This window comes from Pholcus phalangioides, unplaced genomic scaffold (genome assembly GCF_987345545.1).
Source record: "Pholcus phalangioides strain wild (caught in Gottingen) unplaced genomic scaffold, Ppha-v1.0 ptg000009l_1, whole genome shotgun sequence".
Taxonomy (NCBI): domain Eukaryota; kingdom Metazoa; phylum Arthropoda; class Arachnida; order Araneae; family Pholcidae; genus Pholcus; species Pholcus phalangioides.
In genome coordinates this window covers 43,483,957-44,040,472 of record NW_028301602.1, presented here as the reverse complement: position 1 = coordinate 44,040,472, position 556,516 = coordinate 43,483,957, and the positions used below count along the sequence as shown (strand labels likewise).

Genomic DNA, 556,516 nt, shown 5'->3' with positions numbered 1-556,516 from the left:
TGTTACGATCCATTCAAATGATTAAATACCTTGTGGAGGGCAGAAACGTACTCGGTTGGATAAATCGTCAAGGGCCGCAATAAAGGAAATGTTTCGCGAATATGGATCATTTTTGCACAGAGTGTCCTGCAAGTCCTAATGGTTTCAATTTAAAAAGATGCTCAAAATACGTTCAGGAATCACTTTGTACCAGTTTCAAGAGCCAAAATACAGTGAGTCACAGAATAAAAATAAATCTAAATTTTTATACGGTCCCCCCGTCCCTTAACTTACAATTAGAAAGTTATTACCCTGTTTCTCCTGAAGCCAACCGGAAAAAAAATTCGTGTTTCTAAATGCAATATTCCCAGAGATACAGTAAAATCTCTCTTTTGTGGACACCAACAGGACAAAAAAATTCGTCCGTAAAAGAGGGGTGACTGCTAATCAGAAGCTTCAAATGCATACTTTTATTATACAACTCGAAATTATTATTTGGCCTTAAAAAAGAGGAGCGACCGCATCTAAGGGGTGTCCGTTAAGAGGGGTTTTACTGCATTTGAATTCAAAAATCTGGGAAAAGTTGGGGTGAAAGAGCATGAACTAACGGACAAAGCTCTTTTTCATTATTTTTATGTTGTTATTTCCCAATTTTTCTCCGATTTATTTTTGAATTCAAATATCTCAGCCAATATTCCACTTGGGAAAAATTCGATTCTTTTTTGTTTCAGGTGAGACAGGGTAACAACTTCCTAATTGGAAGTTAGAGAACAGGGGACCGTATAAAAATTTAGATATTTTATTTTATGACACACTGTATTTTCACTCTTAAAACTAATACAGGGCGGTTCCTGAACACATTTTAAGCATTTATTAAATTGGAATCATTCCTCTGCGACGAACGGTCGATGAAATAAAGGCGGAATCAGGACTTAGAGGGCACCCTGCGTGTAGTCTTGATTAATCTGAAAAGACAACATTTTACCCCGTTCATTTCCCTAACATTAAATACTTTTAGCGAATGAAGGGGAATCCAAAGCGGATTTTAGAGGAAATGAACGGTAAAATGTTGTGTTTTCAGATTAAAGACTGCATAAAATTTGAAGCTTTGAAGTGAAGTGCTTTTTAGCGAACTTCAATCTTATTACTGTGTATGTGTTCCGCGAAGGATCATCAAAGCATTTTTTGAGCATCTTTTAAATTGGAACCATACTTCTTAGACGAACGGTTCATAAGATAAAGGCCGTGGTTATATTGCATCGTAAAAATTTTACAATCAAAACCATAAAAAAAAAATTTCAACAAGACTACGATAGATGGTGGTGCAAGTTTAATAATAGGCACGCTTTCGAATCCAGGTACGTCACTGTTTAATCACCAGCACTTAAAAAAAACCAGAAGAGAGATACAATTATTTAATTCATTTCTACTGAAATTATGTTCGAGGTCACAAGTCATGTGACCCGCGGGCCAAATGCGGCCCGCGGGTCACGGGTTAAGTATGCATATATTTAAGAGCAGTATTTCTCAACCTTTCTGAAAACAAGGACCAGTAAAATGCCTGAAACAATTTGACGGACCAGTCAAATGTTCAATGTTTTTCATGACAATCGGCGATGGCCCGTATTTTAAGTATTATTATCCCAGTTCGTCGTATTTTTTCCTCAATAAAAAAGGGTCATCACATCATTTGGATATTTTTTCTCGTTAAATATGTTATTGTTCACTGCGATTTGTAGCAGCCCTTTACTTCCACACCTTTCAGCAATTTTAGCAGCAAGTTGCATTTGAAGCAATGAATTGCAATTTAGACAAAATTTAGTGATATTCCGTATTTACAATCGCAATTTCCTGCATTTTTCTCTATGATGTATGGTGAACCTAAGTATGAAGTTATACTGTTATTTGAACTCATGTGGATATTACTAACATCAATTACAACGGATGAGCAATTTTAACTAGTCTGCCTGCGATTTTAACTTGTCAACCACAGGTTGAGAAACGCTGTCTTAGAGACTATTACTGACAGTAGTGTTCGTCGTAAACCCACAAAAATAAGTCGGAAGAGAAACCTGGTTTATCGCATAAAAAGGGCTCTTCATGTGTCAATTCTTTATTTTATATTTTTATTGCGTAGCCCACGTGGAAGCACAAAAGAAAACAAAAATCAAGGAAAAGCGCCCCTCGGAGGAAGAGGAGGCGAATATCAAAGGAAAACGGAGACGCATATGCGAAAAGAAGCACTTTGCGAACCTATATTTAAGCACAAGCCATCATATGATGAACACGTGGACCCTCGTCTCTTTTCCTGATGGGCTGCCCCTGTATCGAACATATATTGCGAAACTAATGTATTTACAAAAATTTAGGCGAAAAAAAAGAAATGTTCAGAGAGAGAGAGGGAATATTCATCCTACTCGGAAGTGGGTTCGGTCTTTGCACAACTTCCGATTCAGATGTCAGAACTGGACAGTGATATTCTCCCATCTGATAACACGTAATTGATCGCTTCCTATTTATTATAATTACCTGTGGTCGTGTAGGGTCCGCTGCTCGAAATTGACAAGCGACTTGTCTAAACGTTTTTGCCACGTGGGTTTATGATGGCAAAATTTTCAAAGCGCAGTTTAAATAATAATAATTATTTATTATTATACATATATATCCGAAATTCTATGAGTTCTATGAATTCTAATTATATGAGTTGTTGTTTTCAAGCTCTGGCCATATATGGTCTCCTTACGGTCATGGGATATTCTAATTTGAAAATTAAGGGAGGAAGGGGAGCCATGACAAAAGTGTTTAAGATAGTCCTAGATAGCTTGGGGGGGGGGGGACAAAATCAGATGTAAATGAAAAGTAACATATGGTCACATAAAAGTGGTGTTTTTACGATCCGGCAGAACTGCTCATTGAAATCGTGTCTAGAAAATTCACAGACACGCAATTTACCCCTCAAGGAAAATTTATCGCTAGAGAAATTCACCGACGAATCATTTTCGGAAAGAAAAATTCACCGACAACGATTCACCATGTGTGAGTAAGCAAATAAGCGAGGGAGTGAGCAAATGAGTCAGTCGATGAGCAATTAAGTGATTGGTTGTCTATGAATGAGCGAGTGAGTGAGCAAATGATGTAGTGAGTGAGCAAATGATGCAGTGAGTGAGCTAGTGAATGAGCAATCAAGAGAGAGTGGTTCAGTGAGCTAGTGAATGAGCAAAATAGTGCCCGAGTGGCATGGTGGTAAGATGCTCGTCTACCATCGTGAAGGTTGTTGTCAGGGTCCCGGGTTTCGAACCCAAGGGGGGATATGGATAAGTTATTTTCCCTAGCGAACTCGAGGCGACCACCGATAGACAGCGCCTTCACTTCCAACCCATCTCACTAATGGCAGTAAATTGCAATATAGTGATATGGCCAGAGTTGGTGTTTGGTGAAGTAGGGAATGAGCAATCAAGATAGAGTGGTTCAGTGAGCTAGTGAATGAGCAATTAAGTGAGTATATGAATGAGCGAGAGAATAAACAAATAAGCAAACTAACTAGCTCGTTCACTCACTCACTGGGCAGCTCACTCTGTCACTCACTTACCCACTCACTAACCACTCTGTCATTGACTCACTCGGTAATTGCTCGCTCACTCACTTGCTCAATCACTCAACTGATCCACTGCTAATCCCTCTGTCATTCACCGACTCACTCACTAACCACTCTGTCACTCACTGACTTACTCGGAAATTGCTCGCTCACTTAGCGAGTGAATTGCTCGATCAATCACTAGTTCATTCACTCGTGTCGAAATGTTGTCGGTGATTTTTCCTTAAAACCATGGAAACAAGGCCATCTTAACGAGTGGGCACATTCATACATGGTCCGGGACCTCATATCCATAGAAGACCAACACTAGATCTGGTACTACGATTTTCGAGTGTAATTATGTATGTATAAGTTGTGATACTTCCAGCTGAGTGCGCCCTCCCCCCTCTCCTCCAGAACATCATGTTGCCCAGGGAGCGAATGATGTTGAGACGCCCCTTCCCCCCAAGAGAGACCAGAAAGGTCAGGAGATAGACCTCATTCATCAAAAACGTTTGTTCGCTATAAATCTACCCCCCGAAAATTAATTCAATAAGAAGAAAGTTAGAAAGAGTACCTTTCACTCCTGGATAAGACAGGGTAACGAGAAAAGAAAAAAAAGTGGTCCAAGGGGGCCATGGGCGCTTAAGGAACGCTGATTTATATCGTCTTTTTTGAGAGATTCGAATATTTATTTTTTTCTTTTACGGTGCTGACAACGAAGTGAAAATGTGTTAATTATACGCGAATAATTAGGGTGAATGCAAGATTGAACAACTCACCGGGAGATCGAAGACCGAAGATTCACGAGAGCAAATAAAGGAGAGATTCGACAACGTCCCGTCGCGTTTAGAACGACGTGGGGTCAATTAAGACAGCACTACTTTGCCGCCTTTTCTTTATTTATTTCTTTAGATTGCTCCATCTATCCACGAATGCCCATTACATTCTGGAATGTGACTATTTACATGCATATTTATTTCTATGAATTCCGGATTTCAAAAGATGTTTCTCTCCCCTCCCTCTTTCAAATAAATTTTTTCCTTCTTCAATTAATTAGACTAAAATTTTTGAGGATATCGACATCGTTTTCACCTCAAAAAATATTTACTGGTTTCTTATCTCCAAAAAAATTCGAAACACGTGAATCTCTTTTTCCAAAACTGGACACTTTTTTTCTTTTAGAACGAAGCCAATGGCACAGCCGTAAGGTTAAGCCGCGTCGTGTATAACTAATTACGGTACAATACCGACTGATCCGGAAACAAAGCCTGAAGATGCATCTGTTACGATAAATTTGTGGTAGATATAATTCGGTAATTATGCATCCTCACCGACCATTTTAGTAAGTTTGATAAATTCTACAAATTTTTTCACATTTACCGCTAAATTACGTATAATCCCCAGCCTGTATTGGTAAATATGATAGATAATATATGCTCAACCCAAGATCCGCGGGCCGAATGTGGCCCTCAGAGTCATCAGATGTGGCTCGCGACCTGACTTCAAATTAATTTTTCAAAACTGAACTCAGTGGCACATGCAGAGACCAATTAAGTGACCCGCTGTGCAGTTCCCACATTACTTAAGTGAACTGCGGCACGTTTCGAGATCCCTTTAGTAATCCCCGGCACAATTATAAACCTCTTAAGGAACCCGTGGCATATTCACAGATCACTTAAGTGACCTGCGGCACATTTACAGAGCACTTAAGCGGTACGCAGTACATGCACCTGCCCGTGTATAAAAATTTGCTGCCAGTCAGTGATAGCCGGATTTAATATTCAATAAAAATCTCTGGAGGCACCTCAATTCCCATGGAACAATGTGATTGAATCACCCTGTGTGATAGAGCAGGAATATCTCTCAGTTCTCTCGGTACGCAGTACAGTCCCGCATCACTTGAGTCACCCACTGCACAGTTCCAGGTCACTTAGGCGGCCCTCTGTTCATTTACAAATCACTCAAGTAACCTGCGGCACAACTCCAGATCAGGACATGGTTTAAACCAGTGATTCCCAACGTGTGCGTTAACGCCCCCTGGGAGGGCGAAGTATTGTTCCAGGGGGTGGTAGAAGCTACGGGTATAACATAGGATCCTATGGGTTAGATTGCGTTGGGGAGGGGTGGGAGCAAAAAATTTCTGAAGGGGGCGATAACACAAAAAAGGTTGGGAAACTATGGTTTAAACTGTAGTCACAATTTTTTTGGATAAGAGATCAACATAGATTGGTTAAAACCCTGAATTTAACCAATATATCCGTGTCGATCTCTCATAAAAATATTGTGTGACTATAGTTTAAACCATGTCGGTGAATACCGTCCTTAAGTGTCCCGCGTCACGTTTGCAAACGGATGAAATGGACCGCACTCCTAAAGGTTGAGTACCCTTGTCATAGATTATTATCAATGAATTACATAAATTTAGTGGACATTTTGTTCAAACTTCAGTCTAGGACAAGGATCTTCAACCTTTCAGACATAGCGGGCCAAATGGAAACTTCGGACTGAAACCGCGGGCCAACAACCTGAGGTATTTAGAATTATGAGATGGAATCTATATTTACAGTGTTTTGTCTCAACGGAAGGGTCAACAGGGGAAACAAAATAATTGAAGACTTCATTTAGGCTGAAATTATAACACACATTTGTTAATTCTGAAATCATTTCTTTCTCAAGGAAACGGTTATTTTCCGGGTATTATTCTGAGGTGAACTCGGAAAGAAAAGTCATCCCGTCCCCACCGGGACTCGAACCCAGGCACTCTTGCATACCGGACAAGCATGCTATGCAAGAGGGCCTGGGTTCGAGTCCCGGCGACGTGATGACTTTTCTTTCCGAGTTCACCTCAGAATAATATCCGGAAAATAACTGTTTCCTTGATATCTTGTGCTGAGAAGAAAAAGCCATCTATATCTCTCTCATTTCTTTCTATTGGAAAGGCTTCTGTACTTCTTTTAATGATTCTAAAATCACTTTAATTAATATATTTATATATTTTTTTTAATAATGTGATCATCACGTGCATGCTCATCCAAGAGAGCTTTACGATCTGTCCAGGGAGTTGGTTATTGTGTTAGTAGACATCCATGCACGGACCGTAATTATTTACCATAATTACTTATTCCGATAGTTCTGTAATTTCGAAAAAATATTACTTTCATAAACTTTGAAACTATTTCTTTCATTAATTTTGAAATAATTTTTTTTATCAATTATAAAATAATTTTTATCGTTGATTCCGAAACCATTTGTTTCGCTAATTCTGAAAATATCTGTTTCAAAAATTATTCTTTTCAGTGGTTCTGGAATTATTCTCCCATTAATTAGAAATAATTTTGCCAAATTCAATCACGAAATAATTTTACGGAATTAAAAATTATGAAATAAAATATTTATCCGGTTTTCCCCTCCCCAACTTTTCTCAGCATTAAGCTCGCGATAATTTAATTTCTTGCATCAGTTGTTTGTGATCTCGGAATTGATGGCGTGTAAGTAAAGCTTTTTAGAAAATTTAAATTTTGTTTCTAAAGCGTCACGGTGCGAGAAAAAGACATTGATCATGGTGAAAGAAAAATGAATAAAATACGCGAAAAGAAAACATAATGATGAACACATAAGAGAGAAAGAGACACATGCGACGAGCTCGCACCCATATGACACCATGCTCCCGCCACACCTTACAGCTGTTTCGGTATCTCAGCGATATTGAATAGCCGTTTTGCATAAGGGCGAGTGGTGTTATGCTAAAAATCGCGAACGTCACAGTTCCCCATTCATGTCTCGCGATGACGTCATATTAGAATCCAAGAATTCCAGCCGGAGCTGAAAATTATGACGTGTGAAGAACACAGATAGACATCGGCAGGGGGGGAAAAAATAGATTATTAGGCCACGTGTGATTCTTGGGAACACATCTGCACCCGGGGGGACGGGGGAGGATTGTGCTAATGAACTCGTGCGAAAGTGTCATCGAGAAAATTCCGAGACTTTTTTTCACCTAGATTACCGCAATTACATTACAGCATGACAAATTCATTAAAATCTAGAAAAATCATATGAGGCTCTCGCCACAACCGCTCATTTTACTGATTAATTTTATCCTGAAAAAATTCCAATTAATTTTTTGGTTCCTTTGTCTCTGATATTCATTCCTGCTTTAGCCGATGATTCATAATCCAGACAAAATCGATCAAAAAATATAATAAGGGAAAGGTGTGTGTGTATGAGTACGCACTGAAGTGCCAAAAGTCATGGGATACCTCTTAATATCGTGCGGGACCTCCTTTTACCCGGCGAAGTGCAGCGATATTAAGAGGTATTCCATGACTTTTGGCACTTCAGTGTAATGAATTTTTGATTATATAAACGAAGCATCAATAGATGGAAGTCCTAAAAATTTCGCGAAAGAATTTCAGGAAATTTTAATCATTAGGCCGGGATTACACTATAAAAGCTTTATAAAAGTACTTGTATAAAACTTGAAAAATGTCACCAATAAGATTATTGGTTACATTCTAGAAAATGCAACCGATGATCTTATTGGTAGCATTTTTCAAGTTGTATAAAAGGACTTTTATCAAACTTTTATAGTGTAATCCCGGCCTTAGATCAGGAATAAAAGTACGAGAAAAGAAAGCGGTAACTTTGCAGCATGGATCTAAATTCTCGTGGAACTAACATCAAAGTTTGTCCCACGAGATTGTCCCAATCAAAGAGATGATATAAGACTACTAAACAAGCATTTTTAGTCACAGAATGTGAGATCGAATCGCAATAGCAAAGGCGGTAGAGGATGTTTTTAGCAAGTGCTCAACAGCGCTTCAACAAAAGCAAATATTGTATTTTGCGACGGATTTGCTATAATAAGTGCAATCAACCATTCGAGGGTCCAGGCACGGCTGACTAGACATTCAATTGTTTAGCTGCCCACTAATTGTTTAGTGGACTGTGTATTGTAATGTGGTAGGCCTCCTCATGGTGCAACCTGGGTAGAGAAAATTCTACCACAAGCCATTATTACGGGTGAAACAAAAACGAAAATTTTCAACGGAAACCAATGGGAACCGTAAATTTCCTCTGTTCTTAATTTAAAAAAAAAACCAAAACAAAACATTAATGTGCATTTGCAGCCTGGCACAGGCCTCCTACGGGGAGTCATTAAAGCATCATTTTAATCTGCTTTTTCTTTTTTGTAATCGTGGGAGCGGTTTCTTTTACTTTTCTGTTCGGCAGAAAAGAAAATCCCATGTTATAAGTAAAAAAATGAGACGATGCCACACACTTTTTATTTATTTTCTTATACTTTCGCATGAGAAACAAATAAAAGTATTAATGTGTGTATGTCTCCGTAGAGGTAACTAACGTTAGTTAGGAAGAGAGAGAGAGAGAGAGAGAGAGAGTTTCCCACACAAATACACGCACATGAGCAACATCGGGCCATAATAACAAGATGTGTTTTGAGTGGGCCAAAAAACGTCTATCCCACTTCCTTGCACTCCTCCTTCTCCGGTCGTTATTTTATCAATTCAGCCGCCCATGTACCAACTACCTCCACTAAAATCGGTGGGCGAACGCGTACAAAAAAATACCATTTTAATAAATATAATGTGTGTATATAACGTAAAAATAGCAGTAGTAGTAGTAGTAGTTTTTTGTTGTTGTTGTTGTTGTTATTATTATTGTTAACATACTTAGGATTGGATGTCTGTTTCGATAGCGAGCCAATTAGCGGCTCCCTTTTCCTTTCACTTCTCCTCCCTCGAATTTAGAATTTTATGATCGTCTTTACTCGCACTGATGCCATTAAAAAGACAACAGGAAAATGTATGGAAATGGCGCGAAATTTATAGTGCGTACACACTGAGCTTGAACAACTGTTACATGAAGTAGTACTGATATCACAGGCAACTAGTGTTCTTCAACCGCTAGTCCGCGGACCGGTGCCGGTCCGTGAGAATTTACTGCCGGTCAAAGAAACATTTTTCGACCAATTCATACGTATATCCGCTACATCATTTTTGATTTATTCAAATCTTACATCGTGTGTATGAGACAGTACCGTCCCTATGTGCAGGGTGATTCAGAAAAAAACCGCCAAACTGGAAGGTGCGCAAATGCCATCCTGTGCCGCTACAGGGAATTGTTGCGTCACACACTTTTAAAGCAATCCCGAACTCAGCGAACTTAAAGTCACAGTTCTAACATAAATACAAATACAACGCCACAACAGGCAAAATGCCCAACGAGGTGGCTGAAATGTATAACTCCCACACACTCAGAACACACATTCTGACATGCACCGATTCGTCCGAAATTCCTCATGGACTGCATGCTTGCTACTACCACTTAACCGTACATGCACCTCGTACACATTCCTCTGCTGAATTTTTTAACGAATCGGTACACGTCGGAATACGTGTGTGTGGCCCGTAACGTATTCGTGTTGTCAGAATTGCGACTTGATGTTTGCTGAGTTCGGGATTGCTTTAAACGTGTGTGACGCAACAACTCCCTGTAGCGGCTCCGGATGCCATTTGCGCAGTTATGTTCCTACGTGATTTTGGATGGTTATTGTATCCCTTGCCTTTCAATTTGGCGATGATTTTGTGAATCACCCTGTATAGGTGATCAGAACTAGGATCAACGGCTCGCCAGTAAAATGCCGTTCACCCTGTATATATAACGGCTTCTTGTATTCTGTCTTAGTCCGCGAGCAGGTCTGCTAACTAGTATTTCTCGCATCTATTTTCTGCCTATTTTTTTCCTTGCGTTTGACTACTACTATTGAACCACACACATGCACCTCGTCCACATTCCTCTGCGAAACTTCTAACGAATTGGTACATGATGTGAAGTTTGTTTCTGTGCATTGCTTGTTATGTGTAGTGCCACTACTGCTGAACCACACATGCACCTCATCCAGATTCCTCTGCAGAACCTCTAACGAATTGGTACATGTTGGAATGTGCGTGTACGTGTAGTGACACCTGACGTTAAGTGTGTTTCTGTGTTATACTTGTTACGTGTAGTGCTGTCATCTGCCACCAGTTTCTCAAACTATGAGTGAAGTGTAACGATTGAATAATTTATCGTTGTAGGCCTGTTGGGCTCTGTGGCGAGACTTTTTAATGGGGAGATCGGCTCGCATTTGCTCCTCAAAGTTAGGAATCACAGTAAACCAACTTCAGCCGACCACCACTGTGGCGACGGCGGGGTTCGAACCCCGGATCCTAGCGATGCGAGTCCGTCACTATAACCACCACAGCGGCTATATGTGTGTGTAAAAAACTCTCTCTCTGCCATCAGTTTTTTCTAACTACGAGTGAAGTAATAATTGAATAATTACATTGTTGTAGGCCTGCTGTTTTCTGTGAGGAGACTTTTTAACGGGGAGATCGGCCCGCATTTGCGCCTGGAAGTTGGGAAAACCAGAAAACCAACTTCAGCCATTTGACTGAAGCCCATGATAATTAATGAGGCACAGCTGCGTTTTGCAAACAACCCAATTGGATTTATATTCAAAGTTGTTATTTTTTCACAAAACAATTTAATGAAAAATCAGAGTTGATCTGTATTACTCAGGGAGGACCTGTATTCAAATAGGGAGTGTGTGATGGCAACCAATCTCCCCATCTATTGCGAACTCTTCACAGTAAACAAACTGACTGCCATTATCCCATGACCACGACGTGCCACAAAACAGAAAAGTAAAAGAATGGCTTAATCAACTGCTGAATGAATAGCGTCATTGAATAGGGCAGATATTATTGTAGAGTCATGTAAGATAGAAGTTATATATGGCGAATCAAAAACATGAACTCTTACAACCTACGACGTCAAGTAGTGCATTCCGGTGCAGCAGCCGAACAAATACAGTCGGCTCCCCTCCTCTTAATCGGATAACGAATAAATGGATAACCCGCTTAAGTGGATGAAATACAAAATGCATAAAATACATAATGTTAAAGTTCCTCGCTTAATATGATAATTTCAAGGACTTTTTTCCCCGCTTGATCGAATATTACGCTTCACACGTCAACTGTTAATACACACACACACACCAACCACTATACACATATGAAACATTTGGAATTACTGGAAAATATGTTTGTTGGTTGAGATAAATACATTTGAGAGTAGGTACTGTCAAAGCCTCCTAGGTACTACTTCTAGGAGGCTTTGGTACGGGCCTCTATAGGTATTCAAGTTGCCGTGCAAGTTGCCGTCAAGTCATACGTGCATTTAATTATTTTATTTCTGTTCTCTGTTGAGCCAGTAGAGGGCGCTAACTTTACTAATGAAAAGTGAAAATCTTAGTGACTCTGTGTGATCATTTGTAATTAAATATAATAATTATATTAATATTGATCCTTCATCAGTTTTCAATATGCAAACAATACTGACGTTCTAAAATGGCAATTGAATTGTTGCCCGCGTAATCGGATATTGTGTGCTGGAATCATTGATATCCGATTAAGCGGGGGGCCGACTGTTCTAACACGATGGCGATAATTGCGTCAGTAGTTCCGGGGTGTTAGACTGTAGCACTTGTCAGGGCTAGACCGGGATTACACTATATAAATGGTTTTACAAAAGAACTTTCATCATTACCGGTCCTACTCTACGGCATTGCATAATTGGAGAAATACTAGTGACCGCTATTACATTATACCCGGTACCCCTACTACTGAACCAAACACCAACTCTGGCCATATCGCTATATTGCAATTTACTGCCATTAGTGAGATGGGTTGCAAGTGAAGGCGCTGTCTATCGGTGGTCGCCTCGAGTTAGCTAGGGAAAATTTCTTATCTATATCCTCCCTTGGGTTCGAACCCGGGACCCTGACAACAACCTTCACGATGGTAGACGAACATCTTACCACCATGCCACTCGGGGACAACCGATACCCCTGTCTCCCCTACTTTTGCCGGTCCTCAAAATATTCCTTTTCTTTATTTTTTGTTGATCCACGAATTATGTCTGTTTTCATATTCACTTCTTGCCGGTCCGCGAATAATTTCTTTTATTTTCGCCGGTCTTCGCTAAATTTTTCAACTGTTTTCACCGATTCACATCTGTAAAAAGGTTGAAGAACACTGATGTACACCACAATCTTGCCACAGATCCTAGAGACTCGTTTAACGGAAATAACGGCACATATCCTTGAATTTTTACATATTTAATTCAATTATACAATTCGATGTGCAATATGCATTCAATTTCATTAATGAATATTATCAATAATTCAATCTATTTCTCGTCAAGAGTCATTTATTTGTAACTTCCACCGAAAATTCTCAAATTTCCCGTATTTTTCCCGACATAATATGGTCAAACTACTCACGATGAAAAAAGCAACTCCATACACAGCATCATTTCATTTGCATCAGATTAAAATTTTTTTTTCCGTCAAGAGAGTCTTGAAAACGACAACCCCGGTTGTAACGACAAAATTTCGCAGAATCTTCGATGTCGTTATAACGGAGTTTGTATTTTACGTTGGGGGGAGAAATCAAACAGGACGATCGAATTCTTGGATGCAGAGCAGAGTTATAGAGGTCAATCCAGAATATTTGTCGCATACCAAAACGACATATTGTTGTTCATTTATTACATAACACTTTGATATTTTTTTTGTTTCGTGTCATTCCTGCTTCGTCTGAACAACTCTTTTAAGAAAACTGATATAATAATAATAAAAGAAGAGTATTTATTTATTTATTTATATCCTATCATAACGCTCTTCTATGAAAAGGAAACGTTCTCAGTGAGCATTGGCCTAATAAACAAGTTATTTACGGTTTTGTTTTCGGCATCAGCATGTCTCGTCTCTCACGCCATCTTATTTTCCTTTCACCCAAAGAAAAAGTATCATTGCAACATGGGAATTGTATCTATCGCACGAATCTTCAATGAACGCAGGATCAAAGAAGGGCGCTGCATGCAGGGCCGTCTTGGAGCATCATGGGGGTTCCGGGCCTAGTGGTTTCTGAAGCCCTACCAGGTAAATTCTAGAAAATTTCAGCCTAATCTCATTTTTGTGAGGCCCTCTTCTCTTGAGGCACCGGGCAGTGACCCATTATTTGCGAATAATGACAAGGTTGGGGGGGGGGGAAGGTTTGAAGGTTGTTTACGTCATCAACCACCCCTTTTTGATGATATGAAATATTCTAAGCTGCTGACGAAATTTTGCTGACGGGGGGGGGGGGGTCAAAAATGGCTAAAAATCTGTTAACGTAATACTTGAATGGCTCGTTAAGACGACACTGGCTGCGTGAAGTATATGGTGCCATAGGGCAGGGGTTCTTAACCTATGGGTCGCGATCTAAACTTGGATCGTAGGGGCTTTCGAGATGGGTCGTACGAATATACTTACAACCAGGTATTCTACTCATTCGATATTTTAATATATTTTTTTTGAGAAATATTTTTTACATCAAAAATAAATTATTGATCGTCATGGAGGGAGGACACAAGCACCTTCAGCCTCCCCCCCCCCCACTCTGCGTACTCCTCTCAACGCAATATGCGGTGGTGGGGCCAGAGCTGACGAAATTTTGCCGACAAGAGGTGGGGGGTCAGAAATGACTAATAATCTGCTGACGCAATACCCGAATGGACTCTTTATAACACAGTGTTTCCACAAAGTGTGCGTCGCGGCTCCTAGGAATCACTAACCTTTGTCCGCTGGAGATATGGATTTGCATGCCTATTTTATGCCTTGAAGTGATTCTTTTATGTGGCAAAATGTCCACCAAACTATTCTGGGAGCCGCAGATAAACCATGAATTGGGCAAGGGAGAGCGGATGTAAAAGGTTTTGGAATCACTGCTTTTTAGAAAGCACGGGGGCCACTTAAGTGATACGGATCTGTGCCGCGGATTGCTAAAGTCATCCGTAAACGTGGTCACTTAAGTGATCTGTTAATGTGCCGAAGGCGACTAAGGTGATCTAGAACTGTGCCGCGGGTCGCTTAAACGATCTGTAGATGTGCCTGACCTGTTGTCCCACCTGTTGAAATGTCAAGGATTGGTTTCACTGATTTAGAAAACTGAACATTTCGTTGATCAGAAATATTAATAAGAATTTTTGAGTTAAAAAACAGACCGACGATGGGTCGCGAAGTTGATCGTGGTTAAGAACCATAAAAAAAAGGTCAAGAACCTCAAGGACCCCCGGATCTATGGGTATCAGCCTGGAGCACAAATTATTGGCGTTAAAGCCGAGGTGTCGTCATAAACGAATTTGACGGTATTCAAAAACTGAGATCGGTATCACAGTCCTTACGCACAATTTATTCAACCTGATAATGTCACACACACAAAATAGAATCATGTTCAAACCCGTGGGAGAGAGACGACGTTATGTATGAAAAAATTTTTCGTAAAAAATAAAAAATGGGGAAGGGGGGGGGGGGTTGAGTGTGTTTGGATGCTGATGATGATGATGATGATGGTGGTGGTGATGGTTCCTAAGAAGATTGTAGTACATACACGGCGTATTACTACATGCGTACGTACAACCAAACCCCACCTCGTCTGACAGAGAGGTCAAAAGTTAAAGTCGTGGGTTGCTCCCGCTGGCGCCAGTCAGGTTTGGCGCCAAATTCACCTTTTATTCACCCTCCCCGAACAGGTGAACAACAACAAAAATATATATATATATGAATGAAAGTTTTTAAGCCGAAAAAAAAAGAAACCTGCAATATAACACACAGACACAGGAAAATTCTATAGACACCCTTATTTCCAATCGGCTTAGGCTGAAAGTGATATTATTCAAGAGAAAAAAAAGATCTCGGCGGAGGCGGGTCCCGACCCACTTCCGATGTATGTAGATGGAGCCAAATCTATGGGATCGATATAAATGCATTGTTATATCCGCGGACTATGCGTACGTATGTAGGCAGGTTCTTTTAGTACCGACCCGTTTTTTATTACCCTCGGTCGTAACTCATCAATTTTTTGGATTTGTTGTCAGAGTTGTTACGCAATTTTGTAGACCACCTCATACGGAGGAGAATGACTGACCTATACGATTGGTTTTGGTAGCCCTGAGGGTCGATACGATACTCGCCTACTGTACCGGAGGATATTCAGTGATGTCTTGAGTTAGATACCCGATTAGTCATCGTCAGAATCTTTCCTGAGGCGAAGGTACAGCAGAGATGACCGCAAGGAGTTCCTTCGCTGAGGAGTTAGGGGGGTCATTCAAGTATTACGTCAGCATCGATAGGGGGTGCGCCAAAAAACAATGAGAACCTCTCGCTAGTGTGTGGGCACCTGAACTAACATTCCCCTTATTGATAAGTCCCCTACAGAGCCACTATAGTGATCTCTAAATGTTCCACGAATCCAAATGATCTGGAAATGTGTCTGGGCCGCTTAATTGGTCTGGAACTGTGCCACGCATCACTCAAGTGATCCGTAATTATGCCGCGGATCACTTACGCAATCTGGGAATGTGCCGCGGGTAACTTGAGTGATGTAGAGCCGCACTGGGGGCCGCTTAAGTGCTCTAAAAAACTGTGCCGCGTGTCACTCAATGGATCTCTAAATGTGCCGCGGATCGCTTAAATGTTCTGGAACTGTGTCGCGGGTCACTTAAGTGATCTGTGAATGTGCCACGGGCCTACTCGAATAATCTGAAAATGTGCCACGGGCCTACTCGAGTAATCTGAAAATGTGCCACGGGTCGCTTAAATTCTCTGAAATTGTGCCATGGGTCACCTAAGCAATCTGTAAATGTGCCACTTAGTTCATTTTTACAAAATCGGTTTGAGGGGGCAGGTCGCATCAGATAACCTCCCAGTTGGTCCGCGGGGCAATTGTTTGCCATATATGGCTTATATGACTAAATGGTGGGTCGCAATGAATGTCTTAAAAAAGGAATTTTGCGTTTTTAGCCTTTAAAACACTAGGTTTACCGGGCGGGTCCTTTTGACCCACTTCATGAATGAAATTATAGAAACCGTTTAGATTTTTTTCCTGCCATTTGTACTGACTTTTATTCATTCCAGATTCAATTTCGATGTGTACTCATCTCGTGCAATGAATAAAAGTCAGTACAATTGGCAGAAAAAAAAAAATCTAAACTGTTTCTGTATTTCACTCATGGAGTTCGAAATGAGTCAAAATGACCCGCCCGGGGTTAACCTAGTGTTTAAATAGCATTGAAATTAACGGAAATTTATTATATTAACATATATAAAAATATTTTCTTTTGAAATTTTAATTCTTTTTTTAAAAAATATTTTTTACATTAAAAAATCCCCCTCTCGAGTACGTCTCTGATCCCACCAATATGTGTTAGGAGGTGGAGGCCAGAGATGACTAAATTTTGCTGACAGTGGGGAGGGGGGTCAAAAATGTCAAAAATTAGCTGACGTAATATTTGAACGGCCCTTAGTGTATAACCGGGAAAAAAATGAACAATAGAGGAAATAATTTCCTGACGCACAAAAAAATAGATAATAAATAATTTGCAACCGGCAATAAATAAATAGAAAAAATTAGTTACGAACTATATAGCAAATAGCAAAAAATTAACAAATGGGAGAAATAATTTGTTTTGGCAGGCAAAAACCGATAAATAGTATAAATCAGCATTTCCTCAACCCATGGTCCGCGGACAAGACCTGGTCTGTGACGATGGCACAAATAGTTCCCAGGAGGACTTGATAAATCAATTCTAATTGATTGAAATGTTATTCAATTGTAAAACTGATATTAGTAACACACGTTTCTCTCTCTCTTTCTCTCTCTCAGTTCAATTTAAAAAAAAAATCTACAAAAATTAGTTTCTCATGTATAACTTTGGGAAACCATATTTCACCGAGAAAAGAACCGGAAAACTGTGATCTTATACGGAATATCGCTATTTGTCGTTGAAAGATGCAATTTTAATAACATTGCTAATTTTAGCTGAAACTAATGAAATTAAGGGCTACTGCAAATCGCTTCAAGTAAAAATGTATCTCACGGAAAAAATGCTAAAACCACGTGATCTCATTTCATTGAGGAAAAATATAGAAATTTGGCATCTTGTATTCCGCAAAATATGGGACAGCGCCAATTTTCACCAAAATCGCAGCCATAAGCCGGAAAAATCATCAATTGTTGCTATAATTTGCTAAAAAAATCACCAAGGATTTAAAAGAAGGGCTACCGGAAAACACGGTGAAGTGAAATCCTGGAATTCCCTGAAAAAAACATGATGTGAGATGGACAGATTTCTAGTCAATTTATTATCATAACATAGTTTATAAGTTATGAAAATTATCTTTATTTAAAATTTTGGTGAATACAGTATGACGAATAAAAATTGATGAACGGGACAAAATTGTGTGAAAAAGTCGGTCCGACTGAAAAAAAAAGGAATGTCCCGTGAAATGTAACATACGGGTTATATGGTCACTCCACTCATTGTATTCCATCGAAATATTTCATACATTTTACAGGTCCTTGGGTAAGAAAAGGTTGAGAAGCGCTGGTATTAATAGTTATTTGCGGATTAGCAAAATTAATAAATGCGAGAAACAATTTGCGGACTGGCAAAAAAATTAATAAATGCAATTCACAGAACTGCTGACGGCCAAGACAGAAATAAAAACCAATTTTGAGATGGTATAATATTTAACAAACATAAAATAAAGTAGAGGCAATATATGGATGGATTGGTCGGAATTTCGGTCCGCGAACCAGAACGCTTGAAGGAACTCCGGTGCAATTAGCTCTCATCTGCGATAGTTGACCGTTTGGAGAGACAAAAGTGCTCTAATTTTGAATGTAATGTTGTAAGTCCATTATTAGACCTTAATGGTCCATTATTATTAGACTGTTTTAACTCATTTCTCGAAAACAGCACATTTTTTGTTGACTAGAAGTTTTTAATAAGAATTTTTAAATTGAAAATAACCGACGACGGGTCGCGACCGATGATCACTCACTCAACAAGTCTCTAACTCACTCGCAGGGCCGCAACCTGTCTTCTCGGGGTTTCGAGGCAGACTTTTTTCTTGGGGCCCCTCTTGCGAGGGTTATTATTATGGAGAATACGTGTAAATTTTTTGGGGGCCCCACAGTACTCGGGGCCCTGGGGCAGTGCCCCCGGTTGCCCCAGCCTAGTTAAAGGGCCTACTCACTAGCTCACCTGCTCATTTACTCGACTAACTCGCTCTACTGCTCATTTACTCGACTCACTCGCTCACTCTCTCACTCATTTGTTCACCTGTTCATTTACTCGCTCATTTTCTAATCTGCTCACTCCCTCACTCATTTGCTCACCTGTTCATTTACTCGCTCATTTTCTAATCTGCTCACTCTCTCACTCATTTGCTCACCTGTTCATTTACTCGCTCATTTTCTAATCTGCTCATTTACTCGACTCACTCACTCTGCTCACTTTCTCACTTCATTTGCTCTCTTGCTCACTCACTCACTCATTTACTCTCCTGCTCAGTGACAACCCCCCCCCTCATTTGCTCAATTACTTATTCATTTACTCACCTGCTCATTCATTAATTATGATTAATCAATTATGATTCAAATAATCATTCATTCACTCACTATGTCTCTTTGGGAATGAATTGTTTGGAGATGAATTTTCCTTTTGGTAAATTGCGTGGCGGTGAACAGTTGGCGATGAATTTTCCGCACAGGCATTTGATCAGTTTAGCATCGCATTTCATACACGAAAATGACTCGTCCCTTAAAAATATATTGTGTGTGTGTATGTATTATAGAGATTGGCAACAATCGCAAACTTCCGTTCCAACGTTATTCAACGTTATATTTCAACGAATTCTATTCGTTCTAGAAAGTAAGAAGAAAAATAAATCGTGGTGAGAAGAAAAAAATAGGATTAGAGACGTGTGAGAGACGAAGAGAACGTTACAAATGCATATTCTAACGGCGCCAGTGAGATTTCACACACTCACAATGCATTTTGATATGCGCACTCCCACAGAGATCAGCCCATTCTCGAAATCCCATGACATTGTTCGAGAGAACCCACCCCAAAGACCACCTCAAAGCAATATGCCTACCAACTTTTCAACGCCATCTCCCCCCCCCCCCGGTTACAAAAGCGTATCGGAAAATCCCCTCTATTATTACGTTTACGAGATTCTGTCCGTTTAAGATTCTTATTTACGCGCTCATAACACAGACAGGGAAGTAAGTTATAATGCCAATGAAGTATGCATTTCTGTGGTGACACATCTTTAGTTTGTTGAAACCGTCAACATCCCTCCCTTTCCTAAAAAATGGGGATAGGGTGTCCTTTCTTCAGGGCAGGAGTTCTTAACCTTATTTTTTTTTTTTTTTGCCAGGCTCCAAAATTAACAAAATGATCAGCTTCACGATTCCCGAGTCTGTTTGGTTTTCGAAATTAGTGAAATTTGACACACAGTGTTTTAAAACAGGCAGGGGACGGCTCGAGAAAAAATTTCTGTCATCCAAAGACCTATTTTTTTTGGGACAACGCTTATTATCACCTTTTGAACTCGACTCGGTGGCCACATGGGTCGCACGAGCCAAGATCCGCCCCTGATGACGGGACTCTAGCTGAGTTTATTTGTACGCGACCCATCTCGACAAGCTGTTTTTTTTTTTCCAGCTAAGTACAGTACAGTCTCGATAATTCGAGTCCCGGATGTTCGAGGTCCCTTGTTAAGAGGACGTTGATCGTGGTAGTCCTAATCTAATGAATCGAGCCCGTGAATCGAGAATTAGAAAGGTAAGAGTAAGTACGAATATACGTATGTCCAAAGAAAACAAGTTAGAACAATTTCATCAGAAAAGGAGGATAAGTTCCAACCAGTCCGGTTATCTAAGGATGGACCTTGTATTTTCTTGAGAGAGTTTTTATACTACACAATATACAGGGTGCATAGCAAACAGGGGATATGGCATTTCACTGGCGAACCGTTGTTTCTAGAGGTATACTTTCAATTAGAAAAAGTTACCAAATAACGTGTAGTTCTCAGATATGTCATTTATGTTGCAAGGGGTTGTATAGTTATTAAAACAAAAAAAAATAACTTTTTTATACGGTCCCCGTACGCCCCAAAACCCAGTTAGAAAGTTCTTGCCCTGATGACAAGGAAAAAAAATTCCATGTTTCTAAATGCAACGTTCGCAGAGATATTCGAATTCGGAAAACGGTGGGAAGTTGGGAAAAGCAGCTCTAAAAATTCCGTTATATTTGCATTAAACACCGAACCGTATTATCACTTTCAAAGTCAAAATTATCAACAGTTCTGGGATAACTTCTTAAATTAATCTCCGTTCTCCATTACTTTTCTGTTTAGATTTTTGTTCACAGTTCCTGTAAACGTGGGAACAGATGCGCTACTCGTTGACGTCTAATTTCATTATATTGCCGCCATTAGCTATATAATTCCTACTCCTATTTAACATAGAAAACGCTTCCACCCTCATGGCAAAAAAAGAATATTCACAAAAATACTAGAAGTGGTACCGACCTGGGGTGAATTATCATTGGATGAGCGTCGCATTAACCGATTTTTTTTTAAATCTAGCAGTAACTGGCAGCATCTGACCAGTCTTCAAAAAAATGGTAGATGTCATACGACTACTTTTTTGATCAGTTATTGGTTATAAATCGAAAATAGCTACCAATTCAGTAATTAGCCAGAGATTATACTTGAATTTGAGAAATGTGCACTTTCACAAACAATTCTGGGCTAGCGTAAGCAGAGCTCTATTACTAAATACACCCTCTCCTCTATTAAACCAACTTTATTTCCTTTACCTTACACGGCCAGGTCCCGCTTAAAATCCCTACCAATCCATCTGCTTCTCGGAACTTAATCATACACCTGTTATTATACTCAACCAGTTTTGAGGAAAAGGAAAGCGTTTAGTTTTTTTTGTGACGGAGTTCTTTTCCTCACAGAATTTTACTGCTATGTCTCGCTAAAGAAGTTTCACTTCAAAAAAATTGAAACTCTTGTTAAACGCAGAGAAAATGTAAAAGATTGGAATGAATTTTTAGTGCGATTGACACAGCGATGACTGAACCTAGATCTTATATCAATCCAGCTCAGACCAAATACTGTACCTACTAATACAAGATCATCCCCGTCCTTGAACGCCAAATTCGCATACAGATGCCCCTCACTTCACATGATTAATTAGTTTTGCAAAATAATCGCGTAAAGCGAAGAATACCGAAACACAGAAACGGGACATGAGAACAAAATGCCTCGTAAGTGTAGGATCGGAATTCGTATCAAAAATTAAGATCGATCTGAAGTTGGCTTCACGACAACTAAGGAGGGGAATGGGGGGGGGGGGGGACAGAGGATATAGAGACAGAGAATTGGAATGGATGATAATACGAACTTCGAAGCTAGTTGCGGGGGCGGCACGTCAACGAAGTGGAGAGAGACCATGAAATTGCTCTAAGTTATTTTAAATAGTCGATACTAAGACAGTAGCCGTTGTTAGATTTTCACTAACAGTGTGCGCGCTGAAGTGCGAGCCCAACACTTCTTAGAATCGTAACGAGAGTGGCTTTCCAGGCCCGAGAACGAAAGTGGTCGTTCGGGTTCCTCAACCTGGTACGAGATTATCGTCAAAGGTCTTTCACCTGGTACGAAAGTGGCTGTCCGCGATCTTCAAAATACTAGATCAAATGAGCTGTCCAGGGTCTTTGAATTAACGTTTCGTGGAGAAATTAAACCCTTCTGTACTTCCCGATAAACGCAAATTAGCTGCGTGTATGTCACTTAGAACTGGAGTTCTGTTTTTAACGCAAATTATTGGTTACCGTGGGCTTCGTTTCTTTGAAATTTTAAAATATATTTTCCCGTTTTGAGAATCAAATATTTTGTTTAACTGATAATATACACATCCATATTGTCCGCTTGACTATAAGCCAAGTTCCAAGAGAACATTAGAATATATACGAACTTCGAAGCCAGTTATGGGGGCTAATGTCTATAAAAAGGAGTGAATAGAGCTCGTGAAATTACGCTAAGCGGTTTGAAGTCATCGATGCTACGGTAGTAAGCAAGTAGTCGCGGTTAGACTTGCGCTAACAATGTGCGTACCGAACTGCAAGCCCAACATTTGTAGGAATCTGAACGAAAGTCGTGTGTGCCGTTCAGGCTCTTCAAACGACAACGAAAGTGCATTTCCAGGTCAGGGAACAAAAGCGGTATTATGGACGGCTGTCCAGGCATGCAAATAACAACGGTAGTGGCCATCCAAGGTCTTCAACCTGGTTCGGAAGTGGCCGTCCAAGGTCTTCAATCTGGAACGAAAGTGCCGTTCTGGCTCGAGCAGAAGTCGAAGCACACGATTGAGAATAAAAATGATCACTAGGCACGAAAACGAAGGCGGCCGTCCAGACTAGAAACGTTCCAAAAATGAAACGCAACAAGGAGAAATCAATCCCGGCCATATTATTTTCGCAACAGGTAATAGTGTCACTCAGAACTGGTTTTTTTTTTGTTTTTTTTTGCAAATTATTGGTTACCGTGGAGCTTCGTTTCTTCAAAATTTTAAGATATTTGCGTATTTTTTTATTTTGCTTAAACAAATCCGCGTACAGAATGTTTCACTTTTACGCGACTAATTATTTCTGAAAAATAATCGCGCGCGCGTCAGGCGAAATTGCGCAAAGCGAAGAACACTAGTAACACAGAAACGGGACATGGGAACAAAGTGTCACAAGTGAAGGACCGGAATCCGTAACAAAATGAAGATCGATCTGAAGTTGACTTCTCGGCAACTAAGGAGAATGGGGATGGTGGAAGAGAGGCAGAGAATTAGAATGGATGATAAGACGAACTTCGACGCTAGTTATGGGGTTAGCATGTGAATAAAACAGTGAAGAGAGCGCATGAAAATGCACTAAGCGAGTGTAAATTCGATGTTAATGCAGTAAATGACCTTCGCTAAAAATGTGACTGCTGAAGTGCAAGCCCGGCACTTCTAAGAATCGTAACGAAAATGGCTGTTTAGGCTATTCATACGAGAACGAAATTGTCTTTCCAGGCCCGCGAACGAAATGGTTGTCCAGGCCAGTGGTTCTCAACCTATGGAAGAAAGCGGTCCAGTTTATTTCCTTTTGTGAGTGAAAGGCCCGGTTATACACTCGAAAAATGGAACAATGAATCGCTCACAGGCAGGACGTGGCTGAGAAACGCTGGTTTAGGTTCATCAGCCTGATGCGAAAGTCTGTATTCAGAATGAAACGGATGCGCTGTCCAGGTTCTTGGAATTATCGTTCCGTAAACATGGCATGGTAAAGGCAGCAGTGTCAAATAGAACTGGAGTCCCAGTTTTCCGCAAATTATTGGTTACCGTGGGACTTCGTTCCTTTAAAATATATAACTCAAAAGTTTTGTTTCCACGAGAATCGGTTTTTTTTTTAGCATCTGAGATAATCACGGCCCCCACAAGGGGTGGGCTGACAAGGCTGCAGCCCTGGGGCCCAGGATGATTTTCATCATTTTTTGTTTTTTCACGCTATAAATTTATCATAAAGGGGCCCGTGAAAGTCTGGTCCGGGGGGCCCGTAAAAGATTCCAGCCTGGGGGCCCTGCTTCAGGATGTGGGGGCCATGCTTATAATACACACCATATCTTAACTACGCCAAGTACCAAGAGAACATTAGAATGAATGATACGAACTTCAAATGGTACAGACTAGTTAGGGGGGGGGGATAATGTCAATAAAAAGGAGTGAAGAAAGCTCGTGAAATTGCGCTAAGCGATTTGAAGTCGTCGACGCTACGGCAGTAAACACGTAACCGCGGTTAGACTTGCGCCAACCATGTGCGCACTGAAATGCAAGCCGAATACTTGTAGAAATCGGAACGAAAGTTGTCGCTCGGGCTCTTCAAACGACAACGAACGTGGTTTTCCAGGCCAGGGAACAAAAGTGGCCGTCTATGCACGCAAATACGAATGAATACTCTCCAGGATTTTCAAATTAGAACGAAAATACCCTCAAGGCTCTTCAACTTAGATAAGGGACATCTAAGTACGCGGTCGTGAACGAACAAAAATGGTCACCTAAGCATGAAAACGAAACCGGTCGTCCGGGATCTTCAAATTGGAATTATTATAAAACTATAGTTTTAGATGGAAAAATTAAATCTCGCCAATTATTTTTCCCCGTTGCAAAACACAACAGTGAGGTGTGTTGGAACTGGGGTTCCGTTGCCGTTTTAAATTATTGGTTGCCGTGGGGCTTCATTTCTTCAAAATTAGAACGAAGAATAATTCTTAATTAGAAATTGAAGATATTAACGTTCAAATTTGTTTGGTTCCAGAAGCCCCACGAGAGAGAAACAGGAAAATGTTTTGAGCAGTTGATAATACAGTAGAGTCCCGTTTATCCGAAATAAACGGGAAGGCAGAACGTCGGATATTAGGGAGCAGTTAAGAAAAAGCCTATTACATGTCAAAATATGTTATAATTTTACACATTACTAACCCAATAAGCATGTTTTGCAACAGAAAAAAATGTTACTGAAAAAATAAACTTAACAATTACAGAATATTCTGAAGTTAAATCATAGCCCCCACAAGTGGGGGGGGGGGGGTCTGACAGGGCTCTAACCCTGGGGCCCAGGGCAGTTCTCATCATTTTTTGCTTTTTCACGCTATAAATTAACTACAGAAGGGGCCCGTGAAAAGTCCCGCAAAAGATCCCTACGTAAGGGCCCCGCTCCAGGATATGGGGGGCCATGAGTTAAATACCGTACTTAAGAAGTTCAGTCCTGTGATGATTTAAGAAATTTTTTATGGTAGTCTGCTTTACTGACGAGTGCCGTTTCTTCACTGCCAAGTCTCGCCATTTTTGCAGTATCATTATGTCGGTTCCTGTAACTTCTTTTTGGTGTTCAATGTATTTAGTTGTAGTTTCTAGAGCCTGAAGTCCGTCCTACTGTACACACACTAGATGCTTTGCCACCTCGGACAACACGTCCTTTTGGCCCGTTTAATATTGAAGAAGCAGTTAAAAGACGATTTCAGCGCCCCTTCTGGTGCAGCGTTTGGGGCACTAGATGCACCTGTCCCCCCCCCCCCACCCCCACCGTTTGCGGCCCTGTACACAACTTCATGACAGCTTGACTATGCCAAGTTCTATTAATACAAATTTTAAAATTTTCAACAACAAAGCTACAACGGGAGTCGGAAAAAATAATGGATCACTGTTATTGGTCCCGTGGGGTTTCGTATATGTGTGTACAATATCAAGACTTTTTGAGCGTCCAGATTTTCGAATTTTAAGGTATGTTCATGTTTGGAAAAAAAGGTAACGTTGGTGGTATAAAAAAATTTAGGCCTACTTCTTATTTTCTTCATATTTACATGGGAATGAATATAGCACGATTAGATTGTGTGTGTGAGTAGCATGTATATCCTTCCCGTCATAATTAAGAATTTCTATTTTGAAAGCGAATCCCTTGATTATGGATTTCGTGAGAGAAATCGTAATAAGCTAATCTAAAAATCGACAAATTTTGTTTTTCTTGACTAAAGCTTTGATGTTTTCTATCAAGTCAATACGTAATGATGGTAATGGTGATCGAACTAGATGAATTTGTGATCAAGGAAGTATATTCAAGGAAAATCATTATGTGTGTGTTCCAAGCAGTGGTGTCGGGGGCAGGGCTCTCACGCACCCACAGAAATTTATAACATGGGTCTGAGCACTGAATCGATTCAAAAAATCAAAATTTCCTCTTTGAAGATCAAGACGCACACGCTCAGGTTATAAAATCTTCCAACGCCCCGCAGATACAGATAGATTAACGTCCTCTATGCCTGCCTAGGGCTCTAGGACAGACCAACGCCCCGCTTTGCATCGTTCAAGAGCTTCAAATAGAGGCGGTTTCCAACCCTTTCCACTTAAACGGCTGTAACCTTTTCTTTCAAATTGAACAGGAACCGAATGAGATGTGCCGAGGAAGAGTGTGTACCTAACAATGAGTGAGTAGCGTATCTACTTTTGTGCATGAATTTTTTAGAACTACCATCTATTTTTCAATCTATGAGTAAAGTGTAATGATGACCGTTGTCGGTCTGTTGCTCTCTGTGGCGAGACTTTTTAACGGGGAAATCGGCTTGAATTCGCGCCTCGAAGTTGGGAACCACAGAAAACCAACTCCATCAACTGTGTTACCGGTGGGGTTAGGACTCGGTCCCTCACGATGCGAGTCACTATGACCACACGACCACACAGCGGCTACGAGTAACCTGCTATACAGTGGGAGACCGGCATTGGGTTCGGTGTTTTGTTTGGACTAAAATTCTTGATTTTATACTTAGATTATGATTTCATACTTAAATACTGATTTTATACTTTAATAATCATATGTATTATTCAAAATACATTATGGTTATAATGTACTTTGTAATGTTTGTTTTTATAAATAAATTGCCACAGGTATATCCAGTCCGTGAGGACAATGAGCCGATAGTGCCATATGGCGATGTGGCTTGGTATCTTTCGTTTGACGGTCAGACTAACACGAGGCCTTCTATATACCTGAACCCGCCACACCTGAGATATGCCCACGCGTTAATATGGCTAAGGCAGTTAGTTACGGGCAGTTTTCTGGTTTTTGTGTCGCAAGAAATTCTGTAATTGAAATGTGTGCATGAAATAGCTTCGGTAGAAGTAAATTCTATCACATTCTTTTGGCAAAATAAAACTGGCGGAAATTAATATTTTACATCAACGGCGCAGTTCAAAAAGACAAGAGATATCTACATCTTGAAGATTCACTTTGTATGGAACTGAATGGGAATCAACTAAGATTTAATTATATTTGGGGGAGCGTATAAGCAGAGTTGTGAGTTGTTGTTGTTTTCGCTGTTCTTGCATAATTCAAAAATGCAATTTCTTGAGTTGCCATTTTGAACTAGGTCATTGATATGAAGACAAGCAAACACATAATAAAGTGAGTTCACAGTTTGGAACTTGGGGCAAGTCACCTACATTTATTTATTAAACGAAAGAAAAAAAATATTTCTAGGACATTTCGAAGTAATCGCGAATAATTTTAGAGAAACTGAAAGTGTCTACTTCTTTCGCTTTATCCTTGCCTTGAATGCAAAATATCCGTACGTATTCAATCTGTAGATTTGAAACGCTTCGAGGCGAGAATGCAAGCCAATCTTCCCGTTAGAAAGTCTACAGAGAGCAACAGGCCTACAAACGGTACAAATATTCGAGTATCACGCTTCACTCACTTCACTTCTGAAACACAGGATGAATCCGACCTATTCTGCCAAACGAGGGGGGGGGGGGGATATACGAGTTCAAGTGGATCATGAAACAGCCTACCAACCCTGTCTTATCTCAAACTGTTTTCGAGTTATGGTGGATAATCGATTGGGGGGGGGGGGGAAATGCGCGATGTCTGAAAAAATCCGGATTTGTGAAGTTTCTGAGAGAGACCTACACGCAAACTAAGCACATATTTGGGGAAAGCGCAGAAAACTTCTATAAGGTCACACCAAAATTGCATTGAAATTTCTGGATTCAATAGCGGGGGGGGGGGGAGCATCATGCTGATGATGCTAATGATGGCAATTCATATATACGCATATATGAATTGTAGGCTCCACCTTTGATGCATCTCCGTCCATGCGAAAGAGTTTATTTGCAATACATCACTGAAATCCGCGTTCGTCGAAGTTGTTTTAGCAGGTTTTGGCGACAATCCGATTTTTCACTTTACCGATCTTTCAGCGCTTGTAACTCGCCATTAAATACGGATATACTCTAGATAGTATCACCTTATAGGAATTTCTGTGCAAAATCAAATTATTGCCAAAATCTGTTACCACCAATTCCGAATTTTCGTCGAATATCTACTTCGACAAACGCGGATTTCAATGATACATTGCAAATAAAAGACTAAATTTCTCCTGAACAAGAAAACCAATATGGTTTATTGTAAGCTTTTTCGAAAACTGGACACGTTTTCGGCAAATTTGACCGATTGTAGCTAGAAGGGTGTTTGTGGAATTAGCAATTAAAAATTTTGGCGACAATTCGATTTCGAACCCCGCTGGCGGCACAGTGATGGTCGACTGAAGTTGGTTTTATGCGGTTTTCCAACTTCGGAGTGTGAATTCGAGCCGGTCTTCCATTTGAAAAAGCATTTCCGCAGAAAGTAGGCAGACCTTCAAAACGTTACTTGCATGACATAAAATCCAGATATTTCCTATTTCCACATAAAAACACGATAGATGGCAATATTAGTATAAAACGAAACAAACACAACTCTGACAACATAAGCACGTTAGAGCCAAGCATATCCATTCATACAATCCTTTTCTGTCATGCACCAATTCATTAGAAATTCCCCAGAGAAATGTTTACGAGGTACATGTACAGTAAAGTAGCAATAAAAATTAACGTTGAAAATAGGGCTGGTCTAATTAATCGATTGATCAGGTCAGTTAATCGATAAATTTTTGATCGCAGTTAAAAAGTTTAGTTGAGTTAATCGACTCGATTAATTCGATTAAAATTTTTATTAAAAAATTGTAAATTAACTCGATTTCTCTGACAGAACCGATCGCACGTCCTATACGTATTATTTTGGATAAGTGGCCATGTTTGAGTGAATATTTGAATCAATATCTTGTGATCAAATTTTTGGCATCTGGATGCCTATCTGGATGCCAGAGGGCAGCTTCAGTTTCTCAATCTATTCTTTTATCTGTGCATATCTGGCGGAAAATGAATGTATCATATTTTTATAGCATCAATTAATATTGTATAGCTACGAAAAATATTCTATTAAAATTAGATTAATCAGTCAATTAATCGATTAAAACATTTGATTAAACAGTTAAGAATTTTAATTGACTCCCAGCCCTAGTAGAAAGCAATAGTTGGAGTTTCACCGGAATTAATAGATAAAAATTTAGGTAATATTCGCGGGCATAAAAGCAATTTATAAAATGAAAGGCAGCAAAAGTGAACGCAACGCTGGTTTCGAATAGACGCAACTACAGCAGTGCCTTTCCTAAAAGTGATGTAAACAATTTGGATAGGCACTTGAAAACGAGAGCGTGTTCACGAGTGGTCGGTCTTTTGGGTTGAAAACTCTCTTTAAAAAAAAATTATATATATATATATATACTATTTCTTTTCTTGCAGCTCCATACAAACCCATCCTCATCTACCCTCTGGCAGTCTTCAAGTGTTGCCATTGTCCGGGAACTGAACTCCATCGGAGACCCAGACTCTTGGATGCTAGTAAACAGTTTCACAAGAAAAGAGATGGAAGAATATTGGAAAAGAAAAATAAAACTGCCTCGTGAGAGAAAAGCAAAAAAAGGGGCCAAAAACACTTCAGAAAGCTGTGGAGTCTTTTTGTCTTTTTTTTAATTCTCGATTGAAGCTTTTTAAGAAATGCACTGGGAAGTATAAATAAGAAAAAGAAAAGAGACGAGACGATCATCGAATTGAAAAGCATCCGTTCATGCGTTAAAAAAAAGCACTTGAGCTCCCAAGACGAAAATCCTATTCTCAGTAACACCGATGCCCATCTTATGAATACAGGCAACACCTCATCTCAAGAACATTTTGCTCGAAAAATAATTCATAAATTAATGAATTTTTCTGCAGTTTAGGCTTCAGCTGCAGTTTCACCACACGAATAAGAAAAGGCTAAATATACTCTCAGGCGTAGTTAACTGATCTGAAGAAACCGGTGACAGACACACAGATATGGCTTTCTTTCTTTTCTTTCAAACCGAGCACAACCACGACCACCTAGATGTGTAATTTAGGTGGTCGTGGCACAACTCGGGTATATCGCCATGGGAAATTTATTACCTAGTGAGTTGACGAAATGGCTGCACAGAACTGGCTGTTTCGAGTTTCACAGACTCAACGAAATTCTTCAACAGTCACTCGTTTGACGAACGAAGTGTTATTTAAAGGTACTATGCGAGAACCCCTCCCCCCTCTTCCGGGACTTTACCGGTCGGTCTCTATGCTTCAACATATTTACATATAACACGCATAATTCTGACATCATGAATACACTGGTTTCCAAAAGTTAAGCACGTGAAGGCGAATATAACTTAACACCACTTTAATCTTGCCCCTCCGGATTGTGAATGAACTAAAACACAAGAATAGGCGTAAACTCGGATCCAATCCATAGGCCCGAGCCTCCCCCAGCATTTGCCACCATCTCTATAGTATAACCTATAGAAATACAGTATTACATTTGGGCGCCCTCCCAATAACTCCAAATTCCTTACGAATGGACTGGTTATATGGGGAAAATCCCCTACCCTCTCCAAGATGAAGAGTGAATTTGAACTAATTTGAACTTAATTTGATCTCGGTATGGCAGCAGCATAGCCAGCTCTTGAAATAAAAGCTTCATCTTATAGAACTAAACCTCCCTGCAAACATTGGATATTTACATGAATGTCACTCCTCAGGACTGACAATCTGGAATTCCTGCGATGTCATACCATGCTAGATGCCGATCTTCCCACAAAAATTTTGTAGATAAAATCATGACTCAAAAAAGCCCCAAAAATATCAGGGGGGGTCCGAGTCCAGTCCACCGAAATAGTTATATAAAAAGCCTCTTAGAAACTACGACAGACAGATTTATAACCGGATTGTAAGTGGATGTGTGCGACCCATGAGAGGAGCCTTCGATAGATCTAAAACCGAGGGGAGAAAAATGTAAAGAGAAATCACTAACAGAAGTTTATAATCTTTTTCAGCCGTGACCAAAATCAACATCAGCTTTGCGATCAACGGGACTGTTTATCCTTCGGAATTAGTGAAACCAATGACGCGATAAGTGCATTTATAACAAGACCAAGTTGATTTGTACGACCCTTCTCGGAAGCCCCAGCGAATCAATTTGGGTCGTAAATCATAGCTCGAAAATCCCTGACTGCAAGTGGATTTGTACAACCGTGGACCCCTCACAAGGGTGGGGGCTGACAGGGTCCGGGATGATTTTCATCATTTTTGTCTTTTCATACTATAAATTCACTATACAGCGGCCCGTAGAAAGTCCAGCTTAGAGGCCTTGCTGCAGGATGCTACATAACTCTTCTCGGAAGCCCCCTATGAATCAAGTTTAGATCGGGACCCGGACATTAAAAACTCCAGCTTCCACAAGAAAAATGAAAAGAGACAAATGATGAAACACAATAAAAACCGAAGACAAGTGTTTAACTAAAACAAAAAAATATAAATAAGCATAAAAACTAAATTTCATCGCACAATTAAGATATCCAAAAAGCGAAAATATTTTTTTAAAAAGGAAATGAACAAAAAAAATCCAAGATTATAAAAAAAATGAAACACTTTATTAAAGATTGCAATATGGCATAACAAATGACATAACTTGTAAGAAATATACAGACTTGTTCACTAGTACATAAATGCGTGCAAACATTTTTTTTAACGCAATATATAGTAATTATATCCTTCCATCATAACAAATATTTATAAAAACTGGAAATAACTAAAATTAGAAAATCTATAGAGAACAGGAAAAAAAAGGACTTAGTTCGATATCACAAAATAAAAAATGCATTAATACACGTTCTAAAACGCAACACAATTGCAACCAAATTATAATTACAAATGAATTCTGAAGTAGCGGTTCATCTAGCAATAAAAATAAGAAAAACTATTGGTGTAACCCTCCATAATTTTAATGTAACCTTTCTTTAATGACAGTGAAATTCACTAATTTTTAGAGCTGCTATAAAAAAGAGGGAGGGGGCGCATTCGCATGAAAGTTTCTAGTAGAGCTCTATAGAAAGAAATTTAAGTAACTAAAAATACATTCTGGGAATGGCCATGCTCATGAAAACAAATATCACTGATAAGTCAAATTCTGATTATCTTCATTTTCTAATGCCTCTTTTTCCAGTCTAGCACCATGTGTCAAGAGGGAAAAATATACACATTTTATAAGTTTTTTGGAAACTTAATTACAGGAACAATTAATTTTGGCTCAAATAACATACCTCATACTTAACACATTGCCAAGAGTATGGTGCAAAATGAATTCTCAGTTCCTGTACATTCTACAAATATAACAGAACCGTGATATTTCGGAATCAGATATATCATCTCCACCATCATGTCAGTCATTAGTGAATTAATAAAAATCATTATGTATTGATAGTGGTGATCATCATTAAATTAGCACTGTATTGTGGTTAGGTTTTAAGGCAGGAGAGGTATAAATAACGCTCAAAAATGCATTTAGTCTCCTGAAAAATTAAAACAATCTTTTCCTGTTTCCCATGGAAAATGTGTTAATTCCTGCCCATAAATCAAAAACTAATGATTATAATCTTTAGGAGATCAACGTGAGTATAATTTTTTTAAACAACTACTTCAAAAAAAAATTGTTACAGAAACACAATATATATGAGTGACATATGCATAATATATCAAACAGTATTATGGATGAAACTATCACAAAAGCTAGCTAGCACCAAGATATAACCATGTTGTTGGTAAGGTACCACTTATATACAAAGAAAATTGTGCAACTTGGTCATGAATTGGAGGATCTGTCAAAAATGGGTAAATTCAAATGCATTGCCAGCCAAAACAAATTTTAAGAAAGGTTAATTAGGAATGTAAATGAAAGATGAAATAAATCAGTTTTAACTAAACAGAAAAGAAAAATAATTTACACCAATTTATCAAAATGCTTCGATTACCACAAATTCATCATTCAGATGAAATTCTCCCAATATACTAATACAGAAGAGATCATTCATAAATGCATAAGTATACAACTGAACCTATGGAATTCAAATGACTAAATCAAAACTTGATTTAACACAATCGTTACCACTCGTCCATCATTAAACTACCCAACCATATGTGATGCAGCAGCAAACACTATCATATGATTGAAACTCTCAGATTTATTTACCAAATGGATTAAAAAATAAATGAAAATAAAGAGAAAAATTGGTTTTCAAGGTTTTGATTTAAAAAAAAACAAAAAACAATAGTCACTCGGACTTTGTCAGCTGGGTCAATTATCGGAATCTTTATCCTTGCACACGATTTTTTTTGCACCTAAATACTGATTCCCCCGATGGATTTATACACACAATTTTGCACCGCCCCATCAATTTTTTTGTTTATTTGTAAAGCAAATGGTGCAATTACTATGAAGTGATAGGTAAATTTCACAGTATCCTCCAACTGAAATCAGTTTGCTATGCCATTCGTGAAGTTTTACTAATAGTGAATAACAGTAAAAAAATTCTGTACATCAAACAGAAACATTTAAAATGAAATTACACAGAGAGAAGCACCATCCATATAAATTTTCTATCACATACTCTTTTTTACAGCTACCGAAACGGCATACATAAATAAAGTTACCCACTTATTTATCTAGAAAGGTTCAAAAATAAAATGATCAGTTTTAAACTTTCAGTCATGGTCTCTCTTCATCTCCACAAATCAAATATGAAGATTTTTAAGGGATGTCCTTCGAATACTAAAACACTGAGTACTATGCAAGGGGTAAAAAATGTATTTTGGGTGTTTGATCTATCTTGACAACCATGCTATAATTTAAAAGTCAGTCTGCCACAGCTGCTATACAAGTTAAAAATAAATTAATGAAAATTTTGTTGGTTTAATAATTCTAAAGTTAAAAAAAATAATAAAGTAAATTTTTCTTTGAAAACTACATTCAAACTACATTAGAATTAAAATTCAGGGTTTTTATCAATAATTCAAGCTTTTAGAACAACTTTTGTTTAAAAAAAAAAACCAGTAAAACATGTCCAAGTCTAAATGCAAATACGGTGAAAACTAGTTAAATGTGAAAAATTTTGTAGATCTGGACAGAAGAATAGGCATCACAATGTTGTTTAATGCATAATCTGTCAAACACTGAAGTAAAGAGCAATATTTGAAGAACTTAAGCACTTGCATATATTTTTTTTTTTCCAAATGAAACTGCAAATCAATGTTTTATACTGCAACAAGACCCCAAAGTATGACTTCTGCCTATAGCATCCAGAAAAGGATAGAATAAGGTGCAAAGGTTAGAATAAAGAAACATACTTGGGACTCATTTTTCTTTATCTTGGAGGTGGTTATAAAATATCAATGTCCTATTTACCTCTAGTGCAGCACATATTACAGTACCAAACTAGATTCCTATGCCTTTAAGCAACAAACGCTGGAGTTTTGTATAGACTTCAGCTTTTTAAATTTTTTTCAGACTTTACCATTTGAGATTCAAATTTTGGTATCAGAGTTTAGATTGATAGAATAGAGCAGAGTGGCACAACTCATTTTCAATCTGCAGAATAGATACCAGTTGGCTGCCGCTATTAGACCGAAGGCTGGTGTACTTGTTGTATTGCATTGTGATTGGTACCTTTTTTAACACACCTTTCGCATAGGCCAAATAGAACCTCTTCAAATGCCAAATACATCCCACATGTTAGAGACGTACCCTAGAAAAAAAAAATTTCCCAGGAAAATCATTTTTCTTTTTTTTTTGCTACTTAATCAGAACTCTGCCAATGTGATTGCACTTTAAACGAGTCTTGCTACATCTGGAACTAACCAGGCTGAGCACTGAACTTTAAAACTCAACCAAATTATATTTTCCTATTAAATATTTTATGCACTGTGAAATCACTGAAAGCTCAGAGATCCATTCTCTTACAGTGTAAAAGATATCACACTAAAATAAAAGAAATAGTTGAGTTTCACAAAAATAAAAAAAAATGGAATAGATGAATTAAAATATTTCAGCAAGGAAAAAAAGCTAAAAAAAGTTGTGTCTTACACTAATTTCATATATATCAATCACTTGGTGTAACGTATCACAATATATCATTTTCACATATAGCAGCTTTTTTTTTCTACAGTATTTTACGAGGGTTAGCCAAGCTTACGAGAGTTTTAAAATGCCAAGTGAACTTTAACAGAAAAGAAAATACACATTTCATCAGTTTCATCAGACCTGGTAGACACCCTGCTACTGAACAAAATAAATGCAAAAAGAAAGAAAACTAAAAGATATATATGTATGTCAATACACAAATGAAATGTTATAGAATTTGAATTAATATCACAAATCCCAGAAGCTCCTTCTCAATTCTTCTGGGCTCCAACTGGGATGGAGATTGGCATAAAGTTCTATGAACCTTTCCACATGGTCCAAATGTTCTTCCACTGTGACTAGCATATGCAAGATGCTGTCAGCCAAATGACAACTATCACTGTCTCTTGCCAGGTCAGAGATAATAGATTGTCAGGAACGATCCCTTGACCTCCCTTCTGATGGAATCTATTACAAAAAATAATAATGCATCATAAGGAAAAAAATTCACTTTACTGTTTATACATTGAAAGTACATTTGGAGATTTGATATCTTCATTGGAGAAATTTCAATGCAATAATATAATGCAATTTGGTAATTATAAGTTGTAATGTACTAATTATACATTTACGAATTTGATTTTTTTAAGAGCTACATATTCCCTGCACACGAGGACCAATTAGTACAGTACCTAGAATTTATAACTGATTCTGAACAACTTTTCCTTTAATACAGTGGTGTGGCAGTGCTAACCACTCAGTATGAAGACTTTCTGCAGCAACAATAATCCTGGCACCATCCCCCCCCCCCCCGAATGAGAGGGAGCAGTAGCCCAGGTCAATAAGATACTCACCTAAAGTACCAAAGGATGTTTAGAGGTGTAGCAAGTTTGATACCTTGCTCGTCCTTGTCAGAAACTTTCCTGACACAAGGGTACAACAGAAACGTTGACATGACCGCAGAAAACGATTGCGACCGCATGGAGTCCCACATTGACAGGTTAGCGCACCAATTGCTCGATGAGTATTAAAAAAAGGCTGCCTTTTGGAATCGGCAATAAATTGTAGGTCCCAGTCTAATTAGCCCTCATGTGCAGAAAATAATAGTGGTGCAACAAAAACTATCTCTAATGAGTGGATGTTGTACTTGTGTGTCAGGAATAATCCTTGTCAGAATCCTGACACCTCTGAACATTCTTTGGCATGTTGATACTGATGAACCAGACACACCCCTCTTAGATGTGTGAGATATTAAAATATTCTAAGAGGATTGGTGTATTTGGAAGATAATCCTTTGGTACAGTAAGTGAGTGCCCCATCAACCAGGGCCACCTGTTTCACCAAGACAACAGCCTTCCACTTCAGAGAGCCAACAGAACATCTGCAAATATCTTGAGTGCATCCTGAAGCGAGAGGATTTAAAAAGTAAAATACGTAACGTAGACTGGTCTGCTTCCAGGAGCAGCACCCTGAGGACATCAGAACCACAGCCCTGAAATCAGAGCCTAATAGAGAGCTGCACACGCATGTTAGGAAATCTGCTAAAATAAGACGTCAAATGCACTCAGACAGCAACTTCATAGATCTGTTTAGAGAGAAGGAGCCACAGTAACCGAAGATGGACAAATAGTTTTTCCACTTCACTTGCTGATGTACATGAATGGTCTATGCACCAGCCACCCTCTAGGACAATGTGCTTACATCAGCTAGTGTGGCAAAGCCTGGATGTCTCTGGGTTCCTATCACTATCTGTTGAAGAGTAAAATTATAAATTGTACAGCATGCAATACTCTCTTGATCTAAATCCTATGGATCATACGTGGAATACTCTAGGGCAGGAATTCTCAAACTTATCTAACATTTTCAACACCTTTACTAACACCAAGAAGCTTTGGTAACATCCTAAATTGTAGTGACACAATTTATATTGAGGAAAATCACTGCCTTATAATTACTTGAATATCATGCAAACTATATAAGTTTTATCACCCCATGAGCATATTTAAAACCTTATGTTGAATGTGTTGAGATGCTGCAGTACAATCTTATCATATTCCCTGCTTGACTATTTTTGTTGTATTACATCATTGGCAAAAATACTTCAATACTATGACGTGCAATAATTTTTAAGCCAATTCTGAATTATGCTGCACTGTGCAGTTATGTAGGAATCGTGATTCCTCACATAGGGAAAGCTTATTCCACTTGTATAGACATCTCAAAATCTGTCAGAACAATGGTGTTCACCAAAGCACTTAAGGACACTCGCTGCTTATAGCTGATTTCATATTTGTGATAGACATATTGATCAACTCCCGCATTAAACAACCCATCCAGGATATATTCAAAGATTAGCATTATGCCGATACGAGTTTGAGCATACATTCAATTACCATATGGGTGCTCTTCTTCTTCTGATTGGCATATTGTTTCTCAACTGCAGGTCCACAAGACATTGCTAGGGGTTCCACAAGAAATAGTAATCAATAGCAGTTGCAAATACATGTAGTTCTAGCAATGTTCTAGTGAATCCACCCCTATATTGTTGGGGTTTCCTAGAACATGGGATATTACACATTTGAGATTTCATAAAAACATTTATCTAATATGCATTCAAAATGCTAAAGAAATATTTATCCAAAAGATTTTACATTGTAAATCTTGTTTTTTTAAGCAATGTTTCTATCTATCCTCCAACCATATTATAATTTCTTGAATAATTTTATGCCCTTTTTGGAACGATTGTTTCATCTGTCACAATTCTGGCCCTCCGCTGTTTAAACCAGTGTTTCCCAAAGTGGACAACTGCAAGGTCCGGGGGGAGGTGGTGTATAACATAGGATCATATGCGTTGGCTTGAGTTGGGGGGGGGGGGGGAAATAGAACAAAAAGTTCGGGAGTCTATGGTTTAAACCATTCAAGAAGTTTCTGCTCCACTTTTGTATACTTACCTCTATTTTCTACGAAACAGAACAATCAACTAGAAATCTATGTTTGGTTGCAAAACCACTACTAATACTTAACTGCAAATACACATTGTAAGCATTCCTCTGGGGAATTTCTAATGAATTGATACATGCAGGAACATGGTGTGTGTGTTTGAAAATGCATGGCCCTAATGTATTTATGTTGTTAGTTATGCTTGTGTAGTATTACAATAGTGCTGTCTTCAATTTTATAAGTGAAAATTGCAAATGCCTGAATTTTTATGTTATGCAAGTATCGTGTTGAAGGTCTGTCTACCGCAAAACCACAGAGGGTCATAACACACACAAGCAGATTTAGTTCCTTTGCCATTTGTAAGGTAATTAAATTATTTTAATAATTTTTTTTTAATCAATAAATATTTTTGTGAATATCCATTAAGAGACCATACCCTTAACTATAAAAGTTTCCGCAAATACAAAGTTGTCAATCATTTAAGTCTTTCAACATCAACAAATTCTAGATAAACAGACTATTTTTTTGAACTGAAGGTACTTTAATTTTTTCACATAAACTGATTATTTATGAATACAAAAAAATGAGGGAAATCAAGGTTACTTTTTCTCAAGGTCTCATTGCATGGATCTATAATTTTCAAGGTATGCTTGGGGCTCCTAGAGGAATCGCCAAACTTTTGGTACTAATACCAGTTAAAACTACTTAGAACTGACAAGTTTTGATGCACTGATACATTTTGGTCTTTTGATTAGTGAAATAGTTTTGATTGAGAATATTTTATGTCAACGCATGAAATTTTATCTGATCAAAAAATATCCGGTATTTCAGATAAAAAATTTAATAGAGAAATACTTACTCGCAGTGTTGCACAACACAACCAACTACGGGCAGTTTGCATGGCACCAGCAATAGACCACGTGTCTGTATCTGGATCATAACACTCAACTGTGTCTAGGTGTCTGTAAATAAATGAAATGAATACTAAACAGAAGAATAATTAAAATATAGTATTTATCAAATTCAAATGTTAGTTTTCATGAAATTATGAATTGAATGGTTGGAGAAAAACAAAAAATAATGTATGAGAAATCTGAAAGAATTTGTGATACAAGGAGATTTCAAGAAAAATTATATATAATAGGAGCCAATTAATTGGTGAAATCTAAGCTTTGAGTGATTCCCGACCATTTTTACAATATTTATAGGAATAAAAGTGAAACTGTACAATACAAAAAAATTTGTTATTTATATTTTAAAAAATTTGTATTTCTTCCAAACTGTCATCTGCTGCCTTTCTGATTTGTTCAATATTATAAGCCTCCAAACAATGCAAGCTATAACTTTTCAAAATCAGTTAAACAATAAAATTGACGGTATATATGGACAACTTTTATATAAAAAGAGCCAAGCACCATGAAATCAAAACTGAGAAAAATATATTTAAGGTTATCTTCAATTCAGTTATCTCTTCAGCTTGGTAGTTGGTTCAAGTGCACACAGACGGCATCACAGCCTATGTCACTTGGTTCTACTTAGATACAAAATCCCACCTCTCTGAATAGTTCAGATGTTGGTAAATGTTAAAAATGGTGCTTGGTTCCTTTTATATAAAAGCCGTCCATATACAACTACATTTTAAATACAGTAGAACCTCTTCACCTTCTAATCCAAACACTTCTGTTACAAATTTTTTTTCCTCAATCCATTACTTTTTTTCTTCTTTAAACAAAATTCTGTTTCTGCTTTCTCTATTACACAAGCTATTTACTTTTTTGTACCATTTTATCCCCCCCCCTTCCATCCCATGTACGGTTGGTGTTCACTGTGGCTTTGGGGAAAGAGAAACAATGAACAATGATGGCAACAGCATTTCTCAATGAATGTGAAAAGTCAGTCTCAGCTATGATCAAAAAACTTTTCCTTATTCATTTCTCCATGCTGTACTTTCAAACATGTGTTTTATAACTTGCCCAGTATCCTGTTTTTTTGTTTTTTTTTGTGATTATCTAAGTGAATTTCCAAACATGAACAAAAACACAAAATATTGTATTTGAAATTGTTTTATTTCTTGATATCTTGGAAAAACATTGATTTTTTTTTTTACTGACACATGTATAACTCTTTAAAAAGCTCCAACAAGATATCTCACCTCTTACTTTAGTGCTAGTATTGGCAAGCCCAGATATTTTGCAAAATTGATTGCTCAATGGAACACTTTTCATCATACCCTTTACTTTGCACCTGCTGAAAATCGGAAGCCCACTTGATCAAAAAAGATAGGCATTTTATAGGGACTTTAGTGATTTTTGCTATGCCACTTAAAGGGTTAAGGCCCTGAGCTAAATTAGTCACAATGCCAACTCGTAGCAGATACCAGAGGTAAATTTCAGGAGAGTATCACATATTTTAGAGAAAAAAAAACAGACTTACGTATCCCATTCTTCCTCACCACCACATACATAAATCTTTCCTTCAAGGACAGCTACACCGGGCTGATACCGCTTCTCTTTCATTGGTGCAACTAACTTCCACTCATTTTTCACAGGATCATAACATTCCACCTTGTTTGTACTGACAGCTGATGCTTGATAACCACCTGGGAAAAAAAATAACTTGAATATACATATTTTACAAAATGTTTACATGGATAAATAACTTCAAAAGAAGTACATAAAATGTCATTTTTACCCCCTTAAAATATTGTCTTCAAACAATTAATTTGTACAAACAAGTTTTATTACACACATTAGCTTGTTACTTGAAATAAACAAGACCACAGGAAATGATGAAGCCACCACTACATAAATAAGTTACAATTCTGTAGCACAATTGAAAAACATTTTTTTTGCATTACATTAGAACTTTTATTTGCAAGTGTTTTGCAAGATGAGTACAAGATGAGTAATGATTCACATTACGATCAAAAACTTTTGTACTTTGTTTACTCAGTTTCACGTGATCGCAACTAAAACAACGGTTTTTCAACACATACTGTGGGATTACCTTCTACCACACAGTCAAAAGGAACAAACCTCACCCTCCGAGAGTTTTGGAAAGACCATTTCCACATCATGCACTGCCTCAAGATCATTGATAAAAAGTCCTGAGATAGGGTAGAGAAGAAAACCCTCAATGCTATTGAAAGAAAACTATGGGCTGATTACATTACTGAATGTGGCTTTAATGGGTTAGATCATGAACAGGAGTTGTCAGTTGTCAAAGAGCTTGTGTCCTTGGAGAAGACGATGGGACTGAAGTGATATTCAAGAACTAAATAGAAAAGGGGAACATAGCTTCGAGTTGACCACAGATGAACCGATGGATATCTATTGCATGCAACAAAGAAAAAGCTTATGAACGGGATCTGGTCTGAGGACAAAAAATATAGAAATGTGGTGAGAAATTCTTACTTTAAATGAGAATAGAAAGATGTATAAAATGTCGGAAGCTGTGCAAAATTTTGTAAAAAAAAATAACCACCCAAATAAAGCTATAGCAGTCAAGAGCACAATGAATCAGTCTAATAACAGTGTTATTTCCCCATTTCTGCAACAACAAAAAGTTTTTGCTGTGAAGTTTAGATGTAAACTCTTTTATACATTTCATTGGTATAAGCACATTAACATGGTTAAGAATGTATAAATCAACTGAGAAAAAAACTGCTTAGTTGTTCCAACACAATTTCATTAAGGGGGTCATTCAAGTATTACATCAGCATCGATGGGGGGTTTCCGATTTGCTGACTTTCGATGACAAGGAAGGGGGGTGTTTGGATAATGCTTACGTCATCAACCACCCTTTATGAAAATATTAAATATTCTTAATGACATCCTACTCGGTACGCCAAAAACGAGAAAAATCTTTCAATAGTTTGTGGGCACTTTTGAACCAACATTCTTCCTATTAACAAATCCTAGGAATACGTCCTATACGTTCCAAGAACGTGTCCCATTCTATAGGACCACTTTAGTGATCTCCAAATATCCCACAGATCCTTCAGGTGCTCTGAAAATGTGTGCAAGCTGCTCAAGTGTTCTGGAATTGTGCCACGCATCACTCAAATGATCCGTAATTATGCCGCGGATTACAAGTAATCTGGGGAAAGGCCACAGGTAACTTTAATGATGTAGAGCTGCACTGTGTGCTGCTAAATTGCTCCAAAACTGTGCCACATGTCACTCAAGAGCTCTAAATGTGCCACGGATCGCTTAAGTGTTCTGGAACTGTGTCGCGGGTCACTTAAATGATCTGTGAATGTGCGACGGGCCTACTTGAGTAATCTTAAAAATGTGCCACGGGCCTACTTGAGTAATCTTAAAAATGTGCCACGGGCCTACTTGAGTAATCTTAAAAATGTGCCACAGGCCTACTTGAGTAATCTTAAAAATGTGCCACAGGCCTACTTGAGTAATCTTAAAAATGTGCCATGGGTCTACTTGAATAATCTTAAAAATGTGCCACAGGTCACTTAAGTGATCTGTAAATGTGCTGCTTAGTTCATTTTTACAAAATTAGGTTGGGGATGGGGCAGGCTGCATCAGCTAACCCCCAGGGCTGCATTTGGTCTGTGGGCCAAGAGTTTATCATGTCTTATAGGGTAGGTCACAATGAATTTCTTAAAAAGAAATCTTGAGTTCTTCAAATAGCATTGGAATTAACAGAAATTGATTATAACATATAAAGGTATTTTCTTCCAAAATTTTGATTAAAAAATTTTTTTTAAAAGAATTTTTGTTGGTGGGGGGGGGGGCCCGTGGCCCCCTCCCCCTCCACGTACGTCTCTGATCCCACCAATATGCGTTAGGATTTAGGGAGCAGAGCTGATGACAAAATTTTGCTGATAAGGGAAGAGGGGGTCAAAAACACCTAAAAATTTGCTGATGTAATACTTGAATGGCCCCTTACTAAAAAGAGCAAAGTGTAAACTAACAAGGGGAGTTGTAATAACAAATTTTTTAACTTTGATGTGATTTGAGCTATTATTTCAATGCATACCAATCACATATATGAAGTTGTTGACAACACATGCCTTTGCACCAGATCGGGGGATAAGCAATGAAGCTTGTTCTGACCAAGAGTTAGTTCTTGGGCAATACCTTTGCAAAGAGTCTACTTCAACACCATCTTCTAATATGGCCCCACCTACAAATGAAATTTATAAAAATTTATACTGGCTATAAAAAAATTATAAATAGCTACCTTTAATTTTTAATATGTCTTACCAACTTAAATAAGGTCATGTTTCTATTTTGTTATCGAATTTCAGCATGTTTTGTAATCATTACACTTGATAATCAAACAAATGCTACAAGTGTCGTTATCTTACCAGCCACATAGAGGTGACCTTGATGGCCAACAACAGCTGCGCTAGTCAATTGTATTTTCATGGGTGCAACAATTTCCCATGAATTTGTGGTTGGATCGTACCGCTCTATTGAACGAAGTCTTGAGGATCCTTCCCAACCACCAACAGCATATATGTATCCATCTAAGGCAGCCAAACCTAAAATGATTTAAAATATATGTTTTTCTCCTTTCCTTTTCATGTGGCATTCATGTACTTTATGATCTTGTGATACCCTTACTATGAACAAATTTTGCATAAATTATTTTTAAAAACTGTTTGAAAAACTTCACAAAAAAAAAAAGAAACAGGAAGTTAGGATGGAAATACAAAGAGGTTTGAATTCAAATTCTACTACAGGTGACACTATTTTATGAACTAGTCCTCTATAATCCCAAACAATATAAAATGAGTTTTTAATGTATAGAGTTTAATCTTCTGGAGGTACCTTATTTTTACACAACATGCCAATTGTAGGTAAAAGACTAAAAATTTTGATTTCCACGCACACATACCCAACTCAGAACGAGCAACATTCATAGGTGCCATTTCTTGCCAACAATCAAACACAAGATCATACTTCCACAAAGATTTGCTAAGGGACGCATCAGGAAATTCTCCCCCAGCTGTATACATTACATTCTGTCCTGCAATAAAAGGTTATCGTGTTTTTCTAAAAATTGAAAAAATTTTAAACTTTATAAATGAACACATGATGGAAATACTATTAACATGCAGAAAGAGTAAAGTGCCAATATTTGTCTGATGGATATGCATAAATAAGAATTTTTTTTTAAAAACCCGTAGAATAACTGAAATGTTATTAATTTTGTACACCACAGAAAATATATCGAAACAAGAAAAATAATCACTAGGCACCCATATATTGTGTGTGCCTTGAAATTGCAGTTCTGTACTAGCACAGAATTCATGGTTATAAATTTAAATTAAGTTAACATGAATAGCAAAAGGTATAGTTTTACTTACCAGTAACCACGACTCCATGCTTGCTAACAGCAAACGGAAGAAAAGCCAAGCTTGACCACTTCTTACATCCTGGGCTGAAATACTCCACACTACGATGAACAACTTTATCATCTTCACCTCCAACAACAACTATGACTTCATAGATACCTATGATTGTGAAAATATATTTATTATTCTTTTTGACATAAATTTTATATAAAAAATAGTAATTTTATATCATGAAATCCATGAGGGAAAAAAATATTAAGGTTTTACTTGCACACGCACGCGCGCACGCACACACACACACAGAGAGAGAGAGGAAAGGTCTTCCTTTTTCTACAAATATATATTGAAATTAAATTTTGAAGAACCTAGATCGACAATGGTAAACCTCTTCCTAACCCTTGTGCTAATATCACAACTTATTTGTGCCATTCAGTATGTAAGTTTTTGCGTGTCCTACTAATTAAAAAAAAAATTGTCATTTTGGGTTGCCAGACACATCCTGCATTAAAAAGAAATCGTCCAGAACCCCTAAAATTTTTTATTAAATTTGATAAAATTTAACTTTTCCCCCCCCCCTTTGAATTGTACTATTGAATTCATACTTTTTTGAGACCCTAGTACTCATTGGATGTGCTCATTACAGAATCGGCACCGTATAGGCTATACTCTACATAAATTATGCTTGGATCATTCCTGGAAAAAAGCAATCAATATATTCACATAAAACACATTTCAAGTGGGGGTTACACATGTGTGTGAGATAAATAATGCAACCATATACTCTGCATATTGATTAAAAATTTGTTCTACTAGAAACACATGTATAGGTATCCCTCAATAGCAATTTTTGTATGCAATTTTACTATAACACAATTTTGAGAAGTTGATGTTAAAATTACGACTTGCAAAATTTGGTCTGTAATTTGATTGTAGTCCTGAAAGACTATGTGTAGTGCTTTATTGTTTTTCTTTTGCATATTCATTCTTATGTGAGTTATATTTGAAAATTTATATATTGATTTTTTTTTTTTTAAATGTATATAATATATGCATCATTGCATCATATTATAATGATAACACTAATAAGATAAAATGGAAATGTGCAGCTACTTATCTTGCTATTAACTAAAGCATTGTGTTATCTTATATTTGAAAAAATTAAGTAAAATCAATTCCATAAAATCCTAACCATAAACTAATTTTTACAAAATATAACGATAGTTGCATTTGACCTACAGATAAAATATTCTTATAGACCTGCTGGGGGTCTATTACGCTCATGTCATTATGCCTGCGTTTCAAGCGTGTTTGCGGTGCATTGTGGGATAGATTTACGTCACCATCGCTAAAGGTTGATTTTTCTCACATCGTGGCCGCTTGCGCGTACATTTTTTGATGGTGAGAGCAACGGAGACAAATTAGTTAGAATTGGAAATTATTCATTCATTATTAATTTATCAAATTGTTCATTATAATGAATAATAATTCTCTGAATTACGTTACTTAATTTAGTAACATGATTTAGAGACAGCATTATCGTTTAAAATGTTATCTGTACACATACTGATTGGAAAAAATTATTCATAGTGGTAAATCGTTATAAATTATACTCGGTACAAAGATAAATCACTCTACACAACGGTTTTTTTTTTTTAAATCTTGCATGGAAATGCCTTTATTCTAATCTTAAACTCATCTCAATATAAGAATATTATTTAACTGGTAAATCTCTCTATCGCGATGTTTTCCAGACATTTTAAAATTCGCTCAATATTTTTTTTTACACCTCGTTCAAAATCGACATCAATATATTTTTGAACGTCTCCAGATTTTCCCCTTCTTAATTCGTTTAATAACATTGATATTTTGTAATATCAATTAAGTATTGCTACTTTCTGTGCAGTACACAGACGTGTAATGCAGTAAACACCATTACACACACACACACTATACTCTGCGCACTAAGTACACTATAAAAAATCAAAGTAAATTTTATTAATCAACAAATAAATTCTTTCTAATCTTCGAGTGCATTTTCTGATCGGAGTATAAAAAAAGATGTCAACAACAGTGTAAATTTAGTGGCACTTCATTTTCATGTGTGGAACAAGGAAACCAATTGTCTAATTGATGATGTAAATAAAAGGTTACTTGTTCTTGATTTTGACTTAATATCAAGACGGTAGATTAAATGTGTTAAAAACATGGTAATATATGATGATGATATTTTTGATAGTTGTTTTGCAAATTCATATAGCGTCATTGAACTTCAATATAAAATCATTTTTTAAACGTAATAATTTAGAAAATTTCCCCGCGTGCCAGTATCATGTGCGTGCATAGCCTACCTTTTTTCTCAAATATTTGATGAAAGTAAAAAGAATCCGGATGAATTAAAAAAAAATGTAGCTTAGAAAATTAGGGACAACCAACCGCACGAGTAAATAAAATAATAATAATGCACGTGCTGCAGCACTCGTTGATAATGATGATGATTGTCAGCAGCGGAAAAAATTATCCGATTGGTCCATCCCTTTCGGAGCTAACGCAACTCTCGGACCAGAGTGTTTTTCATAAAATAGATAACGACATACCGCGAGTTGCTGAGAAAAATCAAGTTTTTGACAATGGTCGCTGAGATTTGCGTTATGAGGCTCGTTGAGAATTTGCGTTACGGGCGTGATGTCACTAACGACCTTGTTATATAACGACATGAGCGTAATAGACCCCCTGGAAGGACACCCTCGTCCCTTGGGGTATCAGAGTGAATGTTCCTAATTTGTTTTATGTTTATTTTCATGTATTTGCTTTCTGTTACTGTTTTTGTCTTTTTGTACTACATAATTTATCATGTTTTCGTCACAATAAAAATGGACTTGCAAATTAGAGGTATGACACAATCAAAATGACAATATCTGCTGGATTTGTTGATGTGGATGAGACAAATATGGAAGAAATGCTCAAATCCATCTCAACAAATCTCATTAGTGAACATATTTTGATAACAAATTCACAGCATGCCCTCAGAATTTTAATCGAAGAAAATGATCTTTTTTCTTTGCTTTTCATTCTCTTAAAGTTTTTATAAGGAGATGAAGAATGCTACTTATCAGCTGAATTTTGACTGCTTTCATTAAAAAGTTATCAGTCACTTATATCAGACTCTTCAGAAGAGAACATCTACACTCACTATAGAAGCAATCAGTAGTAGTGAAGACGGAAGTAAATAATATCATAGGTATACACTTGACCTGGGGGTATCCCCCCCCCCCCCTTGTGTACGCCAATTGTGTTTTTTTGTATTCATATAAGCTAAACTGACTAGATTTATTTATAAGTTTGAATAACTCATTCATTCAAAAAAATTATTTTAGTGTGGGAAGTTGTTTATTTTAGTATTCTACTTCTGAAGAAATTCCCTATCTTACCCATGTTAAATTTAACTCATTTTAAGCGATTACGTTTTATGCAATCATTTTGTGGAACCAATTAATTGCTTAAAGCGAGGGACACCTGTCACTGATTTACAAGTATAACATTAATTTGTAGTGTCTTGTTCTTCTCATAAATTTAATATTGCACGAATTTAAGTCAATATGAATAACAGATATAATATTACAATAGAAACTGATTTATAATAAAATTATCACAAATTTTATATCATGTGTAGTGTTGCAGTTAATTAGACATACATAAAATACAATCTGTGCTTATTTTTATTATTTCATACAGACTTGAGCAATTAGTTCATAAAATCAAAAATTTGTTAATGGGAAACAAGTTAAAAAAAAAAGTTATATTGTTTGCAACTAGGGAACTAGTTGAAAACATGTCAGTTTGTAAACTGGGGGTTTATAAAATCAAGTGTGTTGATGTATAACTTTTTTTTCAAATAACAATAGCAAAATTTTGGACAAGATTCAAAATTTATCAGAAACTTATTGACAACCTCAATAATAATTACATTCATAAGACTAGCATGAAAAAAAATTTCATACCTACTGAATTTCTGGGTTTTGTTCTTATGTTGGAGAACTGATGGCGTCTATCAGGCAAAAGATAAAACATTTTTGCTTCTTCTAAAAGCATTTGGCACTGAGTTGAGGCAGTGATGGCAGGTACTGTCGCCACAAAATCATTTAAGTAATATGGGCTTAAAAGAGGCAATCTGACCTGTTCAAGTACCTAAACATGAAATAGAATGAAAAATTGACTTGTGAAAATGTAGTTAGCCTGATATTGTATAGCTTAAGAATATGGGCCTTTGTTCATTTGACATCATATCATGATACCTCACTCTAGGTCTGTATGAAAAACCCAGAGACACAGACATGTGATGTACTAATTACCTTATCAAAATCTTCACTCCTAGTTGTAGGATTGTAATTTAACCACAAAAGAACTGCTTCAAAAACTACTTCTTCCTTATCAACATTTAGATCATCACTTGATACAAGTTCTATAAGTTTATTGCGACTCAATGTAAGAAGTTCTTCATGCAGCATCACATCTTTGAAAAATCTGTTCGAAAAAATTTAAATAAATTATTTTTAAAAATGACATTAGCTATGAAAAATAAAATTAAAGTACTAATGGTAATTCATGAGATATGATTGTCTCTCATTGCTGGTAAATCACACTCAATTCATCTAAATTTCACTTTGGCTCTTTCTCATATGTATAGGTTGAATTCGAGGTAATCACACTAAGGGAATACTATCCCTTAGTACTTTTAATAGTACTCACCACTCAGCCCCTTAACCGGGACAAGGGCTGAAATTGACCAATGTCGGCAGAGCCTGGGTGGCGTACGGGTTAAAAGTAAAAAAAAGTACTAGTACGATAGTACTAAAGACCAGGGAACTTTGTACTATTGTACTAAAAGGTTAAACAATTGACAAGGAACACCTGTAAATAATTGAGGCAATCAGAAAACATGACTCAAACAACAGAAATAAAAGCAGCCGCTCCAACATGTTATCACCCATTTTGTTGGTTAATCCTTTGCCTCCGTAATTCTGAGCTACTTTAAGTCATGGGATGGAAAATTGGAAAACATTGAACATTAGAACTCCTTAAAGACCTCTTTTGCCAACAACTTAAGGAAAGGGGTTCACAACACCTGACCTGCAGGCCACTTGTGGCCCCTAAAGCAGAATGTGCCAAAATCTGTGACGGACGTCGCAGAACAATTAGCGCTACTGCAGAACAATTTGGAAGAATTTTAAGAAAAAGTACAAAAAAACACTATTAATTGTTTGGGGATTTTTACCGCAGAACATTTCCAGTCAGCTGAAGGCTCGTCGCAGAACAGTGCTAAACATTCTGCTTTGGGGCTTGTGGCATGCCAAGCTCTTTGATAACGTGTGTAGTATAGCTTCAGAATTCACAACGTCTCCGACGACCACGTCCCGCCATAGTAGTGTGTAGCTGTGGTGTGTGTCTTTTGGGTTTGCTTCTACTCTCTTCAATTTTATTATTTTTTTATATAAAGCATTTGACTTCAACTGTATTTCCCCGTATTAGCCGGCATATGGCAAGGGTGACCAGTATGCCAGGAACAGACTACAAAGTATTTTGTATTCTTTGACCATGTGTTTGACATTTGAATAAGCAGAGTGAAAAATTGAATTGCACAACAAAACATACTGTAATATCAAAGTCGCATCATCTCTGCACGTGCAAAACATAGTACATTTATGTTTTTTGTGTAATAGGCTGGTGATAACTAGGTCAGAGCAATAAATAAAACTGTTACATTTTCATTATGATTATCAAATTCCCGAACAAAACACATCGTATACAGTGAAAACTATTATTCTATTCAGATTCACATATTTATTCAGTATTTAATATCAATATTGGATCAACAATTTAATCATCAACTTCTTTATGTATGTGATCTTTATTGAACTTTGCTTTTCTCAGCATGCCAGGAACGGACCAGACAAGCATTTAAAAGGCTGGTGTCCTCCAATTTTTACGGAATGCCTGCTAATGTGGGGGGAATATGGTGGATCTGCCCTCCCAGTTTGAGTATTACGAAGGAAAATATAAAAAAAAACCACCTGAGAGCAAACTCTTTTGCTTTCTGCTGAAGCTGCACACAAGCATGCGTTTCTGCAAAGCAGTGAATTCCTAAACAGTTGCTTTCATCCATATGCCTCTCCATGAACAAGCAACAAGCATCGCGGATTGGCAGAACTTCTAAGAGATTGGCAGCTGAGAGCAAGGCTTGGACGTTGTTTTTTGTAATGCACAATTGTGCCGTATAAGCATAATCCAGCAACAGTTTCAGGGTTGAAGCTTCCACGCCATTCAAGACTATCTGCTTTTGCTGGCTTTCTGCCATGTCACTTGCAAACATAGCCTATAGAAAAATAATTACGATATAAATGAAAAAACATACAAAAGTGAATTGCATATATGAGAGTTGTTTTCAAGCGGGAATTTTTTCCCGCCTATTTTCCGGAATTTTTGGTGATTTCCCTTTATCAAATTAGCTGAAATTTTGTCGAGAAATTAAGAAAACTACTTTGTCGAGAAAGTTCCTCCACAATCTTATATGTAAATGTAAAAGTATATATGGTATAATTTGGTACAAATATGGTACAAATCTACAATTTTAGACCAATCATTGCCAAATTTTAAATATATACCAAACAGGAACAGGACAAAACGTTATCTTACAATGTTTTTTTTCAGTAATTTCCACACTGAAAATGTGCTAAAAAATTAATATAGTGGGCAAAAATTCTGATCTAGAAACCCTTTTGGGAGGGATGCTTTATTCTAAATATTCTATGTAAAAATAAATAAGGACATTTCCCGTTCTTGATGGTTCCAAAATGTTGGAAATTTGCAAACCCTATAGGTCTATGTAAACCAACGCTTGACAAATCAAAATAAAAATGCAGGCACCAGCCAAATTTCTCAGGAACCAAGCATGGTTTTTGATCTAGGAAAAACTTGTCATTAAATAATGCTTTCTTTTTATTTGAAAGAATTTAACATCGTTTGACCCTATAGTTGGAGATAGAGTTGAAAGTCTTGGGGGGGGGGGGGATCATGATAATGTCAGTTCATATACCCATATACATTAGATCAGTCGATTCAATGCTGATTTTCTAGTTGTAAAAGTGCTTGGGATTTGTAAAGCCCTGATAATTAAGCCTATGCCCTTTTTTTATGTCAATTTTACATGCAACTGGTACAAGTTCACAAAGAGCAACTTCCTCAATGGAAGTAAATATTACTACATCCTGAAGTGATGTTTTCAAAGTTTTACATATCACAAATTAACATAATAACATAAAAAACATACTCACTTTGAAGTATGAGCTGAATGACGCCAGTACTGCTTTATGACAAGGAAACTCTTCCCCCTCAACACACAAAGAAACATCGCAGAACCTTTTTGAACCTCTCAGTTCATTCAAACCAGATAGAACCTATGAAAACATATAGAAATTACGAAACGTGAGAAATAAATTTAAGATCATGTTAGCGTTTATGTTTCGAAACAAAAATCTGGTGTAAAACAAGGCTTGGAAATTTATTTTTTTTTTAAAACTTAGATGCCAGCCAAATTTCTTAGAAGCCAAGCATATTAACCCCTTAACTGCCACGGGCATTCATATATATATGTGGCTTACGGACTGTGCATTTTTTGCTGCAGGCATGCCACTGTGGTGATCATAGTGATGGACTCGCATTGCGGGGGACCTAGGTTCGAGCCCCACCGTTGCCACAGTGGTGGGTTCGACTGATGTTGGGTTTCTGTGGTTCTCAACTTTGAGGCACAAATGTGAGCCGATCTCCCCGTTAAAAAGTCTCACCACAGAGAGCAACAGGCCTATAAGCAGTACAAATATTCAGTCATTACACTTCCCTCACTTCACTTCTAGAGTATAGATGGCAACACTGAAAAATCAGATAACACTGGATATGCATCAGACTTAGGTACACATACTTCCACTTCCGGCACAACTCATTAGGTAGTAAATTACTCATGTGATAGACCCAAGTTGTGCTCGGATTGAAAAAAAAAACTTCTTTACAGTACGCGAGTGAAAAAAGGTGGCACTGGGAAAAAGTAAGATTTCATTGGCAGTTAAAGGGATAATTTTTGAAAAAAACTAATTTTTTTCAACTTTTGCAGGAATGTTTGTGCCAAAATTTTAGGCACTAATATCAATTTTTTAATGACCATGGCGACCTGGGATTTGTCAAGTCCTAGTGCAAAAATGTCACTCCGATTTTGAATATAATCATTAAATCAATAAATAATCATTTTGATGTTAAACATTAAAATGATTCCCAATCTAAACTGATCCCAACAAGTATAATTCATGGTCTTTGTTAAAAACACAGATTGGACCCAAACCAAGTTCCAGGTCATCTAAATGAAGCTTTCACAGATCTATTTTAACAATTCTTATGCATTCAAATTGGGTCAGATTTCTGACCCAATTTTCAGCTGGATAGACCCGGGCTAAGATTAGGTTTTCTGTGACGCGCACACCTTGAATCGCCCGCCGTGACACCCCTCTACTCACTAATAGAAACTGAACAATCTTCTGATTCCTTTCCAGACAAGTTTCCGTCCCATAGAATCTCCTACAGGTTTAACTGTACATACAGTCAGATGCGCTCTGAAACAACCGAATTTCGGGAAAGGATGCAAAAAAACTTACTCGTTATTACATACCTTATTCCGAAAATAGATTCATTTGCTTTTATTTTCTGGGGACAACTGGGGGGGGGGGGAAGCATAGAACACCAAAGGTTGAGAACCCTGTTTAAAAAAGACATGTATTCCTGCAAATCAATAAAACAACACACCAAACTGCATGAACTTCAATTTAACTTGAGCGAGAATCCAGAAAGGGCAATCGCCCCTCTCCCACGAGCTGAATAAGGTACTTTTCTATTATAACCATCCACTTGGTAAATTTGCGCAGACAGTTTGGCTCAGCTTCTTTCTTGGCGAGTTTTCTCTGAGTAGGTATGACTCTTTCACACACAAACACATTTTTGTTTCCCTTCAGTTAAAACCACAGTTTTTCCCCTAAGAATGTAACCTACCTGTTGTGCGACACTGAAGGTGTTGCTTCATTAAACAGAACTGTTATTATTGAAGTGGAGATGAAGTGTCTGTCAAAAAATGTATTATCTTTAATACAGCTTTCATTTCGATGGTGATGGTTCAAATTCGAAGATATTCCGATAAATTCTGTTTAACATTTTTTATATCAATGTTCTTGTTAAATATCATGCCAAGAAGCCTAAATATCATGTCAACAAGCCTAATATCGCACAAAATTAAAATACTATGCCAACAAGCTTAGTACCTCGCCAAAAGCATATGGAAAGAACCTAGCTAAAATGCGCCAATTCGGTGTCGAAATGCATGGTTGATTATAAATGAAAAGTACCCTGAATAACATGAGGGAAAAAATTATAATCTATATTGTAAAATACAGAACCCTCCCCACCCCCTAGACACACTGCCCTGGATCCGCACCCAATGCACTCACTCGCAGTGTGAGCACTGAAAGGTTAGTCACCTGCCAACATGACTAATCCCAACACACAGAAAATGTTATTGTTCTTCTCCTGGAGTTGACAAAGTACCTTCCACACTTTTAAACCCAATTGAGGAGATTGAGTACATTCTCCTCCTCCCCCTTTAAGGAGTGGAGAAACACTTACTGATGTTTCAAAACAAATTAAGAAGCGACGTATAAAGAATGAATGTAACTTTAGAAATGTAGAAAGAAAAAAAACGAGACCTGCACTGAGTGGGCAGGATCCGTGAAAGTGAACTCGTCTTGATCCAGTGTGCTGAAACTGGAACCAGAGAGAGACTCCTGGCTATTCGAACGGAACAGTTTCGAAGTTTCTAATTCAAACACTTTCCTTGGTCGACTAGCGGATATAGTAACCTGCACGTTATACATAATTTACATATTAAGAGGAGACCATGAATTTCATATAGCGCACAACAACAACCACCACCATCGCCACCTCCTCCTCCGAAAAATCCTAGAAAATCCTAAAGAATAAGGTTACCTTTGTAACGGCTGGCACCGCGGCACCGGTGCCTTTTCTCATCACAGCTAGCTCCTTCTGCTACGCCACTGCATTAGCAGTGCTTTCGTGTCATTTATGATTTTTTCGATGATTTTTTTCCCCTTTCAGATGATCTTCCCATGTGCGTGTGTTTAAGCCGGGTTTTCCTAGGAGCAGGTTTCCTGTGCCGCGCGCAACGTGATTCACCCAGCGCGACACGCCCTCCACTCACCAGTAAGAAAAGCAGCATGACTGTTTTCCTACAGAGCGCAATACGCCTGACGACGGCGCTTTAGGTCGGGCGTGATTGGCCAACTGCTTCTGAAGGAGTCAAATGCGTCGTGCGCCGCGGTTTTGCCGATATTCTCTTCACTACTTCTGTGTTTTCTTTTCCTTCCCTTCAAACCGGAGCATGCAGACGACAGAGTAGCTGATGCCAAAGCCATATACTTTATATAGCCGCCCTGATCTGATGCGCCTCGCTAGGAAAACACAAACGCGTAGCGTGATTATGTAACACGTTTCTGTCGGCACGAAATAGTCTAATTCGGTTCACGCTGCGCAACGAACCTATTCCTAGGAAAACCCGGCTAAAGACCGAGCCTATAGCCGGGTTTTCCTAGGAGCCGGTTTCTTGTGCCGCACGCAACGTGATCCGCCCAGCGCGACACGCTGTCCACTCACCAATAAGAAAAGCAGCATGACTGTTTTCCTACAAAGCGCAATACGTCCCACGACAGCGCTTTACGTCGGGCGTGATTGGCCGACTGCTTCTAAACGAGTCAAATGCGTCGTGCGTCGCGCGTTTTGCCGATATTCTCTTCACTCTTGTGTGTTTTCTTCCCCTTCCCTTCAAACCGGAGCATGCAAACGACACAGTAGCTGATCATTGCCACCGTGAGTCACGGTGGCAATGATTGCGCTCGATGGGAAAACAATTACTGCTTTTCTTATTGGTGAGTGAACGGCGTGTCGCTCTGGGCGATTCGCGTTGCACGCCACATAGGGCGAAGTGACTTTTCTGAGGCCCTTCCTAGAAAATTCTCGACAAATTGGACTACTTCTCGTTTTTCTGAGGCTCTCTTCTCTAGAGGCCCCCGGGCCGTGCCAGGGTGGGCTCATGTGTTAAGACGGCGCTGACCTTAGCCCCTAGGAAAACCCGGCTTAAGGGCAACGCGCTCGTCTGCAAATAGAGGCTCGTGTAGGTACATTCGGCGGTGTGACAATTCAGGGCAGCGAAATAGGATATGTTCTATTGTTTCCTGCAGAGAGGGCATGTAACATTAAGAGCCCTCTTTTAATAAGTTTTAAAACTATAAACTACATTTTGATATAATTTGAAGCTAAAAATTCATATTTTTCGTGAAGTTATAAATTTTTGAAAACGGTGGGACAAAGGGGTTCCCACCACCCTTCAAAGGGTCTTAAAAAGTCTCTCCACAGAGAGCAACAGACCTACAAATGTAATTCAGTCATTGCACTTCACTCAATTCACTTCTGAAATATAGATGGCAGCACTGAAAATCAAACACAACACTAGATAAGCAGGTACACACACACTTCCGGCACAACTCACTAGGTAGTAAATTGCCCATAGATGGCGATAGACCTGAGTTGTGCTCGGTTTGAAAAAAAGAAAAAAAATATCAAGCCATGGACTTCACATTAGCACAGAACTGACCATATAGAGTTCAAATATTTTGGCTACTTTTTAGGGTAATTCTGTTTGGAAATTTTCAAGGATGTGGCAACTCTGGTCCGCAAGTTCGTAAATTTGAGAGCGGCTGTTTACAAGTTCAGGGTATGACCCTAGCAGCTAAAGCCCTGTCTAATACTGAAGAGTTGTTTAGCACCGAGACATGTGAAAATGTTATTCATTAGAAAAGTTTGCTATTCGTTAATTTGTTTATGCAGCGACAAGCAATATTAGCTTGGGAAAATTCATGAAGATTTTTAATCAAACACTAAATCTCCTTTGTGAAGTTAATTATAATGGTCATGAGTATATTATTGTTTATTTGTAATTTTGATTATAATTAATTACGAACAAGTGATTCTTATTAAGAGGAATCCGAAAAAAAACATCTTAATCATGTCTAAAAGCCCGGTCTCTTCGGGAATGATGCTTAATTCAGAGACAATGCGTGAACAGCTACAACAATTTATTCCTTTGTTGCAGTCTTTACTGAACATATCTCCATCCAACATGAACCCTCCAGATCCTCCCGTTGACAGAAACCAGCGTACCTTGGACACGTGGGTTGTAAAAACAAGTGACAAAGCGGGAAGAAATCTTTCATCTCGTTATGGTGAGAAATCGGGGTCGTCCCAAACACAGGGCGTCCCTCAAAGTGGTAAGATACTCCCCTCTCATGTTTCTTCCAAGGACACTGCCACATCCAATATTACTCAGTGTCAAGCACATTCTGATAGGGAAATTGTAGCACACAGCAAAGATGTTAGATCTTCAAGTTCGAACCAGCTGGAAAAAGAATTGCCAAAAGGGTCGTCAAAACGTGTCATATATAAGAAAACAAATGTTCCAACTACGAACGAACGACCAGTATCCAACAGACTAAAAACATCAAATGAAGTTGTTGGTCCTTCGAACCGATGTGATCCAAAGTCTGTGACAAGCATAGAGAGGGGAATAAATCAAGAAAGTATAAAAAATGTAGCATGTGTTGAGATTTCTTCTGATGACGATGTACTAGTAGAGTCTATTGCTGATAATGGACTGAGCGAGATGACGGGTGAACGTGATAATTTTGGTATCTTGTTAAGCCCTTGTACTAATTCGGAGGACTTGCAGAACGATTTGCAATTATCATCTGATTCTTGCGATGTTGTGTGTTTAGAGACTGTCAATAAAGAGTATGACAATGCAGGAGATATACATGAGGACAAGGTTGCAAAAATGAATAAATTATCCACGAATAAAAAAAGTTTCCGTAAAAGTGTGTCTGGTTGTCTTAGATCCTTGAGATGCAGAGTAGTTCCCCAAAGGCAGAAAAGGAAGTACGAAAAAAAGATGCTTCGAAAACCCAGTGCTGATAATGATGTAAGAACCGAACTTATAAAGGATGGCCAGGATGCTGAGAACTGTAGCGTAAGTACAAAGGCTGCAAATATATCTTCAGAACGAGACGAAATTTCTGAGCAATCTGGTAGAAGACTAAGTAAATGTGCAAAATCAAGTCCGCCAACCATTTCAGATCCTATCAATAAAATTGCATTATCACAACCAAAAAGTGTTTCAAATGTGAGAGTTATTGAAATTCCCTGTCAGGGGAATGAACTATGTGCATCTTCTTCAGAAGTAGGAAAAACTTTGAAAGTTTCAAGGAAGCGTCAGAGAGTGGGTGGAAAGAAGTTGCTTTGTTACAAGAACAGCACAGGTATGGCGGCTGATGATTTTAAGACTGAGGAGGAGAGAAATTCAGGTGCAAAAAACGGAAATAGAAAAAGACAAAAAAAAGCTGAAAAGAAGCCGATATCTACGTCTACGTTCAATGTTACCAAACTTAAACAGACGTCGATATGTTCAGAGGTAGCCAATACAAATTTAAGTGAGAGAAATGAACATGAAAATATCAAAATAAAAATTACAAAAGGAACAATAGTATCAACTCAGTGTAATTCACATGCAAATTGTGCACTAGGTATACCGAAAAACAAGGATTTAGAAACTTGTATCTCGAGCAACCCAGTGGTGAATAGTAATAATAAAAATGTGCCGAAAAAGCAAGTCAAAGTGCCAAATATCAAAATATCACCTGCGCAACGGAAGAAGTCTGTTAAATCTCCGAGAGGAAGGAAAAAAACTGTTACTTTAATTGCAAAGCCCAAAACAAATGGTTCCAAGAGGAGTCGGAAAAAATGTACAAATCAATTTTGTGGCTCTGAATCGATAATAAAACATCAAGCGAGTGAAGCCAGAGAAACTTGTGATCAAATCAACGAACGAGTGCAACTTGTAGTTTCTGATGACGTTGCAGATTCATTATCTGTGAACAACAACAACAATTCTCAGGAAATGCATCTCCAATTAAATCAGGAAACTGGAATCGGTAGAGCTCTTGGTTGTGATACAAAAGAAAGGTTGGCGAGGCATCATCAGTTATTTATGCAATCTCAAATATCGCTGAAAGAATTGCTGAAAAGGGGTTTTGTAAAAAAAGTGATGGAAGCCGGTTCAGACTCCAAGGTATCGATTATTCCCAGGCGGGTTGTAGAAGATGGAACTGTAGTTGGACCGTTATTGTTTGTTTGGAAACCGAAGCAATTGAATTCGGTGCTAGGTAGTTGCACGCCGTAAAAATTTTGATGTAAAATATTTGGTTTTGTTTCTTTATCTCGCAAAGCAAGCAGAGGAAAAAAATTGGAAATGTTATCTCAGTTGTCATCCACGGTGGGATGTATGAAACATTCTCAAACACTTGCGCTATACAGTACAGTGCTGGACAAATCACAAAAAAATAATCTAGGTGTCAAAAATAAAACATTTTACCCAAAGTAAAGAGTCCAAAATAATGGTTCTTTTGACTTTTTCAGGGGGGCATAGTGACCATCTTTCATGTTGGAAAATGTGACACTATAAATTCCAGATACAGTTAAACCTCTGAATCGCAAGGGACTGAGATAATTTTCTGTTGAACAGTTGAACACAGGTTTCCGCTTGATAAAAGTTCAATTGATATGTGTACAATTATGTAACGATCCCGTGATTGAAATAAATTAATTGATAAAGTCAATAATTAAAAAATAAATAAATAATTCTTTAATTACTGAATACTATATTTAGGTTTTGACAGCATCTGTATGAAATTCTGACCTACACTTTTTTTCTTCTAACCCTTTAAGCCTGAGCTCGAATGATCATGTGGGTGAGATACAAAAATTTCCCCCATCTTAAAAATTAATGACATTTACGCTCTTTTTAACTTCCTCATAAATTTTCAATATAGGTGTGAATAGCTGTCGTGTCGGGTTCAGTTTGTACATTACCATCTATGTTTATGTAATCCGCAGCATCAGTTCCGAACTAAGAAGGGAAAGAGAGCAACATGGTTTTGCCACCCGTACCTTTGTGAAATTTGATGATGATTTTCTAACTGCGTTTTTGTTCCCATCTAATATTTTCCACCCTCTAAATTTTGCCGCCAGGGCAGTTGCCCTTTGCTTCTCTCTAATTAATTCCGATCCTGCTCAGCCTTGCGATAACAGAATGTACAGAGCTTGCGTACAATTTTGTAAGTCTTGCATATCGTTTATAAATTCAACACTCCCACTGATTTCTTCTTTGGAAAAGCAGGCTTTTTCTGAAAAATCTTGTTACAATTTCAGAAAGCAACTGCTTTACTACATATGGCTTATGAAAACCATAGCATTAAGTAGAAACGGTTTTTGCTAATCTAAGGGTAAATGATGTAAAATTCACATTTGTGAGCATAGATTGTGTAAAAAGTTTTGGTGGATCAATTTAACATTTTGTATGATCCTTTGGTCGCCAAACACTCAGTGTTTAAGTAAAATTTTCCTTTCTATTTCCACGTTAGACGGTCAGTTTAATCCAGGTTTTTTAATGTGTATTTTGGCATTGAAATCACTGGAATATGATTTTTTACCCGTTGATCTCCACTTAATACAGGTTCCATTAGACAGGTTTTACTATATATTGTGCTGCTCTCAGCCAGCAATTTAGAAACTGCAAAGAAAATTTCAGGCACAAAATTTCAATTCCAATTTTTTAGTTGCTATGGCTACCTAGGACTTGTCCAGCTCTGGTGCATTGAAACCTCTCGCTACAATGTTGCTCTATATGACGATAAATTTCTCTGCAATTATATATATTTTTCAAATCTTTGAAATCGCTATTAATCCAATGTCAAACCCCTCTCAATATAAGGATATCCTTACTACGATAAATTCCACCATAACTGTATTTTTTGAAGATATTTTCTTGCGTCACACACAAAAACAATTCAACTTATTTCTAACTACCTCTCCAGTTTTTTTGCATCTTCCAAGGGCATCTGTATTTTTCACTATTTGCCCTCCGAGAGTTAAAAGAAGTTCCGTGTATATGCAGTCGAATCCCGTTATAACGATCTCCGAGACTGGAGAAATCACTTTGTTATAACAAAATTTTGTTATAAAAGAATTCCGGTTTTTTTTTTTTTTTTTTTTTTTTGCATTGTTCCTATGTAAGCTTATCTGAGGGAATTAGAAAGGTGTTTATTAAAACAAGATTTTCTCCATATCGGTATTCATTAAAACAGGATTCAACTATATCACACAAAAGTTTAATGCTATAAACAGTGTCGTCTTATGGCATGGGCCCAATACAAAAACCTCGAGAAAAGGGGGGGGGGGGCTCACACACACAAAAATGAGATCTGGTTGAAATTTTCAAGAATTTGCTTGGTAGAGCCTCAGGATTAATCACTTGGCCCGGAGGCCTATGATGATCTTAAGACGGCCCTGGCTGTAAATCCTAGAGGGGATGAAAATTCGGTGGCTGTTTGGTATTCTGCCCTTTTGCCGCATAATCAGTGTGGCAGAATAATGCTTTGGTATTCGCCTGAATGTGTGTAAATTTAAGTACATCAAACTAATTTTTAAAATTATATTAATTGGAATTTTTCCCACCAATTAAAAATTTACTGATTATATTTTATTGTGTAATGTACAGGGCTAGACAAATCCCAGGAGCCAGGTCTACTGAAAAATTTGTATTACCACATAAAAAATTTTCTTTGTGTAATTACTATATTGCAGGCCGAGAGCAGCACAAAATGTTTGCAATTTATAGCAGCATATCTGCCAGCATGAAAGCCTCTGTGGTGGTTGAGTGGTCATAGTGACAAAATTGCATCATGAGGACCTGAGTTCAAACCCTGCCGCCACCACAGTAGTGGTTGGCTGAAGTCAGGTTTTCTGTGGTTCCCCACTTCGAGGTGCAAATGTGAGCTGATATTCCTGTTGAAAGGTCTCACCGCAGAGAGCAACGACACAAATATCCAATAATTATACTTCATTTGCAATTTGAAATATAGATGGCAGCACTAAAATTTCACGCACAACACTATATGTACACTCAGACTGTTAGGTTCGGGCACAACTTAATCGGTGTAGTAATTTTAAGTTCTATCGCCATGGGCAAAGCGATAGAACCGAAATTGTGCCCGATTTGAATGAATGAATGCCAACATGAAAGAGGGTCACTGTGCTCTTAAAAAAGTCAAAAGAAGTATCATTTTGGACCTTTTTCTTCGTGTAAGAATTTTTTTGACACCTAAATTTTTTCCTGGTGCCTAGATTTTTTCGTGGTTCATCCATGAGAAACTGGTGGTGTGTATCCCCCTCTGTGAAAAAGGTTATGGCAGTGTAAATTTTTTAGGATTGGAAGAACATGAAACTGAAAATAGAATCTATTGCAATAAGGTGGAAGCCAGAATAAATTATACACAAGTTTACCAACAAAATACATATCAAGCTATTGAAAGAGGCAAAGAACATATAAAGAGGGGAAAAGAAGTCGTTAATTCTATGATGTAATCTTACAACAGTCGAATCCCGTTATAACGAATGCCAAGAGACTGGAGGAATCACTTCGTTAAAACCAAATTCCGTTTTAAGAATCCCATTTATAAAGGAATCCCAGGTTACTTAGCATTGTTCCTATGTAAACTTATTTGGGGGATTAGAAAAGTGTTCGTTAAAGCGAGATTTTCTCTATAATGGTATTCGTTAAAACGAGATTCGACTGTAGTAAATAATGATTGATATTTTCTTGATGTAAAATTGTAAGAAGAGTGTTTGAGAAAAAATTCTTTAAATTCTGTAAGTAATATTAAAATCGTTAAATTTGATTGTCAGTAACATGGCAATAAAAATCTTTCAATCAACGGGTTTTTAATATTTATGTAGCTAATAAATTACTTAATTAAAATTCAACTATCAGTTTGGAATTACCAGTAATTTTATTTTCAATTAACCCTAGAATACTAGCTATGTCTCAGAGACGTGTAGGCAGTTAATATACAGTTTTTATCAGCTTTTTTTTAATTAGTATTCTAGGGTTAAATACAATTTTATAATTATGATGAATTTTAAGAAAATTGATATTTGGCCAAAGCATTAGCTAAATGTTTGGTTATTTGGCCAAATCACTATTCGTCCCATCCCTCCCCCTCCTTTACAGGAGCAGAGAAGCATCTATAAATAAGTTTCAATAATCAACTAATTAATTTGAATGTCTTTTTTGAATTTAGTGTATTTCTTGGTGTTACTAACAGCTGTTTAAGAGATGTCAACAGCAGCATAAATGTGGTGATAATAATGCAGCCTCTCAATAATCCTACAATAATTTTTTTGGTTTGCAGATTATTGGTTATACCACTGCTACTCCAGTCACATCGCCATACAACAATTTACTACAGCTCGGGTCAGAAATGAAGGCGTCATCTATCTGTGGTTCGGTAGAGAAAGAACTTATTATTCGTGTTCTTCCATGGGCAGAGGCGCCGACATGAAGAAAACATTGGGGGGAGGGAGCTGAAAATTGTTGGTTGTCCCTTATATACAGGACTCAAGTGCGTACGCAGGAGAGCGAGGGTGCATTGCATTTTCAGAAATTATCAGGAAGGCTCAGCCCCTAGGTTGCGGCGGACCTGCCACAGTAGCCTTTATGGTGGCGGACAAACATCTTACCACTGCACCACTTGTATAGTTTTTGCTAGGATTTCCGCATATGTCATATATAATATTCCTCTTGGCAGGGCCTGTTTCTCACACTGGACATGTGCCCAGCAGCCAATTTCGGGGCGCTGGCACAAAAGGCAGCCTTTTGTATTAAAGGCACGGAGCCCTTGGCCCTAAATAACATTATATACAGTGAAACCTAAATTGGCACTAAGATGGAAAACTGCCTTTAACGGAATCAAAATATAGTCTGTTCGATGATTAGTGCTTTGATTTACACCTTTATAAAATAGAAATTTGTCCAAAAAGGAATATTATTTCAATCTCTTAACATTCGTTTCATACAGGTTTTACTATATAAGGAGCCCAAACTTATGAGAAGCAGACCCTTCCTCTTGCTACATTGGTCAGATTTCAGACATTGACCATAAAATATAAAAAAAACATAAATGATTACAGTTAAGCCTAAAGTTTGTAAAAAAAAATGAAATTTTCACTTTTGAATAAGGCATTGAATTGCTTTTCTCACTGAAATGAGCTTTGGAAGAAAATTTTGTAACATCGGAGTGACTTTTAATAAGTGAAAATTGGGAGAAGGTACAATCCGCTCAGCCTACTCATACTTATAAAATACGCAGGTACATACAAAGTGTCAGTGTCGAAGATAAACTGCTGGAATTGTACTAGCGATAATGTAAATTACAGCAACCTGAGTGATTTCTAACTCCTACATGTATATGTTAATTGTTGGTAAAAAGGACGAAAATAATGTCAATGTGGTAATATTCAATTTCATTTGAGGAAGATAATTTTGGGAAAAAATATTTTTGTTCAAATTAATTAATTTTTATATGTATTATCTGTGTCAGGTTTTTCACTTGTACTCAAAGCCAATAGTTAGCATCCCGACATCCCAGAGGAAATGGAGGATCATGATGCACTTACAGTGTGTGGTGGCGGATCAGCATAAGCAGTGGGCTGTTGTGACACAGTATAATCGCCCGCAAAAGTGATTATGGCATCGTATGCTTTTATTTTGTGTCATGTAGCAAGCACGTCATGATTGGGGATTTTGGACACTAATTATTGGCTTTGAGTACAAGTGAAAAACAAAGAAAAATAAACCTGAAATCTTTCCAAAAAAAAGTAAGAAGGAAAGAGGGAAATGAAGTCATGACGTAATTTTAAAGCAGTTCTCCCTCCGAAAACAAAATATGGTGAATACTTTTTGTTACCAAAAAATGCCAATCTGGCACAGGTAACAATTTACTAGGAAAAAATTATTTTGGTGGTTTTGGCTATAGGAGATTAATCTTTATTGAAACTGATTTTAAATTTTTTTTTTTCATCTTCAGAGACATCAAATCTGTAAAACAATCTAACTCACAAGGCCAAAAAACAGTGTGTGTGTGTGTGAAACTCTTATTATAACTTTTTTAACATTCGAGGGACCACACAAAAAAAATCAATATAGATGAAATAAGAACGTTTTGGAAAGTGTGCAAGAAAGTAATATTGTCGATTATTTAACATTTTTGCTGTATTATATAAATCAATCTGTAGAACTTGTTCTTTTGAAGATAACTGTATTTTCATTACAAAATTTTTTTAAAAAATCAAGTGCTTTGTTTTGGAATGTGTACAAGGTGCATGCAGGAGTTAAGGAGTGTAAAAATTAGGTTTTGGTGTTATATTATAGAGAGCCAGCATAAAATGTAACAAAGACGTTATTTAGTTTTTCCCTTCCTGAGGTTCAAGTGAAATTTAAAGTTGTGTCAGAATGCGAAGATCAGCAGTTTTTCCTAGGCAATTCATATGTTGTACATCGCACAAGTGACTATTATTGTATTTTCAATATATTATTTGTTGTTTTTTTTTCATTTACGTGCAAACTCATAGCAAAAATTTATGGAAATGTTTGTAAAATTTGTCATCTTAATATGTAGTAAATGCATTTCGCGTTCAATTGTGGTTTGTAATTACATAAGATAGTGTTCATATACTGTTTGTATAAAATATAAGATTCTATTTGTTATACTGTAAGTTTTTGTTCTGAAATTGGATGGCTTTTATATAAAAGGAACCGAGCACCATTTTTAAGATATGCCAACATCTGAACTATTGAAAGTAGGATTTTTTTATTTAAATAGAACCAAGTGACCTGGACTGTGATGCAGTCTGTGTGCACTTGAACAAACTACTAAACTGAATCAAAGATAACTTTAAATAGCTTTTTCTCAGTTTTGATTTAATGGCACTTGGTTCCTTTTATATAAAAGCTGTCCAATTATCAGTGAAAATATAGAGGAAAAGAGGGAGTAAATAATAATAGGTAACTTATTGTATATATGCTACAAAAGAAAACAATGGTTTTCATTATATTTCTAGCTACAGTAGATCCCCCGCATAAGGCTTTTGAAAAAACTGTCCTAAAAAACATTTTAAGTGGAAAACACTTCAAATGGGAAATCTCGATAGGCAGCCTACATATCAGTAAGAGTTGGGACGATAAAAATAGGTCGTATCAAGCAAGAAAATGTAAGTGGGACCAACTGTATTTGATAACAGTCAAACTTTTGTATCTCAAGGTGCTTCTGGAAATTGATAATTTGAGTTATGAAAAATCAGACTCGTACAATCCTTCCTGAAAAATGGCACCAAAATTACCACCCAGATTTTTGTTACTGCAGTTAGTGATGGTTGTCTGAAGTTGGTTCTCTGCTGTTTCCCAACTTCCAGGAGTGAACGTCTCCTACATATATGGCGTATTTAATTTCATTTATCATTGGCACACACACACATCTTCTGGAAACATCTCACGTCTTCCACACAGATTTTAATCCAAGAACCATTGCCACTGATTTTCATTCGTAAACATGTATGTACTGAGTGTAATATGATTTTGATTGCAAATTTTGATAATTTGGAAACATATCCAACTATACTCAGCCCCCTTGTGATTCTGCTTTAAACAAATTTTACTTTGTATTTCAAAGTGTTAAAGAAGCACATACTCATTACATGACTGTTTTGTAGTTTTTATTTTATATGAGTTTTAAAGCACTTTTCAGAAAGGTGAGGTCTGTGGTCTTCACTCTACTGACAAAAGGGGTCCATGAAACTAAAAAAGTTGAAAACCCCTGTTCTAAACTGAGCCCAATATCACATTTGTGACAAATCTACTGTTTTATCCTCTTTCAGAGGGAAGTATTCGTTCCTAATAAACTGAAACCCATTTTTTTTTTCTAAGAATGTTAATTTAAGGGGAAAAAAATTAAATTTTCCCATTCATTTGCTGGGAATGAAAAATAGCTGCCCAATTTTTTTTTACAGCCTGGTGCAATTGCACCCATCTAAGTCTGGGCCTGCCTGTGAATGCCACCCGTTTTTAATTTAAGAAATGGCCTGGTGACCAGTGATACATTAATAACTGATTTTGATCGATTTATTAAATTATCAATGTAAAAAAAATTCCAAAAATTTCATAATAACAATTTTATTTATATAGGGTTATCCATTATAATATTGCTAAATACAAAGGCCACAACAGACAAAATGCCCGAGGTGGCTTAAAAAAGAGACTCATAAAAAATATGGATGTCAAATACATATCTAAACTATGTCAAAAATACAGCAGCCCAATAAGAGCAATAAAAAACCAATAATTATAACATATGAATATACTGCCTTTAAAAAATTATGGTTGTCTCATCTAAGTTTGGATAGCTTCTCGATTTATCCCAATATGTCTATCATATTTCTTTTCAAACATGTCAATTGTGTTAGAATTCACGACCCCCTGAGATAAGCTATTCCATTTATTCACACCCTATAAAGAACAGAAGAGTAAAAAATGCCATTTGTGATGAACTGAAAAAAAAAAATTTAATCACAACCTATACAGATTTAGTGACTTCCAAAGTATGAAAGTACAACAAATTATATAAATAAGTAATAGAGCATGTTGCAAAAGAATATATCACAGAAAGAAATCAAAAGTTGCTTAGACAAAAGAAACTTATTTTCTGAGAACAATCTTTAAGGAAACTGAACTTTTATCTCAACTCAAACAAATGAATTCAACTACATAAGTTTTTTTTACATTAATAATTGAGGCATAAAGTGTAGCACCTTCTGACCAACTGGATATTAGTTATTAATAATAAATAAAATTCCTTCAACCTATGAAATTTTTCCTCAGCAAAACAGATTTAAAAGGATTATGCCATTCTCCATTGTAATGCCAACCTAGCTTAGCGCCACAAATTTTCACTGAAAAAATCTTCCATACAGGGATTATAATGTAAAAAACATGTTTTGGTGCCAACTATTTGTTTGGGTGTACAGTCATTGTCCATAACATTTCTTCCCCATTATTTTGCTCTTTCCCCCCGAAAGGAATTGAGGGTTTATCCTTTTCATTCTACTGTTATTATGAGTAAATGAATTGAAAAATTAAGACTGGTGTGGTCTGGGGGTCTTAGAAAGCACATTGAGTACTTGAATGCGTATAAGGACCAAAACAACCAAGTATTCAATGAAATAGATTTATTATGAAGTGAATTTACAATAAGCGTACTGCACCAGTTTGTTCAAGGTTCCCAAAAAAGTTTTTTTTTTTCAACACTGCATGTTTTTACTTGATGGTCATTACATTTCGAGTGCTATCATCTCACTGGATTTGCTCCATTCAAATCATGGCAAAAGTAGTTCTTTCAATATTTGGAAAACGAGAAATTTATGATTATAAAACCAATACAGACGAAAAAAGCAATGCCATCATTATTTCCCTTTGTTCATTTTGTTTTGCTATTAATTGATTCAATAGATTGATCAATCATAACTCATTACCTTCAATATTCATGTTTTTAATCAACTTTCTCAGTGGAAAAATAAGACATACCTCACTCAACTTAATGTTTTATATTTCGGCAATCCCAAGATATCTCGCTTCCTTCAAAAGAAAGCTTTTTCACACTCTCTCAAATGTTTTCCATTCTTCCCCCAACAACCTGTCAGATCAACTGCCAGTAAGCAGAGCCAGCTTCTTTTCCATTTTGATAAGAGAAGGAAACGGTGTTTGAAATATAAATTTTTCTTTTTCTGTTTGAGGTAAAACAAAGATATGTGTACAGTATAAAAATAGAGTATTTCCGTTCTTCTTGGTTTACTGTTTTTTGGGTTGGGGCACTATCACCCACACACCAACTACGGTCATATATAGCCATACAATTTTCAACCAGTGGAGTTGGGTGGGAAATGAAGGCGCCATCTATTGGTGGGTGTCCCAGGCTCAGTAGGTAAAGAACTTGTTTCTGATATTCTGTCTGAATATGAACCGGTGGACCCTGACGGTAACCTTCATAGTGGAAGACAAGCATATTGCCACTCTCGGGTTGCTACCTGCACAAAACTATAAGAAAAGTCTCGTTGAAAAAACACTTGATAGCGTTTTACAGAGGGTTTGATTTCCACTGCGCTGATTATAACTGATCATCTCTGTATACAATGAAAAACATAGTAGTTTTCGCTCAATTCCTTTCTAAGGATTTGTTACATAAGGCAAATAAAGGGATTTTTTTTATATTTGCTCATGCATACAGAACGGTATATTTCTGAACATTTGCATGACTAAAGGGTTAAGCATCCAAATTAATTTTTTCTTAAAAACAAAATCTGCATCCAAAAGGGGCCATTCAAGTATTACATCATCATCGATGGGGGGGAGGGGTTCCGATTTGTTGACTTTTGATGACAGGGGGGGGGGGGTTGGATAATGCTTACGTCATCAACCACCCTTTATGAAAATATGAATTAGGATTCAGAGGGGCAGAGCTGATGACGAAATTTTGCTGACAATGGGGGGGGGGGGTCAAAAATGGCTAAAAATTTGCTTACATAATACTTGAACGGCCCCAAACAGACTAGTTAATACAGAAGTTCCATACTCAAACAGTATTACAAAAATGTAAAAGTTCCCAGAATAAAAAAAATACTTCGGCATGAAAGCATTAAGGGCTTATGACTAGATAACAACTTCATTCATCATGAGATGAAGGAGGGTTTCTCCACTTCAGATCTCTTCATCTATTTACTCAGAGGGCAGATTGTTCCTTGGCCAATATTGTTTTCCAGTATATATATGCAAAATCCTACCCTTCAACTGATAAGACATTTCTGTCAGTAGGGGAATCTAGAGGAAAATGCTGATAAGGATTTTTTCTGATCTGAAAAATAATCTTCCATCGAAAAAGCGAAGGTAAACCACTTAAATGTAGATTTATCCTTTGACTTCCAGGTCGCTGGGAACCCTGTAGTAGACATCAAGAGGAACAAAAATTGCAATGGAACATGGTGTCGCAAACCATGTTAAGGAGGTAAAAAACACATGCAGGTTTCAACATCACGCTAGAACCACAAAAAGTATAATAATAACTACAAAAAGATTTTTTTGATTAATTATTACAAGAGTTCTTGGAAGTGGCGGCCACTGACTTTATTGCAGAGTCTACAATAACGTAAAAAAAGATTCCCAGACGAGCGTTCGAAGATACCAGGTACGCTTTTAATATCTGCCACAGAGACAACAATCCACGCCATGAGATCCTCCGGCACCACATAAATGGTGGTAACATCAGATATGGTGAGCAAATGCATTCAGCAATCAACTGACATCCACCTTTCATCCCCTCTGGACTCTGAGCCTGCATGCATTTTTTGCGATTTTCACCCTCTCAATGTGGTTTGTGACACCATGTTCCATTGCAATTTTTGTTCCTCTTGATGGCTACTAACAACCCTCTGAGTTTGTTGGTACATTAACAGAACACCCTGTATAAAGTTGACTTTCTATGTGTGTTCTATAAACAAATCTAGAATTTAAAAATAGATCAAATTTTGATTATATATACACCAAACGGAACCCGACTTGATAGGCTACTTAAAAAGTTCACCAGAGCTGAGCAAATGCCCAAAATTGAGGGTGCACAATTGATAGGCCCATGGAAGGTGTTCCAGTAAAAAAAGGTCTGATCATATTACCATTTTAAAAATATGGAAATCTATATCCTTACAAGTCATAGCCAAAAAATTGTCAAAGGGAAGTAAAGTGGCTAATTATTGCCAAAAAGAAATTGTCAAAGGTGAATATAAGGGTTGAAAAATTGAGAATGGCGGGAAATAGAGGTCTACTGAAACACACAATTGATTGAAATGTAATTCACCAAAAAAAGCATGTTTGTCAATTATGTGAAATGAATATATTTCTCTGACTATAATTGTAACTAGAGTAATAATTATTGTATGGGTTTATAATCTCAATCCTTTATTTCATTAAAAAATAGAAATTCATGTAAGATTTGGTGAAAATTGGGACCATTTTTAGAAAGTCAGGATGGAAAAAATTACAGGAATGTCCTATAAACTATGGGTTATATATTCCAGTTTGTAGCCCGCGAGTAGCAGAAATACCACATATCTGGTCTGCAGACTGAAAAGGTTGTGTACCCCCTGTCCAAAATAGTCAAAGCGTGACAACGATGGTTCTTGGACCTCAACAATGACTTAATGACTTCTGGAATGTTTACTTTGGTTACCATGGTTCCCAAACAATGCATTTCACTCATTTATCCCTTGGTTTATTTATACATTGGTTTGTCACTGCCTTAATGCTCCCAGCATATGTAGAAAACTCAGGCAGCGCCGGATATTGTTGCTAGTTAAAAAATGTTCTATACATTTGCACTGATGGGAAAAAAAGTTTAAATGTTTACATGCAATTTAAGAATTCATGTCGTTATTTCAATTTATAAAGTGATAAATTCATGCTTCACTGATTTGATTTACATTTTTCCATCCAATGAAATATTTACATCTAGTTTACAATGAAAACTCCAGATTTTCTTTTTTTTATATCGCACTTTGATGAAAACACAATTTTTCCTATGAGCAATAATCTGTAATATTTATTTTCTTATAAAAGAGTAAAACACTGATATACACTGGGACAAATTTTGAGACTTGTTTCTTGTTCACAACTGGAACTCCCTCTACTTTACTAAAATTTAAATAAATCCTTACATATAAGTGAGATCTCAAAAATCTGGACATAAAATATGAAAAATACTATTAAAGTAAACAATCACAGAAGCTATCTTACAATACTTTCCCTGCTTACATATACCACATCTGTTCAGCAAAAAAAAAATAGTTCAGTTGGAAAGAAGCTTATTCTGAACGTCGATTCTGCAGGAAAGTTGCTTGATTATTAAAGCTTATGTTAATTTCAGCAGGTATCTGTTCCCATGGTTCACCATCTATTTGAATTGGAATTCTTTCATGCAATCGTATCTATAATAAAAAATAAAATTTTCAGATTCATGAGTTACACTAAATTCAATAAAAAAACGAAAGATTTCACAGAAACTTATTTCTTTTAACGGCATAAAAAATTAACAGGGTCTTGATTACTGTATGCTCCTCGATGTAACGGCACACCAAAATCTTATTCATCCTGCTACAGCAAAAACAGATAACACAGAAAGTTTTTCCGTGAAAAAAAAGTTAGCTTCTCACAGAATTTGAAGAAATGATTAACATTAAAAACGAAATGCAAAAAAGAGATATATATATATAAAAAATACCTTATTTACTTAAACAATTTCTTAACATAACAGCATGTTAACAAATTAACACTCTAAAAGTGTTTTTTTTTTCTTTTGCTGTTTTCTCAGCCTGAGACCTGTTACAATATTTTCTATCCAAATCGTGAGTTGCTCTCAGAAGTACAGCATCTCAATGACAACTTCTTTCAAATTTTCATATCCTTGAACATAAGATTTTGTGTGTTTTGTTCCATTAATGCATTGGAAGGACAGATTTTTCACTGTTCAAGCAGACTTTAGTTAACACCGAACTCTTTCACTGTCTGCATTACCATGTGTTAAAGCTAAAAAAGCCTTCACCAAAACTGGCAAAATTTGAACTTTGAGCTACTTTCAAGGTTACAAAGTTCAAATATGTCTGCCCAATATCTATCTATTCTCTGAACTTATGTCACTACTTGCAATTCTTTGCATTGCAGTACAACACATTCATCATACAGAGTTGATAGTTCTGTTGGTGATATAATGTTAAGCAACATCCCAGCAAATAATTTTAATTGCATATAGAGAACAATTCTCTGTAGGAGAGGGCGTCTGAGTAAGAGAGGGTGCAAACATCTCATTCTCTTCAACTGTAACACGAGGGGCCCGCAAATCGCCGATATTATGAGGAGGTCCTGCGGATTGCTGTTGGGAATCCTATGGGGGATCATGGCTAGATGATATTTTACTGGATATTTTAGCTCGAGTTTTTACAGATCCTGTTTTTTCCCAATGATCTCCGAAACATTTTGATAATTTAAACAAGTGAACCAATCCCCTTTTCGATTCTTCGCAAAAGCATGTGTGCAATCTTATGGGAACTAAAGCAAATTTATGCAGCAGATACGCTTTGAATGCAGGTAGGCAGCTGTGAAATTAACGTTACTTTCAGAAGAGAAGAAAGAGTAACCCACAGGAGAAAAAACTCTCTCCAAAATCAAAAAATTCAGTACATAGCCCTTCATTTAGGGATTTTGATAGCCCACGGGTTATAGGTTATACCAATAACAGTACAGGACTTTGTGCTTCAAGTTCATGAGATAGCACAATTATGGTACATGGTGGGAAGTAAATTATAGTATACACACATGTTACAGGCACTTTCACTGACCAATGGTAATTGATAAAGCCTTCATTTTGCTTTTTTTTAATAGAAGGGCAAAAAATTTACATATTTAACTTAATTTTTCACCTTATCAAACATAAATGCATGAACATACCTTTACATGTTTAGCCTGCCCTAAACGAATCGGTTCAGATAATCCAATTTGCAACTGGGCGATGTGGAAAGCAGAATATACCCCAAAAACTTCCAACAGCCTGTCATCGTATCTGTGATTATAAATAATCACATAAAATTTTTTGATTATAAATAAAATATCACTCAAAATATATATTGTCCATCAATTTAAAACCATATGATATCCTATTTATCCTTATATTCGACAAGTTATTTTCAAGATTTTATCAGAAGCATATTTAAAAGGTGGGATGCTTAATAGCCCTGGCCAAAAGCTCAGAAGGATGGCAAATTTTAGGAATGAATGGTTAAAAAAATTAGTAGAATGGGAGTAGAGCAGCAAAATTTTTATGGTTCACAGAAGGTAAAACCATAAATCAGTCTCTGCTTAAAGAGCGAGGGACTAAATCAGTGTGACCGAAAATGTGTGCAAGCATGTGAGCAACCAAAGCAATGTCAAAGTGAAGAATGTAAGCAACCAAAACTGTGGAAGCATGTGAATGATCAAAAATGACCCAGAATGTATGCAAGCATGTGAGCGATCAAAAAATTGTACAGGCATATGAGCAACCAAAACAATGTGAAAGTATGTGAGTGACCAAACCAAAAGAGAGACCAGGAGCCTAATCAGTAAATGACCACAAGAGTGATATAGTGTTTAAGCATAGGAGTTACCTAGAGAGCAAGGAATCAAGTCAGTGAATGACAAAAAGAGTGACTAAGAAAGTGTGCAGGAATGTTAATGACCAAAAGTGAGCTAGAGCGTGTGCAATCATGTTAATGAAAAGAGTGACTTGGAGTATGATCAGATCAGTGAATGACAAAAAGAATGACTAAGAAAGTGTGCAAGCATGTGAATGACCAAAAGTAAGCTACAGAGTGTGCAACCATGTTAATAATCAAAAGAGTGACTTGGAGTATGATCAGATCAGTGAGAGCAACCAAAAGAGTGACTCAGAGGGTGTGTGAGCATGGAAGAGACAAAAAGAAGAAAAAGTGACCCAAAGTGTGTGTAAGCATGGAAGTGCTTACTCGGATGACCCATAAGATCAAGATTGTGTGTAAGCATGGGAATGGCCAAAAAAGGGAGACAGACATACATTTACAGAGGGAGGGAATAAGCGGGCTATAGCCCAGGGCAGTAAATTTACAAAATGAGTGATCAAGAAAATTGGACTAGAATGGAAGAAAAGCAGAGAAATTTGTGTAGCCCACAGGTGGCAAAGCAATAAATCTGCCTCTGAGTTCTGTTTGCATTCCTAGAGAAATGATAGTTTGTTAAAATGCATTTTAATTACACCAAAACTACTTTTATAAATTATAATAAAAACTTGTTTATCCAATATAATTCGGTAAAGCCTACATCGGTAAATTGAAAATTTGAGATAATGGAATCTGCATCAATTTTAAGATCCAATATCTACATATTGTCCCTTTCATGTCAGAAGCATGAATGTGCAATGTTCTTGAAAAAAGAGAACATGGGAAATAACGTCTGAATTTTTACTCTACTTATGTTACTCTATGGAAGTTAATTTCATAAAAATTTTTGTACTGCGTGTTTCAATAGGGGTACACTTTCATGTTTCAGGCAAAACTTAAATAGCAAAATAAAATATACAATCAGCTGATTAAAAAATGGCAAATTTGCACATTCATGCTTCTGGCATGTGAGGGACAATATATAAAATTGATTTTCTGTGTGTGTATGTCTGTCTGGGTGTAAGTTCTCCATACAAATCTACAAATTTAGACAGTCAACAAATTTTGCATATATATGAAACAGGATCCAACTTGAATGATAAACTATTTTATAAGTTCATCACAGCAGGGCAAATGCCCGAAATGGACAAAAACCATAAGGCAACAATGACTTTCAGAATCTTTAACTTTGATAACCATGGTTCCCTAAAAATGTGTCTCAGCCATATTTATTCCTTTATAATGGTTTGTCACTTCAATTCTCTTAATATAGTGAGAAAACCTTGGACAGTGCCAGGTATCATAGCTAGTCATCTACACAAATTGTAATTAAATATACACACTCAACAGACAGACAATTTGGTCATCCTTTGCTTTACAGCGATACCACTAAGTTTTTTTAGCAACCTTACTGCTAATGAGTTACAATGTTTCTACTGCTCCAACCAACAAATTCCTCAAAAGCACAGCAAAATCCTCACCATGTCTCACTTATTGGAAATATTTTATACTGAACAACTAACAGCTTTAATAAAAGCATTGGTATTTTTCTTCAAAAGCATTGTAAAAAAATGAAAGAAAGAAAACTATTGCAAACCTCTGATTGACGTATTCTTCTTCAACTGGACCCATGTTCCATGGTTTTACACCTCCACCCCAACTTGGAATGTTCAAGATAATGACAGCCTCCAGCTCAGGAAGTTTGACTAGTTTATCATCTAAATACAGCTCTAATTTCAGATGTAGATTCTTACATTCTCTGTCCAGACAATCTTTAGTACCATAAATAAAGTACAGAAACTGTAAATATATGAATGAAATTATATTACTAGAACCTGAGTGGGATATAACTCATAATATATAATTATAGTATCTAGATGAATAACTTCAATTCTGTTGAGTTTGCTAAAGAGTAAGAACTTTTCACAAATAAGATACCTTGTTTAAAAGTCTGCTTTTAAATAGGTAGAACTTGGATTCCCTTGTTTTGTGGAAATTCAAAGCCACCAATGCATCAGCGCCAACTGATGCATAGTTATTCATGACAAACTCCTAAAATTCAGAAAGAGAAAATAAAATTGTAAGGCATGAACTAGAAGTAATTGAGCACATAGGAAGGTATTTATAATCGATTCACCATATTGTGCCATCTGGCCAAATTTTATTTCAGTAAATAAGTTTTACTTATTTATTTATTTATTCAATATTGACTTTATTGACTTTCACATTCATTCTAAATCTTTCATGCTTTGTTGCGATACATCACCAGTAATACATCATACAGTAAAACCCCTCTACAATTACCCTTCTTTTGTGGCCAAATAATTCACGAGACAAACTTTAAAAATGAGATAAAAATTTAAATAATGCATTTGAACCCCTGGGGGAATGAGGAAAACCCCTCTTAACAGACATGCCTCATATGCAGTCACCCCTTTTTTACGGCTGAATTATAATTTCACCCTGTATAATAAAAGTAAGCATTTCAAACCCCTGATTAATGGTCACCCCTTTTTGACAGACAAAGTTTTTGTCCCACTGGTGTCTGCAAAAGAGAGGTTTTACTGTATGGTCACCCAATATTTTCATCCTCAAATACAGTCACAGACACTATTTTCATTATTTATTCCACTTAAAACAGTGGGTCTTGTTACAGACACATTCTTTGTTCGAAAATTCATCATCCCATAATAAAACCATGGCTGAAAAGCTTGCAAAGTTAATTTTTTGCTCTTGAGGTTCATTCAAACAAATTCAATATTTTTTTTTTTTTTTTGTGAATTTGAGGTATTTTAATGAATTTTTGTGAACAATTTTTTGTATGCTCTTATTTCCAATTTTGGCTAAAAAACATGTTCTTCTTCCAAGATAATGCCTTATGTTTAGTCAGTGTTATTATAAAACTTTGGGGGAAAACTAGAACAATTAGCGAAACGTATGACACTGAGTTACTAGTGTTGTGTAAGACTGCAGCTTATACAAAGCAGCGTCATTTCCCCGAAAAAGTTTTTTATTTTTCTGAGTGTGGCTTATTTATAAGAAATTGAAGAGGCAGATTTAACTGCGGGCACACAGAGCATGCACACGGGGCCCCAATTCCTATAAAGAGCCCTGAAAAACCCAAACTTCACATTATTTTCTAATGTAGAGGGGCCCAATATTTTCTTTTGCGCCCGGGGTCTCGACAGACTTTAATCTGCCACTGGAAAACTGGTAATTTTTTATGTCCCACGCACAATCTCTAACTTATATTATAAAAACTAGATTTATTTCAAAATGAAGTATTTTCAAGGGTTCAGTAGGAGAATTCCTTTTTCTTCACAATCACCTCTCTTTGACAGTCAAGTCTTTTTTTTGTCCTGCCTGTGTCTGCTAAAGAGATTTACTGTACTATCTTAACATGCCCAAATACAAAACATTACTGGGAAAATCTCATTAAAACATCTCATTTTACTACACATAACCACAGAATACATTAACATATGCAGGTATAAGAAAAGATAATTACAACTATGCTACTTTTTTTTTAACTTCATGTAGTAAGTAACACATTAAGAAAAATCTTGATGTAAGCCTGATTACCTTGGATGGCAAACGAATACCAAAATGTCTGGGCTTTATCTTGACCATCCATCTGTGATTGAAAACATAAAATTTGAATATTTTTATATTGTTATATATTCTTTTAATCACATGGGTACTGAACTTTTGATATCCTCAGCTGAACTATTAACTAAAATCATATCAATACAGCTGTAGTTAATATAACTCTTTATGCCCAAAATGTAACTTCTTACAAAATAATTGAAAATGAAATAGTGAGAAGCACAATAAACTCCAGTCAGTCAAAACACTGCGTCTATTATTTCACTGCTCTGAACTGTTAAGCCACAAAAATTTAACAAAGAACTATCTGTGATTTTAAAAATATGTGGGTTTAACTTTTTTAAAAAGATTATACATATGTACTTAGCCTAACGAATTAATAAGTGTTTTCTCATAAATCATGTTAAAATATACTGTACTCGACTATGACTCATCAATATTTTCATAATGTTAAGAAATCCACATTGTCTTATAGATCAGATAAAACTAACATGAGGCTAAACCTATGAATTATACCTATCTAATTTTGAAACAGTAGCAACAGAAATTTGATCTAGAATTTTCTTGACTTCAATTTCACCAGAGTAGCTACTGCCCCATCCAAGAACACGAGAAAGATCATTGCCTGTACCCAAAGGCAGTATGCATACCTGCGGTTGTGGCTGCAATCAAAACAATGTATAATACATATTTTAGTTATTGGATTCACTTTTTATAGAAATACAATATCAACTTATAAAGAATACCTACATCCTATCCGATAAAAACCTACATCAATTTTTAATTTGTCAATAGCATTCAAAACCCAGCCAATAGTCCCATCACCACCAGCAACCAGAATTCTGCATACATGATCAGGTATTAGATGGCACCACTCTAGCCCATTTTCTAGCTGCAATTCATCCAAGTCAATGACCTGAAAAAAGAAAATACTCAGTTATGTCAAAAAAAAGAAAGAGTGGAAAAAAGTTGCATATTAAAAGAGTTCATTTAAATTGTTAACTTATAAAAGTTTAACAGAAATACTTCTGCCCACAACGTAGAAGCATCTACAATAACCAGAGGTCCATGTGTTTTCAGAGTTTCTGAATGAACAAAATAAAAATCTACAAAAAAAAAAAAAAAAAATTAACATCGCAACTCTGAAAAAGTTTGCTTTAAAAAACATTCTTTGAATAGACTGTACAATTTGAGCTCTTAAAGAAAGCCATACAAGCAAGCTTATAGAATGATTGTTAAGGTGGCATTTTGTGTTGGGGCATAGGACTTTTGGTTCAAGTACCATAATTTCTGATAAATAACAGTACAGGTAACATATAATAACTTTAGTTCTAAATTTTTTCCATTTGTTTACACTGATTTAAGATAACAAAATACTGATAGTATGGAAATGACCAAAAAAAAAGACGAAATCATACAACCATTCACAAAAAGATATGTGAACTAATCAGTTAATTTTTCCATCACAGTCAGTATTTCTAATCCCAATTTTTTTTAAGTATCAAGATTGTGAGGAAGGGTGCTGCTTGTCCTGACTGAGGGAAAAACAGAGTTTTGTTTAATATGTATGTAAGTTCCATGAATATTTGTCAAAGGTTGTAGAAAGCATACAGAAATACACATAGATGGACAAAGAGAAGTCTTAGAAAAGAATTTTAACGAACAAAATTATTAGTGTCTTCTTCCACAAACAATAACATGAGTCTATTGAAATATGTGAGATTGCTTGCTAGTTGGTTCAAAATCTTACCGCTTGAGAATGTCACATCCAACAGATTGACTGTGCCAACACTCCATACACAGATATGATCTTATCTGATAGAGTTGATGCACAAAAGTGACCAATTGTAGATTTTAAAAAATATATTTGCTTTTCATAGCTCATAGCTGTTTAATGATTGGAAAGTATAAAAAAGAAGGAAAGAAAAGGTGAGCGCAAGGTAGTAAATGCAAACACATTTGTGTATTCTTGTTTTGATGTCAAAATATAGATGAAACAAAAGGGTCAAGCATTTTTAGTTGGGAAAACGGAAATATAAAAAATACTAACAGATGTACAAAGTCATACAAAATAACATTATATACATTGATACCTTGACTTGCAAATTTTTTGGGTAATGAAATTTTTTTGTGATTTTTCTGACTCAGCTAACGAATGAAGATTCAGCTAGTGAACATTTTCATTGATATGGATGCTCGCGATAACATAACACAGCCAATGAATTTGAGGGCCAATCAGCATCAGAATTTCTGTCACTTGAGTCTGATCAACTCAGGTCCACCTCGGAATCTTTATCCAGATGTACCTCTATTTCTCATCTTCCTATAAATTCTCATTTATCTAGTTTTGAAACTGTTCATTTTAGTCTTTGGTCAGTTTGTCTTTTTTACAGCGCTCCTTGGTGTTTTAAAAAACTGGGCAGTTACTAGAATGAATTAAACCATAGTTTCCGTAGAAACCTATGGGAAATTACATGTCAGCTAACAAGTCATTCTGGAATGAATCATCTTCGTTAGCCAAGGTATCACTGTATATATAAAGGAAATCTAACATAACCCCAAAAAACTTTGTTACTTCAAGAAATTCAATATAAGTTTGCTGAAGTGAAGTTTGTGTATTTAGAAACTCAAGTACGTGAATGGACTATAAAAAGATTCAAAGCTGAAATAGAATTTTTTTAAAAAAAAGATTGTCACCTTAAAACTAAAAAAAAAAGAAACAAAACATAAGAAATAGTGGTTAACATCTGAGTAGTGTTGAAAAACTATAAAGTAAAAGACTTAGGTCTAGTTGTTCTTTGCAAAGTGTACATACATTAGCCACTTTGCAAAGACTCTAGACTTCAGACATGGATTGTAACATAATTTTTTTGTATGTGTAGGTGTCCCCTTTCCCAAAAGTGTATTATGCTTTCAACCTTAACTAACAGAGGTTTGAATGTACATATGCAACATCATCAACTTCTTTACAACCCCAAGTGCATAAGTCTTAAATTACCTGGCATGGATTCAGAAAAGAACGGAATGATCTGAGTATAAGCTCTCCTTCGTTATCACCACTTTTTCTGTTTGCAATAACAATAAGAGGGTTCCATGGTGTGTAAGATGGTGGATGGACCCCACCTACTACAAGGTGTCTACGACCTTTCAAACCGGCAAGTTTCAATGAAACACAAAATGGTGGCACTATAAATGATTTGTAGTGGCCAAAGTCACAATACTCTGAGATTTTTGAATGACACTTTGTATGAACTGTTCTTTGGCACCAGCAGCAACGAAAGTCTTTAAGGCAAGCTTCCGTGCAACATTCCATATCACAAACATCACAGATTGAATTATGAGGCAAATTACCTGAAAGATCAGAATAAGAAATAAAAATTGAGAAAAAATAAAATTTTGAATTAAACGTTAGCATAGACTTTCACAACACTCAATACAAAGAGAATATAATACTTCAAATGGGCCAAGGCACTTTGTAGCAAATCATATTATAAAGATATTTAGATTAACATAAGTTAATATATAATGTAAAATTCATCATCTCAGAGAGGATGGAGATCAACAGTGTTTGGTTTCCTGTGTCTTAAAAATGATGGGATTGAAATCCCCAAGCATTATCAAGAGCACTTGGGAATAACTTTTGCCAATGAGAAAAATCTAGCTCCACAGACCAATCCCCCAAGAATCAGTGTGACTCAAGCAGAAAGAAGGCGTATGTAGTAGCCTTTTTCCCACTGCTACGTTAGATTTTAATTTTTTAAAATGTTTGCCACCTGTGTGAATGAAGCATCGAAAGACAAAAACTTTGTCATGTTGGCCAAAAAACCCAAAAACCTTGAATTTTACTTTACATAATATCAACGAAAGCCTTGTTTATTTCATTAATATATAATGTTATTAAGATAGGGTTTGACAAATCCCAAGCATGAGATCACCGTGGCAACTGAAAAATAAGAATTGGTACCTAAAATTCTCTATTGCAGATTGCAAAATTAGGATCTGAAGAAAATTAACATCAATACATACTACCACCATGCAAAGAAATCACCACGTTTCTGAAAAGTTAAAAAAAAGTTTTGTAGGACAATTTTTCTCTGGAAAAAAAATATATATTCTTGGCTCCTGAGAAATTTGTTTGGTGCCTAATTTTTTTTTTGATCTGTCAATTCCTAAATTAAGATTCCAAGTGTTGAAGTCGTAGTGATTTACCACCCAAGGAATAAAACAATACACTGCAAACCAGCTGCAACCAAGTTTTAATGAACTTGGCTAAAGTTGACTCTAAATGACTTCATGATGACATGACATTTTGGTTCCCTTCTCACATTTTCCTAAAATCAGAGTTATGACTAGTATGAATCATTGGCAAACTAAGGATGCTTTTCATTCGTGCATCTAAATCTGAAGGTAAAATTTGTCTAACATCATATTCTTAAAAACATACCTTTCACCCAATGATGTTTCAGTGAACTGTCATTTGTTGACAGCAGCTTACAGTTAAGAGTTCTGTCTGCTTTTTTAAGACATGGATCATCTGCACAAACACCACACGAGTCACAATAGTACCCATCCACAATCAAAGTATTACATATACTGCAGTAAGCGGTGTTGGAAAAAATGTCAATAGAGGACCATCTATGTCCTTTTGTGACGTCTCTGGCAGGAAGTTCATATTTTCTTGCTGGCCTCAACAGTTTCCACAGTACAACAGCAGAAAAGATCAAAGCAGTTGTAACTATCCCTGCCTGTCAATGAAAATATGATAACATTCAAACAAAATAAAAATAAAAACACAGAACATTTACTTTTTTAAAATTAAAAGTAGTCAATTTCTCACATAATATGTGATAACCAAAATTAATTAATTTTAAAATTTGATTAATTTTTTCAATCAACTGAGAAATGGCAAATGAAATTTCTGTATTATACATAAATTTACAGTTCATAATTTGTCACATCAGAAACAAGGGCCAGAGTTAGTTAGCCATTAACTACAGTATTTGTTGTTTTTATGCAAGTTATAAGCAAAATAAAATTTAAACTAACAGAGATTTTAATAAAACTATTGTGGTGATAAAACAAACCATAGTTCATTTATAATAACTAACAGGGCAATTTTAAATTTTACTTTCGTATTGATGAATTGGCTGATGCAGGGCTCCCACTCAAAAAATTAGAAAAAGTAGGATGGAGGGGGGGGGGGTACCCTCTCAGACAACATAATAGCATAATTTTTAAAAAAAAGACGCAAAAAAAGTTGTTTTTTTTTCATAGCATAATTTCAGTATCCTATAAGTTTTGTCTCTCCTCACAATACATTACACTCTTTTTTCGAGGAGTCTTCCAAAGTCCAAAGAGAGTCTATCAACTCTCTTCCTCGATGCAAAGTAAATTATAAGAAGACATGTAAGTTTTTTTAAGAACGATGCTTCTAAAAAATGCAAAGCTGCTACTGCCTTACTAATTTATGTATTTAGGTTAAAACTTTAACATAACAATGTATCTCAACACAGCCTACCCTAATATTTTTTTACAAATTGTTAAATGCCTTATGAAAATTTGATTTTGGAACAACTAAAACGACTTCAAATACATATTTTCAGGAAATTTTAAATTATTTTAAATAAATTATTGTCTCCATATTCCACATTTCTCTTTTAACTCGTTTCATTTTGGAAACAATGTCTGAATGGTTCATATGCAGCAGTATTCATCTCAGTGGTATGTTACTTCATGCAACATATACAGATATGGAAAACAAATTTTGAAGTTATTAGTATTGATAGTGCTTTTCAAATAGCCTTTATTTGTTCACAACCAATTTGATTTGGATAAAAAATGAGCTCTTTTTTCAGCATTATAAAACCATTAAATTTATAACTGTTGATTCGTGCCACAGAGCTTAAATTACATATATTTAAAAATTACAGATTTTTCTTGACTTTGTTGATTGCAAGTGTTATTGCTATCATGACATAAGCTTCAGCATCAAACTAATTTTATTGACTGAATTTGACACAACTGTCACCAACTTGACAGAATTTGTTTTTTTTTTGAACTCATATAAGTTAAATAACATGATAAATAGCCTAAATACTTGTGCATAAGCCAAGTTTTTCTAGCGAAAATTTTGTTCCTTAATTTGGAGGGGTCAGCTTATACACAGGTCAGTTTTTGAGGAGAAAATAATATCAACCCCCCCCCCCCCCCAAATCAAAAGCTATATGGCCTCCACACTTGAAGATCTGTGATGTCATTGGAATACTTTAGACGGCGTCACTATTCAGTAGAGTAATTTTGTAGCTATGTTCAAATCCCACAGAACCAATGATGTTAAAGCCAAAGCAAAAAATATCAAAAACATCATTGGCTTTGATACCCAGTGAACTAACATCAATTTTACAGCATTTAAACGTATCAACAAGTCTTTCAAAGATTACTTAAGGAATTTATGGACTGAATGGATGAGTTCCAAAGATTAAGAAACTACAAAAAGTAGTGGCTTAAAGAAACCCAACATTGGCCTCGTTTACCAGTAGGCGCTGAATTCTGTTTCCACCGAAAGCATAATAAAATCCTTTAAAAAGTTTTATATCAGTAACACGATGAACAGAACTGAAGACAGCATTTTCTTTGAAAGTGATGACGGTGATGACAGCACGGTTGAAGATGAAAACAAAAATGTCACACAGTATGATGACTTGGCTTTTCGATGTAGAGCTCGGAGAATCAGAAGAAATAATTTAGAAAGTTTGAATCATTTTTCATTGTAACTTTTATTACATGAAAATATATAACTAATTTTTTCCCCTTTAAAAAAATGCGCTGATTTTTGGAGGTCAACTTATACATGAGTATATCAAGTAAAGTTGAAAATAATGGAAATACAGTCGACGCTCGTTACAACAACTCTCTTTGTTATAAATGGATTTTATATTGAAAGGTCCTTACATTGAACATTTCAAAAAAATGTATATCGTATGATAGAATAGAAAATTTTTTATTTTGTTATAATGTTGCAATAATCTGGTAGGAAAAAACAAAATTTAAATACATTATACAGTATGTACATTGTATTTACGAAAATACTGTTTATGGCCTAAACCTTCATTTATTTCTCACTATATGCAGCAAAGTAATAAGTTCATTTGTCTGTGCATTCTTGTATTGAGAAATTAAGTAAAATTTTGCAACAAAATTTAAAATAAGATAGAAAAAAAATCAACCCAATGGAACTAAGCCACCATGTGAGAAATTAAAACGGAACAGTAAGAAAAGTTTCTAGTGACGGCACCAATTGGGCGCAGGTGATGGCTACTTCTATAGAAGTAGAAGTACCATAGAAGTTACGTTTTATCTTTAAGCCATCTATGTTTCATACCCTTTCTTCTCTTTACATCAAAGATCAAAGTTTGACGCACTCATTGAAAGAAAAAAGGGGGGGAAGAGACTGAGAGCTGAATTCAGTCATTATAATGGATTGAATTATATTCACTGGTCATTATATTGGACAAAATATAACATGGTTTAAATAGAAAAGTATTTTGGACCTGTCGTACCAGTCGTTATAACGCATCAACAAATTTTGTCAAGATAGGAAAATATTTGGGACCTATCGTACCAGTTGTTCTAACGGACAGTCATTATAATGAGCGTTGACTGTATTTGGATTTCCCTACAAAAGGGGCACTCCCAATCTTGTCTTTCAGAATTTTCTCCAGCACAATCGCGCCCTCCAGGGCAATGAGCTAAAATCTCATAAGCGACAAAGCCTGGTCGTGCTCAGTCCGTTCTGTACTGGGATTTGTTTTTGTTAAGTACCTGAATGGTGGTAGAGCTATCCATGTCTGTAGCAAGCCAAGACATTGAGTTCCACATGATTCTCTCTAGAATCCCTAAAGCAATAAAAATAGTTTTAATATCTGCTTGTAATAATAATATCATCATCACCATCATATCACAGTTTTCTATATAGATAAATCTTGTGAAATGCACAAAATTTTTACAATGCAGATGACACAATTTATGGGTACTATAACACAAATTCAGAGTTTCGAAGTGACAGAGCCAGCAAATAGAGCGATAAAAGTGTGTAGTTCAAACTAGGAAAATTCTGGATAATCTTACACAAGTTTTTAAATAAAACGAAATAGAAATATTTTCCTGTATTTTAATATTGATAAAATCAATATTAGATTCTTCTACGCCAGTTTCCTAAGCTTTTGTTTTTCTACCGCCCCCTCTTCTTCAGAAATCTTTTTCTTGTTGCTTCCAAAAGTGGGCACTATCACCTCCTGGGGGGGGGGGCAGGGGAAAGAATAATGCGTCCAAGGAGGCTATAGAAACTATGGGTATAACATAGGATATCCTATGGGTTTGCTTGAGTTGGGGATGATGAGAGAAAAAATTTGAAGAAAGGGGCGATGGGACAAAAAGTTTGGGAAAGTATGCTCTAAATCCAACCTAACTCCAAATTTAACCCAACCCTACTATGATATATTGAAAATAATACAGCAAATCATATTTTTTTTCCTCATAATAGATTTAATTCAATACTTTCTTGTGTTAAAACTGAGCGCAACTGCAGTCTCTGTCCCCATAGGCAATTTATTACCAACTGAGTTCTACTGGAAGGGTGCATGTGTACTTTACAGTAAGAGTGCTTCTTTAGGGTTCTGCATTAAGTTTTAGTGCTGCCATCTATTTTTTCAAACTGCAAGTTTGATGTAATTATTGAACATTTGTACCATTGTAGGTGCATTGCTCTGTGATGAGATTTCTTGATGGAGAGATGGGCTTGCTTCAAGATTTCTTTTGAAGAGATTCCCTGTGCCAGAACAGTTATAGTATAAACCTTTTTTTTCTTTGACAACTTTTTTTTTTTGGCGATTTCCTTTCTAACTTGTTGGTGCTTTTCTTCTCGGTCGGTGATGGTTGGCTTTTTTCTTCCATTGGCGTTTTTTTCTGTCGGTTATTACTATTATTATTCCTTTTCCTTCTGAGTTGCTATTTCCTTTTATGCTGTTTGTTATCGCCTGAAAGTGACATTGCCTTTAGCGGTTGCTGATAATAATAGGCTTCTGTATGGATTGCAGCATTTGAATCGAGTCCATTAGCATTTTAGAACTTTTTCTTTTCTCGTTTATACGTTGTATATCCTATATAGTTTACCATTTTCCCAGCATATTACATTGTTTTTTCGTTGGAATATCTCATTTTGTATTTCTTTTATCAGGTTGCACATTTAATATTGCCGTTTTTATCAATTTTTTTGCATACCAGCCATTAAAGTCTAATCCCGCAATCATATTTTTATTGAACCCAGAGTGTTTTTTCCCCTGATCATTGCATTATTTATTTAACACTCCTTTTTTAATTATTTTCAATCCCATATCTGGTCTAGGATTTTATATTTTTGTTCATCTTTATCCCCTTAATTAGTCTAAGAATGTGCTTTGCTAATTGTTTTTGCCGTTTATTTTTTTCGTTTTTTTTACTATAGCAATATCACTTTTTTTGCGATGTGTTGGCCATTTTTTTTTTTTTTTTTTGGCAAGAAAAACATCAAAAAGCATGACTCTGTTTCACTCTTGGTGATTTCTCATCATGCTTTTAGGCATTTTTCGAAAAAAAAAAATCGCCAAAAGGGATATACTATAGCTTTTCCAAAAAAATGGGAATATGAAATGTACAACCTGATGAAATAAATACGAAATGGGATATTCTAACAAGAAAAACAATGCAACGTGCTGGGAAAACGGTTAATTTCAACCGTATCTAGTCTAAGGATATTTTTAATCTCAAACCCTCATTTAGTTGTAGAATGTTTTGCTATTGTTGCTCATTTCTATTGTCTTTTTTTTCCATTTTATCAGCCATAGTAGATTTTTCGCTATTTTTGTGATTAGTGATTTTTTTTATTTGGCAAGAAAGACGTCTGAAAGCATGACTTTGTTTCACTCTTGGCGACTGATCACCATGATTTCACTTTCTCTCGAAAAAAAAATATCGCCATCACCAAAAAGAGATTGTACTATGGCTGTGACGCCCCCTTCCCCCCCATCAAAAGTAGGCTGTGTGTATGCCCCGATCCAGGTTCAATGCCTCACCCCTAAATTTTGCAAACACAGCGTAAACAAGACTTTTCATTGGAAAAATTTTCTCCGTTCAATAAAACTTCACAGCTGATTTACCACACAAAAACGTTTGTTTCCCGTCCATTCTCGTCTAGATTTCTTGACTGGTCAAGAGTGATTTCATAACTCAAATTTACCGCCGTCGGCTTTAGCTTACACATCCTTATCCAGTAAGGTAATTTACACTTAGAAATAAAAAAAGCATTCCTAACAAAATGTATCCAGCAGAGAGATCAATTTCATGAATGTTTCATCAAACTCAGTAATGAATAGTATTCGTTATAAATGGTAACAATTTTATCATATCATTAATTGAACGGGTTTGATGAGTATATTGTAACACCATTTTAACACGACTCAAACCAGAGTTTGATTTATAATTACTTTCTCTTTTTCTTTTCATATCTTTGAGACAAAAGAATTAGAATATTTAATTCTAATCATACTGCGAAAATGTAAAAAAAAAAGTTATAATAATCTTCAGTAAAACACGAGTTTATTAAAACCGTATTGTTTACAAATGAAGACCAGAGTTGGAACTTGACTTGACTTGACTTGTTTAACGCCCTGTCCTTTTTTACCAACCTAGGGCTTAGGAAATTCACTGAGTTGTTATCGTTATCATCGAGAACCTTGTTAATAGCTGCGTTGAAATCCATGGAGGAAAGAATAATAAAGTTATTCTTTCCTCCATGGTTGAAATCAAATCCACAATTTGGCTTTTGCTGCTATCTATCTAGTGATTCAAGAACCTCATTAATAAATAACGGCCACGAAAAAAAAAAAAAAGAAAAAAAAATTGACTTGTGCTGCTATCTGTTATTCAAAAAGCAAACGAAAAACTATCAACTAGTACTATTTTTCAAATCATAGATGGCAGCAAATTCTGGGTATAGGATTGAAAATCCAAATGAAATGTTCTTCATGATCACTGAGCTAACTTTACTTATAAGTAGGCTGACCATATTTCCTCGAGAGAAATACGGGACATTGAGATTCCAAATACGGGAAAATACGGGACATCGCCAATTATCGCCAAAAATGACGCCAAAACCGAGCAAAGTTGCCAAATATTGTTAAAATTACGGTAAAATCACAATGGCGGGAAATGAAACGTTACTGCAAATTGCAGTGGATTAAAATGAATTTCACGAAAAAAACGTTCACCGAGACAAATGTGGGAGATAAATATTCTCATTTATAGTTATAATTATCATAATATAGTTTATTAGTTGAAAAATAATTTCAATCTTTGACTTCAATAAAGAATAAAAATTCAAGTAAGCGTCGTGTAAAATACGGGAAAAACCGGGACACTTTTGCGAAAAAGTCGGGACGACCAAAAATACAGAAAATACCGGGACTGTCCCGGGAAATACGGGACGTATGGTCACCCTACTTATAAGTAAACTTTACTTATAGCTCAGTGTTCATGTTATTGCTTCTATGGTCATTCTTGACCTTCTAGTTCTCAAGGGTGACCCTAAATGAAAGCTTTATTTTATCTTTTACAAATTTCAGATGAAATGACGTTATCCTGTGTGCCGATAGATGGCATCAAACTTCAAATTTTTTTCTTCATGTATTTCAGGATATTCAGAATTCATTATTAACGGATTAAATCCGTTAATTAGAATAATATGCATTACGATCTATTGCAGTTTTGAAGTAGTATTTCATTTCCTACCATGGACAATTTTTCAGGGATTTCAGCAACAGATTTAGTGATTTTCTCAAACAAATATGGTCAACAGGAAATATAGTTGAAAAATTAGTCAAATAATGAAGTTAAAATAGTCAATAAACTAATTTCTTTAACTTTCTAAATTAATCGAATTAATTGATTATCCATCTTACAAAAAAAATAATTCAATTTTCTGGAAATTTAATTTCTTAGACAAATGAAGTTCACAAAAAAAAAACTAGAATAGACTTCTGACCCGGATGACGACGATGCAAATTGCTGTCTTTTCGGCCGCCATTTCTTAATATTAATGACTATGAGGGGCTGCAACTATTTGTAGTTGAATCAGTAGCTCGTTGAAAGACGATCTCATATTAGTTATAATATCAATCACGAAGATTTCAAAAATGTCGGCTCACGAACAGATGAGGGCTATGCTTGATCAACTTATGGGCACTGGTAGAGATGGTAGGTATTTATATACAGTATCATCATCCTATTGACACTTTAGTTGGGTTTTTTTCTGCCTTGAGAGGAATTGATTTGTTCACGCAAGCACTTTGTTGACAGATTTTCAACAGCTGTTGATTAGTAAAAGCTTAGCCTAGCTATGGTTGAGATTGAATTCAATCATAGTTGGCCCGATATTTACTACCTTTGATATAAAAATTCGCCATGTATGTCGTTTTTATGGATATTAATTAATTCTTATTACGATTTATACAAACAAAAGAAAATTAACTCTTACTAGCGTAATAACCACTTTAAAAAGACTGTCTTAAAATATTTTGTTCAATGCAGTACAGTGTATTTAACAATTACAGTGGATCCTGCCCACTTTGTTTCGACTTTTTTTTTATATGTTCTCAACTCGTAAGTCGGGTTTTCCCAGGAGCAATTTTTCTGTGCATGGTGAATTGCCCAGTGCGGCATGTCTCCCACTTAATAGGGAAAGGGGTACAATCATTTTCCTACAGAGGGCAACACGCCTCACACCTGTGCTCTATGTTCGGCGTGATTGGCAGACTGCTTTTGCAGGAGTCAAATATGTCATACGCAGTACGTTTCGTTTATCTTTTCGGGGAACAGTGGCAGTATAATCCAGATTTTTTTTGGCACCAAACACGCCTGACTAGAAGTTGCAAAGGCCGTTGCAAGGTTTAAGCTGGATAAAAAATTCCTTTCGCGAAAATGGGAAAAGCTTTAGCACAACTACTTTTTTTGCATTCTACGATTTTAAATGCGACCGTAGCTTAGCCACTCTGATGCTGGGGGAAAAAAAACAGCATAGATAACATAAAAAGCGGACACCAACAATGATAGTATAAATATTCTCTATATAAAAAAATAAAACCTGGACTTGCTTTTAAATAATAAACATATGACAAATAATATGTCACTGCATTTTATATAATGCATATGGACTTACGGGAAATTTCAAAGTAGAGGTAGCTAGAAATAACGTCATATTTCATAACCACACTAAAAAACACGCAGAAGGAGCAAAAAATAATTATAATAATTTATAGGAACAATAGTCAAATCCCGTTATAATGAACTCCTTAAGACCGGAGAAATCACTTGGTTACAATGAAATTGTTATAAAATAATTCCAGGTTTTTGCATTGTTCTCAAGTAAACTTATCTGGGGGATTAGAAAAGGGAACAGCTTTGGTATAAGGGGCAACTTGGTACGTTTCGACGCCAAACATGTCCGACAACTTGACCAAAAGTCGCCAAAGCCATTAAACACTGCAAGAGCCGAAAAAAGTCGCCAGCGTAGAAAATAATAAAAACCTATTCAAATATGAAACACAAGAGAAATATAGTATAAACGTAAATAAGATCTGGATTATAAATATGATTTCTGGGTTAATAAATGATACGAGGCTGTGGGACACACTGTTGACACCCCAGCAAACCTAATGTTAAAACCAACAAGCATAATTATAATAATAAAAATATCAATGACTAAACATGAAAACAATATAAGGTATCCGTTCTTTTACATAAACAAAGGTCCTGCGTGTTGTATAAATAAGTATATTCTATGTATAAAAAATTAAAATCTGTACTCTCTTTCTGGGTATCCAGATTCTTTTAAATGAAATAAGAAAAATAAAGATACAACCTTACCAGCAGACAAAAATGTAATCCTAGCGCTTGGAATGAAAAAGACAAAATGACTGTTCAAAAGTTTTATAAGTTGTGCTAGAAACAACTAGTGCCACCATGGTATCGGAGGAACATTCAGGAACAATGAAAACCCAGCAGAATAACTACAAACCAGCGCACCAGCGGTGGCAACTTATCATTGGAAAAAAAGCCGCCAACTTTTCATGTCTTGTACCAAAGCTGTTCCGCAGAAGGTACTGCTTTTAGATGAGTGGAGACTGAGCTATTCATGTTGCACGCAGCTTTGAAAACCTGCTACTAGGTTTCCAAAAAGCGGGTTTTTTGCTCAGCTTGAAGGCGAGGATTGGTTAAGAAACTCAAATTTCAGTTCTTTTACCAATCTCCAAAAAACCGAATAGGGTCATTTCGCATCAGCAAAAACGTTTAATTCTATCATGCTGCATATTTGTGTTTTCCCAGCATGGCACATCAGCTCTTCTGTCATTTGCATGTCTCCATTTAAGCATTTGTGTGAGCATTTTGTGAGAGCACTACAAAGGTGCAGAGGAAATCTGTGAATGTATGGAGTCCGTTTCCTCTCGAACCAGTTGCTAATCACGCCTTACATAAAGTTAGTGGGAGACATCTTGCATTCCGTAAAAAAAGTTGTAAAGCTTTTCCTATTGGTGAGTGGAAGACATATCGCGCTGGGTGATTTACATTTCATGTGGTGCAAAAAAACTACTACTGTGGGAAAACTGCTTTACCAACACAAGATTTACCGTTGAAAGTGTTTTCACACTCGAGTGTGAAAACACTTTTTTTTTTTTTCTAGGAACAGGTTTTCTGTGGCGCATGCAACACAAATCACCCAGTGCGACATTCATCACCAAGCTAGTGTATTTTTGTGTGTTAATTATACCCAGGTTAGATATGCAACCCATCAAGCCACAGTAATTTTTTTGTCAAAAAATATATATATGTCTATATCATTATATAAATAGTTTTTCTCACAAATTTCACTTTTTTTTCTTTTTATCTTGTCAGAGTTTCTTTTTATACCCATGTATCAAACGGCATGAAAAAACTGGATTTGCTGTCTGCTGGATCGTTTCGCATCAGCATATCGAACTTTAACCAGGGGTCCCTGGCTGCTTTGTAAATTGGGCAGCCAAAGTTTGAGTTATTTGTGAAAAATGTTTGAATCATTTTGAAAATTGGCAGTTGCGTTACAGCAAAAATCTCGTTTTAACAAACACTTTTATAATTTTCCAGATAAGTTTACATAGCAACAATGCAAAACCCTGGAATTCCTTTATAAAAAAATTTTGTTATAACGAAGTGATTTCTCCGGTCTCTTGAAGTTTGTTATAACAAGATTCAACTATATATATAATACAAATATACTTTTTTTTAAATTTGAGTTTTTCTCCCCCTTTCTCAGGTGAAAACAATAAATTCAAGGTGCACTTTACAGATCCCAAAGTATGCAAAAGCTTTTTGCTGGCCTGTTGCCCGCATGACATCCTTGCTGCAACGGTAAGTAATTGACCTGTTGGGTATGGGCAGGTTCACAATTTTTGTTTTTAATTATTGAAATTTAGATATGCTTAATGTCTTTTTTTTTTTGTGCGGCATTTTTGTATTCATTTATTAGTAACATTTTGTTTTGGAGAAGAATATGAGTATATATATATATATATATACAAAATTTTTCGGTTGTACATGATGGATTGTGTTCAGTTATTGTGTATGCGCGATATATGGATTCATTAATATTTTTAATAGCACCTTCGTTCTATTGGATTGGGAAATTTTTTTCACGATATTAATCATTGCTTTGAGTTTGGGGTCACATACTTTATATGTGACAAAGTTCTAAATTTCTGGCCGTAGTTTTCTTTTTTGTGAGGTTGTGCTGTTTAGTAGGGGGGCTGTATTCAGGAATTCTAAAGGCACTGTATTTGCAGCAAATATTGAATCATTGCTCCATGTATCAAAAGAAATCTGTACACTGGAAATCTGAGCTGCGAGAAAAATTTTTCTGATGAATATTGTCACTAATCTGATCCATTCAGATTTAGTTTTAAACATTGGGATTGAATCTGTTTTCTCTTCTTGGGAATGAATAAAACATAACGGCACATCAGTTTATTCATTGTGTTCCTATAATATAATTGTTGAGGGGAGGGGCATTTAGGCTATGAATTTGAATTGATTCTGGAAAACCAGATTGGGGGCATCTTTTTTTCCCATATGAAAACTGAGTTATAGAAATCTTATGCAATTGTGTATATGATATTTCACCTACATTATAGGTTCAGGTGGCATTTATTTTTCTCGTATTCATATTTTTTATACGAAATTATACTAGTTACTAATTTTGGTCTTTTCGTTCTTAGTCTATTTTTCTGATCATGTTGAGGGTTCTTATAAGTTGATGTGTTCTGTTCAGGTTATTTCACCCTTTGTTCATAAATTTGTTTTTTCTTTGTTCTTGTTCATATTCCACTATCAATGATCACAAAACATGAAAGCTTTGCAATTATGTCTATTTCTGAGGAGGTTTTTTTTTGTCAATTGTGGGATATTGGGAAATAAATATTTTGAGCGTCGCATATTGTGGCTCTACCTAATAGCATATTGTAGCTGTGTATAGTTTTACATATTTTTTATGTAGACGCACAATCTTTTCTTAGTAAATTATCCTTGGTGAATAGTTTTGTGATCTTTCTTTTTTTTATATAAAATATTCTTCACGAGTACAACACAAGGAAATTCTTCACTTCGAGGAAACACTTCATGCAAAGAGACAACGTTCTCTAGCTGTAATTTTTCTTATTCAATGCCATTTTGATGTGGTATGTCGGTATGATTTTGAATGGAATTGGAAGAAAGTTTTCTCAAGCCTGTTTATACTTTAAAGAAAATTTTGAACACCTTTTTGGCTTTATTGTCATTGAATATTATTTCCAGAATTGACTGTCAAATCATTTGGACAGGATATTCCAAACTTGAATTTATTTCAGCCATTGAAACTTTGGAAGAGTTGTTTTTAATATATACTACTTTTCCAGTTATACAAACTGTATAAAAAAAAGCTTTTTATTATTTATTTTGGGAAAACTTGCTTTAAAATTCTTGTTTGCTGGAATGGGGGAAATTTCAGATAATCGGGCAGAAAAAAAAGGATTAATTTTAATTTATAGCTCATTTCTTGCAGTCAAATTTTTACTGATTTATTTTAATATATCAAATGGAATACCAACTTTTATTTTTCTTCTTGTGTTTGTTTTCCTTAAATATTTCCTGGCTGGGATTCCATAAATTTTTCCATAAATACCTGTAAAAGAAATTCAAATTGTATAGATAGTAATTTCAACTTCACTTTAAAATATTGGTTTTAAGAATCATTTTCTATAAGCTTATCTGAATTGTCAAGAAATAAAGGATATTAAAATCTATACTTTTAATTTTTTTAGAGATGTATAACAATCATGTAGGAGTGTGGTGTTCACGTGAGTATTTGATAATACTGGCCTTTCATCTTCTTATTTTACTTATATAACTTAATAAAATTTCAAAGTAAAAGAAATAATTTATTTAAATTCATTAGGTTATCACCCCTGCAAACAATTCAGTTTCAGTGTAATATTATTGCAATCGTGAACTTAAAAAGCCTTAAAAAATGAAATATCCCAAAAAATAGTCATGTGTTCGTGTTCTTTATTAAGAAAAGCAAGCGTATATAATGGACCTCTGGTTCAGATTTATAAATTATGCTTAGATTTATTCTCGTTTGAGATATTTCGAAGTGAGTTACTAAAAAAATTAATTTAAAAAGAAATTGGTTGTCCGAAGAGGAAAATTATATTTTTAAAAAGATGTTAGAAGGGGAAAAATCTGTTTTCACGAATAATTGTAGCACTTACTTTTGAGCTTTCATCATAATTTTTTTAACATTTATTCATCAAAAGAATGTATCCTGTGTTTGGCTTCCTATAAAGAAGACTGGAAATTAACTGATTGTCAAAAAAGGTTAGGTTCGATGAATTGAGTAAGTAAGATTGTGAATGCATAAAATTTTATGGCATTGTTTGCCATAAAATTGTTTGCCGACTGAGAAACAATGACATAATATAAATTCGCTCTGATAAAAATCAGGGACATCTTTGGGGGGGGGGCATTTTCTAAGGGCATTAAAGTGATGAATTGTAAGACAATGTGTAAAATTACATTTTGGCAATTAAGCCTGGGCCATGCATGGTTTAGTTCTCTGTCGAATCACAAATTTTCAATATTGTTCAAGTGCCTCCATATTAGTTTTTGTCATGGAATTCAGTTTTTAAAATCGAAAAATAATTCGTTTTATTAAGACTAGTTGGCTATATGTCCATGAATATTCTAAATTTAATTAATAAGCAAAAATGATTTGTCTTCAAAGAACCCTGCAATTATTTTTTCATCCTGTTTGGTAAGGTTGGCCCTGAGTCTGAGTGCTGCTGAGAGCTGGTGCCTCTGTACTATAATTGTGTGTAAGATACAAATTTCATCTCAACTTGTGGCCTTGTTGATGGCACTGCCCCCTTGATTCGAAACTACAGAAAGCACCTCAGAGCATTTCTTTGGACAGTGCATTTATTTGTCAAAAACCAAGACTGCCTCTTAAAATCGAGATGTCTCATCACCCTAGTTTATGGTGTTATATTTTCATGCTTAAATAGTATATATATAATTTTCAACATTTTTTGTCAACTGAAGGAGAGCGATTATGAATAAATTTTGGAGTGGATACATTATTTTTCAATGCATAATGCATGTGTGTTAATTGCATTTTTAATTGGGTTGCTGTATTTTTGAAACATATGACAACCATATTTTTATGGGCATCTTTTTATCAGCCACCTCGTTGGGCATTTTGCCTGTTGTGGCGTTGTATTTGTATTTGTATTAATGCTTAATATCTAGGTTAGGAATTGTATTAAGTGATGCAGCTTCATTTGAATAAGATGATGCTCTGGAATTTTATGACACAACGTTGCCACTCCTTTTTTGATACTTTAACTGTGTGAGTTGAATCTCTGGGTCAGCCAGTTTTGACTTAGTCAGTTCCAGCAGATTTTTTTCATATACAACTAGAACTTAGTTTATGTTAAAATTTATTAGTTATAGAAAAAAAAAGGCCATGTTATCAGCCACAGCACCACTGCTGTTATTGTGATTGCATAAACAGTGAGTTTGGGTTATGAATTGTAAAAGGAAATTTGGTGAGTAAAAAATGCATTTGTAGTTTGAAAATTCTCTTGATGTGAATGAGTATTAACTGGGGAAGGAAAGGTTCTCTCTATGAATTTTTCATGTCAAGTCTTCAGTATACATTCTGTTCGATGCTGTCTGTTGGAAAATCTTGAGTTTTTAAAGAATGTTCTGTAAGTCATTTGTTTTCGTACATGTGTATAATTTAGTTTTGTTTATTAGTTACAAATCTTTATATATATATTGATATTAGTAATGTTACTTGCATTTTGAATGGATAAATTTTCACAGACGTTTATACATAATTCATCTGTACCATCTCAGAGACAGTTTGTTCATGAGAAAAATTAAAAAATTTTCAACATCAATTACATTGTTTTTAGAAGAATAAAAAATATCAGGCTTGTGTGAGATGTTCAGTCAAACCTTGTTGGGAGGTCACTCTTTGGAGAGCAAAAATATGACCCCGAAAGCATTGTGACTTTCTAAACAGAGTAAGCCGTGGCATTGCAACTGCTCCTCCTTATTCCATTGATACGTGTGTACACCGGAAAATCACCTTTTTGTAATTCACACAATTGTTGTCTTAAAAATTGATCAAGTTATATATAAATTAATTTTAAATTATCTCTTAGTTAACCCTCTTACCGGGCAAGCATGCTTGCCGGTATGCAAGAGGGCCTGGGTTCGAGTCCCGGCGGAGACGTGATGACTTTTCTTTCCGAGCTCACCTCAGCATAATATCCGGAAATTAACTGTTTCCTTGATATCTCTGGCTGAGAAAAAAAGCCATCTATATTAACATTTAGTCTGAAAAAAGATTAAACTCATTTATAGTAATCAAAACAACTAAAAAAGAAAAATTAATTGGTGAAAGTATTATAGTCCACAGTATCCATTGAAATATTGTTGAGAGATGATGACAATAACACAATTGTCTTTCCTGAAATCAGGCTTCTTGAATGAGCTGCTCCCCCCACCTCAAACTCAGCTCTGTAGGCCCACCAGCCTACCCATATTGGAGCCATGTGACTGAAATAGAGGGAAACCCAGCAAAGTGGCCCTTGAGCTTATGTGACAAATTCCTTATTTCCGTGAAAGTTTTTGAAGGGTTTCATTTTTAGCTTTAATATTTTGTGATTTCAGAAAAGTGATCCCTTGAAAGGAGTTCGAAGAGGTATTATCGGGAGTTTAATAACATTAGTGTATCACAGAGGACAATTGTGTTATCCAAAGAGTGGATACGCTGGTAAACTGTGACATATTATCTGGATGACCTACAAACAAGGTTTGACTGTATTTATTGGGAAAATAAATTCAATACTGTCCTAAAAAATAAAGTCAATGATAATGTAGTCTTAAAATAAGATCTACAACTGTCTATACAGGTGTAAGACAAGCATGCATGTCTGGTTATATAATCAGTGATACTATGACATCTCTCAATTTATCTTCAAAGTTTGAGGAAGAGGTAAAAAAATTTTTGAATGGAAAAGGGGCGAAGTTGTGGCTATGGTGCTGCAAAAAGATTTGAAACAAAACACCTTTCCTGTTAAAATAAATAGGTCTAAACTAATTTTTTGTAGTGATGTATGTGAACACACGAGATTCAGAAAGTTTGAAAATTTGCTTACTTGGGAAATATAAGTGGTAGCCTATATAGCTGGAGAATTCTTACAGTATAAAATGTCTTTGATAGGATTCCTAACCATATAGTCTGTAACACCAACTTTAATACTGTATGAGGGGTTTGAAAGAATTTTATAAAAAATTTTGATATTGTTTGCGAAATTTCTTGTCCCATAACAGTGGCCACCTGATTCCACTCATGCAGAATATCAGTGAAATAGATGTTCTGAGTGAGAGATGATGCAGTTTCGTATTTCCTGTTCTTTTTCATATCTAGTGCAACTTTTATCCTCTCTCTAGCACCTTCTATATTTCCCAACTATTAGCAATTTTTGAAACTATTCAGTTTTCTCTCTCAGAATCTTTTTTTTTTTTTAAATCTCCCTGTATTTTTGTTAGCATCTCTACTGAATTTGATGCTACTCCATTCTTTTCAGATCAAACAATGAATGGTTTTGCATTGTATTAAATGTATTATTGGCCACTGCTTATTGTGCTGTAGCACTTTAAAGTTTCAAAACACTTGAATGCTTGTTTCATAAACTGGATGATTATGGGATAGCTCTAATGACCTAATATAGTTATGATCAAACTCACCTATTTTGCTGTGAGTGCATTGAGGCATGATGAGTTAGTTGTCATTGGTATGAATATAACAATGTGCCCATAACTTTTGGCGACTGCCGATCGGGAAATGTTTTTCGTGCATGGAGCCATACGAAAATTCAAAAATTGGGCAGATTTCATATAGCTCTTGAAGAAAAAAAAATGTATCCTGTTCACAAATAGTGTGCTTCGTGTAGTATGTAAAAGTGTGTTATATTTATCATTTTGTAACCGAGACTTGTCGTTTTTCCTTGAAGGCATCACGAAGTTGGGGCCATAATGTCCATGAGCAAGTCGGCAATCTAGTAACAGCTATTGGTAAAAATGTGCATTCCTACTGTTTGTTTAGCATTTTGAGCTTTATGACAAGAATTATTTTGGGAGGAAAAGTATTAAAACAAATGGATATTTCAGTGAAAATACGTATGCACATAAATTCATACTTGGAGTAATTTGTTTTTATTATACATATACTGCTTACAATTTAATAAAGGTGACATTTATAGTTTCGTGAAGATGGAGGACTAGGAAGGGAGAGATGGTTGGATTTCAAACTTATATTGTTATTCCTCATACAAAAGGGGAATGTAAGGTTTTGGGAGCTTGTCATAGGGCTTGATCTGTGTTTCTCTTCACAATGTGATCAACTAACTTTGCTATTGATATCCTAATCTGGTGTTTTTTATGAAATTTTATTTTTTCAGCGCATGGATCTTGGAGAGTGTCCAAAGTATCATGATCTAGCCTTACGTGCTGACTATGAACAAGCAGCCCAAAAAAGGGACTATTTTTATGATGTGGATGTAAGTAATTTTGTATATGCACAATATATATATATTCACATTATTTGCATTTTTCTGTTGCTTCCAATTTTAACATTTTTGTAATTTAAATGTTAAATTCAAATTCCGTGATATCCAGGGCAGTCTCGTCTTAGTATTCTCTGAAGATCGAGTCTTTAAGTAATGCTTTAGAAGTCTGGAAATTCAGCAAAACTTAGATTAATCGTCACCGTCCAGACCAGGGCTGTGACAGATAACAGAAATCTTTGATACAATACAGTAACATTATTTCACTGCGAGCTTGGGACGAAAATGAAAGTCCTTTAAAAGTGAATTCATACATATTGCATTTAATTTTACAAAACAATCAATATAAGAATAGTAATGTGCAAAAATGTATTGTAATGCTTATAAACCTTGTTACCTTAAAATAATTTGTCATCTCCTTCTGTGTCTTAATTTAAAAATGTGTCGGTTGTTGATACATATTTTTTTAGATGATGACGGATAACAGAAAATGACAGTTAATCAAAGTTTTACTGTAATTTAAAATCAGCTGAGCGCCTCTGAAACAAGGCATGGTGGTTGTTTAACATTTTAAGAGCAGCATATTTGCTTTTAATGTGAAGCTTAAATGAATGACTACAGCAATACCCAAATGTTATGACATAGGTGAAATTGACAATAAGTAACGTTAGTCAAATTCATATAGTCTAAGCAAAATGTTTCATGCAAATACATATGAATATCAGATACAGCTAAGGCAGTCATCAGTGAAGACATAAGTCAATCTCTCTTTGTGGCCGGTTTTTATAGGAACAAACAATAGGCTTCACAGACATAATGTTAAAATTATCTTTGTCCATCTGCTTATTACAAACAGTATTTTTAAGATAGCTTATCGGGATTGTTTCATCATGAAAAATATATTTTAGTGATGATAAATTAGAAATTTAAGACTCTTTTTTAACCTGTTCTTTCGAAAAATAAAAACGGGAGACACCTTATAAGCTCATCATCTATGGATAATGGGAGCATTTCAGTTGACAATTAAAAAAGTTGATTAAAAAAAAGCTTGTATGTTTTTTGTAATGAATCTTGTAAGGCGCATATACATTAGCGTGCCGATCTTGTAATGTATGACCCCTGCACCGGTTCTAATCCGTTTGTGGGTACAGACACAAACTTGCTCTGTGTTCCTTTTCTTTCCTTTGTGTTTATTGGAAAAACAGATTCCTGGTGAGTTCAGTTCAAACAGCTGCAAGGGGTTAATGGCTTGATTGGAAATGTAAAACTTGTCAGATAAAAATAAGCAGCATTTACTATTATAGTTTTTAAACTGTTCCCTTATACCTGACATCTGTTGTAATAGGGTTTGTTATAACGAGGTTCTACTTTATTTGTAATGATGTGATTTTTTTAGTATTTTACAATTGTTTTTAACTAATAGACATTTAAAAGCCCTGAACTAAACCTTGAAAAACATGAGCATCTTATTTGATGTTAATCATTTTTATTCATTATAAAGTTATGTGTAATTATATTCCCTTATTTATGCTTTTTTTTATTGCAGTTTTTATTTTTTACTTTGTAAAATTTTTCTAATTTTGTAAATATTGATTTTTTTTATTTTTTTTTCAAAGGCTATGGAACACTTGCAAAACTTCATTGATGAATGTGACCGCCGTACTGAACAAGCAAAACGTAGATTGGCAGAGACTCAAGAAGAATTGAGTGCTGAAGTGACAGCTAAAGTACATTCTTTTTTAATCTATGTATAGGTCTATATATAGTTGAACTTGTACAATGCACAAAATCATTAGAGAGGGAAATATCAAAATTGTGCCTCCTAGAATTTCAGTCATAACTTTGCTTCTTGTCCGAAATGATTGTCTTTTAAAATCTGCAGTTTTAGTATTTAGTTAATTGTAGATTATCTAATAGATGAGCTACATCTTGAAAATGTTTCTTTTCATTTTTAGGTTGTGCATTTGTATAACAGCTCAAAATTCAAAACTTGGCCACCAACTATTCTTTTAAGCAAAATTAATCTAATATTGTTTATATGCTTAACTCCCATTTAATTGCATTTAAAGTATTAGGCTATTAGTTATGTATTTAGACTAAACTAGCACATCACTTATTCTTGATTGAAAATTAGTTATTGGTTAGATCAACGAAAGAAAATTTCAAATCAAATATATCACAAAACTAAAAAATACTAGCAAGTCAGAAATTCAAGGAGCTTGACAAACACAAAACTTTAAGCATTGACTGTTATTAAACAAAGCAATTCCCAAACTTTGCTTCTTTATTTGCAGCTGTAGATTTCTTTCAAACACTTTTTCTGAACTGTCATTTTCTTATTTTGTTATAAATGTATCCTCAGTTGGAAGTACACACATAGTTATTTCCACCAGGGCTTGGAAAATTCCTGCCACCAAGTTGTCATGTTGACTAGAAAATCTGTATTGGCACCTAAAATTTTCAATGTATAATTTCAATATGTGATTTCAAAATTGGAGTGTGAGTGAGGCAAAATTTTCTGATTTCATGACTGTGTTTCTTAACATGGAAAGGGGGAATATTAAGTTCTGGAAAGATGTAAAAACAATTTAGGACCATTTTTCTTGAATAAGAACCATGCTTGCTTCCCAAGAAATTTGGCTGGCATTTTTTGTTTTGTCAATCCCCGATTTCTAATGTCCTTTATGTGAGCAAATCAGATTTCTCACCCCTAGTGAAAGAGATGAAAATAACCTAATACTATAAAGTAGTAAACATTAGTGGATAATTCTTTTGTTGATTGTGATAATTTTTTGCTTTTTAATGTTTGTTGTTACAGAGTGAGTAAAAACAAAATATTGTGTAAACTGGTTTTAACTTTTTTTTTTCTTTTGTGAGGTGTGAAAGTTAATAAAAAGGTTGTTTAAAAAATAATGTACTTCAGCTGGCAGAGTCAAAAATTTACTTTTGAGACTAGAACTCATTTTCTGCAAATTTGAGAGCAGGGAGCGTAGATAATTTATTTTTCTATGCTTGTTTTCTGCCCTATTTTACTTGTAAAATAATTTCGCAAAAGTTTCCTTTATTGTCCTCCAACTACATGGTGAGACTTGGCCATAGTTCACCAGGTTATGTCAGGTGATTCTTTTCTAGAGGGATAAGCCAAACGTGAAATCTCAGTGGGTGATGAGCTAGCCATTCTTGATGCATTGTTCCACCTAGAGTTGGACCCACTTATAATGAAATGGGAAAAAACAGTGAAACTGTTTGTTATATCTGTACTGACTTGAATTATGTATTTGAGCAAGATAAAACATAATTCAACCCATTGAGATGCCAGTTGGTAAGAAAATTTGCCATTCAAAATTTAAATTGTTTTCTTTGCCAATAAATGGTGGGAGTGGTTACACTCAGTGTTTTTTTTTTCTTTCTAAGAATCAAAGTCGTCTTTAATGGGGTTAAATGCATGATACACATTTTCAATAATCTAAGCATTCTTAAAATAGTGATTAAACTGGTCAGAAGAGGTCAAATTTTAATTACAATTATAATTGAATATATAAACAAAAAATTCATGATGGAATTGTAGATATTAAATCTTTGTGTGTGCGTTAAAATAATTTTTTTGGCTAATAAAGTTTTTTTTAACCGAGGACCAGATTACTGGAATTTTCATCCATTATTTTCGAACCATTTAAAAAGAGTGCTTCATATGAATCTCTCCTTTTAAATTTTCAGTTCACCATCTGAAAACTTTTTCTTCACTTCCTCTTTGCTCTTCACAATTTTGGATAGCAAGCAAGAAATCCCAAATCACTTTGGTATCTCACTTTTCCCGTTTTTGCCTTAAAAACTGTGTAGCTTTAATTTCTGGAGCAACTGACAGCATTTTTGTGCTTGAAGTTCACAAAAATCAACTCGCACATGATAAAACCACCACAACCAACATTTGAATCTAGCTAAAGATTGGCAAATGTGCACTAAAGTTGTTTTGGAGGCTAGATTCTTGGGAATATAAACTTGGTCGTTATATTTCTCTTTCTGGGATTTTCTGCAAACAAAATATGATTTAACAGAAAAAGATTTAAAAAAAAGAAAGAGAAGCACAACCCCTACTAGAATGCCTCTCAAATCCTTTTTGAAAAGGATTTGAAAGTCCCTTCTACCTAGTTTAGTTTTACACAAATTCACATATAACAGCAGAACTTGTATAAATTGATCATCCAAGGTACTCTTCTAGTGATCATAGACAGGTGGTCACCTTATAAGGATAAGCATATAATATGTATCGTCTAAATCAGTGTTTCCCAAAGTGGGCAATATCTCCCCCTGGTGGGCGATTGTATGGTCCAAGGGGGCGATAGAACCTACTGATTTAACATTGGTTCCTATGGGTTTACTTGAGTTGGGGGGCGATGAGAGGAAAAAATTTCTGATTAAGGGGGCGATGGAACAAAAAGTTTGGGAGACTATGGTCTAAATCTAGGATTATATATTTGTCGCTGGCACTTTTCTAGGTGGGGTTCAGATTATATAGGTGGCCATTTTACCAGGTTAAACTGTTTTTCATTGTCATAAGTTTCTTTAATTTTTCATTGTCATATCAAAGTCATACGAGTGTTTAAATATTTGTGGTGTACTTAGCACAGCACATAATTTTTAAGGTTATTTTAATTTTTTATGGTTGCCTGATTGGTATTCCATTGGTTAGTGCGCTAGTCTCTGGTTTGATATGTCTAGGCATGAAATCCCGGTAAGAAGCATGGAAATATAGCTGTTCTGGATCTGCTTTAGATCTTGGTCTAATTAGCTCTGGCGTTCATGAAATGGCAATGGTACTTCAATTAAATGATTTAATTTTTCAAAGAAATTTCCTTAAAAAAAGCAGATACTGTTTGAAAATTTAACAGTTTCACAAATATGCTAAAAGTTCCAGAGATTTTTTATAGATTCATAGAATATAAATTAAAATTTCAACAAAAAAAGAGTTGCAGGAGATCACAATCAGTTATATATTACTATAACTTGTGGTTGGGCCAGCACATGCATACCTCTATATCTCTGAAATTAGCTTAAACAGATCCCAGCTAAGCTTATTAATGTGTTATAAAAGAAAGCATAAAAAACTTGTGTAAAAAATTATGTGAGTTTTTTAATCAATTGTTTGATATATTTTGTTTCCAGTTGAATAAAGTTCATGAATTAGCAGAACAAATTGGCAAAAAATTAGCTCAAGCAGAGAAATTGGGAGCTGAAGGTAATGTAGAGGAATCTATGAAAATGTTGGAGGAAGTTGAAGATGTTCGCAGACAGAAAGCTGTTGCTGAGGTATTCCCAGAATTGTTATTTTTTATATTTTAACTTAGCTGCTTTTTCTCCTTCAGCAACCGTATAATTACTTTAGGCTATATGCAGTGGAAAATCTTGTTATAATGATACTCTGGGCAAAGAAAAGATATCACTGTAGAGAGATTATTATATCTACTGGCAACTTTTACATGTTAGACCAACTTTACAACATATTACATGTAGCCAAAATTATGCTGTTGTAAATATCTCTTTTTAAATCAAATGATGTATAAGTATTTATTTGCTACATAAGATTATAGCTAATAAGGTAATTAATAAAAATGTGTTAGGTATTTCATCTCTGTAAAAGAGTTAACCGCATTACACTTATATGTGTGTGCACTACAAAACAACTGCTTAATAGCAACTTCATTAACTTTCATGCCTGTGATACAAAATAGCCATGTTACTAAAATGACTTCGAAAGAACAAAAACTAATGAGATGTTATGAAATATTATGGTTTCAAAACCCCCTTTAAAAAATACTGTTGCAATATAGATGAATTTATCACTGAAGGATATAGCTAATAAAGAGAAGTACAGAAAAGAGTTTAACATTAGATTGAAGGCAATGCCAAACGCAAAATTTGAAAAAATATTGTACACAGATTTATTGTTGTAGCAAGGTAATGCCATTGATATTTTCTAAAAAATATCTATAATTTTAGTTTTAAACTCTGCCTCAGAGATGGGTGTGCTTCTAACACAATACGCACACCATAAATACATTAAGAAACACTTCCAAGAGTTCTTTCTCAGTATAAAAGAGGAAAAGCTATCTGAGATATTCACAGACCCTACGGAAACAAGTTTAATTTGTCATCTGTCCAATTTTTCTTCTTTTTTTGAAAAAAAATTTTAATAATTGAAGTAATTAATAATTAGTTTCCTAATCATGCTGAAAATCTGCATGGCATGCTATTTCGGCATAGCCAGATTACTAGTTAATGACCATTTTCTGCATCTCGTAAGTTTTCATATACCTGATATTTTCTTGATTTATTTTGTTTTAGCAAGAATATAAAAATTCTATGCCAGCATCAAGCTACCAGCAGCAAAAATTGCGTGTGTGTGAAGTATGTTCTGCCTATTTGGGAATTCATGATAATGATCGACGTCTTGCTGACCATTTTGGTGGTAAACTACATTTGGGATTCATCACTATTCGAGAAAAATTGGATGAATTAAAGGTATGTATAGATAGATATCCATATGCTTATCTAAATCCTTATCCCACTATTTATTTTGATTTGTAATCAAAGACTATGTAAAAATTGTATTTCTTTTGCACAGATTAGAATATAAATTTAAACTTATCTTAGACCTATGAAACTTTTTATATTTATGATATAATTCTCAAGTCAAAAATTTGAGATTTAAGCATATGTATGTTTTTAAAACTTGACTCCAGTAGATTTTTTTTCATTTGTTTGTTGCCATAAAGCCAAATGTAGTCCTAAGTTAATAATTGCCGTAATCTTTTTAGCTCTGAATTGACAAGATTAAACATTCTACATGTGTGAAAAAAATTTAATAATTGAACAATATTGCTTGCATTTTTTTCAAATGTGTGTTGTATTATTTAATTTAAATTATTACAGCACGTGTATATTCTTTTTAAATTAGATTTTTTTTTTTTTTCATATTGACAGTAATTTCATTCCTCTACAGGCTACAGTGAATGATAAAAGACAAGAAGGGAGAGTAGAACGGGATAGAGATTATTATCGTGACCGAGAAGAACGTGATAGAAGAGGTAATTGGGCTGGCAAGTCTTGGGAACCACCACCTCATCGTAGCCGAAGTCGAAGCCCAGTTAGGAGGAGAAGGTAAAGAAAAACATTTAAATTGAACACCTGGTATTTAATATTGCTAGGTGAAAATGTTTTGATATACATATTGTTAAATAACAAACTGAAAATTTTGTTTGTGTAAAAAAACTTGTTGAGAAATAGACATTTATTAAGCTTGTGGTTCTTAACCAGGACCCCCCTTTGGTATCCTTGAAGATTTTAAGAGGTTGGGGGAGTCTGTGAGCTTGGATAGAGTAATAATTTTCTAGCTATCATAAATTTAATTACATTGTTTTTAAGTTATTGGTAAAAATATTATTCTGTAAAGGGCTGTATGGCCATGAAATAAGGGGCTCCTGGCCTTTGTGTTACTGGCACAATGGGTCTGTGGAACGCAGAAAGTTAATAACCCCTGATTTAGGCAATCTTTCTCTTTTTATTTTTCAATTGAACTCTATGATACAGTAAAACCTCGTTATAATGGTACTCTGCAGACCAAGAAAAAATATTGTTGTAGAGGTGTTATCATGATACAGAGTGGTAGCATATATATATCATTTGCCATCAAATTTATGCTGTTATTAGCATCTTTTCTAAATTGCCATTGTTAGTACCATCATAAAATGCATGTATAAGAATTTATTTGCACCAGAAAATTCTTATTTGCCAATTAAAATAATTCATTTACTTTCAAACTTTAAAGTGGTTTATTGCATAGGAGTTTTGTGTACTACGCAGAAAGTAATTTCACTGCAACTTTGTCTACACTTTCAAAGGGTTAGATAGTGAAAAATATTAATGTTATCAAATATCCTTGAAAGAGCAAAAACTAGTGAGAAATTTGAAAATATATTAAAGGGGTGATTTTGAGCAAAATATATATTGTAGCAATTTCAAGATATCCTCACAAATATCGTTATAAACAGGGATTTATCATTGTAAATGATATCTTATCATGAGGAGTTGTTAACATTAGACTATAAGAAATTCCAAACAAGATTTGGGAAAATATCATTATAGAGCGATTTATCGTTATATTGACTATCCTTGAGAGAAGCTAAAAGATATATGAGTAATAAAACAGATGCATCTTCGCGGGGGGGGGGGGGGGAGTTGGAAATTGAAACAAAAGCGATGGGGATGCAGCTTTGCAAAACATGACAAAGATAATAGTAATAGTAATCTCAGATCTTGCAATATAATTGTCAACTCCATCTAGTGACGAGATAATAAAGTAGAAGGATGGCTTTACAGAGATGGCAGCACATGTATGACAAATTATTTCGTCATATCTATGTGAAAAAGACCGAAAAGGTCTGCAAATGCTGTCGTGGGCACCAACATTATGTATGACAGCAATGCAAACGCCGTTGTAACCACTTGACTGGTTAATAACATTCAGTGTTATTTCGAAAAGATAAATGAAATATGAAAATTATGTATTTTATTTCCCAGATCTCGTTCCGGTTCTCGTAATCGTAGTCATCACAGGCGTTCTCGATCTAGGTCAAATGAGCGTCGGAGGAATTCTCGTCACAGGAGGCGTTCAGGCTCCAGAGAACGGAATTGGTCACGTGAAGAACGAGGCAGCCATAGAAGAGATAGATCTAATGAGCGATACCACCGTGACAAAGGCAGAAGGTATTAATATAAATGTTTTAGATGATTTGTAGATAAGAAGTTAGTGACTTTTTAGCATTGAAAGGGGGGATTTTCTGAAGCTTTGTGGATTAAAAGCAGTTTCATAGCCAACAAAAATAAGATAGTAAAATTAGTGATTAATTGTTAGGATAGAATAGAGTTGGTTGTAAGTTTATCAAGCATTGATATCCATTGATAGTAGCACCATTTAATTTTTTTTGTTTTTATACAAGCAAGAATTTTTTATTGATGTTTTTTGTTTTACAATCATCATTATGCAATCTAAAGCTACAAAAGAAATTCGAAATTATGAACTGTTTTATTTTATTGTGCCCCATGACAGGTTGTCAACTCATGTGAGTGTGCTTTCCAAAAGGTTGAGCACCCGTAAGTTAATACCATATTAACGAATTATCATAATCCTAAATTTTGTGCTTATATATATATAAAAATGTAGCCATATGAATGAAGATAAAATCACAATATCAACATCTGGTAACAAGTTCTAGAATTCAAATATATTTCGTGTAGTCTGATCTGAGACATAAATAAAAATTTTCTTTAGAAGTAAAAATGTGTGTATAGCCAGTTTGTCCAGTGGAAATTTGGGTCCATTTTCCAGACTTGCCACAAAATGAAAATCAATGAAGCCATAAATTTGACATTTCAATAGTTTTGTACAAAATCAATCAGATTACTTTTCGCATAATTAAGGAAGGTTTCCATAAAATTCTGATAAATTAAGAAGCTATGCATTCTTAGATGAGACATCCATAATTTTTTATGGGCAGTATATGTATATTTTATCATAATTATTAGTTTTTTATTGGTGCTGTATTTTTGATATAGTTTAAATATGTATTCGACATTCATATTTTTATGGGCATCTTTTTTCAGCCATCTCGTTAGGCATTTTGTCTGTTGTGATATTTGCATTTGTTTAAAAGCAATATCCTACAAAAAAAGTTGGCAGATTCCTGGTATCATGTATATAGGGCTGTTTGAAGTTATTAATATTTTGCATTAGTAATAAAACTTGTAGATTCTTGTTTCTCCAATACGTTTGAAGATTCTTCTGTGTGTAAAAAGGTTTTTCACACAATTATTTTTTTAATCTCTAGGAGCAGATCAAGAGAGCACAGAAGATCAGGTGAACGAGACAACCATGAAAACTGAACATTTCGACATATTTGATTGTTTTTTTATTAGCCCATTTCAAGAATTTACAAGGGCGTAATGTATGTTTACCCATAAATGTTCATTTTATTGCTATTACCAGTTAAGTATTCCAGACATGGCTGTATGAACTTACATAAGTGTTTTGTATTTGTAGTAACTTGCACAAGTAAAGGCTGTAAATAAAAAACCCTCTGAAGGAAAAAGTTTCATATTATCTATTGTTAGAGTAATATTTCCCCCCCCCCCTCCTACTATGTATATATTCATGTTTCTTCCCATATGCACAATTTTTCCCTAACACTTGGGTTTTCTCTCTCCCACGTTGACCACTAACCTATATATGTTCAGTATTTTTCTCTCTGTCATATCTTTTCCTCCATCCTCTGCACACCCATAAGTTATGGGCTCCAGAGACTAATTTTTACATGTGTTTTGCTTGCTGGGACGACAATAGTGGTGTCTTGTTAGAGAAAGTTTGGTTTTTGTTTGTTTTATCACGTGCATCAGGAATCTTTGCAATGATAATAGCCAGCATCAAGGACTGTATAGTCGAGCTGAACAATCACGATTATTTAAATTGGAAATATAAAGTGAAACTTCTATTGATGAAAGAGAATAATGGACTGAATCCAGGTGGAGCAAATCAAAGTGCCCTCAATCTATGGAATGAAGCCAAGCGCAAGCTTGGTATATCGCTAACTGTCGAAGATGATTAGCTGATTCACATCCATGATTGGAAATCAGCAAAAGACATGTGGATTGCTCTGCACAAGAGGAGTACCCTTACCAACAAGGTTCACCTGATGAGAACAATCTGTTCCTTGAAGCTATATATAGAAGAAAGCGGAAATCTTCCTGAGCACGTTGTCCGCATGCAAGAACCTTTTCTCAAGCTGAGGTACCTTGGAGAGGACTCCTTATTGGATAAATGGAGCACTGTGCCATGCTACTCAGCAGCCTGCCAAGAAGCTTTGACCTAATTATCACCGCATTGGAAACACGTGCCGAAACCGAGTTGACATTTGCTGCTGTCCTTTTGACAGCCGTATACATTGATGGGAAATCCCAGCAAACCTCAAGGACAATGCATAACATGCATGTGTACTGGTACTCTTACGATCACCTGAAATAATCTAAATTCACTATTTTAATAGTGTCATTAATTTTTACTTGCCATTATTTAATTTTTTTTAATTCTCCGAAGTATGTGTTGGTCAGTACAGAGTTAAACTGCCAAGTTTTAGGTAAACTCATTTCTTTTCATCAAGCTCATTATGTTACACTGGTGAAATATGCAGTTGGCCTATAAGTTTTGGAGTTTGTGTGTGTTCATATGAACAAGTTTATCGCTCTAGTGGAACCTCTTAATAACAAACACCCAAGGGACTTTTTGTGCACTAATGGGGAGCAACTGTTAATGTACATCAAAATAAATTGAGGCCCAGTTCCACAGGTTTCAAAAGCATCCATTATTGAGAGATATCTGCTAATGGGTAGTGTCTGTTATGGGAGACAGCCATGTGAATATGATTTTGCCATGCTCCTTACTGTGAAATATTCTTTGTTTTGCCCTAAAGGTTGCTGTCTGAGCAGTTGACCCCCCTTACCCCTTAGTTCCAGCCCTGTGGAACTTTCATAACTTACAGCGTTGTGAAGGTCGTTTTTATGGTCCAAATGATACAGAATCTGGAAAATGTAGCACTTCGCAGTAGGTGCGCTCATTTCTTTTTTAGATGGATGTTGGGGAGGGGGGTTACAGATCGTTCTCGGTAGAGCTGCAAATTGTGGGGAAAACCAAAGAGGACGTATTGAACTTTTGTAGAGCAGCAGCACTACCTATTAGTGAATTTTTTGTAATATTCTTATTTGAAATAATTACGAGTGCATCATCTGTCACTTGGACCACTACTAAAACACACATGCCTCATTCATATTCCTCTGGAACTTCTAATGAATTGGTACATGTTGGAATTTTTGTGTAACTTTTGTGTAGTGAATCTAGCGTGAAGTTTGTTTCTGGGTAATGCTGCCTTCAATTTTTCTAACTATGAGTGAAGTATAATGATTGAATACTTGTACCGTTGTGTAGGCCTGTATTGCTCTCTGTGGCAAGACTTTAATGGGGAGACTGACTCGCATTGTGCCTCAAAGTTGTGAACGAAAGAAAACTAACTTCAGCCGACCACCACTATGGTGGCAATGGGTTCGAACCCGGGTCCTCGCAATGTAAGTCCATCACTAAGACCACTAAACCACCACAGTAGCAAACTCTATGTACTGGATTTTAATAATGTATCTTAAATCATGTTTTGTCATTGTTAAAACATTTTTAAGAAGCGTTCCCTTCTTAATGCACTAATATCATGACAATGAATCATTGAGCAAGATTCACTTCATAATCCATGTAATGAATTTTTTTCACAATCATTTTATTTTAAAATTTCCTTTATTAAAATACACATTTTTTTAAGAAATTTATTTTTTAAATACATAAAACCTGAATGTGTTATACACGTATAATTAATACTTCATAACAAATCATAAGAAATGTTTGACAGAAACGAAAAATGAGGTAAGATTTTCTAACAGAATATATTTTCTATAAATTTAAACAATCGTACTAGTATATCGGAACCTAATTTTTTAAATGATACAGGAATGACTTAAAATGTGTATAAATAAACAAATTCTATGCAGAGATGCTGATGTGAAGAAAGCATTAAGGAGAAGGGTTATATATATATATATATATATATACTCCAAGTTGCCTGTCATCTCCAGTAAAAATACAAGATTTATTTTTGCTGAAAGTGGAAAAACTATTATATCTAACAAAATGTGGGCTGCCCCAAATTATTTTCCCAGTTAATATATCTGAAGTCATTGACCTTAGAGGTGTATGTCCAATTACAAAAAGTTTTCAGAGATAGTATGTGGGTTCTTAAAATAATGTAATATTCTAAGGGAATGTATGTAAAAAAATTATAAACTTTATACTATGCTGTTTCTGTGTGCTAAAACTTTCAACTAGTGAAACGTAGAGCCTGCTCTGTGAAAAGTCATTCGCAAAAAAAATTTCCATATTTTTTAAATGTAATATTCATGGGGATAATATGGCTGTGAACTTTTCAACATTCATCACCAATGATTAAGGATGTGGTTCACAAATTGCAAAAACGTAAATTAAATTCAAAGAGTAAAACATTTAATTGTCTCATTGTAACTAAAATAATAGCTTCACGTATTAATAATAATAAAGCCTGGTGCTGAAAAGGTTTAATAATTATTTTTTTTATAATTCAAAATTTTCTGTGCTAGAGGGATAAGAAAAACATATCTGACATAGTGAGCGATGGAAATCACATTCATCTTGTAGATACGTCATAAATTAATTTAAATATAACAAATTGGTTATTCATTCCAGGCTGTTTTACTTGTGTACTGTACAGTCCTTAAAAAAATATAAATTTTCAAGCTGGTGTGTGTGTAAACATGCCAACACAGCGATAGGTCGCCAAAACATGGTGGTTTTTAATCTAGTATCTTGATACACATTCAAAAATATGGAATTTTTTTTGCAAATGACTCCTTGGAGCTGGTTCTACATTTCATCAACTGGAAGGAAACTTTAGCATACATCTACATAAAAAAAGTTTTTTTAATATATATATATATAGGTATAGACTATATACCTCTCAGAGAAAATTTGATAGCATTTTGAACAACCGCACGTCATTTGAGAAAACAAAAATTAACAGTCAACGGTTGCAGATATATCCAGTTTGGGACCAGTCTTGTATATTTTTCATTCGGAACCTGTTATTTGTTATCTAAATCTGTTCCTTATATATATATATACATACATACATGTTACTGTAATATGATCTTATACAAGTTTCGCATATAAAAAAATACTGTATTTACCCGTATAAAAATTTCAAGTAATTTTGAGTAATCTATCATTTCAAGACTTTTCCTTAATTTTCAAGTTTTCATACAAAATAAAGTAAACCGGTTTTGAATCATCAATCTTTTCGTTTTTTTTTTTTTTTCTTTTATGGAATGTAAATTTTTCATTCTTTATTCTTCATTTTCTCCATCAGAGCTTCGGCTCTGCTCAGCCAAGGACCAGGAAGACCATCGTAGAACTTGAGATCAACGTCCCACATGGCACTTGATACTCTCCCATGCAGATTCTTCTGCAGCCTTCTGGAAACTTTATCGCAAACCATTTCGTTCAACGCCGTGCCACGATCGATTTCGCATTTCGTCCGGTTCTGCTGTTGGCAGCAGTTCTGCCATATGCAGTACGCCTGGTGGTGCGGGTTTATGTGCGTATGTCGATAAACACACTCGTCCCAGAGAGATGTCGTCTGGTTGTCGTCGAACTTCTCGGAATAACCGACCAGCATCACCGGATCCAGTTTGTCGATATCGTGAATTACAGATGACCTTTGACTCTGAACGATCACCGCTTCGCCCCTCTTTTCCATTATCTGGGCTACTTCTCGGAAGTAATGCAAATGGTGTAGGAAGTCTGTCAAGGCATCCAGGACACGTATTTCTCGCAGCTCTTTGCTGAATTTCCCGTCCGTGACTCCTTGAGCAAGCTCCTTGCTCGTCTGATACACGATCTCTGCCCACAGCGTGTCGTTTTTCATCCAATCGTTCATCTTATGTCTTCTCTTCAGAAACAAATCGGCGTCATCGTAGAGCTTTGCGTCTTTGTGAATGTCCTTCATGAGGATGTCGCTTGGGAAGGTGCATTTCCATGTTTTCCTTGCCAGTAATTCGTCGGCATAAGTCTTCCAAAAGTTTTGGTCTTGCAAAATGTGAGTAAGCATTGAGGCAGGTGGAGTTCCTGTGAAATGAAAACAACATAAGTAACTGTTTCACATTAAGAATCGAACAATAACTGTCTATTCATATGGAAAAGCAAGACAATTTAAATTTCTTTAATATGCAGTGTGCAGCCATTTTTGGTAAAGGCGAGAAAAAAAGGTGTAGAAAAGAGCCGCATATAATTTCCATTCACGTACTAAAAGGGTAAAAAAATGTGTATACAATTCAATTTCGTACTTTAAATTTACCTTCTATTTTCGATGATTTTATAAGTACTGTATTACACACTTTAATAATTATTTTAATCATTAATTTTCAAACTTTTTTTTGTCATCATCCTCTGGAATAAAAAATTCATTAGGATCCTTTGAATTACCTGCAAGAGCTATAACTTTGAGAAAGCTATACAAACCTCGGCTTCATAACCTCTTCGCTCATTAGTAACGGTTTTAAATTGTTTTTAACCCTCACAGTGGCAATCCCAAGATATCTCGTCTAAGTTGATCCGCGTTATTTTGGAAATAACGAAATATCTTGGGTTCTTAAAACGCTCTTATTTCGGTAACCCCCAGCAGGGACGGGCTTAAGTATTTTGCGGCCCTCTGAGAGAGAGAACAAATTTTCAAATACCCCAAAGTGTCCATGGGTATTCTGATGCCCACCAGGTTCACACTGATGTCCGAGAACGACTGTAAAACTACGTGGTCGTAAAAATAATGTCATTTGGCAGTAAATACGGACAAATGTGTCCGCTTCCCAGTGAAAAATTACGAGTGTGTCCCATGCGCACTTGAAGGCAGGGCTAAAAAAAACTATTGCAGTGGATCCCGCTTATAACGTTTTTCAAACAATCGTCATGAAAAAGCGTTGTAAGCGAGAAAACGCTTTAAAACAGGAAATCTTAATGAGATTTGTTAGAGTTATTAGGACCACGAAAATAAGTCCTGCTAAGCGAGAAAACGTTGTAAGCGGGACCGACTGTATCTACCCCGGCCCTCCACCTTAGAGGTTCTCTAGCTTGAATTTTAAGCTATTGCTTTGTTAAGTAGTTAAAGTCAAAAAATGTAATCAAAACATTTTTATATCTTTTGCGGCCCCCAAAAATTTAGCGGCCGCACCCTTTGCACCTGCCTAAGTCTGACCCCGAGCCCAGATACCGTTGTTTGTATCTGGAAGGTTTTCTTCTCCTGGTGACATGTTTTCTTTCCCCACACCCCGTCCTGTCCAGTCAACTGCCAGTGGGCAGAGTCAGCTTTTGTTCAGTCTTGATGATAAGGGGAAAAGAAAGGATGTGTTTTTCCTTTCCTTCGAGATAGTTATACGATCAAGAGTACATTTATCAGCTCTTCGCAACATCAAAAAAAATTCTTGAATATAGGCGGCAATTTCAACAAGGTTTAATGATTTCGACTGTGGCAGTTATAATGGATCAGGAAAATCGTAAAAATGGCTTAAAGGGTTAATTACTTTTTTTCTTCAAGTTAATACCTGAGGTATACATAACATGTGTACCTAACTCAAATGGTCCCAGGATAGATATCTACCCTATATATATAGTTAATTGAAAAAATTTTTTTTTCTTTTTTTAAAGGGCATTTTGACACAATGAACACGAATCAACCAAAAAAAATTTTTTAACAGTCAACTTTGGCTTAGGTGTGAAGAGGATAACGGCAATTATAATAGTAGGCAAAAATGCAAGACGGGATTTTCTCCGAAATCCTGAAAAAGATTTTTGTGACGGGAAATTTTTTTTTAATATTTTGATGAATATAAAACGTGGCCACAAACTCTGGCCTGTGGGTCGATTCGGACCATTCGAAAATTTTATCAGGCCCAAAAATCAGGGTAAGCCGATTTAAATCACTTGATTTTTTTTCAGAAAAGTGTGAAATTTTGTGGAGGACTTTATGAAGTGTGTTGTGTGTGTGATGAGAATTTGTTTCAGGGGTAAAAAAATTAGTTGCACATGTCGCCACCAGAGGGCGTTCCACTTTGAATAACACTAGTACATATCTAACGCAGCAGCAGTTATAAAACCTAGAAACATGGAAATATCGGACTTGGAAGAGGATTCGAAAAGGTCCAATGAATGTTAAAACCTTCGGAGTATGATAACGAAATTTGAATCCACAGGATCGTTGGCCGTTTCTATAGCCACAGTACAGGAGGTTTCGCTTCAGGTGGAAGAGTACAGAGCTTCAAATTCTCGTGGTATCACTAGTGTCAGGCGTGTAGCACAGGCGTTGGATAGGCCACGTTCAACTGTCCATAAGATCATGCGGAATATCCTCCGATATTATCCGTGCAAACTTTCACTTACGCAGCGATTGCTTCCACGTGATTATGACGCTCTCGCCTCTGGTTCTCACTGCAGTTTCTAACTCGCGTTGAGGTCGATTCAGAATGGCCTTAGAATATCCTCTGGACCAGTGATTCCCAACGCCTCCTGGGGGGGGGGACGGTAGAAGCTACGGGTATAACATAGGATTCTATGGGTTACATTGCGTTGGGGTGAATAGTTTCCCAACCTTTTTTGTGTCCCATCGCCTCTTTCTTCAGAAATTTTTTTCTCTCAGCGCAATGAATGTTATCCTATGTTATACCCGTAGCTTCTACCTTCCCCCCCCCCCCGAAACATTCCATCGCCCCCCCGGGGGGCGTTAACGTCCTCGCTGGAAATCACTGCTCTAGACAGACGAAGCTCATTTCCACTTGAATGGTGCAGTCAATACTCACAACTGCCAAATTTGGGAACCAGAACATCCGCACGCTATCTTAGAAGTTCCGTTGCATTCACCAAAAGTGATGATAAGGTGTGGATTTACTACATCATTTATTCTCGGTCCCTACTTCTACGAGGAGTTACGTTCTACGGGTCCAGTGACATGTTAGATCACCGGGAAGCGATATGCATTGCTGTTGCAGAACGAAATTGTTCCGGCTCTGCAAGCACGTCACTGCCTTGCAGACATAATCTTTATGCAAGACGAAACTCCTCCACACATAATACACATTTCAGTGTCTATTAAGAATGTTCTTAAAACACATTTTACAGAAGAAGAACATGTCATCAGCCGGCACTTCCCTAATCTATAGCCTCCCCGAACATTAATCCATGCGATTTTTGGCTTTGCAGGAATTTTGGCTTCTGGTAAGTAGTCGTGACAATCCAAGAACTTTACCTGACCTTAAAAGCAGCATTTCACGCCACGTGGTAAACATTTTCCCGCACACACTTCGAAGGCGCCAACTGAAGGGGGACGATTTTTTGGGAGCGACAGCTAAAGGGAGAGCGATTCTGTAGGGCGCAAACAGAAGGGGAGGGGGTGATTTTTTTCTCATCAAAATATTATTCTCTTAACGCTTGGAAAATGCCCCGAACGGGTCCTGAGCCCAATCGGAGGGAGAGAGCAACACACCAATTTAATCGAGAAAAATACGGATAATAGTAGGAGAAATAGGGATAATATTAATACGGGACATCGCTGATTCTCCCCAAACATGTTGCCAAATGTCGACGAAACTATCAAATATTGTTTAAAAATAAGCCTTGGCGAGAAAAAAAAATGCCACAGCAAGTTTGCTAAAATGTATTTCACGGAAAAAAATTAACTTTGCAATTACCTGGTGATGAATATTTATAGTGGCCATATTCATTATAACACAATTTCTTAATTATGCAAATTACCTTTACTCTTTCTGATGATTGAATGTTTTTACCATTGTAGGCAGGGTCGTCTTAAGAGCATCATGGGCTCCCAGGCCAAGTGATTTTTCCGAGGGCCTACCTGGCAAATTCCCGAAAAATTCAACTACTTTTCATTTTTCTGAGGCCCCTCTTGAGGCTCCCGGGCAGTGCCCTGGTGGACCCATGCGTTAAGACGGCACTGATTGTAGGCCTGTTGCTCTCTGTGGCGAGACTTTTTAACGGGGAGATCGGCTCGCGTTCGCACTTCGAAGTTGGGAAACCACAGAAAACCGCAGTCAGTGCTATAAAATCCAGTTTTACGGTCTCTAATATTTTGCGGCCCGGTGCGATCGCACCTGCTTAAGTCCGGCTCTGGGTAACGGTATGTAAATTTGAAAATCACGGTTTAAAATTAAATTATCTGTTATTACACGAATATTGCTTTATTTATTCTTAAGGAAAATATGAATCAAATTGATCGAAGAGGCATATTACTGCTTTAAATATGAAAACTTGGGAAATAAACAAAACTTGACCCATAATCCGGAATCACCTAGGTCTGGATTAGAGAAGATTCTACTGTATAACAATTTAAGATAAATAAATTCACAAACTTGTGCAGGAATTCCATTGCGTATTAGCTTCGGTCATGAAGGAAAAATAAGGTAACAACAGGTAGGACAAAGTGACAACAGACTGCATGGCGTCTTGTTAATTTAGCCTTGCTTTGCATAGAGGACCCTACGCCTTTCTAATCGAATACTAAAAAGAAGCAGGTTGTGCGAGAGCGAAAAAAAAACATTTATTTATCTGATAAATAGAATCTGGATGCGAGTCCTTATAACCTATCAATGCTTGCTAACAGGGTTGCCATATTGTCCTTGTAATAACAGAGCTTTCCGCTTTGTTTCTTCCATCTCATACGAGGAAAATCTCTTTATAAATTTATCTCGTTCTTAACGGGTGCCGTTCTTTTCGAAGGATTTTTCCCTTCTTTGCAAGAAATGATAGTCCGCATTTTTTGGTGTACGTGCTGCGCCAAATCAAACGCGCCAAAAATAAGGCCAAATAATAATAAAAAAGAAGTCGGCTAATTCTGTTAACGGTCAATGTTTCGGATTTTACAAGGCGGAAGAGAGAAGAGGAAGATTAATTATATATTCAGGCAAACAGTAACGATTTCTCTACCGAGATTTTTCTGAGTGCAACCTTATAACTATGCGATTCGAGAATATTAATTTCTCGCAGATGCTGTCTGACCTCGTTAATTAGGAACTGAATGGGTTAAGGCGGTTTAATCCACGTAAACCGAATTTCCAAATTACCTAATAAATTTAAAAAAAAAAGAAGAGAAAGCTTATGCTGCTATATATTTCTTTGTCGTAACAGAAATTAAAAATGGTATTTCCCCATTAACGAGGAATCATCGGGTTAAGTTTCTACGACCAATATGTTATATATCCCCAAAATGTTAGAAAACGACTGATTTTTTTATGGAATAAAAATAACATGGTTAAATCTATTGCTCTATAACATAGTTTCCCACCGTTTTTTTGTCCCATCGCCCCCTTCTTCATAAATTTTTTTTCTCTCGTCGTCCCTCACCGCAATCTAACCCATAGAATCCTATGTTATACCTGTAGCTTCTACCGTTCCCCCCCCCCCCCACCCCGGAACAGTCCAACGCCCCCTCTATAACTTTGGTCCCCTCCGAAACAAATTTCTGGCAACGGCCCTGTCAGGTTTACATAATTTTACGTACTTACATAGTTTCATTTCTAGACACTTCATTATAGGTATTTGTTTAAAAAAGTTTCTCCCATCACCATGTCTGTATTAGAACAGGAAATTCGTTTGAATTCCTTTTAGCAGTTAATTCAGTTTAACAATGCGTATAAAATTATAAAATCTAGGAAATGGTACGAAAAAAGCAAAGAGCCGAATTTCAGAGTTGAATAACTATGTGATGATTCCTCTAAATTCAAAAGATAGAGGTCGATCGCATGTAAACGTTTTTATTAGGCATCCAAAAAATCTCATGAAAAGGGATGAAGGCTCTCATAGGGATTAATTCTTAAAAGCTCAATTTTTTTTTTTTTTTCAAGCTGATAACTTTTTTTATAGTTCGTGGCACGCGTTGAAAGCCGGAAAAATCATTTTTTAAAAAATCTCTGTTTCGAAAATTGTACTACTTACACGGGGCCTTGTTGAAGACGTGCAAAGCGTGAAAAATTGCACATAAAATAAATGCACTGATATGCTAATGTTATTTCCCAAATTCTCTGTATATACAGTAACTACTTTTCTCAACAGTAACTACCTTATTTATGAGTCAAACTATAGTAAGAGAAAATTCTTATTGCTAATACCAAGGTAAAAAAAAGTGAAAACAAAACATTTTAGAATAAATTTAGTGAAATCACAGCCACACATGCTCTGCAACAAACAAAGAGTTGTTGTTATTGAGATACATCCACTAGCAAATTCAAAATATAAAATGAAAATAATATGACCTCACCTTATGTTCAGAGGAGATCTGAATTTTTACCTTCAAACTGGCTGTAGTAATGTACGTTTTAAGCCGGGATTACACTATAAAATTTTGATAAAAGATCTATAAAACTTGAAAAAAAAAACAACTAATAAGCCTATTGGTTGCATTCGCTAACCGCTACGCTTCTTGGTCGCATTTTCAAGCTTTATAAAAGAGCATTTATCAAATTTTTATAGTGTAATACCGGCCTAGAAAACCCTCTCCACATATGCAAAGCATTTAAAACCGGGACTTCACTATAAAAGTTTTATAAAAGATCTTAAAAACAGCCAATAAGCCTATTGGTTACATTCGCTCGAATGCAATCGATACACTTATTGGTTGCACTTTTCAAGTTTTATAAAAGGACTTTTATAAAACCTTTATAGTGTAATGTCAGCCCAAGAAACAAATTTTCATGATTTTTCGAATTTTCCGAGGTTACTACTCGGCTGTTCTTCAAAATTAATTTTTTCCCAGTTTTTTTTGTTTGACTCCAATGAAAAGCCGCAACTAGGGGGAGCAGGCGGGTTTTGTGCCCCGGGCACTGGATCCGAGAGGGCGCAAATTTCATTCTGAAACCTCTCCTTCAACATTACAAAAACTTATACATGACCTTCAAACATGTTCAAATTTTAGGGGGGGGGGATTAAACGTATTGTTTATAAGGATAGTTCTCCACTCCCACATAACATAAATTGAATTATTTTAACGTGTTCATGACTCTAAAGTTTCTTGTTTCATGTTGAAAATGGGCTTTACAAATACAATTAATTCTTAATGAACATTAATTGTATTCATAGAGGCAGAACTTCTTCCCCTTATTCTATAGAAAGGAAAAAAAGTTAAAATAACAATTATAACTCCCACAAGAAAGACGATGATAAGTGTCTATCCTAGGCATAAGTGGATTGTACAGGCAAATCTCCTAGATACTATTGGGTATATCCAGGAGACTTTGATACAGGGTCTTCGAACGGGAGGTGGAGGATGGGTGGTGACGATGAGGGGGAGGCGGATATCAACCTCCACCTCCCACCTATGATACAATTTTATACAATACTAGTAATAGAATATTTTCAGCGGAGGGGAGGGGGGCGTATCCGCTTATGACCTTTGGAATAGAGAATCGATATTATATCAGTATTTTAATTTTTCGCATTATAAATTGACAAGAAAATATAGGAGGCTTGATCAACACCTATATGACGTATGTGGCTCAATATAGGTCCTGACTTAAAGACTCGGACAGCCCTGATCCAGGATGAGAGGGATAAAACACCAATGAGTATTTGCATTGAATAAAAGATGTAGAGGGGCCTATAATAACTATTTGAATAGTCCAATCACTTCTCTAAGTGAGAGAAATCCTTATATTCACAAGAAGCTCCAGTATTCCGTGCCAAAATACCCTTTATTGCCACAGAATAACACAATTTAAGCAGTGCCGTCTTAACGCATGGGCCCGGGGGCTTCAAGTGCAAGAGGATCGTCATGATAATGAGATCTGGTTAAAGCTTCCGAGAGTAAGTATATATTGTAAATAGTTAAACACGTATCTCCAGCCAAGTAGAAGAGCCTCAGAAAAAGCGTTTTGCCCGGGGGCTATGACGCTCTTAAGACAGCCCCGAACTTAGATGCGTAACCAGTGTAGGTGATTGAGTTAGCTGTAATTGAAAAACATTTATCCACGCATAATAAAAGAAAAACTGCAAAGACATTGAAAATTTGCATAAAAGTTGAATACATGGTAAAATTCGACGAGTTGAAAAATATTGAACTATTATATAAAATTTAGCAGGAAACCTTGTAAAATGAAATAATGCAATTTAAGAAAGAAAATTAGATATTAGATATATTTCTTTTTTTGGAAAGAAAAAAATTACAATAAAAGCCCTGTGTTAAATCTTACAGAAAGATTTTCCCAACTACACAAACAGGTTTTTCTTTTTGCTGACCCATTAACAGCATTGATTTTCAGAAAAATAGAAATAAAATCATTTCAAAAAAACGTAATGTATCCCTCGAGAAAATGAAGGAATCTGGGAAAAAAGATGATGTGAATGAAACGAAAACTAATTACGTTTCGTCTGCGCACAAACTGATGCCATGATATTACCAAGGAAAGACCAGGTAAGAAAAATTATTGAAAAAAACTGGGATTTCCTCTCAATTTAAATGTTGATTTAACACGATATTCAATGCAGATGTTGACGAAATCTCTCTCTCCGTGGAAATTATTATGGAATTCAGACAAAATATTTTTATATACCTTTGAATATGCTGAGTAGAATATGTTGAATATGCTGAAGTTGTGCCTGCGAATACGCGGATTACGCCGTATTTCAATTTCAAACAAAAACAGCACTGCGTCAAGTTCTGCCCTAAAATAAATTAACCTCTGTATATATAAGGAGAGTGGTTTTTTCTGAGATGTAGGTTTATTATAATCGTCCAAGCTCCTCCCCCCACTTTGTTTCTGGCCTATCAGCAATGACTCTCCTTAGAACGGGAAATTTCCCTTACAGCACTAAATTTGATGACAATTTGCCAGAACCTGTGCCAGAAAAAACTGATCGCGGATCAGGGGAAAATTCCCCTTTTCAGAGAAAATTTAATCAGCTAAAGTTTTCGATTTTATCTCCAGTTTGAATGACTGTTTCAGCGAAACCAGAAAAGTGCCAGAAGAAGGGAGGAAAAAAATGTGTTTTCATGCCATGAAATCGGCCACGTTTTCAATCGAAATCTAATAAGCTGTTGCGTCGATAATAAAGCCGGATTTTTAATTATTTATGAAATTCACCGAAATACAAATGAGACGATAGCAAGCCGATTTATGCTGGAAGATCATCATTCACATGGGATTGCATTCCTGACCTGATACGTAAGTATTTTGTTTTATAATGCTAATCGTTGAATTAAAAAAAATATATATATTGTTTACAACTATAGGACAGCGTTTCTAGCCCTAGCCCAGGGCCCCGAGTCAAACAGGGAAGCCCCAAGTTATAGAAGTTTTGTTTCTTTTTTATTAGTTAATTAAAAAATTTTTTTTTCGCTATTGGTAATTGGATTCTATGCTTTTTCTGCTAAAAGACATTTTTCTTCTGACGTTTTATAGATGTAGAAGGGGGGCTCTGCAAAATTTGCGCACCTATGTTACGGCGAATATGATGAATCAGGTTAATGATTATTCATAATAACCCGGTTGTTATGCATAATCACCGGCAGTAAGTTTGATAAATTTTTCGAATATGTGACATTTACCGGTGATTTTTAATCGAGGGCTCGACTTTGCCTTGATGGGGGAGGGGGAGGCACTGGGCAAAAGAGGCACTGGGGATTCTCGACTGTGGTCGAAGTGGTTTGGTACATCAGCAAATACAGTAGGATACATTTTGTTTGCGAAAATAGCAAAAAAATATATGTATTGTTTTAGATGTGAAATGCAATGTAAACTTCTCCATAAAATATCTTACAATAATAAAGCTTTTTTCGCACTCTCATATGAGCAAAATCAATGATAATGCCATACAAATGTAATTTCTGAGTTATCTCAGCTTCAATGCACAATAAAGCTAGACAGTTTTTCGTGTGAAAAACTCGAGTGAACTGATGATTTTATCCCTTTTAATAAGAACAATGATCTTTCTCTCGAACAGTTTGATAGTGGTGATGTTAACGATGATGATTCAATGTTTTTTTCAACATTTGGAAACTTCTCTTCTAAACAAACCTCCAGCGTTATTTAACATTTGTGGCATTGTGTTGTCACCAACCTGAACCAAGGATGAAAATTGTTAGAGGCAGTTCGTCTGAAAAAGAAAGCGTTAGCTTAGTGTTAAAGTAAAATTTTTGCATCGTAAAATATACAAAATCTTCATAAAGATAGGAGGATTTCGTGTTGATCAAAGATGCAAATTTCCTTTTCATCCTGTCACAGATCATTTTACGGTCAAAAAGATGTGAAATGGAAGAATCGAACAAAATACTGTGACACATTGAAACATATTTTTGTGTCGGGGAGTTAATATTGCAATACGTAGTTTCATAGTCTATTACTGATTGGTATAATATTAAAATTGATATGCAATAGGGTTTGGTAATAATGGGCACTTTGGAAATAAGATGATGAGATTTGGGTAAAATTCTTTGATTTTCAAAAATCTTTCCAAATAAAATTCGTAAGAATTTGAGTAAAATATACTATTACTATAAATTAGCCCCCCCCCCCCCATAAACATGAGACCTCGGACAAATGCCCATGTGGAAATTGGGCCTTGTTCTAATTCGTATTGGTAAATATGATAAATCGTTAATGAATTCCTTAAATTTACGGGACATTATCCTCAAATTTCACTCTAGTACGATAAATTTCTATCGGTAATGAGTTGACTTAAAGAGTGACTTAAAGAACGGATTTCTAACCGGTGTTCCGCAGAACCCTGAGATTCCGTGACAGGCTTTTAGGGGTTTCGCGTGATCAAATGTAATGAAACTCCTTATAAATCCAGGAACCCTTAGAGCTTTCAAAGAAGAAAATTTTCTTGTTAGGGGCCATTCAAGTATTACGTAAGCAGATTTTCAGCCATTTTTGACCCCCTCCCCCCTCTTGTCAGCAAAAAACTGACCCCCCTCCTCCCCTGTCAGCAAAATTTCGTCAGCAGCTTAGAATATTTCATATCTTCAAAAAGTGGTAGTTGATGACGTAAGCAACCTTCAAACACCCCCCCCCCCGTCATCAAAAGTCAGCAAATCCAAAGCCCCTTGATGCTGACGTAATACTTGAATGACCCCTTACTGATACTCGCAAAGCTGTTCTTTGTTTAGAATTTTACCGAGATATATTCGTTTGAAAAAATCCAGACAACACTAGAATGACTAACTTGGAGAGAGGAGTGAAATTAATCTTTACAACAATTTTTTTTTTGCTTAGCACTGATTCTCATCCACTCTCAGACCCCTAAAGTTCAAATTTTTGCAAACACCATTAAAAAAATAGTGTTTCTTGCAAAATTTCTTAGTTACTTTCGTCTAGTACCAACAAACAGGTCAAAATAAAATTTTATCAGCCAAAATATGCCTTTCAGAAATAAACTATTCGGTACACTATATGTTATATTGAGAAACATCATTGAACTGGAACCACTTCTGCCATATATCAAATAAAAAATACAACTTTTATGGTTCTTTGACTCGAATTCAGGGGCGTAGCCAGAAATTTCGTTCGGGGGGGGGCACTTTCATTTTGGGGGGGGGGACCAAAGTGACAGAACAATGGATTTGGCCATCTTTTTCCCTTTTTTCGGTCATTTTCTCACATTTCGGGGGGGACCAGACCCCCAAGTCCCCCCCCCCCGCTACGCCCTTGCTCGAATTGGTAATAGATTTTTTTTGTTAACGTGCCGAATGAAAAAAACAATACAGTATGACATCACTAAATAATTTATTTGTAATAATAATAGTTAAATTATTGAATTTTTCCCGAAATTTGAACAGTCGATGTTTGTATGTTGCAAAATAACATTAGTAACACCCGCAAAGTGTGGCGATCTAAAAGCATATACAGCTCCGTTGTATGTTTTTTCACCACAATCATAAAAAGTCAAGGGGGCAATGGTTTGTGAGTGTTACTAACGTTATTTTACTACGAACAAATATCAACTGTTAAAGTTTTGTGGTGAATTTCAAAATTCAATTCATATTATTACTTTAAAAGCATTCACTAATATCACACTATATTGTTTTTCATTTGGCACATCAATCAAAACCGGTCACCAATCTCAATCATAACAGTTGTGTTTTTCATCTGATAGATGGTAAAAGGTGTTCTAGTGTAATGATGTTTCTCAAAATCCTGAATCACGCATCTATGGAATGCGTATTGGCAAACACCGCTGAGAACATCGCCGTGTTCACAAAGTTTTTGCTGCGCAAAAGAAAAAAAGCCACCATATTGTGTATAAAAGGTAGCACATATTATTTTTTCATTCCGCATAGATATCGAAATTCTCTGCAGGTGAAATTAAAGGGAATCTGCCCCCTTGGGGGTCCCACCATTCCCAGCCCCTTGTGGGGACCATGCGGGGAACTATGGTGTGTAGAGACGGCAGTAGTAGTACACTTTTTTCGATAAATATTCAAAAAATTGTTTGAGTTCCGTAGAGAAACCAAGAGTTATGCGGAACAGTCATATAGCTATCAAGGGTTCCGCGTAAAACTCCATGTTGGCAAACCCTTACCTATAAAGTTTTAAAGCACGTGAATGTTCAAAAGAGTGATTTAGAGCGTGAGAAAGCACGTGAATGTTCAAAAGAGGGATCTAGAGCGCGTGCAAAAATGTGAATGATTAAAAAAAAAGCAATAGATTTATGCAAAAATGCAACAAAGCTTTGCGATGATGAGGAGAGAGGAAAGAAAATAGAGAGCAGTTGTTTGTAATTATTCCACTATCGTTTGGACGCAATATTACGTCGATCGTATTGGTTAATTGCGGAATTTACGTGTACTTTACGGACACCCAGAATCATCATAACACATGAGTCTGTCCCAGGCATGGCACGGAGACATCATTTGCATAGGAACTTCCACGATAAGATCTGACACAATGATTTATGACAGTAAATATGCAAGTTAAGAGTTAGTGCTAAGCGTTCTTTCATTCTTCCGTGGAACTATGATGCTGTTGAGACGGCAGTAGGATTCATTGTACAGTTAACCTTAGTGTTTCAGAACTTTTCTAGCCAAGCCCGTAACTAAGCTGGAGCAACCGGAGCACTGCCCCATGACCCCGAGTCGAATAGAGGGCCCACAAAATTTTTTCACTTATATATATATTTTTCATAATAATAATAACCCTTTCAAGAATGCCCAAGGAAAAGCCTGCCCCAGGGTTCCGGGAAGGCTCCTTTTTCTTTCTTTCTTTCAAACCGAGCACAACTCTATCACCACCCACACTAGAAGGCACACTACGGCCCTGTGTCCAACGCTCTATTATTTTCTGTGATTATCTAAGTGAATTTCCGGGCATTCCGATTATGTCAAGCAGTGGCGTTGGAACTAAGGGTGCAGTGGGTGCTGAGCATCCACATTATTTTTTAGCATCGTTTCGAGCACCCACAGTATTTCGAGCACCCCCAGAATTGATTCAGAAATCAAAATCTCCAATATAAGGAAAACAAGTTGCACACCCACAGGTCTGAAACACCTCTGGCGCCTCTGATGTCAAGTGATGTGGCAGGCATGAGCTGCAAACTGAAACATGATGCTTTATGTATAGGTGAGAAAGTTGAGAACTTTTCGAAAAAAATTTAAACGTGGAACGCCAGGACGAATATTTTGTGGGGAGAACATTGGAATCGCAAAATATACCTTTTACGATCTTCAGAAACAAAACAAAAAAAAAAAAGTTTTCAGATCCCAGCATGTCTACAAAAAAAATGTTTAAAGAATAAGTTTTTTTTTTTGATGGATAACTAATACAAATACAAATACAACGCCGCAATAGGCAAAATGCCCAACGAGGTGGCTGAGAAAAAGATGCCCATAAAAAATGTGGATGTCATATATTTCAAAAATACAGCAACCCAATTGAAAATGCAATTAACAAAAATTGTAAACGATATATACACGTGATAAAATACTATACAATGCCCATAAAGAATACTTATGGTTGTCTTATTCTAAGTATGGATAGTTTCTTGATTTACCCCAACATGTTTATCGTATTTCGATATTATACTCATATGCATTGCTTTATTAATTTTTTTCAAAGGGAAATATAAATTGAAGTGCTCAAAGAGGTGTATTACTGCTTTGAATATGAAAACTTTGGAAATGAACAAAACGTAATCCCGAATGAACTGGGTTCCGAGTAATCCGGATTAGGGAGGTCCTATTGTGCTTTAACTTCGATTGACTTCAAGTTTTTGTTACTTCAAGTATTGAGTTATATTCAGTCATGAAAATAATAAAATAAAATGTATTTACACACGTATGTTTGTTTCTTTTTTCTTCACCTTAGGGATGAAGGGCGTACCAGTGCTGCCCTTATCAGACGCGGGGACCGGTGAGAAAATATTTTCGGGGCTATTTGGCCTCGGGTTTATCTATTTTGTAGATGAGGAGAATTTGGCACCTCCAAAGATTCATCCCAGAACATACACGAATGTTGACAATATCTATTCATCAATGAAAATACAGAATTAATGAAAGAAAAAAACCCAGAAATTCAGAATCAGAGAAATAATCCCAGAATTGATGAAAAATTGAAATTAATGAGAGAGAAAATCCCAGAAAATCGAATGAAACTAGGAATTGATGAGAGAAATAATTCCAGAATTGATTGAAATTCCAGAATGAAATAAATAGAAGCTCAGACACCTTGTTCACCACTAAAAAAATGTATTTTTTCATGTATGTACATTTTTCACTTCTAGTACCGTAAGTGCGGGGCTCCCCCCAAACCGCAACTAGGGTAGAGCAAGCGGGCGGGTCTAGTGCCTCGGGCACCTGACCGGGGGGGGGGGGATTCAACTTCTCTGAGCATTACGGGGGAGGGGGCTCCAAAATGTGCGCTTTTCCGTGCTGATCAAGCATCTAGTTGCGGCATAAAATATGGAATAGATTTCAGAATGAGAAGCCTATTTGTAGTATAAAGCATTTGGGAGATGACGCAGCAAATGAACGAACATTCGTTCGAAAATGTACGTTCCCCCTCCCCCCGTAAATTCACCACGGATGAACGATGACCATCAGTGGCGTATTTACGGGGGGTGCCCCTAACGGGTAGATAATAACCCATTGCGGCAAGTTCGGAGGTGCGATAAATTTGAGAAACGAGTGGCTGGGAAAATTAGTGGAATGAGAGAAGGGGTTGGCAAAAAGTGACCTAGAGCAGTGTTTCTCAACCGCCGGGCCGCGGCCCGGTACTGGGCCGTGACAACATTCATACCGGGCCGCGACTTGATCTGCCGTTTCCTTTTCCTCCGTTCATGTTCCTTTAATCATGTGTTTGACCGGGCCTTCCACTTACAAAAATAGATGAAATCGGGCCGCGAGCTTCCAAACGTTGAGAACCACTGACCTAGAGAGTTTGAGAGAAAAAAAAGAGTGTGCAAGCACGTCAGTGAGCAAAAGAGTGACCTAGAGCGTGTGCAAGCATGTGAATGGCCAAAAGAGTGACCCAGAGTGTGTGTAGACATGTGAATGACCAACACACAGAGTAATATATATATCTTTAGTCTATGGACCAACAGAATGGCCTAGAGAGCGAGGAACAAAGTCAGTGAGGGTGTGCGAGTATGTGAATGATCAAAAGACGTAGCCGGCCAATTTGTCGCACTCAACCAAAGCCTCCTAGTAGTATCTAGGAAGCTTTGGCTCAACTTGTCGCGCCTCAATTTGTCGCGGTACGAATTCGTCGCAGTGCCAATTCGTCGCGGTACAAGTTTGTCGCAGCTTCAATTCGTCGCGATACAAATTCGTCGCAGCTCCAATTCGTAGCTGTACAAGTTTGCCGCCGTGTCAATTCGTCGTGACGTCAATTTATATATATATCAACGTCCCTCACTACGAGAAATGGAAATCCCGACAGAAATGCGATTTATATGGTAAAAATTAAATTTTAAAAATTTATTGGATTTCAATTTATTATCTTGGTGTACGTTCCAATGTCCCCCTCGATGACTTCAATGAATACTTTCCTTCATTTGTTAAAAATTAAAACAGATGGGAAGAGGGAACATTACCACAATAAATGAGAAAAAAAATTAGTTCCATTTTTTACGCCTAAAGCAACTACCCTATTTATAAGATCACAACAAACATATGAATTTTAAAGTAATTCAAATTTGTCGCGACGAACTGACAATACAGCGACGAAATGAGTCTGCGAAAAATTTGTACCGCGACGAAATGAGTCTGCGACAAATATGTACCGCTACGAAATGAGTCTGCGACAAATTTGTACCGCGACGAAATGAGCCTGCGAAAAATTTGTACCGTGACGAAATGAGTCTGCGACAAATATGTACCGCTACGAAATGAGCCTGCGACAAATTTATACCGCGACGAAATGAGCCTGCGAAAAATTTGTGCCGCGACGAGTTTGTAGCACGACGAATTGACTCTGCGACAAATTGAATGCGACGAATTGTCCCGCGACAAATTGACCTAGAGACCTAGACCTACCAAAAGAGTGATCTAGAAAGTCAGCGATCAGTTCAGCGTGTGACCAATAGAGTGCCCTTAAAGAACATGTGCGTACGTCAGTTACCAAAAGAGTGCCCTTAAAGAACATGTGAGTACGTCAGTTACCAAAAGAGGAACCTAGAGGGTGTGCAAGCATGTGAATGACCAAAAGAGTGAGCTATAGAGTGTGTGCAAGCATGTGAATGACCAAAAGAGTGAGCTATAGAGTGTGTGCAAGCATGTGAATGACCAAAAGAGTGAGCTATAGAGTGTGTATGAGCATGGAAGTGACCAAAAGAGTGACCTATAGAGCAAGGGACCAGGTCAGTGAGTGACCTAGAGAGCAAGGGACAAAGTCAGTGAACCTAGGGCCTGTGAAAACCAAACTAGGTCAGTGAACCTAGGACGTGTGAGTGACCAAAACAGTGTGCAAGTCTGTGAATGACCAAAATAGTGTGCAAGCCTGTGAATGACCAAAATAGTGTACAAACATGTGAGTGACCATGAGAGTGCGCAAGTGAGCGCAGGGACCAAGAGAGGGCGAATGACCAAAGGAGTGACCTAGAGACAGAGGTGTATTTACAGGAGTTGGGAGAAAAGGCTATAGCACGACCTTCTATATAACCATTATAAATGTATATATATGAGGTCGTGGTTATGGCACCATGGGAAAAGGGCGGCAAATTTTGTGTAGCCCACAGGCAGCAAAAACCATAAATCCGCCTCTGCGAATCATTGTGATAGTTCCAAAAATTCCAATTCCAGTTCCTGGAAACTGAACTGCGCGGACATAACCACATAAAGCACCAACTCTCAACAACGACTACTAACTACCATCGCTAGTGAAACTAGAGATATGCTGGGTGAAGTCTCTCTGCTCCTTTGTCAAGATGCAAAGAACATAGCGAAGGAATTGAGTACTTACCATTCAAATTTTCCGACACTTGGTTAAATCCAAACGCTTGATAAGTGCGTTATTAGCTAGTTATTTGATTAGTTCTCAATGTGAGTTCTCGCTTAACAAAACCCGATGAAGTGTCGGTTATAAATTTAGCCGCATACGGCATGGTACAAAAAAAAAAAAAAGATGTTGTACGATAATCAACACGTGTTCGAGTCTTTCGTTGCAGAGAAATGAAGTAATTTTTTGATGCATTGCCTCTGTCGCTAGAAACTCAGATAGACAACAGGATATAACATAATTATCGACATGATATATATTAGTATATCAGGAGGTAGGTGGGGGAAGATAAGCCCAAGATAACGACTAAATTGTCTGGGTTCTGTGTCATCTTTCCCAACGTGGGGAGGATATAAAAATTTGCGGGGGGTTTCCCCGGTAAATGTTTTTCTCAAGTGTGGGCATATACGCTGGAGGGACTCGACAAATACGATGTCTGTGGAAGTATTGTTCCGGGCCGCTTTTAGCCAGCCCGTAAGAGTAGTAATCCTGGGCTGAATACGGCCTTCAAGCAGAATAGTTTGTGGACAAGGCTAGTTAAAAGGTCGCAGCTTCATTCATGCACCGATGCTGAACAACGTTATAGTCCAGTGGTTCACATCCTTTTTTTTGGCCATGCCCCACCTAAGCATCTTGTAATATCGTAGAGCCATGACACCCCACCCCCACAAGAGAGGGATTAACAGGGCTCCAGTCCTGGGACCCGGAATAATTTTAATCATTTTTTTTTTTTTCACAGTACAAATTCACTATGAAGGGGTCCGTGAAAAGTACGTTCTCGGGGGGCCCGTCAAAGATTCCAGCCTCGGGGCTCCTGCTGTAGAATGTGGGGGGGGGGGGGGCATGCCTGACTCCATTTTTTAAGAGACACGTAGAAGGGGAATATCAGATGCTCAAAAATTACAGATTAAAAAAAAATCCTTTAAATGCTGCTTAAACCTCCAAAAGGTTAAGATCTTATTTCCTTGCAGAGATTCTCTTTGCTCCCCTAAAATCTCAAATGAACCTGTATGCACCCCACCACAAAAGTAGGTCTTGTGTAGTACATCCTAAGCCTCCTAGATACAGTACTATCTAATAGAATATATATGGTACGCTCCTTTCCGTGACATATATAGTAGACTCTCGCTAATCCGGCACATATTGGACCAGGGGTGTACCCATGGTCCCCACATCCTGTACCGCACGATCTTCATGGGGCCCTTTATAGTGAATTTGTAGTGTGAAAAAACAAAATTATGATTAAAATTATTCCGGGTCCCAGCACTGTCAGCCCCACCCTTGCTGGGGTGTGCCGGATTACCGAAATCACTGGACTACTGGAAGTAAATTGAAAAAGCCCTTTAAAAATAATATAAACTTCTGTGCAGTGACACGTTTTCCTCTTCTATGCAAGGAAACCCGATTTCATATCTTCTATTCTACCCGGGGGTTTGAAGGTTGCTTATGTCATCAACCACCCCTTTTTAAAGATATGAAATATTCTAAGCTGCTGACGAAATTTTGCTGATGGTGGGGGGCAGTGTTTTGCTGACAAGGGGGAGAAGGGGGTCAAAAATGGCTGGGTTTTTGAGTACAGGAGGGTTCGTATAAAAATTTAGTGTTTGTATTTTCATAACTATACAACCCTTTGCAACATGAATGACGTATATCTGCATTCTACATATTATTTGGATATTATTTCTATTTGGAAGTATACCTATGGGATCAACGATTAAATTCGCTAGTAAAATGCGACATGGGGAATTATGGAATCGCCCTCTATAAAAATGCATGTACAAACAACTCTTGTATCAATATTAACATTATGTATCACAATATAATATTTGTGTAATATTGCATCGGCCTTTGCCAAATAATATTGTATGAATAAATATGCTACGATGTACAATAAATAGATTGTATTGGCATTTATCGTTTTTATTTTACACAAATTCCAAACACGTACCAGCAAAATACAGCAATAGCACCATTCACAAACATTTTTTTTTGGAAGGAAACAAAAATCCTGATTAAAACTATCATGGAATGCGGATTATGCAGCTTATTCAATTTAGCATGAAAAGAAATATATATCAAACCATTGAATAAACCCATTCTCGAATTGCGTATATAGTATTCTGCCAAGGAAAAAAAATTCTTTACATGCACAAGTGACTTACAAACAAAAAATATATACATATACACACATACAGAACTATTTAGGTTTATAAAATTCGATTTTTAGATTTTTCTAGAATAATTTGTATTCCAAGGAAAAACATAATTCACATGTCTATGTGAACGTTATTTGCACTTTTATTTTACTTTTTAAAAAAAAAAACCGTTTATATATATAAATATTAGATGCAAGACCATAACTTCTGCAGTAAAAATACCTATACAGGCTGTCCCAAATTGCTTGTATAGCAGATATCTTTGCAACTGTTGACTTTAGAAACATACTTTCAAAATTACAAAAAGTTTTTGAATGACGTGCAGTTATCCAAATTGTCTCAAACTTTCCAAGGAGTAATATACATAAAGAAATAGAAAAAATAACTTTTTATGTAGATCATGTTTGCCAAAACTTCTGATGAGGGAAATATAAATGTCTCTGAGAAGTCATTCACAAAAAAATTTACCATTTTTAAATACAATATTATTGAAGATATTTGACTTTGAAGTTTTCAGCATTTGTTGCCAATGGTTGAAGTTCACAAATTTCAAAACGTAAATTAATCTCAAAGTTGGAAAGATTTTGTAATTGTTAAAATGATTGTCAAAATGTAAAATGTCATTGCTATTTATTGTGAATGAAAAAATGAAATGGTCGAGCTCATTCTATTAGTGTAGTCCTTAAAAACTGCAACTTTTCAGTCAATGAAAACTTGCAAACACAGTGATAAGTTTCCAAAACACATCCGATTTTGTATACAGTGAAACCTGTCTAAGACAGACACTGCACGAGATGGAAACTTGTTTTAAACAGAACAAAAAAATAGTCTTGTGAATAATTAATGTTTTTCAATCATGGGAAACCTCTTCAAGATGAAAACTGTCTAATGTGGAAACGGAAAGCATATTTAGTCTAGTTGTAGATAAATAAAAACCTGCTAAAAACCAGAAAGATGAAGTTTTTGCTCTTTGGATGAGAGGAAGTCATTCTGATCCCCTCCCACCTTTTTGTTAGGGGAACTCTTTCCCTTCTTGGAAAAACGATGAATGCTTAGTATTTAAACTGGTTCTGGGGGTTGGGCTTGAGTGGAAGCATATTTACCATTCAAAATTTAGAAAAAGTGTGGTTTAGCATTTCATTTATGATGGAAAAAGTGGCTTTTGTTAACATTCCTGTTTCTTGGAAAAAGTTTGATAATTTCAGGAGAGTAACTTTATAGAAGTTAGGAGAGATGTTCTCAAAATTTAAGTTTCACAAAAAAATATAAATAAATCACTGCATATGTTTTTATGTGCACCTCTATAAAATGAAAACCTGTCTGGAACGAAAAATAATTTCAGACTCTCGACCTTCTGTTTTATGCATAGGTTTCACTGCATTTTATACCTCAGTAAATATTCCATTTATAAACATCAACTTTTTTTGCAAATGATTTTTCAGAGTGGGATCTACATTTCAATAAACAGAAATTATAAACACACTGGGATTATATAAAAAATTAATTATTTTTTATTTAATTTTATTAAAAAATTGATTATTTTTTATGTATAGGACCCCTCACACAAATGTTGAGATTTTAAATAACTGTAAATCATTTGAAAACTATTCATAATGTTTCTACAGTCAACAGTTGCAAAGATATCTGCTGCGCGAACAATATGAGACAGGCTGTATAATCTTCATATAAAAAAAATGATTGCACAAAAACTGCATTATTTTGTGTTGAGATAAATTTCAAATTATTTTTGCTAGCTTATTTATACAAGCACAAGAATTCAGTAACGAAACACTTCTTTTAGCATATGATATTACAAAAAAAATTTTAATATATATTTGCAAATAAAAATATGACACGTTTTCTTAAAAAAAAGTCTTCACACATATAATCACGAACACACACATTAGAAATTTTCTTTTGACTGGAATATAAAAATGTATATGTAGTTCTCCGATATAATTTGGACTATTCGTTTCAAATTTAAGTAAGATGAATTTACCTGAGACATATACATCACCCTTGCTTTGATTTTTTCTTCCTTTTATGACAATTCGAAATACTTTTTTTTACACTGAAAAGATTCACAATATGCTGCTATACAAAAATTACATTCATTGCCTGTAACATTATGATTGCTAGCATATACACAGTTCTTATACATATATACTGATCTATACAACCAACACATTTCGGGAGCTAATCCTGACAATAACAAAAAAATCCCACTGCACTTTTTCTTTTCTTTTTTTTCTGAACATCTCAAACCATAAGCGAGAAAAAAAGAGAAAAGACATAAATCATAACTAGATTAAATATTTGTTCATGATATAAACAGATTCTCAGCAAAACACAAATCAAATGATATAACAACTATAACATTGCATATTTTTCCACTGTTCAAATTTCAAAACTGCTCTCCAGGATACAGTGGTGCCTGACACTACTAAAAATAATCATCTGCTGCATTAATCCCTTGACTGCTATATCTCATTTAGATATTTAATGACCAGGATGTAAGCCCTGTATGTCATTCCTTCAATAAATGCTTGAGCATTTAAACCTGATTAGTTGGTGATATGTAACTCAAATAACATGGTCCTGGTCGGGAGTATGAAACATGTACGTTATATTTATATATAAGTATGATACATAAAAAAAACATCACTATGTTGTTGTCAAATTGTGTGCAGGACTATCTTAACACAATATCTGCAGGGGCACGGTCTCAGATGCATAATGAGACCTCCATGACCCATGAGATCTGGTACTACGATTTCTGGAAGTTCCTAAATTGGTAGGCTGGTACTTCAGTCGGGTAGGAGGTCTTCAAAGGTTGTTAAGATGGCCTTAATTGTGGGACAACAATATTTTACCACGTAATTCTACATGCTGGGTTCAAGGCTAGAATCGCTTCAACACATACAAAGTTTTCGCAGTGCATACAAAATTCTATATGGTACCACATTATTTTGTCATTCAGTGGGGTTGTGAAAATTTTGTACTCAGAGTAACAACGGGTCTGCATAAATAACAAAAAATGTGTTGGAGGACACACATATGCGTGGTCCCGAGGAATTAGAACATCAAATTGCAAGGCACCACTAGACAACATTGCTCATAAGAAACTGAAGCACATAGAAGAAAAAGTGCAAGAACAAGTTTTTGCTTCTATCATTAATATGGTGTTACGCAATCAGCATTCATCCCTACTCAAATCAAACCACTCGCTTAAGTTTTATTCATGCTTTATTCTGGAACATATCCCACAGACCCCTTATTTATATAATCTTTTGCAGACTACTTTTTAAAAACCACTGCATCAATGTTTATTACTGCATAAAAATTGTCGAAACACACTTTTTTCATCAATTAAGTTCTATTCATACACATTCATCATTCTATTTATAGGTACTTCAAAATACATCTGCCTTTCATGGAGGGCTCAGGTTTGAATAAATTGTAAATTTTTTAATGACTGTTCAATGCCGAGTAGTGGGATGTACTAAAATGCAATATCGTTGTATTGATTAAAAATGCTTTTCCAATTTCAAAAATTTCAATTTTTAAAACAACAACAGGATAAACCCTGAAAATTACCACTTGTTGGGTCACAACTAAGAGAGGGCCAGACGGTTGGGTGGGACGTAAGCACACCACACTCCACAAAGGGCCTTGATCTTACTCAACTCCTCTTTTTCTTTCATCAAAAATTATACAAACAGGCGCTCCAAAATGAATGCTAACCCCGAGCAACCAAGTAAATTTTCATTTCTAGTTGCAACCTAATAATATGTCACACTTGAAGAATGTGTCCCCTGATAATCCCTTATCGATTCAAATAACTACCATGGGCTGGGCTACAACTGAGGACAGGCAGGAAGGATGGGTGCTCACGGTCACTGGACCAGGAAGAGTGTTGAGCTTACTCTTTTTTCCATTAAAAATTATGGAGAGCGGGAGGGACCAAAGTAGGTACCTGCCAGGGGTTACAGAGTAAATTTTTGTTTCTTTAGTTGTGGCCCTGACCATAGGTTGCAATTTAAGTCTTCAGATGACTGGACAAAAAGTTCGTTTTAGACAGAGAGACAGGAGTAAAATAAATGTTCACAACTTTGAAGAAATTGATCTTGAATTAGAGCTATGATGGTAACAACATGCACAAGCTACCACTTGAAAATGTGGAATAAACCCAAGAACAACACTATATAAGACAAATACAATATTCATGAAAAATGATTCATGAAAATAAATCATCAAATACATTTTAAGGAAACTTGTCATGGCCAGTTTATGCCAACGTCACCATATTTCTTGAAGAGAGTTTGTGAGATTTGCACTATAATAACTATTTCAGGGGATGTAAGTGGTTTTTCCTCTTTAAAAAACTTGACAAAATGGGAATTTTTTATGTAAACGCTGAAGCAGCTAAATACATCGGAGACTCACGATAATAGACATGCATAGGACAGAAAATTTTGTTTGCTAGTGAAAAGGTAGTAAAATGCATGGAAGATCTATTATGAGAAATTTAAAAAGCTGATAATGGGGGGGGGGGGGAATAGTTCTGTTCCAAAAAATAGAGGAAGTATAATCACCCTAGGAATGAATAATACCAGAGCTATTGTTATTACATGAATAAATAATACCAGAGCTATCATTGAATTCCAGGTCAAAATATGCTCTGAGATATTTTACCCAGACCCAAAGTACAATCAGGGGATGCTCAAGTCATTGGGGGAAGGGCATGGCCCCCACATCCTGTAGCGGGGCCCCTAGGCTGGGATCTTTTGCGGGCCCCTTCTGTAGTTAATTAAAGCGTGCAAAAGCAAAAAAAAGATAATCGTCCCGGGTCCCAGGGCTAAAGCCCTGTCAGCCCCCCCTATGTGGGGGCCATGGGGAAGGGAGACACTAAGCCATGGGGGGGGCAGTGCCATAACTAGGCAGGTGCACCATCACAGGGTCCACTTGGAAGGGGGCCTAAATGCAAATTCTTACACAGGGCACAGGAATAGTTAGTTACGCCACTGGGGAAAGGGGAACTGATAACTTGTCAGAAAGAGCTCCTTCATCTGTTATTATATAGCCCCTACTCAATAAGCCTATTAGCAAATACCTTGAAGCAGGGGCATCAGAAGTGTGTCACACATTTTGGTGTTTGTCTTGAGCTTGTGTAGGAAATTGATTTCTGAATCAATTCTGGGGGTGCTCAGACCTTTGTCAAAAATTACCCTAGGTGCTGAGAGCCCCAGAATACCCCCGATTTTGATGCAGATGCGCTTGTAATTCTAATATATGCAGAATTTCTGCTCTGCTGTTCATTTTTGCTGCTTTCAAAAAAAGGAAAAGGGTCAAAAATCTTAGAGAGTTTCTGCTTCTCCTGCCCATTTTTGAAGCTTGTCCCTCTACAATTTCCTGATACTTTTTGTGAATGTATTCTTCCGTTTTGCCCCTTTACACACCCTTTTTAAAATGTCTCCAGTCCTTGTTTTTTTTTAAAGCCCCTCTTTCACTCATTTATGATTATATATATCTCCATTTCTCACTTGTATGCTTTTTTTTCTGCTTCTAGCATCCCAAAATACAAGCTACCCAAAATAGATTCTTGTATGTGGTATTACAGTAAAACCTCGCTTTCGCAGACCCCAGCGGATAAAAAAAAAAAATTGTCATAAAAGAGGGAATGACAGTAAGCATTTGCAATAAAATTATTATTTAGCCATAAAAAAGAAATGACCACATCTGCGGGTGACTGTCAAGACAGGTTCCACTATATTAAAATGTATAGGAATATCATAAAATAATTTTGGTGATATGTGACCGCTAAGGGCTTGGCAAAGTTTTATGACCACCCTGTATACAATTTTTCTTAAAGTCCCGCTGCATATGGAGCCATGCCTGGGTGAGTTCATGCATTAAGATAGTCCTGGATTAGACCAGCAAAAGAGAAACACAGATAAAGGATACTGATGATTATTTCCTCTTATGATCTAATATTGAGAACACAGGAATAGAAAATGTTATGCTAAATACTACATAAATTTCACAGAAAATGGGCATGGATAATAAGGCCATATCGAAGCACCGTTCATTATTTTTTGTATTTTTCTAACACCTTTTAAAAATGGCCACTTTTTTCCATAGAGTTATCGGACAAAGTTCAAAACATCTGTATATATTACAGTGAGACCTCTGCATAACAATGCTTTGTGGACCAAGAAAAAATATCATTGTAGAGGGATTATCGTTATATCGAGAGGCAGTAGTTTAACATTAGGGGGTATAGCAGGGCTTGACAAATCCCATGCACCATGGCGACTCAAAAATTGACACATTGGCACCTAATATTTTCGGTGTGATTATTAAATTGAAGTCCAAAATTTTTGTCTGCGTGAATACCATCATAAAAAAGGAGGCACTAAGTCCTGGAAAAGTAAAGAAAAAAAGAGAGCTTGGCTGATAGCAATTTATTTTTCCGATTTATCAATCTCTGGCATATAGCCATTTCCAAAGACTTATATACCAAAATATCATTGTAGAAGGATTTATCATTATAGTGAGGCTTCACTATAAATCTAATAATTTTCATTGTAAATCAAATTATCATATTGTACGGCAAAAAAAAAACAACATGATATTAGTTTACACTTGTTCTTTTGAACTTACATAGACTTGAATAAATAGAATTTGTAAAACCAAAAGTTGAGAAAGAGACATTTAAAGAAATGGCACATTGTTTGTAAGCAGTGGAATAGTTCATAGAAATGTGTCAGTTCAATAAAATCAAGCATTGAGACTGTCTCTAGGTTGACCATATATGCCGTTTTTGAATTTAAATTAGTGACCTTTTATACTTGGCATCATTTTGTTTTGATTAAAGCAATTTGACATTGTTGGTGCAAATATACTGCGATTGGCTCAATGTCCCACTTTCATGTTGAATATGGTCAGTTTTGGAAGTGCACACTTAGTGGGTTAGAAATTTGGTAACCCTATTTACACAGCACTTAGGGGCCGTTCAAGTATTACGTTATCATCGATGGGATAGGGGGTTTCCGATTTGCTGACTTTTGATGACAAGGGGGGGGGGGATTTGGATAATGCTTAGGTCATCAACCACCTTTTATGAAAATATGAGTTGGATTCAGAGGGGCAGGGCTGATGACAAAATTTTCTGACAACGGGAGGGGGGGGGGGTCAAAAATGGCTAAAAATTTGCTTACATAATACTTCAACGACCCCTTATTTACATGAGAAAGTTTAGGGGTGAAATGGGAGCTTTGTATAATGAATATGAACCTGATTGGCTACTTTTTTTACCCAATAGGCAGGGCCATAACTAGGATTTTTGCTGTCCACAACTATAAAATTTAATAATATTGTAAGTGTTCTTTGTTCCCACCTAAAACTGCCACCCAAGGCAGTTTCCCCCCCCCCCCATCTGATTCCGGCCTTGAAGTAGGTGAAAAAAGAGGGAATGAAAATTATATCCTCATTTTTGGATCTTAATAGGGTTAATATTTCTTTTCCCATGATTCTTTGCATGGCGAATGGAGAAAAAATAGTGTTAATCGAGCTGGTCAAACCTGCTAAACTTCCCCCCTGAAAAAATTTGCCGAAAATAGCCCCCCCCCCCCCAGTATTCTTTGACTTGTGCTGGACTTAACAATTTTGTTACTAATTTAGAATCTGTATGGGATCCCAACGGGAGTGAAAGGGTTAAGAACCTCTTTCCATGTTAGCACACATGCTGACATAATTTCCGATAATTTTGGCTTGCCTTCAGACTTCAATTTATTTATCATACATAAAAAAAGTTAGGCACTTATTTTTTAGTTGCCATAGCGACCTGGTGTCTGGGATTTGTCAAGCCCTAGTGTGGGCTTGACAAATTCAAGAAATTCCTTCTATTGTTAGTAAAGAACCCACTTTTTTATTTCCCATGTAAATGGGGTTTTACAATGATATTGTACCATAAAATCACAAATACTAGCCATAAACAGTTCACCAGCGTTCATACAGTGTATTAGATGTTTTTGTTAGATGCATGCATGTGCACAAACACACAAGGAAAACTGGGCTATTAAAACTCTGGAACATTCACAGAAAGATAGTACCATTTGATTTTGGATTAGTTTGGAAATATATTGATATATATATATGCTACCAACAGCTGTGATCAGAAACATTAATTTTTGCTCATAATTACCATCTCTTGGTTGAAAATAGATTGAACAGGCAGACTTCTGTAAAAGGTTACCACAAGAGACAAAATAAAAATTACTTTGTAACTGGGTGTGTGTCTTAATAGTGAATAAACCTAATCCACTAATTACTTTTAGGGTCATTAAAAACTAATTGTTATAAATGGAATGACATTACAGTGATAGACGTTATATTCAGGTCTGACTGTATCATATGATGAATATTATATTGTCTTGATATAGTGTTTTATATCTTTTGTTTAGTGCGATTGAGAGATTGGAGTGAAGACAATGAAACTGGTAGAGGTACCAACATAAACATTGCAGTGGAATAGCAGAATTTGACTTATATTGAAATGACCTCAGGTGATTTAACACCTACAATGGAACCTCCAACTATGATGGACAACTCCCTATTAGTGGACACTTTTTTAAGTTATGTCAATGGGCTTCAATGTACTTTACTATCTATTAAAGGTCTAATCACACACATTCACCATGCCTTGTCTTGAAAAAATTTGAAAAATATTCTTCCTTCTACTGCTAATAAGTGTAGTAGAGGGAAGAACATATTTTTTCGAACTGACACAAGGCAGAGACGAGCCACGACTGATGTGTGTGTATATATAATCAAGAAAAAAATTAGGCAGCAGATTGTTTTTTTTACAAGAACTTTTTTTAGGGGAGAAAACCCTAAAAAAAGTCCAAAATTAGTTTCTCCCCTCCGACTTTCCAAGGTTTTAATGACATTCCCCCCCCCCATTAGTGGACACACTAACATTAATTCAGAGAGTTTTGTGTTACCCTTAAGCTTCAATTTAATTGCACACATAAAATATTTAAGGAGCCAACCCCATTTCTTTAGTTGCCATATCGACATGGGATTTGTCAAGTCCTGTATTAGAGTCTGAGGATAACAAAAAATTTGACTTATGTCAACATGTCCACCAACATAAAAAAGGGTTCCAATAAGTCCTGAAATAGCAGGAAAAAAATTTTTTGAAAGGAAAAAAAAAATATGCCTAGCTCTTAAAAAATTTGACTGGCACCTAAAATGCTTTTGATTTGTCAAGCCCTGAAGTTAAGAACACTCCCCATTAGTAGAAGACAAGATTTTTAGTAACAGGGGTGTGGCGTGTCCATTATCGGGTATATATCCCACTGTACTGGTAATTAATTTATTTGCCGATTTTGGTAAAATATAGTCATGAAAAAATATGTTCTTGATTAATAATGGTGTTCGCACGTTGTAGAAAAAACTATGTTTACAGCCAGGGCAAGAGCATATTTTGGCAACCCCTTTATGTTGAAGGAGAGGTTAAAGGATCAAATTTGCACCCCTTCTGGTCCAGCACCAGACCTATTTGCAATCCCCCCTAGTTGCAGCTGTGGAAGACAACGATGTTCTATCAATATCTTGAAGATAGAGGAATTCCATCTGTGATTTTTTGTGGTGGTTTGGTACTTATTGTTAACTTTTGTCAAAGCCATTATGGCTGCTTCAATACCGTGATTACTAAAACCCTTCTTCAGTTGCGTTTTTTTAATACTCTCAGCATCGTGATTGCTAGAATGGGATATCTTCAGCTTCCCTTCCCAATAATCCATGAATAAAACAATGCAATGCCCAACAACGTCCATTATATCATAGCTGCCAACTTTGGAGAAAGATAATTAGAAAGATGCATTTACACACAGATCCTAATTCCTCATGAAAACAAATATAAGAGGGATTTTTTTCATGGATAAAAATGAAATTCTAGGGATTTCTCCTTTTTGAAAAACGTGACATTGGCCTAGCCATTACCAAACAGTGGGTTAAATTGCATATCATTGCACACTCAAACCAAACCTTCCCCCCCCCACCCCCACAAAAAACCCCCATTGGAGCATAAAAACAGGACATAGACTTACATACTCGAAGTATAAGTCATCTCACTGATTTGGCTGTCAAGAGGCTGAATCACTGCTGGCTGCTTGGCTAGTCGTAAGCAAGCCACTCTAAAACCACTAGAATGAAAGAATGATTATGTGTGCGGCAAAATATAACATACATGTTGTGCCATTCCAACTCCCGAAACTCCTCCACAAATACACATCTGAGATATTTCAACACCATTGCTGCTGTCACCCATTTTCTAGCGAACAAGAAAGAGGGGAGAAAATGGAAAAAAACAAGGTCACTTCGTCTCAGAGTGGTTTTATACGAACGACACTTGGGGTATTGCATTGCTCTAGGTATGCGGTGTCCTGAGTATGGAACCACCTTTTTTAAAACTTCCATAATTTGATTTTAAACTATTCTTAGGTTAATTAAATGGCTTGATTTTAACCAATAGGGTAAAATCTATAAAAACCACCTGCAATTAAAAAAAAAAATTATTAGGAAATAAATTTTAAAACAATTAACATAAAAATAGGGAAAATGGGAGATTTTTTTATCACTTGCAAAACAAAACCAGCATGATGCTGCCATCTCTGACAGAAAATCTAAATCTTAAGCTAGTTAATAGGATTTAAATTATTCCTGTGCGAAAATAAATTTTTTGATGGAATTTCGAAAAGTTAGTTTCACTATGAGGACACCGCGCCGGAAAGAGATACATAATTTTTCACAGCATGCTGTATTGTTTCTCCTGTTGGAATATGTCAGGAATTCCATGTAACTTCAGATTTATAAATTTAAAGCTATAAAATTTCACATTTTAATTAATTTTTTGCATACTAGCTGTTATACTTTTAATCCTGCAGCCAGCGGTAGACATAAAGAAAACATTGGGAGGGTTGAAAGTTGCTAGTCGTCCATATATACAGGACTTGAGCGTATACACAGGAGGGAGAAGTGTACATTGCATTGTTTATTTTCTTAAATTATTGGTGGGGGGCTCAAATGACCTCAGCCCCTAGGTTCCAGCACCTATGCCCACAGTCGTGTTTCCATCGAACCAAGAGATTTTTTTTTACCAAACCCAGCGAGGTTTTTTTGCCCTGACTTGTATTATTTAAAAGTCCTAGCTTCTATTATTTTCTATCTTGTACGTAGTCTAGGATGTTATGTTTTTAATCTCTCTTTCGTTCCCCTATTAAGTCTGAGAAATTTTTTTTCTGCCATTCGGTTATTGTCATTTTATTTTTTTTAGCGCCCATAGTGTTGTTCTTTTTCTGCAATTTTTTCTTCGATAAATATGAAAGCATAATTTGGTTTCACTCTTGGCAACCTCTTGCCATGCTTTCAGACATTTTTCTGGCCAAAGAAAAGAAATCTCGAACTCATTGCCAAAAAGGGATTATACTTTTGTTACTCAACATTTTTTTTTTTGGGGGGGGGGGGGTTTGAGGGGAAAAAAACAGGTCTTACATGCAGGCACAAATGTTAATTAAATGTTAATTTAATGATGTATCATCCGTTTCTTTAAAAAAAAAGTTATTATATTGACCAAACTATAAGATAAGACATTTTTCCAGAAAATTTTCGTCTCCGAAATTGGTGGGCAGAGAGGTCATTTTGCACAGGGGGGAAAAAACCTATATTCCAATGCCTGCCACATGCTCCACATTTTCACTAACACAGAACATATCATCTGACAATGAGGTAAATACAATACTCAGTCAACTACATAAAGATATTCATATTGATATTGCAAAATGAATCACGGCCATTACAAAATGAGTTCCTCCCAACTTGTCCAATAACCAATGCATTCAAAAGTTTTTCCTCGACTAACGTTTTTGGCACAAATTACTCTATTTCATCTTCCTCTTTCTTGACAACAGGTTGCACCGCTTGCAAGCGTCTAATGTGATCATAAATCTTTAAAGCTGGTCCAAGTTTGATAGAAAGACCAGTTAGAACGTCATTGCGCTTCATCAACAGCAATGACTGCCCATCAATATCCTGTTCTCGAAATGCTGGCGCTTCGGAATGGTAGCCAATGAAACGGAAAAACATCTCCACTTCCTTGGTTGTCCAATCATCAGCGAGCGGCACCACAGTAGGATAATCATCTAGGCACCTTTTCGAGATGAATTCGCTGTCGATCGCGGTCTCAATGTCTGAAGTAAACGAATCACACGAGTCTATATTGATGCACTCGTTGGTCACTATGCAGTTTTTGTTATCGAGTTTCACACATCGAGAACATGACCACTTTCCCTTGGGTTTAGATTCAATGATAGGTGTGTGGCATACTTTGTGATAGGCCCTGTCACAAGTATCGCAGGTAATGAACTCTGAGTCATCGGGAGGGTCTAGACACACAGCGCAGGTCTTGCAATCGGCACACACCCAAGATATTGAATCGAATATCATCGCCAAGTGATCAGAATAATCCAAGCAACTCGGATGGGCTTTGGCTCCGCAATCCCTACACACCAACAATTTCTCGGGGACGCCTTTCATGTTGGATGACACGCCTAGGAGGCAGTAGTCACAGCAGCTGTCCTCGGCGTTTTCGGGGCCGCCGACGTTGTTGTTGTTGGCGGGTTTGGCTCGTTTCTTGGTGTCGGGGGAATTGCCCGGACTCTCATGCTCGCCGTTGGTCATCTCGCCCCGGTTCAGATCTTTGCCCAACTTGGCTTTCAGCGTCTCGATTTTGAGGTCCCTCTTCAAGAGGTACTGTTCGATGTCCTGCAGTGACACGCTTCTGTAGGGTCGCTCGTCGGTGACGGGCGCGGTCAACGCGTCCACGGCCTCGATGGACACTGGGTTCAGTTCGGCCGGATCGTTGAACGGGCTGTAGTAGTTGTTACGGGCCCGGACCCACTTGGCGGCGTTCCTGTAGCTGGTGCTGCCCTTGTACTCGACTTTGACGACGACGCCTTCGCTAACCAACTTGGCGAGGTGCTCGTTCACAAGAGACTGTTTCAGACCATGTCGCCGTTGCAAGATGTGGCATATCCTCTCGGAGTCCGGACGAGCTTTACGCTTGCGGAGTTGATCGATGGCGTCTAGTATCAAGTCAGAGTACTTCGGATCCGACATCGGAATTTATAATTATTACGAGTTTTTTTTTTTTGTCCTATCTATCAAGGGAAGAGATGCTCTTCAAACAAAAACAAACAATCCTCCACCCGCACCCTACGACCATACAACACGATTGGGAACGGATGGCATAGTTGCCAGATCCCTAAAACATTTTCTGCTAAAATCGTCCTAAAAACTAGCCTGAATTTGTGCTGTCATCTGGGAAACAACACACGAACTACTGAGAGAGACAGGTGGCTTTTTTGTCTGAGCCCAAGATATCAAGGAAACATATCTTTTGGATATTATGCCGCAGTGTCGCTACTAGATGGCATGTGTGGAGATACCAGCATCAAAGGTGAAGTCGACAGATCTAATGCATATATGTATAGATGAATCGACATCATCATCATCTTGCTCCCCCCAGCAATAATGACTGTGCTCCCCCAGACTTCCAAGTCTATCTTCGCCTATGCTAGATGCTTGGTCAGCTACGGCAAGCACGCATTTTGGCGCCCCCTTGTGATGTTGTCGGAGAGATAAAAGGATGAAGTTTTCGCCCCCTCTGGTCCGACGCCCGGGGCACAAGACCCACCTGCTCCCCCCCCCCATAGGCGGAAATAAACTTGGACGTCTGGGGGCGCACGGTCATTATTCCTGGGGGGATGATGATGTCAATTCATATATACATTCGATCCGCCGACTCTACCTTTGACCCTGGGGGGCAATGCCGCCCTCCCCGTATCTCCGCCGATGCTCCCCTCTAGTTGCGGCCCTGTTATGCCGAAGTGAATTCGGAAAGAAAAGTCATTTGGACTCCACCGGGACTCAAACCCAGGTTCTCTTGAAAAAACCGGTCAAGCATGTTACCATCTGTACCAGTGATTAAATGGTAGTAGGATGTTTCCTTTGAGAGGATATTTTCCCGACAGAATATCTGTTTCCTTGACATCTTTGGGATGAGGAAAAAAAGCCGTCTATCTCAAACTCTACTGTCCCACCTGGGGGAGCCCAGTGCCGTCTTAACGCATGGGCCCGCCCGTCCACCCGGGCACGGCCCTGGGGCCTCAAGAAAAGAGGGGGTCTCAAAAAAACGAGAAGTAGTTGAATTTTTCGAAAATTGATCAAGTAGGGCCTCACAAAAATCACTTGGCCCGGGGGGCCCCACGATGCCCTTAAGACGGCCCTGGGGGAGCCATTTGCTGAAGTTAAGAGAAGCTACTAATGCCTTTGTTTCAGTGCCTCACGCTGCAGTGCGTGGAATAAGGAAGGTCTCCAGTGGTGTAATTGATAGCGTGTTTTTGTCCGGTTTGCAATAGGGCCTGGGTTCGAGCACCAGCGGAGGCCAGATGATTTTTTCCTTCAGAGTTGACCTTGGGATGAACATCCAGAAAATATTTTCTTTCTTGACACGAAATACAGTTTGACAGTAATCTACAGGGCTGCAGCTAGGCCAGTCCTAGGAACTGATTCATATGGATCAGTTCCATACGCTCACGGTGAACAATCCCACTTTCCTTATATGAGTGCCTGAGATGTCGGACCGAACGGGGCGCGAATTTCACATTTTAGCCTCTCTTTCCCCATTATAATTGGGTGCCAAAATGTGTGTTTATCCGGACTGTAAGTCCAGACATGGTCCACGCTCTGTCCCGAGAGGGATGTAAGCGTTTTACCCCGAGGGGTTGGACCACGCTGGGGAGGGTCGAATGCGACGGCCCTCAATCCCTATGATTGAGGCTCCAAGTTTATCCGGACTGACAAAGCATCTAGTTGCGTCCCAGGTAATCTAACTCAGTTACAAACAATGCACTGTAGTATGATATTCACAGGCTCGTAGCCAGATATTTCGTCGGAAGGGAGGGGCTCCATTTCTGGGGGGGGGGGGACCAAAGTGATAGAACAATAGATGTGGCCATCTTTTTTTCTTTTTTCAGTCATTTTCTCACATTTCGGGGGGAGGGGCCCAGCCCCACAAGTCCCCCCCCCTCCTCGCTACGGCCTTGGATATTCATAAATATTTTTTTATTTAGGGGGCCGTTCAAGTATTACGTAAGCAAATTTTTAGCCACTTTTGACCCCCCCGTGTCAGCAAAACTCTAACCCTCCCCCCCCCCGGTCAGCAAAATTTCGTCATCACTGCCCCCTACCTCCTAACGCATAATGGTGGGATCAGAAACGTACGCGGGAGGGGCACAGGGGGTTCGTATGCCCCCCCCCAGACAAAAAAAAATTGTTTTTTTAATGCAAAAAATATTTTTAAAAAATTGAAATTTCTTGAAAATATCTTTATATGTTATTATAATCGATTTCTGTTAGTTTTAATGCTATTTGAAGGGTAAGAACTCAAAATTTCTCTTTTAGGAAATTCATTGCGACTCACCCTTTAAGCCATATATGGTAAACCCTTGACCCGCGGACCGAATGTGGCTCTGAAGGTTATCTGATGTGACTTGCCCCTCAAACCTAATTTTGTAAAAATGAACTAAGCAACGTATTTACAAATCACTTAAATGTGGTCGGCTGAAGTTGGTTTTCTGTGGTTTCCAATTTCGAGGCGCAAATGCGAGCCGATCTCCCCGTTAAAAAGTCTCGCCACAGCGAGCAGCAGTCCTACAAACAGTACAAATATTCAGTCGCTACACATCACTCATTTCACTTCTGAGATATAGATGGCAGTAGGGCCGTCTTAAGAGCATCATGGGCCCCCGGGCCAAATGTTTTTCTGAAGCCCTATCAGGCAAATTTTCGAAAATCTCAACCAGATCCCATTTTCGTGAGGCCCCCGGGCCGTGCCCGGATGGGCCCATGACTTAAGACGGCACTGGATGGCAGCACTGAAAAATCGTAAACAACACTAGAAGTTAAAAAAAAAAGCGGATTTACATGAAATATAGTGCTATTGCAAACGGCAGTGTAAATTTAAGAAATACGTTTACCGTGCAATAAAATTTGAACACTACGTAAGAACAATGAAGTCATCATAATATAATTTTATGAGTATTTGAAAGAATCTTCTTCCTGATTTCAGTCAGCACTAAATAAAAAATAAGGATTGATGATTTTTTCTCGGCCCACGATACATCAAATGCAGAGACTTCCTGAAAAATATCCATGGTAAACTTATGAAAAAAAGTTTGTTGCCTTCATCAGGAATCGAAAATCTCTCATCGACCTCTTGCAAACTGGGCAAGTGCACTTATCATTAAATAACAGCGACATAACTTTTCTTCCCTCCAAACACGCACAGTAGCGCGGTAACCTCTATTAACTTCAGCGAATGGCCTCCAGGTGACGACAGTAGAGATTGATGGTTTTTTTTGTCTGCCCACGGTACATGAAATCAATGGCTTTTCTGAATATTATGTTGAGGTGAAGTTGGAGAAAAAAGTGTCGTTGTTTCTATCTCATCCTATATTGCCCGTATCAAAAAAGTGATGCCAAAAGCACGTAGTGTTTCTAAGTGATTACCCTCCCAAGTGCTAACCACGCCCGATGCTGTTTAACTTTTCTGATCTTGCCCGGTGTTTTGAGCATGGCATAGTCGTTGACAGCCCATTGATTCTACCGGAAATTACTGAGTGACTATTTTCAATTTTAATTAATATCCATATTTAAAATAGTCACTCAGCAATGTGACTCGATGCGACTCAGCAAGTCACGCTACTTTGGGTGTTTCAAGGGAAGAAAAAAAAATCTTTTCTCTGTTGTATGATGGTCATTACACTTGCCCGGTTTGCATGAGATTCTGGGTTCGATCACTGCCGATATTCACCACAAGGTCAATCAACAAAGTTGAATAAAGATAATTTGATCGATTCTTCAACCGCTTCGCCAATGAAGCTACTACTACTTAACCGAACATGCACCTCGAACATATTCCTCCTCAGAATTTCTAACGAATCGGCACATGCAGGAATGTGTGTTCTGAGTGTATACTTAGCCCTAACGTATTTATGTTGTCGAGTTGCGCTTGTTTTGTGTTCATGCTGCCATCTGGCTTCCATTTTCTGAAGTAAAGATGGGAAATGTTTGTATTTTCATGTTTCGTCAGTATCGTGTTGTAGGTATGTCTGCTCTTTGCGAAGAGACTTTTTCAAATGGGAGATCGGCTCACATTCGTGCCTGGAAGCTGGAAAACCAATGAAGCTAGAGATCACGTGACTTCATCCGTTTGACCTAGAGAATATATTCCCTACGATTAAATGTAGCCTATTTCCAACAAATTTGTGAATATATTCCCTATGAATATAAACATATTCCTAAAGCCGGGTTTTCCTAGGAATAGGTTTGTTGCACAGCGTGAACCGAATTAGAATATTTCATGCCGACAGCAACGAGTTACATAATTACGGTACGCGTTTGTGTTTTCCTAGCGAGGCGCATCAGATCAGGGTGGCTATATAAAGTATATGGCTTTGGCATCAGCTACTCTGTCGTCTGCATGCTCCGGTTTGAAGGGAGGGGAAATAAAACACACAAGAGTGAAGAGAATATCGGCAAAACCGCGGTGCACGACGCATTTGACTCCTCCAGAAGGAGTCAGCCAATAACGCACGACGTAAAGCGCTGTCGTGAGGCGTATTGCGTTCTGTAGGAAAACGGTCATGCTGCTTTACTTATTGGTGAGTGGACGGCATGTCGCGCTGGGCGAATCACGTTGCGAGCGGCACGGGAAACCTGTGCCTAGGAAAACCCGGTTTTACGTTCATCCTTAGCGCGTCAGCCGGAATGTGTCACGTGACCAAAGAAAACCTGTAAGGTTCCGAGGGATAAAGTCACGTGATCTCTAGTTTCTTTCACTGAGCTTTACTTATAGCGGTGGATTAACGGCCGTATTCACCAACACAGTTTCAACTGCAATCGCAGGTGAAAGGATTGAAGATCGAAATAAATTAAGGATTTTAACCAATCCTTGTCGATCGCTGATCGTTTAACCTGCGATTGCAGTTGAAACTGTGTTGGTGAATACGGCCGTTAGTGTAAGGACAACAAATTTTTCTTTCCCAAGTGCACTAGGGTATAGTATCCAGAAAGTCTCTTGATTTGATCAAAAAAAGTGAACTTTGTGGAAAATGGATTTTTGTCATCGAGGAAATACTTCTCAATGGGCGTGAGTAGTGGTAAACAAACGCAATGTATGTCCCGTACGTTGGAGGTCATATGGTCAATCCACACAGTCTCACTCCATCTTTTGACCAATAGGGGCTCGTGATACAATCATCTATTGTGTTTGCTCTGACGCTTGCGCGTTAGACCCCACCTAAATCAGAATAAAGAAATTATTCTACTTTGTGCCTGCGCGTGTGGCAACAATGTAATGTGATGAGGTCTCTTGTGTCTTCATGCTAGGTTAAATATTTTGAAGAGAAATGGTACGTACTCGCAATCCATGTGCATCGACTCTAATGCTTGCTATAATCTCGAATTGTTTTTCAAAAATCAATCTTTCAGCGTGTAGATAGCTATTTGTTGCGATATGTTCTTTATTAGGTGATTTAATTTCGCATAATATGTGGTAGTTCATTCTCGTGTCACCCCCTTTCAGTATATTCATGTACCTCGTTTCACTTCCAGAACCGCATAAATGTTTCAATATTTTTCATAATTATTAATGAAATTTTAATTCAATTCCATGCTTTCTATTTAACTCATTCAAATCTTCTAGTAACTGAAGTAGGGCTGTTGAAAAGCTTTTAAAAATGAAGTATGTAGATAACATCGGTAATGATACTCGAAGGGACATTTTAAATGCAAATTTCGATTTACATATTGGTTTATTTTCTGCCTGTTAAACTAAATTTATATTTTATTAAGGCACGTGGTCCTAAGAAGCATCTGAAGCGACTCAATGCGCCCAAATCATGGATGTTGGACAAGCTTGGAGGTGTCTTCGTAAGTAGTTTTGTAGCTTATGAAACTATTATTTTTTAATTTGAAATGTAATGATTGTATGTAATTTTGTATTTTTATTTAAGGCGCCTCGTCCAAGCACTGGTCCGCACAAGCTCCGAGAGTCGCTTCCCCTCATCATTATGCTCCGAAATCGGTTGAAGTATGCTCTAACAAACTGTGAAGTGACAAAGATTGTCATGCAACGTCTCATCAAAGTTGATGGCAAAGTTAGGACAGATTCCAACTATCCATCTGGTTTCATGGGTGAGATATCGACCTTTTTTTGTATATGTGTTGATATTTAAAAAAAATAGCCTAATGAAAAATTAAAATAAAAATAGCCAGTAGCCTAATGAATTGCCTCTTGATATAACGTTAATTGACACAGGCTCGTCATTGTGGGGGGGGGGGGTAGGTACACCCTCGGCTTTAGAAAATACACTAGAAATGGTCTATATACAAATGTACCAGGGTTTAATAAAATTTCCTTTCGCGAAAAAGCAAAAATGGCGGCACTTCGTGTTAGACGTTAAAATTTCTCTAACTTGAGTGGGGACTATCTAGGCTTTGTTTTACTTGTGACTAGAGGGAGAAACCATGCTTGGCTGTCAAGAAATTATATTGCTGTAATTTTTTTTTGATTTATTGGGTCATGTCTAGGACTAGTCTGAAATAGTTCTGGATAGCTGAGATATAATTTATTTGATATTTTCTTTTGTGCAATGCAAATGTCTTTCGTGGCACTAATCAGATTTGGTATTAAAAGATGTGTGTACAGTTGATTCGGAACAGCTGTCGTATGGTCCGCCACGCATGTCTGATGGCCCGACGAAGAGTCGCCAAGGCCGTCAGACACTATGGACGCCGAAAAAAAACCGTGCAAAACATAATAGAAACCACTGAGCATTAAAATAGAAAAAAATATCGGTTAAAAAAAATTACACCTGGCCCATTTTTTTAATAATAAAAAGATCGGGGCATAAGGAATTCTGGGCATAAATATTCTATTTATTAAAACTAAAACCCGGACCCTTTTTTATAAATAAATGGATCCGGGCATAAAAAATTCTGTAAGTTCATTTTAAATAATAAAATGTTAACAGAAGGCATGGCAATGGATGAATAACTAATAAATACAACGAAATAATAAAACGGTATGATACAACCTGAGCAGTAGATAATAATGTAAATGATGTAAGCTATGGAAGGGAGGAATAATAATCAGAGACGCACTGGAAATGGAACAACGGCTGTTTAGAATTTTTGAAAAAACGCGGTGAACAAAAGAAAAATGCTGTTTGGTGAAGCCAGTGTCATCTAGTATCGCCCAACGAAACTGGAAAAGTGTTAAAAATACGGCAACCCAGAGAAGCATTATGACGGTCTTGGCGTCTTATCGCGAGAAAAAAGTCGTGGCGGACCATACTGTACCTGTTATAATGGGATTCAGCTGTATTTTGTTCTGTAGTGTTTATACTATCGTTCTTTAATCAAAGCTTGATTAAATGAGGTGTTAGACTGCACAAAGTAGTTATTACAAACTAAATTAATTCATTGGCAGTGTTTCTCTGATCCTGGTTGGTAACCTTTGTTTTTTAATTTAGATGTTGTAACGATTGACAAGACTGGAGAGTATTTCAGATTGCTGTATGATGTGAAAGGAAGATTCATATTGCATCGGATAACAGCTGAAGAAGCTAAGGTAATATTAATCGTGTCCAGATGTATATTGTAAATTTAAGGTTACGTGCTCGTGAAGTTTATTTGTTGGAAAGAAAATTGTGCTGTGATGATTTTTGTAGGCTAGAATTCTGAAGGGTTTGAAAAATGTCAAATCTTTAGGAGGACAAGTTTTTTTAATCTGAGCACGTTTTCAATACCATTGAAACATTCAAATAGTCTGTACAGGATCCACCATAAATTATGTGAATCGTGAATGTTATTTGAATCTTGATATGGTATATCCTAACATAGGGTTTCAATTTTTTTCAAATTCAAATTTTTAATGTAATTGTAAAGAATCTATTTTCTTTCTTTTAAGGTAACTTTCTCTAGGAAACTGATCCTAGTAAATAGTTGCTATTTTTGTTATGCCTAATTTTTCATTAACAGTTGCATAACTTTGTGGACCTATGTAAAGTCCACCTCGACATAGGGCCACATCAGGAAAAAGTACTTCATTGTTACAATGACCACTTAAGCGACGGGAAGGTCCTTGTGAATTTTTCTTAAGCAGAGCTTACAAGCAAAAACTGCAAACGTTCAGGATCTCCTCTTTATTGCAAGGTGTTTGAAATAAGAATTATAATAACGTGTAAAAACCTGAAGCGATTTAATGCATTGTATTTTGGATTATTCAGCCTATGATGTTATATTTATTTGACACTTCTCGTCTGAGTACAAATGAGTGTAAAAAGGTATATCTGAGGCTAGACTTATGATTTGTTAGATGAGAAATCATTTATAGACCAGATTTTTAATTTAGGTTGACTGACCAATGGTTAACCAGACTTATTCTTTGTTTTTAAGTCAATATTTGTGGTTTTGGTTTGCTTGAACAAAGATCAAAAGAATTTGTCTTTAGCAAAGCAGGTTCTACTTTTGCCTATGGCAAAGAATTCTTGTCTCACTTACTAGTGTCCCATGTAAGCTGACAATGTATATAAATGCACTGTAAAGGAAGATTGGCTTGTCAGTATGTCTTTACTTTTATGATTGAATTGCACATTGCTTCTTTTCTATCATTCACAGAAATGGGATTTGTGAGAATTTGATGCTTGGGGGAGCTATTGCAGATAATCATTAGATGTGATGTTACTGTATGATGAAACTAAATCTGACACCTCTTATGAATAGACATGAACAGATTTTGAATTTTCTGATTTTGTAACATCTAGTGTATGTATGCAAGGCATGGTTAAAATTGAGTTAAAATTACATGATAAATTTTTTTTTTATGAATGTACAGCCTGTATGTACTGAGTGGTAACAGGTTTTGGTAGATGTTTTATCAAAATGGCTTCGTGCAAGTGCCTCTAACAAGATATTACTGTAAAGAAAAATTTGTTAAAGGATGCTAGTGTTTTGTTGGAAAAATTAATTTTATATCTCCCTGTGAAATTAATGTTTTTTGAGCAAGAAAAACTTAAGCGTTTCTTAGTTTAATCTATTACGTGAAATGTCAGTTCTCCATAAATTCAAAACATCTAGATTTCAAAAAAACAGCCAGTGATGCAATTCACTTGACACTTCTCGTCTGAGTAGAATGAGAGTAAAAAATATATATCTGAGGCTTGGCACAACTTTATTATGAGTGTATTATCAGGAAATATTAAATATGGGATCGAGAAACTTTCTTTAAAAAAGTTGTAAGAAGGTCGAGAACCACTGCTTTAGGTAGTATGTTTACACATTTGAAACATGAAAGTACTGATAATGCAATAAAATGAAGTAATAAGAATAAGTTATTGTTTATATTTTAAGCTTTTTATGTTGCGTGACACTTCTGACACTTTTTCATGAGTATATTTTAATCTTGATTAATTTTTAGGGATGTGAATGTCTTAGATGAAACAAGGATATGAATAAATATAATTTTGTGAATAGTTAGCCAGTGTTTTGAACATTTCTTGTTACTATATGATGATACTTAAATCTGACACCTCTTATGAAAGTACATGAACAGATTTTGAATTTTCTGATAGTAACGCATGGAATGACATTTATAATTATATATAGTATTTCAAGATTCTCAGTGATAAAATTTGTTGAAATCATGAAATTTTTCTTTAGTACAAGCTATGCCGTGTAAAAAGAGTGCAAGTTGGGCCAAAGGGCATTCCATTCTTGGTTACCCATGACGGTAGGACGATTAGATATCCTGATCCTCTGATTAAGGTTCACGATAGTATCCAGTTGAACATAGCTACAGGAAAAATTATGGATTTCATAAAGTTTGATGTTGGTAAGTTCTAGCTCTTGATTACATTCTGTGGCATGTTTCATGAATATAATGTGAGATGAGTTTTCTCATTCTGAGTCAGAAACGTGCCTAAAGTGATGCACTTTTCATTGGTCTCACATATCTATTTAAGATATGTGAATAGAACAAAAGTCACAATTTTATATTTTTTAATATAGTGATTCCTTTTATAATATTTATTTAAAGTTTCTGCCGATGATGGTAACAGATTACCTACATTGTTTGATATCACTATGTGATGAAATCATGTATCTGAGGCATATCCAAGTTCTATAACATTACCTTGTAAATTTTTTATTGCTTGATTTGTTCTATAATCTTGGATCAGTTGGGTCAACCCTATATTTTTTCTATAACCGACAGACTTATTACAAGTCTACATTTAGCAGCTCAGCTAATTTTTGAATATTTCATATAAAAGCGTGTGATTATTGCTTAAGACTAATAACAATTTATATTACCAGGGCATAGCTGCCAAGTCTCCCTAATTTCAACTTCATCGCTTGACCTTTAGAATCTCCCGAATTTTTGCGAAAATCACCTAAGCGAAGTTTCTAATTGTCCCTAAACATTTCCTACTTTATTTAAAAAGAATTCCTGCTTAAAACAATCCCCAAGGAATTTCTTGTGGGGCAAAATGTCTTTTGTCTTTTTTCAAAATGACATCACGCATCATAAAGGTGGTGGGGGGGAAATAGTGGGAAATTCTTTTTAAGGAAGTTTTACAAACCCTCTGAGATGGTAACAAGAAAAGTTTGTTTTATCATGCAGGGAAATAGTTTAGCAGCCAATAGTCCTGGATAATTGAAGATTATAGTGCTTCTAAAACTTTTTTGTTGGAGTTACGTACGTGCAATAACAAAACATGAATACTGAAGAAAAAAATATTCTTAATTTTAAAGATACTTATTCTGATTAACTGCCTTTTATCAAATGTTCCAGAAAAAGGCTGACTTTTTCTTTTTGTACAAGTTGTGTTAAGGACATGTGCCAGTGTTTTCACCATGACCAATGTTTATCACCCACGTGAAATCAAAAAACATCAAGCAAGTGCCATAAAGTGTCACACGTTCTTCAAAAAATTAATGTTTTTTCCTTCATCTTCTGGTAATTCGGGATCATTCACGCATAATGTTTGTTCACATCGTTTCTGATTGAACAGAATATTTTTTTTAGATCACCATTGAAGTTTTGACCGCTAATTTCACTTGTTTTTTAAAGTAGGGATTTTATTCCCAAGGATTTAATTTCCATGCGTGTAAAATCTATTTTATTTGAAAAATCCCTTTTTGTATTTATTATAATGGGTTTTAGCATAAAATGCGGGTCCACATAAAATAACTTTGCAGATATAAGAGCCCCGTAGTGGTAAAATCGAATGTGAATGAAATTTGTAGATGTAGGGATGTTTTGACCTGTAAACCACCATAAATGTAGACAAAGAAATATTGCATAGAATCTAGGGTTTTGACACACAAACCTTATCTATGTCATAGATAAGGTTGGTGTGCCAAAACCCTTCAGTAGGCTATCAATCCATCTAATGTTTTTATTGCTTGATCACTTTACAATGTGTAAAACTGAACATTTTTGAATTTCAAATTTCTGTTGTAACTGCAGGGTTTCCAGCAACCTGGGAAGTCGGGGAATTGGAAAATAGGTCAGGAAAAATATTAAATATTTGTCAAAAGTCAGGGAAAATCTGAAGGAAAAAAATTGAAAGGGAATGAATTCCCATTCCAGTGGTTGGTCTTCACTTTTTTCCCCATAGATTATCTTTCAAATCCTCAGTCTTATCAACAATATCTGTATTTTCCTCGGGATCCCCTACTGAGACACTTTGATGTACATCCGCGAAATATATCAGTTGAAGGGGGAGATTTTTTACATACTGGAAACCATTGCTTCAATATCACAACCTGCTGTTTCAGTAAATGAATCTAAGGAGGAGACCCTCTTTTCCACTGTTGAAAACAAATCCAATACCAGCTCTAATTTCTTTTCTATCTCTTGTATGTCAAAATGGGTGGGGGAAGGTTATACCTGTGGGTTGGATGGGATGAAACAACTGGTCGGTGGTATAAATTTTTTTGTTTGAAGAATTCTCCTTGCTACACTTAGTTCAGACATTACAAATGGGTAAAATTGAAAGCTTGTTTTCTCTGAATTTTTTTAGTAAGATGGGTTTGAAAATATATAATGTTCGGAAAGAGCTATAGACATTTTTTACAATGTGAAATTTATATAGAACAAGAATCTTTGAGGTAAGCTTGCTATTTCTGTTGGCCTGGCAGTAAAAGATACTTCATTAAAAGTGAGGTGAGTTTTTTAAGACTGTCATTTAAGAAGTCATTTCTAAAAAGATTTCAAAGTAAACATTTTTTTTTTGTTTTAAAGCTCTTTTCATGATCTCGTGAAAACTTATTGCAAGATTGGAATCTGATACGTTAGAGGCTGTGGCTTCTGTAAAAAATCAGGAAAATGAAAGCCTGAAATTGATTTGGATCGGAACCCGTTCCTGATTTTTAATTTTCCTGAATGATCAGTCTACGTGTTTTTTTTTTCTCACACCCTTAAAATGCTCTTTCACATCCCTGGTTAAGAACTACTGATTCTAGGTTTTATGACTGATGTTACCCAATAGTATTAGATTGTTTTCTGTATTTTTAGGATGTGAAGGCATAAACAATATTTACAAAGCTCTGTTAAGAGCTAGAAATAAGTGTTTCATTTATCAAAAATTCAGACCTGGTATTGAACAGAGTAAAATGTAAACAAGTCCCTCTAAAAAAGATGGACAGCGCAGTAAAACTATCCAGTTCACCTGGACTTATTTACATTGGATCTTGCAACTTATTCATTTTGCACTGTGATCTCGAAGGAGTGTCATTCTTAAAACTTGCATGCCTTTATGATTTGCTGTGCATTTAGGAAGGGTTTACACACTGGACTTTGAAAGACTCCTAGAAAAAGAAAAAAGGCAACATATTATGAGGAGACAGGATAGAATTATCTGTGGTTGCAAGTACTGTTTTGTCCAAAAATTGTTTTAGCTATCGTCATTTCTGTCATGTTTTAGCTTGAGTCAATCTTATAGGATATTGAAATAGTAGGAAAAAATAAATTATTTTTAATTTTTTATGAATAAAAAAATTAATTTCTGAGGGACTTTTAATATTATGCTGTTTGAGTGGGAACCCTGTGTATGCGTTTTTGGTCAGAAATGATTGAGCAGATTTTGCTGTGAACCCTGAACTGTGAGGGCCAAGTGTTACTCTTTATATTCAAGCGCATATTCAGAAACTATTTCATTGATATTTGTTAAAGGGCTAGAAAAGATTTCATTCCATTAATTAAGAAATGAACATTATATAAGTTTTCAAGTTAAGTCAAGTTTTCTTTTTACATAACAGGTTATTTTTTAATTGATAAGTTTTTAAGTTAATAGTTCAAAGAAGTGTGAATATTTTGATTTACTCTTGAAACTTTATAGCTGGGGTTAGAGATCGCTTAGGTATAGTATGACAAAGCATGTGCTATGAGTTAATTTTTGATATTGATAATTTTTGACTCACCTAGTTGCATTTACCCGAGGATTTATAATTGATACCTTAATGATTTGGCTTTGAACTTGAAATATTACAGGCATGTGAATATCATATTTTGAAATGAACTTAGTAACCCTGTTACATTGCAGCTATGATTGTAAAAAATTGAAGTTATAAATAGTACAAAAATATAATTTTCTACTTTTTGTATTCTGATTTTATTGCCCATGATGGTTATTACTTACCTACATTGGTTGATGTTATGTGATAAAAATATTTTTCTGAGGCAAATTTCACAATAGACATTATTCAAAATAGGTTATAAACAATAATTTTTTTTAAATATTTTTCTGAATTTGTCTGTGATGGTTTTATTACCTACATTGCTTGATGTTATGTGATAAAAAGCATTTGTCTGAGACAAATTCAAAAAATAAATTAATTAAATAAAAATTTTTATAAGCTGCATATACGTGTGTATATATCAGGGTTTAAGCTTCAGTTGCATTTTTTGTAAAATGCGAAAGTAGTAGCCACTTTCCCAAAAATGCGTACAGGAGGTACAAAACGACTAGACATCTAACCATCAATCATTACATTTGCATTGTAGCATTTTGCTAAAGCGTTTTCCCTTATTTTTGCTTTTTTGCGAAAGGAATTTTTTATCCAGCTTAAACCCTGGTGTATATATACAGTCAAACCTCGTTAATGAGTCACTCTTGGGAGAGCAAAAATATGACTCGTTAAACGTAGTAAGCCATAGCTTGCCAATTCCTGTCAGGACAATTGGGACTTCCGGTATCTGATCTGGTAAGCGGAGTGACGTGTTAACCGGGTGACACACTAACGGGGTTTGACTGTACATACACAGTAACACCTGTCTTCAATGGAATTGCAAGGGACTGATATTTTCCTGTTGAATGCAGGTTTCCGCTTTATGCAAGTTCAATTGATATAATGTGTAAAATTATGTAATGATCTCTTATGTAATTAGAGTACAATACAATAAAAATAAAGTAATTAATTTAAATGTACATAAAATTATTTTACTAACATTATTTACTTTATAATTACTAAACATTTAGGTTTTCATAGCATCTGCATGAAACTCCATTTCCCCCACAGTTCTTCATCTCTGATATGACATTTGCATTTTTTACTTTCTATAATATTTTCAATGAGGGTGTCAATATCTGTTGTCTGGTTGTTTGTACATTGTTTATGTATATTTATGTGATCCTGAGCACCAGGGCCGTAACAGATTTTTGTGGGGGCAATATGATTTCGCTGTCCTGACCATTAAAATTTGTCATTGTATATCATTTGAAAATCTAACCATTACACTGATTTCCTCTGTAGAAAAGTCTGCTTTACAGAAAGTTTATTACAATTTCAAAAAGTAACTGTTTCACTGCATCTAGCTTTTCAAAAACCACAGCATCAAGTACAGTAACTGTTTTTACAAATCTAAGGGTGTATGTAGTTAAATATTGGCAAGCAGTCATTACATTAAAAATTTTAATAGAACTAATATTTTTTGTATGATCCGTTGGCTAATTTTTCACGAAACAGTTGAAGTGTTTGTGTGAAATTTTCTGTTGGATGGTAAAATTTTCCTTCCGTTTCTGTGTTAGATGGGTTTCGTTTAATCCAAGTTTTTAATTTATATTTTGGCATTGAGCACCGGTTCATGATTTTTTCCATTGAAGACAGGTTCCCGCTTATTACAGGTTCTGCTGAAGACAGGCTTATATAAAATGATACCAAGTATATTTAGTGTTTGTTGCCCGTGATGGTTATTTATTACTTGCATTGTCTGATGCAAGATGAGAACAATCTGTCTGAGGCCAATTTTATTTTTTTAATATGTGAGAAATAACCAAATTATTTTTATTTCATCAGGTGAATTTAATTGCTAAGCGGCATGATAGAGATGTTTGGTCAGCATGTATATATAAAATTTTCTTTTGACAATGTTTATTTTGTGTGTAAAAATATGTTTTGAACAATTTTAAAGATGTTCATCTGATATTTGTTTAATCAGAAGATTTGGAATTTTGTACATGCATATTTAACTGAAAGGTTAATTTCTATGTCTAACAGCTATAGGTTTAAGAAAGTTAAGTTTTTTGCCTATGATGATTTACTTACCTACATTGTTTGATCTTACTGATAAAATCTTTTTCTGAGGCAAAATTCAATACATTAGAGGTAAATTCAATTTTCAGTGTTCAATTACTTTTGTATAAGTTGATATGTAGCCCTGGCTTCTGTATCTTCTGTTCATATTAAGATATTGCCTATGATGATTTTTACTTACCTACATTGATGTCTGTGATAAAAAACATTTCTCTGAGGCAGATTTGAGGTTCTATCTAGAAACCATTTGCTTTATTGAACCACAATCCTGCAAAAGCAATTTTTCCTAATTTAGTAATTTTAACTATTTTTAGTAAATTGAACAAAGTAATTTTCCTAAGACATGAAAGAACCAAACACTGTTTTCTAAATTTCTTAGGACAAATATAATACTTGAGCATTTTTATAAATGTTTCTTTAAAACTTTTCAAATTAAAAAATATTACCTTTCTCTATCACAGACCAGTTTTACTTTTTTAACCTTTTGTCTAGTTTTTTTTTTATGGAACGAAAAAAGACTAGAGCTGTATGTGTTTTCTATCTAACGTTGGTAAACCTTGATATTTTGTGGCCGAGCTTAATACTTGGTAGATATTCAAAAACTTTAACACATTAAACCTGTATGTGGTTACAAGAACTTGTAATAAGGGTATGGGGGAAGAAGTCAAATATTTTGAAATGAAGTTTTGTCCTTAAAATAGACTTGATCAAAATCACGTGAAAACTAGTTATTACGCTGTACATTGACTTTAATGGTGCTCTGAAGTGATTGTCATTAACTTTTGCTTCATTTTTTTTCATTTAAGGTAACTTTTGAGTTTGTGTATTGTTAACCATGCAATCATTAATCAACTGTTGATCTAATTAGGTGAAACACCAGTAGTGATTTTTCTATTTTATAGGAATGAGTGAAAAGTTGGGCTGTCTGGTACGTGCAGCTACATCTTTAATTTAATCCTTTTATTTTAGAATACACATACCTCTGAATAATTGTTAGCAGTTTCCTCTGTTGAATACTTCAGTATTTTCAGCACTTATAGACTAGCTATTTAAGGCAATGTTTTGTTTTTGTAATGTGGAGTTTTTGTTTGTTGTGCTAATGAGAACTTTAACATCATTAATGAAGGCATACATCGAAGCCATTAATGTTTTTTATAAGCTTGGTGGTCAATAATATGCCTAAAACAACACCTTTTATATGGTCGCATGTATCCTGTTTCTTGGCTATGTGCATTACCCATTAAGGTAACATTTACAGATATTTCATATTTTCTTTTATTATGTTAATGCAGAACTCAAACACTACTTTCTATAATATGTATATTTCTAAGGTAATCCATTGTTTTAAATTCTTTTGTATTAATTGCAGGAAATCTTGTAATGGTGACTGGTGGACATAACTTGGGACGTGTAGGAACAATAACATCGAGGGAAAGGCATCCAGGGTCTTTTGATATTGTGCATGTTAAAGACAGTCAAGGACACAGTTTTGCCACAAGGTGATATATAATTCAAATATACATTTAATTTTGTTCTAAGTAACAGAAAAAGTGCAATAGTGTATTGTGTATTTACCGTCTTTGTGTTGTGATGAAAGCTGAAATCTTAGTGCTGATGACAACTATTCTACCCACAGCGTTCTGATACACAAAATTCAAATACACTTTTAAATTATTCATTGGCTTGAGTAACGAAGCTTAAAATTTGTACCTGGGATCGTTTTACGATATAGTGCGTATAGAAGACAGTCAAATAGTTTTGCTTCATGGTAATATATAGGATAGTAGAGAAAGTATTGGTCACATTTTATTGGCGAATCAGTGATCCTTAATGCATACTTTCAATGAGAAAAAGTATCCACATAACATGTGTAGAATTGCATTCTATTCTAAAATAATTTTTATTTGGTCATCCTGTTTTCTAAATAACCCAATTAGAAAATTGTTGCGCAGTCTGCCAAATCCACCCAAAAATTCCATGTTTCTAAGTGCAATATTCAGAGATGTTTTGAATTCAAAAATTGGAAGAGGTTAAACTTAAAATTTTTCCCTGCTGTTTGTTTTTAAATGTTTATTTTTTGAATTTCAATATTTTAGGAAATATTGCTTTTAGAGACCTTTTTTTTTGGCCTCAGATAATAAGTTTATATTTTTTGGACACTTTTCAAATTGGAAGAATACCTCTAAGATCAAGTTTGCCAGTAAAATGCTCCCAAGGGACCATACTACCCATTATAATTGACACAAATTTGAATTTTGTACTAATAGAAAGCTATCTTGTGATGTGATAGAGTATTGTATATTAACTGCCTTTGTGTTGTGATGAAAGCTGAAATCTTAGTCCTGATGACATCTATTATACCCACAGCGTTCTGATGCACAAAGTTTAATATACATATTTTAAATTGATTTATTGGCTTGAGTAATGAAATTTACAATTTGTACCAATTTGTTGCTACTCAGCAGTGTTCCTTCTAAGCCAGTGGTTCCCAACTTTGGAAGCCCGCGGCCCGGTTTCATTTATTTATGTAAGTGGACGGCCCGGTCAAACACATAATTAACAGAGCATGAATGGGGAGAAAGGAAACGGCAGATCAGTCGCGGCCCAGTAAGAATGATGTCAATGCTCAGTACCGGGCCACGGCCCTGCGGTTGAGAAACACTGTTCTAAGCCATACACTTCTGGAAATGCCTTTCGCAGCTTAGGAGAAATTTACTGTTTATAGTCACTTTTTCGTTTTGTCAAAGCATATTTTGCATGGTTCTTTAACAAGCCTTCATCTGACTGAAAATATTCAGTAGCAAAAATTCAGTCACACTAGTGTTTGTTTACATATTTTTAAATTTTTTTCCAGATTAAAAAAAACTCCAGATATCCAAAACTCCTGACCTTGAATGACTTAACAATAAAAGTAGTTTTATATTTCAGACAGTAAAATTTGATATCCAAATATTGAAAAAATAACACTTGTGAATCTATCAAAAATGTGTTGATTTTAGAAAATTCACCCCGAATTTAAAAAAAAATGAAACACTACATAATTCATGAAACCGTACAGGGGTGGGAACTCTGCGCCAAAACTAATATATTGCGCCATCCTGCTCCATTAGTGTATTTTCGCATTTTTCTGCGCCAAATAGCAAATTTTACTTCAGTATGCCTGGAATTGCGGAAAGTACGCCAAAAAATTTTTGTTCCTGCTAGCCACGAAACGTTTCTTTACATTTATTCCATTTAAACTATCGGCCCCTGATCGGGCTTTCCATCGCGAAACCCAGATATTGTCCGTGATCGTGGAACTGAAGATGGTTTGCAATGCCTTTCAGCTTTAAAGTGCAAATTCGAGTGTTTCCGTTTAAAAAAAAAAAAGTCGTCACTGGAAGCAGCAGAAATTACTGTAGTCGATTGTCATTGTGTTAAATTCCGATGTTTTGTGAAAAAAATTCATTCCGGGAGTAAAAAGCGCATGTCCGCCGAATTACGGATGTTAGTTTAGAAACTTTGCCGAATAATGAGCGTTAAATCGCCAATGTTGCCGAATAACGAGTGTTAAATCATCAATCTCGCCAAATAACGAGTATCAGATCGCCAATTTCGCCAGATAATGAGTGAATGCTGAATCGCCAAACATCGGGTTGATTCTTCCGAAATTCTCTCCCAATTTGCAACAATTTCTTTCCAAGTATAAAAAAATTTAAAATTTATAAATTTTTTTTAGCTCATTTGAAGTGCTGCTGATCAAGGCAGCAAATAGTGCCCTCAGTAAGCAAAAATCATCGTAAATGGACGGGTGCAAAAAATTTTATGACAGCCGCTCTTTCAAAAAAGGTGTCAAAAGCCTAAAACACCAAAAACAAAAATCAAGCTGACGAAAAGATGTTTGATAACAAAAGACATTGCAGTTTTATTTCGAAAAGGGTTGAGGGTTAACGAAAATATTTTTAATTTCACTGCTCCAATTTATAAATATCTGCTCCGAATCCCATATGTTGCTGTTCCAAAATAGACTTCCCACCCCTGAACCGTAGTTAGGATGGCATGCAAAATTTTTCGAAAAATATTGAACCCTGAAATGGATGCTAAAGGATTGGGGCATCATTCATTGTAGCTAATACAGAAGCAGTTTGAGACAGTTTCGGCACATAAGCTGCACTAGTGAAACTGCCATATATGAGAACTCCCAGTGGTGTTCCACTCTTTCTCACCATGGGGAATGCGAGAATTTTTGGTTAGGTTCTGCTGGGTTTACCAACAGACTGTTGATGGTTTCAGAAATAAGCAGACCAGTTTGTGAAATAAACCGAATAATAAGCCGAAAATACCAATATTAGTGGTTCAGTAAAAAATCTTATTTTTAGATGCAAAAGTGTATAATCATTAATTTGTTAAAATTGTACTAAATATGAAAATTGTAACAATTAGCAGGTATGCTTTGCAGAAAGGGATTTCTTTATCCATAAGATTCTTTTGCAGTTTGCACAGGTCTCTCAAAATTGTATTGCACTTTTGATTCTGGTGCTGCATTTATGAATTAAAACACTGCAATTATTATTTGCCCACATATATTCTGAAATATTAGATGTCTAATTCTATTTTTCTGATAGTCTTGTGAAGGAGTTTCTAATAAATTTAGGCACTGAAAATTCCTCTAAGACCTGTATTTGCTATATTCATGTATTGGTCGAATTTGACATGTTATTACACAAATTAATGTGATCATGATGACAGACTAAACATGATCCCTGATTTTTTTAAGATTAGTCTTTCTGAATCACAGCATAGATTCTTTGACAGATGAAAACACTTTGTACAGAGACATTACTACACGGGGATATAGGACATTGCTCTGGTGTGATGTGGGACCATGTCATGCCAGAGTAGGAACCAAGATATTCACTATTTAAAACAAGTGAGCAAGCATCATAGAAAGACACACTAAAATAAATGAAAATCTCTTCTGTAAAATTGCCTTATGTAACATGGTGTCTAATTTGTGGCATACAGAATTAGTTTTTTATTTCAACAAATAATGCTCCATGAATCTATTATGCTTATTTACTTTTGATGATTTCTTTTCAGGTTGAATTACATCTTTGTCATTGGCAAATTGAACAAGCCTTTTATTTCTTTACCAAGAGGAAAGGGTGTGAGGTTATCTGTAGCAGAAGAAAGAGACAGGCGTTTGGCTGCCAAGGCTCAACATTAGTGAAGGTGGACTTTATGAATTAAAGATGGAGAAAGTTTTTCTGGAATTTTGTCTGGTTTTTATTGAATACAATCATATTTGTTACTATCACCTTTGTCAAGTCAAGCGATCCTAATTTTTTTTTCATCACAAACTTGACAGTTATATAGTTATTTTTAATTTCTATTCATGGGAGGTGAACCAAATGTTCGCTGGTATACACCAGAATTGAACCCCAGTGGCGTATATTATAGTGTGAAAAATTTTTGACCGCCGCTCTTTCTAACGAGGTGTAAGGCTTGAAACAAGCAAGCTGATGAAAAGATGTTTGATAAGAGACGGTGCAGTTTTAATTGGAAAAGGGCTTAGGGTTAACGAAAATGATTACTCGCTGCTCCAATTTATAAATCTGCTCCGAATCCTATTTTGCTACTCAGAAATGACTTCCCACCCCTGCGCTATCCATACAAAGGTTTTAATAGCAAGCTGATGCAAAGATATATGTCCCTGCTTGGCAGGCCTGTCATTTGGGGGTTGGATTGCCCTCTCGCTTTTGAAAGTACACTAAAAATGGTATATATATATATAGTGTGAGTACATGTTCTTTGCGCCCCCCCCCCCCCCCCCCCCACGGAAAAAGTTGAACGGTACGGTCCCGTTCACTGCACACAAATGCAAAGCCGCTTTGAAGGCAAGATCGAGATATTCGTTGCTTCTGTAGACTAGTGGTCAGGACGTGGGTTCGATCAGCACCTCTGCCAGAAATTTCGTTCGGGGGGGAGAACCAAAGTGATGGAAAAAGATGGCCAAATTTATTCTCATTTTTCGGTCATTTTCTCACATTTCGGGGGGGGGGGAGATCAGACCCAAGTCTCTCCGCCCCCTAGTTACGCCCTTGGCCTCTGCACTGTTGGCTATAAACGTCATCCATACTACCTGTCAAGTTTGCCACATTTTGAAACGGCATCCACTTTCGTTTCTTATTTTGGCGTCGAATCTTTCTGATTGGCTCACAAATACCGCATAGTGAGTAGGGTGACCATACGGCCCGTTTTTTACTGTCCCGACTTTTTAACAAAAGGAATTTTTATTCTTTATTGAAGTCAAAGATTGAAATTATTTTAAACTTATAAATTATATAACTATAAATGAGTATATGAATCTCCCACATTTGTCTTAGTGAAAATTTTTTTTGTGGAATTCATTTTAATCCACTGCAATTACCTGTAATGCTGCATTTCCCGCCATTGTGATTTCTCCGTTATTTCAACAATATTTGGTGATTTTGTTCGGTTTTAGCGATGCCCCGTATTTCTGTCCAGGAAATATGGTCAGCCTAGATGTAGCATAGAAATCGCCAATTCTGAGTCCGATGATTTCTTTTCCCCACAACGATGATACTGGCACGAGCAAGCCTCCTTGGCCAGTTTTTATGCCTTCAGTTGGCCCTATAGGAAATCGGCTAAATATTTAATTCTGGTCTGGAAGGAGCAGAGAATTTTTTCCCTCTGAATATTGTGAGGGAAAATAGACTGCTTACTGACGTCACAGGCTGAGTGCGGAGGCCGCCTATCTCTAGGAGGTTGTTCTTTCTCCAAAATATCTTCGCAACAGCCAGCTATTAGAAATTACCTACAGTTGAATTAAGCAGGGCTATCGGCTGCAGAGACCATTCCCTGGCTGGGAGAGAGAAGTGTGAGGTAGGTAATAAAATAAAGAAAATTGAAAATTCAAAACAACAACAGTAGTAGATTACTACAAAAACAAAAAGAATGGAAATGGGATGATATGAAAAAGAAAATCTTCAGATCTAGGGGACGATGCTAGATCACTTTTGTGAGTTATGAGATGTAGTCCCAGGATGAGTGTGTGTTTAGGTTGGAAAGGACCTCAAAACCAGAAAGAAATGTTAAATAAATCTTTTACTTAACGAAATGAATTTTTCGAAATGACCAATCGATATACGGAGGTTGGACGCCATGAAGGTAGGCCAAGATTTAATGGGAGGAGAGGACGCAAAAAAGGATGGAATGCGATGACGCATGAAGCGGGAGCAGTTGAAAAGAAAATGGGTCGCAGTTTCCGGAAGTTGGCAGTGTGAACAGAGAGGGCTGTTAACTTTTTTGATGAAAAACAAGTAAGCATTAAGAGGCGCTCTATCACAGATTAACTTGTAAAAGAGGCGTTCAAATTTTGAATTAGAGAAGAGATGAGAAATCTGATTACAACAGTTGAAGAAAATTTGAAAGTCAGGAATAGTGGAATTAAGCGAATCAGATGTATATTGACGAAATGAGAGTCGTAACATAGATCGTAGGTCCTCAGGATAAAGAGCCGGCGTTACGTAAGGACTGGGAGAGGAGGAAAGCGAACGAACATAGCTGTCAATAGACTCGTTCAAATCTATCCCAGAATGTGCAGGGACCCAAATTAAAGAGATATGGCAGGTATAAGAACAAACCATTAGAAGTTGGGAATAAAGGAGGTGGATGACTGTGGGAGAGTGATTGGAGAATTCATTAATCGCATGAAGAACTGATTTAGCATCCGAAAAAAGGACCACGGGTTGGCCCCTGGTGGGGATAAATGATCTCAAGCCCATAGTGATAGCTAGAGCTTCTCCTGTAAATATAGAGGAGTGAGAGTGAATCCACCATGCTCTCATACTATTCGTAGAGGGGCAAAAAGCACCGCAGACAACATTAGAATTTTTAGACGCATCAGTAGCGATGATGATCGTTGAACGGTCTAAAGATTTCAAGAAATTTTGAAAGAGGATGTTGATTATATTCTTATGTCTATGTTGTTGAAAATCCAGGTCATCAGTGACAACCGAAATTTTGTTCGAAATCCAAGGATAGAAAGAGTAGATTGGTCTGAGAGTTTGGGAGAACGAGAAATTAAGGAAACTGAAAAATTGGGAAAGTCTGATTTTCAGTTTGGGAGCAATATGTGAAAAAATTGGATTGAAGTTATCAGCACAGCCTTGAGTAGGAGAAGCAGCAGCCTGAATACATGCAATTCCATTTCTAAGAAGAAGAATTTCCTCCAGAGTGGGGAGTGCTAAAATGGTACGCATCTTGAGTATTCTAGTAGAAAGTGGTAGGCCCAAGGTAGCTCTCATTGCAGAATGATACATAGTATCCAATTTCGAACGGTTAGTTTTAGCTGCATTTAACCATACTATGGAACCATATCCTAAAAGAGCTGAAATGATGTTAATGAAAATAGGTTTCACAATAGAACAAGGAATATTTCTGGAAAAATGGTGAAGAGAACGACAAATATTGAGAGTGAAAGTGCAACGAGATCTGAGATGATTAATTTGTTTTTTCCAGATTAAAGAACGGTCTAAATAAATACCTAGGACTTTAAGGTAGGGATCAAACGGGATACTATTTCCATTGATTTGGAAATTCGGAACATATGAAGTGGGATTCCGAGATAAAATCGTAAAACGAGATTTCGAAAGCGAGATGGACAGACCACTGTCCTCCGCCCACCTAAGGATACAATTAATTGCAGACATCATACGAGCCTCCATATAGGCTTCACAGTTAGATTTATACATGATGAAAATATCATCTGCATACACAAAAAGTTTAATGTCGGGCGGTAAGTAGGTGACAATATCAAGAGTGAAGAGAGAAAATAAGATAGGAGACAATGTTGAGCCCTGTAATAATCCTGAACAAGGTGAAAACTTATTGGACGGGCAACCACGCCAGTGAATGAAATGATCCCGTCCACCCAAATAATTAGATAACCAAAGTAAAAAGCGACCATTCAAACCCATTCTCGCCAGTTTATGTAACAAAAAGGAGTGTTGGGTTGAATCATATGCTTTATTGATATCAAAAGCAAGAAGATAACAGGTCTTAGATTGGCGGAAGGCATCTGAGGTATAAGAAACAATATCTCTGAGACAGGCCTCGGCAGAGGTTTTTGGACGGAAGCCGTAGAAACAGTTTTGAAAAATTTTGAACCGTAGGCAAATCCAATTAAGACGAAACAGAATAATGCGTTCGAAAATTTTGTTTATGGAATTGATCAATGTGATAGGGCGAAAAGAACTCGGATGCGATGGGGATTTGCCAGGTTTTTGAATAAAAATAATTTTACCCTCTTTGAAAGAATATGGAATTATGGCAGAAGTCCAAATCCTATTGAAGGCGGGCAAAAATTCCAAGCCTTTAGCAGGGAGATATTTAAAAGCGTGAAGAGGAATGTGATCGGGACCAGGTGCAGTAGATTTTCCGGATCTTATGGCTCTGCGAAGTTCCTGAAAAGAGAAATCCGCATCTAGACATTGTTGAAAACAATGGTGGGGACCAGTGAATTGATTCGGAGGAGGGAGGGGAATGTTTGGAAAATGAAAATTTTTTAGAATTGAAATCTGGTCCTCTGGACCCGTGAAGTCTCTGTGAGCAATGGAAAAAACTAGTCGGGAAGTATCAAAAGATTTCGAAGCCACATACCGGTTTCGCCTCAAAATAGAATAAACAGCTGAAGGGGGAGAATGGGGCTTAACTTCAAAAGCCAGAAGTTTAAGACGAAGAGTACGCAGATGACGACGAAATTTAGCAGCACTCTGTTTGTACAAGATCCAGTTTGAATTAGATGGCGAAGAACGGAACTTTCGAAAGTTACGTTTTTTTTCAATGAGAAGAGATCGACCATCCCTATCCATTTTGATACGAGGGAATTTTTTACGAGGTTTAAGCGAAGTGTGCTTTGAAATAGAAGAGCGTAAAAAAGTATACAAGTCGTCAAAATTATCGGACGATGGGATATTTTCCAAGTCCGAGATAATTGAAGGCCAATGGGAATGACGAACCATTGATGAAGTATTACAGTTTATCGGAATAGAAAGCTTGATTGGAAGGTGGTCACTGTTCAGAAGACTGTCAGTCGGAGACCAGGTTAGAGTCCGATGAACATTTGGGGAGCTGAAACAAAAATCTAAAAATGAGTTGGTATTGGCACTATAGTAAGTAGGGCAGGTAGGAATGGTGAAGCAAATATTATTTTGAAGATACCAGTTGTGAAGGGCAATACCAGCTGAAGAATTTACATTGCCACAAAAGTTCACATTTTTAGAATTAAAGTCACCCAACATAATATAATCGCAAGTCATCAAAGATATCACGTGGTTCAAAGGATCAATGTCAAAAGGGCCATCAGGACGGTAAATATTTGCAAGGCATAATGGATGATTATTTATAAAAATTTTAACACAGAGAATTTCAAAAGATACATCATTAGTGTCCCAAATGAGTTGAGATGAAAAATCGGACCTGATAGCTGTAATTAAACCACCACCGGAAGAATATGTTCTATCAGAACGGTATATATGGAAACCCGGAATAAAAAAGGATTGGTAATTAGAATTGAGCCAACTTTCCTGGATGCAAATGATGTCAAATTGATGAATAATATTACGAAATAAATTAAATTTGGAACGAATGCCACGACAGTTCCACTGCAAAATATTTAATCTTTGACTTAAAGACATGAAAAATAAAAATAAAGGCAGGACCAGCTTGGAATTCTGACAACAAAAGGCAATAAAAAAAAAGTGGCATGCATATGAATAAGAAAACTAATTAGGTATTACCTTTGGGAGGATAAAAACCCCCTAGAGCTCCGCCTGTCAGAAGACTCGAGGAATAGGAAGAGGATGGATCATTTTTATTTTTTTTTCTCGGCAACGTCCTGTCGTCCACCGTGGGACGGAGAGAGTCAATAACAGTCTTGATTACATCAGGCATAAGAGCAGACAAACAGTTCGAGACTGTTTCTTGTAGTTGAATTGACATTTCATTCAACAAAGCTTCTTTGATCTTTGTGATCTCACTCTGGATTAAACTGTGAATTTCTAATTTCAAAGATGCCAAGTCAACAGGAATCGTGGACATACTAGCTTTACTAGCATATGATTGAGGATGGTTAGGACGACACGCAACCCTGGCCTCTTGAAGAGTGACATGATTATTTGCCTTAAATTCGAGCACTTTACATTCAAAGATATACGACACACATGATTTGTCCATTGGATCATGATCACCAGCACAGTTGACACATGATCTAGGATTTGAACAATCTGAGGAGCTATGAGCACCCCCACAGGATCGACAGACTGGACCAGAGGCCCGACAATGGACTTGTCGATGATTCAATTTGAAGCACCTGGAGCATTGAAATGGCCGGTCAATGAAAAGGTTCGGTCTATGTATGGTGAACCATATTTTGAGAACTGAAGGTAAATTCACTCCCAAAATAGTAGCAAGCACTGACGTGGACGCTTCACCATTTCTTGCAAATCTTCTTAGACTCAAAAGGGTGATGTTATTTTCGCGAATTTCCTCGGCCAAGTCCGCAAGAGTTTCAGAGGTAGGAATATTCCGCAGGAGGAATTTCGAGGTAATGTTATCAGTAAGCAAAATAGCTTTGACTGGAATATCTAGGATCCTAGGTATCGATAAGACTTCGGTCGCCGCTTTTTGTGAAGAGGTCGCAATTATGAGTTCATTACCACGAGTGAAACGGACGTCTAAGATCTGGGAGGTGTCTGAAAAATAATTTAATAAGCTTTTTTTCAAGTCCCTCGGTCGAGATCTCGGAATAGCTTGAGCACCCGACAGCTTGACAGTGAAGCATTTAATTTCATTACACGCACAGGCTAATAAGTCTACATCACTAATATTTGAAGACCACGTGTTGACAGGCAGAGCCCTATTAGGGTTCGCAAAACCATTAGAGGGAGCATCATTATTAATTTCCATGTCGATATTGTTATCACTCAAGTTAGCTATAAGAGAGTTGGAACTACATACCAAATCCACCGTCTCGACGATAAAACGAGGATTAAATAAATAACCAAAAAAACAACGAAAAAATTACCGTGACGAACAATATGAAGAAAGGGAAGGAGGGGAAAGAAAATTACAGAAAGGAAAGATTATCCTTTTTCTAACACAAACGCAAAAAACAAACTAGCGCTACAAAAGTCGACGCGGAAACCGGATTACGAAGAAGCAGCCGATCACCCCGCCACTCTTCTTTTGTTATCCTAGAAATTACCTTTGAATATTATATAGTTCGGGAGATAATTTTCATCTTCGAATTCAATGTAGTAGAATTGGTTCGTTGAAAGATATTTTTGCAGCTCAGCCGTTCCAAAAAATACGGGACGTATGGTCACAACTGAATGTAACGACAAAAAAGCGTGACGGACACAACTCGTAACAGGTCATACAGGAGTTTCTGACGCGCAAGCCCTAAAAATACCGAACTCGTTTTGTCTGCAGTATAGTGGAATGCGGTCGTGTGGGCATCGTACTGGACTCTCGTCCTGAGGATCCAGGTTCGAACCCCGTTGACGGTACAGTGGTAGTCGGCTGAAGGTGGTTTTCCAACTTCGAGGCACGAATATGTGTGAGCCGGTCTCCCATTTGAAAAAGTCTTCCTGTAGGGAGCAGACAAGCCTGCAACACGATGCTAGCAAAACTCGACAATTTAAGCATTTCCATCTTTACTTCAGAAAATGGATGGCAGCATGAACAGGAAACAAGCTCATAGCAACTCGACAATATAAATACGTTAAGCCGGGTTTTCCTAGGAAAAGTTTTTCCACGGTGCGTGCAGCGTGAAATAGCTGATTGGTTAAAAACCTGAAATTTACGTTTTTCAACCAATCAGCGTTTTTACGGTGCAGTTAACCTGCTCCTACGAAAACCCGGTTTTAGGGCCACTCAGAATTCCGTAGAGCAGCGGTTCTCAACATTTTTTTGACTCGCGGAGCCCTTTTGATAAAAAAAAATTCAATGTGGCGGAGCCCTGTAGGCCCATTTTTAATTAAAGTTACTAATTTATTTATATATATATATTTAATTTTAATGTTTTTTCCTAGAGCGGCCACACGGAGCCCCTGGAGAGTGCACAAGGAGCCCCAAGGGCTCCGCGGAGCACAGGTTGAGAACCGCTGTCGTAGAGGAATGTGTAGGAGGTGTATCTTCGGTATTGTAGAGCGTGTTTTTGGAAACAAGGACAAATGATGTTCATAAGGCTTCTCACATTCGGCGTTTCACGTATCTTTGATTTTCTACGCAACACCAGTTTCTGAAATACAATGATATATTTCCAAATAGTTTTTATTGACATCAACTTTAATTTAAAATTGGGGAATTTCTCTGTTTTAAGCGAAAATTAAAAATAACCAAAAAAAAAAAAAAAAACCGGGCGGATACAACATCGCATTGAGAAGAAAGTCAAAGCCAACCGACGTTTCAGTGTGTCTTGTATTTGGCGTAGTCATCTTGTATTGTCAACACTTATATCATAGATTCTAAAGGAAAATTTTGATCGAGTTTTTCAGCTTAATCAACGATTGTCATGGTAAAGTATCGAGTTCATACACTTTTCGAGCAATTGAAATGGTTTCTCAAAGTTTACCACGTTTTTTAATAGCGGACGCTGGTTTCGAATCTTTTTATTTCTTCCAACTGATCCTATTGAAAAAAAATTAACTATGCACAATTTTGTTCAATAATAATGATTTACTATTGAATCCCCCCTTAAGTTATAAATTGACATGATGTCATATTATTAATTAAAAAGAAATGAAATTATGACAAGTGAATAGAATGAAAATGTAAATATATACTGTCAATTTTACGGTTTACTCAATAAGGCTGTACCCAAACCCTACACAATAGCGTTTCGATGTGTTGTAATTAAAATCTATTATAGTTATTTTCGACATGTTAGTTACCCATCAAGAATGAAGTTTGATAAGCATGCCGGTGGAAGAAAAACAATGATTTCATGTCGTTGAAATTTTTTTATTCTAATCACATTGGTGCTTCGAGTGATGAATTTGTGGTAGCATGGGACGTGGCCCCCCACAAGGGTGGAGCTGACAGAACTTGGGATGATTCCCATAATTGTTTGCTTTTTGATGAGATAAATTCATTATAAAGGGGCCCACAAAAGATCCTAGCCAGGGGCTCTGACCAGAATGTGGAGCCATGACATGTGGGAAACCCTTGCCTTAAAACATATTTTCTTATTTAAAATTGTTAAGATCTCTAATTCACTTCACATTCCTATGGCATTAACACTATAAAATAGATCAAATACAAACACAAAGGCAGCAACAGGCAAATTGCCCAACGTGTGGCTGAAAAAATGTCCATTAAAAAAGATTGTGGTACTCCATGTAAAAATAGCTTCTCGATTTATCCCAATATGTTTGTTGCATTTTTTTAAACGTATCAATTGTGTTAGCATTCATGACCCCCAGAGGTAAGCTATTTCATATTTATTAACAAGAATTAGGGAAACCACCCTGCGACAACACAACCTGGAAATGTCCCTTACTAAAAAAAAAACACTGGTGTTTCATCTCGAAACAGTTGATTGGCTGTGTATTAACTCTTGGTCCTTCCTATCCAGCCTGTTGAAAATTTTAAACACTTCAATCATATTCCCCTATCACCTGCGTTACTCCAATGTAAACATATTCAAGAAATCAAGTCTCTCTTCATAACTCAAGCCTTGCATACCCACCAGTGCTCTCATTGATCTTTGCACCCCCTTCAACCAAGTCTATATTCTTCTGAAGATAGTCTCCAAAACCTTACGGCATACTGCAGTCCAGGCCAAACTAAGCATCGGAAAAACGGGAGAATGGTGTTATAAGAATTAGAAGAGACTTTTTTTTAACAAAAAAACTCTGGACATTCTATTTGATCGTTTGGACCACTGCTGAACAATGTTCAGTAAACCTAAGCTGCTCGTCAATGAGAATTCCCAAACCGTTGACCCTAGTTGCATCCAGGTTAATAATACCATTCAACTGTTAAGTGAAACATAGGTTATTCATACCAAAATTAGCGACCATGCACTTATCCACACTGAAGGTCATGCTCCATTCACTAGCCCATGTTGCAATCATACTGAAGTTTGTCTGGAGCATCTCCCTATCGCTTGGATTCCTTACTTCCTCCATTAGCTTCATGTCATCAGCGAATTTGCTAATAATCCTGTCGGTACCCTGATCGAGTCTATCGATAAAAAGTGCAGACCCAAGGACACTTCCTTGAGGGACTACTCGACTTCACTTTTGACACCTGTTCAATCAGAAAACGCCTTGTTCACCATAACTCATTGTGACCTATCTCTCAACCACGATTCTATCCAATTCAACGAGTTGCCCCCAATCTTATGTAAACTCAAGAGTTTACCATGTTGGACTCAATTGAATGCCTTCGCGGGAAATCAAGATAAACAACATCAACATATTTGCCTTTTCTCAAAGCCTTAGGCCAGTATTACACTATAAAAGTTTGATAAAATACCTCTTATAAAGCTTTAAAAAATTCAACCAATAAAGCTCATGGGTTACATTTGCATAATGCAACTGGTAAGCTTATTGGTTGAATTTTTCATGTTTTATGAAAGGACTTTTATAAAACTTTTATAGTGTAATCCCAACCTTAGGCACGTGATCATAGAAGCAAAGCAGGTTGGTTACACATGACTTCCCCCTTCCTGAACCTATGCTGGTTTTCCGACAATACATTATTCTTGTCTCTAAAGAAGGGTTTTGTATATTATGAAACAGGTGGAGCATCAGAGACGATTGTTCCTCCTCGGCGTCAATGATGGTGCTGACTGATTTGATATACATTTGATATTGTTATTATGCTTTCCCCCCACAACAGCCCTTCTGGTCTGTCTTCATTTGTGTGATGTTTAATCTACAAGAATAAGGTACTGCCAGACTCTAGTTCAACAGCACCGTTCAACTAGGGAATTAGAGAATTTTTACACTATAATGAGCATGGTTTCAACAGTGATTCAATATCACTGTTGAAACAATGTAATTCTTATGTAAGGAAGATTGGTTCATTAAAAATGTCTGGTGTGACATCAGAGGACTTTATAACAGGGTTCGACTGTATTTATTCATGATTTTCAGTCCCATTCCCTTGCCAATATTAGTCTTGATAGATATTCATTAGTTTTAGCTTGGAATTTTTTAACCCTTAAACCACTCTCATCAACACAGTTGATACCATTGAACATTGAAGGGCCGAACATACCCTGCTTCCCATCTCAAGGAGATATCAAAGCGTTTCCGAAAGATGGGTGTATCCAGAATTTTATTAAATGAGTATATGTAAATCCAATTACAAGCATATAAATCCATAAAATAATTATGATGAATCTTGATCTAAAAATCGAAGTCTAATTTCATATTGTAGTGTACTTAGCATGTTTAGACTCTATAACCAAAGTTCCGTTGGTGGTTCATCTGTATGCATTGGATGTCACGAGTTGTAGTTATGTAGGTCACAACTACTCATGTGTGGGTCATGTGGAGTCCTAGTTCAAGTCAGCCAATGTTTTGCATCCAGGTGTTTTAGCTCGTTCTAGGTGCACATATCTGTTTCATAAGTATCTTGCATCTTAATTCTCCTGGGCAAGTATGAGAATTTCATCATTCCTGAAGTTATATTGGCTATCGGCTGGCTAGCTTGCTTATGGGTCACATTGTATCAGGTTGTTCACATGTTTATTGTTTCTCCCATAAAAGTTTGCCATTAACGCCATATTTCCCGGAATTTCCAGTACCCCTAATGGGCCACTAGTTGTAGACTGTCCCTGCTATCAGCTTTACTGGTCTGGCAGGCTGAAATTCATCCAGCTTCTTCCGTAATCCACCCTTGTCGTGCAGCAAATATAGGTTGCGGTCTAAAAATTGAATCAGTTTTTGAATGCGCAAGAAATTCATTGGACTTTTTAGTACTCTTCCATGCTGTTATCTAGCTTTGCGACATCTGACCAAAATGAAACACAGTTGATATTTGGTATGTCGATCGAGTTGATTTGATAACGCTCATCTGACTCCACTCTAATTAAAAGACGACTTGTCACAATTACCAAATTAATTTATTTACAAAAAATGCACACACACGAAAAAACATCAACATGTCATTTACACTCACTCGCAACCACTGAATATTTTTTCTTCTTTTTGTCGCTTGGCGCGCGTAACCTGCGTAGTCACTTTTTACGCCAAGCGTTGGCGAAACTCCGCCACACAACTCCCCCGCCAGTCTCACACTTCATTTGTGAGACGAAACCGAACTTTACGACCATATCGGGAGATGTAAGTTTTGTTCTTATCACTGGAACTGAATGTCACATAAACCAGCACGACCATGAGACACAAGATTTGTCAAGGGGTCAATTAAGTTTAGTTTTTTAATGTCAACAAGCAAACCAAAATGCTGTAAAAAATCAGCTCCTATAATGGGTTTGCTGACATCAGCAACGATAAATGGCCACTACAATGTACGGCGTAATCCTAAATCTAAAGTGAGCAATTTTACACCATATGTTTTTATACATGTCCCATTCGCAGCATAGAGATTAAATGTGCTAACAGCAGTTTCTTTACTCATAAAAGATCTGGGATAACATGAAACATCGCTGCCTGTATCTACCAAATATTCAGACTTATTTAAGCGATCCTTCACATACAGCCTGCGACTTAAAACCAAATTCCCAGAAGCCGCAGCTACTTCTGTTGGCTTGACTCATTTTTTGACCCATAGGAACAGGGCGAAACGCACTTAGTTGCCTTTTCTCCAAATCGAAAATGGTACCAACAAAGCCAATTTTCTTTTTTTACTGCATTACGATTTTTAGAATTAGAGCGATATCGACCTCGATTATTGTTTGTTCGACGGTGACTCAACTCAGTCAAATTCTCTACTTGTTTTGTTAATTTATTTACCTGATGTTTGAGATCAACTAGTGTTGCGCTTTCATCACTTTTACCAGCAGTCAAATGAGAGGCATTTACGGAAGCAACAGAGACAGCAGTGCATTCGCAAATTTTATCTGCCATCTGTGCCAATTTGTCCAAATTTTCAGAACTAATGGCCAGAACGGTTTGCACTGTGATCGGCAATCTACGCAACCATAAATTTTTCACAAAATTATCATCAACGTGACCTTCGCTGAGATCTCTCATTTGCCTTAACAACATTGAGGGTGAGCGATCCCCTAACTCAACATCCTTAAGTAATGTTTGAATTTTTTTATACTGAATATTTTTTCTTTTTTTTGTCGCTTGGCGCGCGTAACCTGCGTAGTCACTTTTTACGCCAAGCGTTGGCGAAACTCCGCCACAGATACCGCTTATAATGTTCCCACTTGAAACATTTTCCCAATTAGTACAACTTATTTTTGTGGTTCCAATTCCAAATAATTCTTATGATTTCCCGTTTAAGCGTTTTCCCGCTTACAATGTTCTTCCATGACAGTTCTCTTGAAGAACACTATAAGCTAGATCCACTGCAGATGATGAGCTTAGGAGGCTGCTGACTAGCTTATTGGTGATTTTCTACATAAGGAAAAAAAAGTTTATTACATTTCTGATTATTTGCAAAGTTTAAACTCTAAGTAATGCACGATAAATTATAATCCTAGTTGTTTTTGTGTTTACCATCATTGGTGCTTTCGGGTGTGTGCCTTCGGGGCACTTCTGCTGTTCACAATTCTTGTCACTAAGAGCCCCAAAATACAATATGTAGAAAACTTCAACATACATCACAGGACAATTTCTAGAAGAATTTTAAGTAGAGTGTCGAAATCTCTATTATGGAAACTCTTATGGCAGAAGATTTCATTTCAGCTGAGGGTGTGTTGCAGAACAACGTAAGACATTCTGCTTTGGAGACCGAGAGAATGTGACAGAAAGAAACCATCACTTGTATCTTCAATACCTCCTGGCATAATGATTTAGTTTGTGGAAATGAGACTTCACTGATAATTTTAATTGTTGTCAAGAGAATATCACCAGCAATATCAATAAGTATCTGAAAGCAGTTTTGTTGTTTATGAAATCAAATGGTTACCACAAAATCACAGTCAACTGGTCCATGAATCTTCTGTGCTAAATGAGCTTTCTTCCATGTTTCAATTGTGTTAGTCCATTTCTTAATAGAGATGCGAGAGAATATTCTTCTGGATGTAAAAATTGGAGAATAATCAAGAATATTCTTTTTTTTTTTGAATAATGAATTTTTTTTTTACTATTGTGTTTCCCCGAAAATAAGCCCTATCATGATTTTTCAGGACTCTCCTAATATAAGCCCTACCCTCGAAAATAAGCCGTAGTTAAAATATCAATCAGACACATTTAGCATGTTGTAACACACAACGGATGTATTGAACCATATAAAAATGACTAATCATATAAAAAATATAAACGAACAATGTCATTTAAATTAATTCAGCAAAACCTCTCTTTTGCGGACATTGGCGGGGTAAAAAAATTTGCCCATGAAACAGTGGTGATCGTTAATCAGGGATTTGAAATGGATGCTTTTATTGTACGAGGAAATTATTATTTGGCCATAAAAGAAATGTGACTTCATCTGGGGGGGGGGGGGGGTCGAGGAGGGGTTTTACTGTACTTGAAATAAATTATATATAATATAAACTATGATTTTACATTTTCATTAATACCCAAGCAGGCCTTTATTTTCTTGAACGAGAGGTGAACGCCTACATAAACGGATAAATTTGAGACTTTGACTTTTATCAAAGAAAAAAGGGGGGGGGGATGTTTTCATAGAATGACTATCATATATGTTTTACTTTCGATATAACTACCCTCTCAATATAACGTCCATTTCAAGGGAATGAAGGGGTTTGTTATATCAAGCATTGAATGTATGATGTATTTCGACTACCCAATGAATTCAGTTGTCATTAGTAAACAACCAGTACAGTTTGATGCTGAGAATCGAGCGAACACATACACATCACCTCGGTTGGTTTTGAAACTAAGGTGAACTGAACTTGTTTACTTTAAACGATGACACCTCTAACTCTAAAGAAATGTTTTATGAAGTTCAGCATTTGTAATTTTTTGTTGATTTTTGTGTAATTATCGTTCAAAAATTTATTCAAAAAAGAAAGACATTCTGCTAAAAAAATGCCTTAGTGTGGTTTTTCAGGATGCTTCTGACTATAAGCCCTACTCCAAAAATAAGCCACGATGCATTTTTTGGAACAAAATTTAATATAAGAACGGGTCTTATTTTCAGGGAAACACAGTAGTTTTTTTCTATTATGAAATATAAATCAGTTTGCATTGCCTGAAACATTTAAAACTAAACAATTTTTGGCATAATCACCTCACTCCCAGTGACAACTTTAGTTTGAGAATAGCCTATTCTCAGAATATTCTTTAGTTATTCTTTTCTCAGAATATTCACTTGGTCATGATGAGAAGTTTTAAAAGTTTGGTTATGAAACGTTTAAAAATCTTATATATACCAGGTGTACAAGTATGAAATGCGGATTTTTTTCAAAAAAAACACGTTAAATTTGGAAGATTGATAAAAAGTGCTTTATTCAAAGTATGCTCTATTGCTTGTTATACCTTTCCCCCATCTTTCCTGAAATTTGTGAATACCAGGCCAGTAAAAATCTTCCCCTTTTGCTGCGAACCATTCATCGAGCTATTTTTTCACATCTTCGTACGAACCAAAGCGTTGCTCAGAAAGTGCGTGACCCATCAATGCAAACAAGTGGTAATCGGAAGGAGCCAAATCTAGTGAGTAAGCCGCATAGGGTAGAACTTCCAGCTGAGTGTTTCCAACGTGCCGCGAACCGCTTTTGCTGTATGTGATGGAGCATTGCACATTGACCATTGTCAAGGAGCATTTCACGTTGTCATGGGGCATTGCGATTGGAAACAGCTTGTTGACTAACGCCCAATTGCTCTGCGAGTTGTTTTTGTGTCTGTGTAGTATCATCTTCGTCCAACAATGCTTCTAATTCCACATCTTTTTTTTTTGGCGGTTTTCCATGTTCGTTGTCTGCAACATCGAAGTCGCCACTTTTGAAAAACCGAAACCATCATTTACACGTATCTTGAGATGGAGCATGTTCACCATAAGCTTCTCGAAGTAATCGGTATGATTCAGCAGCAGTTTTCTTCAAATGAAAACAAAAAAATTAATGCTGTCCGCGAATGCTCTTTGTTCAGTATAACTTTCGACATATTGAACACAACAATACAACACTATGCACACACTTTTCCAATTTATCACTCGTGCGCATCTGACACTTGTTGATGACACAACAAAATGGCGCAGCGTCAAATCTTTATATCACAAACGGCATTGGTGCACCATCTGTTTTCTGAAATCCGCATTTCATACTTGTACACCTGGTATATATTTTAAACCTTAAAAAATTATTTTAAAGTTAGATAAATTTTCAGAAATAAGTTCAAAACAAAAAAATTAAACCAAAATTGATGAAGGAAGCTACTCTTATAATCACCTTCATTCTATGAAGATACGGAACTGTTGTTTTTCTTGTTTTTAAACTTTAATATCGTGGGCTACAAACTTCAATATTCCTTGTCTTGACGGGGAGATAGATGTACAGAGAAAATTCTCTCGAAGGACTACTATTATAAATTACCAGAGAATGTTCTTATAGAAAATAATAAGAATTATTCTCAAGATTATTTATTATAATACATGTTATTACAAATATTCTTGAGAGTACTCTTGGAGAAGGACTACTATTATAAATAACTGAAGAATATTCGCTGGGAAAAGCTATAAATATCTTGAGAATAATTCTTATTATTTTTAATAAGAATATTCCCCAGTAATTTATAAAAGTCCTCAGAGAGAATATTCTCTAGGATATAATATATAATTACATTATAGATAACAGGGGAATATTCTCATTAAGAATAATAAGAATATTCTCAAGTTATTTACAATAGTTGTCCTTCCAGAGAAAAAGAATAATAAATAATCCTGAAGGTTATTCTAGAGAATTTTACATCAATAATTTTTAATGAGTATTTTTTGCTTGTAACTTGGATTACTCGCAAGTCACTTGATTCAATAATGACTTCGGAAAAGCACTGACTGTTCAATTAAATAGCAATACAAGTTTTTTTACATTTTGATGTTTATTTTTTATTTTGTAAAGTTGGTCTCTGTGCAGTCTCCAGTGGGAACAAAGAGGGTTGAATGCGCTTCTTCTGACTCCTCATCAACTCTTGCGAAAAAGGTAAGTGATTGTGCCTTTTGTATTACTCTGTTCTTCTTGACTACTACTCTGCTGTGCACCAGCTCTGGTCATATTGCAAAAAAAGCAATTTACTACCCATCAAGTTGAGTTGAAAATCTTTCTCTCTATAGAAAGCCATATTATACTTCTCTCCTCGTCTTGGACAGAGGAGTACTTCTGACAAGAGCATATTGAGGCACCATCTATCAGTGGTCACTTGTGCCGCATTCTTTATGATTGGTATTATAATCAAATCCCATTATAATCATCTTGAAAAGATCAAAAAACTATCTTATCCAATGAGAGATTATTTAAAAAGGAAGCAAATATTTCATTCATTATAAGCTGTATTTGCTACAGCAGTGTTTAACCAAATTTATACGAGTGTAGAATGTTGTTGTAAATTGTTTGGATAACACACACAGGTGCAGTGTTGTCCAAAAAAGTAATTTTGAAAAGAGTTATTTTCCTCTTTTCCAAAATTTTAAGGATTAAATTTGTAAAAAGCTGGATAGTTTTTCAAAATGAAAGATCTTGAGCTAGGAAAAGCCATGCATGCTTATTTATTTCTATTTTGCCATTAATAGGGTAAACAGAATTAGAAAAATAATTCTAATTTAACTCATGGTATTTCTGAAATTTGAATCTCATAATTGCATTATAATTAGATTTTTTTTCTTATTTTTGCATTGCTATGCATTTAATATTTTAGTTTAGATGTTTGACTGTTGTGACATTGTCTATCTATAAAATTTGAATATTTTATTTATTATTATTTTTTTTAACTTTTCAGATTCGTTTTGCTTTTGAACTTGATGATGATATGAGCATTGAGATGTACAAGAAAAGGAATCGAACTGATGCGATTCCTTCACAAGATACCAAGACCTTATCCAAGTTGAAAATAAAGTGAGTTTTCCAATGATTTATAGAGTCATTAAAAATGATTTAAAAAACTTGATAAAGTAGAACCTCTATATTTCTAGACTCTATAATCGTGAGAAAAAAAATTCTGCCTTTATTGTACTAAATCATTGGTTCCCAACCAAAGTATCTCTTAAATTCTAATGTCTCCCCTTCAGCGCCATTACTAGAATTTTTGTCAGGAGAAGTGACCCCCGTCAGTAAAACTTCATAGGTATACCCTTGTTTTTTCTTGTTTTGCCTCCTTAAATTTTGCCAACACCACCTATAGAACAAGGCCTCCGCACAGAGCTCATGACGTCACTGAAGAAGGCCATTTCACCTATTGCCATTGGATATAGCAGGTCGATGCATGTGATATCTTTACCTTTTTTTGCAGTATATCCAATGGCAATAGGGGAAATGGCCTTCATTGCTGTCGCAAGCTTCGTGCTGAGGCCTTTTCTATAGGTGGTGTTGGCTTTGCCTCCCACCCTAGTTCTGTCCCTTTTCTCCAACAGTGGTTCATGTACTGTAGAAAAAATATTCAGGTCGGGTGAACCATGATTTTTAAATAGGGGACATTCAAGTATTATATCAGCATCAGTGGGGGTTTGAGATTTGCTCACTTGATGATGGCGGGGATTCGAACCATGAGGTTCGACTTGGCACATCATGCCAAACGATTCCATTCTTTTGTAGGAGGACAAGCCACATGTGAAAGCTCAGTCACTAACGATCTATTCTTGATGAACAATTGTTTTACCAAAAAGAATTGAATAAAACTCGTAAAGCAAAGTCTCATCTCGTGGTTAGAGGACTATGTTCTTTTTTCCATTTCCTTTTATGTGACTTCAGTTTCATATTTGAAAAATATTATTGCACATATCCTTTAAGTACTTTTTCTATTCAAGAAATGCTTTCTCTTTTGATAAGTAGAACCCTGAACGACAAAGGTCTTACTGTAAATTTTTTTTATAGTGTTTCATTTCGAAGTTTGATTGTAATTTTTAATTTTTGATGATGCTGCCAAGTTTTGATACTTAATGTTTTGCCAGAAATTGTTTCCACCTGTTGAACATCTTGCTTTGATATTTCAGGCATGGTGACACTTTGTATGCCGTGTTCAAAAGTTCGCATTTAGATCCCTTGTCGGATCCTCCACCTGCTTCAAACTCGAATTATGTTCCTCAAATGTCAAGGAGTTCATTCAGTGGCTCCAATTCATTCACTAGTTCAGCCCCTTCTGCCTCATCTGTCGAAGAAGACGAAGTTGATGTGTTCCTTTATGGGCAAGATGGATATATCCAAAGAGATAGGGACCCAAAGCTGTGAGTATAGCAAAATTACTGACATATATTTTTTGCTTGAATAAGAAATATATTTGAGCTCGCTTATGACGAAATCAGGTACTACAAAGTATCAGTTATAACGAATTGTCATATTTATGAATAAATCTGTTATAACTAAATTGTTTGCAAGAATTAAGTTTTTTTTCATTGGATTAAGTTCCATAAAAATCAAAAGATGTTCAAAATTTGAAGTACTACTGTACTATTCCAAGAACATGCTACAGATGTGATTTGTAGACATTTCCATCTAGCTATGACAATCTTTAGCTATAGATAGTGCTGGTTCTGTTCATTTCCAGAACCGCTCAAATGAAGAGAGGTACACATAATTTTTTTATGATAATAATTTGTTTATGCCAGAGTTTCTCAGTCTTTGTATATCCCAGGACCATTAAAATGTTAGTAACCAGGGGTCTGTCCAGCCAAATTTTGGGTCCGGAAAATGGACCCTTCAAAAAATAAAAGTTAATGAAACCATTTATTTGGAATTTCATTTCTTTTGTGATAGATTAATTAGATTCCTACAAAATTACTTACTTTTCACAAAATTAATGATACTTTCCACAAAAATAAGAAAAATTTCCACAGAAGCAGGCCCCTACGTAAAAAGTCTAGACAGACTCCTGCTAACAGTTCGATGGATCACTTACAGCCATGGTTCTTAAACTTTTGTCATCTTTGGCTCTGTTGTCTCAGTCAACGTTTACTTGGTTCCCCAGAATATTCTAAGCACTGAACTGGTCTATTCTGACACACATCAATATTGATAGCTTGCTTGTCTTGATGTCCCTAGTCTGGCGGTGCCTCTAGAACAGGGGTGCATAACCTCCAGCCCGCAGGCCAAATGCAGCTCACCAAGAGGCTCCATCCAGCCAGCTAAAGTTGTTCCGGTGGCAAAGTATCAATAAATACCTCGGCCGACTATATTTCTTTCATAAAAATGTGAAATATTGTGAAAAAAATTGTTAAATGCAAGTAAAGTTGTCAGTTATAGCAAAACGAAAAAATTGTCAAAGCTAGTAAAGTTTCCAATTACAGCCAAAATAGTTATCAAAGCAAGTAAAGTGGCTACCTATTTGCTAAAATTGCTAAAAAATTGCCAATTGCAGAAAATGAGGGATACTGCAAATCAAAATGTAATTTACGAAAAAAAAAAACAACATATCAGCCCTATATGTTTGAACAATATGCGAGATAAATATTTGTTTTACTATAATTAATCATGATTGTCCCATAATTATAATTATTATAACATAATTTATAAGTTATGAAAGATATAAAATCATGATTTTAAAAATTCAACCTTGTTGAAAATAAGGGGGGGGGACATTTTATAAAACAAAAAATAAAGAAAAAGTGGGATGGCCAAAATTACAAGAATGTCCTGTAAAATGGGGTCATATGGTCACTCTATAAACAAATTTGTGGCCCGCGCTCTGAAAAGATTGTGCACCCCCTGCTCTAGAAGCTGTGATGCATACTTTGAGAACCACTGTGACTTGCAGTATACAGGTACTAATATTTCATTCAAACCTATGTGAATATTGTTAATATTTGCGACATACATGAACAATTTTTATTTTAATAAAAATTCGATTTCCAAGTCTCCGATGACCACCTGTCTTATTTTTTTGGACCATACATAGTCTAAGAGGTGTTGCTTTGTGTGGAGTATTTATCTTGTATTGGTTATAACAAATATAGGTTTATAACATATTGGTAATGAACATCAGATATAGTGAATATTTTTTCATGTTCTCATATGACTTCATTATATCTGGGCTGGACTGTATATGATACTTGAATAAGTAACAAAATATTGATGTGCTCCATACCCATCCGATTTGATGTAAATATACATAGACAAAGTAGTTCTCTCGAGAACCCTTTATTTTTAGATTCAGTGGTGTTAACCATTTAACATTCATTCAACCTATATACTTATACCATCATAATCAAGATCATTTTGCTGAAATTTTGTGATTTTCTAAAAATCAGTATTTTTATGAGACCAGATATATAGCATATTCAAATATTTTTCTCGTACAGATGTCAACATGGATCTCATGGGAAATGTGTTCACTGTGTTCCTGTTGAGGTGAGATGAATTTCTATGTCTGATATTTTATTGTAGTAGCATTTCTCTCTCTGCAGATTCAAGTATTTACCATCTTGCTGTATCAGTTTTCAAAATACGAAGACTGATGCAGCACCATTATAACACAAAACAAGCATGACTTTGACAACATAAATATTTTAGGGGCCACACGTATACTCAGAACACAGATTCCAGCATGTACTGATTTGTTAGAAATTCTGCAGAGGAATTGTAGTAGTAGTATGACATATTTTTTTTATGCTGTCATGCTCACAAGTGGATACAGGACCTGCGACAGATGAAGGGGGTGAACCACAGAGGGCATGTATAGTGAAGGGGGGGTCCATCTTCACCACCTTTCGTATGCTATCTATACATATTTTTCAGTGAACGAGGATAGGGCAATTGCCCCATTGTCCCCCCCCTCCTTGTATCTGCTTATTGCCATGCTTCACTGATTTGACATAGGTGATATAATAAAAAAAAAAATAACCATGCAATATTTTTTTTCGCTTTTGCAGCCATATAATGAGGGATATTTAAAAGACCACAACATAAAGCATTTGTCGTTCCATTCATATCTTCGGAAGTTGACTGGAGGTGCTGATAAGTAAGTTTTTTTTATCCAATGAAACTTATAAGGATGGCTTGTAATTAATTTAAAGGTGAGGGTTATTTAAGGTAAAATAATAGTTAATTTTTAATTACTTTGGAATACATGAAACGTTTCTTTGGATTATAATGTTTTTGAACTTGTAAGTTACAAGGGCTGGTTGAAAAGAACTATTTACTACACACAAACTACATTAGTTGGAATCCAGCTTGGTGGTTTTCTTTAAGTGTTCCCCTCCCCAGATGATTTGCATGCACTTAGCTCACAGTGTTTGTCATACAGCTGTTGATGACATTGGTGGTGGGCCCAGCAATTCAACCCCCACCCCATAGTAATTTTCATGTTCCCAAAAATGTATGAATATACAGGGTGTACATAAATGAATATCCCAACTTTGCAGGGCTATTGAAAGAAAACTAAAAGTACAAACTTGTTCATCGGAAATCAAAAATAACAGTTGAAAGTTAAAATTTGACACTGTTATAAGTATTCAATGTGAGCCCCTTTAGTAACACGAAAGATATCGAGGCGGTACAATTCCCACACTCTTTTCAGCATGTCTGGTGTGATGGTTTGAAAGGCTGCAGATATGCGTGTCTTAAGCTCTAAGTTCGTCAACGCCATTTGGTAGCTGTGGAACAAGCACCTGAAATTCTGATACAGCCCCAGAAAAAAAATCACACGGAGTGATGTCTGTGCTGTGAGGCCATTGATGAAGAGCAAGGTCCTGGTGTGCTCGGCAACCAATTCACCAGTGTGGCGATTTGTCATTTAAAAACCCACGAACAGCTAAGTATCAATGGGGATGGTGCACCATCCTGCTGTAGAATGAAATCACCTGATTCTTCTAACTGTGGCAAGAAATAATTCACATAAGTTAAACTTGCAGCATTCAGTCTGACGGCCTCGTGTCACCATCTATCCCAATCTTCATGAACTTTCAACTGTTATTTTTGATTTCCAATGAACAACAAGTTTGTACTTTGTTTAATTTTCTTTCAATAGCCCTGCAAAGTTGGGATATTTATTTATGTACACCCCCATATAATGCAATGATCGCCATCCCTTACCGTGTCAGATTTGTCAACTCTCCGGATTTAGGCGGGAGACTCCAGATTTTTCATCCATCCTCCCGCTGTCCAGATTTGTTAAAATTTCTGTGGATTTTTGCAGAAAATTAGATTTTACACGAGCTTTTATGTAGTCGTGACATCAATGACTGCCATCATCGTTAGGGGAAAAAACCCATAGAGGACAGCCATGGTCATTCCCATCGAGCAGCCGTAAACCAAGTCTCGTTGACCGCATTTAAGCAACTGGCAAAGACGTGACTTTGTTTACGTAGCATTTTTATCTGCAATCATTTATCAGGGGCGTGACCTTGGTTGCCAAAATTCCTGTACAATCGTTATTGTATTCCATTAACAGCCGTGCGGTAAACACAAGTTTTTTTTGTCAGCAGCTTTGTATTTTGAAGTTTTTAATTGTTTCCTCCGATTAAATATGTCTTCAGAAAGAAAGTATAAAACTAAGCTATATAAAGCTAAATATAAAGTTTTTAAGAATTCATGTACCCAAGATTATCAATCACTGATAGTATCCATGAAAGGAAACTTATGTTTTATGAACAGTATATGTAGATGTGATTTCTATATTCTGCGTGGAAAGACTGACATGGAATTATATTCTGCTGGGGGGGGGCAATGCAGAACCTGTCTTGGGGGGAGGAATGGATCTTTTTCTTAATTGATTAAAAAAATTTTTTTTGATTGAGTCTATGAGTGCCTGGGGGGGGGGGGTTACCCCCTTCGGGAGAATTTCCAGATTTCTGGATTCTAAAAGTTGGCACGTCTGCCCTGTGTAAAATTCTTTGTTTTTAAATTGTATGTATACATAAGGCGTCAAAAAATCCTGGTTCTCCCTCCAATGTTTTTTTTGCATCATCTTGCTTGTTCAGTGATAAGCAAAATCACTTGCCCAGCAGCTTCGATTTCATTCATTGGGGAGGGGGGATAACCTAGGTTATACAGAGCCAGAGTCATATGCGAAGAGGCAATGGTGGGGGCGTGTGCCTATGAGGTGCCAAAAGAATCAAAAATTGAAAATATTCTGGAAAAAAAATTAATATATGAAAATAGAATACCTTTGTACGTTATCTTAATCAGTTTCTGTTGATTTAAAAGTTTTTGAAGGTTGGTAACTTAATTTTTTAGGAAGTGATTTCATGTGCCCTCTTCAAATTCAAATGTCAAACCTGCGGAGGTTCCTGCATGAAACATAAGCATGTCTGTATGGTAGGGACATTATATATAAAATAATGTGTTAGGCAACACCATGAAGGCATGTAGTAATTTCTAATTTTATTTGTCAGTGATGAAAACTTCTGAAAAAAGCAGACAATTTTTTTTTTGTGAAAACATAATTTTATGTAGTATCCAGTTTTTATTCAACAGAAAAAATGTTTGAACTATAAGTAAAATGTTCTTGCCTGTGGTGTCTTTGGTATCATGGTGTGGTGGTGCTTTTTAGTTGAATTTTCTTTTTTTTTAAATCTCTAACTAAAATATTCTTAAAACTTCCATTTATGATCTGTTTTATTTGTAGAGGAAAATTTGTGGCATTAGAAAATGTCAGTTGCAAAATAAAAGATGGCTGTAAAGAACATCTCCCATGGCCAAAAGGTATCTGCACAAAATGCCAGCCCAGTGCTGTCACTCTGAACAGACAGGTGAGGAAGATTTCACAGTACAAAGCAGTAGTTTGGGTCATAAATTTTTATTTTATGAAGGAGGATTTCTCCTTCGAAGGAGTGTACATAATTTTTGGGGGATGGTGTAAACAGTCTGCAAAATTTTTTCGTGTATGCCGGGCACCATCTAGCGAAATTCAGGGCTGTTTTCCGGACCCTTCACAAAACACAAATTAGCAAAACCATAAATTTGACATTCATTTCTTTTGTGATAAAATAATCCGATTGTTTAGCTTTCCACAAAATTACTTACTTTCACAAAATTAATGACCATTTTCACAAAAACATAACCCTGAAAAAAAAGTGGACAGATTCCCTTATATGTTAAGTACCTAATTCATCAAAGCGTTTTGATGTAATGCCACAGTGTTATATTGCTTTTAGTGAAGAAGTAAGAAATGATGATTTATGTAAACGACATTACAACAGTATATCCTTCAGAAAACTCTCCTAAAGGTACTTTGATGAAACACAAAAAACTCCTTTTCAAAGATGTACATATCTTTGAAGACATGAAAGCAGATTTCAAACTCGTGAAGACTGTATTGAAAACCATATCAGTTTACATATTTCTTATTCATTATAGCCTTACAGGCATGTTGACAATGTCGTGTTCGAGAATCCATATCTGGTAGAGAGGTTTCTTAACTTCTGGCGCCGTACTGGTAATCAGCGAATAGGTTTCCTGTATGGCAGATACGAGCACCATAAAGATGTTCCTCTTGGAATTAAAGCTACAGTGGCAGCTATATACGAACCTCCACAAGTAAGTAAACTTAATATACAGTTTAGCATAGTTTGCATCTTCACCCCTGATTTTTTAAAAAAATACTTTGTATAGATGTATGAATATGCAATATATATTGCTATCAAAAGTTTTCTGTTTTTTCATAATTTATTACAGTAAAATCTCTTTAATGGCGAAACTGAAGGAACCAAAGAAATTGCAGTGAACTTTGCTCAAGTTCCCTCGTAACATGTTTAGGAAGTCTCATTTCTCGATTTCCAATTCTATTTCTTGTATCCAAATATTTCTCATTTAAGAAGTACTATTTTCAGTTTATGAGAGCACTATTGTTGGGAGAATAAAGGTCAGTGGGGGGGGGGGGGCGCTCTACAGGAAATAGTATGATATACCCTGACTATATTTCCTGTGAAATCATGATTTAAAAAAAAGAAAGGAAAAAATATGTTTTTTTAAAATTTAAATTAGCTGACTGCTTATTAACTAAATAAATCTTGTTAATCATTAAGAATGTATGTTTTTTCACCAAATCTCTCAAATTTAATTCAGTAATTAATGAATGAACTTGCAAAGAAACTAACTAACTACAGGCAAGAAATGTGAGCACCAGAAATTGATGTTTATTTAACATGAAAGGTTGTTAAGCATGAGAGCCTGAGTTAACTTGGATACTCCATCTCTGGATGGATTTCCCTTATAGAGTGCTTATATTTTCATAAGCCTACTCCCCTTTTAAAATAAATTACTTTTTGAGATAATACACATGAGAACAATGTAATTTTGGGACTATTTACATTGTAGCTCTCGCGTATTAAATCCCTGGTGGCAACTGTATCACATATGGTGCATGTTCTGCATGTATTTCAAACATATTAACAAGATTGTTTCTTGTACAATTGATGCGTGCATTTAATGTGTTTCCAACGTGCATGATGTCGCTTAATAATTTACATATTTTTTATTCTTTCACAGATTTAATGAGTTTTGGTGAAAAACGAGCAATTTTTAGATTTTTCACTTTTTGTAATAAAATTAGAATTCATTTTAAAATTATCCAACACTATTTATGTTGGTACAACAACATCATAACTTATAATAGGGCAAAAAAGGTATCGAGTTCAAGGCTTTATACAAAAACTAATTTGTTTTTTGATCAGGGGAACCCTAATGCACCATTGTAATGCATTGCAAATGTTTATTACGTTATATCTGAGTTTAGCTCCCTATATCTTTCAGCATTTTTTTCCTATGCACAAAATTTAGAAATAATAGAACAGCTATCTTTCTGCACTGTATTTAGGGATTAGGTTCAAGTCTATATTTACCAGATCTATATTTCTTTTAATCAAGCAATTTGCCACATTTCAATAACATACATACCATACTCGGATACTCTTTCTTCATTATCATTGAAGTTAATACAAAGGAAAAATGAAATTTAAATTTTACGATTTAAATCAAGTGATTTTAAATTGTGGTTATAATCATGATTTATGTAAATCATGTACCCTGAATATAGTCTAAAAAAATTCACACATGAATTTGTAGATTATTGTACATCAACAAACACAAAGATATCTCCTGAAAATAAGCTCTAATGCATTTTTTGGAGCAAAAATTAAGATATTGTTCTTATTTTCGGAAAAACATGATTAAATTCACTTCTTAAATACTATTTGCATGAAATTTATATGAATGATTTATGCAGCATACATCATTTATACCTGCGGTGTTGAACATAATTTCAATTTAAGGCAACAAAAATTTTGTTTTGAACTTGATTGACATTGACTTTCACAGGATGCGTCCAGGGATTTATTACGTCTGTTGCCCGATGAAAGAAGCGACTTGGTCGATAGTATTGCTAAGAAGCTTGGCTTGGTTAAGGTGGGTTGGATATTTACGGATCTTATTGCAGAGGATTTGCAGATAGGAACTGTCAAAGATTTACGGAATGCTGTAAGTATTTTAATTTCATATAAGTTATAGTTTTGATCACTAATAAATTATTTTTTAATGCTATGTGTGTAACGAAATCTTGAACTGGGAAGTTCTGTATTCACAACACCGTTGCTGAAAAGAAACTTTTTTGTAGTTGGTAACTTCAGATTTTGAGTAACATAAAAATATCTCAGATTTTGGTCTTTCTTTTTCCAGTCTTCATATTTTCTGAGTGCTCAAGAATGCATAATGGCGGGTCATTTTCAAAATGAGCATCCAAACAAGTGCAGATTATCCCCGGACGGGTATTTTGGCTCAAAATTTGTCACAATTTGTGTCACAGGTTCGTGTTTCTCCTCTTTCAAACATTTCTACATTTTAAAACTTTTTTTTAGCATTACTTATTATCATTGATTTTTTTGCTTTTAATCTTTTGACATGATGTTACTTCATCGAAAAAATTTACCAAATCAATTGCTGGTGAAAAAATTTTCACATTTCTAGTTTAGCTCAAAACCTTTTTTTGTTGAATTAATTTTAACCCACCGTTGGGCATAACTGATCTAAAGTGATCTAAACTGATTTAAGTATTTAACCCTCTAATGTACGGGTTGGGTCTGTGAGGCCCATGCACATGTATTTTTATCATTTACTGACAAGTGACTGAAACTATTTTCTTGCATAACGTGGGAAAAATTCATTTTTAGTTATTGGGAATTTTTTTTTGCACATTCTGAAGATAACGTTTAACCAAAATTAATATTTTTCCTTGTAAATTATTGTTATCAGGCTGCAGGACTATATAGGAGGGTAGAAGGTGTTCTCCCCCTCCCTTGTTGACAAACATTTCTGTACTTAATATCATTATCAGTCCATAGTTTTCGCTGTGATCCATGTACAGAAGTGGGGTGATTTTGTAATGGCCTACCTATAGTGAAGGCAACTGTATGACAAAAAAAGTAATTTCTTCCAGTTCTTGATCGGTTTCTTTCACATGACCGGATTCAAATTTCTTTTTCTGAGAGTTTTTCAAGGGATCTATGAAACATATTGTGTACATTAAAAAATATCGTAATTTTGTGATATACATTATACAATTTCATTCTAATACCTGACGTAGCTGGTTAACAAAAATGCAAAATACTAGCTTAAGGAAAAAAAGGTGCCCTGTTTTAGAATAGGATAAAAAAAAAATTGAATGATTGAACATTTTACAACAAATTATGTGGGAAAGAAAAACAGGACAACTGTTTTACCAATACCAGTATCCTGATGGTGAGTGATGGAGGAGTTTAGAGAATAACGATCATGCGAGTTTCACCAAAATAGAATATTCATTAGAATAAAATTTATGAACATAACATAATTTGAAGATGGTTGTTGCACATGTTTTTTCTGCGGTGACAGCAAGGGGAAGTGTGTGTGTCAGAAGTTTCTCGCCAAGCAAACTTACATCTTGCCAAACATCTGTGGCTGGGCGGCATATTCTACGCCCGTTTACTATGTTTACTATATGTTCCATTCAAACAAACTGGATCTATGGTCACTGTACTTGTGAACAGGATTTTTTAGATACAGTTATCATTCAATTATTGTTATCAGAAACCCCAAGTCCCTACGTGATCACATTAAGTAGCATAGACTGTATTTTGTTGGGTTTTTTTGTAACACGAGCATGTCAGTTTCATAGTTTATGCAACATGGTGGTACAAAATATTGTGATAAAATAAAGAATTGTCCATAAAACTGAAATGCTTTGTTTTTTCATGTACATGGCTATGGATAATTAATTCTTCCTTGTACTTAATCCTTTTTTGTGAATGCTGTGTAATAATATTTCTCATTCAAATTACAGGTGATATGGATAACCATGTTCATATGGAGGGCTATCAGGTATCAAATCAGTGTATGGCTCTTGTACGAGACAAATGCTTGGTTCCAACAGTAGATGCTCCACAACTTGGCTATGTCAAAGAATCTACAAATGAGCAGTATGTTCCTGATGTATTTTACAAGGTAATTACAGTTTTCTTGACCAACTAATTTTTTTAAGTAGGAATGACAACTTAGTCTAAAACGCAGTAGGACATCTCTTAACTGGCCTTTTTCTAAAAGATGGTTCCCTAAACCAGCCTTAAAAAAATATCCAGTTCATTACTTGATGTTGCAAGTGATCTATGTTGTATGTGTGCATAGTAATTCATGATATGTTATTTCTTATTGGCTCTATAAAACATGACTTCAAATTCTGTTTTTTGGACCAGTTACTCCCAAACTAGCACCCGAGTGGCATGGTGGTAAGATGCTCGTCTACCAACGTGAAGGTTGCTGTCGCGGTCCCGGGTTTGAATCTGAGGGAGGATATAGATAAGATATTTTCCCTAACAAACTTGAGGCGACCACCGATAGACATCGCCTTAATTTCCAACCCACCTCATTAATGGCAGTAAATTGCAATATAGCGATATGGCCAGAGTTGGTGTTTGGTGAAGTAGTTACTCTCAAACTGCGGGGTGTGGTTCTGCAACAACATTAACACATACTTATCTCTTACATTATAGATATTTTCTTTTTATAATAATTTGAATTGTTATTTTCTATTTTAATAATCTAGTCACACTGTAGCTGTTAGGTAGACCATCTACGTAGGCCATACAGAAAGTTACGACTGATTGTGCAGTATATGCAATCTTCGTCATTCAAGATTGTTCATTTTTTCTAACTATTCTCTTTAATCTTCTGTGAGTATTGGTCACAAAAATTTATTTTTGCAGATTTCGCGCTAATTTAAAATGAACTCTGATTAAAAATCCCACCAACTGTGAAGGGTGGGGGAAGCTATCCGTTGCTGTTGCGTCCCCACGCAAGGTAGATTGACAAGATCGGAAAAGTGGCTGGAGGCAACTAGATGGCTAAAGCATCAGACAGAGTAAAATGGAAAAATTTAGAGACCTTCATCCAACAGCGGATTGAAAATGGTTGATGATGATGAGGAATGCAGTAGAACTTCTCTTTATGAGCATATTTCATTTTGTAATCATGCTCATAATTCCAAACACTTGTAATCAAAGCCAATATTCACTGTGAAAATCATGGAAACTCAAATGATTCACTCCACATGTCAGCTATGATTCTTTTCAGTGATAATGTTTGTTTAGATGATTTGTTTGTTTTTTCATTATACTGTATATTATTGTATTATATCTTTACTTCATATTTCATATCAAAAGCTTGAGTATTTTTTGAATGTTAGAAAGGGCATTACTTTGGAATTCTTGCTTGCATTGACTCGCAACAGGAAGATGAGAATCTTTCATGGACTTATGTTATAAATGGGTAGACGGGACGTAACTATTGACAGTTTTCGTATATATTTTTTAATTTGACCTTTTATGAATTAAAATAATGACAAGATTGGTCTTAAACTTGTTAAGATGACCTTACACTCAATTGAGAGAAAAATGAACAGTCAGCTTTGCAGTTGTGATCACATGACATTTGTCAGACAAAACGAATATTCTAAGGTGCTCATAATAGTTGAAGGATTTTGACTTGAAATATCGTGCAATAATCTTATTTATCGTAGTTTATATCTATAACATGACATTATTTATATCTTACAGGACAAAGATGGCTATGGGCATGAGATTTCCCGTCTAGCAAGGCCGCTTCCCATTGAATATTTGCTTGTTGATGTTCCTGCCTCCACACCAGTTGAACCACAGTTCACATTTTATGCAGACTCAAATATACAACCTTTTCCGGTTGAGAACAGATTGATTGATGAACAAGTGCAAGTAAGTAATATGTGAATTTTTGAAAATTCCTTTCCTCTGCTTTTTGTTATCATTTAATAAATAAAAAATTGCTGATATTCATGGGCCTCTTTGTAATTTTATTTGATTATTTTGAAAGGTTTTGATTTTATGCTGAAGTCCTTGATAGTGAGACACTTTATTGTTATATATATGTGTTAATACAGTCAAACCTTATTGATGGGTGACCTGGATTACGTGTCACTCCACTTTTTGGGTCACTTTTGCACAGTACCGATTGTCTCCTATGGCCTTCTTATTTAACTCCTGATAATGCATCTTTGCACTCTGCTTAAGGGGTCACTTTTATGCAAGTACCCTTTATAAATTTTCATGCAAAATTTATATAAAGGGTTATTGCAAATATTATTTTATGTTATCTTATTTTGTATGTGTGTTTTTATTCCATAAATTTATGACATAGTGGCACGCCAAAAGTCTTTCCTGCCTTTAGGCCCAAATCTAAGATAATAGAAAGTACAAGGTGGTCTTATGTTTTTCAAATATAGTGAATTAAGCCTACTCTAATAATTAGTGTGAAAATCATGAAAATAATTTCATTGTTTAAGGATAATATTTTGATCGGTATTGCAACCCCCAGAAAAGGCGGTTTCCAAAACCGAAAGCCAGGAATGATTTCAATCATGAAGAAATGAGTACAAAAGCTTATTAATTCAGAATCTTAAAAGAATGAGGGCAAATCGTTTTTTGTACTGTTTTTCAGGACCGTCCGTCACTTCAACTTTTTCCAGGGGATTACTCAATGTATGTATATATATATATATATACCATTTTTAGTGTATTTTCAAAAGCCGGGGGGGGGGGGGCAACAGCCCCCCCCTAAATGATGGGCCTGCTCCTATTGTGTTTTTTTCATAAACTTGTATAGTTGTAATTTTAATTATTCCTGGCCTAATAAGTTTATTTTTTAATTTCTTTCAATAAATTTGATGGCCTGGAACTATTATTTTATTATTAGAGCAGTTTTTGGCATGATACTGAAAAAAAAATTGACTGCAATAAAAAAGGACCTTACCTTAGGCTTTGCAAAATTTCATGATTTTGGAATGGGTAGAAAAATTAAGATAAGTATTATGAATTAATATAATTGAATTGAATTTATAAATTTCCAAAGTTGAACTCATTTGACTAATGATGTGATTTTACATGGTTCATACTCTTTCCAAGTTAAAAAAATTCAAGCTCTTTTCCAGGCAAAATTCTAAAATTCAAGGACGTTTATATTACACTCGATAAAAATTAATTTTTGCAAAAAAGCGGTATCGTGTTTTGCTGCCAGATTTTAGGTAACAAGCACTAAGGAAAAATACCTCCGGTTTACGTGACCATACGTCCCGCAACTCATTGCTATTGCTTCGCTCTTTTTTTGAACGTTTGAGAGGAACGGGGAATCGGAAAAAAGAAATTTAAAGCAGAAAAATCTTTTCAAGCACTTCAAAATGCTTTTATTTTTTTTCAAGGACTGCTACGATTTTTCAAGCACTTTTAAAGACTTGAAAATGAACTTTTTTTTTTCAAGCACTTTCAAGGATTTTCAAGGACTGTACAAACCCTGTTTTATGTGCATGTGTGTGTGTGTGTAAATTCAACCATAGGGGAGTAGGGAGGCCCCTTACAGGGTCATATTTTTGCTCTTCCAAAAGTGACCACTTTAAAAGTTAACCCACCACAGGTTTGACTGTATAATGTCACCAATGAGTATTCTTTTTATATATATGTATTTAAATAGGAATGTATCTTGTTTTTTTGGTACTCATTGCTTGGCAGTCAGATGAGAGCGATGAAGAATTTAATGGCTTCTATTATAAAAAAAAAATATATATATATTTTTATGTATAATATAATATCTTTGAGATGAAAACTTTTTTCAAATTTTGAGTTCAAATAAATAGGGGGGGGGGGAATTCCCTTAGAGGCCGTTCAAGTATTATGTCATCATCGATGGGGGGGGGGGGTTCCAATTTGCTGACTTTTGATGACAAGGGGGAGGGGGGTTTGGATAATGCTTACGTCATCAACCACGCTTTATGAAAATATGAAATATTTTTTATGGCATCTTACTCGGTGTGCCAAAAACGAGAAAAACCTTTCGATAGTTTGTGGGTACTTGAAGTAACATCCCCCCTATTAATGAGTGCCCTACATAGCCACTTTAGTGATCTCTAAATGTTTCGCGGATCCAAGTGATCTGGAAATACATTCGGGCTGTTATACTATGCCACGCATCACTCAAGTGATCCATAATTATACCGCGGATCACTTAAATCATGGCTTCCCAACTTTTTTTTGTCCCATCACTCCCTTCTTCGGAAATTTTTTTCTCCCATTGTCCCTCAATGCAATCTAACCCATAGGATCCTATGCTATACCTGCAACTTCTATGCCCTTCCCCTGGAACATTCCATCACCCCCCCCCCCCAGGGGGGCGTTAACGGCCATGTTGGGAATCACTGACTTAAATAATTCGAAAATGTGTTGCGGGTAACTTGAGTGATGTAGAACCGCACTGGAGGGGCCACTTAAGTGTTCTATAACAACTTCACGTGTTACTCAAGGGATCTCTAAATGTGTCATGGATTGCTTAAATGTTCTGGTATTGTACCATGGGACACTTAAGCAATCTTTAAATGTGCAGCTTAGTTCATTTTTACAAAATTAGGTTTAAGGAGGGTAGGCCACATCAGATAACCCTTGGGGGCCATATTTGGCCCAAGGGCCTTTATGCGATTTATCATTATATGGCTTAGAGAGTAGGTCACAACAAATTTATTAAAGGTAAATTTTGAGTTCATAGTCTTAAAATAACATTGAAATTAACAGAAATCGATTATAATATAAAAAGGTATTTTCTTCTGAAATTTCAATTGAAAAAAAAAATTTTTAGTAGGAGAGGGGGCACGAGGCCCCCCCCCCCCCGTTTATGTCTCTCATCCCACCAAGATGCATTAAGATTCCGAGGGGCAGAGCTGATGATGAAAAAAATTTTGCTGACAAAGGGGGTCAAAAATGGCTAAAAATTTGCTTACGTAATACTTGAGCGGCCCCTTATACCTTATATATACATGTTATAATACAGTATTTAGGAAAAATTCCCTTTTTCCTTGTGATAACTAACCTCACCTTTCTGCATTTCCTGCAGGTCACGTCTTGAAAATTTTATGTATTTGGTTTAATTGATTGCATGCACTTTTGAGAGATTATTAAAAATTAATCTTTTCCTCCCCAATAGGATTTCAGACATCTTGCTTCATATCTCCGTCAATTCCAGTTCAATAACTTTCTCGATGCTATGTCAGATTTTCACTTATTGTTATATATAGCCACTATGGACATGCTACCTCTCGAGGTAAGTATGAATCAGCCTAATGTTTGTTACATCTCTTATGTATTACTCTTTTTGTTTGGGAGATTTCTCGTAGCAGTTATGTACATTAAGTTGGGTTAGTCTCCTTGGGAAACTTTGAATTTTATATATATTTTTTAAACTGTGGTACTGTCTAAAATTGGTTTCTGTTGACAGATGAGTATGAATAAGTTATATACAATGAAACCTTGATATAATGATATTGCAGGCCAAGAAAAATATCATTGTATATTATATTTTTATTACTTAGTCATCATGTACCACCAAATTTATGCTGTTGTTTGCATCTTTTCTGAATCTGCATTGCTAGTATCATCAGAAAACGTACTTTAAAGTGTTTATTTGTCTCAAAAAACTATAATTGACTAGTTGATTAATGAAATTTATTGTGTTCGACTTATGGATGTAGTCATTTGTGAAAAAGTAGAAAGTAAAGTCACATTGAATTCTCGCATGAAGAAGACAAAAACATATCTAAGAAAGCACCAGAAGTCCATAATAGAAACTTGCAGAGGCTATCAACATGCTAGAAAAATTAAAGCTATTGAAGTTCAGAACTTGCATCATTCATTCTCTAAATCAACTTCAAGATTTTGTACAATGTTTAAGAACATCCAAAAGAAAAAAAAATTATAATTTTACAAATGAAAGTTTTAGTGATAATTTACATTTTATACAAACAGCAGTTGCAACGAGGAAACTAGCTTCGTATGTGATAGTATTCAATATATTTTTATAATAATCAAGAATTTTTTACTTTTCATCAAAGTTTTGTTATCTTAAATAGATGAATTGGAAAATTCAAATTTTAGATAAATTGAACTTCTTTGTTGTACCCTTCAGTTTTGAATTGTCCAAGTTTCACTATTACACAGAGAAGATATGTATATAAATGACTCAAGGATGCTATTAACATATCAAACTTTTAACGACATTTAAATTTTTTTATTTGTAGGATGCTTTGGATCCTCTGCTAGAGGCAATCAAAACCAAAGATGAAGATCTGGCCAGGCAATGGTCACACAACGAGCACTGGGCAACTGTGGAGCATCTCATTGAAGCAGAAGGTGTGATACTTATTTCCACTTTGTTTCTATACACCATCTGTTGTTTTTATTCCAATCTCTTCCCTTTTTTTAATTTGAGAGATTTCAATCTCTCAGGTTAATATGTGGGGTGGGTTGTTCGTTCCCATAATGTGACTACATATGCAAGAACGCAGAAAGCCAGGAAAAAAAAGGGGTGCGGAAATTCAGAAAGAGCAACAGGTAGGGCGGGGGGGGGGGGGGGTGGGGGGGGGGCAACAATCATAGCAGAAATTGACGAAACGGAGCAATTTGGAAAGGGCATGGCACATGGAAATTTTTCTCAAATAGGCAGAGAGATTTAGCAAAAATCAGGTAATCAAAACTGCAAGAGCAAATGCTCCTCTTTTGAAAAGTTATGGGCAACAATTCCCCCCTCCCTTTGTGGCTTTGGTGTTCTTGATCTAACAATAGAAAATGACTGTTCAGAGGTACCCAGTTAACTCTTTTTTTTTTAAAGCAGTCAACTTGTGTCTGTGTTATAACCTGCCCAAGAATCAGAAGTAATGAAATTTAGTTGTTTAAAAAAGTAAATTCTCAAAAAACATTATGTGAGCTTGTAATTATGAAGTAAAAAATGCACTAGAGCCCTGCTAATCTGAAAACCTGCTTAATTCCATCGGATTCTTTCGTTGTTTCTTGATTATGGTCGAAAGCAAGTCTTGGCCATAATTTTTCTTATCCCAGGCTTCCTTCATTTTGTCCAATGCAAAGGGACTCCTTCTCACTTTCAATGATATCCTAGCAACATTTTTTTACACCTGTTTGATAAATTGGATTGTGACGCCCCCCCCGCCTCTGGTCCATTGGCTAAAGCAAAGACCTAAAGTCCAAATATTTGATCATTTGATCAGTTTTGTCGCATCACGGCCATTTTCTGCACACGAGGGCTAATTAGACAGGGACCTACAATTTATTGCTGGTTCCGAACGGCAGGCTTGTTTTTTATACTCGTTGAGAGGTTGGTGCGCTAACCCCTCGGTGGGGGACTCCCAGCAGTAGCAATTTTGTCTGCAGTCGCGTCACCGTTTTTATTGTGCCCATGTCAGGAAAGTTTTCAAGAATCAGAATTTTCTGACAAGGATGAACCAGGTATCAAACTCGTGACACCTCTAAACATCCTTTGGTAATTTAGACGAGTATCTTATTGACCTGGGCTACAGCTCCCTGTCCAAATATTTTAATTATCCTGCAATTGTTTTGGTCATTGTTAAACAGAATTACAGTAGAGCATTGATTATCCAAATACAGATCAACGAAACTTCAGTTAACCAAAATCATTCCAGTGGGCAAATTCAAATTTGCACACAGTGTAGAATTTCTGCTAGTGCTTTCTCCCTTTTGGAATAAGCTCCTTCCATAAAATGAGTCTATCACTGCACCTGAAGAGCCACCAAACAACTAGTTTGTATCGGAACTGGCTGGGCTGATGAAAGAATCTTCAGGATTGGAAGATTCGACCAGGGAAGCATTCAAGACTGGCAAGAATGTGATGTTGATGACCCTGGCCATCAAGTATTAACGGACGATGAAATCATAGCCAGCATCATCGACAAGGAAAAACCTAGCGACGATGACCATGCTGAAAAATTACCATCCTGTGTAGAAGCTTTTCACTGCCTTGAGACGGCTATGAAGTGGTTAGAAAAACAAGAATGTGATGCTGTCTTCAAAATGTTTGCAAGATTTAGCGGCAAAAAAATGAGCCTCAGCTACGAAAATTTTGGACTTTTCCTAAACTGTAGGTCTACTTTAATGTCCATTTTGAAGCTGTCAAACTAGACTAGTCAGTTCTCTGTGTTATTAGTAAGACATGTGATATAAAATATGAAGTTTTGTGTTTAATATCACTGTTTGTTTCTTATTGCTTCTCTGACACTGGTACAATATTTTTCCGTGAATAACTGTTACCCAAAAAATCAGTTATCCAAACACCCCCAGTCCCAATTTTTTTGGATAATCGATGCTCTACTATATCTGGTCTCTAACTCTTATCCCACCCATAGGGATACTAACCATTAGTACTGTTTTAAAAAAGCCATGTTTAAAAGACAAATCATGGTAATTCGAACTCTTTGCTTATCCGAACAGGTCCCGGTCCCAATTAGTTCAGATTACCAGGGCTTTACTGTATTGTGTTTTTAGCTTCAGTAATTAATGTTATATGTACAGTTATATCTCACTCATGCGTTGATGCAACGGAACAAGGAAAAAAAGACATTAGTGAGATAGGTGTACAAGTGAAAATGAGGGGAAAAAAATGAACTTAAATACCTAACATGAAAGTGGATATATTACTTAAGTGAAATGCAGGCATTGGTTTTGTTCTTAAAATGTAGGAAAATAATATTTCTTCATTGAGTTCAGATGAACGTGCAAAACATCCCGTGATTACAAATACTATTGCATTATTAAATTTGTCATTTTTTAAAATACCTTTAAATTGAAGACTGCTTTTGTTGCCGCCTATCCTGGAAAACTGCTTTTTCAAGTTCGTATAATTGGCAGAAAGTCACTGCAGTTTGTGAAGTTTTATGTAACCAATGAAGAGTTTTTCATGCTTCTAAAACTTCTGCAAATGTCACAGAGGTTTGTAAATTGCATTAATCTCTTCATTGCTGTGGCGGCCGTGTCACGACATATTAATTTAAATAATTAAATTGCACTACATAAAAAAACGGCTGAATGTTTATATTAAAGAACATAAGAATATTTAATATTTAAGTGTTAATCAATCGGAATACATTTTAATCTTTCTATTTTTATCTTTTTACTTACCCCAATTGGAAATAATAATAATATAAAAAAACATAGTCACTCGCCACCAATTTATTCAATCCATGGGGAGGTCACATCTCCGTTTTTGAACCTGCTCACAAGTGCCTTTAGCGTTATGATTCACATAGGGACTCCCATGGTACAACACTAAGCCATCTGACCCATTCTTAAGTGCCTTAGCTCTCTTCAGTTGTATCTTTACTGTTTCATAATTTTTTGGTGAGTATATTTGTCTCTCTTCATCATATCACTGTAATACTTTTAGTTTTGGTTCCTTTATTCAGACAAACACTCCTCTGATTGGTTGAATGAATATGTCTGAACGGAATCTGATTTGTGGTACGTTCGAGGATTTAACAAAAAATATATATATGTCGTGCAAATGTTTTAAATATTATTGTCAATTTTGTTGACGTGTCGCAACAAGTTATGTCTGGTATAAACAAACATGACTGTTGTGGGATTTCCAAGCATGAGAAAACTTAAGAACATGTTATCTTCTGATTAATATATTTGAAGTGGAAATTTTAGAATGAATACTTTGGGGGGGGGGGGGGGGAATCATGCTCACACGACATTGTTACAATTGTGCATTACCATTCAATATTCTGTAGCTCTTGTAAACAACTTATCAAACTTTTATTTGTTCATTTTCGATGAAATTAATAATTGCTTTCATTTACCCATTTCGAAGCTAATAAAGGCTATAATGGTGAGACAAACTCAAAATACGTGCGGTCTCTAGTGAAAAACAAAAATGTGTCGTTCCTTTCTGAATAACTTGCCATTAAGTACAACTTCTTATCCCAATTTCTCATTACATCAGTGCAACTAACCTCTTCAGTTGAAATTCCTAGCACCTGTGGAGCAGCATATTTTATTGATACTGGCAAGTTTCACTGGGTAGAGTGATAATAGATATCAAAATCCTACCGTGAGGTGTACAGAGTGCAGAAGAACCTCTAAAGGCAACCCACTCTGATTGATATCGAGTCAGTGACACAAAACAAGGGAATGAATATGCTGTTGAGCACAAATATAACAAACGTTTGTTGTAACAAACGTTTGTTGTAACAAATTAGCTTGTTCATTGATAATCTTTTTACACTAACAGCCTGTATGAAAAAAAATCAAATTTTTGCAACCCATAACTGAGAGGTATGGCATAAATGAAAAAGTAATATAAATCATAAATGAAAGTCGTATAAACGAATGAGAAATAACATTTTCTTATATCTTTGGCCGTGAGTGCAGAAATTTGTCTTTATAACCGAAAGAGATGTATAAAATGAGAGGGTAAATAAGTGAGGTAATATATAATATTGTTATAATTTTTAAGTAATCATAATTTGTGTATTTCAAATTACAGCATCATCGATGCCACCACCTCAGCCTCAGAATACAGATTCGAATACGAGTGATTCGTCTAATTCTATGTGGACATGCAAGCACTGCACATATCTGAATCAACCAGACAATGGCAGTTGTGAAATGTGCAGCCTTCCAAAATGATTGTGGTTTCTGTTCGTGTACATATAGTATATAAATAAACACTGGCCTGCGTTTGCGGAAGTACCGCTTCAAAAATGGAAAGTAATAAGCGAATGGAAAAAATGATCGGCAAGCAGAAGAAAAAAAAACAACAAAAAAAACAAGGTGATTATATACTGTGATCTGTCTACTAGAATTAGCTACTGACTAAATTTCAGATTGAATCTAAATAAAAGGCGTAGTTTTTGCACGATATTCCTGGACCACACCCCATTTTTTCATCAACCGCACAAGTGAATGCTGTGCCTATAGTATTTTGCGATTCATAACCCAGTGTAACGACCGTTTCCTCTGTATCTTTGTTGTTGTTTTTTTGCTTTATGTAACAAAACATGTTCTGGAGGAAAAAAAAAAACCCATTGATAATAAATTTTTTTTACGCTAATAAATGACAATTATATTGGTAACATGAATGATCTCGTTAAATCGTTGATTTTTAAAACCAAAATTTAAATGCAGAGAAATCGCTTCTGGAGTGCCTTCAATGTCCTCAAATTCATAATTTTCTTACTTTTTCGCACACCTCGGTTAAACCTTGCAACAATAAATGAGGAGCTTATTTTCAAAAGAGAACATCCCCTCCTTGCTAAATTTACATAGATGTAAATAAACCTTTTTTCTCTCCAGAATGGACTGCTTTACAAAAGTAAAAAATAGCCCAACATGTAGCACAAGGGAGCAGGGATGGATCTCGAGCTCGCTTTTGGGAGGGGTAATTTTTACAAATTGTTAAAAAAATTAGTCTTAGCATAGGTGACCATATATCTTGCATTTTGTCGTGTATTTTTTCCTCCATCCTTTTTGACATACATCCTCCGTGTATTTTTTCCTTTTCTAAAAATTGTCCCTGGTTTTACATGTTTTTTAGTCGAAGGTTTTTTTACATTTGCAATATTATGATATAGAAGTTCCGAAAATTTCATGAATTACTGCATTTTGCTGGGGTGGGGGTGATCACTTTCATAGATCTGCATCTGCAAGGGAGTGGTATAAGAATATTTATATATTATGTTTCTTGATCAACATTCAAGGGAGTTATCTACATTCAAATTTTCGAAATTGTTTGAAAGAAAACGCTGTTCAACAATGAAAATTTTATAGAGGTGAAAATATCCGTCCTTTTTAGATTTCAGGTCTCTGAACACAAAAATTACACTTAAAATTACCTCTTCATTCAGGTTTCTGAGTAATTTCACTGTTTACATTTTACATATAACACTATGGGAGTACAATAGTACGAATAATTTAACAAAATTTCTTTTTTTATACATGTCATCTTTTTGCCTGTTGCTTGTGGGGGAATGACCGGAGCACCTCTCTGGATCATCCAGCAGAAATCTGCTAAGATTGAAACTGATCACTTTCCTTTGTAATGCTGTTTCATTGTAGAAATCTCCTGCTGGAATCGCTTTTCTTCTTTGTCACTGAAAGCACCACAATTCACTGGGAAGACATCAATATGTGAATGCAGGAAGTGCATTTTTAGTGACATGTTGCATCCAATTTTCTCTTAGGCACATACAAGTACTTTCACTAGGTCTTTGTAATTTTCAGCACGAAGGTTGCCCAAAAATTTTGTACTAACATTTCGGAAACAATGCCAGGCATGTAGCTCATCAGGATTGGGATTGGATTTTAACTGTTTGTCTTGCAAAAACTTGCATATCTAGAGGTTTATAAATGCAGCGTTTTACCTTTTCCATCAGGGTTTAAGCTACGGTCACATTTTTTGCAAAATGTGAAAGTAGTAGTAGCCACTTTCGCAAAAGTGCGTACAGGAGGTACGAAACAAGAAGAAATCCAATGATAAATCATTAGCATTGTAGCATTTTGCTAAAGCTCCCCCCCCCCATTTTCGCTTTTTTGCTGAAGGAATTTTTTTATCTAGCTTAAACCCTGTTTTCTGTACTTCGACATGGAAACTTTTTGGTATAAGTATTCAAATGCACATTCATTTTTGTTAACAGCTTTCGCAAAGGACTTCATAAGTCCCAGTTTTATAGGACAATGCTGCCAGGGTTCACTAGAGGTTCGTATGAAAGGTTTTTAGTGCCAGGCAACAAAGCTGTTAGTAGAGACTATTTCTTCTGTTTGTAATGGGCATGCTTTGCTACCGTAATTTGTGTACCCACAGATCCAGCACAATTGCTATCATTTTGAAATCGCCACATACTAACTAATGCTGACTGTAATTAATAAGATACAGGTGTCGACAAAAGGATTAACTTTCTTTACCTAGGGCTGCATGAGTAACACGGATTGATATTTCATTGCGATTAGGCAATAGCACAGTTTTCAGGCTTGTTTTTTTGACGCCTCTATAATAAACAGTTTCCAGTTGTCTGCTTTGTACGGAATATTCAGTTTTAGCACCAAAACCTTCAACATTGCAAAATATTAAGTCGTCGTCACTGCTGCAAAATGTTGGCAGTTCTTTTTTGACGATCATGAAGTCCCTTTTGAATGAAAAATTCTTAAGCGAATGAACAAGGTAAATAGAGGCTCCCTTTTGGTAGAAATGATCTGCTTTACATTGTAATTTCAACCAAAAATATTCCCATTTGAAGAAACCCAGTTGCATAATCACAGAGCCCATCTACTGCTATCATAACTGCATCTTGAGTGACAACAGCAATGGCTCGTCCCAGCAATTCAGAAACCATTGAAAAATGTATTTCGGAAAAATCGTAATGTTACCTTTCAAAAATAACTGCCTCAAATCTCAATGATAATCTAACAATGTTATTTTTTCAAATATTTTTAGGAATATCCTTCAATCCTTCTCTCGATACAACCATATTTGTCACAAATGAATACAGTGAAAGTTTGGATTATGAGTTTCTCGTAACACAAGAAAAAAGAATTGAAAACAAATTTCGACTCGAACTAGCAATTGGAATAATATACAGTTGATGCTTGTTATAATGGCTGCTACAACAAGTACCAAACAGTGGCACTGGAACCTAGGGGGCGTAAGCCATTTGAGCTGATCCCCTTCCCCCCAATAATTTCTGAAAAAATGATGCAATAAACCTTCCTTCTCCTGCGTATACGGGACGACCAGCAACTTTCAGTCCCCTCAATGTTTTCTTCATGCCATTATCTCTGGTCTCAAATTTTTCCCTATATCTGCCATGTTATTTTTAATCAAAAATAACGACCGAACTCAGCTCTGTTTCCCAAAACATTACAAAATCTGGTGTCACTCAAGTTTGCCGGCATGCTGGCTAATGCAGGGGAAAACGGTAGATCTCAAGTTGAAAGTTTCAGCAGCAGTTGACTAAAATAGCTGAATCATCGAATACTCCAAAGAGTACTTTGTTTACTATAATTAAAAACCATGACAATTATAAAACCAGAAGAGCGTTGGGGTTTCCTCCTCCATGTAGTCGATTATGGGGAAGGGAAATTCTAACAGTTGGAAAAAGTGGAGAGGTTAAATTTTATGATTTTTTTAAAAACAATTTGCAGACCTGCCAACCTTGAAAACACGAAAGTCCTGTAATTTTCTCACAAAAATCCTGCAAGCATACAGTAATTTCCTGTGCATAATCCACGGAGTAAAAGTCAGATAAAGAATTAAATGTAAAATTAGCAAAATATGTGTATACATGTATTTTTATAAGGTAACAGACTGTGCACGGATACGTTTAGAAGCAACTTTTTCTCTGAAAATCACACTTTTCAAGATTTCGTTAAAGGGGGAATAAAATTTATTCATGTAGATTTCAGGGCATTTTTTGTTCTCAAAGTAGTGAAATGCCAATGTGAAACTTATTGCAGTAAAATATGCACTTTTGCATGTTTGAAATATTCATGGGTATAAAATATTTATTCTAGTACTCTATTAAATATGATCAGACGTGCCAACTTTTGGAATCCAGAAATATTTGCCCGGGGGGAAATCTTCCCTGCAGATCCGATAATTTTTTTTTTAACCAATTGAGGAAAACGCTACTCCCTAAGCAGATCTTGAGTAGCCCCTGAGCAGAACGTAATCTTGGATGCTATTAGTGATGATGATTAGTTAGCTAGATAATCTTGGACATACGAAGTCATTGATGTCATGACATCCTGAAAACTCAGGAAAATCTAAATGAAATTGAAAAATTTTTCTTCCAAAGCTGATTTTCTGGAGAAATTTTTAACAAATCCGGAGAGCTGGAGGAAGGGCAAAATATCCAGAGTCGCCGGCCTAAATTCAGGGAGTTGGCAGGTCTGCATTCCATATAACAACCTCCCAATATAACGTCTGTTTTCTGTGGAATGAAGGTCGTTATAATGAGTGTAGACTGATTAGTACATGCTGGAATGTATATGTGTGGCCCTAATGTATTCATGTTGTCAGAATTGCACTTGTTTTATGTTCTTGCTGGTGCTGCCATTTGTCTTTTTATATTTTGAAGTAAAGATGGTAAATGCTTGGATTTCTAGCAATCCACTACTGTGTGTCACCAGGGTTCAAATCCAGATTTTCATGATGCATACACAGCTGACTGTATAAGTTACATACGGTAGGCAAACACATTTTCCCTGCCTTGACCGTATGAGTGACCATGTGTAAGCGTGTGACTGACTGCGTGAGTATGAATGAATATCAAATGAACATATGAATGAACGAGTGACAGCATGACTGGTCAACTTAACGGTTGTATGAGTGCACAACTGGTAACTCATGCAGTCACTCACACTGTCAGATAAGGCAAAATTTCTGGCGATGAAATGTCAGAGGTGAAATTTCCGTAAACTGTTGAGGAAAATCCTGCATGGCATTAATGGAAAAGGTGTTAAAATCAATAACAAATTCTTCAGTAATTTTCGAGAAAAAAAATCGGTAATATGCTCTCTTTATTAATATACAAATCATATCACAAGCATGATATTACAACTCTTTAAATCCACATTAAATAGTTTGCAACTTACAGCTTTTTTTCTTCTTTCAACATTCTTGGCATCTGTGAACGAGATGCTTCTTGGGAAACTTTTACAGCAAATTACATTTTGTCGAGACATATTGCATCGCAGGAAAAAAAAAATTCTGTACAAAATTTACATGTTCAGTTTCGTATCAATCGCTATACACACAAAATCTATACACATAAACTTTTTAAGACAACGGTCAAAATTTTATTTTACATTAAATATCGTCGTACTCAAAATACGTGCATTTCTCGTACTCCCAAGCTTTTATGTAAGAGATGTGGTTTTGATACACGTTTTTTTTTCCCTCGTGTTCTTTCAACCTCTGATCAGGCAATTTAAAGCATTTACAAAAAAAGAAAAACTATGGCGCTATGGCAGTGGTTGAAATTCACACTTAGTTATCACAGTTATTGCGTATTGAAAATAATTATTCACGAGTATGTCAGCTCAGGGTCACATGCCTTGTGGAATTCTGTAGAAAAAATTTTCTCGACAGCAGTATAAAGTGAATATGTTGCACTGAATGTGATGAATTGGTTATAATATGCATAATTGCCAATCTTTTCCGTAAGTGTGGTAAATTTATCACTTTTACCAGTGCTTAAACATAATACCCAAGCAATGCTGGGACATTCGATAAATGGTAGAAAAAATAATTTTTACCAGTGATTACATATAATACGCAAGCGCTGTCGGTTATAGTCAAGGTCGTTAAATAAAAGTTCTGTATATCTGTGTCTGATTGTAGAATTTGCAAAAAACGGTTTGCTGTATAGTGTGTCCTGTAAGTACTAATATGGCTTTTATCTCATCAAATAGTAGACATATAGTTTCAATTTAAAACATGCTCAAAAGGCATTGAAAACTGCCCTGTGCCAGTTTTGGGAAAATACACAGTGTGTCATAAAATAAAAAATTACAAATTTTAATATGGTCCCCTTGTCTTCTAACTTCTAATTAAAAAGTTTTTACCCGTCTCAGAGTTTAACAAAGAAAAAAAATCCAAGTTTCTAAGTGGAATATTTCCTGAGATATTCGAATTGAAAAACCAGACATAAATGAAGGAAAAGACCGTTGCCTGCTTTGCCCATAACTTTTCCCCAATTTTTGAACTCAAATATCTCAGCAAATATTGCTCTTGGAATTTTTTTGTTAGCTTCAGGAGGTAACAACTTAGGGCAACAACTTTCTAATTGGAAGTTAGAGAACAGGAGTCCTGCATAGAAATTTAGCTTTCTCTTATTTTGTGGCACACTGAATTTTCATTCTCAAAACTGGTACAGGGTAACTTTTGAATGCCTTATGAGCACTTTTTAAATTGGAATCATACCTCTATATACGGCGGACAATTGACGAGATAAAGACAGGTCAGCCTGGATCTGTGATTTCATGCTCATAAAAACTTGTAAGAATTTGTTAAATGAGAGATTATATCAGGGTACGATTGTAAAGATTGTTAAATAACAGTTCGTCACATCGAGATCGCATTTCGGAATTTGTCAGATGGGAGTTATTTGGAGGTGTTTTGAAAAATTCGTTAAATCAGAGGTCACACTCTGGCTCACAAGTACAGTTACATAAATGACGAATCTTATCACAGCAATGGAACCGATTTATCACATTTGCCAATTTTAAATTGTGATAACGCATAATAACCGGCAAATGAGATGAATAGAGCTCAGATTTTTATCAAGTTATATTTATGGCATTTTCAAGCAGTTTTATCAGCGAAAATTTAAATCTAAGAGTTTTTTTTCAGTGATATCTCGTTATACACTTACAATGAATTTTTTTTTGAAAAGAAATTGCATCTATAGAGTCAGAGCCGTAACTAGGATGTTTGCTCCCCTAGGCAAATCTGCTGCCCAGGGGAAATTGCCCCCTCAGCTACACCCCTGTTCCCAGTAGACACTTCTTTGTTCTCGAAGGATTCTCTTGCTATCTGAAGGGAACACACTGTCACGATCACAAGCACCCGCAAAAGGTCTTGTTCATTCGACACTCAAAATCTTTGCCTTCAATGCATTTTCAATACATCTAAGCACAGGGATTTTTGTCAATTCTGTGTCAGTGCTGCCTGAACGCATGGGCTCACCCGGGCACCTCAAGAGAAGAAAAGGCCTCCGAAAAACGAGAAGCGGTTGAAGTTTTTTTAGTTTTCAAGGTAAGGCCTCAAAAAATCACTTGGCCAGGAGGCAAATGATGCTCTTAAGACTCAAAGTCAACCTCCCTGTTAAAAAATTCTTGCAACCAAACACAATTGTCACCCTCATAATTTTGAACAAACAAAAAAGCAAACCTGGCGTCCTTTTTCTGGCTCCTACAGCCTAAAACTATGCAAATATTCGAGCATTGAACTTCAGTCACAATTCAAAATACAGATGGCAGCACTCAGTTCAAGAACAACACTAAAGACGCACTGAGATGGTTAGGTATATTAAGTGATCTGTCAAGTATAGACATACACTTTCGGCACAAATCATTCACTTCTGATAGGATGTAAAATGGTAGTAAATTGCCCAATGATGGTAGACTCCAGTGGAACAGATGGTTCCACTTATACCGTATTTTGTTAAAATTAGTTTTGTGGCGGAAATTTAACATATTTATGTACATCATTACAATTCCCTTTGAAAAAACAATCGAGATTGCAGAAACTAGACTGCATTATGGCAATCCTTCAAGTATTGCTTCATCTGGTGATATTTTCCCGAATTTTTGAAAAATTCTGTGCAAAATAGGTCAGAGAAAGTAGCAGTGAAATTTCGTAGAAAAAACAACAAAACAGCGGTTTATTTTCAAACATGAAACTGCATCCCATAAAATCCAGTGCGATTCTAGAACCTACTGAAGAACAGTTATTGTACATAAGGTAGGTGTGGGTTTTGAATCTGGTGAGAGAATTTTTATTAAAATAGTAAATTGATGTATTTCGTAACAGATAAGAAAGAAGAAACAAAATGGAATTTTTATATTTTAGGTCATAAAACATCTGAGCCTTAGCGATGAATTTAGTATTATTTATAGTGTTCATTAATGATGCTTGGGTGTTATGTATAATTGCCAGTAAAAGTGATGCCACAATACATTCTGGTTATTATGCATAATAACCAGATTTATCACATCTCTTGTAACAAATAAATTATAATTTTTTCAAATGATAACATGCTTGTATTTGGTCGAGAAATCATTCCTGCATTGCAATTACGAGAAACACAGGAGACGAAAAAAAAAAAAAATGGAGCTGCCCACTCGTCGTTTGAAAAAAAAAAAAAAATGTATTCTAAGAATTCCTGATGTATTTCTAACAAAATACACTGTGAGAGACTGACCTTTAATATAAAAAACCACTTTATATACTGAAATATTCAGCGACAGAGAAAATGCATACAAGCTGGTTTTTTCCCACAAAACTATTTTCGAAAAGTGTCGTGAGAACATAAAAGATCTACACGAACAGGGTCGCAAACTAGAGAGGAGAGGGTTTACAAATTAACCCTTTCAGCAGCTCATTAAACAATACATGTATGCTTGCCTCAGCTGACCAAATATCTAGTTGCGGCCCTGTTCCTACGTTATAAAATACATTTATTCTATCACATATAAACATTTGCGATATTTTACATTGTTATATATATATATTTATATGTACACAAAAAAATAAAAGAAACGCTATATATTCAAACACAAATTTCATAACTAAGTTTGACGACACACAAATATAAAATTTAGGTAGTAGTATTAAAGCGATATTTTTTTCATAAACGTAAACTGCAAGGATGGTACTTTGCAGAGTCGGGTCGAAAAAATAGAAAATGTCCTTTAGGAACTGATGTACAGAACCAAAAACTACATGTCAAACTGTCAATTTATATGCTCAGCTCAGTCTGCCAAAGCGGAAAACATATACTAGCCAATGAATGAGTTGATGATGGTGGTGTTGAACGTTGACACAGCTTGGGCCACATCTGACATTTTAAAGTTATATCATCAGGCAAGATCGGAACTTGCAAATTAAGTGGGATTTGTTACAACTTACACGATCTGATATGTACCGTATATAAGCAGACTCCTTTCCCCAAAATTAAGGAACAAAAAAAAAAAAAAAAATTGGCTTACACACAAGTATAAATGGTATTTAAATTTTTAAAATTCTGTATTTGATTCGCTGCAATTTATTTTTCTTGATCTCAGTTCAGCAAGACAATTGGATGGGTAGACAATTTATTAGTGTCTCGTTATTACCCATATGCAGTGGAACTTTTTTAATTCAAATTTTGGATAATATTCAAAGTTTTATGAACTTCCCCTGGAGTTTTTCTCTATTTAATTTATATATATAATGTAAAGTATATTTATGTAAAGTATATTTATGTAAAGTATATTCATAAAGTAATGTATATTTTTTCCCAGAATGCTTTAGACAATTCGAAATTGGGGGGGGGGGGGAAGAGAAGGAATTCATGATTTTTGTGCAAGCAAATTTAGTTTGGAAAAGTTCAAGATTTTGCCTTGCTCGAGGAAGTTGTCAAACAAATTAAAGTTTGAAAATTTTGATGTAATTTGGGCACACACTGTGGATGTTTATTTTTATGTTGACTTCTGCTTCAAATTACCATGGTAACATTACACGTTGCTCAGTGGACAAAGAAACGTGGAGCCAGTCATGAAGATAAGTGCATGAGTGGTACAGTGGTGAAATGCTCGTTCTCCCCCCACCATGAAGGTTACCATCAAGGTCCGGGTGGAAGAATATCAGAAACAAGTTCGAGCCTGGGGCAACCACCAATAGATTGCGCCTTCATTTCCCACCCAATTCCACTGGTTGAAATATGGCGATATATGATCGGAGTTGGTGTGCGGTAAAGTAGTCATGAAGATAAACACAAGTTTTATGATAGACCTTTGATAAAAAAAATAGATTAGTAGTTTTTTCTTTGAAAACGGCACCCTTTGTATGTTAAAACATATGCCAAAATCTATTTTGCTTAGCGTGCTGGATTTATTGTAACTCAGTTCGAGAAAATTGTTGATCAGAAACCAGTAAAAAAGCTATCCATGCTGAACAAGTCCAACAAAAGTGTTTGAATGCGATTGAACTACTTCAAATATGAATTGCCAATTTAATGCCTATCTTAACACTGTTCAGCTGGAGTGCATCAAGAATGTGTACCACTTGATACAAATTATGTTTTTCAACCTATAGATCAAGGTGTACTATTTAAAATCTGAAATTTTTTATTGTCATTGAGAGTATGGGAAGTATCAAACACAAAATTTGAGGAACAGTTTTGTAACTGATGATAGGTTTTCAAGCATGGTCAAGGTCAAGAACTTATGCAGCGATGGTAATTTCAAAATAGTAGAATGGTGTAGCAGCCGAGATTATTATAATTAAAATTTGGAAAATAGTTTTGTAACTGATGATCAAATTTTATGTTAATTAGTATCCTACGCGAATATAGATTATTAACCAGTCATCTCGCTACGACAGCATATGATGCCATGCTGATTATTTCAATTTTTCAACGGATCCAGGACAGATTATTTTGACATTCAGTAATTTCTTTTTTACAAGTGACATTCGAATTAACTTTAGTTCCACTGTACATGCAGATATATATGCATTTCTGAATACACTGGTATCTTTCGTGCTCATCTGAAATTCATTCTGGAAGTCATGATGAGTGCTAACGCTGTAAGATGACTTTCAAGCAGAAAAAATTTTCATGTCTAAAGCCTTTAGAAACTTGTTTGTTTTCTCGTAAATGGCATTGCAAGTCCCACAGAATTTGACAAGTTCTAAACTATCAAGTACTGATGACTGCTAACAAACTGCACATGCACCTCGTAAAAATTTCGCTGGGGAATTTCTAACAAATTGGTGCATGCCAGGAAGTTCCCTCTAACATAATTATGATTGTCTGAGGCATGCCTGTAATGTGTTTGAAATCCTGCTATCTTTTGAAGTGAAAGTACGGCAATCCCCATCCATATTCCTCTGCGGAACTTCCAATGAATTGGAACATGTTGTGAACCTAATGTGGTTTATTTTTGTGTAATGGTTGTTATAGTGCTGCCATCTATTTTCCGAACTATGGGGGGGGGGTGTCTGCTTGCTCTAAATGGACTTTTTTAAATAAGACAGTGCCACCTGCAAGGATTGCATATGGCCTTTTTTTCATAATGTGAAACTCACAACAATACCTGCCCAGCACAAAGATAATATGTATATGATCTAATTTGACACATGAGTGTTTCCCTCTTGCGAGTAATTCAAGTTTGGGGGAAGGAAATATCTGATAAAAATGCGCTAACTTGTGAGGGAATATTCAATTAATAAGCATGAGACTTGAACCAACAAGTATGAGGAGAAAGAAAGGTGTAATTAACTCATTAATACAGAGTGACTCATAATTCCCTCTGGGGTTTCAGAATGCTATAGCGGGGAAGCTATAATGAGTGCAGCAAAGGAGAGCTTTGCACTGAATGCAAAAACAATTCAAGTTTTTTTATAACATGAGTCACACTGGTAGATAGCAGAATGCATTCGACTGAAAGCAGTCAGTGAATTAAAATGGCATTCATGGGCAAACAAAAAACTGTGTCAGAATTTGCTAAATTGCAGTCAGGCTCACGTGTGTACGGGCCATTTTTTTACACAGCGAACTGTTATCATTGTAGTGGTACTCAGATATGCTACAGCTACATGAACATCATTATGACTTCATGTTTAACAAGATAGAGCTACCTACCCATTTCCTGCTGAATGTGCACAAGGACCTTAATGCTGAATTGCCTCATCGTTGGATTGGGCAAGCTTCCAAAGATGATGTTCCTTTTTTCTGTTCACCGGACTTAACGCTATGCGACTTTTTCTTGTGGGCTATGCCAAAGATCTTGTGTTTGTACCCCCTTTGCAACATGATTTAGCAGAACTGCGTGGACAGATCACACATGCTGTCTATATCATGGATCATGCCATGTTGGAAAGACTATGGCAAAGAACTGGATTATCGAATTGATGTATGCTGTGTGAGAAGGGTTCACACATCGAAACACCTGTAAGGCCTGTAAAGTAAATAAACTTGAATTGTTTCTGTACTCAGTGCAAGGCTCCCCTCCATTGTGCACTCGTCATAGTTTCCCCACTACAGCATTCCGAAACCCCGGAGGGAATTATGGATCACCCTGTATAAATTAAAAATACTTCCATTCGGTGCAGAAATACACTATACCACCCAAATTAACTGATATATATTCATACAAGCATCAATATTTTCTGGCGGGGGAAGTTATGTAGAACAAATTAATAGAATCTCTGCTGGAAATGAGGGAAATGGAGATTTTCGTAATCTGCAATAAACGAATGAACTTTGTAAGTCACAAGGTACCATTGTATTTGAGATTTAACGAATTTTTTTAAAAAATGCATCAATAACATTAAAAAAAAGAAAACCTAATCAGACGAAAACAATCTAAATTAGCACTTAAAATATTCAAAATAACCAGCCCTGAACTGCACTGGCTGCAATATCTACTAAAAACCTTTAAAAACAATGGGGAAGTGTGCGCGAGTGATTTGTACTCCACATTCTCGGCATTTTTAAATTTTTTTTTCTGAACAAACAGTATTTTTCTAACTTTATAAATGAAATATGAACGAATAATCCACAATGTATTTGATGTAATAATGAATAAAATCGAAACTTGACTAATGCTTTTCCTCATTAATTAACACAACCACCATGAGCAAAATCAGGTGATTACCACTTCTTTTATTTAAATTGTTTCGTCCATATAAAGGGTGTCTGTAATTAAAGTTCACCATTCGAAGTTGTTCATAACAGATTCATCAGAAATCTATAAAATGTTAGGAGCATTTTGATGCAGAGATCAGAAAGACTTGGCAGTCAAGCTTTTCACGTTGTCAGAGTTACACGTGTTTCATGTTCTGGTGCTGCTGCCATCTGTCTTCCATATTCTGAAGTGAAAATGGCAGTTGCAGGTATTTCTGTGTTGTGTAAATATTGCGTTGAAGGTCTGCCTGCTCTCAGCATAGACACTTTTCCAAATGGAGGACCGGCTCACATTCCTTCATGAGTTTCTGACAAATATTCTTGACTGTAGATGGCCCGGAACAAGGGACTTGAATTATAGATACTCTGTATATCAGGGGTGCACAATTTTTTCAGTTCGAGGGATGTTTTCGTGGTGCTACTGCAAATCGCAGTGGATAAACATGTTTATCCACTGCGATTTGCAGTAGCGCTACATTTTCAGCCAATGGTGATTCAGTATTTTTAGTGATAAATCACAACTCTGCTTACCTTTGGTATTTTTTGGCGACAATTAGTAACGTCCCACATTTTCCCATAGGGATCATGACTTCAGTATTTTGAGGAAAAATATGAATTTTCTTGCATTTTACGCTACCTATATATCATATTGTGTGTTTGATATTTTTCTTCCAGAACCTTTTTTCATGGGCTGGAGGTTGTGCGCCCCTGCTGTAGATCAAATCGAAAGTAGACCCCAATAGAATTAAGTACAGGTACAGTCATATACTCATGAAAACCTACAATAATAACAAAAACCTAGCGGGAGGAAATCGTGGATATGCCTAGAAAAGAAGTTCTGGAAAAAATATTTCTATCATTGACTCAAGTAAAGACATACTACAATAGAACCCTGTTATACCATAAGCCGGGTTCACACCCACTGGAGTAAGCAAAAACTGATAGCAGCTTAAAACAAAGCAGGAAAATAGCAGAGCAACTTTGAATGGAGCAAGAATAGTGTTGAGCAGCTTTATCCACATGGACGGCACGCTAGTAGTACGATCATTGCAATACACAGATATGCATGTCGGAAGAAGAAAACACTGTCCACACAGAATGCATAAAAATGAGCCAGTTTCTTCGATGAAGCAACTCCCAGTGGATCTTGCGCCATCAAGAGCAAGGGTACACAATTTTGAGCAGTTCACCATCCACATCAACTACACTGTACGCAGTTCCACCTAAAAACATGGTTTTCCCACTGTGCAGGGCTGCGAGCATGGACCCAACTATAGATGTCAGGGGGGCATTGTTTACCCCTGCATTATAATAGGGTATATACAAAAATCAAATTTCATAAAATAACAGGAATACATAATAATGCCCATGTTATATCCAATTCCAAGGTGTAACAGGGTTCTAATGTACATCAATAAATAAATGATATCACACTAAGCATTTTGAATGGTTAAAAACATAAAAGATATGCATTTTCATTAAAAATCTCAATGGTTTTTTTCACATAGTATCTACTATTATGTAAAAGAATATACATCATTTGTTTACACATTGGTAAAAATGAATAAACTATTCAATATGAATCACACACAAAGATGCGCAAAAAGATTTCACTCTTTCTGAAGAAAAAAAAAAGAAAAATTGTGTGGGAAAAAAATTCTAATTTGGTGAACAATTAAAAAAAAAAACCCCATATTTTGGGTCTTATAATATTTTATCATTATAAATACTATATATAATTTTTTCCCCATGCCAACAAGATTAAAAATCTAGTTCATGGATAACTATAGTGTGTAACACAATAAAAAAATGGCACAAACTAATACTAACAAACTACTATTAAGTTTTTTCAACAATATTCTTAATTACAATAATTCTGAGCACTTTTTTTTTATTGTTGTTGTTTTCCATGATTATTGCCATTTTTATAAAACAAAATTCTGCAAGTATACATAGGTTGAATGACTTTTAAAGCATATTCAACAAATTAAAATATTCTTACGTCGTATTATATATATATATATAAAAAGAGCAAACAAACAAATACAGATGCTGTAATTCAGACCAAAAGATTTGAAATATCATTCAAAGGTGGCTTTTTTTACTGGCTATACTCCAAGAGGGTCATTATCAGTAAACTTTAAAATATGCATATACAACGTTACGGTAGATGTGATGAATCTAATGATTATGCACAATCACCAACTACTTTGACAAATTTTGTGAATTTGTCACATTTACTGGTGAGCTGCTACCCAGCTCCTACTGGTAAATATGACGAATTGTCAATCAATTATTTAAATTTTCCGGACATAATGCATAAACTTCAGTCTGGAATGATGAACTTGGTTAGTAACATTGCTTTTATGTTTGCACATGCTGATATATAAGAAGAAAGCCAACATTAACAAGGCCAGTAAAAAAAATTATTTTCTATCATCTTCACATCTTAATTTAGTTTTTATGGAAAAATATGTGCAATGCATGCACCACATACGGGCAAAACTGTTGAGGGATAAACTTAAAGTCACATTTCCATGTGATTTCTTTCATATTTATCAAACTAACTTCATTTGGGAATCATGCACAATCACCAGCAAGTGATAAATGCAATGAAATTTATTTAACTTACTGAGACTGTTGGTGATTATGCATAATTTACAAATTTATCACATTTACTGTAATGGATACATTGATATGGTTTTGTCAAAACAAACATCAATGGCGACCCAATGAGCAGTGAATGAAGTGAGCTTTGAAGAGAGTGTAATAATTGCTTAGGTGTCTAAAATTGTGTAGGAAGGACAGTTATTGTAATTAAATTTTTTTCCCTTAGTAAAAGTAATTATGCTAGACATTTCAAATCAATAGCAAATGTTTTTAAAGGCAAATTTTCAAAAGTATTTTGCAAAATAATTTTTTTTCTTCCACTAGACAAGCACAGCAGAGACAAGAAAAGTTATTTACCTTAATTTTCTGTCAGAATTATCAGTTCATTCCCATTAATGAAACGATATTTATCATCCTTCCATAATATTTAATTAAGCTCTTTTTTGATAATGTGTGATAGCACAGACAGAAAATTGTGAATTTTTTCCCCCTCATAATTAGGTGAAGATGATTATTCATCTATAAAAATGTTATTACCATGCTCGACACTCAAGGTATCCATCCACAAAAGCCAGGTTTCTATATTCACCAAGTCATCAGGTTCAAAAATAGGGGAAAAAATGCATCTGTACAAATCGTCCATCGTTTAAGATGCAAATGGTGATAAACCAGCAGTTTTCTTCTTGGATTTGACCTCAGTTCCTGAGTTAGGTGGTGGATATTCCTCATTGAAACCTGCTTCATTTTCACATCCTGAGCTTGGGGGTATAGAAGTACGTGCAACATCTGCAGAGTCAGCACGATCACCTGATGGATCTACCATGAAAAGAAACTTCAATTATAATTTTTCAATTGCATACTTCCAAAAAGAAATGGGCAATAGAGGAAAATACAGTTGGCAAACTGAAATCACAATGTTCTTTCAGAAAACATCGCCAACAATCACTGCACCCTCTTTTACATTCCCTTCTACCTCTGTGTCACAATGCTCTTCTCATGATATTCAATAAAGGAGATATAAAAAAATGATGAAACTGATTCTATGGTTTCAGTTATTCGCAGTCACCCCCGGAACATAATCCCTGCAAATATGGGTGGGCCGACTGTAGTAAACGAGATTGATCAAAGCATAATGAAGCAATAGTTAGTATGACTAAAATTAATAACTTCTCTATAATTGGTATCTGAAGCACTGCTATACTGCAGAAATGCTAGAAAAACTATTTACATCACATAGTTGATATTCATTATAACAAGTATGTGTTCTAGTGACAGTTCTATTACCACAACTGGTATGATAAATCCCCTATGTTTTCATAACAATTTAGCAACTATATATTTTCTTTTTGATATAATGACCACCAGATACACTGTTAGCTTTTGATGGAACTATGGTGGTCAGTAAAATAAGCGTTGACTGTATTAAAGGAAATAGACCTTTTCCGAGTATGGTGAGGTTAAGAAAGAAAAGTCACCTGGTGCCTGCTGGGAATCAAACCTAGGTTCTCTTACAAACTGGGTAAGAGTGCTAGCATATATAATACTGGAGACAGGATTGTACCTTCCATACTTCATATTGACTATATTAATTAATTTGAGAACACTAATTGAAGGCCAATAATGGTCAGAACAAATGGCACATTGGTTTTGATGAAACTTTCAAATTACTTGTAATCTATTTTCTAAAACCTCAGGCAAACTAAACCTCCTTTAGGAAGTTTTCCAGAAATTTTCTTTCCCCCTGTCAATATCTAGAAAACACATTCAGTTGATTTGAATTAAAAAAAAAAAGCATTGTCTCTGCAATAAATATATCTCTCGCAAAATTAATTTTATTATTTCAATCATTTTTTTCACAAATGATTTGAAACTGCAAATAGAAGATGGCATGCATATGTAGCTTCGATGCTAAAAAATAAATCATACTGCTAATCTTATCCAAGTTACTAGAGAAAAACACTATATATATAAAAAAAAATTGGAGATATAAAGGCTGGCTGAATCAGATAAATGACACTTGATTATAATGCCACACTATGAAAATGTACCAAAAAAAAAAAAAAAAAAAAAAAATCTAAAAACTATAAACATATTCAAATTAAATGTAACAGAATTTCTCTTTAAAACAAATATAAATTAAAATTTTTTTTTATTTTATTTTTTATACATGCAAAATATATAATGAAAGAAAAAAAGATACAATATGTTAGAATAATGCACTTTTTTAATGTTAGTTCAAAAATTCATGCGCATGCAATCTTTAAGCAAAACACTATCCTATACCTTGTGAGGAACATGTTTCTGCACCACGAACCACAGCTGCATAACTGGCTCCTCCACCTTTAGGTTGATAAGGGAAATAATTAAAAATATGAGAGTTAAACCTGAATGAGATAGCATAGGTAGTCTAGCAAAATGCTAAAAGATTTGAAGATAGACTAATTATATTCAAACATTTGAATTGGTAGTCTTCTTATTGAGTAGAGTGGAATTGGGTGGCTAAGTTAAAACTGAACATACTATACTGTTTTAAAAGGAGGGGACATCGTAAATTTTGTATTTAAAAAAAATCCACGAAATGAGGGAATGTGTACAAAATGTTAATATCTAAATGCATATTTTTGGTACTCACAAGGTTGTGCTTCAAAAGAAAAATATATAAATAATGTACACTGTTAGAAAAATTCAGTTAATTTGAAAATTATCAATTTAAAGTATGCACACATATAGAAAATATATATTCACAGTAGAACCTCTTCAAGTCCATTTAACTGAGACCCAGGGTCAGCCTGATAAGAGGAAAATCTGGTATATTCAGGGAAATTGGAATTCAGCATCTTAGATGAAATTTGCAATGGAAATTAAAGCCTTGATATAACTGTGGATTATATTGTGATTATCATGATTATATTCTTTTTTATCCAGCATTGTTTATTTACAAAATATAAATCACAAAGACTCCTACAAAGAAGTTTATGCAAGATGCTACTGCTATCACAATCCATATTAATATACAATAGGAGGGAAAAAATGATAAATTTCTATAATTCAAATAACCTGTGTAAGGAATTGCACCAACAAAGTGAGGAAATATCAAAAGTGTGGCAATGGAAACAACAAGAGTAATTTTCCTGTGGGAAAAATCCAATTGCAAGTAGAGCCTGTGGTTTACTGCTAGTAAAGTTTTTGTGATTAAGATTTTTTGAGTACAAAGATTAAGACCTCTTTGTGATTAAGGCTGCAAGAATTTTCATAACTTTTTAAAGATAATACTTAAGTGTAAGCTACATAGAGTATGCGACAAAATTTCCCTAATGATAACAAAAAACTGATAGAAGAAAAAAACTATGAACCTGATTGGGCTGTTTTTTGGTTTGGTGTATGTTCAGGTGACACTGGATTATCACAAATATTAAGGTCAGACATGGCAGCAACAGCTTCATCGCTCTGTTTGGTGTCAATTTCAATGTCCTCAGAACCATTTATTCTGCAGGGCAAAATTACCACTTATTAATGAGCAGAGGAAAATTTTTACTTGAATTTTCATTTTTTGCATAGAAATTTACATTCAGTTTTAAAAGTATGACAATTTAGAAAAAGAAAAGAGAAATTTATAGAGGCAAGTAAATGCTGTAATAATAAATTTTTTTCTCCTTCTAAAATACGCAAAATGGAAGAAATTATTTACATTTTAGGTACAAGCTGTTAATTATGAAAAAAACACACCTCATCAAATCATATAAACTGGTTTTATAAAATGCTGAATGAGACTGGAACCTACACATTAGAACTGATTCCAAATGGCTAGACACAGCACTCTCCTGGCTTGAAATGATTTGAGCCCAAACTTTTACAATTAGAAACTACTATTCCAGTAGAGAACCAGATCATTTTGAAAATGATAAACCAAAAAACTGGTTTTATAAACTAGTGATGCATGTAATGTACTTTAAACATTTGTTAGCAAGTTGGCCCTTTAGAACTTGGAGAATTTTCAGCCCAAATACATTTTGTGGACCTCAATATAATTTTCTACAAGTTTTTCAAATGAATCTTTAATGTCTTTTTTTTTAAGGTGATCCTAACTACCAAAAATAACTCATTAACATAATCTCTTTCCAAGATAAAAATATCTATTATAAAATATCAAAATGAAAAATATCAAAATTCTTGTTAGAATATTTCTATATTCTGACACACACACACATATATATGAAACCACAGAAAATGAGCTACAGAAGAATCTACACAAATTGATCGCTCACTGTGCCAGAATTTCCTAGTCAAACTAGACAGGTAATGAACTTTAACTCTCTCAGTACTAAAAGCAATAAATTAATTAGCATAAGGATCAGGAATTTAGTAATACTGGAGTAAATACCTATGAGTCTTTATCAGAGTACAATCTCCTCCTTCAACTGGATCCAAGTTGTAGATATAAACGATACCATCACTGGCTACAACAACAACTCGAGGGATCCTCTGAATCCTGACAAATAGTAACAATAAACCTGTTTATATGTTATGACTCGTTTTTAGCACTAAGAGAAATATTCATGTACAAATTAAGTAAAAAAATGGATGCTGATTCCTGATTATTAACAACTTATGATTTTTAGGCATAAAATATTAGATCCATACACGCCAACCTTGGAATTAAGCCTCAGTAGTTTCAATGCTCTTCGCTGTGGGTGGGTGGGGGGGGGGGATGTTTCTGTAATTTCGTTTTCAAATGGCTTTTTTTTACAATTAAAATCAATTTTCTTCAACTTTAGAAAAATATAGTGAATATGACAATTTGATATCAAACTAGCAGGCTCAGGTTTTCTTATACTGGGAGCATTAAAAAATTAAAAGTGACAAACCTAGTTGGGAACCAAAGTAGACATTTCAAAAGTCATTGTTGCCGGACAGTTTTTGACCCTGTTGGGCATTTGCCCAGTTCTGATGAACTTTCAAAGCAGCCTATCATTTAAGTTAGAGCCTGTTTGGTACATATACAAAATTTGGCAACTGGATGGCAAAAGCATCAGACAGAGTAAAATGGAAAAATTTAGAGACCTTCATCCAGCTGTGGATTGAAAATGGTTGATGATGATGATACATAAATGTCAGGTTTTTCGTTTTACAATGCCATCTGTGAGTGAAATTTGAACTTTATTTAGCAAAAAGAACTCTAGGCCATGATAAGTTATTTTAGTTCAAACTGTACATCAACCTTTTCATGTCAATTGCTTGATTTGTTATTAATTTGATATTTGTTCTTGGCTTGATATTTATATTTTGGAAATGGGGTCTCTGTGTGATGTCATTTTGTACTTGATAAGATAATGGAATTCAAAAAAATCATTGAGCAAAAGAAGTTTCTAAAAAGAAACCACATTCCATATTTTATGGTAGAAATCCGTAGAAACTACAAAAACTCCATAGCAGTTGGCAAGTATGTAGATCAAAAAATAATATAATGTGCAATAAAAAAAACAATACTATTAACAAAATTAATATTAGAACCAGCTTACATGACTAATGAGCAAACATTTTTCATGCCAGAGAAAGGCAGATGCACTGTCGCAAAAGAACGTCCTTGGATGAACATGTCAGCAACTTGGCATGGAAGATACGTTGCAGAGTTCATAAAGGCTTTACCAAGATAACCTATCCAACTCTGAGGTTCCTCTGAAGGTTTGCTGCAAAAGAAAAACCACAAAAATTTCAGTTTTTGAAACGATGAATATGATTTTAAATTTACATACATATAATAAAGCAGATATTAAAATTTACATACATATAATAAAGCAGATATTAAAATTTACATACATATAATAAAGCAGATATTAAAATTTACATACATATAATAAAGCAGATATTAAAATCTACATACATATAATAAAGCAGATATTAAAATTTACATACATATAATAAAGCAGATATTAAAATTTATGAGAAATTAAAATCTACGAAAAACTTGATTTATATCAAATCTTCTTAACTCACATATCCTTATTTTCTTCCAGCCTGAATATGTGAACAGTTTCTGTGTTGCTGGATGCACTAAGGAAGACTGAATCTTCACTGAATGACAACGAATATATACTGACACATCTACGAAACGAAACGAAAAATGAAAAAAATATATACAGTGCTACATTTCTACAAAGCATTAGTTCATATAATTGCACTTGATGTGATAACACAGGGTTCCCAGTAAAATCTGCTTGATTATTTTCCTGACAAAAATGTAAAAATTTCTTTGACTTTCCCTTACCAAAACTTTGGAATTTAAATTTTGTTTTTTTTGTTTGGTTTTTCCTTACTTTTATCAAATATTTGCACTTTTCCCTGACTTTGGCTATGTAAACCTGACCATTTTTCATTTCCCTGACTTTTTAGATACTGGGACGTAATAATAATTCTGTAAGATGTTTGGCAGCCTCTATCTCACTTGAAGAAATAAATAGACAGTCTAAGTGTAGCAGTATAGAGACAGTATAGAAAAGTCCTTAAAGGCATGATATTGAATGACTCAAAAATTACATACCTTTTGACACCTCTTCGAAATTCATAAAGCTTGGTGCCATCTGTAACATTGAACACTCTAATAACAGTCCCCTGGTCAATAAAAATTAAAAATGTTCTCACAAAATGACAGTAAATCCATTCGTACTAAATAAACGAAATGAGCAAACAATAAAATCAGACTATAACCCTGAATAAAGTTCTAGCATGACAGAAAAACAAAAATATCTCATGCTTAAAGGATATTGATGATAACTTACTTTTTCAGACGCTGTGGCTAACTTTGTGCCAGTTGGATCAAACGCCATTGCAGCTAATGGGTTATCATGGGCTGGTATCATGGACTTGGCTTGCTGAAAATTCAGTCAATTTTTTTAATGTGATAGTTTATAATATATGATTGAATCATTTCGTTAAAAGCTTTTATTCTTTTTGCTTCTGAAAAGATTCAATTACTACATAAATTAAAATTAGACATGAACATTTTCAATCACTGGACAATGTTGCTATTTATTATTTTTGCCAGTTTCTCAAAAAGTCAAAAGAAAGATAGTTGAGACAATGAATGAATGAATGAGATAGTTGAGACAGAGTTTTTATATATTTCTCACATCGAATTACAGTAGAACCTCATTATATCAGGCTAACAGGGGGCTGAAGGTTGTCGATTTTAATGAAAGTCTGGTTTAAAACAAATAATTCTTATAGAAGTGTATTGCAATATAGGGTGCACATCAGGGGTGGCCAACCTACAGCATACATGTCGCTTTCAGTAATTTTTCATTTTTTCAAAGGTTCTGCTAGCATAACTGGCAAAAAGTTTTACTCGTTATTAAATCACCCTACTTATGAAGTCATTTTTACTCACTGTCTAGAAGTGACATTCTACAGAGGTGTGATGATATAATTTTTAGCCTGTTTTACGAGGTGCTTTTGCATGAGTACAAATTATAATAGAGCAAAAAAAGGGGGGGATACACATATTACAAATTAGTACATGTCTCAAAGCAAAATTATACTCATGAACATCAACTATTGAATGAACCCACAATATGTTCTAAAGTTCATTAGACATCAGCACAATTTGAACAATATGCACGCTTGACAGTGACAGCAACATATTTCCCACAAAATGGTTTCTAGCATCTGTCGCAGCTGTCAGAAATCTTATTCTGTCTCTTGCACAGTTGGCGAATTGGAGGGCATTTGTTGCGCACAGCACCCCAGCAGAAGAAGAAATCCTTGGTATGAATCTGTGGAGCTTGACGATTCCTTGAAAACCACGCATGAATTGAGTGTGACAATATCAAGGACATTGTAAAATACATGAATAATTCACCTGTGAGTTTCACATTTTGTAGTGCATTTCCTTAGTGTCTCATCTGCTATATCTATGCCACATTTAGTGCTATTGTAATAAAAGGCAGTGTTCAGCTTTTTTTTTGTGCTGTCATTTGCAGACACATTCGTGTGCAAGGTACTAAGAATTCTGACATCTTTTTGCTCTTGCACCTATATATCGTGTGTTGTTTACATTTCTCAGTGCAATAGGACAATATGGTGGTGTTGATGTGTCACATGCAATTTTGGTTTCTTCACAGAAGGTTCATCTACAAGTTTCACAGAAGTAAAATAGTTGTGACAGTGTGTAAGGACTTTACATTGCGAGTTGATTGGTTTCTCTTTATCTTTGTTCAAACAAGGAGAGCCATTCAAGACATTTGTGGATATCACAACAGTTGCTAACTAGAACTTCATGTCAAACTCGTCCTGCTTATTTGCCATGTTTTTGATAAATTAGCGTTATCTACATAAAAACAATTGCTCATCAACTGCTATTTTTTGTCCAGGACTATGTGTTAATAACAGGATGTGCTAATAATATAATAACAGGTTTCCAGTCAGCTTGTACCAAATGTCTGAAGTTAGAGCAAATATGTTAGTAGCCAGGCACTCAGCTCTGCTGCTTCGGACATCAAGTCTAAGATACCACATGATTTCACGATATCAATTGCATGGCATTGTTTCTTTGAACACAGGTGATTCCCCAATATGTGTTTCACAAATCATCTACAGATATTTACTTTAAAATCAATCATTTTTCTTATGGGGGTCAAAATGACCCTTGTTGGCTGTTCTATGTATTTCTATGATTACTTAATTTAATAATTAACATCGAAGTACAAAACTTTGTCATAGTATTTCCTGAAGTAAATACTGTGACTGAAGTAATACTTTTAAGAAAAGTCAGCAAAAATCAGCTTTGATATTATATTGTGTGTTGAGATAACACTGGAAATCGGAAAAAGGGTAAAAAAAAAATGAGCCTAACAGTGCTTTTAGTGTTAAAATATGTGTGAGATCTGTTCAGTGCATTTCTGTTTGGTTTTTGATTTTTGGGCACAGTTGTAAGACATTTCATGTGTACAAGATTCAGAATTGTCCACATGCGGATGGGGGGAATAAATTCTCTTTATTGGGGAAGAGGGCCAAAGCAGCGTGAGCTCTAAGGTTTCGGTGTCTATGGCCAACATTATATAGGTAAGCTGAAATTCTACTGATATGTGTAGGCTACATACACAATCTGCATTGCGATAATCGAATTTATGACTCAAAAATAAAAACAATTTAGAACTCAAATTCAAAGAGTTGCATGCACATTGAAAATATTTTCAATTCTGGCACAGCTTGGAAAAAGGTTGGCTACCCATGGTATACATCAATTAAAAAAAGTACACTAATTATCTATAAAAGTGACCATTATACATAGCAAATAAAAACAGCTTTCAACATAGGTGGAATACAAAAAGATGTGTATGTGTACACTGCATAAATCTCAATTTTTTTACCTAGCGAGCGGTACGAGTCATGCAGCGCATCCATGATCAATGCTGAATCACTTGCTTAGAAATGCTTTTTAAACAAATTAATACTTTACAAATTTTTTTAACTCATCAGATAAAAACAAGCATTCTTTATCATTATTATAATTTTTTTAACTGTCCATTATAAGTGAAATTGATTATAATGAGGTTCTACTGTATTTACCATGAACACTGAATGCAACGTTTAAAGATTTAATCAAATGAAATGATTACAATATGGTATTTTTCATTAAAGCCATACCATTTGATTTTGTTTGTTTGAGCAAATTTCCTTGGAGCAAGACTGTGCCAGTAAGTTGGCTTCTTTCCTGGTGATAATTGTCTTAATAATCAATTCTGCAACTATGTTTTTTTATCTGATCGAAGGTGTTTTCTTCTTACAATGGATTTCATAATTCCAGATTTGCCAACAGATAAATGAGCTACCTTGTTTCTTCAAGGAAGAAGTATTCTCCATAAAGAAAGACTGCTTTCAAATAACCATGTCATGAAATTGAAATGTCACTCAAGGCAAAATGGCTACGCAGCCTTCATACACACCAAGAACAAAAAGTTCTGGTCACATAGTTTGCCGGATCATGCACTGCTTTCATTATTGCCATGCAATTAATTTACTTGTCGTGTACAGAGGTAATGTCAATTTCCTTATGTAAACTACAGTACCTCTTTCAGATGAACCCCAAAAAAGGAGGGTGGGTGGGGGATAATCAAAATCAGGATAAAGGTGGGGGAAAGAAATGCCAAAATATCCCAAAATTTCACTGGAAATGCAAGGTGTGGCTTTAATGGAAAACATTCTACAATACATTCATAATGAAATTACGCAGTAACACAAAATTAAATTATTCTTTTAAATATAACAAAGTTAAGTTACTGAAGAACTGATGAATTGATTGGAATCAATATATCTGTACTATTTCTTCATTATATATATTTTTCATACATACCAGGTTAAAGGCATCAAATATCTGCACTTCACCAATCGAACTGCTACCAGGATAAGCGAGATAACAGTTTTCGTTGCTCACTGAGAGCACACATAGACCATTTGGATTTGGTGGAGTGTCTCTGATTGTGTGCAATACCTTCATGTCCCTGATGTTGTGAATGTACAAACTTTCTTCGAGACAGACTATTAGCCTCTGTAACAAAATGAACGATATGGAAAGCTTTTAACATAATGCTAAGACAGCATACAACATTATGGATTAAAAAACTGTGGAATAATGAATTTTTATGTATTTTCTTCAATTTAAAATTTAAAAAATAATGCGTATTTCACAATAGAAAATGAAAAAGAATGGTTTTACAACCTTCAATTTACAACCTTCAACTAGATACAAATACAAGACCACAATAGGCAAAATACCCAACGAAGTGGCTGAAAAAAGATGCCCATAACAAATATAAATGTCATATTGTATTTCTAAAATACAGCTCATTTAATTTGATTATTTTTATCACACTATGGTAATTTTCTGCACACGAGGGCTAATTAGACTGGGACCTACAATTTACTGCCGATTCCGAGAGAACGACAGTCTTTTTTATACTCACTATGAGGTTGTTAAGCTAACTCCTTGATGTGGGACTCCCTGTGGTAGCAATATTTTTCTATGGTCATGTCACAGTTTGTTGTACCCCTGCATCAGGAAAGTTTCTGACAAAGACGAACTGGGTATTAAACTCGCAACACCTCTAAATATCCTTTGGTACTCTAGATGAGTATCTTATCAACCTGGGCTACCGCCCCTCTCTAAAATACAACAACCCAATTAAAAGCGCAATTATAAAAACTATATATACATGATAAAATAGAAATTGTCGATAAAAATATTTACGATTGTCTTACCTAAGAATGATTAGCTTCAGTATACTCCAGTTTAATGTGTTTTTATTTCCCCCCTTCCCTTAGAAAATACATTTTGAAAACAAATTGCTACATGCGCATTTGAAACCTTAGTGTGAATATCAGGCCACTTTAACACATGAAAAACCTTAGGCACTGAAGGAAGGGGATTACAATCAATCCGTAGCAACTGCAGTAGGTTTGTAGAGACAGATGGTAGCAATACTTGAACACGTACAACAAACCATTCCAAAGAAGCAAACTTATCTCACATTAGGTTCACTACACATACATTCACATTCTAACATGTACTCATTCATTAGAAATTCCATAGAGGAATATGGATGAGGTGCATATGTGGGTTAGTAGTAGTGGTAGGCTTCTTGAGGGCCTCAGTGCATTGCATTGCTCAAAATTCTATGATACTGTTAAAATAACCCTGAAATAGTCTATTTAAGATCCTACTCGTCTCAAATAATGTATTAGAAAAGTACGCAGAAAATCAAAATACTTTTCGGAGGTTAATGATGAAAATTTTCTAGAAGAGATTCCTTGCCCCCCTGAAATAAAAAAAGTGTGATTGTCCCCAAAGCAATCTTGAGAAGAATTTCAAGGAAGGGGGGGGGGGGGGAGAGAAAGGGTGAACACTTCTGTGTTTTCTCTACTACAAGTAATATGGAAGATTATTTCAGTCTGCTGAAGGCTCCTCACAGAGCAATGCAAAACCATTTTCCTGGGGAAAGGGTCACGTGTACGCCCTGTGCCACCAAAAAAAAGCAGCTATAAATAACAGTCAATAATTGATAAAACTGACTCACAGCACGATTCAGTTTTACTGCCAATATCGTATTCGAGTAACTATAATTGCATATCTCTGATCCTTTTTTGAAATGGCACACTTTAAGCTTTCGAGGTGCAGAAATCGTAACCATGGCAACAAGACTAGAAGAAAAGAGACGCTCCACAATGCAGACATCGTCAGTGACTGTAATAAATTATTGGATAAAAATATAGAGAGAAATTAAATTACAAAGATAAAAATATTCAAATATTATCCTGCAATTACTAATGAAAATCACACAGACATGCTATAATTGATTGGAAATTTATTTACATTCACAAAACAGTACAGCAGAGCAGCTACATCTTTGGATTAGAAACTTTATATACAGTCAAATTCCATTTTAATGAACACTTTTGTCATCCCCCCAGATAAGTTGACATAGGAACAATGCAAAGACCTGGAATTCCTTTATAATGAAATTTTTCATTTTAACGAAGTGATTTCTCTAGTCTCTTGGAATTTGTTATAACAGGATTCAAGTGTATATACGACTGAGGCACATAATAAATATACTCCAGTATAAAAGCTTGTCATATCCTAAGTTGTAGAGTTCAGCAAAAAAACATCATATACTTGAATATTCAGAAGATGAATAAATACTTAATACTACTGTAAGTAGGGTGACCAGATTTCAATAAGATGAAACCAGGACTACCAGCCAATTCATGCCAAATATCACTCATTCACACACAAACATCACAATTCTTTTTACCAAATATTATCTATTGACAACCAAAAGTGTGACTAAATTACATTATACAGCAGGACCTCAATCAATCAAAGCATACGACCAGATCAAGTTTGAGTGGAGTCAGTTTTGGGGGGTGGAAATACTGATTGGGGGAGACAAACCTCTGCTGCTTTTTTCATTGGAAAATCAGCAAAGCCCACAGCTTTGAAACATGTCAGTGGTGTTTCAATGCTTATATATATTCAGTATTTTTTTTTTAATTCTGTCTTTTATTAAAATAATAAAAGGTGCCCCAAAATAGTTTGGGCTCCGAAAATCTTCAAGACGAGTGAGAGAAATAGAAATGTTGGTGCAATGGTGATCTTGTGATGCTCCAAAGCAGGCCATTTTATGAGAAACTCAAACTGGTGGGCTACTTCAAAGAAAGAACATCCAGCAGTATGAATGGGCGGGGTCATAATGATTGACAAAACCAATAGGCCATAGCCCACGAGTGAACATTTTTTATTTTTTGCTCGAAAGACAAAGTGTGTATGTAAAACCACTTGTAATAGTTCTCATCGAGGCTTTGATATACGTGTTATTCATACTGAAAGAACATTCTCTTATCAAATTTGAATTTCTTTAAAATTTTTGCTAATTTTTCAAAACCTTTGTAAACCGAGTTATTGTATATATAATCCAAGGTTTTGCTGTAGTGCAAAACACTCAAATGATAAACTGTGCGAGGGATAATGCAGTCAAACTTTATAAATGCTAAACATGCATTTGATACCGCCAAGGTTAATCATTTTTAAGAAATAACAAGAAATGTGGTCAACACAGAATATCCTTATAGTCTCTTTGGCTGTACTTGTATACAATTAATATCAATTTACTGCACTCACTGTTTTCATAGATGACCTCCAAGTCATCAAGCTGATTGAGAGAGTGTAGCCGGAAACCTTTCTTTGTTCCTACAGCAAGCGAACTGGAAAAAAAGATGTTCTTATTAATAACTCTGCAGTTTTCTTTTCAAGCATAGCAATTTTCTGCGTGCAAAATTTAAATATTTGATATGAATTGGATACTCATAACTAGGGCTCAGATTTCTATTCTTGACGCGATAGAGCATTTTTCACGATTTTTCAGTAATTTTGAGGCATTTTTCAGACTTTCAGAACTAGTCATATTTTCATATTTTACGATTATTTCACAGATTTCAGTAGAGCAACGAAGAGGGTAATTTTTCCCCAAGCTGACTCTTCAATAGCTTCATATCCCATATTGGCAATTTTCAAAGATATTAGCAATAATTGATAATTTTATTTACTTTTGACATCGTTTTCGGCAATGATTGGAGATTTTTCGGTGATATTAACAACTATTGAAAAATTTCTGTAAAATTTCCTGTTTTTTTCTGAAGGAAATATAGTCAGCCTATTTTTAAGCATATTTTTAAGTTTTCACGGCGTATTTTTTTAGGGTATAAATTAATTTTTTATGGAGCATATTCCGTCGGTTTTTAGGTCTTAAAAATTCTAGCTGTATTCATAACCAAGTCTGGACAAATCCCAGGTGCCAGATTACCATGGCGACTAAAAAATTGGTAAATTGTGCCTAATTTTTTTTTTGTTTGATAACTGAATGCAAGTCTCAGGACTCCAAAGTTTCCTGAAATTATTATTCAGACGCCAAGCATTCCCCCCCCCCTGCCCTGAAAAAAAAAAAAATCCAAAAAAGTGTATTCTTTGATTTCTACAAGACTTAGGAACCCCAGTAGAAATCAAAGAATACACTTTTTTGGGTAACTCTAACGTTAACTTTTCCAAGAAGAAAAAATCAAGTAAAATAATGAATATACATTGATATTGTGGCTGATGATGATTTGTTCCAGAATCACGTTTGTTAGCTGAAATCTTAACTGAAACATCATTTCACATAGGTTCCCATGGAAAATCGTTTGATTCATCGCAGGTTCAGTCCAAAATTTAAAAATAAGTTTTTTAAAACACAGAGGAACACTACAGAAAAACAAAAACTGATTTAAGCCTATAACGAACAGCTTCAAATCTGGATAAATGAGAATCTAGAGGAAGATAATAAATACTGGAGATATTTTTATTTTACACCAACGTACACTTGTCTACTAAATATAGTCTATCTCAGTGATTCACAATGTGGGCGTTGACACCCCCTGGGGGCGATGGAATGTTCCAGGGGTGGTAGAAGCTACAGGTATAACATAGGATCCTATGGGTTCGATTGCATTGGGGGACGATGGGAGGAAAAAATTCTGAAGACGGGGGGAGGGGGGGGGCGATAGGATGCAAAAGGTTGGGAAACTATGGTCTATCTACTAAAGAATGGATGTTGACAGAACCCAATCGAGTTTGCAGGCATTCATTTGTGATTTGGTCAGCTCATTTTTGTCTGATACATACAGAGAAAAAAGATGAGCTCCTAGACTGTTCAGTTTGATGCTCAGTCTCGCACTGAAAGAAAGTGCGCTCTGAAAACATAGGCTCCTTTTTTTTCAATGCATTTCCTATTAGAGAAATCTTTCATTTTACATGAAATGGTTCAAAAAGTTCAGAAAGAGAATTAAAGGTACATCTGGGGAAAACGATTTCGAGTTGCACATGAGTTAATCAGGCTTGAGTGAGAGTAATTCTGGTAAAAATGGACACTAAAATTCAGTGTTTGACACGGCTGTTTTATATTAGTACGTGCATCTATATCTAAAAAAATTTTTCATTAGCTGAGGCAGAAAAATCGTGGAAAAATCATTAGCCAAAAAATTTGTAAACTGAAAAAATTTGAATTTCTCATTTTTGCCGAGATATCACTGTATATAAAAATGTATTAGCCCATGACTGGGGATGTGCTGTTTCAGTAAGAGTTTTATAACTGATACAAAATTTTTTAATTAAAACAATGATTAATAATTTCATTAATATCCTGACTTACGTCAATCTACATTTACGTTGCCTCACCCTTAAGTTTTTTTTATCACAATTAAATGCAATTTGAGCAAATTTTGAAGGCTCTCAATGTGTTTTTAGAATGGGAATGTTAGCCTATGAGAGTCGTATGGAAAAGGGAAACATGACTTTATTTTACCTTTAACAATTTTTTAAAATCGCTTATGTATGGATATGTACCTGTAGGTATATTGTTGAACAGTTCTATTTTAATATTCATCACATACAAATTCATAAAATGTTTAGATCTGCAATTTTTCCAATGAAAAGTTTTTGTATTGAGAATAATTCCGGTGAATATTTAGTGAAACTGTTAAAAATATGAATTCTACTCTTACTTAAAACATTTCAATCTATCTTTCAAGACTACTTCTTCCTAAAAAATTTTAGAAATCATTCACACCTATCTGTGGCTTTTGTGGTAAATTAACAGGACTCTTAAACCGGGATCTTTTGCGGCCCCCAGGCTAGACTTCGATAGTGTGGAAAAAATAGAGACGATAATAGTCGTTTCAAGACCCCTGGGCTCTTTCAGCCCTACCTTTGAGAAGACCACATCCACAAGTTGAGTTTTCAGATTCTGAACACAGGAAAAATGGAAAGTAACCCTACCCAAAGGTGTAAGGGAGAATCTTCGACACATATCAATCCACAAACAAATGACAGATATTATGAAACAAAATTGAAATGAAACACATGAGAGCAATGCTATAGATTTTTAAAATTAATCAACATACGGGTGATTTCTAGAAATGAGTTCGGATGCCGCAGTATAAATTGTAGCCAACTTAAGTGGGATTTGGTCATCGTGTCAAGTCAGAGAGGGTTTTCCCCCATTGAATTTTGTATTGTGCCAACCATGGAAATAATAAATGTTGAGTTACAGGGAAGTTGAGTTATCAAGGTTGCACTGTACTTAACCCTACAATACTAAGTAAAATAAAAAAAACTGATAAAAACTGCATGTTAACTGCCTACACGTCTACGTTTCCGAGGTCTACAGTTAGTATTCTAGGTTTAAAAAAAGGAGGAATCGCATCGCACGAAATAAGCTACTATCACCGCAGGACTCTACCCTCCACAAAAGAAAAAGAAACAATGTCGCAATTTTTCAGATTTTTGACAATTCAATTGATAGATCAAACGCAAGTAATTAGATCGAACTTACTTTTTACGCTGCTCAATGTGGATCGTTAATGCCATCGCCATAGAAGAGGCTGATGATGATTCAACATGACTAAAGAGATTTAACATTGTGCCAAGCATTTGCTTATTATTAAAAAAAAAAATGATACGAATATATAATGATTCAAAAAAAGAATTATTGTAATGCTCTCGCGATCAAGGACTAGATAAATTATTCCTTTTTTTTTTTCTGCAAGAATGATTAGCATCAAGGTTATGACAAATCAACCACTGATTTTTCGCAAGAGAAACTAAATACAAAACTAAATAAATTCAAAATTTAAATAAATTTGAAGTAATTTATCAATCTAATGGAATCTATATCAAATTTAAATATGATGATGAGACGGAATAAATTTTTTTTATCGCAATTTCCGAAACAAAAAAAGAAATTCTGGTTGATTTTTCTTCTTCTTCCGTCTTGTGTGACGTGAAAGTTGCACAATAATTTGCTTTATACTCTTACAGTAACCAGAATACCTTGACACAATATCCTTAATATTATTACGTCGAGAAGAGGAGGAGGAGGAGAAAAGAAGTGAACCTGTCACAACTGCAGTATTTACAAACAAAAACAAACAACAACAACAAAAGAAGGGCAGCTTTTTTAGCGCTTACGTGCAATCTTGGTTGAAGTTGACGAAGAGTACGTTTGATGATTCATCGCCAGAATCCAGAAGATTCATCACTACCAATTCCGAAATTTATTTACAAGAAGACAAACGACACTCACACCTTCACACTTTCCGGAAAAAAAAAAAAATAAATTTTTATATTCCAGGCCCCAAAAATAAAATTTTCTCTTTCAGACGACAAATCGGGTTGAAAAAAAAAGAAAAAAAAAAGTGATCAAGAGTTGGTGTGCTACTGTTGTTGTTATTTCTGCTGCCATTACATCAGCTAAAACACGGCGGAAGTGCTCATCTGCGCATGCTCGTCTACACTACGTCATTTTTTTGATTCCTCCACTGGCAGAGACCACGCCAAAAAAGCTATAAAGTTTTGTTGTTTACAAATGTGAACCGCCCTCAGTGATACTATTTTTACTAGGGCTGCCGTATCAAAAAAAGACCACAGATTGTGCCAAAAGCAGCCAAATGCGTGAAAAGTTTTTCAATGGCAAGAGGGGTGATTTTTTTAAAACGAAATTCACACATAACTTTTCTGATCATGGATTCTACATTATCTTAACTTTTCTAAGCAGAAAATGAGCTAAAAATATCACGTGTGTGAAAAATAAAGAAAACTGCCTAATTAGCTCACAAACGAATCAGTCTTAACGTATCACGGTTACGAAAACTAAGAAAAAAGATTTTTCGTAACCGTGAATTTCGTGTTTCAATTTTTTTAACCCCCATCACCACAAGGGTGGGGCTGACACGGCTCCAGAACGGGGGCAAGGGACAATTTTATATATATGTGTGTATATATATATATATATATATATATATATATATTTTTTTTTTGTATTTCTCACTCGGTAAATTCACTTTGGAGGGTCGGAGAAAAGGGGGTTCCGTGGAAGGAGCGTCAAAGGTTTCACCTAGGGGCTCTGCTGCCAGATGTGGGGAGGCGGAAGCCAGAAATGTCGTTCGGAGGGAGACCACTCGCATTCCACGGGGGGGGGGGGTAGGGAGGAGAGGACTAAAGTGATGAAACAATAGAATTGTTTTCTATTTTCTTTTTCTCTTTCTCCAATCATCACATTTCGGGGGGGGGGGGGGAAGACCAGACCCCAAGTCCTCCCTCTGGCCTTGCGGGGGACACATGCCTTCACATACAGGATTTCGGCAGCTAATATGGACGATGTGTAGTTGAACTAGCAGAGACAAATCTCAAAAATTAGAACCATTGATTACACTATAGGGAAAAGAAGGAAAGATAAAACCATTCACACACACACACACACACACACATTGGACAACGGTACTTAAAAACTGGGGGAGCGAGATATGAGAAAGAACATAGCATGTTGACTGATTATTCAGGAAAATTGAAATGTTGATAAGAATTGAATTTTTCGATTCTCAAAAACCTGCATAAAACAGACAATTTTAACATATCTATAAACTTGCAGAAATGTACGACATAAAAATTTACGTTGCAGAAGTTTCTTTTTCGACTAGCGTTTGTTCTTGTTTTCCATTGTGATTGAGAGAAAACGCCATCAATAGTCCCAAAAATATTTGACGGTTTATTTACGTTATTGTATCTCGCGTTATTAGCACGCTGCGCTTAGATTTGATATTGTCGTCTGCATATCAGAAAAAAACGTCAGAAAATTTAATCAAGTGCCAAAGGAACAAATATACAAGGTGTCCCGTAAGTCCTCTCGGCTTTTATCTAATCAACCGTTCATCGTCTAGGATTGGTTTCAATTTGAAAAATTCTCAAAAATACTTGTGTCAAAATTACAGTGTCAAAGAATAAAAAATGTAAATTTTTATATGGACGCACTACCTTAAAAAATCTAATTAGGAAGTTGTTGCCCTGTCTCTTCTGAGAAAAAAAGCACGTTTTCAAGTTCATTGGCTGAGACATAAGAATTCAAAAATTCGAGAAATTAGGGAAGGAACAGCATAAATACGGGGAAAAAAGCGTTGTTCTTTAGTTTACATGTTTTCCTTTCTTACCTTTTCACCGTTTTCTGAATTTAAAGACATCAGCGAATTCAAATACAATGAACCCCCCCCCCCATCCCCTTAACGGTCACCCCTCTTTTTAATTTCCGAATTTTTATTTCCCCTTATATAATAAAAATATGCATTTCAAACCCCGGATTAACGGTCACCTCACTTTTACGGGCGAATTTTTTTTGTCCCGACTTTATCCGCAAAAGTGAGGTTTTACTGTATATGACTCAGGAACGTAAATTTTTTTTTCCTCAGAAGAGACAAAGAAACAACTTTCTTGTTTGTTTTTTTGACAGGGTGCCGCATAAAAAATTTTATTTTTTATTTTGACACACTGTATTTTCACTCAGAAAATTGGTAGAAGGTGATTTTTGAACACACTCTCAGCATTTTTAGAACTGGAACTATTTTCCTCTACGACGAACGCCTGATGAGATAAAGGCCGAGTTAGGACTTACAGGACATCCGGTATATTAATGTACCGCTGGAATCAATAAGTGAAGATAATCACTTCATCGAAACTTTTTCCTCAAATTTCAGAAAATGTTGAAAGAAACAGTAATTGTTTTTAGTTTCGTTTTTGAATTTACTAAAAAAAGCTAAAATTATATATTAACAGTACCCGAAAAAATGAATTGTAAACGAGCTTATAAAGATTAATTAAGACAATAACTAATGTAACTGATTACGGAAAAAATAATGAATAAAAACTGATTATTCAAGGGGGTGCGGGAAGGTAAGTCTTATTGCATTACTGGGGTTGAGGATGGAAGAAAGTTAAAAACCACTGATGTAAAACTAAAAATTTTTTAATCGTCAAACCGTAGTAAGGAAGAAAAGATAGAGAGATAATGCTGAGGGGTAAAGAACAGGGGAAAAAACACAACTTTCTTTTACGGGATTACCAATGAAAGAGTCCCAAACGAACGGGGGGGGGGGGGGGGGAAAGAGTTCGAATATGTGTTTCTTCCATTTACACGGGCTATCTCCTCAGGGCCGTCTCAAGAGCATTATTCATTATGGGTCCCCGGGCCAAATGTTTTTTCCTGAGGCTTTACCTGTGAAGTTTTCGAAAAATTCAACTACATACTTTTCATTTTTCTGAGGCCCAGGGGCAGTGCCGTCTTAAGGCATGGGTCCACCAGGGCACAGCCCGGGGGCCTCAAGAGAAAAGAGGGAGAGAAAAGAGGGAAAAGAGGGAGAAAGATTTTTTATTTAGTGCTGACTGAAATCAGGAAGAAGATTCTTTCAAATACTCATAAAATTATATTATGATGACTTCATTGTTCTTACGTAGTGTTCAAATTTTATTGCACGGTAAACGTATTTCTTAAATTTACACTGCCGTTTGCAATAGCACTATATTTCATGTAAATCCGCTTTTTTTTTTTAACTTCTAGTGTTGTTTACGATTTTTCAGTGCTGCCATCCAGTGCCGTCTTAAGTCATGGGCCCATCCGGGCACGGCCCGGGGGCCTCACAAAAATGGGATCTGGTTGAGATTTTCGAAAATTTGCATGGTAGGGCCTCAGATAAATCATTTGGCCCGGGGGCCCATGATGCTCTTAAGACGGCCCTGGTATTGAGTTCCATTGAGTGATAAATAAGGATAAAATATTTGTGGGATCTTTTATAGTCTAAACTCAGTTATCTGCAATCTTCTTGAAAAGATAATGTCCACACAATTCTGTAATGTGATTAGTTTAGGGATTATTTTTAAGCTTTGCCTTTCTCTCGTTTTCGTCCTCTTGTCCTGATATACAGTCAAACCTCGTTAGTGCGTCACCCGGTTAACACGTCACTCCGCTTACCGGGCCACTTTTTGGAGTTCTCAGGCAAGAATTGACACAGCTATGGCTTACTCCGTTTAACGAGTCACTCCGCCTACTAAGTCATATTTTTTGCTCTCCCAAGAGTGACTCATTAACGAGGTTTGACTATATATTCTGTTTAAAACAGGAGTAGGTCGTAGAAAATATTTTGTCACTCAGATTCGTAAAATTTTATCGATTAATACGTTTAATCCGATTTCTGCTGTCACAAAATGCCGTTGATGAGGACATTTGGCGAAGCTGGTGATGGCAAATAGCATAAGTAGCCAAAACTTTCATTACAGGATATTTACAAGAATACTGGAGATGGAAGGCCTCCGCATGATGCTCGTGATGTCAGCAAGTAGTCCATTTTCCTTCAGAATATTCGGGGAAAAAATTCTCTGCTCGTGTCAGTATCACCGTTGTGCAGAAAAAAAATGATCGGGCTCAGAATTGGTGATTTCCATGCCCCACATCCAATCACCATGCGGTATTTGTGAGCCAACCAGGAAGATTCTATGCCAAAATAAGAAAAAACAAAATTGGATGCTGTAGTTAAAAATGTGGCAATCTTGCTAGGTAGTCGTAATGACGTTACAGCTGAACTTGGCATCCCGTGCGGAGGCCTTATATCTATAGGAGGTGCCGGTCCGACGCACTGTTTGAGGCTTCTTGAGTCCAATTTATACACGTGTAAAAAAAGCCTGTGTACGTTTTTTGAAAAGTCTTCAAAAGTTTTGGAGAACCTGTTTCATTTGGATATTATAAGTTGGACCCTGGTTGTGAAATTTCACTATGAGTTTATTCATACGAAGCTGTTACCGTATATCTTTTACAGCCGTCTTACAAGCATCCAGGGTTCGGGACAAAGAGAGACGTTTTGGGCAAGGCTCCCGCATCCTGCAGCATGGACTCTGAGTAGGATCTTTGATGGGCCCCATGGCTAGGCTTTTCATTGGCCCCTCTACAGCGAATTTATAGTGAGAAAAAAAAATTGGTAAGAATCATCCACAGCCCACTGGATGGAGACCTGTCAGCTCAACCCTTGTGGGACCATGGTTCTGGGCCTTTCACAGCCTTCAAGTATCAACTAACACGAAAATAGAATCCTGTTTAATGTATTAATTTTCTTTTTGTCTCATTGATATGAGGCTCCCCATTTACTTGCCCCCCCCCTTTTCCGGGGCGTGCTGAGTCGGAGAACCCATGTATTAAGAAGTTCGTGTTCTCCGTACAGTGCAACTTCTCGATAACAGACAGAAAGGAGGAGAATATTTTGTCCGCCAGTGGAGAATGCCCGTTTATAGGTAGTGAAATGAATTGAAATTCAATTCCTCGGGATTTGAAAAAATGGGTGTGCATTAATCGGGAAGAATATCCGATATACTCGACTGTAATTTTCTTTGCATTGGAACATTTTATACAATTGGAAACTTGGGAAAAATGTGAAAAACAAAAGTTAATTGGGGAAAGAAATAATTTCTGATGGGAGGGAGGAACTTAAAATCTGTTGTCAGGAACAGAAAATCTTAATGGGACCCCCGCTCCAGGGGCTAAAAAACCTAAAAAAATTTATTCGGAATTTTCATTAATGATTTGAAAATGTTAGCTGTTTTCACAGTTTTGCAAACAGTTGTAAAAAAAAAAAAATACTGAAAAAAAAAATACTGATTGCAAAACTCAAGATAAAAAATGAGTAAAAACAAATATTTTAACAAATTACCGAAATCACAGCCACACATGCTCTGCAACAAACAAAGAGTTGCTGTCATTAATTGAGACATCTACCAGCAAATTCAAAATATCAATTGAAAGAAAATGACCTCACCTAAGTGCACAAAGGTGATTCTGAATTTTTATCTTCAGACTGGGGGGCTGCAGTAATAAATAAGGAACCCTTTGCACGTATGCAAAGCTACGCGTTTAAGAGTTAAAAGGGTGATTAGAGGTAGAAAAAACTGTAGACAATCGCTATAAATTATTTATTCACACAACGTCACCATAATTTTAATAAGACATAAATACATAAATACATATACATACATATATCATATATATATAATTTTATTATATACATATTTGAACATCTGAAAATTGATAAACTCGATCACAAACACGGAACAGCGGGAAGCAAGCAATACAATATGTATATACTGTATATATTTATATTCATGTTATAGATTTTCTTAGACGCACGATAGCGCTTATGTACAAGCTCTGCTTGATAATAAAATATGACAAGGCAATACATATAAAGCACATGTAGGTGTTATGTGTATAATATATGTATACATAATATTCTTTTTATATATATGTATATGAATTTCTGGATAGTGCAATTTTTTGATTGGGCCGTGTAGCAAAATATAGAAGGTTAAAAAAATGTGCATGTGCGAAAATACTCATTTCATGCACATGCTGGATAGAAAAAAAAAGTTCTTCACAATAGTTTTAGTGTATGTGCTAGATGAGATCACAGGTTCGAGGTGATTGGATTGCGTTTTACGTAGTTAGGCAATATATTAACTTTGTGCAATATAGCGCAAATGAAAACACTACATTGCAAAGACGGAGAAGAACCATCAAAAAAGGAGAATAAAAATATATAATTGATCATCTATATTAATATACATGTACGATGTTTATATGCATTATTGCATAGCAAAAGCTAATCTATTACCGAGTTGAAGAACTAAGAAAATGAATTTTTAATCCTGTAACTTGAGAACCATTTTTTTTGTTCGAATGGGCTTTTCTAGTCGTCCATTCTAGATCACTTTACGAGAAAAATGGCATTTTGTTTTAAATAGTAAAAAATTGATTACGATAAAATCTAATACATGTTTCATTTGGATATCAAGAGTATAACTAGCGACTTTTTTTTTTGTTTTAAATAGCGAGAGCTATAAACTTACTTGGTCTTGGAATATAAAATAGATCGCTATTTTTTAGCAATGTGTGTTGGTTCGTAAAGAGGAACTTCTTTTACTTTGGAAGTTATAGACGAAAAAAAGAAGAAAATATCGTAAATCCTTCAAAAGCTATTTCACAAGGTAAGACGTAGGAGAAATCCTCTTGAGGATCTGAGCGAGTGGTTTTACATTCGGAGAAAATTTATATTTTATTCATTAAACTAAACAGAAAAAAAAGTGTTCATTTTTGATTAATTTTCCTGAGCATATTTTGGTCACATCATACTCATTCAATAAACGATATGATGTATCAAAGATTTTGTGATTAAAAAAAACCAACTGATTAATATGATGCATAATCATAGAGAATATACGTATGATAAATTTTGAAGCTCAGAATCCGAGTTTTAGTTTAATTTCATGATTTCAACATGACGTTTTCCTATGTTTCTTTAATTCTAAATATAATTAAGTTTTCGCTATCAATATCACAGAGCTTCACTTTATTCAGTGAAACTTTCATGGATTTTCGTGGGAAATAATTATAAATTTTTTTTATCGTTCAAAAATCGGAAAAATGAGAAAAAAAATATACCATAAATTCTAAGATTTTGTTTATAACTTGGGATATTTATGACATTTATCCTTAACAAGAAATTTTCTAGGTTGAGATTAAAGGTTTCATTTTTTTGCATTAAAAACACTAAATATTTATATATTACTTGCACCAGAGGCGCCAACATGAAGAAAGCATTGAGGGGACGGGGCTGGAAGTTTCTGGTCGTCCCGTATATACGGGATGACCAGCGACTCACCAACGACCGTCATTTCGATTCAATCTTGTACGAAGGAGAGGGAAGGTGCATTACATTGCTTTTCAGAAATTTTTGGGGGCTTGAATTGCCTCAGCTTCTAGGTTCCGGCGCCCATGACTTGTACACATAGGCACACGCAGGATTTTCTCAGGGAGAAGGGAATTCGTGATTTACACCAAAAAAGCATTAAAATCTAAACTCAAGGGTGGGCGAGGGGGAGGGGGGGACTCTGTCCACTTTGCGTACGCCAGTGGATGTATATTAATTAGAAGGAATCAATTATACAATCATAATAGCAGCGTTTCTCAACTTTACTAAATTGTGTGGATCCAATACGTCATTTCGACCATTTCATGACATTTTTATTATTACAATAAAATTTGGTTGGTTATATATAAAGGTTAAACAACTACAATTCAATTAGAATTACATTTTTAAATATGCATGTGGACCAACTTTTCCATCCTCGAGGAGTTCGCGGGTCATAGGTTGAGAAATGATGGCAAAATAAATTGATTCTTGATACATAGAATGATCAAAATAAAGTTAAGTTTTTTAAAGATATAACGAATTCAAGAAAATTTGAAAAAGCATGTTTAACATGCTTGCTTGCTAAAATTTGTCATAATTTGTATCAATTGCTACAATTTATAACGATGGGAGATGTCTCTTGGTTTAGATAATTATAGGCTATATATATAGTTGTTTCACAAATTAAGATTGTCCTAAATTTTTATGTAAATGGCTTTCGTGAATATATGAATGAATCGATTTTAGAAAATATCAACTTTTTCGGTATTGAAAAGCTTTTGGAAGTAGACGGGTCTTCAAATGGTTCTTATTCAAATGGTTGATAAACATTTCCAAGATTCAGTAAAAAATACGAGTAGTGTAGGGGTTTGGCGAGGGATGCTCATTTCGGAAAATCCTCGAAATGAATTTGAAGCCAGGGATTAAAAAAAAGGGAGAGTTACGGTTGAGAGCTCTTTGTAGGACGGGATATATTGAGTATCGAAATCGGTCAAGACATGACTAAAAAACGTTATGAAATATGTAAAATTAGTTTCCGATGAAAGTTACACCACTACTAAACCAGACATGCACTTCGTTCAGATGAAAGTTACACCTGAATCCTCCCGAATTTCTAAAGCAACTTTCATTATCCTATCAGATAAGTTTCCTCAATTACGCATCGAATAACGATGAAAATTAGCCCACCTTTTTAGCAAAAAAAGGTACAAAAATGAACCGATAAGAACAAGAACGTCTAAAAGGCAACCATTAAAAGCTTCTTTGCAGAATCAGGAAAAAAAGCAACAACAAGTAAATAAAACCAATAACAGTTTTTCTTACAGAACAACAGAATTAATATAGATTGAGCACCGATTGGAAAATCGACGACAAAAATGCGAATGACGAAGATATATGCATTACATGCTTAAAAAAAGACGAAAGCAAAATATTGAGAACAATAATAAAAATAATAAAACAAAGAAAAAGAAACCACAACAAACCATTATCACCAAACATGAATAGAAATTCAACATTAATATGTATTGGCATCACTTGGATACGTGAAAAGAATCCAAGTTATAATCCTGTTATACTGAAAAATCCGTAATAACGAGGTCTCTTGTGTTGCTTAATTTATCATCATTCTTATTTTTTTTTAACGTGTAAATTATTTTTTATCAAAATTTCTCTCGTTTATTCATTTGCCAGCGTTAAATTTTTTAAAAATTCGTATAAACGTAATGTTGGGGAAAAACTGAGCTCCTGTATTCACTGCTGTAACCATATTTAGTGCGTGTTCACGAATACCATGCTTCTCAAATGATATTAAATATCTTTAATGGCATAAATGCGGACATCAACAGTCATTTCTTTTTTATAAGAATTAATAAATCCAGGAACTAATAGCTTATACACATATGTGACATTCATTTTTAATGGTTTTAAATTGTTTTAATGATTCTTTTTTTTTCAAGTCAGTGTCCTGAGGTACACATATATGTACCTAAATCAAATGGTCCTAAAAAACAACCCAAATTAATTAACTAATTGATCAATAATTAAATTTTTTCTTTTTAAAGGGCATTTGACGTACAATAAATACAAATCAATCAAAAACATTTGTTTTTCTTTTTTTAATAGCCAGTAGTTTTGAATTGGTTATGTTTTGTAATCCTTTTTGTAATCTGAGTTTGCATATTCTATATAAGCAACATTGTGAATACAGCTGATTGCTACGAGAATGAAGTACGTTGAATGTAATGTGGTCATGTGCTGCTTCTCAAAGAGCGCAATTTTGACGAGCGGTGAATTCTACGTTAAGTAACAAGCCGAAGCAGGATGTAGGAGGAAAGTGGGTTGAGCTGGAAAAGCATGGTGTCTAGTATATGGTTGATATGTTGATCTTGGTCAAGAGATATTAGGATTTGTTTTTTTACGGTGGAAACATACACCGATATGAATTTCTCGTGAAAGCTTATGTTAAAGCTTAATTTAAGCATTCAAAAGATGAATAAGAAAAAGCAATAAAGCTACAAAGTTCAGTTCCATCGCAATTGATAAAATATTTCAAAACCGTGTGAGGGAAAATTGCCTCAAAACGGTATTATTTAGAGCCAATTAGTAACCAATTATTTAGAGCCAATTAGTAACCAATTATTTAGAGCCAATTAGTAACCAATTATTTAGAGCATAGGTTTCCAACTGAATTCTGGGGCTCCGTCGGAGATTTTTTGGGATTCCACGGAATTAAACGACACGGAACCCTTAGATCATTCCTTTGTTTAATATGTTGAAAGCTTATGAGAAATTTCCAACGACTGCCTTTTACTGAATGTGCGTATTGAAATTTTGAGGCTCCACACACAAGATAACCTAGTACTTCACCAACTCTGGCCATATCGCTATATTGCAATTTACTGCCATTAATGAGATGGGTTGGAAATGAAGGCACTATCTATTGGTGGTCTTCGCATCAACTTCGTTAGGGACAATTTCTTATCTATATCCTCTCTCGGGTTCGTCCACGACCATGACAGCAACCTTCACGGTGGTAGACGAGCATCTTACCACCGCACCACTCGGGCGCCAAGATAACCCACTGGCGCTTTCACTGTCCAATCAGCACTTGTCATGTACCATCGTGTGGCAAGCAAAATCCATTTGTCAGCATCCAGAGAATGCGCTCTACAGCTTAAAACTGACCGTCTTTTGACTCTCTGTTAGTTCACACCAATGCCATCTTAAGGCATGGGGCCCACCCGAGCACGGCCCGGGGGCCTCACAAAAATTACATCTTGTTGAGATTTTCGAGAATTTGCCTGGTAGGGCCTCAGAAAAATCATTTAGCCCGGGGGGGCCCATGATGCTCTTCAGACAGCCCTGATTCACACTTTGTTTTGGTTTGCGTAGTTTGTTTGAGATTTTTTCTATTACAACCCCTAGAGAGACCTGTATATTCAAGGTACTTTATTTTCTTTGAGGCTTTTCGTATGAACGTCACAATCATCATCAGCATCACTTTGAGTTGGAAGCGCGGGAGGCTCCCCCAATGTTAAAAATGCCAAATTCACTATAGAAGTGTAGAAATTCAGTGGTATTTGTTCACCACGTGACTAATTTAAAAAAATTAATTTAATTCTAAATTTTTAAATCTCTATTTTGCTTAAAGATATAAAAGCCGAGGAAAATAATAATAATATAACATGTCCTGACTGATTCACCATCGCTGAGCCAAAACTGCTGTAACTATAAATATGACATTTGGTCAGTAGTTTTATTTCGTAATGTAAGACTCACTAAGAAATTTTTTTTCAAAATTCGATCCCTAAGGGGTATAAAGGGGGGGGGGGGGGTGGAATGGTTTCAAAGATTATATGGATAACCGCTGAAGCTACAAATATGAAATTTGGTCAGTATTATATTTTATAATATAGGGACTCACTAGGGAATAAATAATATAGAGACACTAATTCACCGACATGATTTAACCTAGTCACAATTTTTTGATAGAAGAACGACACGGATTGGTTAAATTATGGTTTTTTTTTAACCAATCCGTGTAGATCTTGTATCCAAAAACTGTGACTATAGTATAAACCATGCCGGTGGATATCCCCCAGGATTTCTGGAAATTCAACCCCCAAGAAGGTCATGGGGGAGGGGGGGGGGTTCAAATGTTATACGGGGAAAATCATTGGTAAGCAATTTTCAGATTATAAAATCCACGGGAGCGAAGTCGCGGGTCACAGTTAGTTAAATATAAAACAATAAACCGACCAATTTAAGTCGGATACACGTGCAAAACAATAACATTGATTTCAAAATTTTATTTATCAACTTTATCAAGTATGCAAATGAAAACTTGTACGTCTCTATTAACGTTTTAATATCCAACTGCATCAATTGATATATATAATTTAGGATTATTTAATAATCATAATGGTCTCTATTGATTACATTGCATAAATCGTGTAGATTTAGTTGAGCATCTTTTAACTCAAAAGCACATAGATCGATACTTTTGTCTTGAAAAAGGGATCGAAATATCTAGCACCATCATAAAAAAAAAAGGAAATCCATTAATTTCTTTAATCTAGATTTGTTTCCCCCCATGAGCGTCGGAGGAAGTCACCATGTTGCGTGTTAGTTACCTTGGAAACGGTTTGCGTGTCCCTCAAAACTTTGGCCGAAGGAAGGGGGGACGAGATATCACGTGATCAAAAAGCCTCATTAAATTTTCAAACCTTGGTTTCCAAATCCGTGTGACTGACAAGACGTCTCATAAATGTTATTTCCTGTTTCAATCTGAAAATTTTAAGTCGTAAAAAAGATTTATTTTTGTGTGAAAGAATTTTTCATTCGAAGAACTACATGAACTTTACGGGACACCCTGTATGTTAGAGAAATATTTAAAAATATATTGGAACAGCCTCGCAATAATCAAGGATTCCGCACGAAATTTTATGTTGGAAACTTCTGGTTTTTAGAGGAACTACTTTTTTTACGGTCAATTTAAATGTTTAGGACAGCTAAATTGACCGTAAAAATCAATCTAGCTGCTTCGATATCTCTCTGAGATGTGAAGTGGGGTGTGTTCGGTCTTTCAATGATCAATTTAGCTGAGACGACGAAACTGAACATTTATATGCTTCGTATGCGGACAAACTGAATTAAAAGTAAATCGTGGAGCGTCATTTTCTCTAAGTAACTCTAACAGTTTCGAATATCAGTGTATGTTCCGGTTGCTGAAAAAAAATTCCTGAAAATAATGATATTTTTTTAAAGGAAAGAATAATTGATGTGCATTGGTGCGCTGAATATGAGACAAATAGCACGAGAAAAAAAAAAAAAGGCAAGAAGTGCACATACACGTCACAGACGATGATGACACATCATTGAACAACGATCACATAATGAAGTTTTACATTATCAATCTGTGCAATTCAACTGCACTCACAGATATAACAATGACAACTTGGTGTTGAATTCGGCAAAGTGATGACCACGTACGTATTTAAGGGGGAAGGAAGAGAGAGATGACATTTTTTTCCTCTCTCTATGGATAACGAGAGAAGGTTGAATGACCGAATTCTTTACATGGAAAACAATTGTGACCAATAGTTTTCTATGCAAAAAAGAAAAAGGATTAAAAAAAAAATCTGTTCTTCATCCCCAATAAAGGGATGTAATGCAAAATGGTCTATTCTTCACATAGTTATGGTCCTTTTCGGTTTTTTCTCGTAGACACTTCAAGAGACAAGCTTGAATATTTTCGGGGAACATTCTTTGCTTGGTCCGATTTTTCACCCCACTCGGTGTTTCAGCATTTCTCTCTTACCTCCGATTTTTCAAATTCTTGATGAAGTCTTGAGCGTCTTTATCCCAAACGCGAGCTGCCAGAGCGAGTATAATCTCATCTAAATGGATAAAAAAAGGGGGGGGGGAACCACTTAAATTAATACAAATTGATTTTTAAAAAACTCAGAGAAATGAAATGTCAAAAACTTTCCAACAAATTATTATCTATAAAGGAGTATTATATACAGGGTGATTCAAAACTCAACGAACAAATTTTTTTAGTGGAGATAGAAAAACACAAAGCAGAATCACATAGGAATGTATGAACGGAAACCCCAACCTGATCAGCTGGAGGATAAACGAAGATGCAGAAATGACAAGACAATAATGGGTGGGAAAACTCTCCATTTATCGATACTTTGCACGAGAACAGTACGTGTACACGCAAAGTTTAACAACAAGTGCTCAAAGTTCTTACAACCCATCCACAGTCATGCAAAAAAAAAAAGCGATTCTGTTCTTTTTTTCTGTGGTTCTGTTTTGTGTTTTTGTGTTCTCTACCTCCCATAGAAGTTTGTACGTTGAGTTTTGAATCACCCTGTATTCAATTAAAATGTCCGCGGCACATTTCCTGATCGTTTAATTAGCCCTCAACACGTTTATAAATCACTTAAGTAACCCGCGGCACATTTCAAGGTCAATCATAATTTTTTTATATAAGTAACCTGGGACACGTTTAAAGATCACTCAAGTGACCTGGGCTGCTGTCTCAGATAACTCAAATGGTCTGCGGAGCAGATCCACATCCCTTAAACAGCCTGAGGCATATTCACAGATAGCTTTAGTGACCCGTGGCACACTTATAGATCACTTAAGTGGCCCGCGGCATGTTTTCAAAGGTTGAGCACTCTTGAAGTAAATAATCCTTTGCCTGATATAATCCCAAAAGAAGAACAAAGACAAAGGCAAATACTTCGAAAAATACGAAATCCATTAAATTAAAACGAAATAAAATTAAATCCATTAACTTTAATACGAAAAACTAATGCATTCATACACCTGCTTTTAATGCACTTCGACGAACAGAAGATTAAGATTTGGTAACCAACTCAAATGGGATCCTTGGTCAGCGTAACAGTGGTTATATATTTCCTCTGAAGACGGCACCCATGGTGTGTCGAAATGCATTAGGAATTTCGTAGTTTCCGGTGCACGTATTTGCCTTTCTCGTTGTTCCAAATCTAGAACAACGAGAAAGGCAAATACATGCACCCAAGGCAAATGATTTCACAAATCTAGAGATTATTATCTTTCATTAATGCAATCCAACCTTTCTCGTTCGGATGCATGAGATAAAGATCGGTGGGCCTGAGGTCTTTAACTTCTTCGCCATTTATGCCAGCCACATTGCACAGACCTAAGAATGCTTCACCTTCGAAATCGTTCTTGGTCACCATATCGTGATCCATGACGCTGAAGCAAAGTCCGGCACCCTCTCGGTGGCACTGCTCTGCTCCGATGCGACTGAAATACAATCGAGAAGCTATTTAATTACTGATTTGTCTGATAGTCATGAAATTATAACATTTCAATTAGAGAAATTCAAACCCCATCGTTCAATTTGTTTGTTAATTTTGTCGTACTGTAGTGACTTTGTGTACTCGGTAAAGCTAATTAAATTGGGATCAACAGTTTGGAGTCGTTTTCCTAATGATGAGAGACGCATATTATGCTAGTGTAGCATATACATATACTACACGTACTTGATACATATGCTAACTAGAATTTGAAAGCAGACATACGCACTCGAAAGTCAGGACATTGATCATTTTACTGTCATGTTTCTCCCTAAACTTCTATCGTAATGCAATAATATACAGGGAATCAGTTGTGATTTAAATCACTCTAAGCTTTGTATCCGTGGAAGAATTTATACATATACAAAGATCTATTTCAATTCGTACAGATAATGAAATTCGATACTTGTTTTGGTATCTAATCATTCTACTACTATCACTACTTAACCGTACATGCACCTCTTAAGCATTTCTTTGGGGGATTTATAATGAATTGGTGCTTGAGGGAATGTGTGTGGCCCTAACGTATTCATGATGTCAGAGTTGTGCGCGTTTCGAATTCGGATGTGATGCCATCTGTCTTCCATACTAGAAAAGAATATTTTCTGATTCTAGAATTATTTGTAGGTATTTTCTGATTCTAGAATTATTTGTAGGTATTTTCTGATTCTAGAATTATTTGTAGGTATTTTCTGATTCTAGAATTATTTGTAGGTATTTTCTGATTCTAGAATTATTTGTAGGTATTTTCTGATTCTAGAATTATTTGTAGGTATTTTCTGATTCTAGAATTATTTTTATAGGCATTTTCTGAATTAAGAAAATTATTTTTAGTATTTTATGAATTTAGAATTATTTTTAGTATTTTATGAATTTAGAATTATTTTTAGTATTTTATGAATTTAGAATTGTTTTTTCAATTGTTTTTGGATACTTTATGATTCCAGAATTATTTTTCGTTACTATTAGGCAGATTCTTGAATTTTCATGTTCATATAAGTATCGGGTTTGAAGATCTGCCTGTGTGTGCTGCTCTCTGTGGAGAATTATTCTACTGACGAATCGATCATGAGACTGGTGTTCTCAGTAGATATAACACGTAAACAAAATTTATCTTCATTCATTTATCTTTTTTAAAGAAGTATTTATTCCGTTATTACCCTGTTTTCAGCATTGAGCCAATAATTAAATACGCGTTTTTGTTAAGAAAGAAAATATATACGCACAATTCAAAGGCTTCATCAAAAAGCGGATACAACGTCTTTTTCTGAACTTTCGTCTTCTGTTTGGCACAATTCGGGAAGAAATGTCTCGGGACCAATTCTATGATCACGAAAGGATCACTGAAACCTAGCAGACAAAAATCCATGAGAATAGAAATAAACCAACGTATAAATACCATGTAAATAAAACTCTTAAAAATAACTGAGAAACGTTGAAAGACCAGTCGAACATGAGAAAATTCTCGTTTTATTTACTTCCAGCCTAATTTATAACGACAAATCTGAAATTATGAAGAGAAATCCTACAAAGAAAAAACAATTGCACTGAAAAAGAATTGGTATGCCAAATAAGCCAATTAATAGAATCAAATAAATAATTGCTATTCAACCTTTCGTGTTGCACTTCTTTTAAAAGTTTTTTGAATGCCTCATCTTTTTTGAGTGAATGTTTTAGGTGTTTTATGCAAATCGATTTCCTATATACTATACGTATCTGGATACACAGGGTGCATAGGAAAGTCCTTTTATCCTGGAATAAATCGCGAACTGTTGATTCTAGAGTGATACTTCCCGCTGGAAAAAGTGTGCAAATAACGTGTAGACCTCAGATACGTCATTTATATTGCAAGGTGTCATGTAGTTATAATGTATTTATTTGCATACACATAAATATGGAGCTGATCCATAGGGTCATGGTCATAATAGTTATTAATATAATTGAGACTGGTTATGTTTGGTGATGATGATTTTAGGAAGAAAATTCATCTCTGCCTCCACGGTGACTTGAATCCCCGGTCTCTCGTTTGGCGGACGAGTGCTCTACCCCTAAACTATGGAATCAGAATATTTTTTTCTTTGGAGCATTTTTATATGTTGAATGGCTTCGTACATGGACGGCGACAGCAATGAACTAATAGCTCGTGAATGAGATAGGCCACCAGATGGCAGCATGTATGTAGCGAAATATGTCCCTCTCTACTTGTTAATATAAGATTCATTTCCAAATGTAACCAGTTTTTCGAGGATGCTTGTATTAACAAGTGGAGAGGATATCTTTCTCTACATTGACTTTTTATTTGGTCACCCTGTCCTAAAAACCCAGTTAGAAAGTTTTTTTCCCTCACTGAAAATGAGGGAAAGAACAGCATATGAAGTGTAGAATGAGCTTGTCATGTTTATGTGGGTCTTCCCTTCATTTTCAGCGATTTTCGAATTCAAATATCTTAGCAAATAATGCACTTAAAAACATGGAATTTTTTTGTTGGGCTCAGGAGAGACAAGGCAACAACTTTCTGATTGGGGTTTTCAGGAAAAGGTGATCAAATCGAAAGTTACTTGAATTTTTTTATTTTTATTTTAGTAGCTATACAACCCCTTGTAGTATGAATGAGTATCAGAGGTCTACATGTTATTTGGATATTCTTTCCGATTCGAAGCATGCCTCTAGGATCAACGGTTCGCTAGTTATTGCACGATAAAGGACTTTCTTATGCACCCTGCATAAATTTATAATTAGTTACCACTGGTTTATATATATTCAGCCTGATTGTAACCACTTGTTTGAAGAATAAAAAGAAGAGAAGGAGGAAGAATCACACACACAGAATATTATATATACCTGTTGGATCTAAAGGAATGAGCTCTCTGGCATTCAAAACTGAAAAGAAAAACATTTTCCGGTTAATAAAACGCGTACAAAACCCGTTTGAAAAAGCCAAACACGTCTGTGCACAAGCAAACTTTCACAACATAAATAATCACAATATAAGACAGGAAAACATTCTTGAGCAGGGGGTTCTTAACCTTTTGTGTTCCGCGGACTTTCTGTGTCAATAAGACGAAGGCCAGGAGCCCCCCTCCCCCCCTGCCAATAAAATGAATACCACGGACCCCTTTACAAAAAAATGTTAAGCACATAATAGTACAAAACCAACAAATTAATTGTTTTTTTCATCCAATCTCACGGAACCCCATAAACCTCCCCAACTGGCTCGCAACCCCTACTTAAAAACCACTGTTCTAGACTAGACCATATGACAACCATATTTTTATGGGCATCTTTTTATCAGCCACCTCGTTGGGCATTTTGTTTGTTGTGGCGTTGTATTTGTATTTGTATTAGAGGAATCAATGCAGGAAATGAATACTTACTATCTATGTAAAGACTTTCGGCAGTAGCGTTATAAGATGTTTTTATCGTCAAATATCCGAAATTTGCCTTTTCTTGCTTTTGCTACAGATAGAGGGAGATACAAACCATTACGAACGAGAAGAAAAATAGAAGCATTTAAATCGGAACTCACAAGCCCCTATGAAGAAATATATTCAAAGTTACAGTATCTCGAAGAAATTATTGGCATCCATGGAGAATCTAGTTACATTTTTCCCCCGTTACGATTCATATCAGTAAATCAGTTAGATAATATACTGTTAACAGCTTGACAGTTCCATTGCAGTCAAACTCGGTTTTACGACACCTCCGCTATAACGTCAATAATTGTCGGTGCAGACTGATTCCCATAGAGAATAAGGTTAATGAATCTTGCTTATAACGTGGATGAAAAACAATCACCCCAGATATAACGACACATTTTCCGTCACGTTTGTGTTTCCGTTTCGATGATGTTTTCCCCAATTCTGAAGATTATAGCTGATCACATTCAGGGAATGTTAGTCTGTTGTTCTACATGTACCGAAAGGTGAAAAAAAATTAGTATCACGTGTTTGACGCTCCGACTTGCTCATTGACGAGACCAGTATACAAAACACATTCCCGTATCTTTCCCTTCCAAACTTTTTCCTCATTAAAATGTCAAATTTTTCCAACGAAGCTTACTTCAATTCCTAATCCTTACTAAAATCGGGGATGAAGGAAAATTAAACATAATTTATAAATTGTGTCATAATGAATATAACAATAAATATGTATCTCTCAATGCCACGTTCATTGTTTTTTTCGTGAGTTACATTTTAGCAGACTTGCTGGAATAATGCATTTCTCACCAAGGGATATTTATAAGCGATATTTGATGATTTCGCCGACGAATGGCAAATGTTTAGCGAAAATCGGCGATGCCACGTATATTGATTTTATCCCAACTTCCCATATTTTTCTCGGTCAAATATGGATCTTCCTTGAGACAGAGCGACGGGACATGATCTGGTAAGGAAGAGGAGGTGGTCAAATATGGTAGAAAAACGGCATATCCTATCATCATAATAAAATAAAAACTGCATGTATAACTTTTGAGTGCATCCGATTACATTTTTAGTCAAAAAGGCTCGGTTGTAACGACAATTCGGTTATAACAACAAAATTTCGTAGAATCTTCGATGTCGTTATAGCTTAGTTTGACTATATTTTCAAAGGATTATTTTTCGAGTAGTAAATTCGTTTTTTTTTTATTTTGTAAATTGAAAGAAACGTGAAATATATCTCTTATTTTGCAAAAGTTTGATTATATCTATACGTTTGAAGATACTCATATGAAAAAGATTATGATACCTAAAGAGAACAAACGTATCAACTGAATATAGTCGAGTGATACGTGATATTAAATTATAACATCAATAGCAGCATTATAGGTATAATATTTATAATTACAGTTACTAGATATTATAAACTTTATGATTTAGATGCCAGTCAACTGAAAATCGGTAAAAGATACTTGAAAATACAAACTAATGAGCGTATGGAAATCTTATCAAATACTGTAATTCGAACTGAAACAGAAACTAAGCAAGGTGTGTATCACAGTACCTGCTCTTCAAGCCGTTGCAATACGTATAATTCAATGAGGTGCAGTGTTTCAGCCTTTTGCAGCTTCAGCAAGTGAAATAAATCCTAGAGGGGAAAAGGAGAAACACAATATGAGAATGATGCGCATCCCGAAAAAGATTTCCACTCTGTATTGCGCTTCGTATCCAGTCCACTCAGTAGGGTAAAGATATTTTCCACTTTTCAGACATACCTATTTATAGAAAGCACTAATTTCAGAGTAAAAAAAACTAAAAAAACTTTTATTCGAAGAGAGAGAGAGAGAGAGAAAGTGTCACTTTTTTAATTTACACTGAGTGCAGTCAGAGACGTCTTAATACATGGGTCCACCATCTAGGTGAGATCTGGTGCTATGATTTTCGAACTTTCGAAAGCGAGTATATAATTAGATAGTGTGAGGCCAGCTGACCCCACAGGTTCGTTGGTTTCGTAGTAATTGAGTAAAAAAGTCACGAGTGAAACGAAAGGTTTAAAATCATAAAATATTGTAGTCCTTGATTAATACATATATAGTTATAGTGCTATTTACAGATTTCATATACGAAAGTATTAATTTCTTTCCTTCGGACTACCGAGTCTATGACCTTCTTCTTAGGTCCCGGCAGTCGCTCTCCTCTCTCTTGTCTCTTTTCTCTCCTCAAACCAATCGTCTCTCTTTCTTTCTCAGATAGGCTGGTATTTTGTTTGGCTAAGTAGGTCCTCCCTCCAAGAGGTCCACGATACTCTTGAAACGGCCCTGAAAATAGTATTGCATTTTAACACATTTAGCACGTAAATGAGACAATATGACTGACCTGATAAGGAGCGTTCTGGATGCAGTCTAAAGGAAGCCCTTTACCATCGCCGTGAAAGAAATCGACTAGAATTGCTAAGGAAGAAAATAGACGATCGAAAAACGCCAGACGTTCCTTCTAGAAAATTCCAAATTAAAAAAGAAAGAAAGAAAAAATCAATTTCAAATATGAACAAATTGCAGCGAATATCATTTTAATATGTAAAAAAAAAAAAAAAAAAAATAAATTTAAATTTCTTTTATAGCAATGAAATTTAAGAATAAATACTTTTCCAATTCTGTGCGTATTTCCAAGGAATATACAAAAATGCATTTATATCAATATATACATTTCCTAAATATGTTTTGGTGCCTCCAAAATGTATACCCCATGTGCATATACTAATGAGACTCAATTTGGAAGCGTAGCTGGAAATTAAATTGTTGTCAAAGTACAGCGCAAGGTATACAGGGATGTTCTGTAAGTCCTAATTCGGCCTTTATCTCATAAACCCTTCATCGGAAGGTCTGGTTTAAAAAATGCTAAAAATGTGTTAAAAAATCACTATGTACCAGCTTTGAGAGTCTAAATACGGTGTGTCACAAAATAAAAATTCTAAATTTTTATATTCCCCCCCCCCTCCCCAGTATTCTGATTTCTACTTAGGAAGTCGCTGCCCTTCTTATCCCAACAAGAAGAGTTTCACGTTTCTAAGTGCAATATTTGCTGAGATATTTCAATTCAAAAGCACAGAGAAAAAGTGGGAAAGAAAAACATAAAATGAGCTTGTCCGTTAGTTTACACCAGCGGTTCTCAACCTTTTTTGACTCGCGGAGCCCCTTTAAGAAAAAAGATCTATGGCGGAGCCCCGTAGAGGCCAATTTTTTAATTTTTAATCAAAGTTACTGATTTATTTAAAAATATTTATAATTAATTATTTTTTTAATTTTACTGTTTTTTTTATATTTTCCTTGAGCAGCCGCGGAGCCCTTGGAGAGCGCATAAGGAGCCCCAAGGGCTCCGCGCAGCACCGGTTGAGCACCGCTGGTTTACACTGTTCGTTCCCAACTTCTCTCCGATTTTTGAATCCAAATATCTCAGTGAATATTGCATTAACAACATAGAATTTTTTTTGTTGGTCTTAGATGGGACAGGGCAACTTTCTAACTTCAAGTTAGAAGACGGTGGGGGGGGGGGGGCATTCAAAATTTGGATTTTTCATTTTGCGACATACAATTTCCACCAACAAACTGGTATAGGGTGATTTCTGAACACATACTGAGAATTTTGAACTGAAACTATATCTCTATAACGAACGGTTGATGAGATAAAAGCCGAATCAGGCTTACAGCACGCTGTATAGCAATCGGTAGAGAATGAATGATGGCTTCATGACGCCCAAGTTTTTTCATATGTAATAAGTATTTCTTTGTATCTATTTATCTATGTATATCACGTATGCACTTACACCGATGCTGCTTTGTGCAGTCTCCATAAGCTCATGCATCAGAACCGTCCACAGCATATCTAGTAATCGGTCGAAGTTAGCCTGCAACAAATTGTTGTAGAGGTTGCGTAACGTAGTGTCCAGATTCTGCAGGAGGGGACGAATAGCCTGTAATAAAACATACAAACACTTACATATCTGAATAACTGAGGTCTTTTCTACCCCGTAATCCAAAATATACACAGAAAAATATGTCTACAGAGTAAAAACAAACCCCGATTCATGATCTGATTACACTTACACTTTCAGCGTCTAATTTCTCTGGTGCCCAAGCTAAATGGAAGACGAACTTTTTCATGTCGGGACGAAGCTTCACAAGAAAAAAAAAAGAAGAAAAGGTTATACCACGAATTAATAATTTATTTTCTGATTTACTAATTGAGAATAATTCTGATTTACTAATTGAGAATAATTCTGATTTACTAATTGAGAATAATTCTGATTTACTAATTGAGAATAATTCTGATTTACTAATTGAGAATAATTCTGATTTACTAATTGAGAATAATTCTGATTTACTAATTGAGAATAATTCTGATTTACTAATTGAGAATAATTCTGATTTACTAATTGAGAATAATTCTGATTTACTAATTGAGAATAATTCTGATTTACTAATTGAGAATAATTCTGATTTACTAATTGAGAATAATTCTGATTTACTAATTGAGAATAATTCTGATTTACTAATTGAGAATAATTCTGATTTACTAATTGAGAATAATTCTGATTTACTAATTGAGAATAATTCTGATTTACTAATTGAGAATAATTCTGATTTACTAATACTAAAAATATGCAAAATTTGGCGCTGTTTAGTCTAAAATTGTAGATTTGTATATATATATATATATATACACATAAATACATACATATACACTAAACAGGACCCGACTTGAACGATAGGCTACTTTAAAATTTCGTCAGAGCTGGACAAATGCCTGACATGGGCAAAAAACTGTCGGGCAACATTGGTTCATGTGCTTCAACAATGACATTTTGGTTACCGTGGCTCCCTAACATGACAGGCATATGTGTTTATGCCTTTACAATAGTTTGTCACTTTTTCAATACTCCAGTATATGGAGAAAATTTTATTCGGGTATTTTTTGCTCTAGTAATATATAATTTGAATTAAAAAATATGTTTTACATAATTTATATCATGATTGGACATGTTTTACTCTGAACCATTCTGAAGTTGTAAATTTGTAATTAATTGATTGTGTGTTTTCTGTGCTTCTCTATTTTCATTTTCTTAAGCGATTGTCATCAATTACATCCCCTATAGCAGTGGTTCTTAATCAAGGGTCCTTGGAGAGGTTCCAGGGTGGTCCTAGAGCTTGGATGAGAGCACAATTAATTCATTGCTTTTGCATGGACACACACACACACACCTTCGAACACAAAAGGCTAAGAAACTCTGCTCTGTATCGGAATTATTTTATTAAGTTGTATAACGTATTAATTACGGTCGGCATGCCATAAATATGTTAGTCATAACTGCTTATTTATTTTCCTCTTAAACACAACCTTTTCCGGTTGAGTTCTGTTTTTACATAAACTTGAACAGGATTTGTATTTAGTTTTAACTTTGGTTTCCGGGTCATGAATTCAGTATAGAAATTAATGACGAAAACTTATCACGCTCAGAAATGGATATCATATAATAATAGTAATAAAAAAAAACCTTATCGACTAGTTGGCATATGAGGGCAAAAATTTTGGTGGTCACGTCATCTTCGGCTTTATTTAACAGATCATAGACCGTTTCACGGCACTGATTGGCCGTGCAGCTTCCTTGATTGAGGTTCAGAGCTTTGATGATTTGTTCGACCCCCAATTCTTCTTCGAGAGGCCTTAGAGTTTGCAGAACGTATTCCATATTGTTCACCGTGATACATAACTGAAATTACGGAAAAAAAGACATAAAAGCGATGAAAATGAAGAATATTTTACTTTGGAAATGGTCTCAGGAAAAACACAAATAATTTCAAAATTAAAACTGTGAATTACAAAAGGAATTAACATGCGAATGGATAAAGACGAGTTATTTCACACTTTTACCATGAAATTCATTTTCATGAAAAAAAAAGCGTGAAAGGCACTGATTGTTTGAAATAATTTTTGAACAATCGCTGACCTGTTCCGAAACATCGTTCTTAGAGTCATCATTCTTGGCGGCGTAATTGCTACCAGTAGCAGCATCTTTTGGATTCACGGGGCAATTTCTTTGTAATCTTTCTTGACACAGCTTGGCATAGTACACTGTTCCTTCACATATTATCTAAGATTAAAAAAAGTACGACCCAATATGCCAATTACCGAACTACTAATAAACCGCAAAGACGCGATTCACAACTGCGATCGCGATCTGCAATATTAATAATCATTTCGAAAAATATGTGTAGCATAGTGAAAAGGCTATGAATGTGGAGTAATTCACTCACCTCAATCAATTTGAGCACGTAATTATATGAACCAGATGGATCTGGCCAAGCCAATTGCCTCCAAAATTCTTTGATCTAAAAAATGCGACGAAAGAAATTCCGATTAGAAGAACACACCAATGAGACGAGGAACGTATTCATTCAAGTCACAGCGTCGTTTAATTTCATTTTAATCATAAATTAAATTAAATCTTGGTAAAACCAAACTTTTTCCCCTGAAGCTTTTTTTTTTGTACATAACTACTTTGAAGATCCAAATTTTTAGAAATTGCATTAACAAATTTTCTTTTTTTTCGAAACCCAGGGAATAGTTTCTACTGGGATCAATACAAAGAAATATTCGACATTATGGATGGTTTACCTGAACGAAACACGTCGCTGTATCTACCGCGGAGGTACTATGTTTCACGTAGTTGTCCATAAATTCGACCTGCAACGATGGTAATCACGGTAATGAAAAGACTGAAATATATTTTAAAGAATCAGAAAAAAACCACGTGTACTGTGCTATCAATAAATTATCAAGTGATAATAAACGAAAACATTTCGATTTCTTATGAATTTTTCGAAGGATATTTGGTTCAATAAAAATTCACCACATAACGAAATTCAATAATTTTGCATAAATATTTTTATTTTGAAACTTACTTTCTGTCAATGATTACATCCATTAATGGTAAGTGACAAGAAGAAAAAAGATATTCTTTTAACTCATAAAATTTGTTTATTGAACATACGAAGAATTTTGAATGGTACTTTTTATCAGTCGATACTCACTTTATCTATCTCCACAGCTTTTTTAATTCTAGCCATAGCTTTAACTTTGGCAACCACGAACCAATGATGCACAGCTTCAGCGAACCAAAGATGATAATTCATCATAGTCAGGTTCTTCTTTTCCCTAATAGAAGAAATTTTTCATCTTTAAAAAAACAAAACGTATAACTTTGAAAGTGCTATATCCAAAGTAAATAATTAAGAACGTGCATGCGCACTACCTATTAGCCTTTTGTGTATTTCCACTACATCGATGCGTATGTACAGGGTGTAAATCAGTGTTTCTCAACCGCCGGGCCATGATATCATTCATACCGGGCCGCGACTGATCTGCCGTTTCCTTTTTCCCTCATTCATGTTCCATTAATCATGTGTTTGACCGGGCCTTCCACTTATAAAAATGAATGAAACAGGGCCGCGGGCTTCCAAAGGTTGAGAACCAGTGGTGTAAAGTATCGTATCCTTCTACACACTTTATCTTTTGAATCGTTGGTGATAGAAACGTACTTTCAATAAGAAAAAGTATTCAGATAACGTGCATATTTTTGATAAGCCATTCATTTTACTAGGGGCCGTATATGCACTGAGATACCAAACGTAGTTTTTCCCATAATGTCCCTCGTCCTCTAATTTATAACTAAAAAGTTGTTGCCCAGTGTCTTTTGTGTGTGTGTGTGTGTGACTCCCCTCCAAACAAAAATTATGTTTTATTGCTGATTGAAAATTAAAGGGGCATCTCAGAATTTGGAAAATTTTTAATATACCGCAAAAAAATGGTTTGAATTTTCCCCTCAATATTGCTTGTCTTTCCGTCGTTTTTAACAATTTTTGGACACAAATATCTCGGCTAATATTGCACTTAGAAACATGCATTTTTGTTCGGCTCAGGAGACCGGACAAAACTTTTTAATGGGAAGTTAGAGGAAACGGGAACTGCATAAAAATCATTTTGTAGCTCAGTACCTATACCGCTCCTAGTAAAAGATATGACATGCCGTATCTAAAATGGGCGCATTATTTGGATACTTTTCGTAATTGAAAGTATTTTTCTATCACCAGCTGTTCAAAAGATAAAGGATAACACACTCTGTACACACCATTGGAAATAAAAAAAATTTCTCCCGATATTAGGGATTTAAACTGTCTTTTTGAGTAGTTTTCAAGTTATTAATCAACACTTTAGAGAAAAAAAATTGAATTGAGTGTGTGTGTGTGGGGGGAGGGGGAAGGACCAAAGAAAAATACTGAAATTTGGAACCAAACGTTTTTTTAAAGATCTTGGTCAATTCAGATTATTGTACAAAAATTGTTATTTCGTTTATTTCCTCTTCCTAGTTCGCTGATAACTTGTTTATCCCTATCTATAGATTATATAGATATTAATAGGAAATGCGTCGTGCCATGTTCTAAACAACCCGAATGTATCAAAGGTGCGTAGTCTATTAAGAAATACGCGTAAGATAAGAAAGAAATCTCACTCGGAGGGTATATGTTCGCGAAACCTCACGAATTCTTGGAGTGCCATGTAGAGCTCGAAGGTCGCTGTTCCGACCGACATGTAGTCCGTCGATGGATTTTCCTGATCCTCTTCCGTCGGAATGACTTTGCTGCAGACATCCTGTATGCGACATCCCATCTTATCGTTCACCTAATTTCACAAAATCGTAAAATTACACAACGTATAATTTACACACTTTGTGAAAATTCATTGTGAAATCGTATTCACTGATTTTTATCTGCATTTTGCGTCAACAGAGGTATTATCGTACAATCACTCGCACAAAACAAATCTCAATTTATTTTCGATTTCCTTCTTTCTGATATCGACTAATCAGAAATACAGGGTGTTTCGAAAAGACTCATCCGATTTAAAAAAAATCATAACTATTCAGCTTTTAATCCGTTTTGATCGAATAATGTATAGGTAGAAAGAGGAAAATCTCGAGTTTCACGCAGTTCCCGACAGGTAGCGCTAACGCTCTTCCTTCGGCTGCCACTTCAGTGCTTGTCAAGATGGCGACTGCACAACAGAAATCGTTTTGTGTTCCAAGCTCCGCGAAGTGTAAGTTTGTAACAACTGTTCATCGTGCTTTTCGTCGACAATACCCTGGTGTTGAACTTCCTACCGCTCAGAGAATTAGGCGATGGCATTAACAATTCTGAGACACGGGTTGTCTGTATGAAGGGAAATCCTCTGGCCATCCCCACATGTCAGACGAAAATGTGGAGCGCATCCGACAGTTTCTACCATAGTCCACAGAAATCCCCTCGCAGTGGACACAAACATGCTCGCAAAAGTTTGGGACGAGTTTGACTACAGTACAGACACATGCCGTGCATCCCAAGGTGGACATATTGAGCACCTTTTTAATTTGATTTGTAAAAAACTTTATGATTAGCCATGTAATATAAAAGTAATCTTAAGTGTCTATATTCAATATTTTTCGTAATATAAGCATTTTCAAATCGGGTGATTCTTTTTGAAACAAACCCTGTATTTTTTCACCGCCAGGTATGGCATTCCATTGTCAGGGCCTGATCTTAATAAGTTCGGGGCCCTGGGACTATATGAATTTCCGGGGGTCCGTGGTTGAGGCAGAGGCGGACGCAGGGAAGGGAGGGCATGTGGGCTGTGCCTAAAAAAAAACAGATAATATTTTTGGAAATACTATTTTGGAATTTATACATCGGAAATATATTTAAAATGTGCCTTAAAAATTAGTGAAATGCCATCGATTGCATATAAATGCGTTCGAACCTGACGTGAAGTTTTGTTGTTTCTCTGTAATGCTTGTTATGTGTAGTACTGCCATCTGCCATTAGTTTTTCTAACTATGAGTGAAGTGTTATGATTGAATGATTTATCGTTGTAGGACTGTTGCTCGACTTTTTAACGGGGAGATCGGCTCATTTGCGCTTTGAAATTGGGAACCACAGAAAACCAACTTCAGCCGACCACCACTGTGGGGTTCGAACCCGGATCCTCGCACCGCGAGTCTGTCACTATAACCACTCGACCACCACAGCGGCTACTACAGCATACATTTTTTTCAACACATTTTTTCATCCACGCCGTTAAGGAAGGCATTCCATTGCTTTTTGGTATAGTAGGTCTAGTAAATTCCGTTCTTCGAGAAGTTGTTATTGCTGATTCAACCAATCCTCAACAGTATCTTTCATGACTTCTTCAGACTGGATTCATTCCGCACACAGGCAGATTGCCTTCCGACTCAAATTGATACCACGTTTCCGTCCCTGTCCTTATATGTAGTAGAATTCTTCAACCTCATTGTTTTAACACATAGTTTTCTAAAAAATTTTCTTTCTCGCCCCCCCCCTCCACCCGCTCAGAGGAAAAAAATTTCTCATCGTCGCCCTTTCCGAGCTATCTGATAGGATCCTATGTTGCATCCGCAGTAATTGCCCCCTCCCCGGTACGTTTCATCGTCCGACAGGGGAAAAATATCACCCACTTTGAGGAAACACTGTTTTAGTGCGTCAAATGCTGCTACCTGAGAACCATCTTCAAGTGTTCAGTCAATACTGTTTATGGGAGTATTTATTAGCAGCACACTCTCAGATAATTCAGGTCTTTTTACACAATATTGTGTGCAGTATCAACGGAAACATCAAACTCACTTGTTGAGTTACAGATGCTTTATTTTTGAAATTTAAACAAAGTTTCAAAAAATGTTAAGTAAAAAGAAGGAAATTCAGCTTTGAAATTGTTACCTTAAATAAGAAAGGAGACTATAGGAATTAAAGACTTTATACAGTTCCCCCCTCCTGACAAAGAAAGATCGCTCTTTGCAAAATTTCCTCCTTTATCTATTGTAACAAAAGAAATTAACCCTCGTGATATTTGAATAAAAAATTGGTGAGATAGCGGTGATTGAAATTCTCGATTTTTCAATACTTAAAATGACAATGTTTTTTAAAATGAATACATTAATGTCATTAAGAAGACACCAAAACTAATGATTTATATCACGGATATGCCATAGAATTTCCAAACAAATGTTAAGAATTTCCATTCAAATTTTTTTTCGGTAGAGAGGCCCAAATATTAATCATTATCTTTTTTTTTTATTTTGTGGGGGGGGGGAACTGTACAAAAATTTTATTTTCTACATTTTCCCCAATTATTATTTTTGTATTATCGTAATAAATATAGTATTTGTATAATTACTGTTATTCCCTATCACCGCTTAATTTCCTCCGTTCTTAGTGATAATTTTTTTTTTTTGACATTTCGTTTTAAAAAAGATAATTCAAAATCATATTGTTTGAATCCTGCGATGTTGAACATTTTGGATTTGGTCTTTTAACCTCTTATCGAAGTTTCACATACTTAGCACGCATTTTTTTATCAATGAATATTTTAATCTATCTGGATTTGTAAGAGTTGTGTTTGAAACAGTACCGATAATTCAGTTCAATTACGTCGCACGATCAGAACAAGAATTAAATTTCGGATGAAATAGCTTTTAAAATGACTAAAACTTTTAAACAAAAATGGTCAGCGAAAAGAATTAAGTGTAATGATCCTTACAATCAAATTCAATGAGAACAAAGAGTACTTTCTGAGTAAACTATAATTATTTAGTTTCGTCATTAACAGTTTTGAGATGAAAAGGAGGGGAAGGGAAACTTTTATAAATGCTTGGAATCTCAGATAAATGAATGTCAATTTTTGAAAAATGAATTGAAATAAATTTATTTGGTTTGCGCTTAATCATCAAATTGCAAGACGGTCGATAACATATTTGGTATTTATATTGAAGGCAAAAGTTACACATGTAAATAACATGGATTTATATTACTTTAAGGCACACCATGTTTTAGAGTAAAAATCTTTTACCGACAACAACTTTCACTGCTCAACCAAACATGTTTCAAGATATAATTTTCATTTCGGTGAAAAAAATTCGCAAAGAGAAGGGGGGAAAAAAAATAACGGCAAAAAACAGATAAATTGTCCGTTCTGGGTCAGCTCAAAGTTAAAGAAAAAAAGAAGTTTATGAGTTTATGATTTTTTATGTGAAAAAATATTTCATCTGCATAACGAGAAATCTTATCTGCAAGAAAACGTTAATATTGATGTAAGACATAAGATAAAGAGAAAGGTTTCTTCTTATTCCCCCTTCCCTTCAATCACCGTTTAACCGTTTAACCAACAAAACGCTTCGCAGACGTCTATGAGATTACGTAGCCTCAACACTTCTTGCGTCACGCATGCTATGCAACACCACAGGACGGTAGGATCGCTCTAGTTTGAAAAAAAAGTTTTTATAGCACACTTTTATACAAGCAGGCATGCATACTACATTTAGTTTTTCTTTTGTCGATCGGAAACTGCAGTGAAATGAAAAAAACCAGGAAATGCTGAAAAAAGCACGATTTCGTAAATTTCTCACTACTCGTAGAAAGTTATACGCTGAAGTAAACAAATTGAAATGGAACAAAATATTTGTCGCTCGATCCAATCATTTGAATGTTGATGGTTGGAAGATGCATACTACATTTTACATACTTAAAAATTTCAGAACGTATTTCATCGAGTATTTTTCTAGAAATTCGAAAAAATCTCTGAACTCCACTGACTTATGGCTATTTAATTATCGACCGCCCAATAATTACACACGTGACTCCTTGTGGGAAACTGATATGGAAAAGTGTTTTCAGTTTTTTGATTTGACCCATAATTAATGAGATATAATGTTTTATAAATTGATTACGTCACTTCCAAATCTACCGAACATACACCAAACGTACAACTTGGCGTTTTTCAAACTAGACAGCAATGGTAACCCTAACGAGATATCTAGAAAAAGCAAACTGGTTGTTCTTCCTTCTATGCGTGTGAGCACTTTCAAATTTTTATGCGATCGTTTAATTATTGTGTCCGAAGGTTTACATGTTGCATTCATGCAGTGCCGTCTTAACGCATGGGTGGCACGGGCCGGGGGCCTCAAGAGAAAGGGGAAAGCTCACGAAGAAAAGATATAGTTTAAATTTTCGAGGAGCATACATGTAAATTTGCCTGGTAGGCCTAAGAAAAATCACTCAGCCCAGGGGCCCATGGTACTCTTAAGACGGCCCTGCATTCTTGCCCCACACGGGTGGAGCCGATAGAGGTCTAGCCCGAGGGCCCGGGACACTTATCATCATTTTTTTTTCATGCTATAAATTCACTATAGAAGGGTCCGTGGCTTGGGAACACGCCAAATATTCCAGTCTAGGGCCCGGCCCTAGATAAGGGGCCCCATGGTTTCGCCACGCCTTTTGATTGTAATTCTGCAGCACAATTAACTTGATTACACGATAAGCTTGTTGAATGAAATCGATCACAGTTACAAATTGTCACGATGAAGTCTAATAAATACAGTTTAAAATTTTCGACTTCTCATTTATGTTACGAGTGTGTATGAAGCAATACTCCAAACCATACTTAGAGAACAGACAGTAAAGATGTAAAGGACATGATTTTTCAGGAAAAAAAAAAATTAAGAAACGATATATATATATAATCTCCTAGATATATAAGAGCATCTCCTAGGGGTGGCAAAATTAGTAGTGCCTAAGTCCATCTCTGCTAAGAGGCCCCCCCCCCCCCGAATGAAATTCCATCTGAAAAAATGACCAAGTTCTGCGCGAATCATGCAATGCAGAATAAATTTCGAAGTCGTGTCAAAATATGTCTTGTGTAAAAAGGTAAAGTAAATTTATTAACATTTAGGCTCAGTAAAAATCAATTGCAGTCGCAAAGAAATGGAAGATCCTTATTGCAACATGTAGAAATCGGTACGAAAATGTCCCTCGATGAATAATCAATAGAAAAAATCCGAAACCACTAATTATTTTGAATATGTCGTGTCATAAACTAACAAAGTTGATTAAAAGTTTCTCATTGAATCGTTGTTACTATTTTACTGTTCCCACTAGTCACCTTCGTCAAGTTACCATTTTTACATCCTTCATTGAAGCTTTTCATGCGTTTCGATGAAATGTTAAAATAATTCAAAAAATATTGCCGTTTTATTAATCAATATGTAATCCGATTAAAACGACAGCGTGAAAAAACGATCGATAAACACTATGCATTTTATGCACCTTCCCTCAAAAAATTGGACTTGATAGTGAAGAAGAACAAATTACCGCATTTTGACAAAAAAAATTTAAGTTTCGGGAAAAACTATTTTTCCAATAGATCTCTCGTTTGGCTAACGCTTTACAAATCTGGTGATAAATTTGCCAATATGGCGGAGTGAATATAACACGAAATAATAAGGTTAACATCACTCTACACGAAGTAAAACAAAAAAGCGCCAATCGTGAAAGAAAATACTGCACTGATCTCGGCTTCTCTCTAACGGAATAGAATATTTCAGTTCATTTTCAAAAAGCCTGCAACCCTCTGCTGAGGAAGAATTTTACTTTCGGTGATGATGGTTTGGCCCGTAACTGACCGTTACAAAACTGACACGCCACAAAAATGCAAAACGCTGTAACTCCCGAAATATTCGTCCGATCCTAAAAAATGAAAACCACTTTCCCATATTAATTTTTCACAAGGAATCACGTATGTGGGTGGTAATTATAGGGCGGTCGATAGTTACGATAGTTTCCATCCTGTATAGGGTACGTATGCACGGCGGAAACTATGATACGTCATTTTAAAGTATTTTTATTTTTGTGAAAAAATTACGGAGAAATATTTGCAACATTATATCTATTCAAATGTCTATTTACATTACATTATTACATTATTATTGTCACTTCTATTTTATGCAGGATCTTTTTTTTCATACATAAATTTATTGAACTGAAGATTTAAGAAATGAACATATTTACATATACAGTATCATCATTATATCAAGAAAAATACTGCGAGAGAAACGGCATGCCTTCGTGTTTTTTTTCCTTCTACATTATATACCATTACAAGAGCATGCTCATTTTCCGTCACCCAAAACTACACTTCGCATGCCACAATGTGCACCAAATTAAAAAAAAGTAGAAAAGCAAACATTAAAATAACATATGAAGAAATGAAACAATATTTACATGAAAAAATTGTCTAACTAGAGAGAAAAGAAAAGCTATTTTTCTACGGCTGATTTTTCTTTTTCTAAATACTATAAAAAAAAAGCTGTGAAATATGCAAAAAAGAGATAAAAATAACGATAAAAAAGAAAATATTTTTCTAAGCAGCTACGCAATAGGCAGACGTGAATCACGTGACAAACCTCGTACGCCTGTAGCCATCGTGTGAGCTCGTCTGAAAGCTTGAAAATCATTAAAACAAGTTCGAATTCAGTACAACACAATCAGATACACTGTACACACGCACACACATACATTTCAAATTTTGATTCACTTTTATGAAAAATTCTTTTTAAATGGGTACTTTCTTATATAAACGCCGATCTTGCCCGTTTCATCGAAATTAAGTTACTTTGCAGCGAATTATATCCCATTACATTATACGTATGAAAAAATTATATTAAAAATTTATGTACGAATTAGTAAAAAGTAATGTAAAAATTATAAAAATATTAATTAAAAAATTATAAAAACTGTTTAAAAATTAATATAAAACTGATAAGAAAATTTAAAAATCAATATAAAATATACGAGCGAAATTATTTTCGGCGCTTCATTGATATTAAAAGGAAAAACAGTTAGTAATGAACTAATTTTTTTACATTTGTAAAATGTTATCATAAGCACCAGTTCTTCGTTCCCGACACACTCGGTTTTTTTTAGCGCCGTAACTGCGTGAGGGAAGGGGTGGAGGAAACACTGCGAAGCTCCGGTTCCCAGAGCTCCAAGGACCCTGTCCTAGTTAAGGAAATTTGGGCGTAAAAAGACTGGGTGGGAAGCAAATCTGCTGGAACTCTGCTACATACGATACTGCCCTGGTTGGCTCAATGCATTTTTATAACTGATCATAACGATTCAATTTTTTATTATTTAGCTTGACCCTTTTCGCGGCATAAGAGAAATCACTAAACCCCTTTATAACATGCCATATCTACCGAGTATAAAAATTTTAACGTCGCGACAAGAGTCTCATATACTATCAACGGCTTAAAGAAGGCCCTCTCTGTCAGGTTGAAAATTAAAAAAAAAAAGCCATATCTTTTTTTTTTTCCCTTAATGAAAATGAATGACATTTTTTTATCCATTTTCAGCAGGTGCAAAAAGTAGGGGGTATAGAGAAAAATGTTCCCTCTCTTCGAGAAATTAACTTGACAAAACATCTAGGCTTGTAAATGCTAAAATAAAGGAGGTGAGATTTCTCGTCAATGCCGCTTAGAGCGTTAAGCCAATACACCCTAAAGAAGTCTTCTTTGTGGGGGGGGGGGGGGTGTTGTTGGTTAAGCTCTCGTGTTTTGCATGGTGGAAATAAATTTTAGCCGCTTTCTATAGTATTAGATGGCAGCACAAGCTGAATTTTCAGGACACTTTTGAAATTAATCCTTTTGATAATGTGTGACTGAACTTCTCGTATAATACGCATTTGCACCCCAGTACCTTAAGTTCTCTACAGTAAAGATTTTTTCGATGTAGTTGCGATAATTTCTTATTTTTAACGTTCTTAATATTTCGATATTATAATTTTCAGAGCAAACGAATTCTGAAAACGCTCTTTAAGAGCTTTAAGTGCAGAAGAATGCGCGAGTTTCTTACATCACAGGAAATTTTTGTATATTCTTTGGTAGTGAAATGCTCATACATATCCGTAATCAGGGAAGAGGCCGAACTAATTAATGTCACAGATAATAACTTATGACATAATAGAACTCTTTTTTTTTTGGTTTCAACGAAAAAAAAACTGAAATTCGAATGCAACTTACCATTTTTTCGAGTTGCTTGTAAATGACTACTGAGTAAGCGACGCCAGTTATGCTAAGATATCATAAAATTTCAAATTGATTATTCAGTTCATAAAAATAATCAAGGAGAGGGAACAACATAGAAATAGGTCATATAAAGAGAGATGATCACATGGGAACAAAAACACGTTATCTTCAGCAAAAAGTTGTATATTATTTTTGAAATGTTGCGACGTTTGACTTGAGATTTGAATGAAAAACATTAGAAATTAACTAAATTTTCACCGCACGTATTTTTCTAAATTAATATGAAATACACGCATACTTCTTCCGCTGATGATACTTTTAAAAGAAGTTAGTTCCTTCTTAATGCACGAAAAACGAAAAAGCAGTTAATGTATTACGAGACATTAGTTTTCAACAAGGACATATGGTATGACCATGTGGTTATCGGACTACAATAGTTTCATAACGAATATCCCACATGGTTTTTGTTATTCTTACGTAGTGAGTTCCCCCCAAAGGTGTTTAATACACTTTTTACATTTAAGTATGCGTATTATAACTGGCCGACTGGTTGACAATAATCTTTAGTACCAAATTCAATTTGTGATGAACCGTATCTGTTTATTAACTTTATCTTTCAGTTTTCATTTTGACCACAAAAAAATTAGTATTAAAATTTTTATAAAATACACGAACAAAATTATTTCATGGGGGTCATCATAATGAAGGAAAAAGTCAATTATATACTAGCTATAAATTAACGTCACCCTCGTGCTAGAAGCATGAATGTGCATATTTTCACTTTTTTTTAAAATCAGCTAGTTGGATACCTTATTTTTTTGCTGTTTTATTTTAAACGCCAATGTGCATCCCTATTGAAACACGTATTAGAAAAAATTTTAGGAATATAACTTCCATAGTTAAATGGAAGTTATGGAATATAAACATGGTAAAGTAAACATTCAAGCGTCATTTCCCACGTTTTTTTTTTTTTTCATGGGCATCGCACATTCCTGATTCTAGCATGTGGGGGACGATATTTTCAAAATATTATAAGACCCAATTTCTCGTTATGACTGGATACACCGTAACTAAGTTGGGGGCAACCATGACACAGAGCTCAAAGATGGGTCCTAGTGAAGATAACAAGGAGGTAGAGCAGCGGTTCTCAACCTTTTTTACTCGCGGAGCCCTTTCTGGCGTATAATTTTTCTGACGGAGCTCCGTATATGCCCATTTTTTAATTATTCATCAAAGTTACTGATTTATTTTGATTATTAATAATTATTTTCTTCAAATTTGCTGTTTGTTTTTATTTCCCTCGAACGGCCGCGGAGCACCGGTTGAGAACCGCTGGAGTAGAGAAAGACCGGGGACGGGATGTAGATCTGCCCGGGGACCCGCAACCTAGGGAACTGTCCTGGTCGGGTCAATAAATTTTTTTAAATTTATCACAATGATTCAATTTTTTTATCGTCAGCTCGTCTTTATGGTTTATATAGCGGAAATTAATTTTAGCCGCTTTCTACATCTTTAGATGGCACGGCAAAAAATTGTCAATTAGGGGCCGTTCAAGTATTACGTAAGCAAATTTTTAGCCATTTTTGACCCCCTTCCCTCCGTGTCAGCAAAATTTCGCCATCAGCTCTGCCCCTTTGAATCATAACGCATATTGGTGTGATCAGAGACGTACACGGGAGGGGGGCATAGGGGGCACGTGCCCCACCCCCTGATAATCAAAAATTTATTTTTTAATGCAAAAAAATATTTTCTTTTAATTGAAATTTTGGAAGAAAATACATTTATAGGTTATTATAATCAATTTCTGTTAATTTCAATGTTATTTGAAGGCTATGAACTAAAAATTTATCTTTAATAAATTCATTGCGAGTCTAAGCCATATAATGATAAATCGCATAAAGGTCCTTGGCCCGCGGACCAAATATGGCCCTGAGGGGTTATCTGATGCTGCCTACCTAATTTTGTAAAAATGAACAAAGCGGCACATTTACAAATTGCTTAAGTGCCCCGTGGCACAATTCCAGAACATTTAAGCGGCCTGTGGCACATTTTCAGATCACTTAAATGACCCGGGACACAGTTCCAAAACACTTAAGCGATCCGTGACACATTTAGAGATCCCTTGAGTAACATGTGACGTAATTTTAGAGCACTTAAGTGGCCTCCGGTGAGGTTCTACATCACTCATGTTACCCGCGGCATATTCTCAGATTATTTAAGTTATCCGTGGCGTATAGTTACGGATCACTTGAGTGATGCGTGACACAGTTCCAGAGCACTTAAGCGGCCCGGACACATTTCCAGATCACTTGGATCCGCGAAACATTTAGAGACCACTAAAGTGGCTCTATAGGGCACTTATCAATAGGGGGGAATGTTACTTCAAGTGCTCACAAACTATCGAAAGGTTTTTTTCGTTTTTGGCACACCGAGTAAGATGCCATTGAAAATATTTCATATTTTCATATTTTCATAAAGGGTGGTTGATGATGTAAGCATTATCCGAACCCCCCTCCTCCTCTGTCATCAAAAGTCAGCAAATCGGAAACCCCTCCCCCCATCGATGATGACGTAATACATGAACGGCCCCTTGTAAACAATACGTTATCATTGTTTTTATGATATGTCATTTCAAATGCATTGAATCAACAATATAAATAGATTAAATTTTTAAATTCAATATCTTATTATATACGATAAATGTCGATTACGTGATAAAGAGTGAACACAAAGCATTGGGGACTGAAAGAATAGAAACCAAAGACTTGTAAAGTTAAAGAGAGTTATTTAGGCATAAAAATTGGAAAATGAAGTGGGAGAAAAAGGATCTTTAAGTCGGGAAAGAGAAGAAAAAGACAGAGAAAGAAGAAGGAATACCACTTACGACAGGAATATATACCTTTCAAATTCTTCATTATAGTATGCATAGCCTTTGAAAATATCAGTGTTGAGATCATTCACCATATCAATGAGTCCTCTCAGTGCACATTTACTTGCCTACGAAAATCAGAACAATTCACTAACTGAAACTTCCATGCCGTTTCGTAGACTGTCCGCTTTATTTAGGCAGAGCAAGCAAACCCTCAGCAAAAAAATTTACAATCACAAAAATTCCCGCATTTTGGCCACTGTCTCTACAAAAGGTAAATGGCAGCAGTTCAAACACATAGCTTGGACGTTCACGTATGTGTCAGGGAACATTATACACCAGGGGTCTTCAACCTTTCCGACACGGGAGAAGGGGGGGGGGGGGACGAATTGAAACTTCCGACGAAGCTCGCGGATTCATGTAATTCAGTGACATCTTAAGAATTTATTAGGCTTAATTCGAGGCGCGAATAGAACTGGCCTCCGAGTTAAACAGTGACAAAAATAATTAAAGGACTTTCATTTGTTATGAAATTATTTGTTTCATTAATTATCAATTTTGATCAGTTCTCTAAATATTTTTAACACTAATTTCGAAATTTTTTTTGATCACTTACTAATTAAATTAAGTAATTCTGAGATTAATTTCAATATGGAATGACTTTAAATGATTCTGTAATTATTTATTTCGGTAATTCGGAAAATTATTTTCCTTCTAAATATATCTTGAAAAATCATTTCTTTCAATAACTGAGCAATTATTATTTTATTGATTGCGAAATAATTTCTATTAGAAATTACCAAATTGTTTCCCTCATAGATTAATAAGATATTTTTTCCAATAATTCTGAAGTCATTTGTTTCGAAAATTCTGAAATTATTTCTTTCATAAATTCTGAAATTATTTCTTTCATAAATTCTGAAATTATTTCTTTCATAAATTCTGAAATTATTTCTTTCATAAATTCTGAAATTATTTCTTTCATAAATTCTGAAATTATTTCTTTCATACATTCTGAAATTATTTCTTTCATAAATTCTGAAATTATTTCTTTCATACATTCTGAAATTATTTCTTTCATAAATTCTGAAATTATTTCTTTCTGGAATTCTTTCTTTCATTAACTCTGAATTTTCATCAGTTTGTTCTGGTAATATTTCTTTCATTTATTCTAGAATAATTTCTTACATTTATTCTAGAATAATTTCTTTCATTTATTCTAGAATAATTTCTTTCATTTATTCTAGAATAATTTCTTTCATTTATTCTAGAATAATTTCTTTCATTTATTCTAGAATAATTTCTTTCATTTATTCTAGAATAATTTCTTTCATTTATTCTAGAATAATTTTAGAATTAATCAGTTTTCAGTGTTTTCAACCATTTTCTAAAAAGGATCGGCTGGCTACGACAAAAAGCTACGAGGACCAAATGTGGCCCGCGGGCCATGCGTTGAAGACCCCTGTTATACATCGAGGGTGCACAACCTTTTCAGACAGTAGGAAAGAAACTGGAATATACAAACTGACCATATGACCCGAAATGCAATCTAAATCCTTGATACTGAAATCAAGGATTGAGATTATAAATTACATGATGAAAATTTTGACTAATAATCGTAATTAATTATAGGCATATAAATGTATTCATTTCACATATTTGTCAAATTTATACGTACGGTTTTTTTTTGAAGAATTACATTGTTGATCGATTGCATTAGCCCTCTATTCCCCCGTCATTGGTGATTTATAGCAATTTTAGCGATAGTTAGCAACTTTACTTCCATTTTGACAATTTTTTCAGATTTAATTGGCATCTTTACTTCCTCAACACCTTCCGGAAGCCTAAGGTTGTGCAACCCTGTTATACACTGAGAAATTGAATTTAATATACACTTTCCGGTATACACTGATTTGCTAAAAGTTCCTTATATTTACAAGTTGCAGGTGCAGTTTAACAATAGCAGTATAAAACAATTTACCGACCAAAGCTGTCAAGCGACGTTTAGCTTACCTTCTTCAGGGGCTCGTGCACTGCATTGACGTTGTTATACCATTCGAGAGTACCCCGCTGAATGAAATGAAAGAAAAAAGTTGATGGAGAAATTAAAGTAGACATAACAAATAATTATTACGATCATTTAAAGCTATTCATAACTAGAGCCCGGATTATGTGCACTAAAACAGTGTCGGAAAATTCTGTAAAAATATGCAAATTTACTGAAAAGTGCACGGAAACATTAATTTCCCTAAATTAATCGCTTATACCGGTGATTATGCATAATACCCAAGTGTCGTGTCGTTGGTAAACATGATAAATCGCACTACATGGTATACTATACATGATAATTCATACATACATTGTATCATTATATCGAGGTACGATCGTAAAATTTGTTATCATTATGTCGGGGTCAATTACATTCATCACATATACTGGACTTCATTTGGAATTTTTTCATATATTGGAAATTTTTTATTAAATTCACCAATTACACTGGGTTATTATGCATAATCACAGATAAAGGCGATAAATTTCAAGTAGGCTTACTTATCAAATTTACTAACGACACTTGGTTATTATGCATAATCACCGGTAAAAGTAATGATTTTTCCAGTATTTATCAAATTTAATAAATTTTTTTTTTGGGCATTATGCACATTCACACTGGTAAAAGTGATATATTTATGAAACTCACCAAGACGATTCGTAATAACCGATTTATCACATTTACTATAACAAATATATATACTGTGAGCAATATTTCGTATGAAAAATTATGAAAATGTGATCAAGTTTTCGTAAAACTATGAAAATATGTACTTATTCTAAAAATTCTTCAATTTTATGCATTTAATGTGCATGAGTACTGAAACAGGTAAAACGTGCATATGCAATATGCAAATGCTTACCTTCAGTGAATTCGTCAGCTCGACATGGAGTTCGTGTCGGAAAGGGCAGCACCATTTGAACGCTCTGATGTTATGAATCAGAGCGAGGCATCTGGAAGTACATTCATGGCAACAAATTATGTCAAGATATGACAATCATCATCATCATCATCATCAATCGAGGCAAATTTTATGCATGATTATTTCTTTAATTATTCGAGACATGTTTTGGGTGTTGTTTATGTGAGTGAATTCATTTTACAGTTAAATTGTTCTTGTACAAATACCAAAATTTGCAAATCACTAGTCGACGCGACGGAAAATTTTGGAGATTTGAGAGTCACTCATAAAATACTAGGGTTATAATGTTTTTTAAAACTTAAAATTTTATTTTCAATAAGATTGAGTCGATGAAATCTCAATGTTTTTCATCATTTCATGAACTGAACAGCTTTCTTTACTTTGAATCACTTTTTATTCAATTTCATTGTGATGTCACGTTATTTTATCATGCGCGCAAGCGTTCAATTAAAACAATTAGTAAAAAATTTTTGCACAAAGCTATCTTTTGCTATTCGTGAAAAAATTATTGCTGTTCATGGTCATGAAAAAAAAAAAATACAGATCAAAAATAGATAAAATTTCTGAAAATTTCATTTTTAAAAAGTCATAAAAAATCCTTGCAAATGAATTTCTTCATTTTTAAAGTCAGGAAAAATTCTTGCAAATGAATTTCTTCATTTTTAAAGTCAGGAAAAATTCTTGCAAATGAATTTTTTCATTTGTAATAAGTTTTGAATTTGTAAATAAATTCTTTGTTTTGTAAATAAATAAATAAAAAAAAACAAACACGATGCCACTCATTTTTTAGACAAATTGTATGAAAAGTACTTTGTTAAACAAAGCAATGCATAAACACAACGGCAGTCAAAAATTTATCAGTCTAAATTGAGTTCGATCAAAATGATTGTATCATAGTGTCAAAGAAATACGTTTTTCTTGAAAACGTAACTGAAATATACATTATGAGCGTTTAAAATATATCACAGGATTTAAATTTTCCACCTTCATATTTATTTGAAATCTAGATAAATTTACGGAGATTATAATGTACACCAACCAATTTGAATTATACAGGGTGATTACAATTGAAGTTCCCACACGCAAGAGTAGGTTTTCCTCAAAAACTGCTTATCTGGATACAGCCAAAATTTTAGGATGTTTTTTAGAGATCATAGGACGGCAACTTATGAAATAATAATGAAAAAAACCAGGTGCAACAGTGGCAGTTTTTTATTGAAGTTTTCTTTTCCCACGGACCATATAGCGTATATACCGAGTGTGAATGAACGGGCACTACATAGGTCTCTGAGCAGTGTCAGTATACTGAAACTACTCAGACCTATATACACTCGCCAGTTCTGGCAGACGTATTTCATTAAAACTGGGTGTATATACGCTATATATGGGCCATGTAAAATAATTCAAAAAAAAAAGTTTAGAAAACCAATTGTTTTTTCATTTTAAAATTTTTGTGTTTTAACCCTCTATGGTTCACTTGCATAAAAACTCGTGAATTTTTGTTGTTGTTGCAGAAACGGATGTAAATTGGCGCTGTTAGCATATTTTCAACTGAAACACTATACAAACACAGAGATTTAATTGATTATGGTGAATTGATGAATTAAAAGTAAAATATAGAATTAGCCTTTATTTTGACTTTATCTATATAGAGATAAAGTCCTGTTTAGCAAAGTTTAATAGTTTTTACCTTGAATTCTATTTCGTAAAATCTGGCGTGATTTTATATCTTTTTGAGCACGTTAGATTTCAGTAGCTCTCAAAAAACGACACCGAGAAAGAATCAAATCTCTCTAAATGAAAAAGTATTGCACTTATATAGCCGTATTTTGTGCACTGCAATAACACCAAAAGATGTGCTTGCTAACTAAAAAGAATTAAAAAAAAAAAAATCGAGAAAAGAAATTGGTATAATGAGTTGTTTTGACCATTTATTTACCATATTCAAAGACCATGGATAACTGTTCGTGCTAGAGGCATAGTTTATGGTGGACTGAGAGAGGAGAATTTTTATTACATTCTTAGATTCAAGAAAATGATTACTTGAAAACCATCAAAGATTATCTCGTAAACGCGAAAATACACTCATCGTATCAACATAACACCGAGAAGTAATATTATTAACATACCATACGGTCACTAGTACAGTCCACGACGTTTAATGTGATCACATTGGGACTCAGATGTTTCTGATAACAATAACCTATTGATAATTATATGCAAAAAAATCCCGGTAGTAAGTTTGATCATTTTTGTCGCACCGCGGTCATTTTCTGCTCACGAAAGCTAATTAGACCGGGATCCCGGTAGTAAGTACGATGATCGTGTGTCCCGTTTTGTTGAGCGGGACGAATGAAAACGGGGCAACTTTGTTTTTCTTTCCCACATAACAGGTTTCGAAATGTTTAAAAAAAAAATCGTGATTTTTTTTTTCAATTCTTCTAACCCAGATTTTTTTACCCTTTAAGCTAAAATCATTTTTTTATTCAGCAATTGCGAGGAGTTAGAATGGAACTGCCTAATGTGTATTGCGAATCACGATACTTTTTATAATGTGTACGGTACGCTATGTAAGATTCCTCGAAAGACGGGTTATATTTTGGAGATGATGATTTCAGGAAGAAAATTCATCTCCACCTCCACAGGGACACGAATCCCGGTCTCTCGTTTGCCAGACGAGTGCTCTACCCCTAAGCTATGGAAGAGGATAGAACACCTCTTCCTTGGAACGTGTATATATATATAATGTTGATTGGCTCCGTACATGGACAAGAGCCATGGACATAGACCACCAGATGGCGACATATATATAGAAATGTCTTCTCCATTTGTTAATACAAGATTTCTCGAAAGGTTGGTTATATTTTGGAGATGATGATTTTAGGAAGAAAAATTCATCTCTGCCTCCACGGGGGACGTTATATAGATTTCCTTGGAATCTGTGAATGCTGTCAGTTGAAAGAAACTGACCAAGAACTGTTGAAAGGTTTTTTTTCTTTTGCCTTACACATTCGTTCGCTATAGGAAAGTCATTGAAGAAGCAGCGCATGTGCATGGAAGAAGCAGGCACATAGATCATTTTACGACAATGTGAACAGAGTACGAGTACAGAAATTTTTGTTGATTAGAGAGCCTTCTGACCTCTTACAAAGTCTTGTAAGTTGATAACAATTACGTGTAGGGGGAAAAAACGAGTCTGGGCCTCAAAAAATCAAAATATGCAAAAAAAAAAAACTTTTGACGGAAAAAAGATAGCATAAACCGAAGTCCTGATAGCAATAAACGAATTTCTCCCATTTTATGATATTGGCACGTCAAAATAATAACATTATTCGTGATTTTAGTAAGCGGTGTCGACTGTATATTATGATTTGCAGTTCGTTATACTTCATGAAAACTTTGACAGCGATTAGGCGCATTCAAGCGCTTGCTATCGCCATTCAACGCTGTGGTCGTTGTTTGGTAATAATTAACGCAGCTGGTCACCGAAACTGTTGCGCGAAATTATCCAAGTGTTAAACGGAACCATTCCTTGAAGCTTCCGCCGCATTAAAGCTGAATGCTCTGAAGCTCTCGCGTCTTTCTCTCGACCGAAGTTATTAAGAACGGCTATACTTTGACCCAAGGCATAAACATCAACGGCAGCGTTATTTAGGTAAGGGTAAACGACGAGAATTAAAATTCAGGGACACGTTGTGACGGTGGCACTTGCTTGCTTGTTGCTTCAGTGTTTCATCGTGGGCTTTATGCCAAGCGTGCTTATGAACGAGCTTCATTTCACGGTTGGAATCAGGGTTAGTCAAGTTTCTTATCGTAACCTCGAATCAACTGAGGGAGTTTCAAATTGAGTATTTTCATAAAAAGGGGTGGTTATTTTTTTTTTTGAGGGGGGGGGGGGAAATTAAATTATTATTACTTGAGCATGTTGGTCAGCTTATATTGAGCTTTCTTGTTGCCAGCAGGGAAGAGATCTCTGTGCTTCTGTAGGAGCTTCAGGCAGTAATCCAGGAAAATGTTGAACGATTCCGCTAAGGCTGCTTCCTAATTTCAGAAAAAGAAAATTAGCCTTAAAATTGAAAAAAAAGAAAAGGAAAAAAACCAACCTTCGATGCTATAAATAAATTAAGATGTGTAAATAAGGAGCGGGATTTGAAAACTTTTTCCCAAATGGAAATAGAGATACGAAGAAAAAAAGGGGAGAAAGATGGCCGAATTGCCAAAGAACAGAGAAGAATTGAATTCATATCTATCAATAAGCTTCTAATGCATGATTAACATCATCACTGTTAGTATGGGGGTTACCAGACTTTCAACTCACGATGTACAGACACCCTTCTCTGATCATATTTCATTGAGATGGAAGCGGGAAATCCATTTGTATATGGGGTGTTTCCCCGAGAACAGTGGTTCCCAAACTTTTTGAACAACGATCCCCTTTTCAGATTTATCGCCGACCCCCCCCCCCGCCTAAGGTAGCAATTTTCCAATTTTCTGATTTTTCATTTCCGATTTTTTTGTTAATAAATGTGCTATTTAGAAAGCATTTTTCGGAACGCCTTTTTAACTCGGTTCCAATTTGTGCAATCATTGATAGATGAAATCAATTTATTTGCCAACATTTACTTGGCAGTGCTGTGTCATTATTAAATTAGAAGTGTAGGAGGGTGTATGTTCCTGGATTTCGATATACAGTGTGATTTAGAAAGAATCATCCAATTTCACAAAATGATTCTTCACTTGAAATCAATCATTCGCGTTCAAGCTGTTGGCTGTAAATTTGAATGATCTGTATTAGACATATAGGCGATAAATGTGGTAGTCTTGTTCCACGTTAAACAAAGGAAGATAGGGAAAGAAAGAAAATAAAAAATAATAAGGGAGCGGTGGAGCTGTACAGACATAATTGGATAAGAGAGTATTACTACAGTGCCTTGCTTTTTAGCTCTCACCTACAAACTTGTTCTCTTTCTCACTTCTATGTACAGTATATAATAGAAGAATTAGTTCTGAGAAAAAAAAAAAACACACACACACACACAAATTCCACGTATTCAAGTCAATATTTCGCTATTTGAATTAAAAAAAATTAGAAAAATTGGGAAATAACAGCTTAATTGTCTTTCACCATTCATGCAGTTCTTTCCTGCATTTTCTCTAATTTTTGAATTCAAACATCTCAGCGAATGTTGCACTTGGGAATGTGGAATTTCTTTGGTTGAGCTCAAAAGAGACAGAGCAACAATTTTGTAATTAGGTGTTTTAAGACAGGGTGGCCGTATAAAAAGTGTTTTTTTTTTAAATAATTATGTAAGTTTTTGTTATGTGAATGACGTATCTAAGGTCTATGCGTTATTTGGATACTTTATCTAATTTAATTTGCGGCAAGGGCTGTGTACCTTGTATATTAAGAGTACACGAGTAAGCAAGTGACATATTTGCGTTGATTATTATTGCAGTAAAATGTTTGTAAAAGTATTAACAGCCTGTAAGAATCAGAATTTTAACTTTTCCCCAGACGTAGAAGATTTTATATCTTGACTGTACCAATCGCTTTGTTAACGTCGACGCGTTAATTGATCCTAATCGAATTACAAGGGACACATTCTAGCTATCCCTTGGAAGGTTGTAAAAAAAGAAATTTTTTTTTGCTTCTTCTCTAATGATGATAAAAAGATTTCAGAAAATCCGGTCCGATTATGAGTAAACTAGAGAGTAACAATAAAAGAGATAAAGATTGGATAGGTGGATGCTGGAAGACGGGATGTTGGCCACTAGAAACTGAACGATCAAACCCCGCTTATCTTCCTATACTTACCATCTGTACATGGGTCATACATTACATGAAAATTCAAGCATTTTCCATCTTCATTTCAAAATAAGACAGCACTTGTATGACACAAAACAAGCAGAACTCTAATAAAAAAAACACACACTCACACACGCACGCACGCACAGTCAGTTTCTGCATGTAACCAATTACTTAGAAACTCCGTAGAGGAATGTGTTACGAGTTACATACATGGTTAAGTAAGTGAGTATTTAACCTCTCTATTTACCAGATGAAAATGAAAATGCCAGTTATATTAATAAGATATAATGCATAAGTTAGACCAATAAGATACTACCATTATATTACATTAATTAAAGTACTTTGTTACACGAATTCTAATAAAGCGAAACTATTATATTAAAGTAAAACATAACTTTGAAAGTACAAAGTGTACCGGAACTTCTGAAATAGAAAACATTATTTTTAGCGTGTGTATTTTTAATTGCGTGAAGTAAGTAATAATACCACTAGTAAGATAATTTTCTCTTATTGGAATGAATGGAAACTCTCTTGAAATAAATAAACACAAAAAAGATAATAAATGAATGTGAAACAAAAAAATAAATAAATGAATAAATTAATGAAAAAAAAATCCCTCAAACAGACAATCAAAAATGAAATGTCCGGAAGAAATGAACATAAGAATTTCATAGAAACAAAATAAAAGAAAATGAATAATGTAAACAAATGTTAAACAAAATAAATAAACTTAAACAAATGTTAAACAAATAAACTTAAAAAATAAAACAATAACGAAACACAAACTTATTCGTTGCGCACCGTTTTCTGTATGGCTTTCCAAATGTCTTTTCTTTTCATGGTTGTTTCCTGGTTGTCTGGGTCAAGAACCTCCTGCGATATTATATAGTATAAAGCATTATGCCGTGTTATGTATTACGTGCTAAAATGTTACATTGCTATCGTGTTATATGCTGTTGCACTGTTGATGCACCATTAAGATTTTTTACTTATGGTGCGAAGACGAGAAGAAAAGAAAAAAAAAAAATCTTCGAACTGGTTTACATTTTTTTGGACATTAAATTTCAAATATCAAACTTTATGAAAGAAGAAGTGAAATAAAGAAGACAAATGAATGTGAAATTGAAATGGAGTACCTCGTCTCTGGAGAGAGGATTTTCTTGATCGCCCCAAGCTCTGTTCAAGTCATCCAGCAACTGATACAGTAAGGCATAATCCAGAGGCACTTCGACGTGTTTCCGGCTGTACATTATCCATCGACTGTAATCAATGGAAAGAGATTATTGTGGCAAGTTATTATCTGTTTCATTGAGGTTACACATGCAACCACGAAGGAATTTTCTTGACATTTGCGGAAATTTTGAGTTCATCAAACAAAAAAATCTTATTTTTTAATTATATATTTAGTTTAATAATTTACCAAGCACACTTGACTACATATTTTCGCCGGTAGCTGGCAGCACATTTTCCAAAGTGTGTGAGAAAAATTTATTCAAAAAAGAAATTTTTGAGGGAAATTTTCCTGGAATAAATATCGATAAGGCGATAAAAAGTAATAATCCATTAATTCGAAAAACATGAACTATTTAGTTTGCTCACAAGGATAGAATTTTATTAAATAACAAAAATTGTTATGAGAATAGTTACCTTTATTGCCGACATAGGTGACGCAAAAATTTAAAATATTTTTTTACAGCGTCATCTGTAAATGATCTCTACAACTGTTGTAGCGATGAAATTTAAAAAATTTTTAATATTGAAAAAATTCATGCTTTTTTTGTAAGTATGGTACGTTAGGATATCACCCGTAAATACAAAAATGTTATAAAATATGTCGGTTTCAGGCTAATATTATTTGACGTTTTTTTACTATATTATGTTATATCAAAAAATTATTTTTCTCGCCGCCGCAGGTCTCAAAAATTTCAGTGTTGATACAAAATTCATTGAAGGGGGTTCTACTTTTTGCATGCGGAAAATTGACTTGAACCCCTCTCCCTTTTGCATATGCGAAAAAAAAAAATTGAACATAATATGCAATAAATATGGGTGTACTTATATTTATTTTTTCATAGTGATTAATTGATGTGCGAAATGATGGCGTCATGAAATACTTCGTAAAGTGAGATCGCGTAAAGCGAAGGATGTGATACCAGTAACACAAAAGTGGAACGTGGGAAACAGAATTTCACAACATAAGTGAAGGACCGTAATCCGTATTCAAAATGAAGATCGATCTGAAGTGCTTCTCGGCAACTAAAAAGAGTTATGATGGAGGAGATACAGAGAATCCGAGTATATATATGATGATGATACGAACTTCGAAAGTAGTTATGGGGCCGAGTGTCAATAGAGAGGAGTGTAAGAGAGCGCATGAAATAGTGCTAAGCGACTCGCAGTTGTTGGTGTCAGACTTGCGCTAACAAAGTGCATACTGAACTGCAAGCCCATTACTTCCAGGAGTCGGATAGTGTTTGCCACCTCCGTAAACGAAAACGAAACTGGCACTCTTGCCCATGGCCCCCACAAGGGGTGGGCTGACAAGGCTCTAGCCCTGGGGCCCGGGACAATTTTCACAATTTTTTGCTTTTTCACGCTATAAATTTATCATAAAGAGGCCCGTGAAAGTCTGGTCGGAGGGCCCGCGAAAGATCCCAGCCTAGGGCCCTGCTCCTGCTCCGCAAACATGAACGAAATAAGCTGCATCTCAGGCGAGCATACGAACGTAAGTTAATGTGCAGGTAAGCGAACAGTAATAAGGAAAGCGGCTGTCCCAAGTCCTTCAGAACGGAAGCTGCTGTTCAAACCCTAAACACTAGAACGAAATTGCAAATTCGCACACAAGCGGCTGTCCAAATCCTTCAATCTGAGAAACATTAGTAAAGCCAAAATTGTCGGCACTCTTGCTGCAACTCATTGGTTACCCCATGGGGCTGTTACTTAAATTATTTTAATAGGAAAACTCGTTTAAGAGAGGCCAGGATCACACTATAAAAGTTTTATACAAGCTCTTTTGTAAAACTTGGAAAATCTAACCGATAAGCGTATCGGTTACGTTCGGGCAAACGCAACCGATGACCTTATCTGTTGTTTTTTTTTCAAGTTTTGTAAAAGATGTTTTATCAAACTTTTATAGTGTAATCTCAGCGTAAATACAGCTTCGAGAAAAAAACCTTACGGAAATTACAGCAATGTTTTAAACTTCACTGGCAATTTTTTTTTCAAAGCAAATAAAAAAAATGCATTAAAAAAATAAGAGCTTAGACACAAACGTTTTCAGTATTCTTTCAATGCATGTAAATATAAATCAACTTAATAGTTGTTATGCTGTCTCCACCTCAACGCTGCTAAAACCTTTCACAGAGGCCCTAGCACATGTATGAGGGGTATTTTACTTTCAGGCCCATTTGAGAGTTGAAATACAGCAAATCGCCAGCTAAAATTCAATTGCGATAGTTTCATCTTTAATGATATTTGAGAGAAATAGGAAAATTAAATTATTTTTACGCATGAATTGCAATATATTAGTAACAATTTTCTTTCTTTTTTTTCAACGGTAATTTATGTCGGAATGTCAGCAATTGGAACTTTCGTTTCTTGCCGCTTTTCGTTTGGAAATAATGATAAATACTGTGTAAAGACTTGAGTTTTTATGTAACTGGTCATTTTAGATAATTAGTCGGTGATAAAGTTTTCTTCTGAAAAGTGCTCCGTCACGTAAAAAGTTTGGGAACCACTGCCTTAGGCCATGCATGTTCAACTAATAGCTCACTAGCTAAATGTGGTCACCGGAGTCGTCTGATGAGGCCAGTGACATCAAACATGGTTTTGCAAAAATGAACTAAAAGGCACATTACCAGATCATTCAAGAGATCCGTGGTACAGTTCAACGTCACTTAAGTGGTCCGTGGCACTTTTACATATCTCTTGAGTAAACCGCGACATATTTACAGATAACTTGAGTGACCAGCGAGCGGCACAGTTTTAGAGCACTTGAGTGGCACATATCCAGAATGCTTAAGTGACCCGTGGCACATTTCCCCTTAAGTGACCTTCGACGGATCGGTTTCAGATCACTTAATGGCCCGTAACACGTTTTCACACCAATAAACTGGCCCCGAGCTCTCCAAAAGATTGAGCGTCCTTGGCATTCCAACTGGGGTCTAATGAGACCTTCTAAGGGGTCCCGCAGTTATAGAAGCTGTAAACGTTTTCATTGGTGTCAAAATAAAAATGTCTTAATTAGAAAAATATTTATGTTTGCTTTTATTCCGTAGAGCAATCTCGCAACCAAAAACGATTCCGTGCGAACAGAAAAGTTCTAAAACGTTCCTCTGCCTTAGACCATGTGCCTAATATATTAGACTTCTTTGTCAAGAACAAGTTGAAACCGCAGCAGAGCGTGATCTAATGAAATGTCTCGTGGGAAATGTTAGCCAACACGTAGCTTGTTCCTCTGGCTCCAAGTTCAGAAGAATTACGCACATTTACTTGATAAACCCGATCTAATAGAATTCCCAAAGCAGAAATCAAGTTAAGTAAGACGTCTTCTTCTTCGTGCCATCTGTTTTCTTCAAACTCCATCATCAAGGATGCTCAACGTTTTGGAGAGTGCGGGCCCTTTCACGGTTTGGAAACGTGTCGCGGGCCACTTGAGTTATCTGAAAATGTGCCGCAAGTAGCTCAGGTGATCTGAAAGTGTGAATTAAGCAATTTGATCTGGAAACGCGCTACAAGTCACTTAAATGAATGGCCTTCCTCTTATTGGTGCAAAGGGTACGTGGAACACAAAAGCTTAAGAACCCTTGCTTGGAAATGTGCGTAGAGCCACCTATAAAAATGCCGCGGGCTGCTTAAGTAAATGTGTCGCAAGCTGCCTAAGTGATCTGGAAGCGTGCCGCGGGCCACTCAAGTGATCTGGAAATGTGTTGTCATTCACTCAAGTAATCTACAAACATACCACGAGCCATTTTAGTGTGCCGCGAGTCGCTCAAGTGATTTCGAAATGTGCTTGGGGTCGCTTAAATGATCTGGAAATGCGTCACGGACCACTTGAGTGATCTGAAAATGCGCCTCTTGATACATCAGATGAATAATATTTTAATAACCAAGAAAAAATCATCCTTTTTCCTCTATAATCCTTATCATCCTGGATGTCATCCATCGAAATAAATCATAAATAACTTTCTGTGGAAATTTCTTCCAAGCCTGTTTGATTGCTGCCATAAGGCCATTTTCATTTTCGTACCGCGTACCATTTCTATACACTTCTCATGCCAAAATGAACCACAAGTTCGCTACAGGATTCAGCTCAGGACTTCATTCTGGCTAGTCACCGAGTTCCACCGAAATGACCTCAAAACTTTGTAGACTTCGAAACATGCACAGAAGCATTGTCCTGTTGAAACAAATCCTGTCCAGAAGTTATAAGAAATGCTTCAGATAGATTTTCTGCCAGAATGTCTTGTTACGCCTCTGAGCTGATTTGCAGCTTATGAACGTGATTAAAGTTTTTCCTTGCAAAACCTGCTCAATCATAATTGACCCCACCCCAAAATTGGCGTTTCGAAAATATGGATCTGTCGCGGCGTAGGTCATACCAGTAATATTTAAAATCATCAGATCCATCCAAATTGAACTTCTCATCAGTGAAAACAACATCATTCCACTTGGCACCATGAGATACGCATTCTTTTTAACTCACTTTTGAGAGTGCTGTTTTGTAAAGGGAGCTTGCACTTCGGATTTGCGGACCAGATATTTGAATTTTTTTTTATCACATCAGGCACAGTTCGACGTGTGCAAGGCAAGTTCTACTTCTTCAGAATTATTCAGAGATACTTTGTTTTCACGTAAAAACACTGTGAGTAATCGTCTTTTTTTTTGAGGTATGGTATTAAGAATTTCGTCACTAGGCATCGCAGTTTCTCTGAGAGCACGTGTTTCTCCCGTTGAATGCCCAATAAATAAGTTGTCTTTGGCCATCTTCACACTTTTAGAACAAAAAAATGATTTCACAGCGCATAACTGATCAAAACAGTCTCGACTGTTACGCCAGCGTGAGAAAAATTCAAATTCCTTTCTTTGATGTCAGAATGGAATGTGGCCTTATACCCTTTTTCCAAGTTTTTTGACCTTTTTTACCATAATTTCAACTTTTTTTCCCGAAAAAGTGCTGTTCTCATCAAAATTGTTTTTAGTGGTTTTTAGTTCTTTTTCGGCTGTCCTTAAAAATTTTTCTCCAGCGCCTGAGTTGTGCTATCGTATGTTCGTGTCATTTTATTGTGTAGTTAAATTTATAGTCCACTGATTAGTAGGAAATATTGTTTTGATACGTAATACAAGCTGGAATATTTCATCTACTATCTGGTAACAAACAATTAATTTTTAGGAAGTCTTGTAAAAAAGAAAAAAATAAATGCGGGAAAGATGTGATCTATTATGTTAACATGTGTTCGCCGACGGAAAGAAAACACATTGAACAAGGAAAGGACATCACATTCATTTTGTAGTTAATAGAAGATGAAGGAAAACATTTCACAGACAAATTAAGTCATTTCTAGTCGAAAATATGGCAGACATGATGTCAGAGAGTGATTGTGGGGGAGGAGAATGATTTTTCTCGATGACGACATCCCTTTAAAAAGTTTCATTATCTGTAAATAACAATACGCATGCAAATTAAAGATTCTCTTTTGATTTCTTCATTAATTATTCATAAAAATAGGTGGCAGTATATCCAAAAAATTTCTTTTGCTTACCATAGCGTTTGCTGAAGCTCCGTTATGTCCCCCTGGATAGCGTGTTGATGGAGAATAGTTAGAGACGGCTGCGGCAGGTCACCAGCCCACTCGTAACTTGGACCCTTGTCGCCACCGAAATATAAAACACATTCGTTTTAAACTGAAATACTTACGAAACAAACTTTGATCTTTATTTTTTTGAAGTATTCGTGAAAAATTCAATTAACTCATGCAACGGAATCGCCGCCTTCACCATTCCCGCCGCTAGCGCAAATTCTCACGTAAAATGTGTATTAATATTTTCAAGGAATACATTTAAAAGTTAGAGAAGAGACTGAAAGTAATAATAATAATAATGTGCCGTATTTTCTGCCTTATCCACTGCTTTTCTTGGGTTTTTAAAAACATAATTTTGGTGGCTTGGGGCACTTGCGTTAATTTTCGTTTCAGAAAACGCAATCTCCAAGAAATGACTACGAACATTGTTCCATAACATTAAAGTAAAAATTTTCATTTTGTGAAAAAAGTATTTCAAATATTCAAAATTAGTTCGAAGCATTTAGCAAACATTTTCAAGTAAATATTTGTTAGTAGGGAATAATTATATGCAAGTTGGCGAATACGTCGATGTGCAGTGGCGCTTTCGTCAAAAAATACGCGTACGTACAACGCGATTCAAAATTCAACATACAATTTTTAGGGGTGGTAGGAAACACAAAAACAAAACAGTAATCACTTTTAAGTAATTTTTTTTGTGTGTGCATAAATATGGATGGTAAGAAATTTGAGCACTTGTTGCTAAACTTTATGCGTGTACACGTACTGTCCTCGTGCAAAGTATCGCTAAATGGAGAGTTTTCCCATCCATTATTGGCTTGTCATTTCTGCATCTTCGTTTATCCTCTAGCTGATCAGGTTGGGGTTTCCGGTCGTACATTCCCATGTGATTCCGATTTGCAGTTTTTGTGTTTTCTACCTCCCCTAAAAGTTTGTTCGTTGAGTTTTGCATCACACTGTATATAAATTTCCTGATTAGACTCAACAAAAACCATTCGGCTGCCTTTTCTTTTCACCCCTTAGCGTACAGGGGTGAGGTATCTCGGTCCTGAGTTGATAGGATCAATACTTTTGAGTTCTCACGCTCTATCTTCTTTTGAGACTCTTCATTGGCAACCGTGCTAATGGAAATTGTTTTTTTTCTCTTAACCTTAGCGTTATATTTTTTTTCTTTTCTCCCTCTTTACGGTTTGAGTAGTTAAAAATTTTTCGTCTCACATACGTAAGGAAAGAGGAAACAATTGAAAAACTACTCCTCTATCCTCACCCTCCCTTCATTTTCTATATGTTAGTAATAATACTAGTTTTGGGGGTGATTCATTTCTGGTAGTACTTCAACAGTTCATTTTCCACATTTTCCGCCAAAAGCCTATGCATAAAGGGTTCAGGCAACTACACACGTAATTGCAAGCTCGACAAGTATGCATGCTTAATATTTTCGTACAAACGTGCTTGAATGTCTGTAGGAGAATTTCGCTCAAGCATTTTGATTGTACGAGTGGTACTGACGCGAAACTGAAGGTGTGTACCATGCAGGTAGCTTGTAAAAGCGTACACCAGTCTTCACGCCTCGTACCAGGGAGCTCTGCTCGGTGTTAGCATTTTTTGTTGGCGTTTTTTTTTCGGTACACAGGGACAAAGGCAGCCAAAGCGAGCGCATCATCGCCCGAGCTCGACACATTTCAAGTATGAACGTAAAGAGATTGGGCATGCGTGCTTGTCGAACTTGTAGTTACACCTTCGGTAAAGCATGAAAAATTCATAGCCACGAGAAGCTGGAAGCTCTGGGCACTTGACCTAACACTACCGAGGAAGTCTTTTGAAAGAGGAGTTGCTTGAGCCCTCTTGAAGCCTTTTGTGAGGAAATGGGGGTCTCTGCCCCTTCCCTCAATAATTCTTGAATATACAATGCAACGCGCGTTCCCCCGTATGTCCTGAATTCCGTTTATACGGGAGATTTGGAAACCCTAAAATTGCTTTCTTTCGGAGAACAAAATTGTTATGAGTTGACTTATAGGGATGCACAGCTGTGTGTGTGTCATTACAGGAAAAAAAAAACTGTTTCCGCGAGTCAGTTTCATGCTCCTAAATCCACACCGGACATTATTGTATGCGGTTTCATCAATTAAAGTACACAGGTCTTTCCGGGCAGCTGTATCTTCATCATACCCTTCATTTAAGACAACTGTCGGAGGCAAGTTACGGATAGATACAACGTTTTTTACGCAAAGAATTACTCTCACCATTTGTTGATTAAGCTCATGCTCTACGAAAACCCAAATGAGCTCTTGATGTTCTACGACCTCCTTCCAGTTGTCCTCTTCCATATCATCTTTGTCCTCTCTCGTGCTGAGGGTCAGCTTCAATCGGATTTGACCCTGGACACTGGATCTCTCCGTCCTGCCTTCGAGGGCGAACCAACGATCCAGTCCCGAAGATGGAATGTCCTGCGGAAATCAACGAGAAAACATGAAATATAACTACAATAGAACCTCACTTATAACGGACTTCACTTATAACAGCCAGCTAAAGAAAATCGAAAAAAAAAAAAAAAAAAAATCTGACGAGTTTATAAAACACGAATCAACTCGTTTAAAAAGAATTTCCGAGTAAGCGACCGTTGTTTTGTTTTGCGTAAATATGGATGTGCTGCATGACTCATACTGCTCGTCGGCCAGAAAAATTAATGCAGTGTATACGTACACATCTTTTTCAATTCGACCTATGTTGAAGACATAGACATTTTATTTGATGCATAATAAACACTTTTTATAATTAAGTACCTCGTACTTTCATTCATGTGCACCTTCTTGCATTACACCCGTATAAGAATCATTTACCGCAAATTGTTATTGTTTGCTATATTCAGTCCCTATTAGTACGTTAAAACGAGGTTATACTATGATTACTAATTCGTAGGTGCCAATTCTCAGACTTGATCTGAAGTTATCAAATACAAATACGCTAACGGGGAGTTACGATATACAGCACATCCTCGTTTATGCGACTTTTGCCTCTATACGACGTTTCGGCTTCGGTCGCAATTGGTGTTTGTATACATATTAATTACTGTAAAAGTGATACACCGTTGGTTATGCATAATCACCAATCGTCTCGATATATAAAGAAAGTTTGATTAAATTTATCCACATCTCTATATCAATTTTACCTGCGATTAAGCGTAATTCCCGAATAAAGTTGGAAAGTTTGATGAATATTGGAAAAATTTATAAATTTTGTATGCTCTATTATTATAACCTTCCATCTCTTCATTAAACTAATTGACTATTTTTACCCGCACCACACGTATTTTGCAGTAAAAATCAAATTAAAATAAGATGGAAGGAGATAAAAACATTCATAACAACATTATAGTCTTGTAACGTTCGCTTCAACAAACAAAACCAACATTATATACACTTCGAATTCACCATCGTGGACAATTCAGTTAATTGCCCATTTAACATATTTACCAACACGAGCTTGGGACATAATCTTGTTGAATGGCATAAATTATCGGTTTATGACCCAAAAATAATAAATTAGAGTTTTCCTGATTTTACTGTCCGCTATCGAGAGTGTCCGCTAACGGGGAGTGAAATACATTGAAGCGCTATTCGCCTGGACCGGGAATCAGAATAGTGTCCATTAACGTGGAGTGACCGTTAGGGGGGGGGGGAAGTTCCACTGTATAAGCAGGTGGTCGAAGATGATCCAGGCCATGTTGGATGCCTGATTATGTGTTGTGAACCTGACGTGAAGTTTGTTTCTGTGTACTGCTTGTCATAGTGCTGCCGTCCGCCAGCTATATTTTGACGTACGAGTGAAGTGTAATGACTAGGGCTCGGATTTTTATGCCTTAAAGATGAAACGTCATTGCCGATAGGGTAAAAAACCTGAATTTACCGATCGACCCTAGTATCGACTGAAAATTGTATCGTTGTAGTCCCCTCCCCGCTTCTTGCGCCTCGAAATTGTGAACTACAGTAAACTAATTCATTCGAACACCACTGTGGTGACGGTGGGGTATACAGATTGACCATATGATCCGTTGTCGCGTCACCCGGGGACGTTCTTGTAATTTTAACTAAGTCTACTTGAACTTTTTATCTTTCACTGAAATCGAGGATTGTTTTGCCAACTTATAAAAGAAAGTTATGACTATAAATATGAATAAAATATAATAAATATGAATTTCCGTTCATAGGGTTACCAATGAAGATTTCTGAAAAAAGGAGAGAGAGAGAGAGAAAGAGATCGAATGTATTTCTTCCATATTCAGACGGACGAGGTATCTCGTCCGTGATCTTAAAGGGGTTAATTCACTGTGATTAGCAGTAGCGCTTCATTTCCCACCATTGGTGATTTTTCGGCGATTATAGCGATAACGGGCAACTTTGCTCATTTTTTGGCATCGCGTTTAGCAACAATTGCCGATTTCACGTACTTGAAATTCTAATTTCCCATATTCTTCTGAGAAAACGCGGTCAGCCTGGGATTGGCAAGGACGGTGAAAGAGTGTTTCTTTTAGGATTTTTCATTCAAGGGAAGCACAATTGGAGATTTATAGAGATTTTTGATTTGGAGGAAGCAAAATTGGAAGGATCTGGATTCCGATCGGAAGATTTTAATAACACTAAAAATTCGTAGGTATGTATCTTAGCTTCATTGTCCCAAAACCAACCTTATCGTAAAAATTAACTACTTTAATCATAGTTTTAGAGTATGATTATTTGTATTATGCAAGGTTCTTGATATTGATGATATTGAATACAGAAGTTTATCTTTTTTCTCTTACCTCCAGTCTCACATTGACGCAGCCCAAGAAATCATCAATGTTTTCACCAGTGCTGGTCCTGGCCGACTGTGCTATCTGTTTGAAATACCTGCGAGCGAATCACAAAAGTAATAATGAATGTGTAGAAATTTCTCACTCATTGGTTTATTTCTATTCGTTACCTTCAAGTTTTGGCGTCTATCTTTGAAGTTAATCTAATAATTAAACTGAAAATATGAAAGTTTGCCGAGATTCTGAAATTTAATCACGAATTTTTACCTTCCTAGTCCTTTAAGACTTGAAACTTCATTAAGTTTCCTAGCAGCGTCAAAAACCGATGATTCATCATCGTGGTCCCTGTGCAAAGAAAAAATTGGAAATTTTAGACACAAAATATATAATTTGATTTTAAGCAGCAATATAATGCTAGACAGGTCAAATGTGAAGATGTAATTTTCCAGAATTTAATTGATATACCTGTACTAGGTTTTAGTTTTATGTTCAAAGTTTTGAATTTAGCTGAGCAGAAAAGACACTGAAAAAAGAAGTTTGAATATGAAAGTATCCAACCACATATTTGAAGAAAATGATTGATAACATTTGAAGAAAATGATTGATAACATTTGAAGAAAATGTACAGGGATCCCACTCGAAAAAAAAAGTAGGACTAAGAAGTAGAATGTGGGGGGGAGGGGCGTATACTCCATTAGACAACATAATCATATCATAATAAAAAGAAAATCCCTAAAAATTTTATTTTTTGTTTTAAGAAATTAAAAAAACAAAAACTTTATAGCGCTATTTCAGTATTCTATAAGACTGATTCGAGCGAAAGCAAAATGGCAGAAATGACTTGGAACAATGTTTACAAGAAATATTTACTTGGAACAATGACAATTTTTGGCCAAAACAGTGTACTAGCAACCACAGATAATTCTTTTCTGTCTCTCTCACAGAGAAATCACATTCTTTTTTGAAATTTTCCACACTCCAATCTGTCAACTCTCTTTTACAATGCCCACAGCAAATTATGAAGACATGTAAGTTTTTTAAGAATGACATTCTTTCGAGACCACTTTCAAAAGCACAGCGCAAAATGTGTAGATTACAAGGTCCGATATAGATGAGTCAAGGTGAACCGGATGATTTTACTTTGCTATCCATACTGTTTTTAGGGGGGGGGGATCTCTTTACATTTTACTGTTCATTGCCATTGTAATCGTTTTTGGCAAATGAAACACTTTCATTTCTAGCTCTTTGCTGAGCATTGTATAAATGCCTCTGCATGCCCTAAAAATATAGAAGGCAATTGAATTCTATTGCATAGCATCAGATTCACAAAACCTAGAATAGACCTATTTATCCATCTGCTTTGTAATGCAAACTGTCGTTCCACCTATACGCAAAATGTGCAGTATAATTTTGAATGATGAATGTTAGTTCAAGACCATGAAGTAGTAAATACAAAATTATTTTTTCCATCCGCACAGAAGTTTTTAATGACTGCTCTACTTGTTGAACCCTAAAACTAAGCAAACGAAAAAATTAATAAACTGAATGGTCCGCATACACCTTCCAAATAACCTTAAAAACAATATAATTTCTGCTTTGGCAGAATCATTAATTGCAATCTACAACATTTGTAATATTTGGCGTTATATCAATGATTCCCTCCTCAATTAAAATCAATTACACGAATTTTATGGATAGGATTTGGTAAAAAATGTAAGAAAAGCAAGAAAAGGACAAAACCTAGAAAGTAGGATAAAAGTAGGACATTTCACCAAAAAGTAGGAAATACAGGACAAGTGGAAGCCCCGAATTATGAATATTTTAAAGAAAATGTATAAATATTTTTAATGCATGAATATTCTTAAGTAAATATGAATGATGATTCTTTAAAAAAATGTATGATAAAATACATGATGATATTTTAAAAGAATGTGCGATTTTTTGAGAAAATGTATGTGGGTTTTTAAGAAAATGTGTGATGATTCATGAAAAAAATTGATGATTTTCAAGGAAAGAACCTGTATTGGAAGCATGGATTACATGAATTACTTACAACGCAATCAGGTCCTGCTTGTGTGGGCAATAGAATATGTTACTGAATACGATCCACGATGACCACAAAAATGGTTAAATTGCAGCATGAAGATGGGCAACTAAATCCACTTCGTAGTTAAAAGGTTTTAATTATTTCATTAAAATTCTTTTTAACATTTCAACCTGTATGTTTGCTTGCAAACATAATTTCAAATTTGAAGCTGCCATGAATTTTCCTCGAATTACCAACATCGCGTCGTAAAAGTGTGATTCTTAGAACAATTTCTATGAACACACTCATAACCTGCAAAGTTTATAAGTCTTTACGCGACTCCCTGAGTACAGTTGGATTATTTTAACATTATTATATCTTTTCGGTATTTTTTCTGCTCAGCAAAATTCTATTTTGTAAAATTTCGCAGCCGCGTAAGAGAAACATTTTCAATAATTATGAGGATAAATAAGTGAATAATTAGAGAAAATTAGCGTGATATCGTAAGTAAATTTCCACGAAATTTTCCACCAATCATTTTCCGAGTTCATAAAAATGAAACACTCGTTAAAAGAAGAATAAAAAAGAAGAAGAAAGATTTACTCACCAGATATCAAGATGCAAAATATCTGTGTGAATATCTTCAATATCCCTGTCAAAAGATAGGAGAGATGGTATTAAGCAAGTCAATTGGTTTTTCCGCTTATCACGTCAGAAAAGATGAATAAAAAGAAGAGAGGTAGTCATCTTTATTATGGTTATTTAACGCTCGAACAAACCATTAATAATCTCCCAATTACAACGAACGAGGCGGCCATCATAAATTTCCGTTACTCGACCGAACCGAATTAATGTTTTCTCGCCAGTTAGTTAACGCTGGAAAACGCTTTAGGATTATTAACAACTAATAAAAAAAAAAAAGAATGAATGAAGCGTCGGTTCCAGTTTCCTGCACATTTTTGACGCATATTTACATATTTGTGAGACGTACTAGCTGGCACGTGAAGATATACACACATCACTTCACCATCACTGGAAGAATGGATTTTTTTTTTCTTTTGTCAATGTTTTGCACTTGGTTGATGACTGGATGAAGATTCTTCGTAAAGAGGGTTGATCAAATTATAAAAGGTGATGGGAGTCCCTTACGATAAAATACGTGCACCAATTAGAATTAACTGCCTTGGGTTTGAAGGTAGGAATCGCATTGTCTTTCTTTAGCTGGTCTTGCGCTGTGTGAAGGCAATTAAATAAACTCACAATGTGTTCCTTAAATAAGCGTATGGGCTCTATTGCATTTTCATTTATATGCTTTTAAAGACTCGAATAATAAGTCAGAAGATTATAGGTTCGGACTGTAAAGTGAAGGTTTCAGTACAGATTGATTTCCATTACGACGCATTTAAGTAGACATTTACCGAGCAAAAATCACCCACAGTCAACATTCCATAACGTTTGTTCGCTATGGCACGATGCAGTAATGTTTTAAAGTGAGCCAACATCCGCGTGCTATGCATTGCGCTTGAGTGGTTTGCTGAAATTTCCCCATCAATAAGTACGAATGCTTCGAAATATTTCATTGTGAGCGAAGCAACGCTCACCAGACTCACGTTGAACTTGGGACGACCCACCGACGGTCGGCACAGCGAAGAGACACGCGTTGCGTTGTATCTAGGTCTTGTATTGCGGAAGGCTGCGGCAATGTGATCACAACCAACTGGATTTAGCATGGGAGGAAAATGAAGGAAAACAAAAATCAGGCGTATTTATTTATTATCCCACGGTCATGTGAAAAGTGAGTAAACATATGTAGATGTATTACAATGCGTTCGAATGATTGATGTGGCCCTGTTTTCAAGGAGCTCAATCAGCAGCGGCCCTTGGTGCTTAAATTATACGATGAACGTCCAAGATACTTTAGTTATCAAAGAAGAGGACCAAACTGAAATCGAGAGAGTGAACTTGACGTCAGCCTACTCGTAAAGCTTCTAAAAGATAACTTCTGTCTTTGATTATTCAAAGACATGCGGATGTGTGTGAGGTGCACGTAGCATCACCCACTTTGTGAGAAACACGGTTCGGGAAAGTAGGAAGAGTATCAAAACTGACCCGTTTTTAGTCATCTTTTTGCACCAAATATTTAATGAAAAGTTAAAAAGAGAAACGCGCCCATCTTCAAGAGCCATGCTCGATTCATATGCCGATGCTGCTTCTAATCGCATTTCAAGTGGTCTGAGACAACACTCTATCACTGATTTCCAACTGCACCAATTTAATTCTTGTCATCTTTGAAATCCCATCGATACCTTGATTGAAATTACCAATAAAAAGAATTATGGATCCCAGGAGGATCCACTCCCTTGAGGGACACCACTTTTGACATCCGTTTAATCAGAAAATTCAAAGCTCACCACAATTAAAAAGTCATGGTGAACAGCAATTACGGATAAATCCAATTAAACAAGCAACACCCCCCCCCCCAACATTCAAATGCAATCTTATTCTTCCTATAAGAAGTTACTATAAACATTATTCATTTAAAAACTCCTTGGATATTAATTGGAAGTTTAAAAAAAAGGACTTGAATAATAAATATTTTAAAAAAGTTCAGTCGATATTCAAAATAAATCAATATAGTTTTTTTTCCTCAAGATTTCAAACAGATTTATTTTTTGCGGATTTTCGAAACAGTCTGACGATATCTCAATGGTAACTCCACGTCATATGCATTTCTTACATTAAACGAAAAAATGGAATGAGTAGAATTTACGACAAAAAAAAAAATTATTGCGGATTGCGAAATTCAATACGACATTCTATATGACGTCATAATAAATAAAATATGCGAGGAACATAGAACATCGTGAATGTTATTGTGAAATCCCATACGATATTGAAATAAATAAGAATTTGCATATTTGAATGTCTAAAATTCTCGTTCAGAGAATGACAGGTTAAAAAAATCGAAAGAAAAGACAGGTAATGGAAAAGGAAAATTAAAATAAAATGGCTGCGGGTTTTTGGAAGGAAATCAATAGATATTTTATTTCATTTAGAATTTCGAGTTAGTGGAGAAGAATGAATAACTTAAACTGAAGTTGCGTTGATTTTCAAAGAAAAAAGAGACAGACTATTGAAAAGCCTCATACATTAGGGAATTGCGTTACATGAGAAATTCTTTGGGAATCTTTTTAATCACTCACACACACAACCCAAGTAAGAAGAAAGAATAAATACTAAAATACGTGATTCGTTTCTTTTCCTGAATTCAAGAAATATAAAAGAAAAAGTTTATTCTTTTTTTTTTTTTCCCTATTGATTTCTATCTGGCGAAAGAAAATTACCAATTGGAGAAATAATATTAAAGGTATTTACAGGGTGGTCATAAAATAACTTTGTCGATATACGAGTTCCTAGCCGCCACAAAAATCAACGAATTTGGATGAAACTCGAGATGTAGGTGTTTCCGAGTATGTGTGCTCGAAATACGGTTGGAAAACATACGAAACCGTAGCTCTTGTGGTTACGCCACAACCAAAAAAAATTTCGAAAAATTCGAATAGCGGCACCCACTTTTATGCATTACAAAATTATCAGCGTATCAAAAAAAAAATGGCGTTAGAATGGTACTTATAACACCATAAACGCGGGCGCAGGACGCAGACAAAGAAAGATCTCACCAAGGGATTGATGCGCTAGACGCTCGGTCGGGGAATTTTTTCAAATATGCGGAAGTCCCCTCTACCAATCGGTTAGCGCAAAAGTTAAGTAAAGCCGGGTTTTCCTAGGAGCAGGTTTTTCTACAGCGCGCGCAGCGTAAAAATTGGTAAAAAAAACCTGAATTTCCGGTTTTTAACCACTGAGAGTTTTCACGCTGCATACAGCGCAAAAGTTTTACTCCTAGGAAAACCCGGCTTAAGTGGCCTAACTGGTAACTTTATCTGTGATTCTAACAGGCGGCGTCACCGTATTACTAAAACTTGACATCGCCAAATCACCTTCAGGTATATTAGTTGTTTTGTATATGTTTATATAAAATGGATCCGTATTTTCCATATATTTCTCGTATTGAGTGTACTTAAAGTTCAAGATGTCTTCTGAAAATACAGTAAACATGGAAATTAATTGAAAAATAGGAGGAAAACTGCGGATTGGATAGAAGTGGCGGATAAAAGGAAAAGACAGCCACAAAAAAGCAAAATGCATTTGTGCACAGGAGGTTTAAACTCACTAGAAGAACAATTAATATGCAGGGTCTGCCGGTAAGAACGCCATTATTTTAAAAATTTATATTTTCTTAAACTATTACACATAATATAATCTGCGATGCATAGAAATAAAGAAAAACATTCAAAGTTTTTCAACACCACTCAATAGATGGCAGCATTTCCGTAGAACGAGTGTCTGAAATTAAAAATGTGGTGACAGCGTGAGAATTTTTTTGTTTTTGTTTATTGGAATATGCAAAGGGTTGTTTCCGCTACTTCTGTGCGGTGTGCATTTAAAAAATTCTAACTGAAAAAAAACAAAAAAAAACAGAAGTGTGGTTCTGGAAATTTCAGTCACTGCGTTCTATGGAAGTTCTGCCATCTATTGATATTATAGGTGATATTATATGCAATAGTTTTTAAAACATAAATGTTTAAAATCGTGTCATTCGTTTGTGGAAACTCTGTTGTGTATATATATATATATTTTTTTTTTTTTTCCACATATAAAAAACGGCATTGTGCAGGTTTGTACTCACAATCGGAACTTTTCATTCCACCTCGGATTGAGAGTCTGAGGTTTGACGGATGTCGTGCGGATGAATTTGGCCGGGAGCGTGTCTATGATGATGCTATTGCTCCTGAGTCTGTCTTTCCTTTTGAGTGACGCGCCGAGCTTCTTCAGTCCACCTTGCCTACGAGAACTGCTGCTCCTGGTCATCGCCACGATCGTCTCTTCATCCGAACTGTTCCTTCTCTCCAGCAAGTTTTCTGGTTGTATGCCCAACATACAGTACGGATCGCTGAAGCCTTTTCAAAGCAATCAAGGGAAAAAAACACTTCAGTCATGTAGCGACTTATAACTTAGTCTCATATACTTGTGTAGTAAAAGTCGGAGCACGTGTTTTAAAACATCTATAAAACCAAGTCTACAAATTTACGTCAATATAAAGAAGAGATAAAGACGTATCAAAAGCTTAGGTAATGGAAAGAGATTCATACCCCGGATCCCGTAAAGCGATACGCAGTTCTGTTGAATTCCGTAGCGCGTTATGTGTCATTCCTGAATGTGTATTAACGGTTGAACTCTGGTGTTTAAGCCAAGAATTAATCTGAAAAGCACTTGAATATCACTTTGTGTACGCGTTCTTACGAAGACGGCGGTGTCAAGGAAAGCTGTATCACCATTGGCCAGTCCTCGAAATGCTCGTCGTGACATATTGGTCTTATTAATGATATTCATACTCTATTTACATGTTACGAACCATATCAGAAATATGGGTGAAACGAAGTGGCTGGACACTTCTCCACACCTGGCCAGACTTTGAACATTGGTCAAGATAACTATAACGCTTTTACTATAAACACACAGATAAATTATTGAGGGAACAGTTCTTTGTCCTGCCTACGCAAAAACCCAGATCTTTCGAAGAAGGATTGATGAAGACATCCATTAACTAAATCGTGTACCCATTCGAATGAGAAATTTTGTCTTCCTATCGGTAAGTTGAAACATAAAATATCTTCTTTAATATTTTTTATTTTGAATGGATTCGTCTCTGAATTTAATGATGAAACTATCTGCAAAAGAGGATCAGTTCCGAACAGGATTGCTCCGCTTCATCTTATTGCATCTTCATCAACTTATGTGCTGAAATTCAAGTACTGACGATCGAATGAGATCTTTGCACAAATTGTGCAAGAAGATCTTGTCACAAAAAATTAGCCGTGTTTTCAGAAATCCTTCAGATGTACACCAGGTAGTGAGTACTACTTAAGTGACTGTTTCGTTACGACAAAATCTTTGATTTTCCCAATCGAAGTTCACTTTAATGTATTCGAGAGAGGAAAAGTCAATTGAATTAAGTTTGATACCCAAATTTAAAAGCAAAAGTTACAGTAGGAAAAGTGCCTGAAATAAGAAGGGGAAAAGTTTCCATAAGCAAATATATATACGATGTGTTTTATATCTACCTTTTCTTATGCGTTTTTCATCGTTTCCCTAATTCAAGAAATATAGTAAATAAACTAAAAAATTTGAGTACATGGAAAAAAAAAAACAAGAAAAACACCACGTATAAATTTATGATTCGGTCTTGAGAATGAATGGCTTCATGATTTTTTCTGAAATGAATATTAAATTATTTCTTTTGCAACGTGTCTATTGTGGTAGAATTTACAATAGAAGGAGGACTGTTACGTGATAACAAGAGACAACCCTGTTTGAAGAAATTCTTTGCGACACGACAACCTGGAATTGTTTCTAACCAACTGATACTGCCGCAAACATCTGAATAATATATCCCCAAACATTTACGCTTATAAAATTCAAAGAATCAAGGGTCACTTTTAATACCTCAAAACCTACATACCAGCAAGTGCTCTAAGAACCCTTCACTGCAGACCTTATAAAAAAAAACATGTCTACATTTTTCTACCAGTATGGTTCCCGAAACCGAACGGCATACTCTGTACCAGGAGTCTACTCGGTCTTATCCATAGACGTATAATAGAATATTTATTGCCTATCTCATCCTTCTTTTCAGCATTTTTTCCCTCATTGCCCTCTTTCTTTTCACATCCAATCCATAAAATAATATATTGTCTTCCATCACCTCCCCCCCCCCAGGGATAATATCGCCCATATTGGGAAACACTGTCCCATAGAAATGAAGCTTTTACACTTTCAAATAAGGGATTGAATTTCATTATATTCTGTAGAATGTAGAAAAAGAAAAACCAAACAAACATAATAGCCACGATATTAAAACTCGGTATAATATCGTACGAATATTGATAAGAAAAAAAACAGCATTCATAATGTCGACAGCTGATGTAACGAATGTAATTACCATTAGGATCTTTTGCTTCCAAACCTTGTGCTTCTACGACGACGACGTTTAGCACTAGTATTGGTGGCTAAGAAAAAACAAAACAAAATCATTGACTCTCATGATGTAAATTTTCCCAACTAAACTTAGTCAATGGTATGATATGATGCGAGACAAGTTTCATTTACTGACCTTCTCGTCTTGAGCGATGGCCAAGAACCTCTTGTGGTCCGCCAGGGACATGCAAAAAGCTTCTTGCGCATATTCATACAGATCTTCCGCGTAAACTGAGTAACCGCTGCTATTAGCTCCGAGCTTGTGCTTTATAGTGTACAGCACTGCTATGTATAGCTCTTCCCACTAAAAAAAAAAAATAAATAAATTCCATTAACCCTTAAATGCATAGCTTTTTTTGCATTTGTGCAAAGAGTCCTTTAAACGTTTATTACTGCAGGTAGTTTGAAGATGAAAATTCAGAATCACATTTACACATAAGGTGAGGTAACATTCTTTCCGTTTTATATTTTGAATTTTTTTGCAGACTGTGTCTGGCTGTGATTTCGCTAATTTGTTAAAATGTTTTGTTTGCATCTCTCTCTCTCCCTCTTTTGTTTTACCTTGAAGTTCGCAATTCAATGTTTTTTCCGTTGCTATAGTTCTGAATCACAAAGATAGTTATATATTTGGAAAGTAATATTACATCAATGCACATTTTTTTATATGAGGTTTTTGAGGTTTTTACGTGCTCTTTGAGGCCCTGTATAAGCAGTACAATTTAAAATGGTTTTTTAAGTGGTTTTTCCGGTTTTTTATTATACGTGTTAGTAATTGTGAAAAAAAAAGTTACCAGCTCGAAAAAGAAAATAATGCACTGAGGGGTTAAATATGGCATTTTTTTTTTCCGATCAGAGAGGTACAATCCATTTTCATTATTACACTCAATTTTTATAGTTGATTCTTTATTGCAGTCATATTGTAGTCAAAAAAGCGAATTCATGGGGAAATGAAATATAGAATTTTGATTGAAAGAAATTCTTTTAAACTCATGTGATTCATGGTATAACGCTAATGATTTAACCCTTAAATCCATGATTTTGTTTTAGTTTTCACACAGTTTTTTACGTGTCAGTAACTAAGGAAAAAATAATCAGCTCGAAAAAAAACCATGTACAGTACTTAAAGATTAATTTTCAGAATAAAAAAAAACCTCTCTTCTGAACACAATTCGATCAGTTCCGTTAAATAAACTGGCTTTTTTGGCGACTACTACTAAACCACACATGCACCTCGTCCACACACATTTCATTTTTTTTACATTCTATTATTCATTTATTTAAATTCATTTATTTACATTCAAGGAAACATTCACCAGAATATCAACACTACTACTACGCTCTCTCTCTCTGCACCATACATGCACCTCTCAAACATTCTTCTGGGGGAATTTAATTGGTGCATGTGTCAGAAAATGTTATGTACACATGCGTATATCATGTGTGGATATATAAGTCCATGATGTAAGAGTTTCGAAATCAAACAAGTATACTACTACAGAAATGTTCTAAATGTTGATCAATAGGAGAAATGTGACATCATGCAAGTGCACCACTTTTCCATCGGAAAATATTTGAAGTTTTTCCCCCTCCACTTGAAAATATCTCTCTTCGATATTTTCACTTCCCACATTCAAATGCATAACGTCTTTTTTTTCGAAGTATTTATTTAATTTGACATGCGGTAGTTTATTAGCCAGTCATCACTTTGATTTTCATCTTTGATTACGTGATGATTTTCACACACACGATGTACACACACATCCCGGTGTTTGTCGAATCTATCTCAATCAAATATTTCCCGGAAACGGATGCACTGATTATATGTAGCTCGGTAACTTGGTGTAATACTATAATATTTTCTCGTGAGTTACACCTTTTCTAGTCCTTATATATATACTGATTCCGCCTTTTATCTATAACTAGCTCTAATACCCGTCAAACCAGACGCGACGCAGGCTCTGTACCTTCCGGGATGTAAGCCTTTTACCCGTGTGGGTTGGGTTAGCTCTAATACCCTTTTCTTCAATTACTTAAATTTCTTCTTTCTAAACAATAACTATAAAAAACAAATGTCCAATTATAGTCTACACGAGTTAACTCAAATGACCCGCCAGTAAGACATTTGCTCAGTGCTATGCAAAAAGCTTACATTATGCGCAGTAACTACCAATGTGGTAATATTCCCAGAATATTCCAGAATATTCCCAATAGTCCCAGAATTAACAACTGCTTGAAGCAGTATATTTCACATGCAAGGTGTCCCATAAGTTCGTAAATAGTTTAAAAATTCGTAAAAATTGAAGGAATTGGTGTATTTGAATGCGTTTTTTGCGAAAACGTTATTCGCACGAAGGGGAAAGTTTGTTTGGTACAGAAAAAAAAACAAAAAAAACTCGTTCAAACTTTTGTTGACAGAAGGTGCTGCACGAGAACAAATCCCTTGAAATATGCAAATCAGAGTCGTATAAAATGCCGGGTGCGCGATTAACAGCTCATTTCTGAATTTTCCTTTTATCGGCGCGTACAGGCTTATAGGGTTTTCATAGTGGTTATGATATTGGTGGATAAACACCATCTATTGGTGAAGTTGTTTTACCTCGGCCACGAATTGCCGGCTGAAGCTTTACAAACGCTTCGGACACAGAAGAGATTGAAGAAAGGTTCAGGTCCAGAATTCTGTGATTTACTTTCGTGTAGCGCCCTTTATCGACAGAAATTGGAAACATTTTTTTTTTCAACCAAAAAAAAAAAAATCCCCCTTCATGAGAATAACTTTTTCGCAAACCGCATTCAAAGACACCAATTTCTTTAATTTTTATGAATTTTATGGGGCACTCTGTATTCATTCCTCTATCTGAAAAGAATTTCGCTCGACACCACAAACGGGACTTTAATTAATCGATGCAGATGTCTTCTGGTCTGGACACTTGGAACAGGGCTATCTTAAAGATAAGTTCAGACAATTTCTTGATGGAAGAAATTGTCTGTTTTCTTCTTTTCTAGAAGAGTAAAAAAATCACGAAACTTCAAACTATCGTACTCGGATACGTTAAATTCAGTTGGATAAAAACGAGTGAATTGTGATTCAATGGATAACCAACGTCCATTTACGAAGTTTTTTTGTTTTTGTTTTAATCGTTGGAGATTGCAAGGTTGTTTTTCTTTTGAGTCTCAATCAAGGACGCGATACAGGAAACGCTACTTTTTGTGTTGAGTCTCGTAATGATGTGTGTACGAGTTTTTTTTTCTTTTTTTGCTGCCTACTGATTGTTAACATTGTCTTTTCTGGGTTCGATTGTTCATTTGAGTGAAAATTTCAACGACGATAGCTTGAATAAGAAAAGAGTTGCGAAAGAGGGAGTAAGTGTATGTATGAAAGAATGCCTGTCAAATACATACTCGTGTACCCCGAGGCCAAATACGAGATAGAAACCGCAGCTGAGTAATAAATAAAAGAATAAATGACTACAGATAACGTCATTCTTTATAGTCCGGCCATAAAGTAACGTGAGAATCTGGACGTTCTTTTTATTCTTTATAATTCCGTTGATCACCGCTATTTTTGACTGGATGGCAATGATGTCGCGGGGCAGGCATTTGTTTTTCTTTGCTATTTCGAGCCTAAAGGAATTCATAAAACACGGGGAAGGGCTTTAATATGACGTGAGTTGTGGTTTCCTCTATGATCATGCTAATATCCGTTCCCCAAATACGAAACTGTTTAATATTCTTTGTTTCTATTTCAATGTAATTTATGGTAAACGTATAATAATGCATTTTCCCTGTTACCTTATGTTGCGCAGGGCCGCCTCTAGGGTGTGTGTGTGTGTGTGTGAGACAGGTGCGGTCGAACCGGGCCACGCGCATTGTGAGACCACGCACTCACGGTAAATTACTTGGAGGCTTTCGCACATTCTGAAATAATTTCTTGCATTAATTTTGAAATTTTTGAAATAGTTTCTTGCATTAATTCTGAATATTCATCAATTCTAAAATTATTTCTGGCACTGATTTTGAATTTTCATCATTTCCGGAATTTTTTTTTTTACCGTGAATTCTATATTTTCATCCATTCTGGAATTATCACCCCCATTAATTCTGTGTTTTCATCAATTCTGGATTTTTTTTTCCTTCCGTAGATTCTGAATTTTTATCAATTCTGGAATTATTTCTTTCATTAGTTCTGAATTTTCATTGGCAATGGAATTTTTTTTCTTCAAATATTTTGAATTCATCAAATATAAAATTTTGATCAGTTTCGGGAATTGTTTCTTTCATTAGTTTAAAATCACCTTCAGTGTTTTTTCATTATTTCGCATATTTCAAGATAAATATTAAGATGGATTTCATCCCCCCCCTCCCCTCCGAAGCTCTCTCTTCCCTAGCGTTATTTCCCGCAATTGGAGATTTTAGCAATAATTGACAATTTCGCTTACCTTTGACATAGTTTTTGGCAAATTATTGGCATTTTTTCTCTCTCTCGCGCACGCGGTGATATTAGCAACCATTGGCAATTTTGTTTGTGTATATCTTTGGCATAATTTTTGACAATGGTTGGCTATTTCTTGTAATTTCCCGTATTTTTCTCTCGAAGAAATACGGTCAGTCATGTTTTTAGGTTTTTACGGCATATTTTTAGCTTTTTAGGGCATAAATTAATTTTTTATGTAGCATATTCTGTCGGTATTCGGTCCTAAAAATCCTAGCCCAACTAATTAGTAATTACGTATAAAAATGTCCTACAACTACTCCACGCTTAATAACTAACTCAAATCTATATTCGAAAAATCATTACGTTGATTCCATATTTAAAGAGAATAAAACCATTTCCAGAATGTACTAAATGGTGAAACAAAAGTTAGTCACGTATTAATTAGGATTAAGTCCTATTTCAGAAATTACCATTACAATGATCCATTGGAAAGAGGATTAAAAAACACTGATGAATGCTAATTTGTTTCTTTCTGATTCCGATTTCAAAAGACATCACATTATAAATTATAAGTAAATTTAAAACAATAAATTAAATCCATTTAAAAATTTTATGCGTTAAGTAATTTAAATAAGTTACTTTTTTTATTCTAGAGTTTTAGTGGTAATTTATCATTTCAATTTGTTGATTCGGAGTGAATGCAATATCAAATGAAGGTGAAAGAAAATACAATTATCACTGTTCTTTGAACAAATAAAACAGTTGAATTCGGTTATAACGACATCGAAGATTCTGCGAAATTTTGTCGTTAAAACCTATGTTCACGTTTTCAAGATCCTTTTTGACAAAACTTTGATCTGATGCAATCAAATACTGGGTATAATGTTGTTATTTCATTACGATTAGTGTGGCCATTCATATGTGATCAAGAAAAAATACGAAAAATTGGGATCGCAAGTACCGGATATCGCTAATTCTTGCCAAAAAATGCAGCTAATTGTTTGCGAAATTGCCAAATAATGCTTTAAAATAATCCATTTTCGAGAAATACAGTGCCAAAACTGTGAAATAAATATTTATAGTCATATTTATCTATAATACTTAGTGCTGCCCGAGTTTTCTCTATATACCGGGACTCTTGCAGAAGCAACAAACCATTGTAAAGAATTAAATACGTTTCCATTTTCAATTCCAGTAAAACTTTTGACGTAAAATGAGGGGAGGGGGTGATAATTATGAAAGGCCAAAATTACAGGAAAATACGGAAATGTCCCGTTTTCGGCTAATGTCAATGAGCCGAATATGCAATGCCGAAAATGAATATATATATATTCATTGAATATATACTTATGTATATCATTGAATTCATGAATACATATATATATTCGGCAATGAATATATATATATATATATATATATAATTATATCATGATATATATATATCATGCATTATAAAAGAGCAACTGAAAGAAACTAGGTTTATTTGAAACACTTCAGAAGTCAGAGTATAGCGCCAAAAAAAGCAGCTTTATACACATAACTCGAAATTATAAAATTAGAGATGAAATGAGAAGACGTTAAATAAAAATAAATTGAAAGAAATTGAAAAGAAATTGAAAAAGAAGGAATTCCCCCCCCCTGAAGAAAGGTTCCCCCTTGAGAACGACCTCCTCATTGATCCATATTGTTTTCCTTTTTTTCAATTTCTTCCAATTCATTTTAATTTTACATCTTCTCTCTCTTTCTCATTTCATCTCCATATAGAAAGAAATAGCATTAAAAACAGATATTCTAAAAAGTCAAGAGACACATCAAATTTCCTTTTGGCAGGACTCTGGTAATGCCTGCGTAATTCAAAAGATGAGCGCACTTAAATTTTTACTTTTCACAGTATTTGTATGCAATTATTGAACACTATTTTCTCTTCTACTAAACATGGGGGAAAAAATGAAAATGAGTGTTAGTATATTTTCAAAATTCAATGGAAAACACACACGATAAATACTAGTATTAAGAAGATCAATTTTCATTTCGATTTTAAATCATAAACATGAACAAAATGCCACGACTTATTCATTATTACTCGCATATGTATAACTAGTATAGCTATAATAATAAATTTTTGCTCAAACCTCTTTCTTGCCGATCTTGTAAGGTTGAACTTCGATTCCAAGTTCTCGTTCAGACGGCGGACTTTTTTCATTCTGAAGCTCCTCCTACGATCAAATATTCAAAATAAGAAAGAATATCCAGTAAAAACATGGGGCTTCAAATAAAAAAGGGATCAATTCATTTTTGCTTTTTCGGTTTTTCTGTTTGAGTGAATGTAAATGGTGATAGCTCGCGGGATTAAAGGTTCAATTCTTCCTATGGTCGGTTTTTTGAGGAATAGAGAGGGGATATACAGGGTGGGCAAAAAGTCCGTAGAAACTTTGAAAATTCATAAAAACCGGAAAAATAACTGAAATAAAAAACGGTTTGCACGGTTAGCATCGCTAGGTCACGGGAATTTTTTTAAGACAGGAAAAAAACCCTCAAAAACAGCCGATAGCTGGCGCTGACGTACGAAAGTCAAAGAAAAAACACTCAAATAACGAACAGAATGCCTCTAAATCGTTTATTACAGCAGTATGTGTTCCACATAACCCCCACCACAGGGGATAACACATTATCATACATTATACACATTATGTGTTATCCCCCGTTGGATGTTTTCTGAGTAATTTTTTCCTGTCTTAAAAAAATTCTCGTGACCTAGCGATGCTAACCCCGCAAACCGTTTTTTATTTCGGTTATTTTTCCGGTTTTTATGAATTTTTAAAGTTTTCACGGACTTTTTTGCCCACCCTGTATATAAAGATTCTCCTACAGAGGTCTATCCACCTTGACAGAAGTTTTTCTCAAACCCACGTTTCTTGAATCGACTGTAATAGACATTAACATTGATAAAACTGAACTATTATAAAATTCACCAAAACAAGGAAAAAAAAAGACAAAATGCATTAAAAAATAGTTGAATGGTCAAAAATATTTTTGAGAAATTAAAAGAAAATATCTTACCAAAGGGACAAAAAACTGGGAGTTCCCGGCCTGCACATGATGGTTATTTATAGTTACATCCATCTCTAACGACACGTTTCATATCAAGTTACCTTTTCGCACGTGCAAAAATCAAGACTCGACCTCACTTTAGAGCTTAAAGGCGATCAAGAACGAAAATAAAAAAAACGTCATGTCGCAGACGCGGCGCGTGCGCGGGCGTAGCTCTTATTTGTATATCAGTGGGATTCGTATGCCGTCATCGCATTGCACGATACTATAATGAAAATTTCGTTCAACCACCACGAACCATTCGTAAATAACCAGGCCTTGACAATTCAAGCGCTAAAACCCACGAGCATGACGAAATAAAGAAAAAAAATGTAAAAGGGAAGGAATGAGGTAAGGAACACGCGAAACGTAAAACCTACCGGAAGATTTGGTCACAGGATATCCATGAGTGTGTTTCACATTTTTTTATTATTCCATTATTTCTGGGATTTATTCATAATTTAGGTTTCGCTCTCCTCATCATATGTTTAGTCGCGGTGTCAAGGTCGAACGAATCGAATTCAAGGCCTCTATGTGTGTGTGGCTGATTTTTTTTCTCCATCTTTTCTTTTTCAAATGTTTCTGAAGATATGTGACGTGCGATGAAAAATCGTTCAACGCCCAAGAATATTTCGTAAACCTAAAAAAGTATAGGCGTTCCTCGTGCCGTATATAGGCACTTGATAGTGGGTATATTATTAGAAAAATAAATAATGAGAGACTATATGACTATAATTCTGAATGCCTGAAGTAAAAAAAAATCCCGACAGAAAATGTCAATATGGTTTTGATGACCATTACCAAAAAAAAAATTTTTTTTTTTTCAAAATCGTAATGTCTTCTTGCTCCCAGGCTACGTAGGTAATTCGATAACAGCAGCAATCAATTTATATTCAGAAAAATCACCACCGAAAAAGGCAAATTCAAAACTCCTAATGCATTTCGACACGCTATGAGTGCCGTCTTCAGAGGATAAAGAAATATCACTCTGACCAAGGACCCTACTTGGATTTATTACCAAATCTTAACTTTCGGTTGCTCAGCGGAAAGAAAAAAATATACGTCTGTCAAACGTCGTGACCAGAATAAAGCTGAGTGCCTACGTGTAAGTCTTCCATAACGTCCTGATTGCTGCTTGAGAAATGGAGCTATCTGATTGGTCTATTCGAATTTTCTTACAATTCCTGCTCGCAATGAATTTAAGTCGATCACTGAGATCGGTGATGTTGACTATTGTCATTTTATTAATTTATTTTTGAGAAATTTGAATCTATGGCCATCTTGCCAGCAGTAAGCGGCGATATGGTCAATTTTTCACACTCTTGATGTGAAAAAATTGACCACCGCGAGGGATGACGAAAAGATGCAAAACCAATGATATATGAAGGGAAATTTGAAGGAAAATTTCAAAAGATTTAAAAAAAAAAGAAAAAAAAAAAGAAAGGTATAGCGAGTTTGCCAAACATGGATCCTACGTGCGATGACAGAGCGCGCAAGAAAATAATGGTATTATGATTAAAATAAGCTTTTCCTGGGGAACTGCAAAACTGCAGTATTTTAATTCTAAAAAATGTTATAATCCTAAGTCCTTTAACGCCAATAGTGGTCACCATGATGAAGGAGATGTAGACCATTTATTAAGAAAATGGGTCTAGCGCTCTATTTAACTGTTTCACGGTCACGGTCACACTCTTGATTTTTAACATAACTTCTTGTGTTTGTCTATGTTTTTTCCAGCATTTTTGATTTTTTTCATGCTCACTGTGTTAAAAATCAAGAATGTCAAAAATCGACCATCACCACTTACTGCTGACAGGAGGGCCATAAGGAGCTTTGTATTTTCCTTGTATTTGCCTATTCCGTTGGTGATTTTTCTGGGTATTATTAGGCAAAGTTTACCTACTCTTTCAAATCAATTGATATGTTTAAAAAGAGAGGCTATAAGAGATCGTATACTAGAAATGATAGTGGTTGAGGGGTTTGCTTCATTTGATGGTTAACAATCTTGTAAATTCAACAGAAGAAAACATGCATAAATATTTGATGTAAGAAGAGATATTATCATGTACAAGGTTCATTCCATAAAAGCAAAAGTAAAATCATAAAAATCATTTTGGTTGGCAAAAAATAATTTATTATTTCTCAAAGTATCTGCCCTCAGATGGTATGCAATGGGGTTCCATCGTTCAATCCATTTTTCAAAGCAGGTAGCAAATGAAGTAAGTTTTACTGAAGCTATCTCAGTGATCCCTGCACAACTGAAATTTTTACCAGTTCACTTCTTAAAATTGAATGCAATATTAAAAATCATGCCACAACCCCTTTACAGTCTGGATTTTGCCTAAAGGTTTTTCTCAAATGCCTATTACAGAATGTACTGTAGAGTCATGCGAGAGAGAGAGAGACAAATCTCTAGTTCTTTTAACCCTTTAAGCGGCAATTAGAGATCACTAAACCCTTCCTTCAAAATGCCAGATCTTTTTTTTAATGAAGTAGGATTTCTTCCGATTTTCAGCAGGTGAAAATTAAGGAGGTATAGGGAAAGTTTCCGATTGAGAAATCGTTTTTACGAAAAAATAAAAACATCTGGGCTTGCCAATGCTAAAATAAGAGGCTTTTATGAAGGCGAGTTATCTCGTTATTGCCGCTTAAAGGATTAGAAAAATAGACGCCGAAAAAACTGGCATTACTTAATATCAAAACGGGAATTCCTGGGGCTCCCAAACACTTTTCCAACACATGAATTAAGTACATAGCAAAAACTTGAAAAACTTGCTTCTTTGAAACGCGAATGCAAAAAATATTGTAAATGTCAATCGCTTCTTTTAAAATTAAGGAAAAAAAACTCTTTGAAAGCGAATCTCCCAGATTTCAGTTTTTAGAGCATGTGTCCGTAAGATTTAAAAAAAATCTAGTCCACAAAAATTTCTGGAATTCTGTAGGAATTTTAAGACGGAATTTTTAGTGAAATGAACTTTCGTTATGGATGTTTGACTATTTCGTAGAAGTTTATGAATTCGAAAATTTGAAAAATAATTGCAAAAGTTTAAAAAGTTTAATTAAAAAATTTTTTTAATTGAGATTTTCCTGAAGTTAAGAGAGGCTACTAATGCCTCTACTTCAGCGCCTCACGACACAGTGCGTGAAATTAGGAAGGTGTGTCTCCAGTGGTGTAGATGGTAGCATGCTTGCCCGGTATGCACGAGGGCCTGGGTTCGAGTCCCGGTGGAGACGTGATGACTTTTCTTTCCGAGCTCGCCTCGGCATAATATCCGGAAAATAACTGTTTCCTTGAATTTTCTTAATTACTTGCAACTGGTCTACCGCTTTTATAAACATTTGTATATTTTGAAAATTTCAGCAATTTCGGTGGAGGGGTTCGTCTTCAACTTCGACTTGGTGTTAAAAAAAGTATCTCCACAGACCTTCAACATTATACGTTCAGCCCATTAGAATTCCATGAAAATATGGAAGGCAGATGGTAGCACCAGGGGGCAACATGGAACAAACATAATTCAGACAGCATAAATATGCGGGTTAATTTTCCATAAGCGTGGTCAACACCAACGTGGGGACTTTTTTTTTGGCGCCGAGCAATCGCCGCTTTTGTGGCGGTCAATTCAAGATGGCCAACAGAGAACGCACACAATTGCACAAAAAATTCAATTTATTACATGAAATCAATCTAATGTGCGAGAAATGTGGAAAACTACGGAGATGTTATACACAAAAAATTGAATTAACAAAATATGCGGTTAGTTTACAATTTTTGTTAATTGCATTTTTAATTGGGTTGCTATATTTCTGAAATATATGACATCCATATTTTTATGGACATCTTTTTCTCAGCCACCTCGTTGGGCATTTTGCCTGTTGTGGCGTTGTATTTGTATAATTAATGTGGTTTGATAAAGGGTTGCCAAAGCTAGCAAACACTGATTCGGCTGTCAAGGTTACCAATTTTGACACGAAAAAAAGTCGCCACGTTGGTGCTGATCACTCTTATGGAAAATTTACCTTTATTAAATGCGTTTGGACCCCTGCATATACACAGACGTTCCTACATGTAACCAATTCATTAGGAATTCTCCAGAGGGAGTGCTTACCACGAAAGTAGTAGTATATAGTGGTTTGTTTTAAAATTTTATGGACAAGCTCTAAAACACTGCGATCTGAGGAAATCGTATTCGAAGATTTATTTCCTTAATACTTTTACGTCGTCTCTCTCTCATTTTTTGAGAAACAATTGAAATGCAATTTTCGAAATTTGATTTTTGTGATGAGGTGAAATATTTTTTAAAGTTCATTCTATAAAAATTATTTTTTGGAACCTAAAGGGTCGTTATACCCCTGAAGGATGAAACTATAGTAATATATATATATATAATAATTCTACTGGAGAAAAAGAGGAGCTATTATAATGATTGCTGCAACTCACGCCAAGCACATGAATTGGTTTTGTGGACATGAAGAATCAAAATCTCACTTACCTCTTCAGACATGATTAGACTTCAAGGTAGTATCAATTAAACCATACACAAAGAAACCTTTCTTTAGACGGAAAGGCAAATCATAAATAACTTACTAATTTTTTTCTACCAGAGATTGTATTAAGAAATAAAAATAGAAAGCAATCGCGATGAACAAAAAGGCTATAAGGATCGATTCTGATATTCAATGAATGCGCTGTCGAGCACTTTTTTGCTCTGTGAAGAGAATGCAACCGTTAATGCACCAAAAGACGAACAAGAAAACGCATTAAAGGGGAAAAAACACTTCTTGAAGGGGAAAGAGTTGTGGGATTCTAATTCGAGCGATGCACTCAAGATCTCTCTCTCTCTCTCTATTTTTTGTTTTTAATTTATTAAAAACCTCTTCTTTTGGCCAACTTTTAGGATTGGTTGTTTGTTGTGACTGTTGGCAATGCCAACATTTTTTTTTTTACCCTCGTCTCTCTCTTATAAGCGACGTGGGCGTATCTCACGTATAAGTTGCTTTGCAACTTTCATAAGAATGCAACCTTTACTTTTTTTTTTATTTGCCATTATTTCGTGCCACTTTCTCCTTTTGTCGAAACAATTAGTAAATGCAGACTTTCATTGCTCCGTCCATTCATTTGAATTATTCGTGTCTTTTCTTGTGAAAGAGGCGGCTTACGTGGTGGTACCATTACGAGAACGAATCCATTTCTCTCTATCTTTCTCCCTTTTCTTGATCTCGAGACAAAAAAAAAAAATCTGTGACCTCAATATCCTTTTTGGTATCTAAAAAGTCCGTCTATCAATTATTTGATAGAAAATTTCGAAGTCTATGGATTCATTAATTCATTTTACTTTTTTTATTCAATTGTCATTCCATCGAGAAAGTATGTGGGGGGATGGACGAATTTCTTTTATTACATTTCCTAGAAATAATAAGGCACATGAGTGACGGTGAAAGCGGGTACCAATTAAGATTCAGTCTTCCATCGAAATTATATATGCGCATATGATGTTTTTTCTCCCCAGTAAAATAAATGATCGACTTTCTACTTTGATTTTCATTGAAAAAATAAAAGAAAAAGGCTTTTAATACGAAATTTCTAAGAAAAGAATTTTTCCAAACGAAAAAAAAAAGATGCTGGGAAGAGACGAGAAAGAAAAAATTGTCTGATTTCTTTGCAACGTCGTGAAATTGTCGACATTTTTTTTTTTGTTAAAACTATTGGAAATACCTTTATAGGTGTTTTCTTTTTTTTTGTATTCTTTTATCTTGTTTTTAAATAAAAGAACATTATTTTTCATGCCATGAGATTAGTAGTCTGTGAAAATTTCTGATTGTCTATAAAAGATTTTTTAATGTTTTGTTTCAGTCGGAGGTTATACATTAATAAGTGTAAAAGGGCGTGAAAGGAAACACAAGCACTGAAACACAGGTGCTACACGCATTACCACCGGGTAGGCCAAAGATTCCGAATCTTTTATGGTAGTTCTTTCATTCTGTTCAAATTCAATAAAATCACCATCTTGAGAAGGTGATTTGATTAAATGCCCCACCGCTGAAAGATATCAATTACAGAAAATTGGAAAGGAAACCATAATATTTTGCGCCTTTGTTCCACGAACTTATTAAATTGGGCCATAGAAACACGATAAATTATTTAATTAGCGGTGATAGACTGGAAAATAAGACGAATGGAAATAGGGAAAATAAAATCCTATAAAGACTCAGGGAGCATAGCAAACAGGGGAGGGGGAGAGGTATGACATTTTACTGGCGAACCGTTGCTCCTAAGAAGGTATAATATATATTAGAAAAAGTTTCCAAATAATGCACAGTACTCAGATATGTCATTCACGTTTCAAGGGGTCGTTTAGTTATTAAAATAAAAAAAATAAGTTGGAGGGAACTTGGGGAAAAAACAGCGAGCGTGTGGGATTTTTTTTTTTTTTTTGGCATCAGCGGAAACTGGGCAATAACTTTTTAATTTTGTTTTGGGGCACACGGGGAACGTATAAAAAAGTTATTTTAGTAACTATACGACCCCTTGAAACGTTAATGACATATCTGAGCACTACTCGTTGTTTGGAAAGTTTTTCTAACTGGAAGTATACCTCTAGGATCAACGGTTCGAAAGTACAATGCCATATACCCCCCGTTTGCTATGCAACCTGTATGTTTGTTATTTTCGATTGACTTTTATTTATAATAGAGTTGAAAAAAGAATCCTCCCAGTTGTTTGAAAAGATTTTTTTTGTTTTATTTTCCCACATTCCTCTTTTCCAAGGTGTCAAAACCGGGGGTGGGGGGGAAGGGAGGTACTCGAGCAACCACAAAACTTCCTATCACGCTATTCGTGGCTCCCACATCCTGGAACAGGGCCCCTAGGATGAGATCTTTGGCGGGCCCCCAGACCAGACTTTTCACGATCCCCTTTATAGGGAATTTATGGCGTAAAAAAGTAAAAAAATGATGAGAATCGTCCCGGGCCCCGTTAGCCTCCCCCTTGTGGGGGCCATGACGCTATTGAGCAGCCCCAGAATCAATTCAAAAATCATAATATTTTCACAGGCGCATTTGTGGTTTTGCCGCTACACGAATTTTTCGCCGCCCTTCTCCCATTCCTGTCTAATTTCCTTGACTACTCTTTTCTCGAATTTGCCACACCGTGCTATAACCCGTTTGGCCTCTCCCCACTCCTGCAAGCACACCTGTCTCTAAGTCACTCTTTTGGTCACTCCCATGCTCACACACTTTCTATGTCACTTTTTTTAGTCATTCACATGCATGTATGGGTGAATACTGTTTTGGGCCCTCACATGCATGTATACTGCTTTGGGCACTCAAATGCTTGCACACTGTTTTGGTCACTCACATATTTGCACACTGTTTTGGTCACTCACATATTTGCACACTGTTTTGGTCACTCACATATTTGCACATGTTCCAGTCCTCTCTTTTGGTTGCTCCCTGACATGGTTCTTTGCTTTACAGGTCACTGTTTTGGTCACTCACATACTTGCACATGTTCCAGTCCTCTCTTTTGGTTGCTCCCTGACATGGTTCTTTGCTTTACAGGTCACTCTTTTGCTAATTTACACATACTCTATATTTCGTTTTTTTTTTTTTCCTTTCAGTCATTCACATGCTGGTACGCGCTCTAGGTCACTCACTGACCGAGTCACTTACAGTCTCGGCAGATTTATTTAAGGTTATACAAATTTTACCACCTTTCTCCCACTCCATTAATTTTCTTGGCCCCTCATTCCCAACCTCGGCTTAAGCTCCCTCGTGTAAATACGCCAATGAGCACCCGCAGGTCTATAACACTTTCGACGTCCCTGCCCCAAGTCAATCCAAATTTAAAGTTGAATACCGTATTTAGCAATGCATATCATGTTATGCTTGATGTATGCCTATTATAATGGAAAAATTTGTTTATGAGAGAGAGATTGCATCTTGTTTTCTTTAATTTATTCCTACATTCAACAAAATCCATGCATCATTAAATAATATTACCGGAGTAATGAGCACTTCTAGAAATTTTGTAGTTTTTAAACGAAACTGCAGATGGCGCTATATCCCGATCCAAGAACAAGATGAATATTTTATGCACGTACGGAACAGCAATTGACAATTCCAAAAGTTACAAAATATTATTGAATAATTTATTTCTAAAATGAAGCACAAAAAGAAAAACTGATAACGAACGAAAATCTGGAACGGACAAGTGAACATTTTATGTAAAAACAGTTTTGGCACGTTTCACTTCTTAATTGGATACTTATTTTTATTTAAATAAATTCAGTTTTTTTTCATACAAAAAGAAATAAAAAGATGATTTTTTAAAAAAATTTCTTTCGCTGCAAATAAAATTTACCCTGTGAAAGGCTCAACGAGAAACAAAAATCACAATATTAAAAAAAAAATTGCATGCAGATCGTTTCGCAATTCTCTCAGTTCTAGCAAACTAACAAAAAACTTTTTGTTTTGCGTATTTTCGCTACTGAAATCCCCTACATAGGCGGAGCGGAGATAGACTTGGAAGTCTGGGGGGGGGGGCATGGTCATTATTGCTGGGAAGGGGTCATTAGGGGGCTCCTACGCCCCCCCCGTATCTTCACCCATGATCCCCTACTGCAGCCATAGATCTCGGAAGAGTGGGGCCCATACACTTTGCTCTAAGTGAAGAGATATGTGACCATATATGTGTATTTTTGAGCCTTTCAGTCCATAAATTTATTAGAAAATCAAACTTGACCCTTAAATGCTTAACTTTGCACATGTACAAAGGGTTCATAAAACGTTCATTACTGCAGCCAATCAGAACCGCCTTTTACATACGTGAGGTCATATACTTTAAATTTTATATTTTAAATTTGCTGGTAGATGTATGCCCAACATAACGACAACAACTCTTTGTTTGTTGCAGAGCACGTGTGGCTGTGATTTCGCTAATTTGTTGAAATGTTTTGTTTTCACTTCTTTTTCTTTACAATGACGTTTGCAACCCGATTTTTTTCCTTACCGTAGTTTGAATCACAGAAAGTAATATTATTTCAATACATTTATTTTATGTGTGATTTTTGAGGCTGTGCACGTCTTTAATACGTCTCAGCTGTACAATTCAAAATAACATATATAGGCCTAACTCGTGTATAAGCCGACCCTCCTCCTCACTTCAGGACAACCAAAACCACAATAAATTCTAAGCCCGCGTATAAATCAACGCATTTTAGAGACAAAAAAAGATTCGAACTTTTTTTTTCATGCCGTCTTCAATTCCATCCATCGCATTGCCGTCTTAACGCTTGGTCCTACCCGGCCACGGCCCGGGGGCCTCAAGGGAAGAAGGGGCCCCACAAAAATGAGATCTGGTTGAAATTTTCTAGAATTAACCAGGTAGGGCCTCAGAAAAATCACTTGGCCCGAGGGCCCCATAATGGTCTTAAGATGGTCCTGGTCCATCGTGTTATTAATACAAAACTTTTTAAAAGATTTGATGATGATTCCGGTTTAAACAGAATTCCACTCCCAGCACCGCTTTTTGTTGTTTCTTTATATTCGGAATTCCTCCATCTGGTCCACAAATTCTTTGAACAATCCTTAAAAGACTTTTCGATGCACACACATCTAAAGGCTCTCTCTTTCTTTCAATTCTTTCAAACCGAGCACAATACAGGGCTATCGCCATGGGCAATTCACTACCTAGTGAGTTGTGCCGGAAGTGTATGTGTGTTCCTAACAGTCTGAGTGCGTATCTAGTGTTGTGTATGATTTTTAACTGCTGCCATATATATTCCTTGAAGTGTAATGACTGAATATTTGTACTATTTGTAAGCCTGTTGGTCTCTGTGGCAAGACTTTCTAACGGGGCTCGTATTTGCGCCACGAAATTGGGAACCAGAGAAAACCAACTACATCTAACGGCTGTAAAATCGGCGTTAGTCCACCTGGTATCAAATCCACAGACGGTTATGATCTTTTTTTTGCTTTTTCTTTAACATAATTGGTTCTGTGAGGTTTGGGAATAGCTACAAAAATCTACTGATTAGTAGCATATCTATAGCTACAAAAATTGCTCTACTGATTTTAGTGACGCCGTCTATCGTGGTCCATTTACATGGCGGATGCTCAAGCTAGCTGAATATAATCCGGAGTCCATGCAGCTATATGATTTGATGGGGTAGGGGGGGGGGGTTGGATATTTTCTTCTCAAAAGCTGACCAGTACATAAGTCAACCCCCCAAATTAAGGAATAACATCTTCAACAAAAAGGCTGAATGACGATGATATATAGGTTTTTGAAATGATATTTCTCCGGCTTTTTTTTTCAATACGCGTCATTAGCTATGAAAGAATTATCAGCCCGAAAAAAAAACCTGAGCATTCAAGGATTAAAGAAGCATAATAAGGAACTCTGTCCAGGATGCAGGGCCTCGCACTGCAACATGTAAATGGATATGATTCTCATCATGTTGAGTATAATACCTACTACTACTACTACTAACCACACATGTACCTCGTCCATATTCCTCTGCGGAACCTCTAATGAATTGGTACATGCAGGAATGTGTGTGTACGTGTAGTGAAACCTGACGTAAAGTTTGTTTCTGTGTAATGCTTGTTATGTGTAGTGCTGCCATCTGCCACCAGTTTTCCTAACTATGAGTGAAGTGTAATGATTGATTAATTAATCGTTGTAGGCCTGTACTGTAGTATAAGTACTGTAAATGTAAGTGTACTGTAGGCCTGTACTGTAGCATAATACCTGCGTAACTACCGTAGTGTAAAAAGTCTTACCTCCCTCGTAGCTTGTAGACGTCGATTTTCTTGTTTCCAGGAGAGAGCCGTGAAATTCTCAAAGAAGTTGCCATCTGCCTCGTTCAACCTGGTTACAAATGCAATTCACCGAAACATTAGTTCAACATGCACATTACATTGATTTTGTATATATATATATATATATATATATATATATATATATATATACGTATAACATACATTATAAAAGAAAATAATTTCAATTTAAAGTTAATTTTCAATCTAATTTCAAATTCTAATATTAGTATTAGAATTCTGAAAAATATATTTTGTAGATAACTATCAGGAATTAAAAAAACATGCAATAATGTAAATGATTTTCTTAATGCATTTTTGCTGACTTTTTAAATGTCTTGAGTGGCAACGGTTATCCATCTTCCTCTTTTTATGGGTTTCATACTTCACCCACGTTTTTCGAACCGGAATTATTTTACCGAAACCCATTCTAAAGTAATTATTTAAGGCAATTTTTGAATTCAAATAGGACCTCCCAAATCCGGACACTTCGCTCGAGTACGTTTTTTTTTTCTCAACCGGGGACTCTTTTTTTCATTTTCATTAAAATTTTGTTTCGGCCTCTTCTAATACATCGGCTATTTAATTTCTTTTTTGTACCACTTCCTTCGGTGTCCACTATGATTTTCGGATTTCTGGGAAACAATGCTGGCAAATGTGGGTCTCAATGAATGTGATTAATCCGAAAGTCAGTTTTCATCAAAAGAACTTTTCTTTTTAATTTTATTTCTTCGCTCTGTGTAGTTAAACCTTTATGTTTCAGAACTTGTCCACTGCTCTTTCTCTGTGCTTATCTAAATGAATTTCATACGTGCCGAAAACATCAAGTGATGTGGCAGGTATAAGGTGCAAACTGAAACATGATACTACCATTATGTATACGTTAGAAAGTTGAACTTTTGGAAAATATAGAACGCGGAATACCAGTACGAATGTTGGAGCCGGTCCCCAATTTGAAAAAGTCTCTCTGCAGAAAGCAGGCAGACCTATAACACGATACTGACATAACATGAAAATTCAAGCATTTCCATCTTACATCATTTCCATTTACTTCAAAAAATGGAAAATGTTAAACACAACTCGACAACATTAATACGTAAGGGCCACACATACACTCAGAACGCAAATCCGTTAGAAATTCCATAGAGGAATGTGTAGGAGGTGCATGTACGATTGAGTAGTACGAGTATTGTTTGTGGAGAACGTGGAATCGAATTTAAGATCTTCACAAAAACAAAACAAAAATTTCTGATCCGCGCAAGGAATCTGCTCCAGAGAGATTTTGAGCTATCAGTTTTCAAAAAGCATTTTAAATTAACAGAAATTGGTTAAGATAGCATATACAAATGTATTTTCTTTCGATATTCTATTTGTTTCAGAAAAATATTTAAAATAATTTTAATTTTTGATCTTCTTGGGGGTGGTTAGAGGGCTATTAGGTACACCTCTGCACATAATTATAAAAGAAAAAAAATTGGTGATCAAATTCTAGAAGCGATTCGATTTCTAAAAACCATATGAGGAATGCTCGAATTGAGGTAATGAATCCTGTGAATTACTAACATTGAATCTGCTGATATTAGGAAAAAGTTTCGGACGTAATAATATACAAATTCTAAATACTGTAATGATAATTTTTGTTGGATTCAATTACCATTCAAAGTGACTGTTGCACTCTATACGATGCTGATAATGACTTATAAATTACAAACTTGAAACGACAAAGCCAATTGAAAATAATTTCCCACCCAAATAATCATCTCAAGCTCAAAAGGTTCATTTAGTTCATGTCGTGAATAGAAACGTATGGAGTACAGTACTCGAATTGATGAAGGTGACGACGATGATTCCAGGAGCAAATTGCCAAGTTGCAATCAATCTTGAACGTTAACAAAAACAGTATTAATTACCAATGCGATCAATATTTAGGAACTGTAGCAAGATAACTATTCGTACCGCTGAGAAAGATGTGTTTAGGGATTCATATTAATGTCCCGTCTCTTTCAATAAGGTCATTAATTTTAGTGCTATAGTGCACGCCGCTTAATGCGATCACGTCTTAATGTGATCCCAAGCCCGATTATGGCATTGTGAACCTGTGAATACCGAAATTTTTTGTCAATAAGGAAGAACTCTGATCTACGTAGTCTTGCAGATTGGTAACGGTTATAATTATAGGACAAAAATGAGTCTGCTTCAACCTTAACTTCAAAATATGCAGAAAGAAAAAAAATTTCCGCAGAAAAAAAACTGATAACATAAACCGAAATCCTGATAACTGGAATTGAATTTTTTCCCATGCTATGATATCGGTCCGTTCGTGTTCACCAACACGCATCAAAATTCGATCTTTTGTTGAGAATTTGTTGAGGAGTAGGAAATACTCCTAAATTTTTTAAATAATGAACTTTTAATAGAGAGAGTTATTTCTCACAAAAATAAAAAAATACTCCCCACCCCACTTTTTACAGAAATATCCTTCATAACTTGAAAGAGGAGGGGATATATTACTCTTCAAAATAATTTTTTCGGATAACACTGGTCCGTTCTGTACTTGGCAACAGCGATAACAGAACCCAAATGAAAACATTATCCGTGATGCTGATAAGTGGTGTCCACTGTAGTAGCAGAAAAATATGGAATTTTGTTGTACTCATTTCCTTCTAGACTCTAAAGGGAAATGAGAGAGTACAAGGGATTCCATATTCTCTCTCTAAACTTTAGACACACAGAAATGTACATAATTATGAAGCAATATTTTATTAGCAGACTGAATGACTGACTCTCGTCTACATTTGAGCGGTAAAATAAGTCCTTTTGTTCGTGAAGTGATGGTCGAATTTCGAGGCAAATTATTCCCACTAATTATTTCGAAAACTCTGGGCGAAGGAAAGTACTTGTTGTTTCACGTCGCATGTAAACTAATCGAAAACATTTCAAGAGGAATAAAGTTTCTCCATTCGTTCACAAAGCCTTAGTCATCGAGATTTTCAATAACTGAGAGAGAAATAACCGAATTATACTATCCTAGGTTTCCTAATTACACAACGAATAAATCGTCTCAATTTATTATCGGAAGTATGTGTATTTTCGGCAATATATTCCATACAGCAGACGGTGTTTCCGGAATTGCGAAATGCCGATTTTGTTATAGAATATTAAATCAGTTTTAAACTCGGCCTATATAGAAAATTTAAAGTGTATCGAATACCGACGTATTATTTGGAAGAGACGTTGACGTGGCAAAAACAGAAGAGAAGCATATGAACTAGAATTCAGTCAGTTAATTAAAAACTCATAGAAGTTGTCAACTCTTTGGTGACACAACTCGTTGTTTCCTAATGAGTGTTCGGCGTCAAACTTCTCGGATAAGATTTTTTTTTCTAACGGCTACTTTTAACTGTCTCTTGTCATTTTCCATTAAATGGAAACTTTACAGTCATTTAAATTCGAGTGCAGTTCTTAAATTTGTCTGATATATCTCAAGGAAAAAGAAAAAAACACTTAAAAAAAATATAATGAAGTTGCATTGGCTGGACGTTTTTCCGTATTTTTCATGTCAATGAAACATAAAATTCTGTGTGTGCGCAAGTTGTTGCGATGCATACATAATATATAGGTCGCACAGGAATGATTGACCCAAATGTAGTCAAGGGGTGGAAATTATTTTATTCATAAAAACTTAATGTTACGTTAATTAGACATACTCCCCATTCAAGTCTATGCACTTCTGCTGAGAGTTTCCGAATGGCTGTGGCGAACCATTCCATGGGTGTGTTGGTACACCATCCTAGGCTTCTTGGGACACGCGAGTTTGATCCATGTTCCATTCCATAGATTGGCGTTTCTTATTGGGTATTTAATTGGGTAGTAACCACGACTTCTCGTCACAACCCGTAACCAGTCGCATGAAGAAGTGATCCATGTCTTCATATGGCATCGCAAGAAATTCTCTGCGTATGGTGGCACGTTTCTGCTTCTGATGAAGTGTGACTGCACGCGGCACCCACTGCGCGCACACTTTCTCAAACTTCAAACCGTTGTGAACAATTCATTACGATGTTCCTCGAGCAAGTCCTTGTTTCGTTCTGTAACAAATGTTATGCGCCTGCTCGCCATAATCAAACTCGATACGGCGTCCCAGTTGCTGCTGCACGCGATGTGCTCATATCTTTGGCTGCACTTTCCTGTCCACTATTGAACTTGACCAACCAGCGGGACACAATTCGCCTTGACGGTGCTCTGTCTTTGCACACAGACACCATACGACGATGAATACTACCACCTCTTGAAATACCACGTAAAAACCATACTGTCTATCGCTAGCCATGATAATCACATTCCATCTTTGCTTGCAATGTTGGTGATGGGAAGAGTTTACTTTTTGGTGTTTTACTGTCCTGCGGATTTTGTTTACTACGTGAGAGGGCTTGAATCAATCATTTCTGTGCGACCTAAGTACGTAGGCAGTGCCAGCAACTGTGAGCTTTGACTCCAGTTAGGTTCGACTGTCCATGTACACTCCTGTTCGCGCACACAAGCTCTAAGGAAAGAGGTTCGTTTCCTGCGAAGCAAGCATAGTGGTCTATCGTGCTCATCCGTGAGAGGACGTATAATACGCATTATAATAAGTTAAAAAAAAATAGGGTAGGCTGTCGAGATACTGCCAGAAGAATTGAATTGAACATTCTTTGAATCCTCCACAAGTCACTCTCAAATCGTTTTCGGTGCTTCAAAAACAATTTATTAGCATATCTCACATTATTTTGAGAAGAAAGAAAAAATTTTGGACCATAATTCCTCTCAAATGCTCCTCATTGGCGTTTATTTCACTTCATTCTGGTAGAACGAAACAAGACGAATCCAACGATACCTTACACGAGGTGATAGCAGGCCTGGGTCCCAATCTATACCAATTTTCGATAGGAGACACAATTGGAGCTGAAAAACAAACAGGAATATTCCGCTTTTTTTTAAAAATTGACATATTTGCCTATTTTTTTTTTTAACTATAAAAACATCTGTGGACATCGGAAATATGTCAAGGGGTTTGCCGTACACGTATTCTCTTTAGACGCTTCCTTTGCGACGACGACGACGACGCACTCACCACCAAGTAATGTGAATGTCACCACGGGATTTTCATTTCGTTTCTTTCTTGTCTTTTACGGCACATATTTTTGCATTCATGTTGAATTTTTTGTCTTCCGAAGAGTTCGATATATTGATCGAGATGCTGGACCCCATCGGTGTCCAGAACACCATGAAATTCGCATTCGGCCACGGAATATTCCTCTCTATAATAAAGAGAAAAAAAAATACCTCTCTCTCTCTGTCTTCTTCTCTGGTTCAGAATATCTCTCAGGATACGTCCAGGAATATTTCTCTGCGTTTGTAGACTTTCCACTTTATTTTTTTGCAAGTAAGTATATCTCATGCGGACGAACTTCAGTCGTGCTTTCTGTGATATCTATAGCTTTTCACATCCTCCTCTCTTAGCCTTAGGAGTAAAGTTTCAATACAGTATCTCTGAGAAAAGTACTACTATCCAATACGTAGAGGTTCTCCTCTCTTCGATATCGGGGATATGTCAAGATAACCGTCGTTTTCCGGTTGACATGTCTGTTGCCACCACTCTGAAAAATACTATTTTTCTCTCCACACCCTTGTGGGTAATGGTGGATCTCTTTCCTTCCTGAAGTTGTTTTGAAAATCCAAAAGACGGAGAGCACACACACATATCTCTCCCCCTCATTCTTAAACGTCTAGATGTCACATATTCTTCTCCACCGTTCCACTGAATCGTAGTTTGGTGGTGAAATGATAATTTCGTCTTTGGCCTCGCATTTGGTTGCAGAATCGCAGATACCGTTTTTACTCGCATATAGGCCGAGGTATCATTTTAGATAATATAATAGTTTCAAATAAAGGGGAGAAACTAGCTTTATATTAATTTAACTCCTTAATTCCGTTTATTGTAAGATAGCAGCATAAGAATTTCAGGGGTTCTGAATAAATTCTAGGGGCTCAGAATGGTAATACAAAATAGTGCGAGTTCTTGAGCACCCACTGCTCCCCCGGCTTTGATGACACTGTCGGGATCCCTGCGTCTGGGCTAGGGCTATGGATCAAACAGGCGTCCCCAAAGTATTGAAAACGTTCATAGTTCTGACATTATGTCTTTCATAATTTTTAACAATTCTGGACCAATTTCTCCCGTTAGTTTTCGATTGTTGTGATAAACATTTCCGTACTTAATGTCGTAATCGGTCCGTAGTATTCACTGTGATCTATGTACGCGTGGAGCTGCTTTTGCAATGGTTTTTCCCATAGTGAAGGCAAATGTATCAGTATGTTGATCAGTTTCTTTCAGCTGACTAGATTCAAATTTCTTTCTCCGAGAAACTTTCTCTAGGGATCTAGGAAAAGTATCGCAATCCGTGATATATATTAAAATTAGACTAGAGGTCTTCAAACTATGTTCCGCCAATCTTTATCAGGTGCCCGTTTTTCCTTTCTTTTTAAAATTCACACAAAATACGTACAGGCTGCTGATTTGCTACTTTCCAGTTCAGATGACAACACTTCTTATACATATAACGCATTCTTCTGAAACAATCAGCTCCACGCGCTACGGGTGTGAACATAGTTCAAGCTGGTTTCAGATTCTGCAATTCTTCGCAATTACGTATTGATTAAAAGAACTCGAAAAAAATTCAGGTTTTAAACCAATCAGCAACGGCAAAGACTTGCAGAATCGGAAACCAGCGTGCACTACGTTCGTACACTTGGGTACACAGCCCATTCCCGCGTGCAAAAAACACTGACGAGGAGCATGTATGGTCGTCTAGAAGTAGCACGTGAACACGTAACATGCACCCTAATATCAGCAGGTTCCACAAAAGAAGTAAATCGGTAATTTTCTGATGTTTTGGAGGGAAAAGGCGAAGGGGAAACGACCAGACACCCCGTTCCTTATCCCCTTCTACGGTAGTTGTTTGCGGTTAACTTCAAAACTGCATACAGTTCCAAGCCTGAGTGTATTTATTCGAAACTTAACGATATCACTCGGTTAATTTTAGGTGAGTTCCGTTGAAGTTGAGTGTCTATCCATCCGTTAGTGTTTATTCGGCCACACATAGCTCAGCAAGATTCCCCCGAAACAGCGAAAGATTGATGTTAAACAGTTCCCGTTTATGAACGACAGTCTACCAACAACACGGGAGTTGTAAACATTCACTTATAACTTACGAACTAACTACACACTATCCATCCATCAATTTAACACATGTTTGCTCGTTAAGCTCGCAGAGACGGTTGCTGCCAGAATCCTACCATATCGAAATGATCTTGCTCAATAGTTGATAATAAATAATCATTTCTGAAAACAGAACAGTTTTGAATTAGGCCACTATAATTGGAGCGTTGAACTCAGCAAGCTCAAATGAATTATTATTAACCGGAGAACCGTCTTTTGTGAAACACCGCTTTATTACGCCAACTGATATCGATGCCTACTAATACTACTACTACTAAACCACACATGCACCTCAACCATATTCCTCTGCGAATCTTCTAATGAATTAGTACATGTTGGGATGTGCATGCAAGTGTTGTGAACCCAATAGGAAGTTTGTTTCTGTGTAATTCTCGTTAATGTTGCGATTTGAAACCTATTTTTCGAGCTATGGGTGAAATGTAATGATTGAATAACTGTATCGTTGTAGGCCTGTTGCTGCCTGTGGTGACAGAGACACAGCACTACAACGATACAATCTCGATGCCTGCACAAACAACCAATGACAAGCTTAGCTTTTGGACGGCTGATAACCAACGAGTTTTAGTAAATTTGATAAATACTAAAAAAATTATAACTTTTACCGAGGATTACGCATAAGAATCAAGTGTCATTGGTAAATTTGATAAATACCTGAAATTTATCGCCTTTATCTGTGATTATCTTCATACCCTAGTGTAATTGGTGAATTTGATAAATACGATAAAAAATACAAATGAATCTAGTATGTATCGTGAATGTATAGTCGGACCATGATACAATGTTAACAAATTTTACGATCGTACCCCGATACAATGGTACAATAAATGTATGAATTATTATGTATAGATATATCATATAGTACGATTTATCATGTTTACCAACAACGGGACGCTTGGGTATTATGCACAATCAAAGGTAAAAATATATAACTTTTTAGTTCTTATTAAATTTACCAAAGACGCTTGGGGCCTATGCACTATCGCCGGTGAAAGCAGTAAATTTAGGGGAGTTTATGATATTTACCAACAAGTCACTTCTGTACTATGTATAATCACCAGCTTGACGCGACTAATTTAGGGTGCATAATCTTCGGTAAAAGTGATTAATTTAGGAAATTTATCAAATTTACCAACGATGTGCTCGGCGATTATGTATAATAACCGGATTTATCATATTCGCCTTAACATAAAAAATGAATGCAGATTCCTAGAAACATTTGTCTTTTTATGTCTATTCTTCAGATGGGAGACGAATGCACATACACAGGGAATCTCTTTGGCCATTCCCGAAAGGAACCGCTCCACCCCCACCCCACACTCAAAAGGACAGAAACGAATGTTGGGATCTTTCATTACGTCTTTCCTTCACACACAAAATGTGTTTCCTTCTTGTAGGCGCACGTATAAATCCAATATGTACCTTCAGCTACAAAAAATAAGCCGCATTCGGTCATTTATCAAGTCGTTCGGCGACAGGTCAATACGTATAAGTATACCAAGAAAAACGCTGTAAGCAAAGAGGAGGAGGCCCCACAAAGAAAAAAAAAATTCCTCATACAAAAAAATAATAACGTAATCGGAAGGCAGTGTACAGTATTTTCTCGGAGAACGAATACTGCACACAAAAAAAGTGAACCTAAATCTCTTTTACTATAAATCTATGTCACCTGTACGCACAGTAAATTGTTCATAGGAAGTATTTTTACAGGTAGACGCAGGAGGATACGCGTCATAAATTCATATTTCACGTGAAAAAATGCAAATCCGGAGCCTGGAATGACTCTGAACAGAATCATTTTTCCTCCGTAATGTCAGTCTGTAATAGCGTGTATTTGCTGATGATTGTTTTTAGGAACTCGTGGAGAAATTTGACGTCATCTTTTTGTTTTTCGGTCAAAATATTTTAATTCATCTTTTTGCTTTTTTTAATATTTATACAAAAAAAGATGATTTGTGATAATTTTTTTAATACTTAGTTAGTTTATTATTTTATACTTATTTTAATATTTTTTACTTCTTTATTGCTCTCTATCAGTATTTTCTTCTTTATTTCTGATTCAGTATTTTTAACTTCTTTAGTCCTTTCATTATGTTTTACTTCTTTCAGTATTTTTTACTTCTTTACTTCTTTCAGTATTTTTTACTTCTTTACTTCTTTCAGTATTTTTTACTTCTTTACTTCTTTCAGTATTTTCTACTTCATTTCTCTTTCAGTATTTTTAACTTCTTTAGTCCTTTCAGTATTTTTACTTCTTTAGTCCTTTCATTATGTTTTACTTCTTTAGTCCTTTCATTATGTTTTACTTCTTTAGTCCTTTCATTATGTTTTACTTCTTTAGTCCTTTCATTATGTTTTACTTCTTTAGTCCTTTCATTATACAAATACAACGCCACAACAGGCAAACCGCCCAACGAGGTGGCTGACTTAAGAACATCATGGATCCCCGAGCCTCTTCCTACTACTGCTACACCCCACATGCACCCCCCCCCCCCGCGGAACCCTCCAACGAATCGGTACATTGGGGAATGTGCGTGTACGTGTAGTGCAACCTGACGTAAAGTTTGTTTCTGTGTAATGCTTGTTATGTGTAGTGCTGTCATCTGCCCCCAGTTTTACTAACTATGAGTGAAGTGTTATGGTTGAATGATTTACCGTTGTAGGACTGTTGCTCTCTGTGGCGAGACTTTTTAACGGGGAGATCGGCTCGCATTTGCACATTGAAGTTGGGAACCACAGAAAACCAACTTCAGCCGACCACCACTGTGGGGTTCGAACCCGGATCCTCGCATCACGAGTCCGGCACTATAACCACTCGACCACCACAGCGGCATTATGTTTTACTTCTTTAGTCCTTTCAGTATTTTTTACTTCTTTACTTCTTTCAGTATTTTTTACTTCTTTCATTATTTTTTACTTCTTTACTTCTTTCAGTATTTTTTACTTCTTTACTTCTTTCAGTATTTTCTACTTTATTTCTCTTTCAGTATTTTTAACTTCTTTAGTCCTTTCAGTATTTTTACTTCTTTAGTCCTTTCATTATGTTTTACTTCTTTAGTCCTTTCAGTATTTTTACTTCTTTAGTCCTTTCAGTATTTTTACTTCTTTAGTCCTTTCAGTATTTTTACTTCTTTAGTCCTTTCATTATGTTTTACTTCTTTCAGTATTTTTTACTTCTTTACTTCTTTCAGTATTTTTTACTTCTTTACTTCTTTCAGTATTTTTTACTTCTTTACTTCTTTCAGTATTTTTTACTTCTTTACTTCTTTCAGTATTTTCTACTTCATTTCTCTTTCAGTATTTTTAACTTCTTTAGTCCTTTCAGTATTTTTACTTCTTTAGTCCTTTCATAATGTTTTACTTCTTTAGTCCTTTAATTATGTTTTACTTCTTTACTTCTTTCAGTATTTTTTACTTCTTTACTTCTTTCATTATTTTTTACTTCTTTATTCCTTTCAGTATTTTTTACTTCTTTACTTCTTTCATTATTTTTTACTTCTTTACTTCTTTCAGTATTTTTTACTTTATTTCTCCTTCAGTATTTTCTACTTTATTTCTCCTTCAGTATTTTTTACTTGTTTACTTCTTTCAGTATTTTTTACTTTATTTCTCCTTCAGTATTTTCTACTTTATTTCTCCTTCAGTATTTTTTACTTGTTTACTTCTTTCAGTATTTTAACTTCTTTATTCCTTCCAGTATTTTTAACTTCTTCAGTCCTTTCAGTATTTTTTACTTCTTTCAGTATTTTCTACTTTATTTCTCTTCCAGTATTTTTACTTCTTTATTTGTCTTTCAGTATTTTTTAATTTTCAGTAATGGTGAATATATTTCATGTACATAACAAGAAAAACTCGAGCACATTTACCATCTACGCTTCACTTCTAAATACGGCAGACAGATGGTTGAAAGTGTCCATCGCGTAAAAAAAAAAATCACATACAAAGGAGTCGAAATACGTACACCTCCTTCCATACATGAACTTCCTGTCACGTTTCATCAGACAGAAAACTGAACTATTTTGTAGGAAATCTACTATAAAAAACCACGAATGGTAAATAACCGTGGTCAAAGCCGTCTCGCTCTTCTTGTTTACTGTTTATTTTCTTTCTGGACACGATGCCCGTCGTTCTTCATTTGTCCTGCTTGGTGAAATTCCATTATCATTCAGCTATCTCTTCAAGCAGAGATGACGTATAAATTTCTACTTCCGGGCAGCATTCAAAGATTACAGTGTAAATGCAAGGCCATCTATTGGTGTGAAAAATTCAACTAATTCTGTTCACACGTGTGGAATTAAAAGTCTAAGCTTGCCCGTGAAATATACCCTTGTTTCGCCTTTCCATCTATAACTGTTTCGACGTTATACCATTTCAAAGTTAGGGAAGTACTTTCTGAAACAACAACTCTTACGTATCCACATATAAATGTATATACAGTAGGGGAACGCGTCATTTAGCGACAACGAGGTATTTATAAATAACCCGACGTTTCTTTGGGAAACTTCAACTCACGATACGACATTGTCATCTGGATTATAACTTTTCTTTCCGCCGAAAGTTTTCTCATATTACCTGCGTAACATAACACTTTTGGTATTGCACTTGCGCTCATACTTTGCGACGGAAATGACGTAAGAGTCGAGAGTGCAGCGAGATAAGAAACATAAATGAAAGCAAGAAAAATAAGTACAGTGTTTTTTCTCTCTCTGACAGCGGAAAATAGCTTTCGGCGATTAACCTCTGCTCAACCACTGACTGCTCTCTCTCTCTCTCTCTTGAAGATGAGAGTCTCGTCTGTGACTGACTGGCTATTGCTTCTTCTCACATTCTCTGGACTTCCATCAACTTCAGTCGACATCTTTTCCTTTCTTTTTCTACCCGGACATTTCTTTCGAGGAAACGAAAATAAGTCGTGTGTGTGTGTTTTATCATCGGATTAACAATAAATAACAACGATGTCCATTTGATGCGCTTCGTGAAGGCAATGTTTCAACACGCGGCGATGCATTTCCATCTAGCAATTCTTTAACCCCACTTCATGTGAGGCTTTGGATAGTATGGTTGATGTGTGTTTGAGGTACCGGCGAAAAATCTCGGAGACTGGGTTTCTTGTTCGCATGTTACAAATATAAAGGTAAAGATATGAGTGCAGTATAGATCTTTCTTTCGTAATGTTTAAGAAAAAAAAATCCGTGACGCCGGAAGAATATATACAGCGAAACCTGTACGAGACGGAACGTCAAGGGACAGAAATAATATTCCGTTTCAGAGAGATTTCCGTTTCATAAAGGTGTAAATCAAAGCACTAATCATTGAACGGACTACATTTTGATTCCGTTTAAGACAAGTTTCCGTCTCGTACAGTGTCCGCCTTAGACAAGTTTCACTGTATTTATACAGCATCATAAAGAAAAACGACAAAAGGGGGGAAAAATGCTGAGGGGAACGGGGAGGAAAAAAAATAACTTCCGTTCATAGGGTTACAATGATGACCAAAGAGGTAAAGAAAACCAGGTAGAGCTGAAATTAATCCCCCCATTTGCATTGAGCCGAGATATCTCATCTCTGATCGTTAAGGGGGTAAACTGTACATGCACCTCGCAAACCTTTTTCTGAAGAATTTCTTACGAATTGATACGTACAGGAAACTTGCTGTGTGTGTATAATATGCGTGGCCCTAACGTATTTATGTTGTCCGAATTATGTTTGTTTCGTGTTATACTATCATTTTACCGCACACCAACTTCGGTCATATCACCAGACAGCAATTTACTACCGATCGAGTTGGATCCGAAATAAAGATGGCATCTCTCGGTGGTCGCCTCAGGTTCTGCAGGGTTGAGAACTTGTAATCTATGTCCTTTCCCAGGATCGAATCTACAGACCTGACGGTATCCTTCATGATGGCAGACGAGTATTTTACCACTGCGCCACTCGGGGTAATCTTCGTGTTCCACTGGTGCTGCCATCTACCTTCCATATTTTAAAGTAAAAATTGCAAATGTCTGAATTATCATGGTACGTAAGTACCGCGTGTTGAAGGTCTGCTTACTCCCTGCTGGAGGCGACCGCCCCATCCCCCTATCTGTATCCGCCTATGATCACAGGTCTTAATAACCTTGTAGCGTAGCTAACACCAATCAACACTACAACTAATACTTTACCGTACCTGCACCTCGCGAACATTCCTCTGGGCAATTCGTTCCAATGAATCCGTACATGCCGAAATGTGTGCGTGACAATAACGTATTCACGTTATCGGAATTGTAAGTGCGTCGCGTTGTACTATGGTGCTGCCATCTGCTTTCCATATTTTGGAGTGTTATGTAAGTATCATCGATCTTCGGTAGATGAAAAGTTGCTTTTCGGAGTTGAAGATCGTCGTTGGTGAGAGTTTGTCTTGCACTTCAAAACAGATTGTGTTCCAGTATCCAACTGTTTCAGTATTTTCTCCTGATGAATGTCAACCATTAGCGTTGGAGAAACGTTAAGAGTGACTCTAACCAACGACAGCCTTCAAGCCCGAAAATCAATTTCTCATCTGGCGAAGGCCGAAATAACCTTATCAGCTTTAATCTTTGCTAATCGTGTAGTTTATTGCTTGGCCCAGAGGTCTACGATACTATGAAGATAGCTGTGTTCAAGAAAGAGAGAGGTAGGAGATGGGCCCTCTTCCCCCATGAGCGATAGGTTGGAGCATATGTGTAGTATTCGAGTTAATAACATCCATTTTTTATCTGTCTATGGGCATATTTTTAATTTTCCTTGAGGATAGAGGGTAGAAGATCTCGATTATTATACACGGCTACTTCGTCAACTGTAACTTGACATGCAAGGAAAGTGTCCCAAGGTGACGTCTTCAAAATGTTTTGAAAACATTACCACTGATTCTACTCATTTGAGTGTGCACAAAAGTACAGAAAAAATCCTAGTGGAATTATTATAGGTAACTAAAAGAAAGAGAAGTTGAATATTATAATATTTTGCACACCGGGATAGAGGCCAACAATGAATCTAAAAATCTCGCATCCCTAGTGTGTTAGAGTGATGCCGTTCAATCAACACATGATAAGGTACAAACCTTACAAAAAAAGAGAAAGAGAAATAATTAGTTTCTAAATTGAGAATCTCGAGTTAGATGGTGTGAGAGAGTGAAAAGAAATTTTTTTTTTAATAGATATCGCCAAGAAGCGCGGGAGGTGATGAGTAGCTGTCTGTTGTCAGTTTTAATATTTTTTGCGGCACTCATAATTGCATTTCACCGCTATTTTTTTCTTTCCTGTATTTTTGGGTGATAGGAACGTACTTTAGTTTTTTCATAATTTTTGAGGATGACACCGTCAGACCCTTTCCTTGATAGTTGATCCACCATTGTTGCATTGTAAGTTTTTCGTTCCCGGTTGATTCCACATGTCACCCAGGCCTACTTCATCATGCTGGAACGACATTCACCCTCGGCTGGTTTTATGGCACGTATTTCAGCAAATCTATCAGGAAAAATGAGGTACATGCTTTTGCTGTAGCGATTATAGACCACACCTTCTACCGTGAAAATTACTTGTTTAGGTGAGTTCCTTTTGCCCTCCCCCCTAAAGTTTCTGATTACCTTTTATGCGTAACGTACCGTTAAAAGGCTTAACGTAGCGAATAATTTCTTTGATACAATTCAATATTTACAGTATGCTCGTTATAATTATTAAAACTTATCGAAGTATTTGTTTGATAATGAATAATTGAATTCGCGCGCGGATATCCTTCGTTAGTTTGGGATCAAACTTATATCCTTTGATGTGCTTTACGCTTTTATGATTTTGGAAGCGGGAATAGAGTAAAATTATGTACTTTTCGAGCGTGAAAGGATTCAAGGATTCACTTATTTTCTTCAACAGTTTCCAGTATCGTTGAAGTGAAGACTCTGTTATATACACGGTTCCAGGACGGGAAAGTTGTTAAAGAAAAATGTTTCAAACTATTAAAATTGCTAGAAACTGATAATGAATGCTCATAAATTTCTTTACTTTGGCAATTGGGTGACTGAAATGCCATAAGACTTGATAACAGTTATGTAGTGACCAAAGAGAGCTGCATATCCGTCAATTAATTAGCTTTTAGTCCACTGAATAATTTTAGATTATATGTTGGGGGGGGGAAGAGTCATTTTCGAAATATAGAAAGGAATGTGCTTGTGCGTGTTTGATGAAACCACCTGACTAAAACCTGAGTGGCTAGATCTAAGCACCATCGGTTCGACAAGGCAAGGACAGAAAAAGTATGGAGAAGTAGCCAGTGAAATTGGCTCTTAACTGTGATCTGGTCTTAATGACCATTGTGTGTAAAGAAAGACCAATATAAAATGATCAACGCAATGATATATATCTCCAAAATAATTATAAGGGCGAAATTCTTGATTGGCGAAGATAGACTTTTCGTCAAGCTTTGGAATCGAAGCTTTGAACCCAGACCGCTTCTCCTAACAATGGTAACTCCACATCACGTTTGTCACGAGCAGGTGCTCTTAACCTTTTTCCCATCCCGCACCCCCTAGTGCAATACGACGTATCTTCCCGCACCAACTTGGATAATGCGTTCTCTATTTGTTAGAAAATTTTGTTTTCCTGCAATTAATTACAATATTATTTTTATCCACTAGTTAATTCCTATAAACTCTTGTGCTTATTATTTAATTCCCTCTTTTCGGCTCTGGTTAATATTTTATTTTGGCTTCTTTTTTATGAAAGTTAATAAAAAAATAATTCAAAAATTGAACTGAAAAAAAAAATTATTTTTAAAATTTTTCGAAATTTGGAAAAAAAAGATTCAAGGACTAGTACTGAGATTATATTAGTGTTGTGAGAGGTTACTAGTGTATTATTTTAAATGCTCTTACCCTGATATATATTAATACCAGCTTTAATAACGATGCATAAATGTTTGTAAGGCATTTGATTATTAAATTTTTTTGCACGTTTTTCTTGAGTCATGCCCACAACAGTTTCAAATCTAAGAGCAGCACGTTGATAACAGGAATGGTACAAATATAAACAAACGTTCTCTATAGGTATTAATGATATTTTTCTCTCAATCGAAATGGAAAGCAAGTACGTTCACCCAATCGATAAAGAAACTTTTGCAACGAAAATTTCGCGTGACACATTTCGCGAGCGAAAGCCAAAAGATGAGTTCGTAGTCATCAAAAGACACACGTAGTCCACCGACTGGGGGTCCCCCAAACATCTAAAATACGCTTTTGAGCGCAATTTGTTTTGTGTGGACAACTGTGCAAATAAACGAAGCAGTTGACAATGAGTTTTCCAATGGTCATATACAAGACTCACACGCATAAAACTTCTTAAAATACATCAAAAACTATCAAGAACAGAAACATTCATAAAATAATTTATAAAATTTTAATGGCTTGCACAATTCGGATTTCTTAATTTTCTTGTTATTTCCTTTTGTAAGCGACAATTGGGAACCAACTGAATGTTTGTATTCTCTACAAACGTATGTATCAATATATATATCACGTATGTTCAAATACGTAATTCAAAAATTCAGGCATCTTCCACTCTCACTTCAAAATATGGAAGCTAGATGGAAGTACAATGTGCGCCTGAGTTGCGTGTTGGTAAGATGCTCGTCTACCATCGTGAAGGTAGCCATGACGGTCCGTCAAACCGAAAGATACCCAGGCCACATCGCCATATGGCAATATCGGCTCATTGTCCTCACGGACGGGATACCTCTGGCAATTTATTCATAAAAAAGCACACATTACAAAATATACATTACAATCATAACAACTATAAAATCATAATCTAAGTATAAAATCAGTTGCGAGATCACAATCTACGTATACAATCGGAAATCAAGCATATAATCCTATATTCCATATAAAATCTTAATTCAAATATAAAATCCTATATCGCATATTGAAATCAATGATAAATCAGATAAAATTCATAATCGACTTCATCCTCAATTTAAAGCCATGACGGTCCCAGATTCAAACCCCGGGAAGGAAATAGATACCATATTTTTTACCAATGAGCTTGAGGCGACCACCGATTGATGGCGCCATTGTTTCCAACCCAACTCGTTAATGACAGTGAATTGCAATATAACGATATGGTCAGAGTTGGTGTGTGGTGAAGTAGATGGTAGCACCTCGATAGAACACGAAACTATGCACAACTCTGATAACGTGAATACGCCAGCAACCACACACACAGTACATTCCGGCATGCATCAATTCACCAGAGGGATGTTTACGAAGGGTGCGTGTAGGTTAAGTAGTAGGGGTCGTTATTTGACGTCTTTTGCGCATCTCGCGTTTTTACCACTCGCGTGACGGTGCACTTACTTTATACCATTTGTATTAACGATTATTCAATTGCACGGCAAGACCGACGCAACGTCTTTCCGGGTTGACTGGCATTTGTACCGCCAAAGTTACGGACGTTTAATAACCCATCAGTATTAAGGAAGCATCCAGGTGTCAGGTGAGCGTTTTAGCGTGATGCGAGGGGAGGAGGAAATAGGTTAAGGGTCTTACAAGTAAGACAGACAGAGAAATCGACGCGAGTTACAAACGCAAAATGGATTTCTCTCGGACGTTTCTGCCAGAGAAATTTACGAATTGCATCTCGAGTATCGAATCCTCTATTCGGGGAATACTGGTTAATCGAGAACATAATTGCAATCGGACAAAGACGGAGGGACGTGAGACATACGTTTGAACTCGCGTGCATAGAAATTCAGCCGACACGCGAGGAAGTGTATGCATTTGTACGTAGACTTGGTAATTATTCCTCCCACAGAATTCGCGATAGGCATTCCAAAGAGTTTATCCGACTTGCAATAAATACCAATTTAAAGGGGACTATGTACATATAAAAACGGTATCGATGTTGTGTTTAGTGTAAATCGATGCTCGATAACGTGTAAGGGGAACTGTTTTATGTTGAGCATAGTAAACCTTGAAACATACTTTCAACAGAATTCTAGCTGATGTTTTTGGAGTGCAAGATATTACATATAAGTTACATAAAACCTTATAACTAAGCGTTGTTTCAGCTCTTTGTCTACGACCTTATAAGTAGGCACATTTTAGTTACAAAATTGTGCTTCTCAACATTGGAAGTTTAGTGAAATATATTTAGTTATTATACAGGGTGTTTTTTTGGAAAAAACATCACGAAACTGAAAGGCAATTCAGGCATACGATAACAATCCATAACCACATGGGAACGTAAGTGCCATCTGGAAGCAGCGGACGTCATTTAAAATAATACATGGACGGCGAAGAATCCTTCTACAATAATTTATTTAGGAATAATACTACTACAGTATAGATTCTCAAAGTTTTTTCCAGACGCACTGACACTGCAAGGACTGCATGCAATGCTACTTCTACTTAACCGTACATGTACCTCGTACACATTCCTCTGCGGAATTTCTAACAAATCGGTAATGTCAGAACATAACGTGAGTATATTCGTAGCCTTAACGTATTTATGGTGTCAGTATTGTGTCTGAATGCTTGCTACCGTGTGCATGCGCTTGCGTGAGTTCCGCTTGCTCTTTAAAAGCGTGTGACGCAACAACTATCTGTAGCGGCTACGGACGGCGTTTGCGCACTTACGTTCCCATGTGATTTTGGATTGTTATCGTATGCCTGATTATTTTGTATTATTATCGTATTTTGGCAATGTTTTTCCTGAAACACCCTGTATAATCTATGCAATCACCTGGTGAACCATACATACCATGTGCTCAGTCATATCAGCACTGTGAATAAAGCTACTGATATTTTTCACGAATGGTGGAACATCGTGTGCCATAATTCAACTGACATTACTCAGCTTGATTATACTGACACTACTCCGACTTATGTAATGCCCGTTGTGATGAATGTATTTCATTGAAACTTGGTAAAATATATTGAAACGTTATTTGGACCGTGAGAAAAAAATAACTGCGATGAAAAAAGCGCCACCTTTCCACCTGGTGTGATCAGAAGTGAAAAATTTTATATTAAAACTTTCTTCTCCATATGGTTCACATATACCAAGTTTCATCAAAATACCTCCATTCATATATCGCCATACGGCAATTTCCAACCAGTGGAGTTGGGTGGGAAATGAACGTGTCATCCATCGGTGGTCGCCCCAAGCTCGGTGGGTAAAGAACTTGCTTCTGACGTTCTATGTCCGGGTTTTAACCCATGGACCTTGATGGTGACCTTCAAGGTGGAAGACGAACATATTACCTCTTCGCCACTCGTGCGCTACATACGTCTGAGTAGTATCAGTTTATTAATAACCACCCTGTATTATTGGTGTGTACTCTAAAAACAACTCTTAATTGAACTTTGGTAGAAATCAACTCAAGATTCTGCCTTGAGTCCCGCTCCTCCCTACACAGGTGCAAGGCGTGGCTGGCCATAAAAAAATCCCAAGACGATATGTCTCGGCCCAAGTTGGCTGTATTTATCAACTGCGGAAATTTCGAGACGCGAATTCGAGCTGATCTTGCCGTTAAAAAGTCTCGCCACAGAGAGCAACAAGCCTACGACCGTGCAAATCATTGCAATTAACCCACTTCATTTCTGAAATATAGATGGCATCACTGAAAAACCAGACACAAAACTAGATACGCGCTCAGACTGTTAGGTACTCACACTTCCGGCACAACTCACTAGGTAGTAAATTGCAGATAGCGATAGACCTGAGTTGTGCTCAGTTTGAATGGAAGAAAGCTGCAGAAATTGGATTGAGATGCGAAAGGACAATCCCGTTACTGACCTGCGAACCATCTCCAAAGATGCGCCATACCCTTATGAAATCTGTCTCCAAGCTTGGAAGAAAACTTCCACGCACACATACCCTACCTTTCGTATTTCCAAATTACAAAAATAGTTTTTAAAATTATTCGCGAATTAGAGATTAAGTTAATGCCAACTAAAAGTCGGAGGTCGAGCAAAAAGAAGAATCGATTATTATCATCGAGCCTTCCCCGATTTGAACGAAAGTAATACACGCATTTCAAATAAAGTAGAATACATTTTTAAATCCAATATATTATATATATTCTCATTCAGTTTCAAAGAAATTTCCCAATTTCAACCAGAGAAAGGATTTTTCCCTCTCTTTCACTGGTGAATGAATTCATCAACATCACTTTCTTTTCATTTCAAGTAACGGTCTCTTGTTTAATTATAACCGACAAATACCAAAGAGGGAGAAAATGTTTCTACATCTGGTCTCATTTGAGATTTAAATGAGTTTTTCCTTCCCTTCAAATTCCGGAAGCGGGAATCAATAGCCATTTGAATCGCGTTACGTTAATCATTACGACGCACGGGAGCATATCATTACTATCAATTAATCTTTAATTCAATTAATTATTACATCACGTAAGATAAGACTCTTTTCTATGGTGCAGTATTTATGCTCTGGCCAATGTCTAAACTCTAAGGCAGTGTTTCTTAAACTTATTTCGCCCTTGGTTCCGTTTGGACCATTATTTGTTCTCGTGGCCTCACTGGGCCTAATCCAGGGCGCCCCGCCACTCTCATCCAGGAGCGAGATCTTTCCTACTTATTGAATGTTTTTGTGGGGGAGGGAGTGATTATACCTGCATTTGCTATGCCTACCAATTTACATAATTCTCGAAAAACGTGTTATCAGATCTCAGCACCTTAGGAACTCGCAGCCCTCTGGTGGGCCCTATACGTTAAGACCGCCCTGGTTCTGATAGATTCTGTAAGTTGTCACACTTTGTGCCCCCACCATCTTTCACTCAAAAGCTTTATTTCTTCACATCTGTTTTTTTTTTCTCGCAGTCATGTGTGGCCCCCTAACACCCTGCCATGGCTCCCCCTTTAACTTGATTTTCACCCATGGAATGTAACAAATAACCATGACCGCCAGGGGTCATATGGTTCCAATGTGAGAACCACTGGTCTAAGGCACTTCGCGAAGTGGCGAACACCCGTGTTTCTGGCCTCTGTGATTTCACACTTTGAACGTTCACGCTCCCACATCTGCATATTGTTGGCGTTCAAGCAGAAGTCACCAAGTCCAAAATTTTTAGATTTTAACAATTTAAACTTTCGAGCCGTTATGAGGAACCGTAAAAATCAAGTTATATATTTCAAGTCCCGCAGTAGGTTTACTGATGGTTAGATAACTGGTTAGGGGTTCACAACAGTTTATATCATGAAAGAATAATGGCCGCTTTCACCGACAGAGTTTAAACTACAATCGCAGGTTAAAAGATTAGCGATCGACACGGATTGGTTAAAATCCTCAATTTAACCAATCCGTTTCGATCTTCAATCCTTCCAGGAGCGATTGCAGTTTAAACTGTATTGGTGAATACGGCCGTTAATTGGAAATTCTAATCAACTGCAATAAAAGTTTGTCAAATTATTTTTGAAGATATGTAATTTGAGCTGAGCTGAATTAAGATTTCTTTGCCAGTTCCATGCCACTATTTTTGATGGACATTCTACTGGTCTTATCCGCGGACCACTAAGGGGGTGGCCTATATGAGATATGTAATTTATTTACGAAGAGTTATTGAAAGGAATATATACATAGCAAATCTACTAACTGCTTATAAGATTAGGGCACAGGGTATCCTATAAATTCTGAAATAGCTTAAAAATTCATAAAAATTGGAGGAATTGGTACTGAATGCGGTTTTCACGAAAAATTTATTTTCACGACGGGAATATATTTTTTTTTTGTGTACAGAAAAAATAGTTCAAATTTCTGTCGATAGAGAGCGTCGCACGGGAGCGAATCACTGGAAATATGCAAAACAGAATTCTATAAAATGCAGGGTGTACGATTAACAGAAAACTTCTGAACTCTTTCCTGTTACTAGCGCTCATGTGGGGTTTTTATTGTGATGTTTACATTGGTAGATAAAGCACCGCTGGTGAAGTAGTTTTGCCACAGTCAGGAATCGCCGGATGAAGCTTCACGAACATTTCACACACAGAAGAGATTGAAGAAAGGTTTCAGGTTCCATCACTCATGTCACACTGGTTTTCCAGCAATATCTATCGACAAAAAATAAATAAAAGAAAATAAGAAAAGGATGTGTAGAGACCCTGCGGTTATATAAGGAGACAGTGCAGGCATCTGTTGATTTCACTTCAAAATATGGAAGCCAGATGGCAGCACCTGTACAACACGGAACACCCACAACTCTAACATCATAAATAAGTTAGGACCACGCACAATTCCAGCAGGTACCAATTCGTTAGAAATTCCCCAGAGGAATATTTACGAGGTGTACTTATACAATAAAGCAGTATATAGTAATAATAGTTTATTTCGAATACACCAAAAAAAAGCCACTCTGAATACTAGAAACTGATCTACATTCGGGTTAGTGACGGATTATCCTACACTAACGGATACTCCGGTAGATGAAACGTTATTGATTCTAACGGCGCATCCACGATGCATTCCACGCGCAATCTCAGATCTAAATTATTAATATACATATATATGACGGGAAAATATATTAAATGCAAGTATATTAAGCCTACCAACTGACCGAGTGCGCCCCGTTAGTCAATTACTCATCATTAACGGTAAGATAGTTGCTCATAATCTCTCGGCCCTGCATCGGAACAGAGATCCTAATCGGCAGCATACATAATGACTTACGCTTAGCTGTCAGTGCGTGCGCTCACGCACACTTGAGCTCTCAAAATGCATATTATGTGCGCGCTCTCGTATGAAAACAGTTTTCGCATAGTGTGGAGGGCGGGGGCGGACGCTTTCTCCTGTTGCGATTATTGCAGCTTCGCGCGTCACGATTACGTGTACTATGAATCGCACACTCGAGGTAATCTTCCGGAGATAACGGAAAATCCGCATTCATTCGAGGGATGTAACCGTTTTATACGTTCGTTGAAAATTCAGTGAATGCAAGTACTGTATATATATGTGTATAGATACAAATAAATTAATATCTACGTATTACGAAGAAGTTATTTTTGTGGTCACGATCTATGGGAAATCTGGAGAAACACTATCTTAAGGAAGTTAATAAAACTACCCCCGTGCGTATATGGCCAGAACGTGAGGCCATCTCGGAGTAATACCATAACAAAGAACTTGCAATAAGTTTCATTTTATTATTATTGTTGTTGTCCAGGGATTAAATTTTTCAGAATGAAAATAATAAATGCTGTCAAACTCGGTTATAACGAAGGTTACTTGAAATTTTGTCGTAATAATCGGGGTGTCGTTATATCTGAGGTTGACGTTTTCCAAGGTATTTGTAAATATGAAACATATACCTACTCAGGTGCACACACAAAATGGAACACAAAAATGAAGGAATCCCAATGTGATTTGGGTCATAATGTATTATCGAAAAACATACGGGGAATTGGGATCACACAAACACGTGACACCGCTAATTCTTGGCAAGAAACGTTGCCAATGATCAGTGAAATTGCCAGTTACTGCCTGATATTAACCCTCGTAAAGTCTGTAAGGAAATAAAAATTACAGCGGATCTCTTCCACTTGAAACGTTCCAGTGGCGGCTCATGGTCGGATATTTTAAGGGGGGGGGGTGCAGATTTCCAAAAATATACTGCCATCTATTGGTGATGATATGTAGGCAAGTACATGCAGGGCCGTAACTGGGATTTTTTCCGCCAAGGTCAAATACAATTTTGCTACCCCCATCAATTTAAAATTCGATAATTTTATATAATGGTGTTCTTTGTTCCCCCCTAAAACTTACCGCCCCCTAAATTTTTCCACCCGGGTCAATCGCTCTCTCTGGCCCTGAGTACCTGTACTATTTACAATTAATAAAGTATTGCACTGCATTGAAAACTTTTATTTTGTTTATCAAATTATTTTTCACATTATCTGTATATCTATGCAGTACAAAAATAATAATGCTCTATCAACGCAACATTTACGTAAGTAGTTTGCGCAGTGATCTTAAGCGATGTCTTAAAAAAACAACGTTGAAAAAAATCCATCATTTAACTATAGCAGTTGCCATCGGCAATGGTTTTTTGCAAATTGTGTGGAAATTCATACGCTTCTTCCAATATCAGAGGTCTGCACCCAGCCAAAATTTATGCCCATTTTCCGGACCCTTCACAAAATTCCGGATCTAAAAAACGGACCCTTTACAAAATTCTGGACTTGAATTTCGGAACGGAAAAAAAACGGACCTTCACAAAATAATACTTAATGAAACCATAAATTTGGAATTTCATCTCTTTTGCGCAGATTAACTACATTACTTCGCTTTCCGGAAGTTACTTATTTTTCACAAAATTAATGACCCTTTTCACAGAAATAGGGGAAATTTTCACAAAAATTGGACCCTACAAAAAGGTCTGGACAGACGCCTGAATATTATACTCTAATTTAAAAGGTGTATAAATTTCTATAATAAAGTTATAAAATATATATATTTTTTATTCAAACATATTCTAACTTAGAAGGTACAACAGATTTAAAGCATAATAGATTTAAAAGAAAGTAGAGACGGCAGCATGAGTATTCGCGACGCTTTTTTTGCGCGCCTAAAATGAGTATAATAACCTTGTACTAACTATCACCCCCCTTTCTTCCTCTGGTTTTTATACTACCAAAGGGTATCTCATACGGCGCGTGACGGAAAGCGGCCAAAGAGGAAAGAAGAATACAGAACTCTCTCCATGGAAAGCGCTGCCGAACCTTCACCATATGACTCGTATTTTAAGAGACTTTTTTTTTATCAATGCTTCCGAAAATTTTTTTCTTTTCTGATTTATTAAATTTATTAAAAAAAAAAAAGTCAATGGTATCAAGTTGGTATCAAATCCATTTTTAAGAATTAAGTTAATGACGTGATTTTCAGGGGCGTACGCGCCTACGCACCTCCTTCACAAGCCGCTCCTTAAACGTTCCGTCTTAGAACGTTTCCCCCGCTTAGTACGACTTATTTTCGTAGTCTTTCTCTCTCTGAAGGCAAATGGAAGCATGAACACGAAAAAAGCGCAACTCTGCAACATAGATACATTAAGGCCACACATTCGCTCAGAACACACATTCCGGCATGAGCAGATTAGTTAGAAATTTCGGAAAGGAATGTGTACGAGGTGCATGTACGGTTAAGTTGTAGTAGTAGTCTCTCTTTCTCTCCCAATCCTTACTAATACTCATGAATATTTCCCGCTTAACATTTTTCATATAGATTTTTGTGAAAAACGTTATAAGAGGGATCCATTGTATTTTACCGGAAACAAAGTTCTACATGGCAAGTATGAGAGATTATGAGAGATGAATTTTTACATTTATAATCGTATTCTTATAATTTAATTTAATAATTATTCAAATTATCTCCTTTATCACTGATCCAAGTATTTGACTCAGAGCAAGCTTTGTTGAAAAACATTTTTACATGAATTTTCTATAAATTTCTTTCTTAAACGGAAGATAAGTGACTAAAAACGTGTCGTTATATCCGAAATCGCGCTACGTTAAAAGGAATACTCATTAATGTCCTTCCCCCCCCCCCTCCCCTCCCCCATAAGAATCAGCCGGAGCCCTCAATTATTGACGTTATAGTCGAGGTGTTACAACCGAGGTTATTATAACCGAGCTTGACTACATATTGTAATACGTTACAATATTGTATCCATATGAGCTGGTTTTCAAAGAAGTGCAGAAAATCGATTCACATCACCGCATAAATATGAGAACAGACAACATCCAGCTAACAGGAATCAGAACATTTAATGGGATAAACAAGTACAGTATACGGAAGGTTATTAACAGCTGGCTGATGCGAAGATATATTTTTTGGAAAAAGAGAAAATTCAACTGCCCCTGCGGGGAATCGAACCCACGTCCTTTCACTTTCCGGGTGAACGCCCCAGAGGCAACGAGTATCTCAATCTTTCCTTGGAGCTCGTGTGCACTGAACGGGACCGTACCTCTAAGGAAAGATAAAGATACTCGTTGCCTCTGTAGTGGTCTAGGACATTTACTCGGAAAGTAAAAGGACGTGGTTTCGATTCCCCGCAGGGCAGTTGAATTTTCTCTCTTTCTAAAAATATATCTTATCTTCGCGTCAGCCAGCTGTTAATAATCTTTGTATGGATAGCGGAGAGTGACGTAATCCTCGGATAAGTACAGTAAAGACAGACATTCAACAAAAATGACAGCACAACTGTTTGTTCGTTTTGGTCGTGGGCAAGCCAACGTGTAGGTGGCGCTCTTAGGAACGTTTCGGACCTCATAACGCACAAATTTGATAATACAAATACCACGAAAGGCAAAATGCCCAACGAGATGGCTGATGGTGAGATGGTTAATGCAGAGATGAACTAACTAAAAAAAAGTCACCTGTCTCCACTTGGAATCGAACCACTGACCTTTTGTGATTAGGGCAAGTGTAGTATCAAGTGAAATTAACCACAGAGACACGAAATTTCTCTTCTGAGAAACAGTAGCTTCCCTTAAGGCATCTATAAAAGAATGCGGACTTGCTGTTCATCTGTCAGCAAAGAGCGTGTTTGCCACTCTAAGTGATGTCTCGGAAATCGTTGGGGGGGGGGGGGAGAAGGGAAGCAACACAGGGAACGGCGATGGCTGTAGCGATAATACTGAATTGGTCGAGCATCTTAGGGAGCCCTAGCTTCCCCTGAACTCAATGATAGATTTCTACGTGGCGACACTAGAACGGAAGATAGAAAAATAGAAAGATTAAGCTCGTGTCTCTGTAGGGTAGTGTACTTTAAACTTGTCCGGATTGCAAGAGGATCGTGGTTCGATCACCAGCACAGACATTGAACAATACACTCCGCTTCCTAAGACATAGAAAACCGGCAGAGAGAGAGAGAGAACATATCAGAACGAAACGAACCAATCGGCCTACAGCGACATAAGCACATTTCCCCAAGGGGTGTGGTACTGTCGGAAGGACCTTTCCCGTGAACGAGATGATCATTTAAGAGGCTTACCTATCGACGGAGACTTTTCCCCTTCCGAGTTAACCTCTCGGCATTAACATCCACAAAGTTTCTTTCCTCGATGTTTTTGCGGACTGAAGGAAATAATCTTTCCATTTCTTACAATTTTTGAATCTCACGGACCATTAAGATGAATTTTGTTTTTCCTCTAAAAAACCATACAAACATCTATGAAACAATGATCACAGGAGCTCATGAAATGCACTTATTTGATTTTTTTCTTCTTCTACCCTTTGCTAATGACACGAAGATGGACCAGGAAAAAAAATTAGAGTAAAATGTAAAAAAACCCGCAAATATAGTCGTCGTTCGTTGTAACAACCACCTATTATAGCGACCATTCCGTCACAACGACTGGTAAGGCACCTCCCACTTAATTTCACGCAAAGACTATTCTACTCTATATGTTTTCCATTCGATATAACGACCACCCGATATAACATTTTCGACAAAACAATGGAGTCGTTATAATGAGTGTGTCAAGTGTAACCACGAAATTTCTATACGAGCAACCCAAGTTTTCTCACAGACAATCGGTTGTCCGTGGACCCACTATCGACAACAGCAATAGTAGGTCTCTTTCTTACCCGGACTGCCTGCCTGCCAGCTGGATTTTTTTCCGGGACTTAGGAGCTGGTCGCGCTAGGTTCGTTTAGTTTAGTTATTGATAATCGCTACTCTGGAGCAGGGATTCACGTGTTTGACGTCCACGACACCGATCGAAAATAAATCCGAAACTCGAATATTTCGTGGCATCCAAAAGTTCCACGGCACTCCGATTAGAAGCCACTACTGTAGAACAAATTGCGAAGCAATTTCAATTAGCCGGAGACAGTTTAATCGTTATTAAAAAAAACAGACAGAGAGAGATTTGTTTTTTTGTTTCCATCGAGCCCCAGCGACATCAAGTCAGACAAGCAACGACAAAACAACACGGAAAAAATAAGAAAAAAATCAAATTAAATTTTGTGACAGTGGAATGGAAAATGCACATTAAACAAAAGAAGTCAACCGGGAAATCACATTTGAGAGAAATAAACATCGTCCTAGTTCAGAAATGATGCGGAGAAATTCGCGAAGGTGTTGATGGACCCGTGATTTGCATTCGCACAAACATCGCGCAGAATTAAGTAGCGACGGAATTTCTAGTTTTGAATACTAATTGTGATTTTGTTTGTACGGATCACGGCTTCTCGCTCCACCTTTAGAGTCCCTTAAGAACAATAATACCGCGTACAAAATAAAGAGCCTAAAACCCAACGAGGACTCGTTTTCGAAAACGGCTTCAATCTTTCGTTCTTCTTTCCCGGACTCGTATCAAGTACTTTAATTAAACCGTCTCCGGGAAGCCTAATTTCTACTAATGAGCTTAATATGGTCTTAATTAAGAACAAAGGAGGCCTCTTCTTCTTTTTTTCCCCCTCTTCTTCCTAGTTGAGTTTTTTTTTTTGTTTGGTTCCCGGCGGACATCATTCAATCCAGTTGGTGGTTCTTCAGTTTCAATGAAGCGATTCTGACGCAGATTCTTCAATCTTTTCTTCTTTCTCTTTTCTACGTTTGTCTGGAATTCTTGAGATAATTTCCGCATCCCGAATTGTAAATATATATATGTATATTCATACAAATTTTTTTTGTTACTAACCTCTTGTTAATTTGTTTATTATTCCTTTTTTTTTTTTGAAAAGAATAATTTTTATCTATCCGTGCACATTCTTTTGGCAATTATTTCGAAATTATGATACGTGGGATTTTTTTTTGTGTTTATGGTTTTTTTTTCCTCTAGGTTTCTTTTAAATCTTTATTTGTAGTTGTGTATCCGAAAATTAATTAATTCTTCTGTTTTTTGTAGATATACAGGGTGGATGACTAGTTCTGGGCACGTGAAAAATTAATAAAAAGATCAACGAATTGACATAAAGTGGTGCGGTTTGCAGTGAAATAGTTATCATGGCCTAGAGTTTTTTTTATTTTTAAATTGAGAAGAATTAGTTCAGAACTTCATTCACAGATGGCACTGTATCACGAAAAACTCGACATAAGACAAAATGCGACACAAGCCATTGTCATTTTGACTACACGGTGTAGTGCTCCTCACCATCTTGAGTCTCGGTGGCAATGCTCAAGAAGGGTATAAATAATGCTTATTACGATTCGCGTTTCATAAAATTACCACTATTCAATTTCTTTCTTAGTGAAATACACTAATTTAAGTTTAAGCCTTGTCATTTATACGATATTTAAGGGGAGGCAATTTGATTTTTTAAGGGAGGAATCATGATTTATGAAAATTCATATTTGATGAAAATTTAATATTTGAAAGAAATAGTTTCAAAATTAATGAAAATCCATGTATTTAACGAAAAAATAATTTCCGAATTACAGAAATTCATGTCCAATGACAAAAATAATTCACAAATTAATAAAATGTCATATTTAATGAGGAAATAATTTAAGTATCAATGAAATTTAACATTTATATATATAATGAAAAAATGATCTCAGAATAAGTAAAATTTTCCAATAATATGTAGGACTTCCCTATTTGCCTCTTAGCCCTGGACCCTGTTGGTTTTGCCCATTAAGACGCTACTGCGAGTATCAAGATACCACAGTATGGCTTATTGGCCATCGGGTTTGTTTGGCCCTGCACTGTCTTTTAAAGGCTGAAAACTCATGCTTTTTTTAGACCAGGTTCTAGGGCATCCCAGGTTTTGAGCTTCCTCCACGTGGATTCTGAGGGGGAGAGCACAATAGGCTAATTTAAGGTTCAGAAGAGCACAGAGAGAATCTCCCCAAATAAATTTCGAGATTTTAACCTTCGGAAAGAGTTTCGAATTCACAGAAATAGATTAAAACAGCGTTTAAAGCATTTTTTTGAATATTTTAACATTTTTTACAATTATTTCTTGCCTATTTCCAATCATTATGGGTCGTATATTCTCTCCCCCCCCCCATTAATGTGTCTTTTATGGGGGGGGGCATTAGGATTTTTCAAGATGCTTTGGTGGGGCATGGCAAAAAAAAAGGTTGGGAAGAACTGTTTTAGCCCTTATCTATCTCGACTATTTTTGTGATTGTGCAACTCTTGAAATGATATGCGTGTTTAACTAGAACTCCTACTATAACGGATTCCTTAAAATTTTCTGATGTAAAAATACAAGGCAGTTCAGCAGTCTAGACCCATTTAGAAAAGAAAAAGTTGTTGCAGATACAGACAAACGGCTGAAGCATTTGCAAGAGAAGATTTCAAAGTGTTTTCTTTTAAATTACTACTACTTAACCGTACATGCGCACCTCGTACACATTCCACTACGGAATTTCTAACGAATCGGAAAATGCCGGGGAATGTGTGTTCTGAGTGTATGTGTGGCTCTAACGTATTTTGTATTATCGAGTTGCGCTTGTTTCGTGTTCGTGCTGCCATCTGTCTTCCATTTTCTGAAGTAAAGATGAAAACGCTTGAATTTTCATGTTATATCAGTATCGTATTATAGGTCTGTCTGCAGTCTGCGGAGAAACTTTTTTAACTAAGAGATCGGCTCGCATTTGCGCCTCGATGCTGGAAAACCACTGAAATGTGCCGTCACGTCAACGAGGTGCGAACCTGGATCCTCAGAACGAGAGAGTCCAGCACGATGTTCACACGACTGCACAGTGGCGTTCTTCTAAATTCCTACAAAATTTCTACATGCTTACTTTCAGTGACGCCCGTATAGCATTTCTTGTCATGAAGTTTTGTAACATGGATTTTACAAATAATGGAAGTAAGGATGGAAGTGAAGAACAAACTTTGAAAATTTCTCTTTCGAATGCTTTGAGCAGTTTGCCTCTGTCTCAAATAACTCTTGGAATATTTTTTTCCAAACAGATCCCGACTTTTGTCCACCCTGTATTTCCCCCTACTGTTCATTACAATTTTTGGGTGTCCACTGGTGATGACCACAGCTCATCCCCATTGTTTCCTCAATTAAAAGTAACAAACATTATCTGTTGCTTTCCGGTAAATCCGAGGAGGTCCCGATATACTTCACCTCGCATTACCGAAACACTACTACATCAGTATAACGGTTATAAACTGTACAATATTTAAATTAATTGTCATTCGTCTTCTTTTTTTCGTTAAGTGGAAACACGCGAAACAGAGGCCGAGTCTTTTTTGTGCGTTGCGAATTTCTTAAGAGAAGTTGTTAATCATTAGGATTCCCTCTTGTAAAAAAAACAACAACTTTTTTCCTTTCTATGGCACCTGTTATTTCTCACGTACGTTTGCTTGTTGTTCGTTCATTAAAATAAAAGAAAAATTGGTAGGTACACACGCACAAAAGAGAAAGAAAATGGAGAAAGGAGGCAAGACGAATGTGAGGAGAGCAAGGACAGTCTCTCAATGGGGACCCGGGCAAGACGGATAAGTTCTTTTCTCCCGCAGTTCCATGCAGTTAATGATCTCTTTTCTACGGCCATATACATCCGAGAACGAGGGACCCGTGTTATTTATATCTTCGCGCATCGCTAGACAGCTTCCGACTATGTTTGGCAAGAGCATTTCCGTTATTCCGCCAGAGAATTATGGATCTACGGCATATTGAATTGATAAAAATATTCGATCATCGCCACAGAGGAATCCCCTGCAGGGTTTTTATGAATACGTTACGGCGAATTCGCCACACATTCTAAAGATAATTGTTTGCTCGAGGAGTTTTTTCCCTTCCTGTTTAAATTTAAAATTGCTATTATATGCATCTTAACACGAGAGGAAAAAAATGTTTCTTCTTAAGTTTGACAAAGTTATGTTCGAGAGAAAATTTCAGTTTTCTAAGAATCCGCCATGCATTAAAGTAATTCCCACATAAAGTGAATCGAAGTAATTCATCTAATCAGATTACAACATATATTATATTATCGCTGGAAAAAAAACCAATATTAACCTTCTCAGTGGTGTTGACGAGATATCTCGCCTTCTTAATCCTCAGAGCGCTCTCGTCATCTACAACAATGAGTACGACAACTGTGTTCAACCTTTAGGAAAGTGCGGGCCACTTAACTGATTTGAAAACGTGTCGCTGGCCACTTGAGTGATCTGGAACATCCTCCCGGGTCACTTAAATGATCTGTAAATACACTGTGGGTCACTCAAGTGATCTGTAAATATGCCGCTGGCCAGTTCAATCTAAAATTATGTAACGACTAGCATGAATTGGTTGGAATTTTTCGCGGACCAGCAGAAAAAATCTACTTTTGTACTGTCACCCCCATGGTAAGTGTTAAGGGAGGGTATTACTTATCCGCACATGCATGTCATAAACATTCCTATAAGGAATTTATAATAAATTAGTCATATGCAGGAATGTATGGGCTGTGTGTGCATATATATGTGTGATGCTACACACAGGCGTCGATAAGGTACTCGCCTAAAGTACCACGGGATGTTCAGAGGTGTTGCGAATTCGATACCCGGTTCGTCCTCGTCACAAACTTTCCTGACGCAGGGGTACAACAGAAACAGCGACACGACCACAGATAAAGATTTCTACCACAGGGAGTCCCACATCGAGATGTTAGCGCAGCAACCTCTGGGTGAGTATATATAAAAAAAAATCTGCCGTTTTCGGGATCGACAATAAATTGTAGGTCCCGGTCTAATTAGCCATCGTTAGCAGAAAATGACCGTGGTGCGACAAAAATGATCAAATAATCAAAGCGTGACGCTAACATAAGTACTATGTTGTCAGAGTTATGTATATTTGTGTTCTAGTGGTGCTGCCATCTGTCTTTCATACTTTGAAATGAAAATGGTAAATTCTTGAATTTCCGTGTCATGTAAGTATCATGCTGAACGTCTAGTAGCTCTCTGTGGGGAAAGAATTTTTCTAATAGTAGTCTGGCTCGCTTTCTCGACTCGAAGCTGGGAAACCACAGGGAAACTATTAAATAGTGTTTTATTTATTATAAGAACGTTTAATACCGTTTTTATAATAATTAAGATATATTATGCCTTTTTCATAAGAGTGGCATAACCCTGAACAATAAGTGCCCAATATGACACACCTCCCGATTCATACATCGAAAGTTGATATCATATAATACCGTTGCTCACAAAAAAGAAAAATATTGAAACAAAAACGAGCGAGAAAGAATTACAAGAATTAAGAATGAAAAATGTTACGAAGTTTGAGCAGAAACATACTTACAGAGAGGGATGATTTCATCCCACGTATTATTATAGCTTATCCTTTGCATCACTGACCTGAAGAAACTTAAAAGGCCTGTCTCACGATTCTTCGTACGCGACGCAGGGTAAGGTAATTAAAGTAAAAGATAATAAAAAGTCTTTGTTGGACGACATAAAACCGCAAAAACCACAGCCGGAGTGTGTTTGTTCCGAACGAGTACGGGATTTCCTTCACGCCGGTTGTGGTTTTTGCGGTTTATGTCCAACTTTTCATTATCTTTTGCATTAATTATCTTACCCTGCGTCGCGTATCAAGAATCGTGGGACTGGAGCTTAATACTCAGTCTTTTCATACTAATCACACTCAACATCAGCCGACCACCACTGTACTGCCAACACAGGGTTCAAACCTGGATCATCGCGATGAGAATCTAATTTTTTTTTTTGGTATAGATGCTTGAACGACCGCACAACAGCAGTTACACAGCAGAAAAGAAAAAAAAAACCGTTCTTTTCCTTATAACACGCAATAATAGCGCGATGCGCCGAGTAGGTACATTGTATAGTTAGCGCGCCAGCCAGAATCGCAAGAGGATTCGGTTTTGATTCTCAAAGAAGACTACTAAATCTTCTTAACGAAGTTCAGCTCGACAAAATATCCAGAAAGTCTCTTTCTTAATGTAACGTAAATGTCCTTTCAACGTTCTCAGGGCTACTCAATTCAGCAACGTACAAGATGACGGCCAACAGAGATTTCTCTCTCTCTCTCTCTCTCTTTCTGTCTGACTATTCAGACAGCCACAAAGGATAAAGACGCATTTCTATATTAATGTAAGCTACGGTGGTGGCGGAACATCAATATCCTGTGCTTGACCGACAAATCTTTGTTCTCAAGACACAAGAGAGAGAGCAAAGAAGACACGGGTATGTGTATTATATGCGCAACGTGGTTGGCCGCAAATGGGGCATACTGGTATAGTTAGCGCGCTGACGGATGTGACCACAGTATACCATATTTTGTCAGTTGAGTACGAAGTGGAGAAAAGTGAATCTTTCTATGTACATGTGCGGCTCCAGATGTGAGGATAACGAGTAAGAAGATGCGTATCTTTTCCGTCGTCGGTGACTTCTCTTTTCATGGATTCCGCCAAACGTTGACAAAGAATCGGTAGATGAATAGAAAACGATGGGATGGGAATAAGAGGATTCCCTCCCACAGTCCCTGAAAAGGAACTCCTTCAAAGTGATTCATTGAATAGGAAGCTGCGGAAAGAAGACGCGATGGCGAATGTGGAGGAAAATGGATTTTCTCGCGTTGGGTTTCTTCGAAAGTGAAAGATTCGCTTTCCTTCGGTGTTTCCTTCGCTGCTGACGACCATTGTGTGTATTTATTCGGTGAAGCAGTTGAAAGGATTCACCTATCTACCCACAATAAACCGGCTGCACTCCTTCGTTCAGTAAACTGTACGGTTTCTCCTTATAGAAGAAGACACAGTTCGTATAACTGTGTTTATGTTTGTACAAAATTAATGCGTATTTTGCGCTTTGTTCCCGTTGAATGCGACGACAGAAATGATCGGAAAATTTTCTGCCTGCAGCTTTTAATTCGGTAAATACAGTGGTGGAGAAAGTTTCTGTGGAAATTTTATCGGAATATAGAGGTCCCTTCGAATCTGAGAAGGAAAAAGTGGGAACGGATGGAAAAGCATGAAATTCGAGGACTCCATTGCACAATCCACAGCTTTACGGCCCGCACCATATAACTTGACAAGTAACATTATGCTGAGGTGCATAATATCCAGAAAATAACTGTTTCCTCGATATCTCGGGATGAGAAAAAGCCATCTATCTCTCTCTAAACCGTCCCATCTGGGGGCCATTTTTTGAAGTTAAGAGGCTACTAATGCCTCTACTTCAGCGCCTCACGCCACAGTGTGTGAAATAAGGAAGGCAGGGCCATATCTCCAGTGGTGTAGATGGTAGCATGCTTGCCCGGTATGCAAGAGGGGCTGGGTTCGAGTCCTGGTGGAGACGGGATGACTTTTCTTTCCGAGTTCACCTCAGCATAATATCTAGAAAATAACTGTTTCCTTGATATCTCGGGCTGAGAAAAAGCCATCTATCTCTCTCTAAAACAGTTTTCTGTTTTACTCTTACTACTCTCCACATTTACTAAAACTCTCTACAGTTTTTGAAATAAAAAAAAAAAAAAAAGGTGCATGACACACACAGGGTCCAACTATTACTGGCAAAACAAAGAAATCGGCATTGAAAATATTTTTAGTGAATAAGGCATCCACATTGTAGCACACATGCGTCTCATGAATCACGACTAGACAATTCCTTTTAATATAAAAACTGCTTGCTGTTACTACGTTGCAGTAAACAGTCAATTTTTTCTAAATATAGTTACAGAAACTCCCGCAACGCAACGTCCATCCACGTAGACCAATTTATCGGTTCCTTGCGAAAGACTAAAGGTCGGTATCGGAAATTGCCTGCGGAATGCCAGCAATAGGCCATTTTATGTACGTATATAATACATGGTACGCGTGGGAGTAAATCCAACCCTGGAGAACTGAAAATGTATCGCAGGGTATTGTTGTTTTTTTTTTTTTCATTTGTGTTCTTGGAAATGAGTCAATGCAATAGATGACACTCATCTGTCACGATGTTTTCTCGGAACAAAAAAAAAATACTATGTCATTATAATTGAGTATATATGGCCAAAAATTTCCTTCTATCCTTTCATTTTCCCTCTATGTCTTAAAAAAGGAAGCATATCGTATAGATGAAAATAAAATCAATCACCTCCAAACACGGATTCAATCTTTTCGAGAAATTACACTGGTGTGTCCTGACAAATATCTGTTGAAAAATAAAAACCCAAGAAATATAGAGAGATCTATCTACACACGCTTTGATATGTTATCTATCAATTGTAGTTGATCCGATTTCTGTCTAAAGGAGCCGCGATACGGTCATTTCTAGCTGATAAACTGCCCGGTTGATATGTGCACGTATGTGTGTACACAGCTTTTAGTGAGCTGTAAGTTATACTTTGAGATTGTTTATGTCGGGACGCTGTCATTTGATCTCTCCTTTGGCAATAACGAGATGGACAGAAAAGCTTTTAGCCGTTAACGCACCAACCTCTTTCTCCCGTACTTGGCCGGAAAGAAATCTCTCGTCGAACTGCTGTTTTCTCAATTCACGTGAGAGTTTAAAGGTAAAATATATATAATCTTAAAACAATGAGGTATTTGTTGTTGAACCTAAAAATAGACCGAACAAACTACAGGGACATAAAATTGTACTTGAGTATGAAATTAGCAGCATTAAATTCATGTCCATCGTGGTATGACGAGTTTGACATTTTGGAGTATCGATGAAACTATTTTGAAAGCTGATTGCGTGACTCCAACGTCGCCACAGTGGTGGTCAACTGAAGCTGGTTTTCTGTGGTTTCCAACTTCGAGGCGCAAATACGAGTTCATCTCCCCGTTAAAAAGTCTCGCTACAGAGAGCAACAGCTCTACAACGATACAATTATTCAATCATTACGTTCCACTCATAGATAGAAAAAAAAACATGGCAGCTGGCGGCACGTTTGGCGGCACAAGCATTACACAGAAACAATCTTCGCGCCAGGTTCACAACACGTACACGCACATTCCAGCATGTATCAATTCGTTAGAGGAGAGAAATGCGGAGAAATGCGGACGAGGTGCAAGTGAGGTTTCGTAGTGGTAGTAGCTGACTGAGCGCAATTATTGATTATGCTACGGGTACCCACTGCAATTACCATAAAACTGGCATAAGCGATTCCTTTGGAGTTTCAGGGTAACTTCACAATGTACGTTATTCTGTCTTCATCGCATACCAACTACGATTATACCGATATAAGGCAGTTGACTACTACTACTACAACTAATACTCAACAGTGCAAGCATTTCGTCAGTATTCCTGGTGCATATATTTCGTATATGCAGGAGTGTGTTGCATGGTCCTAACGTATTTATCCTGCCAGAGTCATGCTTCTTTCATGTTACACTGATGATGCCATCTGTCTTATATATTTTCAAGTAAAGATGGCAATCTCCTGGATTTTCATGTGGCGTAATTATCGTGTTGAAGGTCTTCCTGCACTCTGTGGATCTGTGGAGATACTTTTTCGAAGACCTGCTGGAATTCGCTTCTAGAAGTTGAAAAACTGCAGAAAACCAACTTCCGAATAAATAGGGTTGGAATTCTTCTTCTGTAGACAGAGTTCTTCAAGAGGGCACAACTCTAATATCGGAACGTTTCCATCCCTTTTAGTTCCAGGTGGGATGGTTCACATCCTACTTGGCGGTAGTGTTTTTGACATCTATCGGTATTTTTTTAAACAATTTCGCACAAAACGTCAAATTTCAACGCTGACGTCTCAAGCACTTATTTGTTTTAATCACAGCAGTGGCGTCGAAGCCAGGGATGTTGTGGGTGCACGAGCATTCACATGAACATTCTTTCCAAGGAGCTACACCCATTCATTCTGGTGGACTCTTCCTCTTCCAACAATAGAATGTGCTGTCGCACAAGCTATAAGTTAGATAAATACAATAAAACACAATAATGGTTAGAGAAAGATAATTTGAGTTCGAGATATTAAACTTAAATACCAAACACACTAGATTTTTTACCCTAGCCAGCCAACTTGGGGTGTCATGAAACGCACTGCGGAACAAGTACACGTACCTTGCGCCTTGGAATATTACGCATAATGTTATACAGAATTATACAACGCGCAATTGCCTATACATCTGCAGGTCCACGAAGTCTATGCTCAGTCGTACTTCTGGGAATGCTACCAAACATTCAGAATATTATTCTAGTGCAGTAGCTTCTAACCTGCGATACACGTATACTCATGAATACGTGACAGTTCATTCTGGTATACTCAAAAAATTGAAATAAATGGCACAGTGAAGCATTAAAAAGTTAAAACATTTTCTGAGGCACACATACTGAGGGGTACGCAAGTTTCTCTCTCTTGCTAATCTTTCTGGGAGTATGCAGTATGCACTCCCCCTCCCCTTTCATGCGTTTTTAGGAGGTTGAATTCTTCTCACGGACGCTTTGTGGTATGCAAAAATCGTATGCATTTCTTGGGAAATGTTCATCTCCAGCCCATTTCTACGGGTTTAATTGAAGCGTGGCAGGCTGGGAACCACACACAGGTCTAGTACACCAGTTTTTGCCTACCATATTTAATCATATATTTCATAGTCATATTAATAGTACATAAATAAATAGATATACACACGCGTTTGTGTGTGTCATGTGAATATAACTTGTATCAGAAATTTCACAAAGACTTGGAGCACATCTTTTTTATGTCAAGTTATGATTTAGCTCTTAAAAAACAAAAAAAAACCAGTTCAATTTTTAAGCGTAGGATACGTACGCATACAATGTGTATACACACACAAGCATGAAAAAAAAGCTGAGCATATAAGAAATTTTCGTAACGACGTCATTGTTTTTTCTGTACGTCACGGGAAACTCGCAATAAAAACACTTTTGTTTTAGTACAATATTTGTATTTGTGAGACAATAAACGTGGAAAATAGAGAGAAATCGTGCTCGAATGGAGGAGTCCAATGCGGATGTTTACTCGCTCGCGCTACTGATGTTTCCACTCGAATAAATGTTGGAAACGAAAGATAAAGTACAAAGAAAACGAAAAGAGCACAAACTTACATTTCCATAGAAATTGGAATTTTTTCGTTCTTTTTCTCGTTCTAAAAGAAGGTAAAAACAACGTTATTTTCGACAAAATTCTCTCTCCCATCTCGAAGGAGAAGAAATTTGGACGCGCCTGAGCCCGGCCTCCCGCAAGAAAACAAGGCACCTATAGGCGGGTGGGTGCTCCTACGTCAATAGCCGAATGTAAATATTGTACTTTTTTTAATATTTTTCTTTGATGTGCACTGCAAACACATGAACGTATATGGCTCAAGGGCGTTTGACTCAAAGAGAATCACTGATGGATGAGCACTCGTTAAATATACATTTTCTATGTGAATGCCAAATTCGTCACACGTACATACAAGAGGGTACTCAAAAAGTGGCGAGAATTGTTTTTTCGCTGGAGGAAGACAGAACGTTTAAGTAAGTCTGTACTCATGGTGCTTGTACGTGAATATCCTCCGCATCAGTTGATTGAGCAGCTTCTTCGAGGAAAGGACTATAAAGTTGGTGTGACTTTTCTTCTCGTGGGTCACTGTCGTTAATTTTCTGTGCCAGACTTGAAAGAACATGATTCTTTGGTGTTGCACTGCCACTATTTTCTACTATTTTTACAGCACACCAACACCGGTCGTATCGTCATACAGCAATTCACTGCAGTTAATTTAGTTGTATCGGAAATGAAACCGCCATGTATCAGCTACCTGAGTCGCCTCAGGTAGGGATAGAACTTGCTATCTATGTCCTTCTCCAGGATCGCATTCGCGGACACGACAGCAGCCTTCATGGTGGTAGACGAGCATCTCACTACTGCGCTTATCTGGTGTTTCCGTGTTACACGGGTGCTGCCATTTGCCTTCCATATTTTTGAAATTAAAATGTTTGATTTTCATGTCGTGTAAATATCACACGAAATGAGAGAGAAATAACTGCAGAAACTGTTTTTAAAATTTGTTACAACGTTTGGAAGATTTTTAAAGAAAATGATTCGAGCCATTCAAGCGTTTTATAAAGAGTTTCTGTCCGGGGAACGTGATGACCGGCTCTTGGACACCAATCGAAACATAGACGTTTTACATGGACAAGTACACGTACCCTGCGCCTTGGAATACTAAGCGTAATGTTATACAGAAATATACAACGCGCAACTGCCTATACATCCACAGCTCCACGAAGTCTATGCTCAGTCGTACTTCTGGGAATGCTACCAAACATTCAGAATATTAATCTAGTGCAGCAGCTTCCAACCTGCGATACGCGTACACTCAGGAACGTTGACAGAGGCCAACTGTTAATATAACTGGATAGTAAGCAAATACCGAAATGGCATTTGCCTTCCTTCAAGGGCTTCATTTGGACAAATAATGTGGAAGGCAGTTACGCACGAAGTGGTGCAGACGGACGTAGTATTTTATTTCTCCAGAAAAAGAAAAATTATCATTATTTTCATATCATTCTCACGTTAGTGTGCACGAAAAATCACTCAATATTATGTTTGATGGCCGAATAACCTTAGCCTAGTGCAAAGACTCTCAAAGTGTGCACCGCGAAGAGCCGCGAACTACTGTCAGGGCGCCGCGGTGAGATGCCCTTATTAATGTGTGCCTATTTAATACCATGAAGCGATTCTTTGTTAGACTTATCTGGGGAGCTGCGGATACATGATCACTAGGGTAAGGGAGCAGCGAAAGACAAAAGTTTGTATTAAAGTATTTAATTAAAAAAAAATTGAAGAATTTAGAAAATATGAAAAAATAATTTTAATAATTACGAATAATTTAAGAATTACGAAAAAAAAGATTTAAAAAATAAAAAAATAATTAAAAACGAAAAAGAATTAAAAAATGAAAAAGAAAAGAGGAAAAAAATGATGACAGAAGTTGAAAAAAAATTGCAAAAAATGGAAAAAATATTTACAAAAACAAAAAGAAGATAAAAAAAAATGAAAAATAATTACAAAAAGGAAAAAAGAATTACCAGTTGTATACTCGGTTGTTTGACCTGATATCTCCACTTTTTATAGTTCCATCTTCACATCCTACTAAGGTCTTGGAAAATTGCAGTTATTAGTCCAATTTCTAAGAATAAAGGCTCCAGGGCAAATCCGAATAATTATCTCCCGGTAACGTTAACCGATATATCCTGCAAAATTTTCGGGAAGTGCATCGTGAATAAGTTGCTTCCATTTGCCGTCGAGAGATGGCCTTATCCTCTCAGTTCAGTTTCCCTTCATTCCTGGCCGCTCCCTGTCAGTGCAGCAGTTGATTTGCCATGATATATGGGAGAGTGCTATCGATTCAGGACAAGCGATTGATGTTGTTTACGGTGGATTTCCAGAAGGCATTTGATAAAGTAGACAGATTGCTACTACTGAGGAAGTGAGGCATGGGTGTTCCTGATAAAATTGTGATGATAATTCAAGTACTGTTATCAGAGAGGGTTCATCAGGTGGGAGTCGGTCATCCAATGAATGCCAGAAATCCAGGAATAGTTTGCATGAGCGGCTGGTCTTATTGCGAGAGGCGTCAATTTCTGGGTTTGCACTTAGTGGAATGGTTTAGAATCGCGGCAGATCTGAAGATGTGCTGCAAACTAGTCCACAAAATGGTTTATCTACCATCGGGAGAACTTTTCTTCGAGATCATGGACAGGCGAGTTAACCTACGTAGGCATCGCTTTCCAATAAGAATGCCAACGGTCAGAGGAGATTGCTTTTTCCACAGATACAGATGCCGTAAGGAGAGAATATGGAACGGTCTACCATCGGAACTTGTATGCGCCTCCTAAGCAACATTTGCTTTTGCCATTGAGGATGTCGACCTGGCTCCTTATGCGAAGTACTTTGCCTTCTTGACTATTATCTCTGATTATTTTTTATTCATTATTATTTTATTATTCCCATTGTTGCTTTTCCAGTGCAAGTGCATTTCATGTCTTCTGGGATTGTTGTAAATAAATAAAAATGAAAAAAAATTTCAAAAATCTAAAAAAGAAATTTGTAGAAAAAAGAAAAAGAATTAAAAAAATAAAAAGGAATAAAAAATTTAAGAAAAAATTTACAAAATAGGAAACAAATAGACCAGGAGCTTGCTAATTTATCTTTTTTCATCAGATTTTGGTGTTTGCGAAATTATAGGGAGAAATAAATAAATAAAAGACTATATAGAAACATCAAATTTTGAAAAATAAATCGAATACGCAGTAGAAAAGATTCAAGTATGTTTTTTTTCAGTCGGTGTTGGGACTATTTTGCAAAAAAATTGCCCACGTGAATAAAAAATGGAAATTTGAAATAGGAAAAGAGAAGACTCCGTATACATACAGAATGAGAGGGAGAGGCGAAGAGTTTTCCCATGAATATCTTTTTTCCCAGCAGTGAAGAGCTGGGCGTTGACCGAAACATAGATAAGTCACACAGGATAAGAAAAGCAAAAAATACGGAAACGGAATTGAAATATGACAAGATGACAGGATTCGTAATATTTCAAAACGGCAACGCCAAGATGGCCATTGGATGTGAAGGATTCGCTCCGAAGACTTTTCTGTTATCACTGGATAAGTAAGAAAACTTGTGAAAACTGCGAATTCTGTCTCGTGTAAATACGATTAGCATGTGGCAAAAAACAAAACAAATGTCTTGTCTAATTTATTCGTCATCTTTTAACTAATTAATGGTGGCTCACGACTTATTTTTTCGTGCCGTCCAATTTAAAGTAATGGCAAAAATCCATGTCATCGAATGATAAATTTTAAACATTTCTTATAACATGTTTTGTTATATAATTTCGTAATTATGCGAGTTCGCAACATTATTCCTCCTCCATCTTCGTAGGTGTTCACGACATGTTTTCTCTCTCATAGTCGTAATTATGGAAGTTCGTGACATGTTTTTTCTCTTCCATTTTCGTAATAATACAAGTTCGCAACATGTTGCCCCCTCCGTTTTCCACACAAAATTGTCAAAGTTGAGTATAGTTGCCAACTATCGCTAAAACTGCTGAAAAATTGCAAATCACGGAAAACGATGTAAAGCCAAAATGTAATTCACCAAAGTAAAGCGAATATGTTGGACAATATGTGAGGTGAATATATTTATATGAATGTAATTAATTATGATAATTAGAGTCATAATTATCATAAAAGTCATGGGAAAATAATCTTGATTCTTGATGCCAAAAATTCAAACTAAGCCTTGTTAAAATGTTATTAAATGAGGGAAAAAAACGACATTTTATAAAAAACAGTTGGGACGGCCACATGGTCACTTTATATTTCCAAGTCTCTGGCCCGCAAGTAGCAGAAATAACGCGTATCTAGGCGTCAGACTGAAAAGGTTGTGCACCCCTGAACAAAATAATAATAACAAAAATAATAATCTTCCTCCTTAAATAGTGGAAATTTGTAACTATAATTTTGCTCTCGATTTCTATCTGATCTCTTCTGGTATACGTCCTCAGAGTTTCGTAAATTTCTGATGGATAATTGCGACTGCGGACCACTCCTAACAGGGGAACTTCCATCATATTCAGCCTGCATGAAACGGAAGAAAGAGGTTTGAGGTTATTCAGCTTGATTACAAAACTAATCTGCTTAAACAAACCGAGATTAAGGAAAGGAAAAAAAAACCCAGCAGGTGTTCATGCATAATAAATGCGTAGCAACTGATCTCATATTCAAGAAACTTGATTAAAAAAAACTTGAAATTTCTCCTTCGGAAATTATAGAATTTATACATTTATCTAAAATGTAAAACTTCTTTTAACTTTTGCTAACAATATATTCAATTTCTTTTAGAGAAGAAAAGAATATGTTTCATTTTTTTGGCTATTTTGTACAAAGAAATACCAGTTTTTGGAACAAAACGCAGGTCTCCGAATGAAAAATGGCAAAACGTGGTTTTCAATTTTCTATTTATTTCATGGAAGTTACTTTATAACTACAGCCATATTTAGGCGTTTGCGGACCAGTGAAAATAGCTAACAATGTCGCAAACCGGTGAAAATGAGAGAAATAATTGGCGAACCGTAAAAAAAAGTAACAAGTAAGAAATATTATTTGTGAACCGCAAAAAAAATTAATATAAATATGAAAAATACTTCGCGGACGGTAAAAAAATACATAAAGAGAAATATATAAGGAAATAGTTTGTGGACCGGCAGAAAATAAAGAGCCGTAAGCGAAATATAGCTTGCAGACCGCAAAAAAATAAATAAAAAGAGATAGGAGAAATAGCTTGAGCCCCTGCAAAAAAGGAACGAACAAGAAAAAAAAAAATTTGCAGATTGGCCCAAAAAAATGAGTAAACAAGAAAAAATGACTTGTCACCTGGCAAAAAAGTAAATAAGTAGAAAAAAAAATGATTCGCAGACCACAGCTGACGACGAAACAGAAATAAAAACAAATTTGGAGACACACAGTATTTTTATCTTACTACTTTTTGTTAAATCCATAAAATTATGTAGTGGCTACAAAGATTGGGTGAAATTTTTCGCGTGCCGGCAGAAAATTCCCGCGGACCAGCGGTTGAATAACAATGAACTAAACTACGCATTATCTGAAACCATTTTTCACCTTCTGAAAATAAACCATGACACTTTCCCACACACACACACACACACACACACAAACTAGAGTTCCAGAAAATCCTACTAGTAAATATAGTAGGCCTATATACAACACGGGGGATTCCTCATAACACGCTGCAGAGGTTGCTTTTCAGCTTTATCAACAGACGTGTATACATTACAACAAACGATGTTTTTCCATTAAGATGATAATTATAATAACGATGCACTAATTCGGCTAATTTCGCGAGCATATGGTTTAAGTCTCCCCGTGAATACAGTGAAGCGATCATTTTCCTACCTACGCACGAGAATGCAAAATTAATCATTTCACAGTTTGCGTTTACGTTATAATGAGATAACATTTCACAAACAGTGAGTAAATCTTTCATATGAGACGCGTTGGAAATGAAAAGAGGAGAGGGATTTACTTTTTGAATAAATTTACATCCCTAATTTGGCTTTATACGTATAGGATGTCTCTGCTGCTGCCCTTGGTTCGAGGTGTGCTTTCGACTCTTTCAACTTGAAGAATATATCAAAAGTTTTCTTCCAGGTTCAGAGGATTGCGACACAAGAGAATTTAATTAAACGAAATTATAGCACAAGTGGTTTTTATGAGATGCGCTTTCACTATTGCATCTACCGAGTATCGAAATCATTGTAGTGTAGCTTCGTAGCGTAAAAAGATAATATTAGTGACTAAATAATACTAATTACAGTACTCATAATTATTCTAATAGCGTATTTTCAATGTCGAGTTACACATTATTTCTATAGTTAGCGAATTTTCAACTATGTAATTACACCGTATTTCTCGGAATGAGGGTATGCGTCTGGGTGAGCAAAACATTGAAAATTATTTGTGTGCTTAACATACAGGGTGTCCCATAAATTCGTAAATGTTTAGAAATTCAGGCCAGGCAGGAGTGATTGGACCCGAACCTTTCCCTAACCTCTTCTGTGTCCGAAACGTTCGTAAAGCTTTAGCTAATGATTCGTAGCTGGAAACAACTTCACCAATAGTGCTTCTTTTCCCACCCATGTCAACATCACAATGAAAACCTCATGTAAGTGCTAATAACAGGAAAATTTAGAAATAGGTTATTAATCGTGCACTTTATAGGACTCTGACTTCCATATTTCCAGTGATTTGCTCTCGGCAAGGCCCTCTGTTGACAAACATTAGAACTAACTTTTTTTCTGTACCAAAGAAACAACATTTCTGTGAAAATAACTTCGTGAAATGACTCGGAATCGGCAATGAATTGCGGTGTCGGTCTAACTAGTACTCGCGTGCAGAAAATGACCGCGGGGTCTTATTGTGAGAGGCTTGAATTCCTAGGTTTGCACTCAGTGGAATGGCGTAGAATCACTGCATCTCTGAAGATGTGACAGATACCTGCCCACCAAATGCTTCATCTACCATCCGGAGAACCTTTCTTCGAGATCGTCGACAGACAAATTAACCTACGAAGGAATCTCATCCGAATAAGAATACCAACGGCCAGAAGAGATCGATTTTGCCCCTGATTCTGTGTGATGAGAATGTGGAACAGCTCCCCATCAGAACTTGTATGTGCCTCCTACGCAAGATTTGAGTATTTCGACCTGGCTTCGCATGCGAAGTGCTTTCCCTTCAATTATTTGTGATTATTTTTATTTTTTTATTCATTAGCATTTTATTATTTCTTGCTAGCTTAGCCGTCGCGCGTTGCTGCGATCTCAGAAGAAAGGAAATTCAAGGAAATGAAGGAAAGGAAAAAAAAGTAAAAAAAAAAGAAAGAAAGAAAGAAAAACCTATGCCAGAAACCTTTCGCGGGAGTGTACTTACTCAACAACTTCCCAAAGTTTCATTTGGATCGGATGAATGGTGTAGTAATGCATAAAGGACAAACAGACAGAAATACATTCGTTTTTATACTTATATATATATATAGATTACTTTCTCATTGTAAGGGCATTTCATGCCTTCTGGGGTTATTGTATTATAAATGAATGAAGAGAGAGATGATGACCAACAGACTCACGGGTATGTCATACAGACTTCAAATGTCACCAAAACAACCTGAAAGATGTATAACTTTGGCAATAAAAATATGTCAGAGCCACACATGTATACAGACACACTATTTTCGTGCATGTACCAATTACCAATTCGTTAGAGATTTCTCAGAGAAATGTTTACGAATGTTTGCATGCACGGTTAAGTAGTAGCAGTAGACTTTAAGTGTAAAACAAACGCTGGCAGTCGAGTAGTTAGGGAGCTCGCCTCTCGCTGTGTAGGTCTTGGTTCGAATCCCGGTTCGGGCATGGATGCCTTACTAACACTAACAAATTCCCTGGACGGATCACGATTATCCCTTGTAATATCTGCATATAATCTAGAATGTGCGTAGGGCCTGCGATGTGCTGTTTCCACAGCTCCATCAGCTCGTGCCCATTTTTGTATGTACCGATTTTGAATCCACTAAACAGTCCTGGGAGACCGTGGCCTAGCCGAGAGGTGAGCAGATGAATACCCACTGGGTTACCCTGATGGAATGGTCTGGGGAATCAGATTTCTGGAGGGGCGTTGCCAGTGCAGGTGTCTAAGGCTGCGGAGTGTGATGGAATCCTTTTTACGTTTCAACCCACCCCCTCAGGGGTAGCAGACAGTAAGTCACCCTTTGACAGACCTGGGTTGAAGTCGGATGTACCATGCTTATCCTTTGGGAATACGTGAGACGATCCAGCACCTTCTATAGATAGAAAGCCTCCGCACGGGTTGCCAAGTTCATCTGTAACGTCATTAAGACTACCACAAGTTTGCCACATTTTGAACCGCGGCATCTTATTTCTTTTCTTCTTATTTTGGCGGAGAATCTTCCTGATTTTCTCACAAATACCGCATGGTGATTGGATGTGGGGGCACATAAATCGTCAATTCTGAGCCCGATCATTTCTTTTCCGCACAACGATGATTACTGGCACGAGCAGATAACTTTCCCCCCTGAATATTTTGACTGAAAATGGACCACTTGCTGACGTCACGAGCAACGTGCGGAGGCCTTCTATATATGTATATGTCTAAGAGATAACGTTATTATTATTAAACAAAGTGGTGGAACTTTTCAAGGGCATAATAATTTAAATTAAAAACATGTCATAAATAAAAAACAGCCGTAAATGTACTTGAAAAAAAAATTGTATAATTTTTAGAGAGCAAATGAGAATTTTTTAATTCCAAGTTCTTTTGGGAATAAATGCGAATTTCTCTAATTGCAAAATTTTTTTGTGAAATTTCAATTTTTTGTTTCGCGGAACTTGCGCATCCCTACGTTATTTTGTCCAGGGAGAGTTACGACACTTTCTGCTCAGAAAACAGCAATAAATAGGACTCCGTGAAGACGAAATTTCACTTTTCAGACTTCGGTCTCATCCCATGCCGTACATCATTATATACATCAGACCACATCGACAAGTTTGCCTTTCCTTTTTTTTTTTTGTAAATTTCGTGAACTTACCAAAAAAATATCCACAGTTTACAGTAGAGATCACGACGGAGAAAACGCTAGCTATGTGCCACAGGTGAGCGAACATTCGCCATTTGGATGGCACAAGTTACTCTAAAAGAAGGGAATGGGCACGGTGTCATGAATAAGAGACGAGGTCAGTGGAGTACTCGTCGTAAAAGCAGTGCCGTAAGCAGAAGAAAAAGAAGAGAACCAAGTCTTTTTATTTTTCTTGCGATTTTCCCTCGAAGATCAAGTTCTCCACGTACTCGACCGATGGGAATCAACCGACGAGCAAAACGGGAGCCATCATATAAAACTTTCAAGTTTCACTCCCGGTTCACACGTTTATTCATATATATATATGTATTCTTTCCATCTCTCTCGGAGAAAAACATCTGGCTTGGAACATTCCGGTGAACTACTATCAACCAAATTGATTTTTGACGCGTCCAATCGATTTCTTGTAAATCCGTAGGTAGCGGCAGCATTTCGCCGAATTTCTAGTTGGCCCTTTCGCTTGTAGAAGCGCGCACCTGTTCGCTGCTCTTCAACGAAATAAAAGCAACTCTCTGATGTTATTCAATCGATTCTTGCCAAAACCAAGTATTTCTCTCTGTCTCTCTTTGCTCCTTTTCTCGGTCTTATTTCCCGGCAATTCATCGATCACGTCAAAAGAGGAAAGAGATAACAGAAAAATCGAATGCACCGATTATCGGTTGGGAAAATAGCATAAACTCCCAAAATAGAATTCATATCGAAAAAAAAAAGAGGGGCAATCGAACATTTTATGGAAAACATAAAAATTGACATTTAAAAAAAAAGACACTTGAAAAATTCAACTTTTAACTCTTAAACTTGCAGAATAGGAGAAAACAAATAAATCGCCACTTATTAAAATCACGGATAATGCTATCATTCGGTATTTTTATCACTTTTGCAAAGAACGAAACGGATCGATGTCATAACGTGGAAAAAAATTCGTGAAAAGTTAACGGGACTTCGGATAATGTTATCAATTTTTTTCCCTTCGAAAGTTTTTTTCTTCGCATTCTGCAGCTAAAGTTACCGTTATCAAGCTGCAAGATTATGTAGGAGGATAGAAAATCCCTCTCCTTTGTTGGCAAACATTTCCGTACTTAATGTAATCAGTCCGTAGTGTTAGCTATGATCCATGTACTGTAGAACTGTTTTACCAATTCCCGTTTACCAAAAGACCCGTTCATCCAAACGGTATGTATGGGTCACTGTACTCGCAAACAAGACTTTTTTGGATATACTTATCATTTCGTTATTGTTATCAGAAACTCGAGTCCCGATGTAATCACATTAAGCGGTGAGAACTGTATTTTCTTCCCAGGTCCAGAGACTTGCGATTTAACGAGAGAATTCAATTAAACAAAATTATAAATTTATATGCATATATGGTTTTTATGAGACGCGCTTGTTCACTATTTTATTTAATAGGTATCGATATCATTCTAACTTTGTAGTGGAGAGTAGGAATTATAATAACTGAAGAACTAATTAAAGTACTCATAATTATTCCAGTATTCTATTTATAATGTCGAATTATACATTACTTTTATAGTTACCAAAGAACGTCCGCACACGGCAGGAAGTTTGCACGGACCGGCCCACAGACCAGCGTTGAAGAACACCGAACTAAATTGCATTATCTGAAATTACTTTTGAATTTTTCGTAAAAAGCAACCACCTTCAGTGAAATCATCAACATGGCTGATTCCTATACAAAAACTGAAGTTCCTGAAAATTCTACAAGTAAATACAGTAGGCCTATACACAGAGTTTCCTCATAATATGTTGTAGAAGTTGCTTTTGAGCTTCATCAACAGACGTGTATAAATTACATCAAATGAAGTTTTTTTCCATTATGATGATAATTATAATAACGATGTAATAATTCGACTGATTTCGCGAGCATATGGTTTAAGTCTCCTCGTGAATACAGTCAAGCGATCATTTTCCTACCTACACACGAGAATGCAAAATTAATCATTTCACAGTTTGCGCGTTTACGTTATAATGAGATAACATTTCACAAACAGTGAGTAAATCTTTCATATGAGACGCGTTGGAAATGAAAAGAGGAGAGGGATTTACTTTTTGAATAAATTTACATCCATAATTTTGGCTTTATTTGTATGGGATGTCACTGCCCTCGGTTCGAGGTGTGCTTTCAACTCTTCAACTTGTAGAATAGAATTATTAAAATTTTCTTTCCAGGTTCAGAGACTTGCGATTTTAACATGAGAATTTAATTAAACGAAATTATAGTTATATGATTATGGTTGTTATGAGATGCGCTTTCACTATTTTGTCTACCGGGTACCGAAATCATCGTAGTGTAGCTTCGTAGCGTAGAAAGAGAATATTAGTGATTAAATGACACTAATTAAAGTACTCATAATTATTGTAACAGTGCATTTATATGATACCGAATTATAAACGTTTCTATAGTTGGCGAATTTTCAACTATGTAAGTACATCGTATTTCTCGGAATGTGCGTATACGCCGCGGTGGGTGAGTAGGAACATTAAAATTTATTTGTGAGTTTAACATACAGGGTGTCCCATAAATTCGCAAACGTTTAAAAAATTCATAAGAATTGAAGGATTTAGTATATTATAATGCGGTTGCAAAAAGGTTATTGTCACGACTGGGATTTCTTAGTTATGGAAAAAATCGTTCCAATGTTTGTCGATAGAGGGTGCTGTGAACCGATCCGGTGGGAGTGTGTGAGTGGACCTGAAAATTTCGTAAATTAAATCAGTTTAAATCTTCAACCGACGATTCATGACTTACTTAACCATTAGCACTATGGGGAGAATAGAACATTTATGCAAAACATAAGCTGACATTCTAAAAGCTCCGTATTTGGTAAATTCTCTCTGATATTTTATTCAGTCATAAATTTAAAAAATTGAAAAATTTGGAAAGGATCGATCATTACGATCTATATCGATATATATCCATCGATATGTATTATTTTTTCCCCTGAGGTTTTCGTAGTTATGAAGGAGAATTCAATGTTGCATATTTCGTAATCTCAATAATCTTGAAGAAATTTATACATGTGTTTAATTAACTTAATTAGGGAACACGGAAGATGTTCTTATTGACCATTTTAGCTTTTTCTACCCCTTCCTATCCTATTGATCTGTTTGCTAATTAAGATTTATTTCCTTCAAATGAAAAAAAAAATAGATCACGAAAGAAGTTGATCATTGACTGAATCGTTTATTTAGACATTATTATTTTTGTTATGATATAATTAATTTCTACAGTGATAGACTAGTGAAAAAAATTTTCATAAAAAAAAAATAACTGTTCGTAATCATAAATTAATTCACCTTCGAGATTGACTTGTTGTCTTAAATATATAATTATTCATTTTCTCTCTTTGATATATAATAATAAGTAAAAAAGAATCAATAATCAGCAGTTATCATACACACGTAATTTGTAATATCATGCAATAGGGGTATCTAATCTTGTAAGTTGTTTTGGCAGCACTCGAAATGAAAACAACTATTTAAAGCAAAATTTAACACTCTAATGTAAAAAAAAAAGTGACTTAAGGTTTTTTTTTTCTGCTTTTGGTGGGAAAATGTATATGAAATCCATCCGAAACGTAATACAATGATACACCTATGCTAACGAGAGCCTGGGCTTATGAATTTTTCGGCTAACGAAGATTTCTTTCGTGAGCATTTTCGTTGATAGGTATGTGCTAATATGTAACAGCCTATTCGTGAGCTCAATTTCAGCGCCAATCATCATAAACACTCGAGCCCGATTACCTCATGTCCACCTCGGAATTATTTTTTTTTTCAGATATGTACCTTCAATTCTTTTTCCTGAGAGTTTTTGAACTGTTTCATGTAAAATGAAAAATTCAGCTACTAGAAAATGCATTGGAGAAAAATTAGCCTATGATTTCAGAGCTTACGTTCTTTCAGTGCAAGACTCTTAGCATCATTTTAGCCCTTCAGTCAGCTTTTGTGTTTTTTGTGGCGCTACTTGGTGTTAATCTTCAAATTTTGGGCTGTATTTGGAACGAATTAAACGATTTTCGATAGAAACCTATGGGAGATCGTGTTTCGCCTAACGAGATTCTGGAACGAATCATTTTGCTTAGCCGAGACATGACTGCAAATTGTATAGCGAAACAATATTTTCTACTGGCATCGATACACGCCATAATATACAGGGTTTTCACCCGATTTGAAAATGCGTATATTACGAAAATTGAATATAGACACTTAAGATTAATTTTATATTACATGGTTAATCATAAAGTTTTTTACAAACCAAAATTAAAGGTACTCAATATGTCCACCTTGGGATGCGCGGCATATGTCTATACTGTAGTCAAATTCGTCCCAAACTTTTGCGAGCACGTTTGCATCCACTGCGAGACGATTCCTGTGGACTACGTGTGAAACTCTGTCGGATGCACTCCGCATTTTCGTCTGACATGCGGGGACGGCCATCCCTTTACGCAGCAACCCGTGTCTCGGAACTGTTTATACCATCGCCTAATGCTCTGAGCGGTAGAAAGTTCAACACCAGGGTATTGTCGAGAAAAAGCACGATGAACAGTTGTTACGACTCACTCTTCGTGAAGCTTAGAACAAACGATTTCTGTTGTGCAGTCGCCATCTTGACAAACACTGAAGTGGCGGCCGAAGGAAGAGCGTTAGCGCTACCTGTCGGCAACTGCGTGAAACTCGAGATTTCCCGCTTTCTACCTATAACATTATTCTATCAAAACGGATTAAAAGCTGAATAGTTATGATTTTTTTCAAATCGGATGATTCCTTTTTGAAACACCCTGTATTTATGCGCCATACTTTTCTAACGTATAATTCACGAAAATAGGGTAATTATACAGGGTGATTAGCTACCAGCACGCACCGAAATTTACTGGCAAACTGTTGATATTAGCCTGGTATTACACTATAAAAGATTGGTGAAAATTCTTTTATAAAATCTCAAAAGTGCAACTAATAAGCGTATCGGTTAAATTCCAGCGAATGTAACAAATATTATTTTATTGGTTTTTTTTTCAAGTTTTATGAAAGATCCTTCATCAAGCTTTTATAGTATAATCCTTTCTTTAGAGGGATATTTTCAATTAGGAAAAAGTTTCCAAATTTCGTGTAGAACTCAGATACGTCATTCAGGTTGCAAGGGGTTATTTAATTATTAAAATTATCTTTTTATATAAACCGACACACCTGTACTCAAAACCCCAACTAGAAAGTTGTTTCCCTGTCTGTCCCAATACTAACAGAAAACATTCCACGTCTTTAAGTGCAATATCTGCCGAGCTATTTGAATTCAAAAACACGGAAAGTGTTGGGGAAAAACCACATAAATGAGGGTAAAAAGAATTTTCCCTTAGCTTTTGCTGTTATACTCAAATATCACAACTAATATTGCACTCAGAAAGTGGAATATTTTTTTGCTAACGTCAGGGGAGGCAGCGTAACAACTTTCCAACTAGGCTTCTGAGCACAGGGTACCTTTATAAAAAGTGAATATTTTTTCACTTTAATAACTATGCAACCCTTGCAACATGAATGACGTATGTGAGGTCTGCGCGTTACTTTTTCTAATTGCAAGTATTCTTCTAATAAAATCAATGGTTCGCCAGTAAAATGCGGTGCGTGCTGTTAGCTCTGCGCACAAAGCATACAGAATACCCATTCGCTTCATTCACAACTGAATCTGCAGTAAACACGACGAATGGAATCCAGGATGCTTATGGAATTACGTATTGAAATAATCGTGGAATCGAGTTATCGGTACGAAATATAAAATTATGATTTTGAATGTAAAATACAACTCGACGGATGAAAACGCACTCGTTCATTGTTACGCATATGAACGTTCATTCCCTCACGTCCTATGATGAAAATGCTGATATTCAATTGTGAAACCATTTCGCAGTACCGTTTTTGTCAACAAACATCGTCCGTGTTAAGTGATCTGTCCGCGACGACGAGAATTCTCTCGCTACAACAAACGTTAAGCCTATTTTCTGTAGAGACGGACGATGATATATACACGTGCTGTTAGGCTCGGGTGGCAATCGCGCTGTCATCTTTGGCTCCTGAAGGAATTTTGAAATGATCCTCATTTCTAAAGGAATATCGGCATCTCTTGTTCTGGTGTGGATCGTTTCCACCTTTTCCCACCCGATCTCTTTTTACACGTCCGTCGACCATCGCAATCGGCTTACGCAAATAGTAAATAACAGATCGTCGTAACAATAATAATATTGTGAAACCATCTTCCGGAGACACGATTATATGTAACGCACTGTCTCGGAAAGTTCCGCCAGCTCTCTCTAAGCACGTTTTAACTTGAGCCATATCGTTGGAAAAGTATAAATAGATAGATGGCTTGTGTTACAAGTGAGAGAGAGCGAGAGAGGAAGATTTCGCCTATATCCGAGTCTGTTTTTAATGGATATCAGAAAAATGTGTTTAGGTGTATTCTCTCCGGAGAGATAGAAAAGGGAGATCCATTAATGCTAGGATTCGCGTCGCACGATTCTCGTTATTTTCCTCTTTGTTGAGTGAGAATCACGACCATCTGCTCGAAGCTCAGAACAAGAGTTTGAAATTGGTAATTTTATGAGTTAAAATGGCATTCTTTTCCATGAAATTGGTGAATAGCTTTAGCTATTGTACAGCGAGGGTGTTCAACCTTCAGGCACTGAAGTCATGGGGAAATGTGCCACTGAAACTGGCACATGAATCCAAGTGTCTGACTTGAGCATGACGTATTAACCGTGATCCGACTGGCGCCAATATGTCTTTTTATTGCCAGTATCAACTGTGATACAAACCAGCTATTAATCTTAAGTGACATTTTTTTTCTTGTGCTAAAAGTAGGTTTTGATCCCTTTTCCTCAGATTTATTTCTTCGGGGCTATAAAGATATATCTCACGTTTCTTTATTTATTTTCTGGACGGCTTTATATGCTGTAGGTCTTGAAATGTTGAAATCACACTTCTTCGAAGGCGGTAGAGAAATACGAGGTATACGATAGTGTACTTTTAACTTTTCGAACTTTCTAACTTGAGATTATGGTTTCTACAGGATTTCTTTTTTCCTTTAATCTCCTCGTAAATAAAATATTAGCCGGTAGCTTTTTGAGATTGTTTTACCAAAGAGAAAAGTCTCGTCGACAAATATAATGATAACAAATGAAAGATAATTGTGATGTGATAAATCGTAACTCTAGGTACCGTCAACTAGACTTTGCCCAGTTTTAAAGTTGAAATTAAAATTTTTCATTCAACCCGTTTGTTATAAGTCAAAAAATTAAATTTTTATGTTTGGCTCATGGTTCGCACATATGATTTATTTAGTTTTTATTTTAATGGGTCACCCCTCGTTTTTATGAAAAAACAGGGTGGGCAAAGCAACCCGGCATAATGGGGTGACTTCGCCACCCCCTGATTTGTGTATACAAATGGATGTGAGGGGATTTAAGGAAATGTGACCATCACGGGGTGTCAAGAGAACCGCAATCACAACAAAAATAACGCAAAGCAACGCAATGAATTTTTGTTTTTTTTAAAACATAATGTCTTAGTTATGAATCTTCCTTAAAGTGGGTCTATGAAACATTACGATATATTAGACAAATGAACGTTAATGTCGAAATTAGGTAAATTATGTACTTGAAAAACTCATTTGTTATTGTGAAGATATAAGCTTTCTAGAAAAGATGAATTTCAAATTCCGAAGGAAACGGAGGAGAAATAAGAAAAAATCGTCCGAACCGATGGTCTCACTGCAATACAAGTTAATATACACAGAAAACAACTTAACATAGTCGAAAGCTTCCAAGCTCGTATTATCTTTAGAAAATACGTTAAATCTAATATTGAAAGAGTTGGGAAAAAATTCGGAATATCGAAAGGAAAACCTACGAGTTTTTAAGGAAGTAAAAGTTACAGGTTGAATGGTTCCCACTCACAGAAATTTTCGGAGTCCGCCCTGGAACAAATCGATAAATATATTGATTCTTATATATATACAGTATATGAGAGTGAATCTCGTGTGCAAAATAATTTTTTTTTCCGAGCTGTTGAATAGTTTCACTTCATATTTACGTTTATAAGATTTCATCCAATTGTTATTGCAAGTTGGTACTCTGATACAATTAGAAAATGGGCAAAGTGAACCCGAATTTCTTATGGAGAATCTGGGGTGACACATTGCTTACTAAAATAAAAATCTTCAGGTAAGGTGCAAAACCACAACTCTCTAATTGCTTCAATAACTCCATTGCATCTACAAATAATAATAACAATAACTGAGATGGGACTCACCTTGTTATCAAAAAAGGCTACACAAATGAAAGTTTGAGGTCTTCAAATTTTTCTTGATATTGAATCTCGTCGAAAAACCAGATTACACGAGATGTCACTTAACAGAAAACGCCCCCAAATTTCAGGTCGTCTCATTTACATGCAAAGTAAATGCTTTGACGACTGCAGCGTCACAAATGATCAACTAACTACACAGATACACCAATAAACTTTTTTTCCCTTGAAAACTGGGAAAAGTCACCCCAGTTGACGGTACGGGTTCAATTAATAAGTTTTCATTTACGGTCCGGCACATGTTCTGTCTTCATTTTTCTGCATGTTATAGTAGAAATTAGCATTCCACCCCTTTTATCCAGTGTGTTCAAATCACTCATCCTAATTGAATTGACCAATGGTTTCGGACTTCATTTCTGAGGACATATTCATTTTATATCGTGTGTTTTTTCGCAGATGGAGCATGGTATTATTTCAGTGGAGATGTCTGTAGTCAGAATAACTGAACACACACTATAAAAACTGAAATAAAACTGAACTAAAAACCCACATCTTTTCGTCGAGTTGTCTCTGTATCCTACGAGAATGAGTGCGTACTATACGTACTACTACTTAACCGTATATGCACCTCCTAAAAATTCATATGGCGGAATCAGTACATTCCGGAACGCGTGTTGTTAGTGTATATGGGGCCTTAACGTATTTATGTTGACAGAATTATGCGTGTTTCATGTGCTACTGGTGCTGTGATCTACCTTCATGTTTTGAAGTGGAAACGACAGTTGGCTGAATTTTCATACAAATGCAAACGCCACAGCAAGCAAATTGCCCAGCGAAGTGGCAGAAAGAGTTATGCCCATAGAAAATATGAATGTGAAATGTAACCAAAATGCACCAAACCAATATAAAAACATATATCACGAAAGAAAAACTAATGATTAATATTATATAATAAACTACCCATACAAAAATTATGGTTGTCTTATCTAGGTTGTCTTCCTGATATGTACGCATCTTGTTGAAGGTCTACCTGAGAATGGGTGCCTGGTGTGGCATGTCATGACGACGAATGATTGGTTCTCTGTATTTTGGCTGAAACTTGAGATACAGAAATCTCGTTTCACCCCAACGGCTGATAATATCTAACAAAATATTATCAGCCGTTTCAAAGCCCTTTTCAAAAAGAAATGAATGTGATTGTTGGATTCAGTAAGATAATACAACTTGTCACATCCCAAATTCCATCATCCCGATAGTGAAGGAAACCTTCGGTGATGAAACTGTCAAACATAAAGAGGAAGTGGCTAAGATCTTCAGTCTCACCGGTCTGGACTACCGTGATTCCACGCTTATAACCCACGATTGCGAATTTCCTTACTTGGAGGAAAAAATATCGTACAATCAATCCGCATGTGAAAATTTAATTTACCAATTTTGAAATGTCAACCTATTAACAGTCATAGCAGAAATCATTAACAGCAGAAACACGGTTTTGAACAATTTAAAAAAATATATTATCAAAGAACGAAAAATAACTCTACACCACGATAAGTATTTCAGTATAAACCACTCCTTTTTTTGTCAGTTGGTTGGCCTTTTATTAGTTTAAAAAATGTATCAAAGACTTTTCGCTCACTCGGTATATATTGCTGAAATTAGGGATCCCCCATAGTTTTAGGGGTCTTTGAGCAAATACCACACTTGCCGCGCAGAAAGTTGGTGGATTAATCTCCAATATGAGCTACGACTCCCTAAAGAGAAGACGCGTCATCATCATCATTCAAAAAAATCGAATTATTATTTCGTATTCGTTTTGGTCGTAAACGAACTTTCCCATGAGCAAGAAAAAAAAGAGTCACAAGTTTTCAGACCACTATTTCCATTCGAAGTATTTTCTTCAAAATATTATCGATATCTTTCCCCCCCCCCCCAATCTTTTCATCAATATCTACGAGTTCGTAAATAAGATACGAAATTTCAAACAAGAACTTTTCTTCGGACGTATCTTGAAATTTTCGAGTCAATTTTGAAGCGCAGTTCGTACGAGGTGGAAGGGGTGGACTGAAAATTCCCCCAGAATCGAAAACATACGACACGAACATGAAGCGATTATTTTCTGCTTTTGAGCCAAAGAATAAAAAAACCTTTTATAGCTCAGAGAAAAAAAAACAACAAGTAATATATTTCCTATATATATGTATATACAGAGAATAATATTTTTTATAGCAACGTGGAGATGGTTTCGGGGAAGAGTTTTTCAGTTGAATGGGCCCCAATCGATGCAGAAATTAATGAGAAATATTTTTATTTTTTATGTGTTTGTATGTATCCCGGTGACTTGATAGTACAGAAATGGAGGCTCAAAGGAACGAACAAGCCGCTGGGGCTATCTTTGGTTCTTGATTAGTTGTATGTGCGTTCGCGATCTTTCAGGTGGAAAAAGGTCTTGTTCGCCTGGATGCGCTTTGGTCCCAACTGTGTTCGTTTAACGAGGATTATTTCACCCCAAAGATTTTTATTTTTTCCATTTTACTTTCATTTCTGGTTCGAGCTCTTAGATGACGACAACTTTCACTCTTGTTTATTGCGTTTTTCTTCATTTTATATTTGGAAGAGGAAGTTATATAAGATATAACGGAAATGTGTGCGTGTTGGAACTTTGGAAAAAGTTTCCGAATACACAAAAATAAGAGCATGAATTTAAGACTTTGAGTGTTCAAAATCATGATGAAACGAAACTTACCATAGATGCTTAGTGTTTTCAATCAGAAAAACTCGTTGGAAGTGAGTTTATGATAATCGTAGAAAACTTTAGAAAAAAAGGTGTGTTTGAATTTATAACTGATTTCACATACGTGTGACGCAAAATTATGAATTATAGTTGGTGAGTTTTGCTCATAGTCCATATACATATATCTTCTATATATATAAAAACGAATGTATGTCTTATGCATTACTACACCATTCATCCGATTGCCATGAAACTTTGGGAAGTTGTTGAGCACACTCCCACAAAAGTTTCTGACATAGTATAAACAATTTTTTTTCCTTCATTTCCTTGAATTTCCTTTTTTCTGAGATCGCAGCAACGCGCGATGGGTAAGCTAGTATAGATATAACGCAAGATCGTTATGAGTGGTATTTTTATAGTTCATATCTAGAGTGACTATTTTTCCCATAAAGAGCAACCAATAACCGAAGTGATTATGGGCAGTATCGCTGAGCCAAAGCTCCTAAGGTTAAAAAAAACCAAACACACAAACCGACCTGTGTATATTCACATGAGCATGTATAGGAAAGTCTCTTTATCCTGGAAGAACTTGCGAACCGTTGATAGTCGAAGCATACTTTCAAATGGGAAAAAATATCCAAATGAGATGAAGATCTCAGATAGGAAATTCATATTGCAAGGGATAGTGAAGTTATTGAAACATAAAAATTAGCTTGTTATATGGACGCCCTGTCTCGTAAAATCCAGTTGGAAAATTGTTGCCCCGTCTCTCTTGAGGCCAACAAAAAAAAATTCACGTTTCTGAGAGCAATATTCGTTAATAGATAGATAGATTCATTTTCACAACAACACAGATGAATACATAACTCCAGAGATTAATACCTGACATTCATATTAAGAAACGTTGAGATAATTGACTTATAAAAACGGAGAAAAGTTGGGAATGAACAGCGTAATGAATTTGTCCGTTAATTTATGCTGTTTTTCCCAACTTGTTCCCGATTATTCGAATCAAATATCGCAATGAATATTGCACTTGGAAACGTGGAACTTTTATGTTGGCCTCAAGAGAAACATGGCAACAATTTTTTTTCATTGTCATTCATATATCAAGTGGTTGTATAGTTACTGAAATAGAAAAAAAAATCAATCTTTTATTTGGTCACCAAAAAAAATGAGTTCAACAAAAACATTCTATGTCTGTAAGTGCAATATTCGCTGAGATATTTAAAATCAAAATCACTAAAAATGTGAGAAAGAACCGCACAAATTCACGGAGAAGCTCATTCTACGATTCATACGCTGTACTAGGTGCACGTACAGTTTCATTTATACGTTATCTAAAAAATCACCAAGAGCACATATTATTTGATATACAATGAAATTCGTGTGTGCATTTCCAGCCACCTCTTTGGGCATTTTGCCTGTTGTGGCGTTTTATTTGTATTGGTATTTTTTATTTTTAATTCAACAGACGTTGAGAAACATTTGCGAGTTTTCACGAGAAAACGTAACACCATCGTTTTCCCGAGACAATCCAGGGCGTTTATTAATGCAGTATTTCTTTTTTGTTAATGGGAGTAATACGAATTGTAGAAAAAGTAACTTTATATCTCGTTCCCCTGATGCCAGAAGCATGAATGTGCAAATTTTCACTTTTTGGGTTCATCATTGAGTCCATCCTTTATTTTGCTACCTAAGTTTTATCAGAAAATCGAATGTTTAATTACCCCCCCCCCCCCTGAAACACCTGTTACAAAGCATTTTAAGGAAATGACACTCATAGGGTAATGTGGTATGCAGTAAACATTCAAACGTTATTTCGCACGTTTTAGAAATTCGCACGTTCATGCCTCTGGCATGGGGTGGGGGAACGATATGAAAAAAAGCAATGTTGCGCTAAATCAGTGAATCTTAACCATTCCTCACCCTTCCCCCTCCCCTTGGATGATGCGTTTTCTATCTGTTATAAAATTTTGTTCTCTGCTGTAGAATATATGTATATGCAAATGATGTTACGTAGTTTTAGGAGGTATCAACACCGCTTGTGAGTTGACAGCATTTGCGGAAAATTGACTATATTTGGGGAGAGTTAGCGATGCTAGAAATCTCGTTTTCATCTTGTTAATTACCTGGTTACCCAACGCATGTCTAAAACTCGCTCAGAAAACTATTGATTGATAGACCAAAATCACAGAAAGGTTTTTCCTCCTTATGCAATGATGATGAAATCGATGAATAAAGACGAAAACCCATATTTGTGAGGGAAATCATTTGGCCGGAATCAAAAGTCCGGTGCCCAAACGAACCTTTCGAGACGGAAGATATTTCTGATTGAGAGAAATTCAGTTTGTTTCGGTAATGCGGATTCTCAACATTAAAGCAATTTTCTCGCCGCTGATTAAGAGAATTATACGATCCGGAAGACCCAGAGACCCTTTATGGAGTGGAAAGTTTCCGCCGGACAAGTATGGAAATCCCCATCGGGACCAGATGGGAGCAAGAACCATCATCGTCGTCATGACGGTGCCTTTTCCTTTTGATCTCGTTCCATCCTATCATGTCCGAAAGTTCCTCCCACGAGAAATAACGTGATTATGGCAATATGCAAATTTCTCAAGAGTTGAAAACCGGCTTGCGAGAGCCAAATTACAGCTCATTTTTGGTGTGGTAGTAATTCACACACCAGATCCATTCCGCCACTAATGACGGATAATATCTGTGCAATCAAGTGTGATATCAAACTGTACCATCAAAACATAACTCATTTAACTCGATTCATATTATGTTGAATTATGTGTTAACAATAATTACATTTATTTAAATCATATTGCAATTTGAAAATTGTGAATTATAACTTAAACCATTGTAGAGCCCTTAACCCAGGGGTGCACAAACTCCACCCCGCGGAACTTGTTCCAGGAGAAAAATATCAACACACACAACGCGATAAATACATAGGCTGACCATATATATCATAAAAATATGGGATATCGTCCAAAATGTTGTCAAGACTAGTAAAGTTGTCATTTACTGCCAAAAAAGTTGTTAAAGGCAAGTAACGCTGTCAACTATCGCTAAAATTGTCATTCGTGGAAAACGATGGGTTCTAACTACTACTTAACCGATCATGCACCCCTCGTACACATTACTCTGCGGAATTTCTAATGAATCTGTTTCATGCTGGAAACGTGATGTGTGAGTGTATGCATGGCTCCAACGTATTTATGTTGTTAGACTTGCGCTTGTTTCGTGCTCTTGCTGGAACTGTCATCTGTGCTCCATATTTTGAAGTAAACATGGTAAGTGCTTCGATTACCATGTTACGTAAATATCATGTTGGAGGTTTCCCTGCTCTGCGAGGGGAGAAACTTTCTCAATGGGAGACCGGCTCGCATTCAGACCTCCAAATTGGAAAATCGCCGGAAACCAGCTTCAGCCAACCACCACTGTGTGCCAACGGGATTCGAACCGGGATCTTCACGATGAGAGTCCAGCACTGTGCCCACACGACTGCACAGCGGTAAAAAAGGGAAAGAAAAAAAAAAAGATAGTTACTGCAAGTCGAAAAGTAATTCGACGAAAAAAAACGCATGCGTGTTTGACAAATGTGTTAAGATGAATATAATTATGATAATTAAAATCATAATTATCATGATATAATTTATAACTCATGAAAATAATCTTAATTCTCGATTGCAAAAATTCAACTGAGCCTTCCTGAAAATTAGGGAAAAAATGGTACATTTTATAAAAAAAAGTTGGGATTGCCGAAATTACGGGAATACCCCTTAAAATACAGGCTACATTCTAGCCTGCGGACTTTCTTTCTTTCAAGCCGAGCACAATTTCGGTCTATCACCAAGGGCAATTTACTACCTAGTGAGTTATGCCGGAAGTGCGAGTGTGTGTATCTAACAGTTAGAGTACGTGTCTAGTGTTGTGTCTGATTTTTGACTGCCGCCATTTGAACGCCTGTTCGTTATTTGCGTATCTTTTCTTTGACTTGTGTACTTCAGTGCCACCCATCGGCTGTTTTTTAGTTATTTTTTCCCAGTCAAAAAATTCCCGTAACCTAGTAAAGCTAACTCTGCAAACCATTTTTTATTCCGGTTTTTTTCCGGTTTTTAAAGCTTCTACGGACTTTTTGCCCACCCTGTACATCAAATGGGCAAGAAAGAGCGGATTTTTTTTTTCAAATCTCTTCACCTAATTCATAGGTGTTTTAGGGGCCATTCAAGTATTACGTCAGCAGATTTTTTGGCATTTTTTGACTTCCTCCCTCCCCCTTGTCAGCGAAATTTCGTCACCTCTGCCTCCTAAACCCATATTGGGATCAGAGACGTACACTGAGGTAGGGAGCAATAATGCGGAAAATATTAAAAAAAAAAATTAAAATTTCGGAAGAAAATGCCTTTATATATGTTATTATAACTCAAAATTTCTCTTTTAAGAAATTCACTGCGACCCCAAACCACAGTTCCACAGCACATAAGCGGCACGGACACCTTTCCAGAACATTTACAGATCACGAAAGTGGCTCTATAGAGGACTGATCAATAGGAAGAATGTTAGTTCAGGTGCTTACAAACTAGCGAAAGGTTTTCTCGTTTTTGACATACTGAGTAAGATGCCGTTAAGGATATATCATATCTTTATAAAGGGTGGTTGATGACGTAAGCATCATTCAAAGTCAGCAAACCTGAACCCCCCTCCCACATCGATGCTGAATGTAATACTTGAATGAACCCTTCAGGCGTGGGCAGTACCTCCCCATAGATAAGATGACCACATGCTGCATCTTATCTTATTATCTATATAAGGTGTGTTGGTTGGTCATTTGGGTCACGACCTCTGGTTTTGAAATCCTTGTTATTTCCCTTGAAAAATTACCAACCTCCCCCCCCCCTTTTCTATTCTTTCTTGAAATATTCCACAACTGTGCACAGGGCAAACAGGTCTCAATCATTTTCTCTGCCTTTTGCACATTTTTATTGTGCAACTAAAATTTCAATATTGCAGAATCTTCGGCATTCCATAAAGTGCAAAATTTCGTTATGCAATCAGCATTGTGTATATGCATTTGTATGTGAATGTGTAATCATAGCAACTAACTCTAGATGCATATTTCGGCAAAAGTAGCTGGAAATAAACGGAAAAAGAAAAGTAAATTTGTCTAGTTTGTTTTTCCCCCACTTATATATTTGCATAGTGCAACAAAAACTAAAACTCGTTTATAACAAGAAATTTTTTATAACGGCAATTTTCCCTCTCAACTGTCGTTATAGCAGGCATTTACTGCATTTAAAAAAAAATCTAAGGGGAAGAGAAATACTGTACTTTTCCCCTATTGTTTATACTGTAGCATACTCCAAAATTATCCGGAAGGGAAAGAAAAAAAATTACCGTCTCTCTGCTTCTGTTATCAAACTTTAAATAAAAGCTAACTTGGCCAACTGGCAGTTGCTTTGCAGGTTGAAAGGAACGGAAAACATGTTCGTGAAAAAAGCCTTTACATAGATCTCTGGGGTCGGTGTTGTCGAAATAAGAAGGCTTTAAAGAGGCGAAATGTCTCGTAATTGTCGAAATACAAGGCATCAAGTTAGGCGAGATATCTCGTCATTGCCGCTGTAAGGATTAAGAAGGTACTCGATCGACTCGAGCACTTCAAATATTTCACGTTTAAGGTAGACAAGTGTTTTCGAATACAGCTGTTTTGTACGTATACACATAGGATATATAGTGTAAAATTATCCCCCCCCCCCCCCATTAAAATGTTTTTTTATAGAGCGATCTAGTGATTGAATTTTTCAGAAACTTTACATCAAAGCTATTATGCTATCTTTGATGCAAAGTGAGTAAGTGATGGTGTTAGTGAAGGAAAAATTGAATGGATGAGTACGCAAGTTAGTGAGCGGGTGAGCAAATGAGAGAGAGTGAAAAAGTGAGGGAAGGAATAACTTAGAGGAACATAAGTTTTATATAGGGGAAGTGAGTGAGTAGTATAGCGAATGAGTAATTGAGCGAGTGTGTGAGTAGGTGAGCGATTGAGTGATCAGGTGAGCGAATGAGTGAGTTATTCATATGGTCACTCACTCACTAGCTTATTCGTTAGTTAATTCACCAACTCATTCGTTCACTCACTCTCTCACACATTCACTCACTTGCTCAATCACTCGGTCATTCACTCACTGGTGACGAACTGCGGCTAGTGAATTTTCCGAGAGGGGAATTTTCCTAGCGGTGAATTGTTGTCGTTGAATTTTCTGTAAATCATTTTTTCCGATATTGATATGGACGCGCGGAATTTAAATTTAAAGCTTCGATTAACAAAGTTCATCGCAAATATGTGAACAGAAACGAAGCTCAGTTCATTGATTGATGGAATCAAAGATATTTCTTCTTGTTTTGTTTTCCGAAGTGTGCCAACCTCATATTACGTACGATATAGGGAGAAAGAGAAAAATAAAAATAACAAGATTAAAAAGAACAATCGAAATCTATGAACGAAATAGTTACAGTATTGCTATCTGTAAGAATACCCACGTGTATCACTATGAGAGCATTTTTCAATTAATCTAAGTAAACGGCGGAGACAAACGGGAAAACTCTATTAGGAGATGAATATCTGGAGTTTTCCCTCGAGGAGTCGTTATTCGGGACAATTTGCTGGCAATTTAAAATAATTGGAATCTCTTAATTAGACCTTTTAGGTAGTTAGAAGTAAGAGGAAACCGTGGGAATCGGGCTGGTTTCTCTAAGAAGTTACATGGGAAATTTATCCACCGATGGAAACTAATTTACGTGTTTCTTGTTTGCAAACACCAGAATAATGAATTTGTGTTGAGATATATTCGCTGCAAAATACTTTCTCTCTCTCACACCCCATCGAACGCTTCCATTTTTTTGTGTGTTTTGTGCTTAATATTATTTCTCTATTTATGATGCTTAAACCAGAAACGTTTCGCGTAAAATGTTTTACACTATAAAAAAGTGCATACCGTAATTTTCTACGCATAAAAAAAAAAATCCTTATTAGGAAATTTCATTCACCAATCATGAAAACATAAGGTGAGGGTGGGCAGGTTCGATACGTTTTATGTAGAATATACGAAGTTTGTTCAGAAAGTATTCGACCATAGTTTTTTCGTGCGTGAACCAATGAAGCTATGGAAGCGTGATTTTGGTGCATGTAGGCAATCCTGGTCCGCATGCTCGAATTTTTTCCTGCCTGCAGAAGCTGCCAGTCACTGACAGAGTGCTGATGAGTGAGGAAGTGAAAGTGAGCGCCGTGTCGCGTTTTTGTTTTTGACAAAATGGCAGGAAAAATTTGAACGCTACTACATTAATCGTGATGAAGCCACCAATTGTGACGCCGAATCTCTTGGCAGTAATGGCTGTGCCGTGCGGTGCGTCAGAGAAGTCAAAGCTGCAGTCAAAGAAGACAGTCAGCATGACTCCATTAATGGGGATCGATCTCCCCATTAAAAAGTCTCGCCACAGAGAGCAACAGTCCTACAAACAGTACAAATATTCAGTCACTACACATCACTCACTTCACTTCTGAGATATAGATGGCAGCACTGAAAAATCATACACAACACTAGATACGTACTCAGACTGTTAGGTACACCCACACTTACACTTCCGGCACAACTCACTAGGTAGTAAATTGCCTATGGCGATAGACCTGAGTTGTGCTCGGTTTGGGAAAAAAAAGAAGAAGAAAAAGAAGTCAGCATGACTTTGACATTGTATCTCCTCTATTCCGTTGCATACAAGACCAAATCGTCAGTCAAAATGGAAAGAACAGATCCAACGCCAATGCTCACCTCGTCTGCCAGTTCTCTGATCTTGATTCGATGATCCTGTATTACCAGATTCTCGGACCTTGGTTAATAACGATGTCATTTCTGGATGGTGAGGGCCTACCAGAACGTGCGTCACTGTCTATTGATGTACAGCCATCTTTGAAGCGGATGTACCACTGCTTATCGGTGTGGTGAAGGTTTCTTATCTCCGAGGTCTGTTGAATTTTGCGGATTGTCTCCTCAACGGAAACACCAAGCTTCACGCGAAATTTAATGCAGTAGCGTAGTTCAAGTTTTTCCTGCCATTTTTTGTCAAAAACGAAAATGAGACTGCTGCTCACTTACACTTCCTCGTTTATCAGCACTCTGCCGGGGATCGTATAACGAGATTTCCCTACTTAAATCTGTCCGCCATCTATGAATATGTTAAACGTGTATTTGTGACAGCAAAAGTTTAACATCTAAAATCTATTAAACATTTTGCATTTAATTTTATAAATATGTATTCGTATTTTAATGTCTCGGGAGAGAAAGTTGCGTACAAAAATACACAGAGGTATATTATAACCCGCATTAATAAATTCATATTCTTTTTTAACATGCAATATGTAAATTAAACGCAGGAAACTGTACACGCGTGAACGTGTTATGGGATTTTTTTTCTTACCAAATTTATAAAAAAAAATATGTATATCCCACCATGGTTCAACTCTGATATTGTTGGTTTGATCAAAAGAAAGAATAGGCTTCTTAATTCATATCGGAATGGTCACTCTGAATCTGTTAATGATCTGCACAGTGTCAGGGCTGAAATTAAGCGTAAAATACGTCTTCAGTATAATGATTATATTTCTTCACTTGAAAACGATATTAATAACAACCCTCGTAAATTTTGGTCTTTCTGCCGAAATTTAAGATCCCGTAATTGCTTTCCCAGTGTCATGTCTTATTGTGACAGATCGTCTTCTGATTTTCCTGTTATCGGTGAATTTTTTAAAGATTTTTTTAGTTCAGTTTTTTGTAGCTCCAACAACTTGTCTGCGTCTGAACTACCAAGTTATGATTTTGCGAATAGTTGTTTTTTTGGTTCCATTACTGAACAGGATGTTTTATCTGCTATAAAAAAACTCAAAAGTCGTAAAGGCCAAGGCGATGATGGTATTCCCCCATACATAGTTAAGGGTTGTGGCTCATATTTAGCTGGCCCTCTGTCTATAATTTTTAATATCTCCATTAGTTCTGGTGTCTTTCCTTCAATTTGGAAGACTTGCTCAGTGTTGCCTGTCTTCAAAAGTGGTGATAAATCTGATGTTTCAAATTACCGACCTATAGTTAAAATGAATTCTATTTGTGAAGTATTTGAACTTATCATTCATGAAAGAATTTATGGCCACGTTCGTTCCTGGTTTTCTAGTTGTCAACATGGTTTTATTGCTAAGAGATCTTCATTAACTAATTTAGTCGAATTTTCTCAAGATGTAGCTCAAACTATAGATAATAAGCAGCAAATTGATGTTGTTTATACTGATTTCTCAAAGGCTTTCGATTCAATCAATCATATTCTTCTTCTTCAGAAGGTCAGGGGTTGGGGCTTTTCTGGACATCTGCTCAAGTGGACTGAGTCATACCTTACTGGGAGATCTCAGAGAGTAATTTTTAATGGTTGTAAATCCTCTTCTTATGCATGTTTTTCTGGTGTTCCCCAGGGGTCGATTTTGGGTCCCTTACTTTTTATTTTATTTATAAATGATTTACCTGATTGTATCGATACTAAATGCTTAATGTTTGCTGATGATGTAAAAATTTTTCATGTTATTAATAATGCTGATGACGCTGCTAAATTACAAGAATCTATTAACAAACTGAATTTATGGTGTGTAAATAATAAGTTGTATTTAAACATTGATAAGTGTAAATGCATTACCTATAGTAGGAGGCATTCTCCACTTATATATGATTACAGTGTTGATGGTCAATTACTTCTAAGGGTTGATTGTGTGAAGGATTTAGGTGTTATATTTCACAGTTCTTTTTCGTTTAACCAACATATTAATTATATAGTGTCTAAAGCATCCAGAAGTCTTGGGTTTATAATTCGTAATAGTAAGCTTTTTCACAATGTTGAAGCTATTTTGTTACTTTTCAATTCCTATGTTCGATCTGTTTTAGAATACTGTAGCATAATTTGGAATCCACATTGCTTATTTAACATAGTTAAAATTGAACGTGTTCAAAACAGGTTTTTGCGCTATGTATATTTTAAGAAACATCAGTCATATAATCACTACTTACCAAACGAAATACTTCGCTCATCGTTCTGTTATTATTCCCTTGAAACTCGCCGTCTCAGGGCCCTTACTAGGTTTTTTGTAAAAATTATTCACACTGATATTGATGCACCCGATATTCTAAACCTTATTACTTTTTATTGCCCACGAATCAATCTTAGATGTCGTAATCTTTTTTATGTTCCTCCATATCATTCTGATATTTTGAAAAATTCTCCATTGTACCGATTTCTGAGATGCAGTAATACTGATGATGTATATTTTTAAACTTTGATTTTTGTATATATATATGTTTTTCTTGTATTCATATATGCAAACTGTAACTGGGCTTTTGCCTGTAGTTTGTATTTAAATAAATAAATAAATAAATAAATAAATAAATATGTAATAATATAAATTTTTATACGTGTGCAATATCAGCGATACAATACGCTGCAAAAAAAAATTGTGCAGCGCCAATGAAAAACAGAACATTTAAGATTTAAAAAGGAAATGCGTCGAATACTGCATAAAGTTTACCTCATCAATTTTAAGGGCATCAAAAAAATCGCCGGGAACGTTTATAAAATTATTGTGAGAAATTATATTTTCAATTATAAGTCTCATTTTTCTTATCTTATTTCTAAACTCTTCTTTTTAGATTCCGAAGGGTCTTACATTACATAGGCCGGTATTACACTATAAAAGTTTTGTAAAAGTCCTTTTATAAAACTTGAAAAATGTAGCCAACAAGGTCACCGGTTGCATTTTCTAGAATGTAACCAATAACCTTATTGGTTAGATTTTGCAAGTTTTATAAAAGGACTTTTACAGTGTAATACCGGTCTTACTGAGTTAACTTTGTAGTACACTTATTACCGCACTGGACTTGAGCTATGACGAGAGACAATATTTTTTTTTTGAGTAATGTTTACATTGAAAGAGCGCGGCTGTCGGGGAGGGGAAGGGGGGGGGGAGAGATAGGATGGATTTGTTTATACAGCGTCAATCGACTGCTTCGAAAACCGGTATCGTTTATTGAGTGACGATTCTAGGTTGTGGTGTCGCAGGGAGATTTTCTCCAATAGGAATGTTAATAAATGGAATAGCTTAACTCCGGGGTCATGAATTATAACACAACTAATTACCTTTAAAAAGAAGTATGATAGAAATAGTGGCATTAATCGAGAATATATACATACTTAGATGAGACGTAATCTTTTTTATGGGTAGTGTATTATATAGTATTAATTATTAGTTAGTTTGTTTTTTCGTGATAAATGTGCTGTTGTTTAGGGTTCAGTTATATTTGACATCCATTTTCTTATGGGCTTATCTTTTCAGCCACCTTGATGGGCAATTTACCTGTTGTGGTCTTTGTATTTATATTGGTATAAGCCTATATTTTGTAAAAATGGGGATTTCAAACTGCAAAGGCGTGAGAAACGTCTTGTCATATGGAAACAAGTTGTTATGAGAGAAATACTAAATTATCCGGATCAATAAAAAGGATGGAAACTAAAATCAAGGAAGTACAGAAAGAATACAAGGGACAAAATTATCACATATTCTCACAAAATTGTAAAAAAAAAGATCAATGAATAGAATATTTGAGAAAAATAGATCATGATAGCATACATTCGGAGTACGACACAGGAAAAAAATCTAAGGAGAAATCGGAAAATCTCGGAAAAAAAATGGAACAATTTAAAATCTAGAACTGCTTTGAATTGAAAATCGATGAAGAAAAAGATGATTATGATCAGGAGGGAGGTAATAATAATCTTTGCTTAGCATCAATTTGCAATGCGTTCTATAGAGGTGCTCCAGTGCTCTTTAACCTTTTCCTACTTGCGGACCGGTAACAGAAATAATTTACGAATCTCAATGAAAATGAAAGAAATAATTTTTGTGGATCAGCAAAAAATATATAAATAAATAGAAGAAATAATTTTTGCGTACACCCCTATGCTGTCAAGTACTAGGTCACAGCTTTGCTTCCTAAGGACTTTTCAATAAAATATACAGCAGTGTACGAACTTGAGAGAGAGAGAGAGAGAGAGTTCATTTCGGCAATAAAAACATCTAAAATTATTCAGTATTATACAATATTTGAATTTAGGTGACCCTCGAATATTTAGCAATATGGATAATCAAATGTAAATTGATTTGTAATGCATACACTACATACGCTCATGGATTATGTTATTATTTGGGTATTGTTATCACTTTCGTCGAGTACGGAACAGATCAATATCATAACATTGGAAAAAATCCATCTACTATTATCAGGTCTTTGGTTTATGTTATCAATTTTTGAACTAGACTAATTTCTTCTATAAGTTACCGTTATCAATTTGTAAGAGTATGTAGGAGGCCTTCTTATTGACAAAAATTTCTGTACTCAGGCTCACAATGTCCTAATCGGGCGGTAATTAGCCTTTATGATCCATGTACTTATAGCGCTGCTTTTGTAATAGGCTTTCACCATAGTCTCTTCTGTAGTGAAGGCATGTGTAAGGATAAGAAAAAGTCCCTTCAGTTCGTGGTCAGTTTCTTTCAACTCACCTTACAGTTCCTCGGTGGGAAGATTTTCACAAGGGAATATGTAGAACGTACCATGCATTCTGAGAAGCATCTAGTAGTATATAATCTTCTAATATATACACATATAAGACATTTTTATTCCAAATCCTCACAATTTCTGAATAAGAAAGAAAGGGTTTTTGCTTAAGTGGGGGGGGGGGAACCTCTTTTAAAACGATTAAAGAAATTACACGGTCCAACCCTCTTATGGTTCGATCCCATAAAAACGTATTGAATTTTTTATAAAGAAAATACAAATGTAAATGGATTTTCGAATACATCAGTACAGCAATTTAATTAATTAGCGTGTAATGGTAAAACATACAATTTGCCTTGTTATTAGTGTTATTTATAAACAGATAAATCTTATTTTTGGCAAAGTTAAATAGTTTTTTTACCTTGAATTCTGTTTCCAATTCCCTCAATTTTGTGCGATTTTACAAAGCTCTGAACACGTAAAATTTCAGCAGCTTTTTAAAAATGACACCAACAAGGGATCAACTCTTTTTAGTTCAAAATGTATTGCACGTGTATAGCTATATTTTGTACTGAAACGACACCGAAATATATACCGTGTTTTCCCTAAAATAAGACCTAACCAAAAAACAAGCCTTAGCATGATTTTTCAGGATGCTCCTATAATATAAGCCTTAGTTGAAATCATTAGTTACATGGAGCAGTTTTTACGTCTGTTGCTTACGCTTGACGAATGCATTTGTAAAAAACATTAATATATCAATTTTATTATTGGTTACAATTTGTTTACATTTTTTTACCTTTCTTTCGTCTTATCCAGGGCAGTCGCATCAATATTATTATTATTATGTCAATAATATAACTGACATTCATACTTAAAATAAATGATAATATTTTAATTGTAAGTACATGACGGGCGTCTTAGACGAGAGGTTAACATCTCTAGAGATGTTAGAGCACTCGTCCGGCAATCGAGGGACCCGGGTTCGACTCCCGGTAGAGGCAGAGATGAGTTTTTTCCTTCCTTAAAAAAAAAAAAAAAAAAAAAAAATTGACATCTCAAATAATAAATATCTTCACAACATCCAGTCTTCTGTATATCTTGTATTAACAAGTGGAGAGCGACATTCATGTCATATCTCTAGAGATGTTATTCTCGCAAGAATGACTGCCTATCTCGAGAGTCGTGATATTGTAGGCAGGACAGACTTGGGAGCTTACCCAGGTATTAAATCAGCGGTGGTTGTGTATTGTCAATGCAGTATGAGAAGGGTAAATGGACAAGAAATTATTATTTTATGAGGATTGTGTTGTTGGATATTAGAGATCAAGGCCAATGAATCTACAGCAAACAAAATCTTAAGAAATTCCACCCGTATTTTGTAGATGTTCGTACATAATTAATGTCGATTTTTGTGCATCAGAAAAATAGGACATAATCTGAAAATAAGCCCTAATGCGATCTTTTGGGGCAAAAAATTAATGTAAGAACGGGTCTTATTTCAGGAAAAAAAAAGCTTTCAAAAATTCCTAAAAAAATTGTGAAAAGAAATAGTATAATATTTTGACCATGTATTTACCATGTATATTTAAATATGTACGGGATCTCTGAAGGACAAACATTTTTGAAACGTGTTATGTTACAAAGAAAAACGGAGTTATCCCGTTTCCACACGTCCCTTTCGACCAAACGGGACATACGATCATCGTACTTACACAACCGGGATTTAATAATCAATCGGTTATTGTTATCAGAAATCTCGAGTCCTCGTTAATCACATTAATCGGCGTGCACTATACTGAAATAAGATATTGATCTACTTATCCGTTGATATGTAATGCTACCTGATAACTAATTTGCTTCGATTTGATTTTTCTCGGGGAATACAGGTTTTAATTCTTACAGACATAGCGACCGATTACATTTTTATTAGTTATGGGGGGATATCAGGTAGACATAATTTGACCTTCTTTTGCAGACGTACACAATTTTTCCGTCTCGATCGAAAGAGAATAGTCAAGATCCAATCTGACTAGATCAATAACAACATTGTTATTGGTTCTATGCGATTGCGTGTGTGCACATGTCTGAGCATTACGTTATCGCAGGAAACGCGATACCAGCATATGTATCGTATGCCTTTGAATACTGTTTAAGGGTCGACGCGCGATATGTCTCTATGTGATCGTAATTAAAGTTGCTATTCCCCGCTTCGGTCTTGTATTTGTAAAGAACCCTCTCGTTGTTCCGAATGAAAGTAGTGAGCAACCATGTCCTCCAGCGTAGAAAGCATAAATATTAATACGGAAAAGGATGGTAAATCCTTTCGTGGTGAAGGATGGCAAAACTCGAGCGTTGTTTGCGGAAGACGGGCTGTAGGAAATCCAATTCGCGTACGTATTACTCATGCTTTCCATGTTTAGATTCACGGAAATGATACAGTATCGTTGTAGTTTTGAGCGGCGAGGAATTTCCGATGATTTCTAGATAAGTTTCAATATTATTTGCTGCTTATCGGAATTTTCTGAAGGAAGAGAGAGAAATTCTTGTAATTCTATGACCGTATGAAATGCACATTCGAAGTAAAAAGTTATACGGCACACGTTGTGAGTAGAAGACTACAATCCTCCAAGCGATATCGAGATAAAAGAGTACCTGGTGTAAATGAAATTATTTCACGGAAACAGTTGTGTTATCGTTTCTTGAAAGATAAGTCGAATAATTTCAGATTTAAAAGATAATGAATTAAATCTTGTCTTCGTTTGGAAACCGCACATACTCTACTCACGATTATAAACATTCTTATCACTTCGATTACCGCTAACAAGTAATAATAATGCGAAGGAATATTCTAGGTTTCTAACTGCTAGTTCATGATCTTGCTGCTGTACAGCCATATGGGAATCGTGCTGAACTTGCACCACTGCAGTATATGTTCGAACCCCGCTGACGGCATATTGTTGGTCGGCTAAAGTTTGTTTTCTGTGGTTTTGCAACGTTAACCCTTTATATCCTGACGGTACTTTAAAGTATCAGGTTGAATAATTTGTTTTGAACTAACTAACTGCTTTAAAAACATTGTTTTTTTTGTCTTTAATTAGAACTAAAATGACCTACCAAATAATTTACATCATAACTATTTATAAATATCATTATATTTATACTTTATTTTAATTTATTATAATTTTCTTCTTATGATACTTTTCACAATGTCTATGTAAAGGGTTAACGTGCGAATGTGAGCCGGTCTTCAATTTGAGAAAGTGTCTCCGCGGAGAGCAAGCAGTTCTTTAACATGATACCTACATTAAACGATGACATAACACGAAAAAATTCAGGTATCTGACATTTTCACTTCAAAATATGCATATTATACAATTTAACAGAGTAGGTCTAGGATTTAAAAATTGTACGTTATTATTGTTATTTTTTGAATAGTAACTTCAACAAGATGCAACTTTATCATAAATTTATCTATATTTTATGTCCTAAAATTTCTCTAAATCATTTCAATAAGCAATAATTTCGTGCCAAAAAAACATGAGAAGCTTGTGACATTTGGATAAGCATTGTTTCAAAAAACTTTCACTATTTAACAAAAAAAAAAGTTTTTATAAAAGAGCTTTTCAAAGGAAAGACTTAGTGTAAACAATGCGCACCAACAACTTATATTGAAGTTTAAAAAAAAATTAAAATTGGAAGTTATTACATATACAATAGGCAATGAAAACTTCGAAGTTCAATCGAACTCCTCTTAACGGTCAACTCTCTTTCACGGCCAAATAATAATTAGGTTTTATTCTAAAGGTTTCATTAAGAACCTACTTTTCTACAGTCATCCCTCTATTACAGACGAATTTGTTTGCAGAAACGGAGTCTGCAAAAGAGGGGGGGGGGGGGTTACTATTTTTAAAATGGAAAAATTGAAAGAATTCATGTTTTTGAAAAGTCTTGTGCACCAACTCTCTTGAAGATAAAAACAAACGTTAAAGTTCGTTTTGACTACAAAAACACGAGAAATATGACAAGACAAATATACAGTCAAATCTCTATAAGTCGAATATGCTGCAGCCGGCAAAAATATTTGAGTTATCGTTAGTTCGGCTAATCGAAAATTCCAATTTCAGATTGGGAAAAAGAGAGATTCATTAAAATAACAGCGCTATTTACGAATATCGTATTAGTAAAACATGTCAAACTACTGGAGATGGAAGAAATTCGAAAAATTTGCTGAATTCTTTGCTAAAATCGGAATTGTATTGCCAAATATTGTTTTCTTTTAATTTTTTTTGAATCCCGAAAACTTCAACTTGAAGGTAGAAAACTTCGAGTTGACGGAAAATTTTAACATTAAAATGCAAAAAAAAGTTTTGGGCTGAGTGAAAACTTATTGAGTTATTGTAGTTAGACTTGTTGCGAATCGACTATGCTAAAAAAAAATCTGAGTGAAAATCTCGCGTGACAGAAGTGGAAATCCTAGGTTTTCACAATGTCGGATTCACGCATTCTCGAAAATAACAGAAATTGTATTATGACATCGCAGCCAATTAGGAGCTAGCACCGTGACGTCACTAAACTTGCGTTCGCGTGAGAAATATACTCTCGTGTTGCCAGGGAGGTTGCGGTGTCACGGGGAATAGGGAAAAGTATAGCTACTGGATATAGCCTAGGGAAAGGTATTAGGTTATGGAAAGGTCTTTATTCCAGTCGTCTTAGGGAAAGGTAATAAACTGTCTATGTCCGACACAACCCCCCCCCATCCACCCAACTTAATTTTCTTACATGGCCAAAACTCTATTGGCATTCCCCCCATACCACAACCCATCTGCTTCTCAGGCCTTTATTAAACAATCAGTTGGAGGGGAAAAAGAAAGTGTTTCAGAGTTTTTGTGATGAATTACCTTTTCCCTCACAGAAATTTACTCTCGTCACTCTTTTTCACTGTTATGTCGCTAGAGAATTTTCATTTAAAAAAAAAACCAAAAAAAAACATTGAGATTGTAAAAAATTGTAAAATTTTAGCATTACATAATTAGTAAAATAGAGCAAAAAATATTATAATGTTGAGCTTGAAATAACGATAACGGAATGATAAGGCACTCAAGATGGGGGAAAAAACACCTCTTTATAAAGTTTCCACTTCGAGATCGAAGTGCCATGATAGCAATCTACGAAAAAAAAAAATACTATGCTTGAAGCTAACACACAATACCTTCACATTTTATTATTTCGAAGAAACGCTTTAAATAAAATAACCAGAAATGATACAATAGAAACGTGAGAAATCTGAGGATGTATCAGTTCCTGCGAGGCATCTTATATCAACTCACTTCGAATTTGGCTTTTGTCTACGTCCTTGTTCTACGCATCGAAGGACAACGTCAAAGAACAAAGTTACCGAAATATAAGGGCAGAAGAAAAAGAAATGAAACACGCTTTTATTTTTGATGGAGTTTCTTTCTATTTTGAAGAAAATAAAGATCGGAAAGAGGGAGAAACACACAACGTGGCGCCTGTAAAATATATATATAAAAAAGAACGGTTTTTGTTCTTTTATACGCTTTCATTTTTTGTTACTTTCCTGTTCCTCATGTTGAAAGATGGCGTATAGTGTATAGATATCGAAATCCCGTAAAATAATAGATTATACGCTGAAGTGATTTCTTCTTGACGTTGATAACGATTTCTGTGATATTCGAGTGCCCGTGAACTCAAGTAAATAATGAATGTCATTCCCGAAAACACTCATTCGCAGAGGATGTGACAACATTAACGAGAGTCTGAATATGATTTGGATGAATAGTTTACATAAAAGAGAGGTTCTTAACCTATGGGTCGCTACCCAATATTGGTTCGCATGGGCTGTTGAGATGGGTCGTACGGCCCGGTTATAAACGCATTTGTTGTGCCACTACTACTACTTAATCGAACACGCACCTCGTACACATTCTGCGGAATTTCTAATGAATGTTACAAGACCAGTCATTAAATTTGAATGACCCTACCCGATTTTGACAAATTTTCCTCTTTTTACACACGCAATAAATTACACATACTTTCTTGTCTTTCCCTTCGCACGTAGTCCCCGAGGCTACAATTTATAAGCCCGCAGATGGCCCACAAGGGCCAGGCCCGGTAAAATAAATCTCATTCTGGTCTGGTCTGGAGACTTTTTTAAATGGGAGACCGGCTCACATATTCACGCCTCGAAAATGGAAAACCACAGAAAACCAACTTCAGCTGACCGCATAATATTGTTACAGAATGCGCAGGAAAGCTGAAAATATGTATACGAAAATATGAGCACGCTAAAAAAATTGATGAATACGTATTCTTAATTGACGAGAATTTGGAATTAATGATAGACATACATAATTCCTTAATTAAGGAAAAGAATAAGTGTTTCTGAAATTGATGAAAGAAATGCGTGTTTACAGAATTAATGGAAGTTTTGTAAATAATTGCAGAATTGATGAGAGAAATATGTAGTTCCAGATTTAATGAGAACATTCACAGAATTCCTGAGAGAAGTAAGTAGAAATTATAGGGAGAAATAATTTCAAAATCAATGAAAGCTCAGAATTTATGAAAATATTTTCCATTATTGTCTCTTCTTCGGAGAGTTTAACTGCAACTACCGAATTTTTTTGGGAAGATGCGAATTTCGTTACAGTCAGGAAAAATATCATCGTATTGTCCACAGCTGCTTATAATCCGCATATGCAAGTTCCATCCACTAATAATGAAATCTTGGGGAATTAAATGGGTTTTTCAGTTCAGTAACGCTCTTGTGAAGAAAAAAAGTTGATTTTTCCGCTTGCATTTACGAGTACATACGCTATCCATAAAATCTTCCAAAAAGTTTTTTTTCCCTCACAAATTAAATTTTAAAAAGTTATTTATTTCTATTCCAACCATCTCAGAAAAAAAAGGAAACTGCAGCTGTGTGTAATCCGCATTAACAAATTCAGATTTTTTTTAACGTATAATCTGAGGATTATATGCGCTGGAAAATACGATACATTTTTCGTGACTTCTGAACAAATTAACTCCTCATGGGACCATCGGTACAGAACAGCATCCAATTTTCAGAAGGATAGATACTAATAGAGTATCCGTAACAGAGAAGTAGGCGCTAACAATCTTGTTTAAGGCTGGCTCCTTCTAGATTAACGAGAGACAACACAGATTCTGGCGATACAAAAAAAATAAACACTTAAAGAGAAGGCACTTTCAATAATTATGAAATTTTCAGTTCCGGAAGTACTTAGAATGTGTCGAAATTCATAAAAACATTTTCAACCCTTCCGCGGCACACCAGAAACCACTAAACCCCCGTAAAGTGCCCATACCTTTTTCTTTTCTTTTTTATGAAGTTGGCTTTTTTTTCCTATTTCAACAAGTTGCAAAGTAAGGGTATTGGGAAACATGTTCAATTGAGAAATCATCATTACAAAATATCTGAACTTGCCATTACTAAAATTAAAGGCTTTTAAGAAGGCGAGATATCTCGTCAATGTCGGTAGAAATGTCAGTTGAACACATAAGCTCAAATCTCATCATTTTTGGGTCACTCGAATCCACTTCGTGACGGAACAGGACAACATTTCACAATATCTTATTTTTATTCCTACTTACGTACTGCGTTTATTCAAATACATGACATGTGTGCACCTAATCTCAGATATGATGTTTAACTGGCGTATAAAATTCTGAACATACATACATAGCATTTAGAGACGCTTTTTTTGGTAACCTATTTATTTACTTACTTTATAAAAATTAAAACGATCAAGCATCAAATCAAGCATAATCATTAAATACATTGTCTCACTTGCCTTTTGCCGCTTCTATACTTTATCAAATTATTAAGCATTCTCTCTCTCTCCCTCAAACATATTTTTAAAATATCATTAATTAAACTCTTAAATAAAATCATTTTAAACAATGTGTTTCTCATGACAAAAATTATCTTAAGCCCCTCCATATGAAATTATAATAAAAGACAAACACAAGACCAGAAGATATTCACAAAAGTCACTCAAAATACAAAAGCTCAACACTTACCAACCATCATCCTCTGCCCTTGGGACCCACCCCGTGGCAGGAAAACACGTGTGTGTACATATTATATTAATTTTCAAACTAAATTTCAAAGAAAATCGTTTCTGTCCGGCGGAAGAGAGCGGGACCTCCCTACTCCTAAAGGTTCCTGGCAAGAAGTGTGTGACACACCTAGAATACGAGCACTTTGATAGAGATGCGGTTTTCTAATTGCGGATCGTGTGTTACTTCTGGAATTTCGTCCAAATGTGGGAACGAGTTAGAGGAAAGCTTGTTTATAATTTGACGGCAGTCACCGACTGAAAAATACGAGATTGGCATATGAACTTTAAAAGGCTTTCACCGAAGATAAGAAGTAAAGGCAGGTGCCAAGATTGGTAAAAGAGATCAAAGAAGAAAAGAAGTGTTCAATTCCACGATTGATTTAAAAAAATTAAAAGTCCTTATCGTAAAATGCTCACAACACCGGCAATCATAGAAATTTTCCGATAATTAACTAAATTTGAAGCGCGTGTAATGAAGTACGAATGCATCAAACCAATTGAAATGGTTTTTGCCTTATCCAAGTTAAATTCCAGGATAATAGGATTTGCTAAATAGCCATCAACAACAAATTATTTAAAGGGAAAAAGTGGGGACTAAGAAAAAGAGCCAACGCCAAATCAAATGTAGTTTCTATATTTGAAAAGAATTTTATATTTTGTCTTCTTTCCTTTTCCACGACGCCACATTATGAATATACGTGTATACGTATATGTATATATATTTCTTGTATATAGAGGAAATAGAACGACTGCGCTTTTTATGGCATTTCGATTAAGCGTCAAGCTCTTGCAATATTTTACATCTTTACAGCGATATATACTGCGCATGTATTTTTTTTTATGGATGGAAACTTCAAAATAAACCTTTAAGAAGAGGGATGGACATATTGTCTGGTTGCCGAAGAAAAGTTGGTTCTCAAAGTGTAAGATGGGCAGAGTTAAAAAAAAAATCGTCCGTCCCCGCATCTTGCTTGGAGGACTATGAGAGCACCAACGAATAAGGCAAATATACGGAAAATACAAAATTCCTAATCCATTTCGACACACAATGGTCGTCGTCTTCAGAGGAAGAATATATATATAACCACTAATCACACTGCCCGAGGATACCCATTTGGCATTTTTTTTCCGACCTAAAGCGATATAATCCTCCCATGGGTCATAAACAGTTAACACAAATGCGACAATTTTTTCGGCAACCTTGGGAGAAAGTGTACAAAAACAATAATACTCGATAGCATAAATACACAATAAACAATAATACTCAGTACCCAAATTAACTTTTTTTTTGAAGATTATTACTTAAATGTTTAAATGTTACCCCCCCCTCTCGAATTACAGCGATTAGTTAATTATCAAATAAAATGAACTGTTCAATATCCGTTTATTTCAAATACACAATTTATTATAGGTTTTTTTATACATATTAAGTGAAAAAGCCGTTGTATATTTACTCATTGCATAACCTTGGAGCAAGAAAGCATAAAGATTTTTTGTAAATTGTGTTTTTCTTGTAAATGGTATATGATATAGATTCTCTATTCGTATAAAGTACTTCTTTGTGTGATTGCTCTACTGGGATACCAGTCAGGATTTTTATACATGAACAGCAGGATTTTGTATAAAATTGGCGTACATTAAAATGAATTAGTGATACATTGCCTTTCGAGAAAATACTGTTAATGTGCAGAATATCTCGTCGAAAAAAATCATATAAACGACTTATAGATAGAATAGAATTTTCGTATGTTCCTTCCCAGACAGTTAATCGATATAATATATGTGGAAATACCCATGCATAGAACACTTCTCTCAAACTGTTGTACGAAATAATAGATTTTAGTTTAAACATCAAACTCATAATTGCTCTTACTTTAATGACAGTTAGTGTGATCTTTACATTTCAATAACTCATTACTCTTTCTATATAAGCACAATTACAAATAATATTAGGATGAAAATCATCACATTCATGAAATTTAATTTCAGTTGTCTGTGTGTATTTAGATTTATTAAATTAAAATACATCCATTTGGTTTTATTTGCGTTAAGCTTTAGTCGAAGGCTTTTAATTCTTTTCTTATGATGTAAATGCCTTTTTCCAGATTTTTTATCAAATCTTCAGTTGTGTCAGTCAGCAGTACAAATTAAAACAGTATCATCTGCGAATAACACTAACTGAACAGAAATATTATGCATTTCATTTATATAAATTAAGAAAAGTATTGATCCCAAAACCGATCCAATATTGTGGACAAAGTTTACCTTCTCTTATAACATCACAGTCGGTCCCACTAAAACGGATATCAACGGTTTATAGTGGAAGCACGGTATAACGATAAAATAAAGGGGCGCGGTAGCCCGGTCGATAAGATGCTCGCCTAAAGTACCAAAGGATGTTTAGAGGTGTCGCGAGTTCGATACCCGGTTCGTCCTTGTCAGAAAACTTTCCTGACACAGGGGTACAACAAAAAACGGCGACTTGACCGCAGCAAAAAATTGCTACTGCAGGGAGTCCCCCATCGAGGGGTTAGCGCACCAACCTCTCGATGAGTATAAAAAACAAGCCTGCCGTTCGGAATCGGCAATAAATTGTAGGTCCCGGTCTAATTAGCCCTCTTGTGCAGAAAAATGACCGTGATGCGACAAAAATGATCAAATGATAAATCCTTCTAAAACGATATTTTTTGAAACCAGACCGATACCCATGTTAATATTCCTTATGAAACCTATAACGAAAACAAAAATAGATTTTGAGAAACAGCTAAAATGATATACATATATATTTTAATATTTCGCTCGAAATATTGTTCGATATATTTTTAAACTCGTCACATATTTTAGTTCTACCGAAGGAAGTCCAATAATATCCGTATTTGGTACTGCCTGATCACGCGTAGCCGGTCAATTTGTCGCAATCAACTTGTCGCGCTCAACTCGTCGCGCATCAATTTGTCGCAGTGCCAATTCGTCGCGGTACAAATTCGTCGCAGAGCCAATTCGTCGCGATACAAATTCGTCGCGGTACAAATTCGTCGCGATACAAATTCGTCGCGGTACAAATTCGTCGCAGAGCCAATTCGTCGCGGTACAAATTCGTCGCAGAGCCAATTCGTCGCGGTACAAATTCGTCGCAGTGACAATTTGTCGTGTAACCAATTCGTCGGGACGTCAATTTATCGCAGAGTCAACTCGTCACGCGATCTGTATGTAGGTTTTTTTGTCTCATACGTGAAAAAATAAACATGAAGAAAAGTTTTTTTCCATCAAGAAATGCACACAGTTTACTAAATTTTTTTTTTTGTCATTTCGAAAAAAATCATCGAAATTACATCGAAATTAAAATTACAATTGATATTAATGTTTTATTATTTAATTATTGTAAATGTTAAAAAAATCATTTTTTCTATGATAAAATTTTAAAATTCTGTAAAAAAATGTCGGTGTTTATGATATTCCCCAAATTACAGTACAGCGGAGGCTGTCTTTAAGTGTAAACTTGTATCTGTCCCATGTGGAATCGAGACTCCCACCAACATTAACCACTACAGTATCTCCACAAGAACCTGAAATAATTAATAATTTAATTTAATTAATATTTCATTTTCACCGGATAAGCCACACTTGTCGCTTTCTCTCGAGATTTGCATTACTCGTAGCGAGGGGAGTTGGGGCGCACACCGAGATGATAAATTGCGATCACATACATTTTCAAAATTTAATTTGCACCGGATAAGTTGCTCAAGTTAAAAACTCAAAAAATCCAACCAATAAAGTTCATAGGTTACATTCGAGCAAATGCAACCGATAATCTTATTGGTTGAATTTTTCAAGTTTTATAAAAGGACTTTTAGAACACTTTCATAGTGTAATGCTAGCCTTAGATATATTGTCGGTAAAAAATTCCTCAAAGATGTATTCCCTACATGGCAGATACATATTCAATAGTGAATTAGGGCCATTCAAGTATTACGTGAGCAGATTTTCAGCCATTTTTGACCCCCTCCCCCTTGTCAGCAAAAATCAGCAAAACACTGACCCCCATCCCCTCCCCCGTCAGCAAAATTTCACCAGAAGCTTAGAATATTTCATATCTTCAAAAAGGGGTGGTTGATGACGTAAGCGACCTTCAACCCCCCCCCCCCCGCCATCAAAAGTCAACAAATCCGAAACTCCCTCCCCGATCCTGACGTAATACTTGAATGACCCCTTAGGCAAATTGTGCTTTGGGATGGGCATTGATCCTAATTTATCATCTTGGTGTGTTCCCGCAACACCCCTCGCTGCGAGAAATGGAGATCCCGCCAGAAAGCGGGAGTGCGGCTTATACGGTGAAAATTTAATTTTGAAAATTTATTTTATCGTAATTTATCATCTTGGTGTGTTCGCCCAACGCCCCTCGCTGCGAGAAATGGAGATCCCGCCAGAAAGCGGGAGTGCGGCTTATACGGTGAAAATTTAATTTTGAAAATTTATTTTATCGTAATTTATCATCTTGGTGTGTTCGCCCAACGCCACTCGCTGCGAGAAATGGAGATCCCGCCAGAAAGCGGGAGTGCGGCTTATACGGTGAAAATTTAATTTTGAAAATTTATTTTATCGTAATTTATCATCTTGGTGTGTTCGCCCAACGCCACTCGCTGCGAGAAATGGAGATCCCGCCAGAAAGCGGGAGTGCGGCTTATACGGTGAAAATTTAATTTTGAAAATTTATTTTATCGTAATTTATCATCTTGGTGTGTTCGCCCAACGCCACTCGCTGCGAGAAATGGAGATCCCGCCAGAAAGCGGGAGTGCGGCTTATACGGTGAAAATTTAATTTTGAAAATTTATTTTATCGTAATTTATCATCTTGGTGTGTTCGCCCAACGCCACTCGCTGTGAGAAATGGAGTTCCCGCCAGAAAGCGGGAGTGCGGCTTATACGGTGAAAATTTAATTTTGAAAATTTATTTTATCGTAATTTATCATCTTGGTGTGTTCGCCCAACGCCCCTCGCTGCGAGAAATGGAGATCCCGCCAGAAAGCGGGAGTGCGGCTTATACGGTGAAAATTTAATTTTGAAAATTTATTTGATCGGCGTACTGACTCTGCGACAAATTTGTACCGCGACGAACTGATTCTGCGACAAATTCGTACCGCGACGAACTGATTCTGCGACAAATTTGTACCGCGACGAACTGACTCTGCGACAAATTTGTACCGCGACGAAATGAGTCTGCGACAAATTTTCACCGCGACGAACTGACTCTGCGACAAATTTGTACCGCGACGAACTGACTCTGCGACAAATTTGTACCGCGACGAGTTTGTAGCACGACGAATTGACGCTGCGACAAATTGATTGCGACGAATTGTCGTGCGACAAGTTGATCGCGACGAATTGACCTAGACCCCTGATCACGGAAGTGATGAAGTTTCTGGTATCGCTAACTTTTTGTGTGGTGCACAAAAGTGTATTGCGACGCACACTTTTACAGGGGCAATATACATCTATCTGAATTTTACTTATCTACTAATCCAATAAAATTTTTTGGGGCGATTAAATACTCAGACGAGCCTTTTTTTTGGTGGTACTAAAACCAAAGCTGATATACGTAGTAAAGATTCCAACAGCAGCAAGAATCGATGGCACATGATGATAACGCTGCCTCTCGATGTAACGATATCTTTTCTTGGTCCGCAGAATATCGTTATATCGTGGTTTCACTGTATCCGATTAAGCGGGGGTATTCGGTTATGCGGGAAACACAGTTCAATTACCGTTATACACCGTTAGTATTGTTTGTAAAATGTCTTAATTGCAATGTCTTGAACATGAAATTGTTTCGTTCTTTGCTGCCATCTTTGTAACCAACCCTTTGAAGCAGAAAAATGTTTAGTTTTCAGCGTCTTTGGCGACTTTCTGTTTTTTTGCCTTTTGCCGCTGATAGACGGTTTTTTTTTTTTGCTCTTTCGGCGTGAAGCCATTGTAATGCAGCTTGGTTGACACTGTGGAAATTAAATTTTCTCTTCCGTTTTTTCTGATCAAGTTTTCCGTTTTTTCGCCAGTCTTCTTCAATCTCATCAGAATGTTTGTTAATGCTCGACACCTGAGCTTGAAAAATTTATTGCTGTTCCGGATAATGTCTCTCACAAGCACTCAAGATGGCGAAGCCCAGCTCGAAGCAGTTCGAAGGACAACGCAGATTTATTTCAAAGAACAGCTATTTACACGAACTTACAAGCAGAAATGTTGACGCTAAAAACAGGGAGCGACTTCTCCAACGTACAAGATAGATCCAGTCGTCGAAAAAACTAAACAAAACTCCTAGTTTCGTTCTGGCGGCACCACTATATAGCAAAAGAAGCCTTCTAGAACAATCTCCACGATTATCGTGGGATCTTTACATTTCTCTTGGCACTATGCTATCGCCAAATCATCGGAGCTGTCACCAGACTTGCCAAGTTTGTCGTGAATTTGGCGAGATTTACAGAGAAATTCGAACAATAGAATTTAGCATTTAGCAATAGAATTTAGCATTTAGCAATAGAATTTAGCATTTAGCAATAGAATTTAGCATTTAGCAATAGAATTTAGCGATTTAGCAATAGAATTTCGCGATTTAGCAATAGAATTTCGCGATTTAGTAATGAAATTTAGCTTTAACAATAGAATTTCGCGATTTAGTAATGAAATTTAGCTTTAACAATAGAATTTCGCGATTTAGCTTTAACAATAGAATTTCGCGATTTAGCAATGAAATTTAGCTTTTAGCAATAGACTTTCACGATTTAGCAATGAAATTTAGCTTTTAGCAATAGAATTTCGCGATTTAGCAATGAAATTTAGCTTTTAGCAATAGAATTTCGCGATTTAGCAATGAAATTTAGCTTTTAGCAATAGAATTTCGCGATTTAGCAACGAAATTTAGCTTTTAGCAATAGAATTTCGCGATTTAGCAATGAAATTTAGCTTTTAGCAATAGAATTTCGCGATTTAGCAACGAAATTTAGCTTTTAGCAATAGAATTCAGCAGATTTGATTCAATTAGCTGATTAATTTATCTGCTTGCAAAAAGTGAATGCCTTTTTCTAGAAGAAAGGTCGAATAATAGAGAGAGAGAAAGTAAAAAATTGCTACATTTTTTGACAGAAAATAATCTTGTATAGAGGTACATGCATTTTATAATTCGTTTCATTTATACGATCGTCACGTTTGCGTCCGTTTATAATACAGCATTTACGTCAAGTTTATTTCTATAAATATTCTCATCCACTAATTGATTATCATTAAATTGAGTAACTTATCTTTTCGAATTTCTTCATCTCTAGTAGTTTGACATGTTTTTCTTAAACCATATTCGTGAATAGCGCTGTTATTTTAATGCATGTTTCTTTTTTTCCCACTCTGAAATCGGAATTTCCGTTAAGTCGAATTAACCATAACTCAAACATTGTTTCCGGCCGAGTTATCGCGATTTGACTGTAGTATGAAAAAAGGTAATTTCTCTGAAGAATGATATTTTCATACAGTGTGTGGATTGACGGTTTTTGACTGCAATATATCTCTTATCATAAACCGAAACTTGCTGCGGATTTGTGGAACAAACCACAAAGTCTATTGAGGAACCTGCCTTATTGTTACCTACCATATTAATGACTGCCGCAAAAGTTTTTTGTCGTCCATTCCATTTTCCACTTATCGATATTTAACTGCATTATACATGAACTTTTCGCCTTCAAACCAGTAAATTCTAGAAGATCGGAATTTTGAAAAGATTCAAGTGATAGCTTGAAAAAGTATATCGTGTCATTTCGGAAAATAGAGGTGAAATCTTGAACATTTTTAACACAGCTCTAAGAAAATAAACGACGCAATATAATGTTTACCACACCAATCAACAAACACACTGTAAGGCCATTCATTAACTTTATACAACGAAACCATGGAAATTGAAGAAAAAAACAAATAATTTAAAAATAATTCCAGAAAATATGTACTAATAAAATATAGAAGAATTACGTAAAACAGAGAGAAACGTTGTTGTCTTTATAAATTTCCTGATTATGGGTTATTTATTGTTTAGCAAATACTTCGACATTGAATTTCCCAGAACGACAACAAATCATGTTTGCTTTTCTTTCCTAATTCATTTCGAGACATTATTTTTCTAAAATAGAACAATTGTTCCAATTGATTCGGAATTGTTTTTATTTAACAATCGTTTGTTTCCAGTTTGTGGGTTTCATTAGAATAATTCGCTTCAAATATTTGAAAACTATTCGGAATCAAAGATTAAATTTGTGGGAAAAAGACCGAAAACCAGTAGTTTTTTATTTTGCAAATAATATTACATACGTATAATCATTTCTTTCGTAATGTTTTGGGAATAAATTCTGTATGATTTTTGTTTTGAAATTGCGAAGAAATATATTGATTTCATATACATCAAACAATTACTTAAAAACAGAAAACAGAATAATACCAGAAAACTAAGTTTTTTTTTTAATTTTTTGCAATTCATTTATTTTTCAAACCATAGTGATTAAGTCGAACGTATTATATCTATATACAGAGTGATTTTAAATTCATAGGACAATCTTAAAGAGCTGATATGAGACATGTAAATCAGTATTTTTGATCACAGAATGTGTGGTCGAATCGCAATAGCAAAGGCGGTACAAGGGGTTTATTAGAGACTGCTCAACATCACTTCATCGTAAGCAAATAGCATATTTTTCCGACGGATTTGCTGCGATATGTGCTATCGACCATTCGAGAGTGCATATGAACCTTCGGATTGGATTGGAGTTTGTTTTTTGTTTGGTGGGAAGACCAACAAGTTTATGCTGCACCAAACAATGATCAAACGATATAATGACTTGTGGTGGAATTTGTATTATCCAGGTTGCACCATGAGAAGCCTACCACACTGCAATACCCTGTACCCTGGAATGGCTGATTGCATTCATTGTGGGAAATCCGTCAGAAAAGTATGATATTTGCTTTTGGTGAAGTACTGTTGTGCACTCTCTAAACGTGCTCTGTATCACCTTTGTTATTAACTTTTTTCGACCGCACATTCAATGACCAAAAACGCTTGTTTAGGAGTCTTATATTACCTCTTAAAATTTGTCCCATGAATTTAGAACCACCCTGTATTAATACATCGGATGTTTGTCGTAAATCAGTACAAACTATATAAATCATTTGAACGATTTTTATCATCTTACGCACTCTTATAAAGAATCTCTGCACGATAAGAAATCTGACGCTAAAACAAAATCCGAAGCTAAACAATAAGACAAAATTCAAATTGCGTAATTTAAATATACTATGAGTATTACGTAGGCAAAATTGTTCACTGAATACTAATCTTACGTAAATGGGATCCTAAATCTTAATTGTTTTTCCTTGCGAGACAACCCTCCCATAAAGAAAACTGTCTGAAAGTACGAGTGAACGTGCTTTATTTACTTTGCTTCCCTTTTAATGCTGCGCCTCCATTGTTTAGTCATGCTTGAGACAAATAAATGACTTTTTTATCCGAATTCAGAGCTAACTCTATGCAATTGTCTCTAGTTTTGGTCTAGTCTTTCCCGTTGAGATTAAACTGCACATGGCTTCACGACCGGTTTATACCGCGACGTATATTGTGGAATCGGATTTCTTAATTTCCATTTCTTCGCAGAAAAGAATCCTTTTAACTATAAATATGGCGCAAGAATAATATCAACTGCTATGTTTCACCACTGTTCGCGGGGCGAAACCCTTTCTTCAAAAACAGAAGCTTAATTACCACACCAGAGCACTGTGCTTCTTGGTGGAATTTTAAAAATTATGCCAACACATTAAAAACTCGCACGTACAAAAACTACCAACACATTTACAAGCATTCATCGAGCGTTCGTTTCTCTTTTTTCGTTCGCCACTTCCAGTGGCATCTCTCGCTCTTTTTGTCCAAGTCTACCCTCCTGCCAGATTCCGACACACACCAACTACCCTTTTCCCTTAAGCGCTCACTAGGTTTCTTACACCAGTGGTTCTTAACCTGGGACCATATGCCTCCACCCCTTTGTGGTCCAGGGAAATTCTAAGGGGGCCACGGGTGAAAATAAAATGAAAAGGGGACCACGACCAGTGGTGAAATGGGCCACAGAGAGATGTGAGCAAATAAAATTTTCAAGTGAAATATGTCGGGAAAAAATGTGACTACTTTCAGAGCTGTCCATGGACTAAACGGGGAGCAAGCTGTGGTTATGTTATCTGTGGTATACTAAGCTGTGGCTACTTCCAGCTAAGTATGGGGGGGGGCCCAGAACATCACTTTACCCGAGGACCCATGATGGTGAGATGACCATGCCCGGAACCCCCAAAAGAAGGATGCTCACCGAACTCTATGCTGTGTCGAGAGGGGCAATTTATTGTGTAGGTTCATTAGATCGTCCAGGATTTCACACAGGCCTATTTTTCCCAAATAATTCGGCTCGAGAGGGATGGCAATCTTTTTCCCCCTCTCCTTTGGATCCATGGCTGGCCCAAGAGAGCCGCTGTGGTGGTCGAGTGGTCATAGTAATGGACACGCATCGCGAGATCCCGGGTTCGAATCATACCGTCGTCGCCACAGTGATGATCGGCTGAAGTTGGTTTTCTGTGGTTCCCAACTTCGAGGCGGGAATGCGAGCCGATCTCCCCTTTAAAAAGTCTCGCCACCGAGAGCATCAGACTTATAAACGATACAACTGTAATTCAAAACATTACACTTCACTTCTGAAATATAGATGGCAACACTGAAAAAAAGACATAATGCTTGATACACGCTCACCCTGTTAGGTACACACACACTTCCAGCACAACTCCCTAGGTTGTAAATTGCCCATAGATGGCGATAGGCCTGAGTTGTGCTCGGTTTGAAAGAAAAAAGAAGGCTGGTCCTCAGGGTAATAGAGCTCGATCTTATTTATAAAATTTATGTTCATTGTAAATTTAGTTCTGAATAAATTCAATTGAGTAAGTAGAAAGGGTATAGCTCCTTCTTGAGGGTAGGGGTTCCTAGGTAAGACGAGGGGAGGGGGGGGGGCACGAGAAGAAAACATGGTTCAAAGGGGGCAATTGGCTAAAAAGGTAAACTACTTTTGTCTTCTCTCTTCTTCCTCTCCAAGGTCGAAGGAGCTTCTTTCTCCCATATCGACTTACCATTTTTTACGCTATTTTTCGTCCACGAGTTATTAGCTTGCCTTATTAGCTAGCATGATGTAGCTAATAAGGCTTACTAGCTATTTCATGATGTAGAAAGTATCGAATTTCAGTTTTACTGTTACAGTTTCAATACTCTTCTCGCGAGTCTTCGTTGCCGAATACAGTAACCAGTAATTAGTATTTCAATGCGATGATATGAAATCAGATACCAAAAAAGAAAAAAAAAACAATTTATCAAGTTTTCGAAATCAGATCAATGCTAACATACACATGTGGAAGTTCATTCTGTGCTCTCGAAAGAAATTTCTGTTTTTATTAATCCAAAGACGACAGACAGTACCAAACTCAAATTGAAATATTTGCTAAATTGGTGTTCTGCTATCTGTTGATACACATTCAAACCTACACAAGAACTGGAAAAGATTTTTTATTACATCAAAATTTTAAAAATAATTTATGAAAACTTGTAGCTTAAAAATATTTCATTGAAAAAATAGTAAATAATCTAGAAAGTTCTGAATTATTTTGCCGATTTATATTAAAGAAAAGTATGTTTATATAAAAATAATATATCTTTTTTATTGGTTGTAAATGTATTTAGTTATTGTTAGTGTCCTGTCACTCAGGTAATGGCTCTTGAGTGGTGAGCATTTTTGTGGTGGTGAGCTAAACATAGAAATAGGCATATGAAGGAAGATTCACTTATAGAATCAGGATTTCTGTCTCTGAAATGTGAATGCTAAATTTCGCACGACACTTTGGAAGAATCTGAGGCCCCCCCCACCCCTAGTATGGATTTAATCCTTGTCATTTGAACTGTTTTTTTTTTTTTAATTCGTGCCTGTGAAGAAAATTATTATATTTTATAACTAAATAAAAACGGCTTATATACACATTTAACTCAGTGACATGATGTAGGTAATTTTTTAATTTGTCTACGTTCCACTGATCATTATGAATGAATGAATGCCAGAACCTTGCCACTGGACTTATCCCGTTGGCGAGATCTCTTCTAGCCCAGCTTCGTCGCAGAGTCTGGAAAACTTTATTTTGTGTATTAAAAAAAAAACCCAACTATTTATCATTCTGAAAAATGACCTCCACCAGCTCTCAGGAAGTTTGTCAGTCATTGAGGCTACTCGTGACATAAATTACGCGATTTTTTATATTGCAAAAGCTTGAACCTTATGTGGAGCCAAAGGCATTTTATTTATGATTTATTTTTTAAGCCATCGCGAGTAAGTCAAATGTATTATATTTATATACAGGGTGATTCTAAATTCATGGGACAAACTTTAAGAGGCGACATAAGACTCCTATACAAGCGTTTTTGGTCATAGAATGTGCGGTCGAATCGCAATAGCAAAGTTGGTAGAGGGTGTTTTTAGAGAATGCTCAACAGCATTTCACCAGAAGTAAATAACATATTTTACCGATGGATTTGCTGCGATATATGTGCTGTCAACCATTCGAGAGTGCATATGCACACCTTGGGATTGAATTTAAATTTGTATTTTATTCGGTGCAAGGACTATCAACGTTATGCTGCTCAAACATTGTAGTGACTTGTGGTAGATTACCCAGGTTCCACTTTGAGAAGGCCTACCGCGTCATAATACCCTGCACCCTCAAATGGTTGATTGCACTTATTGCAGCAAAAAAATATCACATTTTCTTTTGTGTGTGTGTGGTGGAGTGCGGTTTTGCACTCTCTAAAAACACTCTCTACCCCCTTTGCTATTGCGATTTGGGCACACATTCTATGACCAAAAGATGTTTGTTTAGGAGTCTTACATCACCTCTTAAAGTTTGTTCCGTGAATTTAGAATCAGCCTGTGTACAATATTTGAATTTTAACTGTAAAAATTAAAAACAGGCGCCTATTTTCCCAAATGTGGGAAATGCCTGGATTGGAAAATCACACGCACGCACGCACACATATAACGCTTTCTTCCTTTTTTTTCAAACCCTGAACACCTGCGATCTATCACCATGGGCGATTTACTACAGAATGTGCACGTGTACCTAACAGTTGAGTTCGTATCTAGTGTCGTGCGGGAATTTCAGAGTGCTGTTACCCATTTTTTAAACTATGAGTGAAGTGAAAAACGATTGAATATTTGTACCGTTTTAGGTCTGTTGCTCTCTTCGTTGGGGTTTGAACCCTGGTCATCGCGATGCGAGTTCGTCACTGTGACCGCAATGCGATTAAAATTTTTACGCTGATGTATTGAGCAAATTGCTGCTTGCGGTTGTGTAGGACTCCGATTGTGACGATCCAGGACCAAACCCCGTTAGCGGAAAGTCAAGCGTATAGTAATTGTTTTTTGACGTGAATGCATCTTTCAAATCTTCTGACGATATGCTGGATGCATTCTCATAAAGTTTTGTAACGAAATAATTTAAACTTTCATACCTCAGGATGTATTCACAATATACCAGTGTTTTTAATTTCTGTGGGTAGATGTCGTTAAAAAAAATCTAATGATATCACTCTGATACCTCTTTCGTTCTGGTCACCAGGCTCGCGGCCCTTTTCCGTAAACAAATTAATTTACCCGGAAGTTTCTCGGAAGGTTCACAACGCAAATAGAAGCGAATGGTATTGTCTGATAGGCACTTCTGAGAAAAATCCAATGATGCCACTCTGGTTTTAATAACTTTTCTGGTCTATGCACCAGGCTCGTGCCCGCATTCGTAACAAAATTGCTTTTTTTACGCTATATTCCGGGAGATTCGCAACGCATATAAAAGGCAATGGTATCACCCGTTAGATATTCCAAAGACAAGTAAGGTGATAATAATTTCAATAAGTCAGTACCTACCACGCTATTCAAGACGCAATGAACGTATTCACGTCAAAACTTGCGGCCGTGTCTATGACACAGCCTAGCCCAATTTCTTAATTTAATGTTAGGTATAGACTAAGTAGAATAACAGACCTGAATGTGATGAGCTCTAATCTGACACATTTCTCGGAAAAAGAAACGGATACAAATGTGACGAAAAATTTGTCTTTATATCCGAGGTCGTTGCATTTTCATCAACGTTATAAGCAGTATTCACAATTATTAACCACTATGGGAATCAGTCCAGACCACCAATTTTTGACGATATAGCCGAGGTGTCGTTACAACGTATTTTGACTGTAACTCGTGAACCAGTGGTCATGGAAACATACTTTGATTTAGAAGAAATACGTTTAACGCTCTCCCCGTTAAAAACTCTCGCCGCAGAGAGAAGACCTACAAAGAACGGTACAAATATTCAATCATTGCACTTCACTCATAGTTAGAAAAATTGATGGCAGATGACAACACCATAACAAACATTAATGAGAATCAGCCTGCACGTTAGGTTAACAACGCATACACGCACATTTTCCAGAATGGCCCAGGTCTTCTTCGCGACCGCCAGTTTATATCTTTCACTGAGACAGAACGGCGGGCCATAATCTGGTTGGCAGGAGGAGTAGCCTACATATATATACGGTTTCTAGTAAAGTAAATGATGTATCCAAAATATGTTAGAAGAATAGGTTTTTTAATTCAACGCCTATGTTTTCGTAACCAACGCTTCACAAGTTATTTGAGATGAAAAGGATTGAAGTTGGCCCCCTGTGTATAATTTTTAATATACGTGCATGCATATCATTCATTTTCAAATAAGTCTATTTTACTTTTATGTTTTTATTTCAAACAGCTTGATAAGCTTAACTGAAAATACATAAGAAAGATATAAAAACTCTCACCACGTTTAATTATGTTAGAAATTTCTAGTGATCAAATAAAAAGCAAATTTGTTCGTCGAGCAGAGTGATCGCTCAAAGATAGTGTCAAGAAATATTACGTCTTATACACACTCTTTGGACAAAGTATATCATGATAAACAGTTTAAAAAAAAACATGTTCTGGGCATTGATACACGCAATCTACTAATTATTCAGAATCGACGTTAATTACTTTCAAATATTTAATCAGTTTTAATTCCTCTTCATTAATCACTGAGGAAAGACATCAACAAAAATTTAATGGAGTAATAGAGTTTCGAGGAGTGTTTGTGTGGTGAGCTGTAGATCAGCATTAGTGATATCGGCTAATTAGAGCCGACTGGAAAAAAAACTGATTGATTACAGATAGCCCAAAATTAAATCGTAAAAATTGGGGTAGGCTGTGTCATATAGACAGGCCGCAAGTTTCGACGTGAATACTTTCATTGGGCTTTGAATCGCGTGGTTGGTACTGACTTGGAAAAATTTGACATGAAAATTTTAAATCCAAACATTTTAATACATGGAATATTAAAGATGAAATAATAATTATTTTTTTGTTTCAAATATTTGATTGGAATTTTTTGAAAGAATTGAATATCGATGAAATTTTAGGTCATGTTCGCAGATGACCTAAAATTTCATCGATCAAAAGGCTCTTCAAAATGATATATTCCATCTGAATGACTGGTGTCGGAACAACAATTTGTCTGAATGTTTCCCAGTGCAGTGTCGTTTCATTCATCCGAACGGAAATTGCATCCGTTGCATTTAGTCACACCGTAGATGGGATAAAAATTGGAATTTTTATAGAAAACATTCATAATTTTGTGAATTTACTCGCGAAATTGTACAAAAAATATTGCACAAATACAGTATAATGCTTTGTCAAAGTTACGAGTCATTTGATACTTTTCTAATACAGGGTTGATCAAAAACTTTTTCTCCCCATTTAATTTTTTGTCGGTCCCCTGAATGCACCCGTGACTAAATTTTCACTGGAAATTGTAAGTACAAATACTGGGTATATATGACCGAAATTTCAGAACGATTCGCCCAGTATTTTTCTTTAAATTCGAGAAAATGTCTAAATCCAAAAAAGGACACACACACTTTTGGAAACATGGTGTAGAACGGAGACCGTATTAGCTATTGCCACGAATGTTTCCATAAATAACTTCATTTTCAGGGTCTCGGTAAAATTCGGTATTTTGAAGTTGAAAGCAGAAATGCATCAAATTTGTGGTTGGTTGGAATGATGGATGGATTTTTCTCTTGATGGAACAGGGGCGACCCCACCCCACCACCGATATATGTCCCGGTGCATTTATTCTCTCTCTGTCTTTGATACATTTTGGGAAAAGGTATTTCAGTTCGGGCGTGTGAAAAGTCGTATTATTTTTCTCTCCTTTAATGGGTGAGAAAGTTCTAGAGTGATAACAGGTGCATCGGATATGAAAAATGGCAATCTAAGTGACGGTTTCGTGGAAATAAAAGTGGTGTTTCTCAAAATGTTCCCTCTTTTAATCCTGTAGAAAACCGCTAACGAGGAAAATGCACAACGGAATCAAATACGGTTTATAATTCTAAGAATATCTCTCATTATATTTTGAAGAGTAATAAAAATCTCTCTTTTGTGTATTTTCTAATTTTTCCTTTTTCAAATGTTTAATGAATATTGCATTTTTTTTCTGCTAGTTTTTTGCTAACTAGATGAATTATTTGAAGGAAAAAAAACTTACAACTTACTTCCTCATTAAAAACATGGGATGGAATATTTTAAAGAATTTACAGCGATTTCCGGTAAATGAGCCACCGGGATATACACTGAGTGGCCACGCTATTATGATCACCTGACAATTTTAAGCGAATGAGCTATGATGTCATATTATTCTGTTATTTCGGGCATGTAATACTTGAACTCCCACTTTGTGGGCAGTGCAAATTCGATCACGAGTAAACAGAAAAATTAAGAAAAAAAATTTTAATCGATCTTGTATCATAATGATTTGCAACTTTCAATTGCTTTTGTAATACTTGTTATACGTTTTCGTAAAAACAGCACACACGTGTATGCACTAAGGTATAAATCTGTATGTACCACAGAACCACATACTGTCGTATGTCCATTTTTGTCAATTTTGAGATATCACTATATTCCTGTAGTTCTCACATTCTGTATCTCATTATCCGAAGTCCCGATAATAAAAAATAAATTTCTTCCCATGTTATGACATTAGTCCGTTCCTTGTAAAAGTGAAAACAATACCCGAATGATTTCGTTATCCACGATTCCAATGAGTGTGGCGTCAACTTTATTATCATCATTCATCTTTGAAATAAAGAGCAGACAATGAATTTAAAATCATCGTTAATCTAGAAAGAACAAATATGCACCCATAACCATTGAGCATTTGTTTTCCTCTATATATACACTCATGTCCATAAATTGAGGATAATGCCAGCTCCGGCAAATAAAGGTTCAGAAACAAAACAAACGTTACTTATTCATAAAGCCCATTTCTTAAACAAAAGATAAAAAACAAAAACGATGGTGTATGTATGATACCATTCATAAAAACTACGATTTTTGCTCCCTGGGGCAATTGTAAAAAATATCTCCTTTACAAAAACTTACTATTACATGGTTGGTATGATGGTTAATACATTGTATGCCTCCCATGCGATGAAATACAGTCCGTACAACGCCTAGGCATGCTGAGTATCAAATTATCTATCTGATCCTCGGGAGGATCACTCCACTCAGCAAGCAATGCTCTCCGAAGTTCCGGTACACGTGTAGGAGGTGGTTGACGGGCTGCAACTCGTCGGCCAAGCATGTCCCACACAGGCTCTATCGGATTCAAGTCAGGTGAGAACGCTGGCCATTCCATACGGGTTATGTCCTCAGATTCAAGGCATTCGTTTACGATGTTTGCTCGGTGAGGACGGGCGTTGCCATCCATAAACACAAATTCTGCGCCCATGGCACCCCTAAACAAACGTACATGTTGGTCCAGAATGATGTCCCGATAAATTTGGGCTTTCATGGTTCCGGTTTGAACATGCAGATCTGTTCTGGAACCCAGTATAATTCCACCCCAAACAAGCAATGCTGCACCACCGTAACGGTGTCGTTCAATGATGTTATCTTGGTGGTAATGGGTACCTGGCGTTCTCCATATGAAAGTCCGACGTGAATCAGACTGCAAGCTAAACCTGCACTCGTCGGAAAACATCACACAAGCCCACTGTGACGATGTCCACATTGCATGTTCTCTACTCCAGGCTAATCGCTGCCGACAGTGAGTTGCCGTGAGCGGAACACATCTGACAGGCCTGCGAGCATATAGACCAATATCTCCCAAACGTCTGTACACGGTTTGCCTGGAAACTGTGGTATCCGTGGCTGCAGATAGCTGACGAGACAGGTGGGATGCTGTGCTCCGTTTGCTTCTTTTGGCAGTTACTGCCAAATACCGGTCTTCATTCGGCGTTGTAACTCGGGGGCGACCTGTACCGTTAACGTCTACTGACATTTCCGTTATCTTGGAATCGTTGCCAAAGCCTAGAGATGACACTTTGGGCAATTCCAAGTTCCTCGGATACTTCCATCTGAGTACGCCCACATTCCAGGCTGCGGATAATTCTACCACGTAAAAAATCATCCACATGCGTCCTCTGTGTCATAACTATTCGCTTATGGCACTGAGCGCCTTACAGAACTCTTGTGAACAATTTTACTTCTTTGCCACCATTCCTTATATACCCCCCTCTTACACTCTCGTCATTGTGACGTACTATCGGCATCATCTGGTGGCTTCCTGAAATTTGCATATCATTCTTGCAGATGTGTGTGATAATTCTACAGGGGAAATTTTTACTTTAGATTTCGATTTCCGTGTGATTCTGAATTATCCTTAATTTATGGACATGAATGTATATCAGGGAAGTTGTCTGTTGTATAGTCTGTGTATGTGTGTACTTGTAAATGTGTATATTTATAACTGTTTGTTGAATCTAACTATGCATGTATGTAAGTGTCATGCATATACAGGGTGTATAGGAAAGTTACTTTATCCCGAAATATGTCACGAATCGTTGATCCTAGAAGCGTACTTCCGATTGGGAAAAGTATCCAAATAACGTGTTGTTGTGAAATAAGTAGAATGTCGTGCAAGGGGTTGTATAGTTATTAAAATGAAAAAATATTGCTTTTTATTTGGTCGCTCTGTTCTAAAAAACTCGATTAGAGAATGTTTTTGTCCCTCGTCTCTCTTGATCTCAACAAAAAATTCTACGTTTTTAAGTGAAACATCTGTTAAGAAATATAAACTCAAAAATCGCTGAAAATGATGAAAAGAAAAGCATATGAAGCGTAGAAGGAGCTTGTCCGTGAGTTTATGCAATTCTTTCCGTAATTTCCAGCGATTTTGGAAATCAAATATCTCGGAGAATCTTCAGGAATTGAATTTAGTGGATTTTTCTTTCGGCCACAGGAGAATCAGAGCAAACGTTACAATTATTATTTTTTTACGACAAGGTCACTAAATAAGGAGTTAATTTTTTTTATTTTAATAACTGTGTACAACCCCTTATAATATCAATGATGAATCTGAAGTCTACATGTTATTTGGATACTTTTTCCAACTTGAAGAATGCTTCTAAGATCAACGGTTCGAGAATTATTCCAGGATAAAGGAGCTCTCCTAGGCACCCTGTATGTTACAGGTGCTGACATCTATTTTTTTCAAAACAGAAGTGCGAAACTGGCATTGAATGACTTTTTTTCCCGAATATAATTTAGGTAGTGTACTTTTTTGAAAGTAAGACCGGCTTATGAAAGAATCTGCAAAAAGAATCAAAAATCATGTCCTTATCTATATACATAAAATAAGATGATTCTCTGACTGATTCACTAACTGACTGATTCATTATCGCCGAGCTGAAACCGCTGAAGCTATAAGTATGAAATTTGACCAGTTTTTTCCCTTTCATTTTATGATGTAAAGACTCTACGAGGGGTCTGTTTAAAAATTTGACCCTGTGGGGGGGTCCGTGGGTGGGGGGAGACGTTCAACTGTTACGCAGAAGAGAAATCATGCCCAGCCGAAACAGCTGAGGCTATAAATATGAAATTTGATCAGTTGTTTCATTTCATGATTTAAAAACTCGCGAAGAAGGGGTTTTCAAAATTCAACCCTTAAGGGGGGGTCATAAGGGGTAGGGGTGCAAATGTTATCAAAAGAAATCGTGCCTAGCCGAGACCGTTGAAACTATAAATATGAAAGTGGTTTTATTTCATGATGTAAAGACCCAGTAAGAAGGGGTTCTACGAAATTCGACCGGTGAGGGGGGGAGGGTCTAAAGGGCATATGGGACAATCATCGCTGAGCCCAAACCGCTGAAGCTATATCAAATTTGGCCAGTATTATAACAAAGTATAATTAAATAGTATAACATTATATTTATAACAGAGACTCATTTAGACGGGATTTCTGGAAATTCAACCCCGCCAAGGGCGTCATGAAAGGTTCAAATGTTATATGGAGGAAATCATCACCCAGTAATTTCCAAATTACCAAACCCAAGCGAGCGAAGCCGCGGGTAATGGCTAGTAGGTGTATGGAATAAAATATAGAAAACGTTGTATGGCGAGTCGTAACATTATTACAAGGCCGGGATTGCACCAAGTAAGTTCCATAAAACATCCATGTTTTCAAAACTTGAAAAAAAACAAACCAATAAGCCTGTTGGTTAAATTCGCTCGAATGTAACCGATACGAGATTATTGCATTTTTCAAGTTTTGTGAAAGAACTTTTCTAAACCTTTTATAGTGTAATGCCAACTAAGATATTGTTAAAATGACTATTCCATTGCTAATACCTAACCATTTCGTATACTGAAATGTATGTATAACACGAAATAAAACAATGCGTACGTATCGTGATATTAGCCTAAAACTTATCGATGTGCTCTACCCGGAACTAAACAGAACAGAAAGAGAAATAAATCAACTTTCAAATCTAATTATGAGCAAATGTTTGGCGACGAGTTTTATCACGACTCTTGTAACTTGAATAGAAATCGTACAGAGGAATATGTGTTTGCATACACTGTAGATACGAAATGCGGTTGCATTTGTAAACAAGAAAAAATGAACTCCAAACGAAATACTCGAGATTTAATGCGCTTTGATTCATTTGTATACACCGAAGATATTTCCGACTCGAATTTCCATGTTCCCTATTTTGAGACTCATTCGTAAACATTTTGTAATGCAGTCGACGCTGCTTATTAAAATCACTGATGGGTATTACTATAACTTTTGCAAATAATGGAATGGACCGATATCATAACATGGGGAAAAATTCGTTATAGTTATCATGATATTCGGTTTATGTTATCTCCTTTTATCAATCTTGAAAGTTTTATTTTTCTTTTTGCGCATTCTGAATCTAAGGTTTAACAAAAACACTTACTTTTTCCCCTGTAAGTTATCGTTATCACGCTACAATACTATAGAGAACGCTAGAGAAGATGGCTCTCTCCCCCCCCCCCCGTTTTGTTGACACATTTCCGTACTTAATATCGTAATCAGTCTGTAGTATTCGCTGTGATCCATGTACGTGTGGACTGTTTTTGTAATGGCCTTCCTATAATGTATGACGAAAAAAAGCCCTTCTTTTTAGTACTTGGGTCAGTTTTTGTTATTTGATCAGATTAAATTTCTTTTCCGACATTCTTTCTCAAGGGATCTATGAACGGTATTGTACATTGAATAATATGGTAACTCGTGATATAAAAACTTGCATTAGACAGTTCCATTCTAACGCCTAACAATGGCTCGATAACAAAAATTCGCGGCGCTAAAAGGGGAAAAAAGTCCCGTTTTTTAGAATAGAATTAAGAAATGGAACGATTGAATATTTTGCAACCAAAATTACGTGGGAAAGAAAAACCGAGTTGCCACGTTTTATCAATACCCATTTACCATACATCCTGTTCAAAGAAACGGAATGTGGGGTTGCAAACGGGACTTTTTTCGGATATACATATTCGGTTATTATTATCAGAAAGTCCAATTATACAAATACAACGCCACAACAGGCAGATTGCCCAACGAGATGGCTGACTTAAGAACATCATGGATCCCCACCTACTACTGCTACACCACACATGCACCCAGTCCACACCCCCCCCCACATCACTCACTTCACTTCTGAGATATAGATGGCAGCACTGAAAAATCATACACAACACTAGATACGCACTCAGACTGTTAGGTGCACACAATTACACTTCCGGCACTACTCACTAGGTAGAAAATTGCCTATGGCGATAGACCTGAGTTGTGCTCGGTTTAAAAAAAAAAAAAAAAAGTCCACAAACCCCCCCCCCCCACCCCAACGAATCTGTACATGCGGGAATGTGCGTGTACCTGCAGTGAAACCTGACGTGAAGTTTTTTTGTTTCTCTGTAATGCTTGTTATGTGTAGTGCTGCCATCTGCCACCAGTTTTTCTAACTATGAGTGAAGTGTTATGATTGAATGATTTATCGTTGTAGGACTGTTGCTCTCTGTGACGAGACTTTTTAACGGGGAGATCGGCTCGCATTTGCGCCTTGAAGTTGGGAACCACAGAAAACCAACTTCAGCCGACCACCACTGTGGTGTTCGAACCCGGATCATCGCATCGCGAGTCCGTCACTATAACCACTCGACCACCACAGCGGCCTCAATTCCTTATGTGATCACATTAAACGTCATGGACTGTATTCAAATAAAATTATTATCATTATTTCATACACACACACACAAAAAAAAAAAAGACAAATTAATTTTGAGTATCTGTCTCAATTAAAACGAATGTCATAAACTATTAAATGTCCCGATTAAATGAAACTCTAATGGGATTTTATTTTTAATTTATTTTTAAAGCTTTTTCTTAAACTTGAAGATAAATTAATCGTAATGAAATAATAAAAACTTGGAAAGTAATTTACCAGAAAACAACATTTATCCGTATTCACTTTGATACGCGAAATAAAGCATTTCTTTTTACGTGACATTAGCGAATGTGCACGAATGTTTATCCAAATTGCATTTGCGTTTATACGCATTGCTCGTGGCATAAAATCGAAATGGTTTTTTATTTCCATCTCTTTAATCTTAAAAAAAAACACGTCGAGATTAAAATGTCATTTTCTGTAAGAACACGTTATTTGATATCATTTTATTTCATTCCCGTTCCTTTCAACTAGAAATTTGAATAAATAAATGAAATGCATTAAATTACTAAGCAATTCAAAAATACGCAAAAATTCCAAGGAAATCGCTCAAAAAAAATATTATTTCTCCTCTGATCTCTCTCCGATGACGATCATAAAGAAAGAACAAAAAATATTTATTTTTAAGATCCAAATCTCTGTGGGAAAATATCACATTTCTTATATTGATTCATAAAATAATGAATATGTTAGGAATACATTTCCATTACGAAATAACTTGAATGCAGCATAGAAAAAACCAACTTTTTGTTGTTTTTAAAGTTGTTCAAAAAATTAGATGCCTTAAATATTTCGTAAAAATTGCTCTAAAAGCTAATTTAAAAAAAAAATTAACTCTGAATTTAACATATTTTATTTCAATATTTTAATTTATACGAAGTTTTATATTTCAATTTTATATGATGATTAATTGAATTGTTTTTGATCAATTTTTTTGTACATGTGATTTTTTTTATTCCTGCCACCTCGTTAGGCAATTCGTATATTCTGGCCAGGATTTTAATTTAAAAGATTGGGCGAGATGTGTTGATGGAATATATAAATATATGTTACTGTGAAAGACCGAAATCGGCCAATTCGCGAAGTGACCGGTGATCCCTGATCAAAGTCCGATAACAAAAGACGTGATTCGGGATCATCGTCAAGTTGGCATATTTTTGTGATAATTATGCCCACGTTAGTTAGTCTAACCCATAAACCGCAGTGAGATGCGATTATCTTTTTTTTCACTAAAATTTGGCAGAAAAAAAATTATATGTTTATATAATTATTTTTATCGTTTCTTCTCTCTTGTCTTTTTTTTCTCTCGTCACATGGAACTGATACAACACAGCTGCATATATACATAGACATGTATCACACGTTGGCGATTAAAAAAGAAATGGATTTGGCTCCTTCCGGGCCGTCTTACATCAGCACATCGAGCTTTGGCCAGGGATCTCCGACAACGGAATTGCCGGCCAAAGTCTGAATCATTTCTGCCACTCGGACTTTGGTCAAATTTCTTGGCCAATTCGCGAAATGGTTGGCCCCGTCGCTAATTGGACGCACTTTGGGCTTTGGCATGAACATACTGCCACACTAATAGCTCCGTGCCAAAGCCCAAGAGCTTTTTACCGAAGTAGGATTTTCAGAAATGATTCGGGATTTGGCCGGCCGATTCGCGAAGTGGCCAGAGATTTCTGGCCAAAGTTCGATGTGATCATGTAAGACGGTCCGGTAGGCATCTCCAACGTGTGATACATGACTATGTATAGCAGCTTCATTGGATCAGCTCCGTGTGACGAGAAACAAAAAGTGAAAAAAATTTGAAAAAGAAACTATAAAAATAATTATATAAATATATAATTTTTTTTGCCAGATTTTGGGTAAAAATGATTGCCAATGTCCCGTATTTCGAAGAGTATTTTTGTCGGGTGAATATGATCAGCCTATTCGGAAGACAAGGTGTTACTTGTGTTGAGGAGGTGTTACAAGGTGTTAGGTCAGGCTCTATTTATCGGTCATATTTCGAAACCGCTGCTTATACATACGTGTATATAGCTATTCTGTGAATAAATCTGTGACGGCCTGCATTTTGTTTCATACTCTCCTCATTTCAAGGACTTGTGAGAGAAGTTATCCGGTACAATAGTATGAATAAGGACTTCCCGGATACGCTGTATACAAACGGTATTTCATAATTCACTGGACAACAATGAAATTGCATCCGACATTCACGATTCCGAATGATTTTTACCTGCTGAACACGATCATCACCATGCAAAAGTTTTATTGGATCTTGCAGATGAGATATTACAGTATTAACAGTTAAAAATTGTTACGCGAAAGTTATTGTATGATGAAAAAGTGGTAAGGACGATGTAACAACGTTACCGGGCGAAGCAGTCAACCTCGATGCTGGCTGACTACTGGTGGGCTATTATGAGGGATGCTTCTACTTATGCCCAGTACAAGCGCAATGAAATACGAAGTATTGTGTCGGACGCCGATAGATGAACTATTGCACTATATTTGCGTTTCTATGTTGTGTATTTTATGTACAGTATATTAATGTTGCGCCTCTACACGGTTATTCCATTATCTCCCTTGCCACATTTTACTTTAATGGCGAACCGTTTATCTTAGAGGCGTAAGTCCAAAAAATATCCAAATAACGTGTAGACCTCAGATACGTTATTCATATTGTAAGGGGTTGTATAGGTATAAAATAAAAAAATAACCTTTTATACGAACACCCTGTCCTCAAAACCCGAATTAGAAAGTTGTTTCCCTGACTCTTCTGAGGCCAAAAACAAAAATCAAAAATATCTCACGTTTCTAAGAGTTGAGATATTTCACTTCAAAATTAGAGAAAAGTTAAGAAAGATCGGCATATATATATATTAACAGACAACGCTTCTTTTTCCCTTATTTATGTTGTTTTTCCCCAACTTTTCTCCGATTTTTGAATTCAAATATCTCTCAACGATTATCGAACTTAGAAACGTGTGATTTTTTTTTATTTTTTGGCCTCAGAAGCGTCAAGGAAACTACTTTCTAATTCGGGTTTTGAGGACAGGGTGTCTGTATAAAAAGTTGTTTTTTTTATTTTAATAACTACACAACCCCCTTGCAATATGAATGATGTATCCGAGGTCTACACGTTATTTGGATATTTTTTGGACGTTTGCCTCCAAGTTAAACGGTTCGCCAGTAAAATGCGGCAAGGGAGATAACGGAATCACCGTGTGTATATACAGGTGAAATTTCTGTATATCTGTGTTGTTTTTTTCTCTGTATATGTTATTTTGTTTTACATGAAATTTGTATTAGTGTTTGTTTGTAATATGTGTGCATCTATTTTTTTTGTGTATTATATGTTTGTATTTGTGAAGTAAATACAAAAATATATTTATTTATTTTTTGTGTGTGTCATTGTATTGTATTGTGTTATTACACGAGTATATTAAATGTACAATTTCAGAGAAAACCGTAGCCAATTCAGCTTTTTTTGTAGTCAAATTCATGTTTATCACACCAAATTACAGAAAAGATGACCATTTTGGTTTACGACGCAGAAATTCTGTCGAAATTTGTTTTTCGGTGTTATTATCACACAGTATAAAAGAGAGAACCAATAGAAATATATGACACCGCCACAAAAAATACACAAAATTCACATTATTACTCCCTAAATTTTCAATATATTTATATTCAAACTGTATTTACAATTAAACACATTACTGCAATAAGAAGACATACCGGTAGAAACCCCATGATTATGCATTCCCTCGGAGGATTTCAATTCCTAGACAGGAAAACCACCTTCAATCAGCTCATCAAGTAAAGCACAACTATTCAATCAAACTAATTAGTCGGTATCCACTAACAATCAGCAACACAATGGCATTTACAGTCACTGTGATTCATCCGACGATGGTAAGTTCATGCAATCAGATAGAGGACGAAATTCTTTCGGAATAGACACTCGGACTCTCGACGCGGTCTCTTGCGGCTGCTGCTGATAGAACTGGAGGTGCTCTTGATGACCTGGTGATGGCTGGTGCTCCTCTCATGAACTGGCCGTATATGGGATGGTCGGGAGGTGTGAAAGACCGCGGCACCCTTCTTAATGTCGATGGCCTCCGATAATTTCCTGAAAATGGATGTCTCCCGCCAGTGAAATAGATGTTGTGATTGAGCGGATCCCTAACGAAATAGGAACCAGGATTGCTTGATCGTCTAAATAGATTTTGTGGATCATTGCGAAGTCTAGGAACAGTGAGAACTGGGCCACGATGCGAAGATGCCCTGACTGAGACCATATATCCAGACTCGATAGAATAACGAACTGCTATATCGAGTTTAACAATGTCTGAAAAATATCTCGTACCACTTATCGGGATCTCGATGGACACCGAAGACCTTCGCACAGATCGTACATCATCGCCGTTCATAAATGATTCCACGACGATCAAGGCGCCTTTATCCTCGTATACAATCCGCTCTTCATTATCTGGCAGTTCTTTGGGTTCTTGGTGGATATAAAGTTTAACTCGCATCCTACCAGCCAAGAAGCCATCTAATTCTTCCGAATGGTTTGGGACGAGTTTACCCGCAGGTGTCAGGAACATCGACGCAGGAGACATCTGCTGTCCTCGGTCATTGAACGGAAAATAAATTGAGAAATTGTTCATGATTCCGTTGTGAAAGTGCACTTTTTCGTCTGCGATGAGAGAATTTGAAGATTTTTTTTTTATAATGTTCTTATAATCGGCAGCTTACCAACACGAACTATGGACACACTGCAGCGAGATCAGACATGCGGTCAGCACTGCAGTTAGAAACGAAATGACGTCTGAATACCAGGCGGAATGAATATATATACGTAGTATGACGTCACTAGAATTTTCGCGACTTTTGGAAAGTTCTAGAGCTTACAGCATGATACTTATGACGCGTACGAAAGTAAATAACAAAAAAAGTTAATGTATTGATTTGTGCCGTCAATGCCAACATGAATTTTAGGAACTTGATATTATTCAGCATTATGCACACAGTGCAAAAGTATTATCCTTTGCACACAGTACTTCATACTGTATATTTCTTTTACTCGTCAAACTGATGGAGAGGGGAAAAAAAAGAAAAAAAAGCTCAGGGTGAGAAGGAAGAAAAAGCAGTTTCATTTACGGAGTTGCTAATAAAGTGTCTGGAAAAGGGGCTACCATAAAGCAGAGGTAGCCAACTTCTTTTTGTTCAAGGGCCAACATAACGGCCTGCTGCAGCGTGGTGAGCCGCATTACGCTATCACTCCGGTGTGTAAACCAAACTAGTAGAATTAGAGAGGCCCAATTTGCCAAACGAGGAGGTGAAAAAAATAAGAAAAGAAAAATTGCCGATGTGGCAAGCTTTATAAACAATTTCTGTGTTTGAAAAAGCAGTTTGGTGATAATATAGTAAATTATTTTTGCGTCACTAATAATAATGAATGTAAGTAGTCTTTCGTCGAAGAAATAGAAGAGCTCAATTAATGATCACAAATTTGATTTAACAACTTGTAAATTATTAATTTTAATTTGATAATTTATATTTACCTTGTCGGGCCAGGTGTTGGCCACTCCTGGCATAAATCATAAAGGAGGGAGACAGAGAGCTCGAATTTACATTATTTCTCCCATCTAATCTGGGCCCGGTAAACTCTCCTCGGGTGGAGGTTCGGTTAACTAAATACTGATAATCAAGTTATTATAGTCAATTTTTATCCGTTTATTAATATTAATAAATAACAGTTAATAATCAATCCGTGTTGGATGGATCTGGGGGAAATGGAAAAATCTTCAGGGATCGCAAAATGGATATATGCCACCTATAGGGTCGGTATAGTATTTACTTTTGATCGGCTTTTATCGCCTTGGGAAACAACAAATATAGTATAATTATTTATAACTATTTATATATAATTATATATTATAATATTTTGATTAAGTTCTCCTTAACCAATAAAAAGAATTTACGGTGAATATAGTCATTTTTTTCTCTTATGATATTTTCAAATTTACCAAATAATCAAAGTAAGTTCGCAAAAGAAAATTTTAAAATGTCTATTTATGCTAATCAATAAATAAGTATCATTCATCTCTCACAATCTGTGTATTTTAACACATCTTCTTCAACGGGCAGTCGGAAAGCGGGGGCATGCCATGCAAATCAACAGAGCGTTTTCGAATTCGGATTGGTTCGATTGCCGGAAACGGATACCCTCAAGAAATTCGGGTTTTTAACCAATACAGTGACAACGCCGATTTCCAGAGTCGGTAACAGGCGTGCACTACGTTCATATCCTATCGTGCGAAATTCAGAATTCAAATCTCAGAAATTTTGAAATCACTTCTATAAAGAACAAATGTGTTAAGTTGTAAATAGCTCGCCAACACAAGCAAATACAACGTCACTCGAAAGTCATTACCTGAGCGATGGGAAACTAACATGTTGATAGGAAACAGCAAAACTACTACCACAAGCGAAAGGGTATAATATTTTGGTACCTACATACGTTTTTTAATGTTAATCAGCAAAGTAATTCAGAACTTTCTCAATTATTTACTATATTAAAAAAAAAATATGTTCCAAATACAAATTTTCCCCAATGAATTTTGGAATTTTGATGTAATGAAACATCTTTTTATTGCTCGTGGTATTTACATCAACAGTTGGCAGTAACACTATTTTGAAATATCGCATCTGAGTTAAAAACTACCGTCTTTAGATCAATATAAAAATAGAAATTATATAAATATTTTTCGACTACAGAATATTAGCATTAATTTAGTTCCTTCTATGTGCATATTAGAATTAATCCAATTTCCATCGCTTAATTAACTGCATTTTTTGTATCAGGTTTCATATCAAACTGAAATTCTAATTACTAGAATTTAATTCTAATTAATAAACAATATATTTTGACATACATCTTATACACGTACATTCACACACCCAACAAAAAATCACATACAGACAATTTATCTTCTTCAACCAGCTCGTACGGAGCAGCATCGAACAGGGAAGCTTATGGGAGTCTATAGACTCGGTACGCCCTGAGAAAATGCATCTGCTTCAGTCAGTATATCCTTCTTATTGTATATACTTACAGGGTTATATACATGGCATATATATAGGGTGATTCGAAACTCAACGTACAAACTTTTAGGGGAGGTAGAAAACACAAAAACCCTCAGCAACATGGATGTATCTGAATTTTATAAACGCTATTTGAATACTTTTCGGACGTACACCTCTAAGATCAACGGTTCGCCAGTAAAATGCGGCAAAGGAAATGATGGATGATACAGGGTCACACGAAATTCAACATACAAACTTTTAGGGAGGTAGAAAACCCAAAAACAAAGCAGAATCACATTGGAATGTATGGCCTACCTAAATCCCAACCTGATCAGCTGGAGGATGAACGAAGCTACAGAAATGACAAACCAATAATGGGTGGACTTTATTTAGCGAAACTCTTTATTTAGCGATACTTTACACGTTAAGTTTCACAAGTGCTCAAAGTTCTTACCATCTGCAGTTATGCACAAAAAAAAAAAAAAAATTGTGATTCTGCTCTTGTTTCGTGTTTTCTACCTCCCCTAATAGTTTGTACGATGAATTTTGAATCGCCCTGTATACTTATTGGGATAACAATAATACAAATACAAATACAAATACAACGCCACAACAGGCAAAATGCCCAACGAGGTGGCTGATAAAAAGATGCCCATAAAAATATGGTTGTCATATGTTTCAAAAATACAGCAACCCAATTAAAAATGCAATTAACACAAATTACAAACAAAATTATTAATAATAGTATATTATTAATATAATTGCTATGTATACTTATTGATCTACATTGTGAGGGATATTAGTATCCCGTCGTTCAAGTGATGAATCTAGTGACGGTGTATTTGCTTGTGGTGGTGATCAATTCACACATAAACACATTTGCTCTTATTTGACGAAAGTATATAGAAACGTGATTTCAGATTTTCTGAAATTTGAATTCTGAATTTCACACTATAGAGTTTCAACATAGTGCACACCTGTTCCCGATTCTGCAAATCGGCGTCGTAAATCACGAGAATATTCTTCAGCCTATTAAAATTATAAAGGCAAAGCTGAAATTCGATATTTTCTACATCATGAAGTCATTACGCAACCTAATAACTCGTGGACGAATAATTACCGATATGAGAATGGTAAGTTGATATGATTCTTGTGCCATATTTGCGAAGAAAATGGAAATTGAGATACCAGATTCCACACCTCAAGTTGCGGCATAAACTAGTCGTGAAATTATAAGCAGTTTAATCAACAGAAAAGACTAGACCAAAACTATATTCAGTTATGTGGAGTTCGCTCTGAATTCGGATATAAAAGTCATTTATTTGTCTCAAGCATGACTAAACAATGGAAGCACAGTAATAAAAGGGGAAGCAAAGTAAATAAAGCACGTTCACTCGTACTTTCAGACAGTTTTCTTTATGGGAGGGTTGTCTCGCAAGGAAAAACAATTAAAATTTAAAATCTCATTTACTTAAGATTAGTATTCAGTGAACAATTTTGCTTACGTTATAGTACTCATATTTAAATTATGCAATTTGAATTTTCTTTTATTGTTTAGTTTCGGATATTGTTTGTTTTAGCGTCAGATTTCTTATCGTGCAGAGATCCTTTATTAGAGTACGTAAGATGATAAAAATGGTTTAAATATGACTTGTAGTTTTTGTGCTGATTTATCGATGAACATCGGATGTATTAATACAGGGTGATTCTAAATTCATGGGACAAACTTTATGCTTGACCATTGCGCTAAATGTGGCCCTCAGAATCATTGGACGTGGTCCACAACAAATAACCAAATACTTATAGTGATCCCACCAAGAAGCACAGTGCTCTGGTGTGGTAATTGAGCTTCTGTTTTTGAAGAAAAGGTTTCGCCCCGCGAACAGTGGTGAAATATAGCAGTTGATATTATTCTTGCGCCATATTTATAGTTAAAAGGATTCTTTTTCGCAAAGAAATGGAAATTAAGAAATCCGATTCCACAATATACGTCGCGGTATAAACCGGTCTAGAAGCCATATGCAGTTTAATCTCAACGGGAAAGACTAGACCAAAACTAGAGACAATTGTATAGAGTTAGCTCTGAATTCGGATAAAAAAGCCATTTATTTGTCTCAAGCATGACTAAACAATGGAAGCACAGTAATAAAACGGGAAGCAAAGTAAATAAAGCACGTTCACTCGTACTTTCAGACAGTTTTCTTCATGGGAGATTGTCTCGCAAGGAAAAACAATTAAGATTTAGGATCCCATTTACGTAAGATTAGTATTCAGTGAACAATTTTGCCTACGTAATACTCATAGTATATTTAAATTACGGAATTTGAATTTTGTCTTATTGTTTAGCTTCGGATTTTGTTTTAGCGTCAGATTTCTTATCGTGCAGAGATTCTTTATAAGAGTGCGTAAGATGATAAAAATCGTTCAAATGATTTATATAGTTTGTACTGATTTACGACAAACATCCGATGTATTAATGCAGGGTGATTCTAAATTCATGGGACAAATTTTAAGAGGTAATATAAGACTCCTAAACAAGCGTTTTTGGTCATTGAATGTGCGGTCGAAATAAGTTAATAACAAAGGTGATACAGAGCACGTTTAGAGAGTGCACAACAGTACTTCACCAAAAGCAAATATCATACTTTTCTGACGGATTTCCCACAATGAATGCAATCAGCCATTCGAGGGTGCTGGGTATGGCAATGTCGTGGGCTTTCTCATGGTGCAACCTGGATAATGCAAATTCTGCCACAAGCCATTATATCGTTTGATCATTGTTTGGTGCAGCATAAACTTGCAGGTCTTTCCACCAAATAAAAAACAAACTCCAATAAAATCCGAAGTTTCATATGCACTCTCGAATGGTCGATAGCACATATCGCAGCAAATCCGTCGGAAAAATATGCTATTTCCTTATGATGAAGTGATGTTGAGCAGTCTCTAATAAAACCCTTGTACCGCCTTTACTATTGCGATTCGGCCACACATTCTATGATAAAAAATACTGATTTACGTGTCTCATATCAACTCTTGAAGGTTGTCCCATGAATGTAGAATCACGCTGTATATAAATATAATACGTTCGACTTAATCACTATGGTTTGAAAAATAAATGAATTGCAAGAAATTTAAAAAACTTAGTTTTCTGGTATTATTCTGTTTTCTGTTTTTAAATAATTGTTTGATATGAAACGAATATATTTCTTCGCAATTTGAAAACAAAAATCATACAGAATTTATTCCCAAAACATTACGAAAGAAATGATTATACGTATGTAATATTATTTGCAAAATAAAAAATTACTTGTTTTCGGCCTTTTACCCACAAATTTAATCTTTGATTCCGAATAGTTTTCAAATATTTGAAGCGAATTATTCTAATGAAACCCACAAACTGGAAACAAACGATTGTTAAATAAAAACAATTCCGAATCAATTGGAACAATTGTTCTATTTTAGGAAAATAATGTCTGGAAATAAATTAGGAAAGAAAAGCAAACATGATTTGTTGTCGTTCTGGGAAATTCAATGTCGAAGTATTTGCTAAACAATGAATAACCCATAATCAGGAAATTTATAAAGACAACAACGTTTCTCTTTGTTTTACGCAATTCTTCTATATTTTATCATTACATATTTTCTGGTATTATTTTTAAATTATTTATGCTTTTTTTTTCAATTTCCGTGGTTTCGTTGTATAAAGTTAATGAATGGCCTCACAGTGTGTTTGTCGATTCGTGGGGTAAACATTGTATTGGGTCGTGTATTTAGGTCGTGTCTTAGATCATTGAACCCTTCTCCACCCACCAGTTTCGCTAACGTGACGATGTCTTTTACAGTCTTTTCAGATGGCTCTGTAGAAATGGTTGTGTCCTTTAGCGCACATTGTGACCAAAAGTTAATCCAGCCCAACGTGACTGTTTCTCTCTGCGGAACTTCCACGGCTCTAGTGATGGCAGTAGTGTCATTAGCGAGCCATCCTAAACATGCACAACACTCATTTTGCAAACAAAACACATGAATGACGATTTCTGAGTGTTGCGAAAAAAATAAAAAATTTCCAATAAAGGGGGGAAAACCCCCCACGAAAATACGGGGGGGAGGAGACTGTATTTGCTTCTGATAAAGTGCTGTTGAGCGCTCTCTAAAACCACCCTCTACCTCCTTCGCCATTGCGATTCGACTACACATTCTATGACCAAAAATGCTAGTTTTGTAGTCTTATATCACCTTCTAAAGTTTGTTTCATGGATTTAGAATCACCCTGTACATGTATGTGGTTATTATTATTGTTAAATTTTTGTCAAAAAACATCTCTCTACGCACCACACAGTATAGCATAGGGCATAGGCCGAGATAGACTTGGAAGTCTGGGAGGCACGATGATAATGATGTTAATTCATCTATACATATATGCATTAGATCAGTAGACTTCACCGTTGATGATCGACCCCCCCCCCCGCCGTATCTCCGCCCATGGCATAGGGCCATATGGAATGGTACGATCAGCATTCGTATATACATAGTATATGCATATATTACGGTTAATTTGATAAATCCCGTTTGATTGAAAAACGCTAAAGTTTTTCGAAGGACCAAATTGGCCCTCAGGCCGGAGTTCACCATCAATGCTTTTAAGTCATTTTATCTGAAGTCTGAACGAATTAAATTCGCATAGTAACAGATCGGGGGCTATAAATGGTCGGTTCAGAACCTCATATAATAATGAGATTATTAAATTTGAGAAAAGAAAATTAAAAAATGAGGGAAGAAAAAAACTAAAGTGAGTGAAGAGTAGAGAGCATAAATATATCGATATCAATTGGGGTGTATAATTAGGTTTTATGATCATACTTTTCAATTTCCCAATTTTTTTTAATGAACTTCTTGCTATTATTAATGAAAAAAGTGTAAATGAAAAGTGAGGCAATTAATTTATCAATCGCATAAAAGCCGATGCTTTGAAGTTTTAATTAACGAATTTATAGTTTTTTTTAAGGGCTCAGTTTATTGAATAATTGCTGATTAATCCCATCAAAAACATTTTTTAATGTTTAAAAACGGAAATAATTGGTTCTTCTCCTTTTTTTCTATGATAGCACCAGGAGCAAAAGCTTAGTTTTTTTTCTATATTATGATGGGAATATTAGTGTCATAAAAAAAACATATATTTATATATGCGTAAAAACTCGAAATTCTTCAAGTGCTTTTTTCCTTCATAATGAATCTTTATTTAGGCTCCATAATTTTGCCGAGCTCATTTGTCTTCTAAAGTGCTCGTTCGAGCCAGAGGAATTCAAAAGTTTTCAGTTTTTATTTGGATCATATAATTTAAATTAGCCCGAAAAAAAAGTGAACTTTTGTTCATCAGACAATTAACACGAAAACCCCTGATCAAGGGTGGGAAACGAAGAAATGGACACTTACAACATTTCATGCAGAAACAAATATCATATAAGCGTGAATATTGCTGTGAGTTAGTAGTATACAATAACACAGGAGTCTTCAATGCATGACTCTTGGGCCACATGTGGCCCTCGGAGCGTTTTGCAGTGGATCTACTAAATTAATACTGCATCTACTAAATTAATACTGCATCTACTAAATTAATACTGCATCTACTAAATTAATACTGCATCTACTAAATTAATACTGCATCTACTAATTAATAATGCATCTACTATAATAAGCATGAAAGGGGGGGGGAATTCTGGGCCCAAAACATTTTTTGAAAGAGTCATACATTCCAGGAGAGAAAATCCGGCTTCCCAAAAAAAATATAAATCACTGTAGAACCTACAGGAATTATGAAAGATGCTTCAATAAAAGACATTATTTCAGAATTAAAAATAATAATAATTACATAACTATTATGAATTGATGGAAATTCCAAAAAACGGTTTTCAAGAACGAAACAATTTCAAAAATGAAAGAAAGAAAAACTTTCGAGAACTATAGAAAGCAACTATTTCAAGATTCGATTTCAAGAATTAAAGAAAGAAACAATTTGAATAATTGAAGAATGGAACAGTTTTTCGAGCATTAGAGAAAGAAACGATTTCAAGAATTAAAGACAAAAACAATTTCAGAGTGAATGGAAAAATAATTCCAGAATCACAAAAACAAATTATTTGAAATTTAATTTAAATTAATTCTTAAATAAATAAAACAATCGAAAATCAAAAATTATTTCTGAATTTCGGAAAGAAATGATTTCCAAATAAATACAGTAAAACCACTCTTTAGCGGTCACTGTGGGACAAAAAAACTCTTCCATATAAGAGGGGGTGACCGTTAATCGGGGGTTTCCAATGCATTCTTTTATTATACAAGGGGAAATTATTATTTGGATATAGAAGGGTGAAAGCATCTGAGCTGTCCTTTAAGAGGAGTTTCACTGTATTTCAGGCCAGTTGACATTACAGGCCGGCTGTGTATATTACGTTAAGCTTTTCTTGAATCTGAATTCCATTTCATAATTCTAAATATGAATTGATTTCCCGTTGTGAGGTGCGTGGTCGGAAATGAAACGTAAATTCATTAGAGGGCGCAGAAAGCGTAAATTTTTGTAAATGATTTGCATATCATACAATTCATTCGGGTTTACTACCGTTACAAAAGTCTGAAGAATCCGAGATAAATTTGATTATTTTAAACCCTTATTATGTGAGAGCATAATTATATAGGCACAGTAAGGGTATGTGATAATATGCATTCATAATATATCATCCCTACAACGTAAGAGAGGATTTTCAATCATTAGAAATTCTATTTGAATAAGTTATTTCAGATTTAAATCGAGTTTCTAAATATGTAAAAGTCATTTTCCGAATAAATAAGAACATTTGGCATTCATTGGTTCATTTTAGAATTTTCCCTCATACATATCCGTAATAAATAGTTCTTTTTCACCGATTTGTTTAAAACATCTGAATAAGTAACAAGAGAATGCATCTTTTATGATGAATCGAGTTTTTTGTTCAAGCAAAATTAAAAATACGATAGGAAAAAAAATTCATTAGTTTAATCTTCTACAAAAATTTAAAAAAAAAATAGGATCTCATCTTTCTCTTGTAGAGATATCAAAGAAATAGGGGGAAAAAAGTCAATTTCAATATATTAGCTATACAATAATCTTCGCGAGATAAAAAGTATTTTTTCATATTCAATGATCTCAATACTTAATAACTTGACATTAGCATCTTTTATTATCTAATTTCTATCTGGTTCCGGAAGTTATTTATTTTATTGTGATACATCTTGGAAATGTGACCTTTCGAAGCATTCATAAATTAAATTACTTTATTTAATAGTTTATTCATAATTTGTTGAATTTCAATCATTAATGTTTAGTTTTTCGAAAAGTAAAGAAAGAAACTTCAAAGATTGGTAGAACACATATAAATAAGCATGTTTCATCAGAGTATGTGTACGGTATTTTCCTGCGTATAATCCGAGGATTATCCGGTGGAAAACATTTGAGAACAAAGTAGAAAAATCGGCATTTTTTCTTCCAAAACGTGACCAACAACTCCTCACATTTCTGGAAATTTCGTTATTCACGAAATGAAAATTTCATATACGATGACAATTTTACTCAAAGTAGCGAAATTTGCATTTGTGCAGGGAATTACGTTATTCGAATGGCAACTGCAAAAACAGTACAGGGCGCTTTCGAACAGTGTGCAACAGCAGCCATTACAAATTATGGAATACGTATGGCGGCACCAACAATACACGGAACAAGCACAGCTCCGACAACATAAATACAGTGATCTCTTACTTATGCGTCGGTGCAAGGGACTAAGAAAAAAAACCGCTTTAATGAGAGAGGCGTATAACTGAATAGCATTATTTAGTTATCTTTAAATGGGAATGCAGAAAAGAGTCTTTGGAATATACAGAAAATAGACTGAATATAAAAAAATATATATATGGAAAATATATACTATATATAGAATAACTGAGAGAAACGTGTTAAGGGGTCACATGTCACATACCTTTTCACATGGGGAAAAGTTAAAATGTCATTAAAAATACTGTTTAACCATTGATTTATTAGAAATGTTTTTCACATATTTTCGATTAAATATGCTATCCTATATGTCAGTATAAAATTTTATATATCTCTAGTAACAATTTTTTTTACAAATTTTCAAAAAAATGCACATTAAAAACAGCTTGCGTTTATGATAAAATGACATGACATCAATGTAACCATACAATATTGAAACTAAAATGAAGAAAACGGTTCTTTTTTTTTTTTCATAAAATGAACTAAAACACTGAAATTGCATTGAATCATTCTTATTTAAAATTTAAATTTCCAAAAATTCAAAAGAAATGAATTTATTTATTTTTATAAATCAAATATTTACATATGGATCTGAAATCCTATGTAAATTATAATATCCTATTAAATTATCATATCCTATGAATCCTGTTCATTTTATGAAATGAACCGTTTTCTTCATTTTAATTTAAATATTATGTATTTATATTTGTAGTATCACATGTCACACTTTATCATGCTCGCAAGCTGCTTTGAATGGGGTTTTTTTTTGTGAATTTTTAACAAAAATTTAGTATTAGAGATATGTAAAATTGTATACTGACATACAATAGCATATTAATTAAAAAATATGTGAAAAAATTTGTAATAAATCAATATATATATATGTGTGTGTGTGTGTGTGTGAGTGTGTGTGTGTGAAAGGGTATGTGACGAATGAGAGTTTATAAGTGAGAGTAAAAAAAAAAGAGTACTCGGTATTACAAATGCGTACTTATACGAGATTATATAATGAGACAATAAAATTGAAAATTGAAATTGAAAATATACGTAACGTAACATACACTCTAAACACATTCTGGCACGTAGCGATTCGTTAGAAGTTCCGCAGAGGAATGTGTGCGCGGTACATGCACAGTGAAGTAATCAACTTAAGCGGATTCAGTCATCTAATGTTGAATCAGAGAGCAAACTTAAAACTGTCGAAACTTAAAAGAAAACTGAGAAACAAGGAGAGATCATTATGCGCTTATTAGTTTTCCAGTTTTACTGAGAGAGTATGGAATGTGAGTTATCCTTCGCTCATACATTATAGATGGTAATTTATAAGGGTAGATAATATATATGATATAGGTAAATATCTTTAGATACATTAAAAAAATTACGTAGTTTATAGAGAAAAGTATTCTTTAATAACGTTGGAATACTTTCGGTAAAAGAAAACAAAAAAATTATATTTATAACCAGAAACCATCCAGTTTTATACACATTTAGGAAATAATGTGTGTGAAACATGAGAGAAAAAAAGATTTCTTTGGGGGGAATTTCTCGATGGAAAAAAATGAATCTATAAAACTTGCTAAAAATCTGTAAATTTGAGATTTAAAGTCTTTAAACGCATTTTAGAGTGAGAAATAAAAAGGAAAAAAAAATCGCGACTTTGTTCGGAAATTGCGTCCTTCTCTTTGGAGTTTGAGTGAGTTCGGGAGATTAACTTCTCTCTTGAACAGCTTTCAATTCGAGTACTTGTATGCATGCATGTATGTAAGTGCGTGCTTTAATCGCTTGGATTTTATTGGTGCAAAAAAGAATGGAAAGGAGCGAAAAGTCTTAATCACGGTTAAAAGCTGCCGCCATTTCCCAGAAGCTATAAAACAAAATTGTGAACTAACTTTATCCCGAGCTCAAATTTCTCTCGAGATGTTTCCGCTTTTTGCGCGCAAGTGTTTGAAGAGAATCGGTGATTTTACCTCCTTCCCCGTTTTTTTATTTTCCTTTTTAATGCTGTTATAGCGATTATCTTGAAGGCCTGAGAAAATCGAATGTAATTCTGCCTCGAACAAATACATAGTTCGATTTTTCTTTGTGTTCCTATTGCCCTTCATTTGCTGTTAGTCACTCGAAACTTAGTATGTGTCTTAATCCCATTTAACGAAACACGTAACTTCTCAAATAAAAAATGTAAAAGAAATATACATTTTTGCAATCATTAATATTTAGACGTAACAAATATGCATTTGTTGAAACTAACAAATTGGATTTAGTGGAACGTTGGGTCTGTAACAAATTTTCGAACGCTCCTTCATTGCAAAATTATTATTGCTCCGAATGCTTGATGTTACTCAAAGGAGGATATTAATATTACTACGTTCTATAAAAATTCCGAGACCTATTTTATTACGCAAGAATGAATACAGATAGAACCTATTTATTTGGTGTTTCCGTCGAAGTAACAACCCTGTGCAGTTATGCATTTTTGCCATTGTTTATACAAAGATGTAAATGCGGATTGCGAGCTTTTTTTTTTTTTTTTGTCACACTCTCCAGTGCCATCGTCGCTGCACTTCTCTCGGAACCTGAGAATCGTTGTTTCCCCTTTAAGCAAATTCTTTCTTCGAGGAAAAAGTCACACGGGGCATGATCGGAGGAACGGACTGGTTTTCGGAATGTGTTGTTTTGACAGGTAATCTGACACCGAGAGGGACCTGTGATTCCTTAAACATCTGCTTGATTCGGTGAGACGCAAGTGACCAGATCTTTGGGAAGCCAAGTCGTATTGCCATAGACAATCTACTACCGAGTCAGTTGTGTCGGAAGTGTGAGTACCAAACAATCTGAGTGTGTATGTGCTGTTGTGTCTGATTTTTCAGTGTTGCCATCTACATTTTAAATTGTCAGTTAATTGTATTAATGATTGAGTATTTTTACCGTTGTAGGCCTTTTGCACTGTGTGACGAGCCTGTTTAACGGGGACATAAACGGCGCCTCGATATGATTTTTCTAATATATCTAGTGTTTTATACCCGTATTTGTGGGTTGTGCCGCAAAAATCATTTAGGAACCCGTCATTTTAGTAAAGAATATTACCAATAGATGACACCGCAAGCAATTTTTGTTGTTTCTCTTTACCCGTCCCGTATAGATTATGTGACAAATTACAATATCTTAATAAATGAAGCTAGGTATGTAACACGATATTCATTTTTTTACAACATTCTTCTGATAGAATAATATTTCTGGTAAAAGCTAACTCTTGAAGTCGCTGATGTCTCATGGGAGCAATCTCTGTTATAAAAGAGCGGGGCTTTTTTTTTTTTATTGCTAGGAGGTGAGTTCGATACATTCCTGTCGCTGATTTCATTATGAATGGCATGCCGATCTCTTTCACTAGGTATGGGAATCATCTTGGTTTCCTTGATTGCACGTGCAATAGCGATTGCATTGTGTCTATGTACGTACCATTCAGATGGTGTTGTCATCAATGGAACGAGAGGCATCCGACTAATCACGATTAGGAATGGAGGCCAATTCCCTGTTGGCATTAACTAGAACGCCAACTCCGGCGGTCATTGAGATGGGGAAAAATATCGCAGGAAATTGGAGTCGCGTCCGATTATATCACAAGAAGGGGCTTCGCGTTGAGCAACACTGAGTATCTCAATTTCCTGAAGAAGAACTCCCCGGAATTCCCGGAACTCGCGGGGGATTTACTGCTCTGATCTCGATCCTTCGCCATCGAAATTACCAATGACAAGGGTAAGTAAGAGAGAAAGAGGAAAATAGACAAACATAAATACAACTTCTGCTACTCGGAGTATTTGTGATATGCAGTAAAACCTGTCTGAGGGAAGTCACCCCCCCACCCCAACAGCCCCCAAAAAACCCCCGTTGGATTCCTTAGGTTTGAACTCCGTTGGGGGGGGGGCACAGTAGGGGTCGGCTGAAGTCGGTTTTCTGCAGTTATCCAACTTCTAGGTGCGAATGCGACCCGGTCTTCATTTTGAAAAAATCTCTTCGCAGGAAACAGGAAGGCCCGGCCTTCAACACGGTATGTATTTACAAAACATGGAAATACGGGAATTTGTCATTTTCACTTCAAATTTAAATTTCACTTTCAGATAGATGGCAGCACCAGTATAACGCGAAACAAGTATGACTCCAGCAACATATGAATACATTAGGACCACGCGCGCGCGTGCACACACACGCACACAAAATAATTCGGCACGTAGTTGATCGTTCTGATCATTTTTGCTGCACCACAGTCATTTTCTGCACACGAGGGCTAATCGAACCAGGACCTACAATTGATTGGCAATTCCGAACGGCAGCCTTTATTTCTTTTTACAGAGAGGTTGGCGTTGCAGGGAGTCCCCTCGACGTGGGAGTTCCTGCGGTAGTAATCTCTCTGTTGTACCCTTGTATCAGGAATGTCTCTGTGACAAGAATGAACCAGGAATCTCGCGACACCTCTAAACATTCTTTGGCGCTTTAGGAGAGTCTTAACTTATCGAACTGGGGCACCGCTCTTTCGGCATGTAGTACAAATTCGTTAAAAATTTCCGATAGGAAGATTTACAAAGTGCTTGCTCGATTATGTGGTAGCAGTCCCAGGAAACTTTGCGTGCAAAATAAAATACTGATTCATTGCTTCCTTGATCGAAAGGCAGATGGCAGCACTTTTTCGTGCACATAACACGCATTTTTCAAGCATTACACGGATTGACTCTAGGAGGTGGAGTGTCATCTTCTGGTGGGTAAAATACTGGTATATGTATCGGAAGTAAATCCACAGATGCATTCATCACACCGGTAACGGTGTTTCCAGAGAAAAACGGTCCACTTCGATTGTTTTTTCGTTAAGAACGTGTACATTTTCAGAGGCTAAGTACACGCGATTGCAGTGCACGTTTTGCAGTAGTCATTACCGCCAATGTGCGGATGTGTGTGCATCATATTAGACTCTCATTACGGAAGTCCAGGTTCGGACCCCGTTGGCGGTGAATAGTGGCGGGCTATAAATTGAGGTTATAGGGTTTTGTAACTTCAAAGTGCGATTGCGAGCCCTTCCCCTGTATGAACAAGTGTCTTCACAGCTGGCAAACCTTCAAAATGATGCACACATAACACGAAAATCCACTCATATCCAGTTTCAAAAATCATAGAGGACAGATGGCAGCACCAATAGAACACGAAACACTCATGATCATAATTGAATCTGAGAATGTTATAGTGCATGTTTTGCAGTTTCATTCAGCAAAATGTTCTGTCGTCATGAAGTAAAATTTGGCTTTCGATTTATTTCAAACTTATTGAAAAAGATTCATATTTTTTAGGGCTCCTACTCACAAAATGAATATTTTGATTTACTGGACGTTCCATAAATTCCGAAATTGTTTAAAAATGCGAAAAAGATGTAGGAATTGATATATTCGAATGCCGTTTACGTAAGAAATACTCTCACACGAAGTTTTTTTTAGTGCGCAAAAAAAAATCAAATTCGAACTTTTGTCGTTAGAGGGCACAGCACGAAAGCAAATCAATGGGAATGTGCAAATCAAGCTCACATAAAACGCAGGGTATGCGATTAAAAGCTCATATTTTTGAACTTTCCTGTTACACACGCTTCCATAAGTTTTTCATTGTGATGGCGACATGGGTGGATAAAGCGCTGTTGAAGAAACAGCAAAGTTGGTGATGTTGTTTACCTCACCCACGAATCAACGGCTGAAGCTTTACGAACGTTTCGGACACAGAAGAGATTAAAGAAATGTTCACGTCCAAAATTCTGTGATTTTTTTTTTTTCGAGCGACGTCTTCTGTCGACAAAAAATTTGAAATATTTTTTTTTTCTGTTGCAAAAAAGAAACCGCTCCTCTTGAGAATAACTTTTCCGCAAAATAACCGCATGCAAATGTGCCAATTCCTACAATTTTTATGAATTTTTAAACCCTTTACGAAATGATGGGAACACCCTGTATTTTTAGCAAGAACTACGCTTTAAATATTCATTATTCAATAGAGATAAATACTCATTAGTCCTTAGTTTATAGAAGTTCGAAAAAGTTGTTCTTATTGTAATAACAAATACGGTATAATGTGCGCATGAAATTATGTATTAGGTTAAATTTTTTCATACAAGACGAATTCCATAAAGTATATTCACCTGCAGCACCTTCTTCTACTGAAATTTACATGAAAATAATTTCAAGATAAGGTATATATAAAATAGTCTAAAATGATGGGCGAAATTTTTTCCCCATACTTTAGACGTGAATTGAACGCTTTGAAATTCAATATGTGGGAAGATGGAAATTCATATGTTCAATATGTGGGAAGAATAAAAATGAAGCAAAATTTCACGACGGTTATTTCCCATTATTCAGAGACCAAGAAAATTTGCATAATTTCCAGACGGTCGGTACATCAAAGCTCAATCCTCCTCTTTTTGCAAAAGTTGCTGTTGTTTCACAGTTGTTATTGTTCTTCTCGTTGTTCGCGGCTCATTTTTTTCTTCGTATTGAGTAATAGTTTTATCAATAAATGAAAAAAAGAGTATTTCCTCTCCCCCCCCCCTTCTTTATCGTAGATAACGCAACTTATTATGCTCGGTTATTATGCCAGGGAAAAAGAACCTCTGCAATTACAATAATACAGTTTTTATTTTCCCGCGAACGCTATGATAGAAAATTTTAATATTCGTGCTCTCGTAATTTTTCTTTCCCCGCAGTAGACAGGCGATTTTAAACTTTCAGAGATAACGATTCGTCTTATCATTGCTTTTTATATTTATTAGTCGTCACTAAAGAAAGAAAATTGATTGAAAATGATGATTAATCCCTTTTTAAGATCACGGACAAAATACTTCGTCCAAACGCGAGTGGATTAAATTCAGTCTAGTTCTCTGTGTTTTCTCTCCTCACTTATCGCGAAAACTTATTGCAACCCTATAACCCGAAGTTGCTTATTTATTTATTTATAGACAAGACAAAATCAAAAACATACAAGACAGAAAGACAAAAAGAAACTACAAAATAATCACTATTTGACCCAAAGGGATATAATCCTTCCATGGGTCATAAACAGTAACACGAATGGGGCAATCTCCTCGGCAAACTTGAAAGTGTATAAAAACAACAATAGTCAATAATATTACACAATAATATTCAATATCAAAATTAACTTTTTTTTTTAGAATATTACTTAAATTTTTAGATGTTACCCCTCTCTCTCTCTCTCAAATTACAGTGATTAGTCAATTATCAAATTAAATGAACTGTTCAATATTCCTTATTTCAAATACGCAATTTATTATAACTCTTTCAAGCATAATAGTTGTTTTTTCCTTCCCTTTTTTTCTATATTTCTGTTAGTGACCCCCCTCTCCATATAATGTATCTTTCTGCTATATACATGTAACAGTGAAAGAAAACGCATAGGGTGAGGGTGAAAACAGGTATCTACTGTATACTCCGCCTTATCTAATTATCTATTACACAATTTTTCCTTTCATATATGATATACGTGCGGTTAGGTTAAGACAAGGTTACCGGATCCATCGTCGTCATTACGTCAGATATAAATCATTCAGAGTAGTTGCTTAGTTGTCAAATCCTGTACGTGAAGAGGCTAAGTGTGGAAGGCACAAGCCTTCGTTTATATCAGGTACGCCTTCAACCATTGACACCAGGGTAAACCTGTTCAAATTACCTTGATTTAAATCACAAAATTTAATTTTTGTTTTTTTCTTTACACATAACTTCAATTATATTGAAGTAAAAGTAAAACGCATGGTAGCATATTATGATTTGTGGTGAAGTTCGTGATTAAAAGAAGTATAGATGATCTTTGGGGTGAATATAGACTTGAACTTAGCCCCTGGATACAGTGCAGAAGGAAAGCCGCTCTATTTCTAGATCTAAAAAATTGCAGAAAAATACAAGTTGAACTTAGTACTTAGCTAAACTGCACCAAGTTTTTTCAAAGCATCACAATGTGGCACTAGGGTTCCCCTGATTAAAAAACAGAGGAATTATTTTTTTGTATAAAGCTTCCAATTCTATGCCTTAATTACTGATTCAATATACACTAAAGCCCCTCTTTATGGACACCCTTCAGATGTGGTTACTCCTCTTTTACAACCAAATAATAATTTCCCCTTATATAATAAATGTATGCATTTCAAATTCCCGATTAACGGACACCCCCTCTTTTAATGACGAACTTTTTTGTCCGTAAAAGAGAGGTTTTACTGTAATGATAGATGTACTACCAACATAATTATCGTTGGGCTTTCGACTTTACTTGTCGTATTAAAATATCGAGTTTGCTCGTTTTATTTTTTTTTAATCAAAACTCATTAAAGCCGTGAAAGAATAAAAACGCGTAAACTATTGAAGGGGGAACGTCATGCAAGTCGGAAACACATTCACCAATTGTGCAAGAAACAATCTTGTCAATAGAATTTGTTTTTTATTTAATTGATGACAGTTTGAATAAAAACATTTTCCTCTACAAGAAAAATGTTTGTCCATGAAGTTAATTCGGGCTCAACGAGAGACCCTTCATGTTACATAAACACAGATTTTTAGTGTTCATATTTTTTGCTTGTAGTTCATTTATTCTTTAATGCTTAATTCAATTTGAGAGATTACGAGAAAAAAGCAGTTTGGTGATATGAAAATATGCATTCTTTGCAAGATTATTTCATCCATGCAAGATTTGTTTTAATTAATAAGCAGTCAGATAATTTTAATCGAAAAAATCCGATTTAAATTTTAAAAAAATCAGATTCTTTTTTTTTAAATATTATTTTTTCATACCCTGAGTGGCACAGCTTGACAAACTTTGGCTTGTTATTGAAGCCCACGAGCCCCTAAGCTTTACTACACACGTTGCCAAAAAGCTCGACGGGTCATTTGTTGAGGACCCATGGTTTATATACGGTTTCATGAAGTTAATTATACAGGATTAATTTCGACTTTTCTACCAAACGAGAGTGGGTGATAGATAAGCCCAAGTGGAATATAAGACACAACAACAACTCTGTCCTATCATAACGCTTTGATTCTATCCCCCCAAACAGTTTTCAAGCTATGGTGGATAGAAGGGAAATATATCAAATACAAAGAAAGGAAAGAGAAATAGAAATAACTAGAGTTTTTATATATAATATAGAAGAAGCTGTGGAAAGGAGAGGAAGGGGCTACTGGATGTGAGAGAGTGCAAAGAAGTTTTTTTTATGGATATTGCCAAAAAAGAAGTGCGAGAGGCGATAGGTAGCCAACTGTTGTCATTTTTAATAATTTTTTGCGACTTTGATAATATATTGCACTTCACCACAATCTTTTTTCAACGTGTTTCTGGGGAATGAATGTGCTTAAATTTTTCCATAATTTTTTACGAACGACACCTTGAGACCCTTTCTGTCCTTGTTAGAAGTATCGCAATCAACGAAGGATTAAACATTAAAACAATAGCCCCAATACGGCGTCCACCACGCCGCTTTTGTTTAGCAATCGGGAATGACTAACTTGTCTGATAACTGCTAATTTTTTTATAGTTAATGAAGTAATCGTTTTTGGCAATGAATTTTACACCCGATTTACTCCCGCTGCACTCATGAAAAATAGTTTGTTGTCCGCTGGTAGATACATAGATCAGGGAATAATTGAGTTAAAGTATATCCCACCATAAAGATACTTCTTTTTTCATTTGATACTTCTTTTTCCCTTTTAGTTAATCAAAAACCAAATTTAAAATTTATAGGTTCGTGCGGTGGCGATACAACATCGAACAAACCACATGCTCGAGGTTTCAAAGCATCGCACGATTAAATGGAGGTCCCCCCCCCCCCATACGTTACGAACACGTACGTTATATCAATTATCGAATTTCATTCCGAGCCGAAATTTTAACGAACACCGGATTATAACGTAATCGGGAAAAAATATATTTAAATTGAAATCGAAATTCGATTTCAGTTTCGGGTCCCGTTCGGAAACTTCCGAATCAGATTAAGTTTCTTTTGTGTAACGTCGAAGAAAATTTCCTCAAAAAATCTCGAAACTAGTGAAATTACGTCATTTTCTTTGAGTCGCTCGTGCGTGATGTAAATGTTATTATTATTTGTATTTCATCACCGAATTCTTCTTAGAATATCGCGATTCTTGTGTGAAGTTAAGTTGATGTGGAAAGTGAAAATCACCGGTAAGTTTTCTAATTTTTCTTCCGCAATAGTATAATGTTATTAGCTTTTATGATGAAGTAATAACAACAAAAATTTTGTTCGAAATTGTATGTACCGTAATTATAAATGCCCGATGTAATAAACTCTCTTTTAACAAGAAATTCATTAGGTTGGAGTTCGTTATATCGGAGTCCGACTATATTTATCAAACATGCTAGGCTCATTTGGAAATATTTTCATATTTATCATCAAATTCACTAATTACATTGTGGTGTTGTGCATAATTACCGGTAAAAGCGATAAATTTCAAGTATTTATGTAATTTACCTGGCACGCATAATGTATTATGTGAGTATTATGTATACTCACTGGTAAAAGTGATTTTTTTAGTATTCATCAATTTTACCAACAACGCTTGGGTAGTATGCATAATCACTGGGTAAAAGTGATAATTTTATCAAACTTACCGAGACCATTGACGATTATGTATAATAACCGTTTACTGCGCATAATAGCCGATTTATAACATTTACAGCGATATATATAAATTGAACTGAATTACAGCGGGGGCTCGCCATAAAAAATTGTGTGAGTAACTCCAAAATGGCTTTCTATTTCATTATGGCACATGCGGGTAACGTATTATTTTTGTTACTCAGTCAAATTATTTTTTACATCATCTTTTACGCCTATGCCATACGAAAATAGTAATGTTCCGTCAATGCAACATCAGCGTAAATAATTTCTTCAGTGGGCCTAACTGATATATTTCAGCGTTAAAAATAATCGCTTTAGTTGATTTGTTGCCATCAGTAAGAATGGAAAAATTTATAAACACTAATCTAATAGATCAGGCAGCATAAATACCTATAGGCGCTTTTTTTTTTTCGAGCGCCCTCGGGAAGAAATATAATAACCCTATGTAGCCAACCACCCTCTTTTTCCCCAACCGAATGATGACTACCAAGACTCATTTTCGGCGATAGACCCTCGTGCGCCGAAACTTCAGTTAGGTGATCATACAACCCGTATTTTACGGGAAGCATTTTTCTTTTTCAATTTGTGCTTTCGAGTATACTTCTCCAGTAATATTATCAAATTCAAAAAATTAACAGTAGTTCAATGAAAAAACATCGTGCGAATCCCTTTGAAAAAATTGAATTAATGACGAAGTAGGCCAGCGCCTTCGTGCCCTCTTCAAGAGCCGCACCTACTGAATTATACGGGACATTTTATTCAACATTCCAGACAAACCTGATAATATTCATCAACAATGATCACGAATAATAATCCTGCTCTTCGTTATGATTTTCATTTAGTCGAATCAAAAAAGTAATTAGCCAAGCAAAATCAACCAATTAGTTTTCTGTTTTACTGAGACGTATTAAAAAATATTCCGTTTTCAAAAACGCTGCTGTTCGAGAAACAAACTTTAAACGAACAATTAATCAAAGCCAGAAACAAGAAAAAATAAATTAAGCCTCAGATGTGTTGAGGATTCAGTCATTCCAAGACTTTTAATGCTCTTAACTAAACATCGCGTTAACGCATGATTCTAGTATTTCACGAAACAGCAAGGAAAATAATTGGCTTAGCCAGAGCTCATTACATGGAAGATACTGTTGTAGCTGGGGGATGATTCAACGGAGAACAGGAAACTCGTGAATTCTTCAGATTACGAGAGGAAAAACCATTTTCTTTTCAAAAGTCGAGATACTTTCGAGGGAAGATACAGGCTTTATCATTAATTAGCGGGAATCTTTTATCAACATGGTTCGCTCATGTTGGTCTGTTTAGAATGTTTTGAAGAACGCCTATCACATGATTCAGCAATGTTTTAATTACTTTGCACGAGTATATGTAGAAAATTTTAGACACGATTCTTTTTCGGGAATCTTTTTTCCTTTGAAATTCCAAAACTTTATTCAAGTTTTTACATCTAATTTCTCGGAATTTTGCTAGCACATTTTCAGTCATACGTTTTCTACTATTGCTTTAAATACAATATGCATACTATATATATAATGAACCCCCTACCGGCTGACTACGAAATAGAGCCGAAAATTTGTTAAGGTTTTTAACGGCTTAATCAAAAATTTCTAATTGATTAATCTGCGTATTAATGGAATTTTTAATCAGTTACTTTAAAATCTGATTAGCATACAATAATTTGACTTTTACATCGCTTTCTACCATAAACAGGGCATCTGACGAGTTCAGAATTGCTCGCAAGAGCTTGTGAGTAAGGTCTGAGAAGTTTGTGTTTGTTATGTATGGGTATGATTATGTAAATGTGTGTGTGGAAAAGGTTGAAGTAGGTTGTTGTATGTTTTACAAGTCCAAAAGATTTATGTCCTCGAACTTTCATTAAAAAGTTGCCAGAATCTTGAATGGTACTCACATTAACTGAAATTGAATAATGTAATAGATTCTGTAGTATATAAACAACTATATATTTACAGAGATATATATTATCGTGAGTGCCGAAATACAATTTTAAATCATTAATACCAATGACAAAGATGGAAACAAACATTACGATTCACATTTTAACTATTACAATACAGGAATAGAATTGAAAGTTTAAGAAAGTGAGGGAAAAATATGATAATTTCCAGAAACAATTGAATATTTCCCAATTTTTCCTGAATAAAGTTCAATAAAGTCTTTTGGTTTTATTCGCATTCATCTTTGTTTTTCTTTTTCTTTTCTTTCTTTTAAATAATTAGATAATTTGGGAAGGTCATTGATTTCGATACTAGTTTCACTCTTCATACGAAAATGTTTTGAAGAATGTTTTTATATTGTGAAACGGAAGAAGAAAGAATAAAAGCAGGAAGCCAATGCTGCTAGAATATGAAAATTATTGTACATATGTTGTTCTTGGGGGGACATGCTTATGTGCTCATTTCCAAGACCTCACCCTTTGACCGTATTCACTGATTCATCACAATACAGGGTGTTCTGTAAATCCTACATCGGCCTTTACCTCATCAACCATTCGTCGTAGAAGTATGGTTCTCATTTAAAAATACTCGAAATATGTTCAAAAATCCCTCATCGTATCTTGGACAAAGAACATGCTGGACAGACGAGAAAATTAGCAGATCTTGTCGCATTCCTGAGAAACAACCTAGAAAAAGCCAGGTATATGGGCCCCAGAGAGGCAGGAAGCCGAGAAAACGCAACAAGAACCAGCACTCTGCTAAGGCGCTGAACGAGACTATCCACCAGGCGCCGATGGGATATCTACCTCGTCAGAGTCAAAAGATGACGAACCACCTGCTGCCGGACCAGTGAACCCGAAGCTGGCAACCCCCGTTAATAGAAAGTCGAGAAAATTGGAAAAGAGGCAGAGGCCCACTAACTGGACCACAGGGAAAAGACGGTGCCCGCTAGTTGGCACAATCACAGTGTTGACAAGCCCGCACTACATAAACAGCAAAAGAGGCAGAGAGCCCATGATCCGCTAATAACACACGGCGAAAAGGGAAAAGAGGCTAAAAGCCCAAGAAAAGAGGTCAAGCGCTCACAGCTAGCCCAACATTAGTATTTTCTTATTATTTTTGTTTTATTATTTTTCCATTTTACTATTTCTCTCTTTCTCTTCTTCTCTTCCTGTTCCTTCGTTTACTCATCCGGACTGCCAACTGGAGTTTTTCCTTCACCACCTGGGTACAGAGCTTATATCGCTGGTGCGACAAAGCCTAGTCGTGCTCGGTTCGTTTAGTTTAGTTTAATGTATCATAAAATAAAAAATCTAAATTTTTTTATATGGTTCGTCTGTTTTTTTATTTTCAATTAGAAAGTCCCTCGTTTATGCTTTTCTTAGACCGGGATTCCACTATAAAAGTTTGACAAAAGTTCTTTTATAAAATTTAAAAATGCAGTCAATAGCATTATCGGTTGCATTTGCGCGGATGTTACCGATACGATTATTGGTTGCATGTTTCAAGTTTTATAAAGTAGCTTTGATCAAACTTTTATAGTGTAATTCCCCCGCCCCCCCATAAGCTCTACGCGAGTGCTACAGAGGACTGACATTTTCTTGCATTAAGGCACTTGTGCACAACCTTTTCAGTTCGCGGGCCAGAAAGTTGTATATGTAAGGTGACTATATGACCTTCCTTTTATAGGATATTCCCGTAATTTCGGTCGTTTCAACTTTTTCATCCCCTTTTCTCCCTCATTTTCAACGAGGCTAACTTGAATTTGTGGGATCAAGAATCGAGATTATTTTCATGGCAAAATTATTGCCTTTGATAACTTTTTCGGCTGTAACTTGCAGCTTTAAGTGCCATTGACTGGGAAATCGCGATCCATGCGAGTTATCACCAATATCGCAAGAAAAATTAAAAATTAACTAAAAGTTGCCAATTATACCCATAAAATTTTTTTTCATAGGCAAGTAGAGTTGCTATGTATTTTGACATTTTTTGCCTATGATTGGCAACTTTACTCGCCTTTGACAATTATCCGGCTGTAATTGTCAACTTCACTTGCCTTTGAAAATTTCTCGGCTGTAATTGGCAACTTTACTAGCTTTAACAATTTTTTGGGCCGTAATTTACGATTTTACTTGCTTTTGAAAATTTCTCTTCTGTAATTACGTAGCAACTTTACTTGCCTTTGAAAAAAAAAATTTTGGGTAAAATTGGCAACTTCTAATTAGTTTTTAATTTTTCTTGCGATATTTGGTGATAACTCGGATGGATCGCGATTTCCCGTATTTTTTATAAAGGAAGTATGGTCAGCCTAGGAATTTATACTTTTCTATCGAAGCACCTTTCGCGGGCCGGAGGTTGTGCACCCCTGCATTAGGGTATCCTGGACTGACAGAGGTTGGTGGTTCGGTTTCCCGTGGAGGCATGTGAATTTTCTTTCCGAATTTCACCTCCGCCAGGTATTGCCTTTCGTACTTCATATGAACAGCGGTGAGACGCCGTTTCTCCCAAAAATATTAATTAATTAAAAAAATCCGTTAATTAATTTAAGAATTTTGTTCGATTTCTGCCACCGCGATCGACCACGAGCCAATCAGTGCTTCCAATCTATTGTGAAACAGTCAACACGAAATGCCATCACTTCATAATTTCATTCCGTAGTTTGAGTGATGCTAAAGTGATTACCCTCAGCGGAGATTCGTGAACAAATTGGCCGTTGGAGTGCTTTCATAATAATCACCCCACTCTACTCTATGAGCCTCTCTCTCTCTACTGGAGTGCTCTGGAACTGGGGGGGGGGCGCAAAGGGGGCAACTGTCCCAGACGGAAAACTTGAGGAGAAGGGATCTTCGAATTTTATGGAGGAATAAAAATACAGTAATACTTCGATTAACCGTCACCGTTCGAACTAAGCCTGTGATGGATAACCGAATAGCCGGATAACAGAAATCTCTTAATACATATGTACAGCAACGTGATTTCGTTGCGGGCTTAGGACGAAAATGAAAATCCTTTAAAAGTGAATAATACATGCATATTGTATTTAATTTTACACAAAACGATCAATATAAACCTCAATATAAGGTCAGCCCAGGCAGTGGCGATATTGAGAGAGAAAATAGCGTCCTTTATGTTGTATCTCTTCCTTAGACAGTCATGGCATCATCAAATGAAAGCAAGCCTTCGGTAAAAGATTTTCTATAACGTCACTTCACATTTTCAATTACGCCCTCAAATGAGCCTAATGAATTAGGCTTTGCGCTAATCTCTCATCCATCAAACTCTACGGATTTGGCCCCACGCGAATTTTTCTTACCCCCAATATCGAAATTTTTGCTTGGTGGCAAAAAATTGTTCATCAAATGAAGGGGACATTATTGCAGCTGCAAATGACTTTATTTTGAAGAGTTAGAGGAAATATAGTTTTCTGTCGGGATAAAGAAATTTTGTCATCATGGAAAGAAGTGTGTATGTAGCTTGAAGAAGAGGGGCTATGTCCAAAAATGAAATAGAATTTTTCTATAAAAAAATTTAAACATCGTTTTTTTACCTTATTTATCCAAACGATCCTCTTAAATAACCAAGAACTTATCGTTATAACCTGAACTCATCATGTAAAAGCATTTATTTATAACAAAAATGAATTTATCGTTGTTTCATTACCAACATCCAGTATTTCTGTGTTGCTGTTGCTGCTGACAATCCAGAAAGGAATGACGAAAAATCCCGCGGATTTTCTGACTTTATTTTCGTTCATGTAAGAATTTTTTTCCCCCATCATCACATATTAAGTCACTCATATTTCTCATATAGAGAAATGAGGAAAATATTAATTTCGTATTTTAATATTAATGAAATTTTAAAATGAAAGTAAAAATCGTACTAATAATTCGAAAATACATATGAACTCGTTGAAATCTGTAACCACGGTATATCACAATACTTGGTTTTCGAGAAAAGAAGAACTTTATTCGATAATCCCCATCTCATTTGGATGAAAATTTTCGAATATATCCAGAAAAGTAATTAAATAAAATTCATTACATATATAAAATATTTTAATTCATTTTGTTTTTTAGAATTGAATTCGAAATGGAAGGAGAGAATATTTTGATAACGCACTCGCTGTATTTTCGCTTAAGAGTGAGGTTTTTCTTTAATAAGCAAAAATGAAAACTGAAAAAAAAAAAAAAAATGTTCTCACAGAAAGTAGAAAAAAGAATGAAATGTTATTTTTTTTCAAGCTTCAATTTAATTTTTTTTTTCAAGCAAAAGGTCAAAAGCTTCAGATGAGGTTTTTTTCTTCCGGAAAGACCAGCGAAGTGCAATTTTCCATGATTTTAATTATGACTGGCCGCTTCTTAAATCTGTTGTTCTTTGGCCAAGAAAAGAGCAATAATTTCTTTCTTTATAGAGATTAAACCACCTTTTTTTCGTTCGAAAAACTCGCACCACTGAGCTAATTAATATCAAAGTTACGTGGGGGTTTTTTTTAATCAACATTTTCCTTAAGCAATTTGGTGTTCTTACAAAAACAAAGTGTGCTAATAAGAGATTTTCGTAGAAAATGTATAGGAAACAGTATCGCTTTAAAAAAAAACGAGGTTTTCTGTTTGTTTTACTTCGTTTTAACACAATAGTTCTAAATATTTTTACCAGGTCACACGTTCCGGTAAACGTCGATTGAAATTCTCGCAGCCACATTAAACTTTTTTAACACTATCGCATCCACGTTCTCAACCGAGTATCCGTCACATTTTCTCAAGACATCACTAAAAATCACCATGCGCGAGAAAATAGTAAATTTTGATATCTGTCGACGCTCGTTATAGCGGGAGAGCGTTATAACGAACGTTTTCAAAAGATAATAAAATTTAGCTTCTCCGCTTTCTCCCTATCATCAGGCATTAATAGTTCGTAATTTTACGGACAAAAAATTTTTCTTTCCATATTTTTCTACGATTATTATTTATCCCTTACCCCTGCTTTGAAAACCCACGGGACTGCACGGATCGAACAGACGCTCAAGGGATTGATTCACTCACCGATAGAGTTCGAGGGGGAGTTTTATTATTGTGATAGAAAGCTTACCAAAAACCAGTCGCATGCAGTGGCGTCGGATCGGGGGGATGTTCAAACACCCACAATTTTTGTAGCACGAGCCCGCACAACCAGAATTGATACAGAAATCGAAATTTCTAACGTAAAGCCCAAGACAAATACCCGCAGGTATGAAATACTTCCTGGTCGCAAGGATAACATTGTCCATCGCGAATGGGTAAACACGTGATGGCACCAATATGAAATGAAATAGCTTCTCATGAACCAGGCAGACTACACGTAGATGTGAAAGGATTCGCACAATCACCATTGCCTGATGTTCCAGTATGTCCATAATGATTACGCTCAATTATTGTAGTATTAGTATGGTACCGTGTTCTTATTACGTGCGAGTTACCTTCTTTATAAAGAATATCGGTATATTTAAAAAAGTGTGTGTGCTTCAAGGTATGAGGCCACCAACATGCCATGTCGAAGTAAAGAGATTAATGCTTCTTTTTTTTCGTGTCCGGGTGTGGAACTCCTTCGGTCAAAGGTACATGAACCCGACCATTAAATATGTCATATTTTTGTTCTTTGGAATTATTAGGATCTGTGCGTAGCCTATATAGTAAACTGAAATGCTTGGAGGTGTCATTGTGAGTTAGTATCCACTTTGAAAAGGTTTCATCACAGAGAGCAAGCAGAAAACCAAATATACATTTAGCGATAGGCGCTGGCTATATATATATAATGGGGCTGAGGCTGTTTCAGGCTCCCAATAAATTTCACGAGAGAGGCTGAGCCCCTCCAATAATTGATGGATGTCCAATGCAATGCCCCAGCACCCTTCCCCTGCATAAGAGTTCGAGTTCCGTACGGGACAACTGGGAACTTGTAGGGTTCCCTCCCCCCCCCCCCACATTTCAATGTTTTCTTCATGTGGGGCCGTTCAAGTATTACGTCATCATCGATGGGGGGGAGGAGTTGGATAATGCTTACGTCATCAACCACCCTTTATGAAAATATGAGTTAGGATTCAGAGAGGCAGAGCTGATGACGAAATTTTGCTGACAAGGGGGGGGGGGTCAAAAATGACTAAAAATTTGCTTACGTAATACTTGAACTGCCCCTTTCAGCGTCTCTACATTCAGCTACAAATACAGAGGCCATGAACAGAAAACTTGTCCAATGCGTTAGCGGGGAAGAAAAATGCTCTAACAAAAACTTCATGAGTAATTTTTGTGATCGGAAAGGCAGTATGGTGTGGCTATAAAAAGTTACTACCGTCGCTGTGAATGTAAATAATCTGTTAATAGTCATATGTTGAAACCAATAGTATTAAATAATAATCAGAAAATCAATAGTACACGGTAATTTTACCAAGTCGGGGCCACACAAAACCACCTCGTGGGCCAGCTGTTTGCCACCCCTGCTTTAGAGTGTTCGGTTTTTATTATTATTATTATAACTGTACTGAAATATGTACAGTATATTCGTCAATCTCCAGAGAGAAAGCGAAAGTTGTAAAATATCGAGAATTGTATAACACTGGTCTTTTGATAGAAAATATCTTATGGTGAAGGATAGAATTTCTGTTCTTTTTTACTTCCAAAAGTATTTCTTTTAGTCTTCCTGTTTCACAAGCTTTCTGTGACGATTCCCAAAGTAGAGGAAACAAAACAAAAAAGGCCCTTTCTCCTTTCTCTGAAGGGCTAAAGTAGAGATTTTGAAAGATTTCGACGAAAATTCTGGATTCTAGCGAAAAAGTGAATTATTTCTGTTTCAGCTTTCGATACGCTTGTAGATATGCCAGAGAGATAAAAGCAAAGATAGAGAAAGCTGTTGCTTTTTTGCGAAATATTTTCTGCAAGGAGATTGAGAATACAAGATAGAAGATTTGGCAGGGCTCAAGACAAATCTTGCCGCACTTTTTTATTCACACTCAACATTAATCAAACCTGTAAGCGGGAAAATGTAGACGAAACACGTCCGATCTCGTGAAAATCTTATGAACGGAGTTCCCCTGAACGAGTGGTTCCAAAGTGGTTCAGAAGCGCGATCCTGTTTTGATAGGAAACTTATCGACGAAACCTCTATATAACGTCACTATATGTCCCGGAAGATTTTTTGATTAAAAATGTACTGCCCTGAAAGCACTTTTTCCCCAGGTTTTAATTTGACGACATTCACTTTTAAAAATATTCATATTTAATTTTTGAATATTATATAAATATTTGTTTTATTTTTGATGCACAGTTAGTGTTAATAAAATTACATTGTATGTAGCTCAGCTGAGTGAAGACATTTTTTAGTTTTGACGTATTTTTATTTACGTTGCAAAAAATAAAGATAAATTTCGAATTTGGACGTTTATATTTTGAAGAATCTCCACGGCCACTCTATTTCATTGACGTGACCACCGGGGGTAGGGGCGTCGCATCCCACACTTTGGGAACCACTGCACTAGATTAAATTGTTTAGCCATTATTTTGCTTTTCAAACGGCAAGCTGTTAGTTTTTTTATCTGGTGTAAGATTAATTTATGAGCTTTCATAGAAAGCTAGTTATCCATTTTTGATACTTCAATACAGTTAAAAATGTACTGTACATTTGTTGTTGTTAGGAACCATTGAGTCGATTTCGACTCTTGGTGACTCTATAGATCATGGCTATCCAAGCTGGTCTGTCATTCACAGCATGTCTCAGTTGTGCTAGCTTCATTCTAGTGCTTTGCAACACCTCTTCTATCCATCTGGTACTTGGTCTGCCACTCCCTCTCGTTCCTTCCATTCTTCCAAGCATTATCATTTTTTCTAGTGAGCCTTCTGTGCGCATTACGTGGCCAAAGTAAGAGAGTTTCTGTCTAATGACTGTTGCTTCTAGAGAATAGTCAACCTTGACTTCTTCGATAACCGATTTGTTAGTCCTTTTAGCTGTCCATGGAGTTCTCAGCATTCTCCTCCAGCACCAAAGTTCGAAGGAATCAATTATTTTCTTATCTGCTTTCCGTAGTGTCCAGCTCTCACATCCATACATAAAAACAGGAAAGACCAACGCATTTATAATTCTAATTTTTGCTTTCATTGATGCATCTTTGTCTTTCATTATTATATTAAGTTTTCTCATGGCTGTTTTACCCAGAACTACTCGTCTTTTCATTTCTTCTGTGCAAGTTCCCTTTTTTACAATTCTTGATCCTAGGAAATCAAATCTGTCCACAATCTCAAAACTTTCGCCATCTAGTTGAAAACTATGAATATCTGCTGTAGTCATGATCTTTGTTTTTTCGTATTTAGGTAGAGTCCAAGCTTCTCACTTTCTGTTTTTACTCTTGATATAATGTTTTGCAGATCCTCTTCAGATTCTGCCATCAGAGTTGTGTCATCAGCATATCTAAGGTTGTTGATCACTCTTCCTCCAATTTTATCACCTGCCTCTAATTCCTCTAAATCGGATGCTCTCATTATATATTCTCCATACAGAGTAAATAGGTTTAGGGAAAGGATGCATCCTTGTCGAACCCCTTTTTCAATTCCAAACCATTCAGTTAAACCATAGTTTGTTCTTACACTTTTGTACTGTACATACAAGAGCGGAATACGGTGAACATATGAGAAAGACAATAATACGACAAAACAAGAAGAAAGTATGATCTAAAAGAATTTGTAGAGGGCCCTGAGGCAAGTAACTGTGAATGTGTAATAAAATGAAACATATTTTCTATATAAGCCTGGTTGCATGAAAAGAAAAAATGAGTGTTTCGCTTTTGTTCCATATTTCGTTTGGTTTAATATGGATTTCTAGAAATTTTTTGAAAGAAAAATTTCTATGGGAAGGTTGGAGATTATGGAATACCATTTTTTCATTTATTAATATTACTCCAACTTATAAAAGATGATAGGACCCTGAAACCTATATATTTTTCTATAAAATTTAAATTCTTTTCATTTCATTGGTAAATGCATTGTATTTATAAATGAAAATCGTGTCAAAAAATGATTTTTTTTTGAGGGGGGGGGATACGGAATAACGAACTCAAAATAAAGAAAACCAACTAAAATTGATCAAAAACAAGACTTTATGATAATGACAATGAAAAATAAAAAAATTATAGTTTGTTTTGATTTACAAAAGTCAGAGATGAAATTTTTCTTCTTTGCCTCTTGTCAATCAAGGTGGTCAATCTCTCTCCCACAGAGAACAGAACATATAATATTCCTAGCCCAATTTAGGTGATACAGTTTTCAATATAACTTGGCACAAAACCCCATCTTAGAAACCTTTTTTTTCGTCCTAATCCACCAACATCTTGTAAAATTCCTGATGCCCCCATTAGAAGATACACTCGGGGGGGGGGGCAGAGGAGTATGCTGCCCAAGATGATCGAAAATTGAAAAAAAAAAAAATCTTCAAATGCTGTTTCAATCCATTTCTAGTGAATTTGAAACTCTTTTTGAAGGTTAAAAACTCGAAATTTCTCTTTGGAGAGATTCTCTCTGCGCTTTTCTGAAACCTTAGATTAGACTGTGTGCTCCCCTCCCCCATCGGAATTCACGTGAAGAAAGCCGTAACTGAGGAACGAGGGAGGTGGAGGGGGGAATCGTACAAAAATTTAGATTTTGTATTTTGTTACACTTTGTATTTTCACTCTCACAACTGGTAAAAGGTAATTTGATGGGATAAAGGCCGCATTAGCACTTGCAGGGCACCCTGTATATCTGAGGTCTACACGTTATTTGAATACTTTTTCTAATAAGAAGTGTGCCTCTAGGATCAACGGTTGGCCAGTAATTTGCGGTCAAGGGACTTGAGGCATCATATCACCCTGTATATATCCATTCAGTATATATATGTAACTTCAAAATTACATTTTCTCACTGCAAAACAAGCATCCGTCGCTTAGGGGGAAAAGAAACCAAAACATTATCATAACCAATTTTTCATCGAGTAACAAATTAACACTTATTCAGTGAAAATTTACGAAGTAAAGCAGAAACTCGAACTTCTTCGATTCTATTTTTTTGGATCAAATCGTTTTGAGATTTAAAATGATTTTTTTTTAAATATATTTTTAAATAGAAAACTGGAACATAAGAGGAAAGGGGTTCATTCACAATGTGTGCTTTGAAGAGAAAACAGCAATGAACTAAACAAAGAACAAATTAAATCTTTTTTTTTTGAAGCCCATTAGTAACGCTAACAAATAGTTTCTAATTGCCGCCTTGAACAACAAGCTCATTTGAAAGAAAAGTTTGATTTTTGCCAATGTCCTGTGCTATTCGTTATTTCATTTTCCAACGAAGGGATTTAATTAGCAATTTTTAGTTGACTTATCTCTTAGAAAAGGGAAGGTTCTTTTTCTTCTCTTGCATCCGTGAGTAAAACGATTGTAACGAGGCTATTCATCCATTTGTTATTGCGCGTATATGCGATAAATGTTTCATTTTGAGTCTGTCTCTCTTGCACAGTCACAATGCGTTCAATCGCTTTTGAAAGAATGGGTTTTTTTTTAAATAACTTTTTAAAATAACAATGAAACATGCTTAAACGTTAGCAGCTAACTTTTAGTGCTGACATTTTTTTTTTTGAATTGTGTAGAGCAGGGGTGTGTGTGCAACAGTGATGTTGATCCGGAGGCATGTAAAAATTTCGACCGGGCATGTATTTTTCTCGACCTTATGCCCAACACGGGCATAGGACCCTCGTATACTACACCTGGGCTGTTTAGGGAAACGGAAAACCTCACTTCCAGCGAAATAGCATATCCTGATGGTATTCGTGGAAGAAAAGAAGACTTCATAGTTTGCACGAGAACGTGAAAATGTACACTGCTGGCCACCGTAAATGCAACACCCTGAAGGAATCATGCAAATAATATGAAATTTACAACATGCATTAGTGGAGGTGAGATATACAAATGATTAGAATTTCAGCGCAGACGCACATCACGCGCGCCTGTGGCGCCACTTCAAAGCGCTATTTAAGGCTTGGAGATTTCGACGATTTGAAGTACGGCAATTGTGTCTTTCTTGTGGTTTTTTCAAAAAAATGATCAATTATGCCTCGTAGAAAACAGCGATCATCTTTTGATCAAGTATCCGAGTTCGACAGAGGAAGGATAGTGGCCTACCGAGATTGTGGATTATCTTTCAGGGAAATCGGTAGTAGTGTTGGACGAAACCAAACAACTGTAACGCGGATGTGTGATCGTTGGATGCAGGAGGGTACGATGGACCGACGTGTTCGATCGCATCCACCTCAGTGCACCACTTCACGTGATGACAGGCGTATTGTGCGTATGGCAGTGACGGATCGCTCAGCCACATCACGAACCATAGCACAGCACATTCAGTCTGTACCGCATCATCCAGTGTCTGCGCGTACCATTCGACGCCGTTTACAGCAGAGTGGTCTGTCCGCAAGACGTCCATTGCTTCGTCTACCCTTGACGCAGAACCACAGACGTCTCCGCCGCCAATGGTGCGATGAAAGAAGGATGTGGACGGCACAATGGAATGAAATTGTCTTTACTGACGAGTCACGCTTCTGTCTGCAACACCACGATGGTCGGATTTGAGTCTGGAGACACCGTGGAGAGAGGATGCTGAACAGCTGCGTTATGCACCGCCACACTGGTCCTGCACCGGGTATTATGGTATGGGGCGGTATTGGATATCACTCTCGCACTCCTCTAGTACGCATTGCCGGTACTTTAAAAAGCCAGCGCTACATCTCCGAGGTGTTGGAGCCAGTTGTCCTTCCTTACCTTCAGGGCTTGCCCACAGTCATATTTCAACAGGATAATGCGCGACCACACGTGGCACGCATTGTCCAAAGGTTCTTCGTCGATCGCCAGATTGAATTGCTTCCCTGGCCAGCTCGCTCTCCGGATCTTTCGCCGATAGAAAACATGTGGTCCATGGTTGCTCAACGATTGACCCAGATTACATCCCCAGCTGCCACACCAGATCAACTTTGGCAACGCATGGAAGCTGCTTGGTCTGCTGTACCCCAAGAACACATCCAAAGTCTCTTTGAATCAATGCCGAGGCGTGTGGCAGCGGTGATCCCCAACAATGGCGGCTACTCTGGCTACTGATTTTGGCAGGAACCACACTTCACAGAAGTCTATAAATTTAATCATTTGATGCTTGGTCAACATGTTATCTACAAAATAAATATTGTTGCGATATCTCTTGTCTTTCTTGGTGTTGCAATTTGGGTGGCCAGCAGTGTATTTTTCAAAAACATTATATGTTACCGTGAGAGACCGATATCTATCTGGCAAATGTCGATATTCTCCGGTAAATGTCAGTATTCACATAGTCGTTTGGTGTATGTCCGAAATATTTGCTAAACATCATTATTTCTCATTTACACCGGCAAGTGTCGACATTCAGCATGCACTGCTTGTCGACATACACCGGCGATGGTCAGAGTATATAAGAATGTAACCAGGTATTAGGTCTTTCACAGCCGTATTTGGTATGTGTTGACATTCACCTGAGAATATTGTCATTCTCTAATTTCGGTCTTTCACAGTAACATGTATATGTTATGCCCCTGTTATGCAGTGTATAAAGTGTCAGTGCGAGAAGAAAATTCTGCGATTGATCCTATAATTATACAAAATATTTATTACCCAAACAATATCGGGGAAAAATATAAATCAATAAATATTTGACTTCTGCTGCTACCTATAAGATAAAAACTAAATTATTTGTTATAATTTTTCAATTAAAGTTGGTTGCTAGTTTCAAACCGGTACGCAACATGAAAATATAAATATTATAATACCATATGTTATTTATTTTTATGCTGCATACAGGTGTAAATTTTATGTGAAAAAATACCGTTTAATGTGTTTTCATGTTTGACCCTAGATTACTTTTTTGTAAACCCCCAAAAACATATTAACCGGTATTTTGGCACATGCAATTCAAACCGGTACGCAGCCAGCAAAAAAAAAAAAAAAAAAATGTCTATACATATGTAGTTTCATACCAAATTTTGTTCATTTTCATTCTGCTTATCTGTTTAAACCAACAACCATTTAGTTTTAAGAATTACAACAGATAGTTCTGTTTTTATTCAATAGGTGGCAGCAGAATTCTAGCGCTTAAACAGTTTCTGGTATTCATAAAAAAAATTGTTAAGTATACTGATAATACTGCATTTTTGTGGCATGTAAAATTTTGATTCAGGCATCTATTACATGCCCGGTCGGGCATGTGCTGAAAATTTCACAGTAAAATATCTTCGTTAATATTTCATAATACGCAATTTCTTGTAAGGAAGGTTTCAAATTTCAGAGAGAAAAATTGAAAAAAGGAAAATATTTTCTTCAAAAAGATAATGCAAAAACAAAATTATAGAGCTTTGAAGTTTTGCAATGACGAACAGGGGTTATTATTTAATCGCTCATTCACCTCGTAAGCATTCCTCTGAAGAATTTCTGACGGATTGGTGCATGTTGGAATGTGCCGTGTGTGTTGTGTACCTAACGTGAAGTTTGTTTCTGTAGATTGCACGTATGCGTTTTATGAAGTGCTGTCATCTGTTTTTCGATTTCAGAAGCAAACAATTCGGCAGGTTCGTTTTACTTATTAATTTTGCTTGTTGCATAACAATGAATTGTAAATGTCAGCAGGCCACCACCGGTGGAGATGCCGTCATTGGTGCTCGAACCTGGGTCCTCGCGATGCGCGTCTATAATAATGCTTACATAATCACAAAGCGGTAGAGGGGGTAGGGCAAATGTAAAACTAAGTAAACTCCTCCTGAAAAAAATAGTAACGGCTCTGACTTGGGACGTGATGAAAACGCACTGAATTCCCGATAACAAAACAACGAATTTTTTCCCGTGTTATGATATTGGTCCGTTACGTCTTTGAAAAAGTGATGACAATACCCGAATAAAATAACATTATCCGTGAGTCTAATACATGGTGTCGACTGTATTAATACATTTCTTTAGATAGGGGTCTTCAACATTTCACACACGGCGGTATAAATTTAAACTTCTCATGAAGCTGGCGGGCCACAAGACAGAGAACTCGTGTAATTTAGTATCTATAGAAGGGGCCAAAATAATTGAAATTTTACTTATTCGGAAATTATTTCTTTTATCAATTTATCAATTTTATCAATTTTGATTAGTTCTGAAATATTTTTTTTCACTTATTCGCAAAGAGTTTTTGATTAGTTACTGATTAAATTAATTAATTCTGTGATTAATTTTAATCTGAAATTATTTTAAATAATTCTTTAATTGCTTATTTCCATTTAATTCCGAAATCCTTTTCATTCTCAACATATTTGAAATCATTTCATTCAATAATTATGCAATTATTCTTTTATTCATTGGGAAATAGTTTCTATCAGAAACTACGAAATTATTTCTCTACTGATTTATAAGTAATTTTTTTCAAAAATTCTAAAATCATTTCCTTTAGTACTTTTGAAATCTCACCAGTTTTGAAATTCTGGTTCAGTCTCTTCTTTTGGTTTTTTTCATTAATTCTAGAACAATTTCTTTCATTAATTATAGAACAATTTCTTTCATTAATTCTGGAACAATTTCTTTCATCAATTCTGTAACAATTTCTTTCATCAATTCTGTAACAATTTCTTTCATCAATTCTATAATTATTTCTTTTCTTAATTCTGAGTTTTTTCCGTCAATTTCTTCTGGAATTATTTTTCTTCCAGTTTTCCCAAAATTGTTTTTTCATTAATTGCCAAATTGATATTTTTGCAATGTTTTCAACCATTTTCAAAAAATGATCGACGTTCTATGACAAAAAGTTCCGAGGGCCAAATGTGACCCGCGGGCCCTAAGTTGAAGACCCCCGTCCCGTCTTAAGAGAACCGAATTCGAAAGCAAAATTACAAAGTAAAATCACGTTCTTTAGCACCATTTATAAAATACAACGCTATAAAACAAAGTACTTTCGATGCTATCAAAGGAGACGGAATTCGCTTCCGAAAAAGTAGTTCCCAAGTGAACAACGGATTCATGGGACAAACGTGGGAGTCTTTGGAGGAATGACTTCCTATTTGAGAAAATAGACCCTAAAAACATGGACTGAACTAACTATAACTTTTTACTATTCCCCCCACCGTTCTTTTCTCTCTCTCTCCGTCTATTTTATTTCTCTTCTCTCTGGTTCTATACCTCTCCTGGTTCTATCTCCTCTTTATTTCTCTGATTCGTTCTCCTTTTATACGTATCAATCCGAGAAAAACGTAAAAATCCTTTCAAGACGTTTCCGGGGGAAAATTGAGAAACACAAAATGTCTATGGAATGGAGACATTGAAATCGACTCCCTCTATACAAAGACTAATGGTTACTTCAAGTCACCGAGACTGTCACCTGGAGTATACTTTCACTCTCACCCGTCTCCGAATGAATGAAACCGTGGTATTTATTTTTCTTATGCCTTCAACGAAGGAAAACGAAAAGTAAAGGAAATTAGCTGAATGGGACTCAATGAAGAGACGGTTCTTTTTCTTTAGCCGAAGTACATTCGTGAGGTACGAAAAAAAAGTTCGGGGTCCGTTTTCTAACGGATTTTCTGCGATATCTGCTGTCAGCCATTCGAGGGTGCATATGCACCTTCGGATTGCATTGGAGTTTGTTTTTTTATTGGTGCAAGGACCATCAAGGCTATGCTGCGCCAAACAATGATGAAGCGGTATAATGACTTGTGGTAGAATTTGCGTTACTCAGATTGCACCATGAGAAGGCCTACCACATTACAACACCCTGAATGCTCGAAGGATTGATTACACTTATTACAGCAAATCCGTCAGAAAAATATGTTATTTGCTTTTGTAAAGTGCTATTGCGCACTCTCTAAGAATACCCTCTACCATCTTCGCTATTGCGATTCGACCGCACATTCTGTGACCAAAAATGCTTGTTTAGGTGTCTATCACCTCTTAAAGTTTGTTCCATGAATTTAGAATCAATCTGTATAAATGTAAAATTAGTAATTCAATAAATCTTCTGAATTTTTTCGCTCTAAACCAGTGTTTTCCAAAGTGGACTTAACGGGAGCGGAAGGGGGTCGGAGGAAAACATTCAGTAAAAGTCCTTTGTAACGACAAATCACAAACATGAGGCAAATTGTCGTTATAAAGAACTAAACGTAAAAAGCAAATTTTGAAAAAAGCAAGGTTATGAAATCGTAGGAAATTGTTGCTTTGCTTTATCTCTGCATTAAAACGTCTTCTAGATCATTTTATTCTAATACAATAAAAGTTCGTTATAACGATAGCTCGCAATCACGAACAAAATTGTCGTAATAACGCATTCCTCGTTATAAGCGAATTTAAATTTTCTGGGTATTGTAAATTGCTGATTTATCTGCATTAAGAAGTCGTTTAACACAATTACAAACACGAAGTCCACAACAGGCTAATTGCCCAACGAGGTGGCTGAGAAGTTGTGCCCATAAAAAATTTGGATGTCAACTATAATTATAATACAGCAACCCAATATAAAGAGCATATATGCCAGGGTAAAACATATATGACTTTTTTATGTGTCCATTATTTGTTAGCAGTACCTCAGAGTAATTTTTACAAGGATCATGCGCCATGATAAGAGTCATCATGTTTAATTACTCTTGAAGAGAAAAAAAAAAGGGCGGGGAGAGAAACTAGCATCTCTCTCCCTCTTTGAGAATTCTTTTCACGTTACAGCGAATATCTCCTAATTTTCAACTCGCTATAACCGAATACTTTGGCATCTTTACCATCAGCTATTTGACAATCACTTGCACTAGTTATCAGCTTAAATTACCAGTTATACGCCGTACTCGTGATAACGGACTTTATTCCCATGCAACCTGTAGATATGAGGCTACGCGAGCATCAGAAAGAACCAGACTTTACTCTCGCGATTCATATAATTATCATTTTCAAGAGGTATTTAATCGCGGGGCAAGAAAAGCAGTGAAAAAGTTGTGAACCAAGATTAGAATGGTAATTGAAATGACGAAATGCCTCTAGCGGTAAAAGTTCCGAAAACGTTTAAAATTACCGGTAATAAACTTTTATAGCCTTCGTAATCTTGCGATACAGTGTAAAGTCACCCGGGGCACAGGGGCATTTTACGAAGAGTTCCCGAAAGGACGAAAATTTAAAAAAAAAAAAACGCGAGATTCTGAAGTTAATGTAAGATATTTAACAAAAAATGTCAACAAAACGATAGAGAAGTTCAGCTGTGATAGTAGCACTTCCGCAAAATAATGATTAGGGATAAATGTATGGAAATTAAAATTTTTATTCGATCCTCCAGTCAGGAAATGCTAATTAATAAAACTTGTGTCCCTCTTTATTGTACTGGAGAATATTGACTTCCGAGTTATTCGCACGAAAGTTCGAGATATCGATGATTGATATTCTTGATTTTTGCCACTTCTTACGAGCAAAAAAAAAAGGAAAGTATCAAAAATTTCCGAGACTGAAAACACTCAAAAAGTGTCAAGTTTCAGTTATCTCGGCGAATTTTTTATCTATATTTCACGGGTTAAATTTATTTTAGTTTTTTTTAGTAATCAAGAAAATTGAAATTTTGTTGATTGGCATTATTTTTTGTAACAAACCGCTATAAAAATTTGGATTTCTATATTCCCCCGCTACCGTTTTACTGAGGTGCCACGACCGAAACCGAAAACCGTAATTGGTGAGACAGGGTTCCAATGGGTAGTTATAACCCATCAAACCCCCTTCATCATGATTCTGCCAATTCCTGTTGCAGTAGTGCGCTTTGCAAATGAAAAAGAAAATAAAGATCAACGAGGTGGATGAAAGACTTAAGTTCAAAAAGGAATCTCATCAGGGCCAAGGTGAGTACGCTCACCGCATAATTATAATTATATGTGTATTAATATACAGGGTAAATACATACATATAATATACATTATAAAAAAACTAACCCGACATATGGGCCCCTAACTATCATACCATTCACAGAAACTGAATGAAATTTTGGCATAAGGTATTTTGAGGTATGCGCTCAAGAATGATATGGAAAACAACAGTGTCACTCTAACAGTTACGGTTACAGTGAGAAAATATCAAATGGCAGCACCAAGTTTTTTGTATTGGAATGTGATCTCCATTGTGAAAAACCCTAAATAGCGTTCGAACGGCAACTGTAGCATGAAAATCACCGGCGGTAGATAGGCTAAAAGTGAGGACAACCAATAAGGACAGAGAAGCAGCATAAAATAAAGCATTTTATTGTGTTTCACAAATTTTCCACATGACCTTGTGGAGGACTAATCAGGCTGGGATCTCAGCCGAAGAAACGGTGTGACGAATGAAACGAACATTAATGCTCTGGTGCACGGCAAAGTCCTTTTTACTTTTTCCTTGCCTAGCTCCGGGGATTTTCGTGCTATAGGTGCCATTCCAACGCTATTTAGTGTTCTTCAGTATGGAGATCGCATTCCAATACAAAAAAACTTGGTGTTGCCATTTGATATTTTCGAAATTTTCTCACTGTAACCGTAACTGTTAGAGTGACACTGTTGTTTTCCATATCATTCTTGAGCGCATACCTCAAAATACCTTACGCCAAAATTTCATTCAGTTTCTGTGAATGGTATGATAGTTAGGGGCCCATATGTCGGGATAGTTTTTTTATAATCACCTGGTATATAAATAGATGTACCGACATGCAGCATCACCTCGTCTTCAAGAGCAATGTGTAATGTTTCTGTATATTTCGTACAATGTTCACAGACCTGGCAGCGCAGGCCTGGGCATAAGGAGAAAATTTTTTGGTCTTTTGAGACGTGCTTTATCTCTGCTGTCATATGAGGAAATCTCCATGAGATGTGGAATTTCAGAGTTGCTAAGTTTATCGTATAGTTTTTTCGCTAGCTTCTTAGCATAAGATGTTACATCAGTCACTCCAGAATCCTTTCTGATGTTGACTTTTCTGACAAACCATGGTAAACCGGTGTAACGCCTCACGATTTTATTTTTAAATCTTTCCAATGCGGTGATATCCATCCTCTTTGAAAATAGCCAGACAGGTGCTGCATACAACAGTATCGGTCTGATCGCCATCTTGTACAATATAATTTTATTTCGAACTGAAAGACTTGAGTGCCTGTGGCTTAGCCTGTTGAGCATGACCGACCCCACAGTCGCCCTGCGAACAGCATCCACACACTGCCGGGAGAAACCGAATCTCTTGTCCACAATCACACCCAAATATTTATTGTGAGTGACAGGGTTGACAATAATTCCTTGCACTTCTATAAATGCCTGTTGTGGTAGTGATGTTTTGTTCGTGAACCACATGAACTTAGTCTTATCTGCATTCAGTTCAACACGGATTCGCACACACCAGCGCTTGACCAGTCTCACCATTTCTTGTAAATTTGAAAGGGCCTTGCTAGGGTCCTTATCTGCGCAACAAAGAGCACTATCATCGGCATACAAAGTCGTAAAGCCTTTAGGGGCAACTGGGAAGTCGTTCATGTGAAAATTTGAGGTGCCACGATCGCAGCAAGTTTTCCCTTTTGCTGTTCAATATAGAGGGTGTCCCATAAATTGGTGTCCAATAAATAAATTGTAAATAGTTTAAAATTCATAAAAATAGAATAAATTGGTGCGCTTTGCGAAAAAGTTATTTTCACAAAGGGGAATTTTTTTTCTGATACAGAATGAAAGTAATGCAGATTTTTTTCGATAGAGGGCGCCAAACGAGTGACTACATCTGAACCTTTCTTCAATATCTTCTGTGCGCGAAACGTTCGTAAAGCCACAGTTCGTAAAGTGATTCACCATCTCTTCACCAATACGGCTTTATCTACCGATGTCAACATCAAAATAAAAACCTTATGTAAGTGCCAGCAACAGGAAAATTCAGACATGAGCTGCTAATTGCGCACACTGGATTTTGTAGGATTCTGATTTTCATAATTACATTGAATTGCAGCGTAGCTTCTGTGCAGCGCCACCTATTGACAAAATATGTACCAAAACATATCTCTTTCGTAAGAGCAACTTTTTTCCGCGATCCACATTCAGATTTACCAATTCCTTAAATTTTTATGAAGTTTTAACCAATTCACGAGACACTGTATAATCAACCGTCGAATTTCTATTCCTTTCGGACGATCTTTGTAAAACACTCTCCTCTCGCATTTTTATCAAAATCGACCCACGTTTCTATTGCATGATTCACTTTCACTCTGGTATTCAACCAGTAACGCATGTTCAACGATTGAAATCGCATAAGTGAACGGAAATTGAATTCATCTGGTTTGTGAGGTTGAATGCATCTATATTGAAACACGGGCCGTCTCAAACATTCGTAAATAGTTAAAAAAAATACATGAATTTGTATACAGTGAAACGTCACTACAACGATGCTCAATTATAATGATGGATCCCTCTTTTTTGAAGTCTTGTTTGGTAATGTCTATACTGTAATGTTTAAAAACTGCTGCATCGCAATATAACGATAATCCTTCTACTATAATATTTTTTCTTGGACCACAGAGTATCCTTATATAGAGATTTTACTGTATTTGGATGCGGTTTGCAGAAAGGTAATCTCACGAACGGGGGATTTTTCTTTTGGTGCAGTAAAAAAATTAAGTTCAAATTTTTGTCGATGGAGAGAGAGCAACACGATAACACGATAGAAAATCACTATAAATATGCAAATGACCGTCCTATAAAATGCAGGGTGCATGACTAACAAGCTCATTTGTGAATTTTTATGTTACTGAAGCTTTACGAACATTTCGGACACACAAGAGATTTGAGAAATATTCAGATCCAATCACTACTGCTGGATTTTCATGCAGTGCTGCTCTCTATCAACCAAAAAATTCAAACCAATTTCTTTTTTCTCTACCAAAAAATATCCCCCTTCGTGATAATAACATTTTTTCAAACCGAAAATTCAAAGAAACCAATTCTTTCAAATTTTATGAATTTTTTAATTTAACCATTCATGAATTTATGAGACACCTTGTGTATCTTTGCCCTAAAATAAGCTGTTAATCAGAAGCATTTTGAATTTATTGATGACCCTGCGATTTTTGAGTTGGACGCGTTAGGACATTATATAATTTGATCACAGACCAACGATACTGGTGAGAATCTACAGTATATTAGGCAAAAATTGGCTTAATGTTCCCGTTCGGTTACATTAAAATCTAGTCATCCTAGTTATTGGGTAGTGAAGAAAAGCCATTAGTACCCGTAATGTCAGAATGTCATCTACTAAGAGCATCGAGACAAAATAATCGAAATTTGAAAAAGTCAAGCCACACAAGTAAGTTCTTTACTATTTCGTATTTCTACGCGCAATCCCACCGGGCATTCAATTTAAACTGAAGTAAAATAAATGGCGAAACAATTTTTTTCCTTCAACATTACTATTCTTGTTGCTTCTTTGCGATGTTACCTTTGATTGAAGGCTCGTGAGAGTGATGTCGAGAAAGCTCGAGAGAAAAACTCATACATCATATGAAGTGACGTTTAGAGAAACCAGTCACCATGACATCGGTTTTGAAACTGGTAGCGGCTCTTGTGGGTCAATGCGAATAGAGAAACAGTTACACTACTGTTTCTCATTCGCATTGTACAGTAGACGCCGCTTATTTAAATCATGTATAACCTTATTATTTTTGCGAAGTGCGGAATGGACCGATATCATAAAATGGGAATTTTTTTTTTATCCGTCCGGACTATAGTTTACTCGCTGTTGTGGTCGAGTGGTGACAGTGACGGACTCGCATCGCGATAAAACGGGTTCGAACGCCCCTTTCCCCCCCCCCGTCGCCGCAATGGTAACTGGATTTCTGTGGTTCCCAACTTCCAGGCGCGAATGCGAGCCGATCTCCCCGTTAAAAAGTCTATCCACAAGGCAAGCATGCTACCGATGAGAACACCAGGCTTACAACGGTACAATTATTCAATCATTGCGTTTCACTTATAGTTTTGGAAATTGATAGCAGATGGCAGCACTATTATCAGCAGTACACAGAAACAAACTTCCCGTTAGGTTCATAACGCATACATTTTCCAGCATGGTCCAGGTCTTCTTCGACTTCCTGCTTCTACCTTTTCATTGAGCCAGAGCGGTGGGACCTGATCTGGTTAGGAGATTCAATCATATATATTGCTGTCCCGCCCCTAGAGGCATACAGCGGTCTGGTTAGGAGAAGGGACTTTGGTTTATGTTGTCAATTTTTTCAGCGAATTTTTTTTTTTTACTTATCTTTTTTTCTTGGTAAGTTATCGTTATCGGAATGCAAGATTATGTAGGACAGGGATACACAACCTTTTCAGTACACGGACCAGATATGCGGTATTTTTGTCGCTCGCGGGCCAGAAACTTGCATGTATAGAGTTACCATATGATCCGTATTTTACGGGGCATTATCGTAATTATTGGCTGTGCCAACTCTTTCTTTTAAAATATCCCGTTTTTTTTCAGAGGCTTACTCTCGAAATATTATTTTTCACTGAAATCAAAAATTACGATAACACTAGTCTACAAGGTTTTTCTAACATTCAAAAATTTAGCTGTTTTTAATTAATTTTTGGGCGCTGATTCCAGATCTGATCCTAAAAAATGACCAACACGTCCAGTTTTTTTTGTTATGTGGTATTTAGCTTTGAATATCTTTAAAATTTTACATATTCAAGCTATGCGTGTGAAATGAGACTAGAAATCATATTTCTATTTTTTCCGTCTAAAACGGAATGGCAACATTGATTTTATCTCTAATTGCAACCAGATTCCCCGTTTTTTTTTACTTGAAAGAGAAACACACACACTTTATGTTTATGTGCAACCCTATAGGCAAAAAATGTAGCTAAGTCAATGTCACAGTTCCAAATAAGATCAATGTTCCGAATAAGCTTTGCTATAATTATGTTTTGCTGCCAGCATTTCACTCCAAATTGGGGTGATCAGAGGTGTACGCAGGATGGAGGGGGGGGGGAGCATAGAGGCTTGTGCCTCTCTCAAGAAGATCAAAAATTATAAAATATTTCAAAACGCTTTTGTAAAAATAAAATATCGGAAGACTAAATATTATAGACTAGTACAATACCGTTATCAGGTATCTTAATTTCACTTAACTTAAATGATTTTGAAGGTTAATAACCCAAACCTTATCTGTAGGAAAAATACTTGTGAAAACCCCCCACCCAAAACCTTTTGTGACTTCTCTTAAGTCGATCCTGCGTAAACCCCTAGGCCCTGGGTCTGGTGGAAAACATTATAAAGGCTATATACAAATCTGGCCCAGGTTTCTCGCACTGAAAAAAAAAACTTTTCCGAAATTAAATGATACAAAACTAAAAAGAAAGAAATATTTGTAGGCCCCCGAATAAAGAAACTATCGAGTGATTTTGTTTTCACATAAAACTCGCGTTGCATGGAAATCATTCGCATATCTGCAATTAAGGGGTTTTTAGGGAATCAAGGCAGTTGGGACCGACCCTTCAATGATGAGTGATCACTGTTGGTTTTTCAAGAAAGAAGATAACATGATACATAAGTGAATTTTTTTTTTTTTTTTTTTTATAAAATACTGGATAAAATGAGTATAAAGTTTGTTTTGTATATATACATGTGCACTCTATGGATATTATACAGTATGTATGTGTATGAGGAAAAAAAATTTTGCTACTTAATATACAACGATGTATGGTTATGACGAAATAACTATCGTAATAAGTATATTATGATTTGTTATTAAGAATATGCCAATTATCTCTATTTTCGAGATATGTAAATTTTTCATAATGTATGTGTATTTAAAAAAAAATACCATCATGCGTGCCGAAAAAACTGTACGTTATGAAGCTTTTTTACATTCATATTCGAATTCAGCACCATAAAATTAGTCTAAATAAACTTACATCATTCATGTTAAAAAAAAGTTAAAAATTGTTGCCCAGTGTAATTTTCGTGACATAAATTATTTTGTGATAATTTTGATTATTTAACTATCAGCTTCTCATAATTAACTACATTTATACTCATATAAATATATTCATCTCATATATTTGTCAAATATATAGGTTTTGTTTTTTTTGCGAATTACATTTTCACAAATTGCGACTTGCAGTAACTCCTCTATTTCCTGCCATTGGAGATTTTTCAGAAGTTTTAGCTATAGATATTGATAGCATTTGATGAATTTTCGGCTGTAATTGGCAACTTCACTTGCATTTGACATTTTTTTTGGTGATAACTGACGATATCCCGTATGCATCCCGATTTCGAGTATTCGCAGAGAGGTATTTCGAACTCGTGAAATTGGCTAAGGAAAAATTAAGCGGTAAAACAACTATTCAGAATTTTGTGTTTCTTTCTATTGATAAAAAATTTGTCTTTTCCTTTTATATGTGCAATTAAGTAACACGGAATTGAATACAAAATTTTAGACCACAAAAGGTGTTGCTTTATGATATTTCATTACCAGAGCAAAGCTTCAATTCAGCGATGAAGAAATGATTACATTAGGGAACTCTCGTTCATTGCGGAGACAACTCACTCCATTAGAGTTACTTAAAAGTTAATTAAGAATCAGAAGCGCATTGTTCTCGCACCATCGCTTCCACAAAATAATTTAGGTATCGTCCGCCCCCTACAATTCTCTTGTCTTTCTCAAAAGCATAAATATCACTTACTGCAATTAGCTGCGGTGATAATAAGTTTTTCGATAACAGTAAATTAAGCCACTTTGTGAGAACGCAAAGGAGCCGATTTGGACAGAAAAGGAAAACATGATGATTGAATAATAATCGACGCCGTTCTGAATTTCGGAAATGCTTTGATATATTGTGCTTAGCTTATTTTTACATTTTATAGGTTACCTTGGGTACTTGAAATAAAACTTTTAGAAAATTTAACCAAGTGAATTGCTTTGATACTTAGTAATATCTGTTCTGAAAAGGAAAAAAAAAACTGCGTGAGAATCCCGCGCGATAAAAGTGAAACTTCAAGGTTTGACACGACTGGATTCGCGAATTTTCGAAATTTGTAATTATTATAAATGTGCCAATATAATATAAATTATGTCAAATAAAGTTTAAAAATGTATTAAAAAGAGCTAGCACTCATGATAAAATAACCCGACATCAAATGTAATTGATTAAAAATTTATTCAAAATAAAGGAAATTCTGTTATGACAGCGCAGCCAATTAGGGACTGGTACTGTGACTTCACAAAACTTGCGTTCGCGTGCGAAATATACTCTGGTGTGCCGTTAGAGGGGCATCACACGGGGAGCAGGGAAGTTTAATAAACTGTATTTTTTCGACACAAACCGTCCAAACCGACCCTTCCCACCCAACTTTATTTTCTTACACTCTCGAACCTGCACTGACATCCTCCCGACACCACCACAACCCATCTGCTTCTCGGACCTACATCACACAATCAGTTAGAGCAGCGATTCTCAACCGATGCTCGAGGAAAATAAAAAACCCAGTAAATTTGAAAAAAAAATAATTATTAATATTTTTGAATAATAAAAATAAGTCAGAAACTTTGATAAATAAATAAAAAATAGGCGTCCGGGGCTCCGACATAGAAATTACATACCGGAAAGGGCTCCGTGGGTCAATAAAGGTTGAGAACCGCTGAGTTAGAGCATAGCTTCCCAACCTTTTCTGTCCCATCGCCCCCTTCTCCAGAAATTTTTTTCTGCCATCGCCCTCCCTCCAACGCAATCTAACCCATAGGATCCTATGTTATATCCGTAGTTTCTACCGCCCCTCTGAAACTTTCCATCGCTCCCAAGGGAGCGTTAACGCCCACGTTGGGAATCACTGAGTTAGAGGGAAAAAGAAAGTTGGGTTTTAAAGAAAAGGAAATCGTTTCAGTTTTTATGATGAATTTCCTTTCCCTCACAGAAATTCACTCTTATGTCGATCTTTCACTGTTATGTCACTATAGAAGTTTCACTTCAAAAAGATATTTTTAGTGTCCTACGTGCATAACAGCATAAGTGCAATTGATAATTTTGTTATTTATCATGCAATGATATTAACAATGAAATATCCTCTTGCGGGTGGATATCATTTTAAATCTATTTCATGAAAGTAACACAAACTTTAAGAAACTTTACGTGCACGTTTCAAATTTTGGCTACGTTACAGCTATACATCATGGAACACTGTGGGCAAAGTTCACACAGTGTCAGTCAGATAAACCTGAAGTTTTCTCCTAACCACTCTATTCAATTGGTTACGGCAGAAACGAAACTTGACACTGAACCACCGTCTGAGTGATTTATTTCCTAGTGCGTTTGAATATATAAGAATTTTCTGCGAGATGAACTCGCAAAATGATGTACACAATGTTCTAAAGACAGATTTTTCGGCACAAAACTTCTTGGCATTCGGCTCTGCGTACATCTTCAAACTTGCTCGTTTTTTGAATCCAGAATGCAGTCTTTGATAATGTATATCATCAGAATAATATTTACTAGATGAACAAAAAATATATCCCCCCTTCCATAACAAGGCATTGGGTTCGATTCCCGGTGGAGATAACAATACTTTTTTCTGAAATGCAACTCGGTATAATATCCAGATAGCCTATCGATTTCATGTATCTTTTGATGATGAAAAGTCATCATCCATCTCCATTGCCGCCTGGAAGATATTAACGGAAGTTAAGAGAGGCTGCAATGTCTCTCCTCAGCGCAAGTCACGCTACTATGCGTATTTTAAGGGAAAAGGATCTTGTCTCTGTGGTATAAGGCCAGTCGTCCAAGGGATCGTTACCACAAGCGAAAACGAGTCACAAAATAAGTCGCGTGTATGCGCAGGACTACTGTAGAGGTTCTGCACATACACGCGTCTTGTTCTGCGACTTGTTTTCGCTCGTGGTAGCTTCCAGTGAAAGACCGGCTTAATGGTCAGCGCACTTGCCGTGTATATACGAGGTCCTGGGTACAATTCTTGGTGGGGAGAACGACACTTTTTTTCGAAGTTTCACCTCGGCATAATATCCAGGTAGTTCACTGATTTCATGTATCTTTGGCAGAGTAAAAAAAATCATCGTTCATCTTTAAAATATTGGATGATTACGAAAAACTCGTCATATATTCAAAAGTTACCGCCAACACAGTACGGGATCTATATGTTATAGATGGTTTATTAGTTTATTAGTCATTCTGGTTTAATGATTTACGGCAGTAGTTCTCTAAGTAGGGGTCACGTCAATGAACTAGGGAGGTGGCGAGAGATTCTCCAAAACAAAAACGTTCAAATAAGAAATTGATTTTTATTTTAAAAATATTTTAAAACTAAAAAATGTCTTTAATCAGCGAATCTAATTACCATCTATCATAAAATGTAATTCCATGTAGTATGTAGTTCTACTTGTTCATTAATCATCAATATATCAAGTTAATACTTATACAGGGTGACCCAGGAAGAATCACCCAATTTCAAAATTGTAAATTTCTTAAAAATTAAAAACACAGTATGAGAAGTAATAAATAACAACATAAGGGGTGGGGGGGGGGGAATCTACGTTTTAGGAACAATTTTTGTTTTGGTCAATTCTAAGTGTAGAATCATTTTGAAATCGGATGAGCCTTTGTTAATCACCCTGTATACGAAAGTCAAGGAGCATACACCTCGCTACAATTTCATCTTGCACAAGGAACGCTTATGTAAGTAGTACATAAAAAAATATTGGGTGATGTTTAAAAAAAATATTCAATTTCATTAAAAGTAAAAAACGAAACAAGTGTTCCGAAAATTTCTTTCTGCACAGTACATTTCCTGCAAAAAAAAAAAAAACGGAATGTCCTGAAAAAACGGGACATATGGTCATCCTATATTAGGGAAAGGTAAAGATATTAGGCATCTGATAAAAAAATTTTCGGTGAGAAGAAGGTCGAGCTTCAAAACTTTTGAGAACCATTGGTTTACGGAATTAATCTCTAGAAATTCGACGGAAATTTCCAATCTCATTTATAATCGTGAACCTGCGCCGTTATAACCGATGCATATTCATGTATTTGGCTGAGGAAATACAAAACCAAAAAATTGAAAATTTGTGAGACGGTGTCTTTTTTTTTGTTCGTAAAAAGTTGCAAAAATCAAGAACATCAATCAGTCATCGAAGTATCCAATTTTCATGCGAACAACACGGCGTATATGTGCCACGGTAAATGTGATAAATCGCTTATTATGTATAATAGCAGGTTATTATGTATACTTACTAATCGTCTTGGTAAGTTTTAAAAATTTATCACTTTTCCCGATGAATATGCACAATATCTAAGCGTCGTTGGTAAATTTGATAATTGCTTGAAAGTTATCGCCTTTATCTGTGATTATGAATTATGTGTAACTGCCCCACCCCTAGAGGCACACAGCAGGTCCTGAAGTTCAACGTTTTGAGATCAATCCTCCCAACACGAGGCTGCCTATTGTATATATTCTCACCTCCCCCCCCCCCTTTTTTTTTCTTCTTTTGTTTGTTTCTACAACTCTACATCGAAAAACAACAAACAAAAATAAAATTACATCGAAATCAATAGCACGACAAAACAAAAAAATAAATAAATAAAAAACAGGGGGAACGCGGGAAGCGGGCCTTCGACAAAATATAGATCAAAATTAGTCCTGAGGGTATCTTAATTGCTACTAATTTGTTGCAGGATATCCCGGACATTCCTATTAATAAATCGTTGGTGGAATCTCGGTTTATGAGCATAATGAACCATGCGAACAATGTTTTCAATATCAATTCAAAACTAATTTCCATTAATCAGCCGTGATTCGGATAAAGGTTCCGGATGGACCAATCACGAAATTAAACGTTTCACACGCGCAAAGAAACACCTATTATGTTTATCTGTGATTATGCATAATAAGTGAGTGTAATTGGTGAATTCGATAATTCAAAAAAAAATTCAAAATGCGTCTTGTATGTCATTATATACGACTCCGATATGACGATAACAAATTTTATGATCGTTTCCCGATATAATGGTATAATACATGTATGCATCATCATTGTATGTTAAGTATATCATATAGTGCTATTTATCATGTTTCCCAACTACGAAATGCTTGTGTATTATTCATAATCACCGGTAAAAGTGATAAATTCAGAGGAAATTTATCAAACTTACCCAATTGCTTGACGCTTATACATAATGACCAGTTATAATGTATAATAACTGGATTAGTTTCATGTATAATAACTGGATTTACCGTAACATATACACATTCTTCAGTACAATAAAGCGAGGCACAAAATCGGAAACGGCTCTTAACAGTAATTCTCAATCGAATAAGCAGCACTGGCAATAACCGTGGTCTCTTAATCACTAGGAGAGGCTAAATTTGAATGAAATCATTACATATGGAAGTGAAGTACCTCACAGTAATGTTTACGAGGAGCGTTTGCGATGATATGTGATAACAATTCATCCTTTTAGACCAATTCTTGAAGGAAGAGATAAAAAAAGTTTTTTGGGGGGAATTTCACGGATAGTACAGCAGTATCATGATTTCCAATTCGCTATAACCGAATATTTCTTGTATTTGTAACATTAGCTCTCTGACAATCACTCACAAATCGCTCGCTCGTTATAACGAGATCCTAGTTATAAGCCGTACCCGTTATATCGAACTAAGAAAAATGAAAAATGCATATTTATTCACTTGAATCGATAAAAATTTTCAATCGAGCAGATGCTATAATTAGAAAGAATTTTACTTAGAATTCAAAAATCTGCATGAAAGAAGAGAAACTCCTAGGTTTGACATGACTAAACTCATGAATTTTCGAAAAATTGTAATTACTATAAATGTGTCAATATAATATAAATTGTGTCAAATAAAGTTTAAAAATGTATTAAAAACAGCCTGCACGCATGATAAAATAAGCCGACATCTATGCAATTGAATAAAAATTTATTCAAATTAAAAGAAATTGTGTTAAGACAGCGCAGCCAATTAGGAGCTGGTACTGTGACGTCACAAAACTTGCGTTCGAGTGCCAAATATACTCTCGTTTGGCCGAGGGAGGATGTGGTGTCACGGGGAATAGGGAAATGTAATAAACTGTCTTTATCCGACACAAACTACCCAACCAACCTCCCCCCAACATTATTTACACGGGTGAAGCTCTATTCAAATCCCCCCACCACCACCACCACCACAAACCATCTGTTTCTCTGATACACAGTCAGTTAGAGGGGGGGAAAAAAGCGTCCCAGTTTTATGATGAATTTTTCCTTTCCCTCATAGAAATTCACTCTTGTGTCGCTTTCACTGTTATGTCGCTATGGAAGCTTCACTTCAAAAATATTGGTAACGGAGTTTTTTGGTCCCGCAATATTTTATCTGAATAATCTGCGAGCTTGATATCATTCTCTGAATAGAGTTGAATCGGTGATTTTTACCCTCAATGCATAGCTTTGCATATGTGCAAAGGGTTCTTTAAACGTTCATTAATGCAGCCAGTCTAAAGACCAAAATTCAGAAAAGCCTTTGCATTTAAGATGTAGTAGTATTCCTCCCATTTTATGTTTCGAATTTTCTGGTAGCCAAGAATTTGCCGATTCGTTGTTTGTTGCAGAAAAGCATGTGTCTGTCATTTCGCTAATTTGTCAAAAAATGTTTTGTTTACATCTCTTTTTTTTCACCTTGCAGTTTTCAAACCTATTTTTTTTCTTATCATAGGTTTGACTCAAAAAAAGTAGATATACTTGTAAAGCAATATTACTTCAATGCATTTATTTTCTGAGCGATTTTTGAGGCTCTGTATGTCCTCTTTAAGGCTCTGTATGAGCAATACAATTTAAAATAAGTTTTTTAATGATTTTTCAGACTTTCTAATCCCTTGCCATTAACTACAAAAAAACAAATTATTAGTTCGAAAAAAAATCATGCATTTAAGGAGTTTAGATTTATATGTGCAACAAGGACAACCTTCAAATAACGAATATCATAAGTGAAGACGCCTTGTATGAAAAATCGGAATGAATCCCTGAAATCAGAACGTATGGTTTAGGATATATGCCAAGTCTACATATTTTTCAATCGCCAATTTGAATACTCAACTATGAGAAATGTACTTATACTAGCTATAATATGTCCGGGTTTTCCCCCCATATACTGAGATCTTGAAGAAGCGACAAACCATTGTAAAGGAATAGACATGTATGAAAAGCATTGTTTACAAACCACGGTAACCAAAGTAAACATTCTAAAAGTCATTGGTGAGTCCCATGAACCATTGTTGCCCGACAGTTTTTTGCAATTTTGGGAATTTCCCCAGCTCTGACAAACTTTTGAAATAGCCTATCGTTCACCTAGGGCCCTGTTTTGTATATATATGCAAAATTTGGCGAAGATCGTTCTAAAACTGAAGATTGTATAGAGAATATACACACAGAATAATTTTAAACGTATAAATTGCGAGACAAACTTTATGTGAAATGAAAAATGGAAATATATGACACTGGAACTAGAGAAACCTGGTTACAAGTCTTCTTAAAATGTGAAAAATTGTGCATTTGAATAATCTTGTATGAATTACGTTAAGAATACTTGAATAAATTTCTACATAATCCCTTCAAAAAACTAATTTTTCCTAATATAAATTCTGATGGTTATCGAATTCCTTCGACAATTTTCAAAGTTTGTTATTAAATTTCCCTTTTCTCACAAATTAATACTGAAAACAAGAAGAAAAATATACTCAAGAAAATCACGATGCAATCTCATTATTAAGAACATGACCGAACGCGATAACGTTAATGTGTTTACGTGTTTTGTGTTATTAAAAATATATTTCTTCAACATAAGAAACATGTTATCAGAGCCTAGAATTTCTGTAATCGACATCGTAACTACATTTATCAAGTTTGATTTATTTCACATTCATTATTATCAAATCGAGAGAACAAAAAATAATAAATGAGATTAGAGAGAGCGATATTAAATTGAAAAACTATTTCTTGGCAAAATGTCAACAGCCATTCTCATGTGAAAATATATTTATAATATAATGAATACTTATTATATAAGGAAACTTATAAGTTGCATAATCCAATATTACAAAGTTAGCGTTAAAAAATAAAAGCAAAACAATTTTATTGAATTTATTAATTACACGTTGTGAACATTTTTCAACAATTAAGTTAATTCCGGGAGTGTTGACATAAAAGATCGCATGTAATTTTATGAATACATTTTTTGAAAGTTTTCTAAAAATTTCCCAAAACTATTGCGGATTTTTTTTTATTATTCGAGTATGCTTTTGTAAAATACATATAATCCAGAAATAGATACGTATGGATTGAAGTTCGGAAATTCAGTTCAATTTCTTACATAAATTATATTTAATGTTTGAAAAATTGCTAATTCAACGAAAACCTACAGCAAAAATGAGCATTTAAATCAGTGTTCAAAATAGTTTCGAATTCACTAGTTTAATTTGTGATAGTGAAAAATGGAAAACATTTGTAATTATATGTATCTAATAACGTATTTAATTATATTGTGTATCTTAATGTAATAATTTTTGACCATATAAAAATGAAATATTTATGCTAATCCTGTTTCCACTTTAAAATGATAAAACTTGATGATTTGTTTATCGTTTTATTACAATTTATTTACTTAATTTTTCATAAAATTCAAAATTTTTTCTAGTTTATAATTGGCATTAGAGGTGGGAAAGCCGACTCAAGAAATATTGAGCATTTTGAACACACACGTCAAATATGCTATATGTATATAGCCTACGCATTTATAATCTCTCGTATCATAATCATGGTATTAATAAATTTACAAACTATAGTTTATGTACTTTATAAACTATAGATAGTGAATTATAAGTATCAAGAAAGTTCGTCAATGTACATACCCAATCGAAAAATTTGCTTCATTTGTGAATATTTATCTATTTATCTATAGCATGATATAAGTGAATAATTTTAAAATTTTAAAACGGGTGTTTACAATACTTAACAACTTATATTAATACATTGTTACTTAAAAGTTGAATAAAAAAAAGTTGAGGAAAAATTGATAGAGTCGGATCATTTACCTTTTTTTTTTTAAAAAAAGAGATAAAAATTATACTTAATCAATGAGTTTTTTATTAACCATTGGAAGCCCGACATTAGGTCGATTTACACCATATCGTGACAAAAACTTTTTTGCATTTGATATCTTTACATTATTGTATGTATTTTAATATTTTTGAACTTTTTCATAATTTCAAAAAAAATTCTATATATCTTTTGCTGTTTATTATTTTAAAAAACGTCATCGTGGTCTGAATCGAAAAAAGACATAAATTGTTCGAAAATGTCTGACAACTGCCAGAATTTCACTCGTTACTACCATATTTCAAGTTTATCTCATAAATAATTTTTCAGAATACGAGAAAACCCGGCTGTTTCAAATGTAACTTCAACACCAGTAGTTTTGTTGCAATACATAGCTTTTTTCCATTTTTTCCATTTAGTAAACCTGGTTATTATTATTTTTAATTTTAATTTTAAATAATCATAACTATTCTACAATTTAACTTTCATTTTTCTTTAGTAATTATCTAAAACAAGCATTTAATTTTTGTAATTGTTAGTTTTTAGCCTTAAAACTATAAAAATATTTCGGGATGAAACTATCACAACTTAGACTTTCATAAAATTTTACTGAAGAGAGTAAGTGAAATAATTATATTAAATAATTATTTTTATTTACTATATCACAATGAGTGTAAATAAAATAATTACAATAATTTTGTGAGGGTAAACAAAAAAAAAGTTTAAAAAAATCATCATTCATTATAAGCAACAAAAACGACTGACACTATTATTACAGATCTAATAATAATTTCATTTATTTAAAGATCTAAAATCATCAAAAAAGCTCGAAAAAGGTTTTCATTAAAAGTTCGTTTTTATTATGATGAGGAAAGAAAACCCACACATATTAATAAAAGAATACTCTTTGTACTTACCAAGCTTGGCTCGGCGATTCGGGAATTGATCCGGACCCTTGCCCACCAAATCCACCTCCTCTGAAGCCCTGGGGCACGAGTTTCCCAATGAAATTCTCATAGTCAGACACAGAAAGGGAGCGAATCCGGTCTAGGAAAGACCGAATCGACCCAGCAGTGAAATCCGCCGCCGTACTCAGTTTTGAAACTTTTCACCGCGAATAATACTTTTAAAAAACCAAAACAAAGATACCTTACACGAAAACACCACGGAACAGTATGGAATACCGAAACGCAGTCGTTATATAGCAAAAAAGTTGAGGTTCACTCTGAGGAAGAACTCGCTCTGGGCTTTCTTTGAATTCTAAGAATAAATTATAACAGAATATTCGGCGAGATATTCAAAGAGAAAAGATGGCAAAAAAATAAAATAATAACACGAAAAACTTGAGCCAAGAAAAGCGTTAGAGGCGCAAACTTTTCCTTGTGCTTTCGGTTCAGCAATAAAAAGGTGACGCGCGGCGGCCGCTTTCTGTCCTGGAAATATCAACACAACAGGTGGGCACAAGAAGGAACAGGTTTCTCTCCGTTTTCCCTCGACTGGCGCTCGCTGTTTCCCGGACGATGATAATAATAATAAAAAATAAGGAAAAAATCCCGGATTTTTTTTTTCTTGTTAACTTTCCAGGACGAGGACACACACACACATGTACACACGCACACATACACACGCACGCTCGGGAATTTAAGGCGCAGCTCCTACTGGTGCGCCTGGCCGTCAGAATTGTTATGGATTTCGAACCACACGATCGGTTGACCAGGTGGTAAGGTACAGGTGCGCCTGCGCGTTGTCAGGGTTACGAAGTAAAAATTTACATCCGGAGACGGGTACCTACCTGGTAGGTGATACCAAAACTATAGCATCTTATACAACTACAAAAGAAAAAAAATTCATTTATAAGAAAATTTCAAAAGTTCACTTGCGCGTTGGTTCTTGTTTCACTTTTATCTCAAATCTTTTCAAAGAAAACTCTGGAAATTTTTTCTCTGCACAGAAAAAAATATTGTATTGAAGATTTTATAAAATATTTTAATATTTAAGAATTTTATCGTCTTGTAGAATAAAACAAAATTAAAAGTTAGGCAATGTAACAAGTAGAAACTGGAAGTTTAGTCACTAAAAACTCTAGAAACAAAAAAAGGCACTAAAAATTGTAAAAATAGGCAGGCAAAAAAAGAACTAAAAATGCTTAAAATAGGCAGATAAAAAGTGCTAAAAATGCTCAAAATAGGCATTGAATGATGCCTCACAATGGTTGAATTAAAAAAATGCTGTATTTTAGCCCAAAGGAAAAAAAAGGGGGAACGATTGAACATTTTTCAACCAAATATGTATGAAAGAAAATTGTTTTACTAATAGCCGTTTACGATACCATTCGACAAAACTAAATGTATGGTCACGGCACTTGCAATCGGGACTTTCGGATATAGTTATCATTCGGTTATTATTATCAAGAACCCCGTGTCTTGATGTGATTGCATTAAGCGGCGTGGACTGTAGTGGTAAAACATAGTTTTCTGTATGTTTTTTTTATGCCAAGAGCTACCCAGTGATAAATTCATTGGATATGAGTGAAGTCAATTCAGGATTGAAAAAAAGTTGAACAGGTTTATTTCTTTCTTTTATTACTAGTGAATAATCTATTCTTTTTAAACCTGCGACTATTATGAGTATTTATTCTAAAACGCTATACTGTTTCTCAAACGGATCAGACTTCACTCAATGTCCAACTTCAAATTTCCTAAATGCAGTAATGACCGATGCGTTGCGGTAAATATCGTTCTTTAAATTCGAAAATGAATGGAAATACCCACAAATTAACTATGCTACACATCTGTGATGAACTCGGTGATTTGAGTTAAACTTTTCTAATTATCATTCCATGTCATAATTTCTAGTGCTAAAACAGTTTTACAAATCGCTCTTAAACTTTCTAGAAAATTTCATTCATTCATATTTTTAAGGGGGATGATAATAATGTTCAATTATTACTTCTTACAGATTAATTATATCCATGCAGATAGCGTTTATCGTCACTTGACTAATAGTCAAATGGTCGATACTTATTTTCATGAGTTTACGTCTTCGATTGAAGCGAGAAGAATATTTTAATATCGATGTTTCTAATTATAAGTCATGTTATAATGACTTTCATAAAAATATGGAAAATATTGTTTAAAAAAATTTCCCAATGGAAAACCGAATATCGAAATTTCAAGAAAATTATCTTCAAATAATATGGAATAAACTAGAAAATACTAGGAGAGATACTTTTCTTTTTCGGCTTTTTTCTCCCCCTTCTCTGCCGCTTTGTATCTACTGCTTGCTCCATTGAGACATACTTCCGACTCAAGTGACTATTATAGCCATTTTTTCCTCATTCTACTCCCAATAGCTTTCCATTATATCGTAAGGGACATGTTTAGACATAAACCTAATTTCGATCCAACAGTACGTGATCGGTACAAAAGATTTGTCGTTCGGAAAGCATTTCCTTTCAGGAGGAAAAATAAGGCAAAATTCTTAAATTATTACTATTTATTCAATGGCTTTCATTTTTGCACAGTATAAATGCATTAATTAGCACTAATTAATTCGAAATTTGCTATTTGCAAATGGTCGCAAATAGAACAAATCATCCGGATTATATTTAGGTCTCGAACCTGAACATGAGGAATGAAATCTATCATTCTGACCAGTCGGTCCGTCTTAAGTAGGACTGTTAGACACCCATTATTGGCAAAAATTTCTGGGAACTGTCTACGGTTACATTACACCTTTACGATCACAGACGAAATATTTCGTGCAAACGCCAGTGGAATGAATTCAATTCAGTTCTCTGTGTTCTTTTTCCTCTGTCTTCACCATCGCTAAGTTTTATTGTAACCCTATCAAGTGAAATTGTTTTTCTTTCCTCCTTTCTTTCTATTCCCCCTCTCCCACATATAATGTATATTTCTACCAAATACATGTAAGAGCAAAACAAAACACGCGTAGGACAGGGATCTTCCACCTTTCAGACACGGCGGGCCGAATTGGAACTTCCTACGAAGCCCGTCATGTAATTTAGTGATATCTTAATAGAAGGGGCCAACGGAGTCCTCTGTTAAACAGGGACTTTTTTTATTTAGTTCTTTTATTAATTATCAATTTTAATTAGTTCTGAAATAATTTTTTCACTGATTCTGAAAATGTTTTCGATTAAACACCGATTAAATTAATTAATTCTGAGGTTAATTTTATCTGAAACCACTTTAAGTTATTCTGTAATTATTTGTTTTAGTAATTCTGAGATTATTTTCCTTCTCAATATAACTTGAAATCATTTCTTTCAACAATTGTGCAATTATTCTTTTTATCGATTGTGAAAAATAATTTCTATCAGAAATTACGAAATTATTCCACTCATTGATTTATACATAAGAAGTGATTTATTTATTTATTTTTCGCTAATTCTGAAATCAATCAATTTATTGATTTCAACATTGAAAAAATATGAATCATACCATTATTTCGACATCTCATCTTTTAACTTTCACTTGCAGAAATATGTCATACGAAATTCCTCATTGTGAAAGTTTTTTTTCGATTAGCTATCGTACTCGTCTTCCATTTCGGTTGAGAAAAAATACCATAAGTTACATAAACTACTTCGCGGGTTGTTTACACTAGTACAAATACAAGGTCAGAACAGCAAAAATGCCCAACGAGGTGGCTGAGAAAAAGATGCCCATAACAAATAAGGATGTGATATATTTCTAAAATACAGCAACCCAATTACAAAGCCTCGGGTTTCTCGTGTTATTAGTGTTGTGCTTATAGATTCGATACTGTCGTGAACATGGCTTAAGGAAACCGTCAAAAAATTTAGTGAAGTGTCAAAGAGACATTAATTTTTGTAGTTGTTGCGTTGGACTCAATAAGTGAAGAACTATTCAATGAATATTTTTTTCCAAATCGCACAAAATGTTAAAAAATTGTATTTTTGTAGTGGATACGGGAGGGTAAGTCACATTGCATTGGGGGTGAAAGAAAGAAAAAAAGGTCAAGAATCACTGTGCGCGCTATGGATAGCGCGCTTGCCCGGATTGAAGAGGACTGGGGTTCCAGTCCTCTTCACGGTCCTTTTACGGTGAAGACCTGTGCATTTTTATTTCTGAATCGGCATCATATCCAGAATAAGCCTCTTTCCTTGATGTATTGAGCTGAGGAAAAAAATAATAGTTTTTTCTTTAAATGAACAATTTAAAATTCCCAAGATTTGAATGCATTCGTAGGCTTATTTACCTAACCTGGTCATACGTCCCAGTTTTCGTACCAAAATGACTTTCGGACATTCGTTTCCGTACCTATCTTTTCCTTGGTGCGATTTCACTATGGCTGAGCTGATGTCTGGTAATCAAACTTATTGCTGATTGATTGACCGAGATTTGGTAGCTTCCCCACTTTCGTTTTGAGGAAATATAGTCATTGAATATAGTTAACAAAGTATAGTCTTGGGTACTTCATGAGATTGAAATCTGGTAACTCATATAAAAACTTCACACATAAAATTTCTCGTTTTATTTAAATGAAAGATAATCCGTACGATATAATAAAGATCTCGGTAGTCTTCATTAATCACTCTTCTTTTTTTATTTTATGATCTTTATATCTCTTCCCTTCTTATATTCTTATTATATATCTTCCCTAGTCTTTTATGATCTTTATTATTGCTATTCTTTTTCCCTTTGTGATCTTGCTTATTGCTCTTTTTTTGCTTTCATGATCTTTATTATTGTTATTTTTATTTTATTTTAATCTTTATTATCGCTATTTTTTCTTTTATGATGTTTATTATTGCTTTTTTTCCCTTCTCTTTGGCAATCTTTATGATCGCACTTATATAGTCATAATTTTTTAAAAATGCCCAACCACATATATTATACAGTATATTGTTGAAATATATGAAATAAAATTTTGAGACTATATCGAAGGAATGCTAAAGAAAAAGCACACAAGTACAAATAAATCATATAAAAATTTCAAGAATTCCAAGAAATACATCCGATATTTTTGCTATCCGTTTTATTTTGCTGTTTGAGCATCGGGTTGTTTCTTAACAAGCTTCCATCCCGTGGTTTTCTTGCTGTAAAGGCGGACTGACACAGCTTAATAAGTGCTAGATTTTTGCGTGATAAAAAATATATAAAATAAAACTGAAGCGACAAACATAACGATCGCTAAAATTTTAAGGATCAAGTTCCAAGGAGGAAGATAGAAACAGCCTCTAAAAGATAATCTGTACATTTTTTTCCCGTGAGAAAAACCGATATCGAATCTTTTCTATGTGATTTTTATTTTGTACGTATATTTTCGTGTTTGTTATTTAGATACACTCGTGTCATCATTTGTTTAAAGGTAAGTATGTTTATTCAATTGTGAAAACCATTAACATAACAGACAGTACCAAGTTATTCGATTTATGACATTGGATTGTTAACTTTGGGATTCGAACATGGCCCCCAAGGCCTATCTGTACGGTTGTTTTGTTTTGTAAGTGGAATTCCAGAATGAAAAAAAAAAATTGAAAACAAGTAGAGTGTGAAAATTCTTGAAAAGAAAACTTTATCACAGGAAAAGATTATAAAAAGATTTAACTGTAACTTGAACATATTTTTCGAGAGATTTGATGCACAATTTTTTTTACTTTATTTTGTATTCTTTTTCTTCTCCCCCGTTCAGCAGAAAAAAGCACAAATGTTTTTTTCCCCCAAACTTTCTTCTTAAAATGAGAAAACTACGTATACTTATACTACGTAGTACTTATTTTTAGTAATACCACCTATTTCCTATTTGTCTCAAGTTTTGGTTTCCTTGATTATTAAAGACACCAAAAATGGAATAAAAACACTGATTATACTGACATTTTATGCAATTTCTTCATGAAACGAAACAAACGTTTTTGCGATTTCATTTTTGTAACTATATCATTTGATCATTTTTGTCGCACCACGGTCATTTTCTGCATACGAGGGCTAATTAGACCGGGACCTACAATTTATTGCCGATTCCGAACGGCAGGCTTGTTTTTTATACTCATCGAGAGGTTGGTGCGCTAACCCCTCGATGGGGGACTCCCTGCAGTATCAATTTTTTGCTGCGGTCAAGTCGCCGTTTTTTGTTGTACCCCTGTGTCAGGAAAGTTTTCTGACAAGGACGAACCGGGTATCGAACTCGCGACACCTCTAAACATCCTTTGGTACTTTAGGCGAGCATCTTATCGACCGGGCTACCGCGCCCTTTGTAACTATATACAGTCAAACTCGGTTACAACGACACCAAGGATTCCTTCGAATTTCATCGTTACAACCAAGGTTGACGTTTCCCAGGACAATTCAAATGTGAGTAATATAAAATAATAAATGCCACGAAATTCATAAATGTTAAAGTTAAAGTTATTTTATTATGGTTAGGTTTGAAATAATTCATTTGTTCAATTTTTTTTCATCCAAAATAATGCAGGGTATATTCATATTAACATACGATTTTTTTCCAGAATTTTATTGCTAAATTTTATGAAATAAATCACACTTTTCCCGGACGCATTTTCTCCTGAAAGCCAGTTTAAAAAACCCTGAAAGTTAACTTCAAGTGCTGCTCTCTAACGAAAGCCCCAAAGTTCATATTCACAATATTTCTAACTCAAAACTTCCACATTTCTTTAAGTCAGTGCATTTCTCCCAGACATTAAAAGAAAAGAAATAATGGTTCTAAGTGCAATATCAGCTGAGATATTTGTATTAAAAAACCGGAGGAAAGTGGCAAAGAACAGCAAAAATCGGGGAAAGAAGCATTGCCCGTTAGTTTCTCCTGTTCTTTTCCCAAATTTCCCCCGAGTTTTGAAATCAAATATATCAATGAATATTACACTTAGAAAAGTGGAAGTTTGTTTTAGTTGGCTTCACAGGAAAGACAGGTCAGCAAGGGAACTTCGTTTAAAAAAACGCGATATTTTTATAGGAATTTCTTAGCAAACGGAAGCAAAGAGAGAGAGACACACACACAAAAGTGTCGTTTTAAGCGAGGTCGTTCGTTTTCATCAATATTATAAGCAAAACTTGATAACATTATATTCTCCATAAGAATGTGCTGGGATCGCCAATTATCGACGTTATAGCTGATTTGTCATTATAACCAAGTTTGACTGTATTTTATTTTTATATCAGCCTTTGAAACAAAAATATCGAAATAATTTCCGTTGATGCAACACGAAATGTACCGAACGTTGAACCAAGTCAGAGCGCGGAGAGAAACACGCTCTCTGACAGGGAATAATTTGCATCGCGTTGCAGCGCATACAAAGTATGATGCTTCATTAAGATGGATCTCTCCTATCGAGCTTTTCTCCCCGAATCTTCACTAATTATCTCGCAAATCCCGGATCTTGAAATAATTAAAACCAAAATCCTTCTAATGTAACGACGCCCCCGGCAACAAGCAACGCGGGAAACCAGAACTTCTGTTTACACTACTTGCGGGAACAACAACAACAAGAATATTCTCTGCTGCCCATTAATTTTCGAGCAAATATTTTGTAAACAAAAACCGTCAACTCATTTTAAACTTCAAAAATTCCTCTCTTGTCTAAGCCTTTCCTGACAGGGGCCTACAAATTACTGGCTGCGAGGCTGTCAGGGTCTGCAAGGCGATATTTCGTGTAACGAATGAGCATGTATTAAGGTTATTTTTCTCGGCTGTGAGTTTATGTGGTCTCTTGCTGCGAAATTCCCGTGCCGTGATTCTAGAATAAAGAAAAAAAATTCATTTGTAAACCATCTCAAATGGTGCTTTCCAGTATTTTCCCGCGGAGAGAGAAACATTTCAATCAGAAATTTTATATAAATCTTTGACTTCATAGAACTAAGTCGAAAAATTACGGACGTCAAAATGCATTTCGATTTCGCGAATGATGATAATTATACATCAAGCGTTTACTCTTCCATTTTCAAGGAAGTGAATCTAAACACTTTATGATTAATTTCTTTGTGTATAATGATTATTACTGCATCAGAAAAATGTTTGTGGCAGATATGACCACTAAAAATTGTCCTTCGATAAAAATTTTCTAGAAAGTAAATTACTGTATTTTTTTTAATGAATTGGGTAATTAAAGGTGTAGCCAGAGCTTGAGTTTGACTTGATTGGGCCCTGGGCAAAAGAGGTATTAGGGCCACCTCGACTGTGGTTCAAAAGGTTTTTTACGTCAGCAAATACCGTACATGTTATTTGTAAACACATAAAAAAGAAACGAATGTGTATCATCTTGAATAAGAAATATAATGTAAAATTCTCTATGAGATATATCTTACAATACAAATTATTTTTCCCTCACTCTCATATAAGCAAAATCATTGATAATGTGATCAAAATCTAGTTTTTGAGTTCTCTCAGCTTTTCTTCTAAAAAACTCTACCAAATATCGAGAATCCCGTTTAATAACGGGGAATACCACGGTATGAATTGGTGGCCTGCGGGCTCCATGGAAAGTTTTAATTCGGCCCACAATATCTGAAAGGTTGAAGATCCCCCCCCCCCGGTCTAGAGCTTTAACAACAGCAGATGTGGAGACGGAGTCAAAAGCTTTCTCAAAATGAATGAAGCCCATACATAATGGTATTCTGTATTTCTTGTGTTTTTTCAATGAGTTCCCTGATTGTTTGTATGTGATCCACTTAGAAAAACTGCTTGTTCTTTTGGTTGAGATGCGTCGAATGAGGACTCCAGCCTATATCACTCTTTGTCAGCACTTTGGTGAAGATCTTATAAATGACCGATGACTGATAAATATAATATAGAATCGTCCATAATACAATTTTTTCCCCTTCTGCATCATCTTTCTCTCATCTTTCTGAAGTTCGGAATTTCAGTTGAGCCCTTTCAGCACATTATGTTGTTTATCCAACAACAACCTTTCACAAACGAATGAACCATCTATTGATTTCTTCAAGGCCTCTGTAAGTCACATTCAACGTCGTTAAAAAGATAAAAGTAATACGTTTTTCCGTTTTCTTTATTCTTCTTCTCTATCCTTAAAGCAACAGGCAATCCTTAAGGACATTTCGTTTGTTTCTTAGTTTCTTCATTTTTTTTTTTTATTTCTCTTTTTATTTATTTTTTCTTGATTTCTCTTCATTTATTTATCTTACTTCTTTTTTAAGATTTTCTTCTTGTTGTTCAGATAAGCCTTCTTCGAAAAATACGAGTTACTCCTTTTCATCTTGCTTTTTTCTGTAAGTATACAGTATATATACGTATAGGTAGATCTGGAATTATCTGAAACTCAATAAGAGATTTTCCAGGTGCAGATTATTCCTTCAAAAGCAAAGATTCTGCATGAAATGTGGCATCCACGGAAAAGTTCTTCCGTGGAAATTAGAAGCTAATAAGAAACACTTTTTTAATCAAACGCAAAATCACGTAAGAATTTCACTTATGCACGTACATCTAATTTATTTGATATCAACTTTTATATTTGGTTCAATGATTTCTGTGAAGCTATATAATGTACAAAACAGAGAAAAATAATTATGTGAAACTGAATAAATTCAGTTTTCATTAGGGCTGGTGCGATTAATCGATCAATTGTTAATTGCAGTTAAAAATTTTAGTTGAGTTAATCGACTCGATCATTCCGATCAAAATTAGCTTATATTTTTATTAAAAGTTTATAATTTAACTTGATTTATTTGACTGAACCGATTAGATATCTTAATTATGTTCTTATACGTAACATTTCTGAAAAGTGACCGTATTCAAAAATATTTGAATCAATATTTCGATCACATTTTTCGACTTAAGGAAACACAAGTTGATTCAACGAAAACTAGTGATAATTTTTAAAATAGCTGATTAAAAAAACGACAAAGTATACAAGTTATGAAACTCCAGGATATGACAGGCGTATCGTCCCCCTTATGCCAAAGACATGAATGTGCAAATTTTCACTTTATTATCAACTGGTTTTATCAGTTACTTTGCTATCTAAGTTTTGCCAGAAAAGCATCTTATCCCACCTTTAAAACACATTTTACTAAACATTTTAGGAGAACAACTTCCATAGAGTAACGTGAGCACAGTAAACATTTTAACGTAGTTTTAAAAGCTCCTACTACTCCACTTGCTATGAATGAATAGAATTTGAAAATATTCGATTAAAATTGGATTAATCGATTAAAAAATATTGATTAATCAGTTAAACATTTTAATCGATTCCCAGCCCTAGTATTCATTGGATTATAGTTTTGATTGGAATATTTTGATGGAAGACGTAAATTGAAAATTCTTTTGAAGCCAAATAAATATAAAAGCTGTATCTCACATAGTATACTAAATTGTAAATATTTTTCCAACAAAAATATTTTTTTTACTATGTTCGGAAAGTGATAGAGAAAATATCGTTAATAAATGAAAGGGAATGTTACAGGCGTCCAATACGTTTCAAGCAAACAGTTGTTTTTTTTTCAAAAAAGAAAGACAGAAAAAACACCATGAAAGAAATTCATTTCAACAAATGTTTTCATAAGTATTGCAGAAAAAAATACAAAAAAAAAAAGAGGACGAAGAAGGGGACAGAAGAACAGAAAAATAGAATGGGGAAAAATTAATAGAGAAATGCAAAGGGGATGAAGAGAGGAATGTGAAAGAAGAATGGAAGAATCGAGAAAAAAGAGTGAAGGAATTAGAAAGAATAATGATAAAAAGAAAAAGAAGAATATAAGAAAGAGATAGAAAAATGAAGGGGATGAAAGAGAAAGATGAAGGAATGAGAAATAAAAATCTAAGAATAAGATAGATAAGTGAGGAAAATGAAGACACATGGGGAACTAGGACGGAGAAAATAAATAAAATAGAATGAAGAATGTATAGATAATATGAAGAATGCAGACAATTAAGAATGCAGATTGTGAAGAAATGAGAAGGAAGAATATGGGTAACGAAAAGTTCGAACGAAAAATGTAGATGATAAAGAATGTAAATAATGAAGAAACAGAGTGAAGAATGTAGATGAAGAAAAAATGAGAATGAAGAATGTCGATGATAAAGAATATAAATAATGAAGAAATGAAGGATGAGGAATGCAGATTATGAAGAAATAGAGAGAGAAAAATGTAGATAACGAAGAAATCAGAACGAATAATGTGGGTGACTAGGAATGTAGATAACAAAGGAATTAGAATAAAGAATGCAGATGATGAATAATGTAGCTAATAAAGAAATAAAAATAAAAGTGAAGATAATGAAGAAATTAGAAGGAAAATAAAATATATTTTCAAGAAAATCTCTGAGTAATTAACTTTTATGTTACAATTCCTCAAAACCTACAAATAGTCAATCATAACACTTCAGTTACAGTTTGATAATAAAGAATGTAGATAAAATGAAGACATGAAAATAAAAATGAAGATAAGGAAAAAAGAAAATAAAAAGGAAGATAACAAAAAAAATGGAAATGAAGAATGCGGACAACGAAGAAATGAAAATAAAGGAATAAGAATGAAAAAAAAATGAAGAAATAGGAATTAAATAAGAAAAACGAATGAAAGAAAAGAGAATAAAAGATATGAGTGATAATAGTAAATATAGGTTATTTCTATAAAAAGAGAAGGTTAATAAAGAAACATTCAACTTAGCGATATCATAGCTGTGAAAAACCCCAAATTTTAATTAGGGAATTTCCAGCAAATTCTGTCTGATACTGTCTCATCATGAAGAGCTGGGCGCAGACCCGACATTTATCTCATGTAGAGACATCGCGAGGAGGAGGAGGAAAAACAGTCGATTCAACCACGAAATTAAGAGTCATGTGAAATTGTTTTATCCCCCACCAAGATGATTGATGATCGTTAATCACTTCAATATTCCGTCGGTGATCGTGATTCCGTTCCTTCCATTAAATAGGAGCATCCGAAAATAATTTTCAACCTTATGCTAGGAAAAAAAAATTATAAATTTAATTTCTTTCCCTATTTTTCCTGATTAAAGAGAAGCTCGTTCGTGTCTTTTCCTATACATTTCACATCAATTTAAATATTATTTTGGCTTAACGTTATCCTTGAGCTGATAATATTGACGGTTTTTCAAGGCATCGGTTTATTCACGGCGATTAAGGCGAAAAAAATATATTTTCAAGAAAATCTCTGAGTAATTAACTTTTATATTACAATTCCTCAAAACCTACAAATAGTCAATCGTAACACTTCAGTTACAGTTTGATAAATAGATGGCAGCACTATAATTCACGCACGCGACTCTAGATGTTAGGTACACGTGTACACTTCCGGCACAACTCATTCGGTAGTAAATTGCCCGTGGCGATAGAACCGGAGTTGTGCTAGATTTGAAAGAATGAAATTCCTTAGAATTTTGCCTATTGTGTCTTTCTGCAAACTCTGAAAGTTTACCTTGTGATTTTTTGAGATAAAAGAAGTTTAAACTTTGCCTCTATTTTTTTTGAGGTATTATTTTTTTCATAACGTTCAGCTGTTTTTCTGGCGTTTTCAATTCCTTGTTGAATTTACGTCATACATGCTCAACCCATGACCCACGGGCTGAATGTGGCCATCGGAGGTCATCTGATATGGCACAAAACAAATAACCAAACTAGTCGAGTGGCCCACGAAAGATTAAATCAAATCACTTCAGTTGCCCATGGCACATTTTGAGATAATTTAAGCTGTCAACGCGTTGCATATCCAGATCACTTAAGCGACCCCCCAATAAAAATCACTTATTTCTCAATTTATTCTCAACAAATCCAAGGGATTATTTCCCTAATTAATTCTGAAATTATTATTATTTATTACTGAATATTATTTATTACTGGAATTATCATTCATTCCGACATTTCTTTCATTAACTCTAGAATTATGTATTCCTTTCATTAGTTTCAAATTCTGATTAATTCTGAATTTTCACTAATTTTTATTCATTCCTGTTAATATTTTTGTATGGATAAGAGTAGTGAAAGAAATTATAGGGCCAGGTAAAGAATGACGATTAAAAAAAATTTATCATAGGAATTTTTCCAAATTGTTTTCAGAGATGATCACTGCAGTGGGAAACAATATCGTGGAAACTTATTCAAAAAATTTTCAGTACTTTTCCAATGTACATTTTTCCTCTGTTCCAATTGAAATGGAAAGAAAAACTATAAGGCCACTCTCCCTACCATTCTCCTTATAGAACTCCTTATTACTGGGCATCATTGCTAGGAACTTCTCGAATAATTGAATGTAACGAACTCCAATCTCATTACTGCGAGTATTCATAAAGAGTAGTCAGGGAAATCATTTTCTTTGAACACACGGTATGCGGACATCCTAATCTTCTATTTTGGACATTTCTACTGGTCCCAGAGAGACGTTCGCAATTTCCTAAAGAGTTTTTTTTTTTTTGTGCATCAAATACAAATACAAATACAAATACAACGCCACAACAGGCAAAATGCCCAACGAGGTGGCTGATAAAAAGATGCCCATAAAAATATGGATGTCATATGTTTCAAAAATACAGCAACCCAATTAAAAATGCAATTAACACAAATTACAAACAATATATACACATGATAAAATATAATACAATGCCCATAAAGAATACTTATGGTTGTCTTATTCTAAGAATGGATAGCTTCTCGATTTACCCCAACATGTTTATCGTATTTCTTTTTAAACGTGTCAATTGTGTTACAATTTACTACCTCCGGGGGTAAGCTATTCCATTTATTAACAACCCTATTGGAGAAAAATTCCCTGCGACACCATAACCTTGCATTGTCCCTCACCAATCGATACTGGTGTCCCCTTGTAAAAGCAGTCGATTGGCGGTATCACATCTTCTCCTTTTCCAATCTGTTAACCCCTTGAAGAGCGCTTTTTATTTTCCACACTATTTGATTATATAATTTCACAAATGTATGGATATTGTGAACGTGAAATATCGTGAGAAACTTTTTTGTTGTATCCCCGAGAGGGAACGTGTTGGTGGTTTAGCGCCCTTGTATACCATGATATTGATGAATTTTTAAGATGTTATAGTTTTGTGTCAAAAGGATAAATACAGTAATATAAAGTATTTATCTTTCAATTGGTAAATATTTGTAAAAAATAAAAATTTTTAAAAACTTTTAGGTCACTAAAGAATATTACGACAAATCTGCTGTTTTTTTTTATTCTATTTCGTACGATTTTGTATCAGCCAGTAATGAACATAAAAAAAGAAATGCGTGAAATAAAATCACAAATTACAGAAAGTTCCTGGACTATTCAATAAAAATTTGTACACAAAATTTATTCATATTATTGAATTCATTTGTATAAAATAATTATAAATTCTTACACAAATGAATTAATAATTATATAAATTCATAAATAATAATAAATTCATTTGTATACAAAATTCATTCATGTTTATTACTTTTATAAATGATCACAAATTTTTCTGAACACGTGCGACACCCTTCTGATAAGAACACAGTGGCACTTTACAAGTACTGGACATAGCAATTCTTCTGTGGGGCTTCTCTTCGGTACTGCAAAAGGCACATCTTTATGATGCATATACTTTACTGTAAATAAGACCAGACGTAGCTCAGGCTCTGTCCCATGAGGGATATAAATACCCAGAAGGGTTGGAAATGCATACTTTACTGGTACGTGGATGTTAGTTTTGTCTTCTTCTTCAGAAAAAGGAAAGGACACCAACCTTCCCCCCAAAAAACACATAATTCAGTCTCTGCTTGCGAGCATATCATATTATAGCCCCTAGAAACAAAAAAAAAATGGCACTTAGGTCTATGTAGGCAGTTGGGAGGGAGGTTACAAATGAAACCACTTAAAAACTTTGAAAAAAAAATAGACATTTCTAATAATATTTTTTGGTATTAGGATTATAGCAAATAAAAGAGCTGTAGCAGAAAAATTTATAACTTTTAGTTAAATTTAAGTTTTGACCAGGTTATTGATCACAATAAGGAGATTAAATGAGAAAAATCAAAAAAATTTTCATGTTGCTGTAGCTGAAGTTTGTTCACTATTTTTTGTTGTCTAATAGCTTTAATATATCTAATAGCTTTATTGAGTGTTAGAAAAAATATTTTTTATAAATCAACCACCCATAAACCACCACCCGACTGAGGAAAAAAATTTTGAACCGGTGGTTTTCGTAGTGAAATCATCACCCATCATCTCTGAAAAAAAAATTGAAAAAATTCTGATGATTATTTTCTTTTAATCGTCATTTCTTTACCTGACACTACAACTTCTTCCACCACTGTATTTTTCAGCATTTCTGGGCATTCTGTAATGATTTTATGATTTTTTGGGTGCCCCAAAAAATTTTCTCCACAAAGAGGCCACCCACCACAAAAAAAAAAAAAAAAAAATCCTGAGTCTCTTAGCCCAGGCCACCAAAATCACTAAGACGCCCCTGAAACCGTGACTTCACAAAAATAATTTTCAACTGGATTGTAAGTGGATTTGTACGACCCATGTCAGAAGCCCTTGTGACCCAAGTTTTGGTGATGACTCATAAGTTAAGGAACACTGATCTTACATAATAGTATTTCTCATTCTGTTTTCATACTTGGCAAATTTATCGTATATAAAATAATATTTTGGGGAACTAGCACATGAATTAATTTTACGGACTTCAAAACAATAATGCAAGTGAAAATACTGTAATGCATATCTTGAGAAGTAAATGTGCATTATATGATCAGAGAGAAAGATGTATCGAAAAACAGAAGTCACCGAATCAGCAGCTTTTCTTCAATGAACCAAGCAACAGTAATGAATACTCCAATTAACAGAAAGTAACCGCTTCTCCTCCAGTGTTAATTAAATTGTAGAGGAGAAATTTTCGTGGATGGAGTAAATAAAATAACCGCAAAACGTTAGAATTTTCTCCCTGTTTTCTATGAGATGCAATGCAAATTAGGTAAAACAAACTCAACCAACAACGTTGGTGGTGTGATGAAGGTGAGCAATTTTTTTTTCCCCGAGAAGGATCAACGTAAATACCCATTTACCGAAAATTCAACAGATTGCTTTACGGTTGAACAACAGGCTAAAGTACTTGTTTTCACATTATAGTTATTCTCGAAAGTGCCCACGGTTACGCCATTGATCAGATGAGATGCGAGTGTGAGTTTATGACCTGCATCATGAAAGAACAAACTCGGAGATCGTTGCTGTAAACAAAAGAAACTTTTTCCGGCGTTAAGCGAAAGAAAATGCAAATGAACATTTTCAGCCGGAATAATTCGCTTGAATGTTGGGGTGAAGTACTTGTACAGTACAACATGCGCAAAAGTGGAAAATGCTTGACGTACATTTTAGAACAAGATCATTCATCTATCCCCCTTCCTCCCCCCCCCCCGGGGTTTTCTGACTCAACTGTGAGGAAAAAAAATTCGGTTGATAATCTGACTCGACACGAACAAGAATCATTTTATAATACCTTTCAAAAATTAGATTGTTAATAATTTACCGACAAGTAATTACCGATTATGAATTCTGGTGCGTTCAATAGCGGCTGTGGTGGTCAAGTGGTCATAAAGACGGACTCGTATTGCGAAGACTCGGTCGGGTTCGAACCCGTCACAGTGGTGGTCGGATGAAGTATTTTCACGTTCTGTGGTTCCGAACTTCGAGGCGAACTTGAGAGACGATCTCCCAGTTGAAAGGTGTCGTCACAAAGAGTAACAGACCTACAACACGGTACAAATATCCAATCATCACTGTTCACTCACAGTTTGAGAAATTGATGGCAGCACTATAACAAGCATTACACAGAAACAAACTTCACGTTAGGACTACACATACAAGCACATTTTCCAGCATGGACCAGGTCTTCTTCGTCCACCTACTTATATCTCTTCGTTGATACAGAGCCCTGATCTGGTTGTGCACTACTCACGCAACCTGTTGGAGCCCTAGGGCTATAAAGGAATTTTAATGAATTGACAGCGACATATCCCCCCAAATACGAATGCGGCAAAGGAGAAACGGGAACTACATTCCCGAATCGGTTTATCGGCGGTGGTAAGTTCGAGGGATGAAACCCCCCTTTTAATTGACCCAATTGAGCTTTTGTGATGGCTAGAGTGGCCAGCTATCCCTGTTTTCCAGGACACAGTCTCGGTTTATCGCTATTAAACTGTCCCGAAATAGATTTTCGAGATGTTTATTCGTCCGGGTTTTTCTGTGCGCAATCTAAGCTCGAATGAAACAGAATTATTTTCAAATACAGTCTCGGTCCTGCTTAATTACATAACGGCTAATCGAATACGGATCTTAAACGGATAAAATTCTCTGGAACCCAAATCTCTTCCGCAGAGACAATACTAAGAAGGTTCACCTTTTAAAAAAAATAATATACGCTTAATCGAACATTGTGATACAAACGACAACTTTAAATATATATTAACCACTGTATGCATAATATTTTTAATGGATCAAACATTAGAAAATTATCGCAAATATGTTGCCAGTTATGTCTTATAAAAAATTTTGACGTGTTTATATAGTATGTACATTCAATTACTTTATTTTATTTCTGTTCTCTGTGAACCCAATAGAGGGCGCTAACATTTAATGAAAGTGAAAACCAAAAAAAATCTGCACAAACGCCAAGGGCTTCATGAAATACCTTTAAATTAGAAAAATAATCGTGAAAAGAAAGGATTTTCGTTTGTGCAGCACATTTAAAGTTTTGGATGCAATAAGAAGAACCCTTCATTGGGTGTACGCCCTTCAATCCCGTATATACGGGACGTCCGACTTCCATAGCCAAAACATGATGTTTCATCTGTATTTCTATTAATTGGCACCTTTGTGAAGAAGCAGCATGGTAATATTTTCGTAACGCATTGCAGATTTGCAGTTTTATAGTGTAATGCCCTCCCCACAAAAGAGGGTTTCTAAAATGTCCTAGTTTTTATTAATGGATTGGTTACATTCGCTCGAATATAACCAATAGGCTTATTGGTTGGATTTTTTAAGTTTTGTACAAGAACTTTCATGAAACTTTCGTATAGTGCAATGTGACAAATCCACTTCATCATCCGTGAGAAGCGCTTTCACACGAATTCAGCAAAGTCTGTAGTGCGCTGCGTAAGTCTTACCAGAACGTTCAAATCTCGTTAACTTTCTATACATTGAAAATTAATTCTCTGTGACAAATTATTTTATGCGTGATATAGTACTTGGGGTCTTCTTGTTTTTCTTGCATGAAAGGAAAACCACACTAATTAAGTTTGATTGGAACTTTAAGACAAATATGAATGCATGAATCAAGAGACATGAGTTCATTGCATAGATTCTCATATTTGGTTTTATCAAGTCACTATATCAAATTTCTAGAGGACTCAAATATGAGAAGAATGAAAACTATTTTAAACTAATCGTAGAAGTAAATTTCAAAATTTTGAGCCAAAAATTGCGATAAAAGTTTGAAAATAGTGTTAAACATATAGGGTAGTACACACTTGCGTTATTTTAAGGAAAAATTTATTACTGGAATAGTTAAATATATTGTTAACAGGTAGAGAGACAGTATGTCCGTAACTATATATTTCTATTTTAGTCACATTATTGAGAGAAAAATCCCGTGTTTCTCTGTAGGATCCACTATTTGCACTTTTTAAATTTAAAATTTTTACGTTTTCTGTCACTTTTGTATCATTTGATATTTTATTAACTGTTAATATATGGAGTGTTTCTTTACATGTATTTGTTTCCTAAAATATAGGCATTTTAAGATTTCTCGTGAGTGCCATTCCATCCGTTGGATTATGTGGCAGTGGTTCCAAACTTTTTAAGCGCAACTCCCCTTCTGGATAAGAACTATATCATCGACGCCCACAACCCATTTTCTTCTCCTACTGTAATCAAATTCATCCTTAAGAAAATGGTGACTGCAATGCCCTTTGCTACGAAATACTTTTTTTGAGCGATGGTTTCTTGTTGCTTTTTTATATATAAATTAATATAACAGAACCTCTCTAATTTCCCCGGACACGTCTGCCACAGAATTTTTTTTCTCAACCGGGAAGGGGGGAAATTTCACTTTTTTTTTTCTCCACCTGAATTCTGTTTCGGCTTTTCCCATTATTGTCTATCTTTTTGCACCACATTTTTCCCGGACGTACCGTATTTACTCGCATATAGGACGAGGTGTGATTTTAGACTAAGATCAAAATAAAATATATTTACAGGGTGTCCTGTAAGTGCTTACGTGGCCTTTAGCTCATCAGCCACCTGTCGTAGAGGTATGATTCCGATTTAAAAAATGCTCAAAAGATCGTTCAAAAATTATCCAGTACTAGTTTTAAGAGTGAGAACAAACACAATATGTTACAAAATAAAAAAATCTAAATATTTATACGATTCCCTTTGTCCCCCAACTTTCACTCAGAAAGTTGTTGCCCTGTCTTTTCTAAGCTCAAAAAAATCCCATCTTATTAAGTGCAATATTCACTGAGATTATTTTAATTCAAAAATCGGACCCTTTAGTTTCTAAAGGTTCTAAAATTAAGTCTTGAATTAATCCCGCCCCCTTTTTTTAGTGAAATTTTCTGTTTAGATATACACTCGTTTCTATAGACCTAGGTTTATAATAGGTCTATACATATATGACAAAGGTTTTTGAGGCAGTGAAAACTGAATAAAAACCTCGTCCTATATACGCGAGTAAATACGGTATTATTGGTGTCCACTGTGGTTTTCGGGATATTAGGAAAATGGGAACAATGATGACACCTGCGGTGTCTCAGTGAACGCGATTAATCTGAAAGTCGGCAATAGTCAAATGAATTTTCTTTCTTCGTCTCTTTTCTCCGCACTCTACAGTCAAACTTGGTGTTATAAAACTTGTCCAGCGCTGCATTCGGTGATTGTTTGAATGAATGAATTTCCAAATATGCCAAAAACGTCAAATGATGTGACAAGTATAATCTGCTAATGACAACATAACGTTTTACGTTTTTGTGAGAAAGTTGAACTTTTAAAAATGATAGAACGTAGAAAACCAGTGCGAATGTTGTGTGAAGAATACGGAATCAGGAAATCTCTACCTCTTAACTATCTTCAGTTTTTTTGTTTTTTTTTCGAATCTACGAAATGCCTATACAAAATATGTAAAAAAAAAAAAAAAGAGTTGAGGTATCTTTTTACTAGTAACGTTTATGCAGTTTATATATTATCGTTTGAAACTAAATTATCTATTATTCTACGCATATATATATATATACTAGTTTATAAATTTTCTTTTACAGGAAAATATGAATCAAAATGCTCAAACAGACAAATTAAATCTTGGGAAATTAACAAAACTGGATTCATAATCCGGAATCACCTAGGTTCCTAAGAGTTCGGATTAGAGAGGCTCTCCGTAGTGCACACATAATCAGCAACAGCACAGACAAAGAAAGGGGGGAAAAGAAATAACTAATTTTTCTCTTAGAACAGAAAAGCCGGAAGACAAAAAAAAAATGTGAGAGCTTTAGAAAGTTTGTGTGAGAGAGTGAAAAGAAGTTTTTCATAGATATAGCCAAGAAGCGCGACAGGAGATAAGTTGGCAACTGTTGTCATTTTCAATCATTTTTTGCGTTTCAATAACTGCACTCAGCCGCTTTTTTTTAATGTGTTTCTGGGTGGTATGAATGGGACTTGAATTTTTTCATAACTTTTTGATAACGACACCAGGGAACCCTTTCCTTGTCAGCTGAAAGTAAAGACATTATATGGTTTGTTATAATGCTAATTTTTCATTTATGTTACGAAAGATGTAAACGAATTTCTTATTATACGTTTTCCCTTTGGAATCTCACTCGCGACTAATTCATCACAGTTTCGGGCCCATCAGTTTACGGCTTTGAAAAAGAAAATTTCTTTGATCAATGTTTAAGAATTCATCCAGAAAGTAATGGTCAGTTCCGGAAGCGGTAAATATCTCTTCTACGAATGAAATCGGCACCTATAAATAATGAATTAATGAAGCGATTATGAGATATTAAAAAATCAATTAGAATAGATCATCGGCCATCGATTAGGATATACATTGTCATCGAGTACGCGAATGGTTCCTTCAAAAGCAATAAAACTTAGATTAATCGACCCTCAAGGACTACTCAGTCTCGCGTAATCACGCGTGGGAGCACGAGAGAGGGAGAAAAGGCGAAATTTCGAGCGAAGACACATTACTTAACTACACACAGGGAGCAGTTGATTGAGGCTGCGGGAAACTGCAAAAAGAAACGGGATTCTTCTTCTCCTCTCAAGAAACTGCAATAAAGATAAATGGTTGTCCCTGAGAAAATGCAAATTACGTCTCGGAGAGATCCTTCATCCCTCTGTTTTCTTGAAACTCGCGAGAATACAGAATAGAGACCCAACGCATACTGCTTACTGTTAAGTATTTCCACCGTGAAACTATTATTAAAAGTGATGTGTATATATATATATAAGTCTAACGTTCTAAAAAATTTTATATTTTCTACAAAATACAGTCGACGCCGCTTATCAAAATCACGGATAATGTTATCATTTTAGTATTTTAATCACTTTCGCAAAGTACGGAACGGACGAATATCATAATGTGGGAAAAAAATTCGTAAAGTAATCAGGACTTCGGTTGTTCTTGCCAATTTCTTTTCGTCGAAAGCTTTTTCTTTTTGTATCTTTCGAAACTAAGTTTGAATCAGGCTCATTTTTTCCGTATAAGTTATCGTTGTCAACCTGCAGTACTATGTAGGAGGTCAGAAGGCTCCTTTATTAACAAAAATTTCCCGTATTCGTTTCACAATATCCTAGTAGGGGTGGCAATAGTCGCTATGATTCCATGTATGTGTAACGCTGCTTTTGCAATGGCTTCCTCTTTCACGAAAGCTTGTGTAAGGTAAGAAACAAAAAAATATTGAGTGCACTTGAATTCGAATTTTTTCACTTGTTACACGGAACTATGATTCAAATACATACTTTGCCCCTTAAATATAAGCGCAAAATATCTTCTTTGTAGTGGATATCATCAAAACCAAAGAGCAGTTCATTCCATCCCTTCAAAATTCATGTATGTAACTACACCCTAAATAAGAGTCATTAGTTATAATTACTTAATAATTATAATTTAATGATTAACTAATCGCTACAATTAATTAATTTACTCCAAAAAGTAAAATCTCATTTTAAGGCATCAATTAACTAACACGAACTTATCAGTTACTGACACTTATTAATTAATAATCGTAATTCATTCATTAATAATTAACTGATCATGTATATTGACACGTTTTAATATCAATTAATTTGGGTCGTACTTTAAGACGTGTACTATTATTATCGCACTACTAGTTGGAGGGGGTTTAAAGGGCCGTCTCCCAACCACGAACGTAGCGAGACGGGGGTATGGGTATGAAGTCCCAGTAGCTCGCAACCGGTTAACGGTTAATTAGCAATTTCGTTTGTATTGTGTTATAATTAATTGATGCTCAGTAATAATGACAATTAATGGCAACTAAAACTCCATTGGATTATCTATTTCACTTTGAAACGAACACTTACGGAAAAGTATCTGTTTTAAAAAAGTGCAGAGTATCGAAAGGAAGTGCGAATAAGTCGTAACTGAAGTGTAGTTAATTCCATCAAACACAAACGTCCCTTCCTTCAGTTCATGGTCAGTTTCTTTCAACTGACCACATTCACGGTTCCAAGGCCGGAAGACATTCACGAGGGAACCTATGGAACTTACCATACAACATAAAAAAGTATCGTAATCGATATAATACACACACCAGACGGTTTCATTCCTACTTCTCACAAGCTGCGAGAAAAAAGGGATTTTTTTGCATGGAAAGGGGGAAAAAAATTCTACAGGATGTTTCAAAAAGAATCACCAGATTTGAAATGCGTATGTTGCGAAAAATAATGAACATAGACACTTAAGATTAATTTAATATTACCTGGCTAATCACAATGTTTTTTTACAAACCAAATTAAAGGTAATACGATTAAATAATCGACGTTTGGGTGTACCCAAAATTCCAAAACGAACACGGCTATACGTGTGTCGGAACTATATGAAGTTCCTTCATCAGTAGCAGAAACAAAGAAGAAAGAAAATATTGGAAAAAACTCCTTATAGCGGGAGTTGCTCGCTGTTGTAGACGTACTATCAAACCCAAAAGGTAATCCATTTCTACAAATTAAAGGTGCTCAATATGTCCACCTTGGGATGCACGGCATATAAGTATATAGTAGTCAAATTCGTCTTAAACTTTTGCGAGCATATTTGCATCCACTGCTTCCACGGCTGCTGTTGGGCGTACCTTCAGTTCGGCTAATGTAGCTGTAAGGGGGAAGCACATAAACGTAGTCTTTTATAAACCCTCCACAAGAAGAAATCACACACTGTGAGGTCTAGCGATCTTGGAGGTCAGTGATGTTTAACTGCATCTGCAGGTCCCGTACGGCTGATCCATCGTTTAGGAATACGATTGTTCAAAAATTCTCGAACGTCCAAGCTCGCGTGTGGTGATGCTCAGTCCTGCTGGAAAATGAAGTCATCCGAATCGGTTTCTAACTGTGGGGAAAGCCAATGTTGACAAACACCGAAGAGGTGGCCAAAAGAAGAGTTTTAGTGCTACCTGTCGGCAACTGCGTGAAACTCGAGATTTCCCTCTTCTTACCTATACATTATTCGATCAAAACGGATTAAAAGCAGAATAGTTATGATTTTTTTTAATTGGATGAATCTTTTTGAAACACCCTGTATTTTAGAACAACAAGGAAAAAAAACCGACATGATTCAACATTTTGAAACCAAATATGCGTACATCGTTGAGCAATTTGCCTGTTGTGGCCTTTGTGTTTGTATTTGAATAAAGAAAAACGGGGTTGTCCCGTTTCCATACATCCCGTTCGACCAAACGGGACATTTCGTCATCGTACTTTCTACCGGGATTTTTTCATCTATAGTTATAGTTTTCATCTATCAGTTATATATCAATCGGTTATTTTTATCAGAACTTCCGAGTCCCGATATGATCACATTAAGCGGGTTGCACTGTATTTTCTGTAAGTTAATATTTGCACGTCTATAGAAACATTCTTAAAAATGCGTTCAAATTAATGAAGAGAACAAATTAAATGAAGTTATCACATATTATGTTTTATTAAGCAGTTTAAATATCTAGATTCATTTACGACAATTCTACGAAATTCGTTTGTATCGGGAGGACTAAATTTGCGTTAACTATTAATTCCCCCGAATGAATACGGTTGAGCGAAAATTTAACGTTCTCGTAAAGATAACCCGGCACACGTGAAATTAACGCAAACAATTTCGCTCTTTGGTGCAATTGTGAAATTGTGTTACGTTTTGCATTAGAAATGTATCTGTTCGCGGAGAATTCAAAATAGAATTATACGTAGTTGTGTGGAAATGATGTCGCGAAATATTAGTTTGATAGATTTCTCGGTGTTCGTACTTTATATGAGATTCTGCATCGAGGTTCGTTTGAATCATGAGTACGATTCGCGTATTCAAAAATCTCTATTTCAAGTACGAGAAGGCTGTTCAATTTCACTCGTGCAATTTCGGGCTTCTCGTTTAAATCAGCAATATAACTTTCAACCGAAAACCAACCAGTAGAATTTAAATTTTAAACACTCCATTATCCCTTTCTGACAAGACATTCGTTTTTTTTTTAACTTTTCAAAATCGTTTTGCATTTTTGATACTCAAAAAATGCGTCTGTAACATAAATGTCAGTAAATTTTCATTTTTTTTTCAAATTTTCAATTTTGTATTTTACTTCTCTTGTGAAGAAATAATTCACTTCGTTAACATTTTTTCACCCAAGGTAATGCAGAGTAGGGTATAGAGTAGATGCAGGGGGTATATTCACATACGAATTTTTCGAAGAATTTTATTGCTAAATTTTATGTAATAAAGCACACTTTTCCCGGAGGCACTTTCTCCTGGAAGTCATTTTGAGATAACCCTGAAAGTTCAACTTCAAGTGCTGCACTCTGATGGAAGCCCCCCATAGTTCATATTTACCATGTTTCTAACTCAAAACTTACACAATCTTTTGAATCAGGACTTAACTCCCTGAGGCCAAAAGAAAATAATCTACAGTGGAAAAAGGCAACCCACACATTTGTGGCATCCGGGTGTGAAAGAGTTATAAATGTCGTATGTTAGATTTCAGGGCCTATGGTTTTCACAGCAGGAGTTATTATCAACTTTACGTATTCATAGGCGCAAACTAGTAATCGGAGCCACCCCCAACTTCTAATTTTTTTTTTTTGAACTCTCCCACTACTTCCAAAAACTACATGTATACTTACCTTAACTTAATCACAAAGGCGTCATCAGTTTGTGAAGAAGTGTTTGTATCGTGAATTCATTTGGGATTACTCCCCATAGGGTCCCTACCTTTCTTTTCGGAGAGTTTCCTTTTACAAATATCAATGTTGAATTGATCACCCCTATACCACGGGGGTATACCAACGCAGAGCTCGCGCGGCCACATTGGGCTCTCGGAGCTTTTGTCGTGGCCCGCCGATCATTTTCAGAAAATGTTTGAAACCATTGAAAAACGATCAATTCTAGAACTAATGAAAGGAATAATTTCGAACCTAATGAAAGAAATGATTCTAGAACAAATTAATGAAAAAACTCCGAATTAATTAAATAAATAATTCCAGAATTGATGAAAATTCAGAATTACCGAAAGAACTAAATTTAGAATTTTTTTGCCTCGAGTAATTTCAGAATCAGTGAAAAAAGTAATTTATAATTGAATAAAAGATATAATTTCGCAATTACTAATAGAAATTATTTCACAATCAATAGAAGAATAATTGTATAATTATTGTAAGAAATTATTTCAAGGTCTATTGAGGAGGGGGGGAAGATAATTTCAGAATTTTTTTACCACAATAAATAATTACAGAATTATTTAAAGTGATTTCAAATTAAAAATTAATCATAACTAATTAAATTAATCCGTAATTAATCAAGGACTTTTCCAGAATTACTGAAAAAAAAAGTTATTTCAGATCAAAATTGATAATTAGTAAAAGAAATAATTTCAGAATAAATAAAAGCATTCAATTATTTTTGTCCCTGTTAAACTCGGGGGGGGGCCCATTAGTACCTTCTAGTAAGATGCCACTAAATTACATGAGTTGGTGGCCCGCGGGCCTCGTGTGAAGTTTCAATTTGGCCCGCGGTGTGCGAAAGGTTGAAGATCCTTGCCCTATATGGTGCAACAGCGAACAACAACGCAATGTAACGTTTCCAAATTCATTTTTGCCTTTGCAGAACGCCACTGTGGTGGGCGAGTGTGTCATAGTGACGGACCCGCATCGTGAGAGCAAGAGTTCGAACCCCACCGGTGCCACAGTGATGGTCGGCTAAAGTTGGTTTTCCGTGTTTCCCAATTTCGAGGCTCGAATGCGTGCCGATCTCCCCGTTGAAAAGTCTCGGCACAGAGACCATGAGGCCTACAACACTATAAATATTCAATCATTACACTTATTCACAATCTGAAATACAGATGACAGCACTGGAAAATTAGGCGCAACACTAGGTACGCACTCAGAATGTTGGGTACACGCACTTTGTTTGAGTCTCTACCACGGAACTGGGCTGGAAGAGATCTCGGCAACGGGATAAATCGGGTAGCAGAGTCCAAGCGTTCATTTATTCCCTTGCAGATCATTTCAACATGATCCATGCTTTAGAGCAGTGGTTCCCAAACTTTTGGGGCACGAGCCTATTTCGACGAGAGTTTTATTTGCAACCCGCCCCCCGCCCTTTTGTACTTTATTCGAAATTGAACAGTGATTGCTCTGCCATTTTTCATCAAATAAATTCATTAACTTGTTTCTAGGCGTTTTTTTTTATTTCGAAGCCTAATTAGTTCGTGTGCTACTACCGCTACACCACCCATGCATCTCATAAACATTCCTCTGAAGATTGTATAAAGATTTGCGCAGAGCCGGAAAATGCTGTGTATGTGTCGTGGACCTAACGCTAAGGTGATTGCTTTACGAAAAATGCGTTTTATGTGTACGAGAAGTGCTGCCATCTGCCTTCTGAATTCGGAAGCACAAACAAATCGGAAGGTTATTGCCTGTACGTGTTATGCGTGAATTTCGAATGTTGATGGACTAGCTACTCTTTGTGGAGTAACTCTTTAAATGGGAGACTGTCTCGCATTCGTGCCTCGAAGTTTGGAAACTGAAAAAGAAAAAAAAATTCAGCCGACCACCGTGGTGCTTGCTACCTGTGTTCAAGTGCAGCCATTTATTTTCCTAATCAGATGTGTGAAAAATGGCGGTGCTTCAGCAATTCAAAAACAAAAACGATTTGACTAGAACTGTCCATCTTGGCTATAACATGCTTTCCCTTGTGGCGATGTTCTGGGGAAACCCGGTTTAAATACGATGCCATAACGAAACGGGAAACAAGCCATCATGTAAGTTCAATGATAATATAAAAGTTAGATGTAACACATGCACTAGTGTCCCAACGGACTGTTTTATTTCTTATTCCTCGTAAAATCCACCAATCATAAAAAAAAGAAGATTATTTGTAATTGAGGAGCTTGTTCTCAAAAGGGGAACATTTTCATTCTCTTTTGCCAAATTTAAACAGTAGAAGTAAAAACTTATTCCTCCGTAATGGACTGTTTCACGAAAGTGGGAAATGATCCAACGAGTAGCAGCATATGGGAATGGGGTGGGAGAGTATTTAAATGGTACTATTTTTCTTGATCAACATTCAAGGGAGTTATCTACATTTTAAATTTTGGAAATTTTCAGTTTTGAAAGAAGGAGCTGGTCAAGCCCAAAAAATTGAAATTTCTACTGTTGATTCCAGGAAGTTATACCTAGTCAAGGATTATATCCTTACTGTTCTCTCGTCAGAGTAGCATAACTCTTTCAGATCCTGGAGCCACAAATGTGTGGGTTGCTTTTTCTCACTGTGGAATTTTTTTTCTTTTGACCTCAGGGAGCTAAGCCCAGACTTGAACGATTGTGTAAGTTTTGAATTAGAAATACGATCAATATGAAATTTTGGGGCTTTCATTTGAGGGCATAACGTGAAGTTGAACTGCCGGAGATTTTTTAAGCTGGTTTTCAGGAGGAAGTGCCCCTGATAAAAGTGTGATTTATTACATAAAATTTAGCAATAAAATTTTGGGAAAAATTGTATGTGAATTTGAATATACTCTGCATCATCTTGACTGAAAAAAATTTGAAAGAACTTAATTATTTGTTTAAAAAAATTGAAAAGTTGAAAAAAAAAAAAATATTTGCTGACATTTCTAATGCATTTTTTGAGTATAAAAAAATGCAAAAACATTTTTGAAATTCCAAAAAAAATGAATGCTTGGGTGTGAAAGTGATAAAAAACGTGTGATCATTCTAAAATATGAGTTTGAAAGTGCTACTCAAAATGCGTCATTAAAAAAAAAAAAAGACACCTTTAATGCAACCACTTTGGATGCTTAATTGACAACCGTTTCGTTATGTTCCCTTTGTAATGAAAAATACCGAAGTAAATGAAGGAGGTAGATATGCTTTCTTACGGTAGAAACGACCCACTTTAAATTGCAATTTCTACCAAAAACCTCCCCTATTGCATAATCTGACAGATCTCATCCCAAAAATTCAGAAACCATCGAAAAGCTAACTTTGAAGGGAAAAAAATTAAAATGTTTCCTTCTGATTGTGAAAATAAGCTCCTTAATTATTAAAACATAATTTAAGCAATATTAAACGAAGATAGTTCAATGACGGTGAATCTTGATAAGAAATCACACACACATTATAAATTTTATTTTGTTCATCTTCTTATACGAAAGAAAAATAACCGAGTGGTGAGATCTCGGAGCAAAGACAGAGAGAGAGAGAGAGAGAGAAAGAAATCTTTATATAAGATTTTCCATTGACATGACGGTCTTATTTAACATAACCATTGAAAATAACATTAATGTGTCAGTAAGCAAAATTGTTCGAACATAAAAGATCAACGATTCGAAAAAATGCAAAGCAATGTATAAAATAAAATGTTTTCAATGAAAACGCCAAAGCTCAGTAGGAAAGATAGCAAATCCACGTGCAACGAAAAAAAAAGAGGGGGGGGGGTGCAGATATAGTGGAAGATCGCGGGTCGGCACAGCGATGTGTTTTTTGGTACAACCCGCAACAAGCTGGCAACTCGCGATAAATTTAAGGTTTATGAATAATTCAAGACATGGGAGGGAAGAGGTCGGAGGAATTCATCACCATAAATAATTCAGAGAGAACTTGTTATCCTCCGTTCCACAAAAAAAAAAAAAAGCGGACCGGATACAACTCTCCGCGATTTCTTTGATTCTGATGACACACGTACATAATAAAGAAAATAGAAAACCTTGTCAACTTCCTCGACTCCAAAATAACAAAGTGTCTCGAGGTTTTTCTCCTTTTTGAAAGAGGGGCATGTTTTTACTCTTACTTTGCATTATTTGATTGGAAATTATTGTCTATCCAATCAAACGGTGCGAATAAATTACATGAAAAGAGTTACATGGACAATCAATTTCATTTTTTTTATGTGGTTACAGTTCTTGTTTGTTTGTTTTTTTGTTTTTGTTTTTTTCGCTCTTTGAAACGACACGGAAGTTCAATTTTCAAGATCGAAGCCTGTATTTGCCAAATGAGTCAGTTTCCTGATAATACTGATGCAACTGTTAAAAGCAGTGGTTCTTGAACTTTTTCCGTTCCGCACACCTCCCACTTATTAATGTGTTTAATGTGTTTGTTATTTGTTACAAAATATCGTTTTTTGTAATTACAGTAGAACTTGGTTAATTCGTATTTTTTGGATAATTCGAACTCTTTCCGATCTCCCCTTCAGTTTTCTATCCAATTAATACTGAAATTGATTCGAATTTTTTGGATAATTCAAGTTGGAAGAAACAAATCATGATTTTTGCATGAGCAAAATTTAGTATGAAAAATTCTACAAGAAGCGATAATTTTCTTTTCTCGATCAAGTTGTTAAACAACAAGTTTTCGAAGGCAAAAGTTTGAAAAAAAATATTTTTCTCTACTTTTTTATGTATATACAAAGTGTCCTAGCACGGCCTTTTTCTCATCAGCTATCCGTCGTAGAGGTATGATTTCAGTTTATAAAAATGCTCAACAGATGTTAAAAAATTACCCTGCACCAGTTTTGAAAGGGAAAATACAGTGTATAACAAAATAAGAAATATAAATTTTTTGTACGGCCTCCCTGTGCTCCCACCTCCAATTAGAAAGTTATTGCCCTGTCTCTCCTAATGCCAAAAAAGAAATTTCATGTTTCTAAGTGTAATGTTCATGGAGAAATACGAATTCGAAAAACGGAGGAAATTTGGGGAAAAACAGCTCTAAATGCGGAAAACCCGTTTTACCCACATTAAATACTGTTCTTTCCCAAATTTCCTTCATTATTCGAATTCAAATGTCTCTGTGAATATAGAAACATGGATTTTTTTTTTCTGGCATCAAGAGGGACAGGGCAACAACTTTCTAATCGGAAGTGGGATCGCCAGGGACCGTATAAAAATTTAGATTTCTTATTTTGTTACACACTGTATTTCACTTTCAAAACTCGTACAGGGTATTTTTGAACACTTGTTGAGTATTTTTTTAAACGGGAATCATACCTCTACGACGGATAGTTGATGAGAAAAAGTCTGCGCTAGCACTTACAAGACACCTTGTATAATTTAATGTCCATTTTAGCCTTATTCAGCTGGAGTGCATCAAGAATGTGTACCACTTGATTGTGCTTTTTCAATCTGTAAAGATCAAGGTGTAACATTCATAACCTGAATCTTTTCATCGTAATTAAGAGAATGGAAAGTATCGGCAAGTGCAAATATATATATACATATATACAGGGTGATTATAAAAAAACTATCCCGACATATGGGCCCCTAACTATCATACCATTCACAGAAACTGAATGAAATTTTGGCGTAAGGTATTTTGAGGTATGCGCTCAAGAATGATATGGAAAACAACAGTGTCACTCTAACAGTTACGGTTACAGTGAGAAAATTTCGAAAATATCAAATGGCAACACCAAGTTTTTTGTATTGGAATGTGATCTCCATTGTGAAAAACCCTAAATAGCGTTCGAACGGCAACTGTAGCATGAAAATCACCGGCGGTAGATAGGCTAAAAGTGAGGACAACCAATAAGGACAGAGAAGCAGCATAAAATAAAGCATTTTATTGTGTTTCACAAATTTTCCACATGACCTTGTGGAGGACTAATCAGGCTGGGATCTCAGCCGAAGAAACGGTGTGACGAATGAAACGAACATTAATGCTCTGGTGCACGGCAAAGTCCTTTTTACTTTTTCCTTGCCTAGCTCCGGGGATTTTCGTGCTACAGGTGCCATTCCAACGCTATTTAGTGTTTTTCAGTATGGAGATCGCATTCCAATACAAAAAACTTGGTGTTGCCATTTGATATTTTCGAAATTTTCTCACTGTAACCGTAACAGTTAGAGTGACACTGTTGTTTTCCATATCATTCTTGAGCGCATACCTCAAAATACCTTACGCCAAAATTTCATTCAGTTTCTGTGAATGGTATGATAGTTAGGGGCCCATATGTCGGGATAGTTTTTTTTATAATCACCCCGTATATATATATGCGCTAACCACTCCCACCATTTATTGGCAAAGAAAAAAATTGAAATTCCGAATGGCAAATTTTCTTACCAACCGGCGTTAATGCGTTAATGAAAGTATATTTCCTTGATAGCATAAAAATGATAAGCAAAATTTAAGAAACTTTCGTTATTGATGATCATGAACTGTGAGAACAATATGATATAATGTAGCAGTTAAAATCAATTATATATACCGTAATTATAAATTATTAAAATTTGGGAAACCGTTTCGTAATTGATGATAAAATTTTCAATGTATATGTATATCCATTCATTAGTTTTCGCAAATTCTTTTACATTTAATCAAATTCGTTTTTTGGCTATTGCTTATAATTTCGAAGGGTTTTTTTTGAGGGTTTTTTTTTAAATACTAATTCAAAACCTGAACTAAAAAAATATATTATTTTTTTAACATTTTCCAAAATTTTTGGAAGAAGATTCAATGATTTGTTTTTCACGATTACAGTCAAAACAACAATGCATACATGTTTGTTTGACACTTGATTAAACTTCTTGACGTCTTTCCTGAGTCATGCTCACGACAGGATCGAATTCAAGAGCATCATGTTGATAACACGAGGTACGAATGTAAATACAAACCGCAAAATATTTTGAGTATTACTGGTATTTTTATTCTATCGAAATGAAAAGCACGCACGAACGCTAAACGAAACAAACTTTTACAGCGAATTTCACTACACATGTCATTGTGAAAATGTCAGCATGCTTCATATTTTTTGAAGAATTGAAAAATGCAATTTTCTTGAAAAAACATTCAATGTGTTATGTTTTTTCCCCATCTCGCACCCTCAAAAATGCTTCGTCGCTGCCCCCCCCCCCCCCCCCGCGGTTAAAACCACTGGTTGAAAGTCTTGTAATAATCTCCGATACTTCCGGAGCTTTTCAATAAGTACCATCTCATTGCTGATTATTATTTACACAAGTACTCTTCACCATTATTAATATCTCGAAAGTTTTCTGATTCCGACATTACTTTTTTTTTCAAGGTGTCAATTCACGGTAATAATAATAGTAATACCTTTATGAGTAAATGTTTCTGCTGAAATTCTGTTTTAAAAGCCAATAAGATTATCTTATTTCTTAAATAGATATTCGCTGCAGAGGTTACTTTTACAAAAATATGATTGAGAGGATAGTGGAACTGGCACTGAGTATACGCTAGATTTTATTTTTTTAAAATATATAAACTGCAACAAAATATCTTTACTATGTATAAGCCGTTTACAAATCAAACCCGTTTTCGAGGTTTCTCTTCTTTAACTTCATTCATAGTTCAAAAAATAGATGACAGCACTATAAGAAGCATTACACAGAAACGAACTTCACGTTAGGTTCACAACGCGGACGCGCACATTCCAACATTTATCAACTCATTAGAAGTTTCGCAGAAGAATATAAACGAGATGCATGTGTGGTTGAGTAGTAGTCTTTGAGCGGAAAACAAAGAAGACGTCACACACAAGCAAAAGTTGCGTTAAAAGCGTATTATTGCATAACATTAGACGATTCGACAAAAACGCCATTGTAATGTTTACTTATGCTCTCAAATATTTTTTTTTTCGCATTGCAGGGCACATATATGTTCATAAAGACTTATTTCACGAAATCTGATACTGTACTGAAAATAATGTCTTATTCTAGAACTGCTATGATAACAAAAAAATACATACAAATGTTATTTTTGGTTGGGCTTGTAAAGTGCATCTGATACTAATTCAAACTAAGTATATATAAAAATGTTCTTTGCATAATGCTTAATATAATAAGATTACTAAATAAAAAATTTCCATCACATACAAAAGAAAAAAAAAATAACTCATGCGCGTGGATAGGAAAAGTTATTTTAGCTTCTTTATAATTCTCGCTATTTATTGTGATAGGCTGTGAACCGCATGTTTGGACAAAAAACAAAGAAGAGATGGTACACAAGCAAAAAAGAGTAGGTATAATATTTAAGATGTATTAATGCATAATATTAGACGATGCGGAAAAAACATCATTATGGTATGTACGTTATGCCCAAAAAAAAAATATTTTTTTTCCGCACTGGAGGACTACACATGTCCATGTAGACTTATTTCAAAAAATATTTGTTCTGTAATCGCTATGATAACAGAAAAATATCAAAGTGTTGGTAGAGAGTATCTGATACTGATTAAAACAATTTTTTTTGTATAATGCTTCATATAATAAGAAAATTAAATCGCAAATTTCCATGAAATAGATAAAAAAAATAAATAACTTATACATGGATGGAAAAAAACATTTCACGCTTCTTTATAACTCACGCTATTCATTGAATGAGTTTAGACGTTAATACCTTCATAACACGTCTCTTTTACGTACAGGTGACTGGTCATTCATTCAAATTCGAAAAAATATTCAAATCTATAAGATGTCATTCGATTTTTTCTAAACCAGATCCATCCACTGACACCATCAACATTTATTTACATAGTATAAGTATAGAGATATAAGCGTTTGAACTGCAACCTGTTTTTGTTACGCTACAGTCAACTTTTCGGATTCCGGTTGAGTACCCAGTCTAAGATACGTATCAAGTTATAAACTATTTAAGACGTATTAGCGTCACAAGAGCATAGCAATAATCTGACAAGGAAAAAAAAAGAGGAAAGTTAATAAACAGTTCAATATGAACATATGAAAAAAAAAATCATCATATTAAGAAGAAAAGAATAAAAGAAAGAGTTAAAGGTTGATAAAGAGATAAGAAAGTGTAGAGAAGAAAGAGTAAAAAAGAATCATGAGAAACTAAAGAAGAAAAAAGAAGAAAGAATTTTTGGATAGGAAAAATGGTAGAGAAGGAAAAACGACGCATTTTTTTTTTCATTCACGAAAGGAATTGTCCATATTTCTTATTTTCTAATACAATTTTTTTTCTTCTGTCACTGTCATTTCACTATGTAAGACATTTCTGAATTTTTTTTTTCCTGTTCTTTTACTGCATCATTTTTCGCATCACACTTATATCTCTTTTGTTTTCACTCTTACTTTCTTCGCTTTGTGAAAACGTCATTTTTATTTCTATTTATGCCTGTTCTATTTCTATCTTTATATATATATATATATATATATATATATATATATATATATATATATATATTAATACCAATTTCCTTTACTAGTTTTCATCCTCAGTTCAGAATGAATCAAAACGACTTCTTCAAAGTGCCATCAGAGTTGACTGCAACCAATAATAACAATAAAAATGACTGCATGGTTAGAAGAACCCGAAAGAAAAAGAAAAAATAGAGGTGCAGTAATTGGGCAAAAAATTCAATTTATTGGCCGGATAGAGACGACACTCTGATACGAAAGATCTTCGGAAATGATATAAATGAAATGATCAATTTTCATGCGAGACTATTTGAAATATATATTTGTTGCGAACCATTGGATACATACGTGTGAAAAATTAGAATTTTCCTGATCCGAATTAATGATAGCTGAAAACTCATTTCGGACATGAGTAAATGTCTTTGTAGAGCCGTAAAAAATCTCTTCGCAGCTAATGGATAGAAAAATAGCACAAATTCACATGTTTCATAAGTTTAATATGGTAGCAACAGTTATTAAAATTACAATGATACTAGATATAACGATAAATCCCTCTATAACGATATTTTTCAAATCTTGTTTGGAATCACTTATATAGTTTAAACTCCTCTTGATACAACGATATTCTTTACTACGATAAATTCTTATATAACGGTATTTTTAAAGAGGTTTTTAAACCCTGCGCTACAACGATATTTTTCTTATATTTCGCTCAAAATCATCTTGAATTTAATTTTAATTAAATTTTTTTTTTTGAGAAACTACAAATGAAACAAAGAAAAGCTGGGGAAAATTTTCATTTGGTTATAAACTATTGATAAAGAAATAGTTAAAATTAAGAAAAAGATGAAATATGAAAGTATACCGATCCTAAAATTAATTATATATTGCTGAAAAAAAAGAACATATTTTTGTATTAAGGTTGAAAATTATCGTTTTAAAATTTGAAAAATGGGCTGCGGACAGCCGGGAGGCGAACATTTCCTTAACAAATGAAAATTTTTTCAAGATAATTTTAAAAATCTATTGAAGAAAAAATTGCAAACATAGTGATAGGAACCGAGAGACACCCAGGCTGTGTCACACTCAGTGATATAAGCACATTGTCCCTGGGGACTCGGGTGCCTCCGGGGAAACCTAACCATTTATAGATCTTGAGAAAGATATATTACATACATGGGCAGGTGCCATTACGCCCCTTGCCAGTAAACAAGTATAAAATTTGTAATCGAAAAATGGTGATTTATGTAAATAAATCACAATTGTAAATCACAGGTTATAAATCACATAATAATCGTCATAATCGGGAATAGTTCTTGATAAAATTTGATCTGCTTCTCTTCAGGGATTTTCATTGGATCAGTAACTATCACATCAATGAAAGCTGTCAATCTACTGCTGGGTTGATCTAATCGCTGCACCGTGTGGTTTGATTTGGTCCAAAGACATTCGTCGGTAATTGCTGCCTGTATCCATCTTTTCGATAAGCCTATTCGATAAGCCTGGATCAAACTATTCTCGACTACTCAGGCTCCTCTTCTTCTTCCTCTTCTCTAAACAGATGTACGAGATCGCTGTCTGGGTGTAGTTGACGTCATGAGTTAGAGTGGATCTCCTAACTGGCATAGGTGGCTCTCTATCTGGTTCTGGCTCCGGGACTGTAGTTCTGATATCCTCAGGGTGCTGCTCTAGAAAGCGAACCAGTTTACGTATTTTACTTTTCGAATCTTCCCGCTTCACGATGCACTCAAGCCAAGGTATTCGCAGATGTTCAGCTGGCTCTCTGAAGTGGAAAGCCGTTCTCTTGGGGCATAGAGTTGCGTAGTGAAGAGGCGTGCCTATGGCCAAACATGAGCATTTATCACTGGAGATTGATTTGAACCTATGAAGGTTAGCCGGAAATGGACCATGGCCCGTTACGAACATAATCATCTCACGTGACCAATTATGGTTCCGAGGCATTACATGTCGCAGGATGCTATGAGTTGATCGACCGGGCTCTGTGTTGTCATCCCACCTCTGTTGCCATTTATTCATTAGATCCTTCCATAGGATTGCTTTGGCGTGTGATGCGGGAAGCAGCAGATTACCTGTAATGATTCTTGCAAACATAGTGACTACTTGTCAGAGACAGAAATATAAAATATAAAGTGATGAAGAAAAAGTTGTGTGCTAGTATATTTAATGTAAATTGCTGGGGACACAATTTATGCCAATTTCGTGAGAATCACCCATTAATTTTTATTACCATAAAAGTTTTTGTGTTTCACCAATCTGACAGTTTGAGCTTTTGTTACAATAATTTTTGTTGTGACAATAAACATTCATTCCTTTCTCGTAGAAGTAAATAAAAATTTAAATTAATTGAGCATTAATTCTGTAAGATTTAACGAAAAAACGATCATTCATGAGAAATCCTATAAGAAATAAAATTACAGACGTTCCATTTTCTAATCTTGTCTCTCTAAAAAATGCTACTGGGATTATTTTCTGTTGCTAAGGGTAATTTCGTCTGCGCACCGACTTGACAATGTAGTTTCTTGAATCCGAATTATCCAACTAACATATGGAAATCGCAAAAAGAATAAAAGCCATTCGAATTTTAATAATTGTGAACTACGAATTCTCTCAACTCCACAATCGCGATGAATTTAACATAAGTTCTAAAACAATGCCTCGAGACAGATAACCAACGAATTTGTGCGTGTGTCTCGACATCAAAAATTAAGGACTTCCTCTAACAAAGACGTCACTTCCGATTCGTTGCATTTCGACGTTTGTCTCAAGAAAGAAGCCCCCCGAAGAGATGCACAATTGCTTTACTCGAGAGCAAAATTACGGCGTAGCTCTAATGAAACAATGATGTGTGTGTGCCTCCATAATCGCGAGAAAAGGAGAGTTCCTGTGGGAGGAGATATCGGTGTGAGCTTAGCTCTTAATTGACGACGAACTTTTGTGTTTTCGGTTAATTGGTCCGGTTGTTCCGAGTCTTCATTTAATACGCGTGAATAAGGTATCGAGTATAATTGGCATTCGTCCCGACGGAATTTTGCTTGGAATTAATCTTTAAATATACAAGATCGCGCATACTACTTCCCGCATTTTTTTTCATCTGTTTTCGACGCTTCTCTGTGACGGCTATGTTCACAGTAAATATAAACTTCATTCTCCTTCACCCAAAAAAAATGCGAAAGCGCTTTACAATTATTGGTGTTAAATTTTCCATTACATGTTGTGAAAATATATAAGCTTTCGGATGAATTTTTGAGTTATTATAGAAGTGATTTTCACGTTCCTCTAGCAAGAAAGATTGCTTTCGAATGCTATAGAAATAATTATAAACTCTGCTGTATGCTTCACAGATATAACGAGTACATTTTGAAACCATTCAATTCTTGTACCGTATTCAGCTAATTGATGAATACCTAATTGAATTTTCTAATGGTTTCAGATTCTTTACCTTTTTTTCCCTTCCGTTTTCCCTTCTAGACTCTAGAGCATATTTTCTTCTCGTGGTCCAGCTGTCTTATCCAGGGCCACTCCTCCAAGGGGAGTGACATCCTTTCTACTTATTAAATTGATTTAATAATTATATATAATATGACATGAATGTCGCTCTCCACTTGTTAATACAAGATATACAGAAGACTGGATGTTGTGAAGATATTTATTATTTGAGGGAAAATCTCTATCTCCTCAGTAGCTTAGTGGTCAGAGCACTCGTCCGGCAATCGAGTGACCCGGGTTCGACTCCCGGTAGAGGCAGAGATGAGTTTTTTCCTTCCTTAAAAAAAAAATTAACATCTCAAACAATAAATATCTTCACAACATCCAGTCTTCTGTATATCTTATATATAATATATTATCAGGATTTTTCTTAATTAAATTATAGTGAGCAAAAACCTTTTTCACGTAAGTTCGATTTTCGGGCTCCTGGACTATGACTCAGTGGGCTTCCCTCTTGGGTAAGGGGTGTTCAATAAAGAGCTTTTCCAACACCATGGACTTCCCCTCCCCCTTTGGAAAGTGACGTTCTCCCGGGCTCGTAATGAGCTGGAAGTCACAGCGTACATACGTACAACATCAACATTCTTGCTCTCAAAAAACATGGTACCAGATCTCGTCATGTACGCCCTCCCCCCCCCCCTATGGACAATAGTTCCTCCTTGGCCTTGTCTGGATGGATCCGTGCTTTTGAGATAGCCGTAGTTTTATGAACGTTATCGCTGTTATAAATATAAATGTATTTCACGAGAAAAAATTTACCATAAAAAATACGAGAGATGAGTATTTATAGTAATGTTCACAATTCATAAATCATGAAAATTACTTTCATCCCCGATTCTAGTAAAGATCAGGAATTGAAGCTTAACAAACGGGACATTTTTGTAGAGAAACATTCGGGAAGAGCAAAATACGGGAATGTTTTGTATAGTGGTCATGTATCAATGAGTAAGCACATGTAATAAACCTTTTTTTCAACGTTAGGTATAAACAGAACGACAAACGAACATTCCCAAATGTGATCAGCTCTAAGCTTGGGAATTTCTTGGGAAAACGTCATCAAAACGGAAACAAAAGCGAAAAATTTGTCGTTATATCCAAGGTAATTCCTTTTTATTGATACTATAAACGAGGTTCATTAAAATTATTCCCTATAGGAATCAGCACGCACCGCCAGTTATGGACGTTATAGCCGACGCGTTGTTACAACCGAGGTCGTTATAACCGAGCGTGACTGTATATGCTCTCATTATTAGGGATACACAACCTTCTCTGTCAGCGGGCCAGATATGAGGTTTTCCTGACACTCTTTTTTATATAGAATTTTGCATATACAGTCGATGCTTGATATAACGACCCCTTTTGTCCCGTTGGAAACGGACGTTGTATTGGGAGGGTCGTTATATCGGAAATAAAAAAACGAATGATAGTCATTCCATGAAAAACCTTTGGGACTTATCCTACCGATCGTTGTAACATAATGGTCGCTATAACGTTTGGTCGTTATAACGAGCGTCGACTATTTAAGGATGACCATGTGACCGTTGTACCGTTGTAGGACTGTTGCTCTCTGTGGCGAGACTTTTTACAGGGAAGATCGGCTCACCTTCGCACCTCGAAGTTGGGAACCACAGAAAACCAATTGCAGCCGACCACCACTGTGGCAACGATGGAGTACGAACCCGCACTTAGGTGTCAGTAGGACAATACAAATGACCCACACTGCATATTTACAGATTACTTGATTAAGTGGCCCGTGACGCGTTTTCAGATGAATTAAGTGTCCCGCAGCATATTCCCAGATATCTTGAATGACCAGCGGCGCAGTTACAGATCAGTCGCGGCACATTTGCAGGTCGCTTATGTGACCCGCGGTACATTAACAGATCACTTAATCGAGTGGCCCTCGGCATGTTTTCACACTAATGAAACGGCCCAAGCTCTCGTAAAGGTTGAACAGCCTTGCTTTCAGAGAATGTCTCTTCCATATTTGAGACATTGTAACATGGACTTTTGTTGTTCGCAAGCTCGACCCCCGGAGGACAATAGAGCCTCTTAATTGGTCACGTCCAGGGATGGAAGCCTCCTTAATCCCGTGAAACTTGCTCCCGTAATTCTCTCGAGTTAGAGGCATTTATTTTCCTGTCTTTTGCTAAGGACGAGTCTTTTCCTGAGAAATCAGACTCCTCCGCCCGAAAAGGAAAAGTTCTTTCTCTCTCTCTTGCCTTTTATTTGTATCTTTCTTTTGTCCGTACATTAGATTAAAAGAACGCTCCAATTATCCGAACTCAGCGGGGAAAAACAATGAAATGTGTGATTTTCGAAGACCGGGATTTGATTTCACAACCACACAATGAACCAATGTTAAGGTAAGAATTTGATATTTCCGAAAACAAATACAACAAACTCGGTTATAATGACACCTCCGCTATAACGTCAATAATTGGTGGTCCCTACTGATCCTACTCATGAGCAAGGGTGGACAACTTCCGGCCATCCGAGAGGTTCCATCCGGTGTTTCGGCGGAAAAGTATCAATACACGCAACACGACAAGGCCTGGCCTCACCATATTTGTTTCAGAAAAATACCTGTTGGCTCATACGCACTAAGAACAAGATGAAACACAGTACTAAAAATTAAGGATGAACTAATTGTACTTTAGTTTGGATGATCTGCACTTTAAACGGATATAGTTTCCTCTAAGTATTCATTTTATAGAGGAGTATAATAATTGATTGATTGAAAATTGTCTTAATTGAATAAATTAATAAAAATTATAATGATTAATTGATTCATTAGTAAATCCAAGGCCATCCAAGGGGTTCCATTCACCCGCAAAAGGTGTTTTGGCAGAAAAGTATCAATAGACGCAACACGATAAATGCCTAGGCTCACCATATTTCCTTCAGAAAAATACCTGTTGGCTCATACGCACTAAGAACAAGATGAAACACAGTACTAGAAATTAAGGATGGGACTAATTGTACTTTAGTTTTGATGATCTGCACTTTAAACTGGTAGTTTCCTCCTTCGTTTATAGTGGAGTATATACCACTATAAAGTATTCGTTCTATAGTGGAGTATAATAATTGATTCATTCAAACGGGTTTAATTAAATAATGAAATATAATGGCTAATTAATTCATTAGTAAATTCATTAAAGTTTAATTATTAAATAATACTATTTTACCATTTTAATTTTTTTTTTTTTTTGGTGAATATATTCGGTTATACCTTTTGTGAATATATTTTATTTCTAATACATTGCGAATTGCAGTAGCCCCTATTTTCCATTCATTGGCCATTTTTCAGCAATTTTCAGTGACAGTTGGCACCTTGAAAATCTTTTGGCAATTTGTTTGACTACTATTGTTAACCTTACTCACCTTCGACAATATTTTTAGTGATAATACGCGATGGGTGCGTACCTCGTATGGGTGCCGTTTCCCCGTATCTTTATGAAGGAAATATGGCCGGCTGGGGAATTTATCGTAGCATGTTATGATTCATTGGAATGCATTGATTCATTGGAATATATTCATACTGATACTTTTCTGCCGAAAAACCTTTTGCTGGCTGACGGAACCTATAGGTGGGCCGCAAGTTGTACACCCCTGCTCATGATGCTTTTTCTGGTGAGTACAATATTAAATTGAACGCCCTACCACTACTACTCAACCGCAAATGCACCTCGTATACATTCCTCCATCGAATTTTTTTAATGAATTGGTACATCGTGGAATGTGCGTGTATGCACATGTTGGGAACCTAACGTGAAGTTTGTTTTAATGTAATGCTTGTTCCATGTAGTGCTTTCTTTCTTTCAAACCGTTTGTAGGTCTGTTGCTGTCTGTGGCGAGACTTTTCAACGAGGAGATCGGCACACATTTGCGCCTGGGACGACCACCACTGTGGCGATGGCGGAGTTCGAACTCGCGTCCCGGAAATTCAACGCACTGTCAAAAGGAAAAAAAAGGTAGTTGATATTCAATCGAAATTTAAAAAAAACGAATCCCAAAATATTCTTCTTTGACATTATCAAACACGTGTGGCGATAAGGTCAATCGCTGTATATGAAAAGCACAAATTATTGTGTAGGTGTTACATTTCACCAGAGTAAAATGAAAACTGATAACAGCGAGAACCAAATGTTGAGAGAATTTATGAGAAAAATAAAACTTTAATACTCGAATTTTCTCTACGTTTCCGACAAGGGAAATGTTCGATACGAAAACTACTTGAAATTCATTTCAATTCTTTATCGAAAATTGTTAAGATAAAAAAAAGAAGAACGTATTTATATATTCGTTTTCTTTTCTTTTTTTTTCCTTATTGACAAAAAAAAAGAAGGGAAAAGTTCTCATTTCAACGCTGGGAAGAGGTCAACGAATTAATTTACTTGTGAGTTTTCGATTTCCTTCCTTGAGGGTTTGTAGAATACTCAATTCCGTATATTACTGCGAATCGAAGGCAAATGACAAAAAAGACCGCTTTTCTTAAATCCCGTGGTTTTTTTTTATTCATTAAAAAACAAATGTTAAATATATATAAAGAAAATAAAATTAAAAACTGTTGCTCCGCAGTAAATTCCAGTTTCAATTCGTTCCCTAATATGAAAAGAGAACTTTTATTTTCATTTATTCGTTATTGGTACCGTCCGCTTAAAATATGGCTTTCAATTGTAAGAGACATCATTTCGAAAGCATGAATTGCACTATATACATGTAGCTCGTTTTCATGATTGAAATGGCTTCCCTGGTGTATGTTTCATTTTGATCAAAACTTCTTTCTATTTTTTTCGTTTGAAAGAAAAGCAATAAAGTTTCATACTATTATTATTATTATTATTTAATTTTCACGACTTTTTTCTTTCGTGGAAAACGTGATAGAGATAAGTACCGATTGTTTGGTTCTCGTTTTCCCCTAATTTTAGGGCTTTGCGGTAGGTTGGTCTTATCACAACCGGGGAATTTTTCGCCATACACACGCTGATGTTGGGCAACTTTAACAGCTTCGGAATAAACCTACAAACATACAGCCGAGTACATTTATAAAATACCCTGGATATAACTATAAGAATAGTGGTATATAATCCATACACCGTGTGGATATAACATACCTAAAATACTCTTTTAATCTAGAAAATGATTTTTATATATCACACTGCAAACAAAAATCTGGAGAAATGGAACCAAAAACATTTATTGTATGCAGGTGATATCTTGATTTTTCTTTCACAGAAAGTCGTGAAAATTTTCAAAATAATTAAAAATTTATTGCCGAAATAATTACATCGGACAGATAGCTTGGTAATGTAATTGTAAACAGTAAATGTATGCGTAAATGGTCTACGCCTCTACGACTAAGAAGCGTCACCTAATAGTAACAAATTTAACTATTCTTATAGTAAAAAAAATGTGTTACTTAGAATATAATTCAGTCGTTTCATGAAAATTGCATGAACATGCCCTTCAAATTATTGGATGTTCACTTTTTCTGTTACTTTTGAATCACAATAGATGGCAGAGATAAACGATTGTTGTGTTCAGTGAAATCAGAAATTCGAACCGTTGTAAAAGCAACAAATCTCTACCTATTGAAAGACTGCAAAATTCCGCGATTGGTAGCAAATGAAGAAATTCGTGAGCATCAGTTGCTTTCATTTTTGAATGAAAACCATTATCATGAACTCAAATAATACCAGTGAAGTCAATTAGGTTAAGGAAATAATATATAGCGTATAGGGCGCCCAAATATCGCTTACTAAAGCTAATATTTTAATTAGAGGACTAATTCATGTGGAATTTGTGTAAAAATTGTTCTATTCTATTGTCTACCCTATTACATAAAACTAAACTGAATTACAACTGTAACACACCCAAAAAAACTTTTTGCGATACCTCGGAATTTTTCCTATTTTTGAAAAAGTTATCGCCTACGTCTACAATGTGTTGAAATAAAGTTGAATTTATGATATGGTTATACTTTCTTTATTAAACGTGAAAATTAAGACACAACAAAATCGAAAGTAATACAAGAAAGCTTTTTTGTACTTTTAGAAATATAATTACCTTTCAACACTAATCCTAAATAAAACATAAAAAAAACTTAGGAGCATTTCTACATAAACAAAACGTTTTCTTTTTTTTGTTTTCTTTATTTTCCCCTTATCGCATTTTTCGTGAGACCATTTGTTACATATCAAACATTTTAACCACGTTTCTCCATGACAGTCATTTGAGTAAAGTCCTCCACACATTGAACATCATTATCTTCTCTACGACTGCTGTCGTTGTCGTCAGTCGACACATATGGAGGTTCTTCGTCTTATGAGAAGAGGAAAAATACTTCCTTCCGGTTTTTCCGATTTGCATTTTTTCGGAGTTGGTTCCTCCTTTACAGCTTTGCCTGGTGTTTTTTGCCAGTGTCTTGCCAGAGGTTGACGGACTTTCAAGTGATAGTGCTTCCCCCCCCCCCCGTTTTTTTTCTTTCCCAGTGACAAGGCAGGGTATCTGTTGAAAAAGAAAACGGAGTCATTTTTCTACCTGAACTTTTTTTTTTTCTTCAGAAAAAGGTGGCGTAAATTACTTCTAATGGCAAATCGAAATTTTATCCCTTTTTTACATTCTTTGCCGTAAGTTCATAATAAGTTTCACCCATTTGTAAATAATGCTCAACAAATTGGTTTTTTACGTAAGGAGATAAAAAAAATCCTTCGTCCTAGTTGTACATCAAGTTCATCTTCAGATTTTTTACGTAGTCTTTTAATGTAGATCCAGGTACTTGAAAAGCTTCCGACGCTTTCAATAGTCCTATCTCTTTATTTTTTTACCGCTATTTTACATCTCTCTCATTTTAATCTCGTTCCACGTCTTTCTATGTGACATCTGAAAAAAAAGAAAAAAAAACCTACTTCGAAAGTGTTCGTAATATCACCTACAGCGATAATGGGAACACTCAAGTGCACGATATTAGGAACAACCTAACTTTCAGACATAGCAGCCTCCACCCTGGGAATCGAATCGAAAACCGAGAAACAAACTACACCATAATGTAGCTTGTTATAGTCGTTATCATTGTCTCAAATTATAGAACGTTATCACTTGAACTTTATTGATTATACTAAAAGAGTAATGAAACGTGTTTACTGACTCATCTTACACGAAAATCAGAAAACATTCTCAGAGAAAACAAAAAATAGGTGCGGCTAACATCTCTCCACAAACAACTACTGGGGGGAAAGCTTTGTAGTTTCGGTAGTGGCCACTAGCTACCAACATTAATCAAGAAGCAACCGTGGTGGGCGATATTTGGGCCCCCTACCCGACATGTTTTATGTACCATGTATGTGCATACTATACAAAAATGAATTTTCAAAATTCCTTAAGAGATATCAATTCAAAGCAATATTCATGCTATATCAAATTTAATTACGGGATGCATAACTTTATTTTGTTCGAGACAATGTCAATAATGAGCTTTATGCATAAAAACAACTGCTATATAAGCTAATTTCAAGACCTTGCTCATAACATGCACTTCGGTTATATAACATAATCTTCCCGAATCACGAAAGAAGTATCTTATGAGTGAACTCGACTGTACTTGCCAACTACTACGGAATTTTCTTAGTCCGTACGAATTTCTACCATAAAATACAAAGCTACGGTGAATCGGGAAAAAACAACGGAGAGAGAAAGAGAAAGACTGATTTTTTTTTAGAAACTTCTTTTGTTCAGGAATTTCTTCGAATTCCATTATCCTATCAAGTGCAAAATGACGTCACTCAAACACCGCATTTCCAAATAATAAACATCAAATTAATAACAAATAAACCAATTGATACAAGAAAGTTTGACTTACCCAAGTTAACTTATCATGGCCTTTTGACAAGTAAAAGAAAGTTCAAATTTCAGTCACAGATGGCACTGTAAAACGAAAAACTCGACATCTATACATGTAAAATTGATTTGTGTGTGTGTGTGTGTGTGTGATTTGATCACACACACACACTTGCTCTATCTCTCTCTCTCTCTCTCTCTCTCACACGTGATGTGTGATTTTATCACACATCACGTGAGAGAGAGAGAGCAATTTCTCACTAATCTTTGTCAAATTTTGTATGTGTACCAAACAGGCCCCAACTTAAACGGTAGGCTACTTTAAAGTTCATCAGCGTTGGGCAAATGCCCGATAGGGTCAAAAAACTGTCCATCTCCAATGACTTGTCTCCTTCTCCTAAACACGCTTGACACTTTGTCAAGTGTGTTTGTCACTTCAGTTTGTCACTTTTTTAATGTTGCCAGGCTGAAGAACGTCCAGGCAGTGCCATGTGTTACTGCTAGTTTGATATAGAATGTGAGATTCATATTTCTAAAGTGAAAGAAAATTGAATTTAAAAATTTCGAGAAAAAAATTAGGAGAGGACCACCTTCCCCACCCACCCCCCCCCCTTTCCCGTCGATGAGCATTGCCACTACGGAGAGGCTTGGCTCAGGTTGGCATGTATTCCTATAGGTTAAAAATTACTCCCTCGAAAGCAACGGTGCCCCGATGCGTTCTGGGTAGCAATTAGAAGTAATTTTATCATGGGGGAGGAGGGGAATTAAGTGCACTTGAATTTGAATACTTTGCACTTGTTACATGGAACCATAATTTGAATACTTCCCACTATAAAACGGATTCTTTGCACTTATATTTAAAATGCAAAGTATCCGTTTTATAGTAGATATCATCCAAACTAAACTACAGTTCAATCCATTCCTTTTAACTTCATATGTGTAACTACAAACTAATAAAGAGTCATTAGTTATATGGTTATTTAATATAATAATAACAATTTAATAATTTACTAATGAATCAATTAATCATTATAATTTTTATTAATTTATTCAATTAAGACAATTTTCAATCAATCAATTATTATACTCCTCTATAAAATGAATACTTAGAGGAAACTATATCCGTTTAAAGTGCAGATCATCCAAACTAAAGTACAATTAGTTCATCCTTAATTTTTAGTACTGTGTTTCATCTTGTTCTTAGTGCGTATGAGCCAACAGGTATTTTTCTGAAACAAATATGGTGAGGCCAGGCCTTGTCGTGTTGCGTGTATTGATACTTTTCCGCCGAAACACCGGATGGAACCTCTTGGATGGCCGGAAGTTGTCCACCCTTGCTCATGAGTAGGATCAGCAGGGACCACCAATTATTGACGTTATAGCGGAGGTGTCATTATAACCGAGTTTGTTGTATTTGTTTTCGGAAATATCAAATTCTTACCTTAACATTGGTTCATTGTGTGGTTGTGAAATCAAATCCCGGTCTTCGAAAATCACACATTTCATTGTTTTTCCCCGCTGAGTTCGGATAATTGGAGCGTTCTTTTAATCTAATGTACGGACAAAAGAAAGATACAAATAAAAGGCAAGAGAGAGAGAAAGAACTTTTCCTTTTCGGGCGGAGGAGTCTGATTTCTCAGGAAAAGACTCGTCCTTAGCAAAAGACAGGAAAATAAATGCCTCTAACTCGAGAGAATTACGGGAGCAAGTTTCACGGGATTAAGGAGGCTTCCATCCCTGGACGTGACCAATTAAGAGGCTCTATTATCCTCCGGGGGTCGAGCTTGCGAACAACAAAAATCCATGTTACAATGTCTCAAATATGGAAGAGACATTCTCTGAAAGCAAAGCTGTTCAACCTTTAGGATAGCGTGGGCCGTTTAATTAGTTTCAAAACATGCCTCGAGCCAGTCGATTAAGTGATCTGTTAATGTGCCGCGAGTGATCTGGAACTGTGTCGCAGGTCACTAAGTGATCTGTGAATATGCAACGAGACACTCTTAAGTGATCTGAAAACACGTTACGGGCCACTCGGTAAACGTGCCGCTGTCATTTGAGTGATTTGTAATATACCGCGGATCATTCAAGTTATCTCGGAACATACCGCGGGACACTTAAGCGATCTGAAAATTTCTGCTGCGGGCAGCTTGAATGATCTGAAAGTGTGCCGCGTCTTACTTAGGGATCACTTAGTGATCGATAGGTTTGCCGTGGGTAACTTAAGTGCTATGGAACTGTGTCGTGGTGATCTGTAAATATGCCACGGATAAATCAGGTTGTCTGGGAATATGCCACGGGATGCAAAGTGATCTACAGAACTGTGCCACGGGCTACTTAAATAATCTAAAATGGTTCCTCCAGTTCAACCAAGCGATCTGCGAATATGCCACGGGTCATTTAAATCATCTGGGAATGTACCGACGGCTACTGAACTGATGTGGAACTGAACCGCGAGTCACTAAAGCGATCTATAAATGCGCCACGACCTGCTTGAGTGATTTATAAATGTGTCGCGCGCCACTCCCACAATCTGAGAGCACGTCGCAGACCACTCAAGCGATGTGGAATTGCACCGTGGATCTCTCCTAAGTGATCCGAAAATTACTTACAAAATTAGTTCTGACACCCGATGGCGCTTCGACACCCACAGTTATCCCGCGCGAGCCATGTATTGACCATAGAGTGTATGTCACGCAGCATCGACCGATAAACGGTAACGTCACGGACTGCTCTAATGTGTCTATTCAGCACGTTAATAGCTGAAGTTCTAAAAATATCACGAAATTAAAATAATAGTAATAATTATAAAATAAAACCGCGAATAAATTTCCTGCCACTTAAACGGGATCGATGATCACTTTTTGATGCGACTCTCTCTCAAGACACAGTTTTTTTTAACATTTACCCTCGTTTTGATTTTTTTTTTTTTTGAAAATTGGTCGATGTAGTGGAAGGCATTTATTTGCATATTAACGAGTAGCACTTCTGGGCACTCGATGCGGTGTGTCTCCACCATCCCCCCACCCCCTTAAAAAGAGGTTTTTCCCCTCATATCAGCGATAAAGTTTGAACTTATTTGGGCGAGAGTTATCCTATCAAAGGATGTGCTTTAATTGCTGTCCGTTGAAAATCATATTCCAAATAAATACACTCTTTCCCATTGATGGGATGAAAGTATCAGTCTTCATATGCATTTAATGAATAACTTATTGACCATTTAATGAATAACTTATTGACCATTTAATGAATAACTTATTGACCATTTAATGAATAACTTATTGACCATTTAATGAATAACTTATTGACCATTTAATGAATAACTTATTGACCATTTAATGAATAACTTATTGACCATTTAATGAATAACTTATTGACCATTTAATGAATAACTTATTGACCATTTAATGAATAACTTATTGACCATTTAATGAATAACTTATTGACCATTTAATGAATAACTTATTGACCATTTAATGAATAACTTATTGACCATTTAATGAATAACTTATTGACCATTTAATGAATAACTTATTGACCATTTAATGAATAACTTATTGACCATTTAATGAATAACTTATTGACCATTTAATGAATAACTTATTGACCATTTAATGAATAACTTATTGACCATTTAATGAATAACTTATTGACCATTTAATGAATAACTTATTGACCATTTTAACGGGTCTGTTTGTGTGCATATTTATTTTAAATTTTATTTTTTATTTATTTATTCAATATTGCTTGGCCGAGGCCTATGCGCAGAGGTGGATTTAACGGTGGTCGCACCAGACGCGCCAGGGACCCCGAAAAACCACAACTTCACACTTTTTTTCTAATTTAAGGGGTCCCGATATTTTCTTTTGCGCCCGGGGCTTCGACCAACTTTAATCAGCGTCTTCGTATGTGTTATAAATTCATTAAATGTGATAAAGTCGGTTATTATGCATGCTAAACCGGCATGCCGCTGTGGGGGGGATTGCGAGGACTCGGGTTCAAACTCCATCGTCGACACAATGGTGGTCTGCTGAAGTTGGTTTTATGTGGTTCCCAAGTACGAGGAGCGAAAATTCGAGCCGATCTTCCCGTTAAAATGTCCCGCCAGAGAGAGAGAGAGAGAGAGCAACAGGCCTACACAGCGATGCAATTATTCAGTCATTACACTTCACTCGCGGTTTGAAAAATTTATGGCAGCACTACAAAAAAAGCATTAAATGCAAACATACTTCAGGATAGGTTCACAACACATATACGCACATTTCCCAGCATGTCCCGGATTTTCAATCAACTGCTAAAATTTCTTCGTTGAGACAGAGCGGCGGGCTCTGGTCTGGTTACGAGGAAGAGGTTATTGTGCATGATTACCGGTTAAGAGGAACATAATCGCTGACCATTCGGGTGCGTCAAATAAATTCCCTCCAAATTTCTCACTTCCACCGGTATCTCACACTTCTCACTTCCATCGAATACAACCTTTGTCGGGGCCACCGCTCCAAAGCGCGCAGTTTGAGAACCGTGATTAAACCCCCTTTACGGTCTAGACGTTTTTTTGACATTTCGTTGGTACACAGTTCCCACCGTCGCCACAGTGGTGACGGATGAAGTTGGTTTTCTGTGCTTCCCAACTTCGAGACCCAAATGACAGTCGATCTCCTCGGTAAAAAGTCTACAACGAAACAAAAATTAAATCGTTACACTTCACTTCTGACATATAGATGGAAGCACTGAAAAATCAGACACAACACGATATATACAACCAAACTGTTAGGTACAAACATTTCCGGCGCAACTCACTCGGTATTAAATTGCTCATGGCGATAGACCGGAGTCGTTCTCGATTTGAAAGAAAGAAAGTTCTCTCGTACTTTATAACGAACGCCATCACCCACAATGAGGGAAACCCCTGAATGTTTGTCCTTTTGTGTTGTATGTATAGCTTACCAGTTCTGCTAAGAAGACGAATTCACGGGGGGCCTTTCTATCAGGGCCGTAACTAGGATTTTTGCCGACATTATTTTGCTCCCCCAACTTTAAAATTCGATAATTTTATAACAGTTCTTTGTTCTCACCTAAAATTTCCGCCCCCTAAATTTTGCCGCAAGGAACAGTTGCCCCCTCCTCTAGTTCCAGCGCTGCTTCCTATTATCGTAAGTGGCCGTTGTAACAATGTAGCACCGTCGTTTGCTGACACGGTTGTACGTCGAGGTTGACTCGACATAGTCCCTGTTTCGTCATACTGAAGTCTGCTTGTCCTAGTTAAGAATTTCGTGAGTTCAAATGAAGAATACCTCTGAATATCTGAAGTCGCACATCGGAAGGTATTGGGCATGTTCACCGGTTAAAACGTGTTGAAATTCCTTTCGTAGAAATGATTCTACTTAACTATATATACTCTTTACATATACATACTATGCAGATCTAGTTAATATGCAGTTCGACAATAACAATTATTAACCCGGAAAAATAATTGTTTGAAATTAAAATAAAAGGAAACGTTCATTATCGACGGGATTGCACTGAAAGAAATAAACCAATGAGTCGAATAGAAAAATCGAACAATATCATACTTTTAGTTTTGTGGGGACAGAAGACCTAAAGGAAAAACTTCCAGTTTTTATCCCTCCCTGTTTTTATTTTTCTGGCTCAAAATCCGGAAGAATATAATGAAGGAATCGTCCAAAAACCAAACTTAAGTCGGAAATCGATGCTTCGTCTTCTTTTTCCACGGAAACATTTTTTTGTTCTAAAATTTGTACAGAAGTTCCAATATCAATTCTTTCCTAACATAAGATGATTTCGATGTGGAGACGAAATAACGTAGAAACGGAAGTTTATTCCAAGTACACCATGTTGATTGTGAGGGAATCGAATCGTATGTACTTTTAAGTTGTTTTCTTTTTGGTAATTTGAAAACTATAGATTGTTTTTATATATATATATATATATATATATAGTTGACTTAAAATAGAAAACTTCATCTCGAACTTACAGGACTGCGAAGGGCGTTCTAATGGTCTAAATCAGGGTAGGCAAACAGCTGGCCCGCGAGGTGATTTTGTGGGTTTACGGAAATTTCACTTCCGACGTTTCGTCACCGGTACTTTGCGCCCCACCCCCGGATATTTCGCCTGCCCTGACCATATGAGTGACGAAGTGTGTGACTGTATAAGTGGCCAAGTGAGAGTATGAGTGAATGACTCAATCATTACACTTCACTCATAGTTAGAAAAACTGGTGGCAGATGGCAGCACAAAAAAAAAGCACCACACATAACAAGCATTACACAGAAACAAACTTTACGTCAGGTTTCACTACACGTACAAACACATTCCCGCATGTACCAATGCGTTAGAGGTTCCGCAGAGGAATATGGACGAGATACATGTGTGGTTTAGTAGTAGTAGTAGTAGTATGAGTGAATGACCATATGAGTGACCAAGTGAATAGGTGAGTGAGCGTGTGATGGGACAAGTAAGTAGGTGCATGACCGTATAAGTGACCAATTAAGGAGTGAGTGACTGTGTGAGTCAACAAGTGAGTGAGTGGGTGACCGTATGGGTAAGTGACAATATGCAATCGTATAAGAGACCAAGGGTGTTTTATCGCCGATTTGTCAAATAGAGATAATCCAAATTTGTTGCGAATAGCTTGCACGTGAACTGATTAATAACGAGTGTCTATTCGTGTCGGAGATTTGGCTAACATTCTTTCCCATTCGATTAGGGAAAAAAATTGGAATTGCAGAGCGTCGGGGTTAATCTCGAGCTGTTAGAAATTCCACTCCATTATCAATGGAGTGGCAATTTGCCCATAAAAATGTACAGTTCGGTCTCTAAATATTGGGTTTTAAAGATTAAAAAGAAGGATAGAGAGAGAACTCATCTAAAGATGAAAAAGATTAAATTATTTATTTTTCATTAATACTGGAATCACTTCTTTCATTACTGCTGGAATAATTTCTTTCATTAATTCTCGAATTATTTCCTTTATTAATTTTTTTTTTCATTACTTCTGGAATAATTGTTTTCTTCAATTCTGGAATTGTTTTCATCAGTTCTGGAATTGTTTTCATCAGTTCTGGCTTTGTTTCTTTCATTAATGCTGAAATTATTTCTTTCATTAGTGCTGAAATTATTTATTTTATTAATGCTACAATTATTTATTTCATTGATTCTGAAATTATATCTCATTGATTCTGAAATTATATCTCATTGATTCTGAAATTATATCTCATTGATTCTGAAATTATATCTCATTGATTCTGAAATTATATCTCATTGATTCTGAAATTATATCTCATTGATTCTGAAATTATATCTCATTGATTCTGAAATTATATCTCATTGATTCTGAAATTATATCTCATTGATTCTGAAATTATGTCTCATTAATTTGAATTTATCTTTTTCATTAATTCTGGAATTATCTTTCATTAATTTTATTATTTTATTATCATTAATGCTGAAATTATCTTTCATTAATTTTATTATTTTATTATCATTAATGCTGAAATTATCTTTCATTAAAGCATCTCGTCTTTATCTTTCATTAATGCTGAAATTATTCTCTCATTAATTTTATTTTTTTTAGAAAAAAATATTTTTTTCTTATTAATTTTAGAATTATCACTTTTTTATCAATGCTGAAATTATCTCTTTCATTAATTCTGGAATCAAGGGGAGAGAAAAAGAATGTTTTTCTTTTCCCTTCGAGGTAGTTATACGATTAAGGGAATATTATAAATAACAGAAAAAAAAACGATAGCTTCTTTTAACTCGTCTTTGTTTATTATTATTGTTATGGGGAAGGCATTTAACAACTCGCAATCGGAAGAAACAAATCTTCTTGAAAAATAGGTGCCAATTTTTATAGAAAGTTTACTGATTTCGACTGCGGCAGTTATAGTGCGGATCGGGAAAATTCAAAAACTTAAAGCTTAAAGGGCTAAAAAAAAGTAAACCAAAATTAACTTTTTATACAGTCCCCGCTTGCTAAAACTTCTATTGAAATGTAGATCGCGTTCTGAGAAGTCGGTTGCAAAAAAATGTTATATTTTTATCTGCAATATTTATATATCGAGGTATTAAATATGTAAATCACTATGTTTTGACAACTTACCGCTGTGTTGGCTGGAAACTTGCCATTTTTAGGGACTGTACCCAAATAGAATGAGTTCAACCATTTTATTTTTTTATTCACGATAAATAACAATTACATTTTTGACAGTTATTTTGACGATTACAGAATTTTTGCAATTTTCAATTCAATTTACGTTTCGCAATTTGTGAACCCTCAATCATTGGCGATAAATACTGAAAACTTAAAAGTCAGATATCTCCGTTAATATTGCATTTGAAAACATGAAATTTTTTGAAAATGACTTTTTAGAGTGGGATCTACATTTCATTGATTGGATCTACAATCACACCTGGTCTACATGAAAAGTTAATTTCTGTACTTTTTTATGTATACGACCCAGACGCGGATCCAGAACGATTTCACGGGTGGGGCAAATTGTGTAAGTTTGTTTGATCATCCCGAATTTTACGGGACAGACGAATTTTCCCATATTATCCGGCTGTTGTGGGTCGGTCGTTCCCATCCTATACTCTGGATCCGCACTTGACCGAAGGCAAACGTCTTCAGCGTTACGAATGGAGTGGAGGCAGCATCTTCAGATTCGAATAAAGTGAAGGTAGAAGAATGGAGTGGGGGGGGGGAAGACAGATATCTTCAACTGCGAATGAGCCGAGACATACCTTCAGCAGTGAATGAAGCCGAGGTAGACAGGTTCAGCTTCGAATGGAGCGAAGGCAAGAATCATGCCGTGTTTTACAGCTCAGACAAATCCCCCCCCCCCCCATGTTATTCGGCTCTTGGGAGGGACAATCGCCCACATCTCCCACCTCGGGATCCGAACTTGACACGACCCCTACCCCTCCTAAAAAACAAATTTAGAGATTTGAAGTGACTGCACGTCATTTGAAAACTTTTTGTAACTGAAATTGTGTTTCTCTAAAGTCAACGGTTGCCGAGATATCTACTGTGCAAACAGTTCGGGACAGCCTGTACCGTTTCCGTATACAATCCTCTTACTAGGATCATGGAGCTAGGGAGAGAGAGAGAGAGAGATCGATGGTGTAATTTAGTGTGTGGCAGTCGCGAATCACTTCGTGTGTGTTCAATACATATTTGTTGAGCCACCCTGCAGCGGATGGATATTACACGAAACCACCAATCGATCATGTCTTGGTCAATGGTTGGACTCACGAGTTGATGAGATCGAGATTTCGGGAAGTATAGCAATAAAATGTGATTGAATGGGTGGATTTTCGCGAACGAAACGTTTTGCGAGAGCTGTAAATTCAAACTGTGATGCAAAATGCAATTTGGAGGAATGTGTCGATAACGGGATATACTAACATGTTATTGTGATTGAGTGGAGGGGACTCGATCGGAAATGGTAAATTATGAAAGTGCCTTATAATTCATATCTGGTACACAGGTTTACCCTTACCAAATGCGAGGCCCGGCGCAGAAATAATCCTAGAAAGCCGACCTCATGTTATAGGTGTGGATACCTGGAAGCCAGGGCTGGACAAATCAAAATAAAATCTAGGCGCCAGAAAAAATGTTTACCCGAAGAAAAGGATCTCCAAAATAATGTTTCTTTTGACTTTATCAGGACATAGGGACCTTTTTTTCATGTCGACAGATATGCTGCTATAAATTCCTAACATTTTGTGCTGCCTCACCCCGCAGTTCAGTAACTACAGCAAAGAAAATTTTAGGTGTGAATATTAATTTTTTAGTCGCTATGGCGACCTGGTTTCCTGGGATTTCTCCTTTCCTGCTGAATGGTGATTTATTGTATACTAATATCCCTTGGCATCCCGTATTTTATGAAGTAGACAAATTTTTTGCATATTATAAACCTTTTGGAGGAAGGGGGGGGCGGGTGATGATGACGGTTTAGCGACCAGTCCCCTCCTAAATATGAACCCAACGGGGTTCGAATATACTGTATAATGTTTGGTGTATGCTATTTAAATTTTCGTAAATATTTTCACAATTGCGGTGCAGATAATCATTAACTTCTTTACGATCGCGTGCGTAGTATTACGTCCAAACACCAGCGGAATAAATTCAAACCAGTGTTTTCTCTGTGTTTTCTTTTCTTTCTCTTCACCACCGTGAAACTTTATAGCAACCCAAACTCTACGGAAGATGCTCTTTATTGCCCTCCATTCTGCCTATGCTCCTGTTAATGATATTTTTCTACACATTTAATGTATCTTTCTACTATACATGTAAGGGCGAAAGGGAACACGCAGGGTGAGGGGTGGAAAGTAGACTCTAAAAATAACACTCTTATCTACTATACTTATCTATTACACTTGTAACTTTATAGATTTTTTTCGTCCCTCCTTTTTTTTCCTAACGTGCGGTTAGGTTGGCACACGGTTATCAGATTTATCACCGATTCGTCAAATAGAGATAATCCGAAGTTTTTGCCAAAAGCTTGTATGTGAAGTGTTCAATAAAGTTTATATACACAATTTTCAATTTTATTTATAAATACAGAAAATACTGAGCAATATAAGCGGGTTGACAATTGCTGTGAAGATGAGACATGACACAGTATACATACAGGGTGATTCCATTCATCTTGTGTCGTGGTGACGATCCGTTGATCCTAGAAGCATACTTCTAATTAGAAAAAGTATTCAAATAAGGTGTAGAACTTAGACGCGTTATTCATGTTGCAAAGGGTTGTATAGTTATTAAAATATGGACAATAAACTTTTTATACAGGCACTCCGTCCCAAAATTCTAAATTAGAAAGTTGTTGTCAATGTCTTTCCTGAGCCCAACAAAAAAATTCACTTTTCCAAAGGCAGTATTCACTGAGATATTTGAATTCCACAATTACTGAAAATGAGGGAAAGTAACACATAAACTAACGAACAAAATAATTTTTGTACGCAGCATATGCTGTTTTTCCCCTCATTTTCGATTTTTTTGCTGTTTTTCGATTTTTTGCAAATATCTCCACTTAAAACGCGGGAAATGACTGCATAATGACTTTGTCCATTTGTTTTTATGCCGTTCTTTTACAACTTTTCTCCGATTTCGGAATTCACATATCTCAGCGAATATTGCACTTAAAACTTGAAATTTATTTTGGTAGGCTCAGCAGAGTAGGGCAACAATTTCCCAATTGGAACTTAGAGAACGGGAGACCGTGTAAAAAATAAACGTTTGTATCTCGTGGTACATAAAATAAATTTATATATGCAGTCGGATCCCGTTATAACGAATACCGTTATAGCATTATAAATATCATTGTAACGAAATATTTTCCAATCCTTCAAATCAATTTATATAGTAACAATGTATTGCGCGATTCCGGTATAAAGAAATGAAAAATCCGTTATAACGAACTCTAAAACAAAAATCAAATCGAACGAAATTTAAATTGCAAATTCAAACGGTAGTTATAAATGTAGGATCTCCTAGGAAAAAGATCTAACTTTCGAATTCCCAAAATGTGTGGATGCAGCTGCCTTTTCCTGGTTTCAGGACATTCGTTCCCGAAATGTGACAGTTACCGGTGGTCCACTCATAGGAGAAAAGGTTTTGGAATTCACACGTGCTGTTGAATGCGAAAACTTTCAAGCAAAAGTGTCTGCTGGTTGGATGGTTTAAAAGAACGAACGGTATGGTGTGGTAGCAAAACAGATTTGCGGGGAAACAAATTCAGTTGATATGAAAAACGTGAATGAATGGAAAGCTGGTGAAATAGCGAAAGGGATAAATAAAAAATAAGCCAATAGGGCTCCACCGTAGAAATTATGTACCAGAAAGGGCTCCGCGAGTCAAAACAATGTTGAGAACCGCTGCACTAGAGTATGCTTTGCTACCTACAGCATCTGAAGAATTAGTTATTTTGGAACTCTAAAACGATATTTATCAGATCAAGAGAACCTTCCGGACCATTTGTTTGAGCATGCGTATACTTTAGAGCAGCGGTTCTCAACTGGTGCTCCGCGGAGCCCCAATAACTTTGATGAATAATTAAGAAATAGGCCTACGGGGCTCCGCCGTAGAATTTTTTTACTAAAAAGGGCTCCACGCGTGAGTCAAAAACGTTATAATAATTACGGATTATTTGCCTCTAAAATGCTAATTAAGTAAAACTTATGCAAAAAACTCCAATGCTCAATTGAATTGAGTTGCTTTGTGTTATTTTTAAAATTCAACTTCATTCTTTTTTTTTTATTATCTAGAATGTAAATAACTATTTTTTTCCCCTAGAATCAAATTCTGCTGCGATTTTATTTTTGCGCATGTTAAAAATTGGAAATTCCTTTATAACGAAATTTCGTTATAACGAAGTGATTTCTTCGGTCTCTTGGAGTTCGTTATAACGAGATTTGACTGTATAAAATATGGTTTATGTCTGTCTGTGTGTATGTTCTCTATGCTAATCTACAATTTTAAATCGATTGTCGCCAAATTTTGCATATATATACCAAACAGGACCCGGATTGAACGATAGACTACTCTAAAAGCTTCTCGGAGCATTAAAAGGGCCCGAAATAGGCGAAAAACTGTCGGGCAACAATGGTTCCTGGGCCTCAACAATCACTTTCGGAATATTTACTTTGGCTACCGTGGTTCCCTAGCAATGCGTTTCAGACACGCATAGGCAAAGCGGCTAGAGATTAATACAGCTTTGCGCATAGGACTTTACAATGGTTTGTCACTATTTCAATCCTCCTAGTAATTGAAGAAAACCCTGGCAGCGCCGGATATTATTGCTAATGAAACGTATAAGCAAGGATGGATTGAAAAATAGTCTCTGCCCGTGCGGGAAATATTTTTGGTCGACAAAGCATTTTTTTTTCTTTGCACATTCGACTTCGATTTGGTGCCCCTTGCGGTCACACGGGTCGTACGGTTCAAAAGCCGGCCCTGAATATTACGTTACTTTTTTCTAATTTAAATAATATTTCTATAACCAACGGTTTAACCGGACTTGAGTTTTCACCTGTATATAATGTGTAAGAACGGGTGTGATTAATATTATCCATATAACTGGTTGACGTGATGAATAATGCATGAGCTCCGAAAGATATTTCAAGAACGAGAAGGAAATTATGAGACAAAGAATTCTTTACGATGGTCATCATTTCATTCGCTACTATAGAATATATACGAACGTTGCGATTCTTCTCTCTCTCTCTCTCTCTTTCTCTCTAAAACAAAACGAAAATTTTATGAGGAAATAGGATTTCCAATTTCCTGAACATCTGAATGAAATTGGAAGATTTATCGAACAATGGGAGAGAGATAAATCGCAAATAATGACTTCAACGAAAATAGCGGGAAAAGAATGCGTTTTCGGGAAATAATCATTCATCTATTCGTTACAACTCAGACGTATAATATTTCCAATTCAACTTCTATTGCAACACTCCTTAATATTTTAGAAGGTCGATTGTGTGTTAATATTCGATTCCATTAAATATCTCATCCAGGCAAATAAGTCTCATTGTTTCTATATATTATTATTGGTAATAATAGTACTGCATATAAAGCACCTCATATGTTGAGGGAAAATATTCGTACATGTTAATATATACATGCGTTTAGAAAATATTCAATTTTCCTATGTAATATGGAGTTGAAATATAAGCCTAATTGTCATTTTCTATAGTAACCTATTCGTCTTAATTAAATTAATTTATTAATTTAAAGACTAATTCGATTAATCATTTAATTATTTACCGATTAGTTTAATATGTTGCGGTAAATGTGATAAACCCGTTATATATTATGCATACTTACCAATCATCTTGGTAAGTTCCATAAATTTATCACTTTACCGTTGGATATGTAATATCCAGGCGTCGTCGGTAAATTTGGTAAATACTTATACGTATCTACAATTGTGCATTATACCCTCGAGCAATTAGTAAATTTGATAAATACGAAAAACTTCAAATGAGTCTAGCATGTGTGATGAATATAGTCGGACCCCGATATAATGACGATATAAGCACGATTTATCATGTTTACCAACGACACGACGCTTGGGTATAATGCATAATAGCCGGTAAAAGTGATAATTTTGCTAGTTCTTATTAAATTTACCAACGGCTCATTTATGCATAATCGCTGGTAAAAGTGATAAATTTAGGAAATTTTATCAAACTTACCAAAATGCTATTCGATTATGCTTAATAACCGGATATTATGTATAACAACCGAGTTTATCACATTTTCCGTAACATATATACATTATTTTTTATTTTGTTGTTACTATAACGTCAACATGCACTTCAATGATAACACCAAATTGCAAATAAATTTTAATCATATCAAATCGAAAAGAAGTTTATTAGATGCAAAAATTTGACCCAGATTTCCATTTGTGGTGTGAACATCATGTTGTAATGGCTATCAGGTTTATTTTATTTTTTTTTATTATCATTATTTATCCTCTAAGAAATAGAATAATTATTCAATTAAGTATGTTTTCCTATTTTCCTTCTTCAATTCGAAGTGGGTAACTTCAAAGAAAAATACATTTTCGGGCATGTTAAATCGGGCACTGATCCCTTGGGAATGCTTTCCTAGAATCAAAGATAGCATTGTGTAACTTATTGGAAAATACTCCAGATATTAAATCTGAAGAGATCTCTGAAAGACTAAATATCGGTTATTGATCAGCGTTTCGTCACCCATTGGGTCAACAGGAAGAGCCATTATTCTCGAAGAGACGATAAATGAAAGACTATATGAGGAGGAAAAATTAGAGTTTCAGCATGTGTCAAAATGAGAGGTCTTGAAACTTCTACCATACTCTGTAGATTTGGTTCCTCCGAATTTTCATCTGTTGCTCTCGTTGTGGAAGAGTGTGAATGCGCAAAAAGAAAAGTTTTGTTCCTGCAATTATTCGGAAAATATTACTTCGTAACATTATCGAAACGAAAACCCATTCGTTTTCTGCGAAACAAATTTTAGTAATTTTTACTTTTACGGACTTTTACAATCATCAGGTATGACACGTATACTTATTATAGGGATATAGTGTAAGAATATGTGTACAGTATAAATAAAAGAAAAAGCCAGAGTATTTCTCTTCTTCAGTTATTATTATTATTCCCGGGGATATGGGGGAAAAACATTATCAGCTGCACAAAATCGAAAAAGAAAAATTCTTCTTTAAAAAAAGGTGGCATTTTACAGAGAGTTTAGTGATTTCCACTGCGGCAGTTATAATTCGGAAAAAAGAAATTTTGAAAATCTCTTAAAGGGTTAAGAGTTAAAGCATGCTAAATGTTTTAATGTAAAATATCTCTACGAATATTTTAATTTTACTTAGAGACACTTTATTTTTGACAGATTAAATACGGAGGAAAAAAGTTTGAATACAAGTAAAGAAGGCCATTCGAAAATAAATGAAAACTTTCAATACATATACGGTGCCTTGCAAAATTAATGAAATATATAAGATCCGAACCGTGGAAGTATTTATCAACGGTTAAACTTAAAAGGGTTTAATAATGACTTTTTTGTGCCCTATTGTGCCCTATATACATAGTTATATTAACATAATCTATTAAGAGACATGGAAAGTTCATTATTTAAAATTTCAAAGTGTGAATATGTCTATGTTTCTTGACTCTTGATCCCAATTCTTGCCCACTTAAGATAACTTTTTTTTTCCCCCGGATCTAGTATCATAACACGCTTGTGGTTCAATCTCTTTCACTTTTAATGTAAAATTTATGCAAAATAGAGATAAATTGAATGAAGAGATTATGAAAGGAAAACTGGTGTAAGATTTTCAGCCATTAACCTGTCAGCAGCATGGAATAAAAAGTTAACATAATCCATGCAGAAAATATTAAAAAAAATTCTTGGTTCTTTACTTGAGGAAAAGAAAAAACACCTCTTGGTCGATTCTTATTGACATGCAAATTGTTTAATTGAGTATTATAAATAAAAAATATATATTTTTTGTTTTTAATACGTGCAAGAAGATAGAGGCTATTATCAATTTTATGCACGGGTGATACATAACAACGTTCTAGAATTTGAGACATGCAGAAAAAAGCTTTTAGAAGGATTCAAGGTAATTTTACCCCCACAAAAAAGAAAGTCAAAAGGGGTAAAAAAAAGCCTTAAAAGCGGTTGGAAATCGGAAACTACGTCTGAGAAATCTTCAAAATCAGCACAAATATCAAAGTCATGGAAACACAAAATCCTATCAAGATATTTATATTGCATATGTATATATATATGCACATTTTATTTATACATTTTAGTGTAGCATCATTCACATCGAGATTAACTTGTATATTTTGATTAATGTATCGTTTAACGATGTTGGAGTCAAAAATTATATAGAAATTTCTGCTGAAATAAATAAGAGCAAAAAAAAATAGACTTACGCAGTTTAAACGAAGCCCTACTATGATTTCTACGACACCATAGAATACTGTTTTACCAATCATGACATAAGGAAATGAGTTTCGTGAAACCTACAAGCTCATGTATATCTGTCGTGTATATGGTTGTTTAGGACACCTTTTCTCAACCTAGTCAGCGGACCAGAAGTGGTCCACAGGCAGACAGAATTATTAACTGATTGTGAAATAGATTTTAATATGTTAAATATCATTATATACCTCCATACTCAGGCTCACCATGCATCGTCGGGGGTAGTGCAGAAAATTGTGACCTTAAATACGGGATATCACCAAAGTTTGCCAAACAAATTGCAATTTGTTGCTTTAAATACAATTTGATAATTACTGCTAAAATTGCTGAATGGTGTGAAAATAAAGGGATGTTACAAATCTCAGTTAACAAAAATGTAGTTTTTTCACGAAAAAATATTCAGATGATCCGATGACCATATTTCTATATCCCATTAACGCCGGTCGGTAAAAAAATTTGCGATTTTAAATTTTAAGTTTTTTCTTTGCCAATAAATGGTGGAAGGGGTTCCACTCATTATTTTTTGTTTTTAAAAAAATCAAAGTCGTCGTTAATGGGTTAAGAAACATATACAGTAAACTAGGATTTGAAATAATAATCCTTAAAATACGGAACATCGCCAGTTGTTATCAAAAAACATTACTAAAAGCAAGCAGAATCACCCTGATCGTAAACGGTGGTGTGTGCGCGTGCTTACGTGAATGAGTGTATGTGTTACGACTTTGGTAATAATTCCAAAATCTTAAAGAAGTGTCGTTGAAGAAAAGGGATAAATGTATAAAAAAAATTGGAATAACGAAAACAGGTATGTTCCGTAATACGGGACGCAAGTGGTCCGTCAAATTGTTTCAGACATTTTACTAGTCCTTGTTTTCGGAAAGGTTGAAGAACACTGGTTTAGGAGGAACTGTTATGTTACCTATAGTCAAAATCGAAAGCGAAGAAATGACGTTGGATAAACCACAAAGAAAAACAATATGTGACTAGCAATATCTTTCCCGGAGGAACTGGTCCCAGTACCTCACTGGCAACAGAACTCAGCACAGTTTTTGAGGATCAAGAGCATCCAAACCTTCACGCTGCGGCTGTTGCGAATAATTTCACCTCACACAATTGTCATAGCAAATAAATAAATTATACATATTATAAATTCCAGTATCCGTACTGAATTATCGAGGGAATTCTTCTCGGAATCAGCAGGTGCTACTACTACTACTACGCGTACCGGGTAGCCATGGAGAGAGAGAGAAATCGGCTTTCCTCCACTTTTCTACGAGTTGGATCTGTAATGAAAGAGTTTTCCATTAGAACACGCCGCTTATTCACCTCCTACCACTTCAAGCTTCTTAATCCTCCTTCAGCTGTGGCTTTACGAAGCTCTCTCTCTCTCTCTCTCTGTCTCTCTATTCGTTTTCCCGAATGAATGTTGGCGGCTTAAGGAAGTGGAAGCACCCACCTACCAAAACCTGAGCGTTAAGTAAGAAAAGAAATTTCGGTTGGATGATGGCAACGAAGGAATTAACAGGAATTTACCCTCGGAGTTTCTCCCTCTGTCAGGCAACGAACAACAAAGTTGTAAAAATAGTAAAACGAAAAAAAAAGAAAAGAAAAGGTAGAACAACAGTAATTAAAGCGGATTAATTCGTAAAACGCTATCCGTATTTGTCGAAGCTCGCTGAGAAACGAATTCTATAAAAACGGGTGAATCGACAATGAATCCGTGTTTGCAGAACTTTTCTTACAAACATGCAAAATTCTCTTCGGTAGAATTTCGTTCCAAGAAGCATCCCGAATTTAGCTTAACTCTATGAAAGATGGTTTTCGAATGCTATCATCATGCACGGAGTATTATCATGCTTTAGTAGACCTCTCCACACTGTCTATCATGGGTAAAAATTCAACCCTAGAACTTTCCTTTTCTTTAATCCACTTCAAATTTCAAACAAATCTAGCTTATTTCATATATTTAGTCAGATGATATTTCTACATATTCAGGAGAAACATATTTGTCAGGAGAAACAATCGTCAAATTACAGTAACCATACATTCAAAAAAAGGTGTTTTCTATTATTCATATAAAAATTTTACAAATATTAAAATGTCCAAACTGTATAGAAAAATGTGTTGTATTAA

At 35.9% G+C, this 556,516-nt stretch overlaps 9 protein-coding genes, 1 long non-coding RNA gene and 4 other non-coding genes across 22 annotated transcripts; 8 read left to right on the top strand and 6 right to left on the bottom strand.

Annotated features, from left to right (window-relative positions):
- Positions 1-31,900: 31,900 nt before the first annotated feature.
- On the bottom strand, positions 31,901-54,758 carry LOC149083135 (kelch-like protein 12). Of its 2 annotated transcripts, none has more exons than XM_089236277.1 (12): positions 54,494-54,758; positions 52,028-52,150; positions 50,768-51,069; positions 49,049-49,220; positions 48,698-48,884; positions 44,712-44,858; positions 44,240-44,371; positions 43,707-43,883; positions 43,376-43,522; positions 40,811-40,976; positions 39,237-39,339; positions 31,901-35,905 (listed from the first exon to the last, which is right to left on the bottom strand). In XM_089236277.1, the coding sequence occupies exons 1-12, from the start codon at positions 54,659-54,661 to the stop codon at positions 35,870-35,872; spliced, it is 1,860 nt and encodes a 619-aa protein (XP_089092403.1). In that variant the 5' UTR covers positions 54,662-54,758; the 3' UTR covers positions 31,901-35,869. The 2 variants fall into 2 exon arrangements, with proteins under 2 accessions (XP_089092403.1, XP_089092404.1); XM_089236278.1 differs by lacking the exon at positions 31,901-35,905 and adding an exon at positions 37,842-37,992 and having other exon boundaries at positions 54,494-54,727.
- A 16,386-nt stretch (positions 54,759-71,144) lies between these two features.
- Dgkepsilon (diacylglycerol kinase epsilon) lies at positions 71,145-88,360 on the bottom strand. 2 transcript variants are annotated; one of them, XM_089236275.1, is made up of 11 exons: positions 88,193-88,360; positions 85,494-85,567; positions 82,117-82,417; positions 80,671-81,023; positions 78,445-78,588; positions 78,189-78,334; positions 77,649-77,700; positions 76,005-76,118; positions 75,664-75,866; positions 73,345-73,456; positions 71,145-71,828 (listed from the first exon to the last, which is right to left on the bottom strand). In XM_089236275.1, the coding sequence occupies exons 1-11, from the start codon at positions 88,209-88,211 to the stop codon at positions 71,706-71,708; spliced, it is 1,641 nt and encodes a 546-aa protein (XP_089092401.1). In that variant the 5' UTR covers positions 88,212-88,360; the 3' UTR covers positions 71,145-71,705. The 2 variants fall into 2 exon arrangements, with proteins under 2 accessions (XP_089092401.1, XP_089092402.1); XM_089236276.1 differs by lacking the exon at positions 88,193-88,360 and adding an exon at positions 86,420-86,484 and having other exon boundaries at positions 71,421-71,828.
- A 1,383-nt stretch (positions 88,361-89,743) lies between these two features.
- Positions 89,744-110,055, top strand: LOC149083133 (putative RNA-binding protein Luc7-like 1). Of its 4 annotated transcripts, none has more exons than XM_089236269.1 (10): positions 89,744-89,960; positions 93,052-93,146; positions 99,356-99,416; positions 99,803-99,901; positions 101,524-101,634; positions 105,071-105,214; positions 106,250-106,426; positions 106,908-107,065; positions 108,485-108,670; positions 109,792-110,055. In XM_089236269.1, exons 4-10 carry the CDS (start codon positions 99,806-99,808, stop codon positions 109,844-109,846), a joined length of 927 nt encoding a protein of 308 aa, XP_089092395.1. In that variant the 5' UTR covers positions 89,744-89,960; positions 93,052-93,146; positions 99,356-99,416; positions 99,803-99,805; the 3' UTR covers positions 109,847-110,055. The 4 variants fall into 4 exon arrangements, with proteins under 4 accessions (XP_089092395.1, XP_089092394.1, XP_089092397.1 ...); XM_089236271.1 differs by lacking the exon at positions 89,744-89,960 and adding an exon at positions 95,090-95,125; XM_089236268.1 differs by lacking the exon at positions 99,356-99,416 and having other exon boundaries at positions 89,754-89,960.
- A 2,659-nt stretch (positions 110,056-112,714) lies between these two features.
- Positions 112,715-132,147, bottom strand: LOC149083131 (uncharacterized). Of its 3 annotated transcripts, none has more exons than XM_089236272.1 (2): positions 118,997-119,182; positions 112,715-114,710 (listed from the first exon to the last, which is right to left on the bottom strand). In XM_089236272.1, the coding sequence occupies exons 1-2, from the start codon at positions 119,082-119,084 to the stop codon at positions 113,923-113,925; spliced, it is 876 nt and encodes a 291-aa protein (XP_089092398.1). In that variant the 5' UTR covers positions 119,085-119,182; the 3' UTR covers positions 112,715-113,922. The 3 variants fall into 3 exon arrangements, with proteins under 3 accessions (XP_089092398.1, XP_089092400.1, XP_089092399.1); XM_089236274.1 differs by lacking the exon at positions 118,997-119,182 and adding an exon at positions 132,032-132,147 and having other exon boundaries at positions 113,826-114,710; XM_089236273.1 differs by lacking the exon at positions 118,997-119,182 and adding an exon at positions 123,188-123,319 and having other exon boundaries at positions 113,826-114,710.
- On the top strand, positions 123,457-128,907 carry LOC149083132 (uncharacterized). Its single transcript, XR_016193217.1, has 2 exons — positions 123,457-123,799; positions 128,690-128,907. It is a non-coding gene; the product is annotated as an uncharacterized LOC149083132 (long non-coding RNA).
- Positions 132,148-142,141: 9,994 nt separating the features above from the next.
- LOC149083130 (histone acetyltransferase KAT6B-like) lies at positions 142,142-147,522 on the bottom strand. Its single transcript, XM_089236267.1, has one exon. The coding sequence runs from the start codon at positions 147,403-147,405 to the stop codon at positions 146,164-146,166; it is 1,242 nt and encodes a 413-aa protein (XP_089092393.1). The 5' UTR covers positions 147,406-147,522; the 3' UTR covers positions 142,142-146,163.
- Positions 147,523-152,650: 5,128 nt separating this feature from the next.
- Positions 152,651-168,203, top strand: RpS4 (ribosomal protein S4). The gene is made up of 7 exons (XM_089236266.1): positions 152,651-152,762; positions 153,205-153,282; positions 153,366-153,546; positions 154,887-154,984; positions 157,075-157,246; positions 164,321-164,450; positions 168,031-168,203. Exons 1-7 carry the CDS (start codon positions 152,760-152,762, stop codon positions 168,155-168,157), a joined length of 789 nt encoding a protein of 262 aa, XP_089092392.1. The 5' UTR covers positions 152,651-152,759; the 3' UTR covers positions 168,158-168,203.
- On the top strand, positions 157,452-157,527 carry LOC149083129 (small nucleolar RNA SNORD34). The gene has a single exon (XR_016193338.1). It is a non-coding gene; the product is annotated as a small nucleolar RNA SNORD34 (small nucleolar RNA).
- On the top strand, positions 161,033-161,104 carry LOC149083128 (small nucleolar RNA SNORD34). The gene has a single exon (XR_016193339.1). It is a non-coding gene; the product is annotated as a small nucleolar RNA SNORD34 (small nucleolar RNA).
- On the top strand, positions 161,167-161,238 carry LOC149083127 (small nucleolar RNA SNORD34). The gene has a single exon (XR_016193337.1). It is a non-coding gene; the product is annotated as a small nucleolar RNA SNORD34 (small nucleolar RNA).
- LOC149083126 (small nucleolar RNA SNORD34) lies at positions 162,940-163,008 on the top strand. The gene has a single exon (XR_016193336.1). It is a non-coding gene; the product is annotated as a small nucleolar RNA SNORD34 (small nucleolar RNA).
- A 7,951-nt stretch (positions 168,204-176,154) lies between the features above and the next one.
- Positions 176,155-208,685, top strand: Npl4 (nuclear protein localization 4). The gene is made up of 15 exons (XM_089236265.1): positions 176,155-176,533; positions 185,183-185,263; positions 186,057-186,172; positions 187,267-187,497; positions 189,568-189,616; positions 190,138-190,226; positions 192,834-192,957; positions 193,565-193,744; positions 195,524-195,682; positions 195,881-196,007; positions 197,520-197,680; positions 199,288-199,461; positions 202,730-202,846; positions 203,820-203,931; positions 208,097-208,685. The coding sequence occupies exons 1-15, from the start codon at positions 176,531-176,533 to the stop codon at positions 208,237-208,239; spliced, it is 1,866 nt and encodes a 621-aa protein (XP_089092391.1). The 5' UTR covers positions 176,155-176,530; the 3' UTR covers positions 208,240-208,685.
- A 13,739-nt stretch (positions 208,686-222,424) lies between these two features.
- On the bottom strand, positions 222,425-241,482 carry Atg18a (Autophagy-related 18a). 2 transcript variants are annotated; one of them, XM_089236264.1, is made up of 12 exons: positions 241,162-241,482; positions 237,283-237,365; positions 235,679-235,845; positions 233,959-234,153; positions 230,387-230,479; positions 230,149-230,219; positions 229,605-229,712; positions 229,130-229,297; positions 227,992-228,099; positions 226,964-227,097; positions 225,894-225,950; positions 222,425-224,426 (listed from the first exon to the last, which is right to left on the bottom strand). In XM_089236264.1, exons 1-12 carry the CDS (start codon positions 241,227-241,229, stop codon positions 224,257-224,259), a joined length of 1,422 nt encoding a protein of 473 aa, XP_089092390.1. In that variant the 5' UTR covers positions 241,230-241,482; the 3' UTR covers positions 222,425-224,256. The 2 variants fall into 2 exon arrangements, with proteins under 2 accessions (XP_089092390.1, XP_089092389.1); XM_089236263.1 differs by lacking the exon at positions 241,162-241,482 and adding an exon at positions 240,527-240,634 and having other exon boundaries at positions 224,146-224,426.
- A 6,303-nt stretch (positions 241,483-247,785) lies between these two features.
- On the bottom strand, positions 247,786-499,369 carry LOC149083122 (BAI1-associated protein 3-like). Its single transcript, XM_089236788.1, has 35 exons — positions 499,315-499,369; positions 491,616-491,802; positions 327,146-327,233; positions 315,406-315,489; positions 308,978-309,145; positions 308,807-308,873; positions 306,494-306,764; positions 302,354-302,398; positions 299,988-300,065; positions 299,730-299,817; positions 297,175-297,378; positions 294,893-294,996; positions 289,268-289,391; positions 288,933-289,004; positions 286,239-286,363; positions 282,263-282,353; positions 281,364-281,420; positions 279,366-279,478; positions 276,476-276,527; positions 274,862-274,900; positions 268,091-268,260; positions 266,613-266,736; positions 266,197-266,265; positions 265,836-265,910; positions 265,529-265,672; positions 265,076-265,291; positions 263,628-263,696; positions 263,348-263,494; positions 261,901-262,017; positions 261,089-261,172; positions 259,480-259,561; positions 258,947-258,985; positions 257,332-257,455; positions 255,859-256,052; positions 247,786-254,647 (listed from the first exon to the last, which is right to left on the bottom strand). Exons 1-35 carry the CDS (start codon positions 499,367-499,369, stop codon positions 254,565-254,567), a joined length of 3,849 nt encoding a protein of 1,282 aa, XP_089092914.1. The 3' UTR covers positions 247,786-254,564.
- Between the last annotated feature and the right edge of the window lie 57,147 nt (positions 499,370-556,516).

Coding starts and splice junctions, on each gene's coding strand:
- LOC149083135 (XM_089236277.1), bottom strand. CDS start 54,661: ATGTATAACGTGCAGGTTACTATATCCGCTAGTCGACCAAGGAAAGTG. Junction 51,070..52,027: donor CATTCAGCTCATACTTCAAA/GTGAGTATGTTT, acceptor ATTTTTCTATAG/GCTATGTTTGCAAGTGACAT. Junction 44,372..44,711: donor GCATGGAGTCGTGGTTACTG/GTAAGTAAAACT, acceptor CTTTTATTGCAG/GACAGAATGTAATGTATACA.
- Dgkepsilon (XM_089236275.1), bottom strand. Junction 77,701..78,188: donor ACTGTTTCAAAATTAGATAG/GTATAATTCATA, acceptor TTTCAATCACAG/ATGGATGGTCAAGATAAAGC. Junction 76,119..77,648: donor GTATTCGTTTGCCATCCAAG/GTAATCAGGCTT, acceptor TCTGAATTTTAG/GAGTTTGTCATGAATAACTA.
- LOC149083133 (XM_089236268.1), top strand. CDS start 89,900: ATGTCGGCTCACGAACAGATGAGGGCTATGCTTGATCAACTTATGGGC. Junction 89,961..93,051: donor TATGGGCACTGGTAGAGATG/GTAGGTATTTAT, acceptor CCCCTTTCTCAG/GTGAAAACAATAAATTCAAG. Junction 105,215..106,249: donor GACAGAAAGCTGTTGCTGAG/GTATTCCCAGAA, acceptor ATTTTGTTTTAG/CAAGAATATAAAAATTCTAT.
- LOC149083131 (XM_089236272.1), bottom strand. CDS start 119,084: ATGCAGTCTGTTGTCACTTTGTCCTACCTGTTGTTACCTTATTTTTCC. Junction 114,711..118,996: donor GCAATGGAATTCCTGCACAA/GTTTGTGAATTT, acceptor TTCATTTCACAG/GAACTCCACCTGCCTCAATG.
- LOC149083130 (XM_089236267.1), bottom strand. CDS start 147,405: ATGTCGGATCCGAAGTACTCTGACTTGATACTAGACGCCATCGATCAA.
- RpS4 (XM_089236266.1), top strand. Junction 154,985..157,074: donor TAACAGCTGAAGAAGCTAAG/GTAATATTAATC, acceptor ATTTTTCTTTAG/TACAAGCTATGCCGTGTAAA. Junction 157,247..164,320: donor TTTCATAAAGTTTGATGTTG/GTAAGTTCTAGC, acceptor TATTAATTGCAG/GAAATCTTGTAATGGTGACT.
- Npl4 (XM_089236265.1), top strand. Junction 193,745..195,523: donor CTATATACGAACCTCCACAA/GTAAGTAAACTT, acceptor TGACTTTCACAG/GATGCGTCCAGGGATTTATT. Junction 195,683..195,880: donor TCAAAGATTTACGGAATGCT/GTAAGTATTTTA, acceptor TTCTTTTTCCAG/TCTTCATATTTTCTGAGTGC.
- Atg18a (XM_089236263.1), bottom strand. CDS start 240,624: ATGCTTGGCACAATGTTAAATCTCTTTAGTCATGTTGAATCATCATCA. Junction 235,846..237,282: donor GGAGGTCATCTATGAAAACA/GTGAGTGCAGTA, acceptor AATTTATTACAG/TCACTGACGATGTCTGCATT. Junction 225,951..226,963: donor CCAAAAAACAGCCCAATCAG/GTTCATAGTTTT, acceptor ATCAACCTAAAG/GTGGAGGAGCCAGTTATGCA.
- LOC149083122 (XM_089236788.1), bottom strand. CDS start 499,369: ATGCTCATTCGTTACACGAAATATCGCCTTGCAGACCCTGACAGCCTC. Junction 297,379..299,729: donor GCGTCAATGTGAGACTGGAG/GTAAGAGAAAAA, acceptor TGATTTCCGCAG/GACATTCCATCTTCGGGACT. Junction 263,495..263,627: donor AGAAATTAGACGCTGAAAGT/GTAAGTGTAATC, acceptor GTTTTATTACAG/GCTATTCGTCCCCTCCTGCA.